General features: G+C 40.3%; 26 protein-coding genes, 3 long non-coding RNA genes and 1 other non-coding gene across 54 annotated transcripts in view; 16 read left to right on the top strand and 14 right to left on the bottom strand.

The window, feature by feature from the left end:
- The window catches only part of jph2 (junctophilin 2), an 18,903-nt gene extending 15,876 nt beyond the window's left edge, over positions 1–3,027 (top strand). The window contains exons 5-6 of the mRNA XM_086068785.1: positions 339–439; positions 515–3,027. Of these exons, the coding sequence (XP_085924911.1) occupies positions 339–419 (81 nt within the window). The 3' untranslated portion in view covers positions 420–439; positions 515–3,027. The remainder of the gene's footprint in view (positions 1–338; positions 440–514) is intronic.
- Positions 3,028–6,679: 3,652 nt separating this feature from the next.
- LOC147179747 (putative nuclear hormone receptor HR38) lies at positions 6,680–13,797 on the top strand. Its single transcript, XM_086068787.1, has 7 exons — positions 6,680–6,803; positions 8,310–8,973; positions 10,368–10,497; positions 10,714–10,883; positions 10,969–11,171; positions 11,666–11,844; positions 13,167–13,797. The coding sequence occupies exons 2-7, from the start codon at positions 8,320–8,322 to the stop codon at positions 13,415–13,417; spliced, it is 1,587 nt and encodes a 528-aa protein (XP_085924913.1). The 5' UTR covers positions 6,680–6,803; positions 8,310–8,319; the 3' UTR covers positions 13,418–13,797.
- A 9,883-nt stretch (positions 13,798–23,680) lies between these two features.
- gpr173 (G protein-coupled receptor 173) lies at positions 23,681–31,395 on the top strand. The gene is made up of 2 exons (XM_086069564.1): positions 23,681–24,658; positions 25,323–31,395. Exon 2 carries the CDS (start codon positions 25,466–25,468, stop codon positions 26,681–26,683), a length of 1,218 nt encoding a protein of 405 aa, XP_085925690.1. The 5' UTR covers positions 23,681–24,658; positions 25,323–25,465; the 3' UTR covers positions 26,684–31,395.
- Positions 31,396–32,404: 1,009 nt separating this feature from the next.
- Positions 32,405–41,198, bottom strand: wdr13 (WD repeat domain 13). 2 transcript variants are annotated; one of them, XM_086069963.1, is made up of 10 exons: positions 41,132–41,198; positions 40,605–40,691; positions 39,297–39,528; positions 38,457–38,569; positions 38,124–38,254; positions 37,508–37,815; positions 37,134–37,314; positions 34,314–34,455; positions 34,118–34,236; positions 32,405–33,037 (listed from the first exon to the last, which is right to left on the bottom strand). In XM_086069963.1, exons 2-10 carry the CDS (start codon positions 40,643–40,645, stop codon positions 32,853–32,855), a joined length of 1,452 nt encoding a protein of 483 aa, XP_085926089.1. In that variant the 5' UTR covers positions 40,646–40,691; positions 41,132–41,198; the 3' UTR covers positions 32,405–32,852. The 2 variants fall into 2 exon arrangements, with proteins under 2 accessions (XP_085926089.1, XP_085926090.1); XM_086069964.1 differs by having other exon boundaries at positions 38,457–38,566.
- Positions 41,199–42,399: 1,201 nt separating this feature from the next.
- Positions 42,400–44,108, top strand: LOC147179744 (uncharacterized). The gene is made up of 4 exons (XR_015093977.1): positions 42,400–42,532; positions 42,615–42,646; positions 42,738–42,807; positions 43,685–44,108. It is a non-coding gene; the product is annotated as an uncharacterized LOC147179744 (long non-coding RNA).
- A 1,612-nt stretch (positions 44,109–45,720) lies between these two features.
- LOC147179743 (protein-serine O-palmitoleoyltransferase porcupine-like) lies at positions 45,721–60,003 on the bottom strand. 2 transcript variants are annotated; one of them, XM_086069484.1, is made up of 15 exons: positions 59,849–60,003; positions 58,425–58,725; positions 58,162–58,354; positions 56,612–56,655; positions 56,353–56,534; positions 56,148–56,278; positions 56,040–56,060; positions 55,920–55,934; positions 54,419–54,544; positions 54,241–54,341; positions 53,185–53,261; positions 53,037–53,100; positions 51,996–52,081; positions 49,918–50,028; positions 45,721–48,227 (listed from the first exon to the last, which is right to left on the bottom strand). In XM_086069484.1, exons 2-15 carry the CDS (start codon positions 58,558–58,560, stop codon positions 48,126–48,128), a joined length of 1,389 nt encoding a protein of 462 aa, XP_085925610.1. In that variant the 5' UTR covers positions 58,561–58,725; positions 59,849–60,003; the 3' UTR covers positions 45,721–48,125. The 2 variants fall into 2 exon arrangements, with proteins under 2 accessions (XP_085925610.1, XP_085925611.1); XM_086069485.1 differs by lacking the exon at positions 55,920–55,934.
- Positions 60,004–60,837: 834 nt separating this feature from the next.
- LOC147179742 (uncharacterized) lies at positions 60,838–65,924 on the bottom strand. 2 transcript variants are annotated; one of them, XM_086067778.1, is made up of 5 exons: positions 65,701–65,924; positions 65,497–65,627; positions 65,303–65,396; positions 63,891–64,062; positions 60,838–62,176 (listed from the first exon to the last, which is right to left on the bottom strand). In XM_086067778.1, the coding sequence occupies exons 3-5, from the start codon at positions 65,383–65,385 to the stop codon at positions 61,139–61,141; spliced, it is 1,293 nt and encodes a 430-aa protein (XP_085923904.1). In that variant the 5' UTR covers positions 65,386–65,396; positions 65,497–65,627; positions 65,701–65,924; the 3' UTR covers positions 60,838–61,138. The 2 variants fall into 2 exon arrangements, with proteins under 2 accessions (XP_085923904.1, XP_085923903.1); XM_086067777.1 differs by having other exon boundaries at positions 65,497–65,923.
- Positions 65,925–67,396: 1,472 nt separating this feature from the next.
- LOC147179741 (PDZ domain-containing protein 4-like) lies at positions 67,397–96,731 on the top strand. 4 transcript variants are annotated; one of them, XM_086067774.1, is made up of 11 exons: positions 67,397–67,602; positions 67,689–67,839; positions 70,009–70,130; positions 76,545–76,658; positions 86,803–87,098; positions 87,164–87,251; positions 89,096–89,194; positions 89,279–89,341; positions 89,900–89,929; positions 90,070–90,171; positions 93,867–96,731. In XM_086067774.1, exons 4-11 carry the CDS (start codon positions 76,614–76,616, stop codon positions 95,655–95,657), a joined length of 2,514 nt encoding a protein of 837 aa, XP_085923900.1. In that variant the 5' UTR covers positions 67,397–67,602; positions 67,689–67,839; positions 70,009–70,130; positions 76,545–76,613; the 3' UTR covers positions 95,658–96,731. The 4 variants fall into 4 exon arrangements, with proteins under 4 accessions (XP_085923900.1, XP_085923901.1, XP_085923899.1 ...); XM_086067775.1 differs by lacking the exon at positions 67,689–67,839; XM_086067773.1 differs by lacking the exons at positions 67,397–67,602; positions 67,689–67,839; positions 70,009–70,130; positions 76,545–76,658 and adding an exon at positions 77,767–79,629.
- Positions 96,732–97,333: 602 nt separating this feature from the next.
- On the bottom strand, positions 97,334–119,906 carry kdm5c (lysine demethylase 5C). Of its 4 annotated transcripts, none has more exons than XM_086067767.1 (29): positions 119,431–119,906; positions 117,956–118,103; positions 114,732–114,813; positions 114,518–114,636; positions 113,437–113,607; positions 113,204–113,338; positions 110,054–110,110; positions 107,635–107,758; positions 107,246–107,568; positions 106,868–107,026; positions 106,667–106,786; positions 106,425–106,583; positions 105,266–105,447; positions 105,034–105,196; positions 104,815–104,934; positions 104,541–104,735; positions 104,261–104,442; positions 104,052–104,176; positions 103,813–103,960; positions 103,651–103,741; positions 103,198–103,580; positions 102,998–103,136; positions 102,734–102,913; positions 100,428–100,535; positions 99,643–100,350; positions 99,418–99,460; positions 99,139–99,338; positions 98,843–99,022; positions 97,334–98,101 (listed from the first exon to the last, which is right to left on the bottom strand). In XM_086067767.1, the coding sequence occupies exons 2-29, from the start codon at positions 118,097–118,099 to the stop codon at positions 98,093–98,095; spliced, it is 4,749 nt and encodes a 1,582-aa protein (XP_085923893.1). In that variant the 5' UTR covers positions 118,100–118,103; positions 119,431–119,906; the 3' UTR covers positions 97,334–98,092. The 4 variants fall into 4 exon arrangements, with proteins under 4 accessions (XP_085923893.1, XP_085923895.1, XP_085923894.1 ...); XM_086067769.1 differs by having other exon boundaries at positions 119,451–119,906; XM_086067768.1 differs by lacking the exon at positions 119,431–119,906 and adding an exon at positions 118,992–119,302.
- Positions 119,907–120,943: 1,037 nt separating this feature from the next.
- On the bottom strand, positions 120,944–173,867 carry iqsec2b (IQ motif and Sec7 domain ArfGEF 2b). Of its 2 annotated transcripts, XM_086067772.1 has the most exons (15): positions 173,659–173,867; positions 169,730–170,263; positions 139,058–139,358; positions 137,721–138,038; positions 134,278–135,341; positions 133,000–133,161; positions 132,800–132,922; positions 132,537–132,703; positions 131,366–131,505; positions 131,120–131,245; positions 130,051–130,150; positions 129,801–129,962; positions 129,160–129,354; positions 128,660–128,709; positions 120,944–126,162 (listed from the first exon to the last, which is right to left on the bottom strand). In XM_086067772.1, the coding sequence occupies exons 2-15, from the start codon at positions 170,170–170,172 to the stop codon at positions 124,978–124,980; spliced, it is 4,536 nt and encodes a 1,511-aa protein (XP_085923898.1). In that variant the 5' UTR covers positions 170,173–170,263; positions 173,659–173,867; the 3' UTR covers positions 120,944–124,977. The 2 variants fall into 2 exon arrangements, with proteins under 2 accessions (XP_085923898.1, XP_085923897.1); XM_086067771.1 differs by lacking the exon at positions 173,659–173,867 and having other exon boundaries at positions 169,730–171,203.
- trnav-aac (transfer RNA valine (anticodon AAC)) lies at positions 139,804–139,876 on the bottom strand. The gene has a single exon. It is a non-coding gene; the product is annotated as a tRNA-Val (tRNA).
- A 161-nt stretch (positions 173,868–174,028) lies between the features above and the next one.
- magixb (MAGI family member, X-linked b) lies at positions 174,029–242,256 on the bottom strand. Of its 6 annotated transcripts, none has more exons than XM_086068439.1 (17): positions 241,908–242,256; positions 235,376–235,504; positions 222,158–222,447; positions 217,526–217,642; positions 205,903–206,022; positions 203,115–203,288; positions 200,155–200,317; positions 198,875–198,939; positions 197,437–197,598; positions 192,613–193,108; positions 192,005–192,539; positions 190,452–190,515; positions 189,936–190,349; positions 182,793–182,993; positions 182,193–182,416; positions 181,016–181,154; positions 174,029–178,423 (listed from the first exon to the last, which is right to left on the bottom strand). In XM_086068439.1, the coding sequence occupies exons 3-17, from the start codon at positions 222,435–222,437 to the stop codon at positions 177,507–177,509; spliced, it is 4,071 nt and encodes a 1,356-aa protein (XP_085924565.1). In that variant the 5' UTR covers positions 222,438–222,447; positions 235,376–235,504; positions 241,908–242,256; the 3' UTR covers positions 174,029–177,506. The 6 variants fall into 6 exon arrangements, with proteins under 6 accessions (XP_085924565.1, XP_085924564.1, XP_085924561.1 ...); XM_086068440.1 differs by lacking the exons at positions 235,376–235,504; positions 241,908–242,256 and adding exons at positions 180,675–180,778; positions 241,442–241,696 and having other exon boundaries at positions 178,211–178,423; XM_086068441.1 differs by lacking the exons at positions 235,376–235,504; positions 241,908–242,256 and adding exons at positions 180,691–180,778; positions 241,442–241,696 and having other exon boundaries at positions 178,276–178,423.
- Positions 242,257–244,498: 2,242 nt separating this feature from the next.
- gpkow (G patch domain and KOW motifs) lies at positions 244,499–251,736 on the top strand. Its single transcript, XM_086069967.1, has 11 exons — positions 244,499–244,697; positions 244,846–245,048; positions 245,241–245,380; positions 245,482–245,588; positions 246,956–247,169; positions 247,246–247,378; positions 249,260–249,431; positions 249,518–249,626; positions 250,958–251,027; positions 251,348–251,433; positions 251,520–251,736. The coding sequence occupies exons 1-11, from the start codon at positions 244,513–244,515 to the stop codon at positions 251,649–251,651; spliced, it is 1,551 nt and encodes a 516-aa protein (XP_085926093.1). The 5' UTR covers positions 244,499–244,512; the 3' UTR covers positions 251,652–251,736.
- pqbp1 (polyglutamine binding protein 1) lies at positions 251,595–254,882 on the bottom strand. Its single transcript, XM_086069972.1, has 7 exons — positions 254,740–254,882; positions 253,919–253,986; positions 253,713–253,824; positions 253,148–253,248; positions 252,876–253,064; positions 252,351–252,408; positions 251,595–252,279 (listed from the first exon to the last, which is right to left on the bottom strand). The coding sequence occupies exons 2-7, from the start codon at positions 253,983–253,985 to the stop codon at positions 252,129–252,131; spliced, it is 678 nt and encodes a 225-aa protein (XP_085926098.1). The 5' UTR covers position 253,986; positions 254,740–254,882; the 3' UTR covers positions 251,595–252,128.
- Positions 254,883–255,020: 138 nt separating this feature from the next.
- On the top strand, positions 255,021–258,478 carry timm17b (translocase of inner mitochondrial membrane 17 homolog B (yeast)). Its single transcript, XM_086069973.1, has 6 exons — positions 255,021–255,139; positions 255,761–255,860; positions 255,931–255,994; positions 256,064–256,192; positions 256,500–256,610; positions 256,861–258,478. The coding sequence occupies exons 1-6, from the start codon at positions 255,114–255,116 to the stop codon at positions 256,941–256,943; spliced, it is 513 nt and encodes a 170-aa protein (XP_085926099.1). The 5' UTR covers positions 255,021–255,113; the 3' UTR covers positions 256,944–258,478.
- Positions 258,479–258,784: 306 nt separating this feature from the next.
- On the top strand, positions 258,785–293,446 carry cacna1fa (calcium channel, voltage-dependent, L type, alpha 1F subunit a). Its single transcript, XM_086069966.1, has 47 exons — positions 258,785–259,041; positions 260,248–260,438; positions 260,521–260,625; positions 263,633–263,772; positions 265,012–265,157; positions 265,243–265,395; positions 266,448–266,644; positions 266,731–266,834; positions 266,916–267,058; positions 268,409–268,474; positions 268,548–268,611; positions 269,100–269,126; positions 269,287–269,447; positions 269,715–269,940; positions 271,035–271,242; positions 271,306–271,426; positions 271,507–271,579; positions 271,660–271,723; positions 271,798–271,855; positions 274,268–274,364; positions 274,461–274,590; positions 274,669–274,728; positions 275,727–275,833; positions 275,918–276,005; positions 277,363–277,470; positions 277,553–277,605; positions 277,760–277,906; positions 277,976–278,177; positions 280,393–280,551; positions 281,398–281,508; positions 281,585–281,668; positions 282,357–282,377; positions 282,455–282,583; positions 282,665–282,730; positions 282,803–282,894; positions 283,676–283,835; positions 284,905–285,032; positions 285,107–285,203; positions 285,275–285,377; positions 286,325–286,426; positions 286,539–286,663; positions 287,947–288,236; positions 289,461–289,613; positions 290,029–290,390; positions 292,302–292,414; positions 292,504–292,833; positions 292,915–293,446. The coding sequence occupies exons 1-47, from the start codon at positions 259,023–259,025 to the stop codon at positions 293,119–293,121; spliced, it is 6,090 nt and encodes a 2,029-aa protein (XP_085926092.1). The 5' UTR covers positions 258,785–259,022; the 3' UTR covers positions 293,122–293,446.
- LOC147179732 (uncharacterized) lies at positions 292,157–294,422 on the bottom strand. The gene is made up of 2 exons (XR_015094223.1): positions 294,213–294,422; positions 292,157–293,179 (listed from the first exon to the last, which is right to left on the bottom strand). It is a non-coding gene; the product is annotated as an uncharacterized LOC147179732 (long non-coding RNA).
- Positions 294,423–294,481: 59 nt separating this feature from the next.
- On the top strand, positions 294,482–327,314 carry sypb (synaptophysin b). The gene is made up of 7 exons (XM_086069968.1): positions 294,482–294,627; positions 311,205–311,270; positions 319,231–319,355; positions 320,138–320,336; positions 320,544–320,735; positions 322,305–322,623; positions 324,610–327,314. Exons 1-6 carry the CDS (start codon positions 294,610–294,612, stop codon positions 322,590–322,592), a joined length of 888 nt encoding a protein of 295 aa, XP_085926094.1. The 5' UTR covers positions 294,482–294,609; the 3' UTR covers positions 322,593–322,623; positions 324,610–327,314.
- On the top strand, positions 296,248–310,030 carry LOC147179731 (N-lysine methyltransferase KMT5A-A-like). Of its 7 annotated transcripts, none has more exons than XR_015094220.1 (12): positions 296,251–298,073; positions 298,785–298,926; positions 299,018–299,180; positions 300,968–301,160; positions 301,907–301,969; positions 302,563–302,625; positions 303,293–304,085; positions 304,753–305,545; positions 306,213–306,508; positions 306,616–306,642; positions 306,897–306,983; positions 309,640–310,030. XR_015094220.1 is itself a non-coding variant. In XM_086069969.1 (10 exons), exons 2-8 carry the CDS (start codon positions 298,809–298,811, stop codon positions 306,749–306,751), a joined length of 720 nt encoding a protein of 239 aa, XP_085926095.1. In that variant the 5' UTR covers positions 297,824–298,073; positions 298,785–298,808; the 3' UTR covers positions 306,752–306,769; positions 306,897–306,983; positions 309,640–310,030. The 7 variants fall into 7 exon arrangements, 2 of the variants coding, with proteins under 2 accessions (XP_085926095.1, XP_085926096.1); XR_015094222.1 differs by lacking the exon at positions 306,616–306,642 and adding an exon at positions 306,704–306,769 and having other exon boundaries at positions 296,252–298,073; positions 306,213–306,275; XR_015094221.1 differs by having other exon boundaries at positions 296,256–298,073; positions 306,213–306,275.
- A 1,216-nt stretch (positions 327,315–328,530) lies between the features above and the next one.
- Positions 328,531–349,888, top strand: plp2b (proteolipid protein 2b). Its single transcript, XM_086066941.1, has 5 exons — positions 328,531–328,914; positions 342,454–342,609; positions 342,690–342,788; positions 347,793–347,889; positions 348,875–349,888. Exons 1-5 carry the CDS (start codon positions 328,816–328,818, stop codon positions 348,886–348,888), a joined length of 465 nt encoding a protein of 154 aa, XP_085923067.1. The 5' UTR covers positions 328,531–328,815; the 3' UTR covers positions 348,889–349,888.
- On the bottom strand, positions 332,242–335,016 carry LOC147179729 (uncharacterized). 2 transcript variants are annotated; one of them, XR_015094097.1, is made up of 5 exons: positions 334,384–335,016; positions 334,256–334,306; positions 334,119–334,169; positions 334,013–334,045; positions 332,242–333,931 (listed from the first exon to the last, which is right to left on the bottom strand). It is a non-coding gene; the product is annotated as an uncharacterized LOC147179729 (long non-coding RNA). The 2 variants fall into 2 exon arrangements; XR_015094096.1 differs by having other exon boundaries at positions 334,256–334,987.
- Positions 349,889–350,901: 1,013 nt separating the features above from the next.
- On the top strand, positions 350,902–370,296 carry prickle3 (prickle homolog 3). The gene is made up of 11 exons (XM_086070230.1): positions 350,902–351,092; positions 356,667–356,746; positions 363,362–363,545; positions 364,668–364,781; positions 365,150–365,287; positions 365,589–365,792; positions 366,160–366,346; positions 367,805–368,104; positions 368,210–368,506; positions 368,581–368,928; positions 369,148–370,296. Exons 1-11 carry the CDS (start codon positions 351,051–351,053, stop codon positions 369,561–369,563), a joined length of 2,310 nt encoding a protein of 769 aa, XP_085926356.1. The 5' UTR covers positions 350,902–351,050; the 3' UTR covers positions 369,564–370,296.
- A 1,052-nt stretch (positions 370,297–371,348) lies between these two features.
- Positions 371,349–375,922, top strand: LOC147179726 (protein FAM110A-like). Its single transcript, XM_086069132.1, has 3 exons — positions 371,349–371,495; positions 373,104–373,669; positions 374,667–375,922. Exons 2-3 carry the CDS (start codon positions 373,211–373,213, stop codon positions 375,330–375,332), a joined length of 1,125 nt encoding a protein of 374 aa, XP_085925258.1. The 5' UTR covers positions 371,349–371,495; positions 373,104–373,210; the 3' UTR covers positions 375,333–375,922.
- Positions 375,923–378,740: 2,818 nt separating this feature from the next.
- Positions 378,741–385,063, top strand: fkbp1aa (FKBP prolyl isomerase 1Aa). Its single transcript, XM_086068702.1, has 5 exons — positions 378,741–378,891; positions 379,005–379,052; positions 382,754–382,866; positions 382,938–383,114; positions 384,335–385,063. The coding sequence occupies exons 1-4, from the start codon at positions 378,855–378,857 to the stop codon at positions 383,067–383,069; spliced, it is 330 nt and encodes a 109-aa protein (XP_085924828.1). The 5' UTR covers positions 378,741–378,854; the 3' UTR covers positions 383,070–383,114; positions 384,335–385,063.
- Positions 384,968–391,096, bottom strand: snpha (syntaphilin a). Its single transcript, XM_086068701.1, has 5 exons — positions 390,829–391,096; positions 389,695–389,787; positions 389,487–389,618; positions 388,854–389,003; positions 384,968–387,551 (listed from the first exon to the last, which is right to left on the bottom strand). The coding sequence occupies exons 2-5, from the start codon at positions 389,742–389,744 to the stop codon at positions 386,480–386,482; spliced, it is 1,404 nt and encodes a 467-aa protein (XP_085924827.1). The 5' UTR covers positions 389,745–389,787; positions 390,829–391,096; the 3' UTR covers positions 384,968–386,479.
- A 2,679-nt stretch (positions 391,097–393,775) lies between these two features.
- LOC147179723 (double-strand-break repair protein rad21-like protein 1) lies at positions 393,776–402,727 on the bottom strand. Its single transcript, XM_086069186.1, has 14 exons — positions 402,632–402,727; positions 401,763–401,930; positions 401,553–401,679; positions 401,119–401,212; positions 400,624–400,706; positions 399,837–399,920; positions 399,616–399,717; positions 399,440–399,538; positions 397,736–397,965; positions 396,678–396,765; positions 395,843–395,958; positions 395,681–395,770; positions 394,540–394,623; positions 393,776–394,299 (listed from the first exon to the last, which is right to left on the bottom strand). Exons 2-14 carry the CDS (start codon positions 401,910–401,912, stop codon positions 394,096–394,098), a joined length of 1,551 nt encoding a protein of 516 aa, XP_085925312.1. The 5' UTR covers positions 401,913–401,930; positions 402,632–402,727; the 3' UTR covers positions 393,776–394,095.
- Positions 402,728–404,453: 1,726 nt separating this feature from the next.
- opn7d (opsin 7, group member d) lies at positions 404,454–416,503 on the bottom strand. Its single transcript, XM_086068182.1, has 6 exons — positions 416,305–416,503; positions 409,892–409,982; positions 409,654–409,816; positions 408,194–408,321; positions 407,791–408,125; positions 404,454–406,324 (listed from the first exon to the last, which is right to left on the bottom strand). Exons 2-6 carry the CDS (start codon positions 409,980–409,982, stop codon positions 405,860–405,862), a joined length of 1,182 nt encoding a protein of 393 aa, XP_085924308.1. The 5' UTR covers positions 416,305–416,503; the 3' UTR covers positions 404,454–405,859.
- Positions 416,337–439,101, top strand: LOC147179720 (sterile alpha motif domain-containing protein 10-like; the record flags this gene model as incomplete). Its single annotated transcript, XM_086067064.1, has 5 exons — positions 416,337–416,556; positions 434,225–434,406; positions 437,390–437,558; positions 437,636–437,782; positions 437,924–439,101. Coding segments are annotated over 5 exons (741 nt in total), but the record flags the coding sequence as incomplete, so codon positions are not given.
- Positions 420,081–425,310, bottom strand: emilin3a (elastin microfibril interfacer 3a). The gene is made up of 4 exons (XM_086069348.1): positions 425,128–425,310; positions 424,915–425,034; positions 422,554–423,062; positions 420,081–422,447 (listed from the first exon to the last, which is right to left on the bottom strand). The coding sequence occupies exons 1-4, from the start codon at positions 425,277–425,279 to the stop codon at positions 420,541–420,543; spliced, it is 2,688 nt and encodes an 895-aa protein (XP_085925474.1). The 5' UTR covers positions 425,280–425,310; the 3' UTR covers positions 420,081–420,540.
- A 12-nt stretch (positions 439,102–439,113) lies between the features above and the next one.
- uckl1a (uridine-cytidine kinase 1-like 1a) lies at positions 439,114–454,147 on the top strand. Of its 3 annotated transcripts, none has more exons than XM_086068179.1 (15): positions 439,114–439,346; positions 441,705–441,892; positions 442,989–443,095; positions 444,267–444,437; positions 445,220–445,291; positions 445,381–445,570; positions 445,685–445,746; positions 446,745–446,761; positions 447,491–447,589; positions 447,974–448,067; positions 449,335–449,397; positions 449,469–449,591; positions 451,433–451,540; positions 452,634–452,790; positions 452,986–454,147. In XM_086068179.1, the coding sequence occupies exons 1-15, from the start codon at positions 439,255–439,257 to the stop codon at positions 453,066–453,068; spliced, it is 1,626 nt and encodes a 541-aa protein (XP_085924305.1). In that variant the 5' UTR covers positions 439,114–439,254; the 3' UTR covers positions 453,069–454,147. The 3 variants fall into 3 exon arrangements, with proteins under 3 accessions (XP_085924305.1, XP_085924307.1, XP_085924306.1); XM_086068180.1 differs by lacking the exon at positions 439,114–439,346 and adding an exon at positions 441,017–441,414; XM_086068181.1 differs by lacking the exon at positions 446,745–446,761 and having other exon boundaries at positions 447,513–447,589.
- The last annotated feature ends 2,304 nt before the right edge of the window (positions 454,148–456,451 follow it).

Here is a 456,451-nt window from a genome sequence, read left to right as displayed (position 1 = left end):
TGTAAAGTAATTAACTTACTTTTAAAATCGAGTAATCAGTAAAGTAACTAAGTTATTTTTTAAATCAAGTAAGGTGTAAAGTAATTAAGTTACTTTTTAAATCAAGTAAAGTGTAAAGTAATTAAGTTACTTTTAAAATCAAGTAAAGTGTAAAGTAATTAAGTTACTTTTACAATCAAGTAATCACGAAAGTAACGAATTCCTTGTTCAAGGTAACTGTGGCAACACTGATGTTTAGTCTCTGTCGTAAGACGACATCATGAACATTCTGACTTGTTTTGTAGAGAATCGTTTTGAACGTGTTGTCGCAATGCCTGACATGTTCTTCCCTTCTCAAGAGCCCCAACACCATCATGATCTGCATGGTCATCCTGCTCAACATCGGTCTAGCCATTCTCTTTGTGCACATTTTGTCGTGAAACGTTTGTCGCCACCTCAGGTACGGCACGCATGTTTCAACTGCCTACGTAGCGGCGAGAAAGGCCGAGAAAAAAAAAAGTTTTTCTTGCCGCAGGTCACGATCAGCGCTGCAGCGGGACGGGCCTGCCTCCACCGCAGTTTGAACCCGAGCTCAAAGCGACGTGGCGGGAAATCAGAAGCCGCGTGTGAACAACAGCATCTCCGCTTCTCGGGGTGTCTGTTACTGTGGCTATGTGAGCTTCTGTCAGGCGGCAGACAACTTGAGAAGAAGCTGAAGGACACCGAATGACTCAAATGGCTCCGCATGAAGTTTCTGTGCTAAAGTGGGGGAGGGCGGCATGGCTGGGTGTATTAAATGCACTGAAGAAGTCTATATTCAACTTGAAATGTCCCAGGGTGTCAACATAAAAAAAAAAAAGCTTCAAAATAATACTTAACCAAGCTTTTTCTCACAACACCAAATCACGTGGTTGAACCTATAAAATCATCACAATGTTTTTGTTTTGCTTTGTTATTGAAGCTAACAGAAAGATTTTTAGTTTGAATATTCCTTGTCACTGCGCCTCTCAAACAACATTTTCTTATCCGCAAATCGTCCTGAACAGCGGGTTGACCTTTGACCCAACACACCATGACCCTTTACATTTTTTTGCCAACGCAAAAGCAATCACTTTTAATATTGATTATAGATCAGTGTTGAATATAATTGAAACAAAGCCTCAACTGGAGGAAAAGGCAGAAACAAAACAATATAAGGATGACAAAATGACATTAATTCATTCATTGCCATTGACGGCTATAGACGTCAAAAATTCATTTGAACTATTTCTATTAGTTTAAAAAAAAAATCCACTTTTGTTAACAAGAGTATGAAAACCTAGAATTTTTTTTATTGTACATTTAAAACAGATATAAAATTTGTGATTAATCGTGAGTCTAGTGAAGTCATGCGATTAATTACGATTACAATTTTTAATTGCCTGACACCCCTAATTTTTAATAATCTTTTTTTTAATCGCGTCAGGCGATTAAATTTTTTGAATTGTAATTAATTGCATGACTTCAATATTTAACTCAGGAATAATCACAAATGTTATATCTGTTCTAAATGTACAATCATTGTGTCTAGGTTTTCATACTCTTGTTAGCAAAAGTGGAAAAAAATGTTAAACTAATAGAAATAGTTTAAATGAATTTTTGACGTCTATAGCCGTCAATGGCAGTTGAATGAGTTAAACAAGAAACTGGCACATCTCAGTAAAATTGAATCTGAATGAGAACTGCAACAAATTCATAATTTGCTTCAAACACTGTAACTGTAAGTAGCAACGTGTCATGATTTGCCAAAAGTGACAGACTGTCAAAATGCTGAGTCTGGTTGAAAATGCAAAATTTTGAAAATCAGATTAACCAGGTAGAAATAATAAAACATATTTGTGTGGCTGAAATCAGATGATCTGGAAATCTATAAGTTAAACAATGTCCTCTAAACAATAATCAAAATAGCTGCCAATTTGTTGATTGATTAGTTTAGGATTAATTGCGACAGCTGTAAAATGTTGACGAATAATGCTCCATGCCGGATCTATTTTGTGTTGCGTGTTGGTTGTTTCTGCTGTATTTGACATCCTGGAATGAGCCCGTGCGACAGCAACTAACACATCAAGATTTTCGGGTAACTGTAATGATTGAGCAGTGCTACGTTTATGTCTGTGTGGCTGATTTTTCCTTCCCTGGAAATAGACTCTTCAAAGATGCATTTCAGCGATGGCGTTCTGGAAAATCATGAAAAACATTTTGGCTGTGTTGTTCCAACACTGTGACGTGTGATGTTTTCACTGTGCATTTGTTGTCATTCTGCCGCATAGAAAGAAGGTTTGAAGGCAAATCAGGGAATGCCAATAGAGAGCCTGTCAGTGTTTGTGCGCCTTATGTTCAGTATGTGCCTGTGGCTAAGTCTTTTAGGAGGTTTAAACAAAGTGTTTGTGTGTATTCTGTGGGAATAAGAAGGCAGAAAATGGATACCGCCAGATGACTGACAACAACCACTGCATCGTGTTCGCCTGTGAACATTTAGCAGTCGGTTTCTTGTAAAGTAAAAAAAAATAATAATTCTGAATCTTTCTATCGAAGCGCCTGATGTGCCATTTGAAGCCAAATGAATGCATTTTTTGTAAGCATACAGACATCCGTGTGTATGTACCAGATTAACGCATAGACTGCATCAGCATTCAGAATAGATTTGCGCAAAACTCAATGAGGTCTTCAGGATTACCTCGTTATTGTGTGGAGAATATTTTTCTCAACGTCTTACATTGAGAGTATGGCCTGCTATTTAAAGCATACTTTTTATTTTAATGACTTTGACGGTATGATGAAACTGTGCACGCTATCTAGTAGTTGAAGCAAACGTGTGATCTTTCAATTGGCATATTTTGTCTTTCAGTTGCCAAGTTCTAGAACAGACAGAAGACGTGTTGCCACCAATCAAGTAGAAGCCAAGTTGATAAGCCAGTTGCCCAAATTACGCTTGAATTTAAAGATATGCAATTTTGTGTATTGACATATGTCACAAAACTACTTCAATAATAATACAAAGTTACATGATTGGGTGTCATTTTATGTGCATTTCCACATGTACTTTACTTACCAATTGCCTTCAAAGCTTTTTCATATTACTCCGAAGTCAATATATGTCATGCCAACAGGGGTAATTTTTTAAACAGCACCTGTCTGTCTCCTCCATAAACGTACCTTGTGGCCACTCAACACCAAATCCAGTTTTAAACTGGACCACTCAAACTTCACTTCTTCCAATATGCTACAAAGAAGAAGAAGAAAAAAATCTACCACGCCCTAGAAATTCACCATCACATTTCTGCTTCGGCCATCAGTAGTTTGAAGCAAGAGGTTCGACACTGCCCCCGTGTGGCGACAGCCAACCACGTAGCCTTCAATTTCCAGTACAATGAAGACAGTTGGCCAAAGTACTCATCACACTCTGTACACAGAATCTATATTGAGTATAGTAGAAGTTGATTCTAGGTTGTAGAGATAGACCTTAATCCTTTTTTCTTTTCTTTTTTTAAGAACGAATACTGATTATTAGTAATTAAGAAGGCTGAAACGCGACATTGGGAGCTGCTCATTTGCAGCACAAGGGAAAGTATTGGCATCAAAATTTTGAAAAATTCAAACTTCATCACTTAAATTGGTGCAAATGCCTTTAAGCAAACAGTATGCTTATTATTCAGCATTCTAGATTTGCAACATATTTAAGGTTCTCTCTTTTCTCTCTCTCTCACTCTCTCTCTCTCTTGCTCGACAATAACCTTCATAAATCTATAATCTTCAAAATTCTAACAAAAAGTGAAGGAAGCTCTCTGGAATAAGACTTAAGTACACTAAAAATAAATGGATAGATTTTTAAAAAGTGCATATTTGTGTGCTTTCCAAAATTGGAAATGAATGACGTGTGCATTTAATTATTTCAAAATTAATAATAAAGCACAGTAGTGGGAGGCAACAGCATGAAGGTCTCTACCTTCTACTCCTTTGTTAAAATAGACTCCTTGTTTTCTCCCCCAAACCACCACGATTGATTGATTGATTGATTGATTGATTGATTGATTGATTGATTGATTGATTGATTGATTGATTGATTGATTGATTGATTGCTACAGATTCTGGTGCATAACTTTAAAAGCACACATACAGGTAAGGTCTATCTGGTTGTGTTAAGTGATTTTCTTAAACTTTACTTTTAATTAAGTAATGAAATTGGACCAGTATTTCTACTTTTACCAAAGGGATTTTTACACAAAAGGATACCTGTAGCCTACTTCTACTTTGTAGAGCACAAGTAATCTTGGCACATATGAGAGGAGGAGTAGCCTGTAGCCAAACTGGACCACAGTACACAGGTATTGTAACTGAAACAACACGTCAAATAAAAAATTAAATTAAAAAGTTTGAACCGGTAGCCATCTTACATTGCCGCTTAAGGTCGCCTACATTGATTTTTTCCGGGGCGTTTTCATGTTATTGTTATTGTATTATGTCTGTATAGCAAAAATGCTACAGTGTGTGGCGTACGGTTGCAACAATCTGGGAGACGTGCTACATGCACATTTCATTGTTACGATTGCAATTATAAATGTTCTCTTATAAGGTATATTTCCCGGAGTGCCACTCGAAGATTGGTCTGCGTTGTGTTGTCAGAACCATCAACAATGAAATGAAATCAAAACCCATCAAGAAAAAAATATTGCTGTGAAATTTAAACCTAACTCCTGCAAATCACGATTCACGATGGATTAGATTTAATAGAGATAATATAATCCAAATGGTTGATGAAAATAGTGAATTGTATGACTTTCATGATGACTCCTGGAAGGGATTCTAGCAACAACAACAACAACAACAACAAAACATGCACTTGTGATAAGTGTTTTCAGCTGAAGAACTGAATTTGTCAGTAACGAAGGCAACCCAAGATGGCTGACCTGTGGCTTCAACCGAAGACGACTCTCGTCTTGTTTAATGATGGTTGGCAAATAAGTACAAGTGCACTACCACAGCGTCACCTAGCGCTAAAGAGTGTCAACGCCGATTAAAACATTTCGACCCACCAAACTCGACTCAGCTCAAAATCATTTCTCTTACGTTACGCGGAGGGCTGAACAATTTTGAAAATACATAAATGTTTTTGGTTTTATAGGCTTACACTAAAATAAAGAGAACTATGAATGAATATGAAAGACAGTCATAGGCTACAGTAATTTACTAATTGCATCTACTTCAATGAGAGTTTCTAGCAATTCTTTATAAATGTGGATTTGTGAGGCCCTTTGCGCCGCTCCCAGTTCAACAAAAGAGGAGGGACGTTTTCTGAAAATGGCAAACAAGAGCAAATAATAAACATGACAACGTCGATCATTGCGTGAATTTGCGCCCCCTCCTGGCGTCCTCATCTGAAATGTTGTAATTGCTCTCACGCTTCCTAGATCAATATTTATTAGAACAAAGTTTACGTCTGCAATTTTGATGGTAAGTTTACCAACATTGATTGGTTAACTACTATTCCGCAAAGTATATGAATCTGTTATCGCAAAGTTATGACTTTTCCCACATATTTATGGGTGGATTCTTGTCAGATTACAACCTTTCTTGGTAAAAAGAATGTAATCTTATTCGAAATAAAGTTTCTAGAGCTATAAAATCTGCAATATTCTTGAAATATTAATACTTTTTCTTACATGATCATATAAGAATCCCCCCCCCACCCACACACACACACACACAAATATACTACGCTAGGATTACCACTCTAGTCCACAGAATATATTACCTGCAACATTAATCATTTTCTCAAAATTTACAACTACAGTATATTCTCGTAAGATTATATTTCGTTTAAAAAAAAGACTGCAATCCTGTTACTTTTTTTCTTAATTATATACAATATTCTATTTTCCCAAAGATATATGACTATATCTCGTAAATTACAACTTTTCACTGACTTTATGAATACATCCTGGTAAAAAAAAATACTTTTTTGTTGAAAATAAAATACAACTATATTCTTCTTAGACTACAAATTTTTCTGAGCCAAATAATGATATTCTCGTAAAATTATTAATTTTTTCCCATGCCTTATCTTTCTGGACAGGCACGGCCTCCTATGGCCCACACGGGTGTTCCCTGAATAGCAAAAATCTGCTTCTGATTGAAGTCCATTGTAAGTGTCGTGAACTCCCCAAAAATCTTTGAATAAGAGGAAACATACTGCCAATGAGCTTCTTCCAAGGGAACGTTGGCAAATCTTGTAGGTAAACGGGGTCCTCTGGTTAAGTTTTTTTTCTGCTGCTACAGCTTCTTTTCTTCTGCTTTTCAGATGCCGGATAAAAAAGACAGCCAAATATAGTCTTTCACAGAAAAACACTTTGACTTCCTGTTGTGTGTTCTTTTTTTACTAGCTGTAGTGTCAAGAAGAGGAACGTGCGTGTGTGTGTGTGTCTTCCTGTTTCTTAATATAGAATATATTCATCACTATCACGTTTTCATCATCGCTGTGTGTGAGTGTCTGTGCGTGCGCGTGTGCGTGTGTGTGTGGTGGGGGGGATCATGCTGCGGCTGCTGCGCGTCAACGGAATCCCGTAATGCGTCATTTGCACGTCCATTCTCCTCAAGAAGCGCCGTGATTGGCCCGAGCCCAGAGGCGGTCCCGCCCACCGCTCCGCCTTGTATGGAAACGTGCCTTTGACGTCATGGTTACTCTCGAGTCCCCTTGTGATAAAAACGCGTGAGGGCGAGCTGAGAGTTTGTTCTTGAGCGGGAGACGCGGACGATGATCAACTGTCGGTGTTGCTGCTGCTGTTCTGGTAAGAGATCAATTCGGTTGTTTATTGATCGTTTATCACTTGTGTCAGCACAAGTGGAATGTTGGCTACTTACAGAAGTACTTAGTCTACTTGTGGACTGGTAAAAGTAATGATTCAGTATGTACAATGGCCCTTTTGATAAGTTGGCAACAGAAAAAACTTTGAATTCATTTGTTATCAAGTTGCAGAGAAAAATTAGTAGCTATTTGATCGTTTTCTATTTTTGCTCGAATGGAAAATAATTGCAACTACAAATCTACATCAAGTGTTTTTACCCCCACAAATTAGACCGCCAGTATTTGAACATCAGAAGCTAAAATTTTGAACTTACGCACAAAACAAGCTAAATTTGCTAATATGATTCCACCCTCTGTTGACACCGATGCATGTAATGATAAGAAGTGCTCCTTTTACAGGCAATGTACGAATTCTGGATAATAATAAAAAAAAGAGTAGATCATTCACATCTGTGTGGCCAAATAGGTAGCCCCTTTAAGATTATAAATGTTATATATATATATATATATATATATATATATATATATATTAGAAAATTGGCAAAAATGTTGATTGTTCTTTTCCAACATTCAATGATAAATCAGTTGACTTCATTGGGTTTACTGTGTTGAGAAGCTCAAATTCCCAGCATTTGGAAAAGTTTGAATTAAAAAAAAAAGTTATTGAAACAACTCAACAACTCTATCAATAATAATTACCGTCAAATCAATAATTGATTTGTGAATTGATTAATTGTGTAACTTTAGTACAAACTAAGCAACATTTTGGGGCCCTCTATTTATGGCTAAAGTTTTTTGATGTCATGGTCATATCACATACTGTTATAAGTGTTTAGCAATTGAGAGGCATTAGAATAAGATAAACTATCCAAAGCCAACCCAAACTTATCAACGCAAAGTAATTGAAAATCAGCAGGAAGCACAAAAATGCACACGCTCGTCCTCCTCTTTTTCTAATCAGTTAATTACTTGCATCATTTAAAATGGGGGGAAAAAGACCCCAGTAGTTTGACATGAACAAATATTCTGAATGTCAAGCGCAAACATTTATTAAACGCTTTACTTTAAGCATGTAGTTATGTTTATTGCTCAAACACAAACTGCGCTACTTTTAACGTAACCATCCGCTGTCAAGCTAAAAGATCATGTGTGGTCAAAATTAAGAGTGTGATTAATCTGAGTTAATACATGATTAATGCAATCATTTTTTTGCGATTAATCAATAAGCTAACACTTTAACTTTGACAGCACGTATTACAACCAAAACTAACTGAATTATAATTGAGTTTTGTTTGCGCATTTTCTGCTCTATCAATTTGAAATATCTTGTTTTTGAATAAAGGAATGGAAATGTAAAGTTTATTTTGAATTCACCGATTCATTGACATCAGCAGCTTAATGGATGATTTAAATAATCGTTAGTTTCTACTAGTTATGACATTCTGATGACGTTTGAGTCAAACGGTGTTCTAACAATCGTCCTTGTCAGTTTTATAGGCATGACTTGCATCCACCCCCTGCAGCACGGTTGCCAGCCCTACGACAACCTGGGCGGGTCGGAACCTCACAGCCCAGACTTGTTCTCCAGGCTGTTGCTGGATCCCGGCGCCCCGCGGGACTACCCTTGCGCCCCGTCCCTGCCCGGCGCCGGCACTCAGGCGGGCACCTTTGACGCCTACTCGTGTCAGATGAGCGCCGGCCACGAGAGCCCGTTCAGGCCGGACGAGCTGCAAGTTTACGGCTGCTACCCCGGCGCGTTCATGTTCGCTTACCCGGATGAGGCCTCTAAACATCTCGCCGCTTCCACCGCCGGCTTCCAAAGTCAGCACGCACCGGCCTGGAACTCTTACTCACCCGGTCCGGGATACTGGGCGGCCGAGGACATCTCAGTGCCGCATGTGCCGTCGTTCTTCACGTTTGCTTCGGGGAATGCGGACGATATGTCTCCTTTGGGACAAGCCCACCCCGACGCTCTCGCCGATGCCATGGAGCCGGCGTGCGGCCTGGATGGCGCTGACCACTCGGAAGGGAGTTTGCCACTCAAACTAAAAAGCTCGCGAGGCAGCGATGGCTGTTGCGCCGTCTGCGGGGACAGCGCCTCCTGCCAGCACTACGGCGTTCGCACCTGTGAGGGATGCAAAGGCTTTTTCAAGGTAAGCACGTATGCAGCTCGTTGAATGGAACCTTTGTCATGGCCTGAGGGGGTCTGTGTCGCTTTTACTGGCACTAAGCAATTTTGAGGAGGGGGGCAGGAACCCCGCACCCACGGAAAAACTACAAATGTGATTTCGGCTTTACGGCATACGACATTTCCTTTCCACATTCGTTACAAAGATGGAAGTTGATTCGAACGTCGATTATTGCCGTCATGGCAGAAGCTGCAAAACAAATTTGTCTGGGAAGACAAATTATATGAATAAATAAATAAACAAATAAATAAATAAATAAAAAAAAGAATGCAAAAATTCGCATTTAATTAATGGCCACTGAAATACATTGGTGGAAAAAGTAACCTCCCCCATAAATTTCTATCAAAAATGAAAAACATTCAATATACATTTTCCAAGAAAAAGGGGTGGAAATAAAAGACCCTCTCCACCACGCACACACACACACACACACACGCACACAATATTTTAAAAATATTGAAAAAACATCTATGAATATGCAAATCCACGGGTGCCGAACTGCAACTCTGCGGGGTCCACTGTATCAAGGTTATTATAGAAAAATAATAAAGGAAATAAATAAAACAAAAACAAAACTTTTTTTTTAAATGAAATAAAGTAAAAATTAAAATGCTTGAAAAACCCTGAAAACTAAATACAATCTACCTCTTATGATTATAAAACTAACTCAACTATCATTTATGTGAACAAATTTCCTTTGTTTTCATCTTTGTCAATTCATATCATATATGAGCTTTCGGGGTTCCTACATGTATTTATTTTGGAATTGTGTGTCAAACGTCCATCCATCCACTTTCCAAACTGATTATCCTCACGAGGGTCGCGGGCATGCTGGAGCCGTCAGTTATTTGCAATTCTAGTTTACTTTATTACACAATACTTAGTGACCTTTTTTTTTAAATCTTGCACTCAACAATCCCTCCAACCAAAACGAATACTAAAGCTACTCACAACTAAATTAAAACGAAGCATTTCGAACAATAAAAACTACCAAACTTGCTCTGAAAAAAACAATAACAACTAACTGAATTTAAGAAATAAAAGTCAAAACAACATAAAAACAAATTACTGTATAGTGAAAATAATTGAAAAATCCACGACTATTATAACCTTAATCTTTTTTTTTTGTGACATTTTTGATCTGCCATGGCATTTTGCTAATGTGAAATATGTGCCTCAGCTCAATAAAAGTTGTGCAACACAATACTTGAAAGATAGCTATTATGACAATTCGTAGTTTTCGTTATTGCGCCCCCTGCAGGCAGGAATTTTGAGACTCAACAACTCCCATGGCAGTTTCGCCCCGTTGATCGCTGCTGGCAGCTTTAATGAGACAAATGTTTCTTTTGATTGTCTAGCGGACGGTGCAGAAGAATTCCAAGTATGTTTGCCTGACCAACAAGGACTGTCCCGTGGACAAGAGGAGGAGGAATCGCTGCCAGTTCTGTCGTTTCCAGAAGTGCCTGGCTGTCGGAATGGTCAAGGAAGGTGAGTTCGGCGAGTCGTCTCAATTCAAAATCAAAAAGTTTAGAGTAGAGATTAGAGAAAAAAGTCAAAGTCATCATTACGGCCATTTTGCAATCACTCCGCCTTGGTCAAATGAGATGGAAGCATTTGTTCACAATGAGAATCCTTCAGACAGGAAGTCGAGATTCGATTGTGACGGAATGTTTTGACATGAGACGTTCGCCCGCCTACTTGCAGTTGTGAGGACAGACAGCCTGAAAGGTCGACGAGGTCGCCTGCCCTCCAAGCCCAAAGTAGCCCAAGAAGTGTCGGCGTCGCCCGCAGTGTCTCCAGTTAGTATGATCGCGTCCCTTGTGAGGGCTCACATCGACTCCAACCCCAACGAAGAACAGCTCAATTATTCCAAAGTAAGAAAACGTTTGTTTTTTGACACTAACACGGGACATCAGGAACATAAAGCATTTTGAACATGTCGCTCATGTGTGATTCTAGTATGAAGAAACAGACGTCGGCGCAAACCAGAAAGAGGGCGCCGGTGATGTTAAGGAGTTCTACGACCTGCTGACGGCCTCCATGGAGGTGATCAGGAAGTGGGCCAAGAGCATCCCGGGTTTCTCGGAGTTCTGCTCACCAGATCAAGAGCTGCTTCTGGAGTCGGCCTTTGTCGAACTCTTCATCCTGCGTCTCGCGTACCGGTGAGCCGTGCGGCTTTTGGCCCTTTCAAGAAACACATCGCAAAGTGAATTCAGAGATTTGTTTCTAAATGCGTCATCAGATAATTGTTGAAAACGTGCAGACTGAGAACTACGTAGCGCTCAATTCAATGTTGGGGGTGTGGCTAAATCGGCAATCTCTACTATATCAGAACTTGAGCACCTTCATTCACATCCAGTGCAATTGTGATGTGCAGTTAGCTATGCTTTTATCTAAAAAATACAGCTACTTTTTTTTCAAATGTTTATATTTTTATTTCACTTTTATGTGCAATTCGTTTTAATGGAATCATTTAAGTACAATTATTTTCACCCTTATTGTTCTATTGTGCTCCATTATTTACTACGATGCTACTTTACTTTAATGTCAGCCATTATTGTGGTACTTTCAAGAGCCAAATATATTTTCAATTGGTGTAAAAAGTTTGAGAATCCCTTTTTCACACAATGGCATTTATTTATTTATTTAATCCAAGGTCGAACCCCGAAACCAACAAGCTGGTGTTCTGCAACGGCCAAGTGCTTCACAAGAGTCAGTGCATCAGAGGCTTCGGGGACTGGATCGACTCCATCTTGGAGTTTTCCCGAAGTCTCCATGGCATGAAACTTGACATCTCGTCCTTCTCCTGCCTGGCGGCGCTGGTCATTATCACCGGTAGGCGCCACTAACACCTCCAAAAGGGAACGGGGGGGTTTGCGGACCTCCATTGTGCCAGGGCGATGGTTTTTATGAGGTCTCTGGTTTCAGTGCCGGGCACAGTACAAGACGGTTATGCAACACGAGGATTGACACAACAGATGCATGACAAAAGTGAACACAAGCTCGTGGACAGCACACAGTGCACACATGCATACAATCGGGCATATATGACACCAGGCTAACCCCGATGGAGGCAAACAGTTTTGGATGGCGTATTTTCAATTTTTTCCCCCCCAAAGTCTGATTAGAATCAAATGAATAGTTTAACCGTTTCATGATTGTTGTTCTTCAAGGCTGGGCAAATTCAACAGAACTTTTAACATGTTTTTAACAATACAAGGAATAAAATAATGTGAAGTAGGAAACACTTCATGTTTTTCATGACATTTAAATAATGAGTTACAGTTCTGAAAATAGATGAAAGGATGGGTGCTTAGTTGTTCAAACAGGGACCTCGCTCGACCATGAACAGAAGAAAATACACAAATAATTGACGCTCAATATTGCCGCGACAAAATAAATGAAAAGAAAATCCTGGGGTAAAAATGAGAATAAGTTGGGCATTGGGTAAAAAAAAATTCTTGAAGAAGCAAGGGGATTGGGAAAAAATATCGCATTCCAGATTTAGTATAGCTCATTCAATTCCATTTCTATTCTTGTTGTTGAATTCTGATTACATTAGCTCATTTGTAGCTACAGATACTGCTCAGTGTAATATTATGAATTGCAGTTAAAATATTGTCCAATTTAATCTGCATCCGTGGTTATCCGGCACAATTGCCAGGTGCAGTTAGCTAACAGGCTAATCCTACATCCCAAAAAATGCATACAGTCCGCTGACATATTCGCTGTAGAGCGCATCGTTGTTGGCCATGAGTACACGCACGTCCCGCACTGAAAGGCAAAATAACAAGGTTAAATGTGTTTTTCAAAGTCTGACATGACAGCCAGAATGTGGACAGGGGCTTTGGGCTGGCGTGGCCGCTTTAGAGTGCCTCGTTGTCGCGGCTTGGCCAAGCCCCATGACAACTCGGTGAGATGTATTTCAGACATCAGAGGGTTTTAAACGGATAGATTTTTGTGCTAACGTGTAAGATGCTAGATGAAGTAGCATCCAGTTGTTCAGGTTGTGGAAGTGGGACTTGATTTCATTTCAAATTTGTCAGTGTTATTAACAATACTCTTCTCTGTTGCTTGTCAAAAATACAAGACATGTTTATGTTTACTTTACAGTGACACATGTATTCAACATGATTTTGTTTTGTTTTTCTTGCCAGAGCGACACGGTCTCCAGGAGCCAAAACGCGTGGAGGACTTGCAGAATCAGCTGATCAGCAGTCTGAAAGATCACGTGTCGGGCTGCCCGTCGTCTCGTCCCAACTATTTGTCCCGACTGCTCGGGAAGCTGCCCGAACTCAGGACATTGTGCACTCAAGGCCTCCAGCGCATCTTCTACCTCAAATTAGAAGATCTGGTCCCGCCGCCGCCCTTAGTGGACGCCATTCTGATGGATTCCTTCCCGTTTTAAATGGAAGCTGTGGAATGACGAAGCACGTCCCTTTCCGCATCCAATTGTGTGATGAGGGAGAATAAACAAAGCAGCTCACGGACCAAAGTGCTGATAGTTTTCCGCCCAAGGTGCTATCAGAATCTTTGCAAAAGGCAAGATGGAAGGATTGTCCAAACGCTGGCAAACGTGTTGACGTGTGTCTTTTCTTGATTGCGGCTTTTGTTGTTGGGACAAATGCAAATGTTTGATGACCATTCACATGGCAAAGCGTCAGTTCCAGTGAGGTCCAAGTGGACCCGCCATCTTTATTCACATCATTCATGTATCATGAATGGACTTGGAGCAGCTAACATTCTGTGTCTTATGCATTGCTTTGCAATAAAATGTTCCGTTTTATAGTCAAGATTCTTTGTTGAAATATTTTGAATTATACCACTTATAAAAAGTAACGGCTAGTCGGATTTCAGGGGAAATTTGAGGATAAACCTAAAATGCTCGAGAGCAGTGATTCTCAACTGGTGGATCGTAAGTGCTAGTAACAAATGTCATGCTTTCTTGTTTTTTTCCCCTATAATTTTGCTAAAATATCAATGCCAAGTTCCCACATGGAACATTAGGTAAAGCCCGTATGCCACTGAGGGATGAACATTTGCAACATTAGCGAATGTTGATCTCACGCCAAGGTTCGTTCAAGGTCGCAGCAATTCCTAAACATTCTCTAAACAGTCTTAATTGGTCTTTAATCAGTCTTAATGGTTTTTCTTGTCACAAGGAATTTTGTACATGTTCAAAACTTTGTTTCGGAAATGCTTTTTTCAATGCATATCTTCTAAAATATATATATATATTTTAATAACAGCCGCGACATATGACACCATTCAAAACGACCACCACGAAGAATTACAAAAAAAAAAAACACTGCCTGTGTAATCTGCATATCTCCTATTTTCCTGAGTAAGCCAGTTGACTGTCTATTCTCTGGTTGCTTGGATACGCTGAGTCCCACTTTGCAGGCAGCCTGCAAATTCTCCTTTCGGCAAATCCCAAAACAGGAGAGAGAAAAATGGATCTCTGTTCGTCTCCCTGCCAGTTATGCGCTGCTCTGTTTTTAGAGGCGGATGAAATTCCCGGCAGAGTATCAAGTGACCCGCGACAGCAGATTGTCACGCAGGAGTGTGTCCATGTGTGCGCGACACAAACACCATTAAAGTTTGCTGTATATCGGATCGAGAAGAGACTCGTGGACTGACGACAGCATCGTCATTCTTGCGTCCAAACAAAGGAGTGCACGAGGCTCAATAATTTGGATGGGATAACATTTGGAAATATGGACAGTGCTGCTTTGAGATATGGGACCCAACTTACAAGTTTTTTGAGATACGAGCTGTTTTTGATTTCTTTATTTTTGCTTTGACTGGCAAGCAAAAAATAAAAAGATCAGTGAATTGAGTTTAACTCACTTCACAGTAAACAACAACTTAGCAAAAATTGTCCTAACAATAGTGAACAATTGCGATAGCGGTGGTAGTATTAAGAGATGGATTGAAGTGCCCATTGAAGGAACATTATTGAAGTTGTTGTTTATTTCTACTTTGCAAGGTGGTTGTTTTCAGAAATAACTGGTGGGACGGGCAGTAAAAAACACAAACATGAATATATTGTTACATGAATACCTCTATAATGGTGTCACTCAGCAGAATGTTATTACCTTTCATTATAATGTACAAGCGGTCAAAACGTTGTGGCGTATATTTAATGCGGACACTATTAAATAGTCAGAGGTGGCAAAGTTCCTCACACAACGTAGCCTGTACTTAAGTAGAAGTACAGATGCTCGTGTGAAAAAAAAGATGACTAATTCTAGTACTCTGAATTCCAAAATGTACTCAAGTTCAAAAGGAAAAAGACATTTATACTGACATGGCTTACAATTTTGCCAAACGATTATGGACATTCATCCAAACAATTCCTTACTTAATATAAAAAATAAAATAATATATATATATATATATATATATATATAATAAAATAAAAATAAAATATATATATATATAATACCAGATCCGGTCTCAGCCCGCGTTAACGACTGCCATCAACGCCGGTGGAAATTCAGCTACTGTGGGTTGAAGACAACGGAGAGGCGAAAAGAAGATTAAGTATGTTCGAATAGTACGAGGGCAGAACTGTGGTGAGGTGTGCTGTAAGTGTGACAGATGAGTTTAAGGTGCATCAGGGATCAACTCGAAGCCCCTTTCTTTTTGCAATAGTGATGGACAAGCTGCCAGATGTTAGACTGGAATGATGACATTGTGATCTACAGTGCAAAAAGGGAGAAAGCGGAGAAATATTTTGAAAAGGTGGAGGCGTGTGCTGGAAAGGAGAGGAATGAAGATTGAGGAGACGAGAGCAAGAGTAGAGGACTTGAAGGACTTCTGGTCAACAGGCAGTGTGGTAAGGAGGTGACGAAATGGATCCAAGTTGCAACAGGTGGAGCGAAGAGTCAGGTGTTATGTGATGTTCGAGTCGCTGCCAGATGAAATGGAAAGACAGTGTTGAAGCCAGCCATGAGGTACGAATTAGAAAGAGTGGCACGGAAGAAACGACAGGAAGCAGAGCTGGAGGTGTCAGGAAACAAAGAAGTAGAAGTAGAGGTAAAATAAGAAGATTTTTGATTTTGAAAAAATGACATTTATTTGCCGCACTTATTTACCTTCTTTTCTTAACACACAGCTCGGCAAGAGCAATTAAATAAATAGATAAAAAAATAAAAATAAAATGCTTTTACATCAGAACATCACTAAAACATAGCGCCTCCTCATTCACGTAGCACAGTGCAACAAAAAGAAGAACAAGAAGAAAAAGGCGAAGATGATGATAATGGTGATGATGATGATGATGATGATGAAGTAGAGGTAAAAGAAGAAAAAGAGGAAAAAGAAAAAGTAGAAGATGATGATGATGATGAAGAAGTAGAGGTAAAAGGAGAAGATGAAGTAGAAGTAGAAGTAGTAGAAGATGATGATGATGATGATGATGATGATGATGATGATGATGATGATGATGATGATGATGATGATGAAGAGAGTAGAAGTAAAAAGGAGGAGAAGAAGATGAAGTCGAAAAAGAAGTAAAAGCAGAGGAAAAGTAGCGGTAGAAGATGAGTTGACGTCGACAAGAAGCGTAGTAGAAGAAGAAAGTAATAATAAGAATGAGATGAAGAGATGAAGATGACGAAGAGCCGCCCGCATATCCCGCCCCCAAACATAGCACCGCTTTGTGATTGGGCCGTACAAAACGTGTTCGCATCGGTGAAAATAATCATGCTCGGTACAAGATGGATCCTCGGGGGTGCGTGAACTCACAAATCCCGCCAGAATTCATCTTGCGGCGCAAGGTCAGTTTATCTTCTCACTTGACAAACACTTTGAACCGCAGCTGCGCACGTCGCATCACACAATTTGTAGCCACTCATCAGTTACCGCCATAGAAATTCCCGTCGCTTCCTTGCACTCGCCTCGTCCATCCCGATTCCTATTCGAGGTCATTTTTGGAACAAACTTGTTATTGCATCTGGAGCTGCAATTACATCTCAATTATCCAAAGCAGCAGCAGCAGCAGTTGATCTCCTGCCTGGCTTGAGTTTCACATGCTGGCGTTGCGTGGCGACCCAGCAAGTCTGAGAACTCGATAACCCGGCCAATGTGGGACTCGCCCAACAAGATCAAGTGGATAAAGTTGACTGTCGGGAACAGCAATGACATTATAAATCTGTCATGATGTGCCCCCACGATCAGGCTTTGACTTGAAGGCGTCTGCAAATGTTCACTTAGAGGAGGTGGCGCTTTTTGTAAGCCTGGCACACGTCCCAAACTTGTTTGTGATTAATTTCATCAAGGTCGCATTTGGCCAGCCGTACAATTCCAGGCATGACAAGTCAGCAAGGCTCCAAGTAACTGAAAACTAAATGTGAGATTGGACATTTGAAGAATTTCACTATCAGCTGAAAAGAATATGAGAGGGAAAAATCTTTCAGTTTATTTATCTGCAATCCATCCAATTATATGATATAATAATCCCACTTTTTTTCTGGTTGATACTTTTGTGGGGTGGGTGGAGCTGCCAGTGCTGCATTTACAGCAATAGATGGAGAAATGTTTCGCTTTTGAATTTCTTTACTCGAGCAGCACTGGATAAAAGCTTGAGCACACCCAGAACTAAATCTAGTGACGCTATTGTGTGACATTTTATGTTGCTGGTGGGCAAGGACGCAAGTATCGACAGCAAAATATGCTCCGTGATGCTGGTTCAATTCCAATTATATTTGGTTAAATGTTATTTTCTCATCTCTTGAATTTGTGATGCTTTTGGGAAGCTGTAATCAAAATGGGAACTATTTCACTCTAGTGAGTTTCATGTTTTGGTTTTTCTTCATTTACAGTTAAGTGATGCAAAGACAGTTTCTTGTATTTTTCCTAAATTCACTCCACACTTGCTTTTTTTTCTATTTTGTGTCAAGTTTCATTGAGACAGATGCGAGGCCGTCAGCATTTGGCAGCTTCGACTTTGCGCATTTCGTAAGAATCTCATTCCTTTGCCAACCAACGTTGGAGCGGCGTGGCAAAGTTGCTGCCTGGCAAGACATTTTTCTTCCCTGACTGCAGTCCAGCACCCGTTTGAGAAATGTTATGGCCATCATACTACTCCAAAACATTGCATAATTTACCTTATCCATGGCAAGTTTATCAAAAAATGATCCAAACAGTGGAAAGCCTGCTATTACCACCACTGATGTTTAAACTAAACTCCTAGAGCAGGCGTTCATGCAAAGCCAGGGAAAGTCAATCTAGAGACTGAACCAAGAAAAACATTTTGGCAGGCAGCCATTTTGCAACACCACTCCAATGTCAATCAGCAAACAAGACACACAAGATTACAGCTTGCAAAAAAACACAAAACAAATGCTGATATAGCGACTTTTGGTACAACCTGTGTGTTTGTTTTGTACATGTAAACGCGTTATCATCACATCAGGAAGCGCAGTCTCGCTTCTTCCAGTCTACAGAGTGAAGCAAAATCAAGGAGGAGGTTGGGTTTCACTCTCTTACGAGGCGTCGTAGCTCATCATGACACAGCAGCCCTCCGTCTGGTTGAACACTCCCAGCAATAGCCGGGACAAAAATAGATGCTCATCATATGAAATCGATAATGTCAATTAGAAGTGACAAAAGGGGCAGGTCGGCTGGCACCGCTTGCTCGCTCATAGATTATTCTGCCGTTCATTGCTGGAATTCGCACGTGTGCATGAGAAAGCCATGCTAATGTTGCAAGTCAAAGTCAAGCAATTGTGCTTTAAATGGACTGACTAACACACAGCAATTAGTTAAAGCAACAGTGGTGCACATTTAGATACACTCCATTGATGAATTGTTGCTCTGTGTTCTTAGTTTTGCATTTGATTCAACGTCAGGAAGGATTTAGTAGCCTCCAAATGCAGCACAGACTCACAGTGCCCTCGTTGACCTTATCAACGTCACTGTGTGACGCCATCTAGTGGACATTTATTTAATGTCACAGACAACACGTTGAAAGCGGAGAGTTGATTTATGACAGCTAAAAAAACTCACCTGTTTTCTGGGTTTGGTCATGTGACGTTAGCAAACTGAGCCATGATTGGTCGTTGCCTGTTTCTTGAGCATGAGTGATGTCATCTTCAGCAAGTGGCAAAATTTATGTTTTTTTAAATATTAATTGTACATGAAGAACAAATAAGTTCAGTAGACAACAAGTAGCAAAATGTATTTAAAAAAAATATTAATTGTACATGAAGAACAAATAAGTTATCACATAGACCAAAATGCTGAAAATGGCTGAATGAGTCAAGTATCCCTTTAAAGTACCTTAACTAGTGATCGTACCTTGGGTCTTTTCAAATAAGCTCTCCCAACAGGTTTTTTTGTTTTGTTTTGGGGGGTTTTAAGTCATTTTTGGTACCTTGTGGGCTTACTTTTCTCCCCATATCACGAGTCCAAGATCAGCGTTAACAGTACAGACGCACCAGATTTTTAAAATAAAACTTTGACTTCTCAACATCATAAAAACATTCAAATGGAAGAAAAATGATTAATGTGTCGAACGGCATAGCGTGTGTATGCAAGTTCCAGCATTGTGAAAGCCTCCTGAATGGGCACGTTGCTTGTTTCTTCTTCTGCACTTCCTCATAATGCTTAAATATTATTGACATCCCAGTTGGAGTTAACTGTCAAGCTAATCACACAACAGAGAAATGACAAACATTGTATATGTCAATACAACGCATATTTTGTTTTAGAAATATTGCCAGCTTTTTGCTGATATAGTCAATGAGAACCCCAATTGACAGGCTAGTAAGAATTACCGTTAAAACACACTGAAGGAATTTACCTAAATAGTGAATATTCATACACAAACGATAGAATAACACATAAAATGTCATATAAAACAGGCATATATTTTTCCAAATCTGTGAAAAGTTGTTATATTAATAGAGTTCAACTCAATCTTAATGTACTGCAAATCTTCATGCATGTGCGGCATCACACTGCCCCAAGGAGGGCAAAGTGTGCAAAGCAGGTATTTATTTATTGCTATTTATTATATTATCATTTTAGTTGTTTTTATGGTGGTTCTTTCAAATTATAAATACTCAATTTCGAAATGAATGAATAATCGTGCTTTTATTCCATAATCGCCCCACTATTCTATTGCATTGCAACTTCATGGAACAAATTCAAAGAATTTAGGTTTTAAATATAGACAAGTGCTTCTTGTCAAATTTAGGCCAGCAGAGAAGGCCTTGCTGGTCCACATTTTTCATATATCTAATATTTTTTCAAGTGCCCATAACGCACATCGAGAACAAAATGCATCAAGTATTTCTTTAACAGCCACACCAATGTCTGTTTAGCCCGCAAGGGCTCCATCTTGCAGAGAAGTATGAGTATAATGTCAAATGTTTTTTTCTGTAATGTGCTACATAAATCACTGGCCTTTGTTTTTTTTCTCTGCTGTGCTGGCTGTCACTGTGGTTTCACTGTTGCATGTTAACAGATTGCACCTCCATCCATCTGCTCCCTCTGACCAAGCGCCTCCATCTGTTGATGGCACAGGTGGATGATTGCCTTCAACGTCTCCCGAAACCTCAGACTCATTTAGCCTTTGTACCCGGTGAACGGCTCCAACCAAGTGAGTTGCCGCCTTTCGCCGGAGCGCGCAGTCTGCGCTGACCGTACCGATGATGGCACTCCAAGGAAAGTGTTGGAAGCGCTTATATTGCTATCATTACAACTGGACTACATCATATATACATATAACTTAAAGGGTTAAACCGCTGCAACATCGACGCTAATCATCAAAGTGGAAATCAAGGCAAAAATGTTCTTTGCAATAATATGTTCGTTTGTGGCATAAGAATAATGTACTCCTTGTCATCAATCTCAGGATGACGCCATTTTGTCCTATGCTACTGTCAGAAATTGACATCAAAGTGCCCTCGGGCTCGCATTAGAATTGATTAAAAAAAATAATACATTAAAAATAAAAATAGATGACTTCAGTCTCATTATGTTCAAACTTTTATCAAAAAATCTGAATTAACTCATTCACTACCATTGACGGCTATAAATGTCAAAAATTAATTTGAACTATTTCTATTAGTTTAACATTTTTTTCCACTTTTGTTGAAAATCTAGATTTTTTTATTGTACATTTAGTTTTGTACATAAAATTTGTGATTAATCGCGATTTAACTAGTGAAGTCATGCGATTAATTACAATTAAAAACTTTAATCACCTGACGCCCCAAATGTTTTATATTTTCTTTCTTTCTTTTTTAAATTCATGCACTGCCGTTGACGGCTATAAACGTCAACAAATCATTTGAACTATTTCTATTAGTTTAACATTTTTTCCACTTTTGTTAACAAGAGCATGAAAACTAGAATTTTTTTTATTGTACATTTAGAACATATAGAATTTGTGATTATTCGTGAGTTAACTAGTGAAGTCATGTGATTAATTATAATTAAAAATGCAATCGCCTCTTGCCCCTAATTTTTAATCATCTTCTTTTTTTTTAATTAATTTATGGCAGTGAATGAGTTCATTTTGGTGAGACGACCACTTTACCATATTTATCATAATCTCAGAATATAGAATTACGGAATTTTAAAATCTTGAAAAAAGTAACTTTATCCTCGTAAGATATAGTTTTCCCCACCCCAAAATGACTTGAGTCTTTGACTTGAATCTTGAAAGACTAACTACCAAAAAAAAAAAACTTGTCAAAATATTTTTGAGGAAAAATTATTGCAAATCATGTTCTTTTATCAAAAACCACAACCACTAAAGTACACCTTGACATTTGGGAAGCAATCTAAACTTTTGCAGTGGCTCCAAGTTCTACACAATCCTGTTCCTTTCATACTTCCGAGGAGCAAGTGTGTTTCGAACCTTTTCATGACAGCGCACCACAGAGCAGAGAAGCCTTTCAGGGAGTCTGACAGCATTAAAGTTACATTGGTGCTTTTAGCGAGCGGCCTCCAGAGAGCGTTCAGCTTCACTTGATGTGCAAACAGACAACAACATGGCTCATGTGCTTCTGAAGCTGTGGCGTCATGCCGGTGGGAGTTGCACACTCATCGTTTCATCAGACGCAGCTCCCCGGATGACACATGACACTGTCGAGGTGATGACATCAGAAATGCGCAAATATTCATCTTTAGTAAGCATTTACATGGCCCACTTTAAGTGCAAGTATATCATTTTCCAACAAAACTCAAACTCCGGTCCAATGAGTCCAATAACTTCTTATGTGCACAAGGCATCACAAAATGTATCAATTTTGCAATCAACTCAAAAGCCACGGCAGACAAAAACTAAACAAAAATGTGACCACCCTGGGGGACAGAGGTTGGTAGTAACTAGAGCTGCAGAATTAATCAAATTTGAATAATGATTACAATTTTGGCTGTCACAATTAAATGAGCCTAGTAGTTGGCAATATTCACATTCAGGCTCTGCTGCATATCTAACCAAATATTTTCTCAGCCAGTAGTCAGCCAACCACCAGGGGAAAAATGTATGGTTATGGCTTTATTAAGCTACCTCTATCACCAGTGAGTGCCTTAGGTCACTCAGTGGACTGATGTAGTGACAGGAAAATGAAGCTTCATAAATCTTCATGAAGCACTTGCGATATATATATTTTTTACTCCTCTAGAGGGTGATCTTGGCTTAAAGATAAAGGCTCGTGAAAATTGATTACATTTCCATTGCATCTTTAAACAAAGAGTGCCATCTACAGGAATAAAAAAATATCACAAGTGCTTCATGAAGCTTCATTTTTCCATCACTACGAGCGAAGCATATCAAGAGAAGAAAGTACAGAAAAAAATTTGATATGAGGATCATCATGAGCTAGTGCCTGGAAAATATCTGACATTAATATTTGGGCTTGTTTTGGATTCAGGGCAAGTAGCATTAAATTAAATAATGGCCTATTTATTCAGCTAGCCAATTGCTGATCTTCTTGCAATTCCTTATAAATATACTTTGTGCGCACTACGCAATCTTCGGGATGGACACCAGCAAATCTGCTATACTTCTGCCATAGGCTGTGCGCCTCTCCTGCGCTGAATTTAAAGGGAATGAGAGGAGCCGCTTCGATTGGCCGGGAAGCAAGTCAGCTGCGTTCACTCCCACGACGACGCACAGGAAAAATTCTAACTGTGATCAGAGATGGGAAATATTGATCAAAAAAGTAAAAACCCTGCCACAGTTTGGCTCTAGCCACATGTGCTTCTACTCAACTGGAAGGTAAACGATGTCAGGTGAGTAGAAGCACCTGTGGGCTACAGCCAAATTCTGGAAGGGTTTTTTCGGAACCTGAATTCCCCATCTCTGACTGTGATCATCCAAAATGCCAAACAAAAGAAAACTAAGACCATGTTTTGTGTTAGACTTACAGTGGGCACGAAAACATGGAAATACAATTAAACTGTTCTCAGTATTTGCACTCAATTTCATACTTCAACTTCAAATATACGTCATATTGTTTAGAAACGAATCACGACAATGCTTTTTGATTGAAACATAAGCAATGCAATATGTCTTGGCAGATAGGTTGTCCCAAAAATCCGCGAGTATACCAACCGCGAGTAGTCGGGGGATCACTGTATTCAGAGTACCCACCCCACTCGCGCCCCCTCCCCTCCCGGTCTCTCCGCTCTGCGAACAGAACCGAGTGATTCCGCAAATGTACGAGCTAGCTGCGTCCGAGCGAGCAGCCATAATTGGGATTATTCGGGAATAATTCGCTCAATCCAGCCGCTGCTTTTTCTCCTCCTGGCCTTTTTTCCCCCCCGTTTTTCCTTTTTCGCTGTCGTCGTCCTGAAGCTTCGTCATTTCGACATCGCCGGCGCCGTGAATTTATTCTGCTTGTGACGCTGTCATGGAGGCTTTTCATTTTTATTCCGATCGGACTATCCCCTCGCAGGCGTCCACCTTCGCTGGACAGCAAAACAAAGGCTGCATTTGAACTGTTGCGAGGGAAGCCATCCATCGTTTTCCTCTTCATCCCCCCCCCCAGTGAAAGATGGAGAAAGAGATTTATGGAGGCGCTCGTGTGTGTGGACTGATTGTTCCGGTGCCAGTCGCCCAAATCCACGTCAAGAGCATCGGAGGGGCCGCGCGGCCGTTTTCCGCCGTCTGTGGGTGGCTTTTTCATCCCAAGCATTGAAAATCTGACATCATTTGGATAAATGAACGCAACAAGATCTTTTTTTCTCCCCTCCCCGTTCGTCCTCTGGAGAGCCACCTTCGACGTGATGCAGCACAGACTCTGTTTACGCGACTGATGCTCAAAAGCAAACGCGTGGATATACGTCTGCTTTGGGGTGATTTTTTTATTTTATTTTCCCCCTTTGCCATCACGTTAAATGAGGGCTCGGCGTCTTCTTCGTCTTCGGCTTGTCTGATCCGATGCTGAGTCTTCCGTGGGGGCGAGTGGGGTGTCTCGTGTTGATCATATGTTCCCCGATTGTCCCCTTGGATGGATTTATGTATAACAGGTGTTGTGCACAACACGAGCATGAGGCTTCATTGTGTACCGCTGCTCCTCTTCTCTCCGTGCAAGCGACGGTGAGACAAAGCGACGGCCTCGTTTTTTTCCCCCCCGCCAGTTTTTTTGGGGGGGGTTTGTTTTGCCAAAGGAGGAAATGAAAGGTAGGTTGGAATTGCTTACACGCACACACATAGACAGAAGGGGGGGGGGGGGGGGCGTGACACCTGTTTGTGTGTTTTGCTGCCCATCCACAGGGCCTAGCAGGCCTCCTGCAAGCTCGCGTAAAATATGAATCAAGGTGGCAAAGGGCTGTTGGTGTAATCAACGCGAGCTTACTGCTTGTGTGCGTGTGCGTGGCCTACATTGACGAGGAAGGCCCACCTTGACGAGCCCATTTGATGAAAATGTCTCCCCGTCGTCATAATTACACTTAGTGTGGCGCAGGAAGGGGTGCGGTGGTGGCAGTAATGGGGTTGGGGGGGGGGGGGGTCCTCCACTGACACACAAAGCATACAGTTTGGTTTGTTGGACAGTGTCTTCTACCCCCCCCCCCCCCCCGGCCTCCACCCCCACCCCCGTGCATTCAGTCAAACACCCACACTTGCACAAAGTATGCGAGCTGTTGTATCTTAGCAACGGGATAGATAATTACTGAGAGAGCCGAGGAGCTGGCATGCTGTCGAGCTGCTGATCTGATCCCAGCCTTAAGAGGAACGAAGAAGATTTCCATGGCGGTCCGCGTCCGTCTCTTGCCGAGGGAGGAGGGCGGCGGGGGGATGGGGCGCACGCAGCCGTTCATGAAAATGTGCGTCTGTGTGTTCACAGGTGGCAAGCTTGTGGACAAAAGAGGAGAGATGACGTGTAGAAAAGGCTTCTCCTTGTAAAGCAGACGACGGCTGTAAGAGGATCAGTGGAGCTTATAAGGCAGGCAGGCAGGCACGCCCGTGCGCAGGCAGGAGGCCGACAGAATGGCCAACCAGAGCTTCGCCATGGACGGGCCCGGCAGCTTGCTGGCCGGGCTGGCCTCGCAGAGCGGGCCGGCCCGAGGAGGCAGCAGCAGCAGCAGCAGCAGCGACAGCGGCGACGGAGAAGCAGGAGGAGGAATCTCGGCCTCGGATGTATCGGCGTACTTCAAGCTGATCTTCTTGGGCTTGATCATCTGCATCAGCCTGGCGGGCAACCTCTTGGTCTCCCTGCTGGTCCTCCGAGACCGGACGCTTCACAAGGCGCCGTACTTCTTCCTGCTCGACCTGTGCCTGGCCGACGCGGTGCGCTCGGCCGCCTGCTTCCCCTTCGTGCTGGTGTCGGTGCACAACAGCTCGGTGTGGACTTACAGCGACCTGAGCTGCAAAGTGGTGGCGTTCATGGCCGTGCTCTTTTGTTTCCACGCTGCCTTCATGCTCTTCTGCGTTGCCGTCACCCGCTACCTTGCCATCGCCCACCACCGCTTCTACGCCAAGCGCATGACCATCTGGACCTGCGCCGCCATCATTTGCATGGTGTGGACTTTGGCGGTGGCCATGGCCTTCCCGCCCGTCTTCGACGTGGGGACGTACAAGTTCATCCGGGAGGAGGATCAGTGCATTTTTGAACACCGCTACCTGAAGACCAACGACACCCTGGGCTTCATGCTCATGCTGGCCGTGGTGGTGCTGGCCACGCACGGCTTCTACGCCAAACTGCTGCTGTTCGAGTACAGGCACCGCAAGATGAAACCGGTCCAGCTGGTGCCGGCCATCAGCCAGAACTGGACCTTCCACGGTCCCGGCGCCACCGGTCAGGCGGCGGCAAACTGGATCGCCGGGTTCGGCCGGGGTCCCATGCCGCCCACTCTGCTGGGAATCCGGCAAAATCTACATAATCAACACCGGCGGCTGCTGGGGATGGACGAGGTGCGGTCCGAGAGGAGGCTGGGCCGCATGTTCTACACCATCACCCTGCTCTTCCTGGTTCTGTGGGCTCCCTACATCGTGGCGTGCTTCTGGAGGGTCTTCGTCAAGTCGTGCAGCATCCCTCACAAGTACCTCTCCGTCACCGTGTGGATGAGCTTCGCCCAGGCCGGGGTCAACCCCATCATCTGCCTCCTGCTCAACGAAGATCTTCGAAAAGTGCTGCGGGCCCACCTGCCCGCCTACTGGAGGACTAAACAACACCTGCCCCAGGATGAGGCCTACTGCATCATGTGATGTGGGGGAATGTGCTTTGGAGCCAACCAGCGCAGGCGCAGTGCCATTTCAAAGAAGAATGTCGATATTTGTGCCAGCGGTTTTTGGACGGGGGCTCACCCACACTTGAATGGTTTGGATTCCTCACGATGGATTAATAGGCAAGCTCAGCCCAATAAGTGAGACGGATGCCATTTTTAAAGGGGAAAACAACGTTAGACATTTCTTGACAATAATTATGTTATACGTGACCTCACTAGTCTAAACATGACATTCGGATTAACTCCCCAAAACTTACTATTTTAAATATTGCCATGGTCCCAAAAACGTATTTCTACGTTTTATGTTTTTTTTATGCTAGACCCGAAGAGGTCGCTTAAAGCAATGGTAATTCTTACAAAAAATGGCCAGTAGCTGGCAGCAGAGTATAAAAGATCAACCAGGGCCATGAAAGAGCTTTCTCTTTCCACCGCTGTTTTAAACAGATTGTGCAAAACTGAAACAGATACAAAAATACTTTTTTTTTCTGATGAAAGAAGAGACTCTAATCTTTCTTTTGGTAGGTTCCATGTTTTTACATCAATAGAACACCATATTCTGTGGGCCGGGAGCGAAGGGGGTTGCTTCAGTCAAAATGAAGGGAGTGAACGAGTTAGTATTGCGTAAGTGGAATATGAGTTATTTAGCAAAATCCAGCGGTTTTTATCCATCTCAGGGGGCGGCCATTTTGCCAATTGCTGTCGACGGAAGATGACATCACAGTTGCTTAGGGCTCCGGCAATAACCAATCACAGCTCACCTGCTTTCTGAAGCTGAGCTGTGATTGGTTGTTCCCTGATTTTCAGTGGCAAAATGGCCGCCTTCTGATATTGATAAAAATTGCTGGATTTTGCTGCTTGACTTAACGCAATATTAACCAAAATATCGTATTTGGATTAGTGGGGCTTCATAGAACATATTATTGTCAAGTAATTTTGCGGGGGTTGACTTCCCCTTTAATATCATGTTGCCTTATTTCAGAGCGACACATCAGTGTCTGTGTCAAAAGGCACAAAACTGAGCATTACAACTGCGGGATAAAATGTTTTGATTCAAACGGTACGAACTTGAAAGACATCAGAGCGAATTTGAGGAATTTTTGGAGGATGGCGCGACCACCTGGGACTCCGTTTCATGCTAATGCGAGGAGATCATTGGATATGGAAGGGACCGTTTTAAAAGCAGTTACGAACCCAAACGTGCTTGAGTTTTTTGGACTTCATTTAGGGTGCGTTACATTTCTTTGTATCATAAGAAAAAAAAAATGCCTGTTTTCCTTTATTTGTAAACAATACATGTTAAGCAGATGACACTATTTTGAAATATGACTTGATTTCATATTGTATAGACTGTACAGGAACGCTAATTCCTGCTTGTGTGTTTTTATATCGCATTTGTGCCGTAGGTGTGCGAGGGTAAGCCTGCTCTGATGTTGCCATGTTGGTTCTACTGCTGTCATATTTAGGCCTGGTACACACACAAGGTCTTTGGGGTTTTAAATCTTAAGAGATTGTTTTATGAACAGACGCCACACATGATGGCAACAAATCTGGCATTCAACAGTTTCTGTTCTACCAATCTAGAATCCGGTGCTCCAAGACAGAAATGTCACACGATCGAACAAAAACAAAGAAGAAGAAACTGAAATTAAAAAAAAACGGGAAACACCTAACACATTATGGAAAAGGAGACACGAAAGGATGGAATGATGTTGGTCTTGGGACTATATTTTTCATGAAAAACAAAATCATGAACTGAAAACAGGAAAGACCGTGGAAATAATCCTGGAGACTGCGTGAAAAGAGACTTTTTAGCCTACTAGGCCAGCTAAAGGTAAGTTCTCAAATGAGGATAACAGCCAGTGTTGTTATAGGAGTAACATTAGACATTGCTTTTATTAACAAAATGTTTTTTGTCTCTTCTTAATTGGCTACATTTCATTTCACGTCAAAATTCTCAAAGTCGGGATTCACGTGTCGATTTTCCGTAACATTTAAGGTTGCCATCTTGAACCATTTTAACCCCAAATTATGGGGACAAATGAACTCTCATCTTAAAGGATTTATCTTGTAAAACAGCCTGATGTTTGTGGTCCTTGATGGAGAAGGGGCAAAATTAGGACATAAACAGTGTGATTGTCTAGATGTGTGTACCAGGTCTTTACACCAACGAGAACAACATGCTCATAGAAGTCACACAGTCAGAAAATGGGAGGGCTAAATGATGTTTAAAAAAAAAAAAATCAATAGAAGTATTACAGAGTGGCTGGCATACGACACAAGCCATCAAATGATGTGTCTTCAAAATGGATTCCAAAACATTAAAGGGGAACTAAACTCAAATATTTTTAAAGCACGAATGCATTGTATGTACCAGCACTTGTCAAAATACGGCAGGCTGTTTTGATTAACATTGCGTTCATAAAATAACAATGAAACTGGATAGTTAATCATGTTAACTGGGGGCGCCATGTTGGGCGAAATCATGATTAGCTGAGACGAAGTGCCAATGAAGTGTTGTAAAAACTTCACCTTAAAAGGAAGTGTTTCTCACAATTGAGAATGTAGATTTTTATTTGTTGACAATAAGTGAAAATAGTTAAGTTAGATATATGTATTGCTGTAAAGCTTTGGTGGAAAGTGCAATTGTGGCAGGTGAAGTAAAAAAAAAAAATCTTTACAATCTCACGCGGCGGCCATTTTGATACTTGCAGTCAACTAAAAATGACATCACAGTGCCTCAGGTAACGACCGTCATGTTTCACCTGTTTGCGGTTTGGTCACGTGACGTGCGCAAGGTGAGCCCTTATGCTGTATTCGAGGATACTCGGAAGTCGGACTTTTCCAACTTCAAACCAGGAAGTGTGTAAGGGAACGCCCCCTTGAACTTGGAAATCCCACTTGCGAAGTTGGAAAAATAAAAGTACCCCGACGGTTTACAATGTGACGTTACTCTACAATGGCGACCCCCAGACCGTAAATGGTAAAACACAATTTACTCAAGTATAGAATTAGATAGCTTTTTTCATAAGTATTCAACATAATTTCACATAACACAACATACGTAACAGTATGCAGATATCTCCCTGCATGAAATTATACGTGAACTACTGAACTGTATGGAACGCTTATGAAATAAGATACCACTTTATTCATATTCTACAAACACAATAGTCATCAGAAACCCATGTTTAGACTACTGGTGGTACATATAACATATTCTAAAACATTTTTTTTGACTTGCCTTCCCTTAAAAAAGCTAGGTGTGTAGATTTTTTTGACGATTAAACGAGCGGTTAGCCATGGAAGACCAAAACTGCCAAAATTCAAAATAAATAAATGACTAAAAGTGAAAATAAAAACGGATATAAAATCATTTCATAGTCATTTATTTTTAATTTTGGCAGTTTCTTACTGCCAGGACGAAATGTTATTTAAATGAGGGGGCGGTTCTAAGCGTGTCTTGGTTTGGACTCCGTCGTTGCAAACTGCATTTCAATGGTCGAGTGGGCGGGTCGGCGAACAAGGAAGTCTCGCCGACTTGAATGGAGAGCTCCAGCAATGGACGCCTATCTGGTCCACCGTCACCTCGACTTGTTGTCAAGCAACTCAAGTCGCAAAAGTTGTGGTGACAGTGGACAAGATGGTCGTCGATTGCTGGTGGTATATAGTTGTTTTTATTTCCATTAATATTTATTTATTTATATTTAATTTTCGAATTCTACTTTTATATCGTTTTTATTTTCACTTTTAGTTATTTATCCATTAATTCATTTTCTTAAATCTTGGCAGTTTGTGTCCATAGTTAGCGGCCAGCTGGTGCGAGCAGATGGTAATTTTTTTTTTTTTTTACAGCTCTATGTAGCTTGTTGCTGATATTTACCAAGTCTGTTTTCTTAGTGAAAAGGCTGCTGCATAAGATGGACATGGCAGATACACATCAAATTCTTGTGTCAATGAAAAGAGCTTTAAAAAAAAAATGATGGCCGCTTTAAGTGAGTACATTTTAAACTAGATTTAAGTGAACAGCAGCGTATTAAAATACGCACATTTAGAATACAACTGACATCTTTGGTTTAGTTCCCCTTTAAAGTACAATAAAAATGCAAAATAGTGGTGAATCATAAAAAGAAAAGAAACAGACAAGTGGAAATTGTTAATGATGATGTACATTGTATTCCAAAATATGCAAATATTTGCAGATGTGTGATGATGGGGAATGTTTTTCAAGTAACGCTAAGTAAGCTCAGAATGACGAAGCGCAGTGGGAGAGTGAAAAGTGAATGTTAGCGGGCCTGCTCAGTGCTCATGTTTCCCTCCCACGTGAGTGTCTGGATCAAAGTCTCCCATCTGGAAGTCCCACGACATCGAGTCAAGTCATCCCGTCTCCAAATTAAGATTTGTGCCATGCAAATGTCCCACCTGAGGTGCATTCGTCATAGATACATGTGTGCAGTCTATCTTGAATGTGGCCACTTGCACTGTGTTAGCATGTATCCCATTTCAGATCCGAGTCAGGTGGGGGACTAACTTGTACAGATGTTGATACGGAACGTCAAAGTGAAAAGTGAACTGAGGTCTTTGATTTTTACATCTGCCGTTGCTTTGCGAGATGATCTTGTGTAAACTGTACAGTTGAGCTGAGGTGGGTCTTTTGCCCACTCGTCAATAAAGACTCTACTTTTGATGCATTCACTTTTTGTTTTTTTTGTTGTTGCCTGGGAAGCCAGACGGCCGCACCACTGCATACTTCACTGGAAACACATTCGGGGTATATTAAAAGGGATACAATGGGGATTTGAGATATGAGCGACCTGACTTGGGAGTTTGTCATTCAGACTTTTTTTTTTTGCTTGAACTTGTGAATGCAGACTTGACACAAGTGCAGTTGTTTCCTAAGTTTGTGTGCACTACACACAAAATTAACTTAAAAAATAAAATAAGTGAGACAACATAAATAAAGAATGGATGGATAATTGATTGTCAATTAATCAATTGGCAATTGATTAGGAGTTACTCCCCTAATTGTTAGCCTACTAAATGTGTCACTTCTGAACGGTTACAGACGGGGAAAAAATAACTGAATTAAAAAGAGTCGTCAAGTTGTCTCGATTCTACCTTTGCAGTTTAGCACATAATGATAAATGTGATTATGAGACAATATCTTCAAAGTGAATTGTGCAGTCCTGCTATTAGGCTAACAGTATGCTGGCTAAAGGTTGTGGTCATGTGACTTGCACACTGCAGATTGTAGTTTCAGCATAACACTGCTGGTGCTTGAATCCTTGGGTTCAAACACATGTACTGAAAGCGTGACCGTTTGTCGGTGTGACTGTTTTTTTTTTTTGATTTAAAGGTGATCAGTCTCGCATGTACCGTTCCCATTTTTTTTTAAGAGCATTTTAAAGTGACACGGTACACACTGGTCTTCAGCAGCTGAATTCAAGAATGATTTGATAATGTACTTCTTGCAGCACTGACAAGACCACAAAACACAACTGCAGACTTGCAACGTCCACGTAGTCAAAGTTCGAAAGGTTTTGACAGATCCACAAATGAGACCAAAATGCTTCACATTTTTTTCTGCACAAAAAATGATTGTACTTTGTATTTCCCAAGAATGTTTCCAGCTGTGACAGCAGAGGCATATTTTGAAATGTGATGAAGTGCTGTATTTTGTTGAGGGGAAAAAACGGAGGCAAAGTCAGTCAGTTAGAGGAGTTTATTTTTGTATGGACATTAAATTTAGTCACAAGTATCTGCAATAAATACATACATTCCCACACATAAGCACAAAGAAACGTGCATCACGTCTCAAATACAAATGGGGCACAGCACACCTGAAAAGCAAGTCAGGCCTTTTGACTACACGTATTGCATAATCACAAGCAGACAAAACTACAGCAGTTTGACTGACAGTGTTGGAAATGTTTCTGCTGGCGCTCACTGTCACACCTCAGAGAACAAACATCGGAATGTTTTCAAAAGCGCGCCCGCACACAATAACCCCACCTGACTTTTCCACACCATCAACCTCCCACACAACACACTGTCGTGATTGCACTTGACGAGAATGACATTAAAAGTCAAAAAGCAGCCCCTTACAGTGAAAACAAATCCACAGACGGTGAGGGAACTGCAGCGTTCGTTAGTTACTTTTGCTCCCGCCTCCAGATGATGACCATGCCCGTGGAGTCAGCGGAAGCCAGCAGACTCTCGTCGCAGTTGAAGCTGACGTCGAGCACGGGGCCGCCGTGTCCTTGCAACTTGTTGACGATGGCCTTGGTGTTGCGTTCCACATCGAAGAAGTACACGCAGGCGTCCTCGCTGCCCGTCACTGACGACAAAAAAATGGTTGCCGTGTTTTTGGGGAATGAGGAAAAATAACACCCCGCACTATTGTACTTAATAAAACATATAGTAATGACATTTCCTGATTAGAATGGAACCGTTTTGTCACACTGCACAATTGAGGAGTTTTTAAAAGGAACCCCGACGGTCGTGACAAGTTTGCTCTATATTATTTATTTGGTTGTTACTAACATAACTATGAGATTCATTTTTCAAAAATCATTTCCAATTTAACACGTTTTATAGAAACTTTATTTGGACGTAAGCCACCATTGATATTTACGTCGCAACGCATTCCGTGCGTAGTGCCGTAGAATTTGCGTCAATGTGAAACGCCTATAAAGAAAGCAAGTTAAGCCTTGTAGCGTTCCTAAAGAAACATGTGATCGGGAGTCACCCTCCCCCACGCCGTGCTCTGGTCATTCGCATTCTAGAGTTTTGATCGTCCCTGAGGAAGTTTCACAAAATCAGCCTCAACATTTAGCTTTTTGCAATTGTGGTGTGGCAGAAAAAGTATTCCACTATAAATTGCAAATAAATTCTTTTAAAATCTTACATTGTGATTTCCAGTATTTTTTTCATATTCTGTCTCTCACAGTTGAAGTGGGAGAACATGCACAATCGGTGGCTGACTATATACTTTTTTGCCCCACTCAACATTATGGGGACCAGGGGGTAAATAAAACCTCTGATATGTGATGAGTCACCTCAATCTGGCATCGTCCAACCTTTCTCATGTTCTATGGGCATGTCGATTTGTACAGCAGAGGCAATGCGACTGCAGCAGAAACTGCAGCTTGGAAAGATTTACCTCAGGTCAGACGATTCCAACGTAGGAAAAAATATAATAAAAATCACTGCTTTTGTATAAACTGGTAACAGGTCTTTGGCAATGCTTAGCACAATAGACTTTTTAGCCAACGTATGACCTCATACTACCTGTGAGCACTACAACTTTTGTACATCACATTTAAGAAATGCTGCCATTTTTTTTTGCACATAAAAGCTTAAAATCTAAATTCGGAAGTGATTTTTTGTGTTGCAATGGTAAAGCTGGGCAGCTTACCAACACAGGCACCCTGTCTGAAGGACATGAGGGGGCAGAAGATGCTGTGAACGAGCTGCGAGCCGTGCTGGATGGGGAAGCTTCTCTTCAGCTGCAGTCCACCTTCGTTGTCCACAACCCTGAAAATGTGACAGAGGTCAACAGATCCAAACAATGTTCGACTGTTACAATGTGCCTGCGTGCCAAGCAAACAGACCTGTAGAGCAGCAGCTTATTGACGCAGGCGTTGACTAGCAGGGAGGGGTCCCGAGCCTCTCGGCTGATCCACGAGCGAGCAGAAATGCTGCAGATGGAGCTGCCTTCGCTCACCACGAGACGCTTGGCTTTGGTCAGCTTCCCTGCATCAGGGCAGTCAAGAATTGGCGTGGACAAACAAATTGTCAAGGCTCAAGAATTGACAAAAGGCGGGTTGTGGCTAAAAAATCCGCTTTGTTCACTCAAGACTTTGAACACATGCTCAGTCGCTCACAACAAAACAATCCCAGAAAGTCCACTCAAATTCTTTGAATCAATAAGGACACACTAACCCACGTGGGGAGATGTTCACTTAAAAAGGATCCACTAGTGTAAATATATTTTTGTTGTACATTTCCACAACAGAGGTCAAGATTACTACTGTGGGTTCACTCTACAATATAGTCTCTAGGGGTGGGAATCTTTGAATGTCTCACGATTCGATTCCGATTTTTGGGTGTGCGATTCAATTCAGAATCAATTTTGGATTTATGAAAGATTTTTGATTCAAAATGACAATGATTTTTGCTTCAATTTATAGATGTTCAAGGGATCGTAATGATCTACTCCAGTCTGACTTGCTAATGCTAATTAGTGCTCCACTCGCGGCACTTCTATCACTCAAAAGAACGGCTCCACGCTGCAAAAAAACTTTTATTGGAATAACTTGACTGACTTTTTCCTTCTAATCTCTAATGTGGCTACAATTTAACAGTGTATTAGACCGCGTGGAACCACACTGCCCCCCCAGTGGCCAAATCGGGTACAACATGAACAGCGCTCCCAATAAAGGCACACAAACAAAGGGAAGACAGTATAAAATAATTAAAATCAAATAGATTTTGGGACATTTAAAATCAATTCTGAATCGTACCGGCTTGCTGGCTTGGAGCCGGGTGTGGAATGCGAGCCGCCCAGTGGGCCACTTTTGGTAAGCAGAACTGGCGCTGCGGGATGAACCGAACGCCGGGCTAAGGCGCCCGATGCCGACGCTCATCAGACCCCAGGAACGTACTAAATGAGAAGCGCGATTCTTATGAGAATCTATTTTTTTTTGGCACACCCCTAATAGTCTCCTGGGGTCAATGGGCCCAAACCAAACTGTTTCATGTTTCCCCTGTGGCTCAATTTGAAAAACGGTACAGGATGCATCTGACTAGTGGCGTGAATAAAGTGCTACTTGATGATTTTGACTTCTGATAAACATCGAGTGTGTTTGTGTAGTGTGTGGTACGCAGGTGGGACTTCTTTCATGGGGGCTTCTCTCGTCCAGATAAGTTGCTTATTTGGTACGTCGAGTCATTGCTGGTGATTTGGCACTTGCAGAACAAGTCGGATGAATGCCATCAACATAATTTATGACTGCATAATGACGGTTAAACAAGTTGGAACGGCCTCAGCAGCAGCTAGCTAGCCATCAGTACTCGAAGTTTTGGTCAACTGAACAGGCTAAGGAGCGTTATAGAAAATGGATGAACGCATGTAGACTGGGATTACACAGTGAAGTGTGGGAAAAAAGCGAAGATAATAAACTGTGTAATTAATTAATAGTAATTAATGTAAACCAGGGATGGGCAAATTAGATTTTTAAGGGCCACATTAGATTTTTTTTTTTAAACAGACAAATGGGCCAAGTCATTTGTAGGTGCATGAGAATATAATTTTTTTAAAATGTAAAATAAATTGTCTCACCCCAACCCTCATTTTCCTCATTTTTTTCTCCTTTCAAGAACGCATATCGAAGGTTTATCTGTGTTTTTCAAAGATTTTTTTTTAGTTTAAAGGTGGGGTCTTAAGTTTTTACTCAGAAATAAACACTTCATAAACACTGGCTGTATACACATGGAATCCTTCTCAATCAATACCTCTGGGCTTCTGTTCATGTGTAGTGGTGATTTTGTCATCAACCACCACCACCCCTGTCTGTATTTTGCCATTTTGTTGTATTTTGCCATAAGAGGGACAATTCTGGGTGAAAAGTCAGTGTTTACCCCTCCAGCCAATCACAGCGTGTTGCTGAAGGCAGGCGCAATGTTGACAAGAAGAGTGGGAGTTGAGCCATGAGAGGAGTCCGTTTTGAATTGTTTGTTTACAAACAAAAACGATCAAAACTTAAGACCCCACCTTTAAAGTTGTTCTTTCTTCTACTTTTCCAACAATGCATTTCAATAGGCATCAATTAAATGTTTTTCTTTATTTGCGGGGCGGCTAGGGCCATATCACCCGTCAAAAGTGGGGGTCCACTATATATTTGTATTTATGAATATAATACATTAATAAAATAATTGTCACTTTATTGATTTTATTTATAAATCGGCAATGATTGAGCCATTCATGAACTACAATCATGTATTACGACTACAGAGACTCTCCACACTTATAGGTTCATGATGTGGTCCCCCTGGATGTAACTTATACACTGAAATGCAGTGCTACTCACACTGGTTTATGGAAGGTGCGAATGTTTGGTGGTGGTCGGAGGGCCCGTAGGCGCACACTGGCAGCCACGCTTCCGTCAGCCTGCCCCAGGGCAGCTGTGGCTAAATTAAGTAGCTTACCGCCGTCACAGTGTGAATGTGGTGAGTGCATGAAAAATGTATCCATTCCTCTGTAAAGCGTCTTTGAGTCTCTAGAAAAGCGCTACATAAAATCTGATGCATTATTATGATTATTATTATTATTAAAATGTCATTTTTACTGGAAAAGCTCATTTAATACGACATGGAACTTTTGACTGGCCATGACAATTAGGTTCAAAATGACATAATAGCTGCAAGGGTACCTGTGGCCATGTCGAAGAGGAAAGAAAAGATGCTGCCCCTGTCGTCGCCCGCCCAGAGAATCCTCCCAGGAGAGTCGAAGGAGAGCGAGAGCACGCGGCCCGTCAGCTTGCTGGAGCCGCCCTTCACCTTCTTGCCCGTGGAGATGTTTACCACCTGCAAGTGGTGCTTACTGTTGCCCACCTGTTGCACACAAGTCGGGAGACAATCCTCATGGTCTGCATGTTAAGTCAAGTCATCTATGTTTATATCGCGCTTTCAAACTACCGTAGCTGTCAACAAAGCACTTTACAGAAACACATAGCATAAAACAAACATAACACAAAACATTTGACTGACTGAATAAGAATGAAACGTGTGTCAAGTTAAGACTCACCACAGTGAGGTTGTTATTCATCGGCTGGAAAGTGCAGCAGAGTAGCTCGCTGGATTCCGGGTCTTGGACTTCTCGGATGCACCGGCCGTCTTCGGTGTTCCAGATCCGCAGGGTCCCGTCAAGCGACGTCGACACGATGACATCGTTGCTGAGTGACCAAGCAAAGTCTGTGACGGGGCCTCCGTGGCCTTTCAGAATCACCTTTACGCTGGCCGGAGGCGGGGACAAGGTCATGATGGACAAGGTGCCATCCAGCGAGCAGCAAGCCAGGAGGTGTTTGTCGTCGTTGGCAAATTGCAATCGCGGTACTGCAATAAGGTAAGACAATTCGGCGATTATCAAAATAGTTGCCGATTCATTGATTACTGGTAATTGTTACACGTAATTTCAGGAGAAATCTTTTCTCATTTTTTTTTGGCATCAGAATATGAAACCTGGGTGTTGTTTTGGAGGACTTGTTTATAGGGAGTTTGATTTTTGTTTTTCTTGAATAAAAGAAAAATGAAAAACTTCCTTTAACAAAACTATGCTTAAAATTAAGATATCATTTGGTGAAAAAAAAAAAGTGGATTTTATTTTTAAACTTCCATTACAAAAGCAAGAAAAATGTGCCTACCTGCAGAATCGACATGTTGGTCAAATATGTGGTGCATTCCAGCAAAAGCGTAATTTTCACTCAAAGTCGTGTCCCCAGCCATGGCTCGACTCGCTTCTGCCACCGAGGTTGGCACCAAACTGCCCGGGGGCCTGCAGAGCCCATCGAGAGTGAGCGTGTCAGGACAGCCGCGTGCTACACATCACACAACCTTCAGCTTCTTTACCAAAAATTTGCACCACCGCAACTAAAATCAACACAAACACTAAATGATTCAAATTACATTTGAAGTACAATACATCAAAATGCAAGTTTAGAATCCTAATCCCGAGATGTGGCGAGCAGTGCGAGTACCTTTCATCGTAAACGGCTCTGTTCATCTGGGCCTGCAGCTGGTAGGAGCCTCTGCTGATGGACCGCCGGTGGCCACGAGCCCCTTGGGCGCGGGGGTCCTCGTCAAAGTCCTGCTTCATGATGAGAGGAAAGGGAGACAGGAGCTGTCAGAGTAAATATTTGAATGTTTCCACCATTTTTGAAGTACCAGACCTCAACAGCAGTACTGAAACCCCAAAATCATAAAACAGCAGCACCTTGACTTGCAAGTTTAATTTTTTTCTCTCTCCGTGACCAAGCTTGTGACAGCATCTCGGACATCAAAACAATTTTTAGCATTGAAATTCATGAGAAAAATAGCACTGTACTGTATTGTATAAAAACATAATAGTTCTGTATTATCAAGTGTAATAACTGTATGTTGAGCTGGGCAAATATTTGTATCACCCTATAAACTGTATCTCTTCACTGTAATGGTGTATATACCACAATATAAAATAAAGGATAAAAAATATTTCCATTTATTTATAATTTTTCAATAAGTCACGAGCAATTATATAGCCCACCAGATAAGCTAAAAAGAATAAAACAAACAAATTAGGGTAACATTTGCTGTGCAAATCTCAAGTCAGAATTAAAAGTAGCACTCCTTTGTGCTAATCATATATAGTATATTTTGGCTCTTCTGAGATGTATCAAAATAAGCGAATCGTTTTCAAGGTGAGGTGGCGACAAGTGTTTGGGCTTTAGCATGTGTGCTAATAATCAGAACGATACCACAGCTAGCTGAATTTGAGAACATGAAAAGCCCTGTTCCCGACACAACAACATCCCTTGTGTGTGCATTTCCCCGATTCTGACCTCCATGCGGTCCAGAGTGGTGCGGGAACTGCGCACACTGCTGGCCCTGAAGCTGCTCTGCTCGGACAGTGGCCCGTAGCGTAGCGCAAGCAGCTGACTGCGCAGCCTCAGATACTGCCTGCGCAGGCCCGGCTCAAAGCCGCACTTGGCGTTCTCTCGGAGCAGCTGGCTGCGGCGGCGAATGTACTGAGTTCGGAACTGTGGGAAGGTGGGCGTGCGGTAAGCATTGTACCTGGGGCAGGGCAAAAAGCGATTCAGAAAAGGCTGATGAATGAGCACTGGAAAGTCATTTAGGCATATTCCATTTCCTTCATATGCAGCAGTTTAAGGACCATGTACTAGTACGCTCCTTTGCCACACTTAGTAGAACAACCATATCTCAATACAGTATATGTATTTTTCCACTGCTAGTGCCACTTTTGGCCTTTGAATATGCAATTAAACCTTATTAGTAAGAGATATTGTACACTTATAACACTACTAGGCCCAACTAGTTGGCATATGCCCCATGTACTAGTAGATTATTTGACGGCACTATCAGCAACAAAATTCCCACTAGCCCCTTTGGCTCAGAAATGTCATACAGTAGTAGGGGGGAAAATATATATATTTGTATTCATTCTGATTGTGCGCTGGATGTTTTACTACTGAGGACAAAGAGCATACTAGTATACAGTATGTCTTAACAATCGGGAATTACCATTGTAGATATCATCAATGTCTTTCTGACCTGTTGTCGTGACATTTTGAAAAGTTGGTATTTTCAATTTTAGCATAGATATCTGCATCGCAATTATGACTATATCGAAACAACAGATAGATATGTAATTCAGTGTTGCCTCATCAAACTGAATTACAGATTTTTTACAACGTCCCTTGGGGAAGATTCAACAAACCAATCACAGCGATTCACGAGTGAATTGAGGATATCTGCACTTGAATAGCAGCTACCTGTAACTTCAGTTGTAACTATTTTACACATCATTCTGACTGGTCATAATTTCAGTTACTGATTTATACAAATTCAATTTGCTCGGTTAATTTAACGATATGTGAAAAAAGCACATATATCTGGAAATTCGATGAATTGAGTGGAATTATGATTACCCGAGTAATCGATGGGATAATAGATGATAACCGAATCTAAAAAGATTCTTTAGTGACAGCCCTGTCGTCCATATTTTAAAAGTGTTCACAAACACGAGATTTTAATTAGTATATGAAGGAATATGGAAAAATGCGCCAACGGCTTTCTGTGGGATGAGGTTTTTTTTTTGATGACTCTCAAAAAGTGTGCACTGGTCTCACCTTGCGTCCACTGCCAAAACCTGCTGCCAAACTGCTGCCATTAGCCAAGTACGTTCGGTGAAGAGGAAGCCACTGCCAGGGCAGGTCCTACACAAAAAAAATACACCTTCTGAAGTGAAGACAAGTAACGAGGGTCACATTCGAGTGCACACTTGATGAGAAGCTTGAACTGAGGACGTCAAATGGACGTTCAAATTCTACGAGTTCGTTTCCTTCCACGACACAACAGAAGATGGTGGCCAACCAAAAATGCCAGCTTCTTCAGCATTTTCTTCTCCTTTGTCAGCTTGACATCGGCAGATAAAAAGTGACATCTGAAAGCTACTTTAGTGTTGGTGTTGTGTCTCAGTGCTAACGCGGCTAAGCTAGTAATGAGACGAGTCACAGCATTATGTCACACACGACTTGATTCCTCTTCAATCGAACTAAGTGGCTCGTTGGTTGTCAGTCATGTACACGTCGGTAAAGATTCACTAGGATGGACACGGCAAAGAAAAGCGGAGAAATAAATTAGAAAACCGACGTACCTTCTTCAGCTTTTCTCCATCGTCGCGCTTCCGGTAATGTCACGTGACCTAGGGATGGCGACGTTCCTGAAATGAGTTGCCTTCAACAAATATACATTTGCAACCAACCGTAAAAACTATTCTTTGTGTCTTTTTGAAATACTTGATCCGTATTTACTTTCAGTATCTGTTGCTAGAAAAAAAGAAAGCTCTCATTTCATTTGTTTTCGGTGATTCATTCTTTATTAATTAGTGCTAAAGTATCTTGTTGAATGTGTACTGCTATAATGGTAAATTCTGAAAGCTTGTTAATAAAAAAAACTGCTATGCAGATTAACATGAATTATGAATCAATTATTAACCATTAAACAATTAAATGAACACGCAATAGGTAGGCTAATCAATGTGTTTACAAAATGGTAATTTGTGACCATAAAAACGTAACTATAACATGCACACTAAATACCCTCCATTGTGCTAACAAAATAATACATTTTGTTTTTGTTTTTTCTAAATCAATCTTTTATTTGTTTCGTTTGAGATGTTTTGAAAGTCTTATGTTATTGCGTTTAAATGTTGTTCGTTGGACGCTCTCGTTATATATTTTGCTGTTCTTTGTAAATGCTTTCAGGTGCTGTGAGCTTTGAGCTGCCTTGTGCTAAGTACTAACCTCGCTTTGCATTACCAAAATTGTGGCCACAATGGATCACAAGTGTTAATGCAAATTGTTGGCCTGAAAAAAACTACTTTGTGACCATGAATCTGTCTTTGTGATGGGTGAAGATGACGTTGTTGTGTCTTACTCAAATCAATTTATAGCACTTAAAAAAAAAATGCTGCATACAAAGTGTTGTACAAAAAGTAGAAATCAGGCATATAAAAACAAAGACAGTTCAAACAATAACTTAATAAAATAAACTTTGAAATAATATCCTGGTTTTGAATACATGGATTATTTAAAAATAATCAATAGTTGCACCGCTAGTTAACGCTGATGGATTCCAAGTTCATAAATTTAAGTCAAGCAAGTCCAGAGTCCTAAAAATTTGCCACTTTAGTGCAACTCCAGTCAAGTCATGCTTCTCAGGTCCCCCACCATATCCTGTCCTATTTTGATATGGACATGGGATACTCAGTAGCCAGGAACAAAAGGTGCACGGACAGTTCCAGTGGCGTGACAAAGGCAGTATGACAAGGTCAGCTGGGTTGGCTTTTGCCTGGCTCAGCAAAGAGCCGCAGGGGCGGCGCTCAGCTGACGGGGCTCTTTGCTTGTTGGCGCCGCTCTTTCTGGAAGGGGCCCCGCCAGGCCAGCCATTCAGCAGCGTGGGCCATAAATGAGCGCGTGGAACAGCACGTTTAGCACAGCATTCTGAACAAAACGACACAGGCTCTGGAGCGCAGCCAAAATGCCAGGAACGAAAGGTGAGCAAACATACGATACGTTCCAAAAACGAGCGGCACGCGAACTGCTGGTCCAGTATTATTAACCCGTCGATGTTTTCAGGTAACAAGTCGGACAAGAAGTCAACTACCAAGGTGGGAAAATTGTTACTACAAATCTGCAACATTGTCTTTTCCTTTTCTTTCTCCACGAAATGTTCTGATGTGTTTAACGTTGCTTCCACAGCAACCTCAGAGTCCTAAAGAGCAGCCGAAGAAAGGTGATCAGAAAGGAGATGACAACAAGAAGCAAGGAGGTAAGCATTTATATGAAGCACTACACATATGGGTTGCAGATATCAAATACTTTTAGTAACGATTATTCTATCGAACAATTGGATCAAATGTAATTTGCCTATAAAATATTTTTTCCTATTACTGTTTGTTAACTCATTATTACAAAAAACAAATAAAGATTGAATTTTTTAATTGACTTACTTTTTTCCATACGGTCATTACAATTCATTTACTGTTGTGGTCGGTAACATGTCAGAAAATAGAAGGAAAAAAATGTTATTTGCAGATATTTGCAAATGTAATCGGATTCAACACAAAGAAGAAGAAATGAGAGAATATTTACTGTTGAGAGGCTGAAATCAGAGGATCTGGACAATTTGGAGTTAAACAATAGCTCTACAATTGTGAATCTCAAAGTTCGGTACAGGTTCCACTAGTGGCATGTGAAAGAATCCATCTATCCAAATCCCTGAATTAAATGCAATTGAAATTGACAACATTTAAAATATAAAAAACAATCAAACATAGAAACATACATAATTTTGCTTCTTTAACAGTATTTATTTATTTTTACATTTGATGTACAATTTTAAGTACAGTTCAGTTATATTTCAATTAAGTACAGAAAATGTGCTTTTTAGGACTAAATGGGGCCTCTATATTTTTTCTTTTGTATTCTAATGTTGGCCATTATGGTGTTATTTGAAGAGACGAAATGTTTTTTGATGTGGCACTCGGTGTGAAAAGTTTACAAACAAAAAAAAAGAGACTGCTCTAAACGCCGAATCGATTATCAAAGTAATTGTCGATTAATCAGTCAAGTGCAGAAATGAGGTGACGAGCGAGGCACGCCGTGTCCCCAGCGAAGCTATCTGTCCATGTTTCGTCCCCTCGCAGGACAGCCGAAGGGAGAGAAGCAGTAACTTCCAGGCTTTTGTGAAGATGGCACTGGAGACGCTGCTGGGCTCCTGCCGTCGCAAACACGGGGGTCCTCGGGGCAGGCAGGGCTGAGCTGAGCCCCCCTCCGCCTCCCCGAGCCGGGTTGATGGGTGTCCTTCCAACACGACATTTGCTCATTTCTCACAGAGAAGGAAAATCAAGCGGATCTCAGCTGTATCTCCCTTCCCCGTGTTCCCGACCTTTATCTGTGCCCATCCAGCATGCTGGATGCTCACACGCCAGTGGAACAAATAGATCATTGCTCAGAGCAAGACCCCAGTTTGTCACCCGATTCCCAATTCAACCTGAGTATTGACTGTTTAACAGTCCATACATTTTTCTTGTAAATAATGATTCAAATAAACAACTATTTCTTACATGACTTGAATGTGTTGTGTGACTGCTGTTGACTTTTTGTAGCAGGGGTCTGAAACTTGCGGCTCCAGGGCAACATGTGCTCTTTCATCCATCTGCCGTGGCTTTCTATGACTTTGCAAAAATAAATACGCATTTCATTTGATATTACTTGGTTTGTTCTTCGAATTCAAATTCTTGTAATTCTAAAATTGAAGATAACCTGCTGATGCTTATTGTTTCAATTTGCTCTCTATATTGTAAATTGTGGACCTGTCTCTTGGAGTAAAATGGAGCAAAATAATAATTGAATACACCACATAGACCCCAAAAAACACAGACCGACCGGGCAGCTGTCCTATATGACAGATGGCCAGTCCAGCCCTGCTTGTAATATTAAAATAAAACATTTTGTTGATTTTTTGTGCTGATGTGAAATGCTTGGCGCCAAGATTTATTGAGATATTTGCTTTACATGAACTATGATCAAAGTAATTTGGGTCACGCATTACTGTGGCCTTGTAGAGTGTTCGCGCCTGAGACTGGGAGGTCGTGGGTTCAATCCCCGGCCGGGTCATACCAAAGACTATATAAATGGGACCCATTTGCCACACTGCTCGACACTCAGCATTAAGGGTTAGATTTGGGATGTTAGATCACAAAAGGATTCCCGAACGCAACCCCTGCTGCTCACCGCTCAGGGGATGTGTCGAATGCGCAGAACGAATTTCGCCCCACTTAGTTGGGTGTGACAATCAGTGGTACTTTAACTTTCCTGATGTGCCGATGGTGGACATTGAGGTTTGGAGCAGAAATGACCTTAAGTGGGTAAAAGAAATGTTGTAAATACCTATTATTTTACAAATATAGCTGTAGTATGTTTTACATCAGTGAATGAAATAGTGCTTCAACAAGTACCTTTTTTAAGAGTTCATACGTATTTGTTATGTTCTTTGTAGCAGTTTACTGATTTCATAAATGCAACACACTAGGTTTTTGTACATATATGGGGGGGGAAAAAACAAAAAAAATTGTAGCATTATCCACACTTTAGATAGCAAAAATGTTATGTGGCTTCCCGTGTGTGGTTAGGTGGCCAAACGAGATGTGAGACTCATGTGTGTGTGTGTGTGTGTGTGCGGTCTTGTTTTTGTTACATAGTGGGGCCAACATTTTGGGATTTCACAGAGTTGTGGGGCCCACCCGTCCATGTGGGGCCATTTTGCTGGGCCCCACAAGTTTAGACCTCTTTTTGAGGGTCAAGACTTGGTTTTAGAGTTTAGGTTTGAATTGGGTTATGGTTGAGGTCAGGGTAAAGAGTAAGGGGTAGGCAATTATTTTTGATGGTTGGGGTTTGGGGGAGGGTCTAGGAAATGCATTTGCAATGAAAAACCTGTGTGTGTGTGTGTGTGTGTGTGTGGTCTTGTTTTGGTTACATAGTGGGGCCAACATTCTGGGACTTCACAGAGTTGTGGGCCCCACCCATCCATGTGGGGGCCATTTTGCTGGGAAATACATTATGTCAATGAGATGGCCCCACAAAGATAGTAAAACAAACGTGTGTGTGTGTGTGTGTGTGTGTGTGTGTGTGTGCGTGCGTGCGTGTACAAGTGTAATTCCAAAAAACAACACCTGACAGGTTTCTTGTAAAATTTTATAAAACGATTAGCACAGGTGGATCAGTATATTCACATTTACAGGAAAAATATTCTCTTTGAAAATGAATGCTGGATTGAGCAGCAAACACTCCGGGCTCTATTTTCATAGATGGAACATCTGCGGTGTAGTGCAAATGTTGGCAGATCTGGATTTTCACCTCAATTTGCTAATTTGGCACACCTGTCTGCGCCAAGCTGGCAGCTCCAACGCAGAAAGGGGAGGGTCTTTAAAAATACGCTTGGTGAAGCAGCAATTTGGTGGCAGAACGTTGATCTAATGTTACACATGCTCAGACCACATCTAAATACTGGCGCAAGGTAGACATCTGGTCTAATGCGATTTTGGTGAATTTGACGAGGGTGCAGGCAGACATACTGAGCTCCTCAGACATTTTTAAGTTGTCTGTTGTCTGTTGCCACACCTCAGTTAGATCAGTAATAATGTTCCCCTCATGCACGGATCGCTACGATTACGCATCAACATCCACACAGAGATGTTTCGAAATTGCCAACCTCGGACCTAACGTGTATCCACACCGACTTACGCCACGCGCTGCGCAGGATTTGCACCATTGATGAAAATAGAGTCGAACCCTCAGGCTCTAACGAACCCTTGCTTGCACTTAGTCACAATGCAATCCTTTGATGTTGCAACTACGCAGAGTATGTAAACGCAATCAGACATTTTTTTCAGGTGATCATCTGTGGTGCAAAGTTATCGTGACGAAATACACAATAAGACCAACTGTACAATTATTCCTACAAAATGTTACGCAAAAAAAAAAAGAATACTGAAAGGGTTTATTGTCTACACTCCCATGTGCAATATTGATTAAAAACTTCAATTGTAATAGCAAAATCATCAAGGATTACTGCTTGATTTACTTTTGCTGTAAGCAGGAGTTGACCATTTTAAGACACATGACTTTTTATGACATTTGTTGAACGAATCACTATGACTTGGCAGTAGAACATGGAACTTATGGGCACACTCATCCAAACGTCAAAATAATAACTTTAAGCATTATAGTAAGATCCCATCACAAATGATAAGGTGGTATCCCCACAAGTGCGTGACAAACGATAAGTCACACCTTCTATCTCTTGATGGTAGTTAAAAAAAAAAAGTGTGCTCGTTTATTGCAATTTAAATTAGAGGTGTAAAGAGAACTGCTTTTTGTGTGTTTTTTTACAGACCATTTTTCTCGTCATAATGACTCTCTTAACTCATTCACTGCCAGCCTACTTAAAATTGATTTTTGACGTCTATAGTCGTCAATGGCACTGAATGAGTTAACAAATATGACAAAAAGTGTTGTCTTTTTTTTGTGTGTGTGAATTTTCAGGCTCAACAATTCATTGAAGGACATCATCTTAAGCTTAGGGCAAACATTTGCAACTATGGGTAAAAGAGAAAATCAACAGACAAAAATAAATATTTGGACATTATTTGTGCTCTATTCATCCTTATGTAAACTCATCGTCTCACACATGCTCGCTCAAAAGAAATGCTCGGTGATAGAGTGACATAAGTTAAAGGGATGCTTGCCTCATTTAGTCATTGTCAGCAGTAAAAAGATCATATTTTGTCTAGAATTAATTTGCTAACGTTGCCATTTTTCATGTATAATTAATTAATACCTTTAAAAACACATTTTGCCCCTTGACTGAAAATGACATCACGTGTACTTAGGGCTCAGAAAAACGACCAATCATGGCTCAGTTTGCTCACGTCACATGACCAAACCCAGAAACCGTGACTGTTCGTTAACTGAGCTCTGAGCACCTGTAATGTCATTTTCAGTCGAGAGCAAGTGGCAAAAATGTGTTTTTAAAGGTATTCTTTGTAGATGAAAATAATGAAGTCATCAAATTAATTATCGACAAAATATTCACTTTTATATTGCTGAAAATACTAAATGAGTCAAGTTTCCCTTTAAAAAGTTTCCAAATATGCTCGTTGTTCTTTCCGTGGGAATAACTGAACAAGGACATTGTGCAATATCCGTTGATCGTCATCATCACGGGGGAAAATATGATTATGAACCGCTTGAGGTGAAGGGAAAGCGCGTCTGGTGCAGAGATAACAGCTCAATCCCGGGAGAGGACAAGCGGATCTCCGCCACGCCGATCGATATCGATTGTGACTCGCAGCGAGACATCAGTAACTGCTGTCACAGCAAGAGCACGCAGAAAGAAAGAAAAAAGAAGACAGCGTCCATATAAAAGGAGGAAGAAGAATGGTGATGATATCAAAAGGAGTCCCCAGCAGGTTGGGATGACAAATGAAACAGGCGCCAAGCGCCGCCTGCCTCGCCATCGACTGCTTCTCTGACAGTCACAGGGAAGAGAAACCTTATTGCTGCTTCTTTTGCGCCTTCTCTAATCTAGAGAACGAGGCGGTACAATATCCAGCATCCAAATGTGATCCAGTGGCTTGTCCAGCTCAGCTCTGACCACTTTTGAATGGTATGGTGGCTTATGTCATCCTGTAAGGGGGTTGGGACATAAAGCAGAGGAGCAAAAAAAAAAGAAAAAGGATTTCAAATCCGTTCTCGGAAAACATGGTCAAGGAGTGTAACAATGTGGACACTGCCACACACTGCAGTGGAGGTGTAATTACTCTTGATTCTTTTACAGCCAAAAAAGCCGCAAAAAAACATGTTTTTGGGTGAAACCCATGGAGGCCCACCCCACTACAGTGGAACCTCGGAGTTTGAACGTCTCAGAACTCGAACAAATCGGACTTCGAAAAATCTGAGCAAAAAATGCCTCGGAGTTTGAACTCATTTTCGGAGTTCGAATACCCAGGCAAAGCAAGCTAAGCCGAACGTACCTTGAAAACGGGTAACCGAGTGAAGCCGAGCAATGCCGAATGTTCACGTTGCGGTAGTTGAGACGATGCACTGCTCAGATTGTGAATACTCCCGGAGGTGCTCCATGCTCGTGAGTGCATTTGGATTTTTTTTCCACGACAATTTTCTTCGCCATGGGCCCAAAGAAAGACAACCAGTGCCAGTGGCAGCAAAGAAAAACATACAGTGCTACGAACCACAGTGGAGTTAGGAAGGAGATTATCGCGCCGTTGTAACTACCGTGACTACTTCTGTAAATACTGGCAGGAGGACCCCCCTTAGGTGTTCAACAACGTGCCTGACGTTAAACAACGCACGCAAAGACCGCTTAGTAGTCTAACAATATGCCCAATGTAAAATACACAAACTCAGCACTGAACCAAAGCTCGCATTAACATAGCATTTATCATCCACTGATGCCATCACACCACAACAACAAAAAGGTAAGGTATTTTTAATTGTTTAAAATACTGTACATAGTGTACATGTTTTTTTACATAAATAGAAATTAAAATAGAAATGTTCTGTTTTTGGAGCTTGGGAACGGATTCAATGCATTTACATTATTTCCTATGAGAATAAATGTTTCGGAGGTTGAACAATTCAGACTTTGAACACTTCGCAGGAACGAATTATGTTCAAACTCCGAGGTACTACTGTATTTGAGAAAATGGAGAAAATTGATAATCTTGCCAGCAAGCTGAATTCTCGCGATATTTGTTCACAAACTATGAGAACTCCCTTGAGTGAATCACAATTATCAGTCTGACTATTGCCAGGTTAGAACAAGAGAAAAAAAGAGTTGAAAAACAACATACACTCTAAAAACTGTTGGGTCAAAAGTAACCCTATTATGGATCAAAAATAGACCGATCCACTTTATGGGTCAATTTGACCCAACTTTCTGGGTTGTTTTATACAAAATGACCCATTTTTTTGACCCAAGTATAGGATCTGACCAATATTTATAAGATGTTTTACACTAAAAGACCAATTTCTTGACTCAAAGTTGGGTCAAATTGACCCAAGTAGAGGATCGGTCCATTTTTGACCCACAGTTGGGTTATTTTTGATCCAACAGTTTTTAGAGTGTAGTTATATGCAGTGATAGGAAGTGAGAAAATGCACAAAAATATGCAACATTTCTAAGTAGTTAGAATGAATCGAATTGTATACGTAATCAGATCGATGTGCGGGAAGCTACATTGATTTTTTTTTAAATGCATTTTACAGTGAATTGCATCATGTATTTATACACTACATTTCCTGGGGACACAGATCGGGTGGGACGGTCCATCTGCACTCAAATAGATTACAAGCTCACCTCATCTTCCTCCATGTAGTCCACGCTAGAATTGAACACTGAACCCAAGTACGTCAGATGGACTACTGCCAGAGCGCTGAATGCTATGTTGATCATGTACACCCAAAGTGTCTGCACACAATACAGTAAACATCATGTATACATATACAGTATATTATTTATTGGATTGCCTGTAAGTCCATACAGGAAGCCTTTTTGTTTGCAGGGATCATTCGGCTCCTTTCCTGCTGCTCAGGATTTGTCTAAGCAATCCTGCATAACAGTTCTTTTTTTTTTCTTCTGGGCATTCGGCCAGACACACTAACTCTAAATTATCGCACTTGGCAGGGCCCGGCAGACCGTTGAGGCTGCTGCATTTTAACCACTGCAGATGTCGTTTCCTGAAGAATTAAAGCACAGTACCTCCCACATTAGTTTAAGAGGAGCATTCCTTCTGATATTTTTTGAACTTTTAGAATGTGTTTGAGTCTACAGTCTGTCAAGTGGACAGTTGAAACTGAAGTTAAGAATGGTTGCAATTTTAGCAGGGTGAGTAAGTAAGCATCAAAGACCCCCCCCCCCCTCCCACATCTGTAGTCTATAGTTCTTGTTAAAAATCACTTTTTGTTAGGAAAATGATGCTTTCACTGGCATCATTTCTGTACACATTCCTTGGCCACAACATTAGGTACACATGCACAATTCATTCACTTCCAAAGCAATTGCTCTATTAAAAGAGTGTGCTTTCATTGACTGCTAATGTTTTGGTTCTAATTTTTAACTCCATGACAGCATCATTTTATACTAGGGATGCGACAATAACAGCAATATCATGATATTGCGATATTAAAACTGCCACAATATCGTCGTCGTCATGTTAAAAGCAGCACATGTGTTTAAAAAGTCAGGTTGATTTCCATTTATGCAGTTCTAGCATTCTCTGGTGGCTAGTTTTTTTTTTAGTGTGGGTTAATTTTCACAAGGCATGTTTTAGCCCTTCTTATGTTTAAAATGCACGCTAATGGTCAGATGAAGGGGAACGTAATATGCTTGTGAACCGAGTCAATATGTGGAGGAACTCAATGTGTGTGTGCATTAGCAAATAAGTGCCTCAATATTAAGTGTCATTAGAGATTGTAGGTTGTTTATGGGCATTACTGTTATGTACAAAAGCACAATATTTTTTTAGTATGAGCTCTTTTTTTCTTTTTTTACAATATTGTGAAATGTTTTATATCGCCAACCTCCCCACAATATTGTGACAACATAAGATAATTATCATATCGTGAGCTTCATATCGTGATAATATGGTATTATGATGTTTGCATATCGTTACATCCCTATTTTATACCTCAATAAACAACTTATATAATTATCATCTGTTGAATTAATACTAGTCTTATCGGTCGCCAAGTGCATCGTCATATTTGTAGGATACTGTCTCAGGTGGTCTTTTTACATTCAATTTTCAAAAATCGATTTAATTGGGTCTTACTTTAAGTTTTTACAGTTTTTTTCCTGACTAGTTTTTATTGTTGCTTTTGGGGGGGATGGCTTTAACGGATTCATGTCATTGTCATTAATTTTGACGGAGAAAGACAATTGGAGATTCACCTGCTTAGAGTAACGAGTGGTCATGGAACAAATGTAACTTGTATCTCAAGGTACCACTGTACTGTATTAGTCATTGGAAGGCTTTGAGGAGATGTTAGGTTGTCAAAAATTGCATATTACTTACATAGACATATTGACGTAAGAGGTTTGGCATAAAACCGGTCTCATTTTTCAGATTTCTTATACGACATCGTTATGTTGTCAGCGCCTGTTAGTGTTGAAAAGTATTTTCTCTATGCTGGGAGATCTGATGACAACACAAGTTGTCTTCGGTGAGAAACAGTCTGATGCTAGCAGTGTGTACCTGCAACCGGGTCAAAGGCTATAAAAAAATATTATGATAAAAAAAAAAAGTAATAGTCATACATAACTAACAGAGGTCCAATAGAGAGCTTGGGAAGGATGCAAGAGTCAGCAAACTGTTCATGCACAGAAAACAAAGAGCTATGGAGAGAAAAGGAAAAAAAACGCGACGGGTGTGTCACCTTTTTGTTCTGGTGGGTGCAGTTTGGCTGACATTTCTTGGACAGAACGCAGGCGTTGAAAATGGCCGCCAGTCTCTTCCGCAGCACTGACACAAAAAAACAGAAGAGGGCCGAAGCATTAACATAAAGCGCTTCCTCCCGGCGATGAGAGATAGTAAATGATTGTAGCGCAGTGCACAGAAATGGAGCGTAATGGTGGCTTGCAATTAGCCGTTACTACAAAGCTGCGAGTGTAAAAGATGCACAAGTGTCACCCTCAGTTGAGTTCAGAGGCTGGACTGGTTTGTTTATTTGTGGCCTATTAAGCTATATATATATATATATATACAGTATGTGTGTGTATATATATGTATGTATATATATATATATATATATATATATATATATATATATATATATATATATATATATATATATATATATATATATAACAATTATTGATTATTATCTTCTAAAATATGAGAAAAATGTTTCACATTAGATCTAGATGGTGTACACAAATTTGAGAAAAGGACACAATGTGACGTTGAAATAATTTTAAATTTACATAAATGTCCACATACATAAATGGGGCGGTATTAGATTATGTTGGTATGATAACAGTGAGAAAAAATATCACGGTATTAAAATGACAGCTCTAAACTGATGATAGTTTTTTAAATACAGTGTTTGGGGAAATAAAAAGAGCATTTTTCCCAATTAACAAACAAACAATAGAAAATGCAATACAAAAGAAACATATATCATGTTAAATTTGAATGAATAAATAAATAAATAAATAAACGTTAACATTCTTCTTCTGTTTTAATAAAACTTAGTAAGTCACAGTGTACCATCACTGGCGACATAATTTTAGAACAGACCCTTGGGCGAATGTTTTTTGTTTTTTTAGGACAATGCAAATTGAGAAGTTACAAGTGCGCCCTCCAGTGGACAACAAGAGTTACGTTTACTGAAGGACAGTTAAATGTGTGCTATCCCAATGGGCCGGACTCAACCGGACAGTTTGGTTTGACACCCTTGTGTTGGACAGACTCTCACCGTGCTCAGTGTAGGTGATGAAGCCAAGAGACAAGAGCACGGCACCCAGATGGAAACTCAAACCCTATCAGACACAAGCAGAAAAGTCAACAATTGCTACTCCGCTATGGAGGAATGCCGTGCACAGTCTGACTGCTTTGTTACTCACGTGCAGAAGGGCACTGGCTGCGTATGTCAGCATGATGGCAGAGAAAGTCCCAAATTTCAGAGCACTCTGAAATACATCTACAAAATAAAAGTCTCTGTTATGTTTTTTTCACCTTGTTTGCAATAAGAAATTGAGATAGGAGGTAATTTGGTAGTTTAGACTCAGTAAAACCAGGTCTAACTCATGGCGCTAGTATTGTAACATAACTTTTGTGGATTTGAAAACCAAAAAAATAAAAACCAGGGCTATGTCCGAATGTGCACCCAACTCGCTATATAGTGCCCTACTGAGGGGTCACGCCATTTTTTAGTGGCGTCCGAGTGTCCACGGAGCGAAAATCTAGGGCACTCAAAATTACCCACAATGCACTTCGAAAAGTAGTGAACATCGAAGTTCACTCAACGGGGTTGATATAGACCACGATGCATTGTGACTGTGAGTATAACAAAAACATGGCGTCAATGCATGAATATATACAATGGAAATAATGAATGCGTTTTAGTAGAAAATAGAACTTAAGCACAGTTTTAGAACATTTTCATTCACAAAAAAATAATCTGAGATTTATGCGCCGGTGCGTCGTGACAGTTACGGTAGCCACGTGATATGCGACGAGGAGAAAATCTGGAGCTGGCTGCCCGAATCGCCAAACAGGATGAGGGCACTACATGTGAAGCCACTATATAGTGCGTCACTATGTGGTGAATGAGGGGTTAGGGGACACAGCCTAGGACTAAAAGCTCAAATGGTTGCCAATAAGAACACTGATTATCTGCGAAAATGACCTCATATTACTGCAGATTAGCAAATCACTTAAACGAGTTAACTGAAAGTCTTCGTCATTTGACTGTGTTATACCGCCACCCAGTGACCAAGTTGTGCAAACCAGAAGGAATCGAGAGTGCTATTTTCCTTATTTAATAATTACAAACGGATTTTTGGTGGGGATTTTTTTGGAGGAGGCTGTGAGATTATTGGCGTTTCCAATCGGTCCTTTCAATTTGCCACTCACTCATATTTGGGGGCTTTTATGAGCGTGTGAACATTGCAACTCACAGGCATTCAGAAAGCGTGACATGGGCCGATTCCACGACGTGACCACCTCCACCATCGAGCGGGGAAACTCGATGTTCAGCGGCTTTGACACCGTCAGATCCCTACAAAGAAAAAGCGTTTTTTAATGTGCGGAATATACGAGCCCATGCGGCCCATTGCGACGCTTTGCTTTACGGACCATTTGAGGTTTTCTTTCTCCTCGGTGAAGCCGACCCCGGCCAGAGTGGCTGTGGTCTCGCTCAAATAAGCAACAAAATAGTTGCTTAAGTGGAAAGACAGCGTGTTCTCGTAAGCCAACAACCACCTAGAGCACAAAAAAATAAAAAAATAAAAATATTGTCTGTCATCACTGTTAATTGAGACAACTTCCTTGGACTCAAACATCTCTAAGGAGAGTAACGGTGCCATTACAGTTATTGATGATTATTTCTGACTGTACTTTTTTTCATAGTTTGTCTGGTTCTGAAAATTTGACTCAGGTGCGACTGGTATAACTGTATTAAAATGTGCGCTCGAACTGGCACCCAAAATCCCCGTTCAGTAATTGTGTTGACGAAATTCCGGTTGAATTCGAACCTTACGCTTCTAACTATGGAAAGGTTTTTCTTTTTAGTTTAAAATGGCTAACCTAACTAGAATCCTGTGTCACTTTGTGAACCAAGGTAAAAATGAAAAAAAAAAAAACGACCATTAAGCAGGGGGCGTCAAGCCTCAACAAAATTTACAATTTAAAACACCAAAAGGTGCAATAACCGGCCAGGATTCTACCGTTGGCCACAATGCAATGCGGGATCCTTGTTAATGTAAACAATTTCAAAAGAAAAAGAAAAATGTTCCCGTAGTGGAGGTTTCTAATCAAAATGATTAGCGAAGAGGGATTTTGGGTGCCAGTCCACGCCCCACTATTCTTGGTAGGGGTGTGAATTGGCTAGTACCTGGCGATTCGATTTGTATCACGATTCATTTAGTCACGATTCGATTTGATGCCGATTAATCCCGATACGAATCTATAAATTCATTATTGTGATTTTGTAATTCAAATTTAGAAAATACTCATCAGTTGTTTTTTTTTCTAACACCCCTAATTCTTGGTCTAGTTTTTGGTCAAATAAATTTCCCACACAAACACTATAGTAAGTGATAGTCTAGTGTGATATATATATGTTTTTTCTTCTTCGTGATGCGTTTTTTGACTGATCTGAAGCAACTTATAGTTCAAAGGATATGATATAATTTGGGTTTGCACAAAAATGTAGGAAAGGGGTCACCAACTTTCTGCAACCCCATTGACGAATATTTTCCCGTGTGAAATTTTGTTCCCAGCATGTCCCAGAATAATATTCATCAATGGAATTAAGGAGGAAGGGCCGACAGCTAATATCCAGAGATTACTATCTGTCTTAAATTAATTAATCAATTAATTAAATTCCACTTACTGTAACTCAAATTCAAATTCAACATCCTGTGGGGCGGAGTCAATTCAAATTCAAATTGAATTGAATTTTGAATTATGAAATTCTGAATTATGCCCAGTGGTTTACCAAATATCAAACGGACTTTTGATGTTGTTCACTGTATTTTAATGCTGGTCATTGTAAATTGGATGAATGAAGTACAGTAGTTATCTGGGGTAAGGCACTGACTGTGGGTATGTATATACACAATAACAACTAACTTACTTTGCCAGTGAACCTCTGAGCAGAAATAGACCAAAAGAGAAGCATTTCAGTTTCGGTAAACGTCAAAACAAAAAATAAGCGTGCGATGCTGTGAACGTTCATGTTACTGCAAATGATTACCTGATTTTCCTTCTCTTTTTGCTGCGAAGAGACAAAAGTTCAAGAGATGCGTGACGATATAAAACTACAAACCAGAATGCAAACGTATGGCCTCCGTATTCCACTCACCTCCTTAGCAGCTTGTCCCCGAAGACAGGAATGAAATACGGGAAGAGGTAGGGCGCCACACAGTTGGAGAGAACCAGGCAGATCTGACTTTTAAGCCAGCTTAAAGACACTTTCAAACACCATGAAAGGCTCTGAGGATTAAAAACAAAATTAAATCAATGCAACTTTTCCAATCCTACTGAGCGGGATATTGTATCGCGCGTACCATCTTCCGTCCTTCTAAAGCCTCTTTGTAGCTACTGAAGCTGATCCACGGCCCGAAGATGACTGTTCCCACGTAGTAAATGTAACCCATGAATTCGATGGGAGAAGGGACGCCGCTCACGACGCCTCTGTCCAGATCGAAGGCCAGCGAGATGGCTTTCATGGCCACCACCATCTGCGAACCTGGGCAAGCGCGGCAACACTTGGAACGGGCCTTGAATAATCAACGCATAAAAGGGCGGCGCGGCGGCGCGGCTTACCTCTCATCTTGTGCCAGTTGGTGGTGTCCATCATGTGCACTTCTCTGCTCAAATCAAACACAACACGGATCGCTTTGAGCGAGAGTGATGCTCATCGGGCCGTTACGCTATTACATTAAATACAAGTCACACGAAACAAATGTGCATTTGATTGTTAACTAGGCATGGGCCGGTTAACGATTCCACGGTATGCCACGGAGAACTAGTTAAAACACTGTATTATGATTAGTAATGCGTTTGGGAAATAAGAATTAATCTCAGGGGGCCACCATGGTTGATGATTATTTAAAAAAAAAAAAGCTATCCATTCACATTGACAATCAATTAGCTGGAGATTAATCCATTAGTTTTTGTACCTCAATGTGTGAAGGTTATAGTGGATTCTAGGTTGGACTTAAAACGTCACCCAAAAGACGTACTATTTATTTGTGCGAGGAATGTACTGTAAAATAATCCAATTGTAATTTTTTTCCCTTAAAATTGTGATTATTTTTTCAAGGTCCACTTCCCAAGTTCCCATGAATTATTTTTAACAAATGGCAAGTAATAAATTAATCTGCATTAAAATTAACCTTTTCAGATTTAAAAACATAAATGTTTTGGCCTTAGAATTAACTCATTCACTGCCATTGACGGCTATAGACGTCAAAAATTCATTTTAACTATTTCTATTAGTTTAACTTTTTTTTTTCCACTTTTGTTAACAAGAGTATGAAAATCTAGAATTTTTTTTATTGTACATTTAGAACAGATATAACATTTGTGATTAATCGTAAGTTAAGTAGTGAAGTCATGTGATCAATTATGATTACAAATTTTATCGCCTGACGCCCCAAATTTTTAATAGTGTTTTCATCTTCTTCTTTTTTTTTAATTCATTCACTACCATTGACGGCTATAAACGTCAAAAATTCATTTAAATTTTTTCTATTAGTTTAACATTTTTTTCCACTTTTGTTAACAAGAGTATGAAAACCTAGAAATTATTTTATTGTACAGATATAACATTTGTGATTAATCGTGAGTTAACTAGTGAAGTCGTGATAAATTACAATTAAAAATGTTAATCGCGCCTGTTGCCCCTAATTAAAATAATAATAATTTTATGGCAGTGAATGAGTTAATAGGAGTTTATTGATCTAATTAAATTAGAGTTGTTATCTTACTAAACACTGTGACTTGCATTTCTTTAAATTAAGCACTCACTACAACAACTTGACAAAGTTCTGGCAAACAAGTGTGGCGTAAGCATAAATCAGAACTCAGATGACAAAATAATGTCAACAAATTGGTTGGCTTTATCACTTCAACTTTTCATGTAAACATGAAACTATGATCATGTAAACATGTGGACTTCACTTCTTAAGCACTCAACTTATCTAGACACTTTATATATATATATATATATATAAAATAAAGCTAAGCGACCGAAATGAAGCAGAGCTAGTTTTTTTTCTTCGCAATTTGAAAATTGCACTCTACTACAGTGCAATATCGATTTGAATTTGATTATGCCTATTGTAAAGTACGTGAAAGGCCGACATTCTTACCCCAGCATCAGATAGATGAGCACGGTGATAGAGAGAAAGGTTCCTCGCATGGTCGAGTGGCGACACAGGAAGAGGAAGAGGTAGCAGAGGAGGCTCAGGAGGACCACCCAGATCATGTGCAGTTCAAAGAACAGGTAGAGGACGTAAAATCCCCCCGCCACTGTGGCCAGATGCTTCAAAACGGAGGGGAGCCCTGCCACGGAAAAGGAGACCGTGACCACCCAGGCTACGCCGGGACTGACGGGACACGCAAAATACTCAACTCAACATCCAGAGAAGGCGGCACAGCAGGCAGATGAGCAGCAGCTGCCACACCTGCTCCAGACCCTGCTGGGCTGTCGGCAGCAGACAGCCGTGAGTGAGCTCCTGGAAGAACTTCTGGCGACTGAACGCGACCATCGCTGCCAGTCTGAAATGGCAGAGGGCTGTTCGAGTGGTTTAAGTCTGGTGCTTCTACTCAACTGGCAGGTAAATGAGTTTGTCTCATTTAGAATAGAAGCACCTGTGGCCTAAGGCAATATGTGGCAAGGATGTTACTTTCTGGACCTGGATTCCCAACCCTGCCTGTAACGTCAACAAAGCATGATGTGAAAGCGTCCTCAGAATACTGCGCCTTTGTGGCAATAAAAAAGTTAGTGTCAGCCCGCTAAGTAGTGCACTGGAAGTTGTTTGAATAGATTTCATAATAAGAGCGCTGGCATGAAGTGACGTGTAAGCGTTTGATAAATCTGCCAGTGTCAAAATGAAGTTATCTCATGTTGTAAATTTGACTTGACTTTTGAGCAAATGCAATACGGACAATTATTCCAAGCTGTACGTCACTAGGTCTTACTCGGTGAAAGGATGCTCTGCGCTCATTGAAAAGCGTTGGACTATGGATTGTTGTATTTTATGATGATTATTTTGATTTCAAAATGTGATGACATGTCGTTTGACTACTTTAACAATCTGCCTGATTTGATTTGTAAGCTCGTCACAGGCAAACGCTATCACAGAAATATCCGATTTTTTGGGATGAAATAAGTAAGACTCAAAAGTGCCTTTGAGTCTTACTTATTTCATCCCATGGTAATATCGACTCATCAATTTAATTATACTAATTAAAAGCAAGTTACATTTAGTTCAAGTCGGTTATCTGCGATAATTATTGGCCAACTCGTGCTAGTAGTCCACACCAGTTTTGTTTACAGATACAACATTCACGATCAATACAATCTCATCAAATGATGTATCTACTGAAGACTATTAGTATTTTTGAACCATCCGACGTGTCAAATAAGGTCAACCGTGGGCCTATATGTCGTAGTGAAAATGTGAGCGCATACGGCACGATAACATGACACACATGACATGTCCAAGTGGGTTACTTGAACGCATCAGTGTGCAGCGAGTGCAGGGCACGCTGTGGCTCCGCAATGCAGTGGACCGGGGGGACGATCAGTTGACTTACAGCTGATCCGCGCGCGACCTCCACGAACGCAACGCAGACAAGAGGACGTACAATAAACGCCGTTGACAAAACCGTGTTGTGACAATTTTTGTCGGAAGGTAATGACGACCTAGATAACAATCCTTCGACGATTCGGTGGTATTTGCACTTGAGCGTCGACCCCTGCAGCCCCCCCACACGTCAATAGCGGCTAATGTCTCGCGCTTACATCAGTTTGTGCACCGGAAGGAAGCTTACCCTTAGTCGAGCGGCAGTTGTGGGCTCCTTCCTGCTTTCCCGCCCGTTTACAGTCACTTCGCCACTCGTGTTTTGCTTTTCACTAGGTCCAGAGGATGCTTCGAACTCGATGACGCGCAGCATCAGTACCAAGTCGTTCACGCAGCCAAGAAAGACGTGTCGGCCAATCGGCGAGCTCGCCTTCAGCCAATCAGGACAGCGAGTGACAGCGGTCTTAGCCAATCACATTTGGCGCGCATGCATTCTGGCTCCGTTCGACCAATGGGATGCGGACAGCGTGCAGTGGTTGTCAGGAAACTCATCTGGCTGTGACAGCTGTGGGAAAATACACCATTAATTTAGCCTTACAAGAGAAACGTGGTTCATAAATAAAAAATAACCATAATCCTTACTTTTGTTAATTAAGGAGGTAAATCTGAACATTAGAATCATGATCGAATAATGAATGATACATCCACTCATTTCTATAGCGCTAACATTCACGTATTTCTGTCTTGAAATACAAGTGCACCTCAACCCCCCACCACTAGATGGCGGCAGCAAACAGATCAGATTTATTGCGTTCCCATTTATTTCACAGGGAAGTGTTTTAAGATGTTGTATTAGCATGGCTGCATAACGAATTATACCCGTACCTCAAGGCATCAGTGTGACTCCAGAATGTATGTTTATTTATAAATGTCCCCAAGGATTTATTTCAAGTTATGTCAACCATGTTAGATTACTCAAGAGAAATCAATTTATAATGACAACCTCAACTGACTTAAGATGCCAATGATTATTATTTTTTTTAAAGTACATTTGGAAAGACTTGTCATAATTATTAATAGACAACTAATTGATTAGCAAATTGAAAACTGCTTACACAATTTTTCATTAAACAATTGTTAAATACAAACCGAAAACTGTCAATCTCATACTGTATGAATACAATATTATTGCAATGACACCATATTGGGAATGCATTGAAGAACACCAAAGTTGCCATATTGTGGAAGATGTCAACATTTTAATTTTATTTTTTATTATTTAGAACTGGGTAAAACGCGGCCATTACCAAGGGGTAAAGAAACAGCCTTTGTCCAAACCAGACAGAACCTTTTCCCAATTAACAGGTTGCACACAAATTTAAACTCTGATTAAGATTCAGTTTGATTCAGTGGCAGATGACAAACAAGACATAATTACTAGCCACAATTTAAACAAGTAGCAGCATTAAAATACGAGAAACGGATAGTGACATCTGTCAGGGACAGTCCAGTAAACTGAATTGAGTGGTGGAAAGTTTGATTAGAGCACAATCTGCAGATCAAAAGCAGTTGGTTCCTTGACTTCCGGCTCCTTATCTGGCACGTCTGCAGGAAGATCTGGCACCGTTTCCCGTGGCTCAATTTTTACATCAATCTCAATCGGGACGTCCGGTCCTTTGCCCAATATATACCCGTAATTTCTTTGAACCTCGAAAAATGCTGAGGTGAGGAACTGTGGAGAAAACATCCGGAGTGCCGGGGGCAGCTTTGGAGATTGATGTGGGCGGGCTCTCTTTAAGGCTTCAGATTTCTCCGCTCTTTGTGCTTCGGAAGCTCCGACGTCAGAGGGCTTGGCTTTCGGACGGAAGTGAATGGAAAGAGTGGGGTGCGGTGGCGGCATTTCGTCCAAAAGTTGCGGTTCCGTGTCTGAGGCCGACGCTTGGGGTTCACCGTTTTGAAAAGTGGGGTTTCCGAGCAGGGGGATGAAAGCCCAGGAAGTGTGGAAGTCTTCCAGCGGCTTCACAACCTCGCCCGCCGGCTCTCGTACGTACCCCGACTCGGTGACAGGACAAACGTCGTCGCACTCGCTGGCGGAACAGACGTCGTCGCACTCGCTGGTGATGACAGGCTGCGCCACCAACAGCGCGCGTCTGTGCTGCTGACAGAACAGCACGCCGCATGTCTGGCACTTCCTAACGTCTCTCATGTGGAGCAGTTTGTGGCGCTTCAAGCGATGGCGGTCGTTGAACGTTCGATCGCAAATGTTGCACGGGAAGGAAGGCTCGTCTGGCTCCGCCAAAACTCCGGCGGGGATCTTCTCCTGGACGTCGCCGCTGATGGGCGACCTTTGTCCTTCGTGCTCAAGTTTATGTTTGACCAGCTGTGCGACCGCAGAGAAGTTTTCATTACACAGCTCGCACAGGTAAGCGCCCGTTGGAGCCACGATGTGCTTGAGGAGCACCACAGGGCTGTTTTTTGACGGTTTCAATACGGGTGACGGAGTTTTCTCAAAAGAAGCGGGGGGGATTTCTTTCATTTCAGTGTCAATCTTGGTTTCCTCGGTCGAAGCTTCTTCTGTCTGCAAAACACACCAAAGACATTATTGACGACAAGTTTAAGAGGTTGGTTTCATTTGGATATTCAGAGGGTAAACGTAAAAGTGTATACATGTACAAGGTATATGTATATACATACTGTATATACAGTATGTATGTATGAAAATATGCATGCATGCTGTGTATGTACATATGTATACATAAATAAGAAAAAAAGATGAAATATAAAAGTGAGGTAGATAAATTATTATTAATATTTTATGAAGGGCTGGGATTCAATAAGTTGTACTTTCCCACATTATTATTATTTTTCTTGTCCATATATAGATTGTATATCATTTGCATGTTCAAAACAAACAAACAAACAAACAAAAAATCCAAATTAATTAAAAATTCACAGGCACACCCCACCCCCATTTTTTTAAACAAGCAAAAATAGCACTCTATTATATTGTATTTTATTTTAAAAAACAAAACAAAAAACAGTGATAAGCAGTTAATATAATGGATGGAGTAATAATAACTTAATTTAACGTATGTGTGTCAATTCAATGCTCTATGCCTAGTGCCTATGTTGGCCACCAGGAGGTAATAATATACCAAATAAAGAATTCTACAAGTGATTCTGAAAGATACTGTAATATTTGTCATTTTTAGTCATTATTCATTCACAGAGGATAAAGAATGTTTTCAAATATCCATTGCGTCTAAAACGGCAACTATCAATGCTAACCGTTACCATGTCTACGGTGTTTTGCCTGGTTTATTAGCATTAAGCTAAGTGGACTTTCTCTTAAGTCAAAGCGAAGATAAATACACAATGTGCAATTCTCTTAAATTATGTTTAATATGGTAGTAAACTCTTACCGTGAATGACGTTAATTCGCCATTTTTTCCCCAATGGGGTTGGGTGTGGGAGCATCTGATGCTACTCAACAGCAAATTTTAAACTTGGAAGCAAATTTACTGATACACCACCAGTTGATGACATCAGTGCCCCGTTTCAGATATGAGATCAACATCATTTGAGAGATCATTGGCAGTGAATGACTTAACAGCATGAAACCTGTTTTGTAATGATTTGTTCACTGCTTTCCAAACTGTGGTTTATTATATAAATATTATATAAATGCACTAGGGCGCTGAGGTCGGCCAATTCAGGTCAAATCGTGGAGCCCGGGTTTCAAAGCAATCACGGTGAAGCGGCATTTAGTTGTTAAGTTATGCTGCATAAAAATGGAATAAAGTGCTAACAGAAGTGAAGTAAGGCCCGAGTGTAAATACTTCCAAGGCCATGTTAAAGCGTTTCTCACCATACCTTTGATTTAATGTCTTTCAAGCATTTTTAAACTAAATTTCATAATACGCTCTTTTAGTAATTGCAGAAAGCTACTTTGTATTTCCTTTGCTTTTAAATCTTTTGTTTGTAAATTCCTTTAAATGTTGTTAATGTATGTTCTTTTAGTAATTTTAATAAGCTACTTTTGTTCCCTTTGTTTTGCCTTTGAATGTTGTTAGCTTTTGTGTTTGTTAATAGTTTCGGGTGTTGCACCTTGTGTATGAAATGTGCAATAGAAATTAAGTTGCCTTGCCTAGTGTGCATTTAATGCGCTTGTATTTTAAGTTTGTGCAATGCAAGTCAATGCAAAAAGCAACAACAAATTGGCCAAATGACGGTTCATATTGTAAGTCGGACCACTTGTTTCTTAAAGTACCAGAGTAATTTGGACATTGTACCCTTGCACATGCTGTGGTCTGTACGTCTTGTGAAGGTTGGCTTTCAGTAGTTTCCACGGAGGGCTGCTGAACTTCAGGCTCCTCATCTTCGATCGGCGCTTCCTCGGACTCGCTGTTGTGCTCTTTGTTTTTGCTGTGACGCCAGTGGCATTTTCTACGTTTTCTGCCAACCCTTTGAAAATATTGTAAAGACGAATTTTGGTTCAGGTTAATCGGCAAATTTGCAACTGATGGCAGGTAGAAATGCCGAAACACAATGACGACAGAAAATGCAATAGCCACATGAAGTGAGCGTGAACCGTGAATGCTGAAACAAAAGGTTGGTCAACAGTGCAATGTACTAAAAAGCAGCATCGAACATCTATTTTCTACACAGCATATCTGAATTTGAGTCACAGGTGAGCTGGAGAATTCCTCAACGAGAAAGGCTAAAAAGCTGTCAAAAGAAGTCTACACACCCCTGTCTGAATTTGTTTTGTTGTTGTTGTTGTTTTTTTACTGAAATGCACATGTTATAGGTCACATTACTGGTGGAAACATTTTTCAGATTTAGAAAATGTACTGTATTTATACAATTGATAAATCTTATCTTATCTCACTTATTTAACTTTTAAGTACAGCAAAAATACATTTAAATTTAATCTTATGAACTGTTTTTGTAGCATTTAAGTTAAATAATTTTACTTATATACAAAATAAATTTTAACTGAATCATTGAGTATTTTCTTTTCTATAAGCAGCACAGTAGTAATGTTAAAATAGTTTATAAAGTTAGAATGGCTTTCAATGACATGAAATATACTCTTTAGGAATAAACCCCTTGCATGTTTTTTTATGGATACTTGAGCCTACTACATTCGTGTTTAACGTGGGTCAATAAAATTGACAACCACTGATTTTATTTCGCCACTGAATTTAACTAGCATGTTTTAGAAAGTAGGAAGGAGCCGGAAAACGCAAAGAAAACCCCAAGGAAGCATGGGGATGAAATGAGAGGATGTTATCCCTGAACCTTGAGTTGTGAATCAAACATGCTAGCCAATGTGTCACCACTCACCATGCTGCCAGCTTCTAATAATATTTCATAAATCTATTTGTGGAGATGCATTGATATCAGTGTTACATCATTGCTTTCATCTTACTACAATACATGTGCGAGTGTTGCCTTAAAAAAATAAAAATAAATTGTTAAAACAACCAGCTAAGCAATGTGTGCTTAAGAGAGGCTACATTGGAATTTTATGAGAATGTCCACAATAACGCATCTGTAATGCCGTAACAAGCTAGCTTGTGTTTATAGAACAGCATAAAGAGGCCAAACGTTGCAGATGCAACGTCAACAAGCTTACATTCGGTCAACGTGTACAAAAAGCCAAAACGCAAAAAGTTGTTGAAGAAGTGAAAGTTCTTGCCTTCTACTTTGGTTCTCGGCGTGTAGGCTGCTCTTCACTTTTGTAAACACTGAAGGCACAAAGTCGGGATTGTCTTCATCCATGGACGCTTGTCCTGCAAACACACGTGCATTCTGTAAACATCTTCCGCGACATTTTGGGCGACAAACGAGCACCAAAGTCGCCAAAAATAAACCTAAAAAGTTCAGCTTTACCTGATATGAAATGGGCGCCACAAATGCGAGCATTTTCTTTGAGCTCCTCCGCGCTGCCATTGACTTGCTGGAGCACTTTGAGCCACAAACGCCGCCGGTTGGCTTGAAACGTTCGATATTCCGTTGGTATTCTGTAGAATTTCAGTTTGCTATCAGAAGAACGGCTATTTGAACAACCCAGCACGCAACAAGTGTACATTTTACTTGAAATGTAGTTTAGCTTCGGACGAGGAAGTGTGCCGTCGAAAGGACTGTCGGCTTCCGTTGCCGGGCAGCGCGCACCGGAAGTTAGCGTCGGCTAATGTTAGCCGGGAACGAGACGACTAACAATGGAATATCTGCGTTAATGTAATTCTTTTTTTTGTTAAGATAATAACAACGTTGCGACTATAACCACGTGTGACTATAGTCTTACGATGACTAAATAAAAAATCTCACTGTATTGTCCTTACACGACACTCTGAGCCAGGCCCCTTCGGGTGGAAGTTGTTTTTTTCTTTTTTTGCTAGCCACCGGCCATAACTTTAGGTACACCACAGTCAAATCAATCCAACATGGAGCTGAGGTGGGTAAAATAACGCTTTTAGACCGCCTGAAGACCACCAAAAAACAAAACCCGGTCGACGGGAAAGCAAATGTATGTATGTATTTATGTATGTTTGTTTTCATTATTGTCATAAACCACACAAACACTGAAAGCAAACAAAACAGCATTATACTTTTTGGTTATGAAAGTTTGAAAACCTCAACGAAAATCAATTTTTTTTGAAATTGGTGCATGTTCACAGTTTTGAAGAGTCACAAGTTTATTATTTATTACAATAAACTTATACTCAAATCTTCTTTAAAAGATTTGTTTGATAATGTCTCATATAATTCAATGAATTGTTGACATTTTACACACATTACATACTACACTAACACATTAAAACAATTTAATCTTTAGCCTATTTTGAATTTAGATTTTCAGACACATTACCCACTACATCAGTGATGGGCAACTTAAAGGCTGGTGGGGGGCACACATTTTCATCAGTGCTACTGGGGAGTTATATAGGACTTCCTAACCAGATGTATGACCAATAAAAATAAAAAGGCTATTTTAGATATGGACAGAATACAAGCATATGTACAAAATAAGTGCTCTAAATATATGTATTTCATTTGTCAAAATACATTTCTCAATGCATCTATAAAAGATCCACTATTAACCCAACAACAAACAATTTGACACAATCAACAAAATAACTACATACTAGGATTCCCACCCTGTCTAAAAATGCAGCATAAAACTGCTGAACAGCAAAAAAACACCTACATTTATGAGCCATGCCTGCCATCTAGCGGTAGATAGTGATATTACAACTACATAGCATCCATCCGGACAAGGAGCCAGACCAGGTGCGGGTCCAAAAAAATGTGCATGGGAATTGACTAATTTACGTACATCACATTTGGCAGAAGCATAGAAAAATACATAATATAGATTATTTTTGGACAATTATTTTACACATCTAGATGCTTTTGAGGATCATTTGTAAACTCTAAATTCAGGAAATGTCAGATGTTTGTAACGTACTTACTGCGTAATTGGTTGAAGTTGTTGATGACGTTACAACATGTTTTAGGTCATTGGTAGTCATCTAAAGTCAGGGGTCTGCAGCCTGCGGGACTCTGTGGTTTTGGAAATTATACATGGAAATTATACACTTCGGAAGTGTATCATTTTAAATTACTCTTTGTTTTTCAAAAGTAATTCCAAATTTGAAGATTATAGTGCTCTTGCAACATCAAAATAAAACTTTTTTTTCACCTAAAATATGCGTAAACTGGAAGAAGAAAAAAATCCTACATGCTGCATGAACTAATCTCGCAAACCAGATTGATAATTGTGATTCACTCGAGGGAGTTTTTCACGTTATCAATCTGGGACTTCACTCGGCAGATCTGTTTGGGAAAGGAGGGATTTGCTGTACAATACTTTGAGCTGATTGGACGATGCGGCATCTTGCACGTTTGTTTTGACCTACCAACACAACGGATGAAAATGTCGTCTTCCGTCTCGTCTTAGGGAGTGGGGAGGTAAAGCATGAACATCTTTACCAGGTAAATATGTTAAAATTCAACAAGGAAATGGTGAGTAATTCTGCAAGAACACAATTAATTGCCGCGTCCATTTGTCTGGAAAAAAGGTCGGCTGCAAACGTAACAGCGGGAGCGATACAAGACGTATTCTCCAGAGTTTGTGAACTCACAAATACCGCAAGAATTCATCTTGCTGCCAAGGTTATGATGTGCCAACACTGTATGTTGAGATTCAGGAGCAAAACTCACATTAACTAGGTAAAAATAAATCCTGTATTCTAATTGCTATTATTCTGCAAATAGATATTTGACATTGTTCAGTGAAATAGTCCTAGATATACAGTATGCTATCCTCACTTCCTTTTTTGTGGCTCTCAGTGTTAAGTGTATTTGTTTTCTTTTGACCTTGACATACGTGATATCAATGACACATCTGTAACTGTTGTTGTAATGCATAATTCCAGCCTAGGGGGCGACAGAAGCTATGCAACTCAGTAGGGTCCAATGCCAGCCATCTGCCAGGGCCCCCTTCTCTTCAGACTGGTGACTCAGGTCCTTAAAGTAAAAAATAAATAAATAAAAGGAACTTAATGTTCAGGGCACTTTAAAAACCAATAACATACTATGGAAAATGAAGTATAATATACTCTATAAATGAGTTTTTTCCCTTGCCAAAGACATCAGAAAAAAGTCAAAGGCAGGCAACTGAAACCAAAATGTCTCTTTCAAGCCAAGGCTACAGTGTTTGTACGTGACCAGTAGATGACGCTGCTATTTAGTGTCAACATGCTCAAGGGTCTCTAAATACATTAATGCAAAGTTTAGAACCAGGATGTTATTTTTTCTTTAACGGCATCTAATTACCCCGCATTCATTGGTATTATGTATTTGTTCTTGGCGACTTTCATTCAAATATCTCTCAATAGCGCCTTTAACTCAGCCAAGCCAAGTTGAGCTTTTTATTATGCCAATTTTTAAAAAGCCACTTGCAGTTATATTGAAATTTTGTTTGTGCTTCCTTTTTTGTCAATACATTTATATCTTTCACAAGAATATCATATTGATGGATTCCAAACCGTTGAGAGCAGTTATTTGTGAACACATACACGAACCGGAGAGCTATAAGATAGAGTTGCTGTGTTCTCCTCCCTCAAGGTGACTTCTCCATCTGCACCCTCCCTAGTGTTGCCAATCCCCCCGTTTTTTTTCTTTTCTGCTACGCGAGGTGGGATCTGATGCTTCTCCGCTTCAATCCCACATGCGGCCTGTGAGCAACACACATCAATCTCTGCCCCCGGCGTGATGCCGAATTGCAGATTGGGACGAATGAACCTGAGCAAAATGAAATAAGAGTCCGGCTGCAAAGCGTGACAATTTCATTTGTCTTTTTATTTTTGCTGTTGGAGAATGCTGGTTACATTTGACAGCTCAAAGTCCCCATCTTAATTAGCCTTTTCCTCACCCCTGCTACTAATGTGTTATTCTGGGTGGGATAAAATAGGAACACGAGGGTGATGGACTATATGAAAAACTGGAGCAGCGAGATTGTACTAATATTGTCTCCCTTATTGTCGGCTCGCCGTTTGACTGATGTTTTCAAGGCCCACACAATATTGTGTTCTGTAAAAACCTAATGACCGGACCTACCAAAAGAAAGAGAAGACTCTTTCATCAGAAAGAGAAAAAAATGTTCCAGCATTTTCATTCTATAGCGATTAGTAGTAGAATAAGGGTATGACATCGGTTTCTGGCCAAAAAGTGGAGAAAACGATATTTTTGGTTGAGGAAATATGTCAAGCAGAAGAATTATATATTTTGTATTTGTCACACTTCAAGCCACAAAACAACAAAATCAAGACTGCAAAAGGGATTTTGATGGCAAAATAATCATGTATTTAAAGATACAAATAAGGCCTGGCACAAACATCAGGATTTTGGACATTTTAAAAGCTCTTTGACAGACCTCACACATGAAAAAAACTTTTTTAAAATGGGGCATTTAACAATTTTGGTCGAATTGTGTGTGGTGTGCACAGAGCACCACACACAGACACTTCTGAATATGCGCGGAATGTTCGAGTGTTCCTGAAAAGGACCAGAGGCGGGAGCGTTGCAAGATGGAAATGGAAATCACATTTGTTGTCATTGCACAAGTCACAAGTGCAGAGCAACAGAAGTCATTTTACTCTTATAACATATCAGCTCGCTTTTTTCTTTGTTGGTGTTCGTTCTTTTTCTTTTGGAGTTAATGGTGACTGGCACGTCCGAGTAGATGAACAATTTACTTGCACAGTCTTCTACTACTACAGTAAATGCTATTGATGTTGGTAATTATGATAACACTTGGAGAGCTAAATATTTTTTTAATGTGGTACTTAGTGTAACAATTAATTTGAAAACCATGTCATGTTTCTGGTGTCTATGCAGCGCTGGCGGCCCACATGTGTAAAAGGACAGCGGGCGTATGATCCAGAACCCCGACACGAGAAGATGGGTGTGGTGCCGCTACCTGCTGACCTCGTGCTGTGACACCGACAGCCCTTCACAAGGTATCAGGCTCAACTTCATCCAAAGGTTGCTGCTGACGTGCCGATCTCCGCTATCACTCGCTCCACAAGCAATTACACATTCATTTCAGCCAGACAGGCTCCCATCCCCCTCACGCCTCCTTTCTTTGCTCTCTCCTTGCTACGTCCCTGCAGTGCCTGCCCTCTCCATGTGGCACACATCTCCCCAGCACACACACACACACACACGCACAACCCTTAACCTTCCCGTTTTTAGTTTCCCTTTCACACTTTGCAGCACATCAACATTGGGTTCTGAGAAATACTCAAAGGACAGACAGAGCGAGGAGGCCAAAGGGGCGAAGATGAGAGTCGAGCTGAAGGGGGGATACAATGTGCGAAATGTAAGGAAAAGCAAAGCGGAGGCTGAGTGGAGCCTGGCTAATGATATATTGATTTGGTTGAGCCCGGGGCAAATATGTAGGCGTGCGTGGGAGGAGAAGAGTCACGGTTTGCAGATGTGCTAAAACATCTGGCTGGGAAACGCTGGTGTTGTTGTGGGCTCAGCCAGAAGCACTTTGTAAACACCCCAGTGACACAATAACATGTTTGCAACAATTAAGAATCAATGGGAAGCTCATTATGTACTCCTGTACATGCTAATGATCAGCATAAGAAATGCATCAAAATTCTGGAGTGGTTTCTTATACAGTGGTGGGGTCATTTTCATATTATTTGTTCAGTAAATACATACAGTACACCACCACATTTTATTTTGAAAATCTATTAATTTGACTGATATGAGTATTTACATTTTTGGCAGTTCATCATTTAAAACTTCAGGTTTTAGAAACTTTGTTCAGATTACATTTATGTTGTACTGCCATTAAATTTGTGCAGTTTTATTAACTATTATGGGCTAAAATTTTAAATCAGCTTTTTAATATAGGACTTCAAGTATTTCAACATGAAAGACATGCCCAAAAAACTGGCATATATATTTAAAAAATCTAATTATATGAAAATGCCTTGAGATATGAGTGACCCAATTTAGGAGTTTTTCCAAACATGATCGGTCTTTCAGTCTTTTTTTTTTTTTTTTGCTTTAAATTGAGAGTAAAAATTTGATATCTGAGCGCTGTCTGGTGGCAGTGAGTTAAACTCCACAAAATAGAAAACAATTCTTCAAAAAAGAAACTTCAAGCTTCTAAAAGGCACTCTCAGTTCACCTAAAAAGAAGAAAAGAAAATTACATGTGCATTTACTTTTTTTAAATGACAACTTTACCTTAGAGTAATTAGCTTAGTGCTAACACATAATGCATAACGCTTGGCGGAGTTGTCAGGCTTGAACTGATATTTGAACACACTCTTCTTCTTCGTGGCTGCATGACTATTATACTACCTACCAGTGGCCAAGGAGCACAGACTATTTAACACTTTACATTGTATTTTAGTATGTTGGTACTACTTGTTTTTCTAAAATAAAATCTTATAAAATTGGGTATGCCTGAAACTGATTAATTTAATTTCCATACATTTTAATGAGTATGATCATTTGAGATTCAAGTGTTGTAAGTTAAAAGCGTAGTTAGTTATGGTAAATTAAACTTGTATCTCAAGTCACCACTATTTATCTTAAGATATAAAAACAGAAACACGTTGTGTTTTAATGATGGAAGATAATAGCTCAGCCGCAGCTCAGAGCTAAATTAAAACATTTTATTTTTTTTATTGGTGGGAGAGAGATAGAATGGAGTGGAATTAATCAGATTCTGCTCCTCGTAGTATGTCAGGGTGTGCATTAGTGCACACACCCTTGTATGTACACTTGAGTCCCTCTGGACAAGTACTGGAGGTGAAATGTATTGATTCATAAATACGGTGCTCTGTTATTGATACACTTTATTGATTTGGCAGGTCAGCTGAGATAAAAGTGATGTGCTGAAAATTGTTTCGGAGCTTTGTGGCACCCTGGAGTCAGTCTGAGATGATGAAATCAAATCATGTTATTCCATTTTGAGCCTCTGTTTATTTCATATTGGTCATGTTGTGTTTACAAATCAGTCTGCACATAATTGTAATGGTGAGCCTAGAGAGCCAAAGGTAGAGGAAATTGTGCTTACGTTGGCCTAATGTAGCAAGTCTATGGTGACAGGAGTATTGAACACATGTTCATTTTGTGCAGATAAAACAACAGATGAGGAGTGAGCCAGATTGCAATTAATTGCGTATATTGAATATTTTAATGGCTTTAATGCCCTGCTGAATGTTGCACCTGAGGGCGTCCGCGGTTAATTCAATTATACGGAAATGAAGATGTCACAGTGAAGAGATTGTCACAGCCAAGCGTGGCCGTTGTATTAGCACGCAAATGTATCAGGCCACTCATTTTCACTCAGCCGCTTCTTCCTCTATTGTCTTTTTTCTTTGGAAAGGTCAATGCAATTTCTTTTTTCATATTCCAACTTGTTACACCTAAAACAAAAATCCAGAATTTAACCCTCATTATCTCTTTTTATAATCTTTTTTTTATTTTTTAAATCTCGCCTTCATTTCCTTTTAATTTTCTGGTCACAACTGGTTTATCGAGCTGTCGCTATCTAATCACGTGATATCGCATAATTTTCAGATGATCGATTTTTAATTTTTAATTTTTATTTTGTATTTTATGAGTGGCTTCATGCAGGAGTCTGTGTAGCCACAGTGCCTTGTAGTGGGCAGCGCTATCGTCGTGTTCAGAGAGCGAAATAAATCGATTTAGCACTATGAATAAAGATGTGAAAAAAAAATTCTAACATGGCCGGCAGTCAGGGCAAGTCAAAAGATAAAACAAATTGAAGTCTTCAGAGTTACACAGACCACATGAGGGAACAGGATGGCTGAGCAGCATCGTGAGTGTTCAATGAATGGCAAGTGCGCAAATGTGAGGTGTTTAAATGACTTTGCTTAAAATTGAATTCTAACAAACAGGCTGAAAGATCAAATAAATCAAAACCATAAGAATGAATTGTTGTAAGAACTGTCTTAATCAAGCAATCAATTTCTCGCTCCTGCTTCCTATCCAAACTTCAGCTGTCTCCAAAAGCAAAAAATAAATAAAAATACTTTCATCATGCTGTTATTTGACATGAACAAATATTCTAAATGTGATACGCAAAGATTTATGAAATGCATTACTTTAATGTATGTTTATTGCTCAAACACAACCTGTGCTACCTTAAACGTAGCCATCCGCTGTCACGCTAAAGGATAATCTATGGTCAAAATGAATAGTGTGATTAATCTGCGTTAATTGATTAATCATGATTAATGCGATCATTTTTGTGATTAATTAATCAGTTAACGCTTTAACTGACAGCACTGATTATTTATTACTCATATCTCAAGGCATTTTCATATTATTAGATTTTTAAAATACACACACACAAACGCACGCACACGCATACGCACACACACACAGTAGACACTAAGGAACCCCAAATTTCATTGTATTCCATCCAATGACAACAAAGGTGAGAGTGAATTATTTTGTGACAAGCAAACCAACTGCTACTCATTAAGATAGACACTTTTAAATACACTAACTAAATGTATTGTTTACCATCGATTAATTGAAGAAATTAAATGTGGTCAACGAAAAAAAATTTGCAAAAAATATATACATATATAGTATGTATATATATATATGTCCTTAATGCATTGCAGTTATCGGATCAAACTTGGTACATTATCGGCTAATAATATTCAAAATCAAGCGACTCAACTCTGACTCGGGTGCAAAAATCTGATCGAGACAACCACTGGATAGTGTTGTGGTGCTGAACAATTGCTGTTTACTCACTTAATCAGGTTCCATTGAGTGCATCAGGAGGTGGATGGTTTGTCTCGGCAAAGGAGACGTGCTCACTAACACACATTTAGCCACATTTGTCAACAATATTTGTTAGAAATTGTCCAGTTGTGTACGTAAAAAATAACAATAATAATAAATAATGATAATAATCCTGATACATAAGTCATTTTTCCTCAACTTTGTTCATCTTCCGCTCAACCTATTGTCACGCCATATCTTCTCTCACTCCACTTCACTTTTTCTTTCTCTCGTTTATCCACGGACTCCATTCTGCTTTGAGGCATCTCATCGCTTCCACCGTGAAATGGCTTTCAGCCGCACAGCCACTCTGCCGGAATGCGAATGAAGCCACGGTGATGGCCCCTTCTCAGTAACTCATTCACAAGACTCACTGTTGATATGACGCTCATGTTACACGCACATACACTGAAAGTGTAATCAAAATATCAAAAAACATCACATGGTTCTTGCTGCAGTCTGTTAAGTACTTGCAGCCTATTCCTCTAAGCGGTTAATAAATAATGAGAAGGATGTTTAGATTCTGTCAGTCTTCCCACCATTTGCCTCTCGAAAGCAATGGAAGCCTCACTAGGAAGAAAGGGTCTGTTTTCATGTTTTTTTTGGTTTTGTTTTAACATCCCCACTTTCATCTTGCCCAGTCCTGATCCTTCACTTCTCCCCCTACCAACCCTTGAAGAATCGCTCTGCTGGGACTACTTTATCTTCCGTTACTTGTGTATGCAGAACACTTGCACACTACAAATGGATCCTGTAACATCTCCGAGCTTTTCCTTTCCTTTCACATCAGAAGCTGAGTTGAACGTGAAGTGCATCTGAGAAGTGTTGCAGTACTGTTGTGCTGTTATTTCATCTGGAAGCAGATAATAACGAGCGCCCGTCTGTTTGTTTCAGTTTGACGATCGATCTGGAGCGCCATGTTTGCAAAAGACTCCCTGATATTTTTGTACTAAACACGATCATGAGGTGCTAGCACAACATATTTCCTACACAGTAAATTCTGTAGAGTCAATTTGACTCTATTTAGAGTGTGATTAAATAGACTCAGTTTTAGAGTAATACTTACACTTGAAAGAGAGTAAAATAAAGAATTGTAGAAAAAAAGTCACTCAAGGGTTAAGGAACAAACTAACAAGCTTCAGCTTGGGAGACAACCAATCAACTCCCTGAATCGCGCAGCTCCTGTTTGTGTGTTAATATCACTTATGTCAGCTGGAATCCTCCTAACTCCAAAATACCAAAAATTATGTTTTTGGCCCCCTTGAGTGACTTTTATTTAATTTATTTATTTCAATTTCTTTATTTTACTCTCTAGTCTCTTCCAAGTGCAAATATTAGCCTACTCTAAAACTGAGTCTATTTGGTCCCACTCTCACTAGAGTCAAATTGACTCTACAGAATTGACTGTGTAGCATTGTGCAAGCTGACAAACAGGACAGGTTAAAAAAAGAAAATAGAACAATGAAATCGAAGAAAACTTGAAACTCGAACTTGTATGTGTGTTTGTGAGGACACAAAAAGCAAGCATTTGTTTAGAAGGGCTATCAGAAAAGTTGCACTACAAATCTTATTACCCCATTGACATGAATGAAAACTGGCCACTGGGGATTTCTCCACCACCGTCAATAAATATTAATTGCCGCATGTTGCCGGCCACTAAACGCGCTCCTTTCCCCTGACGACAAACGACGAATATGAATTGCTAGATGAGGTCGGATGCGGCACCTAATCGCTTTTTTTTCTGTAATTTTATAATTGGGTCTATATTTGTTTTATATTAACTTCAGCATAATATGACGTGAGGTAACACAAGAGAAGAGTACAATATATGAAGACTTTTCTATTTTAGGAAATCCTTTACTGTTTAAAAGAACAGCCACTGATTTAGCTAATTTACGTTTAGTGTATTTTATACAGAATATTGATTTCATCTTTATATTTATTATCACTGCATTCAGTAGTGTTGTACGTGTGTGTGTGTGTGTGTGTGTGTGTGTGTGTGTGTGTGTGTGTGTGTGTCTGATGTTTTTGCCTCGACTGTTGATGAATGTCTGATTCAGCAGAAGTTCAAAGAGAACAGGTCAGACGTCATGTAAATCTAATTTTTCAGTACACATACTGTATGTCGATAACGTACTGTATATACTCCACTGTATATTTAATTTATGCTCTATATATATATATATATATATATATATATATATATATATATATATATATATACATCCATCTATTTACTGGACCGTGTCTCCTCACCCGGGTTGTGGGAGTACTGCGGCCTATCCCACCTGACTTTGGGCGGGCAGCAGGGCACATTCTGATCTGGTCGCCAGCCAATCTCTATAGTGTATCGTCGCTGTCAGCCGGAAACATTGCATGCCCATATATGGACATGGGGACAGACCAATCAGTATTGATATTGTTTCCATATATCAATACTGATTGGTCTGTCCTCATGTCATCTGTTTCTTCCCCTGCATTATTAACCAATTTCAAGTGTTCAAAACAGCTTGAGAGCAAATCTCTCGAATGCTTGAACTGTCTTGGTAGCGTTGTGAAACTCCGCCTCTTCCCTCACTGCAGGAGCTGCGCAGCATTATGGTGCCTCAAGATTGAAAGTCTGGAGGTCTTTTGGGCAAGGAGTGCGTGTGCATGGCTATACTGCTTTGGTGCAGAAGGAACTGGTCAGCCGTGAGGGTTAGTGTGCACAGATTAATTCCCACCTATTAGCTCATTATTATACACATTAACATAACTTGAAGACTTTTGAGAGTTGGGGGAAATGATGTAACTGCAGTTGTTTGCTTTTTTTTCAAATAGAACTGTAAAGGATTTTTGTCTCAATTTTGAACCATTTTAATCATTTTACTAAATTATAAATTTTCTGCATATAAATTAGCAATTGAACATGATTTTGGGGTGGTGTCTTGATGTTGGTGTGTGATGTTAATTAAATGATAGCAACACAAGAAAATAGCAACCTACTACTTCTTGATCAACCTCTATATCGTTCAATTCTTTCCACACAAGGTGCAGACAAACAGTAGTAGGCTATACATGCAAGGTGCAGTAGAAGTGCATGTGAATTCCTAACATCCAAAAAAGAGCAAACAAGTGGCGCTCTGACCTCCATAGGAAATTATTTCGCTCACACATATCAAGTGGTAATCTCAGATTCGGCAGAGACTTGGAATTGTATTTCTCCACCTTTTTGAACCTTCCTCTTGGCCAAGCCTAAACAACTGATTGTGATTACTGCAGGCAAAAAAAACATTGTTTTTCCATCCCATCTTTGCCTGCTCTCCCACACCGTCATTTGCATTTTATCACTTGGCTTTCTTCCCTGTTCTCTATTCATTGTGTCACACCTGTTATTCACTTTCCCCCCCTCTTCCTCCACAGCGTTTCCTCTCGCGCCTTCTTTGAGGCAGTGCACGCCCTCATCGAAATGCACATCCAGTGCTGCTCTCAAAACCTGCTCTGGGCATGAACGAGAGCCCTCGCCCCGTTTCCATGTCGTCTCACAAGCAGTCAAGGTGAATTGCTTGCCTGCCTGCCGTAATTAAAACGGATTAATTTCTATTTGCCTGAACCCCGATATTCCATTGGCTCCTGCTCAAATGCCTGCAGACCAGCAGAGCATAGAAAAGGCAGGAGGGAGCAAAGAGGAGGGAGCGGACAGCAAATGAGGTGTGGGCAAAATTATGGAGGGGGGGGGGGGGGGGTTAGCAAAGAGAGCCCAGCCCTGGAAACAGAGGAAAAGGGTGGGGTGGTGAAGAGGGGGAAACGTGTAGTGTAAAACGCAGCTTCAGTCGCAGCTCGGTGCTGCGTACTGATGAGTAGGCTCTCATCAGTGAGGAACAAGCGCCTATTGTGTTCCCCCCCGCTGCAGTGGGGGGCCGCATTTACCATCGCACCCGAGGGGAGAAGCCGGGAAGCACCCTCCAATCAGCCCAGGATGATTTCTCTCCGCTTGTGAGGCTGCTGATGCAGATTCATCTCCGGCTTAAGGGATGCTGGCCATGCGGCTGATTTCTTTGCTCGCACACCTTCCTGTGGATTTGTCACATGGACTCAGCAACAGAGGAAAGGTGGACTAAAAAGCTTTTGAATTTTGCCCCTGGACGCTGAAGTGCTTCCAAGCTCTTGCCCTTAAAGTCTGAATTGGACTCCAGTTGTCATTATTTGTAATTGTTGGTGAAGTTGCAGAGAGAAGGCAGCTGTGACACTGTTGCTTGTTTGCTTCTTCACTTGACTCAAGTTGTCAATCTCCTCTCGAAGGTTTGAGTATTCCTGCTCGCCTTGCATGCCTGTTTCCGTGTGTGTTCATCTGTCAGGGTGGAAGGATTACAGCACCTCTGGAGCGGATACAGGTGTTGCAGAGGCTTGATGGAGGATTAGCTGCTTTAATAGCTTGTCGCCGGCAGCCTGCGGAGCCGCGGACGCCTCACACGCGGCTCAAGCTGCGGCTGCATCGACACTTGGCGCAGGGGGATTAAAGATAAAAGGGGAAAGCAACGTGATTGCACTCGAAGGGCAAGACGACAGCAGGGAAAGATCAGCCTTTTTATCCAAGGTTCTCCTTAGATCATCTTAGGGAGGAGTGTTGAAACGTTGATGACACTTGACTGGACCTCTCCAATAATTCAGCAGCACAAAATCCAATCAGTGGGTGAGAAGATATTGACTCCTCTGTCCTGGTAGGATAGTCTGTTGTCTCATCACTCATCTTGAGAGGTCACTGATGTCATTGTAAAGTGTCATCCAGCCTCGAGCACTCGTGTGGTCTGAAGCAGTTTTCATCACATCTGACAAAGGATCAGATCAATATGATGATTTTCTCCTGCAGTCTACTGCAATCTTCTGTGTTCAGTAAGAGGTTGGGCGTGTTAATTTATTTTTGGAGAACCATTTTGTGTTTACTTAGCTGTGTATCAGCGAAAATTGTGACCAGGAAAAATCCGATGTAGTGGTCCGTCTCAGCATTACCTCACTTGGTTGAAGTTAGGAAGATTTCCTCCTGAATTGGAGGACCAAACAAAGTTTGGAGGGGCAACAATTAAGCACATGTTAATTCACCAGCTAGCTACACTCCAACAACAACTCGAGAAGCTTTGAGATGTGTTTGCCAGAAAAGGTCTGCGAAACAAAACTGATGCACCTTGCTTGACAGCAAGTCAAGTTTTGCTCCTCAAGTTGGAGACAGCACAGCCGGGAAGACTGCACAAAACAAACTACAAAAGGACCAAACAAAGAAGAGCACAGCGATCGCACTGTCGGATCTGTTTCGTCAAAACGTCTGAAATAAGCACAAACTTTTTTTTAAAAAAACATTACATTACAGCCACAGTGGATTTCAATGAGTGACGTTTTTTTTTGCCAGAGAACAAATCTTCTCCTCTTAAGTGTGTGGAACAAACAGGAGCTCAGAAAACGCTCTTCCTGACAAGGATGTCAGATTGCGCGTGGCGCTGACGACGAGGACGAAGAGGAGTGTTCCATACCACCATCCTGCAAGGGAGGAGGGTGGGTGGGGTCCTCCCTCTGCCACAGACAAAGACCTCGACAGGTTCTGCCGTAAGAACCGTGCAGTGTGTCAAACGCCACAATGGGCTGCAACATGTGTGTGGTCCAAAAGCCCGAAGAACAATACAGGGTCATGTTCCAGGTGAGGCCTCGTTCTTGCATCCTCTCCCAATGTCTCATTTCTTCCTCCAAGTGACAACTGTACTCACTGTTGGCCATTCCAACTGTCCCCACCAAAGCATTCAGGTTCGGTCCATATACTCTTCATTTTACACTCCAATTTTACTGCATTTTTGCAAATTTCCTGACTTTGTTGATTACTTCTAGTCATACTGTTTAGTCCTCATTCCAGTATTGGAAGACATTTTCTGTTTCCACAGCGAAATATTTGGGCAAATGATAGTTTCCCGAGACAAAATTTCAATGCAGCTGTAGTAAAAGTGATCCCTAAATAATATTTTAAATGCCCGCTAAAATGTTTTGTTTTCTCTCGTACCTCCTACTTCGTGCATAACTTAAGTATAAAAAAATAACAGTTTTGGTATGATTTTCTTAATGTCTTATTTGTAATTGTTCAAATATCAGACACATTTGAATTATGCTCTGAAATTGTGTGTCTCAACATGCATAAAAACTTTTAGCCATCTGGAGGAAGACAAAAAGTAAGCTACGCGACTCTAAATGAAGTAGACGTATAAGTAAACGAAGATGAAGGATTAATATGAAAGTGGATTAAGATTAAAAAAAATTAACAAGGGGACCTGGAAATGTTGAACCTCACTAAGGCTCTTCATTGTTTTTAAATCATTAATGCCCACAGCTACAGTTATGATAATTTTAATAATAATAAAGATTAAATAGTGCCAATCAAAAAGGTATAGAAGGAGCAGGAGAGGAAACATGATGGCTGGCTTGTTAAAAAAAAAGAAAGAAAGAAAAGGTGTTGCCAGGGTTACAGCCTCAGCCACCCGCTGCCAACTGGGACCTCAGAGCTTCTAAAAGATCATCTGGCAGCACAGTGCCCCAGGAAGGTTCTGATGGCGACTGGGTAATACATGTGCTGACCCCAACATAAGCCCCGTGATCACAAGGCATGAACAATCCTCGAAGCCTGCGCGGCGCCGTTGTTATCCGTGGTGCCTGATGCACCTTTTGGGATTGTGCTGCATGCTTAATGGGGCTGCATGTGCTGCCAGAAGCAAGAAAGACCGAGACCGAGCCCATAAAAGCATGCTAATGAGACGGGCAGGGAGAAGGAGACTCTCAGGGAAGTCTGCTCTTTCTGCTCCTTGCCCTCATGCGTCAGAAGCAATTGAGCGGATGGAGCCGAGACGGATAGACAAGCTTTCCAAAATCAAGGCTGCGTGCACAGACTGGGTTGCGCTCCGAAAACCGGACAAGATCTACTATGTTTCATAGTCACCGGTCCACACAACTCTTTTACAGAATTTGGACTATCTTTCAAGAACCACATTCAAAAAGAAAGCGTAGATGCTTTTCTTTTAGCAGAAAAAAGATTTTCAAGCTTTATCTGTTCTTTGGTAATCTGCAGTAGAAAAAAAAATTCTGACCAAATAGCAGTGAAAACACATTTTTTGGTGAAAAGAAACAGGACTGAGAAAGACTTTTTGTTGGCCAAATAATTATTTGCTTTAAGAAATACAACTAAGAAATGCCCCTCAAACAATTCTGACTCACTGCATGGATCAAGTTGAACGTCAAGGCTTCTTTTTTTCTTTCTTTTTTTTTTTTTACATGGCATTCGTCATTCCCACCATGAACTCTAACACCTTGTTACCATCACGGCACATGCTGTCTACTAACTACTACGACACACACACACTTTTTTTTACCATAAATATTCATTACATACTCTCCTCGAGCGAGATATGTCTAAACTTGTCTGACTTTCAACATGCTGCCATTTCTCGCTTTCATAATTGACGTGACAAGCTAAGATTCACCACCTAATCTTTTCTACTCAAATGCTGTACCGACTTCAAATACAATGCAATGCAATACTGCCACCTACAGGCATCTATAAACCATTACAGTGGATTTCAAACCTGAATTTCATAGATGAGCTGGGTGGGAGCCTATTCCACATAACCGTACTTGACGAATATATACGTCGGTGGCAGTATATGCTTGAATTCCAGTTGACGAATATAAACATCCGCAGCAGCCAATGACTTAATACAGTATTATTGGTAACATTTGTAAAATAAAAATGATAAATTAAATAATAAAAAATAATAAAAATGATTCCTAAATGAATACCTCCCACGTTGAGAATTATTGGACTAGTTGACAAGCATGACATTATGGTATTTTGTCTACGGCGATTGCCTTTCGGTGAATGAATACGCAATGAAATACTGAATAATACATACTGCATGTTTCTCATCTTGGCATCGTTACACAGTAGAATGACCATGAAGCCAAACATCATGTTGCCCAAACAACCATCATCTAAAACGGGAAGATAATTAGACCGCCTGCATTAAATCAGTGAATGAGTTATGCGGCTCTGTGTGTGTATATGTAATTACTTCATTTAAATGAGATCACGTCAATGTGAAAATACAACAAGCTGCAGAAGCAGCTGGTCAAATCGGACCACCTCTTGCCAAATGAATCAAACTCAAGCGTCATACATCCAGCCTCGCCAACGCGTCAGCTGTTGAATTGTGTGCGTATAGCAAGCGGGCAAAAAAGTGAGGCCAGCGCTAAACCTGGCAGCTTCCCCTGGAACCAAATTGGTTTCAAGGGAAGCTGCTTCCATGGCAACCGCTGTCATTAAAAAAAATAGCTCAGAATGTGTGAGTGCGTGTGCAGCCTTGCACTTCCCGGTCACCATTTCAGTCTAGTCTTTTTAATTAACTGGTTTAAAGGACCTCCCATTCACACACAAAAAAGGAAACAATTATCTTAGTCTCTTTTTAAGAACGCGTTTCAGTTTTAATGGCCCGTTAAGATGAATTCAAAGATTTGTGTCTCAGTACATTTTATGTGTTTGCAGATAATTTCTGTAAATGTGCTTAGACAGAACTATGAAACACTCAACAGCGGAGATATAGTATGAGATATATGATATCGTCTCCTGGTCTGGCCACTTTAGACTGCCTCGTTTTTAGTCATGAGTGCGTGCAAATCGCACAAAGTATGAGTAAGCGTGAAATTTATTTTTATAAAGTCTGTCTTGACAGTCAGCTTGTGACCAGGGACTTAAGGCCGGCATGTCCAATTAGAGTGCCTCGTCGTGGTGTGGAAAGGCTCTATAACGAGCCGGTGGGAGGCTTTGAGCGGATATGTTTTTAAACATGTACAGTATTTAGAAAGACAAGTAAGAAAGACACTCGACAATGTAGAATCAAGTTTTCAGGTCATAGTTTTTGATCGACAGTTGTGAGGGGTGTGGTTTCAGCGCAATCAGCAGAGAGAAACTTCCTGTTTTTAAAGCCTAAGTTTCTACACTCGTTTTTTCTATTTAAATCATTCATTTTGTCCGTGTTGTTAGGAACGGTACTCTCTGTGGTGTGTCAATTTTTAAATACTTATTTTCACGTTACAGGGACTTTAAATGAATAATATTACAAATTAGTGTCATGTTTGTACTCATGATTGATATTAGTACTTATATTAGTAATGTTTCCATTTGGGGATCAAAACAGTTCATTCAAGTACAATCCTAAAATAAATAAATTACATTTGCAGGATGGTGGTATAAATTTAATTAAATGTCATTTGGTGTGACAAATGATGACATGAGAGAAGATGTACTGTAAGTGACAAATATACTTGAGAATCCAATCTTGTTATCCTCGGCGGGCCTCGTCAGCACAGCCGCAAGGCCCAGTGATGTCAGACGACGGCTTATTGCGTGCCACTGGGTCAACTGTTTCCACTTAAATTGATTCTAGCTGAACGTGGCGACTGTTCACGCCCTCCGAACGCAGAGGGGAGAATTTGCTGTTGCGGTGGAATCAAAGCGGGCCACAATGTTTTTTTGTTTTTTTTTGTCCTTTGGTCTACAGGGACTCAAGCTGGATAAGAGCAAAAACCAGATAAGGTGAAGACAATGTGTGTATTTATGGACTCATTAATATGCAGCATAGTCCTCCCCCCCCCCTTTTTTTACGGCAGTGTGTTTATTTTGCTCTTTAAAGACCTTTCATACAAAAACTAATTATGCATCAACCACTGAGTTATTTTTCCCCAGAGGTGGTTTTTGTGTTTGAATCACAAGTTGGACTCACTGGCTGTTTACATCCACCAAAACAACTCCTCAAAAGCTAATTTTACCCAATCCCCCCCCCACCCCCCAATTTTCCTCAGCTTGCCTCCCCCAACCTTCTTTCTCCTGCGTTTGGGTCTCTTTCATCTCCATCAACAATCGCAGCCTCCGCCCTCGCCTCCGCGGCGCATAAAGCCACCGCCCACCTCCTGTGGTGTGTCTGCGATGCTTTTTTTTGTTTTCATTTCTATAACAATTCCTCAGAGTTGTATCTGTATGTTAAGAAGTTCAACATCCAAAATACAGAAGTGCACATTTCCCAAATGCTTTTCCGCAAATGGTCGCAATATTAGGTACTCTTGCACAATTTATCAAGATCTCGCACAAGAGCCTCATAATATTGCTCACTTTTGATAAACTATGATTAACATAAAAGCATATTTACTGGTGATTTTTCACAAATCTGTTAAATTTGAATGACTCTGAAACCACTCCCCACAACTGTCAATCAAAAACCACTGCTATGACACAGGAGAATGGATGCTACTCTGTCTCGCATCTTATGCTTAGAATTTTTTTTTTCATTAACTCTTTTACTGCCAAAGGTTCTGCAAAAAGACAACCCCTAGGCTACCAGTCAATTTCGAGCATTTTCACTCATCTTTCAAGGCAAAGAGAATATTGTGTACTATGACTACGTAAACATGGTGGATACCATATGAAAGTGTGATTGCATTCTCTCATTAGAAAAAAAAAGTATGATTCTACCTGATTCCGTTCTTTAGTAATCACCATTTGAAAATAGGTAATTTGAGTGACACCTAGCTACAATAATAATGAGAAAACTAGTTTTTTGTGAAAAGATCAATTTTTCTGCACAACAGTGACTTTGACACTAATATTGTTGGTGTAGTGACGCTCTGTGAATTAGATTTAATGCGACAAACGCTTTGATCATTCACGACATCCTTGAAAACGTTCTATTTCCTAAAATCCGCCATGTTTTCATGTCATTTAATCCAAGAGATTAATGAAAAGAGATGCAACGCTGACATCTGCTGGCCAAAGTTAGCGGGTGTTCCCCCCCTCCCCAATTCATTCATAAAACCAGAGCTACACAAGACGTTGCGCTGCCCATTGAGAAAAAAAAAAAGTAGTTGACGTCAATTAACGTTATTGGCGGTACTAGTTGTGATTTCCGTTAACGTTAATTAACGTACTTGGCAGGAAAAGTAATAAAGTTGCCTCACTTTTTCCGCTTTCTCTCTATTGCATGCATGCACTTACCAACGACGAGGCACTCTAAAGCAGCGGACTACAGCTAGCTCATGCACATCTACTAAAGCTAAGATGTGGGAAAAACTGTTTGACATTAAACCACCAGAATTCACGACTACTGAGTTGTCAGTCTTTGCAGCTAACATTTCTGCAGCGATATTCAAAATGTATTTCCAAACGAATCTGTGTCAGACAAAAGTGCACACACAACGTGTTATCGAACCCATTTTTTAATATGTTAACACACTTGTGCCTATTAGTGTAGCCCGGTGAGTGAATATGTGAAGGCCTACCAACCTGAAGATGAATGTAATGGATTCTTCATCAGTTCTGAGCAGACAAGTGCCATTACCCAGCATGAAGTAGTCTTCAAAGCAAGCCCAGCAGCCTCATTGATAATGAATGAGAAGCATTCTCGTGCACCCCCGCCCCATCTTCTTCCTCTCGCTCGTTTTCATACCTGTCTGTTACTCAGAGAACACGGATTTGTTTTCCTGCAGCCTTTTTCTGATGCTTCCTTACGATTGCATAAAGAACACGCCGGCACCTGCGACCGCCTTACGTGATGCCAAGTCAGGAAGGTCATTAAGAGAGGCTGCGAGATTTATGACGGGACATCGGCGCGAGGGAAGGACAAACGCAAAATAGAAAGTTTGCCGCATGGGTCCACATCTCCGGGGAAGGACAGCGCAGACGAGTGCTGAGGCAGCACAGCGAGAGAAGCCAAACGGAAGGAGATGAATGTGAACACAAGGCGAGGAAGGAGGACGTGAGGGTGCTGTGATGCTTTCAGACCATCCCCCCAAAAAAGATGCTTAAGATTGTTGTCCACAAGTGCAAATTCCCACTTTTGCACATTTTGTCAAAATAACCGCATTACTTGCCGATGAGGACATGAATGATGATGCAAGAGATTCAAAGAACCAAGATATTCCTTATCCCTAAGATTATTTGTTGTCAGTAAAAGTGGCAACGTAAAATGGCTGCCATCTCGCTTCAGCTGCGACGTCCCTATTAACAGCTCATTCATATACATACAAGTCCGTACCTCATTTACTAACCAGGAATGTTTTGTACTCACTCACTACACACAAAAATCACGGTCGGATTCACTACATATGAGTAATAGATCATTTTGTTCGTACGACGTGCGCATATGTTGATGAATCACAATTCATTCTAAATAACTACACGTGCCCATGATACTTTAATTTACATAACACATGCCCCTCCCCCCAAAAAGGGCTATGGTCCTGTATTTGTCATGCTTATTTTGACATATAGGCCTTTATTCTGTCATATAGAATTGAGCATGATTTTAGCTGGAATTACTGAGTGACGCTTTTGTCAGTACGTCAAGGTTTTTATGCATCCAGCACGCTCGAGGTTCTTAGTCAGGTTTTCACCATCAAGTGTTTTCTTCGCGGCCATCTGAATCCAGCCCTGCTCTCTGTTGTTACTTTGTATTTTTGTCTACATAGAGCTGTTTTTCCAACGTCCGTGCCTTGTCTGCTTTTTGGGTCCTAATTCCGCACCCCATGTGACAAAACATTTCAAATCATGACACTGACTTTCTGTTGTAACAACTTGAGTACATTTTGAACATTTTTACTTCCTAGTTTCCTAGATACCTTTTTTTTTTTTAACACCTGTATCTATACATCTACTTTAGTACAGTGCAAGTACTTTTGCCACCTGTGCCGGCCCCCCCGACGACACGCACAACAACGATTTAGCCAGCGATGAAAACGAGTTTGACATCTGTGTCCGAACGGATCCATACGAGTCTCTTCCTTGCAGGTGAACAGAAAGGAGTTGTCGCGCCTATCTGGTGATCCCACGCTGGACATGAGGGACCCCGTGCTGCCCAACATCCTACGGGGGCGCAGGAGCCGCAGACGCGCAGGCTTCACGGGCCCCCCCGCTGGCGTGGCACCGTTGACCATGGGGATGGCCGACTGCGTGGACAGCTGCACCCAAACGGACATCAGCTTCCAACATATGTTGAACGTGGGCCAGAGCAGGCAAGCTCCGGCCAACCCTTCGCCGTCGCCACCTCTGCCGGCCCTCCTGGAGCCTTATCTGCTCAACGAGCTGTCAGTCACAACACAGTGGGCGTGTCTTCGCATTTGGACTGACCTTTCACTAACCACCCTTTCAGTTTCCTAGAACCCGTCTACTTTGACCCCTCCGACTACTTCGACGTCTCTCAGCATGACGTCGACAGGCAGGATGAGTTGGAATATGAGGTGAGATGGTTTCAGGCCATACTAAGAAAACTGAATTCAAATGTAGCATTTTGAATAACATTAAGAACTGCAATCAACCCCGCATAATTACGTTTCAGCAACTGGGGATTTGCATAATCACTTTTTTTTTTACTCATTTGCTCCCAAAAACGGATACAAATGTTCAATGTTGCCATGGTCCCAAAAACATATTTATACGTTAATGTATTTTTTTTTTTTAACTCATTCACTGCCATTGACGGTTATAGATGATATAAATTCATTTGAACTATTTTGATTAGTTTAAATTTGTTTCCACTTTTGTTGACAAAAGTATGAAAACCTAGACTTTAATTGTAAATTTAGAACAAATGTAAAATTTGTGATTAATCGTGAGTACTAGTGAAATCATGCAATTATTTACGATTACAAATTTTAATCGCCTGACGCCCCTAATTTTTAATAATCTTTTCTATTAAATTTTTTTTAAATAAATTATTTTTATTTAACAAATACATTTTTATAAAAAAAGTATTATTTTTTTCATTTTCAATATTCTTTTCCATTAAATAAAAGTTTTTAATTTGTAATCTTTTCTTTTATATATATTTTTTTAAATAATATTTTCTTTAAAACATTTTTTTATATCTGTTCTAAATGTACAATAAACATTTTTTTTCTAGGTTTTCATACTTTTAACAAAAGTGGATTTTTTTTTTAAACTTATAGAAATAAATGTTTTACATCTATAGCCGTCAATGGCAGTGAATGAGTTCATGCTAGAGCATACAGAAGACTGATGCAGCCTCTGACCTGAAGAGGACAGTTGAAGCAATGGTAGTTATTACAAAAAACGGCCAGCAGGTGGCAGCAGAGTATAAGAGATCAACCAGAGCCATGTTAACTATATTCTAATGCTAATTGCTGCGAAACGAAAACATATAGAAATATACTTTTTCATCCTGATGAAAGAAGAGCAATCTTTCTTTCCCCATGTTTTTTATAGCAATAGAACACAATATTTTGTGGGCCTTGCAAAATCAGTCAAAATCCAGTAAACGAAACGAAAAGACTGTTTTGTTTGGATCACGGCATCATTGCAATTGAGGTCCCTTGTGACGATATTTGTATTTGCTATGTCCTTTATGATGAGCTCTTAGTTTGTCTAGTCACTCTTTTTTTGTAGTTGCTATGCATAGTAGCTACTATGTCCCTTGTGATAATAATGTTGTCAGTTGCTATGGTCTTGGATTGTATTTAGTGACTCTTAGTTTGTCAAGTCACTCTCATTTTGTCCCATAGGCCTTTATCCAGTCATATCGAATTGTGCTTTGGCCTAGCGAGAGATACTGAAGACACTTTTTGTCAGTACGTGGAAGTTTTAATTTATTTATTTTTTTACCAACCGTCATAAAGCCATTTGAGCGTATATTCAATTTTTTTATATCCATACTAGTTTTCTTCTCATGAGTTAAGACTATAAGTGAAGCGCGCATCTTGACGGCACGGTGCATTGTGGGTAGGCTAAGATACCATACGGTCAATGAAAATGAATTGGATCCTATGAAATGAGCGCTGATTTGAAACCGCTGGAAAGTTGCTGTTTTTTTATTTAACGTCTTTTAAACATGCATAGCATGTGGTTTACTGACTTTGGGCGGTTGACTTGCAAGCTTTAAAAGGTGTACACTTACGCAAAGACTCATCACTCTAATCTCCGCCATTCAAATGACGGCTAGTTTGGTTTCCACGCATGCGCAAACGTAGTGCGCACTTCGCTTATTCAGTGGACGAGCTACTAGTAGAACAACTGCAGCATTGTTTTGTTTTTTCAGTATTTGCTTGTTCTTGTGTCGCACTGCCAGGAGGTGGAGCTGTACAAATCCCGTCACCAGGATAAACTGGGGCTGACCGTGTGTTACAGAACCGACGACGAGGAGGATCTCGGGATCTACATCGGCGAGGTGATGACGTTGACTTCCCGTTTTTCATTTTTCTTGCGTTTGCTGCGAATTATCTTCACAAAAAAGCGTTCTCACTCCCTCCAGGTGAACCCAAATAGTATTGCTGCAATGGACGGCCGCATCCGCAAGGGGGACCGGATATTGCAGGTGCACAAACGCAGACAGTTGCTTGCATGCGTCAAGAGTAATGAACAGCAACAACACGTCATACGGGCGCACTCTCACAACATACATGGCTTTAATCATACAATTACTGTCATGCAAATATTCTTTTTAAGTTATTCATGCAAACGGACACTTTTACTAAAGATACGGGGGGATGCCTTAAGATACGAGTGAGCGGCTGGATGGTGGCAGTAAATTTGATTCAACTCACCTCTCAACAAGCAGCACTTTGGCAAGAGTGAACATTTCATCAAAAAGGAAGCAACAGAGATTGCGCGTGTATTTGAAACGACCCAAAACATTTGCGATGAGCGAGTACTGATTCTAGGCTTTCGTATCAAGCCGATACCGGCCTTATTTAAGATATCAGGTACTCATGGAGGCTGCTGAGACACGCTACAGTTAGGCAAAAAAAAAAGACATTGAGTAAGTCCTCCTCAGCAGTAGTTGGCGCTATACTGTGGCAGTTTGACACATCTGCGTCAGAAAGAAACATTCCCTTTTTTTTGTCATTGTGGTAAACAAAATTTTATATTTCAGAAGTACTACAGATATCCCTACTTGGTATCGGTGAGTACTCAGTGAATACTCGTAGTTACTACTAATACTAAGACTACTAATACTAAGACTAAGACTAGTAGACCACAGAAAAATCAAAGTCAGGAAAGATACAATAATCCAGTGAATGTTTTCTGTTTGTTCCGTTTCAGATCAACGGCGTGGACATCCAGGACAGAGAGGAGGCGGTCGCCATTTTGACCCGAGAAGACAGCACTAATGTCTCCTTGCTCCTCGCACGACCCGAGATAGAGGTGAGGACAGCAGACTGGCCGCAAGAAACACTTCAAAAATAATAAACACTAAAAAGGACAATGATTAAACAGTCGGACGAAACTGTGCCAAAGTACTGAGTAAAAAAAGCCCTACAACCAACGGACTAAAGGAATGACAAGGTGTGAATTTAAAGAGCGAAGGTCAGGAGTGAGTCGCTCCGGCAAATATGAAAGATTTGAAACACTGCTTGAGCTCACCTTCCAAACAAGCGATGAGCCCAGAGAGGCGAGCAAAGACAAATTGTTCTTTTCATTTCGTCTCCCTCAAGGTCACTCTGGAATGATTTCCCAGGGCAGTGGAACAACACAAGCCCCCTTTAACATTATACTTTTGTTTTTTTGACCAAATGTATTGACAGACAAAATTGATTTTTTTTTTTCTTCATCCCGCCGCCTGCTTGTTAAAAAGCCAGACTCCCACGCCCCGTGTTAAGATGACGGCCTCGGTATGCGGGCCACAATTTTCACCACGCACACGCAAACCCGCCTCTTTGGAGGGACTTCTACCTTTGAATACCTGAGAAAAGCCAAGCCGAGACCTCATTTGAATTCTGGGGGAGGCATTAGAAAGATGAAAGTCGAGAGCGGGCCCGAGCCGCCGTCCGCATACGAGAACAAAGACCAACAGATCGATAGCTTTGGCCGTCCGAATGCCGTTCACGTGCAAGCAATTAGGCGGAAGGTCTGCAACCTCCAGAGGGAAGATTCACTCGCTTAAGAGCATTTGCAGGATTTGCATTCCGGCAGCTGCTGAGGGGAAGAACGTGGAGGCAGCACAGAACCTCACTGATGACACAATTACTAAGGTCTCGCCTGCATTTGCAAAACTTTTTTTAATGCACACATTTGTTGGTAGAAAAATCTTACAGAAAACCCAACAAACAAAAATGCCACAAAATGTTTATACAGTGGACCTTTACATTCTTAATTCTCAGATGATTCAAGATTTATATTTTGTAAAAGCCAAATCCAATTTGGTTCATCACTTTTTTTTTTCACTTTTTTTCTAAAAAAAAAAAATAAGAAAAAAAAATTGACGCATTTACAATGTACGTCAGTAACATGCACATTTTGACTTATTTGCGGGCCAGGTCGATAAGCATCTCCTGTAAAAAGTTAATTAAAATTAAGTAAAATAAGTTTAGGAGGAATTTCAAGTGCATCTGAAAGCTGTCGCTTCCCCCTGCAGAATGTTTACATTTTCCTTTAAATGTTATTTTTGATGAGTATTTTTAGATTATTAAGAGATATCTATATATATATAAAAAACAGCAAGAACAATAATTTTGATCATAGCTTCTTACCAGCTGGCTCTCTGGTGTTTGTAGAAGTTTTTCCATGGTGTTGAGGGTTCGGACAATGAGGGAAGTCTTCCTGCCTGTTGCCGTCTGCTGCTCACGTTGAATGAGTGTTTGGTTTTATCAAATATAATAAGAGAGCCATGACAAAAACTTGTTTTTGGGGGGGGTTTGGATGGAATGTATTCATGACAATTCTGTTCATTTTTGGCAGCGGTGGCTCATTTGGTAGCACGGGGGTTCGTTGATGGGCAAGACAATAGCTGCTTTTCCACCAACAAGCCCAGGATCTTTGAGTTCTGGGTAAAGGAAGTTCTTGGTTGTAAAAGTCCCGCAGGGAGCTTGTATTGTGTTTCCACAGCGTCTTAGAGTTCTCGGTAATTAATTCAAATGAGTTTGAGGACGTACGAGTTGGATGAACCAGTCAGCCTTAGTCAGTGCATATGGAGGACCAAAACTGCCAAAATTCAAAATAAATAAATGACTAAATAAACAAATGACTAAAAGTAGAAAAAAAAACAGATATAAAAAATACAATTCAAAAATTTAATAAAAATTTTAATAAATATAAAATATATATATATATATAAAATATATATATATATAAAATATATATATATATATATATATATATATAAAATATATATATATATATATAAAATATATATATAAAAAAAAAATATATATATAAAAAAATATATATATATATATAAAAAATATATATATATATATAAAAAATATATATATATATATAAAAAATATATATATATAAAAAATATATATATATAAAAAATATATATATATAAAAAATATATATATATAAAAAATATATATATATAAAAAATATATATATATAAAAAATATATATATATATATAAAAAATATATATATATATATATAAAATATATATATATATATATAAAATATATATATATATATATAAAATATATATATATATATAAAATATATATATATATATATAAAATATATATATATATATAAAATATATATATATATATATATAAAATATATATATATATATAAAATATATATATATATATATATATAAAATATATATATAAAATATATATATATAAAATATATATATATAAAATATATATATATATATATAAAATATATATATATATATATAAAATATATATATATATATATAAAATATATATATATATATATAAAATATATATATATATATATAAAATATATATATATATATATAAAATATATATATATAAAATATATATATATAAAATATATATATATATATAAAATATATATATATATATAAAATATATATATATATATATAAAATATATATATATATATATAAAATATATATATATATATATATAAAATATATATATATATATAAAATATATATATATATATAAAATATATATATATATATATATATATAAAATATAAATATAAAATATATATATATATATAAAATATATATATATATATAAAATATATATATATATATATAAAATATATATATATATATTTAAAATATATATATATATATTTAAAATATATATATATATATATATAAAATATATATATATTTAAAATATATATATATATATATATATATATAATATGTATATATATATAAATAAAAGTAAAAATACAAAACTAAAAAAGTGCTGTTATTTATCGATTTGATATTTAATTCTATTTATATATTTATTTTTGTATTTCAACATTTATTTTTATTTTTTTTAATCTTGTTTTTTATTTTTGTATTAATTTTTACTTTTATTTATTTATGCATATGTATTTTTTTGTTATTTTTATTTCCATTTATATACATTTTTGGGGATTACATTTTTTGAAAAATATTTTTTGTATGTTTTTATTTTCACTTTTAGTCATTTATTTATTTAGTCATTTATTTTTTGGGGTCCTCCATATGTGCAGCCCGTCCCCTCAAAGTTCCAGCTTGGCTCAGCAAGACCCTGCTGCTGAGATAGTACTCTGATGTCCCCTGGGGAATTGAATTACCCCAGAAATTGTTGCTGGTGGAAAAACGGCAAACTGAATTTTACCAAGGTAAATTGAAAAGTTCTCCAAAATTTCTGGCGGTGGAAAAGCCTCTATTGGAACCTAAATTGCTCCCAAGTTGGCAAAAAAAATTCTCAATTGTCTTGCATGGCTAAATATTTCAATGAGGAAGGAAGATTTCAGATGTGAGTATTGCAACTATAGGAAATTAACTCTTATCTCAAGGGACCACTGCATTCCAACGTTTAACTTGCCATGAAATTGAAGTTGGGGCCTCCTAAGCCGAGATGGCGCCATACATTTGAATGCCTGTAATAAAAATGGTCTTTCTTTTCTATCATCTGAACTCAGAATGACAACCAAGTGGTCCCAGACAAAGCGGACCTGGAGCCACTGGACAACGCCGTCCACTTGCTGGCCACTCACAGAAGCAAAACCATCCCCTGCGTGGGCGCCACTTCCAATTGCCACGATCACTTCCTTAACCGGGACTCGCCCGATTTGCTGCAGACGGTGCTGAGCAACAGCCAGGAGCTGGACAGCGGAGTGGGCCGCACAGACGAAAGCACGCGCTACGAGGAGTCGTCGGAACACGACCTCCTGGGAGACGACCACACCAGCGCCTCCAATACCAACGCCACAAACACGCCCGGAAGCATGCGCAAGTTTTCGTCCCCCCGAAGCGACACGCCGCCACTGCTGTACTCCCACGACCTCCAGTTTAGCACCGACTCCCTCTTGGGCTTGGACTGCGTCAGCGGCGGCGCCCCGGAACCGCTGGAGGGCGGCGACAGGGCCTACGCCGGCGACCCGGTGAGGACGATGATGCCCGGGCTGACCGAGGAAGAGTGCGAGCGCTACAAGGAGCTGCTGGAGATCAAGTGCTACTACGAGAGGAGCGGCGAGGAAGGAGGCGTCTCGCTGGACGAGAACAAGAACGAGAGCTTGACTCGGCACGAGATGGCGCTCGTGGAGGAGGAGCTGCGGCACCTGGAGTTCAAGTGCCGAAACATTTTGCGGGCGCAGAAGATGCAGCAGCTGAGGGAGCGCTGCCTCAAAGCTTGGCCTCCAGAGGAGAAGGCGGCCAGCCGCTGCTCGCTCGGCGACGAATCCCGTCACCAGGCTCTGTCCGACATCAACGAGCTTCCCGAGAGGGAGCGCTCCGATAAGGACAGCACCAGCGCCTACAACACCGGAGGGGAAAGCTGCATGAGCACCCCGCTGGGTAACGAGAAGCACCCTTGCGCAGCCAGCCCGGAAGGCGGAGAAGCGCAACACAAGAGCCTGCCCTCAAGGCAGCGGGAGAGGGCGCCCCGCAACGAAGGCGGGTCCGAGGTCCAAGCCAACCTCAACCAAGCCAGAAGAGGATCCAACCCAGGGGTCCGAAGGGGATCTGACGGAGGGCTGAGGCGCAACTGCAAAGCCAACCCGAGCGCGAGACCCGGGGGCCGCAGCGCGGAGAACAGTCCTTACATGTCTCGTCGTCACGCCGACACAAAGTTGCCTCCGCATTACCTGAGCTGCATGCAGCTGGGGTCTCCGTCGGCCTCCGAGGACCCCCAAGGAGGGGACGTCAGCCCCATGAGCCTGGGCAGCACTTGCAAAGACGGGGCCCGAAGCGGAGCCGCCGGGCCCTTGTCCCCGCGTATGGAATGGAAGGTGAAGATCCGGAGCGACGGTTCACGCTACGTGGCCAAGAGGCCCGTGAGGGACCGCCTCCTGAAGGCGCGCGCCATGAAGATCCGAGAGGAACGCAGCGGCATGACCACGGATGACGACGCGGTGAGTGAGATGAAGATGGGCCGCTACTGGAGCAAAGAGGAGCGCAAGCAGCAGCTGCAGAAGGCTCGAGAGCAGCGGCGGCGGCGAGAGATGATGATGCAGAGCAGACACGACTTCCTGAGGGAGCGGGAGCAGGGCTGCGGGGTGTCCGGGGACGGCGCTGGAGCCGGACAGCAGGCGGGGGCGCACCAGCAGGAACCCGCCTCCATCCTGGAGCTGTGCCACCGCAGGAGCATGAAGAAACGCAGCCGCAGGATTCTGGACAACTGGATCACCATTCAGGAACTGCTGACCCACGGGAGCCGCTCTGCGGATGGGACCAAAGTTTATAACCCGCTGCTGTCCGTCACCACAGTCTGAGCGGGACAAAGTGTTGGATGAGCACGTGCTCCCCCCTTTCACACTGCACTGGTGCCAATTGGATGTGGTAGCCACAATCTGGACTTAACATGATTCACAAAAAAAAGGTCAGGGGGACTCGGCTTTTGGATGAATTTTCAGGTTGACCCTAAAATGCACTAGATCCTTTACAGGTGAACTGAATTTGACTTTTTATAAACTTGTCAATGCACGTTGTCATCTTAGTCTCTCTGATGTCTAAATGTAAAAGAGCACGATGAAGACGATTGTTTAAGATACCAATTCCGATTCAACTAGGAAGTGTATTAGCCCATTCAATGATCAAAGACCGGTTGTGAATTTTGCATTTGACTTCTTTGTGGTCAAACAAACTTGTGCAAAATGTTCTAAACATTTAACAATTGGACATTGCGTTCAGCAGTTTAAAGTTTCAAGTAAGGTATCTACCTGTAAAGGGTGCCATGCATTTTATCTCAGATTTTAGCTTATCTTTCACCTGAAAGGCAAATATTGCATTTCTATTCGTAGCGTTAAGTAGACCACATTTGCATGCAATAAAAAAAAATTAATTACAGGAGGACCCCCCACTATTCACGTGGTATCGGGACCGACTGGGAATGGACATAACCCACAATACCACCTGAAGCCCTTTATAATTGCCATGGACTTCTTTTTAAGGCAAATAAGCTTCAGCAATCCACATCCGAACACACACCTGCTATAAAAAGCTGGGCCATAAAGTACAGCACAATGGAGTACTCTGGTTTAAGGGGCTGGACAAGTCACTTTGCCTTATTCCATGCAGTCAATCATTTTGTGACTTAAAAGCAATCGGAAATGCTAAATTCTGTATTCTGACTTTTTGTGATCGAATTCATATAACATTGTTTTTTGAGCCGTCAACAAGCTGCTTCTGGGCATAGAAATAATTATATGTATCCATTCAAAAAATCTATACCAGCTGAATTGATGAACTACATTGTGAAGGTCACAGCCAGGAAAAGAGATTTAATGGGCATTTTTTTTAAAAATCATTAACGATAAAAAAAGGGGTGTGGCGTGGTAAAAAAAACAGGACAGCGCCATCTGCTGTTTATCAAGCATTGGCTCAGAAAATCACATGCACTGTATGACAGACAGCAGGTGATCTTTCTGAAAATCTTGCTGCATTTGGACCACAAGCTGAGCAAACTTGATTGGAAGCACAAAATTGACTTGAAAAAAAAAAACATAAAAGCACACACACAAAAAATAACATACCAGATAACAAAGAGCACATTTTCCAATCATCCCCCGCACCCTTTGGCTTTTTAAAGCATAAAAAAAAACAAAAAAAAAAACAAGATTAGTCAGAAGCTGCGCTCCAGCATTTCCCTTCCACATGCTTGAAGAAATTGAAAATGCTTGTAGAAGTGAAAAACATCGTGTTGGCCTTCCACGTGAACAAAGCTCATTCGTTGTCATTTTGTTTTCCACGCATGTTTGCTACTGAGACTTTTTACATTTGAATACCGTAACTGTGTAAACGTGCTAGCCGGTAGTTGTTTGCTCAATGTTGTGCCGTCTACTTTGTGCGTTTTTTCTAAATAAATTCCATGTTCATTAAGTTTTGGTGCTTTTCTCTGTGTTTGAATATTCGACCGTGCAAAAGTGGCCAAAGAACGAGCGACTCAGCGTTTCCTAAACAATTCTAAACCTTTATTTTTCGAAACAAGAGTGAAAAGAAACAAAGGCAACATTCAAATAAAAAGTTTATACACAACTGATAACAGTGTCTCTGCAATAATAACAATAATAATAACGAGAAGAATATCGTTTGAAACGGGGAAATAAAGTGAGTTACAATAAAGTTACCTTATTTTGCAGATGAGTGAAGTGGAACTTAAGAGGATGACTGACCGACATCAGCACGACTCCGGGGTCACACGGCGTCCATTTTGGGAAAGTAGCACCAAAAACATGAATGCCTGTTTTAAACGCTTCCCAAAACGACGTCGACAGTTCCTTGCCAATGTTGTCAACACCAACACCGGCTTCAGTACGACTACAAAAATAAAAAGTCTTCAAGGTTGCGTCGCACGTCCGAGTCGCTTGGTGGCCTCGGTGTAACCAAACAAACCCAAATAGCTTATCCGAGGAACTGGAGAACGGGGGAGGGGCTTCCATTTAATACGCTTGGGGGAGGGGGTAACGAAGCATACCATCTTACCTGGGAGACAATTCTAGATAGACCACACACACTTCTATCACAGGAGGTCCCACATGATCCGACGGCTCTGGAAGGCGGAGCTTGTGGGAGGGCAGGAATTCGGATTCGTGTGGGGGGGGGAGTGTACAAGATTAAGAGATGAGGTGGTGGGGGGGTGTCCGGCTCCGAATCTTTCTTTTCTCAGAGTCTGCTCCCTCAATTTCTTTGGCAGAGCCAACGCCCACCCTCACAGAATCTGCCAAAAAAAAAAAAGACGAAAAAAGTCAGCTTTCCCTACATGCACAATATTTCAAATTGTTGGTCCTAACCCGTTTTGGAGCCCATGATAGGGACAAATGCATTCCTAATTAATACACCTCAGACCACACAATTATCTTGCAGGACTGTCTAAGAAGACATGAGATAGTCGTCTGATTGTTGTCATTGGCTGGCGGGAACAACTGGGACAAAATCAGCCCAAATTATTGTTTGGATTCACAAACTACCCAATTTTTGCCATCTACATCCCAGCTGACGGATATGTTTCTATCGATATTAGATATGAACAGTCCAAATATTACTATAGATTAAAAACAAAAACTCAACACTATATTTTTTATTCGAGCAAACATGATTTTAACAGATGGCTAGAAGGGGTTCAGCCACATGACGCCTTGCTCGAGAGCGAAGCAACGCATGGCATCGTCATTGTAATGTTAATACTACTCTGTAGAGGGCGATATTGCCCAACATGGCGGCACACTGAGATGAATGGAGAAAAACGAAGTCTTATTCCACTAACGCAATATTAATCCCATACTGTGTTTTGATTAGCGTTGCCACATATGGGGTTAGTGTCGCTTTAAAGAGGCGTGTCCAAGTGAGGGAAGTCATCTTGGACATTCTCTGCATCACTTCAAGTGTCTGAACGGAACTAAAAGTTTGTGAAGTGAGGTTCCACTGAAAGTGGAAGGTAATGGCAGGCATGCAGTCGTACCTCCGTTTGAGCGTGGGCAGGCAGGCAAGGGGAGGGGCACGCTTTCTTGGAGTCGGACACGTCCGGCGCCGCCGCTGCGACCCCGTCTGTACTGTCACCGCCTCCTCGGTGGCTCTTTCGCTTCCTCTTGGAGTCCTTCGTGCGGCCTCGGCTGCTTCGCCGCTGCTCTTCAAGTTGTGTCTACGGGTGGCACACGTATGGCACCAGATTTGGATTCTCATCATTACTCGCTTTGGGCACTTAAATGGGCAACAGTACAAGAGTCCATGAACAAACACGATGTCGTCTAAGCTGACCTTAACGAGCGTGCATAGTGTCGCCACGGGCGGATCGGAGGCCGCCTGCAGGACTCTGCCGATGACTTGCATCTGGTCCAGAGAAACTTCCAGCAGATCTCCTTCCAGCTGCAGCTCCTCCAGTCGCTCCCTCGTGTCCGACGAAAGTGGCACCACTTGACCTTTGAGCTTGGGCAGCAGCGGCAGCAGAGCGCCCACACCTGAACGCGCAGAGCAAACGCGACAAATTCACCATTGGTCGCCGAGGGCAACGGCGGGCGGTCCAACACGCGGACTTACCAGTGGCGCTGGAGTTCTTGCCGACGCCGTTCTCGCGAGCGGCCTGCGGGAAAACAAGCAACTCATCACACAAATGGACTAAAAACAAATATTTCATTGCCCATTTGCAACCATTCGTAGAGTTTTGGTGGTTGTTGTCAAACAAATCTCTCATGTAAGAGGCATTTGGCTTACGAATTGTTGCTTGGGAAAATGTTCCCCATGAACCCCCGTTTTAGGGTGTACCTCAATGCCATTGGACTCCTTGGATTTCTTTTTCGGGGAATCTTCCGTCAGATCGATGATTCCGTCCTCTCCTTCACCTCCCTCTGAGTCGGACAAAACAATGACCGAGCTGGGGTGCGTCTCTTTCTGCGCATTTTCCTCCTCCTCGCCAGGACCGAGGGTCTCTTTGAGTTCTTGCAGCGTCTGAAGGGCCCGCTGCATCTCGGGGGTCTCCAGCGCCGCCTTGGCGCGCCCCTGCCAGGTGATGGCTCGCTCCGTCAGACACTGCAGCGCCTCGCCCTCGGGCAGGCGCACGGGCAGCCTCTGCAAGGCCACCAGTAACGCCAGGATAGTCTCCAGGCGGGGGCGGCGCGAGCGCTGGCACCGCGGACACAGAAAGCGCGAGTCCCAGTCCCACCAGCAGCGCAGGTTGCCCGGCGGTCCGTAAGAGGGCAGCAGCGAGGGCAAGGGAACGCAACCGCCGTGGAACCAGTCCTTGCAAAGGTGGCATCGCAACTGAGGTACGCGCGGCTGACCGGCACACACGCACACCGTCTGAACAGAGGCGGCGCCGGGGTGGTTCCCGTTCTGTTTGACACAGTTTGCAGAGTCCGTTTCCATGAGCTCGTCCGACGTCCCCTCATGAAGTCCGCTCTTCCCCATGTTGACTTTCTGTAACCTCAGTAGTGCCTCCTTCTCTCGATGTTCCCCTTCTTTGAACGCCATCACCTAAAGAAACGACACCAGTTCAGACGCACACATTGCAGACCCGCAAAGCCACCATCCGCCTTGTGCGGCGCACTCACGATAGCTGCCGGGTCTCGAAGGTCCTGAGCAGAGAGGCCCAGAGTGTTGCTATCACAATCCACGTCTTCTGTCTTGTCATGTCGCCTTTTAGCACATGGACACAACACCTGCGGGGCAAAAAAAGCTTATTTTATAAAATTCCTTCAAAACAGTTGCCTTACATAGGTAAGGACCGCTATTTGTGGAGCGATAGAGAATGAGCCCCGTCATGGATAATCGATGCAACCCCATAATGTTTACAATAGAGATCCTGACGTTGACGTCACGCGTCCCAAAATGGCCGTGCAACCATTTTGGCATGATAGGCCACACTGAAATGGTTTGGACATGTCCAGAGGAGAGATAGCGAGTATTTTGACAGAAGGATGCCGAGTTTCCAAATGCCAGGCAGGACGTCGAGAGAAAGACCAAAGAAGAGGTTTATGGATGTAGTTAAAAGAGGACATGAAGGTAGTTGGTGTGAGAGCCGATGATGCAGAGGACAGGGTTAGATGGAGGCAACTGATTCGCTGTGGCGACCCCTGAAGGGAAAAGCCAAAAGGAAAAGAAGAAAACGCATCTGCCATTTTGAGTAAATGGCAAATGCCACACTTGAACAATGATTGACAGCTGTTGTGGACCAGCTGCTACAACGAAAAGAGGCACCAAAAAAAAAAAAAAGGGATCAAGCATGCTCCAGGCTACCAAAAGAGGAACCAATGCCAACCAATGTTGCACTTTATACATGGTGGCTAAATCAGCAGATGCTAACTGTTACCACGCAAAATGTGGGGGAAATAATCTGTTTTGTTCTCATTTGCGTTGCTACGGTTTAATAGATATTACAGTTGAATTTAATAACTGACTTTTAACGGTATAAATGACGGCGGCCGATTTAGCAGCTTCTAAGTTGCTAACGTACATAAATAACACTGCAACACTTGCGTCACACTGCCAACTTCGATGGTATTTTGAGCAAACAAAGGGGAAATAAATCTGGATTGTACAAACTTGTAAAGCCTTTGCATGATCAGATTTGAAAGCATTCAACGGCAACACAGCGCCGCCAACTTGAAAAAACAAAACAAAAACCTCCTGACACTTCAGCGGCAATCCAACATGTCCACCTCGCGCATGTATATCATGTCCTTTTCATCAAAGTGACTGTCAATGATCTTGAGCGCAAAGTTGACGGATAAACGCTAGTTTTTCAAAATCCACGCTATTGTGGCCCATTAACGCTGTGACAATTTCCTGCCACAGGGGGGCGTGTTCAGAAAAAGTCAGGATCTCTATTACTCATATTGGTAGTTTAAAATGGAAATGTACCACACACTACAAAGTCAATATAATTTTAAAACCATCTTACAACTTAGCATTAAAATTAAATTGTTTACAGATAATTTACGAGCATGTGATGAATACTTTCCATAACAAAACCGGCTAAACAATCTCCTCCACAAACTTCAACCAATTACTGTACTACTTTACTATTTGGCAAGGGCTTTGGTGCCATCTTGTGGTCTTTCAGAAGGCGCACAAAAAATGCACAACATACGTTTTCAGTGACTGATGGAAGGTTCTATGAAGCTAGTGTAGATATTTAGAGAGTATGCCGTCCCCGTTCACTGATGACCCGACACGCTTTGTACATCACATGCATTGCGGCAACAGTAGAGGTTGCACACATTATTTAATTCACAGGTATACAGTGCTCCCTCGCTATAACATGGTTCACTTTTCGCAGATTCACATTTTTTTTAAGTGCAATTTTGCATGTTTTTTTTTCTTTTCTCCAGTAGTGTGCCACAATTTTTTTTTTTTTTATAATTATTATTAATGAAGGTTTGAACATTGGGACTGTCTAAACAAGAGAGAATGTGAGAACATGTAAATGCCTCTATGAGAAAAGTGTATGGTGAGGAATCTTAATAAAATTTATAATATTTAAAATATTTATAATAAATGTAAAAAAGAAAGCTGACTACTTAGCAGATTTCACTTATCACGGGTATTTTTTTGGAATGCAACCCCAGCATAAAATAAGGAAACACGTGTGTGTGTGTGTGTGTGTGTGTGTGTGTGTGTGTGTGTGTGTGTGTGTGTGTGTGTGTGTGTGTGTGTGTGTGAAGAAAGCTCGAGTGCATTGTTGATTAGATAACACATTCACTGCCAAAGACTGCTATAAGCGTCAAAGATAATTTTTTACCAGGCTGGCAGTGAATGAGTTAAATTTGCAACACCGTGATGCCGATTGAAATTTTGAATGGTCGCAATCAGGTTCGGCTGCGTCGCTCGGGATTCGTTAGTAGCGGTAGTAGGGCACCTCGAGCAGGCTGTGCTGACTGCTCTTCTTCAAGAAGGTCTTGGTGGCCTTGTCCCTCCAGGAGTGAGCGCTGGCCACCTGTAACTCCAGCTGTCGCAGCTCCTCCATGAAGACGGGCAAGTCCCTCCCAATGGCCACCAGGCCCTCCAGGTCATCCAGGCACGGGTAATGCTCCCCATTCTGTGACAAGTTGCCAGCACGCCACAGAATTTTGACACAAGTTCGCTGCATCCAGCGCTTGAAGAGAAAAAGGTGCGATGTTACCTGGATTTCCAGCAGGTCTGTTACCCAAGCACGTGCGCGGCTTAGACAGCCCTGCAAAGCTTGAATGTTGGGCAACTTGACAGGAATGAGCTGAGCCTCGTTCACAATCGCCTCCAGTGTTGAGAGCGGGTGCTTTTGCCTGGGGAAGACAATTGTCAAGCTGAGAACAGGGTGAACTGGTTGTGACGTGCTGTCCGTACCTCTGCTCAAGACAGATCTGCGCTTTCTCCTCCCAACGCTCGGCAATCGTGAGCAGCTCTTGCAGTTCTGCCATGGCCGTATCCACCGACGCACTCTGAGGCACGCTGCCGCCCGCCTCCATCAGATTCCTCAACACTGCCAAGGTGACCTCCGGCCTCTCGCCCTCCTCCGTGCCCAAGGTGCGCCTGACCTCTGCCAGCCAGCGCCCCAACTCCTGAAGGCCCCGAAGCAGACTACACTCTGGCACTACGACAGGAAGTTGAGCTCCCTGCTCCAGCAACGTCTGCAAGAGCTCCGCTGGTGCGGAGTTCCTCCTCCAGTCGCGCTCGTTGATCAGTTCCTGAGCTCGGCTCTGGTAATCACTCACCACTTGCAGAACCGCCTTGATGCGGAAAGCAATATATTTAATCTCAGAAAGTTGTACTGCAATTCTATGAACATGTGGTAATTACCTGCACCTCCTCCAGTTGACCCATCACACAGGGCAGGTTTTGCATGGTCTCTATCAACGTCTTCAGTTCTGCCCATGTCATTTTTTCATCACTAAAACACAGCAATTAGTAAATGTTCTCATAGGGCTAATCACTGTGCATGATATGCTTCCACCATCTCACCTGGTCTTGGCATGAGCGAGAAGTTCCGTGCTCTTCTGTTGGCAGTGCTCTATGTCTTTGAGAACAGTGTTGAGTTTACGTAGAAGTTCATTGTCGGGGAACTTCTTTTCTGCTGCTTCGGTCTTGAGTGTCTCCAAATAATCAATTCCTGGGATTTAATCGAACACCACACAATTGGCTGGATTGTTCCTGTGTAAATTATCAAAACAATGTCAACAAAGTGAGTGGTGCTTTCCTACCTATTTTGTTTCCGTCCTCTTGCTCAAGCGCCTCTTTGACTCTGTTGGCCCACGAGTCAAAGGACTCCGAGCGAACCTTTAAGCGGTGTAACATAGCCAACAACTCATCCAGGGTATATCGGTACCTGCAAGGAGGTGCCGCAAAATGGTAATTCAGCAAGTATTTTTGCCAGTGGATATGATAACAGATTTGAGTGAAGGTTCCATACTTGAGGAAGAGTTTGTCAGTGGGGCAGTTGCACAGATCCTGAGTGTGATAGAGACACACAAGACGCTCGGGGCAGTTCGAACAAGCGAGTGCTGAAAGGAAACACGTTGTCTTGCATTTGTCACACTGTCGCTCATCATCAGGCAACAGTTCAAACGCCTCGCGCTCCGCTTCGGTGATGCCCTGCATGCAGAGTACATTTTTAGAGTTGGTCTTTATATTGCTTTGCAAAAAGCATTACAAAAAAAAAGACACAAATCAAAATGTTTGCTAAAATTTACCCTTTCCATCAGAGCCTTGCGCAGCTTTCGCTCCTCCTGAACAATAATAAACATTTCCCGGTGTGTCGCTGCAGCAAGATTAAGGTCGAGTTTCTCTGGACTGGCTGCCATTTTACAAGTGAGCTCTTCGTGAGAGAAGACGCAATACCGCCGCAGACGTCGATAATGCTCAATGCAGGAACGACCGGCAGGCAGCTAATAAGGAGACAACAAAATGGCGATGTCATCTTGATTGTCACGTCTCAATTGTGTAGAACAACATCAGGACATTTACCCAGTCTGCTGTACAGAAGTTGACTGCTTCTGCAAAATTATATCCCTGGTTGAAACCACTATGGTAGGCTCTGGGGAAGGTGATGACAAACTCACCGGCACACTGGTTGGTCCTTACAACCTGTTAATAAAAAAAATAAAAATAATAATTAAAAAAACGGTATTAAGTCACATAAATGGTCACTTTGAGCCAACAGAACATGCGCATGAAGATACTGACCGGTACACCGTGAGCCATGAGGATGTTCGGGTTCATGATTGTGACCAATTGGTGCAAGAGATCAGGCTGGAACTCAAACAACTCGGGAGTCAATTTCTTCATCACCTCTTCGAGTCGCTCGGCAGCTACTGAGGGAACTCCATACCAGGTTTTGGGCTCGCCCCTGAAGATAATCCATTGTGTTAGAATGCAAGCGCCACAACTCTATTAATAAACACGGTGCTTTCTGTACCAGTGCAGGTAGTTGATGGAGTAGCTCCAATGATCCTCAATGTGCCAGCAGAAAGCGGAGAATACCATGCCAACGTAAAGCCAGGGCACCTTCATGCCAGAGATGTCGCCATTAATGTGGCACAGGAGAGACTGCTCCAGCACGGGCATCACGTTCAAGTTCCAGCCACTGTGGGCGTAGTCCTGACAAGTGCACACGTTCAAGGTTATGAAACACTAGGGATGCAACGATATCCAAACATGGATATCGTTGGGTGGATCTGGCTACGATATTATCACAATATGATGCTCACGATACGATAATTATCACGATATTGTGGGGAGGTTGGCGATATTAAAAAAAAGGTCACAATATTGTTAAAAAATGTTTTTAGCTCATACTAAAAAAGTAAAATAAGAAAAAAGTACAATATTGTGCTTTTGTACATAACAGCAATGCATGTAAACTACCTACACTCTAAAAACAGTTGGGTCAAAAATAACCCAACTATGGGTCAAAAATGGACTGACCCTCTACTTGGGTCTAAATGGGTCTTTCAGCGTAAATACTCAAATATTGGTCAGATCTTTTACTTGGGTCAAAAAATTGGGTCATTTTGTATAAAACAAGCCAGAAAGTTGGGTCAAATTGACCGATAAATTGGATCGGTCCATTTTTTATCCATAGTTATGTATATAATAACTGTTTTTAGAGTGTACAATATCTAATAACACTTAATATTGAAGCACTTAACTTGCTAATAATGCATGCACACCGAGTTCCTACACATACACGGCACTACTTGTATTCATTGCGTGTGGGTTACTCATTGGTTTCTACCATTGTATTTCAGACAGTCGAAAGATGACGACAATAAAAGCTACAACCAAACAAAGGAGTCAATTTTATTATGAAAATTGGAAGGCCTCCAGGACATTCTAAAATATTTAGTCTAACTTGAAATCAGACCTCAACCTCCAAGTCTATTCTAACTAAAAATATTTTATAGGTGTTTTTTTTGTTCTGTTTTTAATAGAACTGGCATAACTAAAACTCCAAGCATTTGAACTAAATTAGTCATTTTTATTTCCTAGAAATGTGATTCTTATGTTCCAAATGCCTTAAATTTTACATAGACAGTGCATTGCAGCATGTTGCAAATGTCAAACAGCAAGCGCACCTCCTCTTCTTTTGTCAGAATCCTCTTTCCGTTGTCCATTGGGAAGCCGCTGCCAAACTCTTTCGAGTGGATGTCTGCTCCATACTCTACAGTCACATCCTCCTCGATGCTGCTAACCAACCTCCAGAACTCCCTCTCCACCAGCTCGGTGGGAACCATCTACAAAGGAAACACAGACAGTTGACCTCTCTCATTAAGGCAGCAATGTCGCACACTTCCTAGTGGTTTGAGAGTGTTCTTACATGGACGGGCATGTTGAAGTAATCTGCTTTGAATGCGTCAGCCATCTCGCCAAAACTCTGCAGGCTGTACTCGCGAGTTGCTTGTTCAAAGCCAAAAGCCTCCGAAGGCTTCTTGCACGCCTGCAAAGAAGCACGTCCATCAGGAAAGAGTCTTATCGGTTGGAACCCTCTTCACACTTTTTTAATCTATCTACGACTTACTTCTGCAACACACTTTGGGCATTTCCAGTTGCCTTTGGGAGGATCAGTGAGTGGGGGCAGCAGACAGTACGTATGGTAGTTGTCATCACAACCATCACACAGCAAGAGTTTCTCGTCGTCATCTCCGCGACCACACATCCGACACACAAAGGAATCCAACTGTGACAAAACATTTCAGTGTTAAGAGGTAAATGTGCATATTGCTCAAAACAGTGCTCTAATCTAGAACTAGTGGGTAAAAATATTATTACAGTATTACCATACTATACATGTTCAATGCGCTATTTAATCCACGGGCACACATTTCTTCTCTGAAAGCTACATCCATTACAAATCAAGTGTAGAATTTTATCTGGGTGGATCTTTTTGATTACTTACAGTCTGCATGTTGCTGAGGTTGTGTCGTAGTCTCATGTTCATTTTGGTGCACGGACCATCTGCCAGATGCGGATGACTTTCTTTGTGAAGATGCTCCTCCAATTCTTCTTTCTTTACTTCAGTCTTCACTTCTGGCTTGACCTCTGTTTTGACTTCCGTTTTCACCCCCATCTTGACCGTGATGCTGGCGGGGGGAACTTGGGGAGTGGCTGAGTGCTCGTCATTCTGTCTGTCCTGTGGAACCAGAGGCTCCTCTTTTACACAAGTGACAGTTGGAGCAGGTGCTGTGCTGTCCCTGATGGTCACAGTTTGAGGCAGTTCATCTGGAAGAAAATGATTCCACATAGTCATCGGAATGCATGCGAGATTTTGGTCAATTTATCTCTTACCCTTTTTCCTAATGCCTCGGTCCCGTGCCATGAGTCCAAGCCCCATCATCTTGGGCCCGGCGCCGTAGATCTGCAGCTTCTTCAACTCTGGGTTCTTCTCTATGTCTTCCTCAGTAGGTTCAGGCTGCCAATAAGTAAAAAGTAGATGGTCATTTTTGAAGGAATGGACAGATTCTCCACTACTCTTCAAAACACACAGAGCAAAGCAATGAGGCCTAATGCAGACAAAAATCAAGAAGATCACAGGCGGTGCAAAAAGGGGTTATTCTCGCTAGATTAGACATTAAGGAAAGCTTGAAAGTTACAACCCATCACCAATACAAATACAAAGAAGAAGCTACAACCATAAACCAGAATAGAACACTAATAATACACAAACATTTTCAACTCATTCAACACTGACATGGAACCATGTCATTGGGGTATACAAGTAGGTGGTGTGATCCAGTCAAACCACTCTTGTACTGCACAAGATTTGTTCACGAAAACACCATCTTCCATTTCTAGAACACAATGTAAATGCTCCAACGTTACCACCTCATTTGTCGCCATATGAATTATTTTTTTTTTTTTACACTTGCAAAAGTTGAACAAATCCACATCCGGGAAGTAATTGCTCACATTTTTATGCCAAAATGAAATCAATTAAATTTTTGGGAAGATGGGTCTTAGGCTATGTTGACACTGCAATTAACATAGCCTAAAGCCCTTCTTCACCACTCAATTTTGATGGTCAGCCAGTCCTGGCGGGTCAAAACCTCAGGCCATTAATTCCACTATGCTCACTGGGAGCATCAAACTAGCAGAAATTGTTCTGTGCACTTCTCAAGATGTGTTCTTGGGGCAATCCCGTTTGGAGGTCGACAGGCAGTTTCTTTGGTATGGGCTCTGACATGCACTAACTAGCAAATGTGCAACATTATCTAGAAAGGTGTGTGGCTTTCCAAATCGTGTCCAATCAACTGCATGTAACTCCAACTGAGCTGTAAAAATATCTCAAGGATGACCAGTAGGAAGTTTAGGAACACAATGCCCCTGAGCTCCTCAATTAGATTCATGGAAAAGGCTGTGAATAATCCAACTACATTTAATTTTGTACTTCTTTTTAATACATTTGTAAAAGTTTAAGTGAACACTTTTCAGATACACTATTGGTCTAAGTAATCAAGCATTATATCGTCAAAGAAGTGATTTGACCAATAGGATGATTTAAAAGGCATTGAGACTCAAACAATATTAAATAATAGAGCTTTGGAAATGGACCCAAAAACACCATGTGCAGAAAATAACCATTACACATAAGCCATTTTTAAACAAGCTAGATGACAAATAACGCTGTGTGCAAATACACTGCACATGCACACCATTCCGGTTTTAACCCGTCCCAATCTGTTCTACAAATGTTTAATGTGCAGCTTTCAGTTCCTTCCAACCAGAGGTGACGCGACACTTTTCTGGCTAGTAAGTTAGCGCCAGAAATGTCACTCTCTTTATAATCCTAAGGACCGTTTAAACTTATTTTCTTTTTTTTACCTCCACTAAGCACAAAGCGCACAAGTAAGTGGTTATGGGGTTTTTTTCAGTTCATTAGAAGGACATTGCAAAAACGGCAAACAAGGGTGGTGGTATACTTCAGGCAAACAAATGACATTTTGGTGAAGGCCCAAGAAATTGTTTGCATATTAGTCATTGGAGAGTAAAAATATCACTTGACAATTGGGCTGGGTTCGAAGGAATGAAATACAGTAGCTTCCTGACTTGCACGTTTTATTTGTGCCCCGGGTCATGATTTGGGTTCTCTACCACATTTGAAGCTCGTTTGCACACCAAATGTAAGGTTCCTCCATCAGCAGAAGTGCACTCAGAACACACGCGCTTAAGGCACTGTAGTCAGACAACTCAACAAAGATTAGTGTATCGCAACCCAGGTATCGAGGATCATCTCAAGCTAAGCGCAACCACAAGACAAAATTAGGAAAACAGGGCCAAAGTACCCACCCAGTCATATATATATATATATATATATATATATATATATATATATATATAAAATTAAAAAAAAATACCCTCATATGGATTTCCGTTTAAAGTTCTGGAAACTGCAGTGAGTCCACAAGCCACTACCATAGTTTGGGCAGCTAAATCAGGACGTTTTAAAATCTCATTTAACTACAGTATTAAAATATCACTGTGCACACCAACTTGTCAGAAAGAGCCACGTTAAGTGCAGTTACCCAACCCAATAGTGAGAAATGTTAATTATATTGCGTGTTAATAAAAATGTCGAAGTGGTTAGTTCCTATACAACATAACAATAATAAATGCATGTAGATGCCAGAAATTGTGCAGTGGGAAGCGAAAAAGACGCAAGTAGAGCATAAGGGGCTGAGGGCGAGCTCATATGCTCAAGAAGCAGTACCGCTGAGATGAGTTGAGAGCCAGTGGTGAGAGGATGGGGGTTCGGATCCTCCGGACCCTGCAAGGGGACACAACAACAGCAACGATAAACTAAGCCAGGAGGAAGAAGAGGACAGGTGGGGCAGTCAGGAAGCAGGAGCAGGAGCTAATGTACAGTAGTAGTTGCTGTAGTGAAAAATTCCTTTTATTAGACTTTTGTCCATCTCTCGTCATTCATCATCCATTAGCTCATATTAAAGGAATTGTTGTACTATCCAACAATGTGCACCATGGAAAGTGCAACAATAGATTAGACAACTAATCGATTAATTACCTTGTTAAACTTAAAATGATCCAAAATCTGATTTCAGCCTCGAGTAAAACTGTCAGATACATTTCTGTAATGCTCCATGAAAGCAGAATGACTCCCTTTGTGTTTAATCAAACACAAAGAAAAAGACATTTGCAAAAATCTGCTTTTACTCTCTGCCTTTTTTGCCAATTTTCTGACATGTTACTGAAAAAAACAATAAATAAATCATCATCAATTTGTTTTCTACACTGCCAATTTAAAACGATGTCCTTTTGATGGAAGGGATCCATTTTTTTTACTGTTATTGAATGAAGGGATCTATATTTTTTATTTTATATAATAAACAAATCAAATTAAAAAAAACTGATTAATTGAAAAATCGAGAATGATTTTAATCAGTTGCAGCGCTAGTAGTCATAAAATATAGACACATTAACAATGCTGAAACTGAATGAATCCCACTGGCAATAAATCAAGATCGGCTTGGATTAAAAGTGTTATCAAAACGGATTCCTCTGTTAATTTGATACAAGTCACTGTTGATGATAGTTGTTGGAGGGAACGTGCCCAAGTAATAAGCAGACAGTAACAATGGCAGGTTAAAGCACAGGTAGCATTGCAGGATGGCAGCAAAGCAAGCTGGGATGCGACCAGGGTGCACGGTCACATCTGGCCAGACACAAACACATGGGATTGAGCAAAGAACAGTTAACAGCAACACGGCAGCATCAGCGCAAGATGGAGGACTGCCATCTAAGTGATGCAATGTAGACCTGCAGGTAGGTGACAAAAAAAAAAAGAATCTGAAAGCCCATTCCTTCCATTTTGTGTGAGCCGACAGCAACAGGATGGCTTGCAGATGGAAGCAATTGGCGGCTGCGGTATTTGCGGTCCACCATCTCACCCCAACTGAGCCCCGACGGCAGACTATGGACTGAGATAACTTGCTACAAGTTTCATTAGAGACGATTTTTTTGTTGTTGTTGCAGGAATTCCCTCACTGCGATACATCATTCACCAAGATGCAAACAAGCTGGTTTGCTGGCTCACATTGGTCGATGAATTATTTTGGCACCCGTAGAGCTCAATGACATTTTATTTCTTGCTCTGTCAATATTTACACAGTGGTGCCTTGAGATAGGAATTTGTGAAAATGACCACACGCCTAACTTAAAAAAATAAAATAAAAGAACAAGAAAAAAAAAAACTCGAGCCGGCCCCCCTCCCTCTGTATTGAATATTTATATATGCCTGTGAGTAATGTTATATTACATAATCTGTCTTTATGCGGTGCCCCACTGTTTTTGTTCAAATAATTCCTTTTCTAAATGCGTGCACGTTGCTGTTGCGCAGTGACGTAAAGTCGTAAACATGCACATTTGCATTATTCATACCCGCTAGTAATGTCTACAAGCAATCACTGTATTTTCTCACTCCGCTTATTGACCAATCAGAGACATTCACGGCAAAATAACGCTCACAGGAGCATTGGCAGTTACGGCAAAATAACCACTGCTTAAACAATCGCAGGGGAAAACATTTTTCAACAATACACTTGCCTGCGATGTACAGAGCATGACGCCACAGACTGGCCGCTACCGTATTAAAATTTCATTTTTTTGCCAAGTAAATGTGCCTTATGCAGTTATGTCACAATTAGACCTCGCAGGGTAAACACTATCTGACCTGTTTTTATTTCCATTTCAGTTGCTAAATTTGCACTTTGTTTACATTTCAATTGTGGTAAAAAGGTGGCTTAAATATTGTGCTGCGATAAAAGTTATATTATTCCAAAACACCAATCACAAATCTATTGTTCAGTAATTATTACCAATATCTTCAAAAATATTGTCACCGCAAATTTTTTTGAAATATTGTGACAATTTTTAGGCCATATCACCCACCCCTAGTTCACTGCCACCATTTTGCGCTTGTATCTAAGGTTCAGCTCAACATATCAAAGCAAATCAGTCAGGTCAACAGTATCGCAAGGCACCGCTGTGTAATTGTAACGTCTAATTAAAGGATGCAGAAGAGGTGTGAGAAAAAGTTCCAAGACTGGCCTCACAAACGTTCAAAGCTAAAGGTTTCTCTCCTTAGGGTGAGCTGGTACTTGATTGCGAGCATGACAAGAAATGAGAGTTGGGGCGCGACAACTTGTGGCCGGCTTAGCATAACTACACGCCTGCTCACAAGTTACGTCCCGAGTATCTGACATTTGTTCGCCATGCTGCAACAACCTGCCAGCACAGCCGACCTGGCTCAGTGTGATTCCCCCCGAGATGGCAGTGATGGAGGGGATGCTGAGGATCCTGGAAGATTTCTTCCAGGAGTGGTAGGGAAGTTTGGGAAGATGTGTTAGACTCCAAGATTACTTTCTACTTTCAAGAGGACAACTTGTAGCTTGGATTTGAAGTATCTTTTGTGATACTCACAGTCCTGGAACCTTTCTGAGACGCATTGTACCTTCTTTTTTTCTTCTAAGCAAGATCCATGAATACAATAACCAATGTGCGTTTCAGTGAGGGGGGAAACACACTCATACAGACGAAATTCCTGGAAACTCAAAAAGTTAGCTTGACAAAACAATGCCATGCAAAAGAAACAGTTAAACTGATGATGATTAAGGACTGTTGCACATCAGCTGTTGCCGTTCAGGACAGACTGAGGGCCTGTTAGTGGAAATAGTGCGTGAAGTCAGTTTCACACTAGCAGTGTGCTACTGCTTCCAAATAAAAATGCTTCTGTGATAGTGACTTGCTCCTAACACAATCATTCATAATGAACCAATTTAGACGCATGGAAACGTAATCCTCAACATATATTTCCGCTCATTTATGACCAAGCGTTTTGACTTACATCTGGCTGGCAGCGGTTGGCTCGACGGCCGTAATTGCTCATTTTGGAAGGCTGAAAAGACTGACGCAGAGGGATCGAGTGCGGCTTGTACTCCTTATCCACATCCTCGCCATCGTAGTGCTTTGGCTTGCAATGCTGAGAAATCCATAAGAGAAAACTTGAAAGTCAATTTTTGTCACATAGCTTAAGTACAAAAAAAAAAGAAATAAAACTAGATGAGCGTTGAGCAATACCGGCAAGCTGGCACCGGACTGGAACATTTCAAAGGGGAGGACGATCCTCTCATAGTGCGAGCGTAGAAGAGAACCGATGTTCTTACCCGGAGGGTAGCCGAGCCGCTGAGCCACCCGGGCCCAGCGTCGTTCTTTACAGACCATTTCAAAACCGCCTTCATCGGACACAACCTGGAACATCAAGGCATTGGGGATGTCCTCATCATTTTGGACAGAGTTGACTACTAGATTTTAAGAATCTGCCAATACAGAGTCTCATCCAATACCTCGGCAATGCATTTAGAATAAAAATTAAGATTTAACATTGTATGAAGGACAGGACTCCTGTATTTGAGAGCATTTGATTCTTTCCAGAGTAAATAACTTCTAGCGATGGGCAATATATCGCTTAATCGATACGTCATAATTGTTCCACCCCAGTTCAATATCGATTCAGCAGATCTTCTACATCAATTCACCTCCTGGCCAGTGGGAGGCATTTTGTGTGCGATCACATAAAGATCACAAATCACTAAAACACAACTGGGGATCGTAACAAGCAAAAGAAACGGGGACCAATAAAATATTTTAAGATTGAAAATATTAATAAAATGAACAAAAACACTTCAACAAATATTAGCAACACATACTATCTGCAGTGACAGGATGTCCTATTTTAACTGGTCGAATAAGGGTGGAATGGCTGGGATTTTTTGAAGGCAATTTGTACTTCTCAGTCTGTAGTTAGGCAAAAAGTGAAAGAATGATTACAGAAAGTATGTTCACAGCATTATCCTTATTATTGTTGTTGAATGGTTAACCATTTTTAAAAATGTTATACTCCATAAACACAAATAGGTTGTTAGTGGTGTTCCGAACAGGGTTTCATGCTGCCGATTCTGATCATCCATGAGTGAGATTGGCCGATATCTATTCTAATACTGATCAAATGGATTAGTTGCACATTTTTCAGTTTTGGAGCTGAACCTGTCAAGTATTTTTTTCAATTAATTGATGAATTAATTTTTTTTTTTTAAACATTCTATTCAAATTTTCAAACCAATATATATTAAATTTCACTTAGGATTAAATTCATGTTCACCTTTGACAAACCAAAAAGATCAAGGATGCGTCTCTCAATGTGCGGGATTTTCAAAGAGGAAGCCTGGATCTCCCAAAACCGGGCAATACGATCCAAATAATTAAGCTTCACTCGCGTCTCTGCCTGGAAAACAAGATGAATAACAACATCCATGAAAACCACCTTCAACCACTTAATTCAACAAACAACATGAAAGAGTCTGTATACAAATGACTTGCCTCCAGTTCATTAAGCCTCTGGATACGTGGCGTGAATCGGAAGGTATCCAGCTCCACTGAAAATGGTGGTTGCCAGTCCTATTCAGGACAAGAACATCACATTCAACATTCCGCTTATCAGCTATCTCCGCTTGTCCCCATAAATAACACAAGCGTGAATTCAGTGTGGCGAGGACGAGGACATGGCCGTGTTTTAAAACAAAGCAGCAGAACATTTGGACGCTGAGGATGGGAAGCACATGGGCCCTTAAACTTTCATACACAAACTGGCATTGGACGGAAAAAAATCTGCCAGTGTAGCACTACAAAAAACTAACGAGCCGAGTACTGTAGTTTTGGAGCATTCAGGGACAGTGGTGCTTTGAAATAGGGGTAAAATCCTTCCATGACAACATCATCGCTCAAAATCTTCAACAATTTATCAGTGCAGCACGAATACCAGCTGTTCTACGCAGAGGATAAGGATTATGACTGACCACAGATGTTATTTAGTGTAAGCATTAAGCTAGCAGACTGAAAGGCTAAGCTATGTGGTTGTCTTAATTGACTGTTTTATTAACAGTAAATTTCATCTTGTTGATGCTGCAAAAAAAAAAAAAAAAAAAGACAGCTTGAAGCCTCTTTTTTGAAGACTTGTTCAGCAATTGCAACGACCAAATAAGGCATAGGCTGATTACTGGTTTGACAGTTTACCGTGGTTTTAAAAAGTAAAGGTTTCAACAACCGCTGAAACTGTCCATCACCGTTCCTGAGCTCGTGTCTTTTTGAGGGGACTTATATGACTGGCTACTTGCAGAGATTGCTAAATGAACCGCCTCTTTGAAGTTGATGAGGCCAGTGGCTTATTTTCCCCTCATCTTTGGCTGAGCAGAGAGGGGAGGTAACAGTTACACAAACAGGAGCGAGGAAGAGCGAAGGATAACACACTGATGGCTTTCTGCATAAGTCAATTAATGTGCATAGATGGGACACTTTCCGTGTCCAAATTCACAGGGCTGGGTACTCAGAAGGCCGAATTTTCCCCATGAGATCACTCTCAACGTCATTTGACAGCACGCAGGACTTAAATAGGAATGGACTTTGAATGCTGCTTGTTGGTAACGCGTAGACAGTAGACAGACAGACAGACAGACAGACAGACAGACAGACAGACAGACAGACAGACAGACAGACAGACATACATATATATATATATATATATATATATATATATATATATATATATATATATGTTTTAATTCATGCTGTCAGGATTTAATATCGACCCATACCTAATTGTAAAAAACACAACACTTTATAAAGTCACCACTGTAAATTGCTTCTGTGGACGTACTGTTTTTGTGGATGTATTGCTATGGTTCTCTAAGGGGTAGCGTATTTGCTAACATGCACACTTGGATGAAAGCACCATTTTCTGATGGCCATGTCCAAATAGATCTGCTAGCAGCATCGTTGTTTCATGTTAAAACTGTACAGATAGGTTAAATGTCGGACCGTTTATTCAATAAGAGCCCAACAACTGGTGTGCAACAGCTTGGCTACGACACAAGAGGCCCTTCAACTACAGCTGTATCTGTCAGTGGGATTTAACGAGGCAAGCGTGTGTCGTGTGTGTACGTGCATACAATGAACACATTAGCTTGTAGAGTACAACTGGGCTTGAACTGTAACAAACAGAAAATGAAAGGCGGCAACAACTGTACCACTCTGTTGATCATTGGTTAATAACCAAATCAGTCTTGCAAACATGGCTGAGAGCAGGTATGGGGCTTACAGTTTCAAATAATCTTCTCCATAGACCTTGCATTGTATAGCTTCACTGAGGTAAAATCCTGGGTTCATGCCTTAGACCACCGTACACCGCGCGATGCTTCCAAATCAAACTAGGATCGCAAAAAAATGACAGTTGGCCACTCACGCCACCACATTAGGTGATTTAGCGCAAGGGCTCCTTAGTAGGGATGCTCTGATCCGATACGTGGATCGGGTATTGGCCCAGATATTTGGGAAAAAAATGGATCTGGTATCTGTCAAAATGGTCCCGACCCACAGAGGCTTATCTTCAGGGCGCGCGCGCACGTTCACGTCTCCAATGGCGCTCGCTGCCTCGCCGCCGTCGGGGGACCTTCGCAACAGAGAGCGGGGGCTAGTTGGTCTCACCGCTGGCCAAGCGGGGACCTCCGCTCTTTCTCTCGCAAAGGTCCACCGTCGCCCGATCGGGGCCTGCCTCGCTGCTTCCTCGAGCCGGCAGGCTCCGTGGAAGGACGGCCGTGTGGGAAGCGGCAACAGAGTTTGCCGAGGCGGGCAAGGCAAAGAATAAGGTCATAAATGATGCCTGTTATAATGGCATTTTGTACATAAAAGGTGACATTTGGTGATCATCTATTTTCTTAAACTATGAAGAGCTAAAAAACATGTAGCCTTTGAATATTTCTTTACAATATATAACATTGAAAAGCATTTGAGTTTTTTTGTGGAAATATATTCATTATTATTGGGCGGACTAGTGCAAAGACAATTAAGTATGGATCGGCGGATACTGAACACAAAGGTATCGATATCGAATCGGTAATGAAGAGTGGATTCGAAGCATTGCCTACTCCTTACATTTTAACAGTCTGAGCCTACATGGCGTTCTGAGTCTTCTCATACAGTATGTCGTTCTCTCACTTTTTTAATCCATAAAAACATGGGGTGTCAAGAAAGACGCAGGTTGCAACAGAAAGAGGACATGGATAAGAACAAAGATTGGGGGAACATATTGAAAGGTGGAACTTGGTCCCGTTCATTTGAATGTAACCGGCGGGGTACAAGCGTCGCTATTTCATCTACAGGTATATATATGAAATTATAAATATGGTTTAAGTATTGTTGAAAAATGTCTGTGCATTTTGATTGGCTTTAATTTTCAACGCCGCCACATTGTTTAAACAGGATTCATATTTTTAATCCCCGAGAATGGGCCACTCGTGAAATCTTGTGGCAGGACGCTGCATGTAGCCAATGCATGTAGCCAAAGTGTTGAGTGCAGTCCCGCTGCGTCGCTCAGTGTGCAACAGCCCTAAGGTATAACTATTTATAATATTCATTCATTTACAATAAGTCAAAGTTTTTTTAACCACTCCTAATACATGCAAATGGAAAGGAGTAACTATTGAGAAAAAATTTGAAACAGTGCAAGCATTTTGTGTTTGAAGTCAACAAATGAGCAAATACATACTTGGGGCGGTCGAATTTTGCAAATTCCTGACTTCTCTGCGATTGGACGTATTTTGGCAATGTAGCCCAGAGGATCCTGGAACTCCTCCCATGACGGCTCAAAAACTGGACACTCCGGAGGAGCTACAAACTCGTCCCCTTCCATTGCCCTGAAAAAACAAATCATTTTGCTCTGGAATATTGTAGACATTCTCCTCAAAAAGACATTTTAGTGTTTTCTATTTTCTATGGCATGCTATGCTATAAAGTAATCTATGGATAGTAGATGTTCAAAAAGGTTACTTTCCTGGAAAATTCCGTAGTGTTTCAAAAACAAGAACACAGAAAGTGTACCAAAAGTACATTTTACATTCAAAATGTGTAATTTACAAGTATTCAACCACAGGTTAGTTTAATCTAAAACATAGGGTCACAAAAAATAAAAGGTATAGTATACACTTAATAATAACCTCTAGATCAATGCTCACTTTGATAAGCAGATCATGCACAAGACAGAATGAGAGATATGTTTGTGCTGCATATCTACAGAAGAGCACAACTTTGGAATTGGAAGCACCTCAAATGAAAACCCTAAATATGAGAAGACCAGAGAGGAATCCTTTGTTTTACCCTCCATGGGGGGCTGGTGAACCCCCCCCCCCCCCCAACTCCAGAAAACATGAACACACCTTATTTGACAATAAACACGATTAAAAGTGTAAACTGGGAGGATTCCTGGCAACCCACGTTTATCATTACTTGTCATAGATAACATTATTTTTGGCAGTGAGAAATGTTGACACTTGTTTCCAAAATTACAATTTTTTTGAAATCCTCACAATGGGGGTGACTTGAATTTGATTTTAAGAGTCAAGTGTTCCTTCAATCCGTGTTCGTTAAGCTTGTACCTAAACAATGGCGTGTAGGCCACTAACTCAAAACAAGGCCACAGAGGCATCATTTTGTCTTTAAGAGCACTTTGTTTGATGGCAGCGGCTTTGAAATAACGTATCGACACAAAAACGAGTGCTCAACCGACAATAATGTAAACCACTCACTCTGAAATGACGTTGTCTTGTACCAAGTTGATAGCAATGTTGGTGACAAGAGATTTGCTTGGGTTAGCTCCCGAAACCACAAGACAAATAATATCCGCTCCAGTTAAAACAAGTAATAAAAAAAATGCCCTCTTGTGTTTAACAAGTCACTTTAGTCTTACATCTTACATTCTCTTTGATCATTCACTGAGTTTGGCTGTTTTAATCAAACCGCGCTAACGTTAGCATCAAGGCCTCGGATCCGATTTTGCCATCTTGGTTAGCATTCGTGTGCTCATAGGTGAGAAGAAGCAAACATTTGGCACCGGCTAACGTGTGCCCTTACGCCAACGGCTAAGTCAACGCAGCGGTTGGACGTTATGTAACAAAAGCAGAGTCGCTTGGCAGTTCCAACCCATACGTGCGACGTAAGCGTCGCTGTATGCGGTAGATGACTGACCCGTAGACACCTCGATGTACCGGGATGTGACGGGGCCGCTGGCCGCTCTCCTTCGTCTCGTCGCGGTGTCTGCTGGCTGGCTGGTTGGTTGGTTGGCTGCTGTTTGTTGGTGTTGGTTGGCTAACGAGGGCCAGCTGTGCTTTGGTGCCGCTGGCGAGCTAAGCGCTGCTAACGGCTACAAGCAAAGTTGGCCGCTTTGCCGTTTCAGTTCACCCTGTATGTCCTCCACGCTGGCAAAACACTCAAACCGTGGACGCGAGGCATCCGTTTCATTTTAGGCTCGAATCGCTACTGGTAACGGTTATGTGGTTCGCGATGTTTTTTTCCGACCGACATCATCACTCCCTTCAGGCCATCCTATCTTTCTTGACGAGTCGCCATCTTGTTGGGGTTTTTTTTTTTCTCACGGTTGAAGCACAACCCCGATTCATCGCAGCGCGTCCGCTACGTTGGCTCGTTGGAAGTAGTGCGCACGTACGCTGATTCACGACGGTGTCTACGAAGGCAACAACGCGCTGTAGTTACAACCGTCCCTTTCAAGGGAAACATTCTCAAAAAGAACATCGTAACTAAAATAAACTACTTAACAAGGCCTTCATGTTTCACAACAGAATAATAATTGCATAATTGAAAGACTTCAATGTTCTTTATGGCGCCATTTGTTATTGATTATTGTTTAATTTAGAGGTGTTTTTTTTTTTGTGGAGGCCACTTTAAACCTCGTTGTACATGTATATATATATATATATATATATATATAAAAAGGACAATATTATATCTTATTTTAAGTGACTTGTTTCAATATTTTTACATGGGCTCCCTTTAGTGTCAGGCAAAGAACAAACAAACATTTAATTAGATGTTCAAACCGTGCATAATTGTACAGTAGCTTAAACTTTTTTTCTTGATAGACAAACAGAAAGACAAGACACACAGACAGACAAACAGACAGATAACCTTTATTGTAATTATGCAAAATACAATAAACTTTGAAGCTCTGCCATTAGTGCACACATAGTAGATAAATACAAATATGTACAATATATCAGTGGTATTTTACTTTTAGGCACAATACCTTTGCCGTGGCTCTTCAGGTGACCGATCACAATTGTGTTTAATTGTAAAACATTGAACAATACTTGTGTGGAAAAAATACAAATGACTTGTCTTACTCAGCTGCATGTAGTTCTCTCAAATAAAAAAGAAAAGCCTGTAATTCAGTTAAAGATGACAGTGGCTGACTTTCTCACACCTCTGTGATGATGCTGGAGCGAATTTATGACATTTCTACAATGATGATATTGGGTACTTTTACTTATTTACGAGCATCATTATTGATTATTAGTAATTCATTTATTTTTCACTAAAACCTTATAACGTGATAGACAGTAACCTCAGATGTGATCATATATGAAAATGCCATATCATTTGTATGTAGGTGTGCAGCAATAAAGAGCAGTGATAATTATGCATATTGAAGGTGAGAGAAAAAAAAAATAACATGACAACCATGTCACTGCAAGGACACTTTAATTGATCTGAAGCAATAAATATTCAGATGTCAAATCTATTCTTTCAGTACATTTAATACATTCACAACAGAAAATTGAACTTAATGGTTCAAAATAATATCCATAAGTGCACTGACATAATCGGCTGTAATATATAATTGCTCATCTTCAGTCACAAATAATATGAAACAAACAAGTAAATATTCCTTTGACAAAAGATTTTCTGTCACCATTTGTCGTTCCTATGTACATACATCATGGCACTCACATGCACACACCTGAATACAGACTGGGAGCACTTTGTCCCATAAGAAGCCTATAGCATATTATTATTTACATTCATGTTTATACAGTACAATCTATTTAATAAGTGCAGATATATCCATGCAAGAGTCAAAAAAAAAAAAGGACCAGGCAAAACATACATATAAAACCTTCATCTCACATTCTTGACTTTCTCCAAACCTCATTTGTATCCTCCTTTATTTTTGGTGGATTCCCATAGTCACGCAGTATAGTTTGATTCCAAACATTGACATCATTTTGTCCTCACTCCTCTGCTCCCCCCTAAAAATCAGCGACTTTGTGATTTGTCTCTTGATTAATCGCTGGCACTGTAAGGTAACTGTCAGTACTCACAACTTAAAAAATCGCAGGAGGCCACAGAATAACAAAGAATGCTGTTTTACATTCTTAATCCGTTTTTTTTTTTTTTTTTTTTTGTAGAATACAAAGCCCTCATGTGGATGCCACGGCATCAGGGAGTATGGCAAGAGAGTTCTACAAAAGTGGCTGGGGGGGTGAGAGAATAAGATAAAGGTCATTTGTGACTGAAGACTTCACATGTGCAAAAAACGACAAAAACATTTTGTAAAAAGCTCGCTTCGTCAGAAACATATCGGAACACCCGACGACGAATCGCATGATTTTCGAAAAGGTGAGTTGAGGTACTTCACATCATTGCAAAGGAACGCCATCTTTCGGAAACCTTCACAACCACTCTAGCACTTTTTTCAACAACAGGAGCCTCATAAAAGTTTTTCTTTTTCATCAAGCAAAAAATGGTCGCCAGACCAAAACATTTGTTGATCTCGTTTTAAACCATCAGTCATTTCGGATGATATTAACAGAAGGGTGCAAATGATGTTTATTACTTTATATCAAAGTAAAGGGTATTTATATGTGCTTTGAAGCTTTATATCACCTTGTACAAACATCTGCTGATACGTTTACATACTGATCAAACAAATATATAGTATAGACAATATTCATCATACAAATAGCAGATCTTAATATTGATAAAACAGCAAAAAGCTTCAGAAACATTCACAATAGATTGTTGATTGTATCATTAATTTCCAAACTCCTTGAGGAATGCATTACGAAGCAGCACGGCTCCGGTCGCCAAGTAAAAGACGCTTAAGCGAAGTGTTAAAAAGTTTGAAATCAAAGCAACATTTTGAGGTCATTATTATTATTATTTTTTAAAAACATACTGTCAGAAAACCCTGCAGTGGACGGAGACATCATGAAGTCAAGGGAATTATTGCAAGGTCAAAGGGCATTTTTTTTACGGAAGCGTTGGACCGCCAATGTGGAGTTTGCATATACGCCCAAGTATGTTCATATTTTAAATAAATACGCTCGAACATACTCGCAAGTACATCAGAACATATTTTCAAATATATTCAAACGTACTTATAGGCTAAATGCTACAAACATAGCATACTTTCCATAATGCCCCAGTGTATGACTTACAAAATAATGTTTTTATTTACTTAATTTTCAAACATAATAGTATAATGTGGGCCAAGCGTTATTATTTTTTTTACTTGCTTTAGCCTATAAATACATTTGAACGTATTCGCGAGTATGTTTAAACGCGAACGTACTCGCAAATATGTTCAAATGTACTCGCTAGTCAAAAATGTCTACTCCACATTGGCAGTTCCACGCTTCCGTAGTTTTTGATGTTTTTAATGTTAACTCATTCACTGCCATTGACGGCTATAAACGTCAAAAATTCATTTGAACTATTTCTATTAGTTACATTTTTTTTCCACTTTTGTTGAAAATCTAGATTTTTTTAATTGTACATTTAGTTTTGTACATAAAATGTGTGATTAATCACAAGTTAACTCGTGAAGTCATGCGATTAATTACGATGAAAAACTTTAATCGCTTGACGCCCTGAATTTTTAATATTTTCTTTTTCTCTTTTTTTAATTCATTCACTGCCGTTGAAGGCTATAAACGTCAATTAGTAAAAAAAAAATAGTGATTTTTTTCCCCCCACTTTTGTTAACAAGAGTATGAAAACCTAGAATTTTTTTATTGTACATTTAGAACATATATAATTTGTGATTAATCGTGAGTTAACTAGTGAAGTCATGTGATTAATTACAGTTAAAAAAAAATCACCTCTTGACCCTAATTTTTAATCAACTTTTTTTTTTTTATTAATTTATGGCAGTGAATGAGTTAATCTTTACTGAACTGTACCATACGTAGTCTTTGTTTTTATCATCAAAGAAAGAAGACGTACAGTATGGTCATTTTTCATACATAAATACCAAGACGTAGGGGCCATTCTCCCGTTCGTGTGCAATTTTTTTTTTGTGTGCACTTTTCGCCGGCATGCATTCTCCCATCCAGACTTCTGACACAGCCAACACTTGTAACCTGCGATTTTGTGCGCAACCACTAGACTGACTGAAGTCTGAGGCAAGTTGTAAAATCACGGGGCATGGAATTTCCTGAGACTTGTGAATGTCATTCAGAATCACTTGAAAACTGGAGCACACTTGAATTATGAAAATACCTTATGTAGAGGATGTCATTGCCAATCAAGACTTGTGCACGTCAGTCTAACACGTTACACTTGGAGGGAGGAAAATCGAATACTGTACTTATGACTGAACACGTTTGGAGGTCCATCAATAAAGACATATTAAGTATTTCAGATTGGCCAGAAAAGAAGAGCATCTCCCTTATGGCTCTTCCCATAAAGAAACATAACCACTAGAGGGAGCCTTGGCTGGTTGATGATGACATGCAGACCTGGCCACCATTTTGAAGTCCCCGGTGATCTCTTCCATCACTCTTACTGAGGTAACTGTACCCAATAAATTAATCATGCACCATCAAATTCTTTACCGATTTTGTCACGGATTGCATTGTTTAAAACATCAGACACGCCGAAATGTGGGTCATTTTAAAATCAGGGTAGGCTATCAGTCATAAATGTCACCACACGCCACTGCTCTTACAAAATTCTATTTTTCAACATAAAAAAAAAGTATTTTAAAAGATTGATGAGACATTTTAATGTCTTTTAAGACTTTTTAAAGTCACTGAACGTAGAATATTCAATTTCGAATCGCTACTGCCACCTGCTGACTAAAAATAAAACTGCACATACCCTTCTTCGATTACGCACCGCGCACATTACGTCACATCCGCAGACAGGGCGCGGGAAATTCGAACCCGAATCCAGTCTGAAAACTATTGGCCAAAGGCTTGGGAGTAGAACCCCATTGTGAGTAGCTAAGGTGTTAATCTACTAATTAGAAGACATTTCAATTATAAATGGTCAAATAAAAAGGCTACTGTAAAGATATTGGGAGGGGGTTCCAAAATGCAGCATGAGGGTATGTAAATGACAAATTTGAGTGGACGGGAGAATGCACACATCCAGAAGTGCCTTTTCTGACACACGGGAGAATATGGCCCTAAATAAGACTTCAAACAAGTTTAAATCAATGCTGTAGCAATATATCGAAGTATTCCTCTTGAATTATATGGCTATAGACTTGTTTGAATATTGACGGCAGCGTGTTCATGTGACCCGCGCGCGCGCTTGCCATCTACATATGCGGGAAACGGAGGTGAAAGTAACAGAGGCGGAGCAAGCTGCGTTTCCTCTTGTCAGCCGCATTGCCGCTGTTGCTGTCGGTCCTGGCAGATCTGGCCCTGGCCCTGCCCGCCTCCTCCGGCCTATCGTCCGACCTGTGACCTCGGGCGTCCCACGCCCTGCTCACACGACGGTGCTTATCCGGTTGATAGGCTTGGACTTGGAGCTGCCCCCTGTACCTGTCGCCCCGACCCCCTGTACCTGCGGCCCCGGCTGAGGCTGCCCGGGGTGCTGGGGGGGGAGAGGGGAGAGAGGTGTAAGAGGGGTAAGGGGGGACAAAGGGGGGGGTAAAGGGGAGTGTGGTGGGGGAGGGGGGATGGAAGAGAGAGCAGGGTACTGGGGCAGATACGGGCCGGCGGAGGCTGCGTGATGCGCGTTGACGGTAGCGGACGGCAGGTTGTGGGGCAGCGTGCCGAAGATGAAGTGTGTTTGATGGTTGGAGTGGCTGGCCGGGTGCGGTGTGTGTACGTGGCCTGGGTGGGTTTGGGAGTGTGCGTGGGGGTGCGGGTGCGAGTGCGACAAGGTTAGGGGCGGTTTGGTAACAGGGCCGGCGGCGCACCCCCTGATAGAGTGTGTGGGCTGCATGTGGTACAGGGCGAACTGCGGGTTCGGGGAATGCTGGGAGAGAGGAGAAAGGGGCGGGGGACGCCCCACTACCATGCTGGTATAACGAGCCGGAAGCCCATGCTGCGAGAGCTGGGAGAGATGGGCCAGCTGCAGGTGCGGGGCGTGAGGGGGGCAAAGGGGTGTACGACAGGGTTGCGGGCCTCTCTGTGTAGTATGAGGGGGGGCCCCTTGCAAAGGTGGAGGGACATTTTGGGCGTGGTAGCGATGGTGGTGGTAGTAAGGTGGCGGGGGCTGCACGGTAGCCGCGTGACAGTACTGTGCGTGCAGCGCCTGGATCTTGGAAGGGCCCCCTTCCAACTGCGGGCACAGGGATGAAGGGGAGTGAGGAGGGGGCCCTCCCGTCGTCGGCGGGGGGACGGGCGCGGGGTAGGGTGGCCCCGGTGGAATAAGGGGCCCCGGCGGTTTGGCGCGCTTGCTGCCGAATAGTGAACCCAGGAAGGAGCCGCTGTTGTTGGCACTCCCCCCAGAGCAGCTCCCCGCTCCCGCTCTCTCGACACTGCTGGGGACGCCCCCAACTCCTGTCCCAGCAGTGGTATGTTGCTGCCCCGGCCCACCCCCCATCCCCGTTCCGGGGCTCAGGATGGGGCGATGAGGCCGGAAGTCTTCTGTGGTGTAGCAGCCGGGAACCACGCCTGGCACCGGGTAGCGCTGGTGAGGCTGCGGACTGCTAATGATGGAACCCTGAAAGGAAAAGAGGCTCATCTTGTTCCAGAAACATTCAGGGAAGCGCTTCCACTTCCAACGTGTTCGACACCAGGCGTGTCAAACTCATTTTCGTCACGGGCCAAATCACACTTCTGATTTCGCAAATGGATATTTTCCCCATCATGGTGTTAAACACATTTGCCTTTGCAGTTGATTATCATCATATACACCTCAGTTTTCAAGATGAATCTGTTCCAAAAAGTCTGACAAAAACAGAACTATAATTGAACTACACTTGTGCAGCGATTCTTTTGCATGTCACTGGAGGGAGCCTGTGTGCCAACACACTTGAGAATCACTGCACGACTGAATCTTTTTTTTTTTATTCAACTCTGAAAATGAAAGCATGCAGTATAATATCAGTTGTACCAAACTCTATGGTGTCATGGCGGCTTATTTAGCAGTCACATGCAAACTATTTTGTGCTTGTTTATTGAGTGCTACTGTTAAAGTGCGCCATCAAGTGGTCAAAGAATAGCATTAGAAGCACACAGGAGCACGCACACTACGGTGGCTCAGAAAGACCAGATTTCACAAGGCTACCACCATTCGTCTTATTATTATTATTACGTGAGCAAACAAGCATCTCGGCGAGCAACGCCGAAAGACTGAGCAAGCAGGAATTAGCCGGAGCAGCTAACAAGAGCGCTCGCGGGAGTTAGTCGGAGCCATAGGCTGGAGTGGCTAACGAGCGGCTAGCGGGAGGAGCTATATATGAAGAAGAAAACATGGCAGCTCTAGTTAGGTGAGACTTCAGCCATTTAAGATAATTAGTGATTCCTAGACCTACAAATCAATCTATCTATTTATCTATGTATGTATGCATATATATATATATATATGTGTGTGTGTATATATTAGGGGTGTGCCTAAAAATCGATTCTCATAAAAATCGTGATTCTCATTTAGTAAGATTCAGAATCGATTTTATTAAAATTATTTTATACTGTCTTCCCTTTGTTTGCGTGTGCCTTTATTGGGAGCGCTGTTCATGTTGTACCCCATTTGGCCACTTAGGGGCAGTGTGGTTCCACGCGGTCCGATACACTGTTAAGTTGTAGCCACATTAGAGAGTAGAAGGAAAAAGTCACCATCAAGTTATTCCAATAAAAGTTGTTTTTTTGCAGCGTGGGGACGTTCTTTTGAGTGATAAAAGTGCAAGTCAGACTAGAGTACATCATTACGATGCATATATATATATATATATATATATATATATATATATATATATATATAGTTATTGATAAAAATGTACATTGTGGAAAACAGCTCACGAAATGCTTTAGACAAACGCGCATCAGTTCTGGGTAATTAATGGCCAAGTCATGTTTGGGGGGGGGGGGGGGGTTGTTTGGTACCAAAACCGAGCGATTGTATGTTTGTTTGTAAATTGGAACCAAATTTAGATGGGAAAAAATGGTCTGCAATCAAATTGTATGACAATCATGGCAGAAAGAAAAATTGCATTTTCCATCCAGATTTCCTGCCATGATGAAATGACCTAATCCAGTAAACAATAAACAAAGTCAACGTGCCGCATCTGATTTAGTGGATAATATAAAGTGACGTGAAAGGCCTGATCTGGCCCTCAGATCTTGAGTTTGACACCTGTGGTCTTCACTGTTGAATGCTCAAGTGTGATGAAAGAAGATGAAATAAAATAAGGTCACAGCGACAGTGTTACAAACAACTAGCGGTGAGTCATTGACACAATAAGAAGACAGTCAGGGTTCAAGGACACAATGTGAGATCATTTTTCAAAATATCTGACACTGCCTGATACCGTTTCTCAGGTCATACCATTATATTTACTTCTTTCATCTTTGTTCGCTGTGACATTTTCGAGCTACGGCGGCTAATTTCCCTCACAGATGTTCACCTTTTGTCCGAAATGGCTTACAACATACAGGACTGACATGTACACACATGAGCGTCATTTGAAAGGTGTGCTTTGACATCCTAGTAAAGGCAATGCAGAGGGTGCAAGACAGACAAACAGTAGAGCAACACTCTCAATTTAGGGGGTAGATGCAGGTCTCTTAATGCACATCAACATATGGAGATTTCAAACGCAAAAGATGACAGCGAATGTAAAATATGCTAATGACGTGAAGCAGTCTAAGTGAGGTGATGACGATGTCATGAAACTCGTCTGCGTAGTAACGTGTCTGTCGCGGACGATCCAATCGGGAATACTCGCTTAATTTTAAACTTAATTTAGTTCAAGCGAATGCATTTCTACACACTCACATGTTAATATATATTATTTTAATTTGTGAATCATAACTATTTACAGTTATGTGAAATGTTTTGGGCCTAGTCTGTTTTTGAACTAAATGATTTTGAGTTGTCTGGTGTTGCGATTAAATGACATCAAAGAATGAATTGGAAGATCTTTTCATTTGACTTAGTTCACAAAAATGGATATGTCTACTATTGCATTTGAACTCTTCATATCGTTTTTGAGACTTACTTCCATAGTACTGTCCAGAGAACCAACACTGTTCCTCCGACCACGCTTCCCTGCACCCCACCAAGAAGAGGAAAGTTAGCCAAGAGAGGAAGATTTCAAAGTTTGTATGCAAATTAAGAAATAGGAATGTTCTATAGACCTTTTCATGTTGTTCGTAAACGAAAAGTGGCAGAACATGACTTGAGTGCGTGACTACCCTTGACCTGAACTCAAAATGACGCACCTTTTCCTTCATAAAAATCCAAATTAAGACAGCGGAATCAGTGGCTAAGGAGGATAAATTGTAATTTGTAATTTAGCAAAACAAAAAGCGTGCTAACTAATGTTAGCTTCTACTTCTCTCTAGAAGAAGGGTTTGATTGCTTGTGGTGCAACCCGAGTTTCTGCCACCCGGAAGTATGTGTGATGCCATGGTGGAAAGGTCTACAGAACCAGAGAAGAAACTCGTATGAAGCCACCCATCCCACTTTGCAGCAAGGAATATCGAAGTTTCCCCACACCTGTCTCAGATAAGTCCCTGAGAGATGAGCTGAGTGCGGTGCGTTTGAGACCTTCGCCAACGGAGCAGTTGTCATCAAAACTCGTCCTTCCCAAGGTACCATTCACGATTTCACTCTTCCCACCAGCTCCACCTCCGACCACACCTCCAGTCAGCAAACTGGGCCGCATGACCCCTTTCTGCTTCTCTAACTCCGCTGTAAATATAAGACAAGTAAAGGGAATTGGACATATGATCGATCATTGACTTTAATAGAAATAGCTGTGTGGCCGCCTGCCCACCCAATCAGTGTGAAATACATTCAAATCATTTTGTTAGTGGTCATTCCTCCTCTCTCTGGAAGTATCCAATTACCACACGACAATTCAATAAATGTGTTACTGGTCGCTGTTTAAAAAAGAAAAAGAAAAAACACCTTGTTGCAACACTGTAGCTCTACCATTGGTTGTCATGGTAATACAAGCTGTACTTGGCATTTGCATGACAACACCCCCCCCCCCCCCCCAATGGAGTAATTTCAAACAAGGTGTGACAGTGCTGTGATTCTTTATCCTTTGTATGTTTAAAACGGAAGGATATCAGTGAGGCAACGTTGCAGGACGTGTGTAATTCACAAGAGTAACCAGTAGGTGGAGCACTTACATTCCACTCTGTATTTCTCCATCTCTTGCACTTCAGCAACACTCTCCCTGAGGTCACTCACAAAGCGGGTGCGATCTTGCTGACTGGGGGCCATGAAGACGATGAGAACTTTTCTTTCCCCACTCAGGACTGCGGAGGTCAGCCGGATACCGTGAGGATAATCTAAACGCAGAATGACAATTAGAAACAAAGTCATTGAATGACAATGAATTATGGTGGAAATGTGTAAAAGGAATAAAGTGTTTCTTACATGAGTTCTGGAACATGTGCACTTGCATCTCAACCAGAGGGAACGACTGTCTAAAACTGTACGTCACTGACGTTTTCTTCTTCTGAAAGATTTTGGTAACCTAATGCAGAGAATGAAGACAATTTTTATGAGAAAATAAGTTAAGTCTAAATCAACCGCGAGTCTAACAGTGAAGCATTTCTTTGATTTCCTCCGTTTTTACGAGTCGTCGTTGCGCTAATTTTGTTCTTTGACTTGCTACTTGTGGCAGTGAACTCAACTCACTTCGCCAAGGTTGTTATAGTTTACAAAAACAAATGAAAATAAAAAATAACAATTATAAAAATGCTTTTTTTTTTTTTTTTTAGAAAATGAAAACTACATCAAACATACAAAACTACGTATAATTATAGTGAAAATGTCATTTGTTTTTGTCTTTGTCAATTAATACATAAGCTTTTGGAGTTCATTTTAGATGTACGGTACTTATTTTGATTTTGATGTACGTCCCTACACATTGGTCCTGCTAGCTTAATGCTAACGCTAAATAGCATCGATGTTGCAGTAGGCAGTAACAACATATAGACAGACAGTAGAACAGTGCTCACAATCATTGAGTCTTCAACCCTTCATGTAGAACGACCACCATTTGTGCCATACTAATTATCTCAAGAGAGCAATTGAGTCGATATTATGAATTCTCTGCAATGAAGCAAGGACTGTCGAGAACCAAATTGGGAGTCATTATAACACCTCAATGTATATCTGACTTAAACTGCCCCCGTGTGGCCAAGACGAGTATGACAAAAAATCTATTTAATTATGCCATTACTCTCTGTTTTTCATATAAAGTAAAATGTTTTTATAAAGAAAACTATTTGACTATTTTTCCTCATTAAAATACACATTACAGCGTTTGCTGTTTTTGGGAGAAGACTGTAACAGATTAATGGCATTGCCATTCATTTGAATGGGAGAAGATTTAGAACAAATTAAATTTGCATTTCAAGGAACTACTGGATAATATTTTCCATGCATGTGTGAGCCCAAGAGGATAAACGGTAATGGAGCACCAAAAATGTCGCCTTACCACCAAAAGGTCGTTGAAGAGAAAGACCTCGCGCTGATGTAATCCCGTTCTCTGAGGTCTGTTGGTGTCGGGCACCTCGTACAGCTGGCAGCAACACACCAGCCGACGATGTGGAAGGGATAGCACCTAACAAGATAAATACAACAATTATATACCGGTGTATACAGTAGATATCATGTCATTAGTTACAAAACGGAGCAAAGTTCTTGCCCCGGAAATGATCATGAATTGAAAAGTGGCCCTCACAGGTTTCTTGCCCACAAGGACTCTTTCCACTGCCTGTACTTGAGACACATGGTCGTCATTGGTTCGCAGCTCCCATTTCTGTATCCGCTGGTAGATCCCAACCAGAAGGTCCCTGGGAATATCCTGACCATTATCTACGCCTTGGGTCGAATCAAAAGGAGGGATTGCTTCATTAAACAGATCAGATTATCGTACACAATTAAGAATGCTACAAAATCAATCCAAATGACGCACAAAATTGTACCTTCTAACAAATGGCTACTCGACAAGTGATAAGTGTGGTGTGCGGGCTCCCTCTAGCGGTATGTGAAAAAATCACTGAATTAATATAAATACATTTACAATACTTAAACAACCAAACATGATAAAAAAATGAAGCTTGTAGCAATGCAGACACCGTGTTTATTATTATTATTACGTATATTTTATATTTTACATATACCATACTTTTTTTTCTTACTTCTTATGTATGATATCCTTTTCCCTTTTCAAGTACAGTTCAGTTGTATTAACAATACAATACATTTGCACTATATCCTTAAAAATGGTTTGGTTTAAAATGTTTTTATTGAAGTACAGTTTAAATTAACTTTCATGAGTAATATATATTATATTAATAAGTTAAGCATCTAACTCTGCATACAGCCCATTGAGATCTTTTTAAATAATTGCGTTAAATAATAAATTTTTTACTCTTCATCTACAGCAAAAATTTACTCAGCTCAGTTGTATTTAAATTCAATGGTTAACTGTTTTTTTAATATTAAAGTATATATTTTTTAAGTTTTATATGCAATACATGTAGAAAGTTACTCTGATAATAACAATGTGCAACGAGAAGAAATAAAACTCCTGTATGCTCATTTGGAACATTTTGTAATTTGTGTTTGTAACATCACTTGACATCCCAACATTTGCCCACTATTTTATTTTTTCATCAATTTGAGATGAATTTTCCAAAATGATTGGTGAAACAACTACATTCTAATTTATCCATATTTATACTAACTGAAATGCATGAGAGCATTTAGACGACGCCCAGTGGTCATCATGGTCATCTACAAACATGCTTAACAAAAAAAAATCAATGAAAAGATGACACGTGACAGACAATTCCATGATTAGAGTCGTGGGAAGGCGACATTGTGTCATTTTGATGATCAAGCAGCACCTCGTAAATTCTTGATGAAATCCTCCAGCTTCATCTTCCTCTCGGCTTTGACGTTAGGGCTGTACATGTCCGTGTTGAGAAGGATTATAGCGAAGGCCAAGATGAAGATGGTGTCGGGGTTCTGGAACTGCCGAACCAGAACCGGATTACATACGCAGTATCTCTGGCTGCATGGGAGACATCAAACACAGTCAGCGTCGTATGGTGGCTCTGAAGTTGTGCTAACTTATACTACTGGTACCAGCTTGCAGTTTCTGACGAACCTAAAGGCCTCAATGAGCCGCTCCACTTTTTGTGCTTCCCCTTGAACCTTAATTTGAGCCTGGAACTTCCTCAGCGCGTCATCCAGGTCCATTCCGGAGAAGTCCATCTCATCAACCACACAGCTGAAATGGACACAATAGAAATATTTCAATTTCGGAGGAAACAACAACAAAAAGTTGCATTTCCTTCCTCTACCCACTCTAAAACATCTTTGTTGAACTGCTTCTGCCGGTTTCCCAGGAACTCTCCAACCATCTGCCTGCTCAGGCCTTTCCTCTCCAGGATGAATCGAGCAATCCCAACTGGAGTGTCTGACACAAAGCCTCTCTCAATCAGGTACTGGATTCCTTTTTCCGGTTTCCTGTCATTGAAAGAAACTTAAGTCTACTAGATATGCACTGACTGATTTCGCAAGACTTAAACGTTAATATCGCGCTCTGTGACAATATAAGCACCAAAAGCTCTTTTTTCACCAGAAAAAAAGTTTTTTCTAGCTTTTTCTGTTTTTTTTTGTAATCAGTAGAGATCCTGCACAAATCTCTGGTTTTGGAACAACAACAAAAACATCGAGCAGATGCAGAAGTGATTTTGATGCTAATATTTTTTTTGCTTTCGCCACATTTCAAACTATAGAATAACAAAAACAAGACTGAGAAAGGTCTTTGAACGGCAAAATAATTATATTTTAAGAGCAGAGATTCAACCCCAAATATTTTATGTAGAATGAATGAACGAAGGTGAACCCGCACCAGAGAGCTAAGGTCATTTTGCTCCGTTGTGTAACTACAGTAATTTCTGGACTATAAGCCGCTACTTTGCTCACTTCGACCCTGCGGCTAATACAAAGGTGCGGCTTATCCATCAGGTCACAAGGGGGCGCACTATAAAGGAAGCGCAAGAGCGTCAGGGAGAGCAAAACAAACCAAGTGAGCCCAAATACAGTAGGAGAGAGAACGAGAGCGAGACAATTTGCACCCTCATTACGGACGAGAAAGTAACGGGAACCCGGTGCGGTAACATTAAAACACCTGCGGCTTACAGTCAGGTGTGCAACAAACTTGAGTATTCCCCAAATTTAGCGAGCGTGGTGCGCTTTATAGTCCAGAAATGTATAAGCAAATTAAGTTTACTCAATGAGCTTCCCCCTGAGGGAATATCACCTCATTGTTGTAATTGTCCACATGCTTTCAAGAATAATGCAGGTTTCCTATAAATATTTTTGAGCATGTATAAAAAGCTTTGTGTTTCGTTAAAAGATCATATTGTCACCTCTAACCATCTGTCTGTGTTTTATTGGCTTGTCGGTTTATCCACGACAATCTCAAAGCAATGAAACGTCGCCATGTGTGAGGATCTAGCCATTTAAGTTTTATTACAGACCTGGATATCAAAGACAAGATGGTCGCCTGAATTATTATTTTTTTGACGTATATACTCGTCACTGGCAATAAACATTTGGATTCCAGTTGATTCTTACTTGTTGAAGAGGTTGAGACCTATGCGGTACTGGCGTCTTTGGACTACATCGCTGTTGAACGGCGGAGAGTCCCAGCTGTTACGGCTTTCTCGTTGATAGGTCTGCTTGCACAGCGGAGGCAGAGGTTCCCGAAGGCTGTCCTGAGACGAGGAACCGGAGCTGCAGTTGACTGTCTCATTGGAGTTGGTGGTTGAGTTCAGAGAGTCGTTGTCTCCATCCGAGCAACACGGTTGCTCCAACCCTCCGGAGGGCGGCGCTGTGGAGGAGGAGGAGGACAGAGGGGTGGTGGGGGGCTGTTGGGGCGATGAAGATGACGATGGCGTGTCAGGGTACTGATGGTGGTGGATGGGGTGGTGGTGGTGATGGTGGTGGTGGTGGTGCGAGGCCACCTGGTGGGGGATGTGCGTGGGGATGACTCTGCCTGGCGCTCGGATCTGACCCTGGGCGGCCGTTGCGGATGGCGAGCGAGCGCCTGTGTTGGGGGCGTGTTTGAGGGTTCCCTGAGGAGTGCCCGCCCCCACCCCAGGCTCCTGCTCGTACACCAGCTGCCTGGTTAGAGAGCCCCGGTCTGAACGGTCGCTCATGTCCACTGAGCTGTCGCTGGGCGGCTCAATGGTGAGGAGCGGCAGGTGTGCGCCCCTCAGACGGTAGTCCCTACACTCTGTGCACGGAGTGCTGCGCCGGCTGTTACTGCTGCCCCCTCCCTCTGTGTCCCTGCTGTCCTCCCGCACCCCGACGCCCCCGCCGGGGCCCCAGTATTCTGTGTCGGTGCTGCTGGGTGCCCGGTCGGGGGAGAGCGGGGAGGACGGCATGCCGTCATCCATGTAAAGCGTGACGTCGCTGTACGAGGTGGCCGTACTGTCTCCGTGCATGCTGAGTCCTCCTCCGACTCCTCGGGCTCTTTCGCCCAGACCGCGTCGGGAGGAGGGGTTGCTGCTGCTGCTCCACATACACTCTCCAAAATCTTCACTGGGACCGCCACCCTCCCTGCTGCCTTCATGGGAGTCATTGCGGCTCGTGCGGCAGGTCAGAGCATCGTCTATGGAGTCAGCTAAGGACTTAACCTGGACAGAAGACAAAGAAAAGCAGCGGTTACTAAGGTCATCCTTCTTGGACATTGTCATCAAACAGAACCACTCAAGTGCAATTGTGGTCCTCTAATTACCTCAGGATGTAACGATATCCAAATGTCACAACACAATATTATTACGAAATGAACCGATACGATAATTATCACAATATTGTGGTGGCGGTGGCAATATCAAAAAGAAAGCTCATAAAACTACATATATCAACCTTTGAGTTTTCTGCTATATCTATGCCACTATGCCAGAATGGTTGTCGCCCTCCGCCATCTTGAATTTTTTTTGTAAACAATGCAGTATCCCTTACCAAAAATAACTATATTTAAGTATACTTGAAGTATACTCAAAATTAGCAGAATATAGTTCCAGTTTACTTTTCTTGTACTTATTGAAAGTATACTCCACCAAGTAAATGTGTACTTGTAAGTATACTTAAACAAATACAAAAAAATTACATACTGTGCACGGTGTACTGCGCCGGCTGTTACTGCTGCCCCAAAACAAAACAAAACAAAACACTGGTTTTCAGGCACTTACTGTAAAAGTAACGGACCACAATTATATTTATTTATAAAGCAATAAACACCATGTGGCTGGATAGCCTACAGGTTAAGGTCGTTACCGTTTGATTCCTCTCAATTCATAAATGTTTGCTGTGGACATAAGTATACTACAAAGTATACTATATATATTAACTCATTCACTGCCATAAATTCGTCAAAAAAAAAGAAGATTATTAAAAATTAGGGGCAAGAGGCGATATGTAATTAATCGCATGACTTCACTAGTTAACTCGCGATTAATCACAAATTTAACATCTGTTCTAAATGTACAATAAAAAAATCTAGGTTTTCATACTCTTGTTAACAAAAGTGGGAAAAAAATGTAACTAATAGAAATAGTTCAAATGAATTTTTGACGTTTATAGCCGTCAATGGCAGTGAATGAATAAAAAAAAGAAAGAAATTATTATTACAAATTCAGGGCATCAGGCGATTAAAGTTTTTAATCGTAATTAATCGCATGACTAGTTAACTCGCGATTAATCACAAACTTCATATCTGTTCTAAATGTACAATAAAAAAATTCTAGGTTTTCTATACTCTTGTTAACAAAAGTGGAAAAAATGTTAAACTAATAGAAATAGTTCAAATAAATTTAAACTAAAGACCGTGTAGTGAATTCAGAAATTAGCTTTTAAATACATGTTTGTTATATAGTGGCTTGTTTGCTGTAGTAAAGCACTATAGTGTACAGTTAGCTAGCTGGCTATGCCTACACCCCGAAAAGGCATCGTCCCTGGATACCACAATTTAACTCATTCACTGCCATTGACGGCTATACACATCAACAATAAATTTTTACTCTTTCTAGTTTAACATTTTTCCCACTTTTGTTAACAAAAGTATAAAAACCTAGAATTTTTTTTTGTATTAGAACAGATATAAAATTTGTGATGAATCGTGAGTTAACTAGTGAAGTCACTTTAAAAAATTACGTTGCGATTAATTATGTTTAAAAATTTTAATCGCTCGACGCTCCTAATTTTTTTATAATTTTTTCTTTACAAAAAAACATTATTAAAAATGAAAAAGATGTGTTTTTTTTTAAAGACAAGGTTATTAAAAATTAGGGGCATCAGGTGATTAAAATTTGTAATCGTAATTAATCGCATGACTTCACTAGTTAACTCACGATTAATCAAAAATGTTATATCTGTTCTAAATATACAAAAACAATCTAGGTTTTCATACTCTTGTTAACAAAAATGAAAACAAAACTAAAACTAATAAAAATAGTTAAAAATAATTTTTGACGTCTATAGCTGTCAATGGCAGTGAATGAGTTAAAAAAAAACAGCTTAGTGTCATTATTTAAATTTCCACGCGATGAGGTTATCCTGCGGTGGAGCCCGCCACCTCTGTCCACCACCCAGGAGGAGCCCCAGAAAACCTGTTAGCCTGCGAGCTAGCTGTGGCTAGCGCCTCCAGTCCTGCGACAACTCGGTGGGATATATCCCACCACAATAGCTCCACAATTATCGTTGTCAGTCTTTCCGAAATGATCTGCACAAATGTATTTACAAATAAATCTTTGACTTTCCCGTTACAGGGTTATTAAGAATTCACCAGTGAGTACAGCACTCAGATCCAATTACTTATTCTCATGGGCAATTTGCCGCCTTGCCACTTTGTAGACGAATAAAGTTGCCAAAGCATAATGCTTTTACAGATCATCTTGCCAAAAATGTTTTCTTTGGATTTCTTTGACTGATGTGACTTTCTTGACTTCCCTCATGACACAAATGTGAACAAATGAAAAAGAAGCAGGTGACTTTTTAGAACAAAAACAGGAGACCTGTTTGCAGAAGGAGTCCTCCAAGTGGGTGTAGTCTCCCGGGCGATCGGCGTCAGGGGAATGAGGAGGGCCAATGGCTACACTGTGGGTGAAGTTTGTTTGCGTATGGGCCTGTTGCTGAGGCTGCCGCTCATCAAAAGAATACTGAAGCCTCATGTTGGACAGGATGATGCGACGTGTCATGCGACTCTCGGAGGCAGAGCTTCGGAGGCGCTCAAAGTTCTTGTTCATGCGATATTGCCTGAAGGCCGTCTGAATGGTCCTGGCTGCCCTCCGACTCACGAATGAGCCCCCGTACTTTCTCTCCAGCATTTCCACCTGGGGAGATCGGGAAGAAATGATGATGCAATGACTAGTTGGCGGCCTTGTACTGTAACAGCGTACAAATACTTTGCTGCTGGAATTAAATCAAATTTTCATGTATCTGCACTTTATTCTGGTTGTTAACAGCTTTTGTATCATGATTTAATGCTGCACTCCAATTCATTGTGATACTCATTCTGGTGTGTCCACCTTGGCCACGGGGAGACTTTTACCAAAAATATTTTTTTTGTTCAAATACTCTTAGTTTTACCCAAGTAACACTTTCCTCCCATGCACTGCATACTTCAGTTCAATTTTGACAAAAGGTGAGTCATGTAATTCAGGCTAGGCAAAACTATGTTTTTACAAAAAGCAAGCAGCAAACGACTGTATCAGTATCATCACTTTAAAACCAGAAACATGTCAAATCCTATAACATTTTGTATCGTCTTATTTTTATTGTTTAGTAAAATCCGTGTCCCTGGTATTAATCTGCATATTAAGTCAGTGATTAGTTATTTCCAGGGCTTGCACTAGTAGCTTACTGGAAATGGAAACTCGTTCATATGAATCAAGTTAATCAATAATCTGAATAGTTTTGAGTGACAAATATTGACACTTGACAGCTTCATGTAAAAAAATAAATAAAAAAAAATTAATAATAATAATAAACAGCTTTGGTGTTTAGTTTATTCAATATTACGTTTTGGCACTACTGTATTATTTTTCTTCCAACACACAATATGGTAGTGACAGTTTTATTGCAAGAATGACATAACAGGTTAAGTGATATTTATTTGATTGATTTATATTACCAAGTCAACAAAAATTATTTTGATGAAATTATAATGTTTCTCACATATATTTATCTTGGAGCCTTGACATGCGGAAATAAAACGGCTTGATCTAGTGGATAAAATGTCAAATATTTTGGGTAAAAAAAAAACATGCACGTGTTGATTTATAGTGCTGGCATGACAGTGTTAAGGGCCGTCGGCCATGTTTATGGACACTTTCAGTGCTGTCTTTGCTACCTTCTTATCCTGCAGATCAGTTGAGAGTTCGTAACTGTCAGAGAGAGCCTTGCATCTCTTGTTCTCCTCCTCCTCCTGTTTGCGAAGGGCTAGGCTGGCGGGTTGGTGGCGTGTTCGCAGCGCCCAGGCCAAGCTGGCTGAACTGGAGGCGGCCACGCCAGAGGGGCCCCGAGGGCCGGGGCCGGTCACGCTGCTGTTGCTGTCACCGTACCGCTCGGAGTCACGCAGGTAAGGCGTCTGGTTGAAAGTGCTGTCCTTATGGGTGCCTGTCTCCCCCGGACACTGCGACTCCACTTCCACACTAGAGAAGAAATAGTTTGCACTATTAGAGAAAACAATTTCCAGCAATTTTAAAATGGAACTAAAGCTATAGGTGCTTAGGGAGTTCATATACGGAACCAAAATTGGTCAAACACAGGAACATCTCAGTAAATCATTGTGGGTTCTTTGCCGTTGAGAGGCTGCATCAAAGCCTTCTGTATGCTCTAGCATTAAAAAAAACATAAAAAACGTAGAAATATCTCTTTGGGACACTTAAAACATTTAGAATAGAATGTATTGATACGTTTTGGGGCGCAAATGAGTTAATGACATTTTCTGTATATTTGTATTGTAGCTCTTGTTGTGTGTTCAAACAAGGACGGTTAAACAAAAGTTGTGAACCATCGATTGGAGAGACCACCTTTATTTCATCCGAGGATGCTACATTACTATCTTAATCACACAAAATGAAAAAAATAAAATGATGTTTCCGCCCGGTCTCGAACCGGGGACCTTTCGCGTGTTAGGCGAACGTGATAACCACTACACTACGGAAACGGTGACAACAAAGGTTACAATGTGTTTATTTAAACTGTTACACATTGATGTTGTACCAAACAAAAAGTTATTTTAGCTACGAGGGAGCTCCACTAGTCCCACAGTATACCTCGAAAATTATCATTAAATTATCATTAACATAAGCGATTTAGTAAATTTTACAAACCCATTGAATCCCAATTTTTTTCTAAAACCAGGGTTGAAGTCAGTACAGCAAGAATTAGAAACACGTAAATTAACAGGATTCGCATTCCAAAATCAGCACAATTACCCAAATTGTGTGTTTTTAAGTCCCCAATGACGCTTGACGGCGACACCCCCTTTGAGAGGCGAAGAGGGGAGGAGCATGAGTCTGATGGTTAAATTACCCTTTAATAACAACTCAAGTCACACTTTTCCTCCTCGCGGGGTGATGACGTCATCACACGGTGACTATTCTGACATCTTCAGGACCAACTTGAAACATTTTAGCGCTCTTAAAAATCTATATATTTTATCTGCACGGTTTTATCGAGGGACGACTATCGTTTTCTTTTGCCACTACTAAATATTGGTTTAGCTCCTAAATAAAGTCAGTTAGTAGTAGAGATAGACCAATATGTTTTTTTCAGGGCCAATATCGATTACTAGTAATCAACGAGGCCAACAACTGATATTTGAAGCCGATATTAATTTTCAGGGGAAAAAAGGGATATTGGTTTCAATTTTTTTTTAAATACTGATGACAATCTTGACTTTGTTGTAATGTGACATGTCTTAAAGCATTAATGCTTATTGAACAAATTTTCAAAAATGTATTGTTTTATTTTAGACAATATACTTCAATTTAAATTTCTAAAAAATGTTCAGGGAGCTCCCACGGTTTTTAGTACGTCTTAAAAAGTTAAATGGGAACTTAAAGAAGTAAATACCATAGCTCTGTTTTTTCCAAAATAAAATAAAACTGAAATCTTAAACTTCCATATTTCTTTGTTTTAATGTCGAACAATAACAAAAGGTTAAGATTCCCAGGGTCACCAGCATCTCTTATAAAGTGAACTGAACATTTAAATAAATAATTTCCGTCAGATTTTGAAAAAAAGGCTGATACCGATATTCGTCAAAATGCCCAATATCGGCACGATAATCGGCCAGGTCTAACCCTAGTTGTAGTTTGCTTTTGCCACTCATAAGGCGTCTTCCTTTAATAATAATATATCAATTGAAAGGTTAAGTGTGCCGAATATTCTGATTGGAGGTCCAGCAGCTCTAAAATTCTTATCTTAGATTTGGCCATGGTCAAAAGATAAGGAAGTTGACACTTTTTGTATTTAAACATTTGATTTTGTCCTGGCTGGTCCACCAATATTATATTATAAAAGGGCTATATGAAGTCTTAGGCAAAAGAAAAACAAAAAGAGCGTACAATATATTACATTAAAAGCTAGCGTGCTATACAAATTATATTGAAGCTTTTATTTGCTTAATTTCAACATAATGTTTGTTTAACAGTCAATAAAATGTTCTCCCCATTTCTTCTTTTTCCTTTTTTATTTTTTGGTATTTACAATTCCTCCCCCTTTGCTCCTTAAATAGAAAATCTGAGAAGAAGGAGGAGGGCTGCTCGGTTGCCGTTGGACCTTAAGTGGGTGGTGAGGCAGTTGTTCAGCTGAAAATGTTGTTGCCGTGGCAACGTATTGACCGTTATCACTACTGAGGTGGCTGTTGAAAGAAGACTTTTACAATACCTCATAGTTATCTCTGCCCAAATGAATTTAACAATGAAATTGTGACGCAGTCTTAGTTTTGGTTGCTTTTTTTGTCTCGCGTGCGAAATGGAAATTGGCCATTCGACAGATGGTATTTTTATACGGAAGCGTATTGCATTCACTTGGAAAAAAAAACCTCCTGTTTTTCTGACTAATTTTTTGGGAGAGCTTTTTTTTGTTGAATATTTTTATTTTCTGTTTTTCTGAATATTTTTATTTTCTGTTTTTCTGAATATTTTTTATTTCTGTTTTTCTGAATATTTTTTTCAGTTTTACTGAATATTTTTTTCATGTCAAAAAATATTCAGAAAAACAGGCTGAAAAAAATGATTCGGAAAAACAGGGGGAAATTATTTGTAAAAAAAACTGGAGAAAGTCAGAAATTGAAAAAAAAAAAAAGATTTATTTTTAAACAGAAAAAAAATTATTCCGAAAAACAGCTGGTGGTTCTGTTTTTCTGAGTATTATTATTTTTTACCTTTGAACTCCAGATTCGCTAATAGCGGAAGCGGACACTTTCCCGCCTACCTCCATATTCAATAAGATGGTCATGTTTACTTACTGGCTCTCAATAAAGGAATTAATGTGTATACTGTATTGTGGTTTCTTCGCTAATCTCTGAGGAGAAACCCCTTTAAAAAAATATTCAGAAAAACAGAAAAATAATTATTTTATAAATCAGGGAAAAATTACTGAATTTGTTTTTTCATATTTTTAAACAAAAACAAAATTACAAAAAAAACAGGGGGAAAAATTCAATAAAACTGAAAAAAAAACCCTAAAAAAAACAAAGTTCCCCCCAAAAAATTTGTCAAAAAAACAGGACTTTTTTTTCCAAGTGAATGCAATACGCTTCTGTAACGTGAACCTTGGGGATAAACAGGCCTGCTTGTATAAACATGTTTGTGAATTTTTTTGGGAGGGGCGGAGAATGCTTCAGATGTCATTTAGGGCTCTAAAGCAAGTTAAAGATGTAGAAAAACACTTTTTTCGGTATAACTGACACCAGTAGCAGACACCTCTGGCCCCATCTTGTGCATCTAATTAAAATTTTAAGACTCCACAGTGCCAGTCAGAGACTAAAGGTGTGTCTGACCTGAGAAGGTATCAATAATTTCTTGTACACCAGGGGGTATATTCATCAAACTGACTTTTGGGCTTACATACTTCAATTACGATTATTATTTATAATTCCAAAGTAACTTGAGTACAATTTGTGGCTCCTCTCCTCACCTCCGCGAATAAATGAAATGCCAGAGAGTGGTGAAAGTACATTTATGGAAAGCGTGAAAAGTCGCCTGCATAAAACATGAAGGTGTCCAGCCGTATTGCAGCAAGCATCTGCACTTCATCATTTATGCACGAGACACTCAGCGGTCCTCTTAAGAGTACCGGCGGGAGATTCTCTCAGGAGGCTCATTCACAGATTTCATCGCATCCAAAGCGTTTAATTGGAGCATGCAGCAGCTTGGACACATGCTGTAAAATAGCGTAACAACAACATGTGCTAATGCACAGCAAGTAGCATGAAGTGTTACTTGTTGCTTTGACTTACAAGATTGCGCTTGCAAAATCAAATCAATCACACATTTGGCCTTCACAAAGATTAGAATTAAGGTTTGGTAAAAAAAGTTGTCTATTATTGGACTAATAGAGGTTCTTATATCATATACTGTATAGATTACACCTGATGTAATGTATCACATTGTGTCGGTGTTTTGCGACTGCATTTTGATAGCTTAGCAATTAGCATGACTTCCCATCTTTCGTCTTCGTCTGCCACAGAAGCGATGATGAGTGACTTAATTTATATAATAATAATAATGATTATATAAATAGATAATAATTGAATAGTACCAAAAGTTGTGACCAGCGTGTACTCTACTCTACGTGTCAATACTTGTGCAAACACAGCTCTAGTTTAGTTGTCATCAAGATATAATCTAGCGACAAATTGACAGTGCGCTCCAAGATGCATCATTAAAAATGGATGTGCTTGCTGTGCGTGTATGACAGAGCAGCAGTCAGTCCAATAATGAGCTGCTTTCTAATCCCATCATCTCCACTTTGTTTTGGCCAATTTGCCACGAAACTTGTGGCCCTCGGCAAAATCCCAGACCAGGAGCAGACACGCAGAAAATAAATGTGCCTTGTGTCATGGAACAAATGTTGAACAACATTGTTTTGTAGCCACACTGGATGAAGACAATCGACTCTTTGACGGAGTTAGCATTTTTCACCCACCAAACGCTCACTCACTCTTGTATAAGACTGCAAACTTGACATCAGTAAAAGGATTGGACGAACTTCATTTCAAAAGCGGAATTTGATCAGAGAAGGACAGTTCTGTTCGGCCCACATCTCTCTGTGTATTTTACCTACTCGGGTCAAAGTTTCGTTGTCCCGGGATACTGTAACCATTACCTACGTAGTCTGATTTAAACAAATAATAGACACGCTACTTTTTAAACCAACACGTCTGCCAACCTTGGCTAATGCGGATGACGAAGTATTGACGGGTTTAAGCATCAGATAGATGATGAATCATTTCGATATGAACTCATTAACTGCCATTGACGGCTATAGACGTCAAAAATTCATTTGAACTATTGCTATTAGTTTCACATTTTTTTCCACTTTTGTTAACAAGAGTATGAAAACCTAGATTATTTTTTTTTACATTTAGAACAGATATAAAATTTGTAATTAATCGTGAGTTAACTATTGAAGTCATGCGATTAATTACAATAAAAGAAAATGTAATCGCCTGACGCCCCTAATTTTTTTATATATTTTTTCTTTTTCTTTTTAATTAGGGGCATCAGGCGATTACATTTTTTTATGGTAATTAATCACATGACTTCACTAGTTAACTCAAGAGTAATAAAAATGTTTATATCTATTCTAAATGTACAATAAAAAAAAAATCTAGGTTTTCATACTCTTGTTAACAAAAGTGGAAAAAAATGTGAAACTAATAGAAATAGTTCAAATGAATTTTTGACGTCAATAGCAGTGAATGAGATAATTCCATTATCTAGATTACGGAATTGCGTAGATCAGCTTCAAAAACTCTCTTCGCAAGAGAGATGCCTCGTAGCATCACTGGAGCATCCTTTACTGGCATAGAAAAATTCATGTTTATTTATCTACAAAACCCTCTAAATATGGAGGACCAAAACTGCCAAAATTGAAAATGAATAAATGACTAAATAGATAAATAAATGACTAAAAGTGAAAATAAAAATGGATAAAAAATATATAATTGGAAAATTTAATCCCAAAAAATTGAAATAAAAACAACAAATTTATATATACATAAATAAATAAATTGGTATTTAATTTTTTTATTATGTTTTTTTATATTCGTTTTTATTTGTACTTTTAGTCATTTATTTATTTAGTCGTTTATTTATTTTCAATTTTTGTCAGTTTTGGTCCCGCCCCCTCATTTGAATTACATTTCGTCCTGACAGTATGGACCAAAACTGCCAAAATTAAAAATAAATAAATGACTAAATAAATGACTAAAAGTGAAAATAAAAAACGTATATAAAAAATATAATTCAAAAATGTAATACATATGTATATATATTTTGTTGTTGTTATTGTTTTTATTTCAATTAATATTTATTTGTTTGATTTAATTTTCGAATTATATATTTTTGTCATTTATTTATTTAGTCATTTATTTTTAATTTTGGCAGTCTTGGTCCTCCATATCTAAAACCCTATTGAACCTTTGATTCACAATGTGCTATGTAATGTCTTGTATTATGTGACGCTGTTCTCAATTGTACCTGGAGAAATAAATTGTAATTAAAAAAAGACTTTGATGATTTTTTTTTTTAATCATTCAAATCTGACACGGTTGTTAATGACAGTCTTCTCTGCCGTGTGCCAACTTTACAAGGAATTTAGCTTCACTTTTACAGGGTGTTATTCATGTGTTGTGAACTAACTGAATTACATGAATTGTTCCACAGCAAGCGTGTCATGCACTGATCTATCATCGGTACAATATGTCCTCAAATCATTAAATACCACACAGCATATGATTTAATTCCCCATTCAAGCTAGCAGTATTCCAACCACGTGGAAGGTCTTTTAAAGATGGATTCCCCAACATGCAGCATTAACAAGGATTCTTCCAAACACATCATTCCTCTCTACCTATATAACACTTTTGTGACCCGTACATAAAACTCGGGGGAGGGAAGAGAGCCAATGAGAAAAAGTTCTTACCATAGCAAGACGGACAGCAAAAGCTATTATACATACTGGTGGAGCATGACATCAAACACACCTTCTGCGTTCGTACGTTTGCTCACCTTGCAAAGCTGCACAGGCTGCATTCTTCGAGGTTTGATTTCATGGCCAAAAACTATCCTCGCCTCCGCCCTCCCTGCACTGACTTACTGACACTCACAAGGAACTCTAGAGGGAAATAAATGACTATAAAATATGAGCACAATTGTGAATGCGGGAAGTAAAGGTCAGTTTGTGGTTTTGTGAATTTGAAATCACACCACCTTTCCATTCCAGGTCTCAAAGACAAAACATGAATGTAATGTGTTTCTAAAAATAGAACAGGGATGATTAATTTCAGTGTGCAGATGAATACGTGGCAGTCTGGGTGGAGATGAGCAAGGCGGGTGTGTACATGTTGCATTTTGACCGAAATCATTCCAGCTCAAGTTTTCACCTTTAGCGTTTGCAAAGCACCTTAGTTACTGTTGCTAGAGCCAACAAGCTTGCAACATGATGCTTCAACTGGAATTAGATGATGCAATTTGGGGGGGGGGGGGGTTAATGAAGAAGGCAAAGAAGCAGAAGACTGTAAAGGTTCGCTTTAAACGTTACATCAGCTATATCAAAGTGACACCACAACGCCTGACACATGGCGGCACAATGGCACGGGGGGAAAAAGTATGTATATATTTACGTAAAAAAATAAATAAAAATCAAATCCCGCTCTAAAGTAAAAACAGACTAAAAAATTATTTAAACAAAAATTAACTCATTCAATGCCATTGACGGCTATAGACGTCAAAAATTTATTTTAATTATTTCTATTAGTTTAACATTTGTTCCCACTTTTGTTAACAAGAGTATTGTACATTTAGAACAGATATAAAATGTGTGATTAATTGTGAGTTAACTAGGGAAGTCATGCGATTAATTATGATTAAAAATTGTAATCGCCTGACGCCCCAAATTTTTTATGTTTGATTTTTTTTTTATTCATTCATTGCCATTGACGGCTATAAACGTCAAAAAAAATAATTGAAACTCTTTCTATTAGAATTTTTTTATCGTACATTTAAAACAGATATCAAATTTGTGCTTAATCGTGAGTTAACTAGTAAAGTCATGCGATTAATTACAATTAAAAAATGTAATCGCCTGTCGCCCCTAATTTTTTATCTTTTTTTGTTTTTTTCAATGAATTTATGGCAGTGAATGAGTTAAAGTAGTTTAGACAAGTACAAGTAAAACAACAACAACTTTGTAATGGGGGGGACATCTTCACACAGTATTGTGATGAATATTCAGTTGTGGAGTAAGAATTAAAGAGACTAATCCACGCATGTTGAGCCATCGAAGGAGTCCAACATTTTATGCAACACTGCCCCCTGCTGTCGGATGAAATGGACGTCAAAGTGCCCACGGGCGCGCTTTGCGAAAGTCATGTGACCAAACCCAGAAAACAGTTCAGTTTTCTCTCTCCCGAGTTTGTCTATTTTGACTTGACTTCCACTTAGTCAAACTATTTTATTGCTCAAATGTACTTAAAGAGGAAGTAATGTCAAAAAATGTCTTCACAATAATATATTCTAGCCCACTAGACTAAACATGGCATTCTGATGAATATTGTATTTGTGGAAAATGACATAAACAGCAAAGTTTATTTGTTTTTTTTATCCATCTTAGGGAGCCTCTTGCCACTTGCCGTCGACTGGAAATGACATCACAGTTGTTCAGGTAACAAGCAAACATGGCTTACCTCTTTTCTAAAGCTGAGAAAAACTGAGGTTTCCCCTACAAAAAAGACAAACCAAAGATTTGAAAATATTTTTAAGAATTGGGGGGGAATTTCCAAATTGGTGAATCTGCGGGTGCTTAACCGTAAGCAGGGGTCCACTGTATCAGATTTGGCCCTCATGTTAGCTATAAAATCTGTATTCGTTCACCCTGCTGTCAGAGTGCAAAACTCTAGAACAAAACAGACAAACAAAGAAAAAACAAGATGCACTAAGATGTAACACTGAATGAAGGAAATATCAGTTTTCTATGCTGAGCAAGTCCATGTCTTTGGGTTAGCAAAAAGACAAAGGGATGGCGCACCTCTTTATTTCGTTCAGAATGAAATCAACAATCCTAAACAGTTTTGGGAAACAGAGCACACACACACACACACACACACACACACAGAAATGTCAGAAGCAACAGCATGTTCAACAAATTGCAGACACTTAATGAGAAGTTTTAGGGCATGACGACATCAGTGCCAATGGCTTGCTAACGAATAGTGACAAGTGGGCACATCCAGAATCGAGTCAAATGAGTGCAACGGCGGACGATGGTGATGCCTTCTGACAGTTTGAGACGGTAGCGGGAAAAGGAATATATTAAAAAAAAAATAATGCAAAAGCAAGAAGCACGGAAGAGAACATCATCAAGATTCTTTAACATACCTTGTGGCACCTTGACTTACAAGTCTGTCAGCTTTAGAGCTTTTCAAGTTAAGAGCCGTTTGGTCGAGTTTTCTGCTAAGCGGTATTAACACAAATTTGACTAAAGAGTGATCTTCAGTCATTCCACCACTAGATGGCGACAACAAACTTCACAACTTCCAGACTATCAGTCCATGTTGGTTATGTCACAGTGGAACGATCAGTTGAGTTTTGAGCTTTTTTTCTACATTTCCTTATCTAACCATGGATGGAGAGAAGCAGATTATGTCCATTGAATTCAAACCTAAATTCATAGAACAACATGAGTGAGGTTTGTTGTTAGTAAAGCAGTACGAGCGTACTACTTCACTGATCTGAATATATGACTTTTGAAGCCGCGAGGCCGCCATATTGCTCCTCTCAAGAAACGTCTCGCGGCGTCCGATCCTATACATTTACAGTATCGAAATTGGAGAACATTTGAGACAGTACTTACAAGAAAAAGCATGATTTATGATGTTTTAAATTTGTTAAACATAAACAAGAGGACTTCAGACATTTTACAACTTGCCTTAAATACATGTATAAATTATATTATTAATGATGTTTACAGAAGGAAATTAGAATTATAACTGTAAATCAACAAAAGATGCCTCTGCTAAATCTAAAATTAAAATGCAATTAAAATGTTTAATACTAATTAATCGTATGACTTCACTAGTTGACTCACGATTAATCGCAAATTTTAGATCTGTTCTAAATGTACAAGGAAAAAAATTCTAGGTTTTCATACTCGTTAACAAAGGTGGAAAAAAATGTTAAACTAATAGTATTTCTATTAGTTTAACATTTTTTTTTTCCACTCAAATGAATGTTCGACGTTTATAGCCGTCAATAGCAGTGTATGAATAAATGAAAAAAAGAAGAAAAGATTATAACAAATTTGGGGCGTCAGGTGATTAAATTTTAATCGTAATTAATCGCATGACTTCACTAGTTAACTCTCTAGCTTTTCATACTTTTAACAAAAGAGAGAAAAAAATGTTAAAGTAATAGAAATAGTTCAAATGAATTTTTGACGTTTTTAGCCGTCAATGGCAGTGAATGAATTCATATCGAGGTAACTAAGTCCCTTTAACACAACTATTTTTTGTTCATGCTGATTAATGCATGCTCATTATGTTACTTGGAGTGACTCTAAATCACTTGCTCCTTAGACGTAAGGCATATTTTATTTAGCAACTCCAGAAGTTCATGTAACGATATCACCATTGTTTTTTTCTGTTTTGTTTGCATGAAAGTTGTGCCATTAATGACAATGTGCATCTGCAGTATGCTAAATAAAATAAAGGTTAACATAGTTGTACAAAGGAGTGACTACAACAACATTTAACAATAATAAATAACTAAATATATATAAGTCATGACTGGGGTCTAGTTGTAATTTACAATGAATAAAATGGGCAGGAGTCAATGAGTTGCTTCATTTTCTAATATATTTTACTCTTAATTTGAAAAAAAAAGCAAAAAAGTACAGTTCCTGTCACCAGCATCCAACATGAAACACTATTGCCACCTAGTGGCAGAAAAATTACCTCAACATAAATTGATGACTCAATGTTTTACACTCATTTGAACTTGCATAGCATATCTTTAACTTCCAATAACTTTCTGAATTACTATAAATTTACTGTGACATTGAAGTAATACATTATTCATAATATTAATACAACCATATTTGTATTAGGTAAATATATTTGTTCACTTTTTATGCCATTTAACAAGAGTATTAAAAATGTGGAAAACATTTTTATTGAACATTTAGAACTTATATAAAATAGCTTGAAATGGCATCGGTACAACCCCATCACCGCTCGTAAGTCAAGGTACCACAGAAGCCTTCCGCCCCAATGAAATGTTGATAGTGTAAACAAACAGTGAATGAATGATGGCACGAGTTCCGTGAGTTCATCGTCTATTACTCCGAATGGTCGGTGACGCGTTGGCTCGGCTCAACGAGACGAGGGGCTGCTGCAGCCCGAGGCCGAGCAGCAGAACTGGTGGGCGCCCTCATCCTCTCCCTCCATTCTGGGAGGGGAGAGACGGAAGTAAAGGCGGACAGGTAGAGGCAGACAAACCAGAGGAAAGAAGAGAGCGAAGACAAACGTCAGGCGCAAACAAAGCAAGTGAGTGCAAGAAGCTAGAAATGCATGCGGCAATGCATGGGCACCATATTCAGCAACATTTTCAAATAAGGCCAAAAACAGTACAGTACAGTGGAATCTCCAATGTCAATGCCTCTGAAGTGTGTTTACATTTTTCTTTGCCTTTTTAGCGAATGATGCCAGTGATGGGAATTTATGATTTAGTAGTAAATTGCTACCAAAATCTCAATCATCATTAATAAAAGAACATCAACTATGTAATTATATCTGGGTCACCAGATTAGGTAAAACACGCACACACAAAAAATAAAAAAAAATAAAAGGAAAGAGAGAGCAATGATGATGACTGAATGAACAATACTGAGCTCTCTTAGAAAAAAAATATGTATAAAAAAATAAAGATTAGGTGAATCAGTGAGTGAATTTTCTTACCACCAAAATAGTCAATGTACACTTTTCAGGAAAAAAAAACTAACCTTAACAGTCAGCTACAATTTGAGCTGCAAAACGTCACTTCCGGGTCAATACACTTGGAGAAGCCAGGCCAAAGCAATCGATGGAGCAGTCATCAACCTCAGACAACCACAAACATGATTGGCTGACGTTGGATGCTGCGGTCTCAGTGCTTTGGCCCGGCTGGCCTGAAGTGACACTTTTTGTAATTCAGTTTCAGAACATAATGGCAGGTATAGATACTTTCTACTTCAAAATAGGCTCTTTTCTCCAAACAGATGATGACGTATATAAGAGGTCAAGTTGACCATGGTTGAGATTTTGCATGCTTCAGTGATTCAAATCTTGATGAGCAGTGAAATCAGAACAAACTAACCAAACTAAATAAATAAATAAAATACAAATAAAAGATGAATCCCATGGCCATGATTTCCTGTGAGAAGAATTTCAAAATGTGAAAAGTTCAACCCGGATTGCAGAACAGACTGTGTTGGAGGTTCCTCTGTAGTGTACATACCACACCATTAGGGGGCAGTGTTGCAGGATCATGCAATGAAATGTTTATGAGCTGGAGGATTTAAAGGAAGAAAACGGGGTGAGAGATCTCCTGGACTAAATGTGCTGGATACTGTAATGCAGTGCTGTCTTGACTTAGGAGTTTTATTGATCCTGTTACCAAGCTGGTGACTCAAACTCTTATGTGATATACATTTTTAGTGGACGTTATAAAATCCAGATCACTGGCGGCCATTTTCCTTCCATTTTGCTGTACTGGATTTTCCCCAACTTGGATTTAGCGGAGGGAGGCCCACCAAAATCAAAATCAGTATAATAGTAGGAACCATTTTGGATCAATTAAACCTTCCACATCTGTCTCCATCTTTCTGGCATCCAGTAAATAGTTCAACTGAGAATATGAAGTCTTCTGCTACTTTCTCTTAGTACAAAATTGCAAGCATTAAATAAGCTAAACCGACCAGTAGAAATGAACCAGAACTTTTCATGATTTATTTTTATTTTTAACTTGAACACAGATTTTGAGTTAAAGAAAAGACAAGGCGGTGAATCTCGACTTGTCATGCCGATTATGAGGGAAAGCAATGACACCACGTTGGAAGTCGGACACATTAAGCACCTCACACTCAAGTCAGCTTTGTTAATGGTGCCATTTCTTAGTTGTATTAATGTAAATAAATGATTATTTTGCCATCAAAAGCCCTTTCTCAGTATTGATTTTTGTTTTATGGACGGAATTGTCACAAAAGCATCAAAATCAGTGTTATGCTTGACATGCTTCTTTTCACAAAAAGCTCACTTGATCTGCTTTTTAGTCAGCGTTTGTTTTGTTTTTGTGTGTGTGTGAAATCAAGCTATGTTCAACTGACGATTATGAAATAATAGAAAAAGGTAGAAATAAACTATTTGTCTGGGTAAAAAAAGAGCATCTAAGTCATTCTTGTGATGCTGCGGGTTTTGAAAAATCTGCTCTGAAACATCAAGAGCCCTGATTCCAACTTCTGTAAATTCCTTCTTTTGTCCCCATTTATTGCCATAACCACTGAACGCTTCCAACTTTGAACATTGCTGGTATTTTGCTAGCCTAACACTCAATCAAGCGGCAGCCTGCAACTCTCTTAAGATGGGGCACTCGTAAGTCAAGGTAGCAATGTTTTTGAATGATGCGACGGTGATATTTGTCTTGTTGGAGCCTCCTTACCTGTCCTGCAGCCGCAGGCTCGGGTCGGCCGAGGGGCAGCAGTACTGATGGAGGCTGACGAAGCTGTGAACGGTCAGACTGCTGGAGAAGAGGGTGGCGAGGGCAGAGGTGCCCGCCGCCGCGGTGGGAGTGCTGGGAGCTGAGGTGGGCTGCTGCCCTGAGATGGACGATGGTCGCACACTGACAGCGGCGAGCGCAGATGGAGTGCACGCGCACACACACACACAGAAAAAGCAGAGACACACGAAAAGATCAGCAGCGACAAAGATGTGAAGTGAGAGAAGCAGACAGATCAGAAAGCAGCATGCTCGCAATGAATGACACATGGAAAAGCAAGTGTGACAATTGGCAATCTGCGGACAAAAGGCCACTGGCGCAACAAATAGAGCTAAAGGCCGAGACAAATCTGACAGAGGTTTTCTATCAATCTTTTTTGAGAAACTCAAAAGCGCCAACAGATTTTTTTTTTTTTAGAAAATTAAAGATGCTCTGCAAATAATTGACGGCCATTGAAATGCACTGGGAGTGGGAGGAACCTCTTCAAAAAAAAGATACTGATAAACATTCACTATGTGACCGACTAAAAATAGTCTGACGACCTGACTTGTAGTCGATTAACTAATTTGCTCCCCAAAATGTAAAAAAATACATTCTATTTTAAATGTTTTAAGTGTCCCAAAGACATATTTATAAGTTTTTTCATGCTAGAGCATACAGAAGGCTTTGATGCAGCCTCTCAAATTCAGAGAACGGTTGAAGAAATGGTAGTTATTACACAAACGGCCAGAACGTGGCAGCAGAGTATAAGAGATCAACCAGGGTCATGTTGAAAAAAACCTAATTTATTCACCGTTCTAAATAGATTTGTGAATAATAATGAAACTTAGCTATATTCTAATGCTAATTGCTGCAAAACAGAAACAAATAGAAATCTATCCTCTTTTCCCGATTAAAGAAGAGACTCTAATCTTTCTTCTGGTAGGTTCCATGCTTTTATAGCAATAGAGCACAATATCATGTGGGCCTTGCAAAATCAGTCAAAATCCAGTAAAACAACTGAAAGTGAAGGGGGTTGCTTTAGTGAAAATGGCTGGGAGTGAATGAGTTAATCTATCGATTATTCAATCAATTAATCGACTAAATCGGATTATTTTAATCTTGCAGTAAATTGTATAACAAAAGATTTTTTCACCTAATTAGGGTTTATTAACCAGTGATTGATTGGTGTTTATTTCGTACTTCGTATATTTCATACTTTGTTTTCGTACATTGATTACTAAAAAGGGGGATTGATGTGTTGTATTATGTTACCGTTTTGCTCCGATGCGAACAATTACTCTTGATATGCTGAAATCAGATGATTTTGACAAATTTAAATAAAAAAATGCTTCCAAACGATTACTCGATTATTAAAATAGTTGGCGATTAATTTGATAATCCGTTACGTATCAATTGATCAATTAATTTTAACAGCTCTAGTCTTCATAAGGTGGGGCTTGTCCTGGTGACTAACGTGGGTGTCAGACGATGCTTGCTTGCGACTAATCAAAGTGCTTGCTCCATGTTTCTTTCCTAACCGTTTGTTCAATAAAGTGATTAAAAGTGCACCGGTGGCTGAGTCTATCCTTGACGGATTACAATTTGGTGCCGGTAGGATCTCAAACTTTGGACATTCTCTGTCTTTAACACACAATTTTCCTCCTGGCTCACAATTATTCCTGAGTCTGCAGTAACAGTGTATGCGGGGAAACTGGTTACCACAAAATCCTGCAATTTTGAAAAAAATAAAATAAATAAGTAGCTGCTATAAAATGAGACAGTTTAAAAATCCACAGCATAGAACAAAAAGTTAAAATTGCATTCAAAAGTGCAGATCCGGCATGAAGCCACTCTCCACTGACGGAGAATTAGGCAACATGCCGTTTGCAGAGTCTTGATGAGGGCGCAGCGGTGGAGATTATTAACATGTACATGTTGGGCTGTCGCTGGCGCGCCAGATGCTGTCAAGGACGCGCTGTCCCCGTCATTTCAGCAAAGAAACGCAAAGCCAAGAAAGACGCCTCAGCACTCCGCTGGGCTTGTGGAACGGGCAGCTGCGCGAGAGACAACAAAAAGCAGACAACCAGAAACGACTCTTCGGCCTCAGGAAGGCAAACGGAAATCAAAGGAGAACTTAAGTGATTTTGCTTTGCACGGCAGGTTTTCTTCTCAAATGTGAAACTATGGTCAAAAGATCACAAGTGTGCTTTGAGTCTCATTGACTTGCAGCCGTTTTCTAAGCAGAGTTTGCCACATTGCAGCCGTCTTAGAGCATTTGATCTTGCAAGACATAAACAATATTGTGCTCTGCAACAATACTGTATATGCAGCAAACCAACCAAAAGGAAGAAAAGATCTTTGCTTTCATGAGAAAAAAATGTGGATTTTTATCGTTTTACATTCTCTCTCGGCAGTAGAAGGTGTTGGTTTCATCCAAAACACACAATCTGACCCCAAAGCAGAGAAAACAAGCTTTTAGTAAAGACATTCCCTGAGGAAAAATGTCAGTAAAGTTGGAAAAACAAACCAACACTTTTTTCTTTGTTAGAAATAGAACAAAGTGTGAGCAACCTGGAAATAATTCAACATCTCATCAACCGAAACGAGCTGACTGACAAAACTATTTCATAGCAAATGGCAAGACAAGATCTTCCACAAATTAGTCGGGTTTCAATCCACCCATTCTTATTTGAATTTTCAAGAAATGCGAAAATAAAGCTGAATGGAAACTCGACTTGAAAAAAGGCCCAAAATTCCGAAAAAAGTTTTTACGTTTAGAGGAGGTGGATTTTCAAGCGTACTGAAAAACGAAAAACACAAATTTTGGTTATAATTTTGCGAACAACCACTAGCAAGACCGGATACACGTCGCACGTTTTGACCGGATATTACCTCACACGTAGCCACAAAGCAATGTCGGACGATTAAGTAAGGTATGTTTGGGAAGGTCGACGAAACTAAAATCTTTTAGGAATTAATTCAAGAAGCAATAATGAATGCTATTTTAGGTGGAAAACAGCAAAGAAACGCTCCGGTTTATCAAGAATTAAAAAAGCAATCTCACACGACATCATCGCATGGCGCAGTCGCTTCCTGTTCTCCTTCTTTTATATTACTGGTGGATCACATCTCTATGCTGTATACCGCCACCTACAGCGGCGGAGTCCCCTTTCAATATTCACAGAAGAAGAACAGATGGAAACGGGCAGAAGTCGCATGTCCGTTTTGCGCGGTTTCAGTAAATTCGCTTTTGGATGGAAACTTGACTAGTGATGGATCCATTTATCCTTGTTGTGGTCACCCAAAACACACCCGTATTCCCTCGAAAGAATATAAATTTCATACAACTTGCACTGCAGATCGTGCTCCGAATGCGTCTTGGGTAACCACAACCCTGGTCATGATATTTGATTGACATAGGAGGTCAAACATTTCTCTCTCTCTCTCTCTCTCTCTCTCTCTCTCTCTCTCTCTCTCTCTCAGTTATCACAGTTATTGTAACAATATTTAATCAGCGTGTCCGCAAGAAGTAGCGTGACGCTATTACAGCATATAATCACATTGGCACCGCATTCTCTGCTTAGCGGCGATGATTAAATTCTAATTAAAATGTGATTCCAGAAGGAAGTTATTTTTACATGGCGGAACAAGGCAGATCACGCAGAGATTACAAGCCTGGAAACCACAAGTGGCAAGATATGATCTGCGCGGCAGATGAATTGGTGGATGTGCTCAATATTGCTGGTGGAGGTTCTGTTACGTAAGCCTGAGCTGCGCTTGCACACATATTTGGATTTCACCAGCAGCTACTGTACAACAGCTTTGTCCCTGTACAGAGCCCACAGGAGACCATTTCTGTGCTTGAATTCCTCAGTGCCTAAGGAGAGGAGATATTACTGCATTTTTTCCACAAATTAAAACAGCTCCTGAAGGTCTTCAGAAAATGCCTGTGACATGCTGCGGTCAAAATGGCCCAAGGATTAAGAATTCGAGTACGCTTATCCTTTCTAAACAGCTCTGTTCAGAGCAGTGGCTATTTTAAGCAGGTTAGCGAAGGCTATATAGTGAATAGCGAAAATTGAGGAGTAACTGACACTTTCCTAAAAGGAGCTTGTGATGTATAATGACAACAAAGCGCTTCAAACATAGCGTAGTATGGACTTTGGATGAATTATTTTACGATGGGCTGTCATAAAGCAAAAATAATCTGAAAAGCGTCAACACCACACATCTAGCATGTAGCAATAGGGGTGTGCCCCAAAAAATCGATTCTCATTTTATTTAAATTATTTTATGCTGTCTTCCCTTTGTGTGCGTGCCTTTATTGGGAGTGCTGTTCATGTTGTACCTCAATTTTTCAATGCGCTTCAAAATCCACCCCGCCCAAGCGTAAAAACATTTTTTGCGAATTTTGGGCCCTTTTCAAATTTCTAGCGTTTCCATTCAGTTTTATTTTCGCATTTCTGGAAAATTTTGAATAAAAATGGGTGGATGGAAATCCCCACTAGAGATGCTAATTGTTAGCCTGCATGTTTATGCTAGTATTCTGTAGCAGGCTAATATGTGTGGTATGGTGTGAGAGGTTTGCCTTAGTTTATTGTCTATGTGGACAGTGACCTTCAGCTGAGTGGCACTAAACAACTTAGTACCTTATTTATTTATTTTATTAATATTTGCTAATTATAGCTGTGTGACATGCCGCCATACAGCGCTTGTATGTCAAAATTAAGCTTGCAAGTCAAAGCATCAATGACTCGTACCTCGATCAACTTGTCCGGTCACTCATATCTCAAGGCACTGTAGATTGGTATTTTTCTTATTTAAAAAATAACATCACAACATTTGTTGTTTTGTGGGGGAGACAGCAACCAATTTTCATTCATTTCACTTCACTGGGGAAAGATGATTTGATATGAGCACAAATTAAACTCATATTTCAAGTCACCACTGTGCCATGTTCCTTCTTTGTTACAATATATTTGTCATGCCATAAGATTTTAGTCAGCACTGGAAGTAATGCAGCTACAGGGCTATTACTTTTAATCGATCATTCCATTGAATAATCGGATAGCTTTGCACCCCCAAACTTTGTGTCGACATATTTTTGCGGTTGACTTTTTGTGCATGTGAATGTTTGAGGCGGTTTGTCTCCAAGCAGTTGCAAGAGTTGGGAGGGGAGCGAGCTCTACGAGAGTGGAAAAGGCCAAACACGGAGAAGGGCAAGGGTGAACCAGGCACAGCTCCAGGATTTTCTCTCTCTTGGGGGCTAAAAGGGGGCTTGACCAATACATGGCTGGTAGAGGGGCCTGAGAAAATAACTTATTTATACATTTTAGAATACCAAGTAAAATACTGGAGGGGCTCAGCCCCGATGTAGCGCCACCTCCTGGCGTGAACGCAATCAGGGGAGGCGGGAACGTGAAAGCGCGCATGCTCGCCCTCCGGTGTCACCGTGCAATCGGCATGGGGGCGTCGATCGGCACGTACTGTAGGTGAGGCTATGTATAGGCATCACCTCGACTCCCATTTGCTATCATGTGTCCATGCAATCTTTGCCTCAGCGCGAGCTACTTGAAATGATGCTTTCACTATTTGGTCTGTGAAAGCGAGTGGGCGTGCGCTGCGTCATCCACCTCCAGCGCGTGGAACGCCCGACTCCTGCTGACAAACAAAGACGCTTGATTACCACACACGCTTCGTCGTAGTCTAAAGTTTGGGGGGGGGGGGGGGGGGGTTACGCCGCCCCTCCCCTTCCACCAGCTACAGCCTCCCAACAACACACATCCACTTTCCACTGTACACTTGAGTCTCCGGCTGCTTGGCAACAGTGTGGCTTGCGTGCGTGCGTGCGTAGGCGCACGGCAAACAGTGCCAGGCGAAAGCTCGGAGAAGGAGGGGCAACCCTTTTGTCGTTAACTGCACCTGTGCACACGTGCAAGTGCACGCCCCGGGTGAAAATGACAAAAGTCAATGTGCAAATATAGCCACCAAGCGTCCCAAGTTTCCGATTCACCTGCGAGGCGTCTCGTCATATGTGCGTCCCCCCGTGTTGTCATTCAAACCCGCTGGATGTCTTTCGCCGCACTCCCACTCCCACCCTCTCCTCTCCTCTCGCTATTCTGCGTCTCTCTCTCTCTCTCGCCCACAGAGTTCTTCATAGAAGAGCTCACGGCGTTCCCACGGTAACCAGTCTCCCTATTTTGCTCTATAGAACGCGCATGTGACAAACATCCCGATTGAGGAAACACTGCGACGTGAAACGTGCACAATTTGAACGGGCCATGATAAGGTCCACAGTTTGAGTGTTTAAGATGCTGATGCTGGCAGCCTCCTTGCCTAATAACTAAGCAAACGCTCTCATCTGTCATGTCACGTACACAGCTGAAGCTCAAACGCCGATGCCATTCAATTGGGTTCTTTCAAATTTGGACAATTTGTGTACATTTTGCAAGTCTGTGTCAACAAGCTACTTGTATACAGTATTGCACTCCATCATCTAAACAATACAGAGCTGCTGCCTTGTGTTTATATACATCCATACATAATCACACGTTATATATGTTCTAAATCGTCACCCTCTTAAAATAATTGTCATTTTTTTTTGGGCACAAATGATTATTATTTTATCTTAATCATCTCCTCATCAGGCAAATGGTTAATTTTTTTGTTTCCTGAAACATCTGGGGGGGGGGGGGGGGAATGACTTGATTAGCATAAAAGTGAACAAGTATATTTATACCCAAAAACAAATATGGTTGTATCATTTCACCCATTGACAGTAATTTTGTAGTAATTCATAAAGTTACTTGAAGCTTAAAAGATATGCTTAGCAGTTAAAAGGAGTGTAAAACATTGAATCATACATTTGTGTTTTGTGCCACTAGGTGGGATTAGTGTTTCATGTTGGACGTTGGTGATAAGCACAGTAAGTTTCTCTCTTCACATTTATAGCAATTGGTTTTGGGAACAAGAAGCAAATTGTGGACTCAAGGCTATTTTGTTCCTTTTAAATGACAACTATTCACCAGTCCTCACAAATATATTTTAACACATTCATTATTGATTAATTACGTTATAGTGACTCCTTTGCACAATGTATGTAAAATTAAGTATGAACAGCAATGTTTTCTTTTCACATCAATTGTGTTTAAACTTTTAATGACTCTGGACATAGTGTTTTTAATTAATTTGAGCAAATATCAATTTACTGCCTTTTAATGCTTTTTTAATGACCCAAGGAAACAGGTTAAGACACTTAAAAAAAAAAAAAAAGAACAATCTAACTGAGCAATTTTTTTGTGCCGTCTTGTTTTATATACAGTATGTACAGCCCCGCTTTAATTCCTATTGTAAATAAATTATTGATGATTTCAAATTGTAGACTGTCACAGCAAATGTTGGCGCATGTAATAGTTCCAACATGTTCACAAATTCATAAATAAAGTAGCTCCGAAATAACAGCATTTACTTTGCTGTCCGCTGAGCGAATTAAAAATGGCTATGTCACCCTGGCACTTCAGATCACAGATCCCTCTGGTGCATTGCAACGAGATAATGAGGTACCCTCCAGTGGCGTTAATGGACAAGACAGGTTGAGTGACAGAGAAGGACTTCTTGCAAAAGACTACAAAAAGGAACTTCAGAAAATTCATTCATTGGCAAGACACATAACAGTAAAGACATTTCGGCATTAAAAGTTTGAAAAATATGATATACGTTTTTTTCTTCGAGACAATTTTTACACTTTGAATGATAGCAACTGCCGATAATTGAAAAACTCGTCTCAGTCAAATCAATTGATTAGAGGGAATTAGTGGGGCACGTCGTTACCGTTATTGATAAAATGATGTGAAAATGACACATACTGTTTTGTTGTTTTATGATTGTTATTTGTTACTGGAGAGTGAGGAACTGTATTTTAATTATTCTGCATCGAATAGAATATTGAATATTAAACATCCTAAGGAGGCTGAAACAGAACTAGAGTGAAACTTGCCAATTCCTTGTGGAGACAGGTGAAGGGAGCTGAATATTATAAGTGCGTTTTCACTGTTTCCACAGCAACTACAGAATTTGGTTTCCCCCGCAACAGTCAGCGCTGGCCCAAGAAAATTGGATAATTCAACAAAGTCGATGATGATGATGATGATGATGATGATGGAAAGTCTGGAATGCAAATCTGTCTTGGCACCCTAACCCCAATTTGAAACCTAAACACTGCCAAGAAGCCTTCATTTGAAACCCGAACCAAAACCCTAACTTGTAACCCTCAATTGAAATCAAGTGTTGCTTCAAACTCTATTTGAAATCTAACTTGAAATCCCAACCTTGACTAGAAGCCCTAAAGCTGTCTCAAAACCTGAAGTCCAACTTGTAAAATAATTTGAAATCATATTTTTAACTTGAAACCCTAATTTGGAACCCTAACCCTAACTTGGAACACTAATTTGGAATCGTTGTCTTTGCTTTAAACCCTAATTCCTGACTTCTAATCTGTTGATCAATTGATTAAAAACTTGATTCATGAACATGACATTATTTCAAATTGAAATCAATTAATTATGATTTAAGTACTTGTTTGGTTCATAATATGTCAGAAAGACGCTGATCGTTGTTTTTCCAAAGTAAAAGCAAATATTTGCACAAATTGTATTTTGATTCAACTCAAAGATTCAAAGATTTACAGTTAAGACGCTGGAATGCAGAGGATTTGGACAGTTTTAGGTTCAACAAGTTGTCTAAATGATGCATTGATGATCAAAATAATTATCTATTAATTTGAGAATCAACTAGTTGTCGATTAATTGTTGCACCTCTAAATTGTTTCCTCCTTTTTTTCTGGAGTGTTCCAAAGAATGATCTTGAAAACCAATTGAAGTGGATCCAAGTTGTAACGCACGTGAGCGTTCATACCAGGATGTGCATTGAGTGCAAAACACCACAAAGCCAAAGAGAAGGCATAGAAACACCACCCACGTTTGGGTTGCCTCCCACATGTACGCACACACACACACACGCGCAATTTCCATTTGAGACATCTCAGTTTGCAGCATTGCAACATTTTGACCGAAGCTGGAAATAAACACTGTCAATCTGCTGCCCTGAAAGGGAGAAAGGCAGGAATGTTCTGGGGGCTTGGGGTGCCCTGAGAGAATATATGTGCCACGTTGGCCGGGGCCACGAACGGGCCGTATGATTTAAAATCCCGGTCATCCATTATGAGCGTATCCATCAATCCGCCTATAATCAAAAGTGCGCAGGCTGGCGAAGGGGAAAAGCAAAAGCGGGAGAAGAGCAGAAAAGTGCAGCTGGTCTGAGTCATAGCGGCAGCATGTGAGTGTGTGTGTGTGTGTGTGTGTGTGTGTGTGTGTGTGTGTGTGTGTGTGTGTGTGTGTGTGTGTGGTCGGGGGTGGGGGGTTGTACATACGTGGGTACGTATGTGTGAGAGCGAGAGAGCTTTAAATTGAGCAAATTTAGCTCCTTGTGAAACAAAAGCCCATTAGTTCTTCACTTTCACACAATTAACGTCCACATGGAGAGCGCCGAGCACCTTCACAGGCCCGTTTTGCTTCAAGCATTCCATCCATGAAGAAGCCATTGTGAAAGCGAGTCCTTTTTTTGCTCTCTTACATAACGGCTTTAGTCCCCATATCAGCGCCAGCGAGGCCTGCAGCTGACCCCGACGCTTGTCCTCATCCTGCCGCACAACAAGAGGACGCGTCGCTTTTCTGCGGGATTGTAAATTGGACTACAGGGTGTCTGATAACGGACATCCCAGGTGGGATGATAAGATGTTGAGCAATTGGGCATGCTGGAATATGGGCATATTATTACTGCATTATGTGGCTTTAAATGTTCATCATTGATGACTTTAGTAAATTCCATGTAACATCTTACAAAACGTTGGCAGGGACAGCTGGAAGGCTTGGCAGGTAACACGTCTGACTTTGGTCGCGAGGGTTCGAATCGTGGTCAGGGTAAAGAGGAATACCCAGTTGGGGCTTCAGGCAAGACCTTTCATGTCATATTCCACTTCCCAACCTGGCTGGGTTAAAATTAGTGGGTTGCGTCAGGAAGGGCATTTTCTTCCTTTTTTTCTTTTATCTTCTTCTTTTATAACGTTGGTAATAATACAGTATAAGTATGATTCTTAACCAGAGCTATACTGGTGTCCCATTTCTTGGTAGCTTTCACTCATTAGTATGTGTAATTCTTTTTACCAGGAATTTTCCTGAGTACAAAATTCAGAGGCGGCCACCTCCACCTAATTTACTCGCCACCTCCAACCTGAGTGACTGATATCGCTCAACACAGCACTCAAGCTGTGTAGAATGAGCTCGGCAGCAACACATTTTAACTGCAGTTGCAGCGTTGTGCCATTATGGAGGCGCTATATCAACAGTAGGAGTGTTAGAAAAAATCGATTCGGCAATATATCGCGATATTATAGCGCACAATTCTCGAATCGATTCAATAAGTGGCCAAATCGATTTACAAACATAATTTTTTTATGGGAATATTCAACAAAACGTCTTACTTCGGGTTAGGATTTACACATTAAGCTTGGAAGAATGTTATATTAATGTAACATTAAGCCTTAATATTTTATTTCGGTGCTGTTCAAACATGAAACAGACTGCAACCTGAATTTTCAGATAAATAAATAAATGTTCATACAAATCTTACAGTGTACATGTACAAGTTTACTGATTAGTATTTTCTAAATTTGAGTTTTAAAAAAAATCGCAATAATCCATTTATGGATTCGTATCTGGATTAATCGGTATCGAATCAAATCGTGACCAATGAATCGTGATACGAATCGAATCGCCAGGTACTAGGCAATTCACACCCCTAATCAACAGCAGTTCACTGGAAAGAACTGAAGCAACAACTGAAGAAGAAACTGCTTTTTTTTCTTCCCTTTTTTAAAACTTTAATGTAATGAAGAAGAAACAGATCAAGGAGCAACCGTTGCACATAAAAACACAGTATATACAATAAGCATAATAGTGTTTTACAAGAACCCTGAACTATATTTACAATTTTATATGTACTAGTGGATGATTTTTTAATGATTGTAGTTCAAAAAATGGCAAAAATTCATGGCAACTTGGCATTCATATAATTTTCTCATTTCTAGTACCTGATCGTAAAATGGCTGCAGGAGGGCGGCTGATAATGGTACGAGTACGATACCGTAAAATAAGATAGCGATACCTGGTATCGGTAGTCACCCATCATAGTCAGGACGATACCACCTGTGCCTCATTTTGAGCCAAGAAAAACCCTGTAAATTACCCATTTTTGAGTCAAAATCTTGACCCAACAACATGCTGGGTCAAATATTTCGCCTGATGGGCTGGGTATAAATAATCCAGCATTGGTTTGGTCCCTTTGGACCCCGTGCTAAGCCCTTTAACCCAATTTGGGTTACTTCTACCCAGCAGTTACTGTATAAGAGTATATGTTCGAAAAGCAGGTCCATTCAGATGATTTATTTTTTTGCCCAAAAGCCTGCCTGAAAACATTTGCACGAAAGGTCCATCCATCCATCCATCCATCCATTTTCTTAACCGCTTGTCCTCACAAGGGTCGCGGGGGGTGCTGGAGCCTATCCCAGCTGGCTTCAGCAGTAGGCAGGGTACACCCTGAACTGGTTGTACGAAAGGTAATCGTTTAAAATATTTTTAACCAATAAGCAGGGATATACTTTCAATAAGTGTTCTCCATAAAAAACTAGACCGCCCCAACCAAGCTTTTTTTCATCATCACCTGTTGATCTTCTGGCCCCGAGGCACCCACGACAAAATCCAACAGTGCACTCAAACACACACACGTGCGCAGTGGCAACGTTCACCCTTGGGCCAGCAGTCATTACACTTGCGCTCGCACTAATTCACCTCACACGCACTCAGTGTGTGTCTTCCTGCCCTTTCAACCCATTTTGGGCTCACAGCAGCACATTATATAAAGAGACACTTTTCACTGGCTCATCTGAAATGCACCCGCATGACCTCTCCTAAAATTAACCACAAGAAGAAGAAGACGGGAAAAAAAAATACACATCGCTGCTTCTTGGCAGAGGTGCTTCAGGGTAACACGTCCGCCCGAGGCCTCGCATTGTTCACAGCACTATTAGCAGGACGAGAGCAAGGAGGCAGGCTCGGGACAGCTGTTTAAAACAGAGCCGCCGGGACACCGCAACGCAAAGGAACTACTTTGTTTGGCAAAGTGCAGCTGCTGCACGCAAACACACACAAAAAAATCAAAATGCCACAAATGATGAATTCTGGAGGTGCAGAGAATAGAGGGGCAGACATGAGCACTGCGGCTGGAGGAATGAAAGTCATTAAAGCTGCAAGCACACACAAAATGGCAAAGTCACAATTTGCCGTCTGTCAAGTAGAAGTCGTTCAAATTTGGTAACAATCGGACACGCTCGTTTTTGAAGGGCCCCTGCAAATGGGAAAAATGGCTCTAAAATGGCCACTTCAAACAGCAGGCTTTCTCTCTGACTTTTTTTCCTTTCTTTTCTGGGTCCACTTATGCTCACCAAATTTCCTGGTGCTCAGTGAAACTGACTTTGCAGGCTGAAGTTACTGCTAACAATTAGTTTAATAAATACACAGATTCATCTGTCAAGCTTTTTGATGAATAGGGTCAAACGTTTTCCCTCCATCTGTTTATTTAATAACAGGATACTGTATTATTTCAAATTGACAGCACAGAATGCAGAAGGTGCACACACAAACAAATTCATTATGATCTACTGACTGGCTTTTAAAAAAAAATCAAAGTAAAAGCAGATGTTTACAAATGTACGAAGGACTACAGACGTCGCAGAACATTTAATGCTGAAAGGCTGATATTCCTGGTATTTATGACATTTTAAGTCTCTTAACTATGAATTGCTTGTCAAAATAGTTAATTGATTTAATATTCAATTAATTTATTAATTGTTACACTTTTTTCAATGGACTCCACGTAAGTTTTCACACCTGCAAAATCTGGCGACATTTTGCAGCAATGATGAAGCCAAAGACTTTTTACTGTCCTTTAAAGGGATACTTGACTCATTTGGTCATTTTCAGCAGTACAAAGTTAATACTTTTAGTTTTCATGTGCAATGAATACCTTTAAAAACACATTTCGTTACATACGTTCAACTGAAAATGACATCGCAGGTGCTCAGAGCTCAGGAAACGGCCAATCATGGCTCAGTTTTCGAACGTCACATGACCTAACCCAGAAGACAGGTGAGCCGTGATTGGTCGTTACCTGAGCTCTGAGCACCTGCGATGTCATTTTCAGTCGACAGCAAGTGGCAAGGGTTTTTTGTCAAAAGAAAAATATTAATACGTCGCCTTAAAATACTTTTCCCAGATATTTTACATTATATATTTATCTACGGTACTGTACACTTGAGCCTTTATTTTTCTTATAACATTTACCTCTCTACATTTGAAAACATATCTGTACTTGCAACTTCTTTGTCAAAATATGCTTGTTACTTTTTCTACCTCCGAGGATGGCAAAACTACAGAAATAAATCATGAAGAAACGTAGTGAATTCACTGAGATTTTGATGAACTGATTGAGATTTTGGGGAACATTTACCAGGGAGCGAAAACAAGGCAAAGTCAAGTTATCAAACATAACTGATGATAAAAATTCATTTTTACTTTTACACTTAAGAACAGTTTAGTGTCTTTTTTTTTCTTCTTTTTTTTTTTTACCTTTACTCTCTATTGTTGAATCTTTAATTTTTCAAGAAGCACCCCCCCCCTCCCCCTCCCTTGCTCTTTTACTTAGGTACAGAGTGTGGGTACTTTTGCTACCTCTGGGAAAAGCCTTAACATTTCAATTGTGATTCCTTCTGCCTTTGGATCAGACCAAACAAGCAGTTTGAAGAACAATGTGTTTCGTTTCGCGCTGCCCTCGTCGGCTCGCTCCACAGTCCACACCCCTATCGACAGATGGCAAGTCAGCGTGCGTTCCACCTTTTCTTTTTTACGCACACTGTGGAAGATCATAACCCTTCCCTGTCCCCACCCCCCCCCCCCATCTAATTTTACAACACACACATAGGTTGCGTTATAATCTGTTGCCAGTGAAAAGGCTTATTGTGGGGGTAGCGGCTGGAAGCTTCTACCGGGCCTGAAACATCCTCCTCGGGTAGCCACAGGTAATTAGCAAAGGGGTGACGCATCACAGTATTTAATAGCCGCCTAACTAATATGTGCTTCCGTGTAATGACTCATACCCCCCCACCCGCGGGGATGAGAGGAGGCAGCTAAGGGACTGGCTCGTATCTGAATCAGAGACTGATAAGAGCGTTGGGACCTCAGCGAAACAGTTCAAGTCCACAAATAACTGTCCTCGCATACAAGACTGTCACATTCCATTTCACTGTTTGCCTTTTTTTCCCCCGACACCAATTGCTGCCTACTCACAAAGTTTAATGCTTCCACAACAAAACCAACGTGTGTATGCGTGTGCGCGTGTGCGTGCGTAACAAGGACAGATGCACTTGCTGTTTGCCAAAGCTTGCAGCACTAACTTCATCGGGTCAGCCTTTAGCCGCAGTCATACATCTCAAGCTTCTTGGCCCTCAGTTTGACGGCAAAGATGGATTTTAAATAAATAACACAAACAACGATTCAACATATTGAGAAAATAACTTTTCATACGTGACAACTGCAAGTCGCCATCAATAATGTGATACAAAAGGTGAAATAAAATCCCCAAGTGCAGCACGTAGGTCAAAATGAGACAGTGACCTGGTTTCAGTTTGACATGCAGTTTGTCAGTAGGGATGTCGCAATCCTGATGACGTGATTGGAAATCGGACCCTATCATGTCATTTACAGATGTTCGAAATCGAAGGGAAAAGATCAGGTTTAAGTTTACATTTTGGGTTTTTTTAAAGGCAAAGCAACAAAATAATCCAGAGGAGGTACAGAAGTAAACACAGCTACTGGGGGAACGTTCTGGTAGTGTGGTAATGTGGAACGGCAATGTGTGCAAATTGACCAATTTTTTTTTATTAATTTGAAAAAAACAAAAAACTAAACAAAAAAGAATAGAGCTGCACTTAACACAACTTGAACAACTTATGCACCCCACCTCCAACAAAAAGGATTTAAATGTTTGACTTGGTTTAAACCAATCCTCCACTTGCTTCAAAATATAAAAGCTGTGATGTTGGGATAGTTTTGTTAAAAAATAATAATTAAAAAATTTAGACAATGTGGATGCACTTTTTTTTCTCTCAAGTGATGCACCGAATATTTATTTTCGTCCGAAAATGGCAAAAATTTGCATTTTCGGCTTTCGGGAGTGAGTGTTCGCCTTGCCGCTCGCTGCCGTTTGTGAGTACCGGCAGCTTCATTGTGCACACCGGAGAAGGAGAGGGTCGCTTGGTAAACTGTCAAAAAAGAGAGCGCTGCCGAGTGCTGCACTACAGGTGAGCCACTCTTTCTCCTGAATAGCCTTAATTTTTTATTTTTTTTATTTGAGCCCCTTGAGCGCTTCCACTTTTTCACTTGCATTCTGGAGGCCGTGCTAAATACTTTAGCTAATGTTAGCACTATTGCTATCAACAGTTTTAAACAAGTAAATACTTACCACTATCTCCGGGTGACTACAGATCTGTACAGGACGCCGTATGTGACTTTGCAGTCCCAAAGCCGATTGGCTGGTGCGAAGAAATGTATTTATTTTTAAACGTTGGTGAATATGTGAACGTGCCACACCGTGTCCCGCTACAAATAGCTTATAAATGCGTCATCCGCACCGCACGCATACGTGCCGGGGGGGGGGGGGGGGCAGGTGGTGGGCGGGGGCGGGGTGTTGGAACGTGGCCATCAGTGACCAGAATCGACGCTGATGTGTGAAACCCGGAAGTCGGAAGTCCGTGGCATCTACCCCATTGCACCGCCAGAAAATGCTCAGTTTCTCACCCCGTGTTTGGTGTTTAGTTCGCCAACATGTCTCTGATGTCTGTGGTGTGACGCATTTCAATTTATATTGTGCTTTGTTAAAATGCCCGTGCTAAATAGGCCTAAATATTTTATAATAATATTATAGTTTTAATGAATTATAATAAATGTAATGATAATAAAAAATAGGCATAATTTGTTTTCAGCGTTTCGGTTTTCGGGTCAAGCATTTGTCATTGTCAGTTTTCGGTTTCGGCCAAAACATTTCATTTCGGTGCATCCCTACTTGAAAGGACTGTAATGACAAGTTTGCTCCATATGATTTTATTTGGTAATTACTAACATATTTATGAGATTCGTTTTTCGAAAATAATTTCCAGTTTAATATATTTTGTAGAAACTTTATTTGTACGTACAAAGCGATTTTAAATTTACGTCGCAACTCATTCAGTGCGTAGTGATGTAGAATGGCAGCTCGCTCTCCACGGAGCAAAGTGAAATGCTTATAAGGAAAGCAAGGTAAGCCTCCGTAGCGTTTCTTAAAGGGCTGATCAAAACTCTAGAATGCGTCTGATGAATGACGAGAGCAAGGCGTGGGGAAGGGTGACTCTCCCGATCGCATGTTGTTTCTTTAGGAACGCTACAAGGCTTACTTTGCTTTCTTTATACGCATTTCACATTGCTTGGCAGAGAGCCTGCCGCCATTCTACGTCACTACGCACTCAATGCGTTGCGATGTAAATAACAATGTACAATAAAGTTTCTACTAGAGGTGTCAGTTGATTAAAATTTTTAATCGCAGTTAATCGTATGACTTAAAAAATTTACTTGCAATTAATTGCAAATTAATCGCCCATTTCATATCTCAATTTATATCTAAATTTATAACAAAGTGTACAATATTTTTTTCTAATTTTTCACACTCTTGTTAACCTAATAGAAATATGGTTAATAGTTTGGACAGAGATTTTGTGTTCAAGTACCAAACAGAGGGACCATGAAACTGTCTGTGTTCCCACCACATTGGCACTGGTTACCACAGAAACATGCACCTGTTGGTCTCTGAAAGGTCATGAAACATTTCAAGAATAAAACAGACGTGGAACTTACTTTCTGCGAATGGTGGCGCTGGTGTTGGTGTCTGTGCTGTCTGTGCATTCCAGCCGTTCTCTCTCTGTGGTGGACGAGCTACAGGAGAGACCTCGGGTCAGCCTGGTGTGGGTCCTCCTTTCCCTGGGGGGCGCCGGCACCGTCGCAGATCCCCCTTTGGTCTGAGGCAAGGACGCGCCGCCATCCCCGCCGCTGGCGCGATGGCCGGTGAGCGACAGAGGTTGCCCATCGTGGTTCTGCTCCGGAGTGTCTGAGCCGGGGGTCCGAGGGCTGCGATCTTGCCTCAGGTCTTGGTTCTCCTGGCTAACCCGGTCCAGCTGGCCCTCCAGCTCCTCGATGCGCCTCCGTTGGGTCTCCAGGAGCTTGGCCTGGCTCTCGATGATGTTATTGAGCTCCAGGAGGTACTCCACCGCCCGGTTGGGGCTCTCCGGGTTGGCCTCCATGGCGGAAGCCCAGAGCCGCCCCCCCCACCAGCCCTGATGAGTGGGGGGGAGGGAGGCAACGACGGAGACTCTGGATGAGATGAACTATTAGCTTTGGATGCGGAGAAAGACAAAGTCAAAGAGGAGATGGTTTGTCGAGCTGACTACATGTCGTCAAACGGGAGGACGGGCGAGCATGAGAACTAGAACATCTTCCACGCGCTTTTGGACGTCGCCATGCGGAGAATAATGCTGAAAAACGAGCAGGAAAAACTCTTGATTGTCTGATCGTCTGCTGCCATTTTCAAAGATTTTGCCAAATTTGCATTAAAGGCTTTCAGAGTTTGGGCCATCATGATGACCATTAAACAAGACCGCCACGTACAATTTTCTGAAGGCTGCAAGTCAACCAATAATGACACGAAACGTTGAAACGAGGAACATCTATCAGTTTATAATCCATCCAGCAGGTGCCAACGAAACAAACACCGGGTTAAAAAAAAAGAAAAAGGCCTCAGTTTTTCTGATCTCCCACTGATTGTCAGGCAATGTCAATCATTACATAACTCCCGCCCACACTGAAGATCCCCACGCAGCGTGTCTCTTTCAACCCATGGCTCGTTGCGTTTTCACGGCACGGAAAGTAAGCAAAGTTGCCTTACGAAGTGCATTCTTCCCCCAGAGCCAGCGGCTCCGCTCAGCTGCTCCACAACTCCATCCTTTTCACTTCATTCCTGCGAGCGTGCGTGCGTGCGTGGTGGGCTTCTTTCCATCCAGCAGCAATGCAGACCTCAGTTCCACATCGCGCGTGCTGGAAGACCGACTGGAGAAACTCCCGAAAACTGACAAGCGCCGTAAATATTCTGAGACTGTTCTCCGAGGCGACTCTGTCGGCATGTGCGTGTGAGTGTGTGCGTGTGAGTGTGTGTCTCTAATCCAAGTAAAATAGAGCGCAGGTGCGCTTCGTGCGCGTCCGGACTGCGGATCCGCGTTCGTTCCTGCCCCTGGAGCGTAGCGCGAGTTGCAAGATGACCGTGGTGGTGATGATGGCGAGTGATTTCCGGTCAGGACTTTCAAAATAAAATTCGCGTTGGCGAAAAATCATTCCCGGTCGAGACTTGCAAAATGAATAACAATCCATTGTGTTAGCATTAAAATATCTGATTTAAAGGATAAGCTACCTGGTTGTTTTAAACACACATGTGATTGACTGGTGGTCAAAGAAAAAAAGAGAGCATGTGGCTGGGAGGTCTCAACTCTCAAACTTCCCTCCTTTCATCAGCTTCATGTCTCTACCTTTAGTTTTGTTATTGAGTAGACAGACTAGAATCACTTCTAAAGTACTCTAATTAAACCAACTATTGGTGATTTTTTTTTTAAACACTGAAGACTGTTCTACAATGTGAAATGTGCCATTACAGAACCAAAAAGCAGGTCCCCAAACCGGCATACAACAAGATCACTATGACATATTTAAAATTACTATAGCAATATGCTACATGCATCTAATTTCCAACGGTTAAGTAATCCTCCCCAACTGTATGATTCAACCACATGCTGGGTAATACATGACTGTATTTGTCCGTGTACCCAAAAACAAGAGCCCAACGAATATGCAGCGAGGCATTATTGCCTGTATTGCCGTAAATGTCTCGTGCAAAAATGACAACTGCACATCAGGAAAAACATGATGTCGCCTAAGCTCCAACAAAGCAATCGACAGAGCGGGAAAAAAACAGCGACATTCTATAATTTTGTACACAGTGCTGCTGTTATGGAATGTGGAAAGGGTAAGGGTAAGCGACTTAAGTCACTGCGTGTATATCCACTGGGTCCGTGCCCGAGAGAAAATGTCCCAAAAAAGACAAAAAGAAAAGCAGACCTCACATCCAATTGTCATTTTTAGGAGCATGCCTTAAGTGCTCCAATGAGGTCCCTCTTGTGCCTGTCGTGCTCACACAGGTAAGATAATATTAGCGTTGAATGTAGTGGTGAGCCCAAGGGAACTGTCAAATACCTGGGTTAGGGTTAGTGCCAAAAAAATCGATTCTCATAAGAATCGCGATTCTCATTTAGTACGAAAGCAGAATCGATTTTAAATGTCCTAAAATCGATTTTATTTAAATTATTTTATATTTTATACTGTCTTCCCTTTGTTTGTGTGTGCCTTTATTGGGAGCGCTGTTCATGTTGTACCTGATTTGGCCACTTAGGAGCAGTGTGGTCTGATACACTGTTAGGTTGTAGCCACATTAGAGAGTAGAAGGAAAAAGTCACGATCAAGTTATTGCAATAAAAGTTGTTTTTTTGCAACGTGGTGCCGTTCTTTTGAGTGATAAAAGTGCCGCTAATTAGCATTAGCGAGTCAGACTGGAGTAGATCATTAAGATTCCTTGAACGTCAATAAATTGAAGCAAAAATCATTGTCAATCAAATCATTTTGAATCAAAAAGCGCTTTTAATCAAAAATCTATTCTGTTGTGAATCGCACACCTAAAAATCGGAATCGAATCGAATCGTGAGACATTCAAAGATTCCCACCCCTACTGTGCTGCCTTGAAATGCATGAAAATGCCATTAATCCGCTTTATTCTCCTCCCACCCAAAACTATCAAACCTTTTTTTTTTAAACAGGAAAATTAGCATTTAATATTGTAGTTTAAAAACATAGAATAACATCATTAAATAGAATGTAAAGCAGCTTGGGTTCTGATCAGAATAAAGAGATCAAAACATATTAGTCCAGTCCTAAAGACATTACACTGATTCCCACTCAGCTGTAGAGCATATTTTAAAACTTTGCTTCTGGTCTCTAACTCACCTTAACGGCTGTGATTCTGAACACATTAAAGAAATGCTGTTGGAATATGAACCCAACAACGTTCTGACGTTAGACCTGAGCCAATTAGTTCAGAGTTCAAGGCAAACATGGTGTATCAGCATTTAGCTGTTATGCTGCATGTTATTTGGAATAAGCTGCTAACAGAAATGAAGTCAGCTCCAAGTGTAAATGCTTTAAAATCCAGATTAAAAGGTCTTTTAGAACATTAAAACATCCAAAATCATGTTATTGTGCTGTGCGTTCGTTCGTTATTCAATCACTTTTTATTTCTTGACTCTGCCTTGAAATTTTTGTTTTTTTTCTATTAAATGTGTTAAAATCTGTTGCCTTTAAAAGTTGTATTTTGCCATGTTTTAACTATGCAAATTGAGTTACCTTGAGTATAAAATGTGCTATACAAATATAGCTGCCTTCCCCAGACTAGTTATTTTTTATATATTATATATATATATATATATATATATATTTATACATAGCCGTGATTATGTTATTCTTTAAATCTACATGTTTTTTCTTTTGCCACTTGTGCTGAAATATCCATTGATCGCGACTAGTGATGCTAATGTTAGCATGCCAATGGCATTTTCTATTCCGGTTGCATTCAATAACCTACAGAGTGAAACGAAAGACATAATAACAAACATCATATCAAACAGATAGCTCACCTCATGTTTTGTGTGTTGTTATTTGGGAGCAAAAGCGGAGTAGCTGGCGAAAACACTTGCAGTGGAACACGGCAACACAGAAACAACATGCTAACGCCACACAGGACAGGAAGATCACAGCTCTGGATTCAAACTCAGAATTTGTGGCTAACGTGTTGAACACTAGAGGACTGTACAATATGTTTTCAAAGGCCATTTTGAACAAAACATTTCTGTTTTTGTCCTTACCTTGAGGTATTAAAAAAAAAAAGTTTGACGAGAACACTCCGAGTAGGTCGGAAGTAGAACAAATGCTCTAGAACTCTGCTGTACTGTTGCTGCCACCTGCTGTCCAACGGACGGTGGTGGTTAAAAACAAAACAAAAAAAAAGACAGGAAAAGTAATTTATTAAGAATTTTATTTGCACTTTCATTAGAATGTGTTTACACTTCAGACATATAATCTGCTTTGGGAACAGAAAGTGTTCAGAAAGAAAATTGGGAACGTGAAGTGACACTGTATGGACACTGGTCGGGGATTTGGCGTTGTCACTCTTTCGTTGTTTGACCATTTTGTGGGGGATGAATCCAGGAATGTGTAAAGGGGATTTCCCCCCCCTGTCCCCAGATGAAAAAATAACAGTCTGTGTCTCCTGATGTAGCCATAAAGGGCTTGTGATCGCCTCATCATAAATAATATTCATCTTTTATGAAAATGTGTAACCATCCCTCCTGAATGGCTTATCAATCTAAAGTATCTGATAACCTGAGTAATTAAAAAAAAACACATTATAGAAAAATAACATCTCACAGTATCTCTTCATAATGCTTTTTGAAACGCAATTAAAAAGCAAAAAGTCATATTAGATACAACAGAGTGGATCATGAAGGATTTTTGATTGGGTCAAAACTTTAGCTCAAATGAGGATTTTCATTTTCACAGTAAGACAGTGGTCAAGGTGAGGGAGTTTATGTTACCAAGGCAACGCTACGTGGCACATTGGGCCCCAAAAGTTTACATTTTCCCACCAGCTGCATACTTTTGGCATTTCTTACTAACTTCTGCTACAAGGTGAGTATCCTAATTCACACTCAGCTCACATAGAAGAAAACATTCATGAACCAAACGGCCTAGTGGGGTCAAAACACTACTTGGTCCTTCACAAAAGATCAATCATATAATTCTCATCACGTAACAAACAATATGAACGTATAGCTAGCTGTTGTTTGATGCGTAGATATGCAAGGTAATTATATTCACATAAATCTCTCTACACATATTTACAGAATATATATATTTAGATATTATTATTTGTGAGTGCAGAATATCACACCTGCAGGAAAAAGGTATTTGCATCATCACAATTATATGGAACTCTATAGTGGCGTGAAAGCTGATAATTGCATTATTATTGCTTGGAGTAGGCCTATTCATGATGTATACGTAACACCAAGAGGAGCAGATATTTTACAGAGGAGGACAGGAATGAGAAGCAAACAACTGAGGTGCACTACATCTTATTCAGATATTAAAAGAAAACAAGAACAAGATGAAGCATTTGTGATTGTTATATGTAGCTATACAATTCAGTTGAAAAAAATGAACTGAAATCCCCAAATGGGACAAAGAAATTTAAATAAATCGGCAGTTAAAGGGGTAGTTTGCAATAAAAAAAATAATTTAACAAATTGGTCATTAATTACGAAGAGTTAGCAGTAATACAGTGGTGCCTTCAGATGAGACTTTGATCATGCTAATAAAAACACTCAAATCATATTGCAGAATGAAAAATTAAATATGTCTTTTCCAGCCTACCATCCTTGTGTTTCTAAATCAGGAAAAATAACAGTACATATAAAAAAAAAAAAGTATTAACATTCACAATTTTGTGCTCTTCTCTCCAGTGTGCCTGACTTGGCCACCAGGAGGCAGTATAATACAGTCATGCACAAAGCCGTATATAGTGATAGTTTGGCCAACTCGGCTTCGGCAGGGTAACAAGATGGCGTCCAAATGTCATGTGACCAGCAGTTGGTCACATGACATACGGATGCCATCCTGTTACCTTGCTGAAACAGAGTTGGCCAAACTCTCTCTATATACGGCTCTGGTCATGCAGACACAAATGGAGAACAGTACAGTACAAACTCCTAAATTGGGTCACTCAAGGCACCACTGTACATAATAAATATTATTTATCAGGGTCCGATATAAATGGTAGCCCGATGGCACTGTGTTGGGCCAAAATGTGTGACCTGATGGTCTTAACTGGTTTCAACTGGATAAGTGCGCCAGAGTGCAGATAGATAGGAAGGCGCCAAGCCAGGACAGGTCACAGTGATACAATGCCCTAGCTCAAGTCACCTAATCATTAAGAGGCCTAATCTAACACTTTTTACACCAAATGTGTAATTTCAGATTGCATTTTATTATACTATATTTTATATATATTATGTTATACTATATTTTATATATATTATGTTATACTATATTTTATATATAATGTAGTGTATACTACTGCTACTTGAAAAAAATACATGTAAAAAAAAAAACTAATGAAGTAAAAAAAATGTAGCGATGCAACCGTCAAAACAGTTCAAGCTTTTGGACTGAATTGTATAGATTTTTTTTTTCCGACGAATGAATGAGAAACTTCTGTTATATCTGTATATTTTTATTTTATTTTTATTTTTCATATGATTTTTTTTTATCATTTTCTTTGTCTTGTTTTAAGTTAGAAAAAAAATATTTGCCTTATTACCCTGGAACAAATGTTAAGACAGGAGTGCAACAGAATGAAGGGAAAAGCGACCCAGAAAAACATGACAATAAGTGTAATAAACTTGAAATAACCAACAATCAGTTGGAAAAAGGCACAAAGAACATAAGCTCAAACTTTGGGATGGGAATCCACAACAACTTCCAGTGAAGAACCCATTTCAACTCGTCCTCTCCGACATCTCCGTGCTTATCGGGTTCTATTTTGGGGGATGATGATGTCATTGTCGGATCAGTCAGGGAAACAGAGAGGACTCGCTTGAGGATGGCAATCAGCCAAACAAGGAGTCGATGCATTCCGTCGCCTCTTTGAAATGATAAATTCATTTTGTGCAAATACGCTCCTATTTCGATCAATTATGCCGTAGAACTAAAACTGACTTGCAATTGTTCGATATAAAATAAAATAAAAAGATGAAGAAACAATTAGACTGACAAGGAGTTTAGCGTCATCAGAAGTGCTAAGGGAAATGACCAAATTCAACACAATCGGTCTGAGAATGATTATTTTAGCTTTGCTGTACCTTTTCAAGTGTGGCTTCCATAAAAACAAAATTGAGACAAGATTATTATTTCACTATAGATAACTTTTTGTGACACCTTAGTTATTCATATTTTCTTTACTTATATTACACTGCAAAAAAATAAGTTCAAGATAAAAAAAAAGCTTCTAGGTCATAAACACAAAAAGGCACACATTGTGTGCTGGGGCAAATCTAGTTTACTGTGTTAGCGAATAGCGACCGCGTTGCGCCTCACTGGGCATTCCGGCGGACTGAGCTGCCACGCCCCTGGCGCATCTGCCAATTTGATAACAAAAAGTTGACTGCGCTTAGTATAAAAATGGGCACATTGTCATTTTTGTGCGTTTGCGTATTTGGTAGACCCTGACGCACCTAGCAATTTGGTGACAAAAAGTAGACTGGATTTTAGACTCACACAAACCTGGTATAACATGTAGCGCAGGTGGTGTAATGCAATTTTGGTGGACGAGTGACACACGCGAACATTTTGACTTAACTTCCAACTTGAAAGTCTAAAGGTTGGTAGAAAGGTGATTGTTGCCAAAAAATTGCACGCGTCTTTCCGGTCAAGAGGCGTCCTGACTCCTCTCTGCTTCGCGGCCCGTCGGCCTCGACGACAGCCCGTTCCCCACAACGTCCCGAGCCACCCTCTGCCGGCTGGGAGTCAGCCAAGGGCCCGGCAGCACGACGGCTCCGTGCCCAGCCCGAGAGAGACCCGAGACGCTGGCGGCGGACAAGCTGTCGTCTGATTGGCTGCCTCCGGACTCTGACTCATCATCCCTCAGCTGATTTACAGAAAATGTGGAAGTGAGGAAGGAGAAGGGCTTCCTCTGAGAAACGGAATTCGCCACGACATCACTTGGTAACTGTCTCTCCTGTGCGTCACCTGAAAGCTCATCTTCCTCACACTTTTCTTCACTCTGGTCATCATCATCATCATCGTCGTCGTCCACGGAGCCCTGGAGCTGCTTCATCTCCCGGTAGCCTGCCGCCACTTCCCACTTCTGCTCTGGCTCGTCTTCGCTGTCCTCTTTGGGCCTGGGAAGCTTTTTGTGAGGACTCGGAATTGGCAGTACATCTCCTCTCTCTGACTTCTCCCTTCCCTCTTCAACCTTTTCTTCCTGATTCTCCTCAATAGGAGCTACTTCCTGTTTCTTCTCCTTCCTCTCTTTACTCCTCCCTCTCTCCCCTTTCCTCACCCTTCCCGCATGGCTGTTGTCCGTCGGCACGACCTCTCTGGGTAAACTTCGAGACGTCCTTTCCCGAGAGCTCCTCCCTCTCCCGGGTTCCGAGTCTGGGCTCCGCAACGGCGAGCGACCTCCCGATCCCCGCCTTCCTCTCCTTTTCTCACGTCCGTGCAAAGACTTGCTTCTCCTCTTGTGTTTGGAGCGGCGCCCCCTCTGCCTGCCGAAGTCTACTGCAGCCATACCCTGCTCCTTGGCGTGACGCAGGCGGGAGGGGGAGGTGATTCTGTGCTCACGGCCTGGACAGACATTGTATGGGAGAATGTAGGTTGGGGGGGGGGGCAGGGGACAAATTGGGGAGGGGTTGAGAGGTAACGATACATGTTTAAAAAGCATGTTGTGCAATTTTATATGAAAGTGTGTGTTTTTTTCCACGCTTGTGATCTGTATGCAACTGTGCTATGTGTCCCCTCAAAGTACAGTGGTACTTTGACTTGCGAGTTTTATTTGTTCCATGACCACACCTGTAATAAAAAAAAAAACATGAGCATCACAAACCATCTTTCCCCATTGAAAGGAATGAAAAATATATACGTGTTATTATTGTTGTGTGTCATTTCCTTAATTCATTCACTGCCATTGACGGCTATAGACGTAAAAAAATTATTTAAACTATATTAGTTTCACATTTTTCTCCACTTTTGTTAACAAGAGTATGAAAACCTAGATTTTTTTTATTGTGCATTTATAACATATAACAATTTTAATTAATTGATTAATTACAATTTTAAAAAAATGTAATCGTCTGACGCCCCTTTCTTCTTCTTTTTTAATTATAGGCATTAGGCGATTAGAATTTTTTATTGTAATTAATCACATGACTTCACTAGTTAACTCAAGATTAATCACAAATTTTATATCTGTTCTAAATCTACAATACATTTTTTCTAGGTTTTCATACTCTTGTTAACAAAAGTGGGGGAAAAAAACAAATTGTTTAAATTAATTTTTGACGTCTATAGCATCAATGGCAGTGAATGAGTTAAAAGGTAATGTTTATAGCACTATTAATGCTAATTTTGTTAGCCCGTCTATTTAGTTTTGCATTTTAAGTTAGCATTAAGACAAAAAAAAAAAAGCCAAACGACGACTTATGTCTTGAAAAACTCATAAGTGGGGTCGCTTGCAAGTCAAGGTTCCACTGTACAGTTAATTCAGTGTTGAGGTAAAATGGGCGAGAAATTTGACATGTGCACGCCATTACTCCTGTGTTAGGACATTAAGAACAAGTGTAAGATTTCTGCCGATGTATACAGTTGTGTTCAGAAAATAGAGGAAAATAATAGAAATGATTTGTCATTAAATAGGGCAGATACAACCAACTTGAGGGTGAAACTCCACGTCAGTGTTTTCAAGAATAAAAAAGTTACAAGTAGCTATGTAGTCAGGAGTATTTTAAAAGCGTAGAATAAGGCTTTGGTGCTATTGTGAGTTTAGAGCGGTGATGGCCTGTGGCAAGAAGCCGTTGCTGAGTTTGTTTGTTCTGGTTCTGACGGGCTGCTAGCACGAACCAGAGGGTAAAGCTGGTGGTCTGCATTTGTCTCTACAAACTCTAACAATGTATTTTATAAAGTGAAAAATGGTGGACGATTCTGCTTTGCCGTGAAGTAATATTTTGTTATATTATCACCATGGCGCTGAACAACTTCTGGCACCAAAGATCATAATATACAGTAATTTCTGGACTACAAGCCGCTACTTATTTCACTTGTATTCGACCCTGCAGCTAATACAAAGGCGCGGCTTATCCATCAGATCACAATGGGGCACACTATAAAGGAAGCGCAAGAGCGTCAGGCAGAGCAAAACAACCCAAGTGAGCCCAAATACAGTAGGAGAGACAGAACGAGAGAGAGACAATTTGCGCCCTCATTATGGAAAAAAAAGTAGCGGAAACCCGGTGCGGTAACATTAAAACACCTGCGGCTTATAGTCAGGTGCGCCTTATAGTCCAGAAATTGCTGTACTGTTCAACAAATCATGGGTAGGATGAAATGGAACAGTCCTAAAAATGGTTCAGGCCCTACTTGGAAGAAATAAGTTATTTTGTGACAATGGCAAATTTTGAATCTGATCGAATAGCCATGTCATACGGAGTGCCTCGAGGGTCAATTCTTGGACCCTTGTGTCAAATTCTTCGGAACGCTAATGTTGGCTATGCAGATGACACATCATGCATAACAGATATGAAGCAGTTCTCAGAAACAGTGCTTATTCCAAAAAAAATACATATTCAAGCATGCTTCCGTCTGCACAATAAATGTTTTGAGTCTGAGAATGAAAAAATGATTTTCATCACTTTCTGTTAAGGAATTACACATTTGATATATATTGTGCAAAGTTCACAGTGCATTTATGGACGTTATAAAGAGCTGTAGTCTTGTATTGCACGTTTAAACAAACTGCTATTATTCCGAACACAAGTGCATGTGAGGACACAGTGGTGACCGAGCGCAGGAATGTAGAGAGACAGAAAATGGGAGAACTAACAGGAACCATTACCAACCGCGTATTCTCGGTCCGTCCAATCACATAGAAGCAAGGCTCGCCTAATTTGGAGTTGGTCATACAAAGAGACAAACTGGACAGCTCCACTGAGAGAAAGAGAAGGAGGAGGCGGAAAGACAGAAGAAAGCAGAAAAAGAAAACATGTAAAAGCAAGAAATGGGAGAATTATGAGAAGGGATGAGTTACAGGAAGGAAAGTGCGCGGCCAGAAGACAAGCGTTAGACAAGATTCTAGTAAGCATTCAAAGAACACTTTTGAGGACCTTCTGATGTCATGTGAGCCACTTTGACCGGAATGTACGTCAAATGCTCGTCTGTTCTCACCATAGTCAGGCACGTATCCGTTCCCTCTCTTGAGGACCAGGTGGATGCGGTGGCCTCCTCTGCGGATCTGCTCCACCGCCTGACTGTGGGTCATCCCTGCCGTGCTGTCACCATTGATTTCCACCAGTTGGTCACTCACCTGCACGGCCATCAAAAGTGTATGAATAAACAACTGTTCACTATCCTATTCACACCTGTGGCCAATTTGGAGGTAATTGATCTGTTGCTACGGCTTTAAACATCGCGTGAGCAAAATTTGATTACGCTTGCGTGACGATCTGTACGTTAAAAGGCTGCAAATGTGTTGAGCAACATTCCCACACATTTCCTGACTGACGCGAAAGCACAGTGCAGATGCACTTCCGCCATTTTGAGACTTGATTGTAGCAAGCAAATTGTTCTTAATGATTAACTGCAAACGGACTTAAAAGTTAAATATTGAACTGTACATCGGCAGTGATTTTTCTGTGAAAGTGAGAACTACTTCTTGGATACTGATTAATGTGAAGGGCTAAAGTAAATCTTAAATATTTCTTGACAATAATATGTTATATGTGACCTCACTGGTCTGAGCATAACATTTTGATTAATATTACATTTGTGGAATATGAGTTATGAAGCAAAATCCAGCCATTTTTTTATCCATCTCAGGGGGCGGCCATTTTGTCACTTGCAGTCAACTGAAGATGACATCACAGTTGCATAGGGCTCAGGCAACGACCAATCACAGCTCACCTGTTTTCTGAAGCTGAGCTGTGATTGGTTCTTACCTGAGACCTGAGCCACTGTGATGTCATTTTCCCTCGACAGCAAGTGACAAAACGGCCGCCTTCTGATATTGATAAAAATGGCTGGATTTTGCTGCTTAGCTCATTTTCCACTAACGCAATATTAACCAGAATACCGCATTTAGACTAGTAGGGCTGCATAGAGCATATTGTTGTCAAGAACATGTTTTGGGGGGTTGACTTAGACTATTTCTATAAATCTCTGCAATCCTTTTCATTTTCAAGCGATCACTTCTAATACATTCCTAGGAAATCATATTGACCCATCGCTGATGAGCTATTTTTAGAACAGGCCCACAAGCGGCTCATGTCGTCTTCGGGGTCAGCCATGTTGGCGACCCCTTGCACTAGACGAAGCCTGCGTAGACACTTGATGACGTAGTCCTTACCTGCATCTTCTGGCTGCGTGAGGCGGGCCCTCCCTCCATCAGTCCCAGCACGTAGAGGCCCATGTTGTACTCGCTGCCCCCACGGAGGCTAAAGCCGAATCCTGAGGGGCCGCGATCCAAGTTGACGCTGTAATACCTGGAATCGCGTTTAGGACGCGACCTCTGACCCTTCCTGCTTCTGTGTCCGAGGTCATAGTCAGCGGGTTCCGAAAGGCTTGTTGAGTCTGGGGGAGATGACACCGCTGACGTCAGAGCAATTATTCTCAACCATATTAGTGTTCCGTGAGAGATCATCATCATGTTGTGGCAAAAAATGATCACATTTTACATAATTGGACTGGAAATTATTAATCTATCTTTGCTCATCTATCTATGACAGTGATATACAAGTAGTGATGGGCAGGACAATTAAATGCACTTCCACTAGATGGCAGAAAGTTTCCATCTGTCAGGAATATTAGGATAGGATAAAAGCATGCCAAGATTAATAAAAATATATAATATTTATAAATATAATATAAAATTATGAAAAAATTAAGGAGGGGAAATCCAATGTTGGAGGGAAACAGCACGTCACGGCTCACGGAGCGTTTGGCTTACAGGTGCTGGGCCGGGGGACGATGGTGAGGCGTAACGTGTTTCCCGCCCGGCGAAGGATCTGCGCCAGCTCGCGGTGAGGAAGCGTCACCACCGAGCGCCCTTCCACGGCCTCCAATCGATCGCCGGGCCGGATCTGACCGCTCTTGGCTGCCGGGCTGCCTCGGCGCACTGTCACAAAACGGTGCGGCAGGAGAGATGCGGCTGGACAGGGAAGAAAGAAATGAGTTGGAAGTTTTGTTTCTTGACATTATCAACCTTGGCAGAGCTGGCCCTCACTTTCATGGGACGAATTTGGATTGTGTGGCCCCATATTACTGCCAATAATATTGTTGATCACTCATAAACCAACTATGAACTCATTGTATCAGATACGAGTTTAATTCATTTTGTGATCAGTGGCTACGCTTGTATCTCAAAACACTCGTATCTCAAATCATCGTGTCTCATTGAAATGAATGAAATTGCCTTTTTTTCCTCAAATTTATACTGTAGCTTAATTTGCATACACATTATTTACTCTACTAAGGCTGTAAAAAAAACATGCTGTATCTCAAGAACTATAATAGCTACAAAGTCCAGACATGCTTTTGCCATCAATTGCACTGCATGCTTCCTTCTTCAGGTCCAAACTACCACTTTCTTTCCTGTGATATTTTGCTACCTCAAATCTGTCCGTCGCAGACTTTGTGATGTTTTGCTCTTTCCTGTTTAAGCGTGTTGCTTATTTTCGTGCTCCATTCTGTAGGGACGCTCTAACCTGCAGTGCCGGAATGAGTAAGCCACTGCAGTCAGTGTTGGCAACAACAAATGGATTTTACTTGGTGTGAGATTATGTGCTCTCTCCTCTGGCAGCATGTGTGAGGGAGGGATGGCGGGCGGGCGGATGGACGGACGGACGGACGGACAGACAGCGAGGGGCTAGGGACGCTATTTATCACTGTACCGTCAACGTGAACTCAGTATGTCTTACTGTGTGTGTCATTGCTGGCATTCCAGATTAATTCACCGGTGTATAAACTTGATGAGATACTTAGCTCATTAGTTTGTGTTGATTTAAAAGCCCCCCCCCCCCCCAACCTACCCACCCCCCACACTCTAATTAGCTTATTGTTTTAATTTTTGTTCACCAAGTCCTTGGTACAAGAGCTTCATGTACTCTATCTCAAAATATTTAATTATTGTGGATTTCCTGACTTTGTGCCATTTTAGACAGGAATGTTGTGCTTTTGTTTTTAATATACAGTACATCCCTACTCCATTGTGGGTTAACGGTCATGGTGTTTGGTGGATGTTTTTCTTTTGGGTACAGTTTATAACTCAATTTTGTTCTGTCTTATGCTTATTCTTGGTGTAATTCCACTGTCAGCCACTCGACGGTGGCAATCTATTTTGTTTGACAAATTTAAAAGAAGAAGAGTGAAAACAGGAAGAATTTCTTTCCAGCCATTTTTTTCCTTACGATTATTGAATGTCATATCCTCTTCAATCCTGTTTTTCTTTCCTACAGGAAACAACACAGAGCCGCTACTACTCCTTGGGTTGCCATAAACTGTAAAATCAGATGGTGTCCCCCCAATCCCGGATGATGGCGCCTTCTGCACTGTGTATACTCTGGGTATAGGCGGCTTGGTGAATGTTTGGGCATGATTCTTGATGTGTGTTGTGAGATGATGAGTTGAGTTTATTAGTTTGGAAAAAACAGGATTTTTTTTAGTATTAACACAGGGATCTGTACATTGGTACACACTTTGTACAATATTTTGGTGTTATCCCTTAGTCTTACTCTCTCATTATACAATGCACTTAAATCTCCTTGTATTATTTTAAGTGTGTTTAAAGACCTTAAAAAATTGGTGTCATAAATGCGATAAAACATGCCTAGGGAGTATTTAAATAAGGCAAGTCTAATAAATTTCCCATTTTATGGGGGTTGTCTGGAGCGCAACCCCTGCGATAGAGTATCATTTTCACATTCTGGTGCTTTATGATATGAAAGACCCGATTTATCAGGTTTTTCATGAGCCACCGTTTGGCCAATTTTTTGCTTTGACTTACAAGCGCAAACTTGAGAAATGTGTGCTGCATGGTGGCAGTGAACTCAACTCAACTCAACCCACAACAAGCAGTTCGGCAGATAGTGTTCAATTCTTCAGAAAAGAAGCTTCAAGCTGCTTAATGTCTTTCCCAGTTGAAGTTTATTCTAAAACTAAACACAAAAACAGAGTTGAATTCCACTCAACTTTGCCATCTACTAGCTTAATGCTAACATACAAAACTCCATAGGCAGGCTAACAAATACTGTAGCATCCATCCACGATGTTGTAACCCTTTCAGCAATTGATACTTAATGACAGTTTCATCAACACGTCACAGATAATGTTCACAAGCATATATATGTTTATACTTTGCTCTGAGTCACTTACGGTAGTTGTGAAACTCTTCTTAGCTGCTTTCTTCATGACTGCATTATACTGCCCCTGTTAGCCAAGTTGCACATACCAGGACTTGCAATGAATTAATCATGATGCACAAACTGTTTATTTGCCATGGAACAAATTAAACTTGCATCTCATGGCACCACTATAATTTAGTTCCATTCTTATGATAACAGTGAGCACATTTAACATTTGACCTTTTCTTGATCAGCAATTCCATTTTTGGCTGTAAGTGGCCTTCTGTAATAATAGTCCCTCCAACCGGCTGGAATCAGTTGGCCCCTCTCAGCCCTTGCCAGCGTCCCTGTTCAACTTGCACAGCAGCATCAACTATTTATTCAGATGAGACACGAAGCCTTCCTCACACAATGGATAAAAATAGACAATTGAAAGGCTTCTCCACAAATCTAAATTGTCTTTACTTCATGTCACACGGGCACGCAAACACACACACACACATACACGCGCGCGCGTATTTTGAGCATCTTTGATTTTCTGCAAAAAAGCGCTCGGAATGATTTGTACAATGCTTAGTACACTCGTAACACAAATCATCTTTCAGCATTGAAATTAATGGAAATTGAATTAATTCGTTCTACCTTCCCCCTAAAAATTATATTTTACCAATTTGCCATTTATAAAAACGTATAGAAATAATAAGTTAACGTGAGTGTAAAGAATCAGTTTGTGCCTCATGATAAACTCATTACAGCTTCCTCTAGTGTGTGTGACCTGGTGGCAATACAATAGAGTCGGGCAGACAAAGAAAGAAAAGTTCCACTCAACTACTGTAATATTTGCATTTATATGAGCTGTTCTTTGCAGAGGATCAAGAATATGTGACTGAGTAGTTAAATGTTCTGTCTACATGTGTTTTGATGCACCTTTTGTTTTCAAACATCCATTGCTTTAGTTTAAGTATTATAACACTGCCACATACTGTACATGATCGTTAACCAGTCTATGGCTTTTTACATTATGTGTTACCATTAAGCTACCAGACTTAAGGTGTGAGGTTGTTTTAAATATACTAGCTGTAATACTGTTTTTTTAATGTTTAGTTTTAGAGCAGAAGTGTCTATGTTAACCCTTTTAAACATGGTAAAACCAAACAACCAAAATCAGACCTTGACTTGACTAAACAGAAAGTGGAGGAAACCATTATTGCTTCTAAACCTGAATTATCTTGATTCTCCACAGTGTTATGAAGAGAAATTATGTTACTAGTTTATCAGTGCATTTATTTGTCTTATCTAGGAATGTTTAGTAGTAGTAGTAGTGATAGTCCCCATTGTTCACATTCCCCCACTTTTTTCGACAGCTACACTTTTTATGCTGCCAGCGCCCCAACCCCTCTTTTTTTTTTCTTTTTTTTTTTAAATGGCATTGCGGGCCATGATGTAAAAGGTTATTTTAAGTGTATGCTGCGGACTGCCAGAAAATGGACGGTGGGTCACAAATGGCCTCTGGCCCGTAGTTTGAACACCCCTGTTTTAGTGTACAGTTGAGCTGGAAATGGCATTAAACATTGCTTGTATCTGGAATCAACCACCGCATTTGGAAATGTTGTCAGTAGTTTATGAAATACAACAAAAGTTTTCATTTTGGTTCAACAATTGAGAGAAACTGATCATTTTGCACTGGCCTCTTCATTTTTCTTAATTCAGAGGCTACGAGACACATGTTAATTCTGGATCTATAATCTGGGTGGCCCAGGCACAAATGGCAATCAGGTCAAAGCGGGCGCCAGGGCAGCTTTGCAAATAGTCTTCTTATCGCTTATAATACGACAGCGCAACATCAACCTCTGCCAAAGAACGCATTCCAAACCCATGCACAAGCCCCGCTCATGTGCATGCACACTCACTCGCTCAACACACGGAGACAGATGTGCTGAGCCAAACACACACATACACACACAGGCACACCACCACACAGATGCATTCAAATTGGCATCTTCCTATCAAATTGTCTTCCTCTCCGGCATGCTGTCCTGTCCAGAGTAATCCTCCCACAGCCAGCACGGTGACATCACTGCACTGACGAGAACCAGCGCTGACCAGCATCAGCACCGGCACCAGCACCCCCACCCCCCCCCCCCCCCTCCACATTCCGCCATCATGAAAAAGCCACAGGACCTACGCAACCCGGATCAGCTTGCTCACGCTTAAGCGCATGTCTGAGAGGACCAATCGCAAGCAGCATCTGTCGTATCTCTGAAACGCATTCATTTGATAGCCCTGTCCATGACGGAAAGCCTGCATGACGTCACAGACCAAAATAACATTGAACCTTCTATTTGGAGTATTTCTTATTTTCTGCAAATGCAGGCTCTCAATGACAAAATTTGTATTTGAATCAATTTACCTATAAATCACAGAATCAGAGAAACTGACAGTTTGTAACTTTTTTCAGATCTGCGTATAGCATTCTCTTTCTTTTCCTTACTAAAAGACAAAAATAGCATTCAATGCATCTTCATTTCAAGCCTGTTGGTCACGGCCATGTGAGCATGTGGACGTAACTTCCACATGGCACGCAGTTAACACTTCACAATCCACCATTCCAAACTAATAGCTGATGCACACGAGTGAAGTGAATAAAAGGACAAACCGCTGCAGCAAAGCAGCACCTGCAAGTCAAAAACAAGAAAGGAGAAGCAAACCAAGCAAATGATTACGTTTAGACTCCTTCACGGTCCTCAAAGCCGACTGCAGTCTCTCCAGCATGGCTCTCGGAAGAGTAGACGCTTCAAATATAAACAAACTAAACTCCTCAGTTCCGTGTCATGATCTTGCCCGAGATGCCGATGTTCACATGTAAGCAGGAGCTCAAACGCAAGCTGTCCCCTCCGTACCACAGGAGCATTTCTCTTAAGCAGTCAGCCAGCGACGGAGAGAAGCGGGAGGTGGGTGGGAGGCAGGCTGGGTTTTAATCTTTTGAAAAACCAGACCGGACATTTTTACTGCAGGGTAAAGAGGTGGCGAGGGAGACGTCGAGCAAAGGGAGAGAGGGAGAACAGCGAGGGCGGTTGAAGCAGAGAAGGTAATGTTGAGTGACAGGGATGACTTCATTCTGTGACATGACAGCAGAGAAATAAGGGAAGATGGAGTACACAATGAAGAGGGAGGCGATGCACCCGCATCATCAATCTGGCCAAGAAAAATGTTGCAAACGTGCGAGCGAGTTGGCTTGGTCCGTAAAGCAAATTGAAGTGCGTCACGGTGGAACAGAGGGCAGCCAATGGAAGACAAAGGATGTCCAGACGGGGCCCATACATCACAGGGATGCGCCTTACACTAAACAATCAAGGCAGCATAAGACCCCTCCCACAAGGGACATAACCTGCCTTGTCAGGTGGGAGCACGCACAAAAGCTGCTGTCAAACCGTCATAAGAAGAATATTTTGTGTGACACCCGTCAGCAAATTTTTTGTCGTGTTTAAATGGACAGTGTTTTACTTTGTGCCATCTAGTGGTGAACTAATAGAATGCAACAATTTTGAAGCACGCACACTATGGTGCCTCAGAGGGATCACACTTAGCAAGGCTACCATCAATTGTATTTGTTACCAATTATTATTTAGAGTGAGTGAGTGGCTAGCAAGAACTCGCTGGAGCAGCTAACAAGAGGAGCTAGCAAGAATTCGCTGTAGTGGCTAACAAGAGCAGGAGAAGCTAGCAAGAGAGAAGCAGAGGGAGCCCGAATCACGGGACTCAGTGACGACCACCTGAAGGCCCCAGCTGTAGAAGATAAACGGTCCAACACGAGCTGCAACTATCACCAGCGGCTAACTACATTCGCGAAGTTCTAGCAGAAAGTTGGCGGCAAAACATGTCAGCTTCCTGTAAGGCGCGGCGCAACCTATCTAGCGATTACTAGAACTATGATTATATAATAAAAAATGTACGTTGATGTGATAAAACTTTTTTTTATTTTTATTAATGAATCATTAGTTCACCACTAGATGGCGCTAAATAATACACACTGTCCCTTTTAAAATGTTCTCTTTTTTTTATTTGATTAAAAGTGTTCTAAATTGTATCCTTTCCATTTTCTTAATTAATATCAATAAAAAGAATTTGAAGTCGTTTACATGTCAACTACTATTCCAACATTACCAACAATCATTATAAGGAGTTGAAGTGCAGGTATCATTTTTGTCGTTCTACACTGTAGTAACTGTTATAGTGAATGTGTGTGGGCCTTTAAAATGCAGGCCTGGTCTGCTGAGTGATGTGAAGTGAGCATATAAAATAACTTCTAAAGAGAAGTGGTAGGCTAAATTCAGTTAGCTCACGATGTTTACTTAACTTAAAGACAATACTTTACAAAAGGCACATTGCATTTGAACTTCTTTAATTATGTGCGAAATGTTCCCAAACTTTAAGTCCGTTTCTGTTTTTTTGTGAGTCAGCTGTAACAGTCTGTATGGAAAAAAGTATCACCGCAAATTCCTGCAGTATCGTGACTAACGCACAATATAAATTCCATTAAAAAAAAATCTGAGATGCAAACAGCAATATAGCGAGGGACAACTAATGTGCCTGTGTGAGTTTTCTGCGTTTTTTTCTGGGGCTGTTCATAAGGACAATACAAATGTGACCACATTTTTGCACAGAAATATTTAACAGTTCCAGTTCTCAGTTTTAGACTTCTTACAAGCCAAGCCACTTCAAACATTTATCACCAAAGACATGTTACTAACCTTTGGTGTTCTCCAAATCCTGAGAGGCGATGACAAAGCCGAAACCCTCCCCTGGTTTTCTCTTCAGCTCCACATCGAACCCTCTCAGAGGTCGGGCCCTCTCGTCTTCTCGCGTTTCCAGGCCAGAGTTGACTTCTGTGACTCTGCCGGCGTAATCCTCCAGACCTGTGCTGATCCAGTCTTTGGGCTCCATGGTCAGAGTGACCGGAATGGACTCCAAGAAGCTGGTGCTCTGGATCAGCAAGGAACCCGTCGGGACCGGGGAAGGCGGGGTGCTAAATGACGTACGATGCATGGGTAAGGAATTATTGAGGATGGCCACGTTTTCGGAGACACCGGGTGGGGGAGGGGGGCGGAGCAGAGGAGGGGGGAGTCTCCGATTGGAGCCGGGGGAAATGGTGGATTGATAGATGCCTGATGAAGACGGTGGAAGAGATGGAAAACAAGAAGAAATAAGCAAAGAAAGACACGGAAAACACTGACTCTAAAGCAAATTAAATGGTTAAAAGATTTTACCTCCCCGGTACACCAACAGGGTGACTTCTCCCTGCTTGGTGTGCTCCTGAAGAACCGTTTGTACCTGTGAGGAAAAAACAACAACGATATTTGAGGTATTTACAGATAAACTGTACGAGAGCCGCCTCCGTGCCAAGCCGTTTAAAAACGGACTTGGCTAATAATAGTGAACAGTATTGTTATACAGATACAAAAGATTTTGGTAAACATTGAAGTACTGATTCAACTCCTGTGCTAAAAGTAAAAATAAAGGCTCCGAAATTAAAATAAGTACAAAATTATAACACAAACATGATGTTGTTGTTGTTTATATCGAGTACCATATACAGTACCTGTTTTGATGACTTGGCAAAGCTGAAAAAACTGTACACAAAATAGCTTGCCTCTTTTTTTTAAATGTACATAAAGCATAAAAAAAAAACTCATGTTAAACAACATGATGTTTTTCTTAGTGTGAACACTAGGTCAATTTAAATTTTATTGAAAAAGTGCAGGATTTGAATCAGTACTTCTATGTTGACACTTTTACACAAGTACAGCATCTTCACTTCTTAAGTACAGAGCACGTACTTTTGCCACCTCCTTTCTGGAGAAATTACATGTAAAAGTGGGAAAGCTGACACTAACCTGAAATGCTGTGGAATGATCGAGATTGATTTGGTAAAAATGTCTTAATTTGGAAATCTTAACTCATTCACTGTCATTGTAAAGATGTCAAAAATTAATTTAAACTATTTCTATTAGTTTAACATTTTTTCTACTTTTGTTAACAAGAGTATGAAAACCTATATTTTTTATTGTACATTTAGCACAGATATACATTTTGTGATTAATTGTGAGTTAACTAGTGAAGTCATGCGATTAAAATATGTTATCGGCAGACGCCCCGATTTTTTCATAATTTTTAAGTCGCGTCAGGCGATTACAATTTTTAATTAATCACACATTTTATATCTGTATTTCTAAAAAAAATCTAGGTTTTCATACTCTTAAAATTTTAAACTAATAGAAATAGTTCAAATGAATTTTTGACGTCTATAACCGTCAATGGCAGTGAATGAGTTAATTTGAAAGTTTGGGATTTTAGAAATGGCAATAGTTCACAAGTAGCCTTGAATGAGCTGACACGTTTGAAGAAATGTGAAAGAGGGAGGGAATGATGGGAATATCACTTAAATTTAAATTTTATTTTGAAAATACTGCCAATTGTGGGAACTGGAATAGTTTCCAAGTTGATTTGAATGGAGAAGGGAATCACTATATCAGAATATTTCTTCTGAGAATTTGTGGAAAATGTAGACTTGTGGGGATTGTGGGAATGAAATGTTGGAAATATTTCCCAAGGTGATTTGAATGTACTGAACATTTTGAATTTGGAATGGTAATGTTGACTATGTCGCTTGGAATGAATGGGAAGTTTTGGGTGAAAAATGTGGAATTGTGGGAACTTTTAAAACGTCAAAAAGTAATAATACCTTGGCTGGTGGGATTTTTTTTTTATGAAAAGGATTCATCATTCATTCAAAGCAGTTGTTGCTTCAAGCGTTTCCTACCTGAGCAAGGCTGAGACTCTGCACATCAGCTCCGTTTATTTTGACAATAGCATCCCCTGGCTGCAGAGTGGTGCACTGCTTCCTATCCCACACTCTCCTGACGACAGTCATCCGGCCCCCCGGCCCGCCAGCCGTCATACTGAAACCCAGACCTCTGTCCGCTTCAGTCTGCGCCAGCGCCACTGGCACCAACTCGCCTCCGACGAAGCCGCCGCCCGCGCTCGCCGTCTTACCGGGACTGACCGTCGGGCTGCCGTTGTCATGGAAACCGTTCAAGCCGCGGTGGCGCGGGCTCTCTGGCGTGGGCGGGGGTTGGAGGTGAGAGGGCTGCGGTCTGAAGAGGCGTGCGTGAGCGCTGCGGGGCCCGCCCGGGGACGACGAGGGCCTCTTGGGCGACTGAGGCAGCGGCAGGCAGGACACGGGCAGTGTGCAAGTGGATAGGTCGCTCTCGGATGACTTGATGGATGTGCCGTAACGGAAAGCATGCTGTGGGGTTGACAGCGAGTTGTTGTTGTGATTGCGAATCATTGATGCCCTGACCAGGAAAAAGAAAGAAAAGTTAGTCTTTACTTTTATTTTTGTGTGCCTCGATATCAGGTGCATCTTACCTGTGTGAACCGATAGCAGAGACAACTTCACTGTCACTCTGGCTGGCCAGCGTTGGGTCAAGCGACTGCAGTCGGGCTAAAGCTCTCAGGGAACGAGGCGGGCGCGCAAGGGGCGACGAGGGGCCGTTGCTCAAACTGGAGCGTCTCAGCGACGACTGTCTGCTGGCCAAGGAAGCGGCGTTTCCGTTGGTGTCCACGCCGGGTTCCACGTAATCGCCGTGGAGCCCGTTGAAGTGGCGGCTGTGGGGAGTAGGCGTCGGGCGGCGAGGCAGATGGTGAAGAGGCTCAGGCTGCGAGGTGGTGGCAAGTAGGATGTGGTCGTCGCCGTCCAGCAGGTGCTCTTTGGGGCACCCGTCGGGGTTGTAGAGCATGGGGTATCCTCTTCTGACGGCGATATCCACACCGTGGCCCGCGGGGACTGACTTGAGCATCTCCACCACCTTTTTGTGGGACACTCCCAACACGCAAATGTCATTGACGTACACCAGAATGTCCGCTGTTAAAGCACAAAGACACATTAAAAAGGACAAGATGAAGATGCTTTTATTTGTATTTTCCTGAGCAGTGAAATTGTGTGAGCCTTCACTCTACCGCTGAGCCATGCCGCCCCAGAATCATACTTTCTATAGCCATACAGTTATGACATTTATTCCTTTTGAACATGTAGAAAATAAAAAGGATAGTATAATACAATATAATAACAAATATCCACATATAATGCAAAGCTAAATACATAAATAAAAAAACATAGATAAATTGACTGCTTACACGTACTATATATAATCATTTACATAATACAAAAGGAGCAATATAACTTATCTATTCCTAAGCCACTTTCTTTATTTCATTATTCATATAGAAACAGTATTTAGGAATATTGTAATCTATCTATACATAAAATAATACTACATACAGTATTCTAATTTGCAATACAACTTAAAACACTGTACATTATAGTTATTCATAATAGTTTATTACCTTCCAATGTATCACTGACCTATTAATATGATAGCTCCTACACTCATTTACTAAACAATACAACTTACCTAAACTCTTATTTTCCCGCAACAGTGAACTATATAGTGTTTGTAGTTTGATCAAATGACCTATAACAACAATATTATATGTACAATCCCGCGACAACTATTTCAAAACTCCACATTTTATTTGTATTTTTTTTTTACTGCTTTGAAAATTGTTGAAATTCCCAGTTTAATTTGTTCCATAGTTTCATGCTGCAGATGGAAACACAAAAACCTTTCATTGCTGTTCTGGAGTATTTTGGTTTGAATTGAATTTATCCTTAAAATTATCCCGCATTCTCTTTCAAAAACACATTCTTTATGTGACTCGGTTGCAGATTATGTCTGGCTTTAAAGATGAATTGTGCAGTTTTAAATTCTGCAACATCAGACCAATTTGAGACTTTAAATAGGAGGAATGACTGGTTTGTGTGGTGAAGAAATCCAAAATGATGTACTATTCTCATGGCTTTTTTTTTTTGTAGTAAGAACAGTGGTTGTAGACGTAAAATCTTGTAAGTATTTGCCACAGATTTTCCCCAGAACTTGATTGTTGTGCAGTATGTGAGGTTTCCCAATTTGATTTCAATGGCTCTTTATTCTTTAAATTAATTAAATAGAATGTAAAGAATCAAACCATTTTTGTCATGTTGAATGAAATAGGTATTGTGCTGCTCCCTCTTGTGTGCACACCTTGGCCACTTGGGGGCAGTACTGTACAAAACAGACATACTGTACGTACATGGAGTCAACCCCCACACAGTTGGTTATTTGTTAGCCCATCAATGGAAGTTTGGAAAGAGTCCACCAATGGAAGGAATCCTTGTAATTTAAAATGGGTACAATTAAAAATAAATACAAAAACTGAGGGGAAACCAGCTGAGGATCAGAAGCTGAAATGTCAAACCTAGTTTGAATTTAACTCATTCACTGCCATAAATTCATTAAAAAAAAGATTCTTAAAAAATTTGGGGCAAGACGCGATATTTTTTTTTAATCGTAATTAATCGCATGGCTTCACTAGTTAACTCACAATTAATCACACATTTTATATCGGTTCTAAATGTACAATAAAAAAAATCTAGGTTTTCATACTCTTGATAACAAAAGTGGGAAAAAAAATGTTAAACTAAAATAAATAGTTAAAAGGATTTTTTGACATTCAAGAAAAGATAAAAAATTCGGGGCGTCAGGCAATTAAAGTTTTTAATCGTAATTAATCGCATGACTTCACTAGTTAACTCGCGATTAATCACAAATTTCATATCTGTTCTAAATGTACAATAAAAAAAAATTCTAGGTTTTCATACTCTTGATAACAAAAGTGGAAAAAATGTTAACCTAATAGAAATAGTTAAAATTTATTTTTGACGTTTATAGCCGTCAAAGGCAGTGAATGAGTTAACATGGAAATTCATACTTAACATATTGCAGTTTTATCAGATTTGATAATGGCGTAACTGTCCCATTATGTCATGTTTATACACAATCTTATTACATTTTTCCCATGACTTTGGAAGAGGGAAATTGACTTTGTAGGTTGAGCTGGAGCGCGGCTGTTGAAGAGCGTCGCGACTAAATAGGCTGGCGCCTTTTGGTATTTTGCGTGGGTGTGGACAATCCAAGCGACTAATCCTCAAACGCAGCCTATTAACACATATCGACTCCATCGCTCCCTGCAGGCAGTCTGCACTCTGCTTCCCTTCAGTGCTGATAGCAACTTGTTCAGACATTTCTGTGCCAGCGTGTTTACGTACGTCGGTGAGTCGTATGTTGCATATGCGCGCGATATGATCGCCAGATTAGAGTGTGCTATCCAGGGGGATTAACAACTGATTACGATATATACTTGCTGCAGGAGCTCAGCAATTTTCAGTATAATCCCAAAGAGTTTGGACAGAGAAATCAAGAGAGAAAATGTTTCGAGGTCTTTACGTTATTTCAGGGTGCGCAGTCTGCTGTTTGTGTGCCATTAGAAGATCATCAGGAGTGCTGTGAGAAATTATCTAATTTCACCTAATTGGTTAAAATTTTACCTGTGAGGTTAGTTATTTATTTATTTATTTTTAGATCTGAGCTGTTGTTCGGCTGGCATTATGTTTTGACTTGTGCTGTTTACCTTGCAGTGCCCACTTAGTGCATCTGGGCTGTAATGTCCCCTTGCCTGATACCCACAAACCCCACTTCCAGTATTCCTGCAGTTGTTTGTATGGAGGGCAAAAACTGCCAACATTCAAAATAAATAAATGATTAAATAAATAAATGACTAAGAAAATGACTAAATAAATAAATAAATGACTAAATGTGAAAATAAAAACGGATATAAAAGAATATCATTCGAAAATTAAAACCAAAAAAATAAATATAAATGGAAATAAAAACAACAACAAAAGTATATATTTTTAATATCCGTTTTTATTTTCACTTTTCGTCATTTATTTATTTATTTTGAATTTTGGCAGTTTTGGTCCTGCTTATATATATTGTTGTTTTTATTTCCATTTATATAAATTTTTGGGGATTTAATTTTCAAATTATATATTTTTTAGACCGTTTTTATTTCCACTTTTAGTCATTTATTTATTTATTTAGTCATTTATTTATTTAGAATTTTGGCAGTTTTGGTCCTCCATAGTTTGTTGTGTAATCATCTGTTTGCTGAGGGGTTTCTTTCCCCTTCAAAATCGTTACTGTGCTCCTCAATTACAGTTACAGGAGCATAGTCTAAAGCTGTTTTCCCCCTCCTCATTCCTTTTGTTTTTCTTTTTCATCTGAGAAATTGGTACGCTACTTGGTGAGCCATCAGGCTTCCCCTTCTGTCGCCCTCAGTCGTCGTCGTTTTTTGTGTCTCTTGAACAGATTGTTATTGTAAACTCTGTCCATGAAATGATGGAGAAGCTGCTGAAAATGTGGAAGTTTAGTGAAACAGGCAAAACAACAGTGAAGAAAAAGAAATTCAGTTAAAGGGAAGTAAAAGCAAATGTATAAAATAAAATAAGGAAAACTGTGTATTTCCTTACATTCTGTTTTTTGTTCATGTCATTGTTGTATATTGCTATTTTTGTTATAAAAACATGTTCCCAAAAAATTGGTTGGTGATTTTTGTTTTTTTAAGGGAAGGGGGGGGGGGGTGCAAAGGATTACTGGCATTTCCATTATTTTTCTTAGGGAAATTTTATTTGACTAGCCAATAATTTTTACTTTCAAATAATATGACTCAAGGCAGAGTAAAAAGCAGTCCACTTGAATAATTCTACAGTGGAAAAAAAGAAAAACAAGTAATGAGTAACTGGTGAGTAACTTGTAATTTATGCCATGCTGCACATAAGCAAAATCACTTTTTATAGCGTAGCAGATACTGAGTAGCCATGTGACTACATGTGACTGGCAAATGGAGTCAAACGTCATGAGTGGTTATGTTGGTTTGTTGGAATAGAGTCATGTGGCGGGAAGTCTCCCGGATGGACGAAAGTGGCGAGTGGAATGAAACTCAATACAACAAAGTAAAAGTTCTGTTTCTTTCTTTTTTCTTTCTTTATGAGAAAAATTCTGTTTCTAAAAGAAAATACTTTAAAACTATTCTGACAAGTACAATGTATCCAAAAAGCTGCTTACATATATGACAACGTAAATGTAAGTCATTACTTCTCACCTGTGCACAGAACAGCAAGTCACGGTAGCACAAAATCGTCGCGTAGAGCTGCGCCGCATCACACCAACTTTCACTTTTGATGTTTCAGTGTGATGCTTCGCAGTTCTGCGCAGGTCTACCTAATCACGTGTCTGCCGAGCGTACAGTCACCTGTCTTGAGGGCCGAGGGTCCGCTTGAAGTCACACTATAGACCTGAAGGAACTCCCTTGGCTTACTGCCTCCAACAATGTTGAAGCCAAAGCCCCTGGAGCCCTTGATCAAATGTGTGCGCACAAGAAAACCCTGAAGCTCATCTGGGTACTCGGTGAACCCTGGGGAAAAAAAAGACAAGTGAGATAGTGTGGACGTTTACCTCCAAGGGACATCAATCATAAAAGGGTCCAAAGAACGGCCGTTGGGCGAGCGTTGGCGCAAAAGAGCAGTAAAACTCTTTCAGTTGTGTTTGTGCGATTTAATGGTTGTTGACAGGTTTGAAGAGCGAGGGAGGAGAGAGAGTCAAAGTGCGCCAGATGGCACTTCCCCAAAATAGTTGACTAAGTTGACATGCACATAAACTGAGCCCATCCATCCATTTTCCATCACACTTATCCTCATTAGGGTCGTGGCTGAGCTGGAGACGATCCCGGCTAACTTTGGTCACCAGTCAATCACAGAACACATAGACAAAAAAGAAAGCCTTTACACTCACGTTTATACCTATGAATGGGATTCGAAAAACGATTCTATGAGAGAATAATTTATTTGGTTGGAATTGTTTGTTTTTTCACCTATTGAATTCCGAATTCACAATTTTAGCATAATACAAATACATTTAAAACAATAAATTGAGCGAGAGCAAGAGCAATAGATAACACCAAATTATTGTAAAAAGTGTGCTAGCCTATACCACTCATCCTTTTAGTATAAAAATCCTTTTTTCCCCAAACTTAACATCTGACAATATAAATAAATAATCTTGCCCAAAGATGTACATTGCAAAATAACCTGCAGCTGTCGTCTTCTGTAGGTGTAAAAAGCAGGATTAAAGAGGATTTGGCATTCAATAATCACCAGCAAAAACTAGGTAGAGCTTGCAATACTTTCTGTTTTCATTCCCGTCAAATTTAGTATCAACCAAATGAGTGTGTCGTCATCTAGTGGCCAACAGTAGCATTACACCACAAATAATTGGAAGGCAGAAAAAGCAGTTATAAATTACCGTTAAAAATTCCTGAACCCTGAACCCACGATGGAGGGAGGTTCCCCATCTTAAATTCCCTTGAAATTTTATCAAAATTGTTCAGGAAGTTTACGAGAAATGTCCCCCCATTTTATGCAACCACTCATGTGATTTATGTCATGAAATAATGTGTCGACCATGCCGCCAGCCTCGGTTGACGAGCCTGGCGCCGTGCCACGGATGCCGAGCTCTCGGCCTTAATCACTCAGCCGTCCCGGTTCAGCCAAAAGCTCTTTCCATCTCATTTGACTTCAACCAGCTGGCTGTGGCTGTTATTTCCGTACTTGACAAATATGTTGCGTCGTTTAGGCTGCTCCCGATAATAACGTGCACAAATGGCAGGGAAAGAAAGACACAAAGAGGCTCACATTCGTTTTTGTAGAGCGACTCCCTGCTCGGAGCTCGAGGACTCTGCCAGCTGGTCCTCTTGTGGCTTTTGGAGACAAAAGGAAAGTAAAAGAAAAGGAGTATCGTCACATTGGATGCACGCAAGACACACATGCGCCTGTTAAGAAGCATTTTTCTCCACCTCCGATACACATCATTGAAGTGAAGGGTGAGTACAAAAAAGCTCTGTAAAGCATTAAGAGAGTGGTTTGGGGATTTTAACCTTTTTTGTATTAGTATATTTCCCATTTTAGTATATCTGCGTATAAAAGCTCTTAAATGGCTATTTGTACAGTGATGCCTTAAGATACGAGCTGAATTCGTTCACAATTGAAAACTCTCATACAGCGTGTATTTCAAATCATCTTTCCACATTGAAATGAATGGAAATGCGTTTCAGCCTTCCCACCCAAAAATACAATAAATGTTTGAAATATTATTTCTGTACAGAAAAAGAGCATTCTGTAACATTGTACTTTACAAAAACATAGCGTAATAATGACAAATAGAATATAAAGCTATTAATTCAATGGAATTTGTGCTTCTCTTTCTTGTGTGTGTGCCTTGGCCACTTGGGGGCAGCATAAAACAGACATACAGATATACTGTGTATGGACTACGTCTCAGCTTCTCAGTAAACTGCAGTAAAAATTGTTGTTCTTCGCAGAGGATAAAGAATAGATTCTTGAGAAATTTGGAGCCCTCAAAAGTTGACTCAAAATTCCATAGTGGCACTTTGCTTGCCAATTTTGCACATCCCTGTGTGAAAGTTTTATTGATCATTGTAGCTTCAGCTCTCTACATATTTGTATAACTGTCGCCGATCAATATTCCACAGCACAAGACACTTTCAAGTACTCAAGGATATTCTTCATCATCGAATATTCGAAGATTATAACACTGCCAACATGCTATTTGTGAGTCTGTCTATGGGGTTTGCATTGCTTGTTAGCATTAAGCTAAACAGGCTAATCTAAAGCAAAGTCAAGTGTTTTTTGAAATATGTTAAATTTTTTGCTTTTTATGCTTAGTTTTAGAGTAAACGCCGAGAGGAGGTAACATTAAAAGGCGCAAAGCTTCTTTTTTTGAAAAGTTTTATCGTAGTTTTCACTCGCAAATCAAAGCAAGAAAAACTGATGGCTCGTATATCAAAAGACTCATAAGCTCACTTGTATCTCATGGCATCATTATGCATTGATTATGCCCAAAATAAATGACTTGATCCGTTTTTTTGCTGATAAGAGCACATGAAGGAACTGACTCGAAGTAGTGACACTCTCCCGGGTCGCTGAAGGCCTGCTCCCAGTCGTCCGCCATCACGCCTCTCCCCCTGGCTACGGCCCTGCTGTCCACAAAGCCGTTTTCCAGGACGCAAGCCACCCCGCCGCTCGACGCCCGGCGCCCCATGGGTGAGCGATGTCCTCCTATAGGAAGGAAGACATAACAAAAAAATTAGTAGTTGACGTGTCACGAAAGACATGCAGGCCCATGCTAAAAAGGACAGCAGTGCCCTGATGCTGCCATTTCCACAGAGGGGAAAAATACCCGAGGTCAGCATTTCTGTCGATTTCCTCCTCCCTCTCAGTAGGCAGCGTGTGTGACCGTGCATGTGTACCACACACAGCAGAATAGCAATTTCCCCCCCATCCTAATTGTCCTTGAAGACGTCCTTCAGCCGTGAGCTCCATGGTGGATGTAAGTGATGTTTGTCACAGGTCGGCACTGGCCAACCCGTCCTTACAGTATCACTCCAAGTCCAAAAGATGACTCAGCACAAGCCGGAAGGGAGATGACTCCTTTCATCTTGGGCCACACCCAAATGAATGTTTTCATGCATAACTGTGGTGGACATACATCCAAAAGTGCTTTGTCAAAGTTAAGGATCAGTCACTACAGTACATGACATCATCCCACACACGGCACTACTCAGACATTGGAAGAAACAAATGTTATTCATCGGTTCCAACCTCCCCCAAAACGCCAACAAAAAGGTTTTTAATGCATTTAAAACATATTAATCAAGGTTAAACAGAATCAAAGAATTAAATAGTTTGGGCATCATGATTGGCTGCTTCTGATGTGTGTGACGTGGCCACTGGGGGGCAGTATAATAAAGCCATCCAGACACAAACCAAGAAGACTTTCACAACTACTTTAAGTGACTCAGCAAACTGCAATAATGGGTCATTTTTCGAAGAAGATTACAAAAGATATCTTTCAAGTATTCTTATTTTGTCCATCTGCATGTGTTGATGCATCAAATGTGTTTTTACATTCTTTGCTTAAAGGGTTAAAACACCGCCACCATTGATGATGTTTGTCAGCCTGTCTATTTTGCGCATGTGTTATTGTTGTACTGTATCTATTTTCATGGAATTAGTGACAATCAAAGATAAATACTATTATTCAATTTATGTTTAGGTTTTTTGTGGACTTGATGAAAAACTGCTAAATTTGATTTTCCAGCCAAATGACAAGACAAAATCCAAAAAAGTAGACACACTTGATTTGTTGTGGTGGGCCATAAGTTAGACACATTTAAAAAAAAAAATGGGGGGATTTTTGATACACACTGTATGCTGTAAATCAAATCAGTTATGTATGTTTTTTGAACTCATTCCGGCAGTGAATGAGTTCAAAAAACATGCTCTTAAATTTATTTTAATTTTTTTGTATTAGTTTAAAAAAAAAATCCACTTTTGTTAACAAGAGTAAAAAAAAACTAGAAAATGTTTTATTATACATTTAGAACAGATATAAAATTTGTGATTAATCGTGAGTTAACTAGAAGTCATTAATTACAATTAAACATTTTAATGACAGGTCATTAAAATGTTTAATTGTTCAATTAAATCGGCCCTAATTGTTAACTCATGATTAATCACAAATGTTATGTCTGTTCTAAATGTACAATAAAAACAAATCGAGGTTTTCATACTCTTGTTAACAAAAGTGGAAAAAATGTTAAACTAATAGAAATAGTTCAAATTAATTTTTGACGTCTATAGCCGTCTGTCAATGGCAGTGAATGAGTTAATAACAATGGCTGACCAGTGGGTGGCAGTGTTTTGGGCGGGATGATGTTCTGTACTAGAATCCACTGTTATGACTCATGCACAACCTTGACATCTGGAGAAAAAAACAAAAAAACAAAGAGACCACTAAAAAATAATCAGTTGATGCCAACAACAATTAAAAAAAAATCTTAATTGAGATGCTCAGAAGGTAAAGAGTTTGTTATTTTCTCTAAAGGCCTAATTTCACATGATTGTGACACGCACAGCAAACAGCTTTAGTTCCAAAGCCCATCTCCGAGAAAAGCCTGAAAAGTCCTGAAAACACTTGGGAAGGTTTTTCAAAGAGTAAACAGTCATCCCCATCTCACAAGGGATATACGCCTCTAAAATTACCCCCCCCCCCCCCCCCCAATCCCCTAATGACCGCCATACACTGATTTGCAGGGCTCATCCCATAAGCCGTCAAATGTACAATAAACATAAAAATTTAAGAACCAGCAATAAATTCCGAAGCCATAACGACATTAGCCAATCTGCTTCCTTTTTAGATGACCTTTCATTTTCTTTTCCCTCAGCCTCCTTTATGGAAGTGCGGGACTTATCTGGTTAGCGCCGTGCTACCTTGCCCTAAGGGCAGCCTGACCTTGCTGTGGAGCCAGTACAGCAATCGATGAAGCCGCAAGCCCACACAGAGTTTAGCGCATGCTAATCGCACTTGTGATTGATCCATTTCAAATGCACGCTGGAACTGCGCCGACGGATCACGCTCTGCAATTGAGCTCGCTTCTTTTAGCGGGGTTCAACTTAAAGGGTGGATGCGTGACAAAACGAGCAGGAGCAACTAAAGAAGCCATCAATACTGTGCAAAATCGCAAAGTAACATGCTGGAGCATTTCACAATCGATATTTTCCTCATTTTAAAAATTGAAATAAAATACATCATACTCAACAAAGATGATTATTAAATGCAAGGTGTACAGATTGCTACTAGTTCAACCAACCAACCAATCAGATGACAGAATAATGCTGATGCTCGTTCAACCAACCAACCAATCAGATGACAGAATAATGCTGATGCTCTTGTGTGCTAATTTAAAAACACATGGGCCATTTACAAGGCAGGTAATACGATTCAGGTCGTAAATGCAAATCAGACGTCCCATCACGGCTTTGCGCAGCAGTGCAACGCCTTGTTGCTACTTGCCCGGGAGGCCCAAGTCATCGTCGCCGCGTTCGGCTTGGGCCGCAGCCTTCTCCAGGTTGCTAAGCGACTTGCTGCGCGTGCGGAACTTCCTAAGCAGGTTGCGATGTTCCTGGTAGGTGATGGGGGGGCTGTCGGTGCCGATGTGAACGGGCCGAGGCGTGCCGTAGTAATTCCCTGTGGCAAACAAGCAAGTGGGAGTCATTGGCATACACTGAAAATACATTTCCATAGTCATATTTTCAGAATTTACAAACCAGAGATGGTGAACTCAAGTCACATGACTTGACTCAAGTCAGCCCTAAATCAACCATTTTAGGACTTATCTATTCTATTTTTAACACCAAGACACTGGTGCTAGTGTCAGTAGCCCGTCTGCAGCGTTTTGGATTTTGTGTTAGCATTAGGCTAGCAGACCTTTGTCAGACAAAAGTTATTTTGATGTTTGGTTAAATATTTAGTTTGACTATAGCAACTACCAGAACTGGGCGCTTCTGTTAATTGTCAAACCCCGTTGATGATGACGCCCACCTCTCGGAGAGTTCACAATCACACAAATCGTCGGAAAAATACACGACTGAGCAACCAACCTCTCATTCCGATTATTTTGGCAAGGCTGAAAGGCGAAAGGTGGGCATCGTCATTGACAGGAATTGACGATTGACGGGATTGCCCACCTCTGGCAAATCCTTGGCCCCATTTTTGAGGAATTGTTTTCTGCCAAGTTTTCTGAAGTGCTTTGACGCCATCGAGCATACTTTATGCAAAGATTTGCTAGCAAATCAGCTCGGCTGATCAATGGCTCATATCTTAAAAAACTCTAAAGTCGGGCGACTTGTAAGTCGAGGTGCCACTGTACAATAAACAATACAAATGAATTGCCCCTTATGGGATCAATAAAGTTATCTGAATGCAGAGACTATTTTTGGAACAAAAAAATGTTAATTAGTACAAACTTACTAACTACTAACTAATGTAAGTACAGCTATTGATTGCAAAATGGCTAATTATGTGTAAATAATGACTTCATAGATTCTATGTGTCAACTCGCCTTGACTGCTTAGTGCTTAGCTCGAACACGTGTGTCACTTTCACATGTGAGGCAGGTAAGGCGCACATAGTTTATTGCTGCCATTAAACGCTCATAAATTATAGATGCTAATACATGCGGACGTTTTAACCAGACGCAGCACGTTCAGCCGAAGTGAACGTGGAACCGGCAGGGTGTCTGGGACTTGCGCTACCAACAGACATTGAAATGCAATTTCTCGCTTAGAACACAACAATAAGATGAATTATTCTTTTTCCTTTCTGTCAGGAGAGTGAAAAAAAAAACACTCACCTGATTTTAATAAGCTAAACTGGAGCTGATTAGACGAGCGTAAATACACAACGCATTGTTTGGACATTCTCTATTTCTCGGTCCCAGTACCTTCCATTTGTCACACTAAAATTAACAATCTTTTTCCTATATATCATATTATTGGCGATTTCCGTGGAAAAGAATGTGATCTGCATATGCGGATCAATATCTTTCATTGCCAATCACAAAAAAAAACGATCACCTGCAGTACATACTTTGTAGCCTGCAGCCAACTTGAGACCAACCTGTTTATTTTTTAAATCCGATTCATCAATTAATAAATAAAAAAATTTGACATATTAATTGATTATTCAAATAATTACGACGGAGTATTAGGGCCACGTATAAATATATATATATTTTTTTAGAGGGCGGGGACAATATTCCGAGAAAAAACTTGCAAATTTGCCACTTTATGAACTCGCAAATTTCCGACTTTTTTTCTCGCAAATTTTCAACTTTATATTGTGGCAGATTTGCGAGAAAAAAACTCAGAAACTTACGAGAAATACACGTAGCGTAGCTATAGTCTCATCATGTAAGGATTCGTTGGTGGTATAAAATGAAAAGGCAGGATGGAGACGGATTCATTCTTAAATTAAAACTTTACTCGTCATTCACCGCAGCTAGAGCGATGACACTTCCCGATCCCCTATCAGCTGACTAACACTAACCAATCAGATGCTAGCATACTTTAGGTAAATGCAAGTGAACGACGGAGAGCAGCAGATTCGACACATCAACTTAGATGGACAAAAAAATAATAATATTTATGAACGTGTAAATAATAATTCTGTAAACATAAATGTACAAGTAAATATACATTTTAACAAATGTACTTAAATGCTTGATTGTCCGGGTGTGGACATTCGCAAAGCGAGGCGTCTTTGTCGCTGGCCAGTGGCCGTACACAACGCTTCAAAGAGCGAATGCTTAACATGATATGGTTAATCTCTGCTAAAGCAATTACTAGCTCCTTATTTGGAAGCCCGACCGAAAAGTATTGGCACAAACAGTCGAGTAGTATGCTACGTGTATAGTTTTTTTTTTTTATCTCGCAAATTTGCCACTTTATAAACTCACAAATTTGCTACGTTATAAAGTCGCGAATTTGCGAGAAAAAAACTTGTAAATTTGCGACTTTATAAAGTGGCAAATTTGCAAGTTTTATTCTCGGAATATTGCCCCCGCCCTCTAGAATAAATATATTTATACGTGGCCCTAATACGCCGTCGTAAATAATCTATAAGAAGCTCTAAATAAAAAATCTGAAAAATGTGCTAAATCATACGATTGGTATTGGAATCGGCAGCCTAAAACCGGAATCCTCCTAATCATTAGTCTTTACGTTGAATCATGCTGACATGAAGCAATTAGAGGCCTGACTAATGATGCGTGTCACTGTGTAATAAAGCGGCTACGCTCTACCTTTAAATTTGCCGCTCTCCAGTAGCGCTCCCGACTCCTCCAGGGAAAAAAACTCCTCAATGGAGACAAAGTTATAATCTGTCCCGGCGATCTCTCCCACTCGAGGCGGTCTGGTTGTACCTGGGAAATCAAGACAACATGAAATATGAAGTCGTACATCAAAGCAAGCAGGCTGTAAGCTCTTAAGTGGATGATGTGCTAATTAATCAAGGCAGCGTTGCTTTTATCTGGATTTCATAAATTTCCGCAGTCACCGAGCTCAGTGTTTAAGCTGAATAGCAATTCAGCAAGCTATAAATAGTTACAAGACCAGGTTGATAACCAACACAGGTTTGACTGGCTTGACACTTTGCTTACATTTGAAACGTCAACTCTCTTCTGTTGAAAATAAACGCAGATGAGGCTCTCGCTACTCAAACAAATCCTCATCAACACATTCTAATTTACCGCTTCTCACTTTCATCCCAAAAATGGCGATATGTACTATATAGATCAGCTTCACAAACTCACCTCCACAAGCGAGATGCCACATAAAGCATATAGCTACCTATAGCCAGTCGTTGTTCTCTGCATGTTCACCATGCATACCACCACCCGCAACCTCTGTTCAAGCAGTCTCATTAACCTCTTCATTCCCAAAGTTCACACTACTTTTGGTTGATTTCTCTGACTAAAACACCTGGAACACTATACAACCAATAATAAAACCCAACCTCATTCATCCCAATATCATCATTTAAAAGTTAGTCAGGGATACTGCACACAATTGCTGCACCTGTTTTTAATCTGTTTTGAACTTTTTATTCACCACGTGCTTGCTATAATGTAGAGTAATGTAATTGTACACAATTACAGTGAACTCACGCTATTCTCCGGGGATATAACGACCACAAATCGCAGAAATATGCTAATAATTGAAGGTCATTATAATTGTCATGAAATAAAAATATACTATTGTAGCATAAATTGGTCTCATCTGGACAAGACGAGCAGAAGGTATTAAAAAAAAAAAACTCAAGAGATGATTGTAATTCTCTCTATCGCCTCTAGGAGCACCACGTCATTTTGGTTAATTTGGCAAGGGAACAGATGAAAAACCTCTTTAATCAATCATTAAATAAAGGGCTACATTCAGAATTTCGTGATTCGCTTATTCAATGCAGGATTAATATTTTTATTCAAACACATACACAATTCACTCTGTACTTAAAAAATGAGAAAATGCAAGTAATAAAGGAGCATACTACGTTTGGATGTGAGAATGTGAAATCAAAGCCAGACTATTTTCTCACCAAGATGCACCAAATGTAAATTTGATTCATAGCAAATCGTTGCCTACATTGTTGCCTGGAATCTTTTGCCTGCGTCACGGGAGCAATGGAAAGGAAGCGATGAAGATTGCTTGTAAAAACGCAAAAACTTTAGGTGAAAAGAAAAATTTGAAGAACATAGACTGTAGAAAAAAGGGACTAAGTGAAGGATTGGGTAAACAAATTAAATAATAATCAGTGGGGTTTATATGAAAAAAGAGGGAAAATAAATATAATAAATCTACTATCTTCTATTAAAGAAAGAAAGAAAAAAGAAAGAAAGAAAAAAAGAAAGACGATAACATGAATAGACTTACTCATCATTTTAACTAGTCAAGCATGATCAGAACCAATCAATCAATCAAAATTGACTTAGACAGTGAAAGAGAGAAAGAAAGAAAAAGAAAGAAAAACGATAAAATGAATAGAATTACTAATCATTTTAACCCGTCAAGTATGATCAGAACCAATCAATCAATAAAAATTGACTTTTTTTTTTCAATCTTTTTTTAATCTCTGTTGTTGTCACGAGCCCCAAGGAGAGCACAGTCATCAACAAACAGCAACTTTTGTGCTGTTCAGACCCCCGGTGATGCAAGCAATTCATTAAGCGAGGCCTTTTGATTCGGCCGGATCAATAGGAATTGGATTAAATATTAATGAGGCACTGTGAAAGTCTTTCTATTGCCATTGCGAAGATGGAGCGCTTGGATGATCAATGATCTGTCATCACAATTGATTCTCGTTGACCTTGGCCTGAAACGGAGCAAGGAAACAACAGCACCACATCATTACAAGTCCACTGAGCTAAGGCACTAAAACAAACTGTTTTTATTGTGCCAGTTTATACCTGGCAGGCGGACAAATCTACAAAAAAAAAAAAAAACTTTCTTCCTTTACAGCTGCACCTGCTGCACACTTTATCTGACCTCCAGAAGAGTCACTCATTTCCCAAGACAAAATCCCCCTCAGCCTGTCCCATTCTCCCACGGGAGCACATTTGACGTTGGCGCCCGACACACAGGCAGCCAATAAACGTGATTAATGCGCCGCTGTCCTGGCAGCAGCTCGCCATACAGGAAGGGAGAACTTGCCAACACACAAACACACACACACGCTGCTCGGTGGACGCGCACCGGACACGCAAACATTTGCTATCATCATCCATCTGACCACTCCTGCTGAAGCTATTTTTGTGTGCTAGCAAAAGCACATACTGTCAAATTATTTCCCAGTGACTGCAAAATGTATTAGCAAGGATTTTTACAGGATTAAAAACCAAAAAACACCTGGGCCATTTTTCACCACATTTTTCAATACATTCACACACTGTACTTGAGAAGTAAAAGTATAGATTAAGGTGTCAAAAAAGAAAAAGGTCAGATACAACTGGCTGTATGTACTAATAGGTACAGTTTTGCTTGAAAGTTTACATATTACATACCCTTGTAAACTTTTGAGCACAGCTGAAAATATTGAAAATATCAAAACAATTTTTACAAGCGTACACTTCCGTCTTCTGGAGCTTTGCAATGTTTTTTTGAATAAACTCCATTCCTCTAATCTCCGCCATTTAAATGACGGCTATGTTTGGTAGCAAGTTTTTTTCTTTTACTTGATTTTCACGCATGCGCAAACTTAATGCGCACTTTGCTTATATTTTGGATCTTATGGGCATTAAAACCGTATTAAGCACAACTGTATAACACGCACACAAAATACAACATCCTAATTTGTGTCCTGAAAAATAAGTACTGTATAACATGCACAAAATTGTATTTTGTGCCCACGAAATGGGTCAAATGTGCATATAAAATACAAATGTGTGCCACTAAAAAGCTATAAGTGGTGAACAAAATTAGGGATGCACCAAAATGAAATTGGTCGGCCGAAACCGAAAACCGAAAATGAAAAATGCTTGGCCAAAAACTGAAAATAAATGATGCCAATTTTTACTACCATTGCATTTATTATAATTAATTAAAATTATCATATTATTATAACATATTTATTTAGCACTGGCATTTTAACCAAGCACAATGTTTATTGAAATGTGCCGCAGACATGTTGGCTAATGGTACATTAAACACCAAACGAGGGTTGAGCATTTTCTGGCGGTGCGATTGCACCTTATAGTCAATGTAGATCGTACAGGCGGGCACGGATGCGTGCGCCGGAACAAGATGCGGCGCACTTAAAATCGGCACATACACCAACAATCGAATTTAAGAACCAGCAATAAATTCCAAAGCCATAACGACATTAGCCAATCTGCTTCCTTTTTAGATGACCTTTCATTTTCTTTTCCCTCAGCCTCCTTTATGGAAGTGCGGGACTTATCCAACGCTTAAAAATAAATAAATACATTTCGCACCAGCTAATCGGCTTCGGGAACAGACTGCAAAGTCACACACAGCGTCCTGTACAGGTCTGTCGCCACCCGCAGATAGCGGTAAGTGTTTTTGTGTTTAAAACTGTTGATAGCAATAGTGCTAGCATTAGCTTAAGTATTTAGCACGGCCACCGGTGAAAAAGTAGAAGAGTTCGAGGGGCTCTTATTTATAAAAAAAAAAAAGGGAAGGCGCTGCGGGAGAAAGAGTGGCTCACCTGTACTGTAGTACACGGCAGTTCTGTCTTTTTTCGACCCACTTAAATGTTGTACACTAAGCGACGCCCCTCTCCTTCAGTAGCGACCGACCGGTGCAAACTCACACGGTGAAAAGCCAGCGAGAAGAAAAGGCGGACACTTATCTCCGCGTTCGCTGTTTAATTAAAACAGACGCTTGCTTGCAGCAATTTTTTGCTTGCAACCTATTTCGGCCATATTCTTTCGGCTTTCATTTTATTTCGGCCGAATGCCGAAAATGGCAAAAATTGGCAATTTCGGCCGAAAATTTTCGGTGGCCGAATATTCGGTGCATCACTAAACAAAATGTTAATTTATACTCTAGGTATAAAATGTGCACAAAATATACTAATTTGTGCCCACAAAATCCTAATTTGTGCCCATAAAAAAGGTATGACATGCACACAAAATACTAGTTTGTGCCCTCAAAATTTAATTTGGGTCCTCAAAACGGGTGTAGTGTTTTGTACAAAATGGTACGAAATAGTTCAAATGTGTACAAAATACTAATTGTGCCCACAAAATAAGTATTTTATTTTAACATGCATACAAATGAAGGATGCTCGATACCATTTATTTCCCACCTCTGATGCCAAGTACCAACAACACTAGTACTTTTGATACATAAAATGTCCCCCCCCCAAAAAACAATAAGAGATCATTTTATAGAAATACCCCTTTATCCCAATATAGCATTTTTCCTTTAAATTGCTTGAAAATAATGACGTAAAAATAAAAATCCCATTTGTTCATAAAATATACATTTTGTATAGAACACACAATAAAATTAAGTTTAATAAACAAATAAATAAATAAAACAAATAATCCAGTGGCCAGAAAAAGTCACAATCAAAATATGTAGATTGTACATTTTAATGGGCATCTGTCAGACATGCATGCTTTTAGTTCCTGATGATAAAACGGCCGCAGTCGTACCGATATCGTGAAATAAAGTTGGGTATCACCCCGACACCAATACCTGGTACTCACTCATCCCTAATACAAAGAGAGAGAGAGAAAGATGTGTGAGGAAATGTACAACACACGACGTCCGCTATCTCCATCTGCCCCTGCCCTCGGGCTTATTAACACTCTTCCTGATCCACCTGCTGATACTGTAGCTAATTATCAGGTTTACATTCCGGCTTGTCTTCTACAATGCATCAAGGTTGTTTTCTGCACTTGGGAGCTAACGTCCATATGTGCTTTCTCCCACCACCAAACGACAAACAAATTAACCCTTACTCTTTTCCTGCGCACGTATAATTACAGATCTTTCGGAAATGTTTGAATAGCCTGTCTGGCATGACGACTCTGGCACTGAAAAGTGTCATTTTTGTTTTACACCTCTCGTTCGCTGAGGAAAAGTCATCAAAAGTCTGATTGAAAAATGACATTTTGTGGATTTATATTGCTGTCACGTGTCAAAATGGTTCAAATTTGAGCCATATAGTCGGTAAGGGTTCAAATCCAACAAAAAATCCCCATGACGGCGTCTGACATGTGAATAATTCCGCAGCTCCCCTCCGGATACGGCGCAAGTCTGCCACTCATTATCTATGCGCCCTCCCAAGAGATATATTTGGCATGTCAGTGCCGACGGGGAGGATGGGGAGCGCGGGAGGCTTTCAGGATGGATTATTGACATCTTTTCCGTCCCCTGACCGTCCCTGTGGATGCTACGTGCCGATCCACGGGGACAGGAGCGCGATAGAGATTGACGAGGTAATTACACATAAATCCGTATCAACCGGCAGACAAAGCTGTCCGTCAAGATCATCGCACACAAACCGCTAATGACGAGCGCCACGGTTGAAAAGGCTACAGACGCTCTCTCTCTCTCTCTCTCTCACTCCCATGACGACAGAGCCAGCATACGAAAATAACCAAATGATGATGATTCGTATCTGTGAGTGTAATTAGAAAAGTCTTTTATGACGGAGAGTCGAGCCGCCCGAGGGCCACGAGACGATCGGTCTGGGGCGCAAACGTTCAGGAGGGTGCTTTGAGGTCGCAGACGGAAAAATGACAGCAAAGGAGGTTCAAGGAACGTTCCGTTGTTCTGTGGACCCGAAACACGTCTGCATCCGTCCATATAAGCACATTTGCCGACATACGCTCAAGTCAAGGCAAGTAATGCCTTGCCTTGAGATACGAGTGAGCCAGAGACAAGCTGTCATTCCGACGATATTTTTACTCCAACGCAACTCACTTCACAATAAGCGGATATTACAATTGTGTATTTAAAACAACTTTGCCTAAAAAAAAAAATGTCCCTGTTAGCTTAATGCTAACACATAATGGAAATTGCCATTGATAGGCTAACATCAATAGTTATCTTATACCTCTTTAGCCTATTAAGGTCAGGAGATCTTTAGCGCTCTTCCCCCTTTAAAGCTGGGAGAGCGCACACGTCTTTTTTTTTTTTTTGACCAATAACTACCAGACGTTTCAACGGGAAAGGTGATTTGAGTTACGGAACGGATTTCACTTGGTATCTAAAGGCACCACTGCACATTTTGCTAACATAAAGCCAAATCACAACAGACACTTTGCCAAGGCCCAATTCCCCTGGAGTTTATTTGTAGCGTAACGTGCTTTCACTTGATTCTGTCATTCATTTCCATTTTTATGCACGGAGGCTTTGTAATGCGATTTCCTAGATCAAAGCGCGTCGTTTCATGACAAGCCTTCAAGAAACGAGATGCTCTTTAAATAGCCCAAAGGTACAAGAAGCACGCGTTCAGAATAACAACACAGATCAAAATACTCGAAGGATCGCATAATTACTTTCAAACCTTTTCTTTCCTTTGTCAAGCAACTTGTGAGGCTAACGGGATTTAGCGAGCTTTCCGTCCATTCATTCACAGTCCAGACCGCTTATCCTCATTAATGTCACGGCTGAGTTGACGGGGAATGCATATAAACAATCAGTCACACTCACATTTACGACAGATCATTTAGAGTCATAAATGGATGTTTTTGAATGATAAATTTAACGTTTTAGTGTGTTACGTTTCAGGTTGTATTTTACTGTTATATTACTGTTACACATTCAAAGAAACAAAACCAAGCAATTCAGATCACTGGTGGATTTTCTGTTAGCTTCAGCTACATAACTATTACATCACTACATTCTAATGTGATCATTTATCACGTTATAAAATTGAACTTACCATGTGAAACTATTACAACAAAACGTGAATTTTTCTCATGTTATAACATGAAATTTATCACATTAAATTTAGTGCATGAAAAGTGATACTGAAGTTTTTTTTTTTTGTTGTTTTTTTTTTACTGTTGTGATAGCAATAGGCTTCTCTAGGATTCCGGTTGGTGAATTTAAACATATATGGCAGTGAATGAGGCATTTGTATTTCATGGTACAACTATATTTGAATGGCGTTTTTCATTGCTAAAATATATTTTCTTCAATGAAATTTAAGTTCTCTATTAAGACAAGACGTCCCGTTTTGAGCTTTAGGCCCTGCGTCACAGCGGATTTCGCCAACCTCATCGTTTTGTCCCATGATTACGCATGTACCATTCCAGCGTCTCGGTTTTTTTGCCATGTGTATGTCAATCACACAGTTGTCATAGCGATTCAAACGCTAAACCAATTTAACTGTTAAATTCCTTCCTATTTACTTCCAATTTCACGTTTGCGTTCTAATTCACATCCGCATCCGATCGGTAGCAGGATGGACTTGCATAGCAAGCGTTGACCAGAACTAGAACTACTTCCTGCTTTTGCGTCATGGGAAATCCACTGTGGTTGCCAGTCGCTGGTCAGACAACGCAAGCTGAGCTGAGCAAGCTTTCTTGCGGTATATTTCCAATTTTACAATACTTGAACGGAGCGAGGTAAACGGCACAGCTAGCTTCTAATAGCTATCCGGAACGAGCAAAAAAGGTTGGATAATGATGAGTGCATTGACTTGTCGAGTGTTGTTAAACAGTCAACCAAGATACGATTTAGCATTAGCGATTGATGTGCATGTTGGCCGTCTTTCTCATACCCCCCCTACCCTCCCATTAACAAAGATTGATAAATGATTAAATTTGGTGACGTTTGTTGTATATTATATAGCGTCCTGCAAATCTGCCAACTTTCAATTTTGTTAATTGCAATTTGAAAGAGTGTCCAAGTTTTGCAATTCCAGTAATGTTGCAGCCTTACTAACCCCTCGTGCACCGTGCTACCCTTGGAGAGCAAAAATCAACCCAAAAGTCGAGTGAAAGAGGAGCAACATACAGCACAAAAGGTCCTGAAGGGGGCCTCAATGAGCCTCGTGACGAATCCTCTGCATCAAGTTGCCGCTACATCAAGCTCAGCTGCCTCATCCTCCAGGAGAATCCAAGAAAATGTGACTTCATTACCAACGCTCGTGATAGTTCCCAAGCTGTCCCGGGATCAGGGGAGCGTGCGTGCGTGGTATCAGCATGACAACAACAGAATCTTCCAGTGTCATGTCAACAGATCAGAGGATTAGGCCTACACGTTTACTCTGGGGGTGGGCTCAACCTGCCCGGTTGAGGAACGAACGCATTTGGAGACGGAGGCGGGGTCGTTCATGACTCCGTTCCGATGTATCGCCACATTGTAAAGCAGCCGTGCGCACATGAGTAGTGGGCGAGATGATCGTAAAACGTTAGGGGAGATGATCGGCGGCCTACTGCGTCACATGACCTACTTCCTGTCCTAACGGGGGAGGATTAGAAGACGCTCCGTGCTTCCACAGAAAGGTTAAGACTCCTGGCACACTAGGTGGTCCGTCTTGTCCACCTAAACGGGAGAAAAATACAAGCTGACATGCTAAACGGGAGGGGAAATAAACTTGGGTGTGGGGTGGGGGATGGGGGGGGGGTGTTCGTCTGTTCTACCCCCCGGCCGTTTCCAGTGACGTCATCCATTAGAGGGGATTAGGATGGCAACAGATGTACTACAACTAGAGGCCTTTGGCTGCCATTGTACATGATTTCATTTATGAGCATCCAAATGACACTGCAAGCGCAGCCCCTTTCTCGAGGGGCTTACAGAAAGATAGTTTGTACACAGCTTTGCAGCCAGTTCACTAAAAGAAGAAGGGGTGGGGGGGAGCCTGGAGCGATGGGTGACAACTGAAATGGGGAGACAGCCTTTGAGAATAAACAAATGTTGCCACGGAAATGTTCCAAATGACTCTGCTGTTTCTGGCCTCATCTAATTTCATTTCATGCCACTTGTACTGTTTTTGTTGTGATATGACTAATTGGCTGCAGGTGTACACATTGTAGGAGTGTTTTTGTTTCTATTTAATTTGGCTAATGCTAAATACAATTCATGTACTGTATTTAGTTACAGATGCATTAGGAGAACAATGATTATTGATTGATGGAATTGACCAAGTCAGAGACATTCAAGGGTTTCGTTGATTAATGAAGACTGTATCGGGTCGACAGTGGGGGTCGGGGACCTCGGGTCTTTGGACAGGATGTATTGTTTGCAGGAACAAAGAGCAACAAATGTGAGCAGGTGTGAGGATAGAGGAGAAAGGTGCAAAAAACAAAAGCGAAGACCGTCTTCAGCCTTTCCCAGGATCCGAAACTGCTGCATGCAGCGTGTCACTTTTAGACTTTTGCCATACCTACAAAAAAGACAGTTCCAATAATTTACAAAATGCCACTCGTCCAACGTCAATTCTGATGCAACAATACTTTCAGTTTTTCACATTGCAACCAGTTCCACCAATAAAGCGTTCTTAAATGCTGAACTTACTTTTCGATATGCGGCTGTTAGCCAAGGTAAGGAGACAAATTCAATTTGAAAGAAGACCACTGCAGCACAGTAGAAGTTGTAGAGTACAAAACAGCAGCGTCCTGCTGCAGCGGGGTACGCCAACATCGCTAACCTCTGCAGATGGCGGCACAACGTAGATAAAGAAATACAGTAACTAGAGAGAGGCTCTCAAAAATTGCCAGCCTATAATTAAAAAACAGAGGTCATGTGGATTTATTTTTTCAGTTATTATTAGCTAATTTAGCAAGTATTTATATTTAATAAATACAAATTTCAAAGATTGAACACTGTGCAGCATCACAACTTCCTAAAATTAGATTGTGAAATATGATCACTTATTTTTTCTTTTTTTTATAGAAATTGCTTACATCGTTTTTTTTCTTCAAACAAAATAAAAACAATTGAGTTTTAAATTCACACTGTAGTCGTCTCATGTCTCAGATCATATGCAGGCCATCAGAAGGCCAAAAGTAAGTCACTCATTTAAGTTTCTGCATATTTGATATTTCACTGGGGTGGTTATTGGTTAAAATCTAGTCCTGTTACCTAAATTATTTTTTGGGGTGTTATTTGTTTATTTTTAATTAATTATTTTAATTGAATCACTTTAACTGTGTCAGCATCAGTGTTTTAAGTGGACCGGAACGTACCGGTGCGGAGCTTCGGCACTTCTAAAAATCTCCCTTGAGCTTTCAGGTACTTCTCAACGTGCAAAGAACGTTCCGGCACGCTTGACAATGCATGTTTATTGTTTTGATCCCAAAAAGCTGCTCCGGCGAGCGCCGCACATCCACGGACTGGAAGTTCTGCGCACGCTTACTCCAGTATTCGTATAGTAAAGATCTATCTGTGTTTTGCGAGAAAGGCGCGCATACGTCATTCAAGTCGCCCGCTGTAAACGTGACGTTAGCCCGATGCTAGCCGACCTGAACGCGTGTGTACAACCATAGCTCTTGAGTTAAGAAAATTTAATGAAAACGCTTCCTTTCTGTCCTGGCTCAAAGCTTAAAAAAGAAAAAGAAAAATAAGACCACGATCAGACTCTGAGGTGAATTCGCAGGCTGATACAGCACGGACGTAAAAAAATAACCTGGGCTGCTTATGCTGAAGCAAGAAGTGAAGCTGGTGGTGGCCATCTTGCATTGCCACACCTACAGTACTTTTCACATTATTTTCTTCCTCTACAGCGAAAATACCACTGTGTGTGGCGCACGGTTGTACCAATAAGTATAAAATAAGTGTGGGAGAAGCTCATCAGTAAGAATGTATGTGAATATAAATGTTCTCTCATAAGGTATTTTACTGAGTGCTACTCAAAGATTGGTCTGCATGATCAGAACCAGTTATCAAAACCATCAACAATGAAATGAAAGCAAAGCACCCAAAAAGAAACAATCCCTGTGATATGTAAATCTAATTTCTGCAAGTCACCGTTCACGATACTGAGATAGCCTAATACTCTGAATGGTTGATGAAAACAAGGAAGTTCGTTCTTTGCTAGGCTCTTATTATCCCATACGGGGATCCTGGCTTAAAATACCCACTGATAAGTGTTTTCAGTGGGGGGGGGCAAACACTGGTCAGCATGCTTTTAGTTTAAATGCCATGTGACTGTTTCATGTATTCATGTAACTAAATATTCATTCCTGTGACTCCCAGTCCAAAATTGAGGAGTTTCAGCACAATGAAACAATGACCATTTTACTGTGTGCGTATCATCAAATTTCAAGTTGAAAAAAAGGCAGACATTTGTGTTTACAGTTACAACAAGCAAATGGCAATGATACAGTGTAAAGACTTTTTTTTTTTTATACAGCCGGGTGGAAATAGGGCCTATAAATCAAAAGTGCTGCATATAGAGCGCTGCATACATTGAAGGCCAGATGAAGAGCACGAAGGATGACTTACAAGGTACAGCTCGGAGGTAAAGGTTCTCTCGGATGACCTGCTGAAGTGTGCTGTCCACTGAGCCGGGTGTGAAGCACTTACTCAGATACAACCTGAGATCCTTGCACAATGTGGCGCCTGAGGGAAGGGCAAAGAAAACAAGCATGGCGTCAAGGAAAAGAGGGGAGGCAGCACGTACACATTATGAAAAATCTCACAACCAGAGTGATGAGATGTGTGTTTATGCTAAGCTTCGTTTGATCTCATCAAATCTGACAACAGATGAGGAGGAAATTGGTTTGCGCCGCAACGCTTTTAACGACGCTCGGCTTAATTTAGCACTTCAGTACCGACGCTGGCGTATTCGAACACATCCATCTCGCTCTCCCCCACCTCGCATCGCACCTCAGAATTGCATGCATTTTTTCAGCTCCCTCATGCATACCAAACTATCTCCTCAAGTTAATTGCCGCAGATTTCACAAGTGAGCCTTTCGCTGGGGGAGGTAGAGCCAATCACCTGCGCCCGGATTTCATCTCTCTGATCACTTAATATCACCGCAAGCGCGTTACGCGCTCTGTTGACAGGCCGCTTGGCGTTATTGATGGACTGGGCGCATCTCCGAAGCTGTCAGTCACACTGACAGACGAGGCTTGCCCTGCAGGCTGCCGTCGCGCTTCTCCCGGTGGTGGCAAAAATGCAATTCATGGGGCTATTAAAGGAAATGTCAGAGTGCTATAGGTTCAGTAGTTGAGAAAGTCATAAATATATATATATATATTAGGGGTGTTGGAAAATATTGATTCGGCAATATATCGCGATATTACAGTGCGCAATTTCGATTCAATATGCAGCCGAATCGATTTTTAAACATACATTTTTTTATGGGAATATTCAACAAAACGTCTTACTTAGGGTTAAGATTTACACATTAAGCTTGGAAGAATGTTATATTAATGGAACAATAAACCTTAATATTTGATTTCAGTGCTGTTCAAACATGAAACAGACTGCAACCTGAATTTTCAGATAAATACATTTTCATACAAATCTTACAGTGTACATGTACAAGTTTACTGATTAATATTTTCTAAATTTGAGTTTTTAAAAAAATCGCAATAATCAATTTATAGATTCGGATCGGGATTTATCGGTATCGGATTGAATCGTGACCTATGAATGGTGATACGAATCGAATCGCCAGGTACTAGGCAATTCACACCCCTAATATATATATATATATATATATATATATATATATATATATACTTTGTGACCCTTGATGAAATGTTTATTAAGACCAATTTATCATTAAAGGATGGCGCTCATACTAGCTATAAAAGATCTGCTATACTATCTAAATCAGTTATTACCCCCAAAATGACCTGCAGCACAGCCAGTGCATAATAAGGGCTGAACATCGTTACTTCAACATTCGATTGTTACAGTGCACCCTTTTTTATGTCCCCCTTAATACGTTAGATTTACTCAAGCAAATAGTTGCGGCTGTTCGGCTCTTAACTGCTCTGCTTGATTACCGCGAGCATATTTCTCTGCTTTAATGGGGCCGAGGGAGGCAAAGTGAGGATGTTAAGTAGCATGCTTAACCACTGTTCTGAATGAGAGAGCCTTATTGATTTGGGTTTTATGCGGCCATGAGAAGAAACTTGTTGTACACTACTCACAAAAAGATTAGGGATATTTGGCTTTCGGGTGAAATTTCAAGAATGTAAAATGCATTAAACACTTTACCCATTTTGGACTATTTTAAGCATTTTTGGTTTTGACTAACGTCCTTTTGGTGGAGCGTCTCAACGCTTGTTGTGCGCGCCTTTATTGGCAGCTTGTTTGCAGCAGCTCCGTTACTTTCTCCCTTGTTAGGTTGATCCCTTTGCACTATATTGCAGTGTTTTAGGTATTTTGTTGAGCAGAGATGATCGGCACAACCGCTAGGAAATTCTGCGATAAAATGAAGTCAAGTGGAAGGAGAAAGAGGACTAAAAGGGATTGAAACCATCTTTCTGTATGTGTGTTCCTTGCCAATGGAAGAACTATCGACTGTTAGAAAACTACAGTTGCTTGTTTACTGTCAATCTTGGGTCATGCATGCTGTGGTCACGAGATTACAATTTCAGCATCTCCGATGGGGCCCTCACACTGGTCGTTGGAATCTCCAATTTTGCTCCTCCCTTGTGCACATATTAATTAGAACTAGTCATTATTTATCATTGTATAATTATTACTTTCATTAATGTCTTCTATGGTTTATCTACATTTTTCAAGGCTCAATTTTATTGTTTTATTTATTTAGTTTTGCTAATTGATTACTTCATTTGAGAATGTTGACAAACTGTATTTTCTTGTCTCGAAACATTTTCTTGTGGGGCAATTTCAAACACAATTATACATTTTTGTTTAAACTTAGTATTTCCAAATGGATTGTGTGGTCCTTCAGCAAAGCTCAATTAATTAAAAAAAGAAAAAAGAACAAAAGCGAGAGATAATAAAAGAAAAAAGATAAGTACTACTGTAATGTATTTTTAAAGGTATATTGTGAAAACAAATAACATTACAGATATTATATTATATTATATTATATTATATTATATCATATTATATTATATTATATGAGTCCCGACGCTTACCAATTTATCTGCTGTTCAAAGTTGGATGTTCTCCACTTTAACGCGGTTCCATCCAGATGCATGCGAATATTAAGCACATTACTCCGGTGTTACGCGCTAGCCGTGTCAATCTTAAATTAGCTTAACAATTAGCCTTCTTTCTAGCCATCTCTCCTCGTCATCCCTTCGTCAAAATTATTCTTGTCAGAAGTGTACCGTATCTTAGTCAACGGCGATGATAAGTGACTCCGCAGCGTGTTTATCCAGACTTATAGCCAGCCGAAGCTCTTGCTAGCTAGCTGGTGCGGCATATATAACACACCGAGTTCGCCTCGACCTCTGGCCAATGTTATAATGAGATGCAAAATGCAAATTTTATCTTGCAAACTACGATGTCAAATCACTTATTTCGAGCCTCGCTTTGTTACAGTTAAGGTTGCTGTTAAAGTGCCACATATTTCCAGACTTGAGCAGAGTAAGTTGACTTGGTAGTCAGAGGAAGGAGGCGGTGTCGGACAACGACCCGGCATGTCAGCTCATCCGTCAACGTCAACGCAACACGCAGTCACTCTGACAGCGGATGGACGGGCAGGATTCCGAAATGATCACGGATGCGGCAGTGGCAAAGGTCCCCATTTACACCCTCGTGGCCAAATCAGCTATCAATCACGGCGGCAAGGCCACGGGGGAGCCACGGTCAGGTGACACTCCGCTGACATATTACTGGGCTCCCGAGCAAACGGGGCATCCGTTAGCCCGTGCCCCGTGTTGTTACCGCCAAGGTACCTGCTTACTGACGGACAACTATATAGCCAAGCTCTCGTCGCGGCGCATTCAGTCGTGACCTCGTACCCTCGCGCCGACTGCCTATCGCCTTGACACAGCCGCACTAATTGACGGGTGCGGATCAACATCGTAATGCTACGGATGAAGGATTTGGCTTGTGGGGAGGGGGGGGGGCAGTGGTGTGGAGCAACATTATTATGGATGACGGGTTGGACGCTGGAGTGGCGGACTGTTTGGGTGCAGTCTGGTGAAACAAGTGCAATGGAGCAAAACAGGTAAAGCAGCAAGTCAATAAAGCACAGAGACATTTCAACCTCACACCCTCCTCCTGTACATCTCAATTTTTTGGGGTGGGGGATTTGCCCATCATTCTGTGGTTTGCAGGCTGCAACTGGCTGGTGATTAGTCGAGTGTCCACAAGGAGTTACAATAGTTTTGGAATTTTCATTACATACTTTTAATGTGTTTTGTTTTTTAAATTCATTTTCAGAGCATGTTTGTTATCTTTTATTACTTTTAGTTTTTTAGAAAATGCTTTTATTACTTTTAGTTAGCTAAAAAGCTTTGTTTTTTGTTTTTTTACCTTAAAGAAAGAAATAATCCAAATGAATCTAGTGGAACCTGTGAGTGAGCAGGATGAATGGAATGGATGTTGTAAATAATTTAACGGAAAAGATTGTAAAACATAAAGGAAAGACTGCAAACCAAAAGTCCATCATCAGGTTTGTGGAAGGTTTTTTCTTGTTCTCACAGGTTTATCTATAAATATTTTGATGTGGTTGTCTGAGTAATTTAGCAAAACGGCTACAACAGCTAGCTTGCTAGCCACATAATAGTAGTGTGCCATCTATTTCTCTATGACAAGGGCACACATGCCATTAATCCAAGCAACAGAGAAGTCAGTTCATTAGCCAGTCCCTCAAACATCATGCTAACTTTTGTCTGAATTTCCAACATTTTTGGACCAACGTATCTGTAAAACAAACTACTGCAGTATAGCAAAGAAGGCTGAAAATCATAATTTGAGCAGTTCACTATATGTTTTCTCAATAACTCTGCCGAGGTCAAATGACATAGAAGCATTTACAAGCAGCTTTTGCCACCCGGAAGTACTTGTGTGACGTCACGGTGAGAGAACGATTGAACGTTAGCTCGCTGAACGATTATGACATTGTTGATAAGAATGGTACGATGTACAATGTCAATAAAAAAGAAAAGCACACTGAAAGTTGCCGAGTCATACCTGGCGACACGGTTTTGATGCGGACAGGATGGGGGCAGGAGTTGAGGACCCCGCGTACGTCTCCGAGCGTCATGCCCAGTACGGGCGTTCCGCCAATCTCCAGGATGATGTCGCCCACAGTGAGGCCGTCCCTCTGGGCGGCCGTGACAAACGGAAACTCTCCGTAATCGGCCCCTCCTCCCACGGCCACGCCGAGCTCCCCCGACGAGCCCATCAAGGGGACGAAGGTGTCCTGCATCCTGGAACGCCAGTGCTGCTTCCTCACAGCAGTCTTAGACATGGCAAATGAGCTGCGGGGAAGACGAAACAAATTCAAGGTGTCATGTTGTGGGGAAAAAAAGTATGCAAATTGCAAAAAGTGTAAATCCACAAGGAGACTGTGAAATCGGGCGGGAGGGTTCGTTAACATTTACTATATAAGTGGGAAATGTAAAAAAAATAAAAAACTTTGAAAAGTGTGTCGCTTTGAAATAGGAGTTTAATTTGTTCCACAAACATGCTCATAACTTCAAACACTTGTATATTAAATCATCTTTCCATGTTGAAATTAATGTAAATACCGCTATTCGAGCCTCCCCCAAAAAAATTCATACTAAAAATTTGTAATTTTTAATACGGAAAATAACACTCTATTGAACTTTATACAAAATATATAGTAATATTATCACGAAATTAAATGTAAAGAATTTAACATTTAGTATGTCACAATTAAATAGTTGCAACTGCTTCTGGTGTGTGTGACATGGCCACCAGAGGTCAGTATGATACAATCATGCAAACAAAAACAAAGAAGACTTTCACAATTGCAAGTGATTCAAGTAAGCTGCTGTGATTTTCGTCATTTTTCACTGATAAAGATAAAGAATATCTTCAACACCTTGGCAAAGTGATGGCTCGTATCTTGAAAATGCCGTAAGTTTGGTCACTCTTGTCTTAAAGTGCGATTTGATTGACAGTTGACCATTGAGTGGGATGTGGGTGTGTCTGTCGATCAATCATTGGGTGTGGCACTACTGGCATGGATAGAAGCAGACTCCAAAGTAACGTGGTAGTCATATAATTGTTTTCATGTTTTCTTTCTTTATTTATTTTACGGTTAGTGTCCTGTCTTTCATTTATTTATTTTTCTCACTGTTCTCTTTTTCGTCTGTCTGTCCCCTCTCCCTCTCGCTACCCGACTGCATTTTCCAATATCCATCGTAACATAAAAGATCACAGGTTGAATACACAAAATGTCCACAGAAAAACTGTTCTGGCATGAAAAAGATACATCCTCCTTGTAAAAAAGAAAAAAGAAAAAAAAAGATATTTTTTTTATGCTTTATATGGTCCTTAAATAAAAAGTTAAATAAAACCAATTAGGTATATTTTATTAATTAATTAATTAATTATAGTAATAATTAATAATTTGAATTTATTTACAATTTAAAAATGTATTTAAAATTATTTTTGGGAAAATTACAAAAATATATTCTAAAGTTTTAGAATTGAATTTATTTACAATTTTAAAAAAAATTCTAAAAATATTTTTTTAAATTAAAAATAATATATTTATAAGTTTTAGATTTAAAAAGTCATGCAAAAAAATAATCAAACATTTATTCTTTTTTTTTTTTTTATAAAACGTGTTGTCTTGTAAAATGCAACTTTTGTTCCAGTTTTATTTTTTTAAATTCTAGAAATTGTTTTGCTGTCTTTAAACTTTTTCCCACAACCTCTTGATGCGAGATGAATTAATTTTATTCTTAAACTATGCGCTTGGCAAAACATGCAAGAAACTGCAATGAGGGCTTGCCTTGTTCTTCATTCCTTGCCAACGTGGTGTGTGGGAACTGCGTGTGTATGTTTGAACACAAACACACGGCAGCACAGCCAATGGCCGCTCTCCGCACCGAAATGTTCCCTCGTGCTCGTTCCAGACCCACGTTGTGTTGTCATGTAAACACACAGCACATATGCGCTCATGTGGGAAAAAGCTGACTGCAAAGGTCTCCACCACATTAATGCGAGATTCTGTTGCTGCAAAGCGAGTTTTTCTTGTTTTTCCTCATCACAAAGGTGAGGTGGGGAAATAAATAAGACTCAGAGGAAGTCGCTGAGCGGATTTCTTTGAGGCGACAGTGATGTGACAGCTGCAGTGTCCGCAGAGAGCAGACGATATTCCTGTGTCACCTTGACACGGGGAAAGGTGACGTCTGACACCATGGTGACAATAAAGCACGGAATTGACCAGAGAGACACTTGGAAAGTGTTCCTCAAGGAAAAATAAGATGAAATGGTCATCCGATATGAAACTGCTGGAGTGGTTAACAGCTGACTTGAATCATGGCTAATCAAAGCGGTACTTTCATCCGCTTTAAATTCAGCGCGCTAGTCGCACACTGACAGTCTGGACATGTCAGAGTGCAGACAACCGGTTTTTAGCACCAAATCATCTGCGCCCGTTGACGACAATTATCCATTTCAATTGGTATATTTCAAATAAGCGGGCGATAATGTTATGACTGTTTTGGGTTGTGTCATGGGGTCATTGTCTTTTTAGGATGTTATGTTGTCAGTTGCTATGCAGTTGCTACGTCCTTTGTAATATTTGTAATTGCTATGCAGTTGCAATGTTACTTATGATGATGATGTATTTGTCACTCTTATTTTGTCTAGTCCGTCATATCTTGTAGTTGCTATGTCTCTTATGATGATGATGTTGTCAGTTGCTATGCAGTTGCTAGGATCCTGTATTAGCCACTGTAGTTTGTCTAGTTACTCTTATTTTGTATAGAGCTTCATTCAGTCATATAGAATTGTGCCTTTCGCTAGCGGGAGTTACTGAGGAAACGTTTGTCAGTAGGTCAAGATTTTCTCTCAGCATGTCGAGATGTAATTTTTTTTTTTTTGAGAGCTCAGTATTGTTCATTCGGTAACCTTACCGATTCGACATGTCATCATCATTGTCCTCTTTTTCTTTTTTTTTTGGTATGTGCGTGAGTATGTGCGTGAGTATTTGCATGTGCGTGCGTGTGAGTGTGTACTCATTAACTCACCTAAAACCTATTAAAAAATCCCATACGTTCACCTAAACCGAATACTTCAGAATCCAGCTAGAGTCGTGAAGTTGTCATGAGACCCGAGAAAGGGTCAAAGAATATGTCGAGCATGTCAAGATTTCCTATCTCTACTCTTCCACGAAAGCTGTTTTTCAATGTATTTGAGGTTGCTCCCATGCATCCTGCCCTGCTCTCTCGATCGAGGTTTCTCAGTCAAGGTTTATCGGGCAAACATTTTTCTTCGAGGCCATCTGAATCCAGCCCTGCTCTCTGTTGTTACTTTGTATTTTGGTACATAAAGACTTTCTGCTTCCCAACTGCCGTGTCTTGTCTGCGTTTGGTTCTACCTCCGCTACCTCACGTGACAAATACATTTGCATTCAAACAAACCTTTGCTGCACTAATTCATACAAGCCCACCTCTATCTTAGCCACGAGATTAGCCATTATGCATCTCTTAATCACCACGTTCCAATCCTCTTAGGCGAATGTGAGACCACGATGAACCTCGCCTATGAGAAGGATAACAAAGCCAGCACTTGAGGGCCAGATAATCCCAAGTGGCGGCACCCCGAAAGCTGAACCAAGCGACATTAACAAGCATCGTACGTCTTATCTTTTCTTTTTGACGGACAGGAGTGACAGAGGTCCTATTTTTCTCTTTTGACTGGAGTTTGACAAAAAGATGAAAATGAGATGGAGCGGCGTGAAAGGCGGACGGATGCTCTCTGGCAGGAGCAACATGAGAGGAGAGGAAAAAGATGAGTGGAGAGGTTACATGGTGACGGGGAGGCGCCACTCAGCCTGGACTTGGCGCAGGAAGCGACTGTTTGAACCTTGGCCAAGAAAACACGAGTCCAAGCTTGGTAAATAGAGCTGCTCGTACAAAAAGTGAACCACACACAAGTTGATTGGAAACCTTTTTTCACCAAATACCACCTAAAAATATCGTCTATCCATAGTAGAGTAGTAGGCCTTGGTATTCGGCAAAAAGGAGGCAGGTTATATTCTTACAAAATATTAACTATTTTTATAAGCTACTATTTCATTCTGCACAACTTGAACATTAACACTGTAGAAAAAAGCTGGATTTGAATATTGATTTAATGTATTGCACATAAAAGCGCTGCTCATATTCAGTCAAATGCTTCAGAACTCATTGGAAAGCATGTAGCACCCTATAATGCAATAATTTCCAGAAAATGTCATCAGACAGTGTTAAAAATACACTTTAGGGGTTGAAATCAATTCTGAAATATTTAACACCAAATTTTTAACACTCCAATTTTTCCTGTGATGTATATAACAGTCTTAGATTCTCAAAACATAAAATGTAGAACTTTAGACTGAAAATTTACATTATGTATTTACATACATACATCGTCGCTGCAATGTGAAAAACACTAATGTCCATTTCGGTCATTTATATATATATATATATATATATATATATATATATATATATATATATATATTTATATATATATATATATATATATATATATATATATATATATTTATATATATATTACAGCTGTCAAACGATTACATTTTTAAAGCAGATTAATCACATCTTGGAATTTTGATTAATCACGATTAATCGCTTAGTAAAAATATATTTTTTTATCAACATTTTTGTCCCACCAAATTTGAAGAGTTATGTGTTAATTCTTTTGACATTTAATGTTATAAGGACGTCTTCAACATTTTTTGATTCACTGCACACGCTCATCCGCCTCTTTTGCTAATCAGTTAATTACTTGCATAATTAAAAAGGGAAAAAAAATAACCCCAATATTTTGACATGAACAAATATTCAAAATGTGATACGCAAACATTTATTAAATGCTTTACTTTATGCATGTATTTATGTTTATTGCTCAAACACAACCTGTGCTACCTTAAATGTAGCCATCCGCTGTCACGCTAAAGGATCATCTATGGTCAAAATTAATAGTGCGATTAATCTACGTTAATTCATGATTAATACCATTTTTTTTTATTAAGCATATATATATATATATATATATATATATATATATATATATATATATATATATATACATATATATACATACGTAACGTAAAAAATAGTGCTGTCAAAGTTAAAGCGTCCATGTGTGTTTTTGTGGACCTCAATTCCTGCAATAAGGACACAGCTGTCCCAATGTCATGTGTGGAGGAGGCACCATCTTCAAGAATCATCATCACGCAAATCTTTCGTTATATTCCAACAAGCGCTTCTCATTCCAACTCGAGCTTGAGCTGAAGAGTTTTACAAACATCCGCACAGTCGTCTGCAATGATTGAAATGCTAAAAATAAACCCCCTGATTGGCGCTGGGTATTATTTGGATTCTGTTGAGCATACTCTGCCGCCGTTACACGTTCTGAGTCACACGAGTGCTCGCTGTTGTTGTCTTGACCTCATGCGTCTGATGGCGCTCTAATGAGCCGCAGCCTGTCAGGGCGGCCCAAAACCGGACTCGCACCGCCCTGACATTGCCGCACACTCATCAGTCCATTGAAAAAACACTGCACCAAGATGCCATCAGTGGCAGGACGCAGAAGACGTGATGTGGGGGAGGACAAAAAAATCAAAATATTAATGAAATGCGCACACAAAATATTAATTTGTGGCCACGAAATCCAATGCTGCCTTGACATGCACGTAACTTGAGGAATTACTTTTTCAAGATACAACCAAATCCATGAGCCATGAATTGAAATTAACATAAAACTGTCAAAATTGTCTGATTTTGACCTTGATTCTCTTTGTATTGAATCCAAATAAAACATTTGCATAGAATAAAGAATATATAGTGGGCCCCCGCAATTTTTTTTTGTAAGCCATACACCACGTGTTCGTGTTTTTGTTTTTTTCCCATGGTAAATATCACGGATGTCAATTATTTCCTGATTTTGCTATTTGCAGTCAGACCCAGTCCTATTCGCGGGGTGCACTGTATGCCAGTGAGTGTTGTCATCTTGTCTGTTTGTTAGCGTTAAAATCAATTAATTTGTTGAAGAGCTAATATGCATCCTGACTACCCGAGCATGAGAAAAAGCACAAAATATACGCTGCTTCAGTGCGCCATAAAGATGAAGACGAACGACACAATGCACAGTCAATGTTTTCTTGCGAAAACAATGACATTTATGACCTTGAGGTCATGAAAGCGCTGACCAGTCCAGATCTCCTTTCACTGACTTCCTCTCCAACAGAATTGTGCTCGGGGACGTGGAGGTCCCTGTGGCCTACGACCCCTCCAGTGAAATTTCAGACAACAACAATCAGTCAGTGGCAAAATGCACATCCTGTGGAATCTATTCTTAGAAGTCTTTTTTTCTCTCCTTTTTATTTTATTTGTCTATTAAGAGAGAGAGGGCGAGAAAAGAAGTTTGTAGCTTAAGGCGATAAGAGCACACAGAAGAGACTAACAGCTGTGTCACATTATTGTTGACAAAGTATTTTTTTCTATTACACATGTGACAACATGTATGGTACATACAGTGTCACCTTGGGATACAAGTTCAATTTGTTCCTTGAGCACACTCTTAACTCAAAGCAATTGTATCTCACATTATCTTACCCCATTACAATTAATGGGAGGCCATGAATCCGTTCCAGCCTCCCACACACAAAAAACATTTGGTTTTCATAAGGAAAAACAGCACTCTAATATTATACTTAAAAAAAAAAAAGAATAATAACAGAAATAGAATGTAAATAATTAAACAGTTCGTGCATTATGATTTAATGCTACATGTATAAAGAATATATGTGCCTGTGAAGTGTTGCTCAACCAAATACAGTATTCTTTCCTTCTAAAACTATGACTATCAGTGCTAACGTTAGCATGTCAATGTTGTTTTATTTTGTTTGTTGGCATTAAGCTAGGCAGACTAGTCTATAAGGCTAAGCTATGTTGTTTGACATACACAAAATGTCACTCTCTTTTTCATGTTTACTGTGAAACTGTAAATTTCATCTGGGTGTGGCATTAAACAGCTTGAAGCTTCTTTTTTTGGTGAATTTGCTGCTTGCTTTTTGTGCAGTGCCTTGAGTTAGCTAGCTACCACCAGACAGTGTTCCTCACTCAAAAAACTTGCAATGCACCACTGCACATATAAATCAAGCCAAATTATAGCTCTAAATGTGAATGAATTCTGCTACGCATTATTTATAGAGGCTGTTCATTTCTTCAAGTTCTACGTAGCACATCGGAGTGAGGGCCGCTCTGGAGGAGCTTTGCCACGTACCAACGTGCTCAATAATTTAAAGTCGACCCAAAGCACAGATACAAGCACACAAGGGCAAGAAGAGCGTACCATACACACACATCAATTAGGACGACTGAATAATTGAATGGCTCATCGAAAAGTCAAGAAAGCCTGCAAGTGACCCGATGGATTTACAATAGAACACTGAGGTCCACTTTACATTTACTTGGAGGCTCCATCGAGGGCATTCAGGAGCAGACGGCAACATTTTCGTTTGGGATATACGCCACTTTGTGGCAAGACTTGGTTCATGTGTTGGAACTTGGAAGGTTACGACAAGGAGATTATATAGTTTATTCCCATAGGCGGGCCAATATTCGGTTCTGTTACTATGATTGATGACCATGAGCAAAAATGTCGTAGTATCACGGTATTAAAATTACAGCTCTAAAAATTACTTTTTTAATATAAATTAAATTATTTTTAAATTAATTTTATTTAACTCATTTGTGATTAATCGTGAGTTAACTAGTGACGTCATGCGATTAATTACAATTAACATTTTAATCGTCTGACGCCCCAAATTTTTTTTAGGTTTTCATACTCTTATTAACAAAAGTGGAAAACTGAAAGAAATTGTTCAAATGCATTTTTGACGTCTATAGCCATCAATGGCAGTAAATAAATTAAACAGTATTTTTTTCATGTTTTTATTTTTAAACAAACTATAGAATGTTTAGCACAGAAGAAAATTGTATCATGTTAGTTTTAAATCAATAAATAAATGTTAACTTCTGTTGTTATTCTTCTTAGCAAGTTACAAATGTTCCATCACTGGTGAGCTATTTTTAAAACAGACCTGCCGGCTATTAATATTGCCATTGGGGCTAACTAGTGTCCGCTGACACCTTTTTTTTTTTGACAACGCACAGTAATCATAGCAAAAGTGGTGTTTGCAGTATCGCTTCACGCTCCCTCCCTCCTCCTCCGCCGTTAGAAGAGGAAAAAAAGATTCAATTGGAAGCAATTAACTTCAAAAAGGTGTCTCCTTTACTCAGCTCTGCAAGCAGCCAATCATATTGTTCCCCGCTTAGACATCCTCTCAAAAAATAAAACAATCGCTTATTACCTGTAGGCTATGAATGGTTTTTGAAACCTTGGCTTTTTAAAACCGTCAAAGCACTAGCAGGAATCGGCCCATGCCAAATCCTCAATTAACATCGTAGGTATCAACGACATTTTTCTGTCTGGTCGTAATTACATTCTGAATACAGTAGTTGGAATTTTTATTCAAGATATTTGGAACATAATTGTGACTGAACAACACAAATATATACTGTATGTGTCATTCAGTTTTTGCCTATTAGCAATACGCGCAGCACATATCCAGCTGAGCTCGCTGTAAAATGTGAAGAAGGCTTGCTTGTCGTAGCGGCCAAGCAGCTGTTGACGTCAGAGGTTGCTGTGATCTAACTCTGATAGTTCTTCTAAATGAACACACCATTGTCAACGTTCTGCTTCCGCTCTAAATGTGATCAACGATAACCAAATTAATCGCTCCTATTAGCTCAGCTCGAATGCTCAATGACTTTACGTAAGTCGCGTTGATATTCCATGTGTTCTTCTTTCAAGTTCAACTGGTTGTCTTTCCTAAATGAGAATTGGGGTGAATATTGATGGGCCCGCTGCGTGTTTTGTCAGTTTGAATGTGACCGGCGTGACTAACAGCCCTATTTGTATCTCCGGGTGCAAGCACTCGCAGCAAATGACCAAGCGAAAAGACGGAGGACTTTTTCATATGTCTGAATAAGCAGCACCAAAGTCAAGCGTGAGCAACCATTACGTAATAAAATCATTGCAGACCAGTTACTGCACATTCAGAGGTAAACAAACAGAACACATTTCTATTTAACTGCATGCTCATTTAAACAGTACACACATCTGGATAATTGTGATATTCACCCAGTCACCATATAACAACTGAACACGTGAACGCACAAACAATGGCAAATATTTCCATATGTGAAACATACTGGAAGGAAGACAGCAAGCGCAAAAAAGAAAAAAAGAAAAAAAAGAGTTCATTGCTCATATGACAGAAGGGAGCAGAAAGCACAAATTTGATCATTCATCATGACCAGACACGTCCAGCACAGCTGACATCCGTCGGGAGACAAGCGTGAGATGCTGCGGGAGCTAACATGGATCATGTGCAAATAGACAGACAGCTGTTTGATTGCCGCTTGCAGCCAGTGGCCCGCGCTGGAAAATTAACCAAAGTCAAGAAGATACATGTGTTTTTAACATGTTTTGACATAAAGTGACATATGGACAGAAATAGGACTTTTCTTCTCATTACCACTTTAAAATAACAGCCTCGTGATGAGGACAACACAATCTCCGGCATTGGCATGGCAACTGCAATACACCTTATTTCGTTATCTACATATACATCACCAAAAAAAAAAAAAAAATCCAAGGGGAAAATCCTCGTCATGAGATGGATCTACAACAAAAATGTTTGGGCAATGATGAAAAAAACTGGGTTGAAAGAAACTGAAAGAAGGGAAACAAAATGACAAAATAAAAGCAGAAAATATAACCAAATAAAACAGAATAACATGGAAAATTGTATTTTTTAAAGTCACATATATAAAATAAAATATTTTTTTGAAAATATTAATACTAAACAATTTATAAAAAAGTAATGATAAATATATAATAATAATAATAATAATAATAATACATTATATATAAATAGAATAATAATAAACATATAATATATAATATAATATAACAGACTAAAAAATAATTTAAACAAAAATGAACTCATTCACTGCCATTGACGCCTATAAACGTCAAAAAATCATTTTAACTATTTCTATTAGGTTAACATTTTTTTAGAGTATGAAAATCTAGACATTTTTTTAATAATCTTTTTTTTAACCAAAAGATGACTAAAAATTAGGGGCGTCAGGTGATTGAATTTTTTTATTGTAATTAATCGCATGACTTCAATAGTTAACTCACGATTAATCACACATTTTATATCTGTTCTAAATGTACAATAATTAATTTTCTATGTTTTCATACTCTTGTCAACAAAAGTGGGAAAAAATTAAATTAAAAAAACTAATATGAATAGTTCAAATGAATTTTTGACGTCTATAGCCGTCAATGGCAGTGAATGAGATAATAAACCAGCTGTAAATTGCATTGTGCAAAGCAAGTGAGGCCATGATTTTCCCCATCACGCACAGCAAAAACAAAGCCGCTCTGTTCCGCTGTGACGTGGAGTGAAACATGCCGCTTCTAATCTTCCCGCAGCATCCTCCCAGGGGTGACGCTGAGGTCATCCAAGTAAAGCATCTTAAATAAGCAGTGACCTTAAGATCGTCCCAACTACAAGTGGAGTGTGCGCAAGAGCCTCCTCACACCTCCGACTTCCTCAACCGGCATCTTTTCAGGCACGCGTGACCTGACCTCTCCCTCCCGACATTCCCACCAAACTGCGGCTGTCACACGGACTGAACTAAAGCTTCGTCCTGCTCGCCCGCTTCCAAATCTAGGCCACGCGAGTGCCACGCACAAAATGGACAGCAGTGGCAGATTTAAAAATAAAAGATTAAATGCTTGTGGCTGGAAAAACATAGACTACACAGTGACATGGAAAAGCACGGGAGCGTGCTTACATTACACACTCAGTGCCGACCTAGTACATGAAAAAGCTGATAAGAATACATGGATTGAAAAGTACTGTGGCGCTTCTCCGCACGCACCCAGCAAATCTCAAATCTACGCCGGTGGGTGACTACGAACAGTTTAGTCCGAACTGTTTGAAGTTGCACATGAAGACATTGAAAGTAACACGCATTTAAATGTACTCATGATAATAATGCGTTTAAGTCCTTGGAAAGTGAGCGTTAGCATCGTCAGCCAGATTCGAATGATATAAAAAATTAATTAAATCACCATTTCCCTAAAAATCAGGCGTTAAAATCATGAAAAATAAAGCAGTGTGCTCTTTTGAATACTCTGGCCCTCTCAACTGTCAATCAAAGAGCACTTCTACCAAAAATGGATGCTACGTTGGCTAGCATCTTTCTAATATATATCTGTACAACAACGAAGCGCTCTAAATTGGCTATACCAGCGCACAACCCCAGCCCATACGCTGGCCGTCAAGTCGAACACTCTAAAAAACAAATGACCACACTCTTCCAACTTCCTTCCATGATGTGTATGTACTCAAGGCTGACAACAAGGCGCTCTAAAGCGGCCACGCCAACGCGAAGCCATTGTCCACATGCTGGCTGTCAAGTCTGACTTAAAAAAATAATAATAATAATATTTCCCACTCTTTACTATTTCACCTTTCTCTGCATGGCGTACATTCACTCACAGCCAACAACGAGGCGCTCTAAAGCGGACATGCCAGCAGATTATCTGAAGGAAGTTGCATATTCTTAACGTAGGTATAGTTAGCTAGTTAACTGTACACCATAACTGTGCTAGAAAACATTTGAGGCAAACAAAGGCACTTATACAGTGGGGGAAGGGCGACTCATGCCGGACACTCAAGGACACTTGGGAAACCATAATAGTGAAAAACGGTGTACACGTTACCTACATACTGTAGTTCACAGCCTTAGCATATTTCCAACATGTATATGCAAACATGTAGAATGTAGTTAGAAGCAAATCTCTAGATTGACCTTCTAGGGCTTCATATTTAAGATTAGTCAAATGTAACCATACTTCAGGGTCTACATTAGAAAACAGCTCCTGGGACACTTGCAAAATCTGAATATTGGTAATATTTGGGTTTTAAAAGGCTATGAAAAACATGTGGAAAAAAACAAAATAAACGAGACGTTGGGTTACCGCTTTTCTAAGCCGAATACTCATATAAACGTGTACCGGGGTACCTCTATTCAACAGATCATTTGTTTGTGTTCTGCTCATGATCTACTTTCAAGAAATCTTGGTTTTCAGGAACTACTTGTATGCATGGCGGCCATCTTGCGTTGCCACTCATTAACTCATTCACGGCCATTGACGGCTATAGACGTCAAAAATTCATTTGAACTATTTCTATTAGTATAAAAAAAACACTTTTGTTAACAAAAGTATGAAAACCTAGAAAAAAATATTTTATTGTACATTTAGAACAAATATAAAATGTGTGCTTAATCACGAGTTAATTAAAATTTAAAATTGTAATCGCCTGACGTAATAAAAAAAAGAAAAGAAAAGATTATTAAAAATTAAGGGCGTCAGGAGATTACAATTTTTAATTGTAATTAATCGCATGACTTCAGTAGTTAACTCATAATTAATCACACATTTTATACCTGTTCTAAATGTACAATAAAAAAATTCTAGGTTTTCATACTCTTGTTAACAAAAGTGGGGAAAAAAATGTTAAACTAAAATAAATAGTTCCAATGAATTTTTGACGTCTATAGCCGTCAATGGCAGTGAATGAGTTAAGCAACACTAACTTGAATACATTGATTTCTCTGTGGCGTTTTCACATTATTTCCGGTCTCTACGGGGAAAATGCCACAGTGTGTGTGTCCACGTCTGCAACTCACTGGAAATACATAAGTAGAGGTAAAAACAAAAAACAAAAAAAGATGGCGACGCATCCGAGTACCACACTTTTAGTGTGAGGAGGAAGAAAGTAGAAAGTTGCAAGAAAAGACAAAAAACTTAGAAAGTTAGAAGTGGAAGTAAGGTGATGTTGTCCGTCCGTATACTGTGCAACTATAGATGAATTCAGTGATTCAAAGGAAAATCTTTTGTGATGAAGGTCATTATAAATAAACATAACTTTTGTTGAGAGCACAAATGAAAGTGACAACAGGGTGGGGGTGATGTTCTCTTAGGAGACACTTGATCATACGGGATCAAGGTCAAGGAAGGCATGTGCATGTTGTGCTGTGTACATACGGCTGTGCTGAGGAATACCGCTGAGAAAAGAAGTCCTCTCACTTAGTCCGCCGTGACGCATTACGCCTCACACTGCGGCCGGAGATGAGCTCTCGGCAGGAAGCGCAGACAATCTCAGCAAACTATCAGCTGAGAATTACATATGAAAAATGGTCAATACTGCACTTTTTTTTCTTTATTTTTCAATCGAATCAACATCCTAAAAATTTAAAGTGTTTTTTTTGTCTGGTAACATTTGACTTTTTTTATTCTTTACATTTGAAAAGAGATTACTTTCTTTCCGTACTTTCTAGCTCTTACTTTGTCAAAATAGGCTTGCTATTCTTTTTTCCAATGGAATATGACATGACACACACACACACACACACACAAAAAAGGACAGCGAGAGAGGTAAAGTCAACCGCAGTTGAGATATTGACCGATTGGGATCTTGGGGTCTACTTCTGAGGGTGGAAAAAAAAAAAGGCAGAGCAGCGACATGAAGGAAATTGAACAAGAAAGCATGAACCACAAGATAATTCCCGTGACCTTATTTAAGAGAACTGTTTGATGTTGTTGGCTCTATGAGTACAAGAGTGCATGTTATGGTAGATTAAAAACTAGGGGTGGGAATCTTTCAATGTCTCACGACTCGATTTTTGGGTGTGGAATTCGATTCAGAGTCGATTTTCGGTTAAGGACGATTTTTGATTCAAAATGATTTGATTGTCAATGATTTTTGCTTCAATTTATAGATGTTCAAGGAATCGTAATGATCTACTCCAGTCTGACTCGCTAATGCTAATTTTTTGCGCTACTTACGGCACTTTTATCACTCAAAAGAACGGCTCCACACTGCAAAAAAAACAACTTTTATTGGAATAACTTGATCGTGACTTTTTCCTTCTACTCTCTAATGTGGCTACAACTTAACAGTGTATTAGACCGCGTAGAACCACACTGCCCCTAAGTGGCCAAATTGGGTACAACATGAACAGCGCTCCCAATAAAGGCACACACAAACAAAGGGAAGACAGTATAGAATAATTTAAATAAAATAAATTTTGGGACATTTAAAATCGATTCTGAATCGTACTAAATGAGAATCGTGATTCTTATGAGAATCGATTTTTTGGCACACCCCTACTATAAACCACCAGCTTCTGGCATTTAAAAGAATCTCTGTCTAATCTAAAAAAATAAAATAAAAATCACATACATGTATGGCTTTTCTCATCATTTGCTAACTTCACCTATTTTTGCAGGTCTATATACACATTTTAATAGTGTATCCATATTTTTCCCCGCTGTGCCAAGTGTAAAATATGGTCTGGGCTTTGGATGTCCTTGTTTGAGACAGGGCAAAAATTGTTGTGACTGTGTTTTGGTTTGGGTCCTTGTGATGTATTAGTCACTCTTATTTTATCATATAGACTTTCATTCTGTCATATAAAATTGTGCTTTGCCCGAGATGGATTTGCTCAGTGACATGTCTGTCAGGTTTCTGTGTGTTCTGCATTCAGCCCAAGGATTCTTGTTCAAGGTTTCTTCATCAAGTTCTTTCTCCGGAGGCCATCCAAATTCAACCCTGCTCTCTGTTTTTACTTTGTATTTTTGCCTATAAAGACTCTCGGTTTTTCATCTTCCATGTCCTGTCTGCTTTTGGCTCCAAATTCCACACCTCACGTGACAAAAAAATGTGACAAAAACACCCCCATTGTCTTTGTGTGTCCCAGGCCTTGAATATTAAACATGTGCAATATTTACAACCAAAACTCTTCATGTGTGTGGGGAAAAACGAAAACTGAGTCATGGCTCTTCAATGGGCTCTTTGCACGAATCCACTACTTCCTGAACTCAAGACCACACCTTCATTTCCTGTCTTTCATGATTGGACAAACTGATTAATCCAGGTGTATCTGGCTATTGTCGTCGTGGTTACTGAGGTCAGGCACACCTGGATTAATCCGTTTGTCCAATCATGAAAGACAGGAAATGAAGGAGTGGTTTTGAGTTCAGGAAGTAGTGGATTTGTGCAAAGAGCCTATTATGACGTTGAACGGAGTGGAGCCAAACAAGGAAGCACTCGGACTCAGGAAGAAAGAAACGACTGTAAATAAAAAAACGGATGTTGTTTTTTTTGTTGTGTTTTTTTTGTTGTGTTTTTTTATTTTTTTTATATAAGTGAGTTTCCTTAAAATGCAAGTATTTTCCAAAACAAACCTTTTTTGGCTGTCACCATTTTATAATGCTCCCTCTTTTGGTCCTCTTCGGAAACACTCGGGTAACATCGGGTCAACATATACGGAAGTGTTTTTATTGTTCTTTGTTATTTTGAGATTATGAGTGATTATGCAAATTTATTTTGTTATATTTAATGTTTAATATTTCTTTCTCAATAAATTTCAATGGGCGTCAATTATATGTGTATTGTCGCTATGGTAGTGGTCGGCTGTAGAGTAAATATACAAGTTGCTTAAATAAATATATTTTTCCATCTTTTTATTAAATCGCTGATTGCTGATTGACTCCAAAAAGTCTGATCGCATAAAGCAAAATTAAAAATATTAATAAGAATAATACAAAGTTATTTCCATAGACACATTGCTCTTTTTATGATCGGATTGGTGATCCTTTTTTTTTAATACTCACTGATCAACAATCCAAAAATCCTGATCGTGCAAATTCTCCTTTACACGGTCTTTTAAGTACAATGTGAGCACTTTTGCCGCCCCCAAAAATGGTCGAGTCACCATACCGTATGTGGATGTGGTAACCCAATAGGCCGCTGGCTTCTACTGAAACAAAATTAGTGATTCACAAGGAAGGTCACACCCAAGCAGGTCTTCTTCAGGTGTGTGTGTCTTCCAAGTGCGATGGTGCTGATTCAGTACAGCGCCGGCTGAAGGTGACCCCTCCCTCGCCTGCCTGTCTCACCACCCAATATTGATCCCACTTGTCCAACTCACATCCGACTCAAGGATACACGGATTCATTGCTTTCTTGACATTTCAGATACGGCCCTGTATAAATTGGAACGCCATGCGTGGATCTCTTATTGACTCGCTCACGCTATCCGAGTTTAACCACTTAACGGCGGCTTATCCCATCCAAATTGAATCGCGCTGAAAAAGGTAAACATGGGAATGTTGTTGCTCTTGTTGTTGTTGAGATTTGGCATAATGTGGGGAGGACTAAGAATAGAGCAGACTACAAGTGCAGAATCTAAATGCAGTGGCTGGGAGCAAAGGTTTGGACCACAGATGGGAGAATGTGCCTGCGTAGCCCTGCCCTGTCAAGGGTAAACTGCACACACGCACACACATAAACACACGCGCGCACGTGTGCACACACACCGTTTTTGCCTCACCTTAAAACAGCAGCATGAATATGCATAAAGCCGAAGGACACGGGAGGTACCTAATTAGGCAATCAGCAACTCCCCAATGCATTCCGATGACAGAGGATGAACACGCCTGGCTTTTTCTTCCCTTCTTGTTAGTCATGCTGCCCGTCCACATGCATTCCCACTCACGGGGTGAAACAAACTTGGGACCATTAGCGTCGTGATTATGAGAAGGCCAGAGCGGGCTTTGCTGTGTTATTGTTAGAACAAATTCATCACAACATCCTTGACTGCAAAGAGCAAAAGAGCAGAGTATAAAGTCAGGGCCGCGCAAACTCATCCGTCACTCCGCTGCGTCACGCGGGGACACGCCCTCGACAAATAACACATACCTTGAGGCCGTTATGCGCATCCTCGGGCGAGGAAGTCCACAAAACGTCCATCGAGTTTCCTAGTTGAGGTGAACTGGAGTCAGTCACAGCTGACAGACACCCTGAACTGGTCGCTACTCAGTCGCCGGGGGGGGGCGGCCTTGAGATGCAAGTTTGATTCGATACGTGACAACAAGTCTATGTCAAATCATCTGTTTCCATCAAAATGAATGGGAATGCTAACAATCCATTTCAACTTCCCAACAAAACAACATTTTAAACAAAAAAATGCTCTCAATAATATTTATAAAAGCATGTAATTAAATACAATGTAATGAAATGAAAAATTATTGCCGCATTTTTTTGTTCGTATCAGTTCAGCTCGTATCGAGAAAAATTTGTAAATCGGGCCACTTGAACCTGAAGGCACCACTGTATGGCCAAATTTAGAATGTTCAATTAACTCATTCACTGCCATTGACGGCTATAGACGTAAAAACATTTATTTAGACTATTTCTATTAGTTTAACATTTTTGTATGAAAACCTAGAAAAAAAAATATTGTACATTTAAAACAGATGTAAAATTTGTGAATAATCGTGAGTTAACTATTGAAGTCATGCAATTAATAACAATTAAAAATTTTAATCGCCTTACGCCTCTAATTTTTAATAATCTTTTCTTTTCTTTTTTACATTTTTTTTTAAATGTCTAGGTTTTCATACTCTTGTTAACAAAAGTGGGAACAAATGTTAAACTAATAGAAATAGTTCAAATGAATTTTTGACGTTTATAGGCGTCAATGGCAATGAATGAGTTAAGCTGACGTGCTAACATTCAAACGCCATACAGGAAGGTCGGAGACGTCTGCTCGAAAAGCAGCAGCATACACCACCATTGTATGCTACCAGGCAGCCAATGTTGGAAAATACAGCAGGGCCTTGAGATATGAGTGACGAAACTCACAAGTCTTTTGAGATAGCCGTCATTCCTACTGTTTTTTTTTTTTTTTTTGCTCTGACTTGCGAGCAAAAACTTAAGATATGAGCACTGTTAGGACTAAGGTGGTAGTGACTCACCTCAATTTACAATCGGCGGCAATATCTCAAAAAGTAGCTTAAAGCTGTTTATTAATGTCACACTAAAGATAAAACAAAGACAACATTGTGTATTCTAAACATTGTCTTGAGAATACTCCCACTAGCTTAATGCTACCAATGATTGGCTAAGAGTTAGCATTGATATTTGCTGTGTTGTAACCCACTCGTTACGGCAGCAATAGTTAATGCAAAGGGGCACCAACGTTGAAGACACTTGAGTTTCACGCTGAAGATTTAAATAATCATTTGGAAGAAAAAAAAACACTAGTTTGAGTTTGATCGATGGTATTTTTTCCCCCCTTTGTCACAAGTGGATAATCAAGGGGTGGCTCCACATGAACGGAACATTTTTCTACTATTTATCATAGAATCAATTCCAAAATCAATCAAAGACATTATTAGCTATCCTTCTCAAAAACTACAATGAGCATCTGCATCTTTATTTTATTATTAAGCTAATATTTTACAGGTAAAGTCCGCAAGCTAAAGACTTACGTCAGCAATACGCAACGTTGCACAATGTCCGTTATGAAAAGCGGAGTCTAATTCATTTGAACTATGCGGTCCTTTCCTGTGTTAAAAAGAGAATCTTTTCATCTCTCCTCGACACAATGACGTCATCCAACACATTTTAAGGAAATGTGTCATAATTAGGAAATTTGACTTTCTAAGTCTTGGTGATGATTTTCATTGCGTGAGTATATAACTTTATTATACTGCCTTCTGGTGGACAAGGCAGGCACAACAGAAGGGGCAACACAATTAATTGAATCGAAACATTAAATCATGATGCACCAACTGTTGAGTATTTTTAAATTCCATTAAATAACATTATTCTATGTTACACAATTAAAAAAACTAAAATAGAGAGCTATTTTCCTTATTTAAAAAACACACATTAAAAACACTTTAATTGTGAACCGATTAAACACATTTCCATTCATCTAAATGGGGAACAATGATTTGAGATATACGAGTGCTTTGAGTTACAAATTCAGTTTGTATCTCAGGGCACCATAGAAGCAAATGGATGGATGAATGGGGGGGAAAAAACAACTACTTGGACGCCCTCACGAGAAGCAACGTTGACCTTTTTTTAAGATGCAAACTTTGGGGTGAAAAAACCCCACCTGCAAGCTCACTCGCATCAACTGCTGCGCCCAAACTCCACCTGTCCACGTGACTCGCAGCACCCGTACACCACATGACATCGTATGCCCACTCCACGCGTGCACGCGAGGGATGCATGGTGGAAATCCAGTTTACTGACCTGCCGTGGCGCTGACACACACACATCCTCTTCAAGCAGTTGAGCCGCTCAAAGAGGATCCGTTTGAACGCGTCTATATACATTGCCGGCCGCCCGGGGGTGCACGTTAAATCCTGCACTGTGGAATGTATGTTTTGATGTGGAGAAAGCGCAAGCGTGGTGGCTGCAGTGATGAGTGCCGCTGCCGCCGCCGCCACGTCCCGGAGAAAGAAAGTCGAAAGGATGCGCGCGGCTGACGGGATATTTGGACACTAGTGAGAGATGTTGGAGAGAGGAGAGAGAGAGGAGAGAGGAGAGAGGGGAGAGAGAGCGGGGCGGCACATTGACATGCTCGCGCACGCACGCACGCACACACAATCTGGCAAGCTGCTTATAAACGTGTCGCTCTATGGATCAATGCCTGACATGCTCTTTTGACTTATGACGTCACCAAGTAGCACACTTTTCATTCCGAACAAGCTCTTACCTCCATCTCCGCTTTCTCCGCTGTAAATTCAATACGGACCACTTTCCTCTGGCACGGTCAATGGGCTATATTTCTTTTTTCTTTTGTTGTTGTTGTGTTTTTTTTTTTTTTTTAATTAGCGTTATTGGCAAAACAAACAATTTAGCCCGAGGTGTCATTGAAGTGCAGGCGTGGTGCGTTCAAGACACCCAGCGTCTATTGTTGCACACGACGAGCTGGGAAGCTGCATGACTCGGATCGCGGAGATGTCCACAAGAGAAAGGAAAGAGATTCCACGCTGCTCCTGGAAGGCGAAATAGTGAACAAGAGGACAAATACTAAGAAGGTCAAAAGGGAAGTTGAGGGGCGGAAGCTTGGGAGGGAAGGAAAGGAGTTCAAAGTACCGCCCCTTGTTTTGTATCAGGAGATCTACCTGCTGCTAGATCTACCCCACATAGCAACAAAAGTCTCCCATTTGCTACATTTCAGTGGTCTCATGCTTCTTTTAAGTTTGAAGGGGGGGAATCGTCATTACTTATTTTGAACATGGTTGCTGAATAAAAGATGGACCTTAATCAAGTGTAACTGGACGTGTTCAAATTAAGCAAACTCAAAAGAATTTTTCTGGCTGCCCCCGAAAAAAATTGTAGTTACAGAAGTGTATTGCTGCCAATCCAGAAAAAAAGTTATATCAAGTTATAATATAAAAATAATAATTAAATTTCATTAATTTCATGTTTAGTAAGTTTCACATTTTAACAAGATATAGCTCACAGTATAAGTTTCACATTTTAAGCAGGAAGTTGTAAGGTTAAATCCATTCATCCATTTTCTTAACCGCTTGTCCTCACAAGGATTGTTGGGGGCGCTGGAGCCTATCCCAGCTGGCTTCGGGCAGTAGGCGGGGTACACCCTCAACTGGTTGCCAGCCAATTGCAGGGCACACGGAGACGAACAACCATCCACACTCACAATCACACCTATGGACAATTTGGAGTGGTCAATTGACCTGCCACGGGTAGAACATACAAACTCCACCCAGGAAAGTTGAAGCCCGGACTCGATTTCACGTCCTCTGCACGTGCTAACCATTCAACCACCGTGCCGCCCGGGTTAAATCTTAATAAGTAAAAAAAAAAGTAGAGTCAAATGATCAATCCACCAAGCACTCCAATAATTGAATTGCTTTGTGGGTTCTTAATTTAATTTCACTCAATTGTTTGTGTTAAATAACTCAAAATGTTGGGTTGGTTCATTTTTGACCCAGTTTAATTGGGCTATTCAATCAACCCAAAAAGTTGGGTCAAACGAATAACCCACAAAACAACCCTTTTTTTTTCTTTTACTTTTTTGGTTAAATAACTCAAAAAGTTGTGTCAGTCCATTCTTGACCCAATTTGGATCATTTTCACCCAACAGTTTTTAGAGTGCATCTTACCGTAAGATGCCATTTTCTTTCCTTTCTGACATTAGCTTCCGGCAATAGATTCTGCTTTGTTTTTGTTTCATGCCGGCTTTACAGCACATTGGTGAAAGTGTGTTTTTGTTTGTTAAGCTTGGGGCGTGACAGTCATCCACTAAAGTCTGAAAACAAAAGCGCAGTTCCAGGAAGTAGGAAGTGCACATAGACATCGAATCATTCCTGAATTTATGACTGAGGCAGATGAACTGCGACTCTCCTGAGAGTGAAAGTTGGAAGCTTGTACACTGACACGGTGTCTCTACGAGGATCATGGCGAGAAGAATTGAGGACAATCTTTGCTGTCCGACTTGTTTGGACGTCTTTAAAGATCTTGTCATGCTGCCATGCGGTCACAGCTTCTGCCGCGCGTGTGTGAAGGAGTGGTGGGAGGAGAAAGGAGATCGATCGTGTCCGGTGTGTAGGAAAAAGTGTAGAATGATGAATCTACCTTCTAACTTGGCACTGAAGAATTTATGTGATGCTTTTTCACAAACCGGTGGAGTCAGAGGTCACCTGACACATAACATGCGCAAAGGGACCATGTGTTTCCTTGTAGGTTATTATTTTATTTCAGGACAAATGAAGCAAAATTAACAACATTCAACGGGCAATCATACCTCATTACATGTAAAAAATAAAACAACACCAAAAAAGAAGGTTCTTACATTGTCCTTATGGCTCCAAGAAATTGATGACGCCAAAAGATTTGCCATGAACCTCAGCAGGTTCTCCTTTAATAATGTTCATATTAATACATGAAAAAGACAACAACAACAACAAAAACCTCAGGTAATCACTGCTGTATAATAAATTGCCAAAGACAAATAATCAATTATGTACATAAATATCAAACATGAAACACAAAAAAAACATGCTGATAATAATAATAATTATTATAATAATAATAATAATGTGCATACTTGTACATGAAAAATAATAATACATTTTCCAACCAAACACTGACCGCTATGATTACGGACTACGTGTGGTTTTTTGAGGTGGCATTTAAAAGAAAAAAACTAAAAAGTTTTTACAGCCAGTGCAACATTTTTCAAAACCATCTATGATGATGTCTGGCCGTTTGTTGGCGCTCGCTTTAAAACACCCAGAAAAAAACTACCACTCCCATGATGCTGTTCTTCCACATGACGTCACCAGAACACAATGGCGTCGCACGGCAATGGTTCGTGCTCCCCCTCGTCTTCGGAGGACCAAGGCGAAAAGAAAACATCAGTTTCGTTCGGCTTTGCTAAAACTCTGAGCAAATTCAAACCTCCGAGCAGCGACGCCGTGTCAGCGAAAGATGACATAGATTATTTGACCGGAATCACCAGGAAAGAATTACAGAGGTAAGCTAATGCTAACCGTGTTTTGTTTGAAACGCTGGCGTCAAAAATGGCTTTTTCATTTGGGTTTTGGGTGCAGTTTTATTATTTTTAGAAATCCGCTAAGTGTAAAATCGATTGTGAGTTCGCTAACTTTGTGTAATGTTTTTAGTACGAAGCCATCTGAAGGTTCAACGGAACGTGTCATCCCTCTGATCCTGAAGAACCGCTGGCGGGCCCGCGACCAAGAGGACCAGAACCTTGGAGATGCAGACAGAACTCGCAAATCGGATCAACTGAACGGCGACGGGAGTGAAGACAAAACTCACGAAAATGATTCCGTGGAGGCTCAGGCTGTTAAAGAGCTCATTGAAGGTGTGTTTACTTGCAGAGCACCATCATTTGCCGTAAAGTGTACTGTTTGCGAGTATATTTTGATACAGAGTAGAAAAGAGCTGTTATATGTTTTCAAACATAGGGTGTAAAAGTCTATAAAACCTTCTCAAGTACACCACCGCATACATTCACAGTAATGGCTGACTTCCTGTGCTTGCTTGCTTGTGGTAGATTCAAGGCGGAAGCTGGAGGAGTTGCAGTCGGAGGCTAACCTCAACCTCAACCTCACCATCCCCCTGTTGGCACAGAACAAGGTGCCTGATGGCTTTGAGGATGGAGACCATTTAAATGTGGAGCTGCGACCACAACCTGTGAGTAGATGGAATGAGCGCATACTATCAATATCGTGCAAATGGTCATTATGTGGCTGGTCCGATTGTATGCTTATATGTGTTATGTGTGTTCACCTCAGTCAACAGATGAGGATTATGAGCGGGTTCCTGTTGAAGGCTATGGCCTAGCAATACTGAAGGGGATGGGCTGGAGGAAAGGGGAAGGCATTGGGCGCACATTTAAACAGTAAGTCTTGTTGTCGTGTATTTCATCATAAGTAAAATTATTGGGCAATCCTATATTATTGCATAGATGAATGAAAATTCGACACAGCCCTGTTTGGATGCCAGGTTTTTGTGCAATAAAAAAATGAGATCAACACAAATCATTTCAAAACCTTTCCCATTATTGTGACCTGAAACTCTTACAACTCAATTGGAAAGAAGAAAGAAATCTTCCTAGTAGGGGAGGTAAAATAAAAGGCTGCAATAATATAGTTGCACAAGTCTACACACCCTTGGTAATCAGGATGTGGCTCAATTTAACTCTTTCATTGCCAAGTGTTTTCCTAAAAGAAAACCATGCCAGCCGATTTTGAGCATTTTCACTCATTTCCAAGGCTGACTAGAATATCGTGTACTATGACTAAATATACATAATATCATATGAAAGATTGGATTCTGATCTTTCATTCAAAAAAAAGTTTGATTATACCATATTCCGTTCTTTAGTAATCGCCATTTGAAAATAGCTTAGTTTCACCAATCTCTCACCAAATGAGAAGAAAATTAGCTTTTTGTAAAAAAAAAAAAGAAGTGTTTTCTGCACAACAGTGACTTTGACACTAATATGTTTTTGTTTTTGTGACATCGCAAACATTTCAACAGTCCTTCCCTTCATTGAGAAAAAAGAAAGAAAAGAAAAATGTATGTGTGTCAACAAACATTTTCACATTTGGTAAATTACTTACAAAACGTTTGGCAAATTAGCAGGAATGTGTTTTTGTACTTGTGTTTTAAACCCAATATTTTTTTTGTGTGTGGTAAAGAGTAAAGCACAAGAGTGACACACTCTCCTATGTGCAAAGGAACCTTTCAGGATCTGCACACATTCTTCCTGTTTTTATGCAAAGTGAGCAACTGCTGCCATCAAGTGATCACCATTCACCATTACAGTGCTTCCTGGGCTTCATTTAAGGAGGAGAGACGCTTAAAAGTCTAATCCACCCATTCATAAAAAACAAACGAAACAAAAAAACGTAGTTGACGAGAAGACTCGTCACTGGCACGTGACATGATGCTTTTCTCTGACGAAAATTCTTGTCAATGGCAGAAAAAGAATTAAGGTGCCTCCAAGTAACCCCAAATAAAGTTTGACTAGTGGAGTGATTCTTAAGGTCTGGTACGGGGACCACTAGTGCACACCTGGGCACAGTACGGCCCGGGGGCCACATCTCGCCTACGACAAAACAACATCTTAGGTACAAGCGGCTGGGTGTCGAGCCACTGCTCCTCCATATCGAGATGAGTCAGATGAGGTGGCTCAGGCATCTGGTTCCCCTTTTCAAGTTCTATCCAACAGTAATAACCAATCGTTTTGTTTTTCTGTGACAGAGATGTGAAACCATATGAATACAAGCCCCGTGTAATCGGCTTGGGTCTCGGGGCGGATCGCTCCGCCATCAAGGATCTGGAGCCCGGCAAACGTCGACGCCCGCCCAAGCCCGGCGAGGAGCGCGACAAGGAGGAAGAGGAGGAGCGGCTGGTGTTGGCTCGTGGCGGATGCGTGCTGCTGGAGTCCGGAGCGCACAAAGAGCGCTACGGAAAGGTCAATATATATTTTTGATCACTCCCACAAGAAGATGCACAACGAGCTGCTTCTCACCACTTTCTGTCCTGTGCAGATTGAAGCTCTGGACACGGACAATGCTCGCGTTTTGGTCAAGTTGGCGATTGGTGGCGATGTGGTGTCAGTCCACCAGTATGCCGTCAAGCTCGTCAAGCAGAAAGAATACGACAAATATGGCAAGGACCTCGGTAAGTGGAGGGGGTGGGGATTCGATTTGTTTTTGGGTCAGGACTGGAGGCGCAACCATAGAAATTGTTTGACTGCTTTTTGCCTTTATTCACTGAAGATGTCCAACAGTTCATCAATTAATCGATAAGTGTATTTATAATCGATTACTCTGTTAATCATCATTTCGAGCCATTGTCATACTTCCCTCAGAATTTCAGCCTCTTAATAGTAAATATTGTTTAATTTCCGCAGCCCTACATCAAAATATTACATTTATAAACGTCTGCTTTTACTTCAGAAAACAATGAATGACATTTTTGCATTTTCTGCACGTTACAGATAGAGATGCAACGATAAATACAATATCGTGATATCGCAATATTAAAACTGCCACAATATCATCGTCATGTCACGATATTAAAAGCAGCACATCTGCTCAAAAAGTCAGGTCGATTTCCATTTGTGCAGTTGTGGCACCCTCTGGTGGCTAGTTTTTTAGTGCCGTTTAATTTTCACAAGGCATGTTTTGGCCCTTCTATGTTTACAATCCACACTAATGGTCAGATGAAGGGGAACGTAATATGCTTGTGAAGCGAGTCAATCTGTGTAGGAACTCAATGTGTGCTTGCATTAGCAAGTAAATGCCTCAATATTAAGTTATTAGGGATTGTAGCTTGTTTATATATATTGCTGGTATGTACAAAAGCACAATATTTTTTTTAGTATGAGCTCCTTTTTTTTTCCTACAATATTGTGACTGTTTTTTAATATCGCCAGACTCCCCACAATATCGTGATAATTATCATGTTGTAGGGTTCATATCGTGATGTTTGGATATCGTTACATCCCTAGTCCCAGAACAAACAAGTTACTGAATCACAGTTAATGTCTATGTACATTTTCTGTACTGACAACTTAAAATAAGGTGCTGTTTTTGAATGTAAATTGATTTTTTTTTTATCCGATTCATTAAAAAAAATAATCAATAGATTAGTCAATTATTAAAGTAATTGTTTGGAGCAGCCCCAATTCAGTGTTTCCCAATCTTTATTGAGCCAAGACACATAATTTACTTTCCATGACTATTTTCCTAATAGACTTGTATTGCTATGCATTAAGGCAAAGGGGGGGGGGGGGCATATTTTGAAATTAACGTTATGATTTTAACTAATTTGCTCCCAAAAATGTAAAAAAAATAAGTTCTAAATTAAATATTTTAAGTGTCCCAAAGACGTATTTATATGCTTTTTGTTTTTTATGCTAGAGCATACTGAAAGCTTTGATGCAGCCTCTCAACTGCAAAGAACGGTTGATGAAATGGTAGTTACCACACAAATGACCAGCAGATGGCAGCAGAGCAAAATATATCAACCAGGGCCATGTTGAAATGAATTACTCACAATTCTAAATAGATTTGTGAATAATGATGAAACTTAGCTATATTCTAAAGCTAATTGCTGCAAAACGGAAACAGATAAAAAAAAAAATTTCCTGATGAAAGAAGAGACTTTAATCTTTCTTTTGGTAGGTTCCATGTTTTTATAGCAATAGAACACAATAAATATTTCGTGGGCCTTGCAAAACCAGTCAAAATTCAGTAAAACAGCCAGGAGCGAAGGGGTTTGCTTCAGTGGAAATGGCTGGGAGTGAATGAGTTAATAGTCCAGCTCACATAAATAAAGCCCCTGAACTACAAAAAGTTTGTCACCCATGACATAGATGTTCAACTGCTCAATCTGGATATTTTAGTCAGGATTACACTAAAATATATTTCCCACCCAACAGTCGTCAATTCAGCAAAATCCTGATTTATCACCGTTAATTCCCATGGAACGTGCCCTGAAATTTTGCAACCGTACGAGTTAACATATAAAACGCTAACAAAGAGTTTCTCCCATCAGGCCGTCTCAGCAAAGCCCATAAAACCAAACTAAAAGAGGAGAGAGTGCGTGACGAGCGCCAGCAACGGGAGGGGGAGAGGCGGCACTCAGACGAGGTCAAACGAGCGTCTTCCGAAAGAGACGGAGGAAATGATAACAGGAAAAGGAAACACGGAGAATCCAGCCACGACAGGTCCGTCCGTTGTCCACAGAAAGCACACAATATGCATCGTTTGTGCTACCCAACTTAATAAAGAAAAATGTTTGCTCTTTTTCCAGAGAAAATCAGGCGAGGCAAGCAAAGGCGCCGCCCTCCTGGCTCCAGAGAGACTTGAAAGTTCGTTTTGTGGACAAAGATTTCAAGGGGGGCAGATACTACAACTCAAAGGTATTTGGCCAATCAGCTTGAGCATCATTTATTTCACAACCTGCATTGAGATGAGGCACACATGTTTTCTATATGATATTTTTAGAGGGACTTTGATGGTCACTTTTTTTAACTGCTCTTTAAGGGTGTACCAAAAAATCGATTCTCATTTAGTACGATTCAGAATCGATTTAAAATGTCCCAAAATCGATTTTCTTCAAATTATTTTATACTGTCTTGCCTTTGTCTGTGTGTGCCTTTATTAGAAAAGCTGTTCATGTTGTTCCTGGTTTGGCCACTGAGGGGCAGTGTGGTTCCACGCTGTCTAATACACTGTTAAGTTGTAGACACATTAGAGAGTAGAAGGAAAAAGTCACCATCAAGTTATTCCAATAAAAGTTGTTTTCTTTTTGCAGTGTGGAGCCGTTCTTTTAAGTGACAAAAGTGCAACGACTGGCGCGCTAATTAGCATTAGCGACTCAGACTGGAGTAGATCATTACAATTCCTTGCACCTCTATAGATTGAAGCAAAAATCATTGTCAATCAAATCATTTTGAATCAAAAATCGTTCTTAAACAAAAATCGATTCTGAATCGAATCGCAGGCCCAAAAATCTGAATCGAATCATGACACATTCAAAGATTCCCACCCCTACTGCTCTTTTTCAATAAAAAAGTCCTAGCTATGGTATAGAAAAGTAATACATTGCTTGAGAAATGTTGTTATGGTAGCTAGTATTTAAAATAACGTAACATGCTCCAGTATTTTCTTTAAAACTCAGTGTTTTCACAAGGATGTCGGGTCACATATTGACCAAAGTCCATTTATCGGTGTTACGCTATAATGGGCCTAGTTAATCAGCGTCGGGCTCGAGTGGCATGTAACCCTTGCAATGCAATCTTTTTAGTCCTATCACTTTCAAATACACAACGAACAAATGGATATTCATGACATTTTTTTTTTCTTAATGGACGTCCATGAATCATTCATGGTGAAAATAAATAAAGTGGACCCTTATTCATTTGGGAAAGGAACAGAGCCTGACAGCAAATACTTAATGTGACTATAATTGCCTACATTAATAGTTGAAACCGTAAGTGCACCACAAAGTATGAGTCCAAAATACTTGGAAAGAGGCTCATAGCATTTCAAATGTGCTTTAGAAAAAAAAATATATATATATATTTTGAAAACGAAACCTATTTTTGAATTGTGGGAGGTGTCCTGCTTTATAGTTCTCATTTCCTTCCAACAGTACATTTTGTCCCTCACAAGTCTCATACTAAACTAAACCTGAATATCATAGGTCAAAATGAAGCCAAGTTGCTAACATTATATCGTCTTCTTTCAGATGCGCGTGGAGGATGTCTTAACGCCATCTACATGCATTTGTCGAACTGAAGAAGGAAGACTGATAGATGGTAAGTCCATAGATTTGTCTTTTTTATTATTATTATTCAATAGATCAGTGATTCACTAAAGTTGGATTGCATCAACAAGGTTTATCCGGTGTTAAAAAAAAGAAATTTTTGTTGCACCGTTTGAAATTAATCAATAGGGATTTTAAAAAATCCTCCTTTAAAAAAATATTGGGGGGGTGGGGGGTTGCTATGACATTATTTTCCCAAATCAGAGAAAATGTTTTGAGGGTATTCGTATTGCAAATGCAAACGATAGCCAGTCTCTATTACAAAATATTGCTTGAACTGAATTGTGACCCTTTTTTTTTGTCTTGTGACAGATGTGAAGCAGGACATGTTGGAAACAATTGTGCCCAAAAGTGAATATGACGCCATCATGGTTGTACTCGGGGAGCACCGGGGACAGGTGAGTCCAAAGTCCTTCGGATTTACTCTTGGATCATTTGAATGTGTCTGAAGTCATGTTGTCGGCCTTCGTGCTCGTTTGTGCAGGTGGGCCGTATTCTGCAGCGGGACAAGAACAAGTGCAGCGCGACGGTCCAGCTTGACAGACATGAAAAGAAACTCTTCACTTTGGACTATGACTTTATTTGTCACTATGTGGGAGCGACAGACCACTGCTGAATACGGGCAAATGATTCAATATCTTATTGGAACAACAAAATAGTGTTTTGTAATGTTTGTAATAAAATCTGAAATTTGCACAAGAGTAATCGTTTCACTAAGTGAAGATGAGGTAAAAGTAGTCGGCCCCCGTTTCAATTACTAGACCAGCACATATCACCACGTTATCTTTGAATTAATTAGCAAAATGTGTCCTCAAATGGCTCCACTGACAAACGTTCCATTCATATTATGTCACAAGCAACATATTTACATCGGTTCTTCTTGGTTTAAGAACTATAATATGGAAATAAAAGCAAACTGCCACAAAGAGAAAAACCTTTATCAATTGGAGCAGCAATGTTGACAAATGAAGTAACATCTGTTCACAGTAAGATGTTAAATAAAACATCTGTCTCCCCAGCTAACACTCGTTGCTTACAAAATAATCTTTTTACAAGACTCCTCCGACATCAAGAAAAAAAAAAGAGCAAAATGTTACTCCTTGACAAATTGGTTGGCGGCGTTAGCGCGGAGTACGGCTCCCGGGCTCGGGTACGGCCGCTGCTGAAACAGTGGCCCGGCGGCCGTGGTGTCAGCTCCCGTCTTCGCTTCGTTACGTTTGGGAAGGCCGCTTGACCACAAGCCCCTACAAAAACATTTTGGTCAAGTTTGATTACAAACAACAGGACCAGGAAGTCATGTGTCATGACGGAGTACCTTGGAGCATCGGAATATGCACTTGGGTCCATGGGGTCCATTTCATCATCTTTTTTACCTGAGAAGAGACAACCTTGAATTGTTTGTCTACCACGTTTTTCAAATGTATGTGTGCGAAGGTTCAAACAATATTTAGCACTGGAAAATTCTTGTACGTTATTTGGAGTGCAGTAAACATCCCTCTCCATTGTGAATTCTGGGTTCACAGTCCTGCTATTTCATTCACAATTTGTTTTTGGTACATCTTATATAACTGTTTTGCTGCCTGTTTATTTGGGGTGTAATTCCACTCTAGGCCACTAGATGGTGTCACACTAACACAGTAAATTTGAAAAGTGCCAAAACAGGAACTATTTCAAGCTCACCCTCATTTTTGCAAAAAAATATTTCATGTCAAAAACCTCTTAAATCCTGCTTTTTACGCCTACAGAAAGCGCCGGCTGTAGGTTCATTTTATAATGTATGTGAAATTGTCACAGACCACAATATTCTGTGGGTGAAAATGCAAAATAGATTTGAGTGGACCTCTTTTGGCCTTGTTGTAGGGTGCAGCGTCTTCCCTCCTCTGCTTTCTTCTGTCTCGTTCGCGGCGCTCGTCCCTCTCACGCTCGCGCTCTCTTTCCCGATCTCGGTCTCGATAGCGCTCGCGATCTCGGTCCCGTTCTCTGTCCGTCTTCTCTGACTGGCGCTCGACTCTGTTGTCCCCCGCATCGGCTGAAATTCAAGGCAAAGTTAGGACAGATATCAACACCATACTGAACTTTGTTGGGGGTGGGGGTCTTTGTTTGGTAATAAACCTTTTTGTTTCTTGGCAGCTTTTGTTATTTGAGCAGACGGGTCGTTTGGCGACAGCCAGGCCACCAAGTCTGTCTCCACATTCCAGTAGTAAGGAAGGCCACTATGTTGACAAAAGGAAGAAGAAAAAAAAAGAAGGTATTTACAGCCCTGGGGGGATCATAGAGAAGGAAAACCCTGGACTATTTTTCATTTACTGCAAATAAATACGCTAAATGACAATATTTCCATTTGGAATTTATGTTCATAGTAGTTTCTAGAATAAAGCAAACATGTTTATTTTATCAACCTAGGAAAATCAGATAAACTACTAGTAAGGTAATTACTTTGCAATGGTCTAATTTTCCTCCCACCAAGAGCTACATAATCATGAAAATAGAAATGTATTTTATTATTTACGGCTTTAATGACTTTCAACTTATTCTAGAATGTTACATTGTCTGAAAAGCCCAAGAAAAATACAATTTATGAAGAGAATAACTTTTTAGTTTCCATTAAATTACGCATAGTAAATTTGTAAAAACATTTGTCTGGATGAGTTTTTTGCAGAAATCAAGCAATACGTACCAAGAGGGGTCAAACACTTTATACCAGTTTGGCGGCAAATTTTCCACCCTGGTGGCTTCATAGTCGACATTGTTGTCGTCGTAATCTTCAGCAATAATCTCCTCATCTGCCCCTGGAACGACAAAACGACATATGGTACAGGAATTAAATCCATCGAAATGGGGCTGGGGTATTTTGGTCTAATGTGTTTTTGTTCAGCGCCTAACCTTGTTCTGTAGGTTTCACAATTCCTCTCTTGGCCAAGCGGGCCAGCAGCGCTGCAGGAAGAGGCATCCTGAAAAATGATGGACAATGTTGTTTTACAATATTTTTCTTTTAGTTTCATTTATTTAATTGACTGTTTTATAAGATATAGGGTGAAATAGTATCACCTAAAATGATGCTGCTGTTTATTTGCATGTAGACCCGTAACATTTACAACAGTAAAACTTGTAAAACATTGTATCAGCTATTAAGTAGAGGCTAAATAAAGTAAGTCATATAGTTAGACCAGGGGTGCTCAAATTCGTTCCAGCCTGTTTTCCATGTTTCTCTCTACTAAAACACCCGATTCATAATCAGGATCGTTATCAGACTTCTGCAAAGCTTGCTGATCATTAGATTCAGCTGTGCTGCAGGAGGGAAACATGGAAAACCGGCTGTATATTGAGCGCCCCTGATTTAGACGAACATTATTCCACTTGTGAGGGAGACTTAAATATATTGTTAAATATACTGTGTTCGGTCAGAACAATAGGGGCTTAGTATGTTTAGGTGTTTATATGTTATATAGTATTTTTTTTTTTTTTTAGCAATGTACAGTATGTGAAATTTACGCATATGGTAACAAAGCGAAGGTAACGCTCGAGTGCAAGTTACGATTTTAGCAGTGCAACATGATGGCAAGTATTAATTCAACAAAGGCAATACGAAAGGGCGAAAAAGAGCTCTCCTAACTCGTAAAAGAAAAAGACACAGTAAATATGCGTTAAAGCATAAGATGAAGTGGCAATGAAAGGCAGACTAAAGCTAAGTAAGTATTATTTACCTGCTTTGAGACAATCGCCAGCACCAAGAGAATCGCCGAAACCACTTCCTGCGGCGCGCATTAATGACGTCATCATGTTAATGTTGTTAGAGAAAATGTCGTTCATGAAAAGCTAGACAGCGCAACTGAACTGAACTACATTTCACCTCAATAAAAAACAACAACAATGTGTCCCTAAAATAAAAAGGGGGGGAAATGTCACTGGGCCAGTTATTTGGGTAATGTAGTTCTCCCAATGTGTGTCGCTGACGCTGTGGTTGTTGTACTCCAGACCACTAAGAAGTGCAGTCTCTTTTATCAAGAAGAGACGAAGAAGAAACTTCAGTGACGGAGGCAATGACAGTGACGTCACACAGTCATCCACCACAACAAAAATGGAGGAATATGCTCGCGAACCTTGGTAACTATTATTATTATTTTAAATATTAAAACGTATTAAACCCTTCGACCCAATTCTACATTTGTTTGTATTGTGTCTAAGTAGTTTCTAGAAGTATTACCTGTGAGGACGGTCAGTCGGCTAAATCAAGAGATTAAAATATTGCCACGATCGAGCTTTACTGTGCTTAAATTCATTGTTCAGTATCATTTTATCTTCATTTGAGTTGTACTACAGTAATTTCTGCTATACTACTTGTCAAATTAGGCTTGTCACTTTTTTCAAAATGCGGACACGACGTAAAAAAGATGTTTCTACTTTTACCAGCTTAAAATTAATATTTGTACTTCTGCTGACTACGGTGTATGAAAGTGCGTGTACTTCTAACACCTCTGACTAACAACCTTTACAATACCAAGATGTTCAAAAAGTACTGGATGTCTGTCTGCTAATCATACAGGAAAAGTTATGTTGCCCATTCTCCCCAAGATCCTTTATTAGCGCCACAATTAAAAGAAAAATCAAGTTAGAACAAATACTGTAAGAACAGATTGTATGCAAATGCTTGTCAGTTATCAATAATAAATCTTGTGTATAGTCTTAGTCTATTAAACTTTGTGTAATGTTGCAAATGTTTGACAGCCCGTGGAGGATAGTGGATGACTGTGGAGGCGCTTTCACCATGGGCGCCATTGGCGGGGGGGTGTTTCAGGCCGTGAAGGGCTTTCGAAATGCCCCAGCAGTAAGTGTGCATATCCATTCTTTCCCTCTCTGTTTTCCTTTTTTTGTGTGACAATACTGTAACATTTCAGGGAGTTGCGCACAGACTGAAAGGTAGTGGAAATGCAGTGAGGTTAAGAGCTCCACAGATTGGCGGTAAGCAAGTCACTGAAGCCAGGTGTTTGAACTGATATATTAACGACACTCTCTTGATTTGTTTTTCAGGTAGCTTTGCGGTATGGGGAGGCCTCTTCTCCACCATTGACTGCGGTTTAGTTCGCCTGAGAGGAAAAGAGGATCCGTGGAACTCTATAACGAGCGGCGCTCTGACGGGCGCCATCCTGGCAGCACGCAGTAAGAGAAAACTCAAGTAGGCACCACAGGGGTACGTCATAGTCGGAGCACAATCCGTTCACGTTCTCATTTAGGTCAATTATCTTTGGAATAGGGGTGTCAAAATTAGAGTGTTAATAATGAGTTCACTATACTAAGTGGAATTCTAAAAGCTAATACTGCCTGTGGAATATTGATCATATAGAGTCATATAAAGCTGAGATTGATGAGAGCAAAAGAGAAAGTAGAAGTCTGCCAAAATACTAACATTAGTACACACACCATTTTGGATTCCCACATGAAATTACATGTATTTTTATTTTTCCAGGTGGGCCATTAACCATGATGGGCTCTGCCATGATGGGGGGAGTTCTGCTCGCCCTAATTGAGGGTTTCGGAATCCTCTTAACAAGATACACAGCACAGCAGTTTCAGAACCGTAAGTGACAACACAAGTGTAGTGGTATCATTGGTGCTTGTAACACATGAAAAAGAGGTATTTAAAAATATGTATATTTCTACATGTCACTTTAGGGGCTCTGTAAAATACAATTTTGCACAATTTCAGACTTCAAAGAATCATAAGTGTCAGTCTTCTTAAAGTGCATCATTACTCCAGGCTTGCATGATGATGGCTCAAGTGGCATGGCCAAAATCACTAATCCATACTTGTTGTTGTCCCCCTTCAGCAATTCCGTTCGCAGAGGACCCCAGTCAGTTGCCTCCAAAGCGTGAAGAGCACAACGCGGCACCAAAGGCGTACTTCCAGTAGAGCCGCAGAGGACGAATGTCGGCGCACTTGTCACTCATTTCAGTCAAGGGGTACAGACAATGACAGAGAGTGACTCCTGATGTGAAAGGCGACTTGTCTCAGGTGGAAGTGTCACTAGGGAAGGTGTAAATGTTTTTTTGTGAATAGAAACAATCGTTATTTACATAAATACAATGGAGCCTTGAGTTAAGAGATGTGTTCGTTTCGTGTTCACACGTATCTCAAATTATCTTTCCCCTTTGAGACAAATGGAAACCTTATTACAGTCAAGCACCACAATTCACAAGGCATAGGGCCCCAAGCAAAGCCCGCGGATAGCAAAAATCCTTTTATACGTTTATTCGTTGAAAACCTCAAAATGAATTTTTAAAAATATATTTTTTCACAAAATAAATGCACTTTTTGTCCACGTAACTTGAAAACATGGAAAATGGGTGGCCAAAATATGAGTGTAACAAATGTATTGTCTTTCCTTCTCCTTCTGCGATTGCAGTTGGCGGTGGGCAAAGTAGCTTAATGGTGCATTAGCGCCACCAACTGATATTGTCCTTGTACTGCAAGGAAAGTTTACTGGCGCCATCTAGTGGCGGGGGGGGGATCTGAAGCGCACCTGTATCTTAAAATTTGCTCGTATCTCAGGACAAATAAATCGGCCAAGCGATGAAAATACTCCCAAGTCAAGGCACTCATATCTCAAGGCATCCTTGTATGTAGCGTTTACATTTTAACTCAGGGGGAAATGGTTCTGAATTGTATGATGCAAATATTTGTAATGAAACCAGACAAAAGTTATTTACACAAATATACAACGTTGACATTTTAATAATACGTTGAAGGAGGTCATTCAAAGAAATGGGTGTAAATGTTCAAAATCTTTCAACATGCTGGAAATATTCTCAACGAAGAATGTCAATGTTACCTTGGAGCCAAGGCACATGTTTTACCCCGTCACATGCATAGATAGATGAGCAAAGAAGTATTATTCGTCATAAATAAACAATATTTTTTTTTAAATTGCAAAAAGGATTTTTTTTTATATTGGATAATTGAAAGGAAGGCAGAGTAGTAGTACCCAGAGAAATCCCATTGCAAGGGGTCCCTGTGCTTGCATGGCTTTTCTGAGGTTCGTCTGGCAGACATTTAAACTCCACATTGCAGAACTGTTGTCATTCAAACTACAGAATGATAGATTTGAAATATTTGCCTTGGCTCAATAAAGGTTGCGATCAATAACAGACCATTGTGCTGCTAAAATGCTTTTTTTTGTTGTTCTCCTAAAGATAGGATCTCAATTTAGCAACGTGAGTTTGTTTTGCTGTATAGAATGTTAACGTTATTTATTCTCGTAGCTCAAATGAAAAAAGACATGAAATGTTGTTCAATCAACAGACTGCTTTTTGTTCACCCTTCCATGTGCTTTGATTAAAAAAAATGTGTGTAATGTGTTAAAAAGGAAAATAGCACTTTATAAAGCTGCATTTCATAATAAGTAGTACAAACAAATACATTTTGAATAATTAAACCCGTCATCATGAGCCATTGTGTGTGCGTGTGTTATATTACTTGCCATCAGTATTTGAGAATTCTATGAAAAGTCAAAAAAAAGGCTTCTGCCAATATGAAGAAAATAATAATACACTGAATAATTATTTTTGGTATATTAAAAATAAAATAATATAAACTATTATTATGATTATTATTACTACTGGCTGGAATGAGCTTCGTGTCACTGCACTGTGACTAAATTCCTGCGGGCTTCACCTGGTAAGATTTCCTCAGTGTGTCATCCCTTTAAACGGCTCAACTGTTTAATCCCAACGCTTCGTTGGTTGACCACCGCGGAGAGTGGCGGACATTTATGTCCACTTGTCCAGCCACTCCGAGGTGGGAAAAAGAACTCGGCTACTTTTGGATTTCTGCATGCATGCGGACGCTCGTCGCGGGCAGCTGCGTGCGCGCACACGCCGAAATTGTGTCGCCCGTGCCAACTTTTAGCGTGCGGTTTTCTTTGTGTGTCCCGGGAGGGAGTTGATGCTGGTGGCTTTGCTCAGCCCCACATCGTGGTGAGAAACTCCGGACATGGAGGGAGCCAAGAAAGGTAGGCTGCTGCTGCTGCTGCTTCAGTCTTGCATGTAAATCAACCTTCCCACCGCCGTCCGTATGCAGCGTAGAGCAAATATCCAATATTACACATTTTTCAGTGGCTGCTTGTGCTTCAGCAAGTGTCATTGAGCTTTTAGTTGTGTTGTTCACCTTCGTGACGTCATTTGGGAAGATATTTCTAGGGAGTTTGTCTCTTGTCCGTGCAGGTCTTTTGTTAACAAGTGTACTAGTAAGTGTACCTGAGCTGCCTGATGGCCATGTGGGCCCTATTAGCAACTAGGTCACATCTTCAGGTCTTATCTTGTCTGTCTGCAGCCACAACCGCATGCTGCATCATGAACGAAAATGTCTGTTGCTCATATCAACCAGTGGAAGGGGCAATTTCTCTCTCTCTCTCTCTCTCTCTCTCTCTCTTGCACTCTGTCCTTCTCTCTCTCACTCTCTCTCTCTCTCTGTCCTTCTCTCTTTCTCTTTCTATCTCTCTGTCCTTCTCCCTTTCTCTTTCTATCTCTGTCTCTCTCTCTCTCATTCTCACTCGCTCTCTCACTCTCTGTCTTTCTCTGTCTGTCTCTCTCTCTCTGTGTGTCTCTTTCTGTCTGTCTCTCTCTGTTTCTTATCTCTCTCTCTCTCTCTCTCTGTGTGTCTCTGTCTCTGTCTGTCTGTCCGTCTCTCCGTTTCTTCTCTCTCTTTCTCACTCCCTCTCTCCTTTCGTTTCATCTCTTCTTCTTCTTCTTTTTTTCAACTGGAGTAGTCAAGGTGAAGGGAATTGTGAACAGTTAAAATTAGTCAATTCATTCATTCATTGTCAGTAACAATTAACTAGATCATTATTTGATGTTACTCAGAGGTACTTTAAATGATGGCAGGTGTGTGAGAACTCCTGTTTAACATGAGTTTGAATGTGATTGGCTAATTCTAAACACAGCCACACCACCAGTTATAAAAGGGTGTGCACACTTATGCAACCACATTATTTTAGTTATTTGTACTTACACTCTCAGAAAGTTATAACTTGTAGATGAAATTAATGGTGGAAAATGTTTTGAAATAATTTGTCTTGGTCGCATTATTTTACTTCACACAAACTGCATTTGAACAGGGGTGTGTAGACTTTTTATATCCACAGTGTGATTTCACACATTTTTCTTTCCAACGCATTTTAGGCTTTGAACCTAATACCTGCTCATTGTTTTTTTGGTAGAAGCCCCTCCAGGGGCCGATGGAGGGCAATCCGACACCCTGGGGTCGACCAGCTCGGCCAAAAAGCGAGGCGGGGGGGCCAAGAAAGCCATGCAGGCCAACAAGTCTGCCCTGCGAGCCCCCCGAGCCCTCTGCTGCCTCACCCTCAGCAACCCCATCCGCATGGCGGCGCTGGCCCTGGTGGAGTGGAAATATCCTTTAAGTCTGCCGTCGTCACGTTTCGCATCCTTCGCGTGTTGCAAACGTTGATGAGGCCTTAACCGCCGTCTTCACACCCTTCGATATCTTCATCCTGCTTGCCATCTTTGCCAACTGCGTGGCCATGGGGGTCACCAAGCCGTACCCTGATGATGACTCCAACGCTACCAATCACAAACTGGTACGTTTGTTTGCTATCACAAGGCTCTGTTTAGTTAAGTGTAAATGAGTGTCTCGTAAAGTTGACACACCTCAAAGAAGAGTGTAGTTAATAACGCCACCAAATTCGAATAGTTAAAAGAAATTGCCAAGTGCTTATAATGAGGCTTGAAAATTGCGAAAAATCAAGCCATTTTCTCCCCTCTCACATGCTGGGGGCGTGTCCTGAATGTGCTGAAACCACGCCCCACTCAACTGTCAATCAAATACTACTTCAACCTGGAACAATGGTTGCTACTTTGGCTAGCATTTGTCTCACGTAGACCTGTCGCCGGAGCCCAGGCTGACCAGTAATTATCATAGACAGCATTTACAGTACATATACATACAGTAGACGGCAACGCCGTCGTGAGTACGTTGACGCCGCAGCCATATTGGATGAGGCAAAGTGAAGCTATTTGTAAAGACGCCTGGTTCAGTTTCTCTTTGGAGATGTATCATCAAGCCACAACTCATTCGGTTAATAAGGAACCATTACCTATTTATATTATCCCATTCTAAATCAACCTTACTAATTATTTGCCGATTTAATGGTGTATACAATCGCCACATCAAATATGGCGGACGTCCTGACATATCGCTTCGAACGGGCCTCTCACGCCTGCACATATCTTCATATTTGAGCCACAAAATAAAATAAAATAAAACCCACGAAAAGCGAAAGTCAAGTCCAAAATTTTCTTGACAATATGTTCTATGTACCCTCACTAGTCGAAACACACCATTCTTATTAATATTGCATTTGTGGGGTATGAATTAAGCAGAAAATTCCACCTGTTTTTTTCCCCACCTCAGAGGGCGGCCATTTTGCAACTTACTGTCGACTGAAAATGACATCACAGTGCCTCAGAGCTCAGCGTGTGTTACGGCCACGGACTGAATGGACTGTCAATGCCACTTACTCACCGTTGGGAGAAGGGAAGCCACCGGCGGCCATCTTACGTTGCCATTCACTAAGGCCGGCTAACTTGAATACATTGATTTCTCCGTGGCGTTTTAAATTCATTTTCTGCCTCCTATGGAGAAAATGCCATCATGTATGGCATATAGTTGTGACTGGGAGAAGCACTCATGTACATTTCATTGCTAAGATAAGACTTAATTTTCTCTTAGAAGGTACAGGGACCAGGGTGCTACTCAAAGATTCGTCTGCATCATCAACAATCAAATTAACTAATTCACTGCCATTGATGGCTGTAGACGTCAAAAATTCATTTGAACTAGTTCTATTAGTTTAACTTTTTTTCTACTTTTGTTATCAAGAGTATGAAAACCTAGAAAAAAAAATATTGGATATTTAGAACAGATATCAAATTTGTGATTAATCGTGAGCTAACTATTGAAGCCATGCAATTAATTACAATTAAAAAAATTAATTGCTTGACGCAATTTTTTTTAAAAAGAGAAATGGTTATTAAAAATTTGGGGTGCCAGGCGATTACATTTTTTAATTGTAATTAACTCATTTACTGCTAATGACGGCTATAAATTGAAAAAAATAATTGAAACAATTTCTATTAGTTTAACATTTTTTCCCACTTTTGTTACCAAGAATATGAAAACCTTGAATTTTTTTATTGTACATTTAGAACAGATATGAAACTTGTGATTAATCGCTAGTTAACTAGTGAAGTCATGAGATTAATTAAAATAAAAAAATGTAATCGTCTGACGCCCCAAATTTTTAATAATATTTTATTTCCTTTTTAAAATTTAATTCAATCACTGCCGTTGACGGCTATAAACGTCAAAAAATTATTTTAACTATTTATATTAGTTTTAATTTTGTTCCCACTTTTGTTAACAAGAGTATGAAAACCTAGAATTTTTTTATTGTACATTTAGAACAGATATAACATTTGTGATTAATCATGAGTTAACTAGTGAAGTCATGCGATTAATTACAATTTAAAAAAATAACCGCCTCTTGCCCCGAATTTTTAACAATCTTTTTTAAAAATGAATTTATGGCAGTGAATGAGTGAATCGCATGAATTTACTAGTTAACTCACGATTAATCAAAATTTTTATATCTGTTCTAAATGTACAATAAAAAAATCTAGGTTTTCATACTCTTGTTAATGAAAGTGGATTTTTTTTTAAACTAATAGAAATAGTTCAACTGAATTTTTGACGTCTATAGCCGTCAATGGCAGTGAATGAGTTGAAGTAAACCTCATCAGAAAGAAAAAAAATCGCTGTGAGTAAACCTAACCTCTACGAGTCACAATTCACAATATTGAAAAAATATATGAATGAAATGTGATTCATATTTCAACCTTTTTCTTTGGGATCCTCTTGTAATGTACAGAAAAGAGTGAACAATTGCTGAGAAGGTAATGTCGGCGTGATCAACAGTAATTGCATTAGAGGGGGCTAAAAACCCTCAGCTGAGTGACCCAGTGATTCTGGATGGTGACTTAGTTAAATACCAACCATCTGCCTTTCTGCCTCCATCCCAATACTGCCTGCTCGTCTGTCTTTTGTAATCATACTGAAGTGAGTTCATCAATAAGCACACAAAGTAATCATCTTGTAATCAATAAAAACTCAAGCATGTACGTGATGCTTTATTGTACAAGGCCAGAGAGGCAAGTAGAACTCTTGATAGGATTTAGGCTAAACTGACCGTTGAACATTTCTGCACTTCAAACAGATAGTTTGATCCGATTTTGCATCATCTTTTTGGTGTGAGTTGCACTCCCTGTTTAACTCGTGTTTCAGCTTAGCTGCCGGTCCGAGGCACAAGCCAAGCGCGAGTGGCACTTCTAAGACGACCTAAGCAGCTGGTTTCACCAAAAGGATTGAGTGGCTGGATTAAGTGGGTTAGAGGTTCAACGCCGGCGCGCGAGCAGCCTTTTGGCAATCAGTTTCATGTATTGGCACAGCAAGCTCACAGTTGTCTCTCGTAACATTTTCATTCCCGTTCGTGGCCTCTCATGCTTTTAAACGTTTTCATGTGCTTTCAGGAACAAGTGGAGTACGTCTTCCTGGTCATCTTCACCATCGAGACGTTCACCAAAATTCTGGCCTACGGTTTAGTCATGCACCCCAGCGCCTACATACGCAGCGGATGGAACTTGCTCGATTTTGTCATCGTCATTGTCGGGTATTTGTTGGGGATTTGACTTGTTGATTTTGAAGCTGCAACAATTAATCCACAGATAATTAATTAGCAATTTAATGTACAAGTGGCAGTCAACCTTAAACGTCTCTTGACAATAATATGTTATATGTGACCTCTCTAGTCGAAACATGACATTCTGATTAATTTTGCATTTGTGGAATAAGAATTATGAAGCAAAATTCAGCTATTTTTATCCATCTCAGGGGGCGGCCATTTTGCCCCTTGCTGTCGACTGAAGATGACATCAATGTTGCTCAGCTTCAGAAAACAGGTGAGCTGTGATTGGTCGTTATCTGAGCCCTGGGCAACATTGATGTCATCTTCAGTCGACAGCCAGTGGCGAAATGGCCGCCATTTCCACAAAATCCAGCCATTTTTAACCATCTCAGTGGGTGGCCATTTTGCCACTTGCTGTCGACTGAAGATGACATCAATGTTGCTCAGGGCTCAGGCAACGACCAATCACAGCTCACCTGTTTTCTGAAGCTGAGCAACGTTGATGTCATCTTCAGTCGACATCAAGTGGAAAAATGGCCGCCCCCTGAGATGGATAAAAATAGCTGAATTTTGCTTCATAATTCTTATTCCATAAATGTAAAATTAATCAGAATGTCATGTTTAGACTAGTGAGGTCACTTATAACATATTATTGTCAAGAGATGTTTAAGGTTGACTGCCACTTATAGCAGATTATTATCAAAAAACTTAACTTCCTCTTTAACTAATTAATTTTTTTAGATCCATTGATATAACTTAAAATTGTCCAAATGCTCATTAAAAAAATAAATAATAATAATAATAAAAAATATATATAATATATATATAAGCTTTAAGCTTTATTTAGCCAGGCAAACCAGATTAAGAACTTTTTTTTATTATTTACAACTGTGTGATCTGACAAGGCAAAACTTCTTGAAGGAAGGAAAATGGGTTAAAAAAAAAGAATTAAAACAAACAAAAACAAGCAAATAGACTATAAAGTAAGACAATAAACAAGTAACACAATGCACACAGAAGATTACAGTCTATCAAAAGTACATATCTATTTTCAAGAAAACCCTATAGCCACCTGGCATAAAGCAATAATTGGGGGTGAAAAAGAGATTTTGCAACTGAATTATATTCATTCTCATTATAGTTGGCTACCAAAACTCTGAAGTGTCACTATTATCTATAAATCTGTTGAGGGGTGTGGCTAATTCATGCGGTGTGTTTGTGCAGGCTTTTCAGCGTCATGGCAGAGGGCATGACGGACCACAAGCCAGGGGAGGCCCATCACGCTGCGGGAAAACCCGGAGGCCTGGACGTGAAAGCTCTGAGAGCCTTCAGGGTGTTGAGACCGCTGCGACTGGTGTCCGGCGTGCCAAGTGCGTTCGCTTCCATCTTCCCGCTTCTTCTTCTTCTTCTTCTTCTGTCGCCTTTCCATCGAAACGTGTGTATAAATCTCACCAGGCTTGCAGATTGTGTTGAATTCCATCATGAAAGCCATGGTCCCGCTCCTCCACATCGGTATGCTGGTCATGTTCGTCATCATCATCTACGCCATCATCGGCTTGGAGCTTTTTATTGGCAGGATGCACAAGACGTGCCACTTCTCCAGCACAGGTTTCTGAAAACGTCACTCTTGTATTCGATGTTTAGGTCATCATGTCACATTTATTTGGGGGTTTCAATGATTGGTTTCAACCATTCTTGTTGACACACTAGATAACAAGACACAGTTTTTTTTTCTCACTGACGTGAAATCATTATTATTTTTTTTAAGTCAGTTAGGACTACCAAAATGATTTTCATTAGCTAAATGCCAGAATGAGGGTAGGAATTTTTTTTGGTGTGCTAACTTTTCATTATTTTCTTCAAAGTCAAACATGTACATTTACGGGAAGATTACGCCTTTAAACAATTTTGGAAGGCCCAGAAGATGTTTAATCCTTTAAGCCAGTAGTCACCAACCACCCAGCAGGCCGCACAGTTGAAAGAGAGAGAAAAAAAGAAAAAAATAGCCAAGATTTCATTTTGAAAAGTGAACGCTAACAAGCTTCGGGTGACCAAACGTCCTCTTTTAACAGGATATTTTTGTTGTTGTTTGGTTTTGTAAATTCTTTAAAATGCCTGTTTTTCATTGAGCGGCAAATAGGAAACGGTGTGCACAGTTTTACCGTGACTGATAGACTGCAGACTGCACACAAGGGTTGTAGGGAAAAAGGAAAGGTGGGTTTTGTGTGTGCGTATAATATAATTGTTATATATTTAGAAAGTACAATTTTTTTAAAGAAAAAAGTAGGTTATTTTTACGTACATCACTTCCACAGCGTTCAAATAATGATTTAGAATTTTAACTCAGCAGTAAAACATTGTGCGGTCCAATCCCCTCTCGCCCCATTAAAAAATAAAAATAAATTGATAAAAAATAAAGACCAAACTTTCAGTATCATATAAGTAGCTCAAAGCCAGGCTGAATGTCCTCTCTTTTTTTTTTTAGAAATGAAAATATGGTCACCATACACAAGCTAGCAAAATGAGAGGGAAAAAAGATGTACAGCGTTTGGAAAATGTCTTTGCAACGGGGAAACGCCCCGTGAGACAGCACACGAGGCGAACAATGGTGCGTTCACATTCAAAGTGACTGCCTGTGCCTGTGTATGTTTTTCTTCCAGGCATGATGGTGGAGGACGACCCGTCGCCTTGCGCGTTTGCGGGGAGCGGTCGCTTCTGCGTGACCAACGGGAGCGAGTGCAGGGGCAAGTGGGAGGGTCCCAACGGCGGCATCACAAATTTCGACAACATTTTCTTCGCCATGCTGACCGTCTTCCAGTGCATCACCATGGAAGGCTGGACAGACGTGCTCTACTGGGTAACCGTCCCGGCTTGCTAATTACTTCTTCCACTGCATTCCTCCACTAAAATACCCCATTTTTTCGTTTCCGTCTTTCCTCAAAGATGAACGACGCCATCGGTTTTGAGATTCCGTGGGTGTATTTTGTTTCTCTGGTCATCTTTGGGTCCTTTTTCATCATCAATCTCGTTTTGGGTGTGTTGAGCGGGTAGGTAGACTTGTGTGGTGATCATCGCGTGACCATCAAATCAGAAGTCAGTCTTGATGTGTTGTTCTCGTGGCTTTGCAGAGAGTTTTCCAAAGAAAGGGAAAAGGCGGTAGCTCGCGGCGAGCTGCAGAAGGCGCAAGAGAGCAAGCAGATGGAGGAGGACATGATCGGCTACATGGACTGGCTCATCGAGGCCGAGGATGTGGACGAGGAAGGAAATAAACGTCAGTTGCAGCACTTGCACACGCTCGATCCTCTTTTTTGTTTTTAACTCTTCACAATTTTTCAACATCCAACTACTTGTGCGATTATCAACCAATTTAAACGTTATCATATTCCAAAATTCTGGAAAGGATGGCTTTATATTTCATTTCAAATATGCCCACATTTTTGACAATTCCACATTTCACAACCAAACATTTCCATATGTTGTTTGATGTCGTTGATGTTCAACAACATCCAAATAACCTTAAATAATTTTCAACATTCAAAGAATTCACATATTACAGAAATTGCACATTTTCCCCACATTAACATTTCCACATTTCGACATATTACATCGGTCCCTCCTCCTTCAACATTTCTTAACCAATTCAAACTATCCCCACTGCAATTTATCTTCCACATTCCCAAAATTAAACTTTTTTTTTTTTAGACTTCCACATTTTCAGCATTAAAATTCACAAATTCAAACATACTCTAAATTATTCCCCCTTTCTTTGGCATTTCCTGACTGTTTCAAATCATTCCACCTACAAAATATTTTCCACATTCCAAAGATTCGCACATTCAAAAATGTCCACATTTTTCCATATTAAAATTCATAAATTAAGACATGTTGCATATCCTCCTTCAAACCATTACAACTTCACGATATTTTCAACATTCCCCAAAAAGATTTTTCACATCAAAATTCTACATCAAATAATATTTCGCAGTGTATGCATTTCTTGACTATTTCAAACCATTCCAACTGCAAAATGTTTTCCACATTCTAAAATTTGCACACATTCAAAATCCTGTATATTTTTCACAAAATTCCCCAAAAGGTATTCACATTAAAATTTACAAATGTATCCATATTTTACATTATTCCCGCCCCTTCAACAATTTTTACCATTTCAAAACATTCCAGCTAAAAAACATTTTCCACACTCAAAGAATTTACACATTCCCAAAATTCCATATTTTACGTAATCACCTCCTCCTCCAACATTCATTCATTCATTCTATGTCATTCCAAATTACTACGCAACATTCCGCATTATATCATTATTCAATTGTTCAATATCATTACACAGCATTTCCGTTAAGGCGCAGCTTTTCAGCGTTCACACACAATTTCTCCAAAAATGCCATCATCTGGTTCATCATGCGTATACAAGGTGTGACAATATAGAAACCAGGCGGAGGAAGCTATGCTCAAGACTCATTGCCAGTCTGACAAATTCGGATCATTGCCTTGTGACATAATCCCTTAGCCAATTGGCATGGAGTCAAGAGTGGCTGCCGCAGTCTCAAAGCTCGTGTTATGCCAATCTTGACCCAAACGTACCTTTCTTTTGTCCCCAAAGGAGCGGCAATTGCCAAGAAGAAGATGATGAAGAAGTTTGGCTGGTACAAACAGAGTGAAGATGGAGGTGCGTTCGTCAACTCTGACGTTGGATCTTCACGTTCGTCTCGTTCTCTAACGGCCCCTCTACCTTCCCGCAGAATCGGACTCGGATGATGACATAGCGTACCTCGACGATGACAGCGGCTTCTGTGCTTCTCTCATGTAAGAGGATAATATGGAATATTGGAAGTGATTTCAAACCAGTTAGTGTGCCGTGAGAGATTATCACATGAGAGGCAGGGCTTCCAATTTTTTTTTTTACAAAAATGATTCTTTACAAAAAAGAAGCTTTCTCATAAGGGGCGACTTGGAGCCAACCACAAGAAGGAGTCATGCCATATGACGTGACAAAACCAATTTCAACTGTTTTGAAGAAAATGCTACGCACTTGGGGCGAGTGAAATCAAACAAAACATGGATAACGCGCTTGCTGGCATCCCCAAAACGACTTTCTGTAAATCATGAATATTTTTCAAGCTATATTTTGCTCTTGTACTCTTCCAAATTTTCTATGGTGAAAATGATCAGAGCCATAGAGCAGTCTGTTAGAGTGACAATTTTGCACCTGTTATTTAGGATCTTACTATGACATCCTAAACAATTTTGTATTGACTACCTTGTTTTTCACGAATTTCTTTCTTGTTTTCCAGGGCCAAGATGATGGCCAACAGCTTCTGGTAAGATCTTCAAACAAACTCTTATGCTTATTTATTTTCACCTCTCCCATAACAGATTTATTTACACAATTGCATAAAATAATTAATGACAGCGAAAAGGCTCCCACGTCTGTGCAGCGATGAATTGTTTTAAAAATGAGCTCCTTTGCTCTTTCCGTAGTGACCAATTGTGCCAGTTGAACCACACATTCAGGAAGAACTGCCGCGTTGCCGTCAAGACCACCAACTTTTACTGGCTGGTCCTTCTTCTGGTGTTTCTCAACACAGTGGCCAGTGCCTCCGAGCATTACGGCCAGCCAAAATGGCTGACTGAAATGCAAGGTAAGAAGCCTGTCCGCCGGCATGGCTAAAACTGCTCCCAGAGGATGTTCAACATGCCCCCCCCCCCCACCCCCAAATAAGAATTACAGCTTATAGGTCACTTTAATGTAAAAAGTTACAAAATGATATATTGTGATCTCATTTTTTGCCTAACAAAAACTTTTAAACAGGGGGGGTTGTAGACTTTTTAAATCCTCTGCAGCAGGTTTAGCGCACGTTTAATGGCCTCGTGACAGCTTTCCGTGTATTTGTCGCTCGTCTCCTCAGAGCGAGCCAATAAGATCCTGCTGCTGCTCTTCACGCTGGAGATGCTGATGAAGATGTACGCCTTCGGCCTGCAGATCTACTTCATGGCCCTCTTCAATCGCTTCGACTGCTTCGTGGTGTGCGGCGGCATCCTGGAGACGCTGCTGGTGGAGTGGGAATTCATCCCACCCATCGGCATCGCTGTGCTCCGCTGCATCCGACTGCTCAGGATTTTCAAGATGACTCGGTATTTAGTCGCAAATACTTGTGTTATTAGTACAAACTTTGAAAATGAGGCAGAGCTTTTAGCCCAAAAAAGTGCAGTATATCTAACAGTCTAAATCAGTGTTTCTGAATTATTTTTGTGTTACTCCAACTGCTGAAGAAGAAAATATTTCGCACCCACTCTGCTGCGACCATAAATAGTATGATTCGTCTATAACATTTTTCAAAGTAAACTTCTGCAGATGAACTAATACTCCTCCTGCACTCTCTGACAACGAGAGCACCACTGCCACCTACTGTAGTGGATGTGCAATTACTTTTTATTCTAGTACAGATTAATTTGAGAAGCACTGCAGTTTAAATATAGGCGGGGGGGGGGGGCTCAAAATGTACTGCCCATAAAATAAAATATCTATTTAAATATTTGAAATCAAAACAATGATTAACTCATTAACTGCCATTGACGGTTATAGACGTCAAAAATTAATTTGAACTATTTCTATTAGTTTAACTTTTTTTCTTCACCTTTGTTAACAAGAGTATGAAAACCTAGAATTTTTTAATTGTACATTTAGAACAGATATAAGATTTGTGATTAATTTTTAAATCGTGTCAGGCGATTTAAATTATTGATTGTAATTAACTGCATGACTTCAATAGTTAACTCACGATTAATCACAATTTTTTATATCTGTTCTAAATGTACAATTAAAAACATTCTAGGTTTTCATACTCTTGTTAACAAAATTGGAAAACATTTTAAATAGAAATAGTTCAAATGAATTTTTGACGTCTATAGCCGTCAATGACAGTGAATGAGTGAAGATTAAATGCAAAATATATTGTACTTTTAAGCTAAATACTTTAATAAGTGCTTAACAAATTGTCTACTGTACTGGATTTACAACAACAACAAAAATTGCCAGTGTAACGTTATGCGCAGTTTGAAGATTTAATTGAATGATTATTTTGTTTACCACAAGAGGGAGCCCCTCGCTTTAAGAGTTACTGCAAATGTATTTCACTGAATGTTTACATTAACTCTGTGCATTCATCCTACATCACAAGGTTATGTCACTTTCCTAATGTTTGATGACATCCCCTTGTTCGTTTCAGGCACTGGGCGGCCTTGTCCGACTTGGTCAACTCTCTGCTCAACTCCATGAAAGCCATCTGCTCCCTCCTGCTGCTGCTCTTCCTCTTCCTCATCATCTTCGCCCTGCTCGGCATGCAGCTCTTCGGAGGCAAATTTAACTTTGACGAGACTCAAATGAAGCGGAGCACTTTCGACTCCTTCCCTCAAGCGCTGCTCACCTGCTTTCAGGTGATTTCACGCGGCCGCGCTTTGCTCCCGTCGTCCAGGTCTGATGCTTGTTCTGTTTTGCAGATCCTCACCGGAGAGGATTGGAACGCGGTGATGTACGACGGCATCATGGCCTACGGAGGACCGGTCTTTCCCAATATGGTGGTGTGCATTTATTTTGTCATCCTGTTTGTCTGCGGTAACTGTATCCTTTCCCGCCGAGTACTTTACGGCCAAATGCAACGAGCGAGCAGTGTAAGTTGCCTTAACGCGTGGCGTGATCAGACATCCTGCTCAACGTCTTCTTGGCTATCGCTGTCGACAACTTGGCCGGAGGTGGTGGGCAGAAAACAGTCGAGTAGGTTTGAGGCTTGTTCTGCTCACTTGTCGTATAATTGATGAAACGCGTTCGGACAAAACCTGTTTTTGGGTTTTTAGAGAGAAAAAAGATGACGAGGAAGAGTGGGATGATGACGACGAGAAGGAGGATGAAGATGCTGGGGTAAAGTGCTTGATCGCAACCAATATAACTTGATCATGGAAGTGAGTTGTCCTTATTTTCCATTCTGGGTGCAGAACGAGGATGATGACTGGCAGGAGAATGAAGAGCTGAGGGCTATTGAAGGGTTGGAGGGTAAGCAGGAAACACGACATGCTCCGTAACTCGCATACACGAAGTTCCTCATTTGCAGGTTATGATCCCATGTTGAAGTGTAAGCCATGAAGCCAAACTGTGAGACGGTTCACACCAGCACATTTTGATAAATCACATTTATTTACCACGACCTGCAAGTTTTTCAGCCATCAATTTTATCCTATTAGTGGCTTACTCTGAACACCGTCACCATAAGATACCAATAATGTGTACGGCATGAATATTTCGAAATGCAGAGACTTCTTCACGTTAACCGTTGTAGCAGTTCTTTACAGTTGCACTGCAAAATACCGAATATTGTGTCACGCAGAATTTGGACCCAAGAGTAGACAAGACACACAAGTTGCAAAACAAATAATTTTCATATTCAAAAATTCGAACACATTAAATAACAGAGAGCAGGGCTTGATTCAGATGGCCTCAAAGAAAACACTTGACAGAGAAACCTTGACTAAGGCCCTTGAGTCCAGCAACTAAAAATAAGAGTCATTAGACAAATTAAGAGGGATTAATACAGGACCATAGCAGCTGACAACATCATTATAAGGGACATAGCAACTGCATGGCAACAAAATAAATTAAAGTGATTAAACAAACTACTAGTGTTTAATACAGGACCATAAAAACTGCATAGCAACTGGCATCATCATTATAAGGGACACAGCAACAAGAAATAAGATCATCATCATTGCAATTGGCAATATCATTACAAAGGACATAACAATTGCATAGCAACTAAAAATAAGAGTCACTAGACAAACTAACAGGAATGAATACAGGACCATGGCAACTGACATCATCATTATAAGGGACACAGCAACAAGAAATAAGAGTGACGAGACAAACTAAAAGTGATTAATACAGGACCATAGCAACTACATAGCAAGTGACAACATCATCATTATAGGGGACATAGCAACAACAACAAAACGAGTGACTAGACAAACTAAGTGATTAATAGAGGACCATAGAAACTGCATAGCAGCTGACAACATCATTATAAGGGACATAGCAACTGCATAGCAACAAAATAAATAAGAGTGATTAAACAAACTACTAGTGTTTAATACAGGACCATAAAAACTGCATAGCAACTGGCATCATCATTATAAGGGACACAGCAACAAGAAATAAGAGTGACGAGACAAACTAAAAGTGATTAATACATGACCATAGCAACTACATAGCAAGTGACAACATCATCATTATAGGGGATATAGCAACAACAACAAAACGAGTGACTAGACAAACTAAGTGATTAATACAGGACCATAGAAACTGCATAGCAGCTGACAACATCATTATAAGGGACATAGCAACTGCATAGCAACAAAATAAATAAGAGTGATTAAACAAACTACTAGTGTTTAATACAGGACCATAGAAACTGCATAGCAACTGGCATTATCATTATAAGGGACATAACAACTGCATAACAACAAAAAATAAGAATCACTTGACAAACTAAGAGGATTTAATACAGGACCATGGCAACTGACATCATCATTATAAGGGACACAGCAACAAGAAATAAGAGTGACGAGACAAACTAAAAGTGATTAATACAGGACCATGGCAACTACATAGCAAGTGACAACATCATCATTATAGGGGACATAGCAACAACAACAAAACGAGTGACTAGACAAACTAAGTGATTAATACAGGACCATAGAAACTGCATAGCAGCTGACAACATCATTATAAGGGACATGGCAACTGCATAGCAACAAAAATAAATAAGAGTGATTAAACAAACTAAGAGGGATTAATACAGGGCCATAGCAACTGACATCATCATCGTTATAAGGGACATAGCAACAAAAAGATGAGAGTGATGAGACAAACTAAAAGTGATTAATGCATGACCATAGCAACTTCATAGCAACTGACAACATCATCATTATAAGGGACATAGCAACTAAAAAGAATGACTAGACAAACTAAGTGATTAATGCAGGACCGTAGCAACTGACATTGTTATTATAAGGGACTTAGCAACTGCATAGCAAGTGAGATTACTAGCATCACAAGGGACAAATGAGGCCTGCAACAACACAATGACCCAACCCCAAAAACAGTCATAACCAATTGTTTCTCATGTTTACTACACAAAGTAATCGTTGTACAGTATTAGAAACAGCACCACAAACTGCTACTTTGATCAAAACTTCTGACAATGTCAATCAATACTGAACATTTATTTTCATACAGCCCTTGCACTGTATGTCATTATATTGTGCAAGTGGTCATAATGTAACCGCTCGGTTTATTATCCAGAAATTGTCAGCTTTGGGGGCTGAATTTGTCTATTTTATTTATTTATTTATTTTTTTTTAGAAAGGATAGTAAAAGAAAGAAGGTGTAATAATGTATGCTTTGTACTTGTAGGAGTTGCCCCAATGAAGCCAGAGTTCTCCGGTCCCAAAGAAAAAATTGTGCCCATCCCTGACGGGAGCTCCTTCTTCATTCTTGGAAAGAAGAACTGGTGAGTTCAAACACACGTCAGATATTTCTTTCTTTCCCTGATTCCACACACCGCTAGCTGAACTGCCATTTCTCATCGTCTCCTTGGAATTCCCAGCTTGCGAGTGGCCTGCCACAACCTCATCCATCACCCCTACTTCACCAACTTCATCCTCATCTTCATCATCCTCAGCAGCATCTCCCTGGCCGCCGAGGACCCCATCAAATCGCACTCATTCCGGAACATTGTGAGCGTTTTCTCACGCTGTCATGACCTTCCTCTTGCTCCATCTCCGCTCGGTTGATGCTGGCATTGTCGTCCTCAGGTGCTGGGTTACGCCGACTATGTTTTCACATCAGTCTTCACAGTTGAGATTGTGCTCAAGGTAAGGGCGATTCTCACGTTATCACAAAGTCGTGGCTCACTCTTAACTCATTCACTGCCATCGACGGCTATAGACGTCAACAATTCATTTTGAAACATTTCTATTTGTTTAACATTTTTCACACTTTTGTTAACAATTGTATGAATACCTAGATTTTTTTTTTATTGTATTAGAACAGATATAACATTTGTGATTAATCGGGAGTTAACGAGTGCAGTCATGCAATTAATTACGATTAAAATTTGTAATCTCTTGAAACCCGTAATTTTTAATAATCTTTTCTTAAAAAAAAAAAAAAAAAGGTTATTAAAAAAAAATTTAAGAAAATATTATTAAAAATTAGGGGCATCAGGTGATTAAAATGTGTAATCGTAATGAATCGCATGACTTCACTAGTTAACTCACGATTAATCACAAATTTAATATCTGTTCTAAATGTACAAAATAAAAATCTAGGCTTTCATACTCATGTTAACAAATTTTTTATTTTTTTTTATTATGATTAATTACGATAAAAAAATTTAATCGCCTGACGCCCCTAATTTTTAATAATATTTTCTTTAAAAAAAAAAGAAAAGATTATTAAAAATTAGGGGCATCAGGTGATTAAAATTTGTAATCGTAATTAATCGCATGACTTCACTAGTCAACTCACGATTAATCACAAATTGTATATCTGTTCTAAATGTACCCCAAAAAATTCTAGGCTTTCATACTCTTGTTAATAAAAATGGAAAAAAAATTAAACTAAAATAAATAGTTCAAATGAATTTTTGACGTTGATGGCAGTGGATGAGTTAAAGAAGTTAAGAATAGTAAATATCATGTATTGTTCTGTGTCACCTGAACTACAAGTCGATTCAATTTGAGTGTTTCTGTAACTACTAACAAGGGATGCAAGCTTTCGCGTAATTTTAGCAACATTAGCATACGAGTGAAACTACCTTCGGCTCAACAATGAAAACATTTTTTTTTTATTTGAATACTGTCATGTCTAGATGACTGTGTACGGAGCGTTCCTGCACACCGGATCCTTCTGCAGAAACGCCTTCAACCTGCTGGACTTGCTGGTGGTCAGCGTGTCGCTCACTTCCTTCTTTCTTCAGTGAGCTCATCCATCCTACAGACGCTTTGCCGGAAACTCGCTTTGAATCTCGTCAACATTCTCCAAATCTGTCTTTGCCCGCAGTTCCAGCGCTATTTCTGTGGTGAAGATTCTCAGAGTTCTCCGTGTGCTCAGACCTCTCCGTGCTATCAACAGAGCTAAGGGACTGAAAGTAAGTGGCTTTGTTTTCATTTCACATTTCACTATGTTTCGATTTCGTTTTTGTAAAGTGCTGCCTTGAGATACGAGTGACCCACTCCTGAGTTTCTTAAGATACAACTTGTATTTCAGACAAATTCAAAATGCAAGCGCTGCATGGCAGCGACACTTAATAATAATGATAAATATTTCCTCAAAAAAAGAGACTTCAAGCCGCTCCCAGCTGAGGTTTACTATGAAATAAAAAATAAAACAAAGAATTACACATTGTGTAATTCAAACAATCAAACAACAATGACTTAAGAATGCTCTATCCGGATAATGAAAAATGCCATTGACTTGCTGATGCTAATGGTTAGCATTGCTAGTCAGTTTTAAAAACAAACTGAAAGGATATTTGAATACAAACAGTGTTGGCATATCATTTAACAATGTTCACAGGCATTTATTCTTTAACATCAACTAAAGAGGATGAATCTCACAGCATCTTACTGAATGACTTAAATTAGTGGTTGAAGTACAATTCTTATTTGTTTGGGTAGCCTATACTGCCTTGATGCACAAACTGTTTACTGGTAATCATTTACATTCTATTTCATTGTGTTATTACTTTGTTTTTATACATTACATTAACTCATTCACTGCCATAAAAAAAGAGGCGATGAATTTTTTTTATTGTAATTAATTGCCTGACTTCACTAGTTAACTCACGATTAATCACAAATGTTATATTGGTTCTAAATGTACAATACATTTTTTGGGGGTTTTCATACTCTTGTTAACAAAAGTGGGAAAACATTTTAAACTAATAGAAATAGTTAAAATGATTTATAGCTGTCAATGGCAGTGAATGAAGAACAGATAAAAAATTCGGGGCGTCAGGCGATTAAAGTTTTTAATTGTAATTAATCGCATGACTTCACTAGTTAACTCGCGATTAATCACAAATGTCACATCTGTTCTAAATGTACAATAAAAAAAATCTAGGTATTCATACAATTGTTAACAAAAGTGTGGGGGGTGGAAATTAAACTAATAGAAATAGTTAAAATGATTTTTTTTACGTTTATAGCCGTCAATGGCAGTGAATGAGTTAATACAAATTGCTCAACAAACAAAAAAGGCTGTAATGAATGAATGGCATTTCCATTCATTTCAATGGGGAACGATGATTTGAGACGCAAGTGTTTTGGGTTACGAGTGTGGTAATGGAACGAGTTAAACTGGTGTCTCAAGGCATCGCTGTACTTGAGTTGTTTGTGAAATTAGAAGGTCAATGACTTGATACAGCTCTTGTATTTGCTGCCGTGCAATTGCTCAGGTGTTCCTAATTTTTTTAAGTCTGTGTTGCGTTTGTTTCCCGCTCCAAGAATGTGGTCCAGTGCGTGTTTGTGGCCATCCGCACCATCGGCAACATCTTGATCGTCACCACCCTCCTCCAGTTCATGTTCGCCTGTATCGGAGTGCAGCTCTTCAAGGTTCTCCGCATTTTAGCGCCAAAGCTCGCCTTTTCCCGAAGGAGATCATCTGTGTTCATTGCTACGCGTCTAAATGTTTCAGGGGAGGTTCTACAGCTGCACGGACGAAGCCAAGCACACGCCTGATGAGTGCAAGTTAGTTTCATCTTGTTTTGTCCTCACAATCCTCCACTCCACTGCATGTTTGATGGATAATCTTTTCAAATCAAATCGAACTTTATTGATATAGCACTTTTCATAGACTGCCATTTGTCTTAAAGTACTTGAGCCACACGTTGCGTCCTCGCAGGGGAACCTTTGTGGTGTATAAAGACGGCGATATGAACCATCCCATGGTGAAGGAGCGGATCTGGGAGAACAGCGACTTCAACTTTGACAACGTGCTGATGGGCATGCTGGCGCTCTTCACCGTGTCCACGTTCGAAGGCTGGCCGCTGTAAGTCACCGCGGCGCTAGCTCACGTAGCCACATTGTGGGGGTTCATCGGTCTCCTCCTGCCTTGAAGGCTCCTGTACCGCTCCGTGGACGCCAACGCCATCAACCACGGGCCCATTTACAACTACCGGGTGGAAATCTCCATCTTTTTCATCATCTACATCATCATCATCGCCTTCTTCATGATGAACATTTTCGTGGGCTTTGTCATTATCACCTTCCGGGAACAAGGAGAGGCGGAGTTCAAGAACTGCGAACTCAACAAAAACCAGGTTGGTTGCGACAAAAGTACACAGTAAATCTGAAGAAAAAAAAGACTCTATTTTGATAAGGACCAAATAGACTCAGTTTTAGAGTAGGCTAAGAATTACACTAGGAAGAGAGTAAAATATAGAATTGAAAAAAAAAAGTCACTCAAGGGTGGAGGAACAAACTCACAACCTTCAGCTTGGGAGACTGCTCAGGGAGTAGATCGGCTGTCTCCCAAGCTGAAGGACGTGAGTTCGTTCCTCCACCCTTGAGTGACTTTTTTTCTTTATTTTACTCTCTTCCAAGTGTAAATATTACTCTAAAACGGAATCTATTTGGTCCAACTCTAAATAGAGTCAAATTTACTTGATTTTAAGTATTGAGTACATTGAAGCTGCAGCTTTTGAATATTTTGGTATTCAGATATCCTACTGAAAATTTTGTAGAGTAAGCAAGTATTCGGATTTTAAAAAAAATTGTGTAGTTAAAGAATAGTTGTGAATACAGAAGACAAATGAATAACACATTGCACTTAATTAAAAAAAAATGCTTTTAATTTTTACATAATCAAAAAAATTTTTTTAACTTAAATGTCTCATATTATTACTTTTCATAATACTAAAATAGTATTGTGTAAAATACATGTCTGTGACATGCATTCGTCAAAATTGACTTTGGATCTAATATTTTTGCTGTCCTTAAATCAGCCAAAAAACGCTCTGTTCAAAACGGCCTGTCTTAGGGGTGTGTCACTTTTATGTTAATAGCTGCACCAGGCCACGCCTTCTCTCTCGAAGGGGCAGTGATTTCGGTCATGGTAGCCATGTGCTAATGTTGTGAATGGAAACGACTGGCCATGGGAGCGGAAGAAAAGGAAAATTCAGACATGTCTTTTACACATTTGACAACTATTTTAATATGTGGAAAAGTGGCATAACGTTTTACCGTAAGAAAAGGTAGCATAACGTTACCACACAGACTATGTTGTAGCGTTTGTTTGTGATTGTTTAAGCAATGGTTATTTTGTCGTAACTGGCAATTTTCCCGCGAATGTTATTTTGCCGTGAATGTCTCAGATTTGCCGTGAATGCTTGTAGACATTTACAAGCGCTTATGAATAACACAAATGTGCACATTAAGGCTACGTGCAAGCCGTCTCGTTGAGACCACTTAGCGGCCGGTTAGCATCACAAAGTCATGTCAACTAGGTGGCGAGTTGCCAGGCACGCTTCATATTATCCACCTTTATCATATCTGACCTCTTGTAACCAAACAAGCTCCACACGACAAATGTAGCTCCCACTTTAGGCACTAAAAATATACCAGTAATATGGTAGAAGGTGCACACATCTCTTATTAGAAAGGATAGGAAGGATAGGCTAAATCAAAAATGTTAAACTTACATCTTTCCCGTTTGCAGTCGTGTCACACTGTTGGGACCGATCCATTATGTTTAAACGTGCTGCAAATCCAGCTCTGAACAGGCTTTTCACTTACAAAACAGTCCTTTGAAAAATGACGTCGGTACACGTCCTTAAAAAATAGAATTAATCTATTGTCTTCTCCAAAGACTTGGGACGAAGGAAGTTTCTCCTCTCCACGGAGCATTTGCGAGCAGGGAGAGAAAAAGAAAGGCGTAGACAGCTTCGCCAATTTCAGTGGGCGTGACAAACCTTTTACCAGAGGCGGTGCCACTAACCCGAGGGGGCTGGGTCGAGTGCACTTCCGCGTCTTTTTGACGTCACTAAATCACGGAAGTTTAATCTGCCCGTTTGAAGCACACATTTTAGAAAAGAGGAGAAAGCTAAAGAAGTCACGGATGGACTTTTTTCCGGGGATGCATATTATTGATAGAAAACCCCACTAAAGTGCATTTTCATACGATGGGACCTTTAAGTCTAATAACGATTTTTCAGGTTAAAACAGCACAATTGAGTCATCTGGTTTGTTAAAAACTGCGTAGAATAAAACCGCAACTGTGTTAGACTGTCATCAAAAGTGTGCAGTCATCATCAACTATTAAACTGCAGTTGAAAAGTATTCAGATGGATCTTGCCGGCCTATATTGGGCACTTACTGGTTTAGCGGCTAGCTGCTAGCCAACAACGTCACCATTCGCTACTATTAGCAACTTTAAAGTAAAAGCCGACCAAATTGTTGCCCTTTTTTTTTTTTTATCAAAATAGTCAAATTACTGAAGGACTAGGTGTCAATCGTTTGTGTTTGTGTGTTTTTCAGCGTCAGTGTGTGTACTACGCTCTGAAAGCTCAGCCCATCAAGATTTACATCCCCAAAAATCCCTCCCAGCTCAAATTCTGGAGGATTATCAACTCCAGCCAGTTTGAGTACGTCATGTTTGTGCTGATTCTGGGCAACACGCTCACGTTGGCCGTGCAGGTACTACGCCATTACCTCTCAGACATACTGTGAAAATGCTCTCACACATGAGTGAATTTTGTTTTGCTCACATGTACAACTGGAATGCTTTCATACACGCTACTGTATTTTTCTTTTTCTTATATACACTACTGAAACACTCATACGCGTTTGTGTTTTTTTCCCCCAGAAATGCTCTCTCACGCCAAAAATATGTATTTTTAAACTCATTTAGATCAAAGAAATGCTCTCAAATGACTAATGCTTTCTCAAAACTATTAAAACTCTCTCACATTCTACTGAAACACACCCACACATACACAATGCTAAAATGCTCTCATACAATACTGTTTTTTTCCCCACTCATACACCACTTAAATGTTCTTATGCTAGTATCATTACAAAAATTCAGTAGAATGAGAGCTCTATTGATCCCTCCACTCACACACAAACTATAATGCACTTACACACAACCCAAATGCTCTCACACAAACTTCTGAAACACTATCTCAGTCACTACTGAAACACTTTCATGCACACTACTAAAAGGCTCTCACATTCTATAGAACTATCATACACACTACTGAAAACTCTCACACACCACATTTTTTTCATTCATCTACATTACTGAAATGCTCTCACATAACTAAAATTATCTCTCACATCTATAAAACCCTGTCACATACTACTGAATCACACTGCTAAAAGGCTCTCATAAAATCCTGTTTTTTCACTCATACACCTTTAAAATGCTCTCACAAGCATGAAAGCATGCATTCTTTAGTGCTGACAATTGAGCGATGTGGTTGTTGGCGCGGTTGCGCTAACGGGAGTTTCGCTAACGGGAGTTTTGCTGTGCCCGTTCAGCATTACGAGCAGTCCAAGCTGTTCACGTCGGTGATGGATATCCTCAACATGATCTTCACGGTGGTCTTCACCATCGAGATGATCATCAAGCTGCTGGCTCTGCGGGTTCACGTGAGCTTTCAGCCGTTCACCGGTGCAACATCTCAAGCGGTTTTGACTCTCACCTGTGCCGTGTCTTGCTCCGCAGCATTATTTTATCGATCCGTGGAATTCCTTCGACGCATTAATTGTGGTGGGGAGCGTTTTGGACATCGCAGTCTCAGAGTTTAGCGTAAGTCTGTCTCTCAAACTTTTGTGTTGTGTGAGAGATTATATTTGATGATACCTTCTTATCTGACTGCGGTTCAATCAAGTAAAGGACTAAAATATGTTATTTTTAACTTAAAAAATGTAAATAAATCTTTTTTTTTCTCCAGCCGATACTAATCAGCTAAAAATCACGTGACTGGACCTGATTTCTGATCATGTTGATCATATTGGAACAACCTCAGATAGAAGGGTTCTAAGGAAGGCGGCCACGCCCCTTTTTGTCAAAAATTTCCAAATTCGGTGGGCCGTAGCTTCCAAATCCCTCCTCCGATTGACCTAAAATTTGAGATTTATTTTTGTGCCTTCACTAGCAACAAGTACACCAAGTTTCACACTGAAAATCAACTTGGTTCAAGTTTTCAGATTTTTTGGGTTGGTGATTTGGAACAGTTTCTCGTTTACACTGCCGACCTGAATGCAATTTAGGATTCGGTGTCTTGCATAAGAAATTTTGACAGTGGACTGTCTCAGCCAGGGTTTTTCGAACCACCGGCCCTTTGGTTTACTGGACAACCCAAATAATAAATAAGGATAAATAAATGAATTTAAGAACTAATCCAAACTTGGCCCGGTAGAGCATGCGTACGGTTTGTCTTGATGTTTGTCTGTCTCTCTTCATTGATTGCGGCCCCTATGAAACGTGGCTCCAGGGAGGAGGAGGTCACGGCGAGGTAAGTTGCGAAAAGACCTCTTGTTAATGCGTCTTCTCTTGTTCCAGCCTTGTTTGACTTTTTTTTTTTGTCGCCAGGGAAAAGGCGAAAGCGGCAAAGTTTCCATCACATTCTTCCGCTTGTTTCGAGTGTTGCGATTGGTCAAACTGCTCAGTAAAGGAGAAGGCATTCGAACCCTCCTCTGGACTTTTGTCAAGTCCCTCCAGGTTGGATGAAATCAGGCAGAACGTCTCGTCGTGGTGCCAAGTTCTGCGTTGTGAATGTGCTTTTGACGTTTCCCCGCTCAGGCTTTGCCTTACGTTGGTCTGCTCATCGCGATGATCTTCTTCATCTACGCCGTCATCGGCATGCAGGTGAGTCGATGAGCCCTTCACACGACCACCGCATTTACGACGACCGACTGACGATGGCTTGACACTCTGCAGTCGTTTGGCAAAGTGGCTGTGGACGACGACACGCATATCAACAGAAACTGCAACTTTCAGACCTTCTTCATGGCTGTTTTGGTCTTATTCAGGTCAGGCTTCCTTTGGCTGCACGATTTTTCGATATGCTAGCTAGCTAGGTAGCTGTTAGCTTGAAGATGCGAGCAAAGAGACGCAGGTTTTTAAGATACAAGCCGTCTTCTTGATGAGTTTTTGGCTTTGACTCAACAAGATAGCAAGCAATTGTTCAATAATGAATTATTTTTAAGATACTTTCAGTTTAGTCAAACACAAAACAAAGAATTACTCGAGTATTGTAAACAACCTCATAGCTTCGCATAGGAAAGTCCATATAGCTTAATGCTAACAAACAACATAGACAGGCTAATGAATAGCATGGTGGCGCACAATTAGGGCTGTCACTGTGAGATATTTTTAGTATTGATTATTGTTTTGATTATTCCATTAATTAGTCCATTAATCAGCTATTTTTGATTGAAATGTATTGCAAATTCATGGATTGTTTATGAACTGATGATTGTTGTTTATTTGGTATTGTTTAATGATGAAACAAAACCAAATACACAATTAAGTAATATCACACAAGACTCCCCAGCGATTTTGAAACCGAGGCCTGCTTCTTGGGTACGGATTATTGTCTAGGATTACTAGTTGGGCTGCAACTAATTATTTTGACAATCACATTTTTTATTTCCATTCTTTTATTGAAAAGCAGGGGCGTCATTTCAAATTGACAGTGCAGAAAATGCGCAAACATAAATGAATGAAATGAATAATTGAAATTAAATGAACATGATGATTGGTTGCACCTGTAGTTTGAAGTGGAAAAACTCCCTGGTTTTTTTGGAGCAGGTGTGCAACGGGAGAGCAATGGCAGGAGATCATGTTGGCCGCGCTGCCCGGCAGACGTTGCGACCCCGAGTCGGACACCGAGCCCGGAGAAGAGTACTCCTGCGGGAGCAATTTATCTTACATCTATTTCATCAGCTTCTTCATGCTCTGTGCTTACCTGGTGAGCGAGGGAGGCCAAGCACGTTACTCGAACAATCTGTTGACCTAACTTAAAATTGCTTAGTACATTAATTTTAATGTCATTTCCTGTGATTAATATGCAATTTTTTGCACAAAAAAATAATAATAATAATTGTTCCTCTGTATTTTACGACGGCGTATTAGGGCCACGTATAAATATATTTTTTTAGAGGGCGGGGGCAATATTCCGAGAATTTTCTTTTTTTATATAATGTCAGATTTGCGAGAAAAAACTCAGAAACTTACGAGAAATACACGTAGCGTAGCTATAGTCTAATCATGTGAGGATTCGTTGGTGTTTAATGGGACACTGACGGGATGGAGACGGATTCTTAAATTAAAACGTTACTCGTCATTCACCGCAGCTAGAGCGACGACACTTCCTGATCCCCTATCAGCTGACTAACACTAACCAATCAGATGCTAGCATACCATAGGTAAATGCAAGTGAATGACGGAGAGCAGCAGATTCAACTCATCAACTAAGATACTTGTACAAAAAAAAATACCAGTACCAAAATGTATGAACGTGTAAATAATAATTCTGCAAACATAAATGCACAAGTAAATATACATTTTAACAAATTAACTTAAATGCTTATATATATAGATTATATATATATATATATGCTTATATAGATAGATATGGTTAATCTATGCTAAAGCAATTACTAGCTCCTTATTTGGAAGCCCGACCGAAAAGTATTGTCACAAACAGTCGAGTAGTATGCTACGTGTATTTCTCATAAGTTTTTTTTTCTCTCTCTCGTAAATTTGTGAGTTTATAAAGTGGCAAATTTCCGAGTTTTATCTCGGAATATTGCCCCCGCCCTCTAAAAAATATATATTTATATGTGGCCCTAGTACGCCGTCATAGTATTTTAAAAGGGTAGATTAAAAATAATGATTTTTTTTTTCACATTATATAGTCATTTACTGGTACCGAGAAGTTGTAAAAATAAAAATAAAAATAAAAAGGCGCACTTACATTCCAACATGATATTTACAAATGTATGTATATAATGTCCGTTCCCATTCTCTCTGTCCAGATTATCAATTTGTTCATTGCCGTCATCATGGACAACTTTGAGTACCTGACGAGAGACTGGACCGTACTGGGGACCCACCACCTGGACGAGTTCAAGAGAGTTTGGTCCGACTACGATCCAGAGGCCACGTAAAGACTCGTTATCTTCTCGCGTCAGTTTGCCGTCTGGTCTTTATGCTGACGCGTGTTTCGTTGCGTCACAGCGGCCGCATTAAACACATCGACGTCATCACGATGCTGCGGAGAATTCAGCCCCCTCTTGGTTTTGGGAAACTTTGTCCTCACCGCGTTGCTTGCAAGGTAAGTTATATTATGATCATATTTGAGGGATGAGTTAAAATCGGGTTTCTTTTGTGCGCTCTTCCTCTCAGAGGCTGGTTTCTATGAACGTGCCGCTGCACCCAGATGGGACGGTGACTTTCAGCGCGACTCTCTTCGCTCTGGTGCGGACGTCCCTCAAGATCAAGACTGAAGGTTCAAAGTCGTTCTCTGCACCAAACAGTAACAAGAACAGTATCTTAGAATGAACTCTCAAACGGTGGCCAGTGTCATGTGCATGTTCCAGAGATGTGTGTGAAAGAGGACTGGCTGACTCCAAAGTTACTTGCATTTTTCATATTTTTGTCGTTTGTTATGGTATTACATTTGATTGTGAACTGCTCCAGATGATGTACGGGGCACAGTTGTTTGCTTTTGTTATTTTTTTACATAACTGTGTAACGTGATAGTAGTGACATATAAGACGTCTCTATGGAGGACCAAAACTGCCATCGTTAAAAATAAATGAATGAATTGCGGTGATAGTGGACAAGATAGTCGTTCATTGCTGGATCTCTCCATGCAAGCCCACGAGACTTTGACCTTGTTCGCCGACCCGCTCACTCGGCCATTAAAAGGCAGTTTGCAACGGCAGCGTCCATCCAACCCAAGAGACGCTGAGGACCGCCCCCTCTTTTGAATGACATTTCGTGCTGACAGGGCGTCTGCAGCATGAAATAAATAAATGTGAGAGCAGAGCATTTTTATTTATTGATTGATATTTAATTCTATTTATATATTTATTTTTGTCTTTATTTCCACATTTATTTATATATATATATATATATATATATATATATATATATATATATATATATATATATATATATATATATATATATATATATATATATATATATATATTTTAAATTTTTAGTTGTATAGATTAATTTTTTGTATTTAATTTTTCATTTATATATTTTTTTATATCCGTTTTATTTTTTTACTCATTTATTTATTTATTCATTCATTTATTTATTTTTAATTTGGCCGTTTTTTGTCCTCCATACGTCTCCGCTGAAGGCCCGGCTACCAAATGCTCATTATGTGTTGTCTTACTTGAATGTTGAATGTTGAAAATATGTTTCTTGCACCTTCTTCAGGGCCCATCGATAAGCAGAATGAAGAGCTCAAACTCATCATCAAGAAACTGTGGAAGCGAACCAAGCCCAAGCTCTTAGATGAAATCATCCCTCCCCCTAGAGGTACTTTCAAGTATGACAGTTAGCATTGTAGATTTTTCAAGCCAGGCTGCAGACGAATCAAATGAAATGTAAAAGTCTTACTTGCTGAACAAACTCTCCTTTTCATTCTTAGGGGACGAGGTGACTTGTGGCAAGTTTTATGCCAGCTTCCTGATTCAGGACTATTTCAAAAAATACCGCAAGAGAAAAGAGAGGGAACGCAAATCTAAAAAGAAGGACAGGGCCGCCTCTCTTCAGGTAACTGTAGAGCTTTTCCTAATCTTTTCAAAAACTTGCAGTGTTTGTGGGTTTGCAATGCCAGATTTTTTCCAAAACGTTATGCTGGTTTTTGTTTTTTAATTGACATACTTCAGCGTAATAACTGATGCATATTTTTTCTTCAATATCTCCAAACTATTTACAGCCTATGAAGTCAAACCAGTTTCATGGACTCAACTCTCAAGTTAAATTATTATACAGTGAATTTCCTCGATTTTCAGGGGATTGGTAAAGAGCCCTTCCACAAATAGCAAAAATGTGAAAATAATGGACGTCATATACTATAAATGCCACAAGATCTAAAGAACTGAAAATGGAGACTTGTATTCCATGGTCACAGAATAATCATCAAAACATCAACAATACGCATGTAGCCTACATCATCATGAACCCATGTTACATATACAACTGTATTCAGTAGTTAAAACAATTCGACACAAACAAACCACCTTGAACATGAGGCTCATTGTTAGCATTAGCTAACACATTAGCCTAAATAGTAGGGGTGGGAATCTTTGACTGTCTCGTGATTCGATTCCGATTTTCGGGTCTGCGATTCGATTCAGAATCGATTTTCGATTAAGAACGATTTTTGATTCAAAATGATTTGTTTGGCAATGATTTTTGCTTCAATCTATAGATGTGCAAGGAATCGTAATGATCTACTCCAGTCTGACTCGCTAATGCTAATTAGCGCGCTACTCGCTGCACTTTTATCATTCAAAAGAACGGCTCCACACTGCAAAAAAACAACAACTTTTATTGGAATAACTTGATAGGGACTTTTTCCTTCTACTCTCTAATGTGGCTACAACTTAACAGTGTATCAGACAGGTGGAACCCTAAGTGGCCAAATCGGGTACAACATGAACAGCGCTCCAAATAAAGGCACACACAGACAAAGGAAAGACAGTATAAAATTTAAATTTGAATAAAATTGGTTTTGGGACATTTAAAATCTAATCTGAATTGTACTAAATGAGAATCGCGATTCTCATGAAAATCGATTTTTTTGGGCACACCCCTACTAAATAGCATGCTAGCACAAACGGACGTAACATCACACATAGGTGGCAAATGTCACGTGCTCTAGTGTTTGATACAAATGGAGTAAATCATTAAACTCACCTTTTGGCAATTACGTGCAATAATAAATGTGAAGGAATACAAGCAAATTAAAAAAGAAATGTACCACAACCACATGGGCTATTAATAGCTGCGCTGGGATTAATTGCATTAATTTGCTGCACCTGTGTCCCCAGCAAGGTCTGCGGACGCTGCAAGACCTTGCTCCAGAAATGCGCCTGGCGATGGCGTGCGACCTGGAAGAGGAGGAGGGCGCGGACGACATATTCGACATTGAGCCCGGAACTTCGGTCAGCGCCACGCCCGCCGGCACGCCCATGCCGCCCATAGAAACGCTGGTGCAGCAGACCGTTGCCGTGGCGATGGAAGCGGAGGCCGGCCCGGACGTGATCACGCAGCAGGTGACGAGCATGGGTGACGCCGTCGTCACAGAACAGCCGGGGAGGTCGGACGCTTTGCCCAGCAGGTGAGATTCTTTTCATTTTCCTTTTTTTTCTCCATAGACAAAACTTTTCAGTAGTTTTGAAGCTTTTGCCAGGAAACAGTAATCGTGCGTCAACATTCAAATTGACTTCCATCTTTGTAACGAACGGGGAAAGGGGGGGAAGTGTAGTTTTTTTGTTTGGCAGTGTTCCTACCATCCTCCTCAAAGTTGCTCAGTGCCAGTAAAAATGATACAGACCCCCTACCATTCTACTAGTTTTAAGGTTGAAAAGTTCCTTAGTGCTACATTAATCTCTTCTAGTGACTCTCCCGCCCCCCCAAAAAGTTTTTACTGTTATTGTACTTTATGAAAAAATGGGACTTTCGAAAAATAATCTAATTGCATATTTTCCCCTCAATATTGCAACTGCAATTAGAATTTTTACACAGATCTGATCGGCTATATCGGGTCGACAGATATTATTAATTTTATGCAAAATTGGCGATCAATCAATGACATAATTGATTGGATCCACAAAATGAAGACATTGGAGCAAACACAATCTCATCCACTCTAGGGATGTTGTGTGCTGCCATCGTAAATAATCCATCCTTGACATTATAAAACAACTTCTCTTCTTCTCTCTAATTATTTATTTTTTACATTACGGCGTCGTCCGCAGAGTTTGAAAAAAGTAACAACTAGGGGTGTGCCAAAAAATCGATTCTCATATGAATCGCGATTCTCATTTAGTACGATTCAGAATCGATTTTATTTTATACTGTCTTCCATTTGTTTGTGTGTGCCTTTATTGGGAGCGCTGTTCATGTTGTACCCAATTTGGCCACTTAGGGGCAGTGTGGTTCCACGCGGTCTGATACACTGTTAAGTTGTAGCCACATTAGAGAGTAGAAGGAAAAAGTCACGATCAAGTTATTCCAATAAAAGTTGTTTTTTTTTGCAGCGTGGAGCCGTTCTTTTGAGTGATAAAAGTGCCGCAAGTAGCGCACTAATTAGCATTAGCGAGTCAGACTGGAGTAGATCATTACGATTCCTTGAACATCTATAAATTGAAGCAAAAATCATTGTCAATCAAATCATTTTGAATCAAAAATTGTTCTTAAACGAAAATCGATTCTGAATCGAATCGCGTACCCCAAAATCGGAATTGAATCGTGACACATTCAAAGATTCCCACCCCTAGTAACAACCCTAAAGTATAAGGTGGTGTCTGAACTAGCTCCTTGTGTGCATTTGCGTTTGCAGGGCGGATTCCATCAGCGACCTTCCTCCTCCTCCTCCTCCTCCTCCTCCTCCAGACACAACCGAGTTGATTGGCCAGGAGGAGACGGCACCTACAGCGGCTGAGCAAATTGCTCACACCGAGGGAGATTCTGCAAATCTCACATTTGAAGACCGGTAAAGAAAGTCACTATTGACAGGAAAACGTCCACATAATCCAAAATGTTGTGACGATTGTTCTGATATTTTAGGTTGAAATGGGTTTAAGAAGAGATGTCCACATGAAATTTGGTCACAATTGGTTATGGTTTTATGATATGATATGACTTAACGTTAATAATAATAAACGTTAATACTTTATACTTGCTTTCATATACCATTGTGCACCAACATCAGAATACCACCACTCCAAAAACATTTTTCAATCATTAATTTATTATGCTGACAATGATTACAAACTGTATAACGCCACTAGAGGGAGCCCATGAGCCACTAGTGGTTTCCCCGATCACACTTTGAGAATCATTGTAGACTTTTAGCAGTTGAATCCCAAGTTTTTCTTCTCATTGTCTTTAATGTTGTGATCTCGTAGGTACGCGTATCCTGAGTCGGCGTCCCCTTTACCACCCGAGCCGGAATTTAACGGGCAAAGCCTCGATCGAGCCAGCAGCGTTGGCGAGATGTCGTGCGACGCTAACGGTTACAACGGAAGCGCCGTGAACGGAGGAGGGAATGTCGCCGCCGAGCCTTACGCATATAATGGCAACGGATACTCGACTTACGACAACGGCAGCAGCAGCGTCAACGGCAGCGCTGTGAGCGGAGGTTACGCCACCAACGACTACAATGGCAGCAACGGCGGCAGCAACGGCGGCAGCAACGGCGGCAGCAACGGCGGCGCTGGCGGCGGCGCACAGTTTGTCAGGAGGAGGCTGCTGCCTTCCATACCCAAAGGTGAGCCACTTCATATCTTTGCCACACTTTGTGACACTCTTTTAATGGCATCCATTTTGAAAAATTCGAACCTCTTGAGTGCCAGCCGGTTTTGAGGATTGTAACTGTAACATTTATTTTATGGCAACGGTGACTTTTAATATGCTAATAATTTTTTTGCTTTAGTGATGCCTCAAGCATGTGAACACTCGTTTTCTTCTATAAAATACACAAAACAACAATGAAAATGTGATTTTTGATGTCATTGCTTCTATTTTTAATTTGTATAATATGTTTTCTTTTTTGTATTCTTGAGATTCGCCATGTTGTTTGCTTTGATACGCAAAGAGATGCAATGCTGCCATCTGCTGGCAATAGTTAATTGTTTTTTTTGTTTTTTGCTCCAGCTTAATGATCAAATCATCAAGCCAGAGCTGTCCAAGCCTTTTTTCCGCCAAAACATGGTTGACGGGCAATTGCTGTCGACCATGCTCCTCGTTAGGATTTCCGCGCTCAAAGCGTTAATACAGGACGAGAAGAGTGCATTTAAACCTCTTTAACTCATTCACTCCAATTGATGGCTATAGACGTCAAAAATTCATTTGAACTATTTCTATTAGTTTAACATTTTTCCCACTTTTGTTAACAAGAGAAGAAAACCTAGATTTTTTTTATTGTATTAGAACAGATATAAAATGTTTGATTAATCGTGAGTTAACTAGTGAAGTCATGCGATTAAGTAAGATTTAAAATGGTAATCGCCTGATGCCCCTAATTCTTAATAATCTTTTCTTATTTTTTTTTTTAAATATTTAAATATTTATTTAAAAAAAATTAAATATTAGTAAAAATTAGGGGTGTCAGGCGATTACAATTTGTAATCGTAATTAATCGCATGACTTCACTAGTTAACTCATGATTAATCACAAATTTTATATCTGTTCTAAATGTACAAAAAAAATTCTAGGTTTTCATACTCAAAAGTGGAAAAAAATGTTAAACTAATAGAAATAGTTTAAATTAATTTATGACATCTATAGCCGTCAGTGGCAGTGAATGAGTTAAAAAAAATCTGATTTTTTTTTTTTAAGAAAAAGACTACAGTCTTTCATACAGTCATACTGTATTGTATGTAATGACATAATTCAATGGTTAAGAAAGAATTGAATGGTTTTTGCCCATTTTTTGGGGAATGACCGCATTAGCCACCTGGGGGCAGTATAATACAGACAAACATAATACAGTACAGTGTTCCCTCGCTATAAAGTGGTTCACTTTTCGTGGCCTCTCTGTTTTGCGTTTTAAAAAATATATATTTTGCATGTATTTATTTTTTTACAGTAATGTACCTGTTTTGTAGAATTTATGACGGTTTGAACATTGAGAATGTTTAAAGAGAGAAATGTGATCAAATGTAAATACCTCAATGAGAAAAGAGTATCAACTGTGTGGTGAGGTGTTTTAGAGCCTTAAAATATTTATAATAAATGTAAAACATAAAACTTACTATTTTGCAGATTTCATTTATTGCGGGCATTTTTTTTTAACCTTACCCCAGTGAAAAATGAGGGAACACTGCACTGTGTATGGAGGCATCAAAACACACTGCAGTAATATTCAGTCACCACACTTGTGACTCAAATCACTCGTATCTAAAATCATCTTTCTCCCTTGAAATAAATGCAAGATAATTGGCTAAGATATGAATTACAGGAAGAACATTTCACTGTTTTACAGTACTGTGTTTTTTAGTATTTGTTTAGCGTTACAATAGATGGGGGGGGGAAAAATATTTGAACATCATTATCTTTGTGTTGTAAAAATGAATAGGCATAAATTGTCCGATATGTGCCGATTTTATGCATTTTTGTAAAGATTTTGATTCATTCATAATTATAATTGCTGAATCTGCTAACCTGCTTGTTGTTTTAGGTCGCAGGCCTTCCTTCAACTTCCAGTGTTTGAGGCCACCGAGCAGTGGGGACGATCTTCCCATCCCAGGAAACTACCGAGGCAACACGTCGCCGTCCAGGTCTCGCCTCCAGGTAAGAAAAGAGGGAGCGCACCTGCAAGCGCGTTCACGCACACACACACACTGTTCACTCGCTTGAACGGCGTCGCTCTGCCGCGCCAGACACTGCATAGCCTGGACTCCCGGCCCAGTAGCGTGTCGTCGATGTCGTCCGTCTCGTGGGCCAACAACGTGGCGGCCGGCAACACTCCCGCTCCCGGGTCCATCGCCCCGTCGGGGCGCAGGGGCAAGCTGATCTACACCCCCATGATCCTGGTGGACGAAACCACAGGCACCCATCAGCCACTGTGGAGCGACGGTACGGCCAGCCTCCCCGCGGGAAGCCGACCCGGCTGGTACTCGGGGCAGACCGGGGCCTACGGCAGCTTAAGAGTGCCGCCCGCCAACCAGGGATACGTGGATAAAGGCAGCGCGGACAGTCTGGTGGAGTCGGTGAGTCGCAATTTTGTGGCATGCATCTTCATCTGCATCTGCATCGTCACACACAAGCGTGGAAATGTCCCTCTTCTTCAGATCCTGATTTCGGAGGGTCTGGGCATCTACGCCAAGGACCCCAAGTTTGTGAATTTTGCCAAGCGGGAAATCGCCCAAGCTTGTCATATGAGCCTGGACGAGATGGAGAGCGCCGCCGCCGATCTGATCGCCCGCGGGGCCGGCCAGTCCGTTTCTCGCTTTGAGGACCAGCTGGCCGACGAAATGAGCTGCGTCATATCGTACTGAGACCAATGGACGGATGGACGGATGGACGAACGGATGGGAGACCAGGTGGAAGGAGCACCTGCAAGAGAAAGGGAACGCACATGCAACTCTTTTTTTCTTCCAGAAATAAATGGAAAAGAGAGCCATCCGAGTGTGGCACAATGGAAATGAGACGTGTTCAAGAGTTCTGCAATATTTGTATTCATTGAACCAAAAATTGCTTAGTTAAAACTTAGTTATTTTTTTTTAACATCTTGCTATTCATTTCTCTCAAATTATTGGAAAACTGATTTATTGTAAGTATGAACATAAGCAATTTAATGCAATAAATGATTTTACATGTGCACTCTTTTTTTTTTAACTATACAATTATATTAATTATTGAAAAGTTGTTTTTTTAAATCACTTGAATTTATGTATATTAAATACACTTTTTTTTTATCTCTTATTTTACAAATGACCTGGCCAATCTGTTTTAAAAATCAAATTGCAAAAGTTTGCCCACCCGTGTGATATGGTAAGCATTCCCGCAACAACGTGATGGTCAGGGAAAAAAACAGACCTGTATGAACCGTAGAGCAGCAGTTTTTATTGTAATGAAATTTTTTTTTGTGGGGGGGGGGTAATATTGGACTGTCATTTTGTACTGTACTTGAATTACCACTTTACACACTTATGTGCAGCTGCAAGTTTCAGTTTAAGAGTTTTAACCCCAAATATTTTGTCCTACATAAGAAGTTCGAGATTTGGCTTTCAAGTGACATTTCAGGATAAACCTCAAAATGTGTGACACCTATTTATAGCCAGCAAAATAAATAAATAAATTGATTTAGTGTTGAGTACCTCTAAAGCCAATAAAATAGCATCGTGGGCCTGATTTCCAACCCAGATTATCTTGCAAATAGCAATTCATGGACACCAAATAATATTCGGTTCTTGCCCACGCGCCTTATGTTCACACTGTGTATCGTTTAATCTGAAAGCCGAATTCACTTTTTGTTAGAGGTCTTCGTAGCATTAGCAGTAGCGCATGATTGCGTGCAAAGTCATAGCAAGACTGTGGAGATTTTTGTCTTGCAGAAATAAACAATGTCTTCTCCATTTTTTCTTACGTGATCACGTGGTTATGAAACGATTTAATCCCACTATGAAAGAAGCGACACCATCCGGTTTAATCTTGTAAAAAAAAAAAAAATCAACCCAGTTGTGAACTGCTGTTGTATTCCACGTCTATTTTCGCTTCTTTGAATCCCCCCATCATCCACTTGCTGGTCCTGTCGGCGTGCTCGCTCTTCTTTCTTGTCGCGGCGGCCCGGGGCCATCTCGGAAGAAAAACTGCGCCGCGATTGGGCGATCTGGACTGACGTCACGACGTCCTCGCCCCAGCTGGTGACGCAGCGGCCGGCTCTTCCTCGTGGGCGTCTTCCTCCCCTGGGCTGTTCCGGATGAGACGCTTCCACTCCCTCCGCCCCTCGCTCTCATCCTCTTATCGGCGAGTAAGCGGCCAACATGGATGTCGTCAACCAGGTAAGACTTTCGCCACCAATTCATCATTTTTGCTCTTTTGCATTGCTGCATTACAAGTGCGTTTATTTACTTGAAGCTTCCTTTGTGGTTATATTATATTTTTCAATTGGACACACGTCAATATTGCGTTGTGCTCCATCGGCCATCAAAAATGCCTGATGCTGCATCGGTGCTCAAAATGAATAAATACAATTCACAATGGTCCATTTGTGTGTTGTACAAAGCATCACAAGCGTGATGCTGATGCAGATGATTTTTATTTTTTTTAATTAAGAGATGAGGCTTCTGCTGCAGTGTTAGGACACGACGGACGTACAGCAGGCCTGTCGGCAAAAAAAGAAAAGAAAAAAGGATGTGAATGCAGATTAACACGGCGCTTTTATGGGGATGTTCTCTGCTACCCCCACCCCCCCCCCCCCCCAAGATTGTGATTGCCCCCCCCCAGCACGTCTCAATTAGCCCCACTGTTGCTAGGACAACAAGCAGGGTTGATTTTGCGAGGAGGAGGCCCCCCCTACCTACTGCTGCATATATAGCCGCAGTATTATGGGCCCCCAAAACAGAAGCCCTCTCTCTCTTCTTCTTCTTTCTTCTTTTCTTATTATTATTATAAGCGAGGCGCGTATAGTGAGGATTTTCCCGAGAGATGACCCGGCAGGCATCCTCGTGATTGCCTGCATGTCTTTCTTCTTCTTCTTTTTTTGCACGCCATCTTCTTCTTGTCGACGTGCGTGCGGCCATTTACTATTTGCCGCTGCGGCGCTTTACTCTGCGGTGTCGCATTCACCTGCGCACAAATGCAACAAACGACGCCCACACCGCACCCTGTCATGCCAAAGGACACTTATTGACAAGTATACGTTTTTGCTTGCTTGCTTGTTGTAAACACAGGGCACACAAATGGCTGCTGCGACGTTAATCAGCTTTGTCTAATTGGAATGCTGACAGTGCGCGCGCGCACACACACACACACACACACACACACACACACACACACACACACACACACACACACACACACACACACACACTTACACGTTGAGCCCCACCCCCCACCCCCCTCTTAGGGGGCCTTAAACTAAATGTTTTTTTGTTTTTTTTTGGTGTGGTGGTGGAGAGGGGGGGGGGGGGGGTCCCCGAGGTCCTTTATTTCCACTCATTTCAAACTTCTCACACAAACTGACACCTAAAAAAAATAAAAGATCTGCCCCCCCCCCAAAAAAGGAAAGTAGCACTTTATAATAGTGCACTTTGTCAAAACAGATCATATAATTCAATTGAATAGAAAGAAAATAAATAGTTTGGGTTTCATGATTTAATGTTTCTTTTCAATTCATTGTGCTCCTCCTTCGCCCACCTTGGCCAATGGCCACCGACAGTCAATCAAGATAGCATTTAGCATTAGCGGTTGATGCACATATCGGCCATCTTTCGCCACCCCAATGCCCCTTCCATGCAGTCACGGTTTTTAATTTTAAAAATGTGGTTATAACACGGCAACCATCGATGCTAACTGTTAGCGTGCCTATGGTGGTCTTTAGGAGTGGCTAGGGCATGTATTGACTTCCGTATTATGACATCAACCCGCTTTATGCTCCTCACACATAGCTTCTGCTGGATTACCTTATTTGTGTGTGTGTGTGTGTGTGTGTGTGTGTGTGTGTGTGTGTGTGTGTGTGTGTGTGTGTGTGTGTGTGTGTTTGCCTTTGTGTATTATGAGGACATGTCACCTGAATACACGCAACACTGCGAGGACATTTTGAATTATGAGGACACAGCCCATGTCCTCATAATTCATTCAATGCAGAAGTGCTCCTAGGGGTGTAGAAGGCTTAAATCCAAAGTTTTAGCCAATGTCCTTGTAAACCATAAATACGTGAATGTGTGTATTTTTGTGTATTTGATGACGCCCCCTGTGGAAGGTCCTTGTAATGCACCACTTCATGAATAATTCACACCAGTGTATATTTCACAGCATTTGATTGGCTGACCGTCACCTGTCCCCACAATTACGCACATGTCCCCATAATTCAGTTTTTTCTCAAAATGCTGTGTATTGTGAATGTTTGTGTGTAGACTCAGAGCCTTCTTTTTTTTTTTTTTTTTTGCAGCCACCAATTCCTAAGTAGATAAATTAAATAATGAAATACACTATGACATTTAATTATATATTTCAGCATTTAATTCTTGCAGTGGTTGTTTATTTGAAAATGTACAATGGTTACCAGCTGTTTATCACATCACTTTGAACAGCTGGAGGCAGAGACAGAGAAACTGTCAGTGCCGTACATTGATTCATCATTTAACATCCCACCCTGCCTTTACAGTATAACATCTTTCTGTACACCAGTGGCAAAATGTTTTGAGAATGACATTGATTTTCTTAAAATCTGCAGTGCTGACTTATTATTATTGTTTTTTTATAGCAATTTGCATGTATGAATGTTATAGTGATTAGATGAATTGCAAATTCCCTATTTGCCATGAAAATTAAAGTAATTTCCTTTAGTGACCTTACAAACTTTAAGTGAAGAAGGCTTCAGGGCACCCAAGAAAATCCAGCAAATGCCAGGACTATCTCCCAAAGTTGATTCAGCTGCGGGATAAGGACATCACCACCAGTGTAGAGCTTGCTCAGGAATGGCAGTAAGCAGGTATGAGTCAATCTACACCCATGGTGAGGGAGTAAGACTTTTGGAGGATGGCCTGGTGTGACCAGTGAAAAAGGGATTCCATAAATACAGACCAAAATAAGGGAAAAAAGATTAAAGTTATTTTTCTCTGATTAACCCCCTTTCCAACTGCTTGGGGCATCTGGAAAAATGCTTGTCTGTTGAAGAAAAGGTGAGCGCTACCATTAGTCCTGCTTCATGCCAACAGTAAAGCTTCATGTGACCATTTGTTTGCAAGGTTGCTTCTTAGCCAAGAAATTGGGCTCGCTCACAATTTTGCCAAAGAACACATGCATCCATTACTGAAGTATAATACCAAAACATCCTAGGACCGCAACTGTGTGACAGCAGCAAGGTTATTTTATTTACTAAAGCAAATAAACATTTTCATTAATGAAAAAAAAAAAAAAAACGTTTTTAAAAAAACAAAACTAAAATCACATTTTACAATTAAAAAATTATCTATAATTCTAGCAATAATATCCTTTGTTTTCGTCTGTGGTAATTAATTTAGTATATGAGCCTTTGGGGTTAATTTTAAATGTGCTCTTTTTTTTTTTTACTGTAAAACTGTAAATCATACAATAGCCACTCTTATCAACAATGTTCATAATCCAACAACTGAACCAATTTGTTGATTTAAATGTGATTTATTATATTGTCCGGAGTACGGAAGTGACGTCATCTAGCAGCACCGAAAGAGAACCGCCCCCGGCTCTAATTACTTCACGTGACGTCCACTCAACGCAGATGGCTTGCAGCTGTGCTAATGAGGTAGGTTTAAAGTTCGACATTTTTCCTCCAAATTGTTTTTTTTATGTTGGTCGCTCGTGTACATTGCGCCTTGCAATTTCGCGGCAATGAATTATAATGCAAGTTCAGTGTAAGTGCAGCAAAACAAAAAGTCTGTTGATTATGATGGATGCAGATAATTATTTAGAATTGCTATGCTTTTGTTAGCGACGGTTAGCATAGCAAAGCTAACCGTCTGTTGAGTAAGATAAATGCTAATTTTATTTTTTAAGAGGAAAGCCATAACAGGGTGGATTGATAGGCTGGTTTGTGATGTGAAAATATACAAAGGAAAATACTGGTAAACGTTTTATGTCCCTGTATGGTGGAGTAATGAAGTTAATTACTCTGAATAAAAGGCTGACCATCCTAACTTAGTATGTGTCATTATGTCATTAATTTAATTTACAGTTACTCTTGTTTGTTCTAAACAATGGCTTAGTAATCACTTATAATTTGGTAAATTGCTGTATTTGTGTTTACTTACATTTGTTCTTTCAATAAAAATATTTCAGTAAAGTCTGTTAGTGTTCATTACATTTCATTTATGTAAATGTTTAGCAGAGCTGTATTTTATTTTGTTTGGCACATTTACTGTACACTGTACAGGCTTTCAAGGTACACTGAAAGTCAACTTCAAAACATCTGCGTCAAGTTACCTATCAAACTAATTGAAACTCATTTTTTCTATAGCTTTAGATCATTATCTTCAGTAACATGTCAGTCATGAGGCGACAGAGAGCAAAAGTTAAGCCCAAAGACGAGGCAGCATACTTTTCATCCTTGGCTAAAGACAAGGATGGCTTCACCATAAAATATATCAATTCATTCAAAGGTGAGTATTGGTAAAATATTCTTTAGTATGGGCCTAGTTTTCATTATTGTTATAATGAAATATTTCTGATGTATCCTTTTTTCTATGTAAGGTCGAGGAGTGTTCAGTTGCTGCTCCTTTCAGAAGGGAGACTTTCTCATTGAATATCGAGGAGAACTTGTAAGCAAACAGGAACGTGAAAACAGGCTGAGAGTTTATCATGATGCCCTGAAGGTTTTCATGTTTGAATTTCGCTATGATGGAAAAACACTATGGTATGTTTATATGGTGTGTTGTCATACTTAATTTTGGCTTTTTTTGGGAGTCGCCCTAAAAAATATAAACACCTGCAGGCTGCTACTTTGTATAGTGATTTTACTATGTTGTAAAACATAAGTTAAGTTAAGTTGACTATTTTGGGAAGAAATAGCAAATTAATTTACTCATAGTGTGACTTGCTCAACTTTATTTCTAAAGGACTATAAAATAACCATAGCCGCATACATAATGCTGTACATGGAATAAATATCAGTCATGCAATAAAGACGGGTAGAACAAAATAACACAAAACGAGTGAATAAATAAATCTTAGACATATTAGATGTCAACGTATTTTCTGTGAGTGTTCAATACTCAAATTAAGTCAAATACATATCATTACCAGAATGTATCAATAGTGTGCAGTTTTCAAAATAGACTACAGTGACTTAAATTTGAGTTCTCAACTATGTTAAAGTAAATTCCATTTAATGTTCAGAAGCGTTGAATGCTTGATTCTCTTTTTGGTGGATGAGTAAAACTAAAGTCAACTTATAGTTGTACTTGAAAGCATACCCGAGGGTTGTGTAAACTTATGTGAGCACATTATAATGGTGAGAAACCGGCTTAATGTCCATAAAATACAAAATACTGTGGCAATTGTTTTGATATTTTCCAGAGGTTGAAGTTGACATTAGTAGAGATGTGCTTGTGAATTTTGGTGACTATTAATAGCATTTTAGTGTCATTAAGCGACGTTAAGCTTTTGTACATTTACAGTTGTGCTCATAAGTTTACACACCCCAAGGGTATGTAAACTTTCAAGCAACTGTAACTTTCTCTAATTATAACAATTGCGGCACCTGCTAATTTAATCTGAAACATTTTCTGACAGTAATAACCCCCCAAAAATGGTGAACAGTTTAAGTGGAATGAACATTTGTCTCAAAAATCTTAATGTTAAATGATACCTTTTATCAAGAGAGAATGGGAGTACCTCGATCATTCGAATACTGTGAAAACTGTAGTCAAATCCGTGTTTTATTCTGTTTAATTTGTAAATAGAAACAAACATGGCGACAACTATTGGTGGTGCAAAGAATCACAAAAGTCACGGTTCGGATCGGATAGTTTTTCGGATCAGCAGAAAAGAGATAGAAGCTTGCTTTCATTTATTCTGTAAAACTCTTATTGCCCAGTAAATTAAACAAAAAATCAACACAACCTTTTTAATATGGCTGTTTAGGATTTAAGAACACAACTTTAAGCGCAATATGAGGCAGAAACATTATTTTATATATTGTCCATGCATAAAATAACAAGGTATTAATGGCTTAAAGTTGTGTTCCTAAAATCTAAATGGCCATATTTGACATGTTGAGTTTATTTTTATTTTGAATTGATCATCGTAAGCACGGTTATTTATTTATTTATTTATTCTGAATTTAAGCATAGTGCTCATGGTCAAACTGCATGGTATTACAGTGGCTTAAATGTTTATTTTAGGAATAACATTTCTAGTTTTTGATGAACACTCAGACCTACTATGCCTACGGTACGTAAATCAAATTTAGCTTCACTCAGTTTCATGAAGTTAAACATATTTTCTGACCTAAAATAACTAATTTAAAATTAGTGTCCAGATGTTGATAAACTGAGTTGGGTATACTTTTTTTTAATAATAATTTTGTATTTTACCATTGACATTATAGTGGAAGAGGTGGGGGTTATTAATACATATCATGTGTGCTTGTCTTTATAGTTTTATTAATTTTGTCTTTTTTAATTTATTTAACAATTTCAGCATTGATGCAGCCAGAGAGGATAATTCACTTGGGAGACTCGTCAATGATGAACACATCAGCCCAAACAGCAAAATGCAGAGAATCACTGTAGACGGACAGCCCCATCTCTGTTTGTTTGCGACAAAGGACATTGAGCCAGGGGAGGAAATAACCTACAACTATGGCAATTTTGATTTTCCATGGAGACTAAAGGTAGAGACAAGTTAATTTTCACAAAGAGTTAACGGCTTGCTGTTTGAATTTAGGTTAATTTCCCAGTATTGTCACTATGAACAGGTGCATCTTTGGTGAAATACTGAAAATACCTATTGTTTATTTACATGATTATGCCTCAGCAACATAAAAAACCCCAAAAAACAAATAGGAACACAGTAGCCCATAATTAAAAATGTTAAGAGCGGTATATGGAAATTTAGTGGACACTGTAATTGAATTGCAAAGTAAAATATAGAATTTCTCCTCCCGTGTCACTGCATTACTGATTTAAAAACTTGCATAAACTGTCTACAGGGATTTTTAGTAACATTTTATCGTGCAAGTTTTGACAAAACAAAAAAAGGATTAATTATGATTATACAATGAAACTTTGAACCACTGAGCCAATGGAAACACCCGACGGTAAAAATACTGGCCAACTCTTTTGTCACTGTTATTTACAAAAACACAATTATTTTCTCAATATCATTATTATTTTTTATATTATAATTTTTTTTACAATATTGTGACTTTTTTTTCTCAGTTATCGTGAGTATCGCCAACCTCACATCATGTTAATTATCATATCTTGATTTCTTATCATGACATTCGGATATTGTGTCATACATGTGACATACTAGAATTACTGGTCGCACATTCATGATTACATGAAATTGCATTATAACAGTCTTGTCTTAGTAAAAATTGTATTGTATTGGTATTTTTCTATTCATCTGCATCAGGTTTCCACTGAAAAACAACCTGATGAAGACAGAGCTATCACAGACTGCCCCAAAGTTGACCAGGTGACGAGATTTATTTTTTAATGTTGAAATCGGTTTTCAGAAGCAAGAAATTAGTGGAGGGTGGAGATACTAGGGCTGCACAATATATGGAAAAAATCTTGGCGCACGAATGGCTCATGCAATATGTTTATTGCAAAGACATGTAACAAAGGAATATTGGATTGATTGATTGACTTTAGTCTGGGGCTGAGCGATATGGCCAAAAAAAGAAATAAAAAGTCTTTAAAACCAACCATCCAACAATCTGCCACCACTTGTGCAAAATTACAACTCACAATAACATCTGGATGTAATGGAACATAATAGCTTTTAATAATCCAGAAGACAAAATTCGATTTCACGCTTTAGCAAATTTTCAACTATTACATTTTAAAAATGACGATTAAGCTAATTAATTTGATTTATTGCCCAGCCCTAGTTGAGTTTGATTTTGACCAATCAGAGACTAGCTTAATTGCGCATCGCCATACAAGAGAACCATTCACAATACTTTATTCTATTCATTGTACTGTAACTGTGTTAATGCACAGGTACAGTCTTGTGTGTTACTAAGAACAGAATTTTAGTTGTATTTTTCTCTTCATCTGCACCAGGTTTCAATTGAAGCACAACTTGATGAAGAGACAGCTGTGATAGAATGTGCCAAAGTTGACCAGGTGACTTGATTTCTCTTTGCATGTTGATGTTGAAATATTTTTTAGAAGCAAGACCCTGCACGGTATTTGAAAAAAATATATTGTCACACGAACGGCTCATGCAATATGTGTATTGCAAAGACATGTAACAAATTAATATTGGATTGCATACTTTAGTCTGACTTTGACCAATCAGAGACTAGCTTAATTGCACATCGCCATACAAGAGAATTGTATCGACGACCTTTACTAACAAAAAATAACTTAATTTGAAAGGATTTGATCTGCGCAGCCATCGCAGATACATAGTCCTCACAATGTTGTAGATGTGAATAACTGACACTCTGAGGACAGTGTATTTATACACTTAGTGTAAAATACGTTTTCAGGGCTTGGCTTTACAGATACAGTCCTCACAATTCATACTCTGGTCAGGTTTGGACTCTGTGAGGACTGTGTGTGTTTTCTGTTGTTTCATTGTGAAAAATAGATATCATCAATTTACTCAAACCTCTAATGCTGGTGGATTTATGTGATGCATTTATTTTTGTAATGGCAAATAAAATGTGTCTGCATTCACAATACTTTATTCTATTCATTGTACTGTAAATGTGTTAATGCACAGGTACAGTCTTGTGTGTTACTAAGAACAGAATTTTAGTTGTATTTTTCTCTTCATCTGCACCAGGTTTCAATTGAAGCACAACTTGATGAAGAGACAGCTGTGATAGAATGTGCCAAAGTTGACCAGGTGACTTGATTTCTCTTTGCATGTTGATGTTGAAATATTTTTTAGAAGCAAGACCCTGCACGGTATTTGAAAAAAATATATTGTCACACGAACGGCTCATGCAATATGTGTATTGCAAAGACATGTAACAAATTAATATTGGATTGCATACTTTAGTCTGACTTTGACCAATCAGAGACTAGCTTAATTGCACATCGCCATACAAGAGAATTGTATCGACGACCTTTACTAACAAAAAATAACTTAATTTGAAAGGATTTGATCTGCGCAGCCATCGCAGATACATAGTCCTCACAATGTTGTAGATGTGAATAACTGACACTCTGAGGACAGTGTATTTATACACTTAGTGTAAAATACGTTTTCAGGGCTTGGCTTTACAGATACAGTCCTCACAATTCATACTCTGGTCAGGTTTGGACTCTGTGAGGACTGTGTGTGTTTTCTGTTGTTTCATTGTGAAAAATAGATATCATCAATTTACTCAAACCTCTAATGCTGGTGGATTTATGTGATGCATTTATTTTTGTAATGGCAAATAAAATGTGTCTGCATTCACAATACTTTATTCTATTCATTGTACTGTAACTGTGTTAATGCACAGGTACAGTCTTGTGTGTTACTAAGAACAGAATTTTAGTTGTATTTTTCTCTTCATCTGCACCAGGTTTCAATTGAAGCACAACTTGATGAAGAGACAGCTGTGATAGAATGTGCCAAAGTTGACCAGGTGACTTGATTTCTCTTTGCATGTTGATGTTGAAATATTTTTTAGAAGCAAGACCCTGCACGGTATTTGAAAAAAATATATTGTCACACGAACGGCTCATGCAATATGTGTATTGCAAAGACATGTAACAAATTAATATTGGATTGCATACTTTAGTCTGACTTTGACCAATCAGAGACTAGCTTAATTGCACATCGCCATACAAGAGAATTGTATCGACGACCGTTACTAACAAAAAATAACTTAATTTGAAAGGATTTGATCTGCGCAGCCATCGCAGATACATAGTCCTCACAATGTTGTAGATGTGAATAACTGACACTCTGAGGACAGTGTATTTATACACTTAGTGTAAAATACGTTTTCAGGGCTTGGCTTTACAGATACAGTCCTCACAATTCATACTCTGGTCAGGTTTGGACTCTGTGAGGACTGTGTGTGTTTTCTGTTGTTTCATTGTGAAAAATAGATATCATCAATTTACTCAAACCTCTAATGCTGGTGGATTTATGTGATGCATTTATTTTTGTAATGGCAAATAAAATGTGTCTGCATTCACAATACTTTATTCTATTCATTGTACTGTAACTGTGTTAATGCACAGGTACAGTCTTGTGTGTTACTAAGAACAGAATTTTAGTTGTATTTTTCTCTTCATCTGCACCAGGTTTCAATTGAAGCACAACTTGATGAAGAGACAGCTGTGATAGAATGTGCCAAAGTTGACCAGGTGACTTGATTTCTCTTTGCATGTTGATGTTGAAATATTTTTTAGAAGCAAGACCCTGCACGGTATTTGAAAAAAATATATTGTCACACGAACGGCTCATGCAATATGTGTATTGCAAAGACATGTAACAAATTAATATTGGATTGCATACTTTAGTCTGACTTTGACCAATCAGAGACTAGCTTAATTGCACATCGCCATACAAGAGAATTGTATCGACGACCTTTACTAACAAAAAATAACTTAATTTGAAAGGATTTGATCTGCGCAGCCATCGCAGATACATAGTCCTCACAATGTTGTAGATGTGAATAACTGACACTCTGAGGACAGTGTATTTATACACTTAGTGTAAAATACGTTTTCAGGGCTTGGCTTTACAGATACAGTCCTCACAATTCATACTCTGGTCAGGTTTGGACTCTGTGAGGACTGTGTGTGTTTTCTGTTGTTTCATTGTGAAAAATAGATATCATCAATTTACTCAAACCTCTAATGCTGGTGGATTTATGTGATGCATTTATTTTTGTAATGGCAAATAAAATGTGTCTGCATTCACAATACTTTATTCTATTCATTGTACTGTAACTGTGTTAATGCACAGGTACAGTCTTGTGTGTTACTAAGAACAGAATTTTAGTTGTATTTTTCTCTTCATCTGCACCAGGTTTCAATTGAAGCACAACTTGATGAAGAGACAGCTGTGATAGAATGTGCCAAAGTTGACCAGGTGACTTGATTTCTCTTTGCATGTTGATGTTGAAATATTTTTTAGAAGCAAGACCCTGCACGGTATTTGAAAAAAATATATTGTCACACGAACGGCTCATGCAATATGTGTATTGCAAAGACATGTAACAAATTAATATTGGATTGCATACTTTAGTCTGACTTTGACCAATCAGAGACTAGCTTAATTGCACATCGCCATACAAGAGAATTGTATCGACGACCTTTACTAACAAAAAATAACTTAATTTGAAAGGATTTGATCTGCGCAGCCATCGCAGATACATAGTCCTCACAATGTTGTAGATGTGAATAACTGACACTCTGAGGACAGTGTATTTATACACTTAGTGTAAAATACGTTTTCAGGGCTTGGCTTTACAGATACAGTCCTCACAATTCATACTCTGGTCAGGTTTGGACTCTGTGAGGACTGTGTGTGTTTTCTGTTGTTTCATTGTGAAAAATAGATATCATCAATTTACTCAAACCTCTAATGCTGGTGGATTTATGTGATGCATTTATTTTTGTAATGGCAAATAAAATGTGTCTGCATTCACAATACTTTATTCTATTCATTGTACTGTAACTGTGTTAATGCACAGGTACAGTCTTGTGTGTTACTAAGAACAGAATTTTAGTTGTATTTTTCTCTTCATCTGCACCAGGTTTCAATTGAAGCACAACTTGATGAAGAGACAGCTGTGATAGAATGTGCCAAAGTTGACCAGGTGACTTGATTTCTCTTTGCATGTTGATGTTGAAATATTTTTTAGAAGCAAGACCCTGCACGGTATTTGAAAAAAATATATTGTCACACAAACGGCTCATGCAATATGTGTATTGCAAAGACATGTAACAAATTAATATTGGATTGCATACTTTAGTCTGACTTTGACCAATCAGAGACTATCTTAATTGCGCATCGCCATCGTTGTTAAACAACCTTCAGGGCCCACACATGGTATGAGCCGCCATCTGATAACATGCTTTATTGTATGATTTGCGGCTTGTTGGCCAAACCTTGCAATTAATTATTTTTATTTTATTTTTAAAATATTCCACCTACAGATGATCCACAAGAAGGAACATCCAGAGGTATGGTTAAGAGTTACAATGTACTTCTGTGTGTTGTTTGCGCATTCCGACGGACTTTCAGACTTCCGACATCGGATTGGGGCATCAAGGCTTGGGAGGCACATATTGACCGTACCGCAAATGCCATGCAAGCATATGTCTGATAACGATACTTAGGCACCCCCGCACTACTAAATTATTATGTAAAGAAGAGTATCATGTTTAGTTCAAATTCTGTTGTAATACTACATTGAGCTATATTGTACTTTCTACAGGAACCGAGACATTGTGGCAGCCTGTTAAACAACCTTCAGGGCCCAAGGCCAAAAAAGCCAGGAAGACAAAGCCTCGTGGACATCACGGTAAATTACACAGACATACTATATAATAATGTACCACTTAAGCCTGGTTGACACGGTAGGATTTTAAAATTGTCGGCCGACTTCCAAACTGTGAGAGACGCCACGTGAAGAGAAAAAAATCACAAGAGTAACAGTTTTGAACGTACCGTTTGTGGTGTGCAGCCACACTGCACAATCAAACACACACACGAACAAAGTTCATTAATGAATGTGATACTAAAGTCCTGCAAAACCTCTTGAGTCAACAAACATACAGAATCAGTCACGATACTTCCTGGTTTGTTTTCAGCCGAAAAAGCGTCGTAAAAAGAAATGGTATTTAAAGCAGTGTAAATTGGCTCTGGGTGGCGAGGCATCACTTGCCCTTGGTGCTGCTGGCGTGGGTTCGCTTCCCGCCCGGAGACCACGTTTGTTCGTGTAGTATGTATGTGGATAAAAAAAAAAGTGTAATAGCGCAAGCACAGACTTTCTACTGCTCCATGACTGTATTGATTTTGGATTTCCCACCATCGTACTCGTCGGCTTGCTTTCGGATTGGCTGCGCTGTGGTTTTAACCTTGCTCTGCAAGATGAATTCTGGTGGTATTTTGTGAGTTACAAACTCCGAAGAATACATCTTGTACCAAGCCTGTTGATTTCCACCGATCCATGGTTCGGACCATTCCCCCCCTTGACGAGAACAAATACGACATTTTCATCTGTGGCTGTGATTGGTCAAAACAAATGTGCACAATGCTGCATCGTCCAATCAGCTCAAAGTATTGTACAGAATGTCCCACCTTACCCAAGCAAATCCCTGCGGAGCAGTCCCAGATTGATATTGTATATATTAACTTCCTTGAGTGAATCACAATATCAATCTGGCTATTGCCAGGTTACGTTTTTGTCCTCGGGGCACTCTGCACATGGAGTGAAGCTGGGCCAAAACAATCCAACATGTTGAATATCCCCAATTTCAAGTTGGAGGTCCTTCCTAGGGCCGATATCTGTATGAGCCGTGTGTGGCGTCAGCACACAGGACACACGGCAGGATTATCTGTTATGATTATCGTTTGGATGTCGGCAGGGGAAGTTTGGGGCTAAACTCTGGCCAATTCTCCGGCCATGTGAACCAGGCTTAATGTACCGCAGTAAAAATTAACAAGGATGAAATTATAATACATTTGTATGTACGCTTGGTCGCCATGGGACATGTACATGCACCAGCTCAGACTTGATCGGACATGATTATAGACTGCGCTTATATCTGAATTAATAAATGCAGCGTCATGTAATGGCATACATTTGCTCATCCAGTGATTCCTAATAAGTGTGCCGTGGCACAGTGCGCCATGAGAGCACTTATGGTGTGTTCTGGGGAAATAAAATTTTACTTAATTGGTCAACCACACCTCCCGCCCATTGACAGATGGGATGGGCTCAAGCATGCTTGCGACCCTCGAGAGAATATGGATGGATGGTCAGAAAATGATTTAGAATATATAATGAATGCTTGTTACACCATCTATGCCAGGAATGTATAGTGATAGAACAAATGAAGGCTCTTCCTTGGATGACAAAAGATAAATACAGTGGTACCTCAGAGTTTGAACATTCCTGTGAACTGTTCAAAGTCTTTGTTTTGTTTCTTAAATGTTGTTCAGTTTTTGCGGTAACATTAATTGCCCTACAGGGACATAAATAGAATTTAACTTGAAATTGTTTTCCATAGGAAATAATGTAAATGCAATTAATCAGTTCCCAAGCTCCCTAAACAGAACATTTGTATTTTAATTTATTTGTTATTTAATTTAACGTGTACAGTAAAAACAAAAAAACCTGACCTTTTTTGTTGTGGTGTGATTGCATCAGTGGATAAAAAAATGCACTCTCAAATGTACAGACCCCGTTATAAATTCCTCATGATTGCTATGTTAATGCAAGCTTTAGTTCAGTGCGGAGTTTGTGTATTTTACATTGGGCATATTGTTAGACTACTAAGGGGTCCTTGCATGCGCTGTTTAACGTCAGGCACATTATTAAACAGCTACGGAGGGGTCTTTGCGCCAGTATTTACGAAAGTAGTCACGATAGGTGCGATAATCTCCTTTCTTAAATCCACTGTAGTTTGTTTTTCCTTGCTTCCCCTGGCACTATTGTCTTTTTTTGGGCCCATGGCATAGAAAATTACCATGGAAAAATCAAAATGCACTCACGACTGTACGGGGCATCTCACGCTCTGACTTGTTATGAGCAGCGCCTCGTCTCGACTACCGTGATGTGAGCATTCGGCATCAGCCTGCTTCTCTAGGCTACCCTTTCAAGGTACATTCAGCTTTGCTTGGGTGTTTGAAACTCCGAGGCATTTTTACTCTTTTTGGGGGGGGGGGGGGGTGGGGGGGGGGTTCAAAGTCCGATTTGTACGAGCTCCAAGACATTCGAACTCCGAGGTTCCACTGTGATTGATATGTGTATTCACATCTTGTGACATTTTTGTTTGGGGTGTACCATGAGATTTTTCAGACTTAAAATGTACCCTGGCTTAGTCAGTCGTGAATCACTGTTAACGGTGACTATTGTGAGTTGAGATGGCATGTGTTGGTAAAAACTGAAAATGGTCTTTACTGTTGATATACAGTACATTTTGTGTTTCTAACAAATTATTTATTTTTCATAGAACTTCTCACAAATGAAATTGACGATCTTCGGAGAAAGAAAAAGCATCCTTGGTCTCCAGCTGAGGTTTCTGCTGTGATGAAGCATTTCAAAGACCTTATTAAGGAGGGGAAGTTTGCCACAAAAATACAATGTGATCTGTGCAAGACTGCAGAGCACCCTATCCTGGCAAATCGCACTGTTCAAAATATAAGAGACTTTGTACGCAATCGAGGTACTTCAATCAAAAAGAAAAGTGGCAAGTAAGCGGCCGCTTCGTTCTATGTTATCACTTTTAAGAGCTACCTAAGTTTAAGATGAGGCAGTCATGTTTTATAGAATAAAATGTTCAATGTTCAAGTTTAAGATGAGGCAGTCATGTTTAAAAGAATAAAATGTTCAATGTTCACTGACTCTTTTGCATCTGGTTTCATGTCTAGCTTATCCATTACAAAGCTGTACTTTACCTTGATAACCTGTTCTCACATTAGAAGCATTGTTTTATTAAAATACCAGTTTCAGTCGGTCCTAAAATTGTAAGTTGTAACATGGTGCTCAAGGACCAGGTATGACTTTGCATTTCACAGTATTGCTGTGCACAACAATGTGTCCTCATATCAGGTAAGTCATTACACATCAATGCCATTTTAGTTTGTGTAAAGTCAGAATGCCAGAACTTTCAAGTCACTTCAGTGACATGGTTGCTGTGTGTTGTGTAAACTTTGTCCTTGTAATGTGAGTTGGTCCTCATAATTACCATTTTTGTAATGGGCGTGGCTTATTTAGGTCATTATCTATGTCCTCACAATTACGGATTTTTTCAGGTTTTTCTTTTTTTCGTGTGTTGAGTTTTTTCAAGTTTTGAAGTGAAATTTCCCTGGACAACCCCAAAAAAAAATTTTGGGTGCAAGTCCCATCTCTCTGGCATTAGCAGAAAGGGGTGTCCCTGTAATACACAATTAAACCGGTTTGGAAAAAATGTCCTCATAATACACAGAGGCAAGTATGTGTGTGTGTGTGTGTGTGTGTGTGTGTGTGTGTGTGTGTGGGGGTGTGTGTGGGGGTGTGTGTGTGTGTGTGTGTGTGTGTGGAATCAGACTATATCAGGCTATATTGGATGGGGAAAGTTCTCGTCAAAAGGTGGAAGCTATTTAGATATTCTGGAGCTGGAAAAGCCACCAGCTGGGTGATACTGCCCTCTAGTGGATTATCTGTGCAATGCGTGTGTCAGATCATATACGAAAGGGTTTCAATGAGAACAAAATATTATACTCATGAAACAGATGGCTCAAAATGTCTTGTATTTAATATGATACGTTTGTTAAGCTCGTGGGGCATTGCTAAAGACAAAGCTGTATGGTTATGGGTATGTTTAGTTAGACTGTAAACTTCAGTTGGGAGTGGCATTAAACACTTTGAACAACATTAAAAAAAAATAAAAAAGTTCTAAAAGCTTAAATGCATATGTAGTGAACTTAAAACGTACTGATTGAAAGTCATCAAGTTGGAGCGCCAAAGTTTTGAGTAGCCGCCATTCATTTCAAAACGTGAGAAGATTTGTGACTTTTGTGTTTGTGTGTTTCATAGTTGGTGGCCCAAGGACAGTTCACAATCATCAAGCAGCCGTTGGGATTTATCAAACTCCTCCAATGGGTAAGTCGTCTCGCTCGCTTTGTGATGCATACGTCAATGATTTGGATTTGTTCGCTAAATACAAGACTGGCGTGGAAACAGGAGTTCAGCACATTCAGGGATTCCCCTTTTCCATTAAACTAATCAGTAAATTTTCTGAATGGTAGAGGAAGGAATTTGTTGTTCACAGGAATCGGCATATTATTTTCAGTTCTGTATTCACACCTTCAAGTTTTCTTGATCCATTAAGTGAATCTACAAATCGTGAATGTTTTTTTCTCTCCCCGTGCCCCATTGCCATCTTTTCACTGAAAAATTCACCTATTCACATTTTTTTGGTGCTCTTTCTGAAACGCCATCAAATGACGCAAGATGCCACCAAAGCCCTGTCCAAATAGGAAAATAGTAACTATATTCCTTGTCATCAAGCAAGTATGTTGAAGTGATACATCGCAACTGAACGACAAGCTTAGCTTTGTTTGTTGGGTAGTTGTTGTGCTTGGCCTGGGTTTTTATAGAGAGACTCCACTATTAACTCATTCACTGCCATTGACGGCTATAGACGTCAAAAATTCATTTGAACTATTTCTATTAGTTTACCATTTTTTCCCACTTTAGTTAACAAGAGTATGAAAGCCTTTTTTTTTATTGTATTAGAACAGATATAAAATGTGTGATTAATCGTGAGTTAACTAGTGAAGTCATGCGATTAATTACAATAAAAAAATTTAATCGTCTGACGCCCCTCATTTTTAATAATCTTTTCTTTAAAAAAAAGAAAAAGATTATTAAAAATCTACCACTTTTTTTTAAAGAAAAGATTATTTGAAATGAGGGGCATCAGGCGATTAAAATTTGTAATCGTAATTAATCGCATGACTTCACTAGTTAACTCACGATTAATCACAAATTTTACATCTGTTTTAAATGTTTAAAAAAGTATTTCTAGGTTTTCATACTCTTGTTAACAAAAATGAAAACAAATGTTAAACTAATAGAAATAGTTATTATTTAATTTATTTATATTAATTAATTTTTTACGTTTATAGCTGTCAATGGCAGTGAATGAGTTAAATATTATTCAACTTTCTTGGGATCATAGTAATGGACCTGTTGTGGCTGTGTTTTGGGTTGGGTCCTTGTGATGTTGTCAGTTTCTATGCAGCTGCTATGGTCCTGTATTTGTAACCCTTATTTTGCCATTTAGGCCTTTATTCTGTCATATAGCTGGAGCTGCTCAATGACACGTTTATCAGTAAGTCAAGGTTCCTTCCATACATGCTGTCCTCCATGTGTTCTGCATTCAGCTTGAGTTTTTTTGGGGGGTCAAGGGTTCTTTGTTGAGGTTTCTTTATCAAGTTCTTTCTTTGAGGCTACCTGAATTCAGCCCTGCTCTCTGTTATTACTTTGTATTTTTGTCTGCAAAGACTCTCTTTTTTCAACTTCCATGTCCTGTCTGCTTTTGGGTCCGAAGTCCGCACCTCACGTGACAGCCCCCCCCCCGCTGTTGGTGGTGGATAGGGACCAGTTGCGAACAAAATCTGCAGATAATTGTTTCTCGTTGTAATTTCGATGAAACAAAAAAATTAAAAATATACATGAATATGTGGGAGTCTAACAAACAGGCAATTATATACATTTTAGGTGACATTACTTATGTTTTATGTTTTTTCATAATTTGTATTTTTGGGCTATTGACAGTTTTTCGCTATTCGTTATTAGCCCCACTTAAAGGGAGGTTACTGTAACAGATTGCTTTATGAACTTAAAAAAATGATTTCAGTTTGGGCCATATTTCCACTTTTCGTGTACTCACCAGACGACGTTTCATGTGTGATCTGCGATTGTCCTCTTGTAAACAAACTCATTTGACCAATGTTGAGTGATTGTGAAAATGTGTAAATGGCTTCCATGATGATTTCAACCTTTGTAGTTTGAATGTGCGATGTGTCGTTCCAAAAGATGTTTCATGAGGTTAATTGCTTCAAAAAGCGACAGAATGTGGCCATAAATTACATTTCAAGAAATAAACTGAGTCAGTCGTCTTGTTTAGAAGTGGCTAGGCCATATTTTGACTTCCGTATTACGACATTAACTCACTTTAAGCTCCTCACACATAGCTTCTGCTTCTTCTTTTTTTAAAGTGAAATCAGACGTGGCGGCAATATTGGATGTGGAAAGTTCTCGTCAAAAGGTGGAAGCTATTCAGATAGTCTAGAGCCTGACAGAAAATGATGTCTACTTTAGCAGTAACTTCATTTAAATGTTAATGTTTGTGGATTAGAAAATTGGGCAATTCAGCGCCCAATCTTACTTGGCATGTTGTGTTTCCAAACATCATCATATTATCTATGCTGTAGCACGTCATTTTGTTCCTTAGTATTCTTTAGCATCACAATCTCTGTGCAGAGGACACCGAGCGTGGGTGGGGGTGGGTACGGTCCTTGCCTGAGTCATTTACTGGAGGACGTGACCTCTGCGTAGTATCGCGCTTCAATTCCTTTCCCGTTTGCTGCGCGTAACCCCCTCGCCGCATGATGGAGCCAGCAAACTGCGGCGCTACGAAGCCATAGTTGTTGGGGGGGCGGGGGGTGGAGGGGGCAGCAATTAACAAACACAGCTGGGCATGGGCAGCATCTCGTCCGAGGTGGCTTTCCCCTGTGGCGAGCACGCGCGGCGTGTTGGTTGGTTCCGCGCCGACCACGTCTTCTGGGTCGCACGTCAACGTTTCTATACGCTACAGCTGACAAGAGAAGAGAGACGCAATCGTGCCGCTAATTATCCAAGTGGGAGTGAAGATGTGCTCGTTGCAGAGTTGGCACCCAAACACAGACAAGGCAGCTGGGAAACTTCGTCTTTATGTACAAAAATACAAAGAAACAACAGAGCTGGATTCAGACAGCCTTAAAGAAAACACCTGACAGAGAATCCTTGAAACCTTGATTGAGAGCGCAGGGTCGGATGCGTGGAAGCAACCTCAAACACATGAAAGAGTCGGGATAAGAAACCTCAACGTGCTGAGAGAAAACCTTGACGTACAGTAACTTTTTAGGGCAATGCAAAACTCTATATGACAGAATAATGGCCTGTATGACAAAATAAGAGTCACAAACACAGAACCAAAATACAGGACCAATTTTAGAATCATAGCAACTGCATAGTAACCGACAACTTCATCATCACAAGGGACATAGCAACCGTATAGCAACTAACATCATCATCATCACAAGGGAACACATACAGGACCATAACAACACAATGACCCCAGGACACAACCCAAAACAGTCATAACAATTCCATCAAAACAAATCAGTAAACAAAGTCTTTCACACACAGATCAGGATAACTTCCCCCAGAATCCCCCCCACCCCACTCCCAAGTGTTTATATTTATTTTTATTCATGATAAGTAATTTAACACAAACAATGAATAATATGGGAATATATGAACTAGAGCTGCAACTAACCGTTATTTTGATTATTGATGAATCTGTTGATTATTTTTTCAAATAATGGATTAAAATAAAATACAATAATTTCTGTCTCTTTATACAGGAAATGCAGGAAATTCACAAATCCAATTTGATTCGGATTCAGTTTCTGGTTTGGTCCCCTGTGAATTTTTGTGGACATCGATCTCAAACTTTTCTCCGAAAGTTCACCTATTCCCATTTTTTGTTGGTCTTTCTGAAATGCCTTCAAATGCCACAAGATGGCAATGAAATCAAACAATCTGTAAACTGTTCAGTGGTCTGAGCTCAAATTGATATGAAGATGTTTGGGATCATAGTTGTACTATATTATGACGTTAATAATATGGCAACTATAAACAGTTGTAGCTTTGGGCTAATCATAGCAGGGCTTGTTTCCTATCCTGACCAGAAGGTGGCAGCGTGTGAGGACACCCCTGTTGTGCCTGATCACGACTCATGCATATACAAGTAGTAGAGAAGAAAACTGATGTCCAACATTTTTGCAATGCATGTAACATTACTGGATGGTGTTAAGTATGTAAAACATGAGCTGAGGAAAAGCAAAATCCTGAGGCAGGTTGTCCTAATTCCTGCATTGCAAATTCAAATTGTCCTTATGAGGGCAACTTTGTGCAACGGCTTCCTGCGTGTGTGACTCAGCGAGCGTCGCCCACCTACCCGCCCTCTTCCTGTCTGAACCGTGCTGACAAAGCAGCCGTTTGACAGATGCAACAAGACCTCCACTTACCAAATAAAGTTCTAGTGAAGCTCAACCGCGCACACTTTGGGAACAACTTGTGCCTGCCGTTCCATGTCAAAATCATTTACCAGTGGAATCGGGTTACAAAGTCACATTCCTAGAAAATCACAATGACCCATCACTGTTTTTTTTTGTTGTTTTTTAGCTTGTTAAAGAATGTGGTCCTCGGGAGTTAGCTGGCGCCTGCCGTTGGTGACTAGTGTTGTAAGTTTTCTGTCGCCATCTAGTGGTGGGAGTCTGAAGCACACTTGCATTTAAAATGTTTTGCTTGTACCTTCACACGCAAAAAAATCTGCCATGAAACGGCGGCTCAAAAAAAAAAAGAGCCAAGTGTATCTAAAGGCACCATAATGTGAATACGACTCGTGCTGCAATTGGCTGGCGCCGAGTCCACCTCAATAAGGACAAGCGCAATAGAAATAGAAGAATATTTCAACTTGGACTTATAGTGATGTCATCACAGGCCGCGTTGGTCCCAAGCTTGATCTGATCCCTTCCCATGTTTGCCCTCTCAAATGTCACCGGCAGCTTCACATTTCCAACTCTTAACATTGATTGTGTGCCGTTGACTCTGGAATCGGGAGCGCTGGTGTGAGAAAAGCGATAGCAGGCAGATGGTTTGTGTGTGTGTGTGTGAGAAATTTTCGAGGGATCTGCGTGTCTTCTCACCACAGTCGAGCTAACATTCATCCAGCATGCCAGCACGGATAGAAACCAGCCTCTCGCCGTGTAGCGCTTCCAACAGCGTTGCCATGGCACCAAACATCGTCGGCTCTCTCATCCCGGCGGGCGGCTCGCCCTTCTCCAATTTATCACTCCTCCTTCCTTTCACACATCTCCATAAAAGTTCAGCTCTGGGAAGGCTCCCGTTTACATTGTTTGAACTTTCTATTGTGGTGTTGCAGCGACAATCCTGCAGCAGGCCAAAGTGCCGCAATCCAATCCCCTGGTGCGTAGCCTTCCATTACTCTGGCACGCTTGATTTAAAGTATTACCTGCTGCCGCGATAATCTCGTAAACGGCAAATCCCGGCCCTTGCTGCTGAGTGAGGGTTTTCCCTCAACTTTCAAAGTACAGCTGGAACACCAAATGCTCGCGGTGGGTTTTGACCCTCTTGGAATCTTTACTATCTTTTGCAGCGATAATGAAATATTGTAAAGTGTACAGTAATCCCCCTTCCATGGCAGGGTTTGCATTCCAGACCAAACCAGTAAGTGAAATCCGCAATTGACAAATTCCCCATTTCAGTTATCCGAGGCTACAAACTGTTTAGCGATGACCTCTGTGTGATATGTGTAAACAAATCCCCATTTCCACTTTGCCAAAGTTCAAATTCACAAACGATAACAATAATCATGCCCTAAAACTTACATTATAAAACAAACCTGTGGTGGTTCATTTATGTAGCCAAAAAAAGCAGGAATCAAGAGGATTTAACGTTCAATAATCTTCAGCAAAAACTAAACTGATCTTGAAATAGGCCCACTTCCTGTTTTCACCCTTTCAAATTTACAGTGTTAAACATAATGGTCTGCCCCGTCTGGTGGCCAACAGTGAAATTACACCCAAAATAAACAAACCAAAAACGAGTCAGAAAATAAATCTGCAAAGTAGTGGAACCGTGAACCCGGAACTCGCAATTGAGTGGGTGGAAGTTGAGCTACACCCGCTTTTGCCGCAAATCCCTCGGGTAAAATTATTCTGCTCGGGGTAACTCTGACATGGAAGCAGGAGCTCAGAACATTCAGAGAGAGATTCTCCGATACCTTTCAAATAACAGCCAATGAATTGATCAAGGAAATGATCACCACATCTCGATTTACAAGTCGAGTGGTACCTTGAGGTACACTTGTATCTAAAATTGTCTTTCCCCATTGAAATTAATGGAAATATCTATCCATCTCTCTAGCTAGCTAGCTATCTAGCTAGCTAGCAACCCAACATTTATTTTCTGTAACACTTTCTAATATTGTACATAATGAAAATCTGCAGTAATGACATCATTAAAAAATAATATTGTTACAGCTTGAGAATTTAACATGTCTTTGCCACTTTTTTTTTTTCTTTAATGGCCATTGTGCTGCTCCATTGTGTGCTCTACCTTGGAGCAATCTTCTACAGACATACGGGTATACTTTAAACTATTACAGCAGTAAAAACTCTTCAGTGACCTGCAATGATGTTAGTCACTCTTTGCAGAGGACAAAGTATTATTTTATGGTATGTGTGGGCTACATTTGTATTCAAATATTTGTTGCCTAAAGATTTAGAATGTTGCGATACCGATGCTACTTTTTAGCCCGTCTATGGCATTGTGCACATTGTGTTAACATTAAGCTAGTGGACTTAAAGACACAACATCAGTGCTAGTTTCATTAGCCTGTCTATGGGCTTTTAGCATTGTGTGCTAGCATGAAGCTAGCAGACTTTTGTGAAAGACAAAGCTCTGTGGTTGGTTTAAATACACAGCATGTCATTCTTTTTGTATTATGTTCACTTTGCATATTTTGAGTATTAAACCCTTTCATTGGATTTTGGAAGTGGTGTAAAATTCACTGGGATTCACATGAGCCAATAGTGTGCGGCACATTGTTAAGTGTGTGTGTGCGTGTGTGTGTGTTTGTTGTGGCTGGCTTTACAGTGGAGTATTTGGTGACAGATGGTAGAGCACCTCACTCAGATTAATAGCTGGATTTCCCATCCAATCGGCTCTGGCTTGCAGCGTAGCGAGGCCGCGCTGGTAAAAATAGTCGTCCTGGTCTAATCTGTTGTGTGTGTGCGTAACGTGCGAGGCTTCATCTTTGCCTTCATGTCAGTTCGTGATTTGCCGCAACACTACAGTGAAGTAGAATGGATTAGCTGTTCCAAGCAACACCGCAACATAAAAACAAATAGATACGAGCGACCCCACTTAGGAGTTTTTCAGCACATGAGCCATTGTTCGGATGAATTTTTTGCTTTGAGCAATGACCGCTGCTGTATGATGTCCGCACTCGACTCTCTTCACGAGAAACAGAAATTTGTCAAAAAAATAAAATAAAAAAATCTTCAAGTGTTTAATGTCTCTCCCAGTTGAATTTTACAATAATACTAAACACAAAACAAAGACAATTAATTACACAATGTGTATTTAAAAAAAAACCCACATAACTTAAAAGCCAGCTAGCTCAATGCTAACTCACAATGCTAAACGCCATAGGCAGGCTCAAAACTAGCATTGATGTTGTCATGCTATTATAACCCTTCTTCACGCAACAGAAATATTTGAGCAAAAAGAGACCAGTCTGACAATAAGCGTTTTCCACTGGACCAAAAAAATAAAAAAAATAATCAAAACTAACAACAAATAGGTGAATTCAACTTTGTTGAACTTTGTTCCATTTGCCAAGAAAGCTACTCTAACATTAAAGATTCGGTTTCTTGTTTCTGGATATTTGGTTTTGTTTACATTCAGACCTTACGTGTGTTCGTTTTGTAAATGTTTCTGTGACTCTGAAGTCGAAGTTAGGTTAAGGCAAACATCTTGCAACATCAATTTGCACCATAGCCAGACTGGCCAGCAAACACAGGTAAAATAGCAATCAGGAGAATTTGCACTGTAACCATGACAACCTCCGCGTAAATCGTTGCTCACACTGTATTTATTTGCATTTATTCACAGCTTTTCCGCCGGCCTGTTTTATGGCACCTTTTGTTGACACGCATGCATGAGTGGCTGTCAAATGTTCACCCTGTCTCTCCCCTCGCAGATCTTTGCCATCTTCGCCTTTTCGACATGCGGCAGCTACTCGGGCATGTTCAAGATGAGCGTGGAGTGTAAAAACCGCTCGGAGAGTGACCTTGGCATCGAAGTCAAATTTGAATATCCATTCAGGTATGCCCTTGCGGTTCATGTCGTTCATGTTCCAAGTAGCTCATCCACAAGAGTTAAATGCATATCAGGGTTCATTATGAGGTTATCAAAAACAGAATGAGGAAGCATGGCCAGCGGTTGCCCTTTTTAACAGAAGCAGTGATTCTCAACATGTGTGTGTACCACTAGTGGCTCCAAGTTTGAAAACATGGAGTGAGTATTTCAAATACTTGTGAAATCCTCCACAACAAATACATTCACACAAGTAAAGTAAATCTTTATGAGGCTTAAAGTGAGCAAGTGACGCCATTTGAAATAATTTTGTCATTTTGAAACATCGACTGCTCGAAATTTCAGCCCGTTTGAGCTAATTGGTTTATATTTTTTCCCTGAGATTTATCAGCCAATCAGTGAAGGGCTTCTCTGAGTAGTAAACAAAAGCAAATGATCAAGGCGTTATGGTGAAAAGTAATGAACGTGTACTGTTGTACTCTAAATTTAAACTTTTTACTTTTTACTTTTTTTTTTTTTTTACCAGATTTTCTAGTTCACATGAAAATGTTCCCCAAAAAGGCAAAAAAAATAACTATTCAGACCCAAGAAACTTGTTTCAAAATTCTTGCTACGCAGATTGAAGTAGCCATTTCATTTTTGCAAAATCTTGTCACTCAATGTTTTCAATTGTAAATCCCAGGCTAATAGTAACTTAGGTGAGGATCATATTTACTAAACAAACAATATATAGCGGACATTTCTTGATCATTTCAAAGCTTGTCCAACTTGCTGTTCTTGGCTTTTGTCAGGCTCCATCAGGTTTACTTTGATGCCCCCACCTGTAAGGGAGGGAACCCCGAGCGGCTATTCCTGGTCGGCGACTACTCTTCCTCAGCTGAGTTCTTCGTCACTATCGGCGTCTTCTCCTTCCTCTACTCCATGGCGGCGCTCTCAATCTACTGTTTCATCCTGGAGAAGTACCGTGAAAACAACAAAGGCCCCCAGATTGTAAGTCGGACATCTTAGCGAGTGGGGGGCTGTTTTTTGGGGGGGGGGGGTGCTAAATCAAGAATCGACAATGTAGCAAATAAAAATACAGTTGTAGTTCATAATTTGGCACAGACAATTATGAAAAGGATATTGTTGACCTAACGTGTGCTTGAAAAACGAATGGACCATATGAAAGACTCAACCGTGCTGCTTGTTGACCGCCAGGACTTTGTCGTGACGGCGGTGTTCGCCTTCATGTGGCTGGTGTCGTCTTGCGCGTGGGCCAAAGGTCTGTCGGATGTGAAGACGGCCACCGATCCCGAGAGGGTCGTCACCCTCATCACGGCCTGCGACGAGCGAGAGAATCGCTGCCGCGAGGTCCACGACCCCAAAGTCTCTGGACTAAACACCTCCGTGGTAAGCCGCCAGCACGTTTCGACACTCGACTTAACTCACATTCTCAGGCTTAAAGACTTCACTTGAGACATGATGACGTGCTAGACTGGTTTTAAGCTCAAGTATAAAATTAATTTTAGCAGAGAGGGTATGTCGAAATTGAAGCAAATTAAGAGGATCTTTGGCTCTCCTCCATGTACAGATAGATATATTAACGTGTTATCAAAAATAATACTTAAGGGTTAATACATAATGAAAGCCATCCTGGAACAGTAGTTTCATAAGACAACACCTTTCTGCATCGTTTGCACAATTGTCATTGTATAAGTATTAGGGGTGGGAATCTTTGAATGTCTTACGATTCGATTCCGATGTTTGGGCCTGCGATTTGATTCAGAATCGATTTTCGATTAAGAACGATTTTTTTTTATTCTAAATGATTTGATTGACAATAATTTTTGCTTCGATCTATAGATGTGCAGGGAATTGTAATGATCTACTCCAGTCTGACTCGCTAATGCTAATTAGCGCGCTACTCGCGGCACTTTTATCACTCAAAAGAACGACTCCATGCTAAAAAAAAAAATTGGTGACTTTTTCCTTCCACTCTCTAATGTGGCTACAACTTAACAGTGTATTAGACCGTGTGGAACCACACTGCCCCTCAGTGGCCAAACCGTGTACAACATGAACAGCGCTCCAAATAAAGGCACACACAGACAAAGGCAAGACAGTATAAAATAATTTAAATAAAATCGGTTTTGGGACATTTAAAATCGATTCTGAATCGTACTAAATGAGAATCGCGATTCTTATGAGAATTGATTTTTTGGCACATTCCTAATAAGTATTACCACAGCACTGCACACCTTACATTGCTGAGTGACTCTCTGTACTTGTGTTTTTGTCCTAAATATATATTTATGTAGAAATATTAATGCATATTATGTGATAATGGCTTGTTTGAGGATTCTGATTACGATTATAAAAATAATTTAAAGAAAGTGTTACATTCTTCTTTTACATCAGGTTTCCCTGTAATTTCATATATGGCCTTTGACCTTGAAATTACCTTGAACAACAAAAGTGGGGAAAAAATGGTAAACCAATAGAAATTGTTTGAATGAATTTTTCCCGTCTATAGCCGTCAATGGCAGTGAATGACTTAATATACATTTGTGGAATATGAGTTATGCAGCACAATCCAGCCGATCTTATCCATCTCAGGGGGCGGCCATTTTGCCACTTGCTGTCAACTGAAGATGACATCACAGTTGCTCATGGCTCAGGCAACAACCAATCACAGCTAACCTGTTTTCTGAAGCTGAGCTGTGATTGGTTGTTACCTGAGACCTGAGCAACTGTGATGTCATTTTCACTCGACAGCAAGTGGCAAAATGGCCGCCTTCTGAGATGGATTAATTCAGCTGTTCAAGTGTTAGAGGTTGGAGAGATATTGCACAGTGTAAACGTTCAAATTTGAGCAGGATTACAAAATGATTTCCAGCTATACATGCAAGTATTTGTACTTATATTTAATTTTATATTGAAGTACTTGATTGACATCGTACTGTGTCTGTTCCTGTGCAGGCTTTCGGCTTCATCAACTTAATCCTGTGGATAGGCAACCTGTGGTTCGTCTTCAAGGAAACCGGCTGGATGACGGCCTTCTCCGGAACGTACATGCCGTCGCAGGAAAAGCAGCCCGCCCCCGATTCCTTCGCCCAGGGCGGCGGTGGCTACGGTCAGCAGGACCCGTACGCCGGCTCCCAGGGAGGCTACCAGCCCGAGTACGGCCAGCAGGGGGGCTACAACGAGGAAGGGGGCTACAGCCAGGGCTACGAACAGCAGCCCACCTCTTACTCCAATCAAATGTGAGCCTGTGCGCTGACGCCACAGCTGCAGGATGGTGAGTGTTTTGACCAAAAGTGCAAGGGGGGCAATTTTTCACATGTTGTACAAAATGGAAGATCACTCTTGAAAACCTTTTGTTTCTGTCGGGTGAAAAAAAATCCAATACTAATCATCTAAGAATTTAAATGCTATTATGACCTTTGAGTAATCGCTTCCAGGACAATGGCGAAATAAATCCGTCCATCCATTTTCTTTTTGCTTATCCTGATTAGGGCCGCGAGAGTGCTGGGGCCTATCCAAGCTGTCTTTGGGCAAGAGGCGGGGTAAACCCGAGACTAGTCGCCAGCCAATCGCAGGGCGCACAAGACAATACAAGCACTCACATTCGCATTTTGTGACAATTTTGAGTTGTCAATTAACAACATCCTATGCAAAGCAACCATCGATGACTGTAAATTGTCTATAAATGAGAATTGTTGTTTGTAAGGATTTGCCACTTGGTTTGAGTTTAGATACCTCCTTCCGGTTCAAGCTGCTGATGTCACGTGACCTTGCGGTCTAAAAATAGCATTTGAGTGGTACCCCATTCAATTCAATTCAAAATGTTTATTTCATTCTTTAAAAAAAAAAATGAAAGGGGACAGAAAGAAGTAAAACTTATATCTGCCCCTAATCAACACAAAAAAAATGATCAACACAAAATAAATGACAGCAAGCAGTCAAGACGCTTTTAATGTAACAATTACCGTAAACAAAATAATTCAACAGCATGGCCTTACATATTTTTCCAGTAATTGTGCTTTTATACGTTTTGTAAACATACAAATAGACTGAGATGATTTTGTTTTATAATCCAGATTGTTCCACAAACTGACACCTTGAGTTGAAATACATCGTTCTTTTTGTTTTGTTCTGTATTTAGGTTTGGAAAAAAATATCTGTTCCTCTTAATTTGTACTCGCGTTCCCTTTTTATGAATTTGATTTGCATGTTAATTAGTAAAATTTTATGACGGGCTTTATACATTATTTTAAGGCGGTTAAACTCCATCAATTCATTACATTTTAACTCGTTCACTGCCATTGACAGCTATAGACATCAAAAAATAATTTGAACTATTTCTATTAGTTTAGTTTTTTCCATTTTTGTTAACAAGAGTATGAAAACCTAGATTTTTTTTTGTACATTTAAAACAGATATAAAATGTGTGATTAATTGTGAGTTAATTAGTGAAGTCATGCAAATAATTACGATTACAAATTGTAATCGCCTGACGCTCCTAATTTTTAATAATCTTTTCTTTAAAAAAAAAATAATGATTATTAAAAATTAGGAGCGTCAGGCAAGTACTATTTTTAATCGCATGACTTCACTAGTTAACTCACGATTAATCACAAACTTTATATCTGTTCTAATACAATATAAAAAAACACAAAAGTGGGAAAAAATGTTAAACTAAGAAATAGTTCAAATATTTTTTTTTTTACGTCTATAGCCGTCAATGGCAGTGAATGAGTTAATGAACTAATAAATAGCTTAATTGGCTGTTCCCTCTGATTTGTCGGCCGAGCTCTTGGGGGAAAAACAGAGAAAGAAATATGTAGAAATTAATTGCAAAATATTTATTAAACATTAATTATGCCACATTGGCCCTTGAACATGCTGGCCTTCCGGGCATCTGCCCGCTGTGCCAGACGACCAGTCCAGCTGATGGGGACAAACCCTCGTTTTTTGTCCACATGTGCCCTGGGATTGGTTGGCGACCAGTCCGGGGTGTACCACACCTTTGGACCAATTTCAGCTGTACTGGTCTCCTGCTCACCTACAACCCTAATGAGAATAAGTACTACACAAAATGGACGGACGGATGAATTTCAAAGTGGCCCTTGCATCCTTGCATTTTTCTGCAGCGGCCTTCAAATCTTGAAGCTTTGTTCTCATGAATGACATGACTTTGTTGAAATCGTTGTAAGTGAGGCTGTCATAAATGATTGAAGAGCAGGTTAATGAATGCTCTCCTTTCCTGTCGTCCTCTTTGCAGGGTGACCTTGTGATTCCGGCGCTCAACCGCCGCCTGCGTTTCTGCACTCGTCTGTTTGTCTGTCTGTGTACATGTGAGTTGGGCAAATGGCGGGTGGGGTGGGGGTTGGGGGGCGGAGGGAGGGGGAGGCCAAAAGTGGGTCGTGAACACCTTAAGGGAGCAGGAGGGGGTCAGGGAGGGGGGAGGGGTCGGAGTCTTTGCTGTAACATGATGTTTCTTCTCGTGACGTATTTAACTGTAGAAGACAACAGAGGATTGTCCGTTTGGTTGTACGAGAAAAACTTGAATACAAATACCAAAACATTCATTGACATTCAACATTTAAGAGGAAATCTTGTCATGGAAAAAGACTTACATTTATGGGTGGGAGGGAAACATTGTAGTTATATTTAACTTGAGAGAATGTATTGTCTGTGCTGTGTAAATATCGACATGCTAATATATATGATTCTATGTACCCCGTTGAATAATTGTGCACTCCATGTTAGTTGTTATACAACAAATGTAGAGCACAGAGTTATTCAATCGGATTTACTTGGTTCTGTCTTGGAGCGTATAGTTTGGCCTTTGCCCTTCAACTCCTCTCCCATCACACCGACGGAAGTTTTTTTTTTTTTTATTCGTGACATCAACACTTTTCATTTTATCTTCTCACTGTCTTATTTTTTTTATTAACTTTTTTTGCTTTTGGATGAGGAGCAGGGTGAAGGCCGATAAATACATATAAGCAAAATTAGTCACGCCAGCTTGGTGGTGCGCAAAAAGCTGGTGGGTAGGTAGAAGGCGGAATTTGAAGGAATGTGCGGCACTGCATCTATACCAGGGGTGGCCAAGTTCGGTCCTCGAGAGCCACTATCCAGCCTGTTTTCCATGTTTCTCTCCACTAACACACCTGATTCATGAGCTTGCTGATGAGCTGATCATTAGATTCAGCTGCGCTGAAGGAGGGAGACATGGAAAACAGGCTGGATAGGTGCTCTCGAGGACCCAACTTGAACACCCCTGATCTATACATTTCTCCTAACAAATGTCAAATTTTCACCAGGATGAACACGGCTGTAAAATGTTGTGAGTTGATGAATCTAAGGAAGTACGGGCGCGTATTGCTGCCGCACAAGAAAAAAAAAAGAAAGAGCTTAATGTCACATAATAATGTGATCAATTTAACATGATAGAGTTGATCATTTTGACGTGATAAATTTCATGATGTAGTGTGACAAATTTCAGTTTAAGTAAGTTATATATACGTGATCATTTTCATGTGCGCATTCGGCGAGACAAAACAAAGCTATTTCTTCCGTTTCAGGTCACTGGCGAGCCCTATGTGAGCAGTGGGTCTTTCTAAATCAAAGTTATTAGCTACGTAACTCAATAATACTGTAAAAAAAAAGAAAAGAAAAGCTTTCCAAAGAAGATACACATAACACGAGAACTTAGAAATTTATCACGTCGTAGCATGAAATTTCTCATGTTAAAACGTGATTTTTTTTTTTTTATCGATGTGTGGCAACAATACATTACACTTCAGTCGGAAATCCTTAAAAAAAAACGATTTGTTTGGCCTGAGGATAATCGAGCCGTTTGAAGAGAGGGCCTTCGCACCGTGTGCACCCAAATGAATAGCAACTAATTAGGCGTAGAAGGTGACATTTAGCAATATCCAATAGTGCTTTCAAGTTGATTGTTTCCCACTTGATTTATTTGATCTTTCCCCATCAAGAGGACGCGCAAATATTTCCAACCCAACACGTCTAGATGACATTAGTGACGTATTCGATTGCATCTTCTAGTTCCTGTGCTCTTCTTCCACAAACTGCTGTTTGCTGTGCTTTGAACATTATTAATCAGGGCGGCGAGTGTCCCGTTTTAGAAGTGCGCGTGTTTATTTGTGGGTATCTGCCAGGTTTTGTCAGTGAATTTTGTCCTGTTTGTGCAGTTCAGAAAGTTGTAAGACACAGCCCTCGAGTTTTTTTTCCCCTTACATGAACTTCAACTGTGGGTAAATGAAAATAAGGTATAGTACACGTTTAAGAGCTCGCCCTGGAAACCGTTTTCAAGTCGTCGGGACAAAAAGATATTTGTTCTGCATCTGAAATCCTTCTTCCTCGCTTCTCCTTTGAATGACAAGTGAAATTAGTGCATGCATCGTCTTCCTCTTATTCTAAAGTGTCCCTAAACGTATTTGGGCAGACTCAGCAGTTGACATGACAGCATGTTAGATCCATCGACAGTTTTACACAAAGCACAATTTAGGCAATAACAAGAATTCAACAGCCCTGCCGGTTGTGTTTGAAATGGTCGCAGCTGTGTCATCATTTGTAGTTTTGCTTCCACAGACCACATCTTGAATGAACCCTTGTCCATCTCCAGTGTTTCGGTCCAACGCTCAGCCTTGGATTGGCTCTCTTCTTTAATTTCCACCTCCTCTCTTGTCCCCTCAACACAGTTTTCTTCTCTCTGTAGCTCTTATAAATATGCTCAAATGAAATATACTCTGTTGTTAGTGGTGAATGATGTCTTGTGATGCTCTCTACACCTTTGGATAGTGCTGTGTTTATTGTGTATGATGTATACATATTAGTATTTATGATAATGATAAGTCAAGAGAAGAAAAATATCCAAGGCTCTCCAGAATTCTGCTGTATTCTTACTGTATATTGGCTCCATGTGAAACAAAAATGAAATAAACTTGAAATTATTCTGTTGACGGTTAAAATGTGTACTTCTGTTCAAAGTGATCTCTTCTTGTAGTAATTGAAAGTTTGTTTGAATGTTTAATAAATGATGGGTTTTTTTGGTCCAAAATTAAAAGTAACATTTCAAAATTTATACTATTCAAATTGAGGGAAAACACACTACATTTAGAGTTCCAATGTAAATACTATTTCCTTAAAATGACCCGGTTGTCGTCAGTTGTTTGCTACAGAACACTTGAAAAACTTTTTTCCACCTTTTATTCTTTCTTGTTTTTTATTTTACTTATTTATTTATTTATTTTGTAGGGGACCTATTTATTTTTTTTAAATGGAAATATGGGCCAAGTCAGTAGATGAGTAAAATAAAAATAAAATATAAATTGTTCAAATGTAAAATTGTTCATAAAAAAAACTGTTACATTTCATTTATAAATTAATTGTATCATGAATTATCTGCTAATCATTTAATTAAAGAAATCAAACGTTAAATGTACATTAAAAATATTTACATAAGCTACTATGTTTATGTTCATAGCTTTACAATGAATCAATAAGCCAATTATGTAAATGAAATAGGAATGGATACATTTGAATTAACCAAATATAGGGGGAAATAATGAATTCAACAAGTATGAAACAGTCGTGCGCCGTGATAATATAACTGCTTTTACAGAACAGAGCGTGTTATGTGTGCTATCACTGCTATGAATCATAACTTCCATAGAAGCACATCATTAAAATACAGCACGCTGCCTTCAGAACTGTAGGAGAATGTATCTTCATATTATATATTGTATTCTTATTGATTGGATGGATATATATATAAACAAAGACAACTTACTGCATTCGAAAACAAATTAATGTTTCTTTTGTTATGCCTAATTAAGCTTCATAATTCACTACAGGAATTCGGCGAAATGTTGAGTATAATGACGTCTCTGAGGATCCTGAAGGCAACTCGCTACAGTTGTAACTTGTAACATACTGTACTGTTGCGTTCTAAAAGTCGGATATTTTCACAGTATTCACTTTGACATTTACAAAATAGTATAGAACAAAGACAAACCCTTATAATTACGAAATCTAAACTTGAAAGGAAAGTGTGCTGTCGTAGTGGAAGATATAATTTTACCTTTGCTTCTTGAAAACTGAGGACGTGGGAAGTTTAGGATTAAATATTTGCAGTTCCCAGTTGCTCTTGAAGGCAACACAGTTCCCCGTGGAGAAAAGTGAAAGCCAACGCCCCAAATGAGTGACATGACAGCTCCTCTACTCGCCTTTGCTCTCCTCCGCCCTCGTAACATTCAAGGAGCGAGCACGAGTAGGCAGTAGTCGCCTTGCTGTATTCTGACGGACTTTGCCAGCCTTCACTTGTTGTTTTAGTTTCGTTGTTGTGGTTGTTTTGGAGTCAGCTAGCAGCAAGACAAGCCAGCCGTGCGGGACCAGCGCTGCACTCTGGGAATTTTACACTTTGCTTCGAGTGCTTTCATTCTAACTTGTCCAAATAATAATGGCCGATGCGTCAGCGTCCAGCTCGGGTGCAAGCTGCCTGGAGAAGCTGAAAAGTTATGTGAGGACCCAAAAAGGTATCATCCTCGCGGCAGAAATAGTAAGTGCATCTATGCAATTCTTAGGAACTACTGTAAGGATCAGATTGACTACTATTAGCAACTGCTAGGATCAAACTATTAGTGACTTTTGGGATCGGATTTTTTTACTGCGTGTAACTATTAGTATTAGCTGGGCTTCCTTCTCCATTTAAAATGGAGGAACTGTACAAGACATTTTTGGTTATTGCGGTTGCCAAATGCCGCGCTGCTCACTTCTGCCTTTAACGTTTTCGGCGTCCTTGAGAAAACTTCATCTTGTTGTGTTTTTTTTTTGTGTGTGCGAGACTTGATTACACAGTTGCAACTAAACTAAGGCATGTCGTCCAACTCAATGTTGACGCTGGTTACATTGTAGTTTTGGGTGTGAAACTTGGAAATACAACGCTGGAGAAGAATTATGAGATCAGTGCAAGATGAAGAATGAAAAGAGGCCTTCAAAAATCACGAATGGGTTCTTTCTTCTTTTTTTTTAATGCAAAATCTTGAAAGACGGCAATTGTTATCGCAGAGAGACTTCTATATAAGAGTCAGATTTCATATGAAAATAAAGCAAACTTTCTGAAATTAACTCAATATTAACAGTAAACAAATGCACAAGTGACATCAAAGTACAACCACTACTTTTAGTATCAATCAAAGTACATTTTGAAAACCATCAAAGCACATTTTATTGTCAAAAATATCAATATGTCAAAAACTAGAGGCAATTCAAAGAAATGGATGTCATTTTCTGTCTTAGCAGTCTAAAATTACCCATAAATCATTCAAATATGTCAAAAATGGCACTCAAAAATACGTTTGTTGTTGTTGTTGTCGTCGTCCATTGGACACAAAAAACAAACATGGAGTCGGTGCATGTCATTTTTGCATTCCGAAGCCACATCGACATCTGTGTTTTATGGAGACGTGCATTTTTCCACTCACAATTTAAAACGGTTCCCACATTTCTTGCATTCTCTCTCTCTGCTATTCTTTGGTTAAATTCCGCAAAGGATTAAGAATTACAGCACACTTTTACCACCTTGGCTGAACTGCACTGTGCACGCACCCCGCAAGACTGCTGGGCCATTGCAGACTGTGGTTGTCGTTACCGGGACAACTAGGGTGGAGCTAGGGCCTCGTGAGGAGCCTAGCGGGCTACTTACTGCATGTCTACGTAAGGTGTGAAGATTGAAGTGAGCGCCCAGTCGTAGATCAATTGTGTTTTCTCTTATGGAGGATGCACTTCATTACAAAGTGGATCCGTGCATGGGGCATGTGCAGTGGAAACTACGTGTGCGGATGCTATTATGTAAATTAGAAAAACGTCTATCAGAAATAAGCAGTTAACAACCTCAGATTGTTTTTTTTACACTTGATGAATGACTTTTTGTGTAATTAACTCATTTGCTCTCAAAAACGTATAAATATATTCTAGTTTAAATGTTTTAGGTGTCCCAAAGACATATTTATACGTTTTTATGCTAGAGCATACAGAAGGATTTGATACAGCCTCTCCACTGCAAAGAACGGTTGAAGAAATGGTAGTTATTACACAAACGGCCTGCAGGTGGCAGCAGAGCAAAAGAGATCAACCAGGGTCATGTTGAAAAAAAAGCTATTAAAGAGTGCCTTGTTACGGCGTGGAAAATGGGTTATATTCCTGCCGCTGGAAGCTGCCAGCAGTTATTTTGGGGCATGTCTTCCTTCTGTCTTCTTCGAATTTGATTGTCAGTTGAGTAGGGTGGGGTTTCAGTACGTTCAGCAGACAGAGAGGAGGACTTTCACGCCTCCTTTTTTCTTGGCAATATTTTCTTTTTTTAATCATTCAAATTCGGCAGGGTTGTTAACAACACTCCTTTGTGCAGTGTGTCAAATTTACCCAACATTTATTTGACAGGAACTTTAATCAAGAGCCTGATTTGTCAAGCTTGTTATAAAAGATTGAGCAGCTGTCTGTGTTCATTTGGAAACAAAATTCTGCCCTTTTTTTCCGCCTCACTGTGGTAAGCGTGGAATGACAAGCATGTGGTGTGTGTGGGGGTTGCGTGATCACCACGAGGGGTTAAAGGTTTCCACCTGCCACTTTTGCCGCCACTGAGTCACAACTCCGCTTTCGACTCACCACATGCTTGGTGTCACGATTCAAAAGTGAAAAAGACGGAACTCCTTCGCGGAAAGTGACTAATTCACCTTCTTAGGGTTCCGCATCGTTGCCCTTGTTTGCGATTCATCAGCTTGTCACCGCAGCTGTGCAGTCTGATCAGCCATCTCACGGCGGCTTGTTAAGGGCTGGAAATAGAAAGGGAAGCATATTTCTCCTCCAGTGAGAAGTTGCTGATCGTAAAGAGTCCGCCCCCCGGGCCCACTCTTCCTTCCCTCCACCTCCACGCTCGTAAGTCAAGGAGCTTATAAAAGAGGCTCTCGGATGCAGACGCTCAAGAGTTTTCAGCGACGTTAAAGGCCTAAATTCCTCGCTGGGGGAGGAGTTTGTGTTTGGAAACAAAGAGGAAGCTCTTGGCAATGTCAGGAGTTGCACCGCTTCTGTTTATTCCGCCCTCATCCAATCATCCATGTCACTTAAGTGCTCAAGGAAGTAATCTTTAGCGGTGTGTGTGCGCGTGCGCACGTTCAAAGATCAGGAAGAAAGATAGCACACCCTGTTACTGTGTGGGCAGCACTATCACAAGAATTCAACTAAATTCTTGGATTTGTTCCATGAAATTGTATTCATTCATTTATTTAGTCTATTCTTAATTTGGTAGTGTTTCTATTGGTCACTGCCATTGACGGCTATAGACGTAAAAAATTCATTCAAACTATTTCTATTAGTTTCACATTTTTGTTAACAAGAGTACAGAAACCTAGAAAAAAATGATTGTACATTTAGAACAGATATAAAATTTGTGATTAATCGTGAGTTAATTATTGAAGTCATGCGATTAACTCTTTGACTGCCAGACGTTTTCAGAAAAGGGATGCCGCCAGTGCCAGCCGATTTAAGCATTTTGACTGATCTTTCAAGGTCCACAGAAAATGTTCTGTTTGGACTATGGAAACACACGTACTACCAAATGAAAGATTGGACTTTCATCTTTCATCAGAAAAAAAAAGTTTGTTTCTACCTTATTCCGTTCTTTAGTAATCAACAATAGAAAATGGTTAGTTTGACCCATTTTCGCCTGTTTTGGACCAAAATATGGAGAAATCAAGCTTTTAGTGAAACGATGTTATTTCATGCATTCTAGTGAATTTTACACTTGTTTTTGTCCATGAATGATGCCACAAACACCTAAATAGTGCTTTACTTCTATAAAACACTACCACCAAGAATGAAAAAGTGTTTTTTGATAGCAAAATAACAGTTTATTTACATTCAACATTCAACAGTGTAATAACAAACGTGTGCAACTGTGCAACTGTACATGTGTGGTGTGTGCATGTGTTTCTATTTACAATTCTGTGGATGTTTCAACTACACAAGTTTTTTTTTGGTGTGGTATACAGTGTAACATTGCCCTGGGTGCAAGGGGACGCAGCAGGATTTGCACCACAGATTCGTTTCGCTGCGAATGCCCCTTCGAGTGCAGACCCTACACTTTCTTGCTGGCTTTTGTTTCCGGGGGGTAGCAGGTATATACTGCAGTATGTGTTTTGCCATGTTGCCATCAAGTCGACTTTCAGGATCGGTATATGGTGACCTGGTGTTCTGTCTGGCTTCCTCATGTCCTTCTGTTTGAATGTTTGTTGCAATGTCCTCCTCCTGGTCCTGTGGTAAGAGCCACCCTCTCACCACCTGCTGGATGAACTCCAAAAAATGCTGACATTTGCCAGGATGTTTAGCTTTGTACAGGATGAAGGCATTGAACAAACATATTTGAAACAGATAGGCAACAAATTTTTTGTGCCATTTCAATGTCTTCCTCGTGAATGGGTGATAAGAAATGTTTTGGTCCATCTTATCCACGCCATTCATTGTGGAATTGTAATCCAAAACACATACAGGTTTCGGGAAAGGCACTCTTTTTTTTAGTGCCTTCCGCCACACATCAACTGTCCGCATTTCATCTTTGTGAAAAGTAGTCACCATCCTCAACAAACGCTTGTCCTGCCATGCCACAACCAACACATTTGTGTTGTGTCTAACCAATTTCCCCCCCACCCCGAGGCCAGTGTTTGTAAGAGAAGTGATCTCATTTGGTTCACCCCTATTTTTTCTCAGAGTACCACAAACATTTGTACGTGCTGCCAGGAGACGTTCACACAACCCAATTGAATTATAAAAATTGTCCATAAAGAGCGTGTACCCATTTCCTGGCAGACGATCTAGCAAATTAAACACGGTATCCGGCAGAGAACAACTAGTACCAACATAAGGTTGCATATTAAAACAATATCCTGTTTGGGAGTCACACAGGATGTATGACTTAATTCCATATTTGATTGGTTTTTGGGGGTTGTAAACTTTAAACGATAGACGGCCCTGAAAATTCATCATTCCCTCATCAATACACACATTCCTACCGGGTTGGAACAGTTCTTTAAATTTATTTACAATATGGTTGAACACAGGGCGGATTTTAAATAATTTGTCATCTGAACTATGTCTCTCATTATTGTTAAAATGTAGGTAACTCCAGATAAGCTGGAAGCGGTTTCGAGGCATCGCGCGACTAAAAAATGGTGTGGTTTCAATTTCATCTTGAGTCCAATACATTTCTATACTGGGCTTTTTTATATACCCAGTAAGAAATTGGAGTGCAAAAAATGTTTTCAATTCACTTACAGACACTGGCTTCCAAGCACGACTCCTGCAGTGTGGCAGACTTTCAGTCTGCTTCTGCATGGACTGCCGTGCATATAAATTTGTTTGGTCTGCAATGTGCTGGAGAAGTTCGTTTGTGAGGAATAGTTGCAGGAAGTCAGCTGGCAGGGTTGAGTTTAGCTCTGCTGCGGCACCCCTTGGTCCTGGAGTTTCAGTAAACAGGAATGTGTTTGGCTGCCAGCCTGTTTCATGCCAGCCAGAACTTTTGGGATCTGCAAATATACATTTCAATATCATAATATTTATTTTAGATCAGTGTGAAGCAATATATATATATAAATATATATGTTTACCTTTTTTCTTGGATTCGCTGGTTGATGCACATTCTGTAAATTATAGAAGACATTTACCATCAAATATTTTACTCGTGCTGAGTTGGAGAATCATTTTTTTTTTTACCTTTATTCTGCTCACGGTGAGACGCGTCACCTTGAGCCCGACGAGCTGCAGCTGAAATAAATATATACAATTACAATCATATCGAAAGACCGTTTTCTTTTGTTGTTGCAGTGTATTGAAAACACGTTTTTTTATACCTCTCTTTGTCGTGGAAACTGTAGGTTGTGGCTGTGAGCACGATCCACGATCTATGAATTGTACATTCACGTTACACGAGGTGCTAGCAGCGTGCCGGAAAAGTATCTCATAGCAAGTTTGCGCTTACCGTCACACTCTTCTGCGGAGGAAATGCTGTCCGAATCACTTTCGCGAAGATCAGACTGTACCCACTCCTCTGAAGAATAGCCATCCGACTCGGGGTACTCTTCGTCGTCCGAATCAACGTCCGCGTTTGTAGAAGTACTTGGACGTGCACCACGTTTTCCAGCGTTAGCACCGCTAACCGGCGTCGCTTTAAGACGTGGCCGAAGACGTCGTGTCAAAGCCGCAACTTCGGCGTCAACCTCGTTGTCTCCATCCTCATCGTCATCGCCACCAACATTCAATTTAGCACAGGTTTCTTTTTGAAAATACCGATCAAGCGTGAGCTGCTTGCCACCGGTCGTCATCTTTGCTTTCTTGTCCTCCATGTTTTTTGCTTTCTCCATCTACCTCTCCACTCCACTCTAGCTCCGCCTCACCTTTTATACCGACGCCCACGGTGGGCGGCACACCCAAAGTGCAAGGAGAGTCATCGCTGCCATCTAGAGGCCAAAACAAGTCATTAAACTTACCTGATCTGCCTGATATTTTCAGCACAGCTGCCCAAGGCTTTCCTGCACCCGTTTTCATAATAAAAAAAAAAAAACATAGGGGACGTCTTTTAACGTCCTCGGCGCCCTTCCCTAGGTTTATGCTAAACGTTTTATAACGTTTATGGCAGTCAAAGAGTTAATTACAATTTAAAAAATTTAATCATCTGACGCCCCTAATTTTTTAATATTTTCTTCTTTTTTAATTAGGGGCATCAGGCGATTCATTTAAAAAATATATAATTACTCACATGACTTCACTAGTTAACTCAAGATTAATCACAAATTTCACAAATCTGTTATAAATGTACAATACATTTTCTTCTAGGTTTTCATACTCTTGTCAACAAAAGTGAAAAAAAATGTGAAACTAATAGAAATTGTTTGAATGAATATTTTACGTCAATAGCCGTTAATGGCAGTGAATGAGTCAATGTGGGTGTTAGATTTTTGTTTTGGTCCAATTAGATTTCAACCTCTATGTTGCCATGTCAATCTAATCAGCTCAATGCTTAAAGCTGGAGCGTGCAACTTCAACTACATTAGCAATGGGGCTGTTTCTTTAACCAATCAGATTGCAAATTCACCTCACGACTGGCCTACAATCAGCACTCTGATTGGTCGGTCAGATCAAGCCAAGTTTGACTAGCTTTTAAAAAACTTGCCTGACTGTTTTATACAGTCAACCAGCAATATTTTGGTCGTATAGAGGAAATAGAACAACCGTTAGCTTAGCTTTTAGTAGTAGCCAAATGGTACGATGTTGCAACGTCACAGATGTAAAATTTCCGTGTTTTAAGCGAGAGCCAGCCGGCCGCCGCCAAGCTGTACAAATACAGAATATCGCTTTCAGGACATAAAATAAATGAGTTTCCAAATACCACTTTGTTCAAGTGGTTATAAATATTGTGAAATCAATCATTTAATATGTAAAAACAAAAACTAATTCATTATAGTGTCATTAATTAAAATGCACATTAAAGTCCAGAACCAAGCCGAGCCGCCATGTGCCAAAAGCCTTTTAATACTTCGCAGGAGCACACGCCTGTTACATCATCTTCACCAAATCTTTCTCAAAGATTTTAGAGCCACGAGCGATGCAATAATGAAAAAAATGACGCGACTAATCCAGACAGCCCAATGTTATTGATTTGTGTACAAATGTGATTTTGACCATATTTGGACATATAGGATTAACACCTGAGAGCGACACTATATGCCTGCATATATTGTGTTTCACAACAATATCTAACTATATATATGTGTAAGATTTTGTGCGTATAATTTCGTAAAATCTCAATTATCTAATCGTGCCGACATAAGCGAACAATTTGGATTAGTAATTTATACAGTAATAGAAATACCGAACTCTGCTTGTAAATGTCACCTGACCAAACACAGAAAACAGGTGAGCCGTGACTGTCGTTACCTGAACCCTTAAGCCTCTGTGATGCCATTTTCAGTCGATAGCAAGTGGCAAAATGGCCGCCCCTGAGATGGATAAAAACAGGTGCATTTTGCTGCTTAATTTACATTAACACAATATTCGTCAGAATGTTGTGTTTAGTACGGCCCGACCGATATGCATTTTTTGAGGCCGATACCGATTTTTGGCAGAAAAAAAAAATACAGATTACTGATTAATCTGCCGATTATTTTGAAAAATATATATAATGCATAAAATGATCCCCCCATTGCTTTTCAATGGGTGTCTTGCACAAACATTTGCTAATAAGATTTACTCTGCTTTGAATGACAAGTCCATAGTACGTCCTAATCAACACATTTCTTTAAATATACAAGGTTATTGTATAAATTTATGTGTCAATAATAAAATCAAATATTCATTATTTATTTAAAGGAAAAACACTCCAGAAGTTGAAACTAACTTCTGGTTAGCATTTGAATGGGATCCTCCCTTTGTTTTTTTGCATTAGCGCTAGGCTAACAATGTTTTAAAAACAAAGCATGTTTTGTATTTAAATATACAGTGGATGTAATTCTTATAGTCGTGTGTTTAGTTTTACCGTTAACTCCAACTGGGGTGTCATTAAACAGCTTAAATGACGCTTAGGGACAACAAAATAACCAGAATAACATACGCTACACACTTGCTAGTTGCTAATGTTATGCAAGCAAAATGTTGCATTCAGGGCACTTTCACAGCGTTGGAAACTTTTCTTTTCTTCGATTATATCGTTTTGAGGGCCTTAGTGTTTAGACAAGTGCTGGCGCATATATATATTATTGTCCCCAAAAATGTTTTTCTTGACTTTCCCAATAAGGGCAATTTTGAGTCTTGAATGAAGCTCGCCAAGCTTGCATGTTTTTGGACTGTGCCCAACATGCAAATTCTACAGAGGGGAAGCATGGAGTCCGGATTCCAAAACGGAACCACAGAGCTGTGAGTCAGAGGTGTTAAGTTTGCACCGCACTGCTCATTGAAGCGTAGCAGAATATATATATTTTTTCGTCGTCATTGACGCGCTGAGGGAACGGAACTTTCCGTTTTGTGCTGAATCTCAACACATGTTATTCTCCTTAGTAGGCTGCTGTAATTGTTGTAGCGGAGGGTGATGGCGGTAACGCCCCCAAAGTGACTTCCCTAGCAACCGTTGCTGTTTGAGGAGCAGCCCTTGACTCTCATGTATCTGCTGACTATAAATAGCCGACCATCCATTGCAGCTCCCCTCCGGTCACTCTGGAGGGGAAAAAAAACACAAAAAATGTCTCATTATAGCCATGACGCTTGGGTGGACCTTTTCAAACGGGCGCCGCGCCAACAGATGTGCGGCTGCGCCGGCAGCATGAAGGTGTCAGCGTCTCTCAGAGGCGCCCTTGTTCCGAGGGAGCCTTGTAGCCGAGCGGGTCGGTCGCACTGAATAGAGCCTCTTTTGTGTGGGGATGCGTAGGACCTCAAGTACTCCCTGTTACTCCACTGAGGCAGCCTGTGCCAGTGTGAGAACACGTGAACGAGCGCGGCAGCGTGTGTGACAGTGACAGTGGCGGAGGAAGAGTCGTTTTGGGGCGGCACATAGCACTTAACCTGCTAATTAGTCGTTCTGTGAAACACTTCTATCTCAAATCATGTTTTCTAGTGGAAATGAATGAAGAAAAAGCAAACAGAAAAAAAAGACTAATTTGTCACCAATTGATAATATCCTTCCACTGCACAGCAGCAAACCACTGTGACTCGCTGTCACCATCTAGTGGCGGAGGTCTGAAGCGCACTCGTACTCCTACTTCAAGAAAAAACACCAAAAAATCAGCTCGTATCTCCAAAAACGCTGAAGTCAAGGCACTCGTATATCGAGGCACCACGGCCGTACCTTTTTGTATTGCAACGTTTGAAACAAAGTTACCAGGGGCTTCACAATCACAACAGTCAAACAAGGGCATAGAAATAATTAGTAAGATACAACAGAAAAAGTAAATAATCGATAATACAATAACACCATGAAGAGATTTAAAGTGAGTCTTAAAAGCCAGTTTGTCTACCTGAGCTCGGATAAATAATAAAATACATTTGAGTACTCGCTGCTACCGAGTACCAATACGTCATAATGCCACTAGGTCTTACAATAGTGATGCAAATGTGTTTTGTTTTAATTGTGTGTAGTCTATTTGAGCGTATATAATGCACTTGTTAAAATGACACAATATTAACACAATCAATTCCATTTTTTGGAACAAGCAAACAAAAAAAAAAGCTATGATTCACATAAATGATCAATGCAGCATTAAAGCCACTGGTAAAAAAACAAACAAACCAAAAAACAAGGTAGAAACAAACAAAATACAAAATATGAACATCTAATTATCAACTATTCCGGACCATCATAGAATACAACTTGCCATACTGTCGGCTAAATGTTTTGTTATTCTTGTCCTGTGACACGGCTGACATTGCTCCTCCCCATCCGTATCACCGCGTTCCTACGTTCTGCACGTAACATTCTCACTAAGTAAAAGTTTGATCATGTTTTGTATTACTATTCTGATGGCACATATTTAGCCATGTTTTCTTTCTATTGAATTATGAGGGATGCAGACAAACTACACAGCAGCCATTTAATGATTAATGGCTCAGTAACAAAAAAAATACTAGTATTAAAATAGATTAGAGAATAATTTAGCTTATTTTTCGCCCATTTTTCTTTAGTTTAACCTCATGTTTGCCCACCTGAAAAAAACCCACGGGTAAATGTCACTCCGAGGAGATTGCAGGGAGCTTTACTCCATTTATATAGATAATGATGCAAGTTGGTTAACACCTACAATATATAGAAATCCAAATACTGTAATACATTTGATCAATCTCAAAAACAATTCTTACCATTTAGAAGTGCTCACTACAAAGCACTGTGGTCTTGGTTAGCCTCCATTTTGAACCATCCAGTTCCACTCTTTCACTGATTTTACACATTTTCTCCGGTCTATGGGGAAAACATGGAATGTTATTTAGGTTGCATCATATTATGATTGTAACATCCAACCACGCAACCACTTTTTGGCTTGATTTTGTGAGAGCTTTGCATGCTGGTCACAGGCAAAAGCAATACGATATGCCGTTTTCTTTTCACCATGTAAGGAGCGTTGCATTGCGGAAATATCAGAAACGCCCGGATGTTCGGAATTGTTACAACTGTTGCATTTCCCAAATGACCAAGGCTAGCTATGGAAAAATGCCTATATTGATAATTGAAACCTAGCTTTTTGGGGTGTGCCAAAAAATCGATTCTTATAAGAATCGCGATTCTTCGATTTTAAATGTCCCAAAATCAATTGTATTTAAATTATTTTATACTGTCTTGCCCTTGTTTGTGTGTGCCTTCTATTGGGAGCGCTGTTCATGTTGTACCCGATTTGGCCACTTAGGGGCAGTGTGGTTCCAAACGTTCCGTTACACTGTTAAGTTGTAGCTACATTAGAGAGTAGAAGGAAAAAGTCACGATCAGGTTAATGGCAATAAAAGGTTTTTTTTCAGCGTAGAAAGAGCATATGCCGGTGAGTAATGTTAAGATGCTTCTCTGCATACATTCCTGAAGCATTTTGTATGAATAGCCGTTCTTTTGAGTGATAAAAGTGCCGCGAGTAGCGCGCTAATTAGCATTAGCGAGTCAGACTGGAGTAGATCATGACGATTCTTTGCACATCTATAAATTGAAGCAGAAATGATTGTCAATCAAATCATTTTGAATCAAAAATCATTCTGAATAGAACATTGATTCTGAATCGAATCGCAGGCCAAAAAAAATCGGAATCGAATCGCAGGTCCAAAAATCGGAATCGAATCGTGAGACAGTCAAATATTCCCACCCCTACAAGCTATTATCCTAAAACACTTCAATATTATTTCAAACTTATTTTACTCAACCCTTTAAAAATGGATTGCTAAAAGATTATTCGATTTTGAAGAGTTTTGTTAAACCATGCAGAATATTCACCTGCTCCTAAATAGGGATTTGTGAATTGGGGTCTGGTTACTGTACAATTAAGAAAAAAGGAAACAAGTTTCAAAGTGAATTCACTTTGTTTATATTTCAGACGTCTGTCTTTTCTGTGAAAAGTCACAAATGTAGTAAACAACTGATCAAATGCTGGCAAATCACCACAATTTCATCATCTTTATCAACAAAGAATGTATGTTTAGTACTTCTTTTTCTTTTTTTTCTTCTTTTTTTTATTATTATTTTTTTTATTATTATTATTATTTTTTTATTACTTCTATTTCTCTACATTGGAAATTCACTGACAACAATAATTATAATGCTGCACTCATTCCTGCCTTGCTAACAAATATTTCACCTAAAAAAACGGGAGTAAATTCCTCAAAGAATTTTGCTCTGCTTGCAGTTCTAAAATGTTGAAGTTTGAAAATGCCTGTAAGCATTAGTCAATGCTGTTTGAATGCATGCGCCCACGCCGTTTGACAATCTCTCCATTCAAAGTGGGCCGATTGTAGGCAGCCGTCTGTGTGTGACTTAACGATCGTTTTCTTTCCAAACTGGCAGCATTTTAGGGGAAAGGATCGCAAAGAATGCAGGCCTTGTTTTTCCCTCATATGGAAAAATATGAGCTTTGATTGAAGATGGTCACCGGTGTTCTGGAGTATTCAGTCTCTTGCTTGTGGGAACTCTCATGGCAGAGTGCAGGATTTGAAGTCTAGTGTGCGGGTTTCCTAGTGTTGTAAGCCAAGCAATCACTGCATAGTTGCAGTTCAGCGTTATGTAAATTGGTACATCATTTGTTCCATGACGGCGCTTGTAACTCAAAGCACATTTATCTCAGATCATGTTTACCAGTTGACATGAATGGAAAGGCCAGTAGTCCGTTCCAGCCCCCAATAAAACCTCAACAAAAATAATACATAAATTGCATTCTACAGTAGGTATTGTATCTCAAAACAGACAGTAGTAACTAGGGGTGGGAATCCTTGAATGTCATGATTCAAATTCCAATTTTTGGGTCTGCGATTCGATTCAGAATCGATTTTTGATTGAGAACGATTTTTTATTCAAAATGATTTGGTTGACAATGATTTTTGCTTCAATCTATTGATGTGCAAGGAATTGTAATGATCTACTCCAGTCTGACTTGCTAATGCTAATTAGAGCGCTACTCGCGGCACTTTTATCACTCAAAAGATCGGCTCCACACTGCAAAAAAACAACTTTTATTGGAATAACTTGATGGTGACTTTTTCCTTCTACTCTCTAATGTGGCTACAACTTAACAGTGTATTAGACCGCGTGGAACCACACTGGCCCTCAGTGGCCAAATCGGGTACAACATGAACAGCGCTCCAAATAAAGGCACACACAAAGGCAAGACCGTATAAAATAATTAAAATAAAATCCATTTTGGGACATTTAAAATCAGATTTTTTTTGGGCACATCCCTAGTAGTAACATTAATAAATAGAATAAATAAGGAATTAAAGTTAGTTTTAGGATTAATTCATTGTGCCACTTCTTCTGGTCCGTGCACCTCAACACCAGGGGGCAGTAGAATATACACAAATGGAAAGTGTCACGGCGCATGAATTTGCTTGCTAATTTGATTCAATGCAATATTAATCAGAATACAGTGTTCAAGCTAGTGGGGGCACATACTAGCGTACTAGCTAGCGAACCTATATGAGTTATTTGATGCAGTTGAATAGAAAACGTGGAATTCTTTTTTTTTCTTTTTTTTTTGAGGTTTCGTTTGAGAGTAAACTTCAAGAGGGAATGGCAAGAACGTGGTCTCTATTATTATTATTATTATTATTATTATTTTATTTATTTATTTTTTAAGGAATTGTTCACAATCTCCCAAACTGCTTTCTGTTGTGAATTGAGTTGTTGGCTGCTACCATCCAACTCTTAGAGTTCAAATTTTTGCTCTCAAATCAGAGCAATAAATCAACTCAGATATTAAAAACTCAGTTCAGTTGTAAGTCTTTGGAGAGCCGATTTATTTTTATTTTTTTAAGGTTGCACTTGGTCTGAAATGCTTGCTCACCACTGATGACTGTTCTGGTCTTTCCTCCACCCTCACAGCTCATCAGCTTCATCATCATCATCTGCTACGCAGCATCCCTGTATGGAGGCTACTCGGCCGTGGCCATCTGCGAGATGGTCTTCGCCATGGTCTTCTTCGGCATCTTCATGATGGAACTCGACAAGCAGTTCCAACTTGTCAACTGGATGTGGAGTGTGAGTGGCGAACGCGTGAAGCCGTTGGCGGCCGCCCCGCGCAAAAACCTCACCCGTCGCTTTCACCCTTTTTTGCTCAGGACCTGTTCCGGGCCGGCATCGGCGCACTCCTTTACATCATCACTTCATTGGTGTGCGTGATTGGAGGAGCCGGGGACGGCCCTCGCATCGCAGGCGGGGTCAGTGAAGCAACCGTTGCGCACTTCTCGTTTCCTTCACATAGCGATAGTTTGCTTCATTGATTAGTTAACGATTACTTCATTGTTATGTTCTCAACCGTTTTACAATATATGAATTTTAGATCATTAGAAAATACAGTTTCATCCTAGATTAAATCCTGGGCAATTTTTCTACAACATGACAGAGGGAAAACTGGTGGACATCCATCCAAGTGGTCAATTCATAGATCATACAGTTGTAATGAATTATGCCATTCATATATTTATCATCAACATCAGTGGTTAGTTAGCGAAGTATGACTTCAAAGGGCCTGCTCCATTCTTTAATTTTATAATAATAGTATATGAGTGAGTTTTGTGTCATATTTTATCTTAATAATAATAAATGTGCTTTTAACTCATTTTAATTTATCTCACCAAATAATGACTTGGCCCGTCTGTGTGTTTTAAAAATGGAATTGGGCCATTGAGTTGAAATGTTTGATAAATGAGAGCATACTTTTGTTAACTGTTGTTATTATAACAAGTGTATATAAAGATGGACCTTAACTCATTTGCTTTCAAAAACTTATAAACACATTCTATTTTAAATGTTACCTTGGTCCCAAATCATATTTATACGTTTTTTAAATGTTGTTTTTTCTGCTAGAGCATACAGAAGGCTTTGATGCAGCCTCTGAACTGAAGAGAAAGCTTAAATCAATTGAAGTTATTACAAAAACGGCCAGCAGGTGGCAGCAGAGTATAAGAGATCAACCAGGGCCATGTTGCAGAAAAATGCCCCCCCCCCCAGTGTTTTAAACAGATTTGTGAATAATGACTAAACTTGGCTATATTCTAATGCTAATTGCAGCAAAAACGGAAACAGATAGAACTGTACTTTTTTCTTCTTGCTGAAAGAAGAAACTCTAATCTTTCTTTTGGTAGGTTCCATGTTTTCCTAGCATTAGAACGCAATATTCCGTGGACCTTGCAAAATTAGTCAAAATCCAATAAACCAGCTGGGAGCGAAGGGGGTTGCTTCAGTGAAAATGGCTGGGAGTGAACGAGTTAAAAAGTAAATTTACATTCAAAATCCCCTTTCTAGTTGATGCAGCTGATTGACACCTGAATTAAACTAGATTTAAAAAAAATTGTAGACGAAGGTTAATTCCTGATGACAGTTTCTTAGGAGTGATTTTAGTACCGCCGTCCCAAGATTTCCAGCGCTTGTTCAACTTTTTAGCTATCTTCTTCTTTTGGTGTGCGAGATAAAATGAAAACAACAACAACAAGTGTGGCAAATACAATGCGTCCTTGCATAGCACAATCTGTGCATTGTTCTCTCATGGGCCTTATGCACGCACATGCATGAATCCACAGCCTATTGGTTCATTTGAATAATTGACCCCTGCTGGTGTCTTATTTTATTCCTTTTGATGAATCTTCTGTCTTTTATGTCCATGTTTGTACTCATTCATGTATTTCTATATTTTATGCCCAAGTTGCTGTGAAAATTGAAGGTTTGTGTCATTCTTAGGAATGTGCGACTCCCTTAGATCAGGTCAGTCTGCAGAGGGAGACAGATAAAGAAAGAACCTATCATGATGCCGGTAAAGGCAATGACTCTCATATACTTTATTCTTACTTATTCTTTTACTACAAATTTAGATAGGTTGGGCAAATAGGATGGTTCTAATATGACATGATAAGAAAACAGCCCATCCAAATGGCCAATCAGAGAAAGGGGATTATTTTGCTGCATTTGAGGATGGTCAAAAGTCGGAGTTGTTTTTTTCCAGTTCCGACCTGACAGTGTTTGAGGCTGAAGTAAAGGAAAATGGCGGATAGTGATAAATTGGTTTTTATTTTGGTTCTCAAAACTCCTTTTGACCTCCAGCAAACTTGCCTTCTAGCAATTTTGCTTCATTTATTGTTTTTATTTTATTTAATAAGCATTTCATACAGTTCAGTAGTTCACCGAATAATTTCATGCAGGGAGTTAGCAGCATACTGTCACTTACGTATTGTTACGTCAAGTTATGTGCAATATTTATGAATAAAGAAAACTATTTAGTTTTGTACTCAAGTAAATTGTGTTTTACGATTCACGGTCTGTGTTTCCAAATTTTTGGGATTAACTCATTCACTGCCATTGACGACTATAGACGTCAAAAATTCATTTGATCTATTTCTATTACTTTCACATTTTTTCCACTTTTGTTAACAAGAATATGAAAACCTAGAGATAATTTTTTTTGTACATTTAGAACAGATGTAAAATTTGTGATTAATCGAGTGCGAGTTAACTAGTGAAAAAGAAAGAAATGATTTTTTTTTTTAATTGTAATTAATCACATGACTTCAATAGTTAACTCACGATTAATCACAAATTTTATATCTGCTCTAAATGTACAATAAAAAATGTTTCTAGGTTGTCAACAAAAGTGGGGAAAAAAAGTGAAACTAATAGAAATAGTTCAAATTCATTTTTGGCGTCTAAAGTCAATAATGGCAGGGAATGAGTTAAGATGTTGGCCGGAACAGAATGCCAACTTTGATTTGGCCTTTGCCTCTTCTGAAAGCTTCCAACTAAGGCTGTCACCATCAAATCTTTTTAGAATTGATTATTCCATTGAATACTCGAGGAGTCAGATGGATGGAACAACACAAGTACCGTTGCTGTAGTTCCCTGCTTGCTTTGATAATTATTTCCAAACAATAAAAAAAAAAATCCAAACCACATTCAGGAAAGTTGCCATGTAGATTATGAGATAGTTTTTTCTCAGCAAGCTGTGTTCTGACATATTGTAAATTCAACTCTTCCAAATAAGTACATAATGGGAATATAATAGACACTAGTTGTACTGCATGTTCCTGTCTCTGTTTTGAATTGAACGGAATAATGTTTGGGTGTGTAAGAAACAGCTGGATGCTCAGCTAGCAGCTTTTTAAAGCTAATTTTTTTGGTGGGGTGAATTATTTATACCGCAGGGAAGATTTTACAGTTGTTTTGATATCACAAACATTTAACTCATTCACTGCCATTGACAGTAATGGACGTCAAAAATTAATTTGAACTATTTCTATTAGTTTAACATTTTTTCCATTTTTGTTAACAAAAGTATGAAAGCCTAAAAAAATGTTTTAATAAGAATATATATATATTTTTAAAAAAAAGATTATTAAAAATTAGGGGCGTCAGGCAATAATTTTTTTTTTTAGCGTAATTAAATCGCATGACTGCACTAGTTAACTCACGATTCATCAAAAAATGTATCTGTTCTAATACAATTTTTAAAAAATCTAGCTATTCATACTCTTGCTAACAAAAGTGGGAAAAATGTTAAACTAATAGAAATAGTTCAAATGAATTTTTGACGTCTATAGCCGTCGATGGCAGTGAATGAGTTAATGACTAACTATGGCAGCGTCGTATGTGCGTACTAGTAGTTGCACCTTTCCTAGTCCTGACATGTCGAATACAAACACCAAGCTAGCTAAGACACTCGTCTTGACATTTGTCAGGGTGATTAAATGGGTGTAACACATGACTCATTGTCATAGCAGCATTGAGGTAAAAACGCAAGGGAGTGCTTCGTCGAAGCTTGGCGGGTGTTTAAAATTATTTTTTTTTTAAACGGCAACGCTTTTTCCCAAAAGATAACAGCAGCAAAAAACAAACATGGATGACGAGCGCAGTTGTAATGAGGAGACGTCGACTTGAGCTCGGCCTTCACGAGGGGAGTGCGATGAGTTGTGAACGCGTCACGTGTCCTCACATCCTATTATTTACCGCACATTAGAACGCTCAAGGATGAGACAAATTCCTTGTGAGAATGTACTAAAATAATTGGAATTGCTTAAAATATTGTACTCAAACATCCCGCTGAGTCATGTGTCAAAATGTGGTAATGATTGCCCCACCCTCGAAATTTGATCAGAATGACTTCAGAGTCTGCCAGCCATCCCTCAAACGTTTGCCAATGGTGCTGCTTAACTCTTGACTGGAAGGTTCTGCTGTTTGGTTTCAAATCTCAAAATGGAGACAGCACGAGACTCTGCCCTTATTATTATTATTTTAACTTTGTATTTGTTATTGTTTTTAAATTATGTTCAATTGCCTAATGTATTTTTGTATGGCACTTTTTTTCAGTCATTTTGTTTTGAGTGCTCTATAGTTGAATTATATTTCAAACATTTTACAACATTGACATTGAATATCTTAAAGATTTTATTTGGAGGGGGGGGGGGGGGAAGTGTGCTGTGAACTTAGTTTGTAAATAGCCAATCAGCAGATTTAAAACAAACGCGTGAAGCGAAAACTCTCCGTAACTTCCAGTACTGCTGACCTGGGCTAAACTTGGCACATTCCTTGACATACGAAGATCTTTAACTCATTCACTGCCATTGACGGCTATAAACGTCAAAAATTCATCTTAACTATTTCTATTAGTTTAACCTTTTCCCCCCACTTTTGTTAACAAGAGTATGAAAACCTAGATGTTTTTAAAAATAATAATAATAATATATATATATATATATATATATATATTTTTTTTTTTTTTTAAGAAAAGATTATTAAAAATTTGGTGCGTCAGGCGATTAAATTATTTAAAATTTGGTGCGTCAGGCGATTAAAATTTGTAATTGTAATTAATCGCATGACTTCACGGTTAACTCACGATTAATCACAAATTTTATATCGGTTCTAAATGTACACTAAAAAAAAAGTTTTTCATGCTCTCGTTAACAAAAGTGAGAAAAAATGTGAAACAAATAGAAATAGTTACATTGAAATGTTGACGTCTATAGCCGTCAATGGCAGTGAATGAGTTAATAGTAGAGATGTATTTATTTTTTCCCAGCAGTCCATTTACTTCCTTGACACCAATTACTACTTTCTATGACTGTGTCTTTTGTTGCACCTTAGAAGCGCTCTGAAACTGGTGAATTTAAAAATCGCGAACTGGGTGGAGGTTGACATAATTTGTTTTCGGAATTGAGTGCATTCCTCTGTTGCAGGTGTTTGGCTTGATTGCCGGTCTGCTGTTCGCCTACGACACCTACACCATCTTCTTGCAAATCAAGAGCACCAGGCAGCACACGCCAGCCGCCACCGGTGAGACACAACGCGGCTCATTTTAAAACTCTAAAGCCCTTTTCACACTGCATTTAGCGGGGCGTATTGGTGAGGGGCGGGGAACACTGAATCTGAAGTACATTTTTGGCTATTAGTGAAAACTTTAGAGTGATCAACCCCAAACAAGGTTTGCAATTGCAGAAGATGGCAAAGCACTTTTTTTTCTATTAGACAAGTGTATGCTCTGACTGAATAAAGCTAGAGTCCCCCACTCACTTCAACAGACGTCCCCTGTTACCAAGATGGCGCCAAAGCAATATTTTGGCATTAGGCACCGTTTCAGCCTGAAAATATTGGGTTTTTCAGCAAATAACAAAAATTTAATAGGTCAATATGCAAATGCTGAACTATGTTTACGTGGAAGTTCACTGTACACAGCCGTGTAGATTTTTTTCCCCCCCAATGGCAATTTTTATTGAATGTCAAGTACTTATGCATTTTTCTTGCACCCCTAAATACTAATGAATTTTTAATTTGTATTTTTTTTGAAGATTTCAACCTAAATATTCAGAACTTTTTGGGGGGGAGAAAATCTATTAATCAAATTAATTAAATATTTTTCCGACAATATCATTTCAGAACTTTTAATTGGCCACACCTATGGTAGGCAAGAGTAATTGTTTTACTTTAAGTTAGTATTTTGTTTTATATTGGTGTGCTGGTTCCCCATATTTACAGTATGTATGCACTTTTATAAGAACACACAAAAGTAATTTGCAATAAATTGTCATATACTGTTAGGCGGACTCCAATTTTAGAAGCACTGCATTTGACGGCATGTGCATGTTTCATGTGTCTCGATACCGTACATGCCATATGAAAATATCTGTACATGCTCATGTACTGTAATTAAATATGGGCACTAAATGGGAAGGGGACACTTAGACATCAAGTGTAAATTCAGCCTACAGATATGCCATTTTAAAATATTTGTGTCATAATGTGTTTTGTTTGTGTTTTTTAGACGACAGAGTCTAAGCACGCTAATGTGCGCGTGTCTCTGTTGAGCACGCAGCGGAACAACAAGAGGATGGAGGACAGCAGAAGAGGGAGGGGGGGTGGCAAAGGACATATCCAGATCAACACCAGATTTTATTTTATTTTTTAATACGAGTCGTGCCTAAAAGGAGGATGACCGCCACGGTGTAGCGGCGCCGCACATCTGTGCCCTCGCGTCTTCTGCGGTGGGAGCGCCCCTCTCAAACACAAAAGTCAACGTGAGATCACCAGCTAAAAAGGGAAACTTGTGTCATTTGATAGGCCATGTCAAAGGTCGGCCCCGTCTGTCCTCCAGCAGCTCGTCTCAGCATTTTCCATTTTTAATGGACAACTGTAGTTAGTAGTAATCGTTTTTGTTTAAACGTGCCTTAGGCATTATTTAACATCATAATGATCAGCCTAATGTTTTGAGTTTTTTTTTTTTTTAATGAGTCATTCAGCGTGTTCATAATCGATGTCCTTCACTGTGTGTCCAAGTGCCTGTGTGGTCATTTTGAGATTCCACGATCCGAAACACTTGAAGTCATCTACCTGCTTGGATCTAGCGATTTTTATTTTACCCATCTGACTTTTTTTTTTTTTTTTTAACTGCTGACATCCACTCACCGTAAAATATCATTCTTGTGTGTCATATTGTTACTGTGTGGTTCCGTGTTATACGCATCCCTTGTGTTTAATCGCTAACACGTTTGTATACATTTGTGTCGATGAATCTGGCCCAGTCCCGTAACCTCTCGTTCTTTTTCACGTTTGCGTTGAGGCGCCCTGCGTCCTGGGACAGGACACGAAAAAAAGAAGTCAGATGTTATGTTTGATTTCATTTTTTTTTTTATCCGTTTCCTCAACTTCATGGTTGTTGGCTTGTTTCAAAACAGAACAAAAAAGATTGCCATCGTGCTTTCTAATATACTTTACAAATGTAATTTCACTGTCTAAAGCAGCTTCAGCTTTGGGAAATAAAAGCCATTATTACAACAAATACTGAACTCTCTTTTGCTGGTATTTTTTTAAACTAAATTTGAAAGTATAAAATGTCGTGATATATCTTGTATTTATTATTTTAGCAAGAGTGTGATTCTCATCGTTTAAAGGCTAGCAAAGTGTGGTGATATTGTCAAAGGTTTGAGAATCACTGGGTTAAAAGCAATGACAATATGAAACATATTTACAAAACCACAGATAGTGTAAGCAAGGGAATGCTTTTAAAAATATCAAATGTAAGTTCAATGGTGATTGGTATGTAACTATGTTTTGTTAATTGGTGAAGGTAAAAAATATATATTTCTTGGTTAACAAGCTACTTGTGTTAATACTTGCCTTCTAGCAAACTGCCAGTAGATGGCAGATGACTACTAACTATTGCGCAATTAATTTTTAGCTCATATGGTTCTTACCTTGATGCACGAAATTGTCATTAGGGGGTTGAGCTGCAACGACTAACAATTTAATATATTACATTTATTTATTTAAATGCTTTGATCTTTGTGTGACTAAGCTTCTGTGGGTTTATTGGAAAATATCTGCAGGACTTTCAGAAAGATTCAAGTTTATTTTCCCACATGTTAATGATGTGCTACGTCTCGAGTGGCGATAGTAAGAAATGGTGTGTAAAAGTACGTTAGTCGGGCATTGTGCCAAGACCAGTGCACACCTCGCTTTCCACAAAAATTAATACATACCTCGCTTTCACAAGGTAAAACTGAAGGTAAGTCAAGTTAACAGGAACTGTTAATCTGCCCGTAGTTGGAGGGCTGAACCTTCAAAATAAAAGGTAATTCCATGTCAGCGGCCACATCTAAATCGTCTTGTGAGTCTATTAAATATCTAAATTTCATGTTAAAATAAATACATCTGCGTGGAGGCTTCCTTTATCTGAGTGTCTTCGAGTAATTATTAAAGCTCGTTCTGACTTATGTCGGACTTTGAAAGGCAGCAGGAAGTTGGTGTCACTGAGTCACGAATTGTTTTAGATAGTTAGTTGAAGTCTTTAGCGAAAGGCGTTCGGGGACTTCGAGGTAGTTTGGTGGCAACGTCATGTAGTTTAATCACACACATTGAAAATTGAGACGTTTACGTATGTCTCCCCTTTGTTCTTACTTGTTTGGATACCGGACTGCATTTTCCAACACACGTCCTCCGTCATGTTTCTACGCGTTTCTAAAAAGCGACGATCCAATCGCTCGGTAAGTGTTTGCTGTCGATATACATTTGCCTTCTGTCACCTCAACATGAAACACGATTCCGCATTTATGTTTTTATTCATTGTTTAAAGTACTTTTAACTGGCACTTGTCATTTGATACTCGTCAACTTTATCCTACCTGGCTTTTGTGCTCTTTTTTGGGGTCAAATCACCACTTTAAAAAAAGGGTTTAAAAAATAAAATAAAATAAAAATTAGCCAATTTCGCGTTGATTTGTCATAATTTGTCAGAGAGTTCCACATGTTTTCCGACTTGGGTCATTTTGGATGTTCAATGTGAGTCTGGAGAGGGGGCAATTACGTCACAGCCTCCTGCCGGGGTAGGTTGGGATAATGCAGATGAAATGTGACCTTCTTTATAAAAAATAATGAATAGGCGCCAGGATACTTCCGGGTGGCAGAAAGTGATTTGTGACTTCTCACTGACTGACTGACTTGAATTGAGAACAAAAACTTGTTTAAGTCATTGGGGTTGTCGCCAGACATAGGCGACCTCAAAGGATGAGTGTTTTCTTTTTCTTTTCTTCATTTATGAAAAATCTGAATTAATGCGGCCCACCTGTGGGTGATTAGGAGAAATGAAGTGAATGTCAAAAATCAGGGGTGCCCATGTCCAATCCTCGAAAGCCCCTATCCAGTTTTTAATTAAATGTCTCCCTCCTCCGACACACCTGATTCATATGATCAGGATTGTTATCACTATCAGGCTTCTGCGAAGCTTGCTGATGAACTGAGAATTTGATTTAGGTGTGTTGCGTCTAAAACAGGCTGCGTAGGGACTCTCGAGGATCGGACTTTGGCGCATCTGTGGTGAAGAGTTCGACAGAAAATTGCAATACCGAGCAGATGTGCAGTAGCCAATGCCATTTGTAAAAATGACAGACTGTGAAGTGTAATTTAAACATCCATCCATCAGGTTTGTGGAAGGCATTTTCTCACATCAGGCATGTACAAAATAAAATATTTGCTCGAGTTGTGTAACACAAACGGACCTGGCTCGTGTCCATATTAACTTAAGTATGTGCTGTGGGCCCCTACCCAAAGGGATGGTGGGCCAGAAATGGCCCCCATTCTGTAGTTTGGACACCCCTGCATTCAATTGTCCAAATGTGTCTGTTGTACCTCAGGATCTGTTGAATTGACGCGCTGCTTTTGTGCAAATCGTTCCATTAGTAGCATTTAAGCAGTTCCTCAATGAGGCGGAAAATGACGACACTCGCGTATTAACTCATTCGCTGCCATTGACGACTATAGACGTCAAAAATCTATTTTAACTAGGCTGGCAGTGAATGAGTTAATGAGCATCTTCAATATTTAATGCAGTGCACCCATACACACTAGAAAAGAACTTTGGACTCAACCTGAACCAATTTGTAGCTAACACTGCTTAGGGTTAGCTACCCGCTTGTGTCTTCAAGAGGCGGGCCCTGATAGAATGGCGTTCTCCCATCTACTTTTGTTAAATTGTTGAACATTAAAATGTTAATTTATGAAGGCTGTTGTTTATATAAACTTTGTGACAAAAAGGTAGTTTTTCCCAAAAATAAGTACTTTTTTCACATTATCTGAATAGGAAAAAAAAAAGCAACGCTACATCTATTGAATATTTTTAGATCAAGTATACAGATTATCCCAGCGAGCAATTGGGCAAACATTAATTTTGCGTTCTTAAACACAATATCGTGCATGTTATTTTTGTCCACTTGCGGTTGCCATTCTGTTGTTCTACTGTAGTATCGTTGTCCTCGAGTGTGTATGGCTTTGAGAGGCGGAGCCTGGTGAGTGACGTGGGTGTCAGCGAATTAGCGTGTAGCGTTGGCCCGACTGTTAGCGTTAGCCGTGTTAGCCGGTCTGCGTTTCGAATGACTTGTGTGAGTTTTGGCCATCGGCAGCTCGTGTAGGAATGTGTTTATTGCGCGTTTGCGTTCTTACCATTTGCTCAATTCACTTTTTCTTGCAATCAGATTGTTTGCGTTATTCCATTTAGTCGTCGTCATTCAAGCACTGAACAGCTGGATGCTGGCAAAGAGACTATACTCAAGTTTGAGCTTGTTTTGGATAAAACAACACATACCCGTGCATGCAGGTCACTCGTGCGCACAAGTCGGAAAAATGACAATGCAAGGGTGTTCGCTTGGTGTCATTTCATCTGCCGACTCTCTAAACGGCACGCCGGGGGGGGACAAAAAACTTTGGTGTCGTGTTTTCGACGTGGGCGGTGTTTTGATCCCGTGGCCATTTGGTCCCATTCCCGGTCGTAGTAATGATCAGTTGCTGTGTTGAATATACACGCGCTTTGTCTTGTGTGCCTCCCAGCCTCAGTTTGCATGCCAGTGTTACGAAATAACCGCCACCATTCCTACGTTGGTTCCTACGTTGGTTCCTACGTTGGAGTGCAGCGTGCATTGTTTGCTGACTGACTGACTTACACACGGCAAAGAGATAAATGCAACACCCTTCTGTGTTACGGTGAAGTGGTGGGACTCGATAAATGAAAAACGATCCTAAATAATTGCAGGCTTTGTAATTATGTTTTGATAAAAAATATATATATATATATATATTTTACACAATTAGACTGCATTTACAAACGGATAAAGAAATGTGATTCCAAGTTGCAAACATGCAATTGATGAAAATACACAAGATAGAAGAGACATCAATTCAAGATTATTTCATTCTTAAAAAAGAAAATAAATGAAAGGCGACAGAAAGAAGTAAAATGTATACAGTATCTGCCCCTGATCAACACCAAATAAATGACAGCAAGCAGTCAAGACGCATTCAATGTAACAATTGCCGTAAACAAAAATAATTCAACAGCATGACCTTGTTCTACATATATTTTTCCAATAATTGTGCTTTTATACATTAAAAAAAAAATAGACAGACTGAGATGATTTGGTTTTATAATCCAGATTGTTCCACAAACTGATTTTCTTTTTCTTTTCTTTCTGATCTGTTCTTTTTCTCTTGTTCTGTATTTAGGTTTGGAAAAAATATCTGTTCCTTTTAATTCATACTCACTTTCCTTTTTTTTTTTTTTCTGTTTTTTTTTTGTTTTGCATGTTAATTGGTACAATTTCATGATGGGCTTTGTACATTATTTTTTTTATTTATACATTATCAATTCATTACATTTGAAAGTTTTTAGTTGTTTAAATATTGGATTAGTGTGATCTCTGTATCCGCATCCGAAAACAACACAAATAGCACATTTCTGTAAAATAAATTTCGGTGGAGGTTTTGCCAGCACACCCCCACACTTCAATGCAATGGGTCAGGTATAGAACGATCAATGAATAATATAACAATAACAAAGCATTCTTGTTCAATGATTCTTTAACCTTGTGTAAAACGGCTACGATTTGGGATACCTGGCTTAGAACGCAAAAAACACACACACACTTTAAGCATACACCTTTAAGAGGCGGGCTTTTTAGGATGCCATGTGATGTCGGCTGTGGCTGACAGCAGCTCTCTCGAGTGCGCTCCTTGCGTTTGTGTTTTGCTGGTGCGACCGATAAAGTGCATTGGCAACTGTGGCTCTCCTTTCCCACAAGTAAGGGCATTGCAGTAAATAAGTATACTATTTGAATTGAACTGCTGTAAACACCAGATTTCTACGAAATAACGGGGATTTCTGCAATTGACAAGTTGATACATTCCACACCAAAAATCCGCCATCTTTTAAGGGAACTCCATGTTTTTTTGTCTTTGTTTTTGTTTTTTGTTTTTTTTAACCCATACAATACTTTCTGTGCTGCAACCATCAGTGTTACAGTACAAGTATCCACTCATCCAATAAAGGAAAAAACTAAGCAAGTATGTGCAAGTATCCTGTTAAAACCTTACCACACCTCTTTCATTTTGTTGCTTTATCTGCTTCCAAGCACCATGTACTGCAATTACAGCGTGACAGTGTATGTTTAGGTAGAAGGGTGAGCAAACAGTTGTTTTACGCGCGTGCACGTTTTGTCCATTGCTAGTGGAAAAACACCCATCAAAGTGCTTACAGTGCTTTTAAGAGGCGTGGCGTTAAATGAACACGACATATGTATCGCTGCCAATGGCGCTCGCTGGAAATGTAGAATTGGAGGAAAAGAAAGTAGGGAAGGGTGCAGTTCTCATCCTGTGCCTGCTTCCTTCCGGCCAGCTCCAAAACCTGCACGCCTGGCGTGCACACACCCGCGCACACGCCATAGCTGTAAAGAAGCGGTTTAGCATCGCAATTTGCGGGTCAAAATTTGCATGCTGTGCTTCATCAAAACACATTACCCATTTTTTTTTTTTTTTTTTTTTACAATAATCCATCGAGATGGTCTAAAAAAAGCTTCGCCGGGCTGGATATGCTCTTGTCACCAACACACAATTAGCTAGCAACTAGCTAGCTAGCAACGAGCTTCGGCTGGCTAGCTTAAGAGCCAAAAACACGTTACGGAGTTGATATTAAGTCAGTAAAAATCGAAAGTGCTTCTCAATTATTTTTTGTTAACCAGCCCCACCTATCCCTCCCCCCTCCACTATACACCACAGCTATACATCTACATTGTTGTCAGTAGACCCTCCTGTAGAGTAGTGTTTCATCAACGAAAACTAAACAAAAACTATTTCATCAACACGCATTTTTCACCGGACGAGAAAAAGACTAGACTAAAAACCTCATTAATAAAAATCATTAATAAAAAATAACTGGTACTAAATCAGTATGCATTTTCGTTGATGTACTTCACTTAATTAAAAACTGGGCTAAAATCTATGGACATTTTAGTTTGTGAAGAAAAATGAGACAAAAATTATTTGATTTTGTACACTTCCGTCACTGTGACACTGTCATGTGGCAGACAGTGACTCACTCCCTTTCAAATCTGCAGCCGTGGGTGCACAAACACATGGGACAGACAGGAGGTGGATTCACGGTGAACGGTAAAAAAAAAAGAAAAGAAAAAAAGTAAATTATAATGTAACATTAATCCAACAGCTATAATGTTCCAAAAATAATGTTAATCCAAATGCTAACTAATGCTGGCTAACTAGCTCATAGCATGGAGCCATATGGTAGCCACTTGTTGATATACTGTAATTGTGTGTGAAGTTGTTTTTTATCCAAAAATTGAGAGAAAATTTCATGTGAAATAGTTTTAGATCCGAAATGTTCAACATTATCTGCTGACAAAAATTATATACAGGGGTAAAATGATTGACGTGACTAAAACTAGACGAATTAAATTATGTTTTCTTGGACTAAAATGCTAGATTTATAATTGACTAAAAAAGGACTAAATAAAAACTAACAAGCAGGATTGAAACGGGACTAAAACTGAGACTACATTTTTTTAAAAAGGTGGACAAAATTAACACTACTGTAGAGGAGCAAATACGCTTTACGCATATTGTGTGCGCCACTGCCACCTACTGTAGTGGAAGTGCAATTACACTCCACGCTGTGCGGAAACGCGAGCGGCTGCCCTCGTGTCCCGGCAAGCGTCCAGAGCGAGTCGGCCTGCTGAATGCTTGGTGGGAAACCATGTGAGCTGAGCTTCTTGTTTCCCGCAGGAGGAAGAGGACCCGGACAGAGGGCAGCCCTGCATGCGCTGCGGAGACCAGTGCCCCGGCTTCCACGTCCACGGATGGAGGTATGAGTTGAAGGAGCCTCGACTGATTGTGACGTGGCCGGGCCCCCTTGGCAGGAAGTGTATTTCTCACTCACGGGGTCACACGTCCTCCCTGTGTTTTTGTTGTTCGTGTGAAAATGCAGTTATCTGCACGAGAGAGGGATATGGCACTGATTTTTTTATTTAATATTTTGAACATCAGGAGTTTAATGTGTTCTGTTTTTATGAGTTAATGACAGCAACTTTTTGCTACAGTAGCAATCATCTGTGCATGATTCATAAATGATATACATATTAACATCATTACTCAAATAGCACAATTGCCATATAGCAAAAAAAATAGAAATCCACATTGGTAGTGTGCATGTATGTACATGTTCCAAATCCGTTTCTGTGGAGTTTATAACATCTTTCCCCATTTGCAGTTCCTCCTCATATCTTTAAAACTTTAATATATAAAGCAACCTTTAATATTATTTAACGTATAAGAATTGTCGCTTAACAGGATAATTATCAACAGCAGCCCTCACTGAATGCCGCATGCCTAAAAGTGTCATGTTGTTCCATTACAGTGCTATTGTTTATTATTGTTTCAGTTGAAATCAGCTTAACGATGATCTGCCTTCCCAGTAAGAGCAGATCTACGCGCTAGTCATAATCATGGCCATTGCGAGTGCTGTAAGTAATGGCCATAATGTCTGCATTTCTCTTAATGGAGCAGCACACTACAGTACAGCTGTTGTTTTCCAGTGAGATAGCGTCATAGTAGCTTGTAGCATATTGACAATGGCAAACGGTTAAGCCATCTGACCTTTCCGGCGGAAATGCTTAATGCCTTGTCGTCCATAAGGTCCATTTGTTTGAGAGTTAGGTAAGCAGGTGAAAGGCAACGAAGAGAGATAGAGTTGATAGGTGCATGAACAATGATACATTATTTGTATTATTTCTTCACCAAAATACCAACGGTAGCCGCTACCAATTAGCAACGGCTGCTACATTTGTAGCATGACTTATTTGTGATGGAATTTTACCATAACACACATTTTTATCAATTAGAAGTTTTATTTTTGGGAATGTACAATCAATTAAAAAAAAAAAATCAAGAGGTGATTGATTAGTTAACATACCCTGTTGAGCAGAAATGTTAATGCTAATGCTAATTCTGCATCACTTCTTAACTCTTTGACTGCCAGACGTTTTCAGAAAAGGGATGCCGCCAGTGCCAGCCGATTTAAGCATTTTGACTGATCTTTCAAGGTCCACAGAAAATGTTCTGTTTGGACTATGGAAACACACGTACTACCAAATGAAAGAATGGACTTTCATCTTTCATCAGAAAAAAAAGTTTGTTTCTACCTTATTCCGTTCTTTAGTAATCAACAATAGAAAATGGTTAGTTTGACCCAATTTCGCCTGTTTTGGACCAAAATATGGAGAAATCAAGCTTTTAGTGAAACGATATTATTTCATGCATTCTAGTGAATTTTACACTTCTTTTTGTCCATGAATGATGCCACAAACACCTAAATAGTGCTTTACTTCTATAAAACACTACCACCAAGAATGAAAAAGTGTTTTTTGATAGCAAAATACGTTTATTTACATTCAACAGTGTAACAATTTGACAACAATTTGGCAAACTATTTACAAATGTGTGCAACTGTGGTGCTATTTACAAATATGTGGATGTTTCAACGACAGTTTTTCTTTTTGTAACACTCTCCTGCGTGCAAAGAGACGCAACAGCATTTGCACAACAGATTGCCTCTTCGCGTGCGCCACTTTCTTGCAGGCCGTTTTTTTCCGGGGAATAGCAAGTATATACTGCAGTGTGTCATCAAGTCTAATATCAGGATCATGCTACGGTTTCGTTACGTCTCGCTTCCCCGTGTCCTTCAGTTGCTATACCGGGTGGTAGGAGATGTTCTGATCCATTTTATCCACTCCATTCATGGTGGCATCGTAGTCCAGAAACAGTGTCTTCTCCGTGATCAGACTGTACCCGCTCCTCCGATGAATATGCATTGGACTCGGGGTACTCTTCATTGTCCGACAAAATGTCCGCATGTGGAGCTCCGGCGTTAGCAGAGCTAGCCGGTGATGCTTTATGACGTGAGAATAAAAGCCGCGTCCAACTGTGGCGTCCAACTGTGGCGTCAACCTCGGGAGTGACCATCATCATCATCATCATCAATGTGCATTGGTCGATGCTTTTCGACTACTCTCCATCGTCCGATCGAATGTCCGCTTGTGCAGAAGTACCCGGCCGGCTATTGTGCGCGTTTTCCGGCCTTAGCAGCGCTAGCCGCGCTAGCCGCGCTTAGCCGGTGAGGCTTACTACGTGTTCATAACAGTCACGCCAAAGCTTCCAACTTTGGCGTAGAGCTCGGAGTCATCATCATCGTTGACATCAATGCGCTTTTTAGTATTGATTGATGCTTTCCGTCTTTGAAAAAAATGCTCAAGCGTGAGCTGCTTGCAACCGGTTGCTTGGGCAGCCATTGTGGGCTTATTCAGCCATGTCTCCTCAACACTCTAGCTCCGCCTCACGTCTTCTACTGACGCCCACGGTGGGCGGCCCATCCAACCTTGTGCAAAGAGAGTCATCGCTGCCCTCTAGGGGCCAAAACGAGTCTTTGACTAATCATATCTGCCTGATACTTTCAGCACAGCTGCCCAAGGCTTTCCTGCACCCGTTTTTGAAAAAAAAAAAAAAAAACATAGGGGACGTCTTTTAACGTCCTCGGCGCCCTTCCCTAGGTTTATGCTAAACGTTTTATAACGTTTATGGCAGTCAAAGAGTTAATCCTCGGAAACTTGACATCCCTTCGCCCAGCTTATGTTTGCTAGTCTTATTACTAGTTGTTAGCAAGCGAGAAATGTCACAAGATAGTCGGAGAGATACGTTCACACACTTCATTTTACAGTACTAAAGTAGTATACAGCTGTCGTGTTGTACTTACAGTTGAAACAACCAATGTGACCTCTTTTTTTTTTCATTGCTAGCTCTTCTTTCTCTTTAAGGACTTTACGTATTGCACTTTCTAGCAAAGTTGCACTCCATTTTCCCAGCTGTCCAGATTGTTCATGGAATGATTTAAACCTACCAATTAGCAAGGTGTGCGTGTTACATCGATAGTGGGTCCCAAACTTGATGTTTTTCCCCCCATGTCATGTCTGGGGCTCCGTAACGGATGGTGTAATATTATAGAGAACACTTTTTGGACAGATCACATGTAGCTTTAGCATCATAAATTGAAAAACGATGGTGATTAAATGACTAAAGACCTCAGAGGCTTGGGGCAATTGTATTTTCCCTCTTTAACCAATTGAGATTCTAATCATCCAAGGGAGGGTAGCCCAGCTGCTGCCGCCGGCTGTGATCCATCTTGCTCATGCTGCTCTGGTCAGCAACGAGCCAATTGAGTTACTTTTACCCACAGACACCCCCCCACAAGTCTTAACAGTCACCATCATTATTGCTATGTCACAAATTTGGCAGCAGAGAGACCCTGCTGTTTCTTTGGACCAGATCTAAGGGAGATGCCAACCTTCTTAACCCAATCTCAGGAGGCGGCCATTTTGTCACTTGCTGTTGACTGAAAACGACATCACAGTTGCTCAGGCCTCAGGTAGCAACCAATCACAGCTCGCCTTTTTTCTGAGGCTGAGCTGTGATTTGCTGTTACCTGAGGCCTGGGCAACAGGGATGTCATTTTCAGTTGACAGCAAATGACAAAATGGCCGCTCCATGAGATGGATAAAAACTAGGGGTGGGAATCTTTGAATGTCTCACAATACGATTCGATTCCGATTTTTGGACCTGCGATTCGATTCAGAATCTATTTTTGATTAAGAATTTTTTTTTAAATTTAAACTGATTTGATTGACTTTTGCTTCAATCTATTGATGTGCAAGGATTTGTAATGATCTACTCCAGTCTGACTCGCTAATGCTAATTAGCGCACTACTCGCTGCACTTTTATCACTCAAAAGAATGGCTCCACATTGCAAAAATTTTTTTTTTATTGGAATAACTTCCTTCTACTCTCTAATGTGGCTACAACTTAACAGTGTATTAGACCGCGTGGAACCACACTGCCCCTAGTGGCCAAATCGGGTACAACATTTACAGCTCTCCAAATAAAGGCACACACAGACAAAGGCAAGACAGTATAAAATAATTTAAATAAAATCGATTTTGGGACATTTAAAATAGATTCTGAATCGTACTAAATGAGAATCGTGATTCTTATGAGAATCGATTTTATGGCACACCCCTAATAAAATACAGGATTTCGCGTCTTAACTCATATTCCGCGAACGCAATATTAATCAGAATGCCGTGTTTAAACTAATGGGGGTGCATACAACATATTACTGTAAAGAAACTTTTTGGGTTGACTTCCCCTTTAAATGAATACCTATCAAAACAAAAAGTTTCCTTGTGAAGACTTTTTGATCCTGTGTTTGCATTAAATGCAATTAGAAGACTTGGCACAGAAGATAAAAAGTTGCACTGTGTTCAAATGTTTGTTCCTTGAAGGATTTTATCACAACCATAGATACGTTTTCCATTATGTGTTAGCACTAAGCTAACAAAGTTATTTGGTCTTTTGAAATCCACAGGGTGTAATGATGTTTTCAGTAAGCCTCATCTGGGATTTTAACGTTTGAGGTGGTGGATATTACCCGTACTTTTGTTAATTCAAAAATGGATCCTATTTCCCCATGAAGCGCATAAAGTGTCCTGTTGAAAGCTTGTTGGACTTAGCAACAGTCTGCATGACGAGGCAGGTGTGAGCCAAAAGTCTGTTGCGTAGCTGAAAGTCGCTTTCATCACTCGGAGGAGGATGACCGTGCGGTCTCCGGCTGTTTCCTTACACGCACCTACACGCACGCGCGCGTCCTGTTTTGCTAACGATGACATGCTGCATGGTCCAGGTGCTGTGTAACAAGCTACAGCGGTGCCCTGAGAGACGAGTTTAATTCATAACGCAAAAACACATCTGAAATCTTTCAGAGGTTGACTTGAATCGAAATGCCATTAATCCGTTGCAGCCTCCCAAAATAACCAACAAAATGTTCCGAATGTGTTTTTTACGAAGATAAATAGCATTCTCAGATATTGTACATCATACAGTGACATAATGATGTCTAACTTTAATGTGATTACATAAAAAAAATAAAAAATGTAACCACATTTTTTACTTCATTTCAATGGGCATTGCGCTGCTTCTTCTGGTGTGCACGCCTTGTCCACATGGGCGCAGTATAATACAACCACACAGATATACATGAGTCTTAAGCTTAGTTGTTCTTTGCAGAGGATCAAAAAGATGTCTGAGTAGTTGTATCTGTCTACGTGTTGCTCCACTGATTTTTTGTTTTTTCAAATGTGAATTGCTTCAATTATTATAACAACACGACGCAGATGCTATTCTGTAGCCCATCTATGGCATTTCCCTATTATGTAAGCAACGCATTAGCCATATGACTGCTCATGCAACTTGTAAGTAGAGTCACTCGTATATCAAGGCACCACGGTAGCTTAACATCAAGCGTTCTCAAACTTTTCAGGACCAGAATTTTTTTTCCTTCCTTGTGACATCTAATGTAGAAGCTTGAATTTCACAGCCGAGCAGGTGTGAAACCGTCTTCCACCTGCCTGTTGGAAAACATACTTGACTAATATACTCGTTGGTGGGAGTAAATGATTGAATTCCAGTTGATGAATGTAAACGTCCACAATAGTGAATGATTTGATGATTGGCCCAAAGCTAAAGTAGGGAGGAGTAATTAGATCTGCGCGTTTGTGTTATTAGTGCATCAGTCCCCACTATTTCACAAAATAATAACACCTCATTTATCGCCAATTATTTTGCTGATCGCCAAGACACGGCTCGCAGTCCCCTAGGGGTCCCCGGACCCCAGTTTGAGAACCTCGGCCTTAAAGCGTATTCTCTTATTAAGCAGAATGGAAATAGCCGCACTTTAAGATGCGGTGCTTCTGTGGAGCTGATTTTAGTATGTGCCGGGATAAAGCCGCTTTATGCCATCTCGTACCAGCTGGCAGCCTCTTACACAACAGAGATGCACATGCAATACTTTATGCCACATGGTCGCCCCCGCGCAACACAATAACACCCCTCCGTCTCTGTCTGGCCGCAAACGAGCCCACCCGCCCGGCAACAGATGTGGAGTCCAAGGACACGGCTGAGAGGGAGATTACGGCTCCCATCTTCTCCCCTCTGGCTTAGGCCACTGACCTGGTTTCCCGCCTGTTTGGGACTCAAATGACGGGACTTTGTGCCCTTAATGCAAAGTGGGATGTTGGTGGGAAAACAAGTCGGGATCTCTGCGCTTCACTTTTGGTCGATGATGGGATTAAAATCTAATTTAGTCGCCGTGCGGGAACGGTGAATTGAACCAGCCGTCGCTCGATTGCACAAGTGTAACACGGCTCAACAATGCTGAACAAATTTACTGTGCTGGAGGAAAAAAAAAGAAAACGTGAATTCACTCATTCTTCCACGTTCCACTCGTGGGAACCCATGTGCGCATTACGAAATAAAGTAAGAGCAGCACCGTGAGGTGATGTCATTGACGTGCATCCTGGTGTCATTGCGTCCACAGGAAGATCTGCGTGCACTGCAAGTGTGTGCGGGAGGAGCACGCCGTGCGTTCAATGCCGGGCCAGCTGGAGAAGATGATGACGAAGCTGGTGTCAGACTTCCAGAGGCACTCCATCTCCGACGATGACTCGGGCTGCGCCTCTGAGGAATACGCCTGGGTTCCGCCCGGCCTTAAACCCGAGCAGGTGAAACGAGAATTGGACCTTTTCTTAAAGTTGGTTTCAAGGCACCATTCCTAAAGATTTTTTTTTTTTTTTATTCTAACCTATTTTCCTCCAAGTACTTCCAGGTTATCTTGCTCAGATAGGGATAGAAAAGGAAAGTTCCAGTAGTTGTGGAAACCCCAGTCTCCTTGGCTGACCCCATGCCGGTCCCCTCATTTTATTTATAATTCTAATCTCAACCCAGTCAGTTGTAGTCAGACAGCAACCGGGTTTGACTCTCTTTCGGCTGCTTGCTTTAAATGTTTTTTCTTACGTCATCTCAACATTCTGTTTCCGCCGTGTTGTTTCAGTGAAAAAAGTCTTTTTCAGTACTCGTATGTTGAGGTACTACCGTACAGTATATCTATTTGGAGACCTTTTGCTTATTGTTCCAAACATTTGAAACTGATTCTAATGTCATTCATTGCGATTACAAGTCCTCTAAAATCTTTTCTTTCTTTTTTTTTTTTATCAATGAAATACCTTTTTTTCTGTGAATACTGCCTTACAGGTTGTTGTTTTTTACCTTTTTTTTTCTGTGAATACACTTGTCTACCTTGCAGGTTTACCTTTTATTATTACCTTTTTTTTAACCAGTTTTTTTTCTGAATACACTTGTCCGCCTTGTAGGTGTACCTGTTTTTTTTTTTTAACCTTTTTACCAGGTTTGTTATTATTATTACCACAATTTTTTTGTGAATACATTTGTCTGCCTTGCAGGTTTACTTGCATTTTACCTTCTTTTTTTAACTAGGTTTTCTTTCTTAATGCACTCGTCTGCCTTGTAGGTTTACCTGTATTTTTACCAGTTTTGTTATTTGTTTATTTATTTTTTTACCAGTTTTTTTTAACCTTTTTTTTTTCTGAATACACATTTCTGCCTTGTAGGTTTTACCTGTATTTTTACCCTTTTTTTTTAACCATTACCGCCCCCCCCCTTTTTTTTTTGTGAATACACTTGTCTGCCTTGCAGGTTAAAATGTATTTTTACCTGGTTTTTTTAACCAGTTTATTTTCTGAATAAATTTGTCTGCCTTGTTGGTTTACCTATATTTTTACCTCTTTTTTTTTTTTTTTTACCATTTTCCCCCCTCTACCTTGCAGGTCTACCAGTATTTCCGCAACTTGCCAGAGGACAGGGTGCCCTTTGTGAACAGTGTGGGGGAACGACACCGAATCAAACAGCTGCTGCACCAACTTCCTGCGCATGACAGTGAGGTAACATCAATCTGACATGATTAATTTCTATCACTTTCTCAAAATGACACCTCAAAAGTGCGGAAACCTGCGTGGATGAAACTTTTTTTTTCTTTTAGTAGCTTAGTTGTCATATGGGTGTGAAGAAAAGCTAACCATTATTTGAAAAAAGTAAAGTAAAATTACCCAATAGACATGTCATAGAGAAAAAGTCTCAGAAAATTTTGCATGGCATTAAACTGGATGTTTTTTTGTTGGTTTTTTTGTTTGACTTGTGAGATATTTTCCAGATGCATTGCATTGAGCTTTTGTAGTGTTTGATTTTGCAGGACACAACAGTGTACTTGGAGCGGTGATGCATGTGATTTCTTGTTGCGTTCATCTCACAGCCGCACTACTGCAGCTCGCTAAACGAGGAGGAGAAGCGGGAGTTACGTTTGTTCAGCCAGCAGAGGAAACGAGACAATGTGGGCCGAGGCGTTGTCAGGCTCTTCCCCGTCACCATGAACGGAGCCGTCTGCAAACAGGTAGAGCGGCATTTTTATTTTATGCTCATACTTAAAATGTAGCCGCTTATGTATTTTCTGTCACTATTTAAACGGCTCCCAGTTGTCAATATTTTTTTGTTATTAATAATAATGAATTCTTAAATGATTTGATTTATTTTCTACTGCATTCCTATGAAATCACAATGTCCCATCACTGGTGAGCTACTTTTAGAACAGGCTACTTAGCCATATTTTTAGCATTAGCATTCCTATGTGAGAGCGACCACAGAAGGCTAAAATGCCTCCTGCTGAACAAACACCTTGAGCTTCGCTCCCCCAGTGTGGCCGAAAGATCAGCGGCGGCGACATGGCCGTGTTCGCCAGCCGGGCGGGGAACGGCACTTGTTGGCACCCTCAGTGTTTCCAGTGCGCCTGCTGCCACGAGCTGCTGGTCGACCTCATCTACTTCTACCACGACGGACGCATCTACTGCGGCCGGCATCACGCTGAGAGGCTCAAGCCCCGATGTCAAGCCTGTGATGAGGTGACGCAATGCAATGCAATCATATTTTTCAAGATCCTTTAAATGAATCTGTATTACATTAACCAATATCAGATTTACTAAACAATTGAAGGTTTTGGTCGGCTTACACTAAAATAATGGCATTTGAACTGAATTTATGCGAAACCTATCTAGAAAATATGTCAATAAATCTACAAACATACAGTACAGTAAAGCTCGACCAAAATGAAGCATTTTTTTTCTCCAGCTTTTGCATTTTGAAAATTGCGTTGTACTACATTGCGATGCCAATTTCAGTTCCATGTTCAGCTCTACAACGTAGCGATTTCATTTCATTGTAGTAACCCGAGGCCTGTTTCTTTGTGCTCTCTTTGTACTGCAATCCAAGATCATTTTTGCAGACGAATGCACAGAGGCAGAAGGAAGGTTCTGGCACATGAAGCACTTCAGCTGTTTTGAGTGCGAGGCAGCGCTGGGCGGTCAGCGGTACATCATGCGAGAGTGCCGGCCTTACTGCTGCTCCTGCTACGAGTCCCTCTACGCCGAGTACTGTGACACCTGCGGGGATCAAATAGGTACCAATGGCAAAACGTTTCCAATGATGAACTGTGTGTAGCAAACGCTGGGCTATTTGTGGTTTGCTGTTCACGTCTGCAACAGGGGAAAATCTGCATTGTTGTGGCAAACAACTTCTATGATGAATACAGTTCTTGTTAGCACACAGCAGATGTCTGTCCAACATATTGGCAAAAAAACATTATGATTAACTCATTCACTGCCATTGACGGCTATAGACGTAAAAAATTCGTCATGCGATTAATTATGATTTTAAAAAAATAATCGCCTGACGCCCCTAATTTTTTAATAATATTTTCTTTGAAAAAAGATTATTACAAAATAAAAATTAAATAATTAAAATTACTTTTAAAAAAAGAAGAAGAAAAGATTATTTAAAATTAGGGGCGTCAGCCGTTTAAAATGTTTCGGAATTAATGGCATGACTTCACTAGTTAACTCACGATTAGTCATACATTTTATAACTTTTAAATGTACAAAAAAAAATTCTAGGTTTTCATACTCAACAACAACAAAAACTTAACAAAGGTGGAAAAAATGTTAAACTAATAGAAATAGTTCTAATGAATTTTGTACATCTATAGCCGTCAATGGCAGTGAATGAGTTAATATTACATTTGTGGAATATGCGTTATGAAGCAAAATCCCGCCGTTTTTATCAATCTGAGGGGTCGGCCATTTTGCCACTTGCTGTCGACTGATGATGACATCACAGTTGCTCAAAGCAACGACCAATCACAGCTTACTTGTTTTCTGAAGCTGGGCTATGATTGGTTGTTACCTGAGCAATTGGGATGTCATTTTAAGTTTGACAGCAAGTGGCAAAATGGCCGACCCCTCAGATGGATAAAAATGGGTGGATCTGGCTGCTAAATTCATATTCCACAAACACAATATTAACCAGAATATCGTATTTAGACTAGTGGGCGCTGCATAGAATATATTATTATGAAGAATCTTTGGGAGGTTTACTTCCCTTTAAGAGTGGAAGTGATCGGACTAGCCGAAGCTAACAAGGCTAACCGCTATTCTCATCCACCGCCATCTTATTTTCAGACATTCAGTCCGACACAGACATGTGAAAACCGCAACGCCTTGTTGGCCGGACATTTTGTTGCTCTACCGAGCATTAAAGGCCTTTTCACACTGCACTTAGCATGGTGCAGCGTGACATTAAGTCCAACAGAAGTAAAATCAAATGTACTGTAGAAGTTCTTTTTTGGGGTGGTTGGGGGGGTGCTGGAATGGAATTTCCATTCTTTGCAGTAGGGAAAGATGATTTAAGTTAAGAGTATCGTCACATAAGGAATTCAACTTTTGAGTCAAGGTAGCAATGTATTCATTTTTTTCTGTAACTGATAAATAGCAATGAATGTGCCCTGGAAGCAAATCCAAACCTATCTGTGTGTTTCCATTTTTTTTTCTTGCTCCCCCAAATGACCAAAATACCATTGCAGGCATCGGCCAGAGCCAGATGACGTACGAAGGTCAACGCTGGCACGCGGCCGAGTTTTGTTTCTGCTGCGCCCGTTGCCGCCTGCCTCTGCTGGGTCGCCCCTTCCTGCCCCGACGGGGTCTCATCTTCTGCTCCAGGGCCTGTTCGCTCGGGGAGGACCCCGACAACTCGGACTCCTGCGACTCGGCCCTCCACAGCCGACCTTTTCAGCACACACGCTGCGGGCCGGCCCGGCCACGCCAGCAACTGCAATGCGGTTCCCCGTTACAACCGCGAGAGGGCGTAAACCCCATTATGGGTAGTAAGTATTAAAGCCTCGAGGCTATTGAAGCTTTCAACTAGTGCTAAACCGAAAAAAGAAAAAAAAAACGGGGCGATTCCTTGATGTTCAAATTTTTTTTCTTAGGTGTCAGCTGTTTGACTCCAGGTGAAAACGGAGTCGGTTCCCCTGTTGATGTTGGTCATCCAAGAGGCTCCTATTCACCGCTCCCGCACATCCATCGAGGGAACGGCCTCGGGCCCTCGTGGCCCCGCGACCTTCCACATTACACTTTGCTGCCAGACGACGGCAAGATCAAACCACCTGCTGGCGACCTTTTAAATGGTCATTCTGCACATCCTCCGACAAGTCTCTGTTCTCGAGGAACTTCGACCGGTCAAAACTGTAGGAATTGGGTGGAAAAAAACAATCAAGTCATGAAAGGTGATCATCGTTAAGCACGGCAAGTCGTCAGTCACAAATATTTGTTTGAAGCCTCGTCTGATTTTCTCGTCCAGGCGCTCTCCAGACGACGACGTCAGACGCCGCCGCGTATCCCGAACCGCCTCCGCTCCCCGTCAAATCTCGAGACCTCACGGTGCAGGACTCATCCACTCGGACCGCCCCCAAGCCAGAGGACAGCCCGCCCAGCTCGCCGCCCCCGCTGTCTCGAAACGGGACGGCGAGGGTCAGCTTCCGAGAACCGATCAGCAGCAGCTACTCTGTCGAGGAGGATGAGGAAGAGGAGCAGCGAGAGGAGCCGCAAGAAAATGACGACAGCCCTCAGGAGGAAGACGAGGTGGAAGGAGGGTTCGGACGCAGGCTGCATCTGCATAAAGGAATCCCACCAGATATGGATCTGCTGGGTAAGATGCCGTTTGGCGCGGGGTGTACCTTCCAGATTTACTTGTTATAGGTGAAAATCTCTACTCATCAGATTCAAAAAAAAATTTAAATAGTTTTACTGCCAGTTTTTAACCTGGATTTGAAAGTGTTTTCACTTCATTGGTATGTTTTCAATCTTTAACATTCACATTATTCACTCTGAGTACATTTCTTTGTCTGTGTTTCTTCGTGTTGACCAGACGGATCTTACCAGAAACGGAGTCGTTACCGTGTTTCATCCGACCCCTCCTGCCTCCCCCCGACCTCAGCCGGTGGTTGGCAGGTCGAACGCCCTCGCTTGGATGCAGCGGAGGGTCGAGGCGAGAGAGAAAGCGACGCCCCCTCGCCCGTCCTGCGGTCGAGGTCGGGCCGGCGCAGGCACGAGGACTCGTGTTCCACGTGCTCGTCTTCGTCCGGCTCTGAGCAGGAGGGCTTCTTCCTGGGGCAGCCCATCCCGCTGCCGCCGCAGCTGCGGGAGAATCCAGTTGAAAAACGAGCAGCAGAAGAAGAAGAAGAGGAGGAGCCGCCTCGATGGGGATTGAGGGACAGTTTCAGACGCAGACGTGCTCACAGTCTCGGTGCTAAGGATAAAGATAAAAATTGCTCGGTCTCTTGACGCAGATATCAGAATGTTAAACTCTTCTGAGGTTCGGGGTTTGAATCTTTGTCTGCAGGTTAGGAGAAAAGCCACACAAGCATGGCTCCCTGACTCCAGTCATCAGAAAAGGCACCAAAAAAAATCTGTTCTTCTGATTTTGCTATTTATAGGTATACAGTACTGTATGTTGATGTAAAATCAACATTGTTTGCATTATTTAACAAAATACTGACAGCATAATTCAAATATTGCCGTTTTAGAGTGTTTATTTGCACGAATGCTTTTAATACCCAAAAAAAGAGCTTTTTGTGGGGGGAACTGTTTATTTTTGGACAAAGTCATTATTAGTGCCATTGTTATGCATAGACAAGAATATATTACACTTAAAAAAAATTAAAATTTAAAAAGTGTGGTGCTCCGATCAATCGAATTTGCCTGAAATAGTATGTGATCAGCGTATGTCTAGCTGCCTTTGATTGCCGATCACCAACAACAATTACCCCCAAAGCTCGTACTTTGCAACCTGCAGCCAATTATAGAGTCCAGCCTGTATGCAATGTGGTGTCCCCTCCTACTTTCTATTGCACTGCACGTTACACACCAAACCAGTAACTGAATCATAATTTTTGTGAATTTTCTACACTGTTTCATTTTGAACTTATGTCCTGCTTTTGTATAGTAGACGGATGGAAATTTTGATGTTTTTTTTTTTTTATCAGATGAATCTATTAAAAAAAAATCATTATTAGCATTCGTCATGATTGTTTTTTTGTTAGTACAATTGCGATCTCGTTCAAGAGATGAAGCCATTGGATTAGATTCACCTGTTTGGGTGTTTGCTGTTCTACCTACCCGGAGAGAAGCCATGCAAGCAAGCATGGAGATGCTGTACTTGTGTGGGGTTTCTCCAGGTACCCTGGCTTGTTCCCATATTCCAAAAACATGCATGTTAGGATAAGTAAAATAGAATTATTTATCCTGTAAAAACAATTGTCTTTATTCATCTGTTTTTAATGGCTGTTGTAACCAATCCATTTAAATACTATAAAACAACCATATAGCTCGCTCATGAGAAAAATCAGTACAATAAAAGAAATTCATTTTGATATCTGAAACCTTTAATATTCAACAACAAAGTAATTTCTGTTTTTAAAAAAATGCTCAAGTGCTGACACTGAACTGATGCTACTTAAGATTTAATAGTAGAATGTCAGAGTTTGAGTTACTGATTTATGATTTTATCATCCAAAAATTCTATGCTGAATTTGAAACGGAATTTTTTAAAATATATATATAGTTACAATTTGTGTGTGTGGGGGGGGGGATAAATGTTGCGGCGAAAATAAATGAGTTCAAGGCACTTTTTTTTAAACAAATATACAATTACAAACAATCTAGGCATTTAACTTTATTTTCTCTCACTTGAACATTTCTATAAACATACACTTCAAGAGGATGCAACGCCTAAACATGGCAACAATTTAAACAACAAAAAATGATATCAGAATAAACAAAAACTGGGGATTCTTGCACATCACGTCATTTAAAATAAAAGAGAAACTTATACATCAAAAATCAAAACAATCAATACTGCTTCATATTGACACTTATTTTCCTTGCATATTTGTTTCTTTCCCGCTTCTTCAAGCATACAAAAAAACAACTTAAAACCAGCCATAAATCATTGAAAGGAGGGTTTACAGTTTGAGTTGGAGGCGCTTGAACTGAAGGCAGGTAACTGACGCTCTTTTTTCCGGGTTTCATTTGGGATGGACCAATCAGCAAAAAGTGGGCGGTGCCTGAGCCAACACACTGCAGTTGTCGCGCAGGTCAGACTGGTGGCGTTGCTCCAAATGTTTGATGCCGTCGTTTCTGTTTAGTGTGGACAGCTCGCAAGACGACAGCACGAACGCCGGTGAAAACGAAACGAGAACTTTTTTTTACGTCCAGGTGAGGACTTCAATCTTATTTATCAAACAAACTCTCTCTCGTCATTTGTTTTTTTGGCGTCGGAGGAATTGTTGAGTTGCTGAGGGCAAGCCTGGCCATGCCCCGAGTCTACAATACCGTCAATGTAGGACGTTTGTTGTTGTTGTAAAATCCGTCGTTTAGTTTATATGTCGTTATGTGTAGGCCAGCCCTGGCTATTTGCTTCCTTTGTTTGTCTCTTGACGTGTAAACTCTTTTTTTTATGGCCGACTTTACTTGTCGTGTGAGACACCGAAGAAAGAGATAGCGCGATAGTTCTAGTGTAGAAGTGAATGGAAAAGTGTAAAAAAATGTCACTGTGTTAAAAGTCAAACGGCTCCCGCAGAGGATCTGGCATGGCAACAATGTGCAGAATGTGAGTGGCAAGGAGCGGTTGGATTGCTTTGAAAGCACACTGGGCATCTGAAGATGGGAAGCACCTATGCTGTGTTCACCTTGTCAGCCGGAGAGGCTTCAGGTGTGCGTGCTTATTTTTGTGTCCCCGCAACATAATCAGATGGCGAAAGTATTGACATTCTTGACTTGAGTGCGCGTGCAGATAAAAAAAAAAAAAGACTAGCTAAAGTGGAAGGATTGATTGAGCTGACTTAGTGGAAATTCAGACGTTGATCAATGAGGGGACTCGCTAATTGATCTTGGGTCAATTCATGGAACTCGGCATTCCAAGTAAACAAGGTGAAGCAGCGTTTAATTGTAGGTGAAGCACGTTGAGTGTACCTTGTGTATGAAATGCGCTACATCAAAAATCTTTGTTGCGTTTTCTGTTGCTCAGATAAATCATGCTGATGTGCGATTATCATTAGCTTATACGGCCAATGGCAATGCAGGGATCTTTGTTAATAACTTAGAAAAATGATCCATGTCTTCAAATCAATGAATATTATAACGTAATTAAAGGAAATTTGTTTAAATGTGTTTAAGGCCTTTGCATTAACTAGTAGGCCTACCGAAGAATATGATATATTAGAATTAGGGGTGTGCCAAAAAAATCTATTTTTATTTAGTACGATAACGAATCGATTTTAAATGTCCCAAAATCGATTTTAATTAAATTATTTTAATTAAAAATATATATTACTGTCTTGCCTTTGTCTGTCTTTATTTAGAGCGCTGTTCGTGTTGTACCCAGTTTGGCCACTGAGGGGCAGTGTGGTTCCACGCGGTCTAATACACTGTTAAGTTGTAGCCACATTAGAGAGTAGAAGGAAAAAGTCACAATCAAGTTATTCATATAAATAAAAGGGTTGTTTTCAGCGTGGAGCCGTTCTTTTGAGTGATAAAAGTACCACGAGTAGCGCGCTAATTAGCATTAGCGAGTCAGACTGGAGTAGATAATTACATCTATAGATTGAAGCAAAAATCATTGTCAATCAAATCATTTAGAATAAAAAAAATCGTTCTTAATCAAAAATCGATTCTGAATCGAATCGCAGACCCAAAAATCGGAATCGCATCGTGAGACATTCAAAGATTCCCACCCCTAATTAGAATATATATTATGGATATTTTCTAAATGTCTTTCAACTGCTCGTTTTCATTTCTTGGCTTGATTTGGTCTCTCTTGCGCAGATCATCAAGAAAACAGAGCTGGCAATGAACCAGCCCAACAAAAAGAGGAAAACCTCACTCGACCTCTAAAGCCAATTGCAGCTTGTAATCGGGAAAGCAGATCCAAAATGCCGGCGGAGGCCGTCCAGCAGCCGGCGCGGCCCGCCGCATCGGCGACCTTTCCCCGCCTGCGGCCCAAGGGCCCGGTGGGTCCCGAATTCTACCGGCAAAGTCCGCCCTCGGCCGTCCGACCCAAGCAGAGCGCCGTGGAGAGGCTGGAAGCGGACAAGGCCAAGTACGTCAAGAGTCAGGTGGCGCTGTCCAAGCGGCAGCCGCTCAGACCTCCCAACGTGCGCAAACCTCTGCTCAGTGCCGTCGCCACCACGCTCAGGCCCGCCAAGAAGACGCCCGGCCCGCCCAAGAGCAAGCAGGACGCCGTCCAGTTGGACCTGGAACACCTGAGCAGCCTGATCAGCGACGTCAGCGTTGCAAGCGCGTCGTCCGTTGACGCCTCCCCTCTGCTGACTCCGCAGAAAAAGGACCTGCCAGAACTGCCGTCCCATCCTCACTCCGGCAGTCCCGCCAAGGTGACTCAGCTCAACTTTTAAAACGTATAACGGCTCCCTTTACGTTTGGCATTTCTTCATTTTATTTGTTCTTGTTTGACACGTCGCGTGAAGCTGGTCGTAGATGAGATGGCGTTTCCTCGGGTCAATAAAAAAAATGCTTGAAAAGGTCATAAAATGGGTTTTGCTCAAATTAAGACCTTAAATGACATTAAGAAGCGTTAAATACGATCTGGAGAGGCATTAAAAATGTAAGTGCTTGTTCATGCTTTATTTTACAAACAACTTTGTATAAAGGTGTTACTGTAACACAATTTAGCAATAATTAACTCATTCACTCCCAGACATTTTCACAGAAGCAATCCCCTTCGCTCCCGGCTGTTTTACTGGATTTTGACAGATTTTGCAAGGCCCACATAATATTGTGCTCTCTTCTTTCATCAAGAAAAAAAGTATATTTGTATCGGTTAAAAAAAGGGCCCAAATTTGGCAAAAAAAAGTTTTAGCGATTAGAGGGGGTGGGTTTTGAAGAGTGTCGAAAAAAGGAAAATTTGGGCGACGGAAACGGGTTTCAGGGAATAACCGCTGGCAAGACCGGATACACGTCGCACTTTCTCAATATTCGCCAAAAGAAGAACAGATGGAAACGGACAGAAGTCGCATCTCCATTTTTGCACATTTTCAGTAAATTCGCTTTAAAAATTCGAACCAATTGGCTGGCAAACTTTCAATGGCATATGACAAATTTTGCTAAGCAAACGCCAGCTCCTGATTGGTGGACAGTTTCTGCGGAAGTGTTAGAAGAGTTAGATTCCCGCGTGTTGTCTGCATATGCTAATTTGGCCGTGCGAACCCACGTTCCGGATTGGTGGGCTGGAATTCACGCTCGCTCCTGGTTGGCTGCTGGCCGAGGCTTCCTTGAGCTTTAAATGCTGTTTACAAACAACAACGGGAAAAATGTCGGACAGCCTTCAACTATGGAATTCATGCAATTAATTACGATAATTGTAATCGCTAGGTGAGACTGAAGGCGACCCAGGTGGAAAGTCCGGGATCTCAGACGGCGGGGGCGGTGCGCCGAGTGGACGTCATACCCCAAGCCAGCCCGGCGAGGACCTCACGCAGGCCGCCACTCTTCATCCGACAGCCGCTTCAGCCGCTCCCGTTGCACCCGCGCTTTCCGCTCCACCCGGTCATTTCGCACCTCCTCCTCCGTGCAAAGGCCACGCCGTCTCCCCTGAAACCTGTCGCCGCCGCACCCAAACTGGAGAACCCTCCTACGTCTCCGTTTCCCGTCTTCCTGGACTTGCCCCCTCCCTCCCCGGCGCTCACCCCTCTATCGGGCTCCCCCCGCATCAGGAAACGTCCGTCTCTGACCCGCTCCAAATCGGACATGAGCGAGCAGTTTTCCCGAGCCGGGACGGAGCTGGAGCGCTTCTTCAACCTGTGCGGCTTGGACCCGGCGGAACTGCAGGAGTTTTCCGGCTCGGCTTCCGACATGGTGTCCCTGGCCCGCTTCCGCAGCGTCAGCGCCCCGGGCTCGGAGTGCGGCGCTTCCGGCGGGCGGGACGACGACGACGGTGGGGACGAGGAGGCCGACGAGCGCGTTCCCTACGGCGTCTCGGTCATTGAGAGGAACGCACGGGTGATCAAGTGGCTTTACGGGCTGCGGCAGGCCAAGTGAACGCCAACAAATTTCCACGAGGATTGTCGGAAATTTTACTGTTTTTTTATTTTTATTTTTGTTGACAGAAAATTCCGGGGACATGTCGAAAGTGTCAAAATCCCGAAATGGAAGAGTAAGGCGGCCATTTTAGGGGTGGGAGGGCCTGCTCAAGGCTTTATTTGTGATTTTTGTTGATCACCGCCCAGTGGACATTAAAATACCAGCGGACAAAAGTTCAAAGTCATCGTCGGCTACTGTTTTATTTCCTCACGCCGAGCTTGTGAATGGCATTAAAATGCTTTCAGTTATCTTTTGTTTCTGTCATGAAGCACAGCTGATTGTTTCCTGGTGGTCATTAATGTGCATAACGAGCTATCACCTGTGACAGTTTATTTATACACTTGTAATTTACTGATCGCTTATTTGGACAATGGTGTTCTAAGTGGTCCTTTTTTTTTTTTATCTGATCAGTCCTGGTCATGTTGAGTTTTTTTTTTTTTTCAAATGTTGTATGTGCAGGATTCAAACTGCCAAACAGTTGCAATGATAGTTTAGTGCGTCAGTGTTGAGTTTTACATTGGTAAGTTGTGAAATAAACAGTTGAACTCTGAAAATGCAATCCTGTTTTCCCGAGATATTCTCAAACTCGTGATCATTTCATCACGTGAAGATGTGGGCCGAGTAAAAGTACACCTGAAGAGTTGTCCAACCACATTCAAGACTCGAGAACAAGCGCAGGTGCCAAATAACCTTTGTGTTGGGGCCAAGCGCGTCTGGTTGGCAAGAGTTCGCGGTGAAGTTCGGGTGCAGGGGCACATTCTTAATTTAAAAACAAAAATGATAATTGTGTTCTCTCCACTCTCAAATTCTTATGGGTGTGTCTGCTGAACATGGCCTGCTCAACACCGCGACATGGATCAATGATGCTACATCGGTTAGCATCTTTCTTGCGTCTACACAAAATTAAAAGATATATATATATATATATATATATATATATATATATATATATATATATCCCACCTGCTCGTTGCAGGGCTTTTCCACGCCGTAACAATGAGGCACTCTAATGCGACTACGCCAGTGGACTATGGGATGCATTAGGCGATTTATCCATCAGTGTGCGTCATGCACATGCGGCCCGTTTTAGCAACACCCAAAAAAAGAAACAGAAAAATTAATGTTGAAAAAAGTTTGATGTATTATCTGTCTCAGTCTGGACATTTTTAGAATGTTCTTCCAACATAAGATGTATTTGGTAACAAATCTCTCAATTCGCTTGACAGACTCTTTCAGGTCAGATTCCCGAAAAATGTGCAGCACTCGTCACGCCACCGATTACGGTGCCTCGTTGCTGGCAGTTGTTGCCACGGCAACTGTTAAAAGAAAACGGCTCGATGTTTTCCTTTGAGTGTATCATCAGTGTCACAATTTTCCAAATGAGTCTCTGAGCGTGTTCCTTTCTGGAAAGAGAACAGTGCCGACTGCAACGCTTGCCAAGCCCCAAAACTTTTGGTGCCACCCTCACAAAAACGTTGACCATTCTCCAAAAGTAGAATGTACCACACAGTCTGTCTGATACTGCCCCCAGCTGGACAAGGCGGGTACACAAGACGGAGCAGCTCGATGGCCATTAAACTGATGTAAAATGTGTTCACAGTTTCATCCTTGTAAAATTCCACTTCCTGTTTAAAGCTGCTGTTGCTCGATCATCAGGCTTGGTCTTGGTGTCGTGATGTCGGAACATAAACGGCTGTTGAAAGCGGAACGGAGATAATAATGGGGGGGGGGGGGGGGGGGGACAGCGAAAAAAGTGTGTCCAGAATCAAGATGGCAGATTAAAATTTAAAAAAAGACCAAAATGACTTATTTGGCTTCCTATCTTTATCTTTAACGGTCCAAATGCTTGTTTTCAGTGTTTTGATGTTATGTGACCTGACAGACACACTGCTTAAAATTATTGTGCTTGACTAATTCTTTTCTTTTCTTAACAATGCCGTCTGATATGTCCTGTGGATTTACGCTGCCTTGTGTTATGTCATGAATTTTCGGGGGTACGTCTTCTTCTTTTTTTTTCTTTAAAAGTGCAGGCCCTTTCCCAAAATATCGATTGGACTTAGTTCTGACTGACTTGTAACATATTATTTAGCAGATAAGCTAACAACTAGCCTAACTTCATCCGCTCCACCTCCTTTCTTCTTTGTGAAATCCCCTTGATGTGCTGAGGCACACTGCTGCCTCTCACAGGCCAATCGGGGGTACTTGCGCCAGACTTACGTTTTATAACCTGGCAAGATGGATAATGTGAATCACTCAAAGGAGTTCTACACAATATCAACGTGGGACTGCTCCAGTGTGATTTGGTCGGGAAAGGCGGGACATTTAGTACAATACTTCAAGCTGATTGGGCAATACGTTAACTAGTACAGTCTACCAAACTTTTGTTTTGACCAATCACAGCAGCAGATGAAAATATTGTCGTCGTAGTTAAAAGAAAAAAAAAGAAGCACGAACATCTTTACCGGCTAAAAATGCTTGAAGCACCTCTTGCTGTTAGTGCTCTTTGTTCAGGATGAAAACTGTGAGCAAATTCTGTGAGAACAGTTAATTGAAAATGAAAATCAGCGGGCTCGGGTCACAAGATGGATTCTTGAAGGTGTGTGAACTCACAAATCCTGTGAGAATTCATCTTGCAGGCAAGGTTACTGAAAAGAGATGAACATTGGAAATTGGAATGACTCACATTGGTTGAGAAATATTCAAGGAAGTAAATTTGTCAAACGTGTGCACTGGTTTGGGAAGGTTGTGGATTCGTTAAAACGGAAGTGAGTGTAAAGCGTTCCCTCGTTTTCGGCTGGGGTTAGGTTCCAAAAAATGAACCCGCAATAAATGAAATCCGCGAAGTAGTTTGCTTTATGTTTTACATTTATTATAAACACTTTAAGGCTCTAACAAACCCTCACCACACAGTTTATACACTTTTCTCATTGAGGCATTTACATTTTCTCACATTTCTCTGTTGCTTAAACATTCTCAATGTTCAAACCTTCATAAATATTATAAATTAGATACATTACTGTAAAAAAAATAAAATGCATGCAAAATTGCACAAAAAAAATCCGCAGGATAGCGAGGCAGCAAAAAGTGAACCGCGTTATAACGAGGGAACACTGTAATGTGGAAAAAATAGTTCCCACGCAGTGTTTAGCTGAAAATTTGGAAGTCGAAAAATGATTTGAAGAAATTGTGAAATATGGAAGCCTGTGTGGGTCAATCTGAGCCGCGGGGTGTCCGGGGTGGCCCTGTGGATATGCTGCCATTCATCCCACTTGGTGTAAATGAACTCCCATTGAGCGCTTTTCCTCACTAAGTTTCTCTGAGCCCCGCCATGTCCTTTTTTTTTTTTTTAATGTAGTTCTCAGGTTGTGTGCGCGCGCGTGCGTGTTCCGCACGTATGGGGCTGGCCAGCAGCGTGCCTCCCCCCGCTTCCGCTTTCCGCACGGTGGTGGACCCTGAACGGCTGCGTGAGGACTCGCGAAGATGGGAGTGCAAATTGAAACCACCAAGGAAGGCGACGGTGGGTCGAGCTCGCCTCGTCTGTTTTTCGAAACGGTTCGTTTTTGGTTGTTGAGGTCCGTACCAACGGTGCTGCTGTTTCGTGTGTGTGCGTGTGTGCGTGCGTGCGTGCAGGGCAGACGTTTCCAAAGAAGGGGCAACGCGTCGTGGTGCACTATATCGGTGAGTACAACAGCGTCAAACTTCACCATTCAAGCCTTTTTTTTTCCTTCCTCACACCATTGTTTGCTTTGGTGGATGTCCATTTGTCGCGAACTGGGCTGTTTGTTTCCTTTTTATCTGGAATGGTGGGAATTTCCTCTTTTCCTTTGGCTAGTGGTCAAGCGCTAAGTCATTCTGCGTCCCAAACACTCACCAAAGCAAACTATTAGTTTTTAATGTCTTTTTAACGCTAGCACGTTTAATCGACACTGACATTTTTTTTAACGGTTTGGGTGAGTTAGCTGGAGCTTATCTTTCTTTCTTCTTTTTTTTTGCCACCCGGGCCCCTTCAAGCTAGGCGGCTAACTTGAGCTAATCGGCTAACTAGCTGCATCCCTCCCCTCCCCTCCCCAAATAAATCTATTTTGTCAAACTTGTTCTCAGAGGGGCTGATAGAACCGTGTAACCATGTCAGTGTGTAATCAGCGAGAACGTAACGTCAAAAGGGGATCTTGAATAAAAATTCGGAGGGGTCCGTTTGCCAGATGTTTCAATTTGCGCAGCCGAGCCGTCAATTAAGATCAAAATGGTACGTTTAAATGTCCTTTTTATTTGTGACTACAATACAGTGTTTTTGTTGTTCATTAAAGAAAAGAGAGAAATTTGTTTAATTACGTGAAACAATTTTGGTCTCACTAAAATACAACAATACATGAGCATGAATGAATAAATGTACTTGATTCCAAAATTGAAGGGGATATTTTTTTTTACCGGCAGCTCGCCACCAAGCGCTATTTTGCCGTGAATTGCACGTAAACTTACAAGAACAATTCTGCGTCAATGAATATGTACAAGCTCATGGCATTGGTCACCCTGAAAGTGCCGGTTCGAATCCCGTTCTATGCACCTTGCAACCAGTCAGAGTGTTAAACGATCCCTTTTTGTTTCACATATTTATGGAAGAATTAAGCAGTTATTTACTTTTACACATTCAAAGAAGTAGAAGGCGCCTTTGCTGCATTTGAAAAGATGCAAAAATATCCACTAAAACGTGACAATCACACCAGATGTACATTTCACTACAAATTGTATTTTGATGTCTGCAAGCGCAAAAAGAAAAAAAGCTGGCATTCAAACACTGTGAAGTAAATCAGCAAGGACATCTCGAGCCAAAATAGTAACACTGAACGGGTAAATTAAGCAGAACTTGAGTCATTGAAACAGTAAAGTTAAAAAAAAAAACTGTTTACCTTGGTGTAACGTAGAGGTGCGCCAAAAAATTGATTCTCATTGAGTACAATTCAGAATGTCCCAAAATCGATTTTATTTAAATTATTTTATACTGTCTTGCCTTTGTCTGTGTGTGCCTTTATTTGGAGCGCTGTTCATGTTGTAACCAGTTTGGCCACTGAGGGGCAGTGTGGTTCCACGCGGTCTAATACACTGTTAAGTTGTAGCCACATTAGAGAGTAGAAAGAAAAAGTCACAATCAAGTTATTCCAATAAAAGTTGTTCTTTTCATTGTGGGGCCGTTCTTTTGAGTGATAAAAGTATCGCGAGTAGCGCGCTAATTAGCATTAGCGAGTCAGACTGGAGTAGATCATTACAATTCCTTGCACATCTATAGATTGAAGCAAAAATCATTGTCAAGCAAATCATAAAAAAATCGTTCTTAACTCTTTGACTGCCATAAACGTTATAAAACGTTTAGCATAAACCTAGGGAAGGGCGCCGAGGACGTTAAAAGACGTCCCCTATGTTTTTTTTGTTTTTTTTCAAAAACGGGTGCAGGAAAGCCTTGGGCAGCTGTGCTGAAAGTATCAGGCAGATATGATTAGTCAAAGACTCGTTTTGGCCCCTAGAGGGCAGCGATGACTCTCTTTGCACAAGGTTGGATGGGCCGCCCACCGTGGGCGTCAGTAGAAGACGTGAGGCGGAGCTAGAGTGTTGAGGAGACAATGGCTGATCCAAGCCACAATGGCTTGACCAAGCAACCGGTTACAAGCAGCTCAGCTTGAGCATTTTTTTCAAAGACGGAAAGCATCAATCAATACTAAAAAGCGCATTGATGTCAACGATGATGATGACAACGAGCTCTACGCCAAAGTTGGAAGCTTTGGCGTGACTGTTATGAACACGTAGTAAGCCTCACGGCTAAGCGCGGCTAGCGCGGCTAGCGCTGCTAAGGCCGGAAAACGCGCACAATAGCCGGCCGGGTACTTCTACACAATCGGACATTCGATCGGGCGATGGAGAGTTGGCATCGACCAATGCAGATTGATGATGATGATGAAGATGACTCCGAGCTCTACGCCAACGTGACTGTTATGAACACGTAGTAAGCCTCACCGGCTTAGCGCGGCTAGCGCTGCTAAGGCCGGAAAACGCGCACAATAGCCGGCCGGGTACTTCTGCACAAGCGGACATTCGATCGGGCGATGGAGAGTTGGCATCGACCAATGCAGATTGATGATGATGATGATGATGACTGCGAGTTTGACGCCAAAGTTGGAAGCCTGGACGTGTTTACGATCACGTAGTAAGCCTCACCGGCTAGCGCTGCTAAGGCCGGAAAACGCGGAGCTGCACAAGCGGACATTCGATCGGACAATGAAGAGTACCCCGAGTCCAATGCATATTCATCGGAGGAGCGGGTACAGTCTGATCACGGAGAAGACACTGTTTCTGGACTACGATGCCACCATGAATGGAGTGGATAAAATGGATCAGAACATCTCCCACCACCCGGTATAGCAACCGAAGGACACGGGGAAGCGAGACGTAACGAAACCGTAACGTAACCGTAGCATGATCCTGATATTAGACTTGATGACACACTGCAGTATATACTTGCTATTCCCCGGAAAAAAACGGCCTGCAAGAAAGTGGCGCACGCGAAGAGGCAATCTTGTGCAAATGCTGTTGCGTCTCTTTGCACGCAGGAGAGTGTTACAAAAAGAAAAACTGTCGTTGAAACATCCACATATTTGTAAATAGCACCACAGTTGCACACATTTGTAAATAGTTTGCCAAATTGTTGTCAAATTGTTACACTGTTGAATGTAAATAAACGTATTTTGCTATCAAAAAACACTTTTTCATTCTTGGTGGTAGTGTTTTATAGAAGTAAAGCACTATTTAGGTGTTTGTGGCATCATTCATGGACAAAAAGAAGTGTCAAATTCACTAGAATGCATGAAATAATATCGTTTCACTAAAAGCTTGATTTCTCCGTATTTTGGTCCAAAACAGGCGAAATTGGGTCAAACTAACCATTTTCTATTGTTGATTACTAAAGAACGGAATAAGGTAGAAACAAACTCTTTTTTTCTGATGAAAGATGAAAGTCCAATCTTTCATTTGGTAGTACGTGTGTTTCCATAGTCCAAACAGAACATTTTCTGTGGACCTTGAAAATCAGTCAAAATGCTTAAATCGGCTGGCACTGGCGGCATCCCTTTTCTGAAAACGTCTGGCAGTCAAAGAGTTAATCAAAAATCGATTCCGAATCGAATCGCAGGCCCAAAAATCAGAATCTAATCGTATCGTGAGACATTCAAAGATTCCCTCCCCTAGTGTAAGGTCTTGGCAAGTGCAATTGACAAATTCCTTTGTGACTGAAACGATGCAAAATGTCGCTGACGTCAAATTGTGGCGAAACCGTATGGCACCTGTGTTGTTTTTGGTCCGAGTGTGATGTGCAACACCCTCCTTGTGGTCAGGAACGCTGGAAGACGGGAAAGTGTTTGACTCGTCCAGGGGCCGAGGGAAGCCGTTCAAGTTCAAGATAGGACACCAGGAGGTCATCCGCGGCTGGGAAGAAGGCGTCGCTCAGGTGAGGAGCGGGACGCAGCGGGTCCTTTCTCCCGCTCAAACCCGCACGTAACCTCCCGCCGCGGTCCGCAGATGAGCGTCGGCCAGCGGGCCAAGCTGATCTGCTCGCCGGACTACGCGTACGGCAGCAAGGGCCACCCGGGCGTCATCCCCCCCAACGCCACGCTCACCTTCGACGTGGAGCTGCTGGGGCTGGAGGCCTGAAGCATCGCCGCCGCTGCTTTGTTTCCTTCCGCTCAACTTGCCAGGGTGAGACTTGAGCGCAATCCCACACCGGCAAAATTCACACTCCCAAAAATGTTTGCGTTTGTATTCGTTCCGAGTAACATCAATATCGTATGACTGTGGATGTGAAGTTAAGTGGTGTCAAACATACGGCCCGCGGGCTAGAAGCGGACCATTGGGGTTTTTCAATCTGGCCCGTTTGGATTGAGGACACATTTGCTGCCATTTTGCAGTTTCTCTATTTTCAAAAATTCTTTCATTCCCGACTGCATAATCACGAGACGGGGATTGCCAGTGGACATTTTTGGGAACAAGTTGAAGTGGCCATTCCAATCAGACTCGGCGTTTTTGCACGCAATCTTGCTACTATTGGTGTACTGAATTAGCAAAACGGCTTTTGCTAAAAATAGGATCCCAAATCGAGGCGGTTTCTTTATGTATTCAAGTTAAGCGAGCTTAGTAAGTGGCAACGCAAGATGGCCGCTAGTTGCTTCACTTCTTGCTACGGCCAGTATTGAGTCCGTGGCCAAACTTGAATATGCTGATTTTTTGGGGGGTAGCAGGTTGTATAATGCTTGTCACTTAAAATTAGACTGACGGACACGGGAAAAAAATCTGTTGCATTTGCATAAAAAAAGTATGGACCTTTTAAAGTAGCACTTAAGAACTTTTCAACCTTAATAAAATATTTTCATAACTCTTGTGATGAAACGACTTCAAACTAGTTGAACGGTACCTTTGCCATAGCCTGAGGGGGTCTGTATCCTTTTTACTGGCACTAAACAACTTTGAGGAAGATGGTAGGAGCACTGCCACACAAAAAACTACAAATGTGCTGACTGCTTTATGGCATACGTCACTTTGTCAATTTGACCTGCGTCAGCAAAAAAAAAATGACGCAGTCCGCTTGTCCTCATGGAAAATGTGGTCTTCCTTCAGGCATAACATTACCGCTTTTGTCCATATGGCGCCGCCATAATCAACATAAACTGAAAGTTCCTTAGTGTTGCTTTAAGTTTGAAAATCTCACCGCACGCCACCAAACAAAATGCATGTCAATTATTTACTTTATGCCTTCTAATAGAAGATCTCTTACAGTATTTGGTCTGTCTGTCATTATAAGTCGCTGATGGACAAGTCATGTTTTGTTATTTGCTATCAATTTTCAAAAAAAATCTGACCAATCAAATGACAATTTTTTTTTTTTTACACGCTGTAACGTGCTGCTGTTGTTTTGACGGCAGGTCAAATCCTATCATGGGAACATGGAAGAAACTCCAGACGACTCCTGCATAGGACCTACTATGTTGATACCTTCACTTGTCTACTCTCACTTGTCCACTTTACATTTGCATACCATCTCTTTTGACCTTTGACCTTCTACTCGGTCCTAGCTCATCCCAGCCTACCTATTTTAGACATGCTGCAATGTGTTTTCATGTTTTGGTTTTATGACATTTTCAACATCACCTTTTCTTTTTTTGTACAAGTACGGAATCGGTCTCATTCACCGCGTTTCTGCGACGATAGTCTTAATTAATCATGCGTTTTTCTTCAAAAAGAATTGTGACGTGGAGCTGTTTGCACGAACGGCCGCGGCGCTTAGTCATCGGGCGACATTACGCGAGGATGTCTCATCACTCGCGTAACGTTGAATCAAGCACACGAGCGGAGCCGCCTCCAGCCCGCCACAATTGTTGCCAGCGGCATTTGTTTATGAGCGCCCGATGATTTTAGTGCTCAGACACTCACAGGTGGACGTTGTTTTTTTGTTTTGTTTTTCACGTCTCGATGGTTGCTTGTAAAACAAAACGTGGGGGGAAAAAAAGCTTGTGGTAAAAGGTTTGTTGCATGAAAATTTCCCCCCATGAGGCACCTTGCGATTTGTGATTGCGTTTATTTCAAGGAGTTGTGTTACAAGCTCTGGATGTTACAGTCTGTTCCTTACTCTTCACAATAAAAGAGTACAGTCAGTACAAGTCTCATTGCTTGGTTGGAATATAACAGATGAGATTTAAGGAGGAATCGTACATTTGCGGGTTAATACTGTACATTTAAATCCTTTCAACCAAAAAAAAGATTCAGTTTTTTGTGCAGTTCAATACTTCTGAAAACCAAAATATTTTTGTTTCTTCTGTACATCACTTCTTACGTGGTTAGGATTTGCTAAACAACTACACAAAAAAAAAACTATCACTAATGTGACTGAGTGTCAAACTCGATCCTCTGTTTTCCTAACTCGCAGATTCATTCCATAAATATTCAAAAGTAGAACCAAGACGTTATCTTAAAAATGTTTTCAACGAAACCATTCACGGCTCACAAGATCTTGAATAACTTTCATTCCACACACACGTTGGTCAAGTATTTCCATGGCAAAAGACGTTAGCCCCTCCTCCTACGCTTTATCGCCCACTAATCCCTGTAATTTCTGCAAGTATATTATATATAATCTATAAACAAATGCTCCCACTGGAAATGACATTAGCAAGAAAATACATAGCAAACAATCATTTGTCTTTACAAAAATGAAATGGTAGACAACAGCAAAGCCCCCCAAAATCAAACAAATCTGACCAAAATCTAGAAAAGGGGTCTCAAAAGTCAAACGGACACTGTGACGTTGCGCAAAATGGCAGCTCAGCAAATGCCGAAGAAGAAAAAAAAAGAATAAATAAAATGTATTAGAAATAGGATAAAATGTACCTAAAAATATTTGAAAACAAACTTCCAAAAGATAAAATGCAAATTTAAATTCAATACAACTGAACTGAAAGCTGCAGCACGCGTGTCCAGAAGAAAGTTTGGACTGAAAATTCAAGTCAACCATGCCAGACAAGACAATGAAATACATGAAATGGTTTTTGCAACACATCTCAGACATGAGTTGCTTTCAAGAGCACCGCTGTTCTGTATTGGTGTCAAGCTGTTTTCACCAGTTTCAATTTGTTAATAAAATAGGGAAAGCTTAGTAGTGTTAATTTATGTGTGTGTGGGGGGGGATAATAAAATAATTTGACTATATTAGCACATAGGGTGCTTTCACTATACAGTGATGATATGAAGCAACACAAATGGAAAAATAATGTCACAATTCTTACAGACGTATTCTTTATCCTTACTGTCTGACGAGTTATGACGTCTTCGCTGTCTCCATGAATATCGTAGGTCCGTATTACATGCTGGCTGGAACGGATTCATGGCATTTCCACTCATTTCAATGGCAAATAGAGATTTGAGATACGAAGTGCTGCGAGTTGCGATCGGGCCTGGTCACCTGCAAATAGCGGCAGTCCACTGTAAGTTGAGAAATATTTTTCTCAGTGTGCAAATAAGTAACTCTGGAAAATCACACTAGTTTTTGGGAGTATTTGGGTTGAGATGCTAAGTCAGATGGGAGTTCCATTCACGCTGGCCGGTCCGCATCCCGGGCCGGCCCCTCTCTGACGGAGCGAGTGCAGGGCCACGGCGCAGCACCCTCTCAGCAGGGAGCCGATATGATAGACGGGCGCGATGTCCCGAGGCGCCCCGCGACACAGCCACGCCACGGTCGGAACCACCGGCACCGCCAAAGCCAACAGATCCACCAGGAAGTACGGACTCCAGTGGCACCTCGGAAACGACTCGTCGTTTCCCGCTTCCTCCTTGGCGTCCTCCTCGGTCTCCAGGACGACGACTTCCTGCCTGAGGGTTTCCCCGGGGTGGGGTTGGCCAACGTGGGGCAACTCCAGAGGAGACGGAGGAGGTAAAGCCGCGGAAAAGGCGACAGGCTGCGCCGACGCCACCGAAATGACGCTCAGCTCCTCCGCGGCGCTTTCGTCACGGGAAAGCCAGGTCCTGGTCGGGCTGCAGGCCTGCGAGCGCACCGCCGGCTTCCTCCCCGCCGGATCGCTCGGGACCGGGTCGGCGGGCACAGCGGAGGCCGAGGCGACGGGTTCCGGGGGCTCCTCCTGAGGTAAGTGCAGGAACAAGTGATGATGAGGGAGGTAGCAGCTCCCGCCCAGAGAGTGGCAGGAGTGCGAGACGGACACGGCGGCGCTCCCTCGGCACAGCCGGTCACAGGCGGAGAAGGGGGGCGCCGCCCCCTCCTGCCGAGGCAGCCGCTCTGTGAGGAGCGCGGCGTCCAGCAGCAGGTGGCGCGGCGCTCGGCCGGACTCTGCCTGGGGGGCCTCGGCGCTAAGGTGCCTGCTGCGGGTCAAAGTGCTGGCAGGTGAGCAGCCGCAGGAGCGAGATCGCCCAACGGGCCTCGGGTCCTGGGACCGGGCGTATGGCTTGTGGTCGTGGTCTTGCTCCCGAACACCCAGATTGGGCCTGACGGACTCCACCACTTCTTGGAGGTGCTGAATTTCCTTGCGGGCCTCCTTGAGGGCCAACTGGGCCTCCACGCGGTGGCATTCCTCTTGGATCCAGTCTTCTTGCATCCTGTACAGCTGAGTCCTCAACTCATCTATTTCGTAGTTCCTGTGGCGAAAGCCAAGAAAATGCATTATTTTCATCCATCTTATTCCAAAACCAGGACATTATTTCAAAGTGCCAGTTGTGAAAATTGGTGACTGGTTTGGTCCTTAAATTGACATTCAGTGATCCCTTGCGCCATCTAGTGGTGAACTAATAATTTATTCATTTAATAAAACGACTGTTTATGTCAATAGTATGCAAAAAAATGAGTTGCATCGATAAACATATATTTTTTTGTAATGTAATCGTAGGTCTAGTAATCACTAATTATATTACATGGCTGTAGTCTCACCTTACTAGATGTCATGGTGGGCGTGAGTGGTTGAGGGATGATTGACCCAAATGCAGGAAAGGACAGCAGTGAGACAAGACTGAAGAGCAAAATGTGGAACTTAAATGAAAAACAGGACAAAAGGTGAACAGACAACCATGAATGGATGGGCGTGGATGGGTAACTGGACAGGTTTTTGTGACTGGACTGGACTTTTGCGCAGCCTCCTTAGCTTGCTTATGCAGCAAAATATTTTGCTTCTTTATTCCCACCTTCAACAAGCGGTGTTGTACTTGAATCACCCGCCATTGTCACTTCTTCTGTGTTCGTCTTTTTCATGTTGTTTTGATACACGCAAAGCCATATTCTGTAGATTGCAACAAAAAAAAAAAATAGAAAAAAAAGTGTCCGTCTTCTTCGCTGATTCTTCTTCTACGCTTTCCGTTAATTCCCCGTGGCTGCGCTACAGCGCCACTCCAGACTTGGCATATACATGACAGCCGTTAAACGTCCTCAGCGTCTTCTTTTGGACACACGCAAGTCTTGAAATGCTTCTGTGTGTACGAGATTGGTTTGAGGAACGAAGCCGGCTTTGCTTCCGTCTGGACGGGGCCTTTACTCCCGCTAGCCGCTCTTGTTAGCGGCTCCGGCAAATTCCGGCTCGCTCGGTCTTTTGCCGTCGCTTGCCGGCCTTCATAACGTCTGCCAAGTCGCCGTCGCCCGCCGAGATGCTCATTTGCTCGCGCAAAATAAGAATTGGTCCTAGGCTTGCGAAATGTGGTCTCTCTGAGCCACTGTAATGTGCGTGCTCCTGTGTGATTCTAATGCTATTCTTTGACCACTAGATGGCGCTAGGGACTACACACTGGGTCTTTAACAGCCGTCAGAAAATTGTGGATAATGTTGATCATTGTTTCCCAAAGTAAAAGCGGATGTTTGCAAATGTCTCATTTTGATTCAACACAAAGAAAAAATTCTGAGGATTTAGACAATTTGAAGTTAAAGTCTCTAAATGATGAATTGATAAGATTGACCTGTGTTGTAATCTCTCCACGTTGTCCCTCAGTCTGGCTCGCAGGTGACGTATGCACACCTCTTTCTGCTGCAGGGGTGTGAGGTACTGTTCCGGAGCGGGAGGCTTGATCCCGTGGTTGTCACTACACACGGCATGCTTTGCTTGCCGCCTGAGGGGGGGAAAAAAAACACACCAGGTGAAATTTGTTGAAAATTGAATTGAAACTCTGAAAGTATGGACACTTTAACTCCTTATCGCTGCTAAACATCACAAAAAATATTTTGGGAAACTTCTATATGTGTTCGAGAACATGTGAGAGATGACATTTTATGAAAAATTCTGTTAAGGTCATGTGATCCACAATTCAAGGCACAATTATAGGTCAAAAGGTTACTAAAATATGCACCAATCTTCTAAACGATTGCAGATCCTTGTTGAATTCCATTAGCAACAAAATACCCATTGGTGAACAGTGAGCCAGTAGTTAGTGAGATGGAAGGCAGCCACGCCCCCTTTGCCCCAAAATGTCAACATTCGGCAGGCCATAGCTCCCAAACATAGGTTGCGATTGACCTAAAATTAGAGATGTAAGTGTTGTTCCATGATTATCAACAAATACACAAAGAAACACTTTGGATGAGCATCTTCGTACCTCGGCGTGCTAGGGTACATCCGAGGTGTGAGGCTTCCCTCTGTCGTCTTGACCTTCAGCGGATAGTTGCTGGTGTTGGACATGCCAGGATGGGTGCATCGTCCGCTGCTGCCACTTGTTCCCGCTGAGCGTCTTGACGTGAAAACAACAACAACAACATTGAGTGTCCTCAACATTATTTGTAAAAGCAAGTGGGACGTGACCGTACCTGCGTTGTCCTAATGAAGGCTTCCTGCTTGGGGTGAGAGTTAAGGACATGCTGCCTTTAGTGAGGGAGGCCCAGAGTCCTTCTAGCTTAACTCTGAAAAGGAGCAAATGCATTTGAATTGATTGCACAACACTTTAATGTATGGATTTGCATCTTATTGTTTTGTGTAGCCTTGCTTTATTTTGCAAAGACAGTGGGCAATGACAATTTCATTATAAAAAAACAAACATTTTACAAAGTAATAGTGCTTCAATGAGTTTGGAGCATTGAATTGGCTCAAAGCTAAAGTATAGGGAGGAGTGATTGGTTTGTTTTATTGGCACTTTTCTAAAATGATACACGATTGATTGCAAATTGTTTTGCTTGCGGTTCTTATTTGGAAATGCTTGATCAAAAAACGGTGATTCTCAACCAGGGTGCCATTGGAGATCATCAGGGGTGTTGAGAAAATGGTCAAAATGTCACCTAATTGGTCTGCAAATGATTCAGTATTGTTTACAAATATCTTTGTCCATCTATCTATGCCACTACTGTATGCCAGCAGCGTACAATCCATTGCTCTTCCACTAGATGGCAAAATATAAAGTCAACTTGTTTGGATTAATACAATACAATAGAATAAGGCATGGCTTTTTATTCAATTAAACAGACCCTAATTATGTTGTGAGCAAATAGAGACGAGGCCATATTTAGAGTAGTATTCCTACTTTTTTGGTGACATTTTTGTTTGTTGGGGTGCCCTAGCTAAGATGTTTCTCCTGTCACATAGACGTCATATGTCGCACAGTAGAAGTTAAGAAACGCTGATCACAATTGCCGTCATCGCTATATGAGCAGCAGCAGCAGCATCAGCATCCACCGACTAACAGGTGGTCGCTGCGTTCATGGCGAGAAATACGCAAGCGTGTTACGTAAGCGTGCGCGTGATTGTGAATGCGGAGGCGAGCAGCTGGCACACCAAAAAAAAGTGCACCAAAAGCGGCGATTAGGTTCAACATCCTGGAATGGAATCGCCATTAAGTCGTGAAACACAGCAGCGAGGACGTAGCACAAAAGTGAGAAAAGGGTAAAAGGCTGACTAATAAGTCCCGCAGAGGTGTCCTACAAAGCGGTTTGCGTAGTAGCGTGTCTCACCGTGTCAGAAGCGTCGGACCCGAGCGTGCGGCTCACATGGACCGCGACGACGACGACACCGAGGCTGCGGCTGGCTCGTCGCTGGCAGCGGGGCGAGAAGACGAAGCAGGCGATGCGGATCCGAGCGCATCCTGCAGCCATGAAGGGCTCACATCGAGTGCGCCCACTGCGACGTCAATGCCTCTTAAAGAGACAGCAGGGGGGGGACGAGACGAGAGCGCAGAGGACAGCGCATGAGATGAGATGGTCACAATCACAACCCAAATGGTCTCACACATACTCGTGTACACTCAAATACTAAAGTAGTACAGTAATCAATTCATTATTTGCGGGTAATATTCACAGATGGCACGTTGCCCGTGAGAGTGGGGAGTCCATTGGTTTACTGAAAAGCGCACTTGATAAATCTTCACAAATCACAATCTTATCTAAGACACAAGGATAGCGTTTGCCCCGGAGACGGGCAGCAGTCAGTCACCCTTGAGCCCAACATGTCTCGTAGCAGTCATACCACACTGGCGGCTAACTTGTCTAACTGGGCTCGAGTTGAGCATTTATTCTTTCTCCGGTACAGCTCATATATGATTTAACTGGAAAAATTGCTTCAGTAGTGTGTGAACGCATTTGTGTGTATCGCAGTGTTTCAGTAGTGCGAAGTTTTTAGTGGTGTGTGAGAGTTTCAGGAATGGAATTTTTTATGTGTGTGCATGTGCGTGAGAGCCTTTTTTTTTGTTGCAGTTTAGTGCGTGTCGCCATGGAAGTAAATCTGTGCCATCACACTTTGAATTTCTAACTCAAGATTTTTTTTCAGCCTTGGATTTGAAACACTGATATTTTTTCAGAATCAAATATCTAATTCTGAGTGTTATCACACACAGAAATATATTTTCATGTCTCTGTGTCTGTTTTTCAGTAAAGCTTGTGGTGTTTCAGTATTGTGTGAGAGTATTTCAGGAATGAGTGTTATAATGTGTGAGGGCAGTTCAGCTGCAGGTGAGGGAGATCGGATGATGGACTGTTTCAGTTGTGAGTGAGTGTAAGAGAGAGAATTTTTTTCTGGGCTGATATCGATATTAGTCGTGAAGTAGGCCGGTAATCGATATTTACAGTCGATGTTCGTTTGTGGTAAATGGAAACATTGACATCAAAATTTAAAAAACAAACTTCAAGACTTGGTTTGCCTTTACGTATGGTCATTACACAAGTTTCGGATTTGCGACATGTCTTATGACAATGGACATTTTTATTTTAAAATTCTAGCAAAAAGTGCAGTGAGTTCATCCCATGTTCTTCATCAAACACTTCTACAAATAAATAGCTCCCTAAAATTTTTAACAATAAAGTTTTCCAAAATTGTATATATATATATAAACTCAAACAAAGAAGGCGTAGAGGTCCCAGCACTGAAAATGTAAATAAACAGCTTCCTAAAGTTGACCCACTTTAAAAATTGACCATCGGATAAAAAAGAAAAGGAAAAAAAAGGCCAATACCGATATGCATCAAAATACCAGATATGTGCACTGGTCGTCGGCCTATCCCTATCTGAGTGTGTGAGGATTGTGAGTGTTCTATTTAGTGTGAACATCTCAGTAGTGTTTGAGTGTGTTTTGTTTCAATGAAATGACGTGACTTTGCTGAAGCTGCACTCACCTGACCTGGCTGCAGGCGTCGTGCGTTGAGTTCCCACTCAAGGGACAGTGTGAATCGGAGTGAATAGTTGTCTGGCAAACAGTCGAGTATGTAGTCCGCCTTTGGTCTGACGCCAACTGGCATAGGCTCCTTTCTCCAGTTGAGAATGGATGGATAGATTTGAACAAAAATCTTCCCAGAAGAGTGAAAGGTGACCAGCAGGTTGACGTGTCCATACAGTATATGGATTAAACACATTATTAAGGTTATTTGTATATATTTTAAAACATGTGGTCATGTGCTCAGACGCGTTTGTGTTCATTATATGTACAATAGAGCGCACCAGCATGTGTGTCAATATTTTACCACGGGTGGAGGATAATTTGTTGTAATTAGTGGTGCTACCACCACTAGTAATTGTAAATATGCTTTATTAGTATACAATACAACATCATTATGTAATATCAACTGGGATTGATGCCAGCATTTCTGCAACTCTTGTGAGGCTAAGCGTTTCAGAGGCTGGCTGGCTGGATATTAATTTAGCTAACATTTGTTTAATTTATCATAGTTATGGAAAGGGGAAACAAAACCTAACTTTTTTTTTATGCCAGAATATGTTGTATGGTCCCCAGTAATGTAAATACAGTACTCTGATTATTATTGTGTTAGTGTAATAAGAATTAACCAGACTAATTCAGGGGGTCACCATTTTGGGCAATATTGCCCTCTGCTATTGATCAAAATTTTGGTCACAATGTTTTGATTAGTGGTTGCACATACAATAGAGTTTTGAAATGAACATTTTGGGGGTTAGTTCAGTCCTTCTCAAATAGGGGTGCCAGGCTTTTTTTTTTTTGTAGCCTAGTAGCATAACATGTAATTGCACATCCACTCCAGTAGGTGACAGTGGCACTCTCGATGTCATAAAGGAGTGGTGTACTCAATTTCATAGACAAATGATATTATTTATAGTCATGGTGGAGAGTTAGGAGAGGGGCGTGAACAATTCTCTTCTTCCAGGGGGAGGGGGGCATAACAACAACAAAAAACAATTGAGAAGCACTGGTTAGGTCTACTGCAATCCATTTGTTAACAATTGGCACATCGCACTTCATTTCTGTCATTAAGTGTGAAATGGTCACAACCTTATTCATTCTTTTATGAACGTTTTCCTCCTGGCTTGCACTTATTGCTCTGCGGTAACAGTGCATGTGGAAAAATAATATAGTGAATAATTTGATCCAAATATTTGCGATGCAGTGAACCCACAATATGTGACATAGCGTTGGCTGTTAAACAACATAGCTGAATGTTAGATATTACACTCGCATCTTAAATTATTTAATGAGTAATGGTGAGTAACTTACAGTTTCATACACTTTCCGATGGCTTTTAAAACAGCAGCAGCATCAACATTTTCAAGCAACAATATTAATAAATACGTTAACAGTGCAACAACATAAGTTGCTCAACATTTTTTCAACAATAAAATAAACCCACAAACAAAATTGTGTTTCACTTGGAATAAATATGAATAAATACTTGTACTCGTTATTGTTGAACACACAAGCACGCGTCCCCAAGAACCAAGACCGCAAACTGTTTACGAAACCCCACCGACAACTTGCCTTCTTACACTGCGTTTGTCTTCTCGTTTTCCAGCATGAGAAATGAAGGACCAGCGCTAACAGAGATGTCCTGGTATGGCACGTTCTGGTGCAGAGTCACAGCCCCTTCCTTCTGCAGGCTGAGGAGACAATAGAACATTCTCGCCACCTGCAAGCGGGTGTGTCCTGAGCAGAGGTCCCTCAAGCAGAACGGGGTGTCGTCACAACACTGCCACACACACACAAACGCACCCTTTTAAATACCCGTGCTCTCACTTTTAACAGTTTTAAAGCATCTGTAGTGAAAACGAAAGAAACTAGAGAGTGTTCACACATTTTAACAACATATGAAATATGAGTTGAGTGGGCCGCATCGTTTCTAACAAAAGAGGCCACTATTTGAGGAAATACGCTGTTGAGGAAGAGAAAAGTAGCATTTATAAAAAATACTTTATTTTTAGGTGCTTACGTTTAGGGATTTCATGAGCATGTGTGCCTGTGCCTGTTGGAACGCCGTCTGCTGCTCCCCAAAGTTTTGGCTGCCCATCAAAGACTGCAAGTTACAAAAAGAACGTGTTATTTACTGGTAGCGCCAGCTCAACCTCCAAGGAGGTATGGACCGGAGTTAACCGGAACCGTCTGCTGCCCATCATTAATACCTCTGCATAGGCGGATAAAACTGGAAAAGGTAAAGCAGCATTATATTCAGGGCCGCCGCGCTCTACAACACCATCGTCCGTGGGGGCTGCCATTTTGCATGTGGGCACCCAGAGGAGTAGCGGCGGCACTGATTATATCAATGTCAAAATACAGTCTCGATGCAGTTGGGAGGTGGGGAAAAGTAGTCAGTACATTGGGAGCAACTGTGTTCTCAATTAGGACTGAACGATTAATTGCATTTTCATTTTGCCAAATGAAATGGCCGAGACAATTTCTGAAAAAGAGATGAAATTCAAGACACGACCTTCTGCAGTATGATTGGCTGCTGGATTCAGGCACGACTACAATGAAGAGCCTCAACGAACAGCTTAGCTGTTTCCAAATTCATAGGCTGGGGCCTTCGAAGGACTATTCTGCATTCGTGGATCGCATAAATGTGGCGAATTTGGACAGGCCTTCAGTTTTTTTTTTTAAGCTCAGTCAAGAGTGTGTCTGCTGGGAGCGGAAAAAGAAACGCAGATTCTGTCACCCACTGTAAATCGGATTGACCAATCGGCAGCCAATGTCAGGTTTACTGAATGTACTGCCAAGCTATTGGTATTCATGAACGACTCAATATAGAAGAAGAGCAGAGAAATTTAGGCTAGGAAAGAAGCAGCCTTCGCTCAGGGCCCATCTCCATGAAAACAAAGTCCACATTTGAAGGCTGGATTCAAAGGCGGCGTGAATTTGGATGCCAAGTCGCACCTGAAGTTATGTCATGTGGCCTTCGGAGGAACCAGCCTATGAATTTCGGATGAATGGCATTTTCATTCTCAGTGTTAGGGTGACAAACGCGGCCACGGAACAAATAGAACTCAAGGTGAATAATAATAATGCATCCGATTTCCGTTGTATTTGGGTTAGTTTAAATCCAACAATTAATAACTAAGGGCAACATTTGAAGCCACCTGACTGTGCTGCTCCGTGTAAGACAGATGAACAAACATGGAGGCCTCTGACGGGAGCTCTGCAAGACTTGCGTCCAATCTGTGTTCGACCTGACAGACACAAAGTACATTTTGATCAATGTGAATGACGTGCGACGATTGGCCAGACATAGTTTGGCTTACCCGTGTGAACTCCAAGGCACTCAGGTTGTCGCTGGAATAAATCACACCTGTGAGCTTGTGTTCTGTGGAGGAATCCTTGAGGCTTTCTGTGCTGAGTGGGCTCATGTTGCTGTGAGCTGACAGAAGATACGGAGCATGTGGAACAGAACAGAACAAAGAAAAGAAGACCGACTGTTGTATGTGGGAAAATAATAGGGCACAATCTTGCTGGCTTAACACTCGCAAACTGATTTTTCACCTTTGTGAAAACTTATGTGCATTTTTATTGACTATACTTTTTATTTTTATTTTTTTATTTATTGACTATACTTTGTGCGGCGGCCGCTGCCGCCACATTGTGCAACTGTGATTCAAATTTTTGAATCGCCAGAAATCCAGTGGCTGAGATTCGGCCAGTCATGAAGTCTTATGGCAGAACCCCGAAACACTTTGAGAGAGAGTAAACTGAAAGGGTAGCCAATTCTTTCTTCTTATTCATTTGTATAAAGAACATGCTGTTCTCCATCTCCACTTGTTGAGGACAGTGAGAAGTAGAAGATTTTGTTGTAAAAGCAATGTCATGCTTAGGAGCTTCTGTAGCATTAACGAAACACGGTAATCCGCAATTGTTATTGTAAACACACCAATTGGAACAACACGTCATTGACTCCTGTGATGTTTATCGGATCGAATGGGGAGGCCATCGTTCTCGTGACTTCAACACTGAACAGCATTTACTGTTTCATGAGACGCAAATAATATATTGGCATTTAATTGGCAAAACTCTGTCTGATTATGATTATTTTGAATAGGGGTAATTAATGGGTTGGGCCCTAACTAATTCACAACACTCTACCTTCATGGTCACAGTGGCGCATGACGTCCTCCCCCTCCTCCTCCTCCTCATCATCACATGTCACCGGGATAACATCCTTTGGAAAAGCCTGTCAAGGGAAAATGGCATTCAACAATAATATCATGCATTTGAAATGGGTATTTTCTAGTGCTGTCAAAGTTAAAGCGTTAACTGATTAATTAATCACAAAAAAATATCGCATTAATCAGGAATTAACGCAGATTAATCGCACTATTAATTTTGACCATAGATTATCCTTTAGCGTAGGGCTGGGCGATATGGCCAAAAAATAAAATCTCCATTTTTACAGACATTCAGGACGATTACGATTTTAATCGATTTTAATCTAATAAACCCCACAAACATTTATCTAAAGGTTTCATTTATTCAAAAATAATTCCTGTGCAAAATGTTCAGACAACAATAATGTATATTGATTCTAAATTAGTTTTAACATAAATTTAACATTCATAGTTTTTTCTTAAATGCCACAATTAAGTAGTTGGTAGTTATTGTAAACGTGTCTTGTAAAGCAGCCATCCAGCATTCTGCCACTTGTGCAAAATTACAATTTACAAAAACTTTTTCATGTAACACAACATAAGAACAACAGCTTTTAATAATCCAGAAGACAAAATTCGATTTCACGATTTAGCACATTTTCAACGATTCGATTTTTAAAATGACGATGTATCGAATTAATTAGATTTATTGCCCAGCCCTAGTCTAGTGTGACAGCGGATAACTCCGTTTAAGGTAGCACAGGTTGTGTTTAAGCAATAAACATAATTACATGCATTAAAGTAAAGCATGTGCAGTGGATCAAAAAATGTTGAAGACGTCCTCATAACATTAAATGTCAAAAGAATTAACACATAACCGGTGCTCTTCAAATTTGGCGGGACATTTTTTCGATAAAAAGCCTTTTTTATTAAGCGATTAATCGTGATTAATCAAAATTCTAAGATGTGATTCATCTGATTAAAAAAATGTAATCGTTTGACAGCTCCAGTATTTTCTTGACTTGATCAGGGAGGAGACAGTGCTTTTGGCGTTACCTCCTTAATCTCGGACCCTATCACGTTGGAGCACGGCCGTGTCAGCAGTTTGGCTGCAGTTCCGCTTTCTTTCCAGTGCATGAGTTGCCGAGTGGGGGGAGCCGGGATCAGGGTGTCAACCAGATCAGAGTCGTCGCTGAGCTGCATCCGCATGGCTTTGTCAGTCAGAATTGTCATTTGGTCCACGATCAACTTGCACTTCCTCCGCCTCCTTTTCTTATTTGCACTTGCTGATGAGATGAGAATAATAATGTCATGCTTGATACATTTGATCTATTTCCCTGTTATTCACTAGGGATGTAACGATATCCAACTTCACGATACGATAAATATCGCGATATGAACCTCACGATACGATAAAGCTTATAATACTGTGTAAAAGCTCACAATATTGTAACAAATAAAATGCAATTAGAAAGCTTGGCCATGTCATGTCATGTGACGTCACGTCAATGTCATGGGCTCCTATTGGCTAGTATCATGGTCTGTCTAGTTCACAATGCTGAAGCAGGCAAAAAGTCATGTTTTTTTGACAGATATCGAAAAATATTTGTTTGTATGACCGACTAACGGGAGTGATAACCGGCGCAATGGCCAAAATATTCCTAACTAAAATTAAACTGCACTAATAAACTCACCACTAGTGGGCTAGAACTGCACAAATTGATCAATGACAACGATATTGTAGCAATTTCAATATCGCAACATTGCTGTTATCGCTACATCCCCACTGTTCACTGACAGACAGATGTAGAGTAGATGGTTGGTTGATTCTGTTAAATTCATATACACAACATACTTTCTATTACTTTGGTTTGTGTTTTTTTCCACACTATTTTAAAGTGTACTAACATTAGTCCATTTCAACCGTGCCTGGGCTCACTTGACACCTATTTAGGTAAGTGTGAGTGCTCTGTGGAGCCAAGGCACATATTTTACATCGTACACTTGGAAGCAAGAAAGCTGCATGTAATGCAAGGTTACTTAACTCATTCACTGCCATTGACGGCTATAGACGTCAAAAATTCATTTGAACTATTTCTATTCGTTCCCCCCCCCACACTTTTGTTAACATGAGTATGAAAACCAAGACATTTTGTTTTATTGTACATTCAGAACAGAAATAAAAAAAATATATTAATCGTGAGTCTAGTCTAGTGAAGTCATGCGATTAATTAAAATTAAAAATTGTAATTGGCTGATGCCCTTAATTTTTAATAATCTTTTCTTCTTTTTTTAAAGAAAAGATTAAAAAAAGAAATTAACAAAAGTGGATTTTTTTTTTACTTATAGAAATAGTTCAAATAATTTTTTGACGTCTATAGCCGTCATTGGCAGTGAATGAGTTAATGAAATGACACCAAACCAAACCGGCTTCAAGAGGAGTGTGAGTGGAATACAACAGGGGGCAGGATAGGAAGGGGGAATCTCGTAACTGGTACGGTTCAAATCGCCTACCGTGAGTACGTTCTTAAGCAATTGTCTTCCAACTGTAACTGCAAGCTAGCGTCAGCACAGTTTTGTTTTTGTTGTCAATCCATGGCCATTCATATTGTATTTGTGAACACAATGTCTGTCAGTGGATAGTTATAGCACCCAATTTGGTTTTCATTTGGCCTCCAATATGTCAGTATATGCTGTACAGGAAGTATTTAAAAATGTACACTAGGAAACAAAGAAACACATTAGTTTGGTGGTGCCTACAAGTGTCAGGCACAGGCGGAAGGGTAAAGGTTGTCTGCTCATGTGCTGGCTGATTCAGGGACTCTTCTTCCTCCGCAAGATCTCTGTCTTTGTTTACATCTGAAGAACAAAAAGATGGAATTTCTTAACTAGAAGGTTTCAACTACCTATTTTTACGTCTAAGTACACCGTTGTACCATGCTGGTGGTTGAGTGAATATTTTTCAGGTGTCTCATTTAGAATCTCTTCTGGGCTGAAGTCAAGAAAGTCTGGGTGAGTGTCACAGTTTGTCAGAGTTTCTGTGGGATCATAAAGCATAACCATATTCCATCATAGATGAGACGGATTAAAATGAATTGGTACAAAAATAATCGTATGAATCGTAGTATGTATGTTCAGATCATTTAACGCGACCCACCAAGACACATCTCAAATCCGGTGTCCTCGTCCCCAAACAATTCTTGTGGTTGAAAATGATCAATGTGGCACTGGGACACATCTACTGCAGATCACAAAGAGAGAGAACCATATGCCAAGTCAGTACTTTTATAAGTCTTCACCTCACATAACAAAATATTAAAATGCTACTTGGGCATTAGTGAAAAGCTTTGCTGTCTAAAGCTTGATGCTTTGCTTGCTGTTTTTTTTTAAGCTGTTCAATCAACACCAATGAATAAGATTCAGTAACATTCTAAGATGCAATCATATCCTTTGAAAAAAATAATCATCGCTGCTTAACAATATAAACCAATGATTCTCAACTTCACAGGACATTTGTGTGCCCTGAGACATCAAGTATAATGTGGGAAATTATCCAATTTTACTACTTGTACTACTAATAATTTATGTTTTGCTGTGACATACAGAGTAATTATGTTCTACCACTAGCTGGCAGAAGTTCCAATTACCGTGTCCTGTGCAACTGTTGGCAGCAGAATACTAAAACAGCCCACATTTCATAATGCGTCAAAGTAAATTGAAAAGATGATTATACATACTATATATACTATATATATATATACTGTGCTGTGCCAAATTTTTTTTATGTCAAATATGTGCTTTGGCTCAATAAAGGTTAGGAAACACTCATCTGAACAACCATTTACAAAATGTGTACATTATAAAAAGTTGTTTGTTTGTTTTTTCACAAAATGGATTAATCTGACTGTAAACAAATTTGTTCTCCTGTTTCTGCAAACTGCTACCTGAATATTCTTTTAGGGTGATTTCCTCTCGATGACTTTGGTTTTGCGAGAAGAAATCTTTATCTACCGGTATGTTGACGTCACTGATGAAAAGAAAAACAGAAGAAATAAATACCAATCACATATAAAATTAACAATTATGAACTTGTTTGGTTATTTAATTGAGAAACTTAACATTCATCCTTCCTTTACACTTCAAACAGTTCATTATCTAGGAAGACATTTTATATGTGTTTATTGTTGCACGCGTTTTACTTGTATACAAGTTTTGCTACATATATCATCCTAATTGTTTTGTTTTATTCATTTTTTCTTTTTGGACACATTGTTACAGCTTGCATCGACCACATCATATCATTTGCAACATCCGAAAGAAGGTCTGACGGGTAGAAGCCATGGCTTAAATTTGTAATTTGAAAGCTACCATTGAGCGTGTCACGCACCAAAGACGTGATGAAGTGTAGAAATGTTGGCAAGAAGAAGTCAAAAATGTACCTTGAGTGAGAATGGAAATCTTCACTAAAGGAGATTTCTTTGACTGTGGCTTCAAACCCTTCACAAGACACGTTTTTTGTCCCAGCCGGAGCGTCTAGAAGGAAAAAGTTACATTCAAGCAGATGCCAAAATCGGAATCAATGTACTTGATAGGAGCGAATTGACAGAGCTTTCTGGGTGTGAGTAAGACATATTTCGGTAGACTATATCCATCCTGTCCCTTAAGGTTCTTGCACTAATCAAATGTGTGTGTCCAATTAATGAGCACAAGCACCCCGTTAGCAGATAGATGGTCGTTATATACAAAAAAATGTTACATCTTCAAATCATCTTTAAATTCCATGGCGTTGTCACATTTCAACAAGTAAAAATCACACTTGAGATGATACTATTGATGCTGCTTAGTGCCTAACGTGTTAAGTACAATGTGTTACCTGACCAGAATGACAGTTTGAGCTTATCTAAGGCATGATTGCAGTCTGTAAGGAGATATTTTGCTTTTCTGGAAAAGATCTGAGTCACGCCAAGAAGCAGAGATCCAGACAGCCTCAAACTAAGTATCTGTAATTACAGTATGACACATTTAATACAGTATCTTTGGTGCAATTATAGGCATAAGAGGTTGGTACTTTAGAATTGTTCACCTGTGGGGAAGATATGATATATTCTATTGCTGTATCCAAATTACAGTCAATAATGTGGGTCTTTGTGACCTTCTGCTTAAAGTGCACCGATAACCAGATTTGCTTGAGCGTTTCCCACTTGTACGAGAAGGGCCTCCAACAGAAGAGCATCTTCCTGGTGTAAAAGTCCTACATTAAGATCAACAACAAGCAGACAAAGATCCATTAATTCCACTCGACATAAAAAGCTGTTGAAAATGACTTGAGGTTTGTAAATCCCTCTTAAGTGACAGTCGAGTAATCTTCAGCAGCAAACTAAGAATAGCATCTTTCTGGTTTAATATTCTCCCCCAGGACCCCCTAGTAAAATGGCTACCTGGTGGTAAACTTTGAGTTCACAAAACGACTGACGTTTATGCTGTTATAATTGCTGTGTGTTGGTGCAAATTTTAACACTGACGTGAACCACCAATTTTGGACACGGTTCGGAAGAAGTGAATTGTTTTATTTTAACCAACAATTAATTCCACCAAATGTCAAAAATAGTCAACACATTCTAAAATTATTCGAGTTATTTTGTCAGCCTTTTTTGACATTCAGCTGTCGAGTGACTGGCAGTGCAGTAACCTAGCAACCTGTAAGGCACGTCAAAGAGTTATGTGCCTTTCTGTAATAATATTGCCACCTGTAACGAACACGTTTACTGAGTAAATTTTTTTTTTCTCTGAGTCCAATGTTGAGGTTAAACGACGGACTTTAGGTGGAAAATAAATGTGACGTGTTAACGTAGACGCTGGTAACGAGGGTAGCGAGGGGTTTAATAACAGGAAGTCCATAGTTATTTTGGACACGGTTCCGAAGAGTAAAAGGGTACATTTATATCAACTTACAGTTTAAGCAGACAGAGACGGCGGCTATCGCAACTAGCGAAAAATGATTTGAAAGTCGCGCTTTACGACCCTCGGCGTGTGACGTCACGTAACCGCAACGAACGGATGACTTCCGGTCATCAAAATGGCGACGCGTTTGACATAATGTTGGGTTTGGCATCTTGATTTAAAAACTAAGTTTTGTGTTTAAATGTGAAAACCTAGACCATGCGCCGTATTTGTAAGTTTTACTTGTTTGGTTTTGCACGCCATACCTGCCAGTTGGCTTTATAACGATGACGCCTGTCCACAGTGGAGCCCATTCAGGTAAATGTGTACAAATATACACAATATCAACAACGTGCTCTTTCAGTGATTATCTTGAATCCCTCATTGTTATTATTTAGTTTTACTTTTGTAGTTCAGCCTACTGTAATTAAATCTCATCCACATAATGTGCCGTATGTAACAGCAGGGGGCGCCATTTGATAAGCAAACCGTAGTGGCATTTCTCATTATCACCGCAAATGAGTAAATCTGTTTTTAACGAGGGTAAGAATTGCACACTTTAGTGCAAGAGTTATTGCAGTATTTTAATTTTAAGGATTAATTATTAGTGCACAAAAAAAAAAATCCAATTTCTACGAAATCATATTATTTCAATCTCTCTTTTGACAATAATGCAAAACAAATTAAGATCTAGAACTGGTGTAAATCTAAATTGGAAGACATGGAAACAACTTCCAATGTTGATGTTTTAGCTTGGCTATTTAAGCAATTAATTGATAGTTTCATCAAAAATTCTGAATTTTATGAATTGTACCTTGTCTCTCTGTGTATGTCTGTAACTTTGTGTTTTTTGCTGCTACCTTGGTATGGTCTCTCTTTGGAAAAAGAGGTTCTTAATCTCAATGGGACCAACCGAGTTAAACAAAAAAATGAAAATGTATCATCACATCAAAATATTGCATATAAACAATTGGACCTGCATTTTATTTTGTATGTATTCTTAAAGGTGCATTGTGCCATTTAAAAATGTCATGTTAAAACTTTTTCTACATCATGCATGCTCCACCAATGCCCAGATGAGTACGAAGAGCCCTGACAGTTTTACTCAGACTGCACCTTTCAGTTTATATCTTCCCTTTATAGTAGAGTGTGCAGACCTACACACTCCACAGTTTCTTCGGGAAGGGGCGGAGTTTTTCTTACCTCATTTGAAGTCATGTCTTCGTTTGTCTGTGGCTGTCGCTTTAAAATCTACGCACAAGCACGTGCACCATGAACGAGCCTGACGCAGATGCTGCAGTTACGCTTTAGGCCAAAGGTGGCAGTCACGAGTAAAAAATGACAAACGGCAGTGTGAACCCTAACCCTAAAACTAAGACATTTTGTTGAATATTTTCATCAAAAATTGATCTTTAAAAATCATTTCGTATATATTGCCGAATCGCCAAGTCTTTTTTTTTTAAACACCCCTATTAAGTAAACAGCTTTTATTTATGTTTACAAGACTTTTGTTGGGGGTGGGAATGCTTGTAGAAACGGTTTGCAAATTTTGGAATAGATTTTGTTGTTGCCAAATTTGAAGCGGCAAATCACTTTAGAAAGAAACATCAAGTTTATTTGCTAAAGTAGGCCACAACAAACTGATATGGCGGGCCAAATGTTGCCCCTGGGGGACTTGAGGTTGACACCTGTGCATTAGACTATATATTTCACTTGGACCCCCTTCCCCGCCCACCGCACTATATTCACACTCAATCTTAATAATAGAAGTCAACTTATTCAGAGAGCAATATTTTATTTTTGTTTCTTTAAGCCTGTATATTTTCCTATGCATACATGAAGCTATATGCAGCACAGTATCACATGATTGTTTGGTCACATGTGCAGTAGCATGTTTGCTAAATGCTTTAGAATTGCCCTGGGATTAAGAGTAAGCACACGACAAGACATGTAGAGGTTTGAAACACTTCCAATGTATGCTGATGACAAGCCTCAATCACAAACTGTGTTCTGCTCGAAAAAAAAAAATCATGGAAAACCTTGCGTGTCTGCGCTGCGGCGTAAGTCATTTATGTTACTAAGGTGTGTCTTTGCATAGTGAACTCCATTAGTATGTCTGCACTCTCCTCAAATGCCACAACAGTGTGAATCAAAGAGCCCCTGGCTCGAACCATATTAAATAATCCTCTAGAAGAGAAGTTGAGGGTCATCAAAAAAAAAAAAAGGCCTTTCAAGATAATTCAGATATTCTTCTCAGTATGTTAGTGTTCATGTGACAATGTTATCCACGTACCATGTGACAATATACAGTAGTTTGGAGTGCATCTGTCTTAACCCTATGACATACACAAATGTCAGAAGTTGTTGGAATTTTTTTTTACTGCCATTGGGCTGAAACCTCCTTTGTCACAATTTGCTAAATGTCATATTTTGTGTGACAGACTTTTTTTTCACCACTTCTGGACGTTCCACATGTGTGTTATTTTTTACAAGTTAAATCTAGAGTGTTGAACATAGTTTTCTCGATGCAATGTTTATGGTTGAACAAAGGTTCCGCCCGATGCCAGCGATTTTTACGTAAATTCCCGTGAGACGAAAGCCACACGTTAGCCTGTTTGGCATTTATTTTCACAGGCGGATGGGATTCAATTAAACTGCTTTGTTGATTGCAGTGTAATGATTCAGCTATTTTCCATCAACTTGCTCTCTCACATTAAGATCTCTGTTTCATGCAGAAGGTTGTGATGAGCTCATTTCAAATGACATTCAAATTAACTCAGAAGCCAGAAGGGTTGCTATTAAAAAGCTACAAACTCTACCAAATGAACAATACTGAGCTCTTAAAAAAAAAGAAAAAAAAAAAAAAGCTACTTGGGAATTCTGTCGAACATTACAGACCAAACCAGTAACTGAAACATAATCATTTGAGGTTTGTGCATTTTGAAATAATGTAAGTGAGTGTGAATGAGTGGTGGAAATTCATCTTAAAAAAAAAAAAAAAATCAATTAATCAACAAATAATCCGCAGATTACTGGTAATTGCTTAAATTAGTGTTAGTTGCAGCCCTAATTTTTTGCATTTATTTTTTTCTGCCAAATTGAGAGAGCCTGCTTTCATTTAACAAGTAGCCCATCTTGCAATTCTTACACAGAAAAAAAAAAACTTCCCGGTGATGTCATCAAGAGGTTCTGAGTGCTTCTCCTGTCTTGTTGGCCTCGTGAGCGAAGCAGGCAGTACCACTAGAGGAAGTCAGCTAGTTGTGTGGAAGCAAGTTGGCCGAGTGCCACCTCTCTGTGAACGGAACCCGTCAGTACACAAGCAGTCCTTTGGGCTCTGCTCACATGACACCTGGCGGGATTGTCAACGCAGCGAAGACACGCCTCAAATGTGTCCATTTGCCCGTTTGAGATGCGCGTGGAGATGCTTGTGTCTTTGTTGTGTTGCGGAGCGGAACCCAACTGTGGACTGGACCTGTAGATCCTCTGCCTTAGCGTCAACGTGTCCCTGTAGAGACACTGGCGGAAGTTCGGCTTACACAGCAGGTAGACGGCTGGATTGTAGATGGTGGAGGATTTGGCAAACACGGCGGCCGTAGCGAACGCGGACGGAGGAACCCGTGTGGCGTCACTGAATGCTGACCACATGGCCACTCCGGCATAGGGAGTCCAAGCGACGAGGAAGCCTATACACACTGCTACTGACAGCTGTGGAAAAGAATAGACAGAAGCAGACATTAATGTACATGCACCGTGAAACCATAGAGTAATATCCCCCGTTTAGCGCCAGGGTTATGTTCCACATCGCAATAGACGGAATTCATAAAATGGTGACCAACGTGGATTTCATTATTAATACATACTGTGTGTCTATGTGTGCGTGTGCCTTTCAAAGGTGGGCTTAGTCTGATGAGTGAATTGGAAGTGAGCTAATAAGGATTAGGAGCTAGCTAACTGTTGACTGGCTAAACTGTTAGCCACTTTGCGCATGTTTAGTGACGGCGTCAGGCAATCGGCAGGCGGTCTAAAAATGTGCTCGTGTTTACTGTACTTTGTTACCGTTTGTTCAATAAGGCGCGCACATAAACATCAATCAACCAATGGCGGTCTGAAAAAATACACGGCGGACTAGTACTGATTTGGCCGATGTCGATATTTGGCAAAATACAATTTTCATAACCGATTAATTAAAAAATATATAATGAATAAAACTGTGTTTTTTTTGGTCCCTTATCAGGTCAGAAAATTTAACTCGTTCTTTAGTATTTATTTAATTTTCCAGTAGACAAAAAAATAGCCCATTTTGGGTGGTTGGGGTGATAGTGGGTTGGGGTGGGGAATGTAAACTCTACTAACAACTAAACAAACAGCAGTTTGGAAAAAAAAAAAAGTCAACAAATAGGAGGATTCAAGCTGTTTACTATCAAACCAAGCAGAATATTTTTTCCAAACTCGGAAAACAGGTTACCGAACCGTACACTGCAATAACTAGCTGATGGCACGATGTTTTGAAACATTTGGTCATGTGACGATCGCAGCGCAAGAGCAGTTGTGACATTAATTTTGATTAGAGTTGTCACTATCGGATGTTTTTAGAATCGATTATTTTATGGATTATTCCATCGGTTAATCGCATAATCGGATCAAATGTTTTGCATTGACGAGTATGACAAAACCATTTATTCCAAGTTACCGTTTATTAACCAATTATTGTTATTCATTTTTAAGGTAAACAATGTCTCTGAATGATTACTTTATTATTCAAGCAGTTGTCAATTAATTTGATAATAAATTACTTGCCATTTAATCGATGCATTTTGACAGACTGAGCCACTTATTGAGTGAAACACTGTTATGTTTATTTGAATTTTTTTCTCTTTGCTGCATTCCTTAAAAATGGGTTACACTGCCAGTCATTTTGAATGATATTTATTTGGCCACGGGATATTTGTGTTTTATCACGTATCTTTTGTTCATGTAATATTGTGGTCTATACCTATTTTAAATACACATTTTATACTATAGCCTTTATTTTAGAAATGTAGAAACGTTCACAGAGAATTGCCATTAATTTCATATAATTTTAAGGGAAAAATACAATACATATCAAGTTGTATGTTGTTATCATGGATTTACAGTAAAATTAGTTCTGTCCGGATAAAAAAAACTCTGACCTTGACAATAAGCGAATGCGCACTGGCGTTCTTGGTTTGTGGCGACACATGCTGCTGGACAGCCTGCCGGGACCCCCGCACTGTCAGCAGGATGGACGAGTAGGAGAGGAAGATGATGGTGCAGGGCAACGCGTAGCAAAAGACAAAAAGGCAGACAATGTACGACAAGGCTGAAAGCTCGTGGTTGGGCGCGTGCCAGTCAATGCAACAGGCCGTGCCGTAGGGTTCCGTGCTGTATCGTCCCCATTGCGCCAGGGGCCCCACAGCGAATACTGACGCGTAACACCACACTCCGGCCACCAGGAGGCGAGCGTGTGCCCAAGAGAACTTGTTGCCTGATAAAAACAGGAGATACAGTGAGCTGTTTTGCTCATTTGCAAGTTGCTAGTTGGTTGTTTCTTACCGTGATTTGGAAAGCAGACTTTAAGGCAGCACACGAAGGAGAGGGCAGTGAGGTTTGTCAGGCTGCAAAGGCCGAACAGGACTCCACACATTGCATAGAGCTGACAGGCGAGCTCTCCAAACAGCCACCTGAATGCAGAGGGGAGAAGAAAATGGTGCAAACTGTGGGCATCTATCATCATCATCTATTATTTTCAAAATCCTCATTACTGAAAAACCATTTTGAGCCCCATGGGATGATGGGATTTTTGGGGCTAAATTCCTGTATGTGACACAAATTCTTACAATAACCAAAATGTAATTCAAGGCAAAGAAGCAAAATATGACTGAATCAAAATTAAGAGCTTGAATTGGTAACACCGTCAACACAAGGACTGTCAGATAATGGTGGACATGGGAGTTAACAGTTGCATTTAATACAGAAAGTCTGACTGAAATGAAATCGGAAAGAAATATTTCCCATAGAAAATCATACAAATCCAATCAATCCATTGCAGTAACCTGAAAATGTTAACCAAAAAAAAAAGGTGTTACAGTAGGGTGACCAGATTTTCCAAATTAAAAACGGATGCTTATAATTTCGCTGAAAATCAAACATAATAAATTCTCTCCAGGAACTATTTATATAACAAATGTAATCACTAGTCAATCTGATGACCGATGGTTGTGTTATGACTTTATCAAAATGCTAAATGCTATCTTGGTTGACAGTTCAACAGTAGGGGTGGGAATCTTTGAATGTCTCACGATTCAATTCCGATTTAGATTTTTGGGACTGTGATTCGATTCAGAATCGATTTTCGATTAAGAGCGCTTTTTTATTCAAAATGATTTTATTGACAATGATTTTTGCTTCAATCTATAGATGTGCAAGGAATTGCTAATGCTAATTAGCGCGCTACTCGCAATACTTTTATCACTCAAAAGAACGGCTCCACACTGCAAAAAAACCCAACTTTTATTGGAGTAACTTGTTCGTGACTTTTTCCTTCTACTCTCTAAAGTGGCTACAACTTAACTGTTGGCAGTGGCCAAACCGGGTACAACATGAATAAAGGCACACAGAAAAAGGCAAGACAGTATAAAATAATTACAATAAAATTGATTTGGGGACATTCAAAATCGATTCTGAATCGTACTAAATGAGAATCGCGATTCTTATGAGAATCGATTTTTTGGGGCACACCCCTATTCAACAGCACTATAAACAAGTCAATGCACTCACCATTATCCAACCATGTTGCCTTGCTATTTATTAGAAGCTGGCTATGCCATCTACCTATTCCGGTCCCGTATTGTAGCATTGGAAATATGCTGCCAGAAGAGCTCAGCTTGCATTGGGTCTGACTGACGACCACAGCTTTAGGCTAGTAGGACTACATTTCCCATGATTTTTAGCTAAGCATCGAATTGTGTGGTTCAGTCAATAAATAATCGGCCGTGCAAAAGCTTCACTCGTACCTGTGTGAGAAAGCTGACGGTATTGCCAGGGGGAATAGCGAGAGCGTCATCCCAAGGTCACTGATTGAGAGATTGATGATGAAGAACTCGGGAGGCTTCAGGCTTGAGCGCTTGTGATGCGCAACAAGTAGCAGAACGCAATTTCCCAGGAGGGACAGCACGCCTGGGTGGAGGGAGAGATTGGTCACCCATGTGGACTTGTCGACCTTAGTTGAGGATCATCAAGGAATGTACTCACAATATACGATGTAGAGTGAGCCCATGACGACGTCATACTCCTTGGAGATAGTGGAGGTAAACGCAGCTGTCGCGTCTGAAGCATTTCCCATCTACAACATTGGCACAACTTGCAGTGAATTGATGCATACCAACAACAACTTTCTTTCATAGTTGACTGTGAACACCTTCATCATCGGATGAATGCCAGCTGGCCCGTCGGCCAGAGATTTCCTCAAAGAAAAAAAAAGAAAAAAATAAAGAGCAATGATGATGACATTTCCGAATGAACAATACTGAGCTCTTTAGAAAGAAAAAAAAAAGAAGAGAGATTTCCTCAAAGCTTTTTCTCACCCTGTAAACCGTGTTGGATCAAATACAAAACTGCTGTCTGCTGTATGACTGACAGATGGACAGAAGAATGAATCTCTGGATTTACAGAGTATCTTAAAACCTTAGACGCGAGTACCAAACAATGAATAGATTTGTTGAATTTTTGTGGCATTTGTTGAATGGATGAATTGCCAAGATTCTAAACGTTCTTAACCAATATACCGTGGCTCTGGATGAAGTGGTTTATCAAGGCTTTTCATTAACAATCCAGTCTTGGTGGAGGTTTGCACGCTCAAAGACCCAAATTTCCACTACATATGGTGACGCTTTTCCACTGGCAAAACCAGGCACGACAAGGAACTATTTCTAGGTCCTGATCTGCTGGACGTTCTAAGCATGCGAAGCCATTTTCATTTTCATGACATAAACCATTGCTGCTCTGGACAATTGCGACCATCCGGGCATTTCTGATATTTCCACAATGCGACACCCCGTACTCGGTGAAACCAAACGGCGTATTGCATTGCTTTAGCTTGCGACTAGCATAAAAATCTCTCAGAAAAAATTATGCCGTAAAAGTGGTTGCACAATTGGATGTTCCAAACGTAAACATGATGGAAACGAAATTATCATTCCATATATGCCCCATGGACCGTGAACGTCAGATGAAATTGTGTAAAAGTAGTGAAAGACTGGAACTTTACAGTTTGAATAGAGGCTAACCAAGACCACAATGCTTTGTGGCGAGCACTTCCTAAGTGGTAAGAAACATTTTTGAATCTGATCAAATGTGTTATTTTGTTTTCCAGAAATGTTAGGCATTAACCAGCTTGCATCATTATCTATATTAAATGGAGTAAAGCCCGTCTGCTGCACTCTCCTCGGAGTGACGTTTAGCCATTTTTTATTAGCAACAGGAGAGCACACAAACGGGTTAGCGAAATGAAAATAGGCGAAACATCTCTCAAATCGCTGAATTTATTGCCGCAAATGTCAATATCAATATCAAACCACCACAGCTCTGTGCTAGCTAACGTGCCATTTGCTAGTCTTTCGACATGTTTTAGCTCGCATGTCACACATTTTAATTTTCTATGAAACTGTTTTTACATTGGTAGCAAAATGTACATTACAGTATTCAGATGAGCTAAGAACTAAGTTGTCTACATACGCGGGTTTGATTCCATCATTTTTAATGTAATAGTATACAAGTGCCTCTTGGATGTTTGTAAGGACATTCATCTGGCTTTAGACCAATTATGTCCGATTTCTGTTCATATTGCACTTTGCGGAGTCTTAGTCAAAAAAAAATTTCATCACATTTTAAAATCAAAATAATGCTCACAAATCAAATTACAACGATCCAAAGTCCAATGCTTTTCAACGAGCAGGGGGCTTGTTTTCCCCAAGCAAGTCCGCCACTTTGACTTGAGAGTGAGACATCAGCTCGGAATTGTCCACAGCAAATTTGTTACTATAGGGCATTGAAAAGTGATGATGCATGGGTAGAAAACGACAAAACCTACACAGACGCTAAGTTGTTAACATTAGCGTAGCTTGTTCTTGTGCCTTAGCAATGGACAGTGGCGTAGCAACATTCCCCAGGGGCCCCAAGCAAGAATGGATCAGGTGCCCCAGCAGCCGTTGTATACATATTGTTTCATTTTAAAATCTGCACCTTCAATAAACAATCACCATTAATTGTGCTTCGTTCAAGTCACTGTTTTAGTTTGTTTAACTTTAGCGAGAAACCTAAGTGAGCCAGAAAACTGGGGGGGGGGGGGGGGTATTACTAAATGTCTTACTGTACATGGTAACATAAAAAAAAAGAAATTATAAAAGCATTAATATACATGCTCATTTATTTATTTATTTATTTATTATTAATAATAAAAGCCTTAGTAAAAGGTAATGTTTAAAAAAAAATGGTTTACTACAAGTAGTCATAAAAAAATGCCTCACTATGTAAATGGTCGTTTAAAAAAACACAAAAAAACCGCCTTACTATATACATTGTCGTTAAAAGAACGCCTCATGGTCACTTTTTTTAAATAATAAAAGCCTTACTATATATACATTGTCTTTTTTGAAAGAACGAAAAAAGTTTTACTGTACATAGTCATTATTTTAAAAATAAATAAATAAATGCTTATATGTACATGGCCGTTTTCTAATGTATTTATTTATTAAAGTGTTACTATAAATGGTTGTTGTTGTTGTTGTTGTTTAAACTTTTTTTTATACATGATCGTTTAAAAGAACACCTTACTATACATGTTTGGTTTTTTTTAAGGATAAAAAAAACCCCACCTGACTCATCGAATATGAGACGGTCAATTGTCATTGCTGCACGGCTAATTTGAAAGATATACTGTTTGTTTCAAAATCTGTTGGCCCTCTGGGGGCCCCTGCTGGCTAAGGTGCCCCAAGCAATTGCCTGTTGGCAAGCTACGCCTCTGGCAATGGACACAGCAGTATAGTAGTCCACAATTGCCACTTTGCTATACCGGTCCATGATCTTCCTGTCCTGTCTTGTCTTGACAGTGTCTGCTATTGCCACAAATCGCAAACAGAGCAAATGTTACTATTCAGAACATTGTTGTGCATTAGAGACGAACAGCAAATAAATTGGACATTTTAGAGAAGGCCACATATGTAGGGGACAAATGTGTGGCGATACTTGGCTAATCACACAAGATCAAAAGACAGACTTGATTGTGATGCAAGTGAGCACGCCAGTCGATCTTGAAGCAGCCCTCTGTCTGAGCGACATCAAAACCAAGAAAAATGCTCATGTCCCATTTTAATGCCTCTCAAGTGCACTGTTGTACCATGATGCCTTTTTAATATCCGTTTTGTAGGCGGAGCTTCAATCCCGTAAGTACACGGCCGTGCCGACATGATCTATATGCTGTATGTCGGCTCATCTGTGATGCATCTTGATGTCTGTGGAAGTGAAGGAGACAAAATACCTCCGGGGTGGGGGCAGATGGCAGGAGCCTGGAAGAGCCCGAGCGGCTCAACTGTGCCTGAGCTGTCACAATGCTCTTAGCCAACCAGTAAGAGGCAACCAGGTTGAAGAAGGCTTTTGCCCAGCCGTAAAAGTATTTTTATTTTACAGACCTGTCGTCGTATCTGACTCTAGCTAACTGTTAGGTTAGAAGAAAAGATTTGATGCTTCCTGTCGCGTTTACGTTTTATCTGCTGCAAATTTTTTGACATTTTTCCTTTTGAGATGGGGCATGTAATTTTTTCTTTCTTGACAACACCGTTTTCTGTCATTTAGTAGTTTGGTAGTGGCTGCTGTGTCACTTTCATTAACTTCTAAACTGAGATGCTTTGTGGCTACCAATCTCAGTCCCAGTTTTAATTTGTTTTTATTTATTTGTATTTATTTAGCATTCATGTATACATGTGAGGCAATTTAGAAAGGCAGAGGTGCAAAGAACTAATCGATTAATTGGCAGCTAATCAATTGTGAAATTAACTGGCAGCTATTGTGATAATTGAGTAATTGTTTGTTGAAAATTAAAATTGTCCAAATATTTGGAATTTCAGCCTCTCAACAGTCAATATTTCATGATGCAGACTGATTGTTTGTGTTTAATCAAAGTTAGACTTTTTCCAAATATCTGCTGTTACTTGTCAACATTTTTGAGGATTTTCTGCCTTGAGTCATAATCAATTATGTTTGGACATTTTCTGCCATGTCAATTTGAAATGTCCCGATTCATCAATTAATCAAACAACAATAAAAGACAGATACAATGATTATTGAAATAATAGTTAGTTGCAGCCCTAGATAAGAGATTCTAATTTGCAATGCCGATCTGGCAGCAGACAGTGACATGAAACAATGCAAAATAGTACAAATACAATCAAATTTCATTCTAGAGTAATCATTGAGTATTTTTAAGTAAAGGAAGTTTTTTTTTTTTTTGTAGATTAAGTATAGTTTTAGGGCAAATGATTGATTTGATTGGATTGGGAAAAAAATGTTTCCAAATTTCCATCTCTTTATTCAAAATTAGGACATTATTTGAAATTGAAAGTCCACATATTACAGTTTTCTGCATGAACATCTCATAGCTCTTAAAGTAATAAATTCTGAGTATTTCTTACAGATGTTTGGGTATATAAGTAAGTCTTCATTTGACACACAAGTAGCAAAAAAAAAAAAATCAGAAGCTGTGTTAAAGATAAAAATATTTACCATTTGCATTTCTTTTATGTTTTCTGTCAATTTTGAGAACACAAAATATTATATACCACTTGTGATTTTTCTTTCTTTAAATCACACTTTTTCCTCAAACTTTGGGTGTTTGTGGCGCTGTATTTCTATGCATCCCCTCACTTGTGCCACCTGAATGTCAGGCATTGAGCAGTGACACACATATCCAAAGACCTTGGGAGACCTTTTATGAGATTGAAGTGCACCGTCTTCACCCTTGCTGTGTGCAACCGCGAGCCTGCTTCACTGAAAGTCAGTGACGGTGACAAGCAAATGCCATCTTGCTCCACTATTAACACTGCAGCATGACAAAGTGGCGGCGGCGGGCCTTTCTTTCAAACAGAGCTTTGAAACATCTTATGTAATGGCCTCTGGAGACCATTCAGATGGTCATTTAGGCCCAGTGTTACATCAAGTAATTACATTCATGTCATTTGTTTGTTTTCTCGTCTTTGAAAAGTTCTCATAACAGCCAATTAGTGTGAGTTATCTTGAAGAAAAAAACATTAGGCTTTTATCAAATTGTTTGTCATACGTTTACCTACAATTTATGTAATTATAGGCCTACAGTGGCTGGGCTTTAAATGAGAGTATGGTGCGCACATATTTTTAAGGCTCAAGGCCCATTTTATGGTAGGCTCAACATTTAAAAGCTAAGTTTGATTATCCAGAATTAGCATTGTAAATCAACACCTTTTGACTAGTCACATCACAACTACATTTTGGATAGTTTGAAAGTTGCATTCAAGATGTCGAACAGAATTCTGACTATTATTTTTTTTTTTAAACAAGAAAAAATTGTTCAAAAAATGCTGATAAACATTCAGTATGCGTTTTTGACCAAAAATGGTGAAAATGCCTCCCCGCCCACCACCATAAAAAAATATGGTAAAAATATTGAAACAATTAAAAAAAAAATCCAATGTAAATGTAAATCCACGGCTGCCGAACTGCATGTATGCAGGGGTTCACTGTTTTTGCTCATTTTGGATAAGAAGAAAATAGTTACAGCTATCTCAAATATTTTTGACTCAGCAAAAAATAATTGCAATACGTGTCTGGTCTCGCTGTTTAATGCCAAGAAGGCTGATTGCTTTACCTTTATGAGCTGCTCGTCAAAGATGCATCTGTCGTGTGTTGATTATAGTTTTAAAAATCCGATTTTTGTCATTGTCCGTCCAAACTGCAAGCCTGTCGTGTCAAGGCAGCAGCCACAAATGTGTCATCAACATTCCACTGCATCACACAGTACACACATTACATAACTACAGCATGATCAAGCACGAAATACATTTGTCTCATTGTTTTTTTCTTTTTTGAAAGTCATTGTCTTGTCAAATTACATCACAAGGATGAGTAGTTAGGAAGAGAGAAAGAGAGACTTTATGTTCCTCAAAAGCTCACAGACCCGCAAATCACATCTGACATCTCACGGGTCAGTCTACCCTGGCAACAGAAGCCGGGAGACAAACATGAACGATGTTCTCAGAGTGTTGTGATATCACGGCAGCAAACAGTCTGAAAGGTGGCAAAAGATCATATCATAACTTGCACCAAAAAATGAAGCGGGTGGCGTTGCTTGTGCGAAGAGGCATGATCAGTGATGTCATCACTAGTCTTGCCGCCGTATTCTGTGCCTCCAGCGCTTCACATTCACCACTTTGTACTTTTGAACCTTATTGACCTTCAGTAAACAATGAAACATAAAACACAACTTCACCAGTCAACGTACAGTATACGCACAAACTAGAGTAAAAGATTTTTCTTGCCATCCTAATGCCGAATGTAATTGATGTGTTTATCTGTCGCTGTCTTGGTCTGATCTGTAGGATTCAGAGTGGAGCGAGTGTTCAGCAGAGAGCGCCGCTTACCTTCCAGGGAAGAATTCCTTGTCCTCTGTTAAACTCATGGAGGCCTAGTGCAGAGCAGGACACTGGACAGGAGCTCCAGCCAGCCACTGGGAAGGAGATGGAGAGGACAACCCAGCGCCACGCACAGAGAGAGAAGAGAGAGAGAGACGGAAAGGGAGAGGGAGAAAAGAGTCCAGCTGGGGTATCTTCCTCCTCCTCCTCCTCCTCCTCCTCTTCCTCTTCACAACACGCTCACGCACTTCCAGCAGCCAGGTAGACACTCTCATGTATGACATGGTCATTATTGTGAAGATGCACTAAGCACCAGTCAGATGCTCAGCCTGCCACAGAAGAAAGAGGGAGGACAAGAATGGGGGTGGGTGCAATGGCTCCAAATGTGACTGATGACAAATTATTACTCATCCTATTTGCTTTATCTGTGCTTACTAACACACGTTGGTTCTGCCGTAGTCGTCTACCGAGTTCACCTTTACACGTGTGAATCGCGTATCATCATCAAAAGTAGTACTGTTAGCATGGTCATGTGCGGACTGTGTTTTCCGCTTGTATGGATTCTTTTCAGTAACTAAAAGAGAAAAGGTTGCTGTTTGTCGTTTGTCGTAGTAAGTGACACTAGCATCAGTGTGGTTCAAAATCTCTCTGAATATAAAGTGTTTCACAGCAAAAACGTCCAGTGCTTGAGTGCTGAAATGAACCCACAGTGTTGATTTGAACACTCTGTCAGAGTTTATATATATATATATATATATATATATATATATATATATATATATATATATATATATATTATAATGCCACGTTTTCAAGAGTTAAATTAACACTTTCAAAATACTTACATTTAGGGGTGTGCCAAAAAATCGATTCTCATAAGAATCACGATTCTCATTTAGTGCGATTCAGAATCGATTTTAAATGCCCCCAAATCGATTTTATTGAAATTATTTTATACTGTCTTCCCTTTGTTTGTGTGTGCCTTTATTGGGAGCGCCGTTCATGTTGTAGCCGATTTTGGCCACTTAGGGGCAGTGTGGTTCCACACGGTCTGATACACTGTTAAGTTGTAGCCACATTAGAGAGTAGAAGGAAAAAGTCACGATCAAGTTATTCCAATAAAAGTTTTTTATTGTTCAGTGTGGAGCCGTTCTTTTGAGTGATAAAAGTACCGCAATTGGAGCACTAATTAGCATTAGCGAGTCAGACTGGAATAGATCATTACGATTCCGTGAACATCTATAAATTGAAGCAAAAATCATTGACAATCAAATCATTTTGAATCAAAAATCTTTCTTAATCATTCATCGATTCTGAATTAAATCGCACACCCAAAAATCGGAATTGAATCGTGAGACATTCAAAGATTCCCACCCGTAGTTACAGTAAATATTTCACACTGAGAGAGTGTACATTTTGAACTCATTAAGCAGAGTTAATTTAACACTACGGGAGTAGACAAGTAACTCTTCTCACACAAAAGCTGACTCTTAAATAGTTTGCCGTGACTGGATTAGATCCTAAATAACCTAAACTAGCCCTTCCCACTGAGCTAACCAGCCACAACATCTGTCAGTGGTGGCCGTGGCTGAGGGGTAGAGCCGGTCATCCAGTAAACAGAAAATCGGCTGTTCGATCAGATTATTGAATGTGGCCTGACTGACTTGTATACAGTAAATGGACCTTTGACTCGTTGACAAAACTATTAGTGGCCCTCTAACGTTTGTTTGAGGAAGCCTGGAGTAGAAGCAAGACTTTACAGCAATGCGTAGCTACTTCTTTTGTTAACCCTGAAAATTAAGTGCAACAATAAATAAATGTGAAGTATACTTTGGGACACAGACAGATTTTTTTTTCGTCATTATTCAGATTTGATCCTCTCAAAATATAAAGTCAAATTTGACTTGGCTCCCACAATAAATCCAGTAGGAAGCATGCACCCAAAGCGCCGTGTCATCCGAGTTTATTGTGCAGCGCCGCCCGTATGCGGCCATCTCGCTCGCAGGCTGACAGTCGTGCAAAAGCTGCTTAAAGGAATGCAGGCTCTCCAGCCGAGCTGAGCCGTGGCTGCCGGGATGTCAACCCGCCGCAAAGAGAAGGCCTGTCATGTTAAAACCCCGAGCGGGGTCGTGGTCCTTCTCAGGCCGCTCGCGCTGACACGTCAAGATGAGCTTAATCTCACGTAATAACAATCAGTTGGATGGCGAGAAACTTGAGGCATCCGCTTTTGAGTCAGCTCACATTTAGGATTTTGACTCCTTTGTGGGAGTTCCAAACTTGTGGGAGTCCTATTTCTGCCACACTTGATGTACGAGTTTAGAGGAAAGTTTTGAGAATTTGCCTGGTCAGTGTAAAGTGAAATGCAGTGCTGCCGTGATTTTATGGGTTTCATTGACCGCGATCGTAGCTCACAACACTCGCATCTTTTCCCATTGAAATGAACGCAAATGGTCATTCCAGTGCCCTTCAAAATACCAACAAGATGTAACATGGTTTGTATGATCAAAAATAGCCTTCTACAGTATAAACTGTATAAAAACTTGCAGTAATCGTTTGTAAAGAATTTTTGCAAATAAAATAAGGAAACCAAATCTGGTCTGGTCCTCAAACTTTTTGCTCCAGGGATTGATTTTGAAGGCAGAGAAACGAATAAGAACAAATGATTCAAATACCGCTTACCATCACGTTGTTGTCATTAGCTGAAGCCCTGTACTTAGTACTCTTGAATGAGTTGTGTTCGCAGAATCGCTGCATCTCTGTTGGTGCACTCTCAGTCCAGGGCTTGTTTACCCAATCAAAGGTGAGGTCATCTTCATGCTTGTCTGTGAGCCAACATGCAAACTGTCCAACCTCAAAGCATCACCTTAATGAGGACAAAAACAAACGTTGCGGACGCTCCATAGAGTGATTCACCTTTAAAAAAAATACCTCAGTGTTGTGCGTTTGAAACCGTATCCTCTGTCCTCTGCGTTTGTGCCAGATTTGGATTTTGCAATCTGTTTGCATGACAGTCTGCGAATAACGCAAAATCCTGTCCTTGGGTGAGCAGTGAAAAGACCAATCAAACATCTACTTGGAAACAAACAAGATTGTGTTCTTGTCTCGATGCTGTGAAATCTTTGAGGAACCTTGAAATTAATACTAAAGACAATTAAGAACATTTCTCATGCTCATGTGTTGGATTGTTTATGCTTTCAGAACAAAAACAAAAAAGCGCATTATGGGAAGATTTCCCCCAGTTGGTCCTCTTCTAACATCTTCCTACCTTTTCTCTCGGTTCTCTTTGTGACATGTCATATTCTGTTTATCTGATATCACTGATGGAAAAAAGCGTGCAATGAGTTCATCCACTACGTAACTGTCATTGTAATGGCTGTTTGTCTGACAAGTTTTCTCAGCAAGGTCACTTGCAGCTCTGCTATTGGAATGCTGAATGCAGTGTGCACCACTCTGAGCTGCAAAATGCATTTGGATGCAAGGTTACTCTAATAGACTCCTTGGTTGTGCCCTTAAAAATGACTCCAGCTTGTTTTTTTTCTTCTGGGAATCAACATCTTGTTTTATTTGTGCTGTGCAGTAACATCCAAATAATTTCCGTATTGACGCTCTCTCATGGAATGCTTTACGTCCTTGCATCAGCGATCGTCAGAACTTTCTGGTGAATTTAGTTTGTCAGGATTTGGTAATCATGGGGTTCCTTAGTAATTGACAAAAAAAGCTTTTATTTTGACAGATATTTTCCCTCAAAAAATCATGTACAGTACAGAAAGTTTCTTTCCATGTTGGGCAAGGTACAAATAGATGAGGGATTCAGGGATATGAAAACAATTATACAAAATGAAAACAATTATATCAAAAGCATTGTGTAATTTAGTCTCCACGTACGAAAGTATAAAAAGTAGAACATCACGTAAAAAAAAATTAAATAACAATCAAACAAAGACTTTTTATGCATGTAAACAGCACAGTAACATCGATTTTGCCGGGTGTTGAAAATAATGGTTTATGTCAACTAACAGACTTAGCACCTTCACGAGTCAAGTAAAAATAAATGTTCACAACATTAAGCGTGCAGTCAGTTAGCTGCACTAAATAGTTTGCAGCAAGTTTAGATTGGATATCAGTGCAGCTTTGACCCCTTACTAAACCAACGTCAAAAAAGGGATGTCAGTAGACTTCCACAATACCGGCAGAATATTTACCCTCTATTTTCTTTTTATGTCATTTATTTCCTCATGATCAGAACTACTTTGAAGCAAATGTGTCCCCGCGCTCAGGATTCTGTCGTGCCGGCTCAGCCTTCGAGGTGCAGTTTCTGATTTCGTCTTTCAGCTCAGACAACTGCTGAGAGTGGTTGGAGAGCGTCCCATTGAATTTCAGGAGAAAGCCATTTGATTGTCTGTCCAGGTCCTCCCTAATTCTCTCCAGATTCTCTGCTAAATAATGAAGACCTTTACACTGGTCCTCCACATTAGCAACACGTCCACCGACTTCTGTCACCTCTTTTTGTACACCCATAGCTGTGCTCCGACAGCCTCGGACCTCGTCAGCGAGCCGTCTCTTCATTTCCTGCAACTCCCCCTTGAGTCGGGTCAGTTTGCGCTCACCTGTCCCAAGCATGGAGGCCTGATGTCGAACCAGCTGGACCACACCCTTCATCTGTTGGGCCAGTCGTGACTCTCTGTCATGATAGGAGCTGTTCACTCGTCCCACCTGGTGGACTACGGTCCCCAGTGACTCCTGAATTCCTCTCAGGGTGCGGTTGACCGAGCGAACGTTGAACTTCAGGATCGTGAGCTCGCCCTCTTCTTTTACTTGCTGCTCTTTGTTGGTCAGATGCCTCACGATGTTCTGCATTGTCGTGTTGAGGCTGTTCAAACGGTCACCTTGCCTTGCTAATAACCCTTCGACATTCTGATCCTCTGCTGGGCCACTACTTGAAGAGGCGGAGTCCCCTTGAATAGCTGTGAGTTTTTTAGATGAGGAACAGGAGGAAGAACAAAGAATCTCCAGGTTGCTCAGTTGTTTTTGCACCCTGTCCACGTCCATCTCAAGTCTCCCTCGGAGGGACTCCAGCTCAGTCTCCAGGGTCGGAACGGCATGTCCCTCCAGGAGTGCAGGGGCAGTGGCATTACCAAGTTCCTCCAAAGCCATCAGTAGGCGTCCCTCTAGTTCTCTCAACTTGCCTTCCATTCTGGCCTCCAGGCCCTTTCCTGATTCGGCTTTGTCTGAGACGCTGCTTGTCTTTACCAGTTGCCCAGTCAGGTTGAGCTTAGTCTCTACATATTTAAGACGCCCCTCCAGCATTCCCTCAATGTGGTCTTTATGTCCTCCCAGCTCCACTCTTAGGTGTTTCTGTGACTGATTGAGGTCTGCCACTGACGTTTCCACCAACTGCACCCTGTCACTCAGTCCACTCACCACAGCGCAGCAGCTTTCTCGTGTGTTCAAATGATGAATCTGTGCCTGGAGGCTTTTCATCTCTGTCCCTAAGTTGCTTGTACTTTTTCCCAAAACATCTTCCATCTGTTCCTGCCTTTTACCTTGCTCGTTCTGACACTGGCGACGTATGTCTTCTGCTTTCTCCTCACATCGCCCCACTGCACTCTCCACACGCTTCTCAAATCCACCGAGGATGTCTGTCCTGGCTGCACTCAGTTTCTCATCCAAGAGCTGCTCTGTAGCCTTTTGGTCTTCCCCCTCAAGATGTGTGGAGTCTGATGCTGCGCCTCCTCTTGTTGATATCTTCTCCAGTGCTCCGTCATGTGTCATTACTCTGGCTTTGAGCTCCTGAAGCTCTGCTGTCTTGGCTCGCAGCTCGGTCCTCAGCTCCTCTACCCTTCCATTCAGTTCTGTGAGCCCTGAAAAGACGTGTCTGCCGTCTAGAGCGCCAGCTTCAGGATCACCCCCAGGAATCTCTACAAAGCCTACTGTGGCGGGGCCAGAGGCTACGGCAGGAGCAGAAAGAGGACTGGGGGCAGCAGAGAGCAGAGCCGTCAGCATCCTGTTGGCATCCTCTCTTAGCGAAGCTCGAAGGCTGCCCTCCAAGCCATTCACAGTCCCCCTGAGGGACTCCAATCCCTGGTTCAGTCGTCGCACATCCTCCTCCATTCGATACATTCTCTCCTCTGTTTCACTGTTTAGAGCCAGGCCTAAAACAATGAAGGGATAGCCTTAGTGCCATAACAGTGTCAGTTACATTTGTTACAATATCATACACACAAAAAGCAGAGTATATCATTATTGATTTAGTTTCACCTTCAGTTGGTTCCCCATTGGTAGGAGCATGGGTTACTTCTGGACTATGCGCCACTGCTCCCTGGTTCTGGTCATGCTCTTGTTCATGCTCTGTGTGGTGTTCTTCACTGTGGTCTGGCATGTGCTCGGGCCCATCTGGATACGGTTCAAAAGAGGTGTCTGGGTAGCTTTCAGATCTTGGCGGTCCGAAGTTATGCATTGGGTAAGAGTTGAAACCACCGGTGGGAGGTCCATTGGGTTGATTCCATGGGTTAGCTTTCACATGAGGGTTGATGGGTGGGCCCTTGAAAATGGAAGCCTTAAACATTGGACCTTTGTATTGTGGTCCCTTGAACTGTGGGCCTCTGAATGGTGGACTTTTAAACGGTGGCATGCTTTTCATGGAATGTTGGTAAGCTGGCGGTCCCTCCATGCAGCCGTAGCCCGAGTACCCAGGACAACAGCGCCATTCTAACTCGGTGACTGTTTTATGGGCCACCTTATACATTGGTTTGTAGATCAGGCGGTACCTGGGGAGAGTAAACAATTTGTGGATGTTTTTTTTTTAGACAATAATGAATAAAGCTAGTTAGGTTAGATAAACGTGAATAAGCCTGTTTTGTTAAAAAAAAAGAAAATAATATATTGCTGTAAAACTTGGGGTGCAGAAAGAACTGGACAGGCCATGAAGATAAATGTGAGCAAATTAATTTCAGCTTATTGCAGACTTTGATGTGGAAAGCTGGTGATGTGTCCTACTTTTTCACCGAGTAATACATTTGTGATTTAATAAGATTCGGGGGTGTTGTGTTGATGTTGGTGCGCAAAGGTATATGATGAGGATGATGACGATAATAAGGTATAACACCAAACTGAATGATGCAGTGTTTTGGTAGGTCAGACTAGTTGGTGATTTTGGGACATGGGAAGGATTCCGCCTGATAGGGGTGTTCCATATCATACCTTCTATGATATTACCGGTGTATTTTTTTGGGATGATAAAAATGTGAAATATCGCGAAATTGACGTGATGACGTAATGCATAACATCATACGTCTTCGTGTCTATTTGGACGTACATGCGTCGCTCGCTGCTGCATAAAAATAATGTCGGAGCATGCGAGGATGCGAGCTGTAGCCAGTTCTGTCGGCCAAGTGGGAGTGAGCTATTGCCGTTAAAGTTAAGAGGATGCGTAGGCTAAAGACACGCAAGGAGAACGTGGAAAGATTGAAAACAGTTCTTGTTGTTTGCCGTGAACAAAAGTTCATTACTGGAAAACTCACTCTCCTCATAGTTGATGTGACTTTGTTATGCTAGCCGGCCGCTAAGCTAACGTGCTCTAACGGCATGCGCGTTGCTGTTGCGCAGCGGCGTATACATGCACATTTGCGTTATTTATACCCACTAGTAATGTCTACAAGCAATCACGGCATTTTCTCGCTCCTCTTATTGACCAATCAGAGACATTCACGGCAAAATAACGCTCACAGAAAGGTTACGGCAAAATAACCACTGCCTAAATAATCGCAGGGTGAAAACATTTTTCAACAATACACTTGCCTGCGATGTACAGAGCATTACGCCACAGACTGGCTGCTACTATATTATTAAAAAAAAAAATGCCTCCACAACACGAGGATCAACCACACAGGACTTTTGGACTTTTGACTCATGCATTTTGCCACTGACTTGTGAGGTTTGTGTTTTCTTTGTATTTGCTAAGTAAATGTGCTTTATGTGCTTTAAGCAGTTAATGTTACAATTAGATCTCGCAGGGTAAACACTTTTTATTTACATTTCATTCCATTACGGTTGCTATATTTGCACTTCGTTTACATTTCAATTGTGGTAAAAAAAAAAAAAAAGGTGGTTTAAATATTGTGCTGCAATAAAAGTTGTATTATTCCAAAGCACCAATCACAAATCTATTGTTCAGTAATTATTACCATTATCGTCAAAAATATTGTCACCGCAAATTTATTTGAAATATCATGATATCATTTTTAGGCCATATCACCCAGCCCTACCGCCTGACAGTGATATGTATAACCAGCGTATAACCAGCCAGAAACAAAGTATAAACAAAACAATGAGCAGCATTACGGTGGTTGTAGAAACAATTCAAAGCTAATTCAAAAAAATGATTAAGATGCTGCATGATGTTTAAGAAATAAAAATAAATAGAGTGTACATATTACATCTGTGCTGCTACAGTAATATTTGCACAATGAGTGGACAGTATAATACTAACAATAATATTTACTTTGTATATTGTAATGATGAATGATAATACATCGATATATAGAGCATATGAAACATCCATTGATGTGCATTTATATGTAAAATATGTAAAGTCAGTGCATAGAAAATAACATCACTCACATAAGAGTTGGACATTTCTTATGCCAGGAACACTTGTTGTACTCAGCTTTGACATATGGTGCCGCCCCATCTTGCAAAGTGAAGGACATGGTCTTTTCGATCACATAAGCACAGTGGTTCCTGTTAAAAAGGTGAAGAGAGTTGGCGTCATGTTGTCAGTGAATTCCAATTTGAAGTATTGTTGACTTGACAGGTGAGAGAACCAAAACTTACTTGTGTCTGCTGGTGGGTTTTCCTTGCTCATGGTGCTCCATCGGTCCAGATCTGTAGTCACTATAATGGAGCGGTCTGTACAACTTTGCTTCTCCAAATGACAAATACAGCATCATTGCTATAAAAAGACTTGTGGCCATTAAGAATTTCATCACACAGTCCAAGTGTCCCGAGTAAAAATGAAATAAAAATCCTCACAGATCCTAAAACTCGCCTTCCATCAACTTGATGCGAGATCAGGTATCCCAAAATGGACTCGTTCAAACTCTGTCTCTGCGCGAGGACTTTGTCAATGTCAAGCAGAAAGCTAACCTGAGAATGCTGACCCTGTTCATTGGAGCGCCTGTGATGAAGTCTGTCAGTGCACTGACTGTGACTTTGAGTGCCACAAATAGGACCCCATAGGCCAATTTGCATAACTCCTCCCACACACCCTCCCCAATTTGACACCGCGGTGCCACTGAAACTGAAGCAGCTGAATTGTAGCCCTCACCTAATATTTTCTTTTCACTCGTCTCAAACTCTAATATTCATGATGTCATATTCCCCATGGTGACATCCTTGCAAACCAGAGTGGAAAAAAGACATCACATCCAGAGAGTTTGTGCAGCCTGTAATGATTTTACAATAAGAAGATGATCCAAAATGAGAGGAAAATATCATTTCAGTGGTTCGCGACATCTTTTTTTTGTGTGGACATTTCAAATTTCTACATACTAAAGTATCAGAAGAAAAATGTCAGAAGAAAAAGAACAATACATTTGTCAAAAATGTGATCTGATCATCTACCTCGAGGTGTATTGACACATCATAACTTTGTCTAAAATAACAACACTACTTTTTTTTTTTAATCTCCCATGTCTTTATTGAGAACAATCCAAAAATGTCATTGTACTTGTGGAAAAATTCTATGAACAATTAAAATTGAGAACTGGTGGCTCTCTGGCCATCAAATTTTTCCAGACATCTTGGAATCTTTGACTTGACATGTCCATGCACATTGTCGGGGTCTGAAGGTGGACCTAACGGTAAACCTCCATGGCCTGGAACAAATAATCGCAAACACTTCCGTGCAACAGGCACACGTGTGAGTGCCGTGCCCCCGAGCCTTCACATCATGAGGCCAGTCTTTGTCCTGTGGAATGAACGAGCTCTTTGCTCTTGATTTGAAAGGTTACTTATGAGGACATTCATTTAGCACGTGCAACTAGCAGTCATTTTGATAAATGTTAATACAACAGTATCGCTGTCTGAACCCTTACGTAACAAATTTAAAGTTGAAATAATGATAGCAAAGCTAAAGTTTAAAGATCATGTCAAGTGAATGCAGAGGTTTGTTTCCAAATACATTCTACCTGCTTGATGATAACTGCTGAACAAATGCAGACTGAGATCTCTGTAGTCTTCACTTTTCCTGGTGTGTCACAAAAAAGAAAAAACATATATGCGTTGCTCCGGAGTATACGTTGTATTTTTTTGAGAAAATATATTTTACAAAAACCAAGACCAACAGCAGTAAAGTTCGAATCCAACTGGAACCCGTTGGCTGGACGGGGATTTTGGGTAAGGGTCCGAGCTCTAAATTTAATATACAAGTTTAAGTTGCATGAAAAAAAGTGTGTCTTATTGTTCGAAAAGAACAGTACTTGCATTTTTTGTTTTTGTTTGTTTGTTTTAATAATTACAATTTGGTAGTTAGTGTTGTTAAAAACACTATGTATCACATATTTCTTTTCACGTTCGGGGATTAAACATTGTATTGGGCTTTGTTGTTCGATTGAGTTATCAATGTCAAAATGTTTGAGAAAGATAAACAATATTGCAGTATTTTCATAATTCTCTTAGGTTGGACATCAATGTGGATGGTGATTTTGTTACTTTTAACTTTTTTTTAAGCACATATAGACTTGCTAAAAAATTGTTTTAACAAGTGTAGCTATTATTTTGCTGATATCTCTTAGTCTTGACTGACTTTTTATTTCCTTTTATTTTTTTTTAGAGCCTATTTCCTGTTTCCTGTTTGTGCCCCCACCCACCTCATTTACCCGGTAACACCGTGCCCTATGTCGACACTTAGGGTGTGTTGGTTTATTTTTAGCGCACACTACTTTTTTCCCAGGACACACCTTTTCTTCTCCATTTGTAAACAAGCTCCCGTTGTACGATGTGAAACATGTTGCATCCGTGCTGCCATGTTCTGTGGTGGGGTGGAACAAGCAGCGCTTTCTTCTGTCGGCCGCCGGCTGGCGACTCCACCCTGACTTGTGCCTGAATGGCATCACACACATGCCTCGGCGTTCCGCGCGCAAGACTTGCGGCTGACGTCAGACGAAGGCCGCTCGCTTGTGAACAGGGAGGGGCCTCACGCCTCTGCCTGGAAAAAAGGAGAGAATCCACACATTGCCTTTTCTCTCACTCACAATCAATCAAATATGCACTAATGATGATGAATGAATGAGTCTGTTGACTTTGGAGAGCCTTTTCTCATTTTCTCTGTGCCTATTTAATTTTAACACTGGCTGTCCACATTCAGAGCCGGCCTGTTAATCTCCTGATGTGTTTTTGGAGACAAGGCAGCGTGTTCACACATTGCACGTCTTTGCAGATCATTTTGACTTGATGACGTAATAAATTATGTTTGTTCGCAGTAAGAGCACCATTTTGTAGCATCCTCAACAACCTAAGTTTAAATCTTAAAATCCCCGGAAACTGAAATTAACTCATTAACTCCCCAAAACGTCTAAATACATTCTATTTAAAATATTACCATGCTCCCCAACACATATTTATATGTTTTTAATGAGTTTTTTTCTATATGCTAGAGCATAGAGAAGGCTTTGATGCAGCCTCCGAACTGAAGAGAATGCTTGAAGCAATGGTAGTCATTACAAAAACGGCCAGCAGGTGGCAGCAGAGTATAAGAGATCATCCGGTGCCATGTTGCAAAAAGCTCTTTTACCCACTGCTTTTAAACAATTTGTGAATAATGATTAAACTTAACTATATTCTAATGCTAATTGCTGCAAAACGGAAACAGATACAAATCTCAATGAAAGAAGAGACTCTAATCTTTCTTTTGGTAGGTTCCATGTTTTTATAGCAACAGAACACAATATTCTGTGGGCTTTGCAAAATCTGTCAAAATCTGGTAAAACAGCAAAGGGGGTTGCTTCAGTGAAAATGGCTGTGAGTGAATGAGTTAAAGGATCCTGATATTATAAACACCAGAGAGAAGTGTTGCTAAAAACCTTGCCCAATTTGAATGATGAAAACAATCACCGCATTTATTATAATCAAGCCTGTGTCTCTGCTCTCAAAGTCTGTGGGCACACCCTCAAAGGCTTTGTTCAGACTGCGAGCCAAAATCCAATTTTTAGCCCATCCAGATTGAAACTGGATGGCTTATTTGTAGCCTGAACAGTCACGGGACGGATTGAAACTTCATATTGGATATGGACAAGGATGCGTCTCGGTGTGAACAGCTGCAAAGTGCAAACACAAAGACCAGATTTGATTGTCCGTGACGTCACTCCGCACGGCGCAAAACACAATGTGCCAGGCTACACGATGCTGTCAGTATTCCATCGATTCCATCTACCCGACTGGTTCCTCTGCCTCGTCGTTTCCTCCCATGCGTAGCCTGATATATATTGACAGTTTGTTAGTTCTTCGCAAGCGCAACGGGAAACAGCGAATTATTGCCTGGTTGGAGCCAACGACTTGTGGTCGTTTAAAAAAAAAAAAAAGAGGTCATAGTACATTTTTACAGTCCTCACACACTGAACATGCTTGCGAGGAACCAGTCGGACGGTGCGAACTACACTGAGTGAAACCTCCATTTGATGTCGTTGCTACAGTAACCTGTCAGATGGGTTAATATGTGACCCAATCTGAACAGGGCCAGATCCGATCTGGACACTTGCTAAAAAAAAAAAAGTGCGGCACAGTCAGCCCAAAAATAAAAATCAAATTTGAGGAGGAACTGGATTGGAATCCGATATGCCTGTAGTCTGAACGCAGCCTAAATGTGCTCAACTGTCAATCAAATATCACTTCGACAACATGAAAAAATGGACGCTACTTTGTTTAGCACAATTTGCTGGAGTAATGAACTCTGCAAGTTTCATATGTGAACTTAAGAGTTTGCTAAAGTCGACTCTGTATGCGGAAAATGATGCCGTGTTCCAGCTGTACTTTTTGTCTGAACTGTCAGAGCTTTTGGAGATGCAAGTTCGAAAGGATGTTCTTGTTGACCTTGTGTCACTGTTTGTCTTGAGTAATCAATAGCCGCTCTTGATTGTTCGCAGCCATGCAAAATAACAAACAAAGAGTAATTGGTCTCAACAATTCTGGATTTACTTTCCTGGGCTGAAGCACCAGAATTTATTGTATAAATATTAACTCATTCACTGCCATTGACGCCTAATTTTTAATAATCTTTTCTTTTTATTAAATCGTGAGTTAACGAGTGAAGTCACACGATTAGTTACAATTAATTATAAACACCTGACACCCTTAATTTTTAATAATCTTTTCTTCTTTTTTGTTTTTTAAAAAATAAGAAAATATAAAAATAAAAAAAAAAGGTTATTAAAAATTAGGGGCGCCAGGCGATTAGAATTTGTAATCGTAATTAATCGCATGACTTTACTAGTTAAATCACCATTAATCACAAATTTTACATATGTTCTAAATGTACAATAAAAAAAATATATAGGTTTTCATACTCTTGTTAACAAAAGTGGAAAAAAATGTTAAACTAATAGAAATAGTTCAAATGATTTTTTTACGTTTAGAGCCGTCAATGGCAGTGAATGAATTAAAAAGAAAAAGAAAAGATAAAAAATTTGGAGCATCAGGCGATTAAAATTTGAATCGTAATTAATCGCATGACTTCGATAGTTAACTGACAAGTAATCACACATTTTATATCTGTTCTAAATGCACAATAAAAAAATTCTAGGTTTTCATACTCTTGTTAACAAAAGTGGCAAAAATGTTAAACTAATAGAAATAGTTCAAATGAATTTTTGACGTCTATAGCCGTCAATGGCAGTGAATGAGTTAAAAAAAAACATTTCTGTCGTGTTTTTTCGTGCTTTTTTGAAGATGATTAGCGCATTCTGAGGCATCAGTATCCAAAGAATTGCAGACAAAGAGACAAACACTGTCCTGAACAAACCTCATTTGGAGGCCATGTGTGGAGTCAGAGGTCAAGGCACACTTCACACATTCGCCAAAGGAGCAGAATGTTTGCTGTCGCCAGGCTCCAGCCTGTGTGTACACATCTGGACAACACGCACACGCACACATATTGACTGATGTCTCTTGAATAATTCTTCTGCTCAATTCTTTCAAATCTTTTCAATATTGTATTCAATTCTTTCTGTAATTGAATGATACAGAAATAGATGCTGCTTTCTAATATGTGTGATAAAAATTATCACTATTAAGATACAATATGTGGAAAGAAGTATTGCAACATATTGCTATGGCACCCACAGAAAGTAGAATTGAAAGATTTTTGCGGGGGGGGGGGGGTTAGATATGTGTCCCAAGACTTATGTCAATAGTGTGCTGTACATCGGTGGTTCTCAAATAAACTATAGCTTGGGGTTCACAAAATGACTTGCAATCAATGATGTTATAGAGATGTTGTTTTTTAAAGTGTTGCTATACCTTCATACTTCGGGACCACCGTCATAATACTACATAAACCCATAATAAACTAATGACTGATGATGACATAACAAATCTAACGTCACTGCACAATTAGTATTTTTTAAGAACAAATGGCTTTTTATTATTTTAAAGATTACAACTTGTCCTGTCCTCCCACCCCCAAAATCGAATTTAACAATACAGTACAGTATTTTTCTTAAAAACAGGCAACCTAAAAAAAAAATGTAATTAATATGGAATTAATATGGCAATTAGGCATAATAATTGGCATTAGGATAATAAGGGTGCCTTTGGTAACATTTCTCTCATGGACCCAAAAAGTCTGAGAAGCCCTGCTGTACAATTGACTGCTAACCAGAATAATACTGCCCCCCTGTGGTAATTGCTAAGAACTGCCAATGCTGCGGCTCATGATTTCCGCACAGCTGACCATCAAATGTAGAAGTCGCAGGATTACAATCGAAATGTAATATTAATAGCGTAATTTTTCGAATAGTGAAAACTATTCACAGTGATTTGAAGCCCTCCAAAAAGTTTTAAAAAAATGTCTATTTTGATATTGTACATGTATGATCCTAAACAGTTTATCATTTCAAAGTCACAGTAGAAGATTACCCTTAAAAATAAATGGCTTATAGAAGGTTTTATGTAGACAAAACGCACCCCAACAGCTCTTTCGTGACTTTCTTCCATCTCCCAGGCTCCTTCTCAACATTCAACACTTGACACAAGATGGCGCCAACGTGCCAAAGAGATATGGAGAATCATGTTTATATTTGCCAGGACTTTGGCACCATCTTGTGGCATTTTAGAGTGTTTCAGAAAGTGCACAAAAAAGCGAAAAGGGCAAGTTTTTCAGCGAATAACGGCGGATGGACTCCAAAAAATAATTTTCTTAAAAAGTAGAACACTGCATACTTTTGTTTTGCTTTTCAATAGTAAAATCGTTCCTGTGTGCAGTGTGAAAGTGAAAACCATACTCAAGCATGGATGGATTTCCTCTCACGTGACCGCGTGCCACTTCTTTTATCTGCCATCATGACAGAGGGCCCACAGGCTCGCGCATATCTCCATTTCTTCAAGAGGAGACTCTTTTCATGAGCTTGTTTGTCAGTCTTCACTGGCTGCTTTAATTACAGGCCCGAGGCTGCACTTTAACTCCTGCGTGCGCGTGCGCGTGCGCGTGAGCCAGTTCACGTCACCACGAGCTGCTTTGGAAGAGCTTCGTTGGTTGTCTCGTTCGGGAGGTGAGACTGAGAGGATGCCAGACGGCGTCTCCGCTGTTGTCATCCTAGACCATGCGCGACCTCCGTTAAATCCACGACGCGGCAGCGTGGAAGCACCATGGCTGTTGACGGTAGGCCCCTTGCTTTCTTTCATTGGCCACTCAAACCTGCAATGATGGCTTTGTTTGAAGAAACTTACCACAACATTAGCTCCAAGTGCTCAATCTCGCAAAAGTCACACTTGTTCAACTTCTTTTTAGACTGATGTGCTTTTTTTCCCCTCGCCCCTTACAAACGCTTATTTTGGTCATGAAAGATATTTACAGTGGTGCCTTGAGAAAGGAGATTTGGCGGGGTTCGAGCTGTTGTTTGCTTGGACCTGCAAGCAAAAATTTTAGGTCAGCGCTGTTTGAAGTGAACGCAATTCGCTTCACACAGCGCAGTGGTTTGGAAGATCTTAAAAAAAAAGGACTTCAGGTACTGTTTGCAGTCAAATGAAGCAAATCAAAGAGAAGTAGACTTTGCATATTTTGAACCAGCCAATTTAATGCTTTATTCAATTTCTACAACTGGAACGGTGACATTTCTGTTTGTAACGCCTGGATGAATAATGATCGTGAAGTTAGAAAATAAATAGTAAGAATGCCGTTTGCGCCCCCAAATCCTAAAAATTATGCACCTTTTAACAGAAAGCTGTAATGTAGTTAGATTAAAAGGATACAGTGGCACCTTCAATTATGAGTTTATTTCATGCCATGACCATGCTCGTAACTCAACTCTCAAATCCCAAATACAAATCATTGTTTCCCATTGAAATGAATAGAAATGCTTCAGTCTAAAAAACAAACCAAAAAAGAAACCTCTCTGTACTTTGTAACTTTCTTTGTAATTTATTTTTGTTTAAATAAGGATACTAGTCCTATATAATGTTATACTTTATAGAAACCTACCGTCATGACTAGGGGTGTGCCAAAAAATTATTCTCATTTAGTACGATTCAGAATCGATTTTAAATGTCCCAAAATTTATTTAATTTAAATTATTTTATACTGTCTTCCCTTTGTTTGTGTGTGCCTTTATTGGGAGCGCTGTTCATGTTGTACCCGATTTGGCCACTTAGGGGCAGTGCGGTTCCACGCGGTCTGATACACTGTTAAGTTGTAGCCACATTAGAAAGTAGAAGGAAAAAGTCACGATCAAGTTATTCCAATAAAAGTTGTTTTTTTGCAGCGTGGAGCCGTTCTTTTGAGTGATAAAAGTGCAGTGTAGCGCGCTAATTAGCATTAGTGAGTCAAACTGAAGTAGATCATTACGATTCCTTGAACATCTATATATTAATTTAAAAAATCGTTGTCAATCAAATCGTTATGAATCAAAAATCATTATTAATCGAAAATCGATTCTGAATTGAATCGCACACCCACAAATCGAGTCGAATCGAATCGTGAGACATTCAAAGATTCCCACCCTTAGTCATGACATCATTAATGGGAATATAAAGAGTTTCTTTTCTTATGGGCACTTTGGCCACCTGGGGGCAGTATAATCGGGATATACATGAAGACGGTCAAAACTACTTCTTTGTAAGCCTCAGTAGTGTTTTTTCCCCCGCTGAGAATCAAGAATATATACCTGTGAGTATTGTTCTATTGTCCGTCAATATGTCAAAACAACAAATCGGTGCCTCAAAAAACTCGCAAGTCAGGCCATATATACAAAAACATATAATTGCTTAGCATTGCTGGATAGATCTGCACACCCTTGTTTTATAGCATAGCGCCAGTCCCTTCTGACAGACTGTCCTGTCCTGTCCTGTCCTCTTTACAAATTATTTTTAGTCAATTCAAGATGTTAAACACAAACACATCTGCGTGCTGAGCGCCAAACGCATCAATCAGTAATGAAAGGGTTGCGTTCCGTGCCAAGAGAAGCATGTTTACTGTATTTCTACACGTTCTTTAATTAGCCTGTGTTGCTCAACCGCCTGCTGTTGAGCGGGCTTGGAAGTCTGCCTGCACCCCCACCTCCCCCACCCACAAACTTCTACAACCGCTCTGCAAAAGTTTCAAACATGCCGAGCCCAAATTCTTGTAGCAAACTCGAATGAGTGCGAAGGCATCACCGCACAATGACGGGCTGTGTCATGCTGTCCCATGTTGATTGTCTTTCGTGGTCTTTCTTCTCCACAGCGGCGTCCAGTTTTAGTTTCTGCCGGCCAGCCGTGGAGTATCGGGCCCTGCCCGACGACTTTAAAGAGCAGCTGAGCGCGCGCACGGGCGGCAACCTGACCTGGCACGACGGCCGAGGCCAGAGGTCGGCGGGAGGCCGGGCGGTCAAGCTACTGCAGCGGCCGGGCGCGGATGCCCGTCAGGTACACTACACGGGGGGTCGTCATCTGCCACTTTCACTTGTTCCATGACCACGCTCAGAACTCGGTACACTTGTATCTCAAATCGGAAGGAAAGAAAGAGGAAAGAAACCATTTTTTTTTAAATAATCACATTGGTTTTTTTCCCCCTCAATATTGCGAATAAATATGTGATTTTTTTTTTTCAAGTCATCTTCCCATGTTTTTTTTTTTAACATAAGCAATAAATTAATCTGTTATACAATAAACAATATCAGATTTATTTTACATAAATGTTTTGGTCTTTAAGGTAAGGCTTATGCTAAAATAAAGGCAAATGAAGCATCAATTAATGTGAACAGCTCATTGAGATACGTCAATTTGAGTTGTTAGCATATGAAACATTTCGATGACAACTTGACAAAAATAAGAAGTAAACCAGAAGTCAAATTACAATAATGCAAACAAATCCGTGGATTTATCATTTCAAGTTTCATAAAACAATTTACATTACAATGGACTGCACTTCTTAAACGCAAGTTTTGAAATTCTTTGGACGAACCCACCTTGATTCTGGGAAATGAATGGCGCAGTTATGTTGTTGTTTTTTTGGTACGAAAACTAAGCCGATAGGCTATACGGAAATCCAGACAAAATCTAGAACCGTATCTTACGAAAATTAGGCCCTGCAAAAACATAAGTGCTGCTGTGAATAAGAATGAAATCCAAATGTATACGTAATAATATTATTAGGGGTGTTAGAAAAAATCGATTCGGCAATATATCGAGATATTACAGCGCGCAATTCTCAAATCGATTCGATATGCGGCCGAATCGATTTTTAAACATCAATTTTTTTATGGGAATATTCAACAAAACGTCTTACTTCGGGTTAGGATTCACACATTAAGCATGGAAGAATGTTATATTAATGGAACATTAAGCCGTAATATTTTATTTCAGTGCTGTTCAAATTTCAGATAAATACATTTTCATACAAATCTTACAGTGTACATGTACAAGTTTACTGATTAGTATTTTCCAAATTTGAGTAAAAAAAAAAAAATTATCGCAATAATCAATTTATAGATCCGTATCGGGATTAATCGGTATCAAATCGAATCGTGACCTATGAATCGTGATACGAATCGAATTGCCAGGTACTAGGCAATTCACACCCCTAAATATTATAGTTATGTAATTATACATACTTAGTAACACTTTCTGGTGTGGATTCTGCTTCACACCTCGGAGAGAAACGTGACTGATCGAACATCACGTCAGGCTTCAAACCAGTAGAAGCAAACCCTAACAAATGCAACAAGCTGTTATAACTGACACGTCATGCAATCACAATCCATGTTGTACATTTCTGTAAATCTACATTGGCAGGATAAACTTCTGAAGGTATTCTTGATCCTCCACTGCATCCCTTTTGTAAAAGAGGCACAAGATTTGAAAGGGAAAAAATGTCGGCAATGCCGCTATGGGTCGTTACACCCGGCCTCTTTGTGAACACAGAATGGAGGACGTTTTGTTTCCCCCCGGGCTGGTGGGCCGCGTCTCCAAAGTAGCACAGGCCGTACCACTCGCTCCACATAGCAGCACTGGCGAGTTATTTGCTCGCTTGTGCGCCATTATTGATTGGAGAAAAAATGTTACACATTCAGCCATTGTGTCGAGTTAAAATGGATGGTGTCAGCCCGTTATCTGAGGTGGCGTTGTTGCTGTGGACCGAGACAAACTGGACTCATTTGAGCTGGCATTTTACGCATCAATATCATCACACACCCAAAAAAAATCTTTCTTTTGTCTTCAGCCCATTGAAAGGCTCTTCAGCAGTCGGCAATGCTGCTGCCGCTGCTGCAAGCGGACTGATAACGCAGTTGTTGGCTCCCTTCAATCCAATTGGATGCAGTTGCACACGTCACGTGGTCTACGGCTGTCAAACTTGTTTTCATCGTAGTTTTGTATCCCCCCTGGGGGGGGGGGGGGTTTAGCACAGTTAAACCTTTCTTGTTGTTGCTGTTGCTAGGGGTGTAACGGAAAACCATGTCTGCGTATGTACCTCGGTTTCAAGTTGGTGCCGGATTTAATGACTACATTTATATATTGTCAACATTTGGATTACGGTCAAAATTCCAGTTTCTGAAAGATTTGGAGTAATTACTCCCATAACTTCAAAACTTCTCTCTCTCTCTCTCTCTCTCTCTCTCTCTCTCTCTCTCTCTCTCTCTATATATATATATATATATATATATATATATAACTGTGACACACGAACTGCGTAATGACGTAAATATCCGTCATTATCACTTATATATTTATTTTTATAATATTTTCTTTTTAAGAAAGTGAAACATCAAGAGTAAAAATAGCGATCCATCCATCATAGCCCCTCAGTTAGAGCAAAAATCACTTCAACATACTTACTTGGCAACAAATTACTACTTTCCTATCAAACTTTGTTTTCACAGCTTACTCTGGTGTTTCAAAAAGAGCACACACAAAAAAGAGTAATAGCTCCAGATCGGTTCCACATAAAAAAAATGCAAATAGTTAGAAAGGAGGAAGTCCTCCTGGATAGTTAGCGTGTGGACCGAGCGCCTCATTGTCTGCCGCGAGTGTGCACACGCCATGGAGAGATGGCAGAAGTGTGAGTGAGGGAAATCTGACAGCCAGCGTGTGGACAAGAGCTTCACGCTGGTGTGGCCGTTTTAGAGCGCCTCGTTGTTGTGGGATAATGTCCAGCCACTGTAGCCTTTGAGGTATATATTTTTTTTAAAGATTCTTGTGGAAGAAACATCCATTTTGCAAGTCGTACTAGTGATATTTAGTTGACAGTTGAGCGGGTTTCAGCAAATTCAGTAGAAATATCGCCTTAAATGTTCATGATTTTCAATCTCCATTTTAAATAATAGGGACTTTAAAAGTGCAAATTCAAATGATACGACCGGCCTCATCTTGAGCTTGCCGCCTGTGTCGTTGACCGCGTTTTTGCACGCAGTATCGTTCCAGCGACAATTACAGCATCTACAACACCAGCCCGGCGCAGCCCAGCTTGGTCCGCCCCGTGGTGCTGTGGACGCAGCAAGACGTCTGCAAATGGCTGAAGAAGCACTGTCCTCACAACTACCTGGCCTACGTGGAGGCCTTCTCGCATCACGCCATCGCAGGTACGCCAATCTGTGCCGTCGGAAAAGCAATTTGCCGCCGCAACTCAAAGTGATTTTGTAACCGTTGGCGCGCGGAGGCCGGGCGCTGCTGCGTCTCAACGCCGACAAGCTGAAGAGGATGGGATTGGTGCAGGAGACGCTGAGGCAGGAGCTGCTCCAGCAAGTTCTTCAGCTGCGGGTTCAGGAGGAAGGACGCAACTTGCAGCTGCTCAGCAGAGATGAAGGTCCGATTCCACAAATTGGGTGACACTTTTTATCGTTTTTGTTTTTGTCATCTTTTTTTCCCCATACTTTTATTGTGCTTATTAGAATTCAACAAATTGACCGAAGTGAACTTGTGTTGAACTCTCCGTTGTCTTTCTCAGGTTTCTTTGGAAAGAAGTCGTAAGCGGACGGTGACAAATGTGGACCTTTTCAGGTCCGCTACAAAGACAAAAACATTTCATGGAGCATATAAAGGGCAGGCACAATACACAGACTGATGAGGACAATTTCTTCCGTTGGGATTTATTATTATATGTCTTTGTTATTTTTTTATAGTTATCGAAACACTGAATATAATTAAAACGCCAACCAAAAAAAGCTGTGTGGCTGTGTATGAATGTATGGTCCTTGGCAGTGATGACAACTAACAAAGTTACCGTACTTTTACTTTTCGTATTCTGTACTTGAGTATTTTTATTTTTACTTCCTACATTTGACATCAAAAAGCTGTACTTGGTACTCCTTACTTACTAGGCTTACTACTTTTTTTCAAGCTCCAAAGATGATTCCACAATGTTAAAAAAAATAAAAATAAAGGAAATTGGTCGCAAGGCGGGAACAAAAAACGGAGAGTAAAAACATGCAGGAATGTGAACCAGGCAGCATGAACACCCATGATGCAACAGATTCTGAGAAGCAAGATACAGTATTCCCCATACATGGCCTTATTTAAGGGAATTGTTTGATGTCAGCAAGAAGAATGTTTGGTGGTGAATGTGTCTTGTGCCAGGCTAAATAGCAACAGATTATACTGTTAAAAACATATCAGTTTAATCTGAAAACAGGTAAAGTGTCCCCCCACCCCACTCCCCTCAAGTTATTGCATTTTTGTTGTATTGTTTTTGTTCATGTGAGACATGTTGTCAATTCAACTCGGATTATTCTGCCAGAATGTAGTTTAAAACAAAAGCTGTGTCCAGTGATTTTATTTTTCCTTCTCAGTATGAGCACCATGTAAGTTAATAGTCAGGTTTCCATCCAATTGTTTCAATTTTTTAAGCGAATTTACTGAAAATGTGCAAAACGGACATGCGACTAAGTGTGTGCAGGGTGAGGTAGAGGTTAGCTAGTTATTTAGCTAGCTAGCTAGTTTGTATTATTCAGTTAAAAAAAAAACTTTTTTATTTCAGAGTTTGTACTAAAGGAGTTTAATGTCAGATAAAATGTCAAACATAAAGAATTATAATGTGAGTGTAGTAGTTATATATTTGTTTTAATTTAATGTGACACATGGGTGTACTGTATAGGATGGGCAAAAATAAATCAGATGCTTCAGATTATACTTCTTTTCCATTTCTGTGTATGGAGCCGAAATAAATAAATACATAAATATTAATTATTCAATCATTAATTCATTCAGTACAGCGTGACTACATTACCCATGATGCCTCAGTGAGGAAGTCTCCGTCCATCGTCATCATCGTCATCATCGATGGATTGGAGCGGTCGACGCCGGCTTCGACCTCACAACATTGCCTTGGAAACTGGACTGCAGGGGAAGATAATGTCGTGCCGCTCGGACAGGTACCCGACAACAAATACATTCTCATTTTTCATAGCATATCAGCCTCTCTTCTTCTTTTTTTTTGTACGTTCGACGCTTCAGCGGTGTCCTCGCACTGCATTTCAAAACATTCGCAGACAGCTCGAATGCACTTCTTTAGCTTAAATAATTCGACTGTAAATAGTTACTTTTTCAAGATAACTGCAATTTAACGGTTGAGCTTCACGTGTGTGGCGTCTAGCCACCGAAAATAGGTGAGCTGATGACACAATACATATGCGACAGTGTAAGTGAAAAACAGGAAAAGGTAGTCTTGTTATTGACGATCTCAGAGAATTAAAATCGATGGCGACTCGCTGAGCAATATTGTCAGCAAAGTGATGACATCTAAACAGGCCAGCAGAGGGCAGGAGAGGAGGGAATCTGAACAAAGTTGAAATGACCTGAAGGGACGTCAAACTTAAACCAGGTAGGTATCACCTAAATAAATAAAATAAGGGCCCCCCCAAGTACCACCGCAATGGCATTGAAAAATGAGGCAAATATTTTACTCATCAAAAGTATGGTTGAAATGATTGTAAGCCACTGTAACACTGCACTTTGGGGGGAAAAAAGAAATGTTCTTCATTAAGCATTCAATTCAAATGTATAAAAATCTACTGTTTTGTCGTGTTGTAGGCCTATGTTTGGTAGCCAGTTACAGCACGACACACTGCGGTTTGGCAGTCGCCTATTTGTGGATTTTTTCATTAATTTTTTTTATGAATTACTGAAAAACTCACCTGTGTGCTGGTTTTGTGCCGTGGCCGAAGCATTTATTATCTTGGTGTTAACTTAATGTTCTTATTGTGGTGTTTCTTTGTCTCCAATTATAAACTTTGTACTTTGCCATTACAATTTGCTGGTACCAAGTTTGTTTTTTGTAAATGCAAAAGTTTAATTGAGTGACTTTTGTGTTAAGTCTTAGTATGCGTATTTGTTATAGTATATAATAATATAATATAATTTTAGGGCTACAGTTTATGACTGTTTCAGTCAATTCATGTGTTGATCTTTTTTTTTAATGAGATTTAAAAAAAATAATAATTAAATCCATCCCCACACTCAGGAAATTATTGCAAATTGACAGTGCAAAAAATGCATACACATAAATTGATTACAATTAAGTTCCTGGTTTGTTCCATAAAAGCTGTCAGGAAATAAGCAAAAAAATTGATTTCCCAAATAAGAGCAGATGTTTGCAAATAGCTAATTTTGAGTAATTTCAAAACAAAGATTATCAGTCTTTCATGGAAGACTTCAGAAATGGGAGAATATTTCATGTTTAGAGGTCAAAACCAAATATTTGAACAATTTTAAGTTAAACAAGGTCTATAAATAATGAATCCCTTATCAAAATATTTTTGGGTTCATTTTATAATTGATTAGATGGCAATTAATGAATTAATTGTTGCACCACAACATACAGTCATTTATGTAACATTCATGATTGTGTAAATGCTAGATGCATTGCATTGCCGATTATTTTGTGTTCTTATTGTTAAATACGTCAATCGGAATGGAATACCATTCTCTGTTTAAATGCTTTGCTGCCATCTTGTGGCATCTGTAGAGAACGAGTCGAAAACTCCGTTAATTATGTTTTTTGTCTTGGTGACCTCAAGTATTTTTCTTATTTCCAGGTGCTTCTATTAATACCAGCCAAGCAGCTCGTGTGGCCTGTGTTACACTGATCCTCTTAAGTGTCTGCCACACACACACACACATACACACCCCCACACCGACACACACACACATGCATGCCAAGAGCGGCAAGGATATGTGGGAACTGTCAGACTTAAAAGACGGAGGCACGTAAGCCGGGTTAGCTTTGGGAAGAGTCTAAATCGAAGCTGACTACGTTATGACTTACCTACAGTAGATTTTCTCATTTACGAAAATTGGGACAGTTTTGAGGGTCCGTCGCTGTTGTTTTGAATTGGTTGCCACGGAGACACGCCTGATGGAGAGTAGCAGGTTGTCAGCCGAGGCGGATATAAGCCTACAGGATTGTAGTGGAGCCAGAATCTCTGGCTGTTGGTCCCTCAGGTAGGAAGTGAACTGCCGTGCTGCTGCTGTTCTGCAAGCAGGATGCCGTATTTTTTTTTTACAGCAACACTTCATGCTATTTGCTTTATAAATAGCGTCTCTTCAGCTGGGCTTGGTGCGGGGTCAGGGGCGCACTGTAATGGCATGCCGTAAAAAACAGGGCGCTTTTGGAGAGCAAAGGGCTTCAATACTTGATTAACACGAAAAAAAAATTTTTTTAAACAACAAAAACAGTAGTAGAGTAGGTCCAAGTTTTCATCAGCTGACATACATGCGGCTGTGTTTTCCAGCGGGAGCGGCGAGGACTCGTTGGACCGTCTCTTGCCCCCCGCCGGTGGCCCTCGCCGGAGGAGCGCCACGTCGCTGAGTAAAACGGAGCCGCCCTTGCTCCGCACGGGCACACGCACCATCTACACCGCCGGCCGACCTCCCTGGTACGACGAGCACGGGGCACAGTCCAAAGAGGCCTTCGTCATAGGTAGGGGGGCGCTGGTGGCCAGTAACCAAGTACAAATTAGTTTTTCAGGTATCCGTACTTTTCAGGAGTGTTTCTTTTCCTGATGACCCTTTACTTTCACTCATTACATTTGAAAATAGATGCCTGTAGATTGTACTCATTACTCAGAAAAAATTGACAAGTTCTAAGACATCAAGTATTTTGTGTTCATGTACATCTTTCTCTGGCCAACGACAGACAATAAAATAAAATGGAAAACAAAGTTAAAAAAGTACAGACCCTGACATGTACTTAAACTCATTTGCCTTCCAAAAAGTATAAATACGTTCTATTTTAAATGTTTTAAGTGTCCCAAAGACATATTTATTACGTTTTTTATGCTGGAGCATACAGAAGGCTTTGATGCAGCCTCTCAAATTCAGAGAACGGTTGAAGAAATTGTAGTTATTAAAAAAAAACGGCCAGCAGGTGGCAGCCGAGTATAAGAGATCAACCAGGGCCATGTTGAAAAAAGCTAATTTACCCGCAGTTCTAAACAGATTTGTGAATAATGATGAAACTTAGCTATATTCTAATGCTAATTGCTGCAAAACGGAAACAAATAGAAATCTACTTTTTTTTCCTGATGCAAAACGAGACTCTAATCTTTCTTTTGGTAGGTTCCAAGTTTTTATAGCAATAGAACACAATATTCTGTGGGCCTTGCAAAATCAGTCCAAGTCCAGTAAAACAGCCGGGAGCGAAGGGAGTTGCTTCAGTGAAAATGGCTGCGAGTGAATGAGTTAAGTAAAAACAAAATTGTTTTCAATCAATCAAACAATCAAGATCTTCACTGCAGTTGACTTTCTGCCTCTCTACTTCCTTTTTTGTGTCACATCATCATTCACATTTTTAGTATTATTGACAAAGTGATGACTAGAAAGTACTGATATCTTTTTTTAAATGTCGGGGAAAAAATGTAAGAAGCCATTTGAAGAACACGTACTCCGGTATGTCGAAATATGTGACAAATACAGATTAGGGTTCTATTTTGGGCGGCGGTGCCTGCCCCGCTTGAGCACATGAGACACGCCAGGCAAAAGAGGCGTAACGTACTAACGATTCTTTTGAACGGCAGGCTTGTGCGGGGGCAGCGCCTCGGGGAAGACCACCGTGGCCAATAAGATCATCGAGGCTCTCGACGTGCCCTGGGTGGTGCTGCTCTCCATGGATTCCTTCTATAAGGTGACCGGCGGATTTTTTTTTTAAATTTTTGACTTTTGTTGTTTGATTTCACTTAGTTTTGATCAGTTTTTCAACCAGGTTTGTTAGTTTTTATTTAAAAAAAATTCAATGCTTTGTTAATTGTGTTTAATTAGTTTTAGGATTAGGTTGTTGTTGTTTTGGTATTTTAGTATATGGAGTATTTGTCCAGTGTAAGATAAGAAAAGGTCAATACGTTTTGTGTGGTAAAGTAAGGTCAATTACAATTCTCAAACAACTGTTTTCAGGAATACCGAAAGGAATCCATTTCAAATAAACATTGAAAGCTCATGTAGGCTTTATTAATTGACAAAGACAAAAATGAAGGACATTTCCACAATCATTTTTGTTAGTTTTATAAATGTGAGATATATATCGGTTAGTTTTCTTTCTTTCTTTCTTTCTTTCTTGCCTTCTTTATTGCCTTTCTTTCTTTCCTTCCTTTCTACCTTCTTTCTTGCCTTTCTTTCTTTCCTTCCTTCTTTCTTTCCTACTTTCCTTCATTCTTTCTTCTTTCTTTCTTTCCTTCATTCTTTCTTCTTTCTTTCTTTCCTTCATTCTTACCCCTTTTCTTACCTTTCTTTCTTTCTTTCTTTCTTTCCTTCCTTCTTACCCTTTTTCTTACATTTCTTTCCTTCCTTCCTTCTTTCCTTTTTTCTTTCTTTCCTTCCTTTCCTTCTTTCCTTCCTTCTTTCCTTATTTCTTTCTTTCTCTCTTTCTTTCTTTGAAGCATTTTTGTTCCTGTTTTATTTCGTTAACATATTTAAGTTCGGCAGATGTTTATTATTAATATTCTTTTTCTAATCAGAACTATTGTGCATTTGGTATGTATTCATTGTTTTTGTGCTTGTACTTAAGTTCCATCTAGTGGCGATGTGTTGTGGTTGTAACTTGAATCAACATCTGTGTTTTTTTTGCACTGTCAATTTGAAATAATGTCCTATTTTTAAATGAAGGGATGGAAATTAATTATTTTATTATTATATTATTCATTAAAAAAATCCTTAGTTCGCTGTTTTAATTCCAAGATGTTTTGCCTAACTGTGTAAAAAACCTGTGTATCTCTAGGGTAGACCAGTGGATGTGCAAATTAAAAAAAAAATGTTTGTCTGGCTTTAAACACGCTTTGCTTTTGCATGTTGTGTTTTGACAGGATTTGTCTCCTGAGGAGCAAGCCTTGGCAGCGAGCAACGACTACAACTTTGACCATCCGGGGGCCTTCGACTTTGAGCTGCTGGTGGCCACTTTGCGCAAACTCAAGCAGGGCAAGAGTGTGAAGATCCCCGTGTACGACTTCACCACACACAGACGACAGAAAGACTGGGTGAGTTTCTCTCCTATCTGACTACGTCGTACAGTTTGGTGGTTGAATCTTAACTCGCATGTCATTGGAAACTTGAAAAGAGTTTCTCAGGCTCTTAATAGCATGTTTGTAGCATGCTTTCATCTAAAATACTTCAACATCAAGATTTATAGACATTTTTACAGCACATTTCTTGGCATGAAATAGTTTTAGAAAAAAAACGGTTGCCTGAGATTGCATCCCCATGTGTCTCTGGTCAGGATGGTTATTGAGCCACAAAACTCACCCTGAATACTCTTACTCGTACCATCCGTATATGATGAAAAGCATGTGAGGATTGGACAAACAAATGGATTTGGGGTGGTGGTGGGGAGGAGGGGGTTGCAAGTAACTAAACCGGATCTCGTGTGACTGGCTCGTCTCTGGCCTCCCTCTGTTCACGGCTGCCGGCTTTTTGCATTTTTGTGGCGCGTGGACACTGGACACATCAGCAAACATGAACACAATCCCTCCCTCGTTCAACAACTAAATGGAGCAATTGTGCCGCATTTTTTAAACTAACGATGCTATCAAACACTCTTTTGAAGACCATGGTTATTATACTTAAACAAAACTAACTATAACGAAAAGTTTTTGACACATTACACAATATTTAATGGCCTTTGTTTTTATCTTGCACTTGACAAACAATCCGTAATATTAAAAATGTTGACAAAATAACAACTAATAACTCACTAACCTGTTGTAAAAACTAATTCAATCTAACTTCAAAACGGTGTGTCTGTTGTGTCCTGTCTCTGCAGAAGAACGTGTACGGCGCGAGCGTGATCATCTTTGAAGGGATTATGGCCTTTGCAGACAAACATCTTCTTCAGGTCATGGGAAAGAAAGCACAGCTCCACCTCATGTTTTGCCAAAAAACAAGTGAAGCTCATTGACGCGTCGGTTGGCGTTTGCTCCGCAGCTCCTGGATATGAAAATCTTTGTGGACACGGACTCGGACATCCGGCTGGTCCGCCGCCTCCGCAGGGACATCACGGAGCGCCGGCGGGACATGGAAGGCGTCATCAAGCAGTACAACAAGTTCGTCAAGCCGGCCTTTGAGCAGTACATCGAGCCCACCATGAGGCTGGCCGACATTGTGGTGCCCAGAGGTGACAACAATCTCTTTTGTTTTTTCGACACGCTTTTGGCAAGTCTAATTTTTGCTTGCTTGTAAGTTTTGGCACTTGTAAGTGACCGTCCTTATCTTTTGTCTTCTCGTGAAGGTGGTGGCAATATGGTAGCCATCGATCTGATTGTCCAGCATGTGCACAGCCAACTGGAGGAGGTAAGTTAGGCCATTTGACATTGTGGCTCCATCTGCTGGAAGAATCTTGCATCACGTGCTCGAGCAACCAATCGTTAGGTGAAAAGATACGAGGGGTGTGAATTGCCTCGTACCTGGCGATTCAATCCGTATCATGATTCATAGGTCACGATTCGATTAGATACCGATTAATCGTGATATCAATCTATAGGTCGATTATTGCGATTTTTATTTTATTTTTTTCAAAATTTTGAAAATACTAATCGTAATGATAGACAAATGAAGCTTCATGAAACACTTGTGATACTGTTTGACTCCTCTAGATGGCACTCTTGGTTTAAATGGGCCCTAGCTAGGTAGCTAGCTAAACAGCTAACCAGACAGACAAATGAAGCTTCATTAAGCACCTGTGATATTTTTTGACTCCTCTAGATGGCACTCTTGGTTTAAAAGCTATCCTCAAGTAAGACGTTTTGTTGAATATTTCCATCAAATATTGATGCTTAAAAATCGATTTGGCCGCATATTGAATCGATACAAGAATTGTGCACGGTAATTTCGGGAAATATCGCCGAAATAATTTTTTTTACCACCCCTAAAACATACTGTAACTAAGCTGAAGACATGACAAAAGTTTTATTGTGACAACAATTTATAGTGAGTGATTGGAAAAATAACTCCCTATTTGTTTTTTGTTTTGTTTGTTTTTTTAAGACCAGTTTGAATTTCTTCATCAGTTGATGAGGCTCCCAATATCCATTTTTGAATGTTATACACTTTGTCATCATGTCTATTTCTTGTAAGAATTATAATTCAAATGAATTACAAGCACTTAAATATAGTGAGTTGGTTTAACCATCTCGTCGAGAGAAATACGAAATTGTGGCCATGTTTTGTGATTTGCCAGAAACTTTTGAAAACGCACGTGATTGCCCTGGGTGGCGTATTATTTTTGGCAACTTTGAGCTATGTTCTCCTCTCATGTTCTCTGTCTCCTCTGCTACTTTCTGTTCATGCAGCGTGAGCTCAGTGTCAGGTACGCTCAAGTGCATTTTCACGTGACGTGCCTCGCGTTGGTGAACACACATCCTGGACATGAATGTCAGATTCATTTGTGTCACTTATATCAACTGTTCCATTTCCAGGCTTAAAACAAGAATTAAATACATGGGTCTGAATTTATTTGGATGGATGGATTTTCTTTAATCCAAAAAGGGTGAAATACTTAACTTGAATCGTTTTGCTGCTGAATGTTCTCTTCTAAGGAGAGGAAATGTGATTTAACGTTAAAAGGCATCCTGTGTAAATATTTTTTTTTTCTCACTTACTTCACTTATTATGTTGCTTAGATACGGCAAAGTTCATGTTCAGATTGAGGCCAAAGGTTCTCAATCTAAAGATAAATTCTTCCATGAATGCTTTTTTGTGTTTTTGTAAATTCCTTTCTGTTGTCAAGTTAAGCAAATACTAAATGACAGTCAAACGTTCTGCCTGTATTTCATATCTTTGTTGTTATGAGCATTAGAGACCCCACATTTTTTTCTTTCTTACTTTTTTTATTATTATTATTATTGATCGGTTACTTAATTTATGACTTGAATTTTTTCCTGTGGTTGGCAAGTGTAATCAAAATCAAAATGCATTTGACATTCATGCCCATGATGAATGTGCTTTATCTAAACTTCTGACCACAACTTTCAGTGGTGACCTTAACACACTTTAAATGTGATTATTATTATTATTATTATATATTTTTTTGAGTCAGAGCTCTCCTGGCGTCCGCCCAGCAGACGCAGTCACTGCCGCAGACACTCAGCGTGTTGGAGAACACGCCGCAGGTCCGAGGCCTTCACACCATCATCAGGTTAGCTCCGCCCACTTCTTTTTACGTGTTTGCACCAGGGTACTTCCGGACCACTAAAAGTAATAAACTACTGCTGACTTGAGCTGAAAATGATGACAAAAACTTGCGTTAAGTAGACTTCACACAATCCATTTCTGCATCAGAAAAGCGCATCTGTGTCATTAATTTGAGCAACAAAAAGCCTTGTTCGTACTGCAGGTCAATTCAGTTTTTATTTTTGTCTTTTCGGCAAAAGAAAGTCGAAAATCGGTATTCAAACTATTTCACGTTTGGTCAAATGACATGTTAGGGTTGGTCTACTAAAAGTCCAATCAGAGGTCGCTTGAGCTTTTGCCACGTCAGACAGAAGAGTTCTTGACAATCATTCATTTCTCTCCACTGCAGGAATAAAGAAACCAGCCGAGATGAGTTCATCTTCTACTCAAAGAGATTAATGCGTCTTCTTATAGAACATGCGCTCACCTTTTTGCCATCGCAGGTGTGTGTGCTTGATAACTAACTACAAAGACAACTCTGCCTCGTCAATGGTCAAAGTGGTTCACATATCGCTGGTGTCCAAATGTATTCAATTTCATGTTTTTGCACAAATCTCGCTCCATCCTCACCTGAGATTGTTATTTTTACAATTAAGTCACCAATCTAAAGTGTTGAGAATGGCTTTGTTTTTTTTCTTTGCTGTGTGGTGGGTTTTTTTTGGGTTTCCTGAAACATGGCAATTTTGCTGATGCAACGTCAGGGATATGTAAATCAAACTTTTAGTATTTCACTTTTGTTGCCATTAACTCATTCACTGCCATTGACGGCTATAGACGTTCAAAAATCATTTGAACTATTTCTATTAGTTTAAATTTTTTTCCCACTTTTGTTAACAAGAGTATAAAAACCTAGACATTTTTTAAATATTTAGAACAGATATAAAATTTGTAATTAATTGTGAGTTAACTATTGAAGTCATGCGATTAATTACAATTAAAAAATGTAATCGCCTGACGCCCCTAATTTTTGATAATCTTTTTTTTTTTTGATTATTTCTTAAAAAATGTCTAGGTTTTCATACTCTTGTTAACAAAAGTGGAAAAATGTTAAAGTAATAGAAAGTTCAAATAAATTTTTGACGTTTATAGGTGTCAATGGCAGTGAATAAGTTAAATTACAGAAAAAGCAAATCTTAAATAAGTCAACCTTAAACATTTCTTGACAATAATATGTTTATATGTGACCTCAATAGTCTAAACATGACATTCTGAGTGATATTAATTACATTTGTGGAATATGAGTTATGCAGCAAAATTGAAGATGACATCACAGTCCGGGCAACGACCAATCATAGCTCGCCTATTTTTTTTAAGCTGAGCTGTAATTGGTTGTTACCTGAGACCTGAGCAACTGTGATGTCATTTTCACTCGACAGCAAGTGGCAAAATGGCCGCTGATATTGATATTGATAAAAACTGCTTAACTCCAATTACACTAATGCAATATTAACCAGAATACCGCATTTAGACAAGTGGGGCTGCATAGAACATGTTGTTGTCAAGAATTTTTGGGGGGGATTTACTTCCCCTTTAAGAGTTGCAAGCTGGCACTTTGTCAATATGTTTTTATTTATTTATCTTTATTATTTTATTTTGTGTTGCTTGCCAAAATATGACTTGCAAGCCTCAGTAGATGAAATTGTGCGTGCATGTTTTGTTATGCTCTTGACTTCGCACACGACCTCAATTAAGCTTTTTGTTTTGCGTCAGCCTTGCAAGGTCGACACGCCGCAGGGCCACGAGTACCAAGGCCACAGATACGGCGGCAAAGGAGTGAGTGTTGTCCTACGGCCAAGCGGGCGCGCTTTGCAGCGACGCGCTGACGCGTTGACTCGTGCCCGCAGATCACCGGTGTGTCCGTCCTACGGGCGGGAGAGACCATGGAGCCCGCCCTGAGGGCCGTGTGCAAGGACGTGCGTATCGGCAAGATTCTCATCCAGACCAACCTGGACTCGGGCGAACCTGAGGTAGGCGCCTTCATTCGTTTACTAATCGGCTTGCAAGATTCTGAGGAGCTTTCAATTGGGAACTTTCACAATATTGTCTTCTGTAATAGAGAACCTACCTGAAAGGGAAAGTCAACCTTAAACATCTCTTGACAATAATATGTTATATGTGACCTCACTAGTCTAAACATGACATTCTGATTAACTCATTCACTGCCATTGACGGCTATAGACGTAAAAAAATTAATTTGAACTATTTCTATTAGTTTAACATTTTTTTCCACTTTTGTGGTTTTGTTGAAAACCTAGAAAAAATGTTTTTGTTCATTTAGAAAATATATAAAAATGTTCACTAACGATTGAAGTCATTCAATTAATTACAATAAAAAGATTTAATCGCCTGACACAATTAAAAAAAAAGAAAGAAAAGATTATTAAAAATGTATCGTAATTAATCACACGACTTCACTAGTTAACGATTAATCACACATTTTATATCTGTTCTAAATGTACAATAAAATAAATTCTAGGTTTTCATACTCTTGTTAACAAAAGTGGAAAAAAATGTTAAACTAATAGAAATAGTTCAAATGAATTTTTGACGTCAATGGCAGTGGCAGTGATTCAGTTAATATTACATTTGTGGAATATGAGTTACAAAGCAAAATCCAGCCATTTTTATCCATCTCATGGGGCGGCCATTTTGTCACTTGCAGTCGACTGAAGATGACATCACAATTTCTCAGGGCTCAGGCAACGACCAATCACAGCTCACCTGTTTTCTGAAGCTGAGCTGTAATTGGTTGTTACCTGAGCCCTGAGCAACTGTGATGTCATTGTCACAAATGCCATTTTTTTACAAGCTTAAATTATGATCTGGCAATATATGTCAATAATCATGGCCAAACATTTTAAAATGTACCTACAGCCGAACGCATGAAAAGTAGAATTACAGAGGATTTCAAATTTAATAAAGCAAAATCTAGGCTGATTTTGAAATACTTCCTATTTTCAATCTTCTTCTTTAACTCATTCACTGCCATTGACGGCTATAAACGTAAAAAAAATCATTTTAACTAGTTCTATTAGTTTAACATTTTTTTCCACTTTTGTTGAAAATCTAGATTTTTTTTTATTGTACATTTAGTTTGGTACAGAAAATTTGTGATTAATCGCGAGTTAACTAGTGAAGTCATGTGATTAATTACGATTAAAAACTTTAATCGCCTGACGCCCCAAATTTTTTATAATATTTTCTTTCTTTCTTTTTTTTTAATTCATTCACTGCCATTGACGGCTATAAATGTCAAAAATTCATTTGAACTATTTCTATTAGTTTACATTTTTTTCCCACTTTTGTTAAAAAGAGTATGTAAACCTAGAATTATTTTATTGTACATTTAGAACATATAGAATTTGTGAATAATCGTGAGTTTACTAGTGAAGTCATGTGATTAATTACAATTTTTTTTAAATAATCGCCTCTTGCCTCTAATTTTAAATAATCTTTTTTTTTAATGAATTTATGGCAGTGAATGAGTTAAAATAAACAGTCAGTGGCCAGCCGAGGAATTGCACCCAAAAATAATCATGAAGCCAGTAAAAGCTATATAAAATATACCAAAAAATAAAATAAAAAATAAAAAAACAGCTGGACTGTGAACCCAACAATATTTACTGTGTTTAAAACTGTAAAAAGTTGTACTTGTAAATAAACCTTATGAAATATCATTGCTTTTTTAACTGTATAATATGAAAAAAACGAAACATCGTTTAGCAATCATTTATCGCCACGTGATGGGCGTCTCCCTGGCAACTACCCCTCCTGCTTCTGTAACCACGGCAACCCATCTCTTTCCCAGCTACATTACCTGCGTCTGCCCAAAGACATCAGCGAAGATCATGTCATCCTAATGGACAGCACCGTGTCCACCGGGGCTGCTGCCATGATGGCCGTTCGAGTACTTCTGGTGGGTTAACTCAATCGATCGGGCGCACACACACACACACACACACGTCAGTATACACGCCGCCACTACATTATGGCCACTTATACGCCTTCACAAGATGACATTGCTCATTGTTTTGACACAGCATAAGTATGATTTATTTGTGTGGCTTGTCGAAGTGTATTGTATCATACTGTCAGCTGTGCCCACTATTTTCCAAGTAAGAATCAAAATATTACAAAGTGCATTTTTACAATATTCCATTGATCCCATCAAGTAATAAGTCATAGTCTTAATGTTGTATACTATGAATACAGAGCCCCAGACATGATGTGGGATTTTTTTTTTTTATTCAATTTTGACCGTAATGTAGATATAACAGGTGATGTGCACAAAATGCTCATTTGTAGCCACAAAATATAGCTCGGGGGGTGAAGACCTCATTTTCTCTGATTGTGCTTTATAGATATTTTAGCGTAAAATCCACATTTTTATTTCAGTCTATAAACTATGCTCAGAACCAATTTTCCACTGGGGGAAAATAGAGAATAACCTCCCCCCCCCCCCCCCCAAAAAAAAACAACTTTGCAAATATTAGCAAAAGAAGTTGTAAAAAAATATATATTATCCGACTTTATACCTGTCACCCCCAGGTGGCCAAAGTGTGCACACCAACCAAAAAGAGCAGCACAATATCCATTAGATTGAAGCACAAAGAGTGGCAAAAAACGTTTTCTTTTTTTTTTTTTTTTTTACAAATGGTTCCATTTTGTCATCATTGAATATTTGTATTCAGCACAATATTCTAGAGTGCTATTTTTCTCCTAATAAAAATTACGAACATTTTGGGGATATTTTTTTGTGTGAGCTGGAACTAAATAATGGAATTTCCATTTGTTTCAGTGAGGAAAGATGATTTGAGATAAGTGTTTTGAGTTACAAGTATGGCCATGAAACAAATTAAACTCAGAATAAAATAAAAGCAATTGTAACAATCACTACTAGAGTAAGCGCTACTTGTATAAATACATAAATATCTGTGTCTGTGGAGCAACAAAGGATGGATGTGCTGTACCTTTATTTGACACAAGATGGCGTCTGTGCATGCATGTAGGATCACGAAGTGGCGGAGGAGAAGATTCTGCTGGTGTCGCTGCTGATGGCGGAGCTGGGCGTGCACTCCGTGGCTTACGCCTTCCCCAAGGTGAAAATCATCACCACGGCTGTGGACAAGAGCCTCGACCACTCGCTGCACGTCATTCCCGGCATCGGTAAGCTCCAACATGCGGTATACTCAGTATATGAATTTTTAATATCAACTGAAAATACACAATAACCTTTACAGGCCAACTTCATTTGACTGTCTGTAAACGTTTGAATGTAAAGGTTAGAGGTCATTTTGAAATTTCTGGTAAAATCTCAAACATTTTGTAAATTGGGTGTATGTCACACTTGTGTGCTTTCAGGGGATTTTGGGGACCGCTACTTCGGCACGGATGGTTTTGACAAATGCAGTGATGAGGAGGAGCGGGACCAGCGACCAGACTGATGCGCCAAACCCGCAACCTCTTGTAAAGATGATTTAATGCCCATGTTTTCAATGGGGTGAAATATTCTGAACTTTTTGACGCTATGTTGTTTTTTTAAAGCAGGTGAGTTTGGGCCCACTTGTAAACACGTCGACGCCATCAGGAATTAATATTTAATGAGATTTTATTCAGGAGTTCCTGGCACCAGCTTTTCATTCAGAAAAAGTTTAATGTACTAAAATGTGCATACTTTGCTGATTCTAGTTGCAACATTATCAAGGGGAGAAAAAGACTTCACAGAAAATGTATAGGCCTACTTTTTACACTGTACAAGCAAATATATTTTACACAACTATATTTAAGATCCCTATTAAGAAATCAATTCTCATACATTTCCTTTAATTCTAACTTTGAAAAGTCCTGCAAATTTGCAACCCCGATAAGAACACGGGTACATGTGAATGGATGAATAAATAACAAAGTATTCATATTTATATTTTATCATTACATTTTAACTTGAACGTGTGAACTGCATTTGAGTTTGTATGACAAAGGAAACAACATGGTACAGTCAATAAAATCGCTATATATATATATATATATATATATATATATATATATTCATATTCATGAGCGAACAGTTCTAGTTGTGCAACCAGTTTTCGACATAAGTTCAACATCAATCTGTACACTCGTTGGCAACTTCATTAGGTATGTCTAATGGCGTCCAGTACAAAAGCTTGAGTTTGTATTCTCAATTCCAAAATACTCAAAACGACTCTTAACGGTCGCAAAAACAAGAAAAGCACAATGTAAGAAATTGAAAGCCTCTCTTAAAACTCATTCAGTGCCAGTCATTTTATAGCATTCTGACTTTTTCCAGACACAGGCTCTCAGGCTCTCTTCTTTATCCAGTTTATCCAGTTAAAAAAAAACAAAGTGATTCTGCCTTTTCACATTCTTTTATAATGGATGGAAATGCTATTCATCCTCTCTAGGCCCCCCAAAAATCTGCAGCGTGTGTTTCAATAAGAACAATAGTTTAGTATTTTATTGTCGAATGAATGTAAAAAAAATAAAATAAAGTGTGTTTTCTTAATGCCTCCTTTTCCCTCCCACTTCACTTTAACTTAATTTAAAATTCAGTGTTGTTTTGTGTTGTTGTTGTATGTCCCCCCCCCCCTTTTTTTTCAGCTACACACCTTCCTCACTTTCAGCAGCTCTTTCTGATTTTCCTCTGCTTTCAACATGTAAAACTGCCTAAAACTGATAATAGTGTTTTCAGCCACAATTTTTTTTTAATGCACAGAAGTTGTCAGTAACAGTGGCAGCGTAAGATGGCTGCCTTCTGGCTTCAGCCACAAAGGGCCAATTTACATTTTATATAAATCAGTGGTTGGGGGGGGGGAAATGTGGCTTCCCTTTTTCTTTTCTTTTTTACAGTACAAAAGAGCAGTATAGTAGCTCATAACTTTTCTATTTATCAGACATTACATGAAAGAGTTGGGGTGGAGGGATGCTGGCGTGGGGGGTTTAACGCTTTCGGCTGCTGAGAGTTGAATCTAATACATATCGTACAAGTACTGCACTTGTACCGCTTGGCCAGTAGGTCTTGAATACATGTGCACTTTGCTCATGCTTTGTTATAATTTCAATCTTTAGATCATCTGCGTCTGCAGTAGCTGCTCTGTTAGAATCTGCACTATTCCAAAAAAAATTATAAAATACCTGCACGAACAAGAGAAAATAGAAAAAACAACAATATACAAGTTGGGCCTACCAGGGATGATTTTTTTTCTCTCTTCTGGGGCTAAAGGGGGTGCTGGGAAAATCATTTATAAATGTATTTTAGGTTATCAAATGAAATTCTGGAGAGGCTTAACAGGCGGCGGTCATTGCATGAACACGGAGGAATTCTGTGTTGTCATACACTTAACGTCCTGCAGGGGGCAGTGTTGGTTGTTTAGTTAGCTGTCATAATGGGAAACGATTTTCCTCGCACAGCTATAAACAATTTAAGCCATTAAAAAAAAAAAGTTTAATATATATTTATATATAAAGGCTTGTCCACTGCAGAGGAAGAGGTGCGTGTGATGTCAAACGATCAACGTGTTTTTTTATTTGCACAAAAAAGGGAGAACACACGCACACGCACGCATCGTGATGACTGCGTGATTATAATGATCTCTCCGATGTGTCCTCCCCGACCGCGTGTCTTTATGAGACCGATCGCGCTCATTCATAGGCTCATTGACGTCCCACGAACGATGGTGTAGATGTTGTACGGACCCCACCCCCACACATCCACGCGTGTTTTGGCTCGCTTGGTGGATGTCACACGACGCACGCACGCCGCGTCTTCCGATACTCACTCGACCACGTGATTCGTGCCTCAAGGTTAACCTGCTGCCATGGAGACAAGACCGCCAATGAAAAATCGGCAGACTGTTGCGATGTCGGCGGCGAGCTTTTTGTTTTAAGGGGTGACCCATTTTTACCCCTGTCGCCCTCCCGAGTCCCCCTTCTCCTCTTGCACTTGCGCACGAGCACGCGCAAGCTCCCCAACGCGCGCTGATGAAAACAACATTGCAAGACGCTCGCCAGTCTGACAGCGGTTTAACCATTACAGTTCATTTTCCATGTGCGCATCATTTGTGGGCCATGAAAGTGCTCATAATAATTGTCCACATCAAATTATGAGCTGTATTTTTTCAAAATGTACTGGCATTCGTACTCAATGGATGGTTAATCCTACGTTTTCAAAAGCATTTAAAAAATATATTTATTTATTTTTATAAAACGACTGTGCTGTTATGATCTATTGTTAGGACATGACAGTGTACTGTACTCATTTTACAGATTCAACATTTTATTAGGTAGGTGAAGCGAATTCATTGTTGACCAATGTATCATTTGTAGTTGTTCTTGATTCACTCAACTGCTTACTACCACATTGCTTGGATTCCAACAAGTCATTTAAAACCTTTCAGAGTTACCCAGGCGACAAGAAGTCGGGAGCCATAGGAAAGGGAGTACGTAAGTTAAACGTTGTTTGCACGCAGTCAATGTAACCTTTCAAAACGCGAATATTGACATTATTTGTGTTTGGAAAGACCACGAAAACACACACAAAAACCTGAATATGCTCTTATCCCGCCGGGTTACTCATTTTCTAACCTAAACATTTGGTTATAAACACGATTGGAATACCGCAACTGATTTTGGTTTGTGTTCTGCGCATGCTCTATTGCAAGGAATCGCTACTCGCGGTCGTGTCGCGCGCACAGCCGTTACCAACAAGCAGCGATAAACAAAAATGGCGAAAGTTTGACGCAGTGCAATAATACAGTTATGGTGTGAAGAGGAAACCGACTTCTTTAATAGTAGCCTATGGTGAGGGGTA

The sequence above is a fragment of the Leptonotus elevatus genome, chromosome 2, assembly GCF_054856555.1.
Source record: "Leptonotus elevatus isolate MCC_2025b chromosome 2, RoL_Lele_1.0, whole genome shotgun sequence".
NCBI classification, from domain to species: domain Eukaryota; kingdom Metazoa; phylum Chordata; class Actinopteri; order Syngnathiformes; family Syngnathidae; genus Leptonotus; species Leptonotus elevatus.
Note: the sequence above shows the minus strand (reverse complement) of the source record. Positions and strands in the feature narration are given on the sequence as shown.

What these genes read in the sequence shown, in the direction of transcription:
- pqbp1 (XM_086069972.1), bottom strand. Translation starts at nt 253,985, where the DNA reads ATGCCTCTTCCTGCAGCGCTGCTGGCCCGCTTGGCCAAGAGAGGAATT. An exon ending in TGTGAAACCTACAGAACAAG is followed by an intron (nt 253,825 to 253,918) that starts GTTAGGCGCTGA and finishes TTGTCGTTCCAG; the next exon opens with GGGCAGATGAGGAGATTATT. An exon ending in AGCTGCCAAGAAACAAAAAG is followed by an intron (nt 253,065 to 253,147) that starts GTTTATTACCAA and finishes CTTGAATTTCAG; the next exon opens with CCGATGCGGGGGACAACAGA.
- LOC147179747 (XM_086068787.1), top strand. Translation starts at nt 8,320, where the DNA reads ATGACTTGCATCCACCCCCTGCAGCACGGTTGCCAGCCCTACGACAAC. An exon ending in GATGCAAAGGCTTTTTCAAG is followed by an intron (nt 8,974 to 10,367) that starts GTAAGCACGTAT and finishes TTGATTGTCTAG; the next exon opens with CGGACGGTGCAGAAGAATTC. An exon ending in GGCGCTGGTCATTATCACCG is followed by an intron (nt 11,845 to 13,166) that starts GTAGGCGCCACT and finishes TTTTCTTGCCAG; the next exon opens with AGCGACACGGTCTCCAGGAG.
- gpkow (XM_086069967.1), top strand. Translation starts at nt 244,513, where the DNA reads ATGGCGTCGCACGGCAATGGTTCGTGCTCCCCCTCGTCTTCGGAGGAC. An exon ending in ATTGGGCGCACATTTAAACA is followed by an intron (nt 245,589 to 246,955) that starts GTAAGTCTTGTT and finishes TTTCTGTGACAG; the next exon opens with AGATGTGAAACCATATGAAT. An exon ending in GCAGATACTACAACTCAAAG is followed by an intron (nt 249,627 to 250,957) that starts GTATTTGGCCAA and finishes GTCTTCTTTCAG; the next exon opens with ATGCGCGTGGAGGATGTCTT.
- magixb (XM_086068435.1), bottom strand. Translation starts at nt 241,524, where the DNA reads ATGTATATAGACGCGTTCAAACGGATCCTCTTTGAGCGGCTCAACTGC. An exon ending in GTGTGTCAGCGCCACGGCAG is followed by an intron (nt 222,448 to 241,441) that starts GTCAGTAAACTG and finishes TCTTCCCCGCAG; the next exon opens with CTCATTTGCCATGTCTAAGA. An exon ending in AGAGTCTCAGCCTTGCTCAG is followed by an intron (nt 190,516 to 192,004) that starts GTAGGAAACGCT and finishes TTTTCCTCACAG; the next exon opens with GTACAAACGGTTCTTCAGGA.
- gpr173 (XM_086069564.1), top strand. Translation starts at nt 25,466, where the DNA reads ATGGCCAACCAGAGCTTCGCCATGGACGGGCCCGGCAGCTTGCTGGCC.
- LOC147179726 (XM_086069132.1), top strand. Translation starts at nt 373,211, where the DNA reads ATGCCGGCGGAGGCCGTCCAGCAGCCGGCGCGGCCCGCCGCATCGGCG. An exon ending in ACTCCGGCAGTCCCGCCAAG is followed by an intron (nt 373,670 to 374,666) that starts GTGACTCAGCTC and finishes TGTAATCGCTAG; the next exon opens with GTGAGACTGAAGGCGACCCA.
- LOC147179742 (XM_086067777.1), bottom strand. Translation starts at nt 65,695, where the DNA reads ATGTACACTTGTTGCGTGCTGGGTTGTTCAAATAGCCGTTCTTCTGAT. An exon ending in TGGCGCCCATTTCATATCAG is followed by an intron (nt 65,397 to 65,496) that starts GTAAAGCTGAAC and finishes GTGTGTTTGCAG; the next exon opens with GACAAGCGTCCATGGATGAA. An exon ending in AGACCACAGCATGTGCAAGG is followed by an intron (nt 62,177 to 63,890) that starts GTACAATGTCCA and finishes TGTGTTTTGCAG; the next exon opens with ACAGAAGAAGCTTCGACCGA.
- LOC147179723 (XM_086069186.1), bottom strand. Translation starts at nt 401,912, where the DNA reads ATGCTCTTCTGTTGGAGGCCCTTCTCGTACAAGTGGGAAACGCTCAAG. An exon ending in CACCCTAAAAGAATATTCAG is followed by an intron (nt 399,921 to 400,623) that starts GTAGCAGTTTGC and finishes TGTGATCTGCAG; the next exon opens with TAGATGTGTCCCAGTGCCAC. An exon ending in GTGCCTTGGAGTTCACACGG is followed by an intron (nt 395,771 to 395,842) that starts GTAAGCCAAACT and finishes TGTGTCTGTCAG; the next exon opens with GTCGAACACAGATTGGACGC.
- uckl1a (XM_086068179.1), top strand. Translation starts at nt 439,255, where the DNA reads ATGGATTGGAGCGGTCGACGCCGGCTTCGACCTCACAACATTGCCTTG. An exon ending in ATGTCGTGCCGCTCGGACAG is followed by an intron (nt 439,347 to 441,704) that starts GTACCCGACAAC and finishes TGTGTTTTCCAG; the next exon opens with CGGGAGCGGCGAGGACTCGT. An exon ending in TGGCCGTTCGAGTACTTCTG is followed by an intron (nt 451,541 to 452,633) that starts GTGGGTTAACTC and finishes GCATGCATGTAG; the next exon opens with GATCACGAAGTGGCGGAGGA.
- timm17b (XM_086069973.1), top strand. Translation starts at nt 255,114, where the DNA reads ATGGAGGAATATGCTCGCGAACCTTG. An exon ending in GCTTTCGAAATGCCCCAGCA is followed by an intron (nt 255,861 to 255,930) that starts GTAAGTGTGCAT and finishes GTAACATTTCAG; the next exon opens with GGAGTTGCGCACAGACTGAA. An exon ending in CGCCATCCTGGCAGCACGCA is followed by an intron (nt 256,193 to 256,499) that starts GTAAGAGAAAAC and finishes TTATTTTTCCAG; the next exon opens with GTGGGCCATTAACCATGATG.
- LOC147179741 (XM_086067773.1), top strand. Translation starts at nt 79,570, where the DNA reads ATGGGCTGCAACATGTGTGTGGTCCAAAAGCCCGAAGAACAATACAGG. An exon ending in CCTTATCTGCTCAACGAGCT is followed by an intron (nt 87,099 to 87,163) that starts GTCAGTCACAAC and finishes CCACCCTTTCAG; the next exon opens with TTTCCTAGAACCCGTCTACT. An exon ending in TCGCACGACCCGAGATAGAG is followed by an intron (nt 90,172 to 93,866) that starts GTGAGGACAGCA and finishes ATCTGAACTCAG; the next exon opens with AATGACAACCAAGTGGTCCC.
- snpha (XM_086068701.1), bottom strand. Translation starts at nt 389,744, where the DNA reads ATGTCCTTAACTCTCACCCCAAGCAGGAAGCCTTCATTAGGACAACGC. An exon ending in CCTTCATTAGGACAACGCAG is followed by an intron (nt 389,619 to 389,694) that starts GTACGGTCACGT and finishes TTTCACGTCAAG; the next exon opens with ACGCTCAGCGGGAACAAGTG. An exon ending in ATGTACCCTAGCACGCCGAG is followed by an intron (nt 389,004 to 389,486) that starts GTACGAAGATGC and finishes TCCCCCCCTCAG; the next exon opens with GCGGCAAGCAAAGCATGCCG.
- cacna1fa (XM_086069966.1), top strand. An exon ending in GTGCCACTTCTCCAGCACAG is followed by an intron (nt 265,396 to 266,447) that starts GTTTCTGAAAAC and finishes TTTTTCTTCCAG; the next exon opens with GCATGATGGTGGAGGACGAC. An exon ending in GCTGTTTTGGTCTTATTCAG is followed by an intron (nt 282,895 to 283,675) that starts GTCAGGCTTCCT and finishes TTTTTGGAGCAG; the next exon opens with GTGTGCAACGGGAGAGCAAT.
- LOC147179743 (XM_086069484.1), bottom strand. Translation starts at nt 58,560, where the DNA reads ATGGTCGCGTTCAGTCGCCAGAAGTTCTTCCAGGAGCTCACTCACGGC. An exon ending in CTTTAGAAGGACGGAAGATG is followed by an intron (nt 56,279 to 56,352) that starts GTACGCGCGATA and finishes TTTAATCCTCAG; the next exon opens with AGCCTTTCATGGTGTTTGAA. An exon ending in GCACCCACCAGAACAAAAAG is followed by an intron (nt 50,029 to 51,995) that starts GTGACACACCCG and finishes TATTGTGTGCAG; the next exon opens with ACACTTTGGGTGTACATGAT.
- prickle3 (XM_086070230.1), top strand. Translation starts at nt 351,051, where the DNA reads ATGTTTCTACGCGTTTCTAAAAAGCGACGATCCAATCGCTCG. An exon ending in GATGTCAAGCCTGTGATGAG is followed by an intron (nt 365,793 to 366,159) that starts GTGACGCAATGC and finishes CTGCAATCCAAG; the next exon opens with ATCATTTTTGCAGACGAATG. An exon ending in CACCTGCGGGGATCAAATAG is followed by an intron (nt 366,347 to 367,804) that starts GTACCAATGGCA and finishes ATACCATTGCAG; the next exon opens with GCATCGGCCAGAGCCAGATG.
- kdm5c (XM_086067767.1), bottom strand. Translation starts at nt 118,099, where the DNA reads ATGGAAGGGGACGAGTTTGTAGCTCCTCCGGAGTGTCCAGTTTTTGAG. An exon ending in TTCTGACAAAAGAAGAGGAG is followed by an intron (nt 105,448 to 106,424) that starts GTGCGCTTGCTG and finishes TGCACTTGTCAG; the next exon opens with GACTACGCCCACAGTGGCTG. An exon ending in CAGACCTGCTGGAAATCCAG is followed by an intron (nt 102,914 to 102,997) that starts GTAACATCGCAC and finishes AACTTGTCACAG; the next exon opens with AATGGGGAGCATTACCCGTG.
- wdr13 (XM_086069963.1), bottom strand. Translation starts at nt 40,645, where the DNA reads ATGGCAGCAGTTTGGCAGCAGGTTTTGGCAGTGGACGCAAG. An exon ending in CCAACATGTCGATTCTGCAG is followed by an intron (nt 37,816 to 38,123) that starts GTAGGCACATTT and finishes ACCTTATTGCAG; the next exon opens with TACCGCGATTGCAATTTGCC. An exon ending in TGAATAACAACCTCACTGTG is followed by an intron (nt 37,315 to 37,507) that starts GTGAGTCTTAAC and finishes TGTGTGCAACAG; the next exon opens with GTGGGCAACAGTAAGCACCA.
- fkbp1aa (XM_086068702.1), top strand. Translation starts at nt 378,855, where the DNA reads ATGGGAGTGCAAATTGAAACCACCAAGGAAGGCGACG. An exon ending in AACCACCAAGGAAGGCGACG is followed by an intron (nt 378,892 to 379,004) that starts GTGGGTCGAGCT and finishes GCGTGCGTGCAG; the next exon opens with GGCAGACGTTTCCAAAGAAG. An exon ending in GGGAAGAAGGCGTCGCTCAG is followed by an intron (nt 382,867 to 382,937) that starts GTGAGGAGCGGG and finishes CGCGGTCCGCAG; the next exon opens with ATGAGCGTCGGCCAGCGGGC.
- opn7d (XM_086068182.1), bottom strand. Translation starts at nt 409,982, where the DNA reads ATGGGAAATGCTTCAGACGCGACAGCTGCGTTTACCTCCACTATCTCC. An exon ending in CTCACTCTACATCGTATATT is followed by an intron (nt 409,817 to 409,891) that starts GTGAGTACATTC and finishes CCCTCCACCCAG; the next exon opens with GCGTGCTGTCCCTCCTGGGA. An exon ending in AGTCTGCTTTCCAAATCACG is followed by an intron (nt 408,126 to 408,193) that starts GTAAGAAACAAC and finishes TGTTTTTATCAG; the next exon opens with GCAACAAGTTCTCTTGGGCA.
- LOC147179731 (XM_086069969.1), top strand. Translation starts at nt 298,809, where the DNA reads ATGTCAGTCATGAGGCGACAGAGAGCAAAAGTTAAGCCCAAAGACGAG. An exon ending in ATATATCAATTCATTCAAAG is followed by an intron (nt 298,927 to 299,017) that starts GTGAGTATTGGT and finishes TTTCTATGTAAG; the next exon opens with GTCGAGGAGTGTTCAGTTGC. An exon ending in ATTTTCCATGGAGACTAAAG is followed by an intron (nt 301,161 to 301,906) that starts GTAGAGACAAGT and finishes CATCTGCATCAG; the next exon opens with GTTTCCACTGAAAAACAACC.
- plp2b (XM_086066941.1), top strand. Translation starts at nt 328,816, where the DNA reads ATGGCCGATGCGTCAGCGTCCAGCTCGGGTGCAAGCTGCCTGGAGAAG. An exon ending in TTGTCAACTGGATGTGGAGT is followed by an intron (nt 342,610 to 342,689) that starts GTGAGTGGCGAA and finishes TTTTTTGCTCAG; the next exon opens with GACCTGTTCCGGGCCGGCAT. An exon ending in GCCCTCGCATCGCAGGCGGG is followed by an intron (nt 342,789 to 347,792) that starts GTCAGTGAAGCA and finishes CCTCTGTTGCAG; the next exon opens with GTGTTTGGCTTGATTGCCGG.
- sypb (XM_086069968.1), top strand. An exon ending in ACAACAAAGGCCCCCAGATT is followed by an intron (nt 320,337 to 320,543) that starts GTAAGTCGGACA and finishes GTTGACCGCCAG; the next exon opens with GACTTTGTCGTGACGGCGGT. An exon ending in CTGGACTAAACACCTCCGTG is followed by an intron (nt 320,736 to 322,304) that starts GTAAGCCGCCAG and finishes GTTCCTGTGCAG; the next exon opens with GCTTTCGGCTTCATCAACTT.
- emilin3a (XM_086069348.1), bottom strand. Translation starts at nt 425,279, where the DNA reads ATGAAATTCTTAATGGCCACAAGTCTTTTTATAGCAATGATGCTGTAT. An exon ending in AAGAAATGTCCAACTCTTAT is followed by an intron (nt 423,063 to 424,914) that starts GTGAGTGATGTT and finishes TACTCTCCCCAG; the next exon opens with GTACCGCCTGATCTACAAAC. An exon ending in CAATGGGGAACCAACTGAAG is followed by an intron (nt 422,448 to 422,553) that starts GTGAAACTAAAT and finishes TCATTGTTTTAG; the next exon opens with GCCTGGCTCTAAACAGTGAA.
- iqsec2b (XM_086067772.1), bottom strand. Translation starts at nt 170,172, where the DNA reads ATGGAGGCCAACCCGGAGAGCCCCAACCGGGCGGTGGAGTACCTCCTG. An exon ending in AGCGCCACCATTCGCAGAAA is followed by an intron (nt 139,359 to 169,729) that starts GTAAGTTCCACG and finishes TTTCTTCTCTAG; the next exon opens with TGTGGAAGTGGAGTCGCAGT. An exon ending in TCCTTGTGGGCAAGAAACCT is followed by an intron (nt 131,246 to 131,365) that starts GTGAGGGCCACT and finishes TTATCTTGTTAG; the next exon opens with GTGCTATCCCTTCCACATCG.